At 42.6% G+C, this 561,442-nt stretch overlaps 2 protein-coding genes and 1 pseudogene across 14 annotated transcripts; all 3 read right to left on the bottom strand.

Annotated features, from left to right (window-relative positions):
- Positions 1-17,405: 17,405 nt before the first annotated feature.
- On the bottom strand, positions 17,406-69,450 carry TTC12 (tetratricopeptide repeat domain 12). Its single transcript, XM_077964296.1, has 22 exons — positions 68,857-69,450; positions 67,738-67,810; positions 60,548-60,711; positions 59,975-59,996; positions 59,300-59,377; positions 58,338-58,459; positions 53,999-54,058; positions 48,975-49,046; positions 45,123-45,183; positions 44,485-44,673; positions 43,235-43,304; positions 42,042-42,130; positions 39,525-39,693; positions 33,828-33,920; positions 32,684-32,744; positions 31,778-31,915; positions 24,501-24,599; positions 23,958-24,026; positions 21,498-21,599; positions 19,869-19,968; positions 18,736-18,961; positions 17,406-17,568 (listed from the first exon to the last, which is right to left on the bottom strand). The coding sequence occupies exons 2-22, from the start codon at positions 67,793-67,795 to the stop codon at positions 17,493-17,495; spliced, it is 2,118 nt and encodes a 705-aa protein (XP_077820422.1). The 5' UTR covers positions 67,796-67,810; positions 68,857-69,450; the 3' UTR covers positions 17,406-17,492.
- A 28,332-nt stretch (positions 69,451-97,782) lies between these two features.
- NCAM1 (neural cell adhesion molecule 1) lies at positions 97,783-408,963 on the bottom strand. Of its 13 annotated transcripts, XM_015115714.3 has the most exons (21): positions 408,719-408,963; positions 165,744-165,818; positions 163,695-163,913; positions 162,541-162,684; positions 162,014-162,151; positions 160,790-160,907; positions 160,166-160,335; positions 153,342-153,484; positions 146,848-146,877; positions 142,545-142,695; positions 141,991-142,175; positions 141,552-141,648; positions 141,058-141,228; positions 139,303-139,434; positions 138,150-138,164; positions 118,615-118,739; positions 114,579-114,756; positions 104,486-104,693; positions 102,984-103,100; positions 101,095-101,910; positions 97,783-99,589 (listed from the first exon to the last, which is right to left on the bottom strand). In XM_015115714.3, exons 1-21 carry the CDS (start codon positions 408,768-408,770, stop codon positions 99,469-99,471), a joined length of 3,405 nt encoding a protein of 1,134 aa, XP_014971200.1. In that variant the 5' UTR covers positions 408,771-408,963; the 3' UTR covers positions 97,783-99,468. The 13 variants fall into 13 exon arrangements, with proteins under 13 accessions (XP_014971200.1, XP_077820418.1, XP_014971202.1 ...); XM_077964292.1 differs by lacking the exon at positions 101,095-101,910; XM_015115716.3 differs by lacking the exon at positions 138,150-138,164.
- On the bottom strand, positions 392,631-392,696 carry LOC114672503 (U7 small nuclear RNA; annotated as a pseudogene).
- Positions 408,964-561,442: the final 152,479 nt, after the last annotated feature.

Below are 561,442 nucleotides of genomic sequence, written 5' to 3'. Positions count from 1 at the left end.
ACCCAGCAATTGCACTCTTGGGAATCTATCCCAGAAAAATGAAAACAGTGTTCACACAAAAATCTGTATACGAATGCTCATTGCAGCTTTATTTGCAATAGCTAAAATCTGGAAACAGGTCAGATGTCCTTCAACTAATGATGGCTAAACACACAATGGTGCTGTATTACCGAACAGGACTCAGCAACTACTGATATACACAGCCATTTGGACGAGGCTCCGGTGAATTCTGTTGAGTGAACAAAGCCAATCATAAGAGGTTACGTACTGTATGACTCCATTTATATTGCATTCTTAAAATGACAAAATTATAGAGATGGAGAACAGATTAGTGGTTGTCAGAGGTGAGACTGGGGGAGAGGCAGGTGGGTGTAGCTATAAAAGGTTGGTGCAAAGGATCCTTGTGATGAAATTGTTCTGTATCTTAACCGTGATGGTGGTCACATGAATCAATGCATGTGACAAAATTCCATCAAATTAAATGCATGCACAGATGCACAGACACACATACACAAACACACACAAATGAGTGCATGTAAAACTGACGGCACCGGAGTGAGAACTATGGATTGTATCACTGTTGATTTCCTGGTTGTAATGTTGTGCTATAGTGACATAAGATGTTACCTTTGGGGGAAACTGGATGAGGGTATCAGGGATCTCTGCATAAGTTCTTAAAATTGTGTGCTTATCTATAATTATCTCCAAACGGAACATTTAAAAAAATACATATAAAGTCCCTTTCTCTTCTTCCTCCTCCTCCTTTTCCTCCTCCTACTTCTCCTTCGCCCTTCTATTTCTCGTTCTTGTCCTTATTACTAGGTAATGTTATATTCTTGGAAGGAAAATATTCCCACAATAGGAGAAAGGCAGTAATCTGACATTTACCACGGAGCACCTTAAGGAACACAGCTACATGTCCCCCTGTGGACACGTAGAAACCTCAAGGAGAAAGAGAAAGGCCACTGTGTTAAATGTCTGAGGTTGGAGACAATGGTGAGAGGGAGCGAACTTGTTCCAAGACTCAATACTTTGACCAAGGTGATGGTCAGATAAGCTAAGACCCACTGACAGGGCCAGGATTCTACCCAATTCACAAAATATGAGAGTCATTCAGAGAAAGCCAAAATAAAAAGCCAACATGCCCTTGTCCAAATCATGTCAGGGACTCTTTCTATCCAGCATGCTTACTGAGGCTCAAGGCATCACGTGCCTGCGCCTGAGACGTGCAGGGATGCAGACACAGGCTGGGCTCCAAAGCTGGGGCCTCCTGCTATGGGGTGTGTATGAAAGAGGCAGTGAGATGGAGTAAACCAACAATGTTGTAAGAACATTTCTGGAGTTGGCAGAGTATAGATTTTCCTTCCTAATATGGAAACCAGTCTCCCTTTTGAAGGGCTTTTTGATGAAAAACTACTTTGAGTGTCAAGAAGCCAAAAATGGAAGCCCTGAGTTTCATGAACCACGGTTTTCATTGTCAAAATCATGGCCACAGGTTTCCTATGCTCTTGGGTGATTGTGGTTCTGGGCTGGGTCCATATAAAATTAAGAAACAGATGTCCCAAGCATCTTGCCACCTCAAGCAGTTTAGAAGAAATGCTTGGCTGTGGCCAGGGCTTCAGAGAAGCATCATTCCAACATGGGGCCTGAGCAGCCTCAGAACATGCCCAAGAGGTCATGGTCAATACCTTCTCTGGGAGTATCCAAGAGACTAGGAATGCTAAATTTAACCCTTTTTAATTTAACAAAGAGGCCAAGGAGATTGAGGAAATCACCTTGACCCTCCTATTAGCAGGACTCTAAAGGGAAAATGCCCTCCTTATGTCAACCTTGGTGATCTGGTCGTAAATCTATCCTTCTGCTCTCCTCTGGGCCCTTCCTGGATAGGCAGGAGCAAGGGAAAGCTAGGACTAGGGAAGGACTTAAATACTAAAAGGTGGTTTTCTTGGGAACTCTGAAAGCTTGCTGGCTCTGCAGGTAAAGAAAGGGACTTCTAAAATGTGACTAGTGTCATGCTTCTTATAACTTCTTTTTTTTTCTATTTTCCTTACTGTTAAGCAGAGTAAGTTCCTTTCCTTCCTCCCTCCCTCCCCCCCTCCCTCCCTCCCTCCCTCCCTCCCTTCCTTCCTTCCTTCTTTCTTTCCTCCCTCCCTCCCTCCCTCCCTTTCTCTTTTAGGGGTAGAGTTAGCCAGACCACAAAAAAAAAAAAAAAAAAAAAGAAACCAAGAAAAGATTTTGCATGGTGAATTATTTAAGTTCCTCGTGGATTCTGGATATTAGACCTTTGCTGGATGCCTAGTTTGCAAATATTTTCTCTTATTCCATAGGATGTCTGTTTCCTCTGTTGACAGTTTCTTTTGCTGTGCAAAAGCTCTTCAGTTTGACTGGGGCCTACTTGTCAATTTTTATTTTTTTGCAATTGTTTTTGTTTTGTTGGGGGACTTAGTCATAAAGTCTTTGCCAAAGCCAATGTCCAACATGGTATTTTCCTAGGTTTTCTAGGATATTTATAGTTTTAGGTCTTACATTTAAATATTTAATCCATTTTAAGTTAATTTTTATATATTGTGATAGGTAGGGGTCCAGTTTCATTCTACATAGGGATAGCCAGTTATCCCATTTATTGAATAGGGAGTCCTTTCCCCATTGCTTGTGATTGTTGACTGTCAAAGATCAGATGGTTGTAGGTGTGCAGCTTTATTTCAGGTTTACTATCCTTTTCCATTGGTCTATGTGACTGTTGTTGTGCCAGTACCATGCTGTTTTGGTTACTGTAGGCTTGTAGTATAGTTTGAAGTCAGGTAGTACAATGCCTTCAAATAACCCCAGTAAAAAGTGGGCAAAGGAGGCTGGCGTGGTGGCTCACGCCTGTAATTCCAGCACTTTGGGAGGCTGAGGTGGGTGGATCACAAGGTCAGGAGTTCAAGACCAGCCTGGCCAACATAGTGAAACCCTGTCTCTACTAAAAATACAAAAATTAGCTGTGCATGGTGGTGTGCACTTGCAGTCCCAGCTACTTGGGAGGCTGAGGCAGGAGAATCACTTGAACCTGGGAGACGGAGGTTGCAGTGAGCCAAGATTGCACCACTACACTCCAGCTTGGGTGACAGAGCGAGATTACGTCTCAAAAAAAAAGTGGGCAAAGGTCAACAAACATATGAAAAAATGCTCAACATCACTCAGGGAAATGCAAATCAAAACCACACCAGCTTACTCCTACAAGAATGGCCATAATAAAAAAAAACCAAAAAACAGTAGATGTTGGCATGGATGCAGTGATCAGGTAACACTTCTACACTGCTGGTGAGATTGTAAACTAGTACAGCCACTATGGAAAACAGTGTGGAGATTCCTTAAAGAATTAAAAGTAGAACTACCATTTGATCCAGCAATCCCACTACTAGGTATCTACCCAGAAGAAAATAAGTCATTATATGAAAAAGATACTTGCACACACGTTTACAGCAGCACAATTTGCAATTGCAAAATTGTGGAGCCAACCGAAATGCCCATCAATCAACTAGTGGAGAAAGAAACTGTGGTATATATATACGATGGAATACTACTCAGCCATAAAAAGGAATGAATTAACGGCATTTTCAGCGACCTGGATGAGACTGGAGACTATTATTCTAAGTGAAGTAACTCAGTGATGGAAAACCAAACATTGTATGTTATCGCTGATATGCAGGAACTAAGCTATGAGGACACAAAGGCATAAGAACCATACAATGGACTTTGGGGACTTGGTGGGAAGGGTGGGAGGAGGACGAGGGATAAGAGACTACAAATAGGGTGCAGTGTATACTGCTTGGGTGATGGGTGCACCAAAATCTCACAAATCACCACCAAAGAACTTACTTATGTAACCAAATGCTACCTGTGCCCCAAAAACCTATGGAAATATAAAATAAAAAATAAAAAGTGGGCAAAAGACATGAACAGAACATCTCAAAAAAATACCTGCGGCTAACGCATATATGAAAAAGTGCTCAACATCAGCAATCATTAGAGAAATGCAAATCAAAACCACAATGAGTTACTGTTTCGCACCAACCTTTTTTAATAATGGCTATTATTTAAAAAAAAAATAATAACAAATGCCAGCGAGGCTGTGGAGAAAAGGGAACACTTATACACTTATACCCTGTTTGTGGTTGTGCAAATTAGTTCAGTCACTGTGAAAGCAAGCTGAATATTTCTCCAAAAACTTAGAATTACCATTCAACCCAGCAATCCTATTACTGGGTATAAAATAAATCTTTCTACCCAAAAGACACATGCATTCATATGTTCATCACAGCACTGTTCGCAATGGCAAAGACATGGAATCAACCTAGGAACCCATCAATGGTGGACTAGATAAAGAAAATGTGGTACATATATACCATGGACTACTATGCAGCCATAAAAAAGAATAAAATCATGTCCTTTGCAACAACACAGATGCAGCTGGAGGCCATTATCTTAAGCGAATTAAAACAAGAACAGAAAACAAAATACCACATGTTCTCACTAGAAGTGGAAGCCAGACCTTGGGAATACATAGACAGAAAAATGGGAATAACAGACACTGCAAACTACTGGGGGTGGAGAAGGGAGGGCGTGAGGGTTGAAAAGCTACCTACTGGGTGCTCTGCTTGCTTGCTGGCTCCCTGGGTGTTAGGATCATTCATACCCCAAACCTCAGCATCACACAATACAACCATGCAACAAACCTGCACATGCACCCACTGAATCTAAAATACAAGTTGGAAAAAAAAAGAAAATATTTTGTTTGTTTTTATCACTATGTGATATAGGTGGTTGTGAAGAATACAATTCTTAAAAGTCAAAGAAACTCAAATAGACTAGTAAAATATGGGCTGCTGGACAGGAATCTTGTTCTCTGCTCTGTCGTCAGTACTTGGCCATGTAGGAGGGAGCTCATTTAACATTTGATAAATGAATGAATGAATGAATGAATGAGTGAATGAATGAAAAGGAAGGTGAATCTCCCGGGGTGAAGGCTGATTTCTGGCCTCTTTTCAGAGACCTCTCTAGTCTGAGTAGGTGCTGAGTCATTTTGTAGCAGATCCGGCTTTTCCTTTACAGTTTTCTCCAACCTGCCTCCCCAGGGTCAGGCCACTAAAACCCCTAGGCAGATTCTCCTGGGAGAGATCCTCAGAGATTCCCATCACTGCTACCTTCCACCGATCAGTTTCCTTATGATCATTTACGATGCTTCATATTTTTATAAGTATGGTTTTCCAAGCAAAGGGCTTTTCTGATGAATGAGAGAACAAATTGATGGTGAGGCTTCAGGGGTCAAAGCAATAATCAGACAGTCATTTTGCCAGCCTTTGCTTCATGCCAGACCCTCCATCCCAAGTGCTTAACTTGCATTATCTCATTTAATATTCTTGACAACCCTCTGAGTTTGGTACTATTATTATTTCCATTTTTGCAGGTTTAGTGGAGCCTTGGGTCATGCAGTTGGCAATTCAATGGCCCACGACTTAAATCTGGCTTGCTTCCAGCCAAGGTACATTGCTCTTGACATATGGTCAGAATAGCCTTGATCAAACCAAATATAGGACTCTCAGACTGAGGCTTATTCATTGTTGGGGGTGGGGTGGGGTGTCACGTGCTCCCCAGGTCAGGCCTGAACAATAGGACCTCCTGGGGGAAAAATCAGCTGTGGAAATTTAGAGACACTCCCCATTCTCCTTCAACCTGAAAGGAAGAGAAAAGAGAGGGTGGGTGTGCTGGTACTGAAGAGGTGGAGCTTTGACTAATATGCTCATCAGGACTTTGCCTGCAGCAAAAAGATATCTTTGGAAGCTGTGCCTGTGGAAAGGTCAGTATTAGCTCAGTCAAATTTGGCTTATGGAGAAACTTCAGGATTACTTAGTTGCAGTGGAAATGTCTCTTTGTCTCTCCAGTTTTGGTTGGAAAGAAAGCAATGTGTCCCTGGGACTGTCAAAACCCTTTTTAACCAGTAAGAGGAAAACTATGTATGTGCTGGTAAATTTGCATTGAATATGGAAACTTGGCACATAGAGTGTCAAGCAGATGGAGTTTCAGACTGGGAAAAGAATGCCTTTCAGATTCCATCCAGCTCTGAGCTATCCTCTCTCTCCTGGGGGAATTAGGATGATCTAGAAGAGAAAGGAACTCGTAGTTGGCCCCGGGAGGGCCCCTGGGAGCACGAATCAGGAGCAATTGGGAGTGGAGAAGGCGAGTGACTGAAGATGAGAGCTGAAGCATTGCCCCTTTCCAGGTATACAGTGGTGGCAGGTACCAGGTGCTAGGCACAGGTGCAAGGGCTGGCTTTTCATAGAAACAAAGACTGGTCTAGACACAAGCTTACAGGTATTTCCAGATGATGGCATCCAGCGATGTGAGAACAGGTAACCAAAGAAGGCCTGCTAAGAGTATTTTTGCCATGAAATTCAAAGGAGCAGAGGACCTTATCTACTTGGGAAGGTGAATGAGAATGTGTTTTGGTGGCAGAGAGTGGATAAGGGAACTTGTGGAGATGTCTTCGGTCAGCTCAGATAAGAAAAGTGAGGGTGGGAATCACAGCACATTTTCCTGCCCCAGCCTTTGGTGTAGTCTCAGTTTCATTCATTTCTCTTCATCTTCTCTCCCTACCCACAACCCACACTCATATTTGCCATGTCCTTCTTCCAATGGAAAGGGACAGCTCAGACATCATCTCTTCCAGGAAGATTTCTACCCCAGTGCCTCATGCTGGGCCAGATGCCCTAGCTTTGTATCACAAACATTCACTAAGTCCAAGGGTATGTGATCCTTTAGTGTGTTGTCCATTGGCTCTCTTTCGACTGGGACCTCCTTGAGAGAAGAGAAGGTCCTATCCCTCTGTGTGTGCCCAGCACTTATCCCAATGCCTGGTACATAGTGGAAACTAATAAACAGAAGCTAGTGTTTACTGTAGTATTTTAGCTTAAACCATTATCACCAGTAGGGGCTGGGGAGCTGTGGAGAGTCTGAAGTTAGAGTAATCAGGCTTCACCCCAGGCTGGCCCTAGTGAAAGTCCCCTAATGCCTTCTCTTGCTAAATTTCATCATTCAAGCAACAAATATTTATTGAGCACCTATTATGTATCAGCACTTTTCTAGGTATTTGGACACATCAGGGATCAGAACCAACAAAAATTATGAAGTTCATATTCTAGTGGGAAAAGGGAGCAGAATGCAAACAATAAATTATATATCACGAGAAGCGAGTTAAACAGTATGTCAGGATAATATGTATCTATTAAGGTATTATGTTGGAGAAAGAAAGGAGATGGGGAAAATAGGGCAGGAGCACTTAACATTTTAACTGATACCTTAAGGTGTCAGCCTAAAAAAAAAGACATCAGAGAAATATATCTCCTAATTTAATTAGTCTATTTGGGAGTAAGCAAAAGGATTATAATCCAGGATGCACAGCTATAGCAAGCAACAGATGCACCCGAAGAGGGGAGGGTGAGGGGAAGCTTTTATTGGCAAAAGGATAAGTTCACATAAGCTGCTTGGAAACAGAGTTCATTGGCTCTGGAGGCTTAAAGCCAGAGTTGGCGTCAGTTCATTGGTGGAGATGCTGTTACTAGGCAAGTGCTCTTTTGAGAGTATCTTTTCTGAATTGCTGTAGTCCTAACGAATGTCTAGTGACAAACCTGGTCCTAGAAATATGTGCCTATGTATAAAACATAGATCATGAAAAGTATGAGACGTGTGAAGGACGTGAAGGAATTTCTTAGGGGCTTATTTTAGAAAGTCCTTGAAACAGTCTTATCTCAAGCAAGCGTGGGTCCTTCTTCTTCCTGCTTTCCCACCTCCAATTTGGGTCTGACAAAAGTGATTTTGTCCTGGTATCTGCAACTTTCACAAAGGGTGAATAGAACTTAGGCAAGATAAAAGGGACAAGGGGAATCATGTAGAAGGGGTATTGATAAGGGATCTTTTGGTAATGGTGACAACTCAAAGGAGCTTAAGCAAGGAGGGAATTTACTATCTCACATAACTAAAAAGCCCAGTGACAGCCCAGGCATAGTGGGATCTGAGGGCCCCAGCAGTGATGTCAGGGCTCTCCTCAACTGCATCTCCTGGTCCTGCCTTCCTCTTGTGTGTACTCCATTCTCAGTGAAGAGCCTCTTGAGGATGGTAAATCATCACTGCAGCTCCAAATGCCCATCCTATCTTCTGAGCAGACTCAGTGAGAAAGTTCCTTTCTCCTTTAATCCAGCAAAACTCTGAGCTGACTTCTGATTGGCACTCTTCTGGTCACATGACCATCTCTGACCCAATCAGTGTAATGAGAGGGATGTGCAATGGTGTGACTGGCTGAGCCCGAATCCATGTGCACCCCTGGAAGCAGGGCTAGCTAGCATCCGGTCCACCTAAATCATGTGGTCTAAGCCCTGGGTGGGGTGGTTCCTCAAGAAAAATCGGGAGAGTGGGCAATGGGCAAGCAAATACCCATTGTCTTATCTACAAGGAAAGAACAAGTCAAAGGCCCAGACCCAAAGAAGTGAGCTGATTGTCTGAGGTCACAGCCCTGGCAAGGCCAAAGCTGGCAGCCCCACTGTTAGTTCACACTGCTTCCGAGTGCCCTCAGAAAAAACCTGCTGGGGGCCATCTTTTCTAGCCCTCCACTTGTGATTTTCTCTTTTCAATGACTTTGGTTACAGCAGCAAACAGCTCCACTATTTGGAATGTCCTCATTTCAAAAACAGCACTCCTACTTTAATTCTTGACCTGAATTTTGTATGATTTCACTAGTTTTAATGAATAAACAAACAAAAAGCACGTATTTCTTTGTTGCTCTTTTAGTGATCCAGAGCCTCAGAGGTGTGGTTCAGCCAGAACTAGGAATCCCGAATGGATTGTGGTTTCGTGGAGAAGGGTGGCCACAGAGAACATCTAAGGGAAAGATAAGGCCAGGTCCATCTATCCCTAGTTGTCAGAGGTTGTTTACTGGTGCTCAGAGGGTTCACTCTGCCTCCTGATGGGGTAAATAGGGCAGACCGAATTTCTCCTGATGTACTTCCAACCTGCCCCTGGAGAGCAAGTGGCAGCTGGGTCTAGTGGAAAGAAAGACCGCATAGGAGCGAATTTGCTTTAATCAGCCCAGATCCCTTCATTTATAAATGACTGAGAGCAGATGGACAGAAGTCTGAACTTTGAACCTCTGAACATTGGAGTGATAACTCCTGTAATCCAAGGGTTAGGACTTGGAGATTCTTCCAGGCCAGCCAGACCCTTCCCTCAATTCTCAGTGGCTATTTCTGTGATACCTGCCATGGGGTGCATAGTTCAGGTTCCAAGGCCCTGACAGCACCAAGGGGAGTTTTTGTATGTGTCTGAGTTATTTTCACCTTGATAATGCCCTGCTAGAATAATAATAGATGTGGATGAGAAAATAGGACTCATTTTTCCCAATGTCATTTTGTACTATCTAGCACAATACTTGGCACATAGTAGGTACCTGACAAATATATATTGAATGAATGAATGAGTGAGGAGCTTTTCAGGAACATGCTGTCATTCAAGTAACCTCACGGAGGAGCTGCTTGACGTACAGGCAGATGCTGGGCTCCTAGCCCATCTGGGGGAGGACAGCAGATCTGGAAATTTGAATATCTCCAGTTTTGCAGAGAAAGCGTCGTGGCCTCCACACGCTCATGCCCACCCCACGCCTCCTCTAATGTGTTGTGCCTGATCAGATGGGAAGGTAATCCTTTGCAGTGGAGAGATTTAAGCTGTTATCTAACAGACTGCGGGTGGATTAATGAGGCTTTCTGATAAAACCTTAAAGGCGTTAGAGTTTCATTTTCCCCTTCGTGCTCAGGGTGCAGGTGAAAAGAACCAGCTGGTTGACTGTGTTGCAGTTTGGACCAGAAAATTAATGAAAGGAGAGACAGGGCCAGGTAGCGGGCAGTGAGGTTCAAGGTAAAGGCTGGATTTTGGCGCTGGCTCAGCCTTAGGAAATTCTGGACAAGATATTGGATCTCCGGGCCTGTCTTCCCTTAGCTTCAAATGGGAAATAATAATACCTACCTCACAGGGATGTTGTGCAGATGAAATGAAATCTGACATGAAAGGCCTTTGAAGAAGATAAAAGCACTTCCCCGTGTGAGGCTATTATTATCATGGACAAGAGACACACTGCAGGGCTGAGGCTTGGCCTAAAACACCAGGATTCTCTGAGACCTTTGAAGGATGGTCTTTGGGCCTACATTTGCCCATGTGGATAGGGAGAATTGTGGTGGCACCCACATACTTCCCTGAGGAATGGGAGAGCCAGTGGTGTCTGGCCATGAGTTTGGAGATAATGCCATGACAGAACGGGAAGCCACACTCACTACTGGTGACTCACCCACATACTCTTGAAGACAGAGCCAAGCCCAAATTCAAGGTCCTATCCTCCAGAATCACACATGCTCAGAGTAGCGTGATCACACCCCTTCTGTCTATGCCTAATTCTTTTTTTCTTGTCCATAAGACTTCTCATAGGAGAAGAAATCTTCCAAATCCTTAATGAATTTAAATTCTAGTGGGAGAGAAAAAATAAAGACACAGAAAAGAATTTCATAACAATGAAGTCATTATGTACGAATTTAAAAGGCAGCGCAACACAAGCATTCAGGGAAAGGATGAATCGCATGGGTTGGGTACAGTTGCATGTGGAGTGGAGTGATTGAGTACCTGGTCTAGATCTTGGACCAGTTGCTTAACTGCTTTGCGCCTCAGTTTCCTCATCTGTGAAGGGAGAATAATGATAGTGCCCATTTCATTAGACAGATCTGGAACCAGTCAAGTATTTAACAGGCGATACCTATAATTTTTATTATGTTGGGGCTTTGTGGATGTGTAAGATTTAAAGAGAGGAAAGGAGAAGGTCTTTGAAACAGAGGAGAGAGGAGTGAGTGGAATGCCTGCAGACACCCATTGGGAAGCTGGCCTAAGAGGAGAGATGGTATGGTGGGAAGCTGCCCTTCAACAAACATTGCTCAGGCTTCCCTGAGATGCTGGAACACCACAGTGAGCAATGACACCCAGGGTTGATGCCCAACATTGGCTGGCCTAACTGGGAACAAGAACATGACCCTAAAAGCAAGCCTACTTTAAGGCTTGTTGAGATTACGTTGGATGGTTTATGTGCAAAGGCCGTGTAGAATTTTGTCACTATTATTTATAAAGAAAAATAATTTGAGGGATAATAAAAGATTTGCTTATTTTAAATTATACCTACAACTTATGAATCATAGCTCTTACTCATATGCAGTGTACAGAATGCATCTATAGCCTACAAGAGTTAAAGTACAATAATGTGAGCGCTTTATCAGTAAAACTTCAGAGAATTTAAAAAGCTCTGTGGTCTTACTCCCCCTGCAGACACGCATGCACGTGTGCAGATACACCAAGCAAATGAGTTTGCCCTTTATCTTGTAGACAATTGTGAGAAGGTGCCTGGGAAGGGGTACAGCATAATGAAAGTGATGTTTCAGAGGATTCTCCCGGCTGCAGTGTGCACGATGGCTTAGAAGGCGGAGTGAGATGGGGAGATCAGCAAGGAGGCTATGGCAATAAGTCAAGTTAACCGAATCCAGCGTCTTTTTCTTATTTTCCCCTGATGTTGATACAGCGCAGAATTCAGCAACGCCTAATACCACTGAATGTACATTTCAATCCTTCATGCTCTCCCTGTGCCTGCCGTGTGTTCCACCTAGATTCTCTCGGCCCTCCTTGCCAGCCCAGCCTGCCATTTGGAGGCCTACTGCTCTATCCCCCACCTTTAGGGTAGAGTCACATAGAAACCCTTCCAACCCTGATAAAAATCCTCATCTTTAAGAACTCCACAAAAGAGCATATAGGGATGGCCGGGCGGGGGCATCTGCGGAGGTATGCTCAACTAACACGACCACAACAGGAGTGCCCGTCTCCTCAGGGCTTCCATGTACCAAGCACGGTGATGAGAGCTTTATAGAAATCATCTCATTTAATCTCCACAACAAACCCAAGAAGTGGGTATCATATCTCCCCTATTGCCTTTTACGGACAAGGCAATCTTAGTGAGGGGCTAAGCCACTCACTAAGGTTATGAAACTTAAAGTGAGGTTATGGAATTTAAAGTGAGGTGGAGGAGAGCTTTGAGCCTGCACTCCCACCACTGAGCTTCCTGCCTCCCTGGGTCTCACTGGAGTCCCTGCCTCACTCTGGACCGTTAGTTCAGAGGATTCTTGAACAAAGGTAAGGACACTGAAGATACTTCACCTGGCCTTTCTGAGTCTCAGATTCCTTATTTATAAAATAAGGGGACATGGACTAGCTATTTTGGAGCAATTAATTGTATTTGGACAATGAATCAGATGAACTCCAACAAAGCAGATACAGTCGGCCCTCTTTACCCTCAGGTTCCAAATTTGCAGATTCAACCAACTGCAGGGCGAAAATATTTGGGGAAAAAAATAAAAATAACACTCCAACAATAAAAAAAAATACAAATTTTAAGAAATACAGTATATCCACTATTTACATAGCATTTACATTGTATTAGGTATTATAAGCAATCTAGAGATGATTTAAAGTGTATGAGAGGATGTACGTAGGTTATATGCAAATACGATGCATTTCATATAAGGGACCTGAGCATCTCAGGGTTTTGGTATCTGTGGTATCAATCCCTGCTGGATACAAAGGGATGACTGCAGAGGATTAGAGGATCCCTGAAAAATTTTCAGCTTGGACATTCTAGGAGCCTTTTCTTCAGCCTCTTGTTCCAATAATTCTCACTATCTTGCTGTGCCTTTGATCTAGTCTAAATCACCTTGCACACTAACTCATCTATTTTAATGTGCAAATTCATCTCTCAGCAGCAGCGAGATGAACTCCTTGTGTGTGTGGGGCTGTGTATGTGTGTGCTTGTCGGCCGAGGGGAGTTGAGGGATCTAAATGAGCATCCAGAGCTACTGAAGAAGCCCAAATGTAAAGTTGGGGACAGCTGTGATAATGGAGTGATGCTCAGGCTGAGCTGAATTGGCACATCTGGCAGGCAGCCACCCTCATTTAAAGCAGCTCCTTCCAGCCTCCCTGGTGACAGGAGCCCTGCTCCAGAACTGGGGGGATCTGAGGCTGGGGTGGCTGGCAGAGGTGATTGGCAGCCCACTGTTCCCTGCTTTGCCAGCACCCTAAGGCTCCCTCCCACCTAAGCCAGGGCTGAGCCTCAGAGCAGCCAGGAAAGCCTGATCCAGCCCCTGGGCAAAATCAGATCACAGGGCAGAATGTCTCCAGGGAGAACTCATTCATCATTTTGCCTTTTTGAAATAGAGATCAAATTAGAAGTCTTGTTAAAAGGAAAGAAGTCATCCAGCAGCTTCAGGTCACAGAAGCCCAGTGCTTGGCTGGCATGTGGCCACCCACAGGGCCGGGAGCTGCTGGAGGAGGTGGTGGGCAACTGGATGTCCCGCTGGGCTAGCACTCCTCTTTCTAGGGCATCAGGGAGGGTAGGGGCACGCAGCTCTGGGGCTTTAGGAGAAAAGAGCTAATGACATCCTGATGAATATATGATTGGAGCTATAGTCGTTGCAATCAACAGGTTTTCCTGATTATAAACTGAGGACAAACTGCAAGTAACAGAGTAGTATCTGTTTGCAAAGAGGACTTCAGAGCATTGATCCTAGCACCTTCCACTTCACACTGGGTCCTGTTGATGCCCATGCACCCCCGGCCCCAGGCCCTGACAAGGAGCGCTGCTACCCTATCCCTGAGCCCTGAGTGTGCTCATAACCCCATCCCACCCAAGACCAGTGCTCTCAGGCCCTGCTGCCATGGGATCATGTAAGAAGGCAGGCTGCTGGCTGGCAGCTGACTCTTGGGGTAAACAGAGCCAAATACATGCTTGCCTTCAGTGAGACGGAGGACCAAGGAAGATGAGCAGATCCATGAGGGTGGGAGGGGGCAGATAATGGGTTCATGGTCATTTCCAGTCTCAAAAAGAGTCGCCATTAAGTAAACATTTTCTATCTGTCAGTCACCTATGCTAGGTACTTCATGTATATTATATCCAAACCACAGAAGAGGTAGGTGTTGATGTTCCATTTTATAGAGAGGAAACTGAGGCTCAGAGAAATGTGGTGACTTTTCTGCAGGTCACGCTTAGTACGGAGAGGAACGCTTTACATGCAGGAAGAGTTAAGAACACAGCTTGGGGTCAAATTCTGACTCCCCTGCTTACTGGCTATGTGATCCTGGGTGGGAAAGTACTATTCTCTTTATATCTTAGTTTATTTACCTGTAGAGTGGAGATAATACCTGCCTCACAGTCGTTATGAGGCTTATGTTGGGGCAGGATCTTCAAGTTTTGATATGGTGCCTAGTGCAGAGCAAAGGCACAATGCACGGGGGAGCTGGGCGTGGTGGCTCACTCCTATAAACCCAGCACTTTGGGAGGCTGAGGCAGGTGGATCGCTTGAGGTCAGGAGTTCGAGACCAGCCTGGCCAACATGGTGAAACCCCGTATCTACTAAAAATATGAAAATCTGGGATACAGGCACATGCCTGTAATCCCAGCTACAGGAAGCTGAGACAGAAGAATCGCTTGAACCTGGGAGGCAGAGGTTATAGTCAGCCGAGATCCCACCACTGCACTCCAGCCTGGCCCACAGAGTGAGACTGTTTCAAAACAAACAAACAAACAAACAAACAATGCACAGGCAGGATTTATTCTCTCTGCATGTCTGCAGGATGCCAGTCTGTGAGGACCAAAAGCTCATTCCATGGGAAAAGGAGTCAGTTCTAAATGGGTTTTCTTCACCTCTGATTATTCTCTTCTTTAATGGAACCCTTGGAGAGCCTCTATTTTCAAGTTATTTAGAAAATGAGACCTCTTACTTAAAAAAAAAAAAAGCCATGTGGGATTAAATGTCTTCTGTCCTCAGAATATTAGGTTAGCGCAAAAGAAATTGTGGTTTTTGTCATTGCTTTTAATGGCAAAAAATACAATTAGCTTTGCACCAACCTGATACTTCTTAGTTGTACTCTTTCCCTCAGTTATCCAAGCCAAGAAACTCTTATTTGAACAAATCCTCAAGAAAGTGCTTACAATAGCAGCCCCTTCCTATTGTTTCCCCTCAACTCTGAACCTCAGTCCCACCTTGCGGTGCACTGGAACCGCCATCCTCACGTCATCTATGAAGACAGTGAGCAGCTCTGGACTGTCTGTTACCTGTCACCTCTGCTGTGGCTTCAGGATGGTGATGGAGTTCCATCCCAGCCACATCCTCTTTAGGATGGAAAAATCCCAGCTCCTCTGCTTGTTGAACCAGAAGACTCTGATTATCCGGAACAAGCTGTGTCTCCAAGGGTGGTATCGGGGCTCCTGGCAAGTAGAGATGAGGCCTTCTTAAAGATGGCGTTGGTATTTTCCATGTTGCCTGGAACGTTTGCATGGCAGCATGTGTTACAGGTAACAAGGTTGGGGCAGTGGCGGGGGTGGATCCACACGGGGGAGGGAGAACACTAGCATGTGAAACATCTCTTCCCACCTGTGAGGACAGACAGCTTCAGGTGCAGCAGACTCTCCTCCAAATTGGAGATGACTGCTCTTGGCAGGCACTCTGGAGCAATAATCATAATAACATAATTTGACATTCCCCACTCTTTGGGGAAGAGAATACACCTATAATAGCCATTTTCAAGAGCCAAGGAGTGCAGCCAGAGCAGGGGAAGGAGGGGCCTGAACTTCAAAGGAGACAGCCTGGTGGTTATGAACACAAACAGCCTTTCAGTTTTCAAAGCTCCACGGAATTCTCTGTGAAAACAGCAACTTCTGCAACCTCCAATTTTCTTCTTTGTGCTCTGATTAGCATCAAGCTGTTCTCCCTTTGCAATTCAGTAGCCTCTTGAAGGGTGTTTGTTTGCATGATAGGACTGATGGGCAGGTCCTGGCTTCTCTACAGTGGCCTGTCACTTGCTTGCCACCCAGGGCGTCACCACAGAGTGCCCCAGTGAGCTCCCTCCAGCCATATGCAGTACATCAATCTAAGTGAGGGGCTCAGGCCATTGATTCTCTTCCACTGCCCGCCCCCCTGCCACCAAATGCCAATTATTTATATTGGTTTCAGAAACAAAGTTCTTAATTTAAGCCAACAGCTGCCTTACCTGTGAAGAACACTTTCTTTGGGTGTGTTGAATAAAATCTCCCTGGAGGAAGAAGATTTCCTTTCCTACATGTTTCAGAGAATGGCCAACTTTGATTCCTTAAAGGACATGAGCTTCTCCCTTTCCCAGACCCTTCAAACTTAACCCAACTGACGTCATAGTTGATACCTTCAATCTCAAGATAGAGTCTGGTAATCTCTTATATTTGCGTAGCGCTTTATAATTCCCAAAGTGCCTTCACCTCCAAAACTTCATTTAACCTTTACAACAATGGAGGAGGTAGGTTGGGCAGGTATTAGTGTTTCCAGAAGCAGTAGCCACAGCTCAGAGAGGTTAAGCAACTTGCCCAAAGTCACACGGCTGGCAGGTAGCAGGGTAGAACCAAAAGTCTTTGGAACTTTGGTCTGGGACTCCTGACATTCACTGTACCTGCCTCCTATTCTAAAATGATTATGTGATTGTAAGGAGGGGCCAGAGAGTAGTGCCACTTATTGGACTTCTCACTTAGGGACTTGCAGTCCACAGGTGACCCTGGTTTACAGCGACCCGGGGGCAACTGGAAGGGAGCATTGCCTCTGGGGATGGGGTGAGAGTACAAGGTGGGTTAGGGAAATGAACACATTCGCATCAGTCAGGGTTCACTGCAGAAAGAGAAGCCTGTGCTTTGGCACCTTAAGCAGAGAACAATCTAACCCATGGAACAGGGTGCCTATAGCACCACCAGATGGGCTGGAGGAGGGTGCCAGGAAGGACCCCCAGGAATGATTGCCAGAAGGATTCACGCAGAGCTTTCCTAACAGGGGAGACACCACCTACCACTCACCCCACTGAATTTAAGAGCACACGCAGTGGCTGCAGGCCAGGAGTCTGCTGCAGGCCACCAATGACACCAATGCAACTCTCTCTCAGCACTCCACAGCTGGAAAATGGATGCTGAAATCCTGCTACCAACAAATCTGATGTTTCCAGCATATTGCCAGCAGAAAATAGCAAAAGGGGTAGGAAGCGGCATTAGATTAGCCACAAGTTCCCACCTAGAATTGTTGCTACACGGGAGTCTGGGCAATGTGGCTTTTTGTGAGATGGTTTCTATCTTCTACAGAACAGGAAGGAACATTCAAAGGAGGGTACAATGGAAGTTGAGTAAGCCAGTACACAGAGTCCACCATAGCAGCCAGCCTAAGGCCCACTCTCTTGTTATCCATGAAAACCCGACATGCAAACACTCTGACAATGAATATTTGATTCTGAAGTGGATATATCAAAGGTCTTTATTAGCATAGGAACAACCCATAGTGTGCATTTGTGTGTTCCCTAAATGCACACAGACACCGTATCTCTCAAGAATCACTGATGTATTTCATTGTAGAGTTGAGAATTTCTAGGCCATGAAGCTTTCTCAGTTGAGCAGCAAACCTGTCACAATCAAAACAAACAACCCAGGACATAAGTGCCACAGTTCAGGCTTCTGGAGCCCAGAGCCAACACCCTCTCAGATGGAAGCTGGCTGAGAACGTCAGTCCTATCACTGGGTGGAAACAGGAAGTGGCTGTGGCACTGGGGTACCCTAAAGATCACAGGGGTAAGACAGACCCTCAGGGAGGCCCACAAAGCACTGAAAACACTTGCTGCAGGTGGCAGGTGTGTCAGGCTGATCAGACGGGACCTTGCTCTCAAGAACTCCCCCACAGGTTGCCACTTTGAAGTCATCCTAGCTAATGTGCTTGCTTTCTATAGAAGAAAGATTTTAACTATTCCTTCCATTTGAACAACCAGACAGAACTTGAAAGGACCTTAGATATTATCGAGGCCAACCCCCTCAATCTACAGAGGAGGAATTAAAGGCATGTGGATGTAAGGGAAGGAGCCTCTCTCACTCAGTTCCTGGGGTTACCCCTGCTCTGTGCCAGGGCTCCTTCGCTCAGCCACAGGTGGACACCCCCCAGAAGCACGTGCAACGAGGTGCATCTGCACATCAGAACAGGAGCAGAGCAGAGTGGAGGTCTGAGCTTAACAGAGAAGCCATGGGCACAGTTACAGCCCACATCTCTTGCCCTCGCTCACTGGGGGCCTCGACATGCTGTTCTGCGTCTCTGCTTCTCCACTGTTTCCTCCTGCATGAACATGTGACCCTCGCTGGCCATTCCTCCATATGTTTAGGCTGAGACAAAGAACATGAAGTGGGGGTCTGTTTCTGGAAAAGTAGAGAAGAGAGAAAAGAGGGAAGAGAAGGGGAGGTGGAGTGGGGTGGGGGAGAAGGAGGATAAAGAGACAGGGAGAGGGATGCAGAACAGCGGAAAATGGAATGGAGAGAAGGCAACGGCAGCAAGTGTGAGCAGCAAGTCCCCATCAGACAAGCTGATTCCCTCTCTGGTTGGAGCCCAAGAGCTCCCGTTTCCTCTAGAAAGGCTTTCTTCAGAGAAGCAGCTATTGGGCTTAACCTACGTCTGCACAGAAAGCATGAGGGCTTCCCACAGCATCCTGTGAGGCACGCAGTCCCAGCCAAAAGTCAGCGCCTCAGCTTAGCTGCTTTCTGCAATGGGACCGACGCTGGGTCAGCCTGGCTCCGTGTCCACAGCATACCTGGGCTCAGCTGTGCACAGCTTCCCCAGAGCAATGCCTGCGTTCACCTGCACGGCCGTCTTCTGTGTGTCACTGCCTGCGAGCCTTAACAAGACCTGCAGGAGATCTGTCTTTAGCAGGGAAGACGCAACGTTGGGCACCTCCATGCAGTTACCAAGGCAGAGGGCAGCGTTGCCCACCAGAACCTCATCCTCTGAGCTGAGCAGCTTCATCATAATGCTCAACTCTGCAGGGAAGGAAGAGAACAAGCAACAGCTCTTTTTAATCCCCAAATAGGAGGCTGGCAACAGGACATGAGGGGCACAGGTAGGTGTCAGTGGACACCGAGCTTCCCCAATAACTCTGCAGCAGAACTTGTTCACTCACTCATCAGCAAACATTCACTGAATGCATATGAACCTCCTCAACTCCTTGCTGAATCTCTGAAGTATCTCAGCTTCCCAGAACAGTGTCCAGCACAACACAGTTGTTAGATGAATGAATGCTATGTGTCAAACAGGTCTGTCCTCCTGAAAGCCCCTGTTCTTAACCTCTCACTGCACCAGGGTGAGAGGTCCCATCTGGCAGCCCCCAGGTGGGAGGCAATGTGCTGGCAACCAAACCTGCAGGGTATGAAACAGGATCCAGGAGAAAGGCTCTAGCTTCCATGGTGGAGCCTCCTTTAGTTCACCTTCTGCGCACTCCAGGGAGTTGGTAAGAAGAACATTAGCAGGCTGCCTCTCCTGGGAAGCCTGCTGTGAATAACTACAGCCGGTTTAAGTTACTGGACTAAAGCTGGGCTCAGACTCTGGTATTTCCCTTGTTCACTAAATGTTGAAGGTGTTTTCCCCCCTCCTTCTGTGAAGGCAGAGAACTGAACTTGCTGAGAAGAGGGAGTTTCCTAGCTTTGCCCCTGTTATCTTTGAGCTGTCTGTCAGCTGGGTCTCCAGTCTGGGTATCCTACCTGTGTGCAACCAAAAGGCTAATTAAATGCTTTCAGATCTGACGTGAAACATCTTCCATAAACATTGCTGAAGCCTGGGAGAGGTTAACAGCATTGCTGCTAAGTTCCTCCTCGACCACAGTTCCCTTTGTAGCTTCAAGGGTGGATGAACCTCTGGGATGAGGGCTCACTTAAGGAAATCATCACTTACTTTTATCCAGTCTTATTACTTCTTCCCGAGCTTCGTGGTAACTATTCGTGCAGATAGCTAGTATCTTTACAGCATAACGTGATGCAGTCTCGCCTCCTGTCTAGATTTCAGAATGAAATCAGAAAAATATAATCAGTGCTATGATTGCTCTTGGCCACAAACCACAGCGAGCAGTTATTATAGTGCTAGTGGCTTCCTAAACTCTGAAAAGAGAATTCTATGGAGAACAGCATATGCTTCCCGGTGAGCAGGCATGGTCCCTGCTGGAACAGAGTGTCACCCGCATCCTCTCTAACCCAGCCCACACCCCTGACAGGAATGTAGGCCTGTCATGTACACCTGAGTAATTGCCTCCAGAAGGCTTTATGAGCAAGTGGCTGAGAAGAGAATGATGCTGATGAATGGCAGACCTACCAAAAAGGGAGGAAAAGGCCCTCCAATATCATTTTCCCATTTGAGAATGAGGACTGACTTGCCAAGGCTGTTAGGCTGACAGTCCTGCATGAGGAACCTCAGGAACCTAGATCATTTTAAGAGGTGACAACTGTCAAACACCGCCCTTGCAATCTCCCATGTGGGGTCTTTAAAAGGCATGTGTGCATGTATGCATGCATGATGCATAGGTATGCATGCCATCAGGAGCTTTTGGTGGGTTTGCAAAAGTCATAATGAATGACAGTCATTGTTCAAGTGGCAGCCTAAACTTAAGAACCCCTGTGCTGCCCCCTCGGTGTTAACCCTGCCCCAGCAGTAGCCCACAGAGCATGCTTCCCTGCCCCACTCAGCCTGAGGCTTTATGAATAAAGGCCACGTGTCACCACACCAACATGGGTGTGTGGACCTCATGGGCACACACATCATAGGTGGGATTCTGAGATGGCAACCTAATATAATAATCTCCTTCACCCTTGCAGGTGAATCCAGATAGCTGCTCTACCGGCTTGCTTAGATTCACCGCACTCATTTCACAGGGAAATCCCAATATCCTTTGGTCACATGGTAATTCTGCAGGCTACATGTCTCATAGATGAGTAGCAAAACCTGAGCAAAACAATGTGCCTGAAACCTACTCAGATCATTTTTATCAAGAACAGAGGCCATATATATATTTAAAGTCAGGCTTGAGGGGTAAGCAGTCTTTTTTTTTTTTTTTTGAGATGGAGTCTTGCTCTGTCGCCCAGAGTGCAGTGGCACAATCCCAGCTCACTGCAAGCTCTGCCTCCCGGGTTCATGCCATTCTCCTGCCTCAGCCTCCCAAGTAGTTGGGACCACAGGTTCCTCCCACCACGCCTGGCTAATTTTTTTGTATTTTTAGTAGAGACAGGGTTTCACCATGTTAGCCAGGATGGTCTTGATCTCCTGACCTCATGATCCGCCTGCCTCAGCCTCCCAAAGTGTTACAGATGTATCTAATGAACAATTTTCTTATTTATTGAACGATCTGTTATTGATGTTCAGAGTATGGTCTGGGTAGACAGGCAGAAGCAAATCCCTATCCAAGAAGTTTAAAATCTAGCAAGGAAGAAATGGCAGCACATTAACCAAACAAAACCCGCCTTAATTCTGTTCCCCGAATAAAATAGGACACTTCTGTACATTTCAGGGTTGTAACCAATAAAGTGATCTTACCTTCAGGAATTTCATCATTTTCTTTACCACTCCTGCTTGCAAGGCCTCCTCAACAATTTTCAGAGAGGAAGAAAGGGTCCGGCTCAGAACACCAGCAGCTCTCTGAATACAGCAGAAAGAAGATAATTAAATGTCCTTTTCAGAAATGCTGACAACCTTTAAAAGTTAACAGGAAGTTTGGTGAGGCAAAATCAATCATTAACATTGGAAGCAAAATATAAAAAATAGGATGGCCAAATAATAGCAAGCACTGTTCTTTTTAATAAAACTGTCACGGAGCTGCAGCCATAGCCCCTTGCCACCCAGAGGCCCACATTATTTCAGCTTCACACAGGATCAACCAGTTCAACTCTGAGAAAGGAAGTTCTCCCTTGTGATTTCTCCCAGAGCTCTGATATCAGCAGGCCCTTTATTAGGGGATGTTTGATTTCCTGGATTGGTCTTCTGTGTCATTTATCTTTATCTTTTCCTCTTTTGTTCTAGTTTCTGGGATAGTTCATTTACTTTATTTCCCAGCTCTTCTCTCTCTTTTTTTTTTTTTAAATAAATGGCAAGCTGTTACTCTTTTATGGATATAACTATCTTTAATCTTTCTCAGGATACAAATGATAGTTACTATTTTTTTCTTCTGTTTCCTGTATCATCTCTATTTCTTTTGGATCAATTTTTATGTTTATCTTGGTTTTCCTATTTATGTGTGTGGCTTTCCTGCAATGTCTGGTTGACTCTTACCTGCCCAATCACATGTACGAAAAAAGCAATAAAATATGTTTGGGTATGCTATGTTTATGGGAAGTATGGAAAGGTAGAGAGGTGGCACTCTCATATACCAGAAAGAAAAATGTTTTCTCCAGTTTCAGTTCTTTAAAGATGAAAGTGTTCTGATTTTATGCCTGGAGGATAGATGCCTGCCAGCAAACGCAGCTCCACTGCCTGTACCTCTGCTCTCTGTTGTATCAGGAGTTCTGAAACCTTGATCCTTTCATTATAAGGCAAATCTGCTACTGACCAGCTATGTGTTCCTCCGTCTGTACTCTATACGAAGGTGTCCTCAGCCCTGCCTCATTAATTACCACCCTAGCAGCTGCTCTCCATCTTCAGGAAACTTGTTAAAATTACTTACCTATTGGTAACCATTGCCTGTTCACCGTCAATGTAGGTCTCTCCTTTTTTTGTTCCCCCCAATGGCTTTAATCTCATTTTAATGAGGACTCCAGAGGGAGAAAAGATAAACTTGTGTATTATCAATCTTGCTTCCCTAATCTGCTTCCTAAAGATCCTAGAATTTGCTACAGTTGACACCACAGATCCCCTTTCAGGCCCAGGACAGTGGAGACTGTGCTAGACTAGGACCAGATGCCCATGGTGAAGCTGCTGCCCAGCAAGCTGGGAAGCACCCAATGTGGCACACACAGAATGCTGGAGAAATCTGGCCCAAGAGCTCTCCTAAATCCCTACACTCAGGTATTAGTGTAGGCCTATCTTTAGGTCTGGACCATCTGAGAACGGTGGTGCTTACCACTTTGGGGGTCAGGGACCTCTTTTGAGGATCTGATGAAAGCTAGGATGCCCCATCCATGAAAATGCACACGCACAAAACCTTCACCCTATCCTGTCTGAATTGACTTTGGGGACGTTTAGAGAGTGCTACCCCCAAACAGGGTATGTTGGATCTACTCAGAACCTTTTTTAAACTGTGGAGCCAGTCCTCAGTCTGCAACCCTTGAAAGGCTGGTTTCCCAGATCCACCCTAGATGTGGCCCTGATTGCTTCTCTAGGCATTAGGGCCCTGCCCTGACAGGGAGAAAAACAGGGGTGATCACTTAACGTGAGTGAAGAACACCTTCTAGGGTGATGGCAAACAGCCTCTTGAATCATACTAATATTCTTTTCCTGATGCACTGTGCTGACATATAGGGCTTTCTCAGTTTTCTTATTCAAATGTCAGACACAGAATTGAGAAAGCCATTTCAGCATATATTTTAAAAAGAGGCTAAAACTATTATGCACAAACAACCTCTAGGATCACTGGCCTAAAATACGGGCCTGGCTTTTTATTTTTTCCTATGGAAAAAAGGGATTCTAAATAAGTTGGACACTTGATCTGTCCAATTTGCACAGGATATTTTGAAATAGGACAAATCAGATCGATTATATCCTCTAAGCTGGTTAAATTTCAGACCAAACGGAAGGGGGATTCTTAAGTTGGGTTCCTGGACTCTAGGGGATCCACAGATGACGGACATGGCAAGGAGGTCACCAAATCCCTGAAACTGCAGACAAAACTTGGTGTTTATGTGCTTGTGTGCATTATTCGAATAGTATATCCATACCGTATCTCAGAGACTCAGCAGATTCTCAAAGGTGGCAACTTGAAAAAGATTACACTGGTAACAAAACAAAACAAAACAAAACAAGAACAGTGAAAGTTGCTTCTGGATTTCCCTGGGAGAAACTTACTGTCAGGATTCCTCCATCCTGGCTGTTTAGTAAAGACAGGCACCTTCTGCTCACCTCCACAGCCCAAACCTACAACAATGGGGAGAGGCCAGCAGGAGATTTTAATTTTCTGACAATCTGAATTCTCAGCGGAGCTTCTTCTGAGCACCCCCTCCTTTTTAGCACCACGGCACTGTGCCCAGGTTCCCTCACAACACCATCTTTTACTGCTCTTATTCCTCCCCATGTCTGTCTCCCCTAACTCCAGGTATTACCCTGATAGCAGGAACCACCTTTCACTTGACTTTGTAAACACAGCACCTCATACTCTGCTCAGCACACCTTGGATACCCAGTCTGTTTTCTGAGTGAATACATGACTGAGTGATGCATCCACCCCTCAGCAGAGCAAAGGGAGAGTGCATCCCTCCAGCCTTTTCCCATTCCACGGCCAGCGTGTGAGTGTACATGCTTCTGTCTCTTCGTGAACACGAGAATGGTTTTATGCCACAGAATGTGTACAGGTCGTCCCAGGCTTCCAGACAGGGAGACAAGAACGCCATACCTCAGAGACAAAGGGAGCCTGAAGACACAGGTTCATCATGAGTCCCAGGAGTGTGTAGATAACCTCTCTGAACAGGGCCACATTCTCCTCACATCTGGCCTTGGAAAACAAAACAAGGTAACCAATGACCTTTCTGCCTTACAGCTTTTTATGGTCATCTTTTCCCTTGGACTAGTGTCTCAGAGTTCCCATACTCCCTAATTGCCAACTCATAAATTGCCAATGTCATGAACCTAAACGGTTTTGGAGGATCAGAGACCAGTTCCATGAGTTAGTGTTGGTCCAGGAGACTTGGAAGGAGTCTCTGGTGCCTCTGCCATGGGACTATGGATCAGGTTGGCCCTGGGTTGAAAGTGAAGAGTGAGCTGCTGAGACGGGTGATCATTCAACTCCATCAGAAAAATCCTTCAAATCAGGATCAGCCAAGATGGCCGACTAGATGCAGCCAGGTGGAACAGCTCCCACTGAGGAAGAGAGATGACTGACATGCTCCTAACAGATCTTCAAAGGGAAGACGCTGAGAGTAGATGGAGGAAAGATGCAGAAACGGGGCGGAGGGAAGTAACTGGGAACCCTGCATGGGGCTCCTATGTACCAAGGCTTGTTCTTGGCCCCCAAAGGCTCTTGAGGAATGGGAGAATTGAAGTGGCAAAGAGCAACCTAATCTCATCATAGTCCTCTGGAACCCCGGCAGGAGAAATCCCCTTGACCACCACAGACACTCAGTGAGTTGTCAGGGAGAGCTGCTTAGAGAAGTGGTAGGGGTGGCAAGCCAGTTGATGTGGAACCCAGAGGGTTGGGTGTGGAAGCATCTATAGTGGAGCATGGCCAGGGACAGCCATTTCCCTAGGCTCAAATAAGTCCCATAGGAGACTTTAGCCCTCGGGAAATCATCAGACCTGAACTCTGCAGGGTGGTCTTGCCCATCAAACAGGGCCAGTCCAACTTGAGGACCCCTTGCTCTGCTGGACTCTCCTGGGGCCCCAGCCTGGTCACACCTGCTTGCTGAGCAGTCTCGGGGGCCCTGGGGGCCCACACCATAGCTTCTGCACTGGCAGACCATGCCTGACCAGTGGAGAGCACCAGCAGGGTACCCCTATCACCATGCACCAGCCCACATGCTCCCTCTCTACACCACAGCTTCCCCTGGGCCCAAGGCAACTCCCCACATCACTTTGCTGGTGAGTGTCTGATCAGGCAGGTTTTGCTTTCCTTGCCCTGCCAGAGCATGGGAGTGCAGTCCTGCCCCTCCTCTTCCCACTGACCACCACTGTAGATGGAGTATTGATGGGCATAGAGCCAGCCAGCCCCACCCCTACCAGCAACTTGCCCTTGTGCTAGCATGGCATAGAGTACAGTGGATCTTTGTCCCTCTAGGAGCAACCTCCTCTGCTTGCGAGGCACAGAGAAGGCACAGTCTTCAGCATGACCCCACACACAGTCATCAGCAGGGACCCTCTCCCCCAGCTGTATTGCCTCTGCCATTGTGGCAAACACCTGCAAGGAGGCAGGCACCCTGACACCTGCTAGCACCCTGCCACAGGTCTTCCGCTGCTGTTGGCATGCATGAACAAGTTAAGGTCTCATTATCACCACATTATGAAATTCTTGGGCTAACACCATCCATTGGAGTGTAGTGACCAGAGGTTTGGGATCACCTTGGCTCCCCCATTGCAGTGTATTCTTAACCTAGAGGAGCCAGAAAACAAAGTCAAGGCCCAATACAAGTCCCTGAGAGTTAGAGCATCCAGTCCAGAAATTGAGAGCTGAATACTGACCCCCTAAAATCTTCTAGAAATAAAGCCACTCAGCTGAATCCACCTTATACCACAATAAAACCCTCAAGGTCATCAAATAAGATAAAAGAAACAAATTTATCCAAAGGTCAGCAATCTCAATGATTGACAGTAGAGAAATCAACAAAGATAAGAAAGAATCCACATGATAAACCTGATAATTCAAAAACCCAGATGCCTTCTTTCCTTCAAACAACCACAACACCCCTCCAGAAAGGGTCTAAACCAGGCTGACATGGCTGAAATGACACAAATAGAATTCAGAATATGAATAGGAATGAAGTTCATTGAGCTACAGGAGTGCATTGAAACCCACATCACGAAAGACAAAAATCATAATAAAACAATGAAGGAGCTGACAGACAAAATGGTCAATACAGAAAAGAACATAACCAACCTGGTAGAGCTGAAAAACCATACTACTAGAATTTCATAATGCAATCACAAGTGTTAATAGCAGAATAGACCAATCAGAGGAAAGAATCTCAGAGCCTGAAGACAGGCTTTCTGAAATAAGACAGTCAGACAAGAATAGATAAAAAAATAATAAAAAGGAACACACAAAACCTCTGAGAAATACAGAATTATGTAAAGAGCCCCAATCTACATTTAATTGGTGTCCCTGAAAGAGATGAGAAGAATGGAACCAATTTGGAAAACATATTTCAGGATATCATCCATGAGAACTTCCCCAACCTAGATAGAGAAGCCAACACTCAAATTTGGGAAATGCAGAGAACCACAGTAAGATACGTCATTAAGAAGATCACCTCCAAGACACAGAATCATCAAATTATCCAAGGTCAAAATGAAAGAAAAAATATTAAAGGCAACTAGAGAGAAAGGTCAGGTCACTTACAAAGGAAAGCACATCAGACTAACAGCAGACTTCTCAGCAGAAACTCTGCAACCCAGAAGAGACTGGAGGCCAATATTCAACATTCTTATAGAAAATAAATTCCAACCCAGAATTTCATTTCTAGCCAAATTAAACTTCATAAGTAAAGGAAAAATAAGCAAATGGTGAGGAAATTCATTATCACCAGACCTGTAGTGCAAGACCTCCTGAAGAAAGCACTAAATATGGAAAGGAAAGACCATTACCAGCTTCTACAAACATACATTGAAGTACACAGACCAGTGTCACTATAAAGCAACCACATAAATAAGTCAGCAAAATAACCATCTAACATCATGATGACAGGATCAAATCTACACATAGAAATACTAACCTTGAATGTAAATGGCCAAATGTCCCAAGACACAGCGTGGCAAGTTGGATAAAGAACCAAGATCCACTGGTATGCTGTCTTCAAGAGACCCATCTCACAAGCAATGACACACATAGGCAAAATAACAGGTTGGAGAAAAATCTACCAAGCAAATGGAAAACAAAAAAGCAGGGGTTGCAATCTTATTAGTTTTAGATGAAACAGGCTTTAAACCAACAAAGACCAAAAAAGACAAAGAAGGGCATTACACATATTGGTAAAGGGTTCAATTGAACAAGAAGATCTAACTATCCTAAATATTTATGCACCAAACACAGAAACATCCAGATTCATAAAGCAAGTTCTCAGACACCTTCAAAGAGACTTAGTCTGACACTCAATAATAGCAGAAGACTTTACCACCCCACTGGCAATATTAGATCATTGACATAGAAAATCAATGAAGATATTCAGGACCTGAACTTAGCACTGGATCAAATGGGCCTGATGTACATACACAGATTTCTCAAAATGAAAACAACAGAAAATACATTTTTCTCATTGCCACATAGTGCATACTCTAAAATCCATCATATTTGGAAGTAAAACAGTCCTTAGCAAATGCAAAATAACTGAAACCTTAACACTCAAATTGGAAATTAAGACTAAGAAATGAACTCAAAACTGTATAACAACATGGAAATTGAATAACTTGATCCAGAATGACTTTTGGGCAAATAAACCAATTAAGGCAGAAATCAACAAGTTCTTTGAAACTAATGTGAACAAAGACACAACATACCAGAATCTCTGGGACACAGATAAGATAGTGTTAAGAGGGAAATTTATAACACTAAATGCCCTAACAGATATTCCTAATTAAAAAGTTAGAAATATCTCATGTTAACAACCTACCATGACAACTAAAACAACTAGAGAACTAAGAGCAAACAAATCCCAAAGCTCTAGCAGAAGACAAGAAATAACCAAAATCAGAGATGAACTGAAGGAGACTGAGACACAAAAACCCATTCCAAAGATCAATAAATTCTAAAGCTGGTTTCTTGAAAAAATTAATAAAATAGGTAGACCACTAGTTAGACTAAAAAAAATGGAAAGGCAGAAAATGCAAATAGACACAATCAGAAACAACAAGGGGGATATGACCACTGACCCCACAGAAATACAAACAACCATCAGAGAATACTATGAACACCTCTCTGCCCATAAACCAGAAAATTGAGAAGAAATGAATAAATTTCTGGACACATACACCATCCAAAGGCTGAACCAGGAAAAAATTGAATCCCTGAACAAACCAATAATGAGCTCTGAAATTGAGTCAGTAATAAATAGCCTACCAACTAACAAAAGCCCAGGATCAGCTGGATTCACAGCTGAATTCTACCAGATGTACAAAGAAGAAGTGGGACTATTCCTGCTAAAACTATTCCAAAATATCAAGGAAGAGGGACTCCTTCCTAACTCATTCTATGAGACCAGCATCGTCCTGATTCAAAAACCTGGCAGAGACACAACAAAAAAGAGAAAACTTCAAGCCAATATTCTTGATTAACACTGACGCAAAAATCCTCAACAAAATACTGGCAAACCAAATCTAGCAGCACATCAAAAAGCTTATCCATCACAGTGAAGTAGGCTTTATCTCTGGGATGCAAGGTTGGTTCAACACATGCAAATAGGTAAATGTGATTCATCACATAAACAGAACTAAGAACAAAAACCATGTGATTATCTCAATAGATGCAGAAGAGGCTTTTGATAAAATTCAACACCTCTTCATGTTAAAAACTCTCAATAAACTAGGTACTAAAGGAACATATTTCAAAGTAATAAGAGCCATCTATGACAGACCCATGGCCAACATCATACGTACGGGCAAAAGCAGGAAGCACTCCCCATGAAAACCAGCACAAGACAAGGATGCCCTCTCCCACCACTCCTATTCAACATAGCATTAGAAGTCCTGGCCATGGCAATCAGGCAAGAGAGAAAATAAAGGGCATCTATATAGGAAGAAAAAAAAGTCAAACTACCTCTGTTTATAGACGGCATGATCCTGTATCTAGAAAAAACCACAGTCTTGGCCCAAAAGCTCCTGTAGCTAATTAACAACTTCAGCAATGTCTCAGGATATAAAATCAACATACAAAAGTCACTAGCATTCTTAGACACCAACAACAGTCAAACCAAGAGCCAAATCAGAAATACAATCCCATTTATAATTGCCACCAAAAGAAAATACCTAGGAATAAAGCTAACCAGGGAAGTGAAAGATCTCCACAAGAAGAACTACAAAACACAGCTCAAAGAAATCAGAGATGACACAAACAAATGGAAAAACGTTCTGTGCTCATGGACAGGAAGAATCAATATTGTTAAAATGGCCATACTGCCTAAAGTAATATATAGATTCAATGCAATTCCTATTAAACTACCATTGACATTCTTCACAGAACTAGAAAAAACTATTTTAAAATTCATATGGAACCAAAAAGAAGCCCGAATAGCCAAGGCAATCCTAAGCAAAAAGAACAAAGCTGGAGGCATCACGTTACCCGACTTCAAACTATACTTACAGGGCGACAGTAACCAAAACAGCATGGTACTGGTATAAAAAGAGACACATAGACCAATGGAACAGAATAAAGAACCCAGAAATAAGACCGCATACCTAAAACTATCTGATCTTCAATAAACCTGATAAAAACAAGCAATGGGGAAAGGATTCCCTATTTAATAAATGATGCTGGGATAACTGGCTAGTCATATGCAGAAGATTGAAACTGGACCCCTTCCTTATGCAATATACAAACATTAACTCAAGATGGAATAAAGACTTAAATATAAAATCCAAAACTATAAAAACCCTGGAAGATAACCTAGGTAATACCATTCTACACACAGGAACGAGCAAAGATTTCATGACAAAGACACCAAAAGCAATCTCAACCAAAGCAAAAACTGACAAATGGGATCTAATTAAAGAGCTTCTGCACCGCAAACGAAATTATCAACAGAGTGAACAGACAACCTATAGAATGGGAGAAAGTTTTTGCAAACTATGCATCTGACAAGGGTCTAATATCCAGCATCTATAAAGAATTTAAACAAATGTACAAGAGAAAAATAAACTACCCCACTAAAAAGTGGGCAAAGGACATGAAGAGATACTTTTCAAAAGAAGACATACAGATGGCCAACAAGCACATGAAAAAAAGTTCAGTATCACTGATATCATTAGTGAAATGCAAATCAAAACCATAAGATACCATCTCACACCAGTCAGAATGGCAATTATTAAAAAGTCAAAAAATAACAGATGCTGGCAAGGCTGCAGAGAAAAAGGTACACTTATACACTGTTGGTGGGAGCATCAAGTAGTTCAACCATTGTGGAAGACAGTGTGGCTATTCCTCAAAGACCTAAAACAGAGATACCATTTGACCCAGCAATCCCATTAATGGGTATATACCCAAAGGAATAGAAATATTTTTATTATAAAGACACATGCACATATATGTTCACTGCAGCACTATTTACAATAGCAAAGACATGGAATCAACCTCAATGCCCATCAATGATAGACTGGATAAAGAAAATGTGGTACATATACACCATGGAATACCATTAAGTCATAAAAAAGAATGAGATTATGTCCTTAGCAGGAACATGGGTAGAGCTAGAGGCTATTATCCCTTGCAGGATAAGAATTAATGCAGGAACAGAAAACTAAGTACTACATGTTCTTCCCTGTAAGTGGGAGCTAAAAGATGAGAACACATGGACACACATAGGGGAACAATACACACTGGGGCCTGCCAGAAGGTGGAGGGTGGGAGGAAGGGGGAGAGGATGAGGAAAAATAAATAATTGGTACTAGGCTTAATACCTGGATAACGAAATAATCTGTACAACAAACTCCCATGACATAAGTTTACTTATATAAGAAACCTGCACATGTACTCCTGAACTTAAAAGTTAAATAATAAATAAATAAATAAATAAATAAATAATTTTTAAAAATTAACAAAGAAAATCCTTCAAATCTCCCCAGGGCGAATGAGACTTGATCTGGGGGGCTCTTTAAGGCCAGCAGTGCATAAAATCCGAGGTTACAGAAGGGAGAAGCCACTGGCGCCATCCAGCACTCACAGAAACAGAATTTCTGGAAAAGCCAGATAACTAAGCAGCAGCTAATGCCCCCGAAGAGGATAAAGACCAATTATGAATAGAAAAGCTAACATACCAGGAGGCTCAAGCAGCCATCCCCAAATTCCTCACAGGCCGCCATGTGTCTTCGGGTGGCAGGCTCAGCACTGAGGTTTCCCATGATGGCAATGCACTGGCACAGAGCTGAGGAGCTGCTTACCTTGGGATCTGTCTTCTAAATGAGAATCGAAAGAAGGCAGAGCCTCAGAGAGCAGGCAAAGGATGCCGCATGATCTCTTGGTGAGTTCCCCACTCACCGAAAGGCCCACGAACCAACCAGATAGCTTCATGTCACACAGGGGCATCCCTGGGGTCACACTGGCAACAGGATGGAGGCACATAGAGGGGTAGACCCAAAAGGGTCTTCGCCTAGGGCTTAATCCCAGCTCCTCCATCAACCAGCTGGGAGGACCTGGGCAAATCCCTTCCCTTCTTAGAGGCTCATTTCCACAGCTGTGGCATGCTGGGGTGTGGTTATGCTCTCTAAGGGCCCCTGAAACTTCTAAGGTTCAATAGGGACAGGCTTCAGTTGCAACACTCTCCAAGGAGAAGCCCTGCCCCCGACACTATTCACTGCCTTATCAGCTCAAATTGCTATACTAGTCTTCCTGACAGGATGACTTCCATTTGGGAACAGCGTTGCACATCGAACTTATTGTCAGCAGGGGACTGATGGAGACTGATGAACTCTATCCACCTTCACTTAAGATGCCACCCATATCCAGCTTTTCCTCCCCTGTAACCAGCGCCATCCATATGCCACCTCCACCTGTCCCTACTGTAGCTGTTTCAATAACTGACAATTGTGTAAATTCCAGCTGTGAATAAATGATTACTCAACCGAGAGACAATAGTTGTTCTGGATTGTAAACTGTGTTTAAACAGCCCCATTCACGCTGCTGAGAGTGTCTGTCACAGAGGGTGAAAATGAGGGTTTGCTCACCAGAACGCCTGTGACTGCAGGGAGAACACCTGGAAGGTTGGCCTGGAACCAGACTTGGAATCTGTCGAGAAACCATCAGCCAGGATTTATTTTTACATTGCACAAACTGTAACATAAATACAGTGTCTCAGATAATTAACGTTGCAAACTCTAGGTCCATATGATTTAGACTGTGCATGGAGAATTCAGAAACAAAAACAGAAAAAAACATGTCACTATGTATGTAATGTGGCTTTAATTTTTCTGAGTCTGGAGAACTGCCTTTGATGTTAAACAACAGATCTCAGATGGTGGCTCCCTTAAGCAGGGGTTGCTGGAATCTCTAGGCTTCTAACAAGCTGACTTACCCCCAACCCCTGCTCTGAGTCTACAGCATGTGTGTGCTGTGCGGAAGGCAAATACCGTGCAAGCATGTTTACCCATCGGAGCCACTGGGAGGGCCTGGATGCATGTGCATCTCCACACGCTACAGCCACTGTTCCATACCCCGGCCCGTGCCAGCTGGCTGGCCTGCCTGTGAGCACAAGCAGCCCTCTCATCCCATTACCATCTTTAAGCAAGGTGTCCTAAAATTTGTAAGGAAATTTAAAACACAAGATGCATTTTAAAAAAAAGCTCTTGAAAAATTATGAAAACTAAGACCCTTACTATCATCCCCAGCAGCCAGGCAAAACAAGACAAAACAACACAAAGCCATGGGGCAGAAGGAGGTCGTTACTCATGATGTCACTGGCAACCCCAGAGGCGGCTGCATTTGACTGTTCATTCTTGCTTGCTGGCTCACTGGCTCACTCAGGTTCATTCAACGCGAATTTGCTGGGCAACTCCTACGTACCAGGCACTGATTAGAAGGAAGGAAGGTTCCCGACACTTTGGAGGCTTGCCTACTGTGAGAGGCACTGCTTTAAGTATGCTGCTGCTTCCAAACCCATGGAGGCCCAGGTCAGCCTCTAGGCAGAGTGACTAGAATGGGAGTGGGTGGCCGCAGCCCCCTGGGAGGCATCAGCCCTCCTTCTCAGTGAATCTTGCAATACTCACTTGGAGACTTGGCCTAGCCTCTCTGAATACGGCACATTTTTAAAGATCAGACAGTTCAACAAAGACTGAAGAAGAAATGTCAATTTCTATAAATAAAAAAAATTACCTTTCTTCCAGAGCCAAGTCTGTGAACAGTCCCATAGCAGTGTTGGCCTCCTTATCCGAGAAATCAAGAAATGACACCAGGGCTTCCAATAATCTGCAAAAAACCATAATAACCTCAGAGGTAGCTGTCCTCCAACTAACAACATCCCAACAGGGTAACCTTGCAAGGAAACCAAAAAGCAGTCAGCATCTGGGTGAAATAAGCAGAAAGGGTGCCTTGCCATGCCCTCCTAGGAAGCCTAGCTCCTTGCCCACCCGGAAACAGACACTCTTAAGTGGTTGGCTCCACCACTTAATGTGAATCCCCAGAATGCTGAATACTTTTAACCAAAGTTTATTGATTATCGGACGCCAGCTCAGAAGGAGTTTCTGGGACTCTGCCATGTGACTCTGGCTCAGTCAAGTTCATTAACTTAGATGACATCTAAATGGCATGCTTACTAATCTGCTGATGACTAAAGTGGGAGGGCCCCCTAATAAGGTGGGTGATGGAATAAAGATTTAACAAGATTGTGACAGGCTGCTGAATATATTAGATTAAATTTAATAGGGTTAAGCTCAAAGTCTTCCACTTAGAGCTGGAAATTCTGCATAAGTAACAGAATTGTGAGACCTGGTTTGTAACTGGTTCATATGAGAAATATTTAAGGATTTTTAGCCACTTACAAACACAAAATGAGCAAACAGTCTAACACAGATGCCAAAAACACCTGATACAATCTCAGGCTACCCAAATGGACTTACTGGCACCACGACAATGGAAGTAAGAGAAATTTGTTCATCCAGCAAACTTGCATTAAGCATCTACAAGGTGCTAAGTATACTGTGCTCAGTACTGAGCTCCTGGTCTCCTACAGTGATACATATGTAAATAAATAAGATAAACTGTCTTAGGTGATATGTTAGAAACAGACACATGTTGAGGGGACCAGAGTCTCGCTGGTGGGAGGTGTGGGGATGGAAGTGAAGAAGCCTTCAATAGATGACACTTCAGTGTCTCTTGAAGTATAGTGTTAGCTATTCATTCGTTTATCCATTTGACCAATCACAATGAACAAGCACTGACTGTGTGCCAGGCAATGTGGTCGGTTCTGGGGTCCTAACGATGAAACAAGAAAATGTCCTGGTTCCAGGCAGCTTGCAGGCCAGTGTCGGGCCCACGGGGACGGGTACAGAGGCATGTCAGGCAAAGCCACCTGCAGTCACAGACTACGTGGGCGTAGAATTGCAGGAGCACATTTGGGGACTGCTGGCATGCAGTTAATACTTAGGATGTGAGGGGAAAACAGGGAACGGTAGAGAGCTGGACAGAGCCCAGATCCTGGGGGCCTTCTAGGGGCTGCTGGAAAGTCTGTACTTTGCCCTGTAGGCCCCTGTTCTCCAATGTGTGGTTGGTGGTGGGGGTCTCCGGGACAGATTCCTCAGTCAGTCTGAGTGGGAGGAGGCTCCAGAAGGCTGCTTTTTCATGAAGTTCTCATGTGATTCCTAGCCATTATATTTCTCAGTAATTGGAGAACCAGCCTTACAAGGAAGTTATTTCAGTGAGTTAAGTAGGAAAATAGCAGAACAGATGTGCATTTTAGAAAAATCCCTTCAGTGTACGGTGGAAGCTGGATTGGAGCAGGTAGTACAGGAGGCAGGAATTCAACCAGGGGAGAACTGTGATTGTCCAGACAATAAAGGCTAAGGGACCAGGCTGAGGTAGCAGCAGAGTAAGAAGCACTGTAAAAACACAAAGAGACGCTCACGAAGACCTGGAAGAAATGACTGGAGAGAGTAGAGGAGAACTAGAAGAAAATGAATTCAGGAGATGCTAAGGAGAAAGAGCTGGCAGCATACTATCTTATGGATGTGGTGAGGGAGAGCCAAGTCACTTCCAGGACATTGGCTTAGGCGACTGGATAGGCGGAGATACCCTCTATGAAGACAGGAAATTCAAGTAGATGAACTGGTGTGAGACCACGTTTTGATTTATTAAGTCAATGATACTTGTGGATGTTGTGATAGAGATGTCCAGTAGCAGAAGGGTATTTTCATCTCACACTCAGCAGAGTGAGACTTACACTCTTTGCTTCTTGATGAAAGCCATGGATGGGAAGAGGGACAAGGGTAGGATCCCAGGGTCCCTGACTTGGAAGGGTGATAGCATAGGGGGGCTTGCAAAGGAAACCACAAAGGAATAGCCAGGAGGTAGGAGGGGGGCCAGGAAGGATGGTGTCCTGACAATCACTGTGATAGAGTTTCAAGAAGAGTAGTGATCAATAGGACCAAATGCCACAGGACAGAGAAGGGTGAAGACTTTGACCTTGACATCTTTAAGAAAGACAGATGACAGGCTATCAGACTGGGCTTTTGGGAATATGAACTCCAGTCACCCATATCTATGGTGCTGGATCTATTTAGCCACTTATTCTAGGAGTGGTCTGGAGGCCAAATCATCAAAGGAATGATGGAGGTAACAAGGATGCTTAACCTGAAATATATCAGTATTTTCAGATACCTAAAGTACTGGAAAGCTGGAAGGAGTCTGGGCCTGGGCCTCAATGTATGGAGGCAGAATCAACCCCAGAATAGTATGGGGCAGGCAACTTACGCACAGTGTAAGGAGATAATTTATATCAATCAGAACTGTCCTGAAATGGACAGTTGGCTACCTTGGGAGGTGAGACCCACAGCCTCTCACTAACTGGGGACAGACTTCTTCCACCCAGTCTATTAGCTGCGTTAGTGCCCATCCCAAATCAAATGGAGATAAAAATAATGAAAACTGCTGGCATCTCCCCTGGAGGGCATGATGCACAGGCTGTGTGGGGGTATGCAGAGGACATCTATGCTGAGTGGGGCTTGACTGGATGGTTTCTGAGAGCCCAGGTGACACCGAGCTTCTGCAAATCCCTAACATCTTCAGAAATGGATTCCAGTGTTCCTGCTGTCAAAAACAATTTATTTATTTTACAGTCAGTTCAGATTCTTCCTTCACCAATTTAAACCTATTTTCTTCGGTCTTGAAAATAAATGCTAATGAACCTGAATAGCACAGATGAGACAATAGCCTAAGACCATCTTGGCTTTGTCCTGAGAGACATAAACAGCTAGCCCCCCTCTCTATGTGACAATGCACACATCCTAACTGGACTCAGCACCTATAGAGGACGGTGTATCCCTTTCTATTTCCTCACATACCCTCTTTTATGGTGGCAGATTTTCTGCTCTGCTGATAAGCAACTGTCTCTGTGAGTGAACCACAGGTCAGAAAACGCTTTCATGTAATCAATAAATGCATGGTTACTTCAGTTTAGGACCCTGAACAATATTCCCTAAGAGAAAATGAATATAAAAATATTGAGCCCCTATCATACCATGTGTCAGGCTTGCTTGATGTTAGTTGTTGTTTTTTTTTTTTTCTATAGCAGATGCTGTTTGCTGGCTAACCCCACAGATATTCTCCATTCCCTTCTATTCTTCCTAACTCTACTACAGAAGAAGCTGGGATCATTTTTTTTTCCACTAGGGGTAGCATGTGACAAAATTCTGTCCAAAGAGAAACAGGCAGTAGCTTTTCTTGATAAAAGTGACAGATCCAGCTGGTGCTGACCCGTCTTAAAGAAGGATGTGAAGCTTGGAGTTGCAGCAAGAGGGAAGGTATGACCATGTGAGGAAGGTCAAGAGAAGGGCACAGACTTTGACCTCGACATCTTTAAGCCCCTGCACCAACAGCTGCTATCTTTAGTCTCATTTTATTAGGTGAAAAAACAAGCCAGGCTTTATTTTGCTTAAGCTCCTTTCGCTCAAGTATTCTGCATAATGCAGCAGAAAAAATTCAACTGCATCACCCCCTGTAAGTGTCATCGTAAGTGAGTGATGCAGATGAGATGCCAGGGTCCATCAGTGCCTGGGTCACACAAGCAGAGACATGCAGGGAATTGAAGCTCAGTACTGCTTAAGACTAAAACCCAGCACTTCTGACAAAATGACACTGGTCCTTGGCCAGCACACATTCATGCCTTCAACCTCTTCTCTGAGGATAAGCATTGTGGGAGGAATGTGATAAGTGTGCTGCCGTGACGGTCATGGGGCTATGCGCAGCCCTGTCTTGCTTCAAACTGCCTCATTTCATCACTGAGAACCCATTCTGTCTGGTTCAACTGGAGATGCACGTTAAGGAGGCTAGTGGGCATAAAAGTAAAAAGCTGAGGTTTCTCTGACTGTCTAAAGAGAGTAGGCAGGACCACACAAGGTGATCGTGAACGCCACTCTGCGAGACACTGGAAAAATGCACATTGAAACTCAAGCAATTCAAAGATAGCTTGAGGGGAAAAGCCCATGATAGCTATAGCTACATTTACTCAAAGAGACAAAAACAATATTAAAAAAATGCGATGAAGGTATTGAGGAAATGACTGCAGTCATTTGAAATGCGAAATGTGCTTTTGGGGAATTTAAGTCCACTAACAATCTGCATCTGCCGCGCAGCCTCAGCTTCAGTGGCTTGCCAAAGCCTTTCCCGGGAGCCACTGCGGCTGCGACTGGGCCTGGAAGGGGAGCCGTAGGCAAGGCATAATAACCACCCTGTCACGGCACACATGGACCTCCACACCAAATTGGACCGTGTGGGAGGGCTCGGCAGGGTCCTAAAAAGATCTGGAAGGAACAGGAGCCAGCTGCAGCAGGTCTGGCTCCTTTTCCTACTGAGAACACAGAGTGGAGCTGGGTCCTCAGAACAGTACCTGGGGGCTAGGCTAGTTGGATGAGATTCCCGTGGTTCCTTGCTATAGTTCTTCCTGCCCCATGAGTGACATGAGGTAATAAAGCTTACCTTGCCTACCTCGCAGCATGAGGGGAGATAAAACAAAATAGCAGTGAACAAAAAAACTCAGAAGGGTAATCTCCTGTTTTTAGATTGTGTGAGAAACATTTATAAAGCAAGTTACAATAATCGCCACTGTTTCTGTTAGATTGAACCACATGAAATGGCGGGCATGCAACCTTTTAGATCTAATAAGTGACAATTTCATATGTTCAAACTAATCATGTAAAGATAAACTGAAAACTTAATAAAAGTAAATAAATGAATAAGTAAAACAAGTAAGCAAAATAACAAATAAATAAATAATTTAAAAATGAAGTAATAAATTATAAAGAACTGGGCGGAATCACTGTGGTTCAGTAATCTTTCTAGAAAGTCTACTTAGGGGACACACATTCTATGCTCATAGTCTTACACTTTGGAAAGACCTCCATTTAACAGTATTCGAAATGTTTTATTTATTCATAGTGCATCTTGTTCTAGAAAGGGTTTAAGGACACATAGAATAAGATAGGATTACCTCAAATAAGAATGAAAGAAGAAAAGGAAGGGTAGGAACAAGGTAGAGATAGGACCGAGACCAAAGGCACAGAAGCAAGTAACCTATTTTAAGGTGGGGCTCCTGATCTGGCTATGGAAGGGCTGCCATTTGCACCATTTATGGGATGGGGACAAGCCAGTTGCTCAGGAGAAGTGAAACTGTCCATGGTACCAAGTTCAGACAGGAGTCTGTCTCAGAGGTCCTCATGACAGAGCACTCTTGTCAAAGGCTCTTTCTGTTATTGATCCTTCAAGTCACACATCAGAGATATAAGGGGGAGACAGGCACGCCTGAACTTGTCAAGTGATGACACGAGATGTCCCAGGAAGATCCTGCCAGCAGAGGCTTACCTGGTCAGGTCAAGGTGGCTGATGATCAGGCTCCGTCCGCTCTCAGTCTGGGCGAGCTGTAGCAGCAGGGCAAGGCTCTGCTGCCTGATGGCCAGGACCTTGGAGGACAAGAGGGTGGCCAACAGCCTGGCCCTGTCAGGGTGCATCACTAGCACACGCTGATTTTCCTCTGCAAAACACAGGCGTTGTGTGTCTTGTGCGTGCCATCACGGCAATTAAACTAGCTCTGTCACCCTCTCTCCTAATGGGAAACTCAACTGGTGCCCACTCATTTGAAGGCAGGATAATGAAGTGTAAGAGTGTGGATTCTAGAACCAGACTGCTGGGTCTGAATGCCCAGGGGAGTGACCTTACCAGTGCTCCTTGGTCTCCTCATCAGTAAAATGAGGATTATGTTCCTACCTACAGGGACGTCATGAGGATTAAATGAATCAGTACGTGCCTGTGCCAGACAGGGACTGGCACCCAGAAATCAACTATGTCATTATTATTGTCAAGCCTCCTTGGTGTGTGGTATCTGGAAACACTAGCAAAGGGAAATAAATCAGTTTAATTGTGGAATGTCTTTAGACCATCAATATTCACACAATGGCTAGAGTGGTCATTTGAGGAAATGTTATCCAGGAAACTAAAATATCACATAAGAGCATTAAAGAATAAAGTGTGCCCTCCTTCCTAGAACATAAGCTCTTCCACGGTGGTGGCAGTAGATTTATCCCCTTTCATCTGCTTCATTTTCTGACCAGGTACATGAATTTGTTTGAAACTGCAGGGTACAGACTGCAGTATGAGGCAAAGCTGTGAAACAGAGCAAACTGGCTCTCAAAGGGGTGGGTCCCATCACATGGACCTCGTTACCCTAGGCTCTCTCCCCTCCTGTGCTAATTGCCCATTTACACACAGCACACAGCATCCAGGAGAAGACACACACCAGGTTTCTGCTTGCCCTGAAAGAGCCGGAGTAACAGGACTGCAGGATCCTATGTGTAGCCCACATATCAAACCATGTTTTCGTTGCAAACATTACATCTCAGTCCCACACTTCACCTATAATTACTCTTGTCCATGTAAGATAGGATCTACCGATTTCTGAAATGAAAAGGTCCTTGTTGATTATATATTTTTTTCTTATACTAGAAAAGTAGCTTGATATAAATAATTCAAACAACACAGAGTTAGTTGATACCCCTCCAGGTAAGCCCATTCCCCAAAGGAGGTATTATTCACCTCTCATATAAATAATGTGTAAAATATACATCCTACCCTGTAATTGGCTTCTATTCCCCACTCCACAATAGATCACTGACATATTTTCACTTCCTTACTTTTAAGCATTCCCTTGCCCTTTTGAAAAACTGCTTTGCATTTATTGAGTTAGATATATCAAGATTTTATTGACCTGAGACACAGCATTTACATCACAGGTATCTGAAAATATTTTTCAGATGATAAAAAAATGTAACTGTAAGGTTCACAGAAACAATAAATAGGTTCACAGAAATAGAGTAAATAGATGGTTATGTCAGGTTCACACTGAGTAGACATACCATCGCCAAGTCCTGCCTTCCTCACCCTCCTGCAGGGGAGTTTGCAAAAACACTGCCCTAAGCTGGTGCAGGGTCTTACACAGAGTAGCAAGGCACCTTGATGATGATAGTAGTCTGGGCATAATTCCCCTTAATGCTTGTCAGGAAATAGGCCCCCCAATTGTCTAGATTTTCAAGAGTTTAATTTCTTAAGTTCTTGATTCCTCTACTCTACTAAAAAAGAGAAAAAAAAGGCATTATCTCCTACTTAACATCTCAGAGTATACAAACTGCATTCACAAGCTCTATCGCTGGCTCCCCACAGTCGCCCTGTGAAAAGGAGACATAGCTATTATTATCCCCATTTTCAGTGTTTCTGTCCAGCGTCAAACTTTTTCCTATGAAACACACTTCTTAAAAATGACAGAAGTAACTAAAATTTGTATTTACATTGAAGTTACAAAAGAGATTAAGAAAGATTATACAAAAACGTAATGAACCCTGGAAGATGCAAATATGCAAAAAGCCTAAGTGTTAGCCCAGTAAATAAAATGCCCGTGGCATTCTACTATCTCAATACTAGACGCTAATTAGTGTCTGAAGATACCGGCGGGGATGACTATAAATCTCAGGATGCTGGAAAGGTACTGTGGTTAGCAAAAAGGAAAAATATTTTAGGCTGACAAGAAAAGAAAAACTCCATCTACCTCATTGCCAGTGCACGAACAGAAGTCATGAGTCTGCAAAGAGCAGGAGGAGAGGAGAGAGGAGACCACTCATTATGCTGACAACCTCCTCCCTTCATTGACCTCACCCCTCATCTGTCTACCTTGCTTTTGATCCATAAGCTTTCCTGGAGGGAGCGAGTGTGTGGGGAAGTCTAGACATCAACTCTCCAGGGCCTGGCCTTTGGGGAAGACAGTCAGCCCAACAGCGGACTCCCTTGCACGCAGCGCATTAATGGTGATCAGTGGTGATTACCCAGGCTTACCGTTCCCGCAGCACACTGCTTGCCAGAGCTTGAGAACAGACACACAGACCGTCTCTTCAATTGCATCTTTTCCTGCTGTGGAAAAACACCTAGAATGGACAAAGGAGGGCTATCTTAAAAGTCTGAAAATCAGCCTTGATTTTCTCTTCCATTTGGTTTTATTTCATCCTGAGATTCGCCAAATGCAGGTTTCAGAAAGTATAGTTTTATAATCCAGAGCCATGGGTCACCAGGATCAATCATGGAACCATGAGTCCCAGGCCAAGGACGCGGACTGAGGAAGCCTGGGCTGTACAGAGGCTAGGCAGTGAGCCAGTGCCATGGGTGATGGCTGCACTGGGACCAAGGAACTGTGGCTGAGAACACAAGACATGTACTGGTGACTCCAACCCACACCGGTATCCTAAGCCTCAGGAAGCACCAGAACGACTGAAATTAAAATACAGTCACTTTAGCAAACTGCCTCCTACCATACAGGTCTTTCTTCAGATGAAATTATAAATGGGATTGGGCCATTTACATTTATATCACTCTTGATATGATCAGCAAATTCCAAAAGAAGAAATAAACAAATGACAACCTTGCAAAAACTGGTGGGAAAGCAGCAAGAATGATAATTTCTCTGACTTTGAAGAGCTTAGAGGAGCCCTGGGAAGTGCTGCTGTTCCTCTCTCTTAAATTGTTTTTTTTTTTTTTTTGAGACTGAATCTGGTTGTACCACCCAGGCTGGAGTGTAGTAGCGTGATCTCGGCTCACTACAACCTCCACCCCTCAGATACAAGTGATCTTATGCCTCAGCCTCCTGAGCAGCTGGGATTACAGGTGCCCGCCACCATGCCCAGCTAATTTTTGTATTTTCAGTGGAGACGGGGTTTCACCATGTTGGCCAGGCTGGTCTCAAACTCCTGACCTCAAGTGATCCGCCCGCCTTGACCTCCCAAAGTGCTGGGATTACTGGCATGAGCCACCGTGCCCAGCCTCAATTGTTAACTGCAGTGTAACTCCAGCGACTTTAAGGCCAGCACTCAAAGATGTTCGTGTAATAGCTTTGCACTCCTGGAGAGCCCCCCACTACTGATTGAAGGGTGGTAATGTTCAGAAATGTGACTGTCTATATGCCTCGTGTCTGATTTCATAAGAAGTGGTTATCTTCCCTTGCTTTGATGCTGGGCTGTCTTTATGAACATCCCTACCTTCTTATGACCTCGTTGTCACTGATGATACTAAATCCATCGTGCATTCTGAATAAAGTTTGTTCTGTGCCTGAAACAGATACAGAGAAAACCACTTTAGACTCCCAAACTGGCTGGCTGGTGTCTAGCTGCGACACAGCCACCTGCTAATGAGAAACCTAATATGGAATGTCACGGTGCCCACATGAATGGTTTGGCAGAAACAAATCAACTTTACATTTGGAAAAATACAACTGTCAGCAACCTCTCAGTGTCAGAGGCCTCAGTGCCTCTCAGGTAGAGGGACTGTTTAGAGAAGGAGAACAGAGCTGGGGTAGCCACAAGGGCTATCTGCACAGCTCATCATTCTGTAATCTTTAGAGAGCTTCCCAGAGCTGCTTAACCTATGGGAAGTACCAGCATATCCATTTGTTCTTAAATATTTATTTCAAAGCTATTTCCAGGCTCTAGAGAGGAATTTATAATCTCCAAGAAACTGCTAAAGGGGGTATTTGTATGCCCTCCATTGTACACTAAAGAGAAGTCAGACACCCCATCTATTTGTACAAACAACATGCTGTCACTGAGTATAGAGATTATTTAAGCCTTGGTAACAATGTTTACAAGAGCTAGTAAAAGAAAACAGTATGACCCTCATTAGTAGGAGAGCTGATGTTTGCTCTGAAACCATTTTCACATCCTAAGCAGCCATCAGTGTAACTGGGTGAACCTTACAGTTTAACCTATAAAATTCTGTCTTCCATTCCTCCACAGTGGAGGGAAAGTGTGCGAGGTGGTATGGGATGCTTGAGGTGTCTGTGGGGGTATATGTGGAGCACATGCAGGATGTGCATGGGGTGTGTGAAGAAAATGTGAGGGTGGAGTGTGCGCAAGATATGTGGACTGACATGAGTACTTATGGTGTGAGTGTGCTGTGTGCGGTATGTGGTGTGTGCGTAATATAAGGATATATTCAAGTGAGTGAAAGCTGAGCGCATGTGTGGCGTATGTAAGTATATATGGAGCGTGTGCCATGTGTATGTGTTGTGTTGTGTATGTTTCTTACATGTGTGCTGAGTGTACGCACACTCTGTAAAGAGGACGGAGCAGAGGCGGGAGGACATTCTTGTGCACCCCTTTTAGCAGCTACATTATGAGTACATCCTCAATCAATATTTGCGGAAGAAAGGGAGGGATTCTTGAGGGCAGACCTCTGAACATGTCCCTTCACACTGACAGCACTCGTGAGATCACACACATCTCTGGCTTACATTCCTTTATCATTTCAGTCAGGATCTCAATCCCCCCTGCATAGAACAAGGGGATCTGGTCAGGCTTGGAAAGGGTCTCCAGGAGGTTCTTGGTGTTCACAGCTGTGTTCTTTCCTGAATCCAGCAGTTCATGGGCTTCCTTTTCTTGAAGGTCTGCTTTTTCCTGAAGATCTACTTGATTCAGGTAATCTAGAAAAACAAGAAAGGAAAAGCAAAACAAAACCCTAACAATCAACAATACCACACAAGAAGCAACCTTTTTTTTTTACTTTCTTTTGAGAATGGGAGTTTGAGAAGCATAAAGCATTAAAATAATTAAAACTCTTCTTTAGCAAGGAAAATTTTAGAAACAGTCTAAATCTACGACCAGAATCTTAAACCTTGTTGGAGATTCAAGGGAGTCTAAAAGTGTCTAAGGGAGGATGGTGTAGAAAATGAAGAAGGCAAATATTAATATTTGCAAGGGATTACAGCAAGCAGAGGAGCAGAGTGGGCCAGTTAACACAGAAGACTGAACTGTGCAGGAAAGAGGATCCGCTGCTGCCTTGTGGCCAAGAGCAGTGAAAGCACGGAAGGCATTCTAAGGCAGGAGGCAGAGGGAGGTGGAGTTCAGACAAGGGGTCTCAGCAGGAACATACCTTTCACCTGGGTTTGCAGCTTGGGGTTTATTTCTAAGATCTTCTTATAACACTCTCTAGACTAGAAAAAAGAAACAAGACCTTGAAGAGTGGTTGGGGTAAACATGATTATGAGAAAGACAATGGGTGTCATTGGGCTTGGCTGCTTCATTATTTTCTCCACGCCTCCTCCTGCTCCCAGTGCAGAAGGCAGGCACAGGAACACAGTGTGCATTTGACATTTTGTTCAGGCTTCTCCAGTTCTAGGGGGCAACAGGTATTATTTCAAAATTCGTTTTAAAGAAACAGTGTTGTTAGATGCTCAGGATGAAAAATATCCAGTCTTAAATTCTTGTGGATCATGTCTGTCTGGGATAGAAATAATCATAAAGTAAATGCAAAACTTAGATACGATATTTGCACTGAGAGAGCACAGAAGGCTGTCAGATATGTCCATAGGGAGTTAGGAAATAGATGAAACTAGAGGCAATGTTGACAGAGACTCGGGAATAGGAAAAGAGAACTGCCTAGTTAAATGTACAGGCTGTGAAGAGAACCAGTAAGGGATCCATTTATTGGCCACATAAGAGTCAGCTGGAAAACTCAAGAGTGACAGCTTCTCATTGAGGAAATTGCTAGATAGAAAGTTACTGGAAAAATGAAGATTCTAGTTCATGGGATTCCTGGGCTTAGTGCTGTATTTCTCACAGGAATATAAGAACTGCCCAGAGTATAATCTAACCAGTCACCTAGAGAAAAAGCTCAGAAAAAAAAAACACCCCAAAAGAAACAAACAAACAAACAAACAGTTCTGAGATAATCTTGAAGGTTCAAAGTTCTTCTAGAAGACTAGAGTTAAGAAACAAACTGAAGGAAAAAATAGCACATTAAAGTAGAGAATGGTGTCGCAGGAATAGAAGTCTATACATCAGAGCGACCCTGTATCCAACTTCTCTTCAACCCTAGATCTAACCTAGCAACAATTTTTGTTGGCTTCACTGTCAGTAAGTATCCAAAATCCCATCACTTCTTACCACCTCCGTCACTACCAACCTGGTCCCCATCATCACCTCTTGCTTGGATATTTATTGCAATAGCCTTATCACTCGTTCTCTGTTCTTATCTTACCATGCCGAAACACATGCTCGGTCTAGCAGTCAGAGTAATCCTTTAAAATATAAGTCAGATCATTTAATTCCTTTACTCAAAATCCTCCAATAAAGCTTGAAGATCACTCAAAGTAAAAGCCAAAGTCCTTTGAAAAGCCTGTAAGGCCCTACAGGATCAGCCCCTTCCCCACCATTATCACCTGTTTGACCTCATCTCCTGTTGCTCTCCTCTTGCTGGCTGCATTCTAGCTATCCCTCCACCAGGAATTTATTCCCTTATATATCCACATGGTTTGCTCACTTCACTCCCTCCATTCCTTTAGAAAGCCTTTTCTTACCACTCTATATAAAACCAGTCTCATCTTTACTGCTTCCTGATTTATTTTTCTCAGTACTACATACCACTATCTAACATAGTGCATGTAACGTACTACACATCTATTTGATTGTTTTTTGTCTCCTGGTCACCCTTACCCCAAGAACATGAGTTCCATGAAGCCAAGGGCTTTGTCTAGTTTCACTGATGTATTCTTTATTGCCTGTATTAACAGTGTCTGACACATAGAAAGCATGCAATAAATATCTGCTGAATGAATAAATTGAATGAGTAAATAAAAATTGGTGGACACGGAAAGATTAACATTTCCTTTATTCATATTTCTTTTATTTAGCTTCATTACAATAAGCCTGCATTACATTTACAATTAAAATCCAACAAACTTTTAAAAAATGTATAATATGAAGCAATTTATTTTAAAGACATATCTTATAAATGGAAAGACATCCTATGTTCATGGATAGGAAGACTTAATAGTGTTTAGATAGCAGTACTTGCCAAATTGACTTATGAATTCATGTAATACCCATCAAAATTCCATCTGGTTTCTTTGCAAATATCGACACAATAATCTTGAAGTTCATACAGAAATTGAAGAGCACCAGAATAGCTAAAACAATCTTGAAAAAGTAGAGGAACCAAGCTGAAGGACTCTCACTTCTCAACTTAATACAAAGCTACAAAAATGAAGACACTGTGGTACTGGCACAAGGACAGACATGTAGATCTATGGAATAAAACTGGAAGACCAAAAATAAACCCATATATTTATGGTCAATTGATTTTTGACAAGGGTGCCAAAATCACTCAATGGGGGAAAGAATGGTCTCTTTAACAAATGGTTCTGGGACAAGTAGACATCCACATGAAAAAGAGTGAAGTTGAACCCCAGCCTCACATCATACAAAAAATGAACTCAAAATGGATTAGAGATAGCTAAATTTAAGAGCTAAGCCATAAAACTTTTAGAAGAAAATATAGGTATACATCTTCCTGACCTTGGATTAGATGATCATTTCTTAGATATAACACCAAAATCACAAGGAACCAAAGAAAAAATAGGTAATTGAGGCTTTATCAAACTTAAACATTTTTGTGCTGCAAAGAACATCATCAAGAAAATGAAAAGGTAATACAAGGAGTGGAAGAAAATATTTGGCAATCATGTATCTGATAAGAAACTTGTATTCAGAATATATAAATGACATTTACATCTCATTATAAAAAAAAGAAATTTCTCCAAAGAAAATATATAAATGGCCAATAAGCATATGAAAAGATCATCAACATCATTAGTCACCAAAAAAATGCAGATCAATACCACAATGACATATCACTTCACACCCACTAGAATAGCTACAACAAAAAAATAGATAACAGGTATTGAAGAGGATGTGGAAAAACTGGAGCCCTCATACACTCCTGGTAGGAATGTAAAATGCTGCAGTCATTTTCAAAAACAGTTCGGTAGTTCCTCAAAAGGTTAAACACAGAGTTACCATACGGCCTTGCTATTCCACTTCTAGATATATACCCAAGAGGACAGTAAACATAAAAAAGAAAACCCTGCACATGAATGTTCATGGCAGTGTTATTCATAGCAGGCAAAAAGTGGAAACAACCCAAATGTCTATTAACTGATGAATAAATAAAACATGGTATCAAACAATGGAATATTATTCAGCAAAAAAAAGGAACGAAGAACTGATACACACTACAACATAAATGTACCAGGCAAACATTATACTAAGTGAATGACCTCAGTTACAAAAGACCACAGATCGTATGACTCTATATGGAATCTACCGAACAGGCAAATGTATAGAGATAGAAAGACTGGTGGTTGCCTAAGGTTGAGATGGGGCTGGGGGAAGGGGACTGACTGCTAATGGGTACAGTGTTTGTCCAGGAAGGGATGAAAATTTTTTAAAATTGATTGTAGTGATGGCTGCCTGACTCTGTGAATATACTAAAAGCTACTGAATCATATAGTTTTTATACATTCTACAGATGAATTGTGTGGTATGTGAATTATATCTCAATGAAGTTACTTTTAACGATATAAAATATCTTAGTATGGATAGATGGATAGATAGATAGATAGAGAGACAGGTTGACTGATCTGCATGGTTACTTTTGGGTGATGAGGTTACAGCAAATTTTGTTTTCTCTTTTTGCTTATGTATTTTCTCTCCAGAGACTGAACAGACACTGGTAGGGGATGTTGCAGAAGAGAGTCCTACAACTGGTGGAGCTGAACTGACACCCAAAATTCTTCCCAACTTTACGATCTTGAGCTTTACCTTGGAAAATACTGAAGGATGGATTGATATCTAATCAGCTTGGAGAATCATGGTTCTCCTCTAGCACAACTGGGAGCATCAGTCTGTGATCAAACATGTCAATTACATTCCTCTAAGAACTTACCACACTGTAGTTCTTCAGGGCCAGGTTGGCTTTTCCCATGTGAAAATATGCTTTTGTGCATTTTTCATCACACTGCATAAAAGAGAATGACTGATCAGAAGTTTTAGAAGATGTGAAGTCATTTGCCACTCCCTTCACTACACAGCTAAAAGAGTTAAGGCGAAGCTTTGATTCTCAGGGCAACTACCAGAATTGACAAAACTTTTTTGTGCATTTGTGACCAAACTAATTGATGTCTGCAAGGAGCCTGGGTGCAGCAGCAAGCTCTTCACCAAATTAATTAATGATACCTGCCACTTTTCATTTCCATTTAATGAGACGCAATCAGGAAGCAAACCCTCAGTTTAGAAGAGCTCTTAACACTGGCAGAACATTAGAATCATCTAGGATGCTTGTAAAAATCCTGCCGGCCCTGCACCCCACATCAATTACATTATACTCTGGGATAAGACCCAGGCATCAATAAGTTTTTAAGCTCTCTAGTTGAGGTAAACATGCAGCTAAGTTTGAGAGTCACTGGTTTACTAGAAGAGAACTTACTCTAAGAAAATAGCTGAGGTTACCATTACATCTTAGTGGGCCTGGGAAGTCCCTCCTCCCAAATAAACCACAACATATGTACTGGGACGTTCTGTTCATATTACTTAAGATTAGTAGGGATGCCCCCTTCAAAAGGCAGGATTGAAACTTATGGCTGAAACTAGACCATTTACACAGGGGGCCCTGCACTTGCCTGACCCTAGTCATTATAACTCCACAGGGAATGATTTGACAGAGACATACACTAAAATCTAAGACATCCAGTTAATGAACATTTATTGAACTTCTTTTATATGCAAGACATTGTGCCAAATCAGATGCCCTTCAAAGGTTTAGATATGAAGAGGTTAAGAGTTCAAGCTCAGGAGTCTAAAATGTCCTGGGTGGATCCTTGTTCTGCTACTCAGCAAAAGTGGCATGTTGTTGGCCAGGCCGCCTAACTTTTCTGACACTCATTTTCCTCACCTGGAAAATGAAGACAATAATAGTATTTCTCTCAGGTTGTTGTGAGAAAGAAATTATGTAAAACACTTGGTGTGGCTCTGGGTAACAGAGTATTAGCTGCTATTGCTGCAGTTATATCAGCAGCAATTCATTTCAGAGCAAAAGAGAAAAATCTAAATTTAATAAAAGAGAGCAGTAATAATAAGAGAGAAGAATAACAACAATAATAAAAGAGAGAACAATAATTGTTGGAGAAGCTTTTAGAGATACATTCTTGTGTATATCATTTCCCAATTCACTGCTAAGTGAATGGAAGTCATAATAAAAATAAATGTGCATGATTGTTCAGCCCAAACCATGTGCCAGGCACTAAGCTTTATGGTTCATATGGATGATCTCACAGAAGCTTTAAAACTACTCTACGAAGCAGATACAGTTATTATCCCTATTTTACAGATGTGAAAACTAGGGGTTGGAGAGGCCCAAGGTCACACAGATAACAAGTGGAAGAGCTGGAATTTGAAATTTGGCCATTAAACTCTCAAGGGTTTAAAAATGACACCAAATCTCCTTCAGAAAGGTGCTACAGAAAAGAGCATATAAATGCTATAGAAAATGCTACTGAAAAAAATCAGTGGAAGAAAATATGCTTGAAAATGCAGTCTTTAAAAGGGCATGCAAAGGTGGAGGGATATGGGCTGAGTCTTAGTGACACATAGAGGTGAAGAGAGGAGGATGGAGGGAGAGTGGGCTGGGCAAGAACTTGAGAGTACAAGGGGCTTTGGGGACAGTCCAGCTGGGATCGAGGGGCAGGTACTTGATGGAGAGAAGATCCCATCTTGAGCCACACTGGAGGAGGGTGAGTCACCAATGGCAGTGTGGAGGTAAGCTGGTAGGAAGGTGGCATGCAGATGTGATCAGAGGAGGGAAAGGCTGAACAAGAGGTATGGTGGGCTGAACAATGAGAGATGAGTAAGGAGAGCAGAATAATCACTTAGAACAAGGGCTAATGTCTGAAGTCCTGGTGACAGTGGAAGGGAAAGGAAGTGCAGATGCCAGAGCTATGTCAAAGAAAGATCTGACCAGCATCAACTAACTATCAGTGATAAGGGTGATGGAGGATGTGAAGTCAAAACCAGGGGCCTAGATACCTGAAAGACGTGGTGTGTCATTAACAGAAAGAGGTCAGCTAGGGCAGGGAGTGAGAAAGGCTGAGTGAGAAGATGAAGAGTTGGCTTCTAGACATACCGAGTTTCAGATGACATCAAGACTATCAAAAGGCACCTGCAGGAGGCAGCTGACATGCAGCCCTGGAGCTGGGGAAGGGGAGACTGGGGAAGTAGGTCTGAGAGCCATTTGCAGAGATAAGAGTTGAGCCCATGAGAGAAGAGAGCTGTAAAAGAGTAACTGTACAGAGACAAAAGACAGGGAGCAGAGGGGTGATCCCTCACGAATTCAAAAAGGATAAAATTGAGGAAGCAGGAAAGGGATGGTCAAAGAGAAAAGAGGAAACTCTAGCACTTCAGCTCATGAAAGCCAAATATTCACAGTACATTCACTGGCAGAGCACCGGGGTTACGGCAGGTGGGGGAAACCAAGCCCCAAGCATTAAAGCCTTGTCCCCGACCTATCGTGTGTCACCGTGAAGTGTGGATAGCTGTGAATTTGCCTTCCTAAGACAATGACGCAAAAGGCTGCTAATGGATTTTTCTCACTAATAGGCCCATTGTCCTTTGACCATGTATCAACCCTCACCAGAATGTTCTTGGGTGAACCCCAGCTTCCCCTTAAAGGAATCCTGCCTTCAGAGGAAGATGTATTTCATTGTGCAAGAAGTGTTCTGCTGAGAAAGAAATGATTCTGGTCCTAATTGAAACCAGCTTTGCTGCCTTATCTTCCTTGACAAGAAACATCAATCTTGAAATATCACATAAGCTTGTCTCTACCAATTTAAAAGTGTCAAAAAAGATTAAGTTGGCATGAAAGTACTAATACTATTAGTAACGGAGTGCCAGTGACGTTCGCTATTGATACATTAATTTTAAAGACAGCAAAAGTTTTAAATTCACAGCTGTAACATAAAACAAATCATTATTAGTTTTTAGAACTCTTTGTACATTTTTTTTTCTCATTTCTCCAAGTGTTTACCCAAACCTCTTCAACTGGGAGCCTCGCTGGGCATTTAACAAGATTGGCTGCTGAGTGTCAGCGTTTTTTAATGTCAGCTCCATTGGGCCTGCTTGGCCTCGGTTTCACTGTTAATTACATTGTACTTCAATTAACATTTGGGAACAGGCCAGTGTGTTATCCTGAATCAGCATGATGGTATGTCTGCCCCTTTGGCCTTTTTCAGATCAGAAAAGATACTCTTGGTGAACCTGTGAGGAGATCATGTTTCTTCCACAGATGGGAAAGACATCCACACCCAGGGATTATGGGGTTCAAAGTTGCAGTGGAGAGGCCCTTTATAGAGGTTAAGAGCATGGGCTTAGAGTTAGACAGACACTAGCTTCATGATCCTGCACAAAGTACTTAATTAATCACTGAGGCTTGATTTCCTCGTCAGAAAAATAGAGAAAATACTGACACTGAACAGAACAGAATAGAATTTTGTGAGCATGCAGCAAATGATGTTGTTTGCTGTTATTACTGGAAAAACCAAGGAAAACATCCTTGTCTCTCTCTTCTCCTGCAGAATAATGGTAGAAAAAGAAATCATTATCAGGCAAGGCAACAAAGCAGGTTAGTGGACCTATGATGGAGCTGTGAAGAGCTTGACGTCATCAGCTTCGGCCCCAACCTTATAACTTAAAGACTATACTCATGCAATGGAACAAAATGTGCCACACATTGTATCTTCTAAGGGATAAAGAAATTGGACACTCCAGATGTCAGTGTTAAGAGGATCCCTAGTGTTTTATGAATGATTATAAGCAGAGGTGACTTTCTCATTCATCCCGGTTTCCTTTGCTTACCCTCTCAACAAGAAATAAAGCAGATATGGCCAGTATGCTGCTAGGAAAGTGTCCTCTTGTTTTCGGACATACTCATTAGGCTAGGGTAGCTGCACTGTACCCAAGAATTGAAGCCACAGGATAAACTTGGCACACTCTCCTGGCACCTCAATTTTACTTGATTCTAAGTTACTGAAAATAATGCTGTTATATCAAAACAAACAGATAACTTTCATGAAGTGCTGTGCAAAATTAACAAGGTTTTTAAGATAAAACACACATCTTAAAAGAAATTTCATGCTTTCTGCTTCTAGTCCCTCTCGAGGGGCTCATGTCCATTCTCCTCTGCTGTTAGCAGCAAGTGCAGAAGTCTGAGAAGCACTAGTTTTGGTTACTTAGTTAAAACCCCTGTGACAGAGTAATTCAGGGGAATGTGGATTAAGGGTTACTTAAATATTTGGTCATGTCCCTAAAAAGTGATTGTGTTATTTCTCTTTTAGTAACTCTTAACATTTCCATCAACAGTCTTTACGTCTATGCGTCTTTCACCATCTATTTTGGCAGATTTCGGAGGAAATGCCATGCGTAGAATTATTTTATCTGCCCAAGGCCTGACTAAAGTTGAAAAATAGGAATTCTTTCTTCTGATTATTCCTCTACAAATAGAGGATGCTATATTTTCAAATTATTAGGGCTGGAGGGAAAAAACACAAACTGACAAGGAAGAACAGCATTGCAGCATTGCAGAAATCAGCTCCAACGGCTGGCCCCGGAAGAGAGAAGGAGGCATTTCCACTAACACATAGAACAAAGTGTCTGATAACACAAGAGTAAAGAAGGAACTATAGTAATATAAGACACTGAAAATTCAATAGCAGCAGCTCCCTGGATTGCTTTCTAGGAACCAGGCACTTTCTGTGCATTGTCATGACCCTCCTAACAATTCTATTCTATCCCATTCTACAGATGAGGAAACTGAAGCTCTGGCTACAGAGGTTATACCCTTTCCTATCTTGATACACTGGCAGCTGCCTTCTATCTACTTCAGCCCAATACCATCATGGGGGAAAAGAAATACTCTCTTACCTTAAGAGCCCATTCACAATCCACCAGGGCCTTCTCATAGTTCTTAAGTTTCATATAAGCCTGTAATGAAACCAACAGCTGATATTCACACACAACTCTGCATCAGGCAGTTTTCAGTTCATGCAGAAAGAACATTCGAACAGTAGAATGTCAGCGAGAACTATCCCCTACCTAGATCAGTCATGGTCCTGCCAGGAAACAGATGGCACACTTACACTGGGCAACTGAGAGTTGAATCCAGGGACCTCTTCCACGGTGAAGGCAGGGCTTAGGGAACCTGACAAGGGATGCTACAGAATCTCAGAGCTAGCAACAGTGGACAGCCATTACCACTGCAGTAATAGAAGGGGCAGAAGGAGGGAGCAATGAACACAATGGGAGAGGATAGCTCTGCGAAAAGAACTGCCTGATATGAGCTGAGGCCTTCACTAGAGCCAAAGGCCAGGAGAATAATACCCAGTCTCACTTTTCCTCCTTCCTTCTTATTTTATTGGCTGAATGCAAATGGAGGCTAGAAGGCTGGGAAGCCAAGGAGCCACTCCACACAGGTCAGCCCTCCAGGGCACAGTGCAGGGAAGGATCTAGAGGGACACAGAAAATACCCAGCTCACTAGCTACATCCAAGAAGGAAGAGCTGAATTCTGGAGTCTACCCTGCTGTGAATGTTCCAGAAAAACACCAAATGATAAAGGGAATAAAAAAGACAGATAATTAGAGCCCTCATACACTGCTGGTGGGAATTAAAATGGCACAGGCCCTCTGGAAGATAGTCCGGAAGTTCTTCAGAAGGTTATGTTACCATATGACCCAGTAATTTTACTCCTAGGTATATCCCAAGAAGAATATAAACATACATCCATACAAATGCTTATACATGAATGTTCATAGCAGAATTATTCATGATAGTCAAAAGGCAACAATCCAAATGTCCACCAGTGATGAAGGGATACATAAAATATGGTATATTCATACAATGGAAAATTATTCAGCAACAAAAAGAAATGAAGAGTTGATACATACCATAACATGGATGAATCTTAAAAACATTATGATAAATGAAAGAAGCCAGTCACAGAAGGACAAATGTATGATTTCATTTATATAAAATGTCCAGAATGGACAAAGGTATAGAGACAAAAAGTAGATTGGTGATTATCTCGGGCTGAGAGTAGCAATGGGAGGATTGGGGAGTTGACAGGTAAAGATGAAGTTTTTTGGGGGATGATGATGAAATGTTCAAAAATTGTGATGGTCGCACAACTCTGTGATTATACTAAAATCCCATTAAATTGTGTACTATAAAAGGGTGAACTGTATGGTATGTGAATTACATCTCAATAACGCTGTTATCAAAATATAATAAAAAAGCTCTGCTTCTGTCCTCCTGAGCACAGCAGAAAAAAAATGAAAGAAGTAGAGTGACATATGAGAGTCAAGAGCATCACCATGAACCCTTAGTATCAAATGCCTGGGGCACTCTTTTAGAATCCCTTAGAATTGGGGAAAATCTTGAAAATCAAGAATTGACTCAGAATTCCGTGATCCATTCAAACTTAACTGATTGAGAACTTAGATTGAGAACTAGAGGAATATAAACAAATGAACGACTATTTATAAACAAGCACAATGGCTACTATAACCTCTCTATTAATTACTGGACACAGTAAGTGGTCAATAAAGTCTTATCAAATTGCACTAAGTAGCCTTGAAGCACTCTTCTTCTGGAAAGCTCCCTAAGAGGCAGCACCGATCATCCCATTTGTACAAAAGGATAGCCAAGCACCAGGAGCAGTGGCTTTTCCAGGGTTCCATCAGTCACCAATAATAAAGCCAGTACTACACGTAGGATTGTCCATGATCAAAACTGTACCAGGGTACTGCAACACTCTTAACAACAAACCTGATGAGATATTTGCATGGACAAGCCAATTGTGGGGTTAATGCTGCAACTCACAGGTAATCCAAGTATCCAACCCAAGTGAGAAGAGAGCAGGCAACAGCCAGCAAATGCATTGAAATCATGCCGCTCTTGGCTCCCATAGCAAGGAAGCTGCAAGTGGTGCTTTCATTAACTCACATTCTGTAGTAATTAGAGAAGATGACTCTTTGAGCTATCTGTTCTGTAAAGCATCATCCTTTTCTCCAGGGTCTCAGGTTTCATTTGAAAATTAGGGGATGTGAGAAGGAAGCTGGCATCATTCTAGACAGCTGTGGCCATGATTTCATGGCACTATTATTCAGGAATCGTGCAGACTCTGAAGAAGTCTTTATGGGTTGCAACAATTTCTCTACACGGCCTTTTACTTTTTCTTTTTCTTTCTCTCTTAAGGCTTAGATTAAACACCCTATAACTTCCTCAAGCTCTTTCGCTTTTGCACATTTTAAAAAAGAACTACTTTTTCCAAATAGCAATTAAACTCCAGATTTATCTAAATTATACCGGCAATCTATTGATCATAACATTAACTCCAGGGGAAAAACAAACATTAACTCCAGGGGAAAAACAAAGCAATGAAAGGTTAGGTTTTCTCTCTAGCAAGAGAAAATTGACAGGGTCCTTGTTAAGTGTTTTCTAACACTGCATGCACACAGGGGAAGCATTTTAAAAATAGTTCACTGGTTCAAACGGTTTGTAACACCAGGGAGTACATTTTCCATTTTTTGGTCTCTGTGTAAGTTTTCTCCCTGGGAAAGCTGGGAGGAATCACTCCCTCAAACCTTTTCATTACATTTCCTTATATTTATCCACATTCATTCTTAATGTGATTCTTCAGAACTAATCAAAGTGCTGCTTAAAAATGAGTGCAGTGAAAATATAACTAATTCAGATGAATCAGAGTATAGACAGTCTGAATTAGATATGTCTGAATTACATAACTTTTTTAAAGCAATTCAATTTTATTGCTTTCAAATAACTTCAGAGTAACACAACTGAACAAGCATCAGTAGGCAGATGTTTTTAGAGACCAAATTTGGTAATAAATAAGAAGGAACTATAATTATTCTATTAATTGCTTGCATTTAAGCGATGCTTCTGAATTGTCAACAGAAACTTAACTCCCTTAATTGGACTTATTGTGCTTCCAATGTTATGTAACTAAAAAAGGATTTATTGAACATCTGCTATAAATAAAGCATTAAGGGAAAAAGTGTATGGTAGTTTTTGCCCTCAAAAAGTTTATAATCTTGTTCGGGTAATGCAATGTACTGTTAAATCAACCTCTGGCCATCTTTTTTACCGATTCACTTCCTTATAACTAGTTTTCTCCAAAATTGGAATAGTTTAAGTGACACTTCAATTCTAGTCTAACTTATCCAAATTGCTAAACTAGTGAGATTATACTGCTTGGATTTATTTATCATTAAGTCACTATCACTCCCCAGACATTCTGGCCTCTGAATGTCCTGTTTCTTGCTTCCAATCCTCTTTCTCAACATCCCAGAGCCAGACATTCTTAATCTCGAGTTAGGGAAATTGGAGCTGATGAGGACTCTGCTGCAGCCTCTCCCTCTTGCAAATGACAAGGCATCGCCAAGTCCACCTCACACAGGTCCTGCTGACATATTCTGACCATGGGGTAATTACGTCCACGAATCTGCCAAATTTTCAGGCCTGTCCGGCAGAGAACTCTACCACACAGAAACTAAACTACTTTTCAAACACAAGGTCACAGGTGATGGTTTTGTTTCAGTTGACAGCTATCAGCCCACCCCTTCATTAAGTGGTAAATAAACATCTGGGTGGTTTTTACCTGGTGTTCCAAGAAACTGAGCTCATTTGTGACACATACTAAGGCATAAAAACTTTAAGAAACCCAAAATTTCCAAGACATTGGTTCTAGGACCACTTGTTATCCACTTTACCCCCGTCGCAGAATCTTAAAGAGAGACTGATACAACGAATGAGAAACTAATAGGAGGGCATCCCCTAGGAGTTAAGACTAGTACCAAAAAAGGAGGCTGAAGAAATCTGTTGGTAGCAGAATTCTAAGGTCCTATAGGTCATTTCATTCCACTAGTTTTCTCCTTTATCCACAGGGACAAGTGCATGGTCACCATCAGTGATATGACAGAACTGACTTATACTATGGAGACAGCTGATAATGGGCAGTTCTTCCCAAGTCCTCCTGCAGTGATTTCAAATTAGATCATGGTGAGAATATTTGCATCATGGAAACTGGTAAATGCTACGTATAAGTCAGCTCCTCCCAAACCCAAAACAAGAGCCAGTTCTTATAAACATTTCCCAGTCCAACATCTAGTCTCATCTTTGTTTTCCCAGGTTTAGTGGTAACTATTCCCTGAGAAAGCCCCATGGACACATGCTTGCCTCACTGACCTGGGCTCGGTTGGTGTACAGCACTTTCACGTCCTTCAGCTTCTCCAAACCCTCACTATAGTGCAGGATAGCTGTTTCATAATTGCCTTCAGCAAATGCTTCATTCCCTTTGTCTTTTAGGGCTATGGGAATATAAGTCACACAGGTGAGCTCTCGCCACACATCAGAAAATCTCTCAGACTTTATTCCCCCGATTTTCCAATTCTACTTTGAAGGTCTTCACTTCTATTGATCCTAAAGGGACTCAACATTTGTTTTTCTCTGCAGATATTTCAGGACCAGCTTCTTCAAGTATATTTTTTTTCTCCAAATCCACCCATGTCTTCTAAGTAGATTCTCAGAAAAAGTAAACGTTTCTGCACCGAGGCTCAGAACCATACTAAGTTTGCCACAGAGACCAAATCTGTGCATTCGGTGTCTCATAAAGAGGGTCAAATAATTAATTTTCCCAACAAAGATGGAATCATTCAGACCTGCAGCACACACAGCCCTGGGTGGTATAAAATAAATTGAAAACATTCTTCTATCGTATATATCTCCCCACAACATACACAATCCCATCCCTTCCTTTTCCTTGATTTCTCCTCTCTTTCCTCACAGCTGTTTTATTCTTCTTTTCCACTTCTTCATCTATGCCTTAGGCTAGCCAGTGGCAGCTCACTCTCACCCCCCACTACTTCCTGAGCACTGTTTAGTACGATTCACTTTGCTCTGCTAAGTGCACAGGGATGCTTTAGAAAGAGGTTTCACTGGAGGTAGGTACATCCTACCCCCTGCTTGTTGCAGCAGGAACAGAGAAGAGACCACCAACGATTTCCTTCTGGCCAAGTTCCATTGCCTGGAGCCCATCACAAACCTCACCACTGGGAATCTAGATGTTCTCAAATGTCAGCATTCAGGCTTTCGTGTGCTCTTTCTAGCACAAATCATCCCACCATTGAAATGTAAGGACTGACAATTACCATCTGCTAAGACTTTGTTTTCCCTTCTTCTCTTGGCTCGTTCCTTTGCATCCTTCTCCACAGATGCCAAGAAGGCCTCTGACAGCAGGGTAATTTCAGATATTAAAAAGGAAAATCCAAATACTATAATCAGTTATTTAGCTCAAATTCAGAAGAGTTACTTTAGAGTCACACGTATGCATATGCACACAGGCACACACACACGCACACACACAATTCTGAGGCAACTAAAATGACATTTTCTTAATTTGACATTAAATGGTAATCTGTGTGCTTTATTATTATACATGATGGCTATGACTGTGCTTCAAATTTGAATTATGTCTTTTTAAAAGAGTTTTTCTTTGAAGACAGATTTTTTTGTTCTGTTTAGCATAATGAGCTTCTGAGCTGAGCAACAGAGAAACTATCTGGATCCCTTGAACAGGGTAAATTGGATGATACAGAATAAATGAATTGAGTTTACAAAAGGTTGACCAACAGAAAATAGAGAAAAACCTCTCAGGGACGTTCGCGCTGACCACTAGTAACAGAATGGGATGTGATATCAGTAGGTTTTTGTTCACAGGTTGTTTGTAAGCCCAGAGGCAATAATTTAAAGGTCTGGGAGCTACACTCAATCAAAATTGGTCCTATATAAAGAATAAAAATTGGGAAGAGAGATGCTATCCTTACCTGAGTTTACTTCTCCGGCACTCTGTAGATGTAGGTTATCATAAAAACAAAGAAACAAATTTCAAAAACCACTCTCTAATTTATATGCATATAAACCAAGAAGGCAAATCAATTACAAACAAGAGGTCATTTCCTTTAACCATCAAAACTGAAGAGATCAGAATTCAGGGGGCTTGCTTTAAATCAGGAGACCTGATTATGGGCACAATTGCTATGGGACCGAGTCTGCAAAATAAGGCTGCCCAGGTCAAGAGACCTCAGCTGTGGCTTATGAGTTGGAAATGAGTTAGAATATATTACCTTAAAAGTACAGCTTAAATATATCACACAAGCTCAGGGGGTGGAGAGGCGAAGTTTTCATTAAAATAGATTCAAAGGGTTGTTCAAAGATAACCCAGAAAGATCAAAGGAAAAAAAATCGAATTTTATACTTTCTTATAAAAAATAAATCTAATGAATCTAAGAAACAAAAGACCATTTCAGCCTCGCCGGACAGTTTGAGATGAAACTACTGCCTTGGTGTAGGTCTTCTCACTGTCTGTACTTATATAACTTCTCAATAGAAAAAGAAACCTTCACAGCAGTTTGTGGAGGACTGATCACAGTCTTATTCAAGGTGGTCCTGCATTCATCCTCCTCCTGGTCTTCCTCCATAAGCAGTAGTCTCTTTTCTGTCTCCAGGACAGCGTTCTGTTGCACAACTGGGTCATCAGAATTCATCTCCTGAATTAAATTGGCTAGAGAAGAAATCAGATGTGACTTAATCAAACAAGATATTCAAAAGACTCTATTCACTAGAAAGGATGGTGCATAAAATGTATGGGAAAGATCTTAAAGAAAAAAAATAGCGCAATCAAAAGCAAAATAGAGCAAGCAGAACCAATGAGAAAAAATTAACATACATATATATATATATATATATATATATTTTTTTTTTTTTTTTGCCTAGAAAAAAGTTGCAGGTGAGTGTAGCTATTAGCTTTAAGGAACAGAGTGTTAAGCCATTATTCAATTCAACAATAATTTACGGAGAACTCATTATTAGATATTATGTTGATGTTATAGATAACAATGATGAATAAAAAAAGATCCATTTTTGAAGAGTTTATGAACTTGTGTGGGAGACAAACATGTAAGTATAGGCAGCTCCGAAATCACAAAACAACAGCCCTTAACCCTATCCTCACCTGTCTTCACTGTACTGCCTGTCCAGCTTAGATTCCATGGTCAATCACTTGGCAGTCATCCTGCCCACATACTCAACTCCCTTGCCCCACTATCCCACCTAACAGACAAAATTCCAGCTCTACATGATTTCAATTACCCAATTCTCTCAGTCTGTATTAGGAATGCTAAGTACTGAAGGAGACAGATAGATGCCTGGGGGACTGGTCCAAACTCAACTGGACCTTCAGTGATGCCTAGCAATCCTTGTTATCCTAGGCAAGATATCCTATCATTCCCCCAATGACTTTTAACAGTTTGTAATCTGAACCTGACCATCTCAAAAAGATGACCTTATTTATCAATTCAGAGGAGAGAGATGGCATCAACTTCCTGCCACTAAAACTACGAAACTGCCTATACCTACATCCATCCTTCCTTCCTACCAGGAAAAAGTGCCCATTCTTCAGTGAGGTTAGTCCCTTATCCTGGGCCCAGGAGTCCATCGTCATGTTTTGCATAATCAGGAACCCTGCATCACCAATTAATAATCCTATTGCACAATATTTTCAACCCATTCCATTCGACCAGCTTCTTCCTAAATGTATTTATGTACTTTAAATCTCTCCTAATGCTCTGTCTCCTCCCCTTCACAATGAAACTTCTTAAAGACATTTTCTTGTTCCAATTTCTTCATTTCCCACTGACTCTTCAAGGAAGTCTGAAATTTTTTAATTGTACAATATTTCAAGCATACAGAAAGTAATATAACATTTTTGTTTCTATGCCATTTATAAGTTAATGGTATCTTTTCTCCAGCATGTTTTAATGCTTAGTATTTGTATCATTTAGATTTTACTGCATCACACACCACGTCAAAACTTAGTGGTTTGAAACAAACCACCATTTTTGTGGCTTAGTTTACAATTCTCTAAGTCAACAATCTGAGCTGGATTCAGCTGGCCAGTTCTTCCAGTTTCAGCTGGACTCACACATATATCCATGGTCAACTGTCAGTCATCTAAGTGGCTCTGCTTTAGAAAGTCCGCTGGCTGTTGGCTTGAGAAATGCGAGCAACGAGGGGAAGTGTGTCTTACCTTCTCATGAGTGGCATGAGTGCAAGCCCCAATTCACATGCACTTTTCAAGCCTGTGTGTGTCATGTTTGCAAACATCCTGTTGGTCAAAGTGAGGCACATGGCCAACCAACCCAGATTTAAGGGGTAGAGAAATAGGCTCCACCCTTGATAGGAAGAAAGGAATTTGTAACCATTCTTGCAATCTATCAGAATATTTGTGTATACAATATTTAAACAATTTTTAAAAATAGTTGTATAAAATGTGCATTCGTTTGCAACTTACTTTTTTCTCTTAAGATGCTTTAGACATTTGTTCTTGATACATATGGTTCAGTTGATTCATTTAAACCATTATATATACCATAGTTAATCCATTCTCTTATTGATAGCCAGGTGGTTTTTAATTTTAGTTTTTTCTAAAGTAAATAAATGCTGAATTGAATACCTTTATTTACATATTTCCCTGTGCACTTATGTTACAAATCCTTCAGGATGTGGCTGCACCAATTTTTACTCCTACAAAAGTGTACAAGAGGGAGTTCCCATTCTTCTACATTCTTGTCATCACTTGCTAGGTTAAACTTTTTAATTGCTGTCAATGTAATGAATGGGAATGGTATTTCATTAATGTTTTAATATGTATTTTGCTGAATGTGATTGGAATTGAGCATCCTCTTACTGATTTGCACCCATTTGGATTTCTATGAAGAGCCTACTCCTATCCTTGGCCAATTTTCTATTGGGTCATTGTCTCTTTCTTACTAGTTAACATAATTTCTTTTCAAAAAAAAAAATTTTTTTTTAAGAGACAGTCTGGCTATGTTGTCCAGGCCGGATTTGAACTCCTGGGCTCAAGTGATACTCCTGCTTCAGCTTCCTGAGTAGCTAAGACTACAGGTACACACCACCATGCCTGGTTGATTTGATTGTGAAACAGGGGAGTTCTCTGATCCTCCTCGCAGGACATGTGACAGAGGTGTGGCTTGCCTGTTCAGTCACCACTACTACTCAAACCCCTGAGGGGAGGGGGAGACAAGTGCAGGAGCCCAACTGGGAGCATGTTACAGTGTGTCCTTTTAGCCCTGCCATCTGTGGACGACTTGAGTGTTAACCAGCTCGATGGATCCTCTGCCTTTTCACAAGGTTTTTTGTATCCTGAGGTTCTTTGTGTATCCGGAAGAACCGGGTCACACACAGGCTTGAAGGATGAATGTGGGGTTTTATTGAGTGGTGGAGGTGGCTTTCAGTGGGATGGATGGGGAACTGGAAGGGGGGATGGAATGGAAAGATGATCTTCCCCTGGAGCTTGGCCATCCAGGGGCCAAACTGCCCTCTGACTGCTCCCAGCCAAACTCCTCTCAGCGTTCAGACATTCCTCCTCTTTGCTCTGCTGTGTCATTCTGCCATTTGTCTGCTTGTGTCCTCATCTCCTCACCTGCTTGCCTGCTTCTGGAGCCTGCAGTTCAGGGTTTATATGAGCACAGGATAGGGGAGCATGGCGGGCCAAAAGGCAACTTTTTGGGCACAAAAACAGAAATGCCTGTTCCCACTTAGGGCTGCAGAACTCCAGGCCTGAAGGTGGGGTCTTTGCCAGGGAACCACCCTCTCCTACCCACTATTCCCGTCTCCTATCCTTATCAGTTGTATATTCTGGACTGGTTACATGTATTTCCAAGCATCTTCCCCTTGGGTATGCTTTGTCTTTTCATTTGTTTTTATGGAATATTTTGTTGAAGAGATTTTCTTTTTAATCTTAATGTGTTAAATATACCAATCGTTTCCTTTACAATTTAGGCCTTTTGTGTCAGTAAGGTTATAAATATACTATTTTATGGTATTTTATAAAAGTTTTAAAGTTTTTTTCTCATTAAGGTATGTAATTCACCTGGAGTTGACTTTCATGTAGGGCAGGAGCATTATTTGTTGAGAAGTCCCTGCCAGCAATGTGTCTCATCAGCCCTGTAATATGTGCGAGTCTGCTCCAGGCTCTGCATTCCTTTCCCCTGATTGTCTTTTCCAGCACCAAAACCTCCATGCATCGATTACTATGGCTTTATAATAAATCTTCAACATCAGCTAGGGAGAGTTGTCCTGTTTTTGTTTTGTTTTTGTTTTTGTTTTTGTTTTTCCTGCAGAGTTTTCTTGGCTCTTGCTGGTCCTTTGCTCTTCCATGTAAACTTTGGAATCAGCTTGCTGAATTTTAGTACATACTACTTTGGGGGTTTTGATTTAAATTGCATTTACTGTATAGAATATTTTAAAAATCGACATCTTTAACAAATAAGTCTTCCTATGATTAAATATGTCTCCATTTATTTAGCTCTTCTTTCATGTCTTTTAATTAACTTTTTTTATTGACTCAACTCCACACGTTATTCTTATTTCATTGTTTTTCTCCCTAATGTCCTTTTTCTATTCCAGGATCCCCTCCAGAACACTATATGACATTTAGTCATGTCTCCTTAGGCTTCTCTAGGCTGTGACCATTTCTCACCCTTTCCTTATTTTGATGACCATGATAGTTTTGAGTAGTACTGATCAGGTATTTCATAGAATACGTTGCAATTTGGGTTTATCTGGTATTTTTCTCATGGTTAGACTGGGTTACAGGATTTGGGGAAAAAGACCATGGCACATTATGGCATATCAAGGATGCATGCAATCAGCGTGATTTATCAGGAGGTTAACCTTGATCATCTGTCTGAAATTGTGTTTGTCAACCTTTTCCACTGTAAAGTTACTTTCTTCCCTCTCTTTCCATACTGTACTCTTCGGAAGCAAGTCACTAAATGTATCTCACATTTAAGGGGTAGAGATGCTCCATCTCCTTGAGGGAAGAGTCACTACATAAATTAGTTGGAATGGATTTACTGCTTTCAGGGTAAACACAAATTCCTTACCATGGTTTCCAAGGTCTTTCCTAATATGGCCCCTCCATATTCAGATTGGACTCTTCTCTCCTTGATCTCTTCTTTCCAGCTATATGGGGCTTTTTATTCTTTCACTTCCTCAAAAGCACCACACTCTTTCTTCACTCTTAGCTTTCCTGCCTCCTTACTTCCCACCCAGAATAGTCCCCTGTCATCTCCTCAGTGACCAACTCCTACTCACTCTTCACATTTTGCCTAAATCTCACTTCTTCAGGAAAACTTAATTTGATTTCTGTTATAGACTAAATTGCATCCCCCCTGCCAAATTCACATGTTGAAGCTATAACTCCTGGTAAGACTGTATTTGTAGACAGGGCCTTTAAAGAAGTAATTAATTATTGCCCTAATCCAATATGACTAGTGTCCTTATAAGAAGAGAAACACCAAATACATCCACACACAGAGAGATGACCACGTGAAGGTGCAGCGGGAAGGTGCCCATCCTCAAGCCAAGGAGAGAGGCCTCAGAAGAAACCAAACCTGCTCACACCCTGGTCTTAGATTTCTAAACTCCAGAACTCTAAGAAAATAAATTTTGTCATTTAAGCCAGCCAGCCTATTTTGTTACAGCAGCCCTAGCAAACTAATACAACCTTCCAAAGCTGGGTTAGATCCCTACACTTTATAATTCTCTCTGTGTCTCATATTGCACACTTGAAATTACTGTTTAATATCTGTTTTCTTCACCGGACTATTGAAACCATGAAAAGAGGTAATTCTTTGACTATATTCTCTAGGGCCTACCAACACTCAACACATAGCAAGAGCCCAAGAAGTAAATGTACAGAATCTATATACATGTGGCTACATAAATTTAAATTAATTGAAACAAGCCACATTTCAAACCTGGGCTGCAGCCATAAACACACAGAATCCTAACCACACAGAGTGGAGCTATAAGCCACATTTCAAATACTCAATAATCATGTGGCTAGTGGCTACCATAGTGGACAGTGAGGATTATGGCAAATTTTCATCATCACAGAAAGCTCTATTGTACAGCACTGGTATAAATGATAGCTGAATGAACTGTGAGTATCCATAAAAGTTAGCCAGGTTAAAAAAAAAAAGATGAAGAGGCAGTGGGAATGGCAAAGACCCAGTGCAGAGTGTGAAACACAGAGTATGTGTGGGGGAAACTATCAGCAGTTTATTGCTGCTCAAGCGTGAGGTAGGGAGATATGAGAGAGGTAAGGACAAGGTCATGGGAGGACTTAAGTCCTGATGAGAGCTTGGGATTTATTGTGACTGCAAAAGGAATCCAAGCAGAGAAGTGTCTGGGTCAGATTTGCATTTTAGATACATTACTCTGTGGGGAGTATAAACCTGGAGATAGGAAAAACAATCAGGGGGTTGTTGAAATAGTCTGGGTGAGAGGAACCAGAACAAAGGGAGGGTTGGAGAGGATGGCTCTCCAACCAAACTAGATGGCTAATTGGATGCAGGGTTATGAGGTGGGAGGAGTCCCAGATACTTGTAAATTTCTAGATGGTGGTGTCACCAACTGAGACCAGGATGAAGGGGAGGGTACGAGAAGCAGGTTTTATTTGGGAGGGGGAGAGCAAAGGGGAGGGAAAGAGATGATGCCTCAATTTTGGACACATTTAAGTTTGAGTTATTTGTGGGATACAGTAGGTACGACAGTGATCATAGAGGCAGAGGCTCAGAAAAGAAGGCTAAGTGTCCACGTAGATGTGGGGGTCATGAGCATACTGGTGGCAGGTAAAGCTACATGTTTAGACCAGCTGAAGAGAAAGGCAGCAGTGGGCCAAGGCCAGAGCTCCACGGAACAGCACTCAGGGATGAGCAGGCCCATGAGGCACACAAGGCATTATACATGTATCATTTATGATGCCACCCAAACTAGCTTTAAAACCAGTTGATTCTATAAACCCAGACAATCTGCTAGAAGCAGCAATTTCAACATATTTCTTGTATTTACTATGGAAGGTCTGTTTGCCTGTTGGTTGGTTTGTTTCTAGACTCAAACGAGCTCCCTGAACAGGGACTGACAGGTTTGGAAATTCCTGAAAGTGACCTGTGGGATCACAGTACATATTCTTTGAGATCCAACCTGTCTGAGCTTGGGAAAGGACTTTCTCATCTTGAGGGAGAGAAGGGAATGATGATCATAAGCCATCCATGTAATATGATGGATTCTAAAGGAAAGCCATTTGATTTTGCCTCTGCAGCTCTAAAACAGAAATGGCTCTACTCTAAAACGGGAGGAATCTCACACTGATCAATGAGGCTCTAGACCCTTGAAGGGAACAGCTAGGTTCATTGTCAGTGAGGAAACAGCAGCTCGTTTTGACCAGATTCCACAAAGAAGGATACAAAATATGGAGGAAAACCATCAGCCTGAATTCCTATCAGAATGTTAACAGTTTCTCTGATACCAATTAACAGCCAGAAAATACGGCCCCGAGGCTATAACTTGCCTCTCAATACCCTTCTGTTTAATTTCAATTACATTCTTTCCCTGAGAGTTACAAACCTGTCAAGCCACCCAGGAACTTAGAGTAATCACTTCCCTTTATCTACTCCACCTCTCTCAAGCAAAAATTAATTTATGATTTACTAGTACTTACTGATTTCATCCACATTTTTAAGAAATTTCTGCAGATCTTTCTCTTGATCAGCATCCATTGTGAACCGGAATCCCTAAGGGATGCAGCATAAATGATGAAATTAATAATAATAAAGCACTAAACAGAATGGTCAGGCTTATTAGCATTCTAAAACTAAGAGCCAAGTGATTATTTTTATGACAGTTTTGTTTATAAATGTCAATGAATAACAGTAGGGTGATCCGTTTCATTCCAACTGCTATTTAAGGCCAAGAGGCACTCATTTATGTGCGGCAATGCTTCCACAAAGCTTCCAGCCTTCCTTTCAGTGCAGAAAACGCTCTGCAAATAGTTCTTCCAAAGCTAACATCAATCCCGGCGATTTAGGGACCCGGCATGGAGATGAGGAGAGAGCAGATGACAGGTTGCCAAGGATAGAGAAATACACTAACTCCTGACTTTGATCATGACAGGCCGGTCTAGTCAGAAACTTAAATGTGGATGTGTGACAGGTAACAAACTTGGGGCAATTTGCATCCAAATGTCCATACCTGTTTAAAATACGCCTTTGGCTTGTTTCTGAAGAGTGAAGAAAGGGTACAAATTGGCTGAAGGGATTAGAACATGATGTTACCATGCTCACCAGCGTCTCTTCTGCTCTAGGTACCTTAGACATTATTTTATAGTTGTTTTTGTGTGAGAAGGCTCCGTGGTCTACCCAGCGGTACTTAGTGCTTCATCCACAGATCATAAAAATTATCAGAAAGCTTGTTAAATATACAGCTTCCTCAGCCGTAGCCCGAGATTTCGAGTCAGTAAACCCGGGACAGTGCCCAGCCACGAATGTAGATTTTAAACCCGTTCCAGGTGATTCTGATTTACGGCCAGGTTTCATAGTAGTGTAACATGATTCTAACACGTAATCTGCCACGAACAAACTGCGAGTGATTTAATCTGAGTCTGGGTGTCCTTATCTCCACCAGTTACAAGCTGTGTGATTCTGGCTAAAGTCACAACCTCTCCGAGCCTCAGAGTCCTCACCCATACTATGGGAAGGTTAGAGAGAAACCACGAGGACACTTTGGGGACTGATGTAAAGCACCAGGCACGCGACGAGCGCTCACTGTGAAGCACCCTTACCTATATAAAACGGGGTGGGGTTGCGGCTTAACTGAATGATCGGTAGGGTTTCTTCCAGGTCAAATCTTTTCAACTCCCAAGGAACAGAGGCCCAGTCCAGTGAATTAACCTGCCCAACGGTATGAGGGTTAGAAGGCAGGCACGCGGGTGCAGGGACAGGAGACAACCCCTGTCTCCCAGGGCATGGATCTCAGGGTCCTCACTGCCTGGCCAGTGTCACCCCCACGCTAGAGTGAGAGGGCCAGAGCCAGGTGACGGCGAAGCGACGCCGCCCTCGGTGTTTCACTGGGTAGGGCTGCAGCAGCGGGGGCCTGTGCCCGAGCCCCGCGCCGAGCCCGCCCCAGACGCGCGCTGCCCGCCGGGCGCAAAGAGGCCAGGCCGCCCGCACTGTTGCCCGGCAACCGCTCCCCGGCGTCCGCAGGCCCGGGGCCCTCCAAGCAGGTCCCAGACCGCAGCCGAGACCTTCCCATGCTCTGGGGCCCAAAGCAGCGTCCTCTGCTCGGCTCTGAAGGCCAGTCCAGACCAGCTCCCACGGGGTATTCGGGACACCCCGCAGCACCAACCTGACTCGCTCAGCTTTGGACAGGAAATGGCGCAGCGACTGGCCTAGGCCGGGGCGGGGCCAGGAGCCAGGGGCCCCGGGGCGGGACCCAGGGCGGGGTCAAAGGCCGGGGGGCGGGACCGGGGGCGGAACCGGGGACGGGCGTGGGCCCGCGATCACCACCCTAGAGCTCTAGCTCCGGAGCGCGCCAAGTTCAAGGCCAAAGTCGAGGTTGGGATGCCCGATGCCTGGCGCGGGGAGACGGAGGAAGCAAAGTGCTGGTCTCTAAAGCAGCGCCTGCTGCTCGCCTTTTTTCTCCTGAAGAGGGGGTGTCTCACTCCCATTAGCTTAATATCCTTGCCCAAAATGTAAAGTCTCCAGTGTAGTTGTGAATCCGGTTTTGTTCATTGATAAATGTGTGAGTTAGAAGATTTACACATTTATCCTTAGGAGAATTATTTGAGTAACCTTTTTAATCCTCAGTTTTCTCATCTATGAAATGGAGAAATGGCACTTTCTCATACGGTTCATGGTTAAAGTTCTGTAATGGCCCAACAGATTCACCTTGCTCACTGCCTAAACAGAGTTGATTTATCAAGACAGAGGAATTGCAATAAAGAAAGAGTAATTCACACACGGCTGGCTGTGAGGGATACTGGAGTCTTATTACTCAAATCAGTCTTTCCAGCTTTCAGGGATCAGAGTTTTAAAGGATAATTTGGTGGGTAGGGGTCAGTGAGTCAGGAGTGCTGACTGGTAGGATAGGAGATGAAATCACAGGGAGTCAAAGCTGTCCTCTTGTGCTGAATCAGTTCCTAGGTGGGGGCCATAAGACCAGATGAGCCATTTTATCCATCTGGGTGGTGCCAGCTGATCCATCGAGTGCAGTGTCTGTCAAATATCTTAAGCAATGATCTTAGGTTTTACAATAGTTTATGTTATCCCCAGGAGCAATTTGAGGAGGTTTAGAATCTAGCAGCCTCTAGCTGCATAACTCCTAAACCATAATTTATAATTTTGTGGCTCATTTGTTAGTCCCGAAAAGGCAGTCTAATCCCCAGGCAAGAAGCGGGTTTGCTTGGGAAAGAGCTGGTATTGTCTTTGTTTCAAAGCTAAACTGTAAACTAAGTTTCTCCCAAAGTTAGTTTGGCCTATGCCTGGAAATGAACAAAGACAGCTTGGAGATGAGCAGCAAGATGGAGTCAGTTAGGTCAGATCCCTTTCACTATCTCAGTTATAATTTTGCAATGGCGGTTTCAGTGCCTGGTACCTAGTCAGTAGGAACGGGTGGCAGACAACATCCAGAGAATCGTAGTAGGGTTTAGAGCAGAATGAGCTAATGGGCACATTCATTCACGCCCCAAATACGTGCACACAGCCCTAAAGAAATTTCAGTCTGTTTTTCTAAACAAAATCTCAGAGTATTATGTGCAGGGTTACCAATGGAAAAAAAGCAGGTTTTGAGGAAACTTGAGCTTAAGTTCATGGTCAGAAACACCTGGAACTTCTTGGCAAATGAGTGCTTTATGGAAACCTGTTTAGTAGGGAACAAGGGGCCCCTAGACATGGAATTCGTCAGAGGGGAGAGGGATCCAGGCATGGCCAGCTAGCTCTAATGTTGATTCCAAGTACAGCATGTTGACTCTCTTGTGGCCTAGGCCCCATAGGATGCATGCTTGTGTCCTGTAGAGAACAGAAGAGCTGTTTGACTGAAGTCTCTATGATGTATTGGTCCACATGCCATCCTGCTTGGGTACCCCCCAATGCAGCATAACACAAAGGGGCCAGGGATGTTCTGCTCCTCTTGGCAGCTGAACAGGTACAGCATCAGCAGAGTGAGACTTTTCGCTCATCGGCTGCAACAGGAGACCTGGGGGTCCCAGCAGGACATGGTCACAGTGGCTATCCCAAGGGACTGAGGTGCCTCAGGAGAAGTAGCAGGGAGTGTAGGTGCCTGGCAGGAGCAAGGACGTTGATGAGCACAGGCCAGGGATCCTCAGAAAGATATGGGGTATTTTACAGTGACCTTCCAGCCTATGGGAATTGATGGAGACAAGAACCAGTGATGTTTTGGTTATCACCATTAGTATCATCCCATTTTCCTCTTGCTTGTGAGGCCTTGAACACATGAAGGCTATATGCCTATGGTCCCCAAACTCAGGATGTTTCTTATCACTTTGAGGCCAATTGTTCCAAATCACTTACTTCCTATCCTACTACTCTCTTCACTAAACTCCTTTCCTATGTTCCAGAGGTATCTGCTCACAACTGACTGTACCACATAACCATTCACTCACATATTCGTTCAGCAAATGTGAGTGGTCTATAGTGTGCTAGATGCAGTGGAAGGCCCCTGGTGTGCACTTGACATATATTCATTACACGCTAAGTGGTTAAGAGCTGGGGCTCTGGAGCCATTTTGCTGGGTTCAAATCTCACATCTCCACCTATTAGCATTCATTAAAATGTCTTTAAGCAACTACCATGCACCTTCTATTGTGCTAGGTACTGGGGATCATATTCCTCCTCTTTTATTGCTAACACTACTGAAACCATCCTTACAAACTTTATAAAATTAATCAGTGAAGCAGGGAAGGGGAGAAATAAAATAAGCCCAGCTTGCAGCACATTCAGCATGAACCACGAGGTCAGCTTGTTCTCTGGCCTGCTTCTTCACAATTGTTTGGTGTCTGTTATCTCAGCATCACATAGACCTGTTACAAGATTGTAGTTCCCCTTAACTGCTCTATAGATAACAACTTGAACATAAAACATTACGTTTTCCACTTGGAATATTCTTTCAGGTCCCACAAACCAGTGAAATTACTAATGTCAGCTGTTCTGAAGGACCCATTGACACCAACAGGTCTGAGGGCCCCACTGTGACCCTGTCCTGCTGGCCCCCGTCCAGATCTCCTACTGTAGCTGATCAGAAGCTGACTCACCAAAGAATGCAGTTTCCAAATTCTGATACTTTCATCCCCCGTATCCCACCAATGGACAACCCCAGTTTTCTAGCCCCTCGACCTCCATGATCTCCTTAAAAACCCCAGCCCATCACTCCACCGGGAGATAGATCTGAGGGGCTCCTCCTCACTCCAGCTCTCCGCGCCCTCACTTGGTGCCCTGTGATCTGATTCTTTCTGTGCTGCACATCCTGTTGTCTCAATGTAACTGGTCTGTTATACACAGTGGGCGTACAATATGCATCTGCTACTGCTACTGTTAGATGTGTGACCTTAAGCAAGTTACTTAATCCCTGTGGGCCTTAGTTTCTTCATCTGTAAAACAGAGTTGTTAAATGATGCTCTATCCCATAGGGTTTCTGTGAGAGGTACATAAGTTAATACAGGCAATGTGCTTAGAACAATGCCTGGAGCATTATCAATAACTAGTAAGTATTATTAACTATTACTACAACTATGATTAGTATATGTTAGACCAGCTCCTCCGAACCTTGATTGTATGTAGAAATTGCCTGCGGATCTTGTTTAAACAGGCATAGGGGCTGAGGTCTGCAGTGACACCCCTCTATGGACTGTGGCCACACTGAGTAGCAAAGTGCAGATACTTCATTAAATGCTGGGATGCAGCAGAGCACCAGTGGTACCTGGTCACCAGACTCAAGGAGCTTGCTTATCACCCAGGGGGAATAAGGGTCAATAAACAAAATCATCATGTAAATTCTCATTGTGATAAATGCTATAAAAAGTAAAGGGTGAAAAGCAAAGGTAGCACAGGGTGCCGTGAAAGTCTAGTCTCAAACACTGGAAGTCTTCCCTGATGATGTGGTGTTCAAGAAGAGACTTGGGGGAGTCAGTGGGCATTGGACAGTTAAAGAGGGAGGTGGAGAAACAGCAAATAGCATGGGCAGTCAGGAAGGAGCCTGGTATGGAGGAGGAACCAGCAGAACGCCAAGTTTGTCTGCTGCATGGAGAGCAAAAGGTAAGCAGTACAAGATGAAGCAACGGCCAGATCACATTAGGCCTTTGAAAGCCATGTAAAGGTTTTTGGTCTTTATCCTAAGCACCATAGGCAGCCTTCCAGGGGTTTTAGCAGAAGAGTGACATGCTCAGATTTTTATATTTTCTTAGAAAGTTATTCTGGCTGCAATGCAGAGAATGATCTGAAAAGAGGTGAGAGGGACACTGGGAGCCAAGTTAGGAGGTTGATAGTGGGTATTGGCAGTAGGAATAGAGATGAATTTGAGATGTATTTTGGAGGAAGGATTGACAGCAGGAAAGTATCAATAATGACGTTAGGTTTCCAGCTTGATCCAGATTAAGGTTCTCCATTGGCTGAGCCATAGAATATTAGAGAATCACATTTGGAGAAAACATGAGTTCAGATTTGTGATATCCAGTCCAAAATGCCCATGAGTTATCCAAGTGTAGATGTGGAGTAAATTGATGATTGTCCCTTAATATTTATTCTCCTGTTCTTCAGATGTACCAATTTTTAGCAAGGCCCAAGACACATAGAATAGACTGTGTTTCCCAGCTTTCCTTGTGTAATACACGACCAAGTTCTAACCAATTACATATAAGCAGAGGTGGTGGTGCTGCTTCTGGGAAGTGTCCCCAGAAGGATGTTCTTTTCCTTGCCTTTCCTTTTCCTTGCTGATTGGAATGGGGACCCAATAGCTGGAGCTGGGTCAGCCATTTTGGACCATGATACAGAAGCATTGTGTTGAGGATCTAGAAGGAGACTGGGTCCTGAGATCATGGAGCTGCCTCACGAGCTTTGGACTGCCCAACTTCTTATTTCTATGTGAGCGAGACATTGAATACCAACAAGAGATACTTCCGTTGCTGGAAATATAAAGACTTTTATTGAAGATTCTGCTATCTTGGGTTTTCTGTCACTCCCAGTCAAACCTAATGTTAACTGATATGGAAAGCACTCTTCATTCATTCATTCATTCATTCATTCAACTAACACTCTCTTAATGTTTATATCTAATTTTTTCATCATAAGTCCAAATAATATTGTTATACTAGCATAATAGAAATGTTGCTATTTTAAAATGAAACACATGTTAATTTTTAAATGCATCTCATCCAATAAACTTTAAACATTGGAGCAATTTGTTACTGAGATCATGAAATTAAGAAGGTTATGTTATTATTTTTTCTCCTTGAAGTCATTTTTCCATTTTATATCTCCCCATACACACTTGGAATACTATCCTACTATGGAATTTTTTTTTTTTTTTTTTTGAGATGGCGTCTAATTCTGTCACCCAGGCCGAAGTGCAGTGGCATGGTCTTGGCTTGCTGCAACCTCCACCTCCTGGGTTCAAGCAATTCTCCTGCCTCAGCCTCCTAAGTAGCTGGGATTACAGACATCTGCCACTGCGTCCAGCTAATTTTTGCATTTTTAGTAGAGACTGGGTTTCATCATGTTGGTCATGGTTGGCCAGGCTGGTCTTGGACTCCTGACCTCAGGTGATCCACCTGCCTCAGCCTCCCAGAGTGCTGGGATTACAGATGTGAGCCACTGTGCCCAACCTTATGGGATATATTTTCATGCTTGCATCTCTTTTACTGTTAATCTCATCATACTTCTCTGCCACAGAAATATCAACAAAAGTTGTTGGAGTGTTTGCTGTGACCAAATATCATACTATGAGCCAGGGGCACAGCCTCTGTCCTCAGGAATCCCATAGTCCAATGAGGAAGACAGATGCATCAACAGATTATTATATTAATAGGACAGTATGATAAGGGCAGTGAAGGTCTAGTGCCTAAGGAAGAGTGAGGGAGGAGGAAATGCTGTCAGGCAAGTCCCGACAAAAATAGGGATTTCCCTGGTTAATGTGCAGGCGGGGAGTGTGTTGATGACTCTAGGCAGAGGGCACAGGACTGGTAAAAGTTTAGAGGCAAGGAATATTGTGAAAGGCAAGAGTGGTGCAAGATGAGCCCAGAGATGTGGGTAGGGGCAGCTATATCCAGGAGGGAAACCATAGGAAGGGTATGGAACAGGGACACAGCAAGAGACCAGGGATGGAATGATGAGAGTTCCTTGGGCAGGAGGGATACAAAAGATGGGGGCAGCGTGTTTGCTCCTGGTTGAGCTGGAAGCCACAGACATTTGTGGCTTCTTCAGAAGTCACTTCCATCTTGATGACTCCCACATACATCTCTGTGAACCCAAACTTTACTCCAAGTCTCAACACTCTAAATCCAACAGGGTAACTAGACAATGCCTTTCCTGGGAGTAGGGATTTTGCTTTATTTATCTTTGTATCCCCAGTCCCTGGTGCTTAGCTGGAGCTAAATAAAGATTTGTTGAATAAGTGAGTTAATCTCTTGCTCTACTTAGAGGAAGGTTCAAATATGTTATTCTAGATGGAAAAGGAATAAAGGTGTTTATAGTTTCTCTGCCTCAGCCTTCCCAGAGAGGTCCATCCTGGAGGACAAACACTGTTACAGTCACAAAATACTTTTCAGGATAAATCTAGCACTTGACAGACTGATCACTTTAACATATCAGAAGTCCTAGTAAACTCCGCATAGCCACTGGGCTGTCCACGAAGATTCCAATTTCCCCCTTCCAGGTGCATCGTAGGATCTCACTTCTCTATGGCCTGGTGATTTGCTTTGGTCAGTGCAGTGCTGGGAGAAGTCAAATGTGCAGAAGGCTTTAGCAGCCAGTTTGACTCCCCATACATGTCCTTTTCCCCGACCCAGCAACCAGATAGTGTCCCTGAGTGAGGACATGGAGGACAGATATCTGTCCACCTTTGATGGGTATGTAGAATGAGTAAGCAATAAATCTTTCTTGTTATAATCCATAAAACTTTGGGGCTTGTTTGTTAATGCAGCATAACGTAGCCCATCATGTCTAATACAGCCACTCAGACCACTTGTTCTTCACTTGTTACAATGACAAAGTCTAGGGACCCGGCATATGAGTATGTGTAAATAACAATGGTTGTGATTTACATTTTAAGTGTCAATGTCTATGCATTTTCATATATATTCAAACACACAGAGAGAAACAGACTTTTAAATTGTTGCTGACTTGCATTTCAAATATATTTCTCCTAGAGAACCTTTATGAATCATATTTCACAATGACTACTTCCACCTGATCTAAATCCCTTGTGTGGTACTTCAGTTTTACTTTTGCTTTATGTCCTCAGTAAAAATGGGAGAACATTTGCTCACAGTGAGTCTGAGACTTGGAGGGTGTACAGTAAATCTGAGACTTGGAGATTGTATAAGCTGTCTCCCCTCTCTTTTACTCTGCTCTCTCTTTAGTGTAAACAATTGTCTTTGTCTCTCTTTGTCTTTTCTCATCAACCATACTTTAAAAACTTAGGTGTGGCTGGGTGCTGTGGCTCACGCCTGTAATCCCAGCGCTTTGGGAGACCAAGGCGGGTGCACTGCCTGAGCTCAGGAGTTCGAGACCAGCCTGGGCAACACAGTGAAACCCTGTCTCTACTAAAATACAGAAAATTGGCCAGGCGTGGCAGCGTCCACCTGTAGTCCCAGCTACTTGGGAGGCTGAGACAGGAGAATTGCTTGAACCCAGGAGGTGGAGGTTGCAGTGAGCCGAGATTGCACCACTGCATTCTAGCCTGGGCAACAGAGCAAGACTCCACCTCCAAAAAAAAAAAAAAAGTTTAGGAAAGATAATATTTTTTTCTTCTGAAGACATGAGGAATAAAGAGATCTCACCTTTGTCTGGTGAGAGTGGTTGGTGTAGACAAAGTCCCTGAATCCAGGATCCAAACTACAAACATGGCCCATTAGACAAAGACCCCTCACCATGGATGCTGGAGCTGCAATTGATTTGATAAGTTCGGCTTCAAGATTTAGAGAAGGAGGAAGCCGAAGGAATTTGACACTGTCTCTTTCCTCCCTAAAGAGAATTCAAAAGTCACATTTGATATTTTTTCCCAAACCTATGTCCTTTTGAAAAACAAAAACAAAAACGAACAAACAAAAAACCAGCATTCTACCATAGACGTAGAAATAATTTCAGGATCCAGCTAGACTTAGTCCGTGTGACCACAGGGGCCAAGAGTCTTCCTTGAGATTTCTATACTTAATGAATGACACTACAATTATAAACAACAACAACAGTAATGATAAGTAACTAGCCCTCAATGAGCTGCTATGTTCCATGCATTGTGCTCAGTCCTTCATATGCATTATTTATTTTAAAGCTCTTGATAGCTGTGCAAGGTCTTATTCCTATTTCAAAGACCAGAAAATGCAGTGAGAGAGGTGAAGTGACTTGTCAGAGGCTGAGCCAAGATATGAGCCCTGGTCTGTGTCCCACCGGAGCTCAGGCTACCCCACCGCACCACACTGCCTCAGATGTACTTTCTTGAGAGAGCCCTGTTTTAGACTCCTGACATCAGTGACTACTGCAGGAGCCTCTGGGCCTTGCTGGGCCTCGTGAATGTAGAAGCCTCCTTACAGACTGCTCCCTCCACTTCACAGGCTGGCCCACCCCTGCAAAGGTGAAGGATGCATCTTAACTACAGCCAGAGGGGCGTGCCCCCCACTCCATTAAGAAAGGCAGTGTGTCTCCACCAATGTCGTCCTTGGATCCTTTCTGGGGATCGTAGGACTTCTCTGCCTGAAAAGGAAAAGCATTGAGCATTTAGTGCCAGGGGGAACCAGTGCCACGAACCCTGCCTAGTGTGGAACAGCACTGCCACCGTGTGGCACACTGGCTGCTCCTGGACAACCATCGTGGCAGAGAAAGGCTGGGACCCATGAGCAGTCAGCCGTTCATGCATTTATTTAATGTTTGCTGAGCACCTACTATGTGTCCCGTACTTGGCTAGCCGCCTCTGACTGCTACTGCTGCTGTGATTGCTTCTCTGGATAGTGAATTAAATGATGTCAACAATTTAGGCTCCAGAGAATGTTTAACACTTATTCATCATTTATTTAGGGTTCTTGGTCATTCATTTAGGGGTGATTCGTACCACTCAGAAATTATAAAGACAGAGCCAGGCGCAGTGGATCATGCTTGTAATCCCAGAATTTTGGGAGGCGGAGGCAGGAGGATCGCTTGAAGCCAGGAGGTCAAGACCAGCCTGGGCAACATAGCAAGATTCCATCTCTGAAAGAGTAAAAAAAGAAAAAAAAAATAGCCAGGCATGGTGACATGTGCCTGTAGTTTCAGCTAATCAAGAGGATCACTTGTGCCCAGGAGTTTGAGGCTTCAGTGAGCCAAGATCATGTTACTGCACTTCTGCCTGGACGACAGATCGAGACCCCATCTCAGAAGGAAGGAAGGAAGGAAGGAAGGAAAGGAGGGAGGGAGGGAGGGAAGGAGGGAGGGAAGGAGGAAAAAGGGGAAGGAAAGGAAAGGAAAGGAAAGGAAAGGAAAGGAAAGGAAAGGAAAGGAAAGGAAAGGAAAGCACTAGTCCTCACTGCCTGCACACCCCCATCCTTTTTCTCTGCCTCCCTGCCTCAGAGCATCGATGTAGCCTCGGATTGTGCAATTCCTTGTTGAGACAGCTCCACAGACTATACACACATGTCCTTTACTCAGCTCTCGCTTGCTGACTTCTTAGTGTTGTGGCCAGTGCTCAGCCACCAGGCCTTTGCCTATGGGCAAGGAAGTGTGTACAATTGCAAAGCACAGATGGGAGGTGCTGAGAGACGAAGTCAGCAGCTACAGGGTTGGAGAGGAGGAGATGAATACAAGAGATGTTCAGTAGAGAATATCAATAGAAAACATTGACAAATTGGAAATGGGGAGAGAGAAAGGAAGGATTCTGATGATGATGCTGGCTATTCAGCTTACTGAAGCAAGTGGATGGCTCTGCCCTTCTTTATGATAGACAACGGAGGAAGAGGAGGGGGAGGAGTTGGAGGAGGAGGAGGGATGAAGAAAGGGATAATGAGGAGCTTTGGTGGGTTGAATTCACTGTGCTGGGGAAAGCTGTCTATCCAGACTTTGAAAGAACCATTTAGGATGAGGATAAAGATGTGAAATTATCAGCATATTTCTAGAATCCTGTGACAATAAGATACACATATGTATCTGTACACATATGTGTATCTTCCTCTTAAGCCAGTTTTCACTGAGAAAAATAAAGAGTTCTGGGTATAGAGTAAGATAAGTCTGGATTCAAGTTCTAGTTCTGCCATGTCCCATTTGTGTCAGGGCTCTCCAGAGAAAACCAATAGAATAGAATCTATCTATCTATCTATCTATCTATCTATCTATCTATCTATCTATCAATCATCTATCATCTGTCTCTCTCTCTCTCTCTCCCTCTATCTCTCTTTCTCTCTCTATCTATCTATGTGATATGGTATGGCTGTGTCCCCACCCAAATCTCATCTTGAATTGTAGCTCCCATAATTCCCATGTGTTGTGGGAGGGCCCTGGTGGGAGATAATTGAATCAGGGGGTGGTTTTCATCATGCTGTTCTCATGGTAGTGAATAAGTCTCACAAGATCTCATGGTTTTATCAGGGGTTTCCCCTTTCACTTGGTTCTCATTCTCTCTTGCCTGCTGCCATGTAAGACATGCCTTTTGCTTTTTGCCATGATTGTGAGGCCTCCCCAGCCACGTGGAACTGTGAGTCCATTAAGCCTCTTTTTCTTTATAAATTACCCAGTCTTTGTCAGCAATGTAAAAACAGACTAGTAATATACCATGTATCTATCTATCTATAAAAGGTGTGTTTTATGGAACTAGCTCACACAGTTGTGGGTGCTGGCAAGTCCAAAATCCACAGGGCAGGTCAGCAGGCTGGAAACTCAGGTAGAGGTTGAGGCAGTCTTTAGGCTGAATTTTTTTCTTCTTCAGGAAACCTTAGTTTTTGTTCTTAATGCCTTTCAACTGATTGGATGAGGATAATCTCCTTTACCTACAGCCAATTGGTGACAGATGTTAACCCTATCTACAAAATACCTTCACAGAAACGCCTAGGTTAGTGTTTGATTAAATAACTGGATACTAGAGCCTAGCCAAACTGACCCATAAAACTAACCATCGCAACATTCATGTGATGTTAGGCAAGTCACTCAACCTCTTTGAGTCTTAGTTTCCTCATCTGTAAAATGGTGAAAATTTGCTCACGAAGGAATTAGTATTAGATCTCTTTTAATGAAAGTAACAGATCCATTGCAAACTCACTTAAACCTAAAAAAGGAATTAGCTGGGCATGGTGACACACACTTGTAATCCCAGCTACTTGGGAGGCTGAAGCAGGAGGATTGCTTGAGCCCAGGAGTTGGAGTCCAGCCTAGGGAACATAGCAATACCTTATCTCTTAAAAAAACAGACAAGAAAGGAACTTATTGGCTTGTTGATGAAATGAAAATCCTGGAATTATATCTGGCTTTGGTTGTGGTCAGATTCTTGGTGTTGAACGGTGTCATCAGGGCTGAGCTTATGCCACCACTGCTGAGCCCTGCTATTGTCTGCTGACTTCATTCTCATGGATGTTCTTTCTATGCAACAAAGTTCCAGATATTCAGATGCCCTGTCACACTCTCTGGAATGCCAGCCCTTGTCACTTCTGCTCCTTGCCCTCTTCTGAGAAAGGCATTGGAGGACTTCTCCCTCCTGGGGTCTGTGCCCCGCATTAGCAGCTCATTTCCTACTGGTATGGGTGGGGCAACCATGGCGCTGGAGTGAGGGAATCTACACTGGCCTAGGGCTTCAGCAATCACAAGCCATTTTTATTTTTATTTTTTAGACTTGAAGTTTCTCTAGTAAAACAGCTTTCTTAAAACTTCAAAATGACTTTTACCCATCACCTCTCTTCCTGAATAATTCAGTGCTAAAGCCATTAGAGGTAGGCAGACTGCTGCAGCCAAAGCAGGGTGTCTGAGGCCAAATAGGGTGAGAAGGCATTCCCAGAGAGAGGCAGCTGGGAAGAGTGAATCAGTGCCCCAGGGAGGAAAGTGTGGGTGGAGGATGGGGGTGAGATGGAGGAGGAAAACCTGTCCATAGAAATCGCAGCACAAGTGGCATGCAAGAGCACCCATTCAAGGCGTGGGGTGGCCTGGCACAGAGTGCCAGGGCAGAAGGAGGCTGAAGAGTACCCATGCAGCATGGGGTTGGGGGAAGGGTTGGTGTGGGCCACCAGAGCCTAAGCGAGGCGAAAGATATCTAGGTAGAAAGATGGCCCTGTGCAGGATATCAGAGCTTCTGCAGAGTGACGAGGGTATGGCGGGAAGTAGCCCCACTTCGGGAGAAGGGTGTTCCCATAGAGGAGTGGCCTGGCCTGGCATGGGGCATTAAACTCCAAGCAGGGTGAGGAGGGTGTCCATATGGTGAGGTGGACTGGAAAGGATAGTTGGCAATGGAGAAAAGAGAGGAAGAGGAAGGTACATGCATGTTCTTGTGCATGCACCAAAGCAAATGTGTGTGTGTGTCCATGGAGGAGTCCTGGGAGCAATGAGTACACTACACCAGCGCCTCTTGAAACTTAGGTTTCATGAGGAAATGGCTGCTTCCAGGGCTGAAGTAGAGAAAGGACAAGATGAGAATGTAACATCCTGTTGTGTCAGGAAGAATGAAGAGCTCAAAGAATGATAAGGTCATGTAAAAAAGATACAGAAACCAGATTGAATGGGCTTCCGCTGAGTGACCGGATCAGGGACAATCTAAACATAAAAATAAATAATGAAGCTAACAGAATTCACTGAAAACTAGTAAACCACTAGTCTAGTCTATACTGATACAGATAAACAATCGATTGAAAGTTTGATGGGGCACAGGATATCTACAAAGTTTTAAAGTCCCTCCACACGTAGCATGTCCTCAATTAATGTTAATACTACAACAAAGAATAAATGCTTTTTAACTACAAAGAGGAGAAAAGAGTGACTTCACAGCAAAAAAGCCTGGCAGACACCACCTTAATCAAATGATCCAAGAGGGCCTTGTCAGACACAGAAGGATGGAAATCACGTGCCACTTAGTAAGATGCGGCCAGAGTAAGAGTACCAGCTCCATGGCATTCCTGTGAAAGAGCAGCATCTGAATTTCATTGTGAGAAAATTTCGGACAAGCTAAAATTGAGGGTCATTCTACAAAACAAATGGCTTGCACTCGTCGAACATGTCAAGATCATGACAAACAAAACTGAACTCATCTTCCAGATCGATGGAGACTAGAGAGGCAAGAAACTTAAAAAAACAAAAGGTGTGTTCCTGGGGTGAATGTTGAACACACAAAGATTATTTTTGTTTTGCTTTAAGGATCATCAGAGGAACAACTGGAGAAATTGGAATAAGGGCTACAGGTTAAATAATAGTATTGTATCCATGTTTATTATTATTATTTTTTTTTGAGATGGAGTCTTGCTCTGTGGCCCAGGCTGGAGTCCAGTGGTGCAATCTCAGCTCACTGCAAGCTCCACCTTCCGGGTTCACGCCATTCTCCTGCCTCAGCCTTCCAAGTAGCTGGGACTACAGGCGCCCACCACCACGCCTGGCTACTTTTTTGTATTTTTAGTAGAGATGGGGTTTCACCATTAGCCAGGATGGTCTCGATCTCCTGACCTCATGATTGGCCCGCCTCGGCCTCCCAAAGTGCTGGGATTACAGGCATGAGCCACCGCACCTGGCCCCATGTTAATTTCTTGACATTGATTTTGATCTTGATTATGTAGGGGAGAGAAGGTCCTTGCTTATAAGAAGTAGTACAATATTCACAGGTGCTGGAGCATCTGGTCAGAAATTTACTTTCAAATGTTCAGGAAAAAGAAACATCTTTGCATTGCATTTGCATTTTTTATGTAAGTTTATGATTATGATTGGGAGTTGCTGAAGACATTTGTGTATGTGTGTGTGACCAGTTTTTCCCCAATCTACCACAATATGGTCTTTTTTTTCAACCTACCACAATGGCCAAAGAAGAACTCTTGTTTCCAATCCTAGATAGGCTCCTTCTTATCTCAATAAATGGCCTCAAACATTCACTTTCTTGCTTAAGACAAAGCCTAGGAGACATCCTGACCCTCTTTTAAGCCACGTCTTCCATCCAACCTACCAGCAAGTCCTGCCAAACCTACTTCCAACACAGATCTTGAACTTGTTCTCTTTCCATGCTGCTGGCTCCCTCACATGAGCCACCCCATGTGTGTGTGAAGGGGAATTTCATGAAGAGGTCCACAGGAGGCTGTGATCTCTGTGTGTTCCGTGGCCACATGTCTGGCAGTGGACCTAGGTTGAGCTTGGTCAGAAGGACACTGACGGTCAGCTGAACTTGAGTGGAGGAGAGCAAAGGTGTGCAGGACTCATGAGAACCTCCACATTTCTCTGTCATTGCAGGAGACTATGGTAAGTCCTTAAGAGCATGATGGACACCACATCCTTCTGCCTTCAAATCACCCATGAGTCCTTTCTTTGTCTAATTCTAACTGGAACCATACAAACAAGGGCGTCTAGGAAACGTGACTGACAGCAAACATGTCAACGAGCACATTCATATTGCATCAACCTCTGCCCATGCAGCCTCAAGAAGCCATGTGGCCTCACTCCATCCCATCACTCTGCTCAGTACTCTGCAGAGCTGCTGCGTTCTCAGTGGTTTATGGTGGCATTCTCCATCAGGAAGGTGGCTTGGGAGCATGGATCACATCCATTTTGGTGCCCACTGAATCTCTAGCACTAGAGCAGTGCCTTAGTCCATTCAGCCTAAAATCCATAGACTGGATGGCTTATAAACAACAGAAATGTATTTCTTACAGTTGGGAAGGCTGGAAGTCCAAGATCAAGGCACTAGTGAATGGTGTCTGGTGAGGGCCCACTTCCTGGGTCATAAACCTTCCTCTCACTGTGTCCTCACATGGTGGAATGGGCGAGGGAGCCCTCTGGGGTCTCTTTCATAAGGGCATTAAACAAGGGCTCCACCCTCATGACCTAATCACCTCCCAAAGTCCCTTAGGGGTTAAGATTGGCGATTAGGAGTTCGACAAATGAATTGTAAATAACAACATTCAGTTATAGAAAACAGGGAGTGGCACATGGTAATGAATAAATGCCCCCGACCTTGACATACAGTTCTCTATTTTTAGATCTACTACTTACAACAGCTTACTTCCACATGCTAATTTTTAAAATTACATAGCAATTAATAGTATTTTTTTATTTTAAGTTAAAAAAAAATCAAAAGCAAATTGACTTCAGTAAAGGGAGATACATTGGTTCAGGGAATTGAAAAGCCCAGGCATTTTTCAGTCACGGCTGGTCCATGGGACTCCAATGCCGCTGAGATCTGTTCTGCTTCCTGTGTGTTGGTTTCAGTCTCGGGCAGCCTTTCCCTCGGGGTGGCACCTGGAAGCACTTCTCTTCCTATGAGTTCCAACAGAGCTTCTTTCTTGCTAGTCATTTCCACAAAAGTCCTAGGAGTGGAAGGAACATTCTCGAAGAAAAATCAAAGTGCTGTTAAGAGAAGGAAGGAAAATGGATGTCCGCTGGATACATGCATTTGTTTGCTACAGATTTGTTGTAAGGATTAAGAGATGATGTTTTAAAGTTTCTGGCATGTAGCAAGCCCACAATTAATGCAAGTTGCTGCAACAATACTTAATATTATCATGTAATTATTCTTACCCTATGAAGCATTTTATAAGCTGTAGGACAGCAAATCAATGCTAGATTTCATTATCTCCTTTGGAGTTCAGCAGATGTGGACAGCTCAATTCAGGAGCAGAGAGGAGGAGCAGCCTTCATTTTCAGGCCCCAGGGGCAGGCAGCGGCTTTCTGTTTGGGTGGCCAGGTTGGGGGAAAAACCTGGTTTCTTGCGGTTCTCAGCACGGCCACTTGGTGGCAGCCTTAGCCCGCTGTGCCCTTCCCAGCCAGGCCCAGCCGCTCATCTGGGTTTCCCCTGAGAGCCTCAGGGACCCTAGTCCTCTGCCCACCTCAGTTTTGTCCTTTATGTTAGGGACGGGGGCACTCACGTGTGGGTAGATGCGTATAAAGGATTTCAGTGCTGTGCCAGGGTCACAAGGAGGAGGAAGGGAAGCTTTTGGCCAGTCTAGGCATCTCCTCCAAGAGTTTGCAGGACTGGCAAGAGGTTGGGTGTGTATTTGGTGAGCAGACGAAGCCAGGGACTCCAGTAAACATTTGTCATGTTGCCTAGCACTTGTCCAACATCGTTGCTGTGCTGGAGGATGTTCTGGCTTTTGGGTTCCCACCTCCCCATAGTTGATGCTGAGACCTCCATTCCCCAGGCTTCTTTACATCACCGGCATCGGTGAGACCCAGGCTCTGCAGCAGACTTACCGATGTGAGTCTTCGTCTGGAGGTGAGACCGAAGGAGGAGAGAAGCTCTTTCCTGTACCCATTTTGCTGGCAAAGATGGTTGCGGAGGCGTGTGGCTTTCTCTAGTGGGGTAGGGGTGGGGAGGGGAAGTGGGTTGTAGCAGTTGGAAGGTCAAGCTCTCGATCCAGAGGTGGTATTGAAGCCATGGATGGCAGTGGTGTTCCAATAAGACTGATTGCTCAGCACTGTAACGGACATGACTTTTGAAAGCTTGGTCTGAACGCTTGTTCTCCCGGCCTCCCACAACAGTGTGAATCACTCAATATCCTTTCAATTTACTCCGTGTTTTGTTTAATCAGCCAGAATCGCTTGGGATGCTTGCAGCTAAGAAACCCGGGCTAACATGAATACTAATGCTGATGTTTCACATGCCAAGGACAGGGCCTCTTTAAAATTCAAACACTTCTGTGAGGTAGGAATTCTCATTTCGGAGCTGAAGTAAGCATACTCAGAAAGTTTAAGCACTTTGCCCATGGTCACACAACTTGGAAGCACCAGAGCTTAGATTCCAATGCAAGATATGTTGCTTTTTGGAGCCTATAATCTTTCCAATCTGCTGGACCTTGAGTTCCATCAGGACAAGGACATTGTCTATCGTATTCATCGCTGCACCCCCGTTACTCAACACATATGTGCTGACATAGTAGGTGCTCAGTAAACATTTCACCTTAATAGATGCTGAACTAATGAGTAATTGAAATGTCACATTCTCTTATCTTGGAGTGTGTTTGGACTTGGGTCTTCCCTGGGGGCAAAATGGGGGTAAAGGGCAGGTAGACTTTGCCACTGGAAAGTCCCCTTTCCCTCTTTAGGCCCCGACTGCTCCTCGGCACACCATGTCCTGCATGCTCCAGTCCCTCTGTGCATTCTGACCTTTGCCAACTCAGCTCACTGCCTGTGCTTGGAAGGTGACCTGGAACAATGGCTGTGATTGTGTTGACCGTTTGCTTCCTCTGCCTTCAGTGCTCCAGGCCTTGGTGGGAGATCAGGGCTGTTGCTATCAAAGGCATCTGGAATCTGAACAGGGTCGTCTGTGCATCCATGCGTCAGTCTCCTCTCCCCAGGCCTGAAGAGTGGCTGCCTGGTCTCTGCTTAAGGGCACTGACTGTCCACTTTTAGGGTCACTCCAAGAGACAGAATGGTCTGTTTTTCTTGTGTATAAAACAGACTTCCCTACAATGTTTGTTCTACTTGAGCTCTCAGGAGTATTAAATATTAAGTCCACCCTCTTTTCTAAACAACAACTTCTCCATACGTGAAGACAGCTGTTCGAAGTATACGTTTTTCCTCCCACCCTCCCACCTGCTTTCACGGTTTCTTCCCCAAGCTCAACATACTCAACTCCTCCACATGCTCCTCGTCAGACATGGCTGTGAGTTCCTTCAGCCTCCAGTGCTTCTGCCCTGGATGGGATCCCTGGCCAGCACTTCTCCTTGGGTATAGCATGGGACTGGGAGACTGCACCACAGCAGGGCAGAGTGCTGGCTTACACATTGTTTCCTATGGAGACTTCATGACTGGGTTCAAATCCTGTCTCTGCTTCTTCCTAGCTGTGTGACTCTCAGCAAATGATCAAACATTGCCACGGTTTCTTTATCTATAAGATGGGGTTAATAATTGTACCTACCTCAGAATTGTCCTAAGTGCTAAATGAATAAATATTTGTAGAGGGCTCACAGCATGGCCAGATATAGTGTTATAGAAGCATTAAACATAAATAAATCAAACTGTCAGTTTCAATATCACAAGTATTTTTGACCATCTGCAATGCATCATCTCTCATATTGAGTTTATAGTCCAGTTAGACCCCAGAGCCTTTTATTTTTCTATTTCAAATATTCTCTGCTGCTGAGCCCCACTGCTGTCAGCGTGCACTTTCGTGGTTGGATTTTTTGAGAGCGTGCAAGAGTTTCCATCTGTCTCTGTGGCATTACGTCATCTCAGCTGCTGTTTCCCCACACAGCTCAGCTGAGCTCCTTTGGGGTGCTAACTGCCGTCCAGCCTGTGTGTGGTGAAGTGTACTGAGTTTTGGGAAGTGTCTTGCCGACATCCAGACACACGGCTGTGTCTCCAGCATTTCCTGTCTGTCTACATGGAACGAAAGTCTCCGGAAAGACTTTCCCCAGCCTTCCCCTAGCACTTGGATGGTGCTAGGACCTCAGACCAGGCGTTTCATGGTGGAGACGTTCCCCAGCCGCACACCTGCCAGTGTTTCTCCACGTGCGGTCTAAGGACCACATGCAATGGAATCTTCCTGTCCCAGACCCAAGTCATCACACTTGTAGTATGGCTTCCAGGTCCCATGCCATAGCCAAGGTGCAGATCTCTGAGGCTGGAGTCCATGAATGTGCAGTTTAAACAGTCCCTCGGGAGACTCAGAAGGGTGATGTAGGGGATGATGGAGGAGCTTGGCCAAGTGTGGTGGGGAGGAGAGCTGCTGCTGTGTCCCAGCCTGGGCCTGCCCATGACAGACCCTCTCCATGTGTCAGAGGATGGGCTTTCTTTCCTCCTTCAGCATCAGGACATGGACTACAGCATGGCTTCTGGGCTAGATTCCTACACTCCAAACTGAGGCTCCCTGGGGAAGATTCATTACCTGCTGTTGGGAGCGATCTTCCAAGCCTGGTTCCTCACGCTCACAGCCAGCTTTCCAACAGCCTGTGGATGACCATCCCCATGGGAAGCACTCTAAACAGACCCCTGTGGGTTATCATGTTCTCAGCTGGGGTTGGAAGCTCAGTTTCAGGAAGGAGAAACAGCACAGTGCTCTCCCTGGTCACCGGCACCTAGACCTGGGGATGAGTAGACCCTTCCCAGATCACACTTGGCCTCCTCTTTGCTCTTTCTCGGTCTCTCAACCCAGAGGTTTGCCCCCTTAGAGAGGAGACTCCAAGCAAGCAGGCTCCAAGTCTTTGCATGGTCAGCCTTGGGGCTCAGATAACACAGCTTTGCGACAGACACAGGTAGACCCAATAGTAATGCTCCTGCCTTTCAGGGTCCTCTAACTCAAGTCTTTCCAGCTCTTCCCCATCGTGAAGGTGCTGCTCACTGACTGGACATTGCCACCAGCCTGGAGGAAGGAGGAGGTGGTGACCCATGGCCAGGGGCTGGGCAGGCAGAGCAGAGAACCTCTCTAGGCACATGTGAGCCTTGTGGGTGGAGGTGTGGACTTCCTCCAGGGTACTGGGCAGTGGGCACTGCTGTGTGGCTGTCAAAGGCATCTTCTTGGCCAGCTGTAGGCCCTATTTGCATACATACAGATGAACATGGGCAGGTAACCATGCCTGGTATGCATATGTAATCATTTCACTCATGTACTCATTCACTCTGTCATTCATAAGACTGACAAATATCAAGTCCTGGCTTTGTGGTAGGTGCTGGATGTGGTGTCGGGATAAAGTAGTAATGAAGACAGACACGGAACTTGCCCTGGAGGGGTTCAGAAATCAGTGAGAAAGAGAAACAAATCAGAGATTAAACAAAGCATGAGGTCTTAGGGTATGTTAAAAATATTTACAGACTGTATTCTGTGAACACCAGCCGTAGTGTTGGAGCAAAGCCCTGGAGATCCTCTCTGGGCCAGGTAGAGCCACCTAGAAATTCTTTCGTGAGGGGCTGGGGTGACAGCAGCTACTTATAACAGCAAAGAAGCATTTCAATATTTTAATAACCTGATACGACCAAACCGGCACAGGCCAGCTGTATATTGGCCCTCAACAGAGCATAAAACAGCAGAATGCAAGCTGGATCAGGTGTCAGGAAAGGCTTACCTGAGCCTTTGAACTCAGATATCTGAACTAAGACCTAACGATGGAGTCAAGGATTGGTGCAGGCATTGGCGGGTGCTGGAGAGACTTCTAGAGAAAACAAGAAGTGTTTGCACCTGTGTAAACACAGCGATGAGAAAGTGCATGGCATAACCCAGGAAATACCATCATTTCACTATTTATGGCATGTAGAGTGTGAAGGGAGAATTGTGTGAGATGGGCTTGGAGAGGTCATTAAGGCATCTTATCTGCAACATTAAGAGGGTTGAGGATGAGACAGACTCTAATTTGATGGAGATTAAATTTCTACCACTGCATAGAATGGTAGATTGAAGGAGAAGTTAAGTTCAATAGTAGAAAAAGCATGCACTTCATATTCATTGAGAGTCTTACCTACTGCACATGTTTGAAGGAGCCAGCAGAGAAGATTTCTAAGAACACTTGGAACACAAGCTCCCTCCTGATTTTAGGCCTTTGCTTAAATGCCACCTCCTCAGAGAAGTCTTCCCTAATTGTTCCATGTAAAATGGCAGCTCCTCCTCATGAGTTACCTCTTTGCCTCATATGTGTCTGTCTCTTTGCAGCACTTGTCATAATTGGCTTATTGTATATAGTTATTTAGAACGTAGGCTTTGTTTCCTCAGCACCTAGAACAGCTCCTGGTCTTGGCAGGTGCTCAATAAACCTTGGAAAGGATATTGAATGGATGAGAAAGGCCCCACTGAAGTAGAACACAAAGGCCAGGGCCGAGGGAAAGGGATTGGCTTTAGAAAGGGGGAGATGCTGCTTCTGTTATAACAGGGGCAGAGGAGGAAGGGGCGACTGGAATGCAGGTAGGTGTGCAGATTTGGTGTCACGAATGGAGGCCGTTTCTTTCTGATGGCTTCTCTTTCCTTTTACGGGAAGGAAGCAAGACTGGTAGCTGAGGTGAAAGAGGTGGCTGAGGGACAAACTGGTTTGGGAAAGTGAAGACATTTTTGTAGAGGAGAACTGAATGAGTTGCTGCCAAATGTCAATAGAACTGCCAGGCAGTGCTGAGGACCTTGTTGAGAGTGACCTTCAATATTGCTACTAATGAGCCTGGTCATGTGCTTTTTCTCAAATAGCACCCAGCTGTCCAGGTGTAAGTAAAGAGGTGGCAGCCAGGAGATTTGCCAGGGCTAGAGTTCTACAAGACAGATGCAACATGAGAGCATCGAGGCAAGGAAGTTTCTGATATCATTGACTGTGTGGCTGCTGTGCTAAACCAGAGAATTGAGGCTGAATAAGGACGGAGGTGAAGGGAGGATGTGGCAAATAGAGGAAAACCTAGGAGTCTGAGCAAGGACAAAGAACTGATGTATGAGACTAGCTGGGTGAGTGAGCTAGATGGATCCAAGGGAGTGTGGGAGAGTGGGGACTCTGGACTCTGGTGAATGGCATGATCAGCCCAGAGTTTGGCCAAGAGAAAAAGTGGCTTAAGTGGAATGAAGAGGAAAGTCATTGGAGATGAGGGGCCTGTGTATTGGAGGAATTGCCCATATAATGTACTGAAGTCACTGAGGATGATGGTGGACCTTCAGGAGAGAGGAGGATCATGAGTTAAAGATTAAAATCTTCACAAGTAACTGCATGTTCAGGATTCTGCACTTGAGAGTGGCAGCCTAGAGGACTCAATGGCCTGAGCCTTGGTGGAACATCAGCCTGACAACAAAGTGAGGGAATGATAGTCTGGAGGTCACCATAAGGGGCAAGTAAGACACAGCCCCTGTGCCCAGATCCTGGGGCACTCAGGGTGCAGAATAAGTAGCAGCATCCAGGAATCAGTGTCTGGAGAAGAGGAGAAACAAGTAAGGAAAGGTGATGCAAACACATTGACAGGGAAGGTGAAAGCATAGGGAAGTTTGTTGATCGTCTTATGGGAATCCCAGAACCTGGCAGAATAATTTAGGAGGGAGGAGAGGAATGCAACTGAGTTTTCTCTGCTTGGATGTACCTCTACCAGTTTTCCATCCTTCAGAATCTTTTATTACATGACCACATCTAATAGGGAAAGCAGCCATGTTATCACCCTACCTTTCTTTCCTTAGCATTATTTGAGAACAAGTCAGATAGGCAGGGAAATGGCAAAAATAAACAAACCCTGATACTTAGTTCTGCATACAAGCTACTCCACGGTGATTGCCCTAGCACAGAGGTGCATGCTGCCACACTCCACAGAGCTTCTACAAGCTTCCAGGAATATGCAGTGAATCAAGAGCATCATGCAAAGTACTGGACACGTGTTGCCCTGCCTGGGAGAATATTTTCCTGAATAGCAGGCCAAGCTCTAGCCTGGTCTCCCTAAGAATCTCTGCTGCCACCACTACTGGTCCCACATCCACGACCATCATCCTGCTCCTCTCAAGACCAAGTGACCCCATTCCCAAGAGTTCCAGTGCTCAGCCAGCAACCCCTGACTTACCCTCTGTGATGACAGCACATCTAGCTCCACAGAAATGGCTCAGGAACATGAGAGGCCCCATCCCTCCCTGGGTCTCTGGTCAGAGGAAATGCCTGTGCTTCCTTTGCCACAATCTAGCCTGGACCCAGGCAACCGAGCTGTGCTTAGGAAATGCCATTAAAGCTACCGTAAACGGTGTTCATCTTTAAAATATAGTCAAACGTGTTTAACAATTCCAGGCATTGAAGCAAAATGAAACATAATTTGTGTAAGCTCAGGGGGGTGGGAGAGAATGTGGATCATTTTAGGACCCACAAGTAGTTCAGCAGGGCTGGAGCATAGGTACAAGTTTTAGGAGTGCTAGAACTGGGGCTGGAGCAGTAAGCAAGACCTGACCAAGATGGGTTGTGTTAGTCTTGTTAAAAAGCTTGCATTCTCTCCTGAGGGTCGTTAGGAGCCATTGAAGATCTTGTTGGGGGCAGCCAGAGATGGGATGAGATGCCCATTCTGCACAAGTCATTCTGTCCAGAGTGAGGACAGTGGATTGGAGGCCACCAGGTGCAAGCTAATGCAGCCTCCCTTCGTCTAATTCTACCATCCAAGCTCAGCTTATATGAGACCTTCACCTGGAGGGATGCATAGGTGCCTTGCTTTCACTGGTAATGTTAGGGTGACTCTCCACCCCAACATTCAGAGGCCCTACTCTGCCTGCCCCAGTAGCATCAGGGTTAAATCAGGTGAAGGGGGTATGAGGGTCTGGAAAGCAATGGGGGACACTAGCCAGTGTCGTGGTGATCATGGAAACACCCAGGGCAACAAGGATCCCAGGAAATCTTTTTCTAGCTACAAGATAAATTTATTTTCTAAACTCCAGAGTATACCCATGCTTTCCAGGCAACAGGACAGGTAGATGCAAGTTCTCTTAAGGGACTGGGAAGAGCGGGCCACCTGGAAAGGAGACATCGAGTCACTGCCTCTCCTGACCTTGTCCTCCAAGGTGAGGCTGCGAGTGGTGTAGTAGGAATTTCTGACAATTCTCCTTGAGATGGAGCTGCCTGTGCATTTTACTTCCTGGGCCTCCTGCTTAGTTCTTTTCTCTCTTTAATCTATATACTTGGGGGTATCCCATGGTGATCACGCCAAGTCCCAGAGTTTGAAGTACAAGCACTATGTGGACAGCTCCTTCGTGAATCTCCAGTCTGGACCTCTCAAACTTTAGCCTACTCAAAATCTCTGCTCAGGTGTTCACAGATATCCCAGGCTTCAAGTGTCCTGAGACAAACGTTCCAGCGTCCAAATAATCTGCTTCTCCTGCGCTCCTTTTAGAAAGCAAATGGCAACTCTATCCTTTCAAATGTGTAGACTCAAAATCTGAAAGTCAGCAGTGATTCCTCTATCAAACCGCACATCCAATCTATTATCCAATCTTGCTGGCTTTACCTTTAGTACATGTCCAGAGCTGGCCACTGCTCACCCTTCCACCAGCTGTAGCTTGCTGCAAGCACATCATCCTGTCCCCTCTGGATCATCGCCTCCTCATTGGTATCCTTACATCTGCTCTTGCCCTCCTGTGATCTGTTATCCACCCAGCTGCCAGAGTGCTCCTTTTAACACTCAAGTCATGTCAGTCTTCTGGCAAAAACATCCCTTGGCTTTCCATCCCACTTGAAGAAAAGGCAAAATTCTAACAATAGTCTACAGATCCTGTGCAGTCTAGCTCATAGATACTTCTGAGTCATCTCCTATCTCTTTACTCTCTGCTCCACCCCATCTTTTGCTTTCTGTTCCAGCCACACTGGCCTCTTGCTCTTCCTCAAAGACACTAGCCAAGTCCCTACCTCAGGACCTTTGCACGTGCTGTTCTCTCTGCCTGAAATATCTTCCTTCAGATATTTGCACAGTTCAGTTCCTTGCTTCTTTCAGGTCACTGCTCAAATGTCACCTTTTCAGAGAGTACTACACTGATTGCCCTATATAAAATAATACTCCATAACCCCTTTACCTAGATGCACTGTTCTCCTCTGCACTTACCATTCCCTGAGTTAGCCATGATAGGCTAAATAATGGTAAGGTTACAAATCCCAAATTTAAGTGGTTTATAATATAAAGGGTTTTCCAGTGATATACTGGAGCCAGCTTGTACTGGCTCCAGAGAGCCAACTGCTAACTTTTCAGGAAATTTGTGAGCCAGTTGTTACACAAACATATATAATTTATAAAAAGTTAAATTATATAAAGTTATAATTAAGTAAATTATATTAAAACCAAAGGCAATACTCAAAATGCATCGCTTCTTAATTATATTACTACTTATTTTACTACTATTATTGATATATTAAAAATTTTATTATTACTACATACTACTATTACCTATGCACTTGACGTTATTTCTCTTGTATCTGCATGGTGGAAATACAGTATTATATAATGACATGCTACTATGCATCTCTACCTAACTCCTCGTCTGGTGATGCCATATTGAAATCAGTCATACTGAGAGTATTTACACACTGCTGAAGTCAGTAAATGCTACAAATCAAGGTTTGATTTATTTTTTTTTAGTGCTTGTCTAGACTTATGGAAGTAATGGGGAAATATTTTATGATTCAGATTAAACTCACAAGTGTGCCATGTCTGCAGCTGTTACACTGTGAACGAACGGCACAAAAAATTGAGGCAGTATTTCTCTAGTATTCAAAAACTTACCCCGATTCAACAAAGAAGTCACTCACATCATAGATGGATGAGTGAAGTTCTAACATATGTCTTTATGGTTTCATCTTATTTGTTAACATAAATGAATGCATCAGCCAACATGCAGGTTGGAACTACAGTCCTTTGTGAATGGGAACCACAAACTGATTATGGATACAAGACTTCAGCAAAAAATGAACCAAAGCATTCTGTGGGTATCAGTTGGATAGATGCAATTTCAATGTAGAATACTGTATATTTTATTATTTGTCAATGGCATCCTTTATAAGTTAAACACATACATGTGTGCACACACACACGTTGCCCTTCTCCCTTGGAGAGTTGGCCATTAAACATTTACCAACAACCACTGGCTCATCCCTCTCACACACTCCATGTCCATCATGGAGCACCTGTTCACATCCTTCACTCTGGGCCCAGGTGATGCACTTCCATCGCCTGAAGCATTGCTGATTGCTATGGGGGGTGTGGGGGAAACGGGCATGACAAAGGCTCTGCCTGGAGGTGGCACAAGCTACTTCTGTTCATATTCCATTTACTGAAGCAAGTCATCTGGCCATGCCTACCTTTAAGTGAGGGGAATCCCACTATGTGTCTAGAATGAAGAAAGGGAGAACCACCACAGCACATTGGATGTTTACGTGTCTACTGTCTGCCCCACTCCCAGGCTTGAATGTAACCTACATGAGAAAGAGTTGCCTTGCTCACTGCCACATCCCAGTAACCCAAACACCTTGGAGATGCTCTATGAATACTGAATGAATCTGAGAGGAAACTAGCCCGAAGGGGAAAGGCTCTGGAAGCAAGCCCCCATGGACGAACGGAGAGTGTCATCATTTTATCTTTTCTCCAAATCTTGTAAACAATGTGTTTTAGTCTTAGCCTGTCATATGCAGCTGAAATCTGGAGCAAAGAAAATCATATAGATGCATATGGCTCTGTGTCATTATTACAGGCAAGCGAGGCAAAATTGAAGGATGCAAAATTGAAGGATGTATCACTCTCAGATTTGTGTAACTGCAGGGTTGGCCCTGAGAGTGAGCACCTCCTTACATTTTGTGCCCTTGGATTCTCCCTTGCTTTACCTTAGCCTTGGTTCTATAGCAGGTCTCGTCCAGGAACTCCCAATTCCACAGCCTAATGGACAATTCCAACTCTAGCAGCTGCTGCTTTCAGACACAGCCAGGAGCATATACAAGAGAATGCTTAGCTGAGGCAATATTATATTCACTCTTTGTCTAGCTTAGAGACATAATAAACTCCAGGGGCTGAATGATGGCTCTAAACACTGAGAGACAGGCCAAAGCAGTAAGAGGGAGGCATTACTTATTTTAGAATAAGCTCCATGCCATTACCTTATTGCTGAAATCTTGAAGTTCAGGTGTTGACTGTTACTACGATTAGGTCTGATGGTATCGCACACCCAGGATGCCAACAGCACCAAATCTCACTGATCGAGTTCCCACTATGTGCCAAGAAAGCAGACACTAGGCCTTCATGTACATGGTTTCATTCATCAACCAGCACCCTAACTCTCTTTTCTTGGTATTTCCTGTGTGTCAGAAAAGGAAACTGAATCTTCGGGAGATTAAGCAACTCTTTCAAGGTCAAACAGGGAGCAGCAGAACCAGGGTTTGAAGGAAACCTTTCTGAATCTGATGTCTGCCCCTTCTAAATTAGGGCTCTCATCTATCAACCCGCGAGAAAAAATACAGAAAGTATCATTCAGGCAACACATGAACTCAAGACACTGAGACTTCACTAACCTTCCTCGCACGCAAGGTCCTAAAGGAACTACCACACGCATGTCCACATCTGATGCACAGAACAGACTCTCACCGCATCGAAATAAACCCCAGTATGATCATAATAACTTTTTTTCTTTCAATTTTTATTGAACACAAGTATTCTGACAGAATGCAAAGTCAAAATTCTCAGTTAGTACTCAGTATTTACACCAGTGAGAATGGAAACAAAGGTGGTATCGATGTTTCACTTGGTAAAAAGTTTTATAACAAGAGAGAAGGCCCCCGAAGTACAGAATGCTGGGTAGGGATGTTAATGGAGGTCTGAAAACCGCCGTCCAGACAGACGCCTCGAGTGAAAACCTGGGACTCGGAAGGCTCCATAGAAAAGTGTGAAAATAGAGTTCCACCTCCAAAGCTGCACTATGTACACCACAGCCCTGCAGGGTCCAGTGGCCCTGCTCATCACACTTGAGTGCTCCTCCAGCAGAACTTGGCCATGCCGGTCTTCATGTGAATACATATGTATGGCACATACACACATAGACACATAGACATTGGAAACTGGTGGAGTTGATCCCTCCTTCAAAAATTAAAAAAAAAGAAAATTATAAGCTTTGATCTCTTAACATAAAAGATAAAACATCTTGGAATAAAATGACTCCCTCTTTGATTTTAGAGAAAGCATTGCTTATTTACTTTTTTTTAAAAAAGGAAAACTCTTGCATGCTAAGACAAACCTACATGTAATGGGAGAGAACAGACCAAAATGTGGGCAGAGTCTTAGGTCCTAGCTAATGGCAGAGCCAGGGTTCTAGGGGGTCAGCTGCCCCGGGCCAGGTGATCTGAGAGCTGACCTGTTTCTTTCTAACCATCAGAACCAAAATCAGTTGACCTAACCATAACCACTTTGACAGTCTTGACAAGGCATGGCATGGGCTTGGCCTGGTGTGGCAAAGCCATCGACACTACAAGATGAGGAACTGAGTCCGCTGAACAGCCTGGTGACTGGAAGAGCCTGCCCCTCACTGCTGGGCCCTCCCGGTCTCAGACACCCAGGCTCTCATATTCTACTGTGTGTTCCAAGATCTCTCTCCATGTTCCTCTATCCTGAGGGCCTGTGCATTTGAACCAGAGATCTGTGCTGGCCCTAGAATCAAAGGGGCCAGGGCTCTGTGTTCTGGGATCCTCCATTTCCATCCCCAGGAGCTGAGAAAATGCAACGTAACCCCACATTGAGCAAATGACAAGACCATTATTCTTCACAGTTTGAAAGTATAATCTAGCATCGCCACTGATCGGACTGCAGAAGTGTCAGAACATTGGGGAGACTGGCCCACAGAATCGACCCAGAGGCAGCCTTGCCACCCTAACCTCTTGCTGCTTTGTACCTTAGGAGAGGAGCGCATGCGGAGTACTGATTTCTGTTTACTTAGCGTCATCTTCATCATCATCATCATTTGTATTTCATTTTCTTTGTTTAAAGGCTTCGATTCCTTTTAAGAGTGATTTTTGTTTCCTGAATATTTTTTTCTGAACTATCTGCTATACCTTCCACAACCAAACTATGTTGAAGTTTTATTTCAATACTATGACAAAAACACGTTTCACACTAAAATATTCACGCATCCACAGTGCACAAGCTTGCAGTTCTAAAGTAGAATGAGGAAAAAAAAAAAGCAAAATTTCTATACAAAGGGCTGGCTTTTCCCTTCTCCCCGCCCTCCCATCCCCCTTAAAGTTTCTGTATTTTTCCCCCACTTGGTTTCCAATCCAGGAAAGTTGTGTTATGACTCCAGACAGTAGGTTGTTTCTTTTCTCTTTTGTTTCTATAAATGCTGCCTAAGTGAACAGAAGGCCGATGTTACTTTACTTCAACAGATTTCCAAAAAAAGACACTAATTCCCTGAAGCACACATGCTCTTCCGCTCAAATCTAGATTCTGGGCTCAAAAGGAAATGGTATGTATATATTTTATTTGGCTTTCTACACAAAGGGGATGTGTGGGGTAATAATGTGTGTTCACCAAGACCAGCCCCAACTATACAATCTTCTCTGCTTCATTCAACAAAGCCTAAGGAGTCCTTCAAAAGAAGGGTGAGAACGCCTGGGAGCAGATCCCTTTTCACAGATGCAGGCAGGTGGCGGCTAATCAGAAAGTGGTCTAACCCCCAAAGAAACACAAAAATAACCAAAAATTGAAAAAGCAAAACCATTCCAGAATGAGATGGATTTTCACCTGAGTGGGACCCAGGCAAAAACTGCAGATCAGAAAAGAGGGGAAGAGCAGCTGTAAACAATCATGTTTTGTGAAGTCGTCCTGTGCTAAAGCAAGCGTGGGATGATCCTACCTACCTCTAGGTGGTATTTGTTACCTTACAAATAAAAGGCAGCTATTTCACATGGACATTTAAACACAACCAAAGTCGAACATTTGTCACCTTGTAAACACTGGAAAACAAAGTTGGCAGAAAGAAAAAAGAAAGAATGTAAAAGAAAGAAAAATAAGTCTGAATACTGCAAATTGAGATCTACCCCCAGAAGCTGCAATTTGGCATTCTTCCTACAAAATAAGAGTCTACGTGGGAATTGAATTCAGCTAGAAAGGGTGACACACTTTGCATACTGAACAAATACAAAGTGAACAGAAATTATAACTTATTTATGAGGTTTTACAGAGTTCAAACTTGACTGAAAGTATAAAAATAAACTGTGGACTTTGTTCATTCGATTAGTCTTAGTGCCTGAAAGTTATTTCTCTGAAACTGGTCTGTGCCAATCGGGTAACACCAAGTGTGGTCTTCCTGAACCTAGATTTTGTTTCTGAGCTTCCTAGATTCTTAATTTGGGGTCCTTTTGTCTGATTTTTAAATGGTTTCAGGGAACGGAGTGTCCTAGTTTGGCTGTGGGTTTAACCTTTTTGTCTCATTTTCTTACAAGTGAGTGCTAACAAAGGGACCCTTTCTATAAGATTCCCATGTTTTATCTGTTTAGTTTTTTTTTTTAAAGGCAAAAGACACTAGAGAAATGAGATGTGTGTGTGTGTGCATGTGTGTGTGTGTGTGTGTGTGTGTGTGTGTCTGTGGTGTTGGAAATGCTCTGGTGAAGCTGCTGTGTCACTTTTTATTTTGATCTTTGCTCGGTTCTCGTCACCCATCATGCTTTGCTCTCGTTCTCCTTTGTCTGTGTGGCGTCATTGGGGACCGTCTTGACTTCGGCTGGCGCTGGCTTCGTTTCTGTCTCCTGGCACTCTGGCTTTGCTTCTACAGGGCCCTTCCTGCAGAGAATCAGGAAAACAGCACCACTGAGACCACGGTCTGCAAACATCTCGCCCCTGTATCCAGGCCCTGGGGACAGCGGGGAGGAGGGGGTTCTTCAGTGTCAGCACCCGGCTCCAACCGCTGCCCATCAGAATCACCTGGGAGCACTAAAAATCACCCATGCCTGGGCCTTGTTCCCGGAAATCCTGATTTAATTGGTCCGGACACGGTGACTTTTAGAAGCACCCAAGTGACTCTAATGTGCAGCCATAGTTGAGAAGCACTGAGTCAGAAGAACGAGTCCTCTCCTCTTCCAGCCCTAAGGTGATGCCAGAGGTGTTTTTACCTGGGGTGGTGGAAGGGGGCAGCAGAGGCAGCTCCTCCTCACCCTGACCAGCTGCAGTGGCAACAGCGCAGCTGGATGTAAATGCAGCCTGCGGGGCTGGGCTGGGCTCCCAGCACTGATTTCAGGGGCCCCTTTGCAACCCACTCTTGCCTGTCCCTTCCCCACCCCACCCTGTGCTATTGCAGGATGATGCCTTTAGGGCCTGCCCGGGTAGGGTGAGAAAACACTGATGGAGGCAGCTTTTCATGGCAGCTTGGTGGAGGACTGGAGTGGACCTGGTGGCTATGCGGGAGTTGAGGGCAGCTGAGTGGGCAGTGCTATCAGAGTCCTTTTCCTTCCTGATGCTGAGATTCAGGGCTCCTGGCGAGAGCCCCTCGCAGCCCCTGGTGGCAGCACGTCAGCCTATCTGGGGAGCAGCCACAGGAGCCTCTATAAAAATCTAGGTCTGACTCTGCCTCCATCAGTTCCAGCAAAGGGAATCGGGTCTGAGGATGCATGGGGACAGGTACAGACCCCAGCCTCAGCTGGTGCCACTGAATTTTGGCAAGACACTTACAAACCTGAAAGGTTAAGGACTTTCTTCGGAACTTAGAGACCCAGCTATTTGATGCTGGGAGCCCCGAGTCTTCCCAGCCACTCTAAGAGCAGGAGAAGCAAGAGTGGGCTGAGGGCCGGGATTGGGAGGGGAGGGTGGGCATCCGAGCCAGAGTGCAAGGGGGCCTCTAGACTGCACCCTCCCCTGCCACGGGCCTGGGGCCTACCTCTTTTCTTCCTGCACATCAGTGTCTTTCTGGTGGGGCCTCAGCCTGGCACTGAATAACACACCGACTGGGGGCCCCAGGGTGGCTGATAAGGGCACCTTGGCCTTCTTAGCCTGCTTCCCAAGCTATTCTCATCAGTGGCCCGACTGCAAGGGCTCCCCCAGGGAAAACAGAAGCCGCTGCTAGGATGATAAGGATAAAACATAATTAACATGGCCTAATTAGCCAGCAGGCGGCTGCTCCTGGGGCCCAGCTGCCTGTCTTGCTCTCTCTGCCTTGTCCCAGCCCCTTGGTTGACGGTCGCCTCAGAGAAGCCCTGGATGAGGCTGAAGACACATCTAAGAAGGAGGACACAGCACAAACGCACACCACCACAGGACACAACCCGATGACAGCAGACAAAGAGAGGCCGTACTCGGTCTTTGCTGGCGCAGGCGAAACAGAGCTGTCTGCAGTGGAAGGAGCAAGCTCAGGGGCTTGTCCACTGGCCCCAGCGGCGGGAGCAGGAGAGCCCAGGGCTGCAAAAACATCCTTTGCAAGGTCAATATCTGGGGTCTTGAAGTTCCCTTCGTCCATTTTAAAGTCCTCGCCCTGGGAAGGGTTTGTGGTGCTGACGGAGGCAGCCTCGCTCTTCGGGCTAGCAAGGGCTGTGGCTGCCTCGGCCGGGCTCTTCGAGGCTCCGGGCTGGGTGGGCTCCGGGTCCGGGCCTTTGGTGCTGGGAGCCTCCTGCTTGGCCTGAGGGGCTTCTGTGGCAGGGGCAGCCGCTGCTGCTAGAGGACTGGCTGCCCCAGTCGGGGTGGGGACTGGTGCAGGGGTGGGCTTGCTGGCCGGAGGAGCCTTAGAGGCCTCCCCAACACTAGCAGGGGCGCTTGGGCTGAGGACAGCCCCTTGGTTAGCCAGGACACTAGAAGACAAATTGCTAGCGGCAGGGGTTGAGGTCGGGGTGTCGCTCAGGTCAACAAGGGGGGCGACCTTAGGGGCTGAAGCTGGGGCTGGGGAGGAGGCAGAGGCGCTGGGCCCCTTGGAAGGGGTGGCCTGGCCAGCCGGTACAGAGTTTGAGTCAGGCGTGGCCGTGGCCGGCGGGGCAATACTGGAGGTCAGGGTGGTGGTCTCACTGGTGGGGCTGTTCTGAGCAGTGGCAAAGGTTTCGGTGATAGTGTCAGAGTTAGTGGTGACGGTGGTGACAGAAGGCAGCATGTCCTCGACAGTGGCCGTAGTGTCGGCAGGCAGCCTGTGGAAGGACAGGAAGTAGAAGAGAATAGACAATGAAGCTGAGACGTGACAGAGAAGCGAGGAGGAGGGCTGAAGCCCAGGACAGGGACCATGGGGGTGGGGGCATGCAGTTAGGCACAGGCATGGACACAGGCCCACACAGAGAGAAGGATGCTGAGAGGAAGCACACGCCCAGGTGGGCAGAAGAGGACACAGGAGACGACAGAGAACGTGGCGGTCTCAAAAGGGACCTGCTAGCCCTTCCCCGCTGACGTCCCTCCAGCTCTCTGCACAGAGCTCCCTTTCCCTGAAGTCCCTGCAGACCTGCCTAGGGCTTCCTGATCCCTGCCCTGGATCTCGACTCAAGGAGGGGCAGGCTTCTGTTCAGCATCCACCTGCCCTAGGCTTCCCAGGTCCCAGAGGAACTGGGCCCAGCTGCCCTGCAGGGCTCCCCAGGGCACTGATGGGAAAAGTCACGAGTAAGGCAGATCATGAGTACTCAGAATGGCTCCTGGGAGCTGTGGGTTCTTCCAGCCACAGATTTTGTGGTTCCTTGAAACTCCATTCCCTTTAAGCCCATAGGATCCTTGACCGTTAGGCAGGCACTACAACCACAACTGGTCAGGGGCTCTGTGGGTCCCCGAGGTTTCTGAACAGAGGAGGGGCCAGGAACTTTACCAGGTCCCCTGGCTTCCCTTATCCTTTCAGGAGGAAAACACAAAACCCTAGAATTTCAAGAAATCCTAAGCAGACTCTGCTAAGCCTCATTGAGATTTTGCCACCTTAAGTCATTTCCAAAATATGTGTACAACTTGAGAACAGGGGCTAGGGATCCAGGGATCCCCGCTTATACAGGAGCCTTCTAAGGGTACCCACAGCCACTGAAATAGCACCAAAAATGCCTTCTCTCTGAGGACAGAGTGAGGTCAGGCATTTCTTAGCCAAGCAGGTCTTGTGGCCAAGGGTTTGGAATCCTGGCCAGAACTGTTTGGCCGGGAGCTGTGGGTAGGGGCACGGGAGGTGGGGGTAGGGTGGGGAGGTGGGTGTGGGGGTCTCTATGGAGCGGGTGCCAGCCCCTCCCGGCCCACGTACTCGGGCTCCGTCAGTGGCGTGGTCTCGTTGGGCTCTGTGTGTTTCCCTCCGTCATGGTTTGGGGTCCGCTCCTCCTCCGTTCGGACCTCCACGATGGGCTCCTTGGACTCGTCTTTCCTGTGGAGACAGCACTGCTGGTTAGACCCTAGGGCAGCTGCAGGGAGAGGCTCCCCTAGAAGAGCAGCTATGACTCAATCCAAGGCTGGCACTGTGGCCATAGAGAGCCAACAGATTCAAATGTATGAGTCTCAGCCCAACTCTTGCTAGCTGTGTGACCTTGCGCTTCGGATTTAATCACCCTGCCTCAGTTCCTTCATCTGTAAAATGAGGCAAAAACTGTGTTACCTTGCCTAGTTATTATGAGAAGTCAATGAGAGGATGCATGGGAAGTGCTAAACACAGTGCCTGACACAGGTCATTGCTCAAATACATACATCTATCTCTGCACACAGGTATACACACATTTCTTTTTCTTTTCTTTCCTTTCTTTTCTTTTCTTTTCTTTTTTTTTTTTTTTTTTTTGAGACAGAGTCTCGCTACGTCACCCAGGCTGGAGTGCAGTGGCGTGATCTTGGTTCATTGTAACCTCCGCCTCCTGGGTTCAAGCGATTCTCCAGCCACAGCCTCCCTAATAGCTGGGATTACAGAAGCATGCCACCACGCCCGGCTAATTTTTGTATTTTTAGTAGATGCAGGGCTTCGCCATGTTAGCCAGGCTGGTCTCAGACTCCTGACCTCAAATGATCCATCCATCTCAGCCTCCCAAAGTGCTGGGACTATAGGCGTGAGTCACCCCTACACATACATTTCTAAGTATGCGCACATACATGTATATGCATATACAGTGTCTGGCATGTGGTGGTGCTAAACAACTTATTTCCTTGCTTGGTCCCTTTCTGGCTTGCTCCAGCTCTGCTCCACCCAGTGACAGTCTTCGAAGGCTCCTGCTAACTGGCTTAGGATCTGATTCTCCAAGATGCTGTTGGAGGGACAGTATCTGGATCATCGGCTCCATAAGGACAGGAATTTCTTTTTGTTTTGTTCCCTGCTGTACCTATGTGCCTGGGAACAGTGCCTTGCCTGCAGCAGCTGCTTGCTAAATATTTGTTGAGTGATGGATGAATGAATGAATGAATAAACGATGTGCGAAAGCAAGGCGAGTGTGTCCCTCTAATGCTGCTCCACCCCAGGGCAGCTCCTCTCCAGGTTTAGTTCTGACAATTTCCCTCATTTTGACATATACAGGGATTTTCACACTCTGGGGAGATTCTAATACAAGAGATCTGGGATTGGGCTCAAGAGTCTACAGGTAACCCCCAAAGACCATGCTTTGAGAAGCTTTTCTCTAACGCTTTTCCCCCCTCAGGGTTCCAAATGGAGAACATGCAATGTAAGGAAAGGTCACGACAGGCACCAGCTAATGGCTCGGGGTGGTGCAGCTGCTGGGTCCCTGGGCTGGAGCAGAGCCCAAACCTCAGCAGGGTGGACAGGTCTGCACTCACGAGAAGGCGGCCTTGCCCTCCTCCATGTCCTTGCCCTTGGCCCCGGGCCCGGCTTTTCCACACAGGTTGACCGCAATGCACATGAACAGGCCACATTTGTTCAGGAAGTAGCAGGTGATGTCCACGACCACCAGGAGCAGGACGAAGATGACGATGAGGATGCCCACGATGGCCCCGGTGCTCAGGCCTGAGGTGGGGCTGCCGTTGGCTTGAGAGGGAGAGAGATGGCTGATGGTTAATAGACTGAGATGCGAGACCTCCGGACCCTGCCAGCAAAAGCCCCTGGGGGTGGGGAGGTCCCAGAGGACTGAGTCATGGCATTCATGCCCAGAGTGACACCTTCCTGGGGCCTTTCTATGGCCCAGAGTTGAGAAAACAGGGTCTCTCTATACCTTCCAGAGGGAGGGATGACAACGTCACCTCACAGATTGGGGGATGAGGGTGAGCCTGGTCAGCTGGCCTCCCGTGAGTCCTGGGAGCAGACTGAGCCCCGCCTGTCTGAGAACACTGGCTAATAGGGCAGTTGGAGGGCACCGCTGTGTTTCCCCTGGACCAGGGCAAGAGGCTCTGCAGCACAGGCAGGCAGTGACCACTGATTTCAGGCGGGGCTGTGGCTCCTGGAGTACTCAGGGACAGGGGCCCAAAATGGGGTAGTGGAGGGTTTCCGGGGCTTTCTTGGGGCTTGTTGGGCTGTCCATCACAATAGCATCCCCATTATACTTCTCCACTTCCTCTTTCCCTCTTTAGGAATGATCCCAAAGGAACCCTGCATTAGAGCACACTGGGTTCATGGTTTACCCTCCTCACTGCACCCCAGAAAGACGAGTGAAGCCCAGGTGACTCCAGAGACATGGAGGCCTCCCCAGGCCCACTGGGCAAGGTGAAAGGTCTGGGAATACTCACCATCTAGGAGCTCAGGCCTGCTTGGACCAGACTTCAGGAAAACCTGAAGTGAGTGCAGACTCACTCAGAGGTGCACACACGCACACTCAGGCACACTCACACTCAGGATAAATGCCCCCACAGACAGGCATGCACTCTCACATTCTAGCACCTGGCACCCTGGTTCTGGCTGGACACACTCTGAAAGACTCAGCCTGTGTCTTACTTCCCTGGTGCCCATCAATCCCCCCAGGGTCTTCGGCTATTGATGGTTTCACAGAGAGACCGGGACTCAGCTCTCTGGGGCCCCTGGGAGATCAACCCATGGCTATGATTGACACTAGTTGCCTGGGATGGACCAATCGACCTCTTGGTGGTTCCCAGCAGTGTCTGGGAGACAGTGGTCATGATGCAGGAAGCAAGGACCCGTGTGGAGCTCTGCCATTAAGTCAATGTGGGAACAATGACCCTAGACTGAAATATGGGCACTTCTAATTCATCTTTCCTCCACAACGACCTGCTTCCATAACTGGCAGCCCTGGCCTACCAGTAGACTTTGTCTAAAGCTTCCTGTGCTCTCAGGGCCAACTGAAGCCACCCAGGACTGCAGACTGAAGATGGGAACTACAGCCAACACTACCTGGGGCTCACCCCACCAGCCACCCCACTCCCAACCCAGCTCACTAGGCTTTGCCAAGCACCAGGCCAGGCCCAGCAGCCTGTGAGCCATGTATCATGCCAGATAGATAGTGGAGGAAACATGTAACCAAGGAACCAGCACCAGAGCTGGGCCACACATTCTTCATGTTTCATGCAGCCTGTGTTTGCGGGAGGGTGGTGGTAGTGATGGCTCTTTGTGCCCCAGGGGTCTCTGTCCAGGCACTGTAGTGCTTCTCTGGTGGCTGTCCCTCTCCATTGGTCCATATTTCAAACTTCAGTTTGGGGAATGGGCCATCAGCCTAGCATGCCAGAGAGGATCCCTCGCAAACGACTCCTGAGACCCTTGGGTGCAGCTTGCACACGTTTTCAGTCCCTTTGGGACCTTGGCTTGCCTCCTAGCCCTTCCTCCTCAGGCTCCCTGGTTGGTCCCTGCCGACCTCACACTGAAGATCCTAGTGCATTCCCCCAGGAAGGCTTTCGAGATGGCGAAGAACTCTGCTTGGAGAACCCAGCTCTGGCCAACTGTCTCTGGGCTTTGGCAGCAGGAAGCTGGCCACTGGCCTCAGCTGTCAGCTAGAATGGGTCATTTTCTTAGTAGCCATGAATGCAGAGGTATTTCTGTTTCGTCTCCTAAGAACAAAACCATCCATTTCCCCAGAGTCCTCACACATTCCACCCAAAAAGCAAAGGAGACACAGGCCTTCTTGGTCTTCAGGATCCCAAAGCTGTTTACCCGAACAGGGAAGAAACTTTAGCCTTGGGTTTTCTCTCCATTCCATGACACAGGGTTCCAGGCCACTGCAGCCTCCGGACATCAGGACCCGACAGGTGGGAAGTGCCTACTCCCTGAAGAAAGAGCTAGAAGTATTTTTTTTTTGATGACAGTGGGGAATGTGTCTGGATTTTTGGACTCAATGGCACTAATTATATCTTCTGAGGTTTATGTGTAAATATGATTTTGTGAAACTAATCATATCTCTAAAGAGGAAAAATAAACTCCTGCAAAGCTGCTCTATGTGCTTGAGAGGACAGCAGCTGAGACAACTGCTCTGTGCTCGTCAGACCCAGCTGGAGGGCGGCGCTGGCACTGCGCACATCCAGGGGAGGGCCAGGCAGGGAAAAGCCTTCTGAACTGTGGCATAAACAAGTAGGGCAGCAGCCTCCCCTTTCATTTGAATATAAAATTCAAAGTCTTTCTCCCGGCCTAAAAGGCTCTGCCCACCCCTCTGTTGGGCCTCATGGCATGAACCAGCAGCCTCCCTTCTGCCTGCTGAACACACCCAGCTCGTCCCGCTTTAGAGCCTTGATGATTCTGTGCGTGGAACTCTCCCTCCGGGGTGGCTCTCTGTTGTCCTGCAGGCCTCAGTCCTGGTGTCACCTTCTCAGAGAAGCCTTATCTGATCTCTTATCTAGTGTGGCACCTCCAGCCAATATCTACCATGCTGCTAGCCTGTTTTATTCTCTTCTTACTACTATCTGCCACTTTCTGTTCATTTACATGCTTATGATCTAGCCATCCCCTCTAGGACATCCCAGCAGGTATCCTGCCTGTCTCTCTTGTATCTCCCCAGCATCTAGGACAATCCTGATTCACAGAAAATGTCCAAAGAATATTTGTTGCACAAATGCATGAGTGTTTAGTCTGGAGATGAGAACGCTATTTCCCAATATTTAAAGGTGTTCTAGGAAGAAGTAATCTTACTGTATATGGCACCAACGTGTGGAAATTACGGTGGTGGCAGATTTTAGCTCCAACTGAGAAAGGACTAATAAACAGCACTAATCCAACATAGTGTGGGCTGCTCTGAGAGGTGAGCTCCTTGATGCTGAAGGCATTCGAGCAGAGGCCAGGACACCCCTTGGCAGGGATGCCGTAAGGTTGTGGATGAGGCTCCTGCACTGGGCAGGAGCGTGGGTGGAGACTGTCTCTTCAACCACAAAAGCCTGTCATTCGAAGTCATACATTCTACACTGCCTGGCACATGGCACCGGTTCCCTAATGCCAGTATCCTCCAGAGTGTGGACTGAGAAAGACTTTTTCCTAGAAGACTAACAAGCTCGGTAGGTCCCATCTTTAATCATTGATCCTTGTGATTTTATTTTTGCATGAAAAATACCTTTAAACTCAATGTATCTCCACCTGTAGCAGAATTCTTGGGGCATTTGTTAAAAATTCAGCATCTGGGGCTCCCCAGCTCTATGGGATCTGAATCACTGGGCGTGAGGCTCAGGAATCAGGAGCTGAACAAGCAGCCCAGTTGATTCTCATGAGGACCACACTCCTAGGTCTTCCCTCCCCTGCATCACAAAGAGGAACAGGTGCACAACTCGTGGGATTTGCCACCCCAGGGTGCACTGCGCTGTCTCACCCAGTGACCCTGAAAACAAACTTGACCTAATGTATTGAATATAAAATGAAGAGTATCCCCCAAAGGAAGAGGGACCACACTGTTCACCACCACTGAGTCTAAACTCCTCAAGCACATGAGATGCTCCTTAAGCTAGGAAGAGAATGTTTGTGGCTTTTACAAAAAAGAGGCTATGAAGAAGGGACAGGCTGTGAAATGGGCAGCAGGGTATTCAAAGCAAAAGCCAACACCCATTCCCTCTCAGTGAGTATCACAGAATTGTTTAGTCCAAGATAACTAGAAGAACAAAGGCCATCTCCTGCCTCTTGTGTAATATTTCACAAAAGGAAAACTGTAAACCTCCAGCGGTCTGTCTTTGCTATGGTCTTCCCTCGGCCCTCCCTTGACTAACTCACCCGTGCACCTTGGATGCAAAGAAGGCTTCTGGGGAAGAGCTTCCCCATAACCTCGAGGTCAGAGCTGCCCAGGACAGGGAGATGACGAAGCTGGAGCTGTCCATCTTCTGTGATTCCTGGCTTGGGAGGGGTTGGCACTAAAGAAGGAACTGGCTTGCTCCAAGAATGAGACCCACAGATGCCTACTTTTGTATGCTTTAATATAGGAACACGGGTCTCAAATTTTACGAGCGTCCAGATGGGCCTGAGTCCTTGTGCCATGAGACCCAGGTGCAGCAGAAGTGCCCTCTTCACCCCCAAGACTCCCAGAAGATGATCAGACTCTTGGAACTGCCGAGCTGGGGTTCTGGTTCACTCATAAGCCCCTGACATGTCTGCTTGCTCCTTTGAATCAGCTAAACAGATGGCTGGTCTCAGGGGCTTGCAGGATGTGTCTGAGTTAAGTGTGATTATCAATAGAATACATTTGCAAAGAGAATCTTCTCTCAGATTCCCTCTCCACAAGCTCACTCTGTACAGCCTCTGTTAGGGAGAGTATAAAGGCTGCTGTGTCATCAGGTGGCCTTGCCACAGAATTGTGTATCTGGTGGCTCAGAGTGTGGCCCCATCCTCACCCATAGTGACCACCTCCCCTGTTCTGCAAAGGCATTTTCCCCTCCCACTGCCTGCTGGGGACTCCAAGGCAGCAATGCCTCTTAACAGCTCTTAGGATCCCTGGGAAAAAGAGATTGCTCCCCGTTAGGAAGAAGAAGTATTTCCTTCGGTTAGAACTCCATTCACCAGGCTACTATTTTTCTAGGTAATCGTTTATCCAGGTACATGTGAGGTGGAGGGAAAGGGTCTTTGATGCTTTGTCAGACACAACTATTGAATAAAATCAAGCCACGCTGGTGAGTTCACATGAACTGTTATTTCCTTTAATAATGCAAAGGTGTAAACTTCATAAAGGCCTCACTGATTATCTACACAACAATGTTAGCATTCTTGTTAGTAGAAAAACATGATCCAAACCTGCCGTATAAATAGTCCAAAAATGAGCAGAGGAGCCCCATGGTGTGTGGAGCATGGGCAGCACAACTACAGGGCACAGGGGAGTGGGGTGCAGCTGAGCAAGGTGGGGTGCGCTCATTCCTGCAGGGTCTCTGAGGGCTGCTGTCTTCAGGACTCCTGGCGGGGCTGGAGGCTGCAGCCATCACTGGGAACTCAGTGTCCAGTGGGAGTGGGTGTGAGCTAATGCTGCCTCCTGAGAGGCGCACTGGTACAAGCCATGGGTCTGTCTAAATGGGACCCTTGAGGACCCTGACATTGTTTCAGCTGAGACTTGCCTGACCCTGGGATGCGTTGAGGGGACAGGGCCACGTCAGTCCTCTCCACACTTAGGACGAGATCTCCAAAGGGTCCCTTCAGAAAGATGGACACTGCCCTTCTCCTGTGGGTGGTCCTGGGATCAGGGGGAGGCAGACTCCCAAACTGGGCCCTACTAGGGTGAAGCCATGTGACTTCTGCCCAAGGCGATCCTAAGAGCCAGTAGCTCTCCCACACTGACCTGTGATCCTTATGCTCTGCCCTGTGCCCAAGAACCATGCCTGCCTCCACTGCCCTGGTGTGAAGTGCCATCTGGGACTCCAGCGGGGGAGAGTTCTGTGGTTGGGGTGAGAGGCACTACCCTGCCTGAGCTACTGCACAGCATGGAGCCTCTGATGTCTGCACGTGAGCCTCTAAACTGAGCGCTAGGGACTAATGGCGAGCGCCAACATAGGTGGCTTTGCCCCTCAGACCACAGCATGGGGTCATTCAGAATCCCAAAGGGAAAGGCTAGTCTTTGAACATTAAAAATAATAACAACAGAAAAAAATACATAAAGAAACCAAAAAGAACAAAAATCAAGCTTCTGTGGAGATGCTCAAAGATGAGATATGTAGAATGATATGTGACCACAATGGGGGGAGGGAGGGAGTTTTTATTCAGTAGAAGGTCCATCCCCAAGCACACACACTGATATTACCAAGCAGGATTCATCCCTGAGTCTCCACGAGGGACCTTAACAAAACACACCCACTTTCTCTCCCGGGTGAACTCCCAAGCAGCAGGGAGGAGCAGCTGGATTTTCAGGACAGTTTAGAAAATGTCACTGAACCAACCCACCAATACAGAGGCTGGGACATTCAGGAAGTACTGCCAGGTTGGCTCGGCCCCAATTTATTAACCCTCCTGGGCTGAGCAGTCTGGGAGTGGCCTGTCCCTCCCCTTCTTCTCTACTGAACACACACAGGCCAGGTAGGGCACTAATGCCTGGTTCACAGTGGATGCTTCCAACCTGTCCTGTAGACTGATGCTCAAAGCCATTCTGTGGGTCATTGCTGAACCACAGCCCCACTCTGTGCTGATCTGTGACATGCTGCCAGGCAGCAGGGGAGTCACCCCGATTGGGAGGCAAAGACCTTTCGAAGCTGACACTTGTTGGCACATCACGGCTTGGCCCTGTTCACAGAGACAGTGTGAGGTGCTGGCCATAATACGAGGACTGAAAGCACATCCCAGAACGTTCATCAGCCCCAGAAAATATCCAACAAATTCAACTTTTTTCCAGTGCATGGGCAACAGGGGTGACTTAAGTTGCTCATCATGTCAGCGAAATGCTCATGTGAGTCAGTGCGGTCTGACTCTCTTAACATGGGCACCTAAATGCTTAATTGCAAGCAAAGCCAATTACTTATTGAAGGGAGGACAAGGAGCACAGAGTTAGAATGAGGGGAATGCATGGTGATTTTAACAATCTAACACAAGCTTTAGAAGGTACTTAGAATTCTTCCTCTGCTACATCATATTTAGGTTTGAACACAAAATGCAACAAGTAGCAGATATGCAGAAACTTCTCTGTAAACCTAGCATGATGGTTTTTAAAAAATAGCATTTAAAGAAAGAGCTCTCAAATTCTTTTTACTGCCATTAAAAAGGGGGCAAACTCCTTATGAAGTAGCACAAAAGTATCTGTGAGTGGTAACATGTCTGGAGGTAAAGCTTTTTTCCAATCGCAAAACCTTCTCTTCCACACAGAATGGTCGCTCAGCAGCTGTGGCCATGGTGGTCCTGCCAGGTTCTTCCAAAGGGGGCACTGATCTTTTTCATAGGAACTGGGCTTTTAAGCAAATTTAATTTTTGTGTTCAAGTTCCTAACAGAGCAAAAGCAGAGTCACTGCAGAGAAAAGCAATGAGACAAAGGTGTAGGATGCAGAGCTGCCTCCCAAGGTTGCTGCAGGTGTCAGGCAATGGGTCCCCAGAGAGAATGTGGTTGTTTAAAAACAAATGTGGCAGTGGGGATGTCCCAGTGACGTCCAAGGTGACAAGTGTGACGACAGACACAGGAAGGGGAGGGGGAGAGAAGGAAAGGGAAGGTAGAGACAGAAACAGAGAAAAAAATAGATAAAAAGAAAAAAATTAGGTCAACGCCAGAAAACACAGAATCACAGGTTAATTCAACTTAGTAAATTAAATTGACAAAGGTTAGAGAGGGTTCAGTGCGGTATCAATACCATAAGGCCAGTTTCAGAAGCTCAGCAATGCCAGAAGCAGCACAGCAGGGTTAATCTGGGGGTTAGGGATCAGCGAGCAAATGAAATTAAAGTGAGAGAACAGAAGCCTCCACAGTAAAATACAAGAGTTGGATTAGGAGAGTGTTACCTTTCACTAAGGTGAAGCCTGTTAGACACAGCCAGCAAGTGTATCGTCTTCTAGTGTCTAGCGTGTTTTACCCATAGTGGTGGAGATGCATTCAATCGCTGCACTATGAGTCAGCACACTGTGCATAGGGATTGGGGATCGCCTTGTCAGAGATGAAGCAGGCTTTTCTTCCTATGCCACAAGTCCCCCACGCCAGTGCTGTTAAAGGAAGTCTCGTTCTGCTCCCCTCTTCACCTTCTACCCTGTTTGCTGACCACAGAATTCAACCACAGATGTCCAACTTGTCATTCAGAGAGCTTTTATTCTCGGATCCCAATTCAACGGCCAGGAAAGTCTAACCAAGAACACAGCCACCACCTTCTCAGACCTGTGCAGGAGAGCCACAGAGCCATCACTGGTGAGGTGAGCAATCCCCCAGCCCTCTCTGGCTTAAGCGGGCACCTGGGCGATTCACAAGAAGGACTCTGATGTCTCCAGCAGGCACAACTCTGGAGGACAAGGTCTACCCGGAATTTCAGTCTCTGACACAAAAACCACAGAAGCCAGTGCCGCTAGGAGTACCCAGCATGTGAACACAGCAGGTCCAAACAGCTTACCCAGTGAGTCTCACCCCAGGAAGCCATTGCCATAAGGAATCTGTCTTGCTGCAAAGGGCTTACTCAAGCCTCACCTGATCTCACCTCCTAAGTGTCCCATGAAGGCCGGACAGATCTGGACATTCGCCCCGGACTGTCGTTTGCAAGGGAACGGACCAAAGAATGGAGAGAAAGAAGGGGCAGAGGAAAAACAAGGAGAACCTCCATTTGAACATCCTATTAAGGTATAATGAGGACATTTCCTGCAGCCTCACCCACGTGCCTTGCCTTCTGCACCGACCATCTGACCAGCAACTGTGGAGAAACACCCACCCCAGCAAGCACTGGGGAGCCTTCCTGACAGTGCAGGGGGCACCAATTGATGCTTCTGATCTACAGTTGAAAACTCACCTGCCAACTCACTGGAGGTCCAGCACACGTCTCCCAGACACACACACCCATGTACAAACAACCACTGGGAACCACACACTGATCTTGTTTGGTTGCTGCTGTCCTAGCCCACTTTTGCACATACATCCCTGAATCATAGGCAGCCCATAGCCCTCTGGCCTGTCTCCCCCTGGGAGGAGCAATCATGACCACAGAGCCAAGAGCTGGGCAAGCACTGAAGACAGGGTAGGCGTGAGGGGGGCTGCCTAAGGCCATCTTCCCACCACACTTGAACATGGCAGAGTATATGGGGCCCCCAAAAGGCTGCAGCTGTATGTTGTATGCCCACCTCTCCTGCCTATGGTTGGCCTTTGGATGGTCTGGAAAAGCAGAGTGATCAGTTGAAGAGCTCCTTCTTCTCTGAGGGATTTGGCCAATAAGGAGACTGGCCATCAGTGTCAAGGTTAGGTCTTGGATCCCTGGAGACAGATCTGCATCTCCTAGGAGAATTGCTGCCATCACAGTCTCTAGCAGACTGAATTGCTTTCACTGATGGTGCTTTCCAGAGTCTATTTTCTCCACTTGTTCTATTACAAGTGGTTCAATTTAATGTATGTTTCCATTGAGAGGCCTTTGGTAGATAGGGTTTGTAACTAACTGGGCATCATCTCTTCCTTCTCTTGGGGTCATCACAGAGAAGAGATTTGGACCATGGCTGTGCTGATAAAGCAAGCATCAGATAGAAAGTGCTTAGAAACAGTTATGTGGTCCAAGTATGATGTGGCAGATGGCAGATAAGGTCTCAAAAAAGGACGCTTACTCAACCAACTTCCAAGGCTAGGCTGGAGCTGGAGCACTTCCCATCTGAGGGGTCCAATGGACTGATTGGCATCAGTCCTTCAAGGCCAAATGGGATAGGACCTTTTCTCCAGGATGCTTGGCCAAGCCTTCCTGGGGGTCCAGTACATCTCACCCCACTGCACAGAGAGGTACAAGGCAAAACTAAGCTTTGCATGGGCAACCAATCATGAGGATGGCTGTAAGCAAGCAAGTTGTCAGGGTTCTTCAGGCGCATTAGGAGGTGCAGCACTTGTGCATTAATTCAAAGCGGGAAACAAACAGAAAGCAGAGGCAGCCATACCTGGGATGGCTGTGGGCTGGGCCGAGGTCCTGAACACAAAATGAGCTGCCTTGGATTTTCCTTGCTGGTTCTCAGCCACCACGTAGACCTCATACTCAGCATTCCAGTCCAGGGACTTCAGCATGACGTGGTCACTGCCAGACGGGAGCCTGATCTCTGGTTTCCACTCGGAGGAGAGCTTCGGAGGATACAAGAGACCAAAAGAAGGATACAAGAGACCAGAAAAGCTTTAGACAGAAGTACTGGTAAGACCAGATAATAGGCAGAACTTACGGGACTCAATAACTTTTGGTGCGAAATCATGGAAATAAGAAGCGATGATGGGGGTTGGGCACAGTGGCTCATGCCTATAATCCCAGTCACCTTGGGAGGCCAAGGTGGGTGGATCACTTGAGGTCAGGAGTTCGAGACCAGCCTGGCCACCATAGTGAAATCCCATTTCTACCAAAAATACAAAAATTAGCTGGGCGTGGTGCCACACACCTGTAGTCCTAGCTACTCTGGAGGCTGAGGCAAGAGAATGGCTTGAACCCAGGAGGTGGAGGTTGCAGTGAGCCAAGATCATGCCACTGCACTCCAGCCTGGCTGACAGAGCAACACTCTGTCTCAAAAAAAAAAAAAAGAAGAAGAAAAAAAAAAAGCAGTGATGGGACATGGTCTTTATTCTTTACCAGCCTGAAAAATTGCACAGGTCAGGAGGTCAACCTTGCATGCTGGCAAACACAAGCAGCAGCAGATGCCAGTGTGGCACTGAGCCAACCCTGTCAAGGTCCCATCACCTTCAGGGCATGCAGAGACTCAAGCACCATCCCTGTCTCCCAGGCTACACTCTGGTGCTGGGGACATACGCATAAAGATGTCTTAGAAGAGTAATAAAACAAGTATGTTTCTTGTCATATTTCAGGATGCTGCTTAAGTTAAGGTGTGTGACTCACCTTCCTGATGTGTGAATACTGTGTAGATTCCAGTTTCGTTAAAAATAAAAACTATTTTTGTTGCGCCCTTACTAAGCGCTAGGCACTACAAGAAGCTTTACACACATTTTCTCGTTGTATTCCTACAACATGCCTGTGGGGTTTCGTCAGGCTCTTACTAAACCCGATGATGGGGAAGTGAGAGAGAAGTAAGGTGACTAACGTAAAATCACACCTGCAGTCAAGGTTGGAGCTAAGTTCGTTTGGGCCCAAAACTATGATCTTTCCTTTTTTTTTTTCTTAATTGTGTTCTTGAAAATAACAGTTTTAATTGATACAAAATAGCTATACATATTTTCAGGGTACATGTGATAACTTAATACATTCACTTAATTTGTAAAGATCAAGCCAGTGTAATTGAAATATCCATCACCTTAAATATTTGTCTTTCTTCAGGCTAGAAACATTTGAATTATTTTCTTCTAGCTAGTTGGAAATATACAATAGGTAATTGTGAACTACTGTCACGCTACTGATCTATCAAACGCTTGGCTGTATTTCTTCTATCAAACTGCATTTGTTCCCATCAATCAATCTCTCTTTATCTTCTCCTCCTCTCATGATCTTTCCTTTCTTTAGTAGGGAGCTCAACAAACATCTGTTGGACTGAATAAGGTTTTTCTATTCCATGCAGTGTGGCCTGGTCTCTGTAACTGCAACAAATAGATGGCGGTACCTCAGGACTAAGTTCTGCTGTCAAGTCCAACAGTGGGCTGCTCAAAGGGTCCACAGAGAACGATAATTAGGTAACCACCTCCCTCACCAAACAGTTGTGGAAGAAGATGTGGAAGGCCTGAGAAGTCTTCAGACGGTTTCACAATTGCACAGCCCACCTTTTTGCAATCTTTGGTCTTTTCACAAGGCAGATGCCCTGGGGTATCTGCTGGGCACACAAGAAGGCTTGATAGATGTTTATTGCACGACAGGCTGCTCCTTAGAAGGGCAGAACACAATAGCACTGTCACCTGGACAGTGGTCTGGTAGCTGTTGTAGGCCCATGGCTAAGGCTGGATGAGGAGTTATCTTACAGCAAAGCAGTCCTCCCAGGCAAAAGGGTTTGCACTAGCCAAAGAGATGGCTTTAGGAATGTGACAGTGCTCATGCCGTATGGGCAAATGCTAGTAGTGCTGGAAGGGGAATTCTAGTTTCCTTAGAGTCTAACCAGAAAGTCTGGCTATGCTGTAAGCTAGGATGTATATATATATCACTATGTGGCTCCATTTTCATTTAAAACAAAGCAGTTCAGGTATCTTTCCTCTTCATTTCTCTGTCTTCCTTGGCAAACATCATTATACAAGAGACAACCAGAATCTAGAGAAAATGTATGTTATATTATACTTATCCATAATATAAAATGATAATATTTAGCAAACATGAATGAGGTTTTGAAGTGAGAGAGAGGGTGGTTAAGGTTGTTAAAATCTAACACATTTCAGTGTTGTGCCCAGTTGTGTCTTTCTAATGCAGAGCTGCCTGCTGCAGCCACAGTGGTTCCTCAGACATCCGACGTGATCTCATACGGGAGATGGTTCCAGCCTGAGCCTGCCTCTTAGCAGCAACCGTAGTGACCATTTATAAAGGTTTCCAAGTGTCAGGCACATTTCAGGCTCTTTGCATATATTATAACGCATCTTTATAACAACTCAATAAGCTATTTTATCCCCATTTGACAGATGGAGAAATTGAAGTTCTGAAAGATTAGGTGACCTATTCTTCCAGAATAAGTAGTAAACCTAGAACTGGATGCCATGTCTGTCTGGCTCTAAAACCTGTGTTCTGTCCACGGGGCCACATCAGGAAAACCATTGGAAAGGCATCCCAGCCTACCACACCTCCGCTTCCAGGGGGATATTGGGGACCACCTGCCCAATCCTTGTGCCCTACTCGGCAGTGAGGAAGCCATGAGGACCTCTCAGTCACTGGAATCTCTGGACTGGGCCTTAGGGCAGTGACAGGCCTTTCCTACTATTTCAGCTCATACCTGCTTACAAATTAAGTGGGAACAAGGCCTCCCCAGCTGAGAAGTGTGCCTGCAGGGCTCTGTGCTGAACCGGCTCTCCAGAAGGCTACCCAGTTAAAGACCTATCACTTCCACGGGGGACTGATCACAAGGCAGAGAGGAAGTAACTCAGCTTCCCAGAAAAAGTCTTCCTTGGGGCTATGTGAAGAAAGGAGATTGCTCCCTTGTTCATTATTTTCTCTACTCCAAAACCCTAGCAAGAGGTTATTCTCAGTGTTCAGATGTGGCCTCTAAATCTCTCAGCCATTGGTTGTAGTTGAAGATGACCAAGTGTCATTCTAAAACCAAATGGAAAGGGTGATTTTCAGTGTGGGATTCGGATAAAAGTGGAATGAGGGAATCTTAAGTGGGTGGTGAGCAAACCAGGAGAAGATGGCTTAGAGCCAACTTGCTGTTAGCAGGATTAGGACAGCTCAGGTGGCCAGGTGAAGGGCTGGTGAGGGAACAAGGATTGTTTGAGGACCTTAGGCAGCCTCGGGCAGTGGGGAGAGCCCAGTCTCTCAGTCAGGCTTGGATTTAAACTGCCTCACCCAGCTGTGTGAGATCCGGCACTTACTGACTGCTGTGCACCCACTTACTTCATCTGTAAAGAGGGGATAATGGTCAGACCTACCACACAGGGTTCTCGTGCAGAGAAAATGCATGTGGTCACAGTGACAGTGCAGGTGCCCGGCCTACCATACACATTTTATCCAAGGTAGTGATTCTTATATATTAGTATGGCATTTAAGAGAACTACTAGATAATGGCAAAATAACTTTGTAGTAAAGTTCAAGACACAGAAAAATCAACCATGGTATGAGTTTGTCATCACCACAGTCGTCTAAGAGGCTTTCAAATGGACCCAGTGTGAACATGACCTAACAGCTGTAGGGCCATCTTGGGATTTTAAGCCATGGCCAGGGCCCATGGGCCACCTGCCAGACACAGAGTAAGACCCCATCCCACCCCTGCCCCACCTGGGCTGCCCCTGTTGTTTCCCTAGCAAGCTGGGTGTCAGTGTCGCAGGGTTCTGGTGAAGTCTGAGAAGGAGGCCACTCACCGCTCGGTACCTGACCAGATAGTGTCTGATGGGGGAGCCGCCGTCATCCTGCTTGATCAGGTTCACTTTAATAGAGTTTCCATCCTCTCCCATCTGCCCTTCGAGCTTAGGTGCACTGGGTTCCCCTGAAACAGCCAGTTAATTCACATGAAATTCGCATCCACAGAAGGAAAATCCAACCCATCCGAATGGGATGGAGTGACAGGGTGGGGCTGGACACTTTTCTTGCTTTCTCAGAAATTCAAATGGTTAAAAAGCAATAAAAATAAAACTGAATTCCAGGTAGATGCCTCAGACTGAGCCCAAACTGAGAGTGCCTCTTGGGAATGTTCTGGTAAATAGCCTTCCTGTGAGCAGGGTCCTTTCAGTGTTTTAAGAATAGGCTTTTTTTTTCTGTCTCTCTCACTGGTACTTATGTTTCCTTTTAGTTGCTCTTATAACTGAAGATTTAATTTTTATAAACCTGACACATCTTGAGGAACAGCCTGAAATAGGAGAAAATACAAGTGTTTGAGTAGGAAACTCCCATCCATAAAATTATTTTGCAAAACAGCCCAGTTTCTTGCCGGGACACGTCACTCACCCCTGGGGCTAGGAGGCCTGATCTCTAGTGGGAGTAAATAATGCTGCATTCTTGGGACTGGCTTTTCATGAATGACATTTTATTACTCAGACTCATTAAAAAAATAAGAAGTTTCCGGTTGTGATTAAATAAAGCACGACTTGCCCTAGGCAAGTTTTTTGTAAGTATCCTTATGCTTTACGCAAGTTTCCTGTAAGTATCCACTTATGGTTCAAATGAGTGAGTGCTAATCCTCACACTTTAATGTGTTAAAGTGACAATCAGTGCAGTCTTTTTCTTTGTGAGAGGAGAGACAGAAAAACGTCTTTAGCATTTCTCAACAGAAAAAAAGTTGTTTCTTGATTTGCAATATACACTCAGCTTGTAGCACTGTGAATCCAAGGTTGAGAAGGAAGATGAACTTGCATGGGACAAACTGCTAGGGCTAGGATGGTTCTCCAGTGAGTAAGGCACTAATTTACTTTAAAAGAAACAATTGCATTAATATATGCTGAAAGTAATAAAGTGAGAGGACATCTCACATACAAAGTTAAAATGTAGATTTAACACAGCGGGGAATTCCGCACTTCTGCGAGGAGCTATCTCTGCATCTATTTCATAACCTCAGAGAGAAAACTTGGAGACGCTACAAAACAGTTACCTTCTGGGTGGGCCACTCTGGCTTGCTCTCTGGAAAACAGAATCACAGACATGTGACAGAAGAGCCACAAAACGGCTTGTCACCAGGGCTTGGATCTAAGCACCTAAAACTGCACCACTGGCCATTTACGAGACGGCTACAGGCACAGTTAGTGTCACGCCTCACTTCTCATTCAGCTACTCTGGGAACCACCTTCCTTCGATACAAGGAGGAACCAGGGAGAAGGCTAAGGAAGAGCCCACTGCTCATCATCGCAGGGCTAGCAGCAGGCGGATCACCTGGGCACTTGTCAGAAATGTAACCAGATCCTTCCAGTGATCTGTGTGCACGTTTAGGTTTGAGAAGTAGCAGTAACAGGGATAGATTAAAAGCTACAACAGGGAGGATGCATAATGTCGGGAGGATATTTAGGAAAAGTTGTGCTTATTATTTGTTTTCTTAGATCAATAATTAAGGAAAAATAAAAATAGGAATAAAAAGATGAATGGATTTCAGGCAAAGACCTGTCTTGTTTTAAAGCCGCTATCTAGCCCTGGGCTACAGCTATTCAGTGGAAAATAGGCAGAAATTTGGTTTAGACATGTCAAGGTATTTAGGCTTTCCAAATTCCTTTGGACTGTCCCAAGTCCTAGACAATACATCAGTTATGTCTATGTCATTATAGATATCTAGCGCTGAAAAGCGACTCAAAGTGGCATAGATTTTAGATCAGGGCAGGAGCTCTGTGTAGATTCAGAAATGCTGAACAAATAGAAGATGACACAGGAGAACTTTACAAATTGTATTCTCTGATTAAATTGGGGTGACCAACTCATCCCAGTTATCCTGGAACATTCCAGGTTTTAGCACTGCAAGTTCAACATCCTGGGAAACCCTTCAGTCCCAGGCAAACTGGAATGGTTGATGACCCTAGACCTACTGCAAATGAATGTAATTATTCTAACTTTATCCACTCAGAATCACAACACTGGCTCTGTGCTGAATGGTCTACCTGCCCTAGCATGGAGGGGATTTTTACAGGCAGCATCAGCGGCCCTTCCAACATGCCCACTAGGCAAGGACTGCGTCCTTCTCCCAAGGCCTCCTTTTAGGGATCAGTCCACTGGGGCTTCTCTGGCTGCACGTTCCTAATGAGTTCCTCTTGAAATTGAGCAGTGTGAGTTTTCAAGGCTGAATCAATCCTGCAAAATGCTGTCTCTGAACTCTGCATCATGGGGGGTCTGTTGCCTCCATCAAGTTTCATTCCACATTTGCAAAATATGGGCCCTGAATTGGATGCTCTTTAGGGCTCCTTCCAGCCCTGCCGTCATGTGAAACAGTAACAGCCACTGCACTAGCACGGACTGCCAACTATACCTGGGCTGTTTCTCATGACATTGTGGGAAACAGAACGCAAAATACAAGACTTTCAGCCAATTTTAGGGAGATGCACTCCAAGGTCAACAATTCCACATCTCTAAGGCAGAAAGTTGTCAACTTTTTGCTTTAAAATGTTGAAAAAACTATCTCAAAAGTTTTATCTTTGAAAAGAGACCCCCAAGTCTCTTCAAAGACCTAAAATAAAAGTCTCTCTGGGGAATCCTGCAGAAACCAGCTTCCCTGATGAAAGTACTCTCTTATCTTTAGATTTGTTTCAAAAAAAAATTTAACTTGAATCAGAGAAAAACCATCAAAATCTATACCATAGTTAGAACACAGTTCCAACATTTGACATAGTTAGAACACTGTAATTTGCTATCATTGTATCTGAGTGACTATCAGTACTCTGATATGTGTGTATTATTTTCTCATAGAATTTAGAGCATTTTATATTATATAATAATATTGACTGGGCACAGTGGCTCATGCCTGTAATCCTAGGACTTTGGGAGGCTGAGGCAGGTGGATCACTTGAGGTTAGGAGTTTGTGACCAGCCTGGCCAACATAGTGAAACTCAGTCTCTACCAAAAAAAAAAAAAAAAAAAAAAAAAAAAAAAAAAAAAAGCTGGGTGTGGTGGCATGTGCCTATAATCCCCGCTACAGCTACTCGAGAGGCTGAGGCACAAGAATCACTTGAACCCGGGAGGCAGAGGTTGCAGTGAGCCAAGATCGTGTCACTGCACTCCAGCCTGGGTGACAGAGTGAGATCTTGTCTCAAAAATAAAATAAAATAAAATTTAGGTTTATTATTTAGAGTGCTCTACCTATGATTTATTCAACAGACGTGTACTGAGTATCTACTAGGTCCCAGGTAGTCTATTAGGCACTGAAGTCTCAAAGGTAAATAACACACAATTTTGTTTGCCAGATGAAAAAGCTAAGTTATGATTAATTCTTTTAAAAGATGATGGGGCCCTTGGACAGATACATAATGCTTCCTATGACCTTTTTTTTCTTTTTGAGACAGGGTCTTGCTCTGTCACTCAAGTTGAAGTGCAGTGGCACAGTCATAGCTCACTGCAGTCTCAATCTCCATGACTCAAGTGATTCACTCACCACAGCCTCCGGAGTAGCTAGGACCACAGGCACATGCCACCACACTTGGCTAATTTGGCTAATTTTTAAAGTTTTTGTAGAGATGGGGTCTCACTATGTTACTGAGGCTGGTCTTGAACTTCTAGGCTCAAGTTATCCTCCTACGTTGGCTTCCCAAAGTACTGGGATTATAGGTGTTGAGCCCCTGCACCCAGCCTATGACAGTATTTCTACACGAAGATCATATTCAACTAATATCACAGAGATTTGGACCCATTTGGTGGCTCTGTAACTTGCTGTGAGTACATGAAAATATGGAAAGAGCAATTGTTTAATCAAGTGTCTTATCTTCCAGTGTTCACTGTCAGTGAATTCTCTTAAAGATTACAAATGGGGTTAGAGAAACTTTCTTAGGCTTTCTGCACAAAGCCATGCCTGATGAGGGAGGGGCTGTGGTGGGAGAAAAGGACCTTTCTGTTCAGGAGGCTGACTGCTATATCGAGCACATTAGCAGAAGAAATGCCTGAGAGAGTCCTGATGTGCACTGTGTTCTGAGATGGTGGCTCTGATTGAAATCATTATGAGTAATTTCAGTAAAACCAATATTGTAATTATTTGTAAATGTTGGTTTGCGATTCAGCAGCAATCGGCAGGTTGCTCCCAGAAGACCCCTGGGGTTAATTACACCCTTGGAGTTTAGCTTTAGCCATGAGTCAAATGTTCCCCCCAAAATGCATTATGTAAAGACTACACCAACGGAACATTAAAAAGAAACTTTGCCAATAACAAATATAAAGTATTGTGCAGTTCTGTTATTTTCTAGCAGGATGTGAATCATGAACCCAAGAAAGAAAGAACGTACCATAGAGGCCACGTACAGTCAGATATATCACAGGCAGGTCCTATGAAATTCTCTCTTAGAAACCATAATTGAAATGTATATTTCTGGCTATGCCGATTGCAGGTTCTCGGTTTGTAATTACTGTGCTACTGTACTCTTAAATCTGAATCGGCTTTATGCCCTTCCTCTCATCAGCAGAAGCCCCAGGAATTAGAAAACTCCGGCTGGATATCTGAATTCCACAACAAAAATAGTAGCAAATCCAGGGTACTTGGACAGCATTGGTGAATTTTAGCAGGAAACAACATTCTATTTCTCTCTCAAAGGAGCCCAAACACCAAGAGTTAGCTGTGCCTTCTGAATGAAAGGCTGGGGTGCCAAACAGGCATCCTCAAGGAAGCCTCTATCTGGGGCTGGGCACAGTGGCTCATGCCTGTAATCCCAGCACTTTGGGAGGCCAAGGCGGGTGGATCACCTGAGGTCAGGAGTTCAAGACCAGCCTGGCCAACATGGTGAAACCCTGTCTCTACTAAAAAAAATAAAAAAATTAACTGGGCATGGTGGTGCCTGTAATCCCAGCTACGCAGGAGGCTGAGGCAGGAGAATTGCTTGAGCACGGGAGGTGGAGGTTGCAGTGAGCAGAAATTGCACCACTGCACTCCAGCCTGGGTGACAGTGAGACTCAGCCTCAAAAAAACAAAACAAAACAAAACAAAAAGCCCTCCATCTGTGTTCTCTATTCATCCACTTTGTTTTCTCTCTCATAGAGATCTGCACAAAGTTTCAGGTGTCTGAGCATAAACCCGTGATAAATGTGGGGCTTGCATTACAATCTTTTACTTTTCCTATCAAATAAGACTGTCTAGTTTTAAAAATACTGTTCATTTTGTTTATCCTAACTCCTGCCTCATTTGGGTGATTATTTCTTCCAAGCAATTTGAAACTTGTGTTATATATACCTTTTTACTCTTAGTTTTTGAAAAGTCCAAAATGTATGGCTTTGCTATTCAAATATGAAGCCTATTTACTTTTTCCAAGTCAGAAACATTACAATTACATCCAGAGGTTAGAAACGTGGTTGGTCCTTAGGGCATCAGCAAATTATCTGAGGGAATCAGGATTTAGCGTTATTAGACCACTCACTCTCTCTCCTGAAACTAAAGAAACAAAGCTCTTAGCCCTTGATACCAAACAAAAGAATCGGGTGTGATCTATGTTGCATACATTCTTGGATCCTCATGACTCTCCCTGGCGCCTCTTTTGGTAACCTACCTGGCTATTCTAGGGATGCCAAGTGGCTTTTGGACAATCCCGAAGAACAGCCTGGCAGTGTAAGGGTGGGTATTAATTTGTCTTTGGCATTGTTCCTGCTAGATTAAGCTTTTGGAGTAAAGTTTTTTTTTTGTTTTTTTTTTTCCCCTGGACCCTTTTGTCTTCAGCATTAGGGCTTTGCTTGTGCCTGAGTGACCAGAATCTTTGCCATCCTAGTCCCTGGCTCCAGGGAGCCTCGGGATACACAATGAGTGAGTGTGGGTATGGCCAGTTCCCAGCTTGCAGAGCAAGGATGCTGAGCTCCCCGCGGCCACACTCACTAAGGCATCTGGTCTGTAAATCCTTTCCAGCACCAGTTTCCTGAGGAATTATGAATGTGAGAGTGCGTGTTGGGGTGGTGCGGTAAATGGCAGCATGAAGTACAAATTAAACAGCAACCAATGAGCTCTGACAGACTGAACCACAAAAATACCAGTTCCCTTCTCGCGGGTGTCATGAAAACACCAACAGATTAATTGATCAATTATCTTTGTTTCATCATCCTAAAAAGAAAATATGACCAGGAAGGTATGGCTTGTGGTTATGGGGCTGATCCAGGCTGAGGAAGTTATGACAGAAATAACTGCTATCACCAACAGTTAACTCGGCTCCTGCCTCCAAGGCCACAAGGGGGGCTCGTGTCCATCTTCAGCTCTATTTCATGGACATTAGATTGGTTATGAAGAAGAATGTGGCTCCTGGGGAATTTCAGCCCTCATACTGGTGACCCTAAGGGAACTGTCAGTTACCAAGGCCAGCGGCAGCCCACAGTCCCTGCCCACAGGATTCGGGCTGACACACCTCACTGCCTTTTCCTTCAGCCCCTTCCCACTGACTCTCTACCCTGGGAACCTCCAGTGCAGGGAATCCTTAGAGGTAAAGGCAATTAGAGCAGAAACCCTGGTGAAAAGTCTGTGTCGACCTGCCAGAGATCGTGGCAATCCAGACACACAGCTGTAAAAAAATAAAGGAGGGAGTGGAAGGGGTGGTTAGTGATGTTTTCAATCTAAGAAGGAAGAGTGGGTGTTAAAGAGCTTAGCTCATCAGAATCAGCATTTCCTAGTACGAGTCAGTGTCAGTAGCTAAAGAAAAAAAATATCATTATGAATGGCTGGGGAGGGAGTCATGCTCAGACATGCAGCACACAGACAGAGGGGTGCAGGGGGCTTCTCATCTCACGCATGCTGCTGGTGGGGAGTCCCATTTACACAGAGTCCTCAGTAGCTGGTGGACAAAGCCAGGGCTCCGTGGAGTCATTGGAGGAAGCCCTGCAGTGACATGATGCCATGACCTTAGAAATCAAAGTTTGCATCCTCACTTCTTCTTTTCTGGGACAGGTGTCTAAGCTTATCTGTCACAGTCGTCTACAGGCCAAGCCCCGTAGGCTCAGGGGCCAAGTAACCATAAAGGATGGGGCTCAATCCCTGTTATAACCTCCCTTCTCCTTCTGAGTCGCCACACTTCATGCAGTGCTGCTGGATTCTGTGAACACTGCCCCACTGAACTCAGGTAGATGGAGCATCCAGCTTATGTTACGCATATCCCAGGCAGTTTTCTTTTTTTGAGGGGGTGCAAGGTGGACAGGGAACATCAGATGTCACCAATTGTTGGGTGTACAACCCACTGACAGCAGGAAGTCCCCCCTCACTCCTCCGCTTACTTTCACCTTTCTCATTTAGGCCCAATTCAGCTTAAATCTTTGCTAATACCCAGGGAGAGGAGGTGATAACTGTCCTTAACTAAGCTTTATTGCTCTCCTCCATGAATTTTATTGGCCCTGACCTCTCCATTCCCTTAAATTTTTATTGTTAAAGGCCAGTTCCTGCTGCTTACGGGGCTCACCTGAATAAGTCCTCAGTTTGCCCCCTTGCAGATGGCAGGAGAGGGTCCGTCATGGATGAGGACACAGTTCCAGGAGGGGGTAATCATAGCTTTGGAATTCTCTAAGGCCCTCAGTGATATATATATATATATTTTTAAGTACTGTCCACATTTTTTATCAACAGCCAAGAAGACTGCTAAGGAATGTTTCTATGGCAACTTCAGAAAACATCTTTAAACATTTCTTGCCCTGGCTTAAAATGTCTGGTAGAGATCTCTCTTTAGAGGAGTGAATTAGTGTCTACCTTATTAACATTGTGCTTTGTTTCGCTCCAAATTATAGCATTGCACAGAAATGACCAAGCTTGTTTTTTTAAAAAGAAATGAATAGGTTTCAAATTCAACATCCAGTTACTGCTCACATTTAAGATTTCATGGGGAAGGCCCAGATCTTTTTCCAGAACATCAACTACCGAACAGTCATCACAAGTCTAAAAATGTCTAGTCTTGCTGATGGTCAACCTTTGGGAAATCATGAAAATATAATATTTTGGGTAGGACTTGTAGTTTAGAAAATCTTAAGCTCTCTATATTCTCTGTCCTAATACTTGCAAATCCAGATGATTTTTAAAGGTAAGCCCAATTTATTGGCATGGACTACATCAGATTATCAGATGTTCTGCTTCTGGGACAATCCCACCTTATTTCGTACAATGTCAACACCCAATATCTCCTTTTTGGAAATGAGGATGGCTCATAGGCAAGTTCAGGAGTCTGGCTGTAAATGGGACTACACTGGGGCCAAGCTGACATCCCTATAAAGCTGAGGTGCTCAGAGATGGGAAATGTGGAGGGTGAACGAGAGGGAAGGTACACAGGGCTAAACACACAGGAGGAGAACGAAACACAAGAACAGACCAGGAACAAAGGACATGCGAGACCAGCTGTTGACGGTTTTGTCTGTGTGGATGTCGCCCAATCAGTTCTCAGAGAAGTGAGGTCAAACAGGGACCCCTTGCATGCATGGGCACACCGGGGGTTACTGGTGTTAGTTTTGCTTTCGTGATCCATGTAGCCCATGTCTCAGGGTGTGATTTGAAGTAAAACATTTCAGTTAGGAGAAAACTGAATGCATATGACTCAAAGGGCAGGTTCTGAATAGGTGTTTGATTTTAGTGAGGGAAGCTGTGAGCAGAGGCTTCCTTCTCTCTTTCTGGTAAGCGAGAAATGTTTTAATGAGGTTGTGACAGTCACAATATTAACTAATTATTTTGTCATTGCTATGCACTTAATTAGGCTATAATTTTATTTCCTTTGCTGCAAGGGTCAATCATGTGTTTCTTGATTATACGGAGATCTCCAGTCATGGTAATTATCAAGTGACTTTTGCTTTGATTTTCTCCCCCTCCCTGGGGGAGGGCCACTCTTAAAAAGTGACACCTCGGTAATCACAGCCAAACTGCTCTAATCCGAATTCTTAAATCTCTTATTTCAGAAAGTCCTCAATGTGCATGAATTTTATGAAGCACTCTCATTGGGTTTTGAACAAATACAACCTTTGCAATTGATATATTTCACTCTGTAGCATTTCAAGGTTGTAAACATTTTCACAGGAATGTGACTCATTTTAGAACAACTATGGTCTTTAGAACTACCGGATAAAGTTAAACAACACTGCTATAAAGCTAATTTGCCAAACACCTTTCTGGGAAATAATTTTTATGAACCATCTGGTAAAAATTCAGTTTGCAAACTGTGCTGTGGCTAATGTGGGTTGACTGTAGAGAACAGTTTGTGTGACCAAATTTCTTGAAGCAAAATACCAAACCAAAGGTTGTCGTGATATCAAATTGTCATGTCAAGTTTGCAAGGAATGATGAATTCTGGATGTGAATTGAGAACAAGAGGGAATCTCTCAAATGGCTTTGTTTGGGAAATCTGAGACAGGAAGAAATGGGTGTGCCCTACGTGCCAGGCTGTGGTCCCAGATTTATTTCACTAATCAGAACAAAGAGTTTTACCTTCTGTTCACCAGCGTGGACGACATCATCAGCACCATGCAAGCCACATGACAAAGTCACATGATACGCACGCACATGATTGGTTGAAAGGAAAGTGGAGGAGGTCACATGGAAAATACAAAAAAATTAAAAACTGATGTAAACAATGGGCAGGGAGAAAAATCAACAACAAAATCACAGACTAAATAAAAGGAGAAATTAAATTAAATTAGCAGCATATATAGGAAACATTGGGAGGGCAGCAAAACTGCCCAGAAATAGGATAATAAATCATAAAGAGCATTTGGTTAACAACACCAATAAGCATTAGCTACGGCTGCAACACTACATATTAATACCACATCAGGAGCATGTAAACTTGTTTTGAAATGGGGAGGTGTTGCTGTCAGGAACCAGATGTCAAAGTCAATCCAGGAGACTGTTAAAGGAAAAGAAAAAAGCAAGTTATTATCCACAGATTCCAGAAATGTCTCAGCATCCTTGGGAAACAAGGGCAATGAAACAGAATATGGGTCATCAAGGAAAAGTCCTGAGAATCTTAGGGTGAAGACTGTGTGCCCTAGAAGAACAAAAGATTGTATTAAATCAAAAAGCGTCATTTCATGTTTCCTGGGGCATAAGGAAGAGGGGAGCATGGGCTGAATGAGGCTGGGTGGATGCATGCCAGAGATGGTGGCTTTGATGATCTTATCTCCCTTCTTTCTCCACAAACCCGTATTATTCCTGAGACCTCAGTGAGCCTCCCTCAAGTCAAGACCCATATAAAGGAAGAGGCCAGCGCAGACTAGGGAATAGGTTTCCTTCTGATGGTTGAGACAATAGCTGTGCTGACACTAAACAGCAGAAACTGTACCTTTGGCCTAATGCGCTGAGAGTTTGACATTAAGCAAATGTTTGGCCATTTGTGGTTAAAGTTTTTTGTTTGTTTTGAAACAGGGTCTCGTTTCATCACCCAGGCTGCAGTGCAGTGGCGTGAAGATAGCTCACTCCAGTCTCGACCTCTCAGGCTCAAGCAATCTTTCTGCCTCAGCCTCCTGAATAGCTGGGACCACGGGCGTGTGCCACTACGCACAGCTGATTTTTCTATTTTTTGTAGAGATGGGGGTTTCGCCATGTTGGCCAGGCTGGGCTCAAGGGATCCTTCTACCTCAGCCTTCCAAAGTGCTGGGATTACAGGCTTGAGCCACGGCACCCAACCTGTTGTGGTTAAAGTTGTATCTTTAGACTTGTGGTTGCACTAAGACATAAATTTGAGATTTACAATGAAAAAAAAAAATTTTTTCTTGTGTGGATGTAAAAGCATTCCTTTTGGTCCTATGTTGTGACTGAGTGATCTTGACTTGTTAAAAGGCATTTTGGGTTTCTGACCTTAAATTTAAGAGGCCGGGGAATGTTTTGGCCATTGCCAGTTGAGGCTGAGGGAGAAGGGCAAAGAAGGCAGACGAAGACACCTTTCTGTGTAAAGAACACTGCTGGTTAAAAATAACCCGAGAGAAATGCTTTAACCAGGCTACCTCTTCCCTTGCCACTGTGAGCTGAGAGAATGTATGCTTCTTTCTGATTGTCTGGCATTACACAGATTCCGGTACCTTCCTGCCAAAGGGGACTTTCAGGGACTATATACAACTAAGCAATTGCTCCTTTGGTTTTATTTAGAATATCTTTATTCCCTCATAATTATAAATGGGTACACACACACACACACACACACAGGCAAAACTGGGAGATATTTATTTTCAACCCCATTGATGGATTGATGATCGATAGATATTCACATGCTGATAGCTACTCTGCTATTAGTTCCACTGCAATTCACATGTGCTACATTTCACTTACTGGTGAGAAATATGTTCATGCTAAACTCAGGCTGCTGCCCAGTTGTGAACATCTTCCCTTTATCTCAGTATCCACTGGGACCTACAATTTGGGTCAGTAGTCAAGTGGTTCAAAATAAAATGACTCAAACTTTCTTCCCTTTGTATGTCACAACTAAGCATTTTATCTGTGGGCAGAAATGTCTGATGTTTAAAAATTAAAGACATGTCAGGGGAGAGACACCTAATTCCTTCTTCAGGCAAAATCTGGAGCCAAGATTGTGTTTCACTAACAGAGAGGACCAACCTACAGTGAGTCACCTTAAATGCGACACAGTTGTGCAAATACGTTATGTAGCTTTCTCGTACTGTGCCTGGACACACATTGCACCAGGCTGAAAAAGGACAGGAGTGACACTGTAGAAGAAGAAAGGAGGCTGTTAGCTGCATTCCTTTTCCAAATGTAAAAAAAAACAACAACTAATATTCTGAATTAAACCCATGCGAGCACAGCCTATTGTCATCGGCTCTGCTCTGCTGACAACATGAAACCTTAAAAGCATCAGGAATTAAAATTCATCACAGCACACACACGGAAGGAACACCAAGAAAGCAGACCCTGAGCTGCGTTCTGCAGTAGAAAAAAAAAGAACCATTTCATGCAACACACAGAACCAGGAAACTCTTTTCTTCTCTGTTCAATTGTGTATTGGAAAGCTTGGCCCTGGGAGCTGGAGTTATACTTGGCATACCTGCTTTCTGCCTTCTCGTTCTGCTTGATGGGATGTATGCCATTTTTTTCCTGTGCAACCAGAAATATTATAAAATCTAAAACTCCCACACAGCTTCGATGCTTGAACACTACAAACATGCACACATACTCATATGGATTCTTCAGGGGATTCAAGTCCTCCACACACATCTTACTTCATTAGAGCATTACAAAGACCAGTTTGGAACATGTTACAGCAGTGATTCTGTGCAATGTTTTCTACGTTGAAAAAAAGAGGATACAGTCTGGCTCTTGACTTTATTGTCAAGAGATAAATTCCAGCACTTTCATCTGGACTCTCAACCCAGGGGGAGCCTGGATTAGGCTTTTTCTGCCCATCATTTTTCTAGCACTGAGGCAGGAGCCTGAAAGGAGACAGCAGGAAGGAGCTCTCTCCTTTCCCTGGGCTCTGCATACAGGGAGACAAAGCCAGGCATGCTGTCAGGAAGCAGCGGCTCCTTCCTTCTCGGCATCATCCTCTCCCTTTCCCCAAGCAGCCATTTTCTCCTATTCCTTCCCTGGTTCTCAGTCTTTTTTCTACTGCTAAATTAACACGCACATGAGCGTGTGTATTTCAGAAGGAGGGACAGTAAAGCGAAAGCCAGGAAGGAGATGCTGTTCTTTTGTGTCCTCAGCGTTTCCCTAATTCTTGTCTATTTTTAACTAGAGAGTCGATTTGGAAAGGCCTCCTCATGCACGGAGTATTCTTCCAATAATCACCCCCGTTCTTTTGCTGATGCTTGGTTTGCTCTCTTGGCCAAGCAGACAGCATGCTTAGGAAACCACACCAGGCTAGGAGCCTTCATGCATTCACAACTGTTGCTTTTAATAAAAGGGAAAACAACAGGCAGCGCTGTAACCTAGAAGTCGGCTCTACAACAAGCGATCAGAGGTCTGGCTGGAGCAGCTCAGCCCTGTACTCACTAGCTGGTTCTGTGGTTGCAAGGGCAGGAAGAGGCCAGGTTGCTATGGAAACATGACAGACAGAAAAGGCACAGAAAGGTGAAGGACAGAATGGAGATAAATTAAACTCATAGCTATATATGTATATATACATGGGTGTGTATATATTATATATATGTAGGCATCATTATAAAGATGGTGAAGGAGGTATTCTCTCACTCTCTTCTCTGAGTTATCAATATTAATATACATATTTATTTATCTATTTATTATTTTGAGATGGAGTCTTGCTCTGCCACCCAGGTTGGAGTGCAATGGTATGATCTCATCTCACCACAACCTCCATCTCCCAGGTTCAAGCGATTCTCCTGCCTCAGCCCCCCAAGTAACTGGGATTACAGGTGCATGCCACCATGCCTGGCTAATTTTTATGTTTTTAGTAGAGACAAGGTTTCACCATGTTGCCCAGACTGGTCTTGAACTCCTGGCCTCAAGCAATCCAGCCCCTGGCCCTCTCAAAGTGCTAGGATTACAGGCCTGAGACGCCATGCTGGGCCTTAATATACATATTGAAAATACCTTAATATACTTATTTAAAAGAGATGATCAGAGATTTTGCTGACAAATGGCTCTCATGCAGCAAGAGATAACATAACTCTCATTTATTCTGACTATTAATTCCAGTTGCTAAATTCTGAGCAGTATGTTTTGTGTTCTTCACTCTTAATCTTTAATTTTTACAAACACTTAAAAGGTAAGTGGAATCCATTCTTCACCTTAGAGGTAAGAAATCTGAGACTTGGGGAGGTTTAGTGACTTATCCTATGTCATGGAGCTTCAGGCGGAAGTAGTGGAGCTGTGATTTGAACCCAGGTCTGTCTACTTCCAAAGCCTGAACTCCGTCTGCTACAGGACAGTGCCTGGAAAAGCACTGCATGGGGCGGTGGGCATGCTTCTGAGTCAACAGATGGTGACAGAGGGCTTCTGAGCTTGAGGCTTGAGTCACCTCCTAAGTCTGAACCCAAACTGCAGGGGCTTCTGATATATCAAGGAGAATAAAGCCAGCCAGGTGGCACCACCCTGCCTGCCCATTTGCTGCTGTCTGCCACTCTGGGCAGATGCTGGCTTTGCATCCTGTGTCTTACTGAGCTGTGGTCTTACTTTGCTATTCCTCCCTGGAAAGCTAGGTTCAAAACTCCAAACAGTGGCAGGCCTGGAGCCCCTTCTACTCCTGCGCATTCAGAAGAACAAAAGGACAGGATAGCAACATTCATTAGATCGGAAATGAGCAAGGCTTAGCCAGGATGACGAAACCTGAGAGCGACCCGTTGACATTACTGCTGGCTCGGTGGTAATGATCCCAGGTGGGTAAAACAGAGCTTGATAAACATTAAAATGTTTGCGATTTTCTTTTGGGTGGCAGGACGTGGGTGACTACGCATCCTATTTTACAGAGGAGATAAACAAGGCTCACTTGTGAAGGGTTAAACGATTTGCCTGAGCGCCTACTGCCAGGCACATCTGCCAGACACTGTTTATTTTCCCACAAATATTTACAAGAAAAGTATGCATTTATGGATAAAGCGAAAGCTACAGGCCTCCCTATCTAATTTCAATGTCTGTATCCAACTGTGCCAATTAAAATGAAGGGTAAAAACAAAACACTCCAACACATTTTCTATGACCCTGCAGAGGAGACATTTTTCTTGGTCAATTCCTTTGGCTTCTCCAAATACGAGTTTTGATCCAGCCCACTCAGAATCCTGAGGACAGGGGTGACCCCAGGGAAGCTGCCTTGGGGATCCTGCCTGCAGGGGTTTCTATCCAGAGCAATGCTTTTCCCTCGCCTCTCCTTCAGGGAAGGCTGCCCCTCATGGATCTGAGAAGCCCTATGCCTGTTTCTCTTCTCATCTGCTTCTCTAAAACCCGACGCTGCTTTCCGCCAACTGAGTTGAATTATCACCTGGTGAAGGAGATAACATTAGGCAGAACAAACTGTGGCTGCTGGAAAGCGACCTGCAGAGAGATGGATGAAGAAAATGATACTCACTATCTGGTGGAGACAATGGAACAGGGGTAGACGAGCTAGCAGATGCCGCTGAAGAAAGAAAAATGAAGGTGGGGAAAAAAGATCATTGAGGTACACAGATACTGAATGAAAAAAACGGAAGCAACAACCCTGGGGCGTCAGTATGAGGAGCTGAAGCAAGTTACAGTGGGAAGAACAACACTGTGTTTGAACAGGTGGCCAGGGCACCAGCGAGGAGCAGGGCTCTCTCTAACTTCAAACCTTGAGGCTGTGCACCTGCCAAACCCTGCAGTTCAGGTAAAGTCTGGCCCAGGAACAGCTGCACAAGCCTCAAACCTTGACTGAAAACAAATATCCAGTTCAGCAGGACCAGCTGTCTCCATAGGACCAGAGGTATAGGAGGAAAGGGAATTTGGACCTCAGTTTAAGGTGAACCAGTGAAGGAGAAAATAGACATTGGCTTTTCATGTTACACATCTATATATGTGTTTCTATATAGGTATATATTTCCATATATGAGTTTATTTATAGCAAAACCTATATGCCTCACTCATTTCAACATCTGATTGAATGAAACAGAAGTGGCTGTCCTACCTAATGTGTACTACTGGGTGAAGTTCATGATCCTTTATCATACAGATGATGCTGCAACCACTGCTGCCTTCCAAAAACTCCCCTATAGAATGTGGTTATTTGGAGGCTGCTACAGAAGAGCCATGCAAATAATATTCAGGATTATTCTCACTCCTCCAGAGAACAGAAATGTTGAAGAGACTGGGACTGAAATTCTAGCCAATCTTCTGTGTAGAGGATGGTTGTTTGTGCATCTGAGATACTGGGACACTGAATGGATCTTTGGTTTTTCATTGGCAAATATTTGGAAGTAGTCCCATCAACAGTCACAAAACAAGTCCCCTTCGAGAGCTAGATGAAAATTTGGAAAAACCTCAGCGCATCTCCGACACTGCCTTAATATCTAATACTCATGGTTTTGTCTTCCTTGACCTTCCATATGAGGGCATCTCATTAAACCATGAGTACAGTGTCACTGGAATCAAAGCAACAAAGAATCGTAACTCATCATTATTAGATGGTCTCCTTCCCTCTCTTTTCTTTGTTTGGCTTGAATTGTTTGCATAGTTGTCCATATTATTCTGGCAAAGAGATGGAATTTTACGTGCTTTAACCACATATATGACAATCCGTTTAACTTATACTTGCAGTGCGCCACCTGGGGGACAACATGTGAAAACAAAAATCTCAAGATGCCTCTTTTAAAAAGTAGAGACTCATTCATAATCTCTATATTCTAAAAGAAATTGTCTATTTCGCTTCATGGTACAGAAGCAAATTAAGATGCATTGTTTGGGCAATGAAATTATAAAGGTGGGTAGCTCAGTCATGGAGGGGAGGATTCACAGCGAGTTGTAAGGAGTCTCACAGAAGCAGCCCCTCGCAAGGCAAACAGAGGTTGTGAGCTTTCCTCCTGAGTGTCTTGATGGCATGCAGACATTTGGCTTAAAAAATAACATGAAATAGGCACATTCTCCCAGGTTAGAGTTTTATTTGTTTGTTTGGAGTCACAGTTTCCTCATGACCTTCATGCACATTCATGAACTACACACAAAGGAACCTCCAAACAGGTAAGCCATGCTTACTAACTGGCCGCTTGAAAGCACAAGAATTTGTGGCTTTTACTAGCTCCCCCGCTCATCCCTGCTTTGACGTATCCATGTCTCTAAACACGGAGAGGTCTATTAAAGAACCAAGAAAGTAATCCCATTATTGAGACATCTCAACAAACTTCAAATGATGAGACTGGTGCCAAATGCGCTGGTCTCACCTGACACCTGGCAGTCCAGGAGTCCAGCAGCAACACCTCCCTGTGCAGCACACTGGCCTCTGCTGACTCTGTGCCTTCTCTTCCCTAGGGCTTGGGGTGTAACCAGGGCACAACTCCAGTGGCATGGGATCCTGCTGTGCATCTGCATCCCAACAGTATTACAGGACAGGAGTGCAGTGTCAGCGGTGCTGTGAGCTGGCATCAGAAACCAATGCCACTGGTTCTTGGGCTCAGTGCAAGCACACAGCTAAACTGGTGGTTGATTCTGTTTACTTAAATTCAGACAACCTTTGTGTCTTCCAAGAAATGGGAATAAGAATTCACAGAAGGTCCTTCCTAAGTCTCGTTCCTCAATTCCTAGCAGCAAAAGGGTGGGTTTGTCATAACAGTGGTAACTGTTGGCAGCATCCTCCCAATGATATCTGTTTTCAGGATGGCTCTAGGGGTAGCAGGATATTCTGTGGGCTAAGTCCTCACTTCAGTAACTCTGGGAAGGTTATCAGGGCACAAAGAAAGACCATAATAAGTCATCTTTGGTGATAATATGATGTTCCCATATGTTCACTGCCTCATCCTGCTAAAGTTCTTGCAAAAGGCATGCTCAATTCTAAGAATATGCCATGGTTCTACTTATCTAAAATAAGTTTGCCTTTTGATTCTTCAGATCTTAACTTTATTATATGATTGAGAAAAACTGACTTTTTGTACCACTAACAATGCCTGCTGTTGTAGCATTCACGACCTACTTGGAATGCAGAGATGACACCACCCTTTTCCAAAGGGCTTCTCTGAGTCGTGGTTACTTATCCATTTTGATACTATCAGACAATAAACAACAAGGTCCGGAGACCTCTTTTTTGTAGTTAAAAATTTTAATTTAAAGTTAAAATTTCACTAAGAATTTCATTTTTAACATTGGCTTTAAAATATAGCTTCTGCTATATATATATTTATACATATATAAAATCTCACCTTTGCAAGAACTGAGCTGGCAATGCATGAAAACCACTGTGGCCTTTGAAGTCCAAGACCCAGTTACTCTGATTCAGTACTCAAACTCCAGTTACTGGTTAGAAACTCAGAGGGGAGCCTCATCCCAGCCTTCCTCTCTTTAATGTAACTAAGCCAGCATTCATTTACTGATCAAATCCAGACCAGAGGAAACCTGGAGACTCAGTTGAACCATGAGTTAAAGATCAGAGGAAGATCCAGAAGGAAGGTTCTCTCATGCCCAGAGTGACTCCTCCCAAACTTGCTTAGGGCACAGCAGCTGCACGCCCAGAGCAGGTACTTGTCAGTCCGGCCTGATGGCTCCATCCCTCAACTCTGATGCCTTCGAGAGCTGGTTCATCCCGGCACCAACTCTGCTGAGGGTGGATTTGGCACTTGCTCAAAATCTCAGAACACCTACATGTAGCTACTTAGTTTTTGCTGTTGCTGCGATATTTCTCAATAATGTTAGAAAGATAAGCTTCCTTGGGTACCTTTCAGGTGCAGGGAGCCTTTTTCTGAAAAGACTGTACAGCTTCCTGAATACTTTTTCTTCGGTGTCTGTGTGGGTAACACCTCCCTCCGCTATTCTGGTTCAGCCTAGGAAGAGCCAAATCTCAGGAGAAGGGAAGTTTAGGGGCATCTCTGCAGGCTGACGGGGTCAAACCACACTTCATCTCTCTGTTGCCCTTGTTCCCTGTGTCCTCTATGTACAGCTTCCATGATTAGGGTGTCCTTCCAGTGAGGAATCTCCCTTTCCCTACCATGCATGGCAGAAGAGCTCCTACATTAGCTGGTTAGTCTTCCCCAAACAAGGAGATGCACACTGCAAGTAACTACACGCTGAAGAACAGAGCTGACTGGAACTAGAGACTTAACTCTGCAACAGCTGCCTGCGGGACACGCCCATGGCTCAGAACCAAAGTTCATGCTATGTTTTGACTATGGCAGCTGCTGTAGGAGCCTCCCTGACCATCTTCCTATTCCCCTCCAGCTACCAAGCTGACAGACAAAAAGCAAGGAAGCAACTGAGCTCAATTCCTTTATCTCCTAAAAGCAAATATGAAAATCCTTTCAGGTTTTTTTTCCTTCAAGGTATTTTGAATAGTGACCTGGTGGGGCTGTGGTCACTTTCCCGGCATCCTGGCTGCAGGTGAGGCGGGGCTATAGCGTGTTATTCGGGGCTCATCTGCAGACTTCCACCATGCTTGGCTCAGCAAACATCATCTTTGCCGTGGGGTAATCATCACACACAAAATTTAATAAATAAGCACAATTTCCAAAGACACAGAAGTTGCATGCTCTAAAACAGGAAGAGTGTTAGCCTCTTGGAGTAACCTACAGACGTTAACAACAGCACAACTAGACTAAGGTCAGTGTGGTTAGGGCCCAGACAATATCATCTACTTCAGCCTCTAGGGGACAAAAAAGGGACCAGAACTAAATTAAGAACTAGAACTAGCAGATGTTAACGCTATGGAAACAGGTAATGAGGTATGAAGAGGCACTTACGTGGAGGAGGGCTATCTGCATTTCCCATGGATGGAACACAGACGAAAAGAAAAGACAAGAGACAGACCCAAGAAAAAAAAAAAAAAAAGATGTAAAAGATAATGAATAGAATCCGCAGAGCACACGGAGCTGGAAACTCAAATTATCAAATTACTTCAAATCCAGAGAAAGAAGCCATTCCTGTAGACGGAAGATGAGACAGGCTTTCTGATTTCTGGGAAGAGGTAAGGGTAGTGGGTCCCTCTGCAGGCCCCTGGCTTCAAAGAGAAGGAAGCAAAGGATTCTCCCAGGTGCATTTTAAATCCAGGGGTCAGAGAGCCCAGGGAACTCTGTGAACACTCAGGAATTTAGCTCTACGGTATCTTCTTTAGCTGGGTGGACTCAGGAGCTTCCCAGGGCAGAATCTCTGTCTGCAGAGGGGTACGACGGGAGCAGGGCTTGCCTGGAGCCTGGCTGCTGGTGGGAAGGGAGGGCACAGTGGGACAGGCGTAGTTTAAAGAAAGAGGGAATGGCAGAGGAAAACCTAGAGATCCATCCCTGAGCGGAATGAGGGGGAAGCAATTTTCTTGAAAGAGGCCATGGGGAATGCTCTTGCTATGGGAGGGAGAGGATCAGAAAAGGCCAAGGCCAGGGCTACCTCTTCCCCTTGGCTTTGCTGGGTTTCTGCTACTGCTCACATATTCTCTAGCAGTTTCCATTTGTCTCTGACTGAATACCTCTGCTGCATCAACAATCTCACAATGCATTATGTGAACTGTCACCATCTATACCCGTGTCCTGCAAGTCACCGGGTGCTTAGGGCTTTTGTGGCCTGTCAAAAAGCAACTCTCCCAGATCCTTTGATGACCCACTCCTGGTTTTCTCCCCACTTCCTTTAATAACGTGTTGGTTCCCTCCCCGCGGCTGTTTCTAACGAGCTGGACCGGCTACTATGACAGTGTCCCCAACCCCTTGGAGAAAGAGAGAATGAAGGGACTGTGTGTTAGCTGTCACTGAGAACCAGAGAACTAGGAGGTGGGGCCTCCAGGAGCAGAGGGATCTGAAAGACAAAAAGCTGTGGTCTGAACAATGACATGGGCCAGCTCAGGGTCCCCCGCTGCCCCCAGGGAGAAGAGGGTGGGCTGGGAAAAGGTGGGCAGCTGGCTTTACTTACGGACTGGCTGCGTCTTGAACTCGGAGGCCGCGCTGATCTCACCCAGCCCTTTGCCATTGAGTGCCGCCAGCCTTACGGCGTACGTTGTTTCGGGCTTCAGGCCCACAATGGTGACGATGCCCTCCATGCTGGCTGTTATGAGAATATGGGAAGGATGACAGAAGAGTGAAAGTCTGCTGTTAAAATAGTGCAGCCACTCTGGAAAACGGTAGCGAGGGTCCTCAAAAAATTAACTATAGATTTATCATTTGGTCCAGCAATTTTATTTCTGGGCATATGCATAGAATTGAAAGTCGGGACCAAACAGATACCGATAACTGGCTATCCATGTTCACAGCAGCATCATTCACAATAGCCAAAAGGCAGACACAACCCCAATGATCACTGACTGATGAATGGATACATGAAATGTGGCATATACATACAATGGAATGTTATTCCACCTTAAAAAGGAAGGAAATTCTGACACATGCTACAACATGGATGAACCTTGAAAATATTTTGCTAAGTGAAATAAAATAAGCTAGCCATAAAAGGACAAATGCCATATGAGTCCACTTATATGAGATACTTAGAATAGCCAGCTACATAGAGACAGAAAGAATGGTGGTTGCCAGCGGCTGGGGGAGGTAGCGAATGAAGAATTAGTGTTTAATGGGTACAGAGTTTCAGTTTGGGATGATAAAAAGTTGTGGAGATGGATGGTGGTGATGGTTATGACTTAATGCCACTGAATTGTACACTTAAAAATGATGGAATGTAAAATGTATGTTATTTATAGTTTATATTAATAAAAATAACTAGAATTGATCTTTAAAAAAAAATCTGGTGGACAGATAGTGACATGAGATCAACCTGCCACAAAATTGGAATGAGATTTCAGAGGGAAGTTAGGAAGGTAAAGTGATTGCTTTCTTCTGCCTCCAATCCTGATTACCCAGCAGCTCCTCTTGGCCCTCTGGCTTCCCCCAGAAGCTGAAGGAGTGATGGAAGCTTTCTGGCAGAACTAATTCTGAATAAAACTGCATTGGACTATATCTCTGAATGGCCGTGATACTGGTATCCTAGCCCACTCCCAATTCCACTCCAATTACCACATATGAGACCAGGATTAAAAATTTGTACAGAAACAAAAAACATACTTCACTGAGTTATTCCAATTAAACCCAAAAGGGGGAGTCCAACATAAGCACACACCATCCTCAGACGACCTAGGCTCAGAATTTTCACAAGAATCTTCAGTCTTTTAATCCTTAGCTTGGAAAGCTAGCACAGGACTGATTTAAGGGCAGACTTGTCCTGCTGGCTGTGCTTATTTGGTTACTATCACAATTACAAGACGGTCAGTCCCTGAGTACAGGTATCCAAGCAGGACTGGCCGGGTGTCGGCAGAGAACCTGCAGCACAGGTAACTCAAACATGCAGAGTAGGGTGGATTGGACTCAACTGGCCACGTTCAGAACCTATGCACTGGACTCATCTGGCTGTGCTCAGAACCTACGCAAGGCTCCTGCCTGGAATGTGGTAGAGATGCCTTCATCCATCCTGGAAGGGTCGTGAGAACCAGGCTCTGAAGCACAGAGCGTGGGTTGAGGTGGCAATAGGGGCAACAACTCTACAGGCAGATGTGACTTTGACCTAATTCTGGAGGTGCAGTTCCTAATTCTGTAGGAACATGTACAGGATGACAGGTGGGGACATCTGAGTACCAAGGCACTCGTGATCCCAATGGAAACACCGACTCCCCCAACTCACCTTCCTTGGCATCATACCACTTGGAATGCCATACTTCTTCACCCACTGCTCTCCACTCAGCTTTGTATTTGAGGATGGGCACCCCACCTGTGGCCTCTGGTTCATCAAACTGCACCTGGGCTGTGCTGGAGTATGGCTCCACCTGGTCGATGGATGGTGAAGAGGGAGTGTCTGTGGGGAGGACACATATGGAGACCCAGGTGAGCCCAGTTTGGCCCAAGACCATTAACTCCCAGTCACAAGGCACATCTCTTTCATTTCTGCTCACTCTTGGGAATCCTGTCACTGTATCCTGTCCTCCTGGCCCATGTCACCAGATGCTTCTCCCCCAACATGTCCTATGTGCAGATCCAATGACTCCCAGCTTCCCAACCCTCTGGCTTTGCTGACCCTGGCCCTTTCTTCTTCCCAATATCCTGGAATCACTCAAGTACACAAATTGGACTGGCAGGGGTAGGTGGGGGGTTGTGGCAGCTGCCGTAAGGGACACTCACCTGCTTGAACAAGGATGAATTCCAAGGACTCCTGCCCAATGCGGTTCACTGCAGTACAGTTGTAGTTCCCAAAATCATTTTCAGAGTCCGGGGTCACCTTTAGAAGAAGAAGCTCTTGGGTTACAAGTGTCCCATGGGATGGTCACAGACTCAGATCTTTATTTACTGCATTAAGTGAGTAAAAAACAGAACTAGTAAAGTACAAACCATTAGCTCCAGCCCAGCCTTAAACAAGAGAAAAGAATAGCAGAGGGGCTCATGGGAGAGGCACATTCAGGGAGGGGACTGGTAGAGTGGGCGAAGGGGAGCTGAAAAGAGGCCCAGTGTCTTCTCTAGCTCATGTCAGAGAAGTAGGAGAGAGGACTTGAGCTGCATTTTGGAGCCCATCTAGAGTCAAACTGTACTTTCTCTGCTCTGCCCCACCCCCATCCTGACTCACCTCCAGATAGCTGGCAGAGGGGGTGTTGTAGATCTTGATATTGCTGTAATTGGAGCTTGGCAGCAGCTGGCCATCCCGAAACCATGAGATCGTGGCACTGGGATAGGCAAATACCTCGCAGGTGATGTTCACCTGGTTCCCCTCCCAAGTGTACACAGCCACAGGGCCCTGTAGCTTCGGGGCATCTGCAATAAATAACAATGACTATCAGGATCACTGCCACGATCATGAAGCCCCCATATCCTGTCTCCTGGCACTGGGAAGGCAGGTGTGCCCCAAAGCAGAGCTAGTGCCTGGTATAGTAGAGGTCAGGGCCGTTTTAGAATTCCTGTGTACAGCATGGGAAGACTCAAGGGCACAGCAGGATTGTAAGAAGCCTGGAGACGGTGTGTAGGGGGTGGCTTGGGAATAGAGCTCTGAATGGCCCAGAGCCAGCTGCAGGGAACGTGAGCAGAACTCATAGGGCGCAAGTAGGTCCTTGCTGCTGTTTTCCTCTCTCATCCTGATCCTACCTTGCCCCTCCCCTCCCACATCCTTCCCCATTTATTCCTCACATTGCACTTCAAGGTACATGGACTGGGAGTCCTGGCCGATGGTGTTGCTGGCGGTGCAGATGTACTCTCCGGCGTCAGTGTACTGGATGCTCTTCAGGGTCAGCGACGACACACGGGCATGGCTGCGCACCACCATGTGCCCATCCAGAGTCTGCCGGGGGGAAAGGGAGCGTGTCAGAGCCCGAGGCAGAGCGGAGGGCAAGAGTGCTATAGCAGGATGGGGTCTAGGAGACTAGGCCATTGCTTGTCTGTGACCCGTCTCTCTTCCTCTCTCCTCTCTGTGTCAATGGCTTTCTTACTTTAGGTACCATCTAATGGGGGAGGCTCTGGGAAGCAGCATGAGAACTTGGGAGTATCCGAAACAGAAAATGAGACTCAGTTATGTCAGGCAGCCTGATCTAAGTGCCAAGATTGGTTTGGGGCTAGGTTCCCCAAGATGACTTTGTTTGGGATGTCTAAAATGGAAGCAAAGCCTCCAGCCAGCAGATACTGCAGCAGCAGCAGCAGCCCTACCTCATGAGATGCTGGGAAAACTGCATTGCCACCCTGTCCTTTCTGTCTGTCCACTTGCCAGTTCCACGGTGCATGTACCCGTAGCAGGACATTCCAAGTGCCCAACATAAGAAATTATTAAAGAAATCCTTATTTCTGCAGATGCCTCTTTCCTGGATGCTTAAAAGTGAAATAATCCCATGTAAAAACAAGCCAAACAACTCAAAGATCAGGAGCCACCGCACTGGAAGGGAGAGTAACTGGGTTCTCTCTCCAGGGACAGTGGTACAGAGAGTCCTAGGCAGGTCTGGGATCCTTGACACCTCGGCCACCACCATTTTATAGTCCTTGATACAGCAATGGGCTTCCTAAATCTCTGGAATTATAATGATTGGTCAAAAAGAGAATCAGTACATGGTCCTTAGGCAATGGGTACTGGAGTATTTCCAAGCGAATTTTCCCCTTGACATTCTAAGTAAAATGGTTGCTGGCCCAGGAAGAGTCTACGCATGTGGCCTAACTTCAGATTCTCAGGAAAGTTAGTGATCTGGAGAAAAGGTCTTGTTCTGTGCGGGCTGGGCCTTCTTGTCTCCAGTATATGATGTTCTGTGGGGATGGACAGGAGGTTATATTCTGCACCTGGCATCTGCCATCCCATGCATTGGGTCTTTAAAGAATGACAGAACCATTGGCTTCAGGTTCTTTGGATATGCCGATGTGGGGCTCTGAAGCCCAGAACTGCAATGTCATACAGCAGCCAGAGTAGGAAGCTCACAAGAAAGGCATCACTGGCCTTGTTCAGCAGTCTCAGCAGATTTACCACGAGAAGTCCCTTGGACCATCACTGACAGATCTAGTCTATTCTGGTCATCTCAGCCCCTCGCATTTCATGTCTGGAAGCTGAAAAATAACTCTAGCAAGAAGACAGAAGAGCCAAGCAAAGTCATGACTGCCTACTGCTGAGAGTGCCATTCCTCCCTGGGATGAGTTCTCTGTTGCTCTGCTTTGACCTACAAATCTGGGACACTGGTTGGTTGAAAGATGCATCCCAGGAGATGCCACACATTAATGAGAGATGACAACAAATAGGTGTGGAGCACTTCGCTAGAAAGCCTCGTGACACCCAGTTTGTTGGGGATACTGGAGTTTTGAGGGGTGACAATGCTGATACATTCCAGGGCTATTTTCATACGTCATACACACAAGTCTTTACCTGTGAGTCTAGAATAGTGGCCTTGAGAGCATGGGGCCATCCCTGCAGGTATCTCTAAAGGGCTGTGCTGACCTGCTTGTCTCTCCTACTTGTCCAAACAAAGCAGGACTGAAGGCAGAGGGAACTTAAGGACAACCCCTGGCCTTTCTGGTGATCTCTGTGATATCAACCAGCAACTGAACTAAAATTCCTTGTGACACAGACCAGACTTGTCCTGGGGCTGCCACACACAAACTTGGAAATTGAACCATACTCTTCTGGAAGTCAAGAGAACACTTCCATAAGGAAGAGATGTTGTAACAAAAGAGGCAGAGAAACTAATGTAGGCAAGAATAGGACCTTAACGACAACAAAGCAGGGGATATTCTGAGTCTTTACTTGGAATAATCTAGAAAATGGTTGAAGAGAAGCTTAGAAAACAATTGCACGGACAGTCACGCTTTTTTTTTTTTTTTTTTTGATTCCTATCTAGTTTCTTTCAGCAAATTTCTCCATGTGGAAATTTCTCTTGTTTAATGATGTCCACAGACCAGCCTTCTAAAGAGAATTCTTATTTTGCAGTAGGCTCACTACAGATTTGGTGATGGAATTATCTGCCAGATGCCCAGTTCTCCCTTTGAGGATACAAAGATAGACTCCAGTGTCATTAGACTATCTTCCCCTGAAATGCTTTTACTCTGGCTCCTACACAGCTTCAGGGAGTGCCACCTACCAGCCATCCAGACAAAAAGTCATGCTGACCACCCAGGCTGCAGCAGGAGGAGCAGACGAGCTCTGGGCAAGTATGAAAGATATTGATGGCAAGAAAACTCCTTTTTTCCCCGAAAGTATGAAGAGTAATGATAATTATTCTTCTCATCAAAACGTTTTTGTCTCCCTCCTTCCAGGTAAAAGTGCTAACGCTTTTAGAACTTACAAAATGAAATTGGCCATAACCCGAGCCTTCTTTTGCACTCATCTGGACTTATGGTCTTCATCTCCGAATGAGACAAACAGGAGAGAATGGAACTTCTGAGCCCTAGGGGCAGCATCCACTTGAAAGTCAATTATGTCCAAAGTAAGACACTCACGATAAGGACACTTCTGAAAAATGGAGTGAGGTGTCTGCTTTCCTGGGAGTAAACCTATTACTTCCACTTACAATAATAATTCTCTTAACATCTCCTTAATGCTCCCTGATAAATCTCACCTCCTCCTCAACCAGGTCTAAATGAGAATGACAAGGAAAGTTGTATGAGGCCAAGAAGAATGAGATCTGTAGCTGCTTAAGAGTGGTTGATAATTAACCCTTCTTCTCTCTCTTCCCCAGTCCCAGTGGGTCCATGACTTTTGGACAATAAAGCACCCAACCTGTGACAGCACTAAGTGATTCCTGTACCACAGGCGGGAAGCATCTCAGTGAGGATGTGCACTTAACAGTCATCCCAGTGACAGGGAGGAGGAAGGTCTTATACACAAGAAGTTTAGAATGAACCGAATTTGACAATGGCAGCCTGTTCATGTGCAGAAACTAAGATCAGTGCCTGGGGACAGGCAGTCGACTTTTAAATATTAAACAGCATATCAATATGGATGGCCTTGACCTGAACACATGAGTTATATGTTATGGATAATTATCATTTCTGAAAGATTAAGAGGATAGATTTACCAAATTAAAATCCAGAATCTATAGGATCATCATGTTCTGCATTTATAGCATTACACGATCAAAGCCCCATCTGGATAAAAGGCAAAGGCTACTTTAAAAAAGTCCTTAGAGAGTAGATCCTTGAATCTCATCTGAAGTCTACTGGTTTTATTTTCACTGTATGTCACTTCATATAAATCAGGTAAAAAATTATAGGCATGATCATAAGTAGGGTCTTGAGATGTGGCAGTCAAGGTCTAAAGATTAATATTTAGCTTCAGTTTTCAAACTAAGTCTCACATTATCCAAACTGAAGCAATGAGTCAGAGAAATTTCAAAGGCTAAATACTACGACTTTAAAAAACATAAAACCATTTGTACCACATCATTCTAATCTCACACATTTAATGGTCTATGAAAGTAATGGAGATATGTTTAGCAATTTGGGAAAACCAACGAGAGATGTCATTTGCATTGCTTTTGAGATGAAACTTGACGTGATAATTTACCAAGACTGATTATTATAAAATAAGTGAGCAACAAGATGAGTTGAGCTGGAAAGGAAAGGGAGGAGTGGGATTTTAGATCACTAACTCTGCGACTTTATGGTCCAGAGCCACATCAACCATGTGAGTCAAAAAACTTTCATCATTTCAAAATGCCTGGCCTGGGAATTGGGGGCAATTTATTTCTATCGGTATAATTACCTGGATGTGATTTTACCAGCACCAGCAAGAGAATAAGATCCAGTTTTAGGAAATAATATGGATTTGTTCATCCACTCCCAACACAGCTTGCTTGCTCATCCTAAAATGATACTATTGCTAAGTAATGTCTACCACTATCGACCTATTCTTTAATCTAGCTAAATGACTAATTAGTTTAGCATGTCTGGTTATTAAACTGCAATGGTGAGTTAAACTGTAATGCTTTCAAAACTAAAGACTGGCTAGTGGTCAGGCAAGCTATACCTCTTGCTTCTCTGGTCGAGTCCACGAAGCCTGGAGAGAACAAGATATAAAACACAACAAGAAAGCAGTAAAATTTTACAACATGTTGCTTTAGAGAATGTATCACACTGCATTCCGTGCACATGCAGCTTTTCTTAAATTCAGAACTTTTTCCAAGGCCCACTTTCAATGGTGTGTTTATTACACAATTTAATTTAGGATTTAGCTTATGTCCAGCTTTTTTTCCCCCTTAGGCACATTAAAATGTATAATTCAAAAGGTTCAGGCTTTCCTAATCTTTGGTATACCTAGATATGAATACCAGTAGGACCAGACTGCTCTTGTTCCAAAATACCTTAAATATTGCTCACAGTATTTCATGATATGACTAGTTCTAACCACATTATCTAGAGATACTTAGAGAATAGGTCTCCTCCAGCCGGGCGTGGTGGCTCACGCCTGTAATCCCAGCACCTTGGGAGGCCGAGGCGGGCGGATCACGAGGTCAGGAGATGGAGACCATCCTGGCTAACACGGTGAAATCCTGTCTCTACTAAAAATACAAAAATAAAAAAATTAGCCGGGCATGGTGGCGGGCACCCGTAGTCCCAGCTACTCAGGAGGCTGAGGCAAGAGAATGGCGTGAACCCGGGAGGCAGAGCTTGCAGTGAGCGAGATAGTGCAACTGCACTCCAGCCTGGGCGATGGAGCGAGACTCTGTCTCAAAAAATAAAAAAAAGAATAGGTCTCCTCCTTTGGATTTTATAAGGCAGCTTATCATAAATATACTAATGCCATTTAATGCTCATGCATTTTATAACTCTTTGCATGCATTCTGTGAAAATCAAATTTTTATTGCCAAAAAGGAACAAAGCAAGGAGCAGAGAGGTACACTAGGAATGAGAAGTATGAAGTCCTTGAGACCAGGAGTCAGGAAGCTTTGAGGATACCAAATGGAAGTGGTTGTGGGAGGGCTCCGGTCCTTAACAGCAGAGAATGCCCAGATGGTATGCGGGCTCTGGCATGTACCATCTTCATCAAACATGGCATTCCATTCACAAGTTGGCATTCGCGAGCCAACCCAGGGACACAGGGGTTAGGGAATTTTCCACCCACATCTAGATTTTTTTATTTCTCCAGCACTTGGAAATCTATTCTCCTTACAGTTTATCTGTTTTTCATACTAGGATTCAAAGATATGACAGCTGCATTGTTCTTTTTATTACATGGCAAGACTGCCTGATTGTCTCTGATGTTCAGATGGAAAAAGGATAGAAAAGACGCCAGAATCATAGCAACGCAATCCAGGGAATGCAAATAAGTTAGCAAACATTTAGTAAGAGTCCACTAAATGCAAGGAACTTCTGTGAGAAATGAGATGGAAATATCGAGTTATGTCACATGATGTGGGAATGAAGAAGAAGGTGAGAACAGAGGAACGTGCAGAGACCAAAGGAACGGTGGGCCAACATGTCAAATGTGCTTGCCAATTCCACATCACTTAGAAGCTTGTCGGTTACATGCCAGGGCTGCAGGAATCAAGATCTTTCTTTTGAGAGACTCTATCACATTGAGTTGTATGTTTTTTCAAATCTGATTATTCTTGTGTCTCTCCCAAATCACTATGGTTCTGTGGCTTTTAGAATAAGTAGTTGCTAGTAACACAAAGCTTCCAGTGACACAACCTCTTACTTTTGTGCCTGGTGGAATGATAGGAAATATCTTGGCCCTAACCATTTGGTGAACGTGTGACCCACATTAAGACAACCTGATATGCAAATGTACACACTTATGAAATAAATCAGGTATGATTAGTAATCCTCCAAAAATTGTTCTAGGTTGTTTTGATATTCATATTTTATTGTCTTACACACAAGTCTGTAGGAATATGTATATAAAACAAAGTGAAGCATTTCTATAATTTTCTTATGTATTCTATTATTCATGTGCCCACATACTGGATAAACCTGACTCTGATTGCTCAATGCAGTTGTCTTTTCCAGTGTTTAAAAGCAGGCCCTGAGTTTGTACTGAATGAGGAATTTTTTCTGGTGAAAAGGAAATTCCAGCTTCCAAAGAATCCAGAACTTCAAAAGTTCTCTTACTTGTGGGATATTCTGTTAGCCTAAGATTCAAGATTCACGGAATGCTTTTCATTTTTCCTATCTCTTCTGATCTCAATTCTTCACTGCTCTTCTTTCCTTAATAAGGCTTTATAGGCCTTTCTTTGTCAGCCATTTCAAAGGCATAGAGATGTTCAAAGAGGCATATGATGGATTTTTTCTGCCAGGGATAGAGTATGTAAATCATCATCTGTGGGTCTCAGGCAGTACGTAAATGACACCTGGAATTTAGCAGCACTCACTCAAACACCTGGCAATATTTAAAAGGAATCTGTGCAGGATGAGTACTGAAATAACATGGATGCAGAAGCTTTCTGAGGTATCACAATGACTTTCATACAGATGATCAAATTGACCCATTATGACGGTCAACTTTTTTGGTCAACGTAATAGTAACTACTAAGTAATGCATCAACTTTTGGACAGCTGATCTATCTTAATGATCTCGATGACCCAAACAATTAGGTACCCTAGCTATTACCAGTTGTTGAGCTAAACCAACTCAACTAGCTGAAGCTTAACTGATTGGTACTGGTCATTCTCAGATGAGTGATTAGACTCAATACAGAGACATGATCAAAGGTAGAGTGTGACCTGAATTCAGGCTCATTGTACTTGTTTTTGCTTATCTCCCCCCTTCTTTTATAATGAACAAGAACATTGGTATTCCATTAGAAAGTCAATAACCACATGTCTATGGTTGAATGCCCTCTTTTCCACCTCTTCCCTTAAGAAGACTAATACTAGACTACACTCGGCAGTGAAGCAAAACACAAAGCTGCTTTAACTCACTTACATTGTAACTAACTTTATTAAAGGAATCATTGAACCTTCCACTAAAGTAATACAAACCATGAGAGAGCACTGTGGCACCGTGGCATCAGGTGGCCTACCTTCTCAGCCACCGAGCCAGAAGGAAGCCATTGTGGCAGTCCAAGGGCTCTGTACTTGACCTTGTTTTAGTCAACATTTCTATCAGTGACTTGGACAAAGATATTGCAAATAAGTGTTCATACAAGGTTGGAAGCAACAGCTAATACAAATGTTAGATGACGACTGCATTGGAAGACTATTGAACTGCCTGCTCTTTGCTCTTGGGCTCTATGCTTAGGCTGGGATCCCCACTGACTGCTCTACTTCTTTACTTTTAATATACACATGGGTTGAAGTGCCCCGGACACACAGATTTCTAAGGTGAATTTCTAATGACAGTCAGTCCTGACTGGTTACAAAGATGGACTCAAACAGTCATTCTCAAGCCAGGAGGTGTTTGTATGTGTCATAGTTTTAGTAAAAATTAGAGGTGGTTACTGGCATTTAACAGGAAGGGGACTAGAAATGCTAAGTTTCTTGCAATGCATAGTACAGTCCCAGTGAAGGAAGCCTCTTCCCAAATTGCCACCATGACCCTGTTGAGAAGCACTGGTTTGCAACAAACAAAATGCAATTTTTAACATAAATAAATATAAAATTCTGCAATATTGGTTAACCAATCAATTGCATAAGAACAGGATAGGTGATATGTAGCTTAAATGGGGTTCATGTAAAAAATGACCTGAGCATTTTAGTTGACCACAAGCTCAATACGAGGCAACAGAATAAGGAGACTGTTAAGAGCTAATGCTCCTTTACCTGCATGACGGCATCCACATCAAAGAGGCAATGGCCCTCCTGAAGTCTGCATTAATTACGCTGAGCACAGCAAAATTTTAGGGGAGCACTAGTGAACTGAAACTATGCAGTATAAGACAACCAGAAAGATAAAAGGTATGGAAACTATGACATATGAGAAATAGTGAAAATAACTGGTGTGTTCAAGGTAAGAGGAGTGGACTGGAGGAAAGTCGAAGAATTTTTAATGGCTCTCATGCAAAGGACTGAGTGGCAGAGGCTGGGAGGACTAAGCAAAGGAAGGGGCAGGGTAGCAGCTCATTCTGCTCTTCAGCATTGGCCAACTCCCCTGCAGAGGACTGATACCATCACGTTTCAGACAGGGACCGACTAGCTTCCTGGCAAGGATGCTAGGCCAGGGTGCCAGGCGAGACTGGATGACCTCAAAAGGTGCCTCCCGAATATCTATGATTTTAGCATTTTACGTGATCTAAATCTCAGGAGGCTTCTTTACCTGACCAATTAGATACAATCATCTATTCTCGTTTGCTTAGCATATCACCCTGATTTTAAAAAGAAAATGGTTGTTTTCCACTCCTACAATTACAGTGACGCTAGTAATCTTGATTCCTAATTATATAGATTGCAACTTCGGATGGAGGAGAACATGAGGAGAGGCTGCCAAAGTAAAAATGAAATGTATTTTCTGTACTCCAACCAGTCATGAACAGCCCATATTTGTTTTCTTAATTATTAGCTATCCACAGTGTAAGATGGACAATATGCCTCTTTGATGTCAATATATAATTAACAGAAATGGCAAATTTTCTTATATAGAGTTTCACTCAGGCAAATATGTCAGTCCAGTGTCACATCACTAGCTGATTCGGAGGACTTGTTTTAACACTGATTTACTCATGTTCCAATAAAGTGAACTTGAAGGCAAGTAAAAGAAATACAATACAACCAATGTGGCTGGACTGAAATAACGATCTAAGATTAAGACAAATGATCTATAGCGATAGCAGAATTACATAAAATGTAGTCACTACTAGGCTTGAGACAGTCTCTGCTGGACACCTGTCTCCATATTTAGCAAGTATGAATGTGTATTAGTTCCTGGCTATTATTCTCATTCTAGAAAAATGAAATCATAGCTACAAGCCAGAAGTGCCAACCTATTAAAGAACCTCAGTAGGCACAAATCTTAATAACCTTTCTGGTCTAGATTGGCTGTTGAGCTATCCCTAGAAAAGATATAGAATTCAAAAGCATCATTCATCTGAGGCAGATATTATTTCTGTCCTTCACTGTAGGTCAAAGATATACACTGGGTCACTCTGGACAAAAATCTACTTTTAAGCTAATGTAGAAAGATCTGCCAAGCAGCAGCCTTGTGGTTTAAGCCCTGAAATGTACATTCAATCCGCATAACGCACATGAGTGGGGCTGAAATCTTAGCTGAGGGTTTAATTCTAATGTTGATAAAGAAAGTATCCAAGTAAACACCACATCTCTTAATCTAGCTGGTTTTCACAGTATCAAACAGCATATGTGAGTTTCAAAAATATTTAGCAGTTCCTCAGTTGACTTTTTGTTAAGTTGAATTTAACTCTGGAGGTAAAGGTTGCAAAAAATAATAGGTTATTTGGAAGAGCAATTTCTGTTCCATTTGATGCAGTTTTGTTTTCTATTAGTGGGAAAGAAATCAGCTCCTCAAATGCAAATCCCAAATTTAGCTCTGGTATTTCACACTATCCCTTTCTGGCTTTATTTGAGTTTACTCTCTCTAGAGATTTCCTTTGGGCAGGCAGAAGAGTGAAGATCTATCATTTTTGACATTCTGATCAGTAAGCAGTCCATTATAAGTGTTCCATAAGGCAAGGCCATTACTACTGAATAGGTGACAAAACCTGGGATAACTAAAACAGAGCCCATTACTACAGGATATATGAGATGAGATTGGAGAAGTACCATAAGAGGGTTTAAGTTGCATTAAAACCAAGCTTTTTCCTCCGACTTTTGGCCCACTCAATAATCAAGGGCTGTATGATGTGGGGTCACCTCAGTTTTTATATATTGTCAACAATGAAGTATCTTTCTGGTGACCTATAAATCCATGGACTTCAAAGCTCAATCTTTCCCACCATTTTGATTTGTCAGGAAGGTTGCTACAATGTTCTTAAACCCTCCATGAATATATTGAAAAACCGGGATGTAATCATCACTTAGAAACTGCTAAATATTTTTGCCTTTAGAACAAAATGATATCCAAATGTGACCAAGAATACAGGCAGACACAATGGCAAACAAGCATTTGTGCATAAGTGCATATATAGCATGAGTATACAAACACAAGAAAAAGAATTAATAGGTTCATTTTGAGCCTGATTATTTCTGGGAGATCTTTCCTAGGGTGCTCTTGAGATGATGACAATGTCACCTGGTGCACCTAGGACATTGCCTTCTCTTTGTTCCCTCACAGCTCCATAACTCGGGGATTGAAAATCACCATTGCCTCCTCCCCACAACATCTAACTTGAGCATGGCCATACATCACGCCCCCGCCAACCTGTCCAAGGAATTGTGCCTATTCCATTGCAAGGGGATGCTGAGCAGGCCATGTCCTGCAGGCTCGGGGAGGGAGGCCCCGGGATCTGGCTGTGGCCTCTGGTGACCATAACCCATCTCCCAGCTCACCAAAGAGAACTGGGCACGAGCAGACTCAATCTGCTTTGAGTCTGCATTCCAAGGCCCTGAAACTCCTGGGCAGCATGATACCTTTTCTTCGCTGCTGATGTTCCGGGTAGAAGTCCTCCAGGTGATGGAGGGAATGGGGTCTCCAGAGGCTTCACAGGTAAGAGTGACCTGCTCCTCCAATTCCATGGCAGTCTGGTTCTCTACATATGTGATTTTGGGTTTTGCTGAAAAGACAAAACATTTCTCTGAGTTTATCTAATTATCGAGCTTTCTGGGTTTCAACGATGACATGCACCTATCCAACAAAGGTTATCTATCTGCTAAGTACAAGACCCTAGTCTAGGTGTTTTAGGAGATACAGACCTGACTCCCCAAGGCTTACAATGATGTAGGCATGTGACAACACAGAAACCATAATAAATAAGAAATATCCTATCGACTAAGAGTGATAAGGGCAAGGAATGCAGGAGGCATGACGCAGCGGAAGAGTGCCTCCCTGGATGGAGCCTTCAAGAGGAGATGGCTTTGGAGCTGGGCCATGGGATTTTCAGCAGGTGGAACTCTAGGGTGGAGATGGAGTCATTTGAAGTGTAGGAAACTGATTGAATAAAAGCAAAGAAGCAAGAATATATGAAGAGATGGCTGGGAAGAGAACAGTGTGGCATGAGGCACAGGAAGCAGAGGCTGGATGGCTGGAATTTTACCTGGTGCCTGGTGGAGGCCCACAGACAGCATTTAATCAGCGACACAAAAGCTTCTGTATTTCAAGAAGGTTAACCTAGGGACATTTCAGGAAGCGTTGGACTAGAGAAAACTTTGAGGTGGGAAAACCAGTTTGGAAGCCCTGGCAATGACCCAGATGTGCGGTAATGCTGGATTCTGAACGAGGTCGTTCGAGAGGAAAGAGCAAAGAGCAGCTTTGAGACAGATGCTGGAGTGGAGGAAGGTTCAGTAAGTGGCAACTGAAGAGAGGGCAAGGAGGGGTGAGAAGAACCAAAAGGAGCAATAAGAAGGAGTCCAAGTGACTTGGAGTCTTAACGACTGGGAGAATGGTATCAGCATTAACTCAAATGAAGAAATCAGGCAAGGAACTGGATGGGGGCTCTGGGGTGGGCTCAGGATGGGAAGGAGATGAGTTGAGATGAGTTCATTTTCCAAATGTTTTGGGTAACGCAAGAAAACACAAGCATTCCAAAGCTAAGTTAAATGTTAAAACATTAGAGAAAATTGAATTTTCCCAATTTAAAACAATTATGCTCTGAAATCGCTGAACTTTGTGTGGAAGAGAAAAGATAACACTGCACAAATGTAACTTATTTCGTGAATAAAGGAAAAGGCCAGGCTATGGAAACAAACAAATGAACCAAAAAACCCCAAGAGAATGATAGCTAGTTTTTGAAAAGACTACATTTGCTTTATATTCAAATTCATACAGTAACCCTAAGTAGGCGAATAAATGACTGCCTATATATATTCTCCATGTTGAGGTCTTTGATGCTGATTTAATAAACAGAAAACAATAACAGAACTATACACTTTTTGTTACAAATGCCTGCTTCTACGTGAAATCACCTACATAGTTCAAATATTTGCCTAAAGGTAATGCATACTAACAGCCTGTTTAGCAAATCCTTTTTTGATGGATAGCACATAGGCACATCTCAATCCAATTTGGCCAAATGTTCATAGATTTCAGTTGATGGAGTCCACATGAATGAGGTTAAACCTCATAGGTTTCCCTATTGTGTCTTCCTTGATAGATATGATTTTCGAGAATATTACAACTTGTATTGGAAGGAATATGTGCTAAGTGCCATTGACAGGGAAATTTTAGAGGGCAAAGTAAAATAAAGGTAAAATAAAAGAAACATGAAAAACAAAAAAGGCTAATAAAATAAAATAAAGGTAAAATAAGAGCTGAATCTCTATATTATAAAAGTCACAGAATAAAAAAATTAAAAAAAAAATTCAGCCATACAACTGAATCTGCTAAACTCAACAGTTGTTTTGAGGTCCAGAGATAATCTCAGGAAGGTTGAATTTGGGGCCTCTTAAAATCTTGTCAGACTCTGAGATCTGGACAGTGTTTTGCTGACCTTCTCCTGACCTGCGGTACTTTGTCACGGCAGCCGAAGGTTAACAGAAGACAGGCAAGGGTCAGTTGCCATCTATTAGTATTTGGCCTTGGTGGCTCCATTTCACAGATGGCTACAGAAGGTGCATTGTATGACTCCTTAGAAAAAAGGCAAACCATATTCTTATTAAAACATGATCATGGCTAATTTTGTAGAGTCTACAGAGTGCTGTGGGAAGGAAGGCAAGCTTCCCACTGATAACTTAATTCTCTATTACTCTAGAAGCAGTGCTACTGTCAGAACTAATTCAGAAAGCTCAGAATGCCACCTTAGAAGAAGACAGTGATATACATAATTTATTGTCTAAATTGGGACTCTCTTGAGAGTGACATGAAAGGCTCTAAATAATCGCACCAGGACAAAGGGCATTAGTAGGCCAACAAAGACAAATGCTGGGTCACCCTACTGAAAAGATTTCCTCCCTCTGCTTTCCAGCATCTAGAGGAATCTCTCCGGGTTTCATCTTCCTATACCCCCCACCCTCTATTAATTAACCTCTCTTATGAGTTCTTGACTTTTGGATCCCTGTTCTATTCTCCACCTGCCTCCATGGGCCTTAGTGCCTCAGACTGTTCTACTGCACCTTTCCCCATATTTCCTCCTGTGAGTTTTCCAAGAATGCTTTCCACTAAGAGGCAGCCTTGTCTACTCCCACTCCAGTTCATGCTCCTACAACCCAAAGAAGAGCCCTGAGGCCCCTGTGTCCCTGAACAAAGAGGCTGGACACTATGCTATGGGGCATGACCACATGCACCTTCTTTCAGGCTGCTGCTTGTCCTTTGCTGTAACCCTCAAGGGCTGCTTGAGACACAGGGCTCCTAGCCACTGGTGAACTTGCCTCAGCCACAGAAGCATGAGACCTCAAGAGCATTTACATGAGCATCAAAGGAATCAATACAGACAAAACTTCTTCAGAGGCATGCATGTGGACAGCAGTAATGAGAATTCACTGCCAAATTTAAAGGATGAGAGGATGCACCTACTTAGTAAAAGGAGCATCTAGCTAATAACTAAGGCAACATGTGCTAGAACATGTCTTTTTCTTAGGAAAGAATGATGCCACTTAGATACAAATGATATCATAAAGTCCCTAATTGAGATATGTCCCGTACATACTGATGGACATCCCTTCTTGAAGCCACAGGACTTCTGGGCTTTTCTTTACTATCTAAGCTACAGGCTTCCTCCCTTTTCTACCTCATTGCTGTAGACTCTACTCCCACTTAGGGAACCTGCCCCATTTCTCCCCTAGCAATGGTCCACGATGGCAAGTTGGAAGGGGATGGAGAGGGAATAAAAGGGAGGAAGAAGATGGAGCCCTAACCAGCTGGTCCCCCCGAGGTGGCTCCCTAGCCCTGTATTAGTCTCTTCAACCAATGGGGAGGCCAGTGGAGGAGGAGAGAAAGGAGGATGAGAACGGGAGGTGGATGGGAAAAGGTGGTGGAGAGGAGGCACCAGGTTCCTTCAGGGAGGCTGTATGAACGCAACTCAGACTATGACAGGGGAGGATTCCCGTTCTGAGTGGACTCAGTCTCTACAAGTCTATGATTCCTGTCTCTTCGGGAGCCCGGCCACCTCTTCTCTGTTTGTCCCGCTATGCTCCCTATTCTTCCAGCTGCAGTTTTGGGAAAGAAATTGTGAAATGTGTGTGTGTGTGTGATGAAGAGGGGTGTATGTGTCCAAGGTAGGGGGTGGGAAGACAAATCTTGTCTTAGCAGTTTCCCCGCCCTACTCTCCCTGCCTCATGACCTCCTCCCGTCGACCTGACCCACTCTCTTCCCTCTACCATGGTCCCACATGGCCCTGCACTCACTGCTCTGGGGCAGCCATCACCACCAGAGAGGCCTGGAAGAGAAGCCGAGATCTGTTCATGCCCAGCCAAGTTGGGACTGGGTTGCTTTTGCAGAGAAACCATGAGCTATCTGGTGGTGCAGGCAGAGTGCACTAATTCTAGTTTTGCCAGACACTCCCTATATAATTCAGACACAATATGTGTTCTGTTGGGTTTTGTGGAGTTAACAACCATCACTGTTAGATTAGAGAAGGGACTTAGGAGCCACCTGCTTCGGTCTGAATCCAGAGGCACATCATCCCTCTGTGATCAGGTTTCTCCTTTGTAAAATGGGGATAATAATAAAACCTACATCATAGGGGAGTGATGAGGATTAAAAGAGTTAACTTACAGATAGCACTTCACAGAGTACTTGGCACATTATAGGTGTTCTGGTTGTGTTTGATATTATTATTATTATTACTTTATGGAGTTAAAGTCTAAAATAATTTCCAAAAGACAGGTGATAATCGTGTCTCCAGGCTTATCTCCCTGCCACATATGTATGTTTGCTTCATCACATAGAACTAATGACAGTTTCTCCATTTATTCAATCTAGTGCCTACTGTATGCGGGCTACTGTTTCAGGTCTTGGGGATGTATCTGTGAGTAAAACACACATAGCCTCTGTCCACAAGAAGCTCCCATTCAACACAGCCTGTGCTTTTCTTGCCTCTGTGCCTGTGCCTAGGCTGCCTAAAATTCTCATCCACTCCTTCAGCTGGGTAACTCCTACTTATGAAATAGTACCTTTTAATGACTTCTCTAACTTACATCACACAGGACCAGAGAACTTGCTTCCTACAAAACACTGTGCATATTGCTATTATGAAGTCATAACAATGTATTGTCGTTTCAAATTTCAGCATTGACTATCTACATTAGCCTGTGAACCTACTGATGAGAACAGAGTCCATGTTATTCATCTTCTAAACTTGGCAATGACTGAGTCCATAGCAGTCACTCCAATGTTGCTGACTGACACTGACTATCGTAACGTTTGTGCTTATCCATTTATCTCCCTCTTTGTGTTTCCCAGGGTCAAGGGATGATATCCTCCTCATCTCTGTAGCCCCTCTGTCCAGCAACAATGGTGATCAATACACATTTATTAAATGAAGGGATGAACAAATGCATCTATCTTTTTCTATAATATGGAAAAACTTACTAAAACCATAGTGATTGGGGAAGATCAGTCTGAATTCAAGAAAAGACTTTCAAGAATATTTTTCATGAAGTTTAGCTTTCACTCTCAAATACATACAGTTAACTTGAACCAAACTGATAGCCTGTTTCTAAACCCAGCTGTTTACTACTGAATAACCAGCAGACCATTTGCATATAAAGTCTTGATTTTCAAAGGTCTGTGTTTATGAACAGTTCTCCTGATCAGGCTGAATAAGCAGGTCCCAACCCTGATTCCCGGGTGCACATTTTAACGACTTGGGGGCTCCATGCACCAGAGCTGCCCCTCAGACTGGCACCTCCTCAGCAGCGCTGTCTACAGTAGACCAGTTTATCTGTGTGCTTTGTTTTTTTTTTTTTTTTTGAGACGGAGTCTCGCTCTGTTGCCCAGGCTGGAGCACAGTGGCACGATCTGGGCTCACTGCAAGCTCCAACTCCTGGGTTCACGCCATTCTCCTGCCTCAGCCTCCCAAGTAGTTGGGACTACAGGCGCCAGCCACCACACCCGGCTAAGTTGTTTGTATTTTTAGTAGAGATGGGGTTTCACCGTGTTAGCCAGGATGGTCTTGATCTCCTGACCTCATGATCTGCCTGCCTCGGCCTCCCAGAGTGCTGGGATTACAGGCTTGAGCCACCGCACCCGGCCCTTATCTGTGTTTTCTAAACAGATGTGTGGAGAGACTCGAGGGCCATTAGGTTAAACATTTCTCTGCAACCAATTCTTTTTTCAAGATCAGGTCAAAATGCCTTTCAGTTCTGAAATGAATGGAAGTTTCCTGAGTTTATGAAGATGAAGTGAGCAGGGATGCAAGGGCTCTTCTATGACACTGTTTCACACAGGCCAGGGAAGGAAGCAAACAAGGCAAAGCAGCCAGCCTGTCGGCCACTAAAGTTACCAAGGGCCTATGCTAAGTCTGGCACTGTTTGGAGTCGCAGGGATAACGCCGTGTATGACAGCCAGGGTTCTGCTATCTTGAAGTTTACACACTAGTAGAGGTAGGAGACAGACAATCCCCAAAACAAATATGCAAATGACATGTGTTCAGGTACTGTTAGGTACAGAGAAGAAGATCCAGTAAGAGTCACGAGAGAGAGATGAGTGGAGGTGGGTGGGGGTGGTCGCAGTGCAGGGGGAGCTGAATTAGCCAGGGCAGTGGAGGAAGGAGCCACTGAGAAGGTGAGTTTGAGTTAAGATCTGAATGGTGGATCAGAAGAAGGCAGTTCAGAGTGGGTCAGAGGGAAAGACAGTCCAAGCAGAAGGGATACCAAGGGCAAGGACCCTGAGATGAGGAACAAGCTTGGTATGTCTGAGCGACATGAAGAAGGCCTGTGTGGTCGGAGAACTTTACATGTGCAGCAAAGTGAAAGAGATGAGGCTGGAGAAGAAGGTAGGGGCTAGTTCATGTCTGGTCTCGTAGGCCATTGCAGGGAGTCTGGCTTTTATTCTGGTTGCCATAGGGAGCCACTGGAGGCTTTCAAACCGACGAGTGGCATTTAGGTCATTCTGGCTACTGTGAGAGAAGGGAATGAAGTGGACCAATAGGGAGAGTCAGGGAGGCCAGGTATGAGACCGTCCCACTGCCCAGGTGAGGATGATGGTGGCTTGGACTAGGGCTTAGGTGGTGGAACTGGCAAGAAATGGGTACACTGGGTTATGTTCTGAGGGAGAGTGACCAGGGTCTTACTGATGGACTGAATGTGCAGAGGAAGAGGAATTGTGGCAGAGCAGTGACCTGGGCCCCCATTGCTCTTACCGAAGACTTTGAGGTGGATGGTCGCATCCTGCTCGCCAGCCTTGTTCTCAGCAATGCAGATGTACTCAGCCTCGTCGTTCTTATCCACCTTTTTGATGGTCAGCTGGGAACTATCGTCGCTGAAAATGTACTTCTCGTCATCTTCCTCTTGCTCTATCTGTTCCCCATCCCTAGAGTGTGTAGAAAGGCAAAGTAGCATGATTTCGACCACAGAAGTAAGATGTTTATTTTTAATTAGGTTCCATAGAATGCAGACTGAGTCAATGGGAAAGACTCCTCAGTCTTCACAAAAAGTTAAGGCACCAAGCTGAACGTCCACAATCACCCTTTATTCCTCTATTCCATCCTCTGACTATCCAAGAGCTGCAACTGTACCCACAAAGGTTTAAAAGTGGGCTCCCAAGACCACACCCTCTGGCTCTGACTCTGCCCCTACAAGGCTGAAATTGAAGGAATAATCAATGCACAAGCAAGAGAATCTTAAAGAAAAGAGTCCATTCTTCTCCTGGGGTTGATATTCCTAAGAAGCCCACATCCATTTCACTGAGACACTGACATGGAGCAGACTTCATGATGCCCCATTCTCCTCTAGTCCATGATAAAAGGCATGAGCCAGTGTCTTACTTTGTCCAGCTCATGGTGGGTTCCGGGAAGCCTTCGGCATCACACACCAGGGTGACGGACTGGCCGAGGTTGGCGGTGGCATTCACAATGTTCTGCCTGGCCTGGATGGTGGGTGGCACTGAAGGAAAAAAGGGTGTCATGGGGTGGTTGTGAAAATTTGGAAGAACCCAATGGCCTGGAAAAGAGACACCACTCCAGGTCAAGAGTTCTCAGCCTGTGGGACAAACGTCCTGTGCGGCTACAGAGTTAGTGTCAGGAATCGAAATTCGTGTATGTACTAAATAACTTCTGCAAACCGAATAGACAGTTCTCCTACAAACATGCATTTTTTTGTTTTTCATTAGTTGAGAAGCTATAATAAGACATTTTATTCATGTTAAGATGGTATTTAATTTATAGTTGCTATTTTTCATTATATATTTTCTCAGTCAATGCATACTAAATTTAATAACTACTAGAGTCAGAGGAACTCGATGTTAAAAAGGGGCTCTTCATACTGGAAAAAGTTGGACATTACTGCTCCCAGTGGTTAAATGGTTAACAACAATTCGAATGCATCAGCTACAAAAAAGAGTGCCATTTGTCTGGGACTGTGATAAACAACCTTGCACAAAACTGTTTTTTACCAAAGGAATGAGAGGGGGAGAGTTTGGCAAAAAAAAAAAAAAAGAAAAAAAGAAAAATGTGTCAAGAGTCAAAACCACTCAACCCTGATTTACTTATTTTCTTAGTACTGACATTATAATTTCCTGTAAACGTCTTGTAAATGTCAGATCGATTCCATGGGTGTGTTTATTTGACACTGCAAATTAAGATTAATAAGCCTATGGACCACAATTCTGACTATTCTGAGGCCTGAGTTGACTGTAATATTTTCTTTGAACATTTAAGCAGAGGACTAACTTCACAATTATGGTAACATCAAGGACAATGAGGATTAATAGGTAAGCAGTGGGAAAGTTTTTAGTGCTGCAGAACAGTGAAGGACATTCAATTGCTGCACGAACATGCCCCATAGTTGAGGGAAGATCCAACAGGCAAGTATATTTAAAAAAAAAAAAAAAAAAGAAATCTAGATGTTAAGGTGGGGAGGGTATTTAGCTGAGAGGGATGATTGAGTCAGGACAGGATTTAGTTTACAGACCAAAGAGGAAGTTAAGAGAATGATTTTGGAGAACCAAGGTGGTAGCAATGCAGATATCAGGAAGAACGGGATCTCCTCACCATTCACAACGACCTGAATGTCCTTGAAGTTGATCTCCCCCCGTGCCAGGATTCTGCCCTCACAGCGATAAGTGCCCTCATCTGTTTTCTTGATGCCCCGGATCTGCAGGTAGTTGTTGGACAGGACTATGAATCGGACTAGAAGAGATAAGAGGCAGGTTCATCCAAGAATCAGTCGGAGAGCTCTGGTATCTGCAGATAGGGGGCTGAGTCTCTTTCCTGTTTCCTAACTTCAGTCTTAGAAGGTGGGGTTTTAAGCCCAAATAAGAAAATGTGTCCCTGGCTTTGAAATACAGCCAAGAGTAAATGTCTATTAGAAATTTGTCTTTTGTACTGGAGAGAAAATCAAGTACCTAAGTATACCAACTTCAGATATACATCTATTCAGGACCCAGAAACTGCATGAGGGCTCGGGCGCACATGAATCTGAGTTTGGACTGGAATGCCTCAGGGGTTGGTACAGGTGAAAAAGCTAGGGAACTCGGTGCCCTGGGGAAAAGGCAGCTGCCAGGAAATTCAGGTCTCACCATCTTTTTTCAGGATGACATCTCGGCCTTTGTGTTTCCAGATGATGGTCGGCGGGAGGGAGCTGACCACATCACACACAATCACGGCATCTTCCCCCTCCCGGAACTCCTGTGGGGTTGGCGCATTCTTGAACATGAGTTTCTCTGGAAAATGAGCAGAAGAGTGAGGGAAAACAGCTGCTTCTCCCACAAAGATCCCCTTTCACTAGAGCCATGCTACCTGGACTTGACTCCTGGGCAAGTCTCGATCCTGATGTACAGCTGTATAAGAGGGGCACCCTCATAGACGTCAGGCAGAGCAGCTGGCCCAAGCATAGGTTGCCAATGCTTGGCAACCAATATCTGCTCACTGAGTGCTAAATTTATCACATTTTGTGCAGAAAAAGGCCTACAGAACGAAAGGAATATCTTCACCAAGGGTTCCTTGTCATGCAGGATGATGCCAGTGAAGCACAGGTTATAGGTAGAATGAACTGGTGGAACATCCATTCCCCAACGAATAGTAAGAGTCATCAGTCCTTTTCTTGTCTCCTATTCAAACTCCCAGCCCCACCTCAACTTTCTACAGCAGAGAGAATGCTGATGAAAAGAATAGAAAAAAACCATATTTAATGGCAATAAATACCGTACTATCAATACTGTTCCATTAGCTGTCACCCACCATTACTCCAACCACCAGGATGGATGTGTGATATTAATAACAAGGTAACAAGATGTCACCCTCAGATGGGGTTTCAGAGGCAATAGGAACTGCCTGCTCTGAGTGGCGAGAGTGTTCAGATAAGGATCCCCCACCCCACTGAGCCCTGGGCTCCATTACCAGCAGGGGAGAGGGAAATAAGAAGGGAGAAGAGCCCAAACTGTAGAACAGTCAGCCAACATTTGGAGAAGGGATGGAGAAACCCGTAACTGCCCTCTAGGAACTGTGTAATTTGAATTTTGAGAATGAATGCCTATGGGGGAGTAGCTGCGACCAGTGTGAACCACGGTTGTGAGTTCTGGGTTGGCCAAGGTCAGAAAAGACTTAGGGAGAGAGAATGGGACTGGTCAGGCCCTCAGCTGGTCCCTCTATCATCATTTCCACCTTTCTACTACCCATGTGTCTCCTTGGCAAGGAGAGGCCAGAGAATGCAGAAGAAGAAGGGGGCTCTTACGAAATATCTTCACGTTGACAGTGGCCTCTGACTCACTGCCATCCTCGCCCGTAACCACACACTTGTAAATGCCGGCGTCGTCGATGTTGGCGTTATAGATGGTGAGGGTGGAGGAGGAATCATCATTCCACACCACTGAGATCCGCTGCTGGTTTGGGGTGAGCTTTTCTCCATTGGGGGAGAACCAGGAGATGTCTTTATCTTTGGCATCTCCTGCCACTAAAGAGGAAGAGATTATTTTTAAGCTACTGAAGTTGAAAAGACAAGTCCCCTCCAGACTGACAGTGGCTGATCAGTATGAGTTACTGAACAACGGATCAGTCAAGTCTTGAACATCAGGGAGGGGCGAGTATGGCTGCTAGAATGACGTGCAGCCCTTCTTTGGCTCTGCATTTAACTATTATATACTTAACACCTCTTACAATATTCGGAAAGAACTCAACAACCACTTGTGCTAGTTGTTATCATGATCCTATCCCTAATGATGGAAGAGAAGAGATATTTGTTGAGAACTACTGTGTGCTGGGCACTAAGCTAGGAACACACATGCCTCACAGAACGGGTAACCAAGGGAATTCGTGTATTTAGGATTTGGGCTCCAGAGCCTAACTGGTCTGAGTCGACTGATCAGCTTGTTTTCGAAGCCTTGGATAATGGGTCTCCTGAGCTGCAGGTGAGAAATACTGGCTAGTATAGGGGTGCAGATTCCAACCACTTTTTATTTTTTATATTTTTTTCCAGCCACTTTTATTCTAGCATCTGCCTGCACAAACTGGCATGACTGTCATTTCAGCACCCCCTGCTCAGACAAATTCATTTCCTTGCATGCTGCAAAGAAGGTGGCCAGAACCACCCATTCTTCCTTTCCCCAGGCACCAATGAGGAGGAACAGACTGCGGTGGCTGAGCTGCCCCGGCACTGAGCTGGAACAGGGCTCTGACACTGACACTGCCCAGGACACTGAGCTGGAAGGGCGCTCAGATCCGGCAGACGTGGCTGCGCCCCCTGCCTCTTTGCATGGGGCCCTGCCTCTTCACGTGGCACCCTTCTCAGCCCGCACCACCCAGCCCTGCACAGATGCTTAGTATGGAAATGAAGCAGTCTTCCTTTCAGGGCCCATCATGTTTTCAATAAATATCGCTATTTGCAAGATGTGCTGTGGGCTCCACGGCTGCGTCTCCAGATCATTGAAATTGCTGTAATGAAGGCAAAGCTGGAGTGAACACATCTGACGGCCACAAGCCACCTCATCCGCACAAATCATGACAGCATTTAAAGGCCCCTCCCTGCCAAAAGCTGCTCGCTAAATGTCACCGTTTATACCTAGCTCAGCTCTTTCCTGGTTCTTCCATGTTCTGAATCCCAGTCATGTCACATACGAGAATCTGAGGCTTAACTTGAAGCCTTTTCCTCCACAGGATATTTTCTGATAATTATCTGGGCTGTGGAAATGGGGCATGTTTTCTAAATGTAAAACAAGGTCACCAGGTCTGGCATATCTCAGAGCTCTGGTGGGGACCATGGCACAGAATATTGATATTCACAATAGACCTGGTAAACCAGGATATATGTCCTCACAAGAAAAGCCATACCAGTATTCTATTTACCTACAGGCAAGTTTTAGACTTAGATTTTCAAGCTCTGGGGAATTCTAAGAAATAAGCCTTAAACAGATCCAGCAAAGTATTATTTCTGAGCCAGTGCTGTTCTCCATTGTCATTTACAGAACTCTGAATGTATACAGAACAGGAGATGTGGGATGATTCACTATTCTGGAAGTTGCGCTGATTTTCTTAAGAAAACTCCTAGACTTCCTCTGTAGTCAAGGTGAAGTCTAAATGACGGATTTGCTATGTTGAGGCAGCCTTTTGCAAAAGGAAGGAAGAGGCCCTGGCTCTTAAATGGCCACACTATTGACCCTGTAATAGTGCGATGCCAAGAATTCTAGGTGTGGCGTGACCAGCCAGCTCACATGGCCTGGGGGCTCCTGCTCTACCTGGTGAGTTTCTGAAGCAAGTTCTAAAATGCAGCTGCGCACTGGGCACTTGCCTTGGCATAGGAAGAATTTGGACTCTCCAACGCTGATCTCCCCCTGGCTGGGAACAATATCCACCTGCAGAGAAGCTGAAAAAACAAAACAAAACAAAACAAAAACAAAGTCCAGTTCAAACATACATTCCAATTTTCAAGAATGAAACCCAGATCTTCCATTCAAAAACAGGCTTCCCAACTGACTTTAAGAAAGAGTGAAGGGAGGAGGTTGTGTGGGGTTTGAGAACTTGTGCCACCAACAGCCAGGGCCATGTGCTGCCAGGCAGAGACACAGCCCAGACCATCCTCCTATGGAATGGCTATTTTCCATCAGAGAGTGCAAGGTGCCCTGGGAGATTCTGGGTGATCTCTACCCTAAATGTTTCCAACCCCTTGAGAAGACTTATGATCTTGCTCCAAAACAGCAGCATCCTGGGATTCACAGAAATGGTGACCCAACCAATTCCTTCTGGATGTCATCTGAAGTGTCTCCACAGCTATGTCAAGTGCAGGAAGCCTGCACTCCAGAATCAACCTCAGGGGTCTCCTGCCAGTTCCCCACGCCGTCCAGACACAATCACTAGGAGGGCTCACACTGATTTTGAAGTGGGGATGGTAAGGGTAAATGCTCACCTTCCCTCATGACTACAGGACCAACACGCCTCTTTCCATAATATCACCACCCCAATTAGTCAGACACCCTTCGGAAATTCTGTAGCCCGTGCCCTGCGGAATTCCCTGGGTCCCTTGGCTACTTTCCCTGAAGTTTTATTTGAACATCCGTACACTCTGTCATTCCACTGCACCGATAAGACAAAATACACTGCGCCAGATCTCACAGATCCCTGTGTTCATCTGCTCCTTGTTTATCTGCTGGGAGCAGATAACCATTCCTCATGAAAATAGAGTTTTGGGGTGGAAAAATGCTTTATTTCTTTGAATTCAACTTCTTTCTGCCTCTCCTCCTCTTAAGTAAGCCCCAAATCTAAAGGTAAACAGGTATTTGGTTCAGTGCCTGAGGCTTCTTCAGTCCAGTAGGAGGGAGGGGCTTGAACAAAACAGGCCGGGGAATGGAGATTCAGTGAGCCCTTCCTTCCAACAGCCATTTTCTTTTCACAGTAGAATGGAGGCAATGCTCGTTGCCATGGTGACCGGCTCGCAGGCAGAGCTGCCGCAGGTCTTGGTCTATGCTTATTTGATGGAGAGACTACAGTTGTCCTCAGCCGACTGCAGGGATTAGAGGGCCTGCTTGGGGCTGGGAAGTGGGTGAGGCCTTCCTAACCATGCCAGCAACAGACAAGGCAGGTCATGGAGAAACCCAGCAGAGCCTTTAGAGAGAAAGCGGTGATGTGGTGGAGACAGGGATGGAAAAGGGAAAGAGGAGGGTATAAGGGGAGAAATGGGGCCCTGGGCAGAGGCAGGGGGAAGATGCTGAGCTGTCCTCTGTGAAAATCAGAGGGGAAAACCCACACTTCCAAAAACTGGTTTGGAAGAAATAGAGTAATGCAGGGCAGCTAGTTTCTCCCCCGCTCAGACCACCACTACCAGCTCCCTGAGGCTCAGGACTAATTCTTGCCTGAGAGCAATAAAAGGTCTTCCCCTCAGGCTCCACACAGAGCTGTGCTGGAATTCTACGCCGCAGGGTCACTGCGCGCAGGTGCAAGTGTGATTAGCTGTGGCTGCTTTCTCCTGTCATTCTCCTCAGGATGGAGTTCAGGTGCCACTTGATTCTACACTGTGAGAGCCCAAAGGGGTCACAGACATCACCGCGTCCTGCCTCCTCATGTTCCAGATGAGGAAAAGGTGAAGTGACTTCCCTCTGATCACTTCTAGCTAGCGCTAGCATGGCCCCAGAGTCCAGGCCTCCTGGCTCCAGGTAGGTGTTCTTTCCACGATGCAATGCTGCCCCTGCACAGAGGGCAAAACGTTTCCATTAACTAGAATACACCATTTGGGGACCCCAAGTAACCCTTGGATTCACTATCCCTTAACAGAACACAGACAACCCAGGAATTGATAAGGGCCCATCGTATCTTGGGAAGCATGGAACCTTACAAGAGAGCTGTAGGCCAGTGTTATCCACGCTGAGGCCAGCCAGGACCTTCCCTGTACTTCCTGCGGCTTTCATTCTCTGGGGGATACAGGCTTATGAAGCCCAGAAGCTGTGTCTACGTCATGGTCACCTAAGTCCTGATCTTTTCTGGAGTTCACTGGGGCATTCCTGAAAGAATGAGAAGCTGAGTCCCCCCGAGAAAGTTTGCTGGACCATATGCTGAGTATTAGCAGCCAGCTTCAACATATGGATCCTGTTACCCTCGTTCAGCCCTTACTGCTTTGAGAAGGATATTCTTATCCCAAGTGAAAAAACAGCCTTCATTTGTTCAGCTCTTTTCAAACAGAACACGACTCTCAAGGGGCAGGAGAACACAGCAAGGCTGAGGAGTTTTCATATACAAATGCAGCCAGGATCTATCTCTGGGCCATGAAGAGAAAAGGGAAACAAGGCTTTCAAAGGAATTCCCTGCTTAACAGGATCCCACGCACACATTTATCATCACAGAAGTTTTTAAAGGAAGAGATATCCATTTAGACGCCTGGCCTTTTGCACACATGGAAAAGCTAGTGATTCCTCCCTCAAAACACTAGAGACAAAGCTGGCCCAGAGGAACCCCAGGCTCTCTGGAAATCAACGCTTGGATGTTTTCCACTGCAGCACAATGGCTGATTATTCTTCCCCAAACACTAAGTGTTGAAATACTAGGTTTAATGATAGTAAGTGGAAATCCTGCTTTGATCTCAAAACTCCTTCCCTCTATTGCTTGCTGCCCGGTCCTTTCCTATTCTGTTACTACTTTCATTGTTCCCAATAAAAATTCCTACCTCAACTTTCACCTTTTATTTTCAGTTGCATATGTAAGTGAAATTTCATCACTAGGCATAACTCCACCTTAAAAGGCACTTATGTAAACATTTCTCACAGACAAAGTATCTCATCTCTTGCTTTCCATAAACACTCCTTGCATAAACACTGCATCATCTTAGCTGGATTCAAAGACAAGTGCTTATGAACCTAGGTGTTGGGCTGGGCAGGACCCAGGGGCAGGGAGGAGAGGTGCTTCCAACAGCGCTTCCCATGCCTCCAAGAAGCACTCATCCCCCAAGGTCTCTTTTGTAGACAGTTCACACTTTCCAGTTTACAAAACACACTTCATTATTTCATCAGACTGTTCTGAGGGATAAAAAGGCCAATATTATTGTCTCCACTGTATGAACGTGGAAATTGGGGCTCAGAGAAATAAAATAACTTGCTCAGGGTCCCTTAGCTAATGAGCCCTAAAACCAAGATTAAAAATCATCTAATTCTAAGGCTTGAGCTCTTCCCCTAAACCCCTCAACTACTGTAACCTTCTGTCCATCTCCAAATAGGTTTATTATAACCTATTAGTTACCATTTACACTCTTTCCAAATCATGGGCTAGAAAGAGCACAGTCTTTGTACAAAGATCTAATATCAGTCGGGCGTAGTGGCTCACGCCTATAATCCTAGCACTTTGGGAGGCCGAGGCAGGCGGATTACAAGGTCAGGAGATCGAGACCATCCTGGCTAACATGGTGAAAACCCATCTCTACTAAAAATACAAAAAATGAGCTGGGTGTGGTGGCACGCACCTGTAGTCCCAGCTACTCGGGAGGCTGAGGCAGGAGAATCACTTGAACCTGGGAGGCAGAGGTTGCAGTGAGCCGAGATCATGCCACTGCACTCCAGCCTGGGTGACAGAGCAAGACTCGATCTCAAAAAAAAAAAAAAAAAAAAAAATCTAATATCAAGTTGCTGCCATCATTTCTCTCCCGGTTAACTATAACTGGCTTCTTTGCTCATAGATAATCACAGCATTCTAGCCCCTATTTTACATATGGGTAAGGGATGCTCAGAGCCATAAGTGATTATAACGATAGGGTCAAGATTCAAGCCTGGGTTGGAGTCCCAAGTCCAGCCATTTCTCCCACACTATTCTATCCCTTGTTCACAGACAGAAAAAAAGGTTCAGTCTTTTGAGAACCGAACAATCTCCCTCTCCCCACCTCAGTTGAGTAAAATAGCCCCATGGGAGACTGATGTATTTTGAAATGTGTTTTCTGTTTAAATGTCTTTTTTTATTTTAAATTGATGCTATGTTCTGAAAGGAATGCCAACTCTTTTAGCAAAAGGCTTCAGGTGTAAATAGATGTTTTGTAACTCCCAACTCCCTAGCAGAAGTAGGCTATAAAGTCTCAGCTGCTGAAGAAAAGTGAATTAAAATTTAAGTTTCTAAAAGATGCTCAGGTGCTTATCAGAAGATGTGGGCAAAGCAACAGAGAATAATTTGTTCTGATTTCAAAAAGAGTTCACATGAATCAGCAACTTCTTGCAGTAGTTTTATTTTATCGGTTTTCTTTTCAGATTCCAATGGGCTTGAGGAGGGAAGAGCTGACAGCAGACAGGGAACCAAGGTCTCTCCGGTGGTTAATTGAAAATACTTTCTTGTCTAGATGTTACAAAGACACTGGAGGCTGAGGAAGACATTACAGATGTTTAGGGCCCAGGGTCAATGTAGACACACCTGAGCAAGATGCTCTGATCACCAATTTAAAGAACAGGTGAAACACAGAGGATGAATCTCATCAGTGACTATGATGAGATAAGGGAGTTTTCTATAATCTATTTAATAATGACCATGGACTTTTGAAAAAGGCATTAAATTACAGCTATATGTTTGTCTTGTTGGCTATCATTCTAGAAATGAGACTTAAGTATTGCTAAACATAACCACTATAATGGAGAATTGGTTTTGTATTTTTCAAAGTATAACTGAATTCTAAGGTCTCTTTCATTTGGCTACACCTGTGGGAAATCCAGATGTTCAGACCAGGAGCATAAGAATGGAGGCAGTGCCACTTGCCTGGGATGGCAAGATAGTTTGGCTCTGTGTCCCCATCCAAATCTCATCACGAATTGTAATTCCCATAATCGCCACGTGTCAAGGGCGGGACCTGGTGGGAGGTGATTGGATCATGGGGGCGGTTTCCCCCATGCTGTTCTCACGATAGTGAGCGAGTTCTCAGAGATCTGATGGTTTTATAAGGGGCTCTTCCTGCTTTGCTCATTCACCCTTCTCTTTCCTGCTGCCATGTGAAGAAGGTCTATGCTGCTTTCCCTTCCACCATGATTGTAAGTTTCCTGAGGCTTCCCCAGTCATGCAGAACTGTGAGTCCATTAAACCTCTTCCCTTTAATAAATTACCCAGTCTCAGGCATTTCTTTACAGCATTGTAATAACAGACTAATACAGATGGCTTGCTCTCATTACTAGCAAACTACTGGAGGGAAAATAAAGGGTCTTTTCTCCACTAAACCTACAAACTCAATGAAAGTAAAGTGGAAACGAATGTGGTCACACTACGGAGTGGTTAAGGCCAAGGACACCAGGCCAGCCTACCTGAGTTTGAATCTCAGCTCTGCCACCTGTTAGCTTTATGATCTTGGCCAAGTTATTTTAATCTCTCAGAGTCTCATTGGCAAAACAGAGAAAAAACAGAACCATCCTCATGGGGCTTTGAAAAGATGAAATGAACTGACATATGTAAAGCAGATAATAAGCATTTAATACCTGTTGTGTATTATTAATCTTAATTAACCTCTAGTAACAACCCTTCCCAAAGAAATTATTTCAGTTACTATTTCTGAGGGGAGCAATGTTTTCCCTTTATGGTTTAAGATAAATCAACCTTCCAGAATAATCTAATTTGTGGTCAGGTGGCCCAGTTCTACTCGCTACATTAAAACAAGGCATTTTATTTGCTGGTCAGAACATTACAGATATAAAAGACTGAATTTAACCACAGCCAAAAAATCATAACATGGGGGGCTCCAGACAAGTAATTCCAACTTGGTCTCAGTTTTCTTGTCTGTAAGATAGGGATAATAAAACTGAACGAAAGCGATTGGATTGTCACAAGAATTAAATAGGCAGGAGATGGTTGTGATTAAGAACTCAGGATCTGGAGTCAGGGAGGTCCGGGTCCAAATTCCATCTCTGACAGTTAGTAAACTAAGTTCTCAGGTGAATCTCGGAGCCTGTATTTCTCATCTGCAAGTGAATATAATGATCCTATTCATCTCAAAGGGATATTGAAATTATTTAAAAAGGGAATGTACATAAAGTACCAAACACAAGGTCAAGCTGTGTGTATGTTTTTAAATGACAGTACATATGACAGTACTTTGAACTTACACACACACACACACACACACACACACACACACACACCCCTTGCAAACAAACACAATTCCCAATGACACATGTAATGAGAATGAGATAGCAGGGGCCTCTTATATACTATTGAATTCAACCTGTCTAAAAATCTACTAAGGGATGTGTGCGTGTGTGGTGTGTATTTACATTTTTGTGTATGTGTGGATACATCCATTGAGAGTTGATAAAAAATATGTGTGTGTATTAATAGAATAATGGAACTTGTCAGGTTGATATTGTTGCAAGAAATAGCTGGACATAAGTAAATGTATCTCATTTTGGCAGAGAGAAGAACCAATACATTATTAGGGATGACACAGCAGTCTTGTCTATACTTGACATGTGAGTCTTACAATTCCAGCTTAAGCTACTATTGATAGTAACTGGGTGGAAGAAGAAAATGACGTAGACTGTTTAACTTTCAAATATTAATCCAAAAGCTAGAGGCCATTTTAAAGAGACTATAAAATATGTGTTTGTACAGATTTTGGCTTCTGTTTCAGTATAATGGCAGACCATACATTAATTGCCACTGGAAGTATCCTTATGGCTTAAAGCTAACTCACAACAGCAACTGAAATCACCTAGAAGTCATGCTTAGCACTGCCAGTCCTTCCGTCAGGGCAGTTGGGGTCCTCTTCTATAAATCCCAATAATTCTATCTAATTCCTATTTAAACATAAACATCTAGAAGTGATCTAGCTAGGTTTCCAAGTCAACTGAAATAAGTTCATAACCAAGCCCTTGGGAGATGCTCTGTGTGAAGTCCCCACAGGCCCCTGGGCCCCTGGTTTCCCCTGAGGCGTAAAGCAGCCTGGAGAATGAAGGAAACCCCTTGTGAAAGCTGCAGTCTTTTCTGGCTAGGAATATTAGTGCATAGCAGATGTGTGAAAGCAGAATTTGAGACAAAAGGCAGAGGGAAAGATGACTCTTGGTAAGTTCATTTTTTATGCCACAGGATAAAGAGAATGGAGCTTCCTGGTATAAAGACGAGCCACACAGACAACTTTCAGATAACATATAGACATCTCCAAACCAAATGCACTTGAAAGAGACACTGGGCTCGTTACATTCATATAGCAAGCTGGTTTCCAAAATCTATCATTTTTAATAAAGTTACCTGGACTGGGTATTGAGTCATACACAAAAACCACGCAGCAAGCAGTCCTGGTAAAAATTCTGCTTAACCCCTGCCCCCAAATCCTATGACTCTTCCAAACAGAGTGAAGGTGGAAAGGATGGAGAAGGTGAATATGGCTTCAGAATCCTTCAGCATTCTGTCTAATATGACATCATAATTGATACTCTAATATTACAATAAGGAAGAAAAGATATTGAATACCCCTGTACAACTGAGCCCTGGATGACTATCCGATATTTTATTACCATACTCTATCCTATGCAACACTAGTAACCAAACAACAGAAACCAACTAGCCACAAGCAGGAGGCTCTATTTCTTAGCGCAATAAATTATATGAGCTGCTGGGAATCAGGCATAATTGGGGACTGGCTCTGTTCCATGGGGGCTGGCTTCAGATCAGAACACAGGGCCAAGCCAGATAACGGCTTCAGTTCTCTTGGCCTCCTACGTTCCTGGGGTCAAATTAGCATTTCATTACGTCCGATTTAGTTTTATAGAAAGAAGTGAGTGGTTTCGAACCATGGTTGCTGCCCCTACAAACCACCCAGCTGCTGGAAATTGTGGCTAATTTCACATAACAGCGTCCTGTGCTTCTGGTTATAGGGCAAGAAAATCTACATGTTGGTTGATCTCCTCAGAAGTGATAGAATTATGTGGTTCCCAGGCTCTCATTCCCACCACCAATTCCCAGCCCCCAAAAGGCACCCAGTTCTTTTTTATTTTCTTTCTTTCTTTTTTTTTTTTGAGACAGAGTTTTGCTCTTGTTGCCCAGGCTGCAGGGCAATGGCGTGATCTCACCTCACTGCAACCTCTGCCTCCCAGGTTCAAGTGATTCTCCCACCTCATCCTCCCAAGTAGCTCAGATTACAGGCCCACACCACCAATTAGCATGCCTGGCTAATTTCTGTATTATTTGTAGAGATGGGGTTTCACCATGTTGACCAGGCTGGTCTCGAACTCCTGACCTCAGGTGATCCAGCCGCCTGGGCCTCTCAAAGTGCTGGGATTACTGGCGTAAGCCACTGCTCGGCACCCAGTTCTTACTAGGAGCCCGCTGGAGCATCTTAATGGGCAGTCAGAAGAAATGACTCAAAGGGAGCATAAGCAAGAGCAGGAGACAGACATGTCCTAGACCAAAGCCGTGGATCAAGCACATAGCCAGAGACTCCCGCCTGACTTGATGATACACGCCTGCTTGTTTGTTTTCTAGTTTTAACAGTCTCATAAAAGAAGAGAATGCTCTCCAGATGTTATTGCTTCCTACCAAAGTAGCAAAAAAAATCAGAAGTATCTCCATAGAGCTCCACAAGTGCCACATTCCAGGCCAGGAGTGAAATCCTTTTCAAGTGGACATTAGCCCAGTCTTATATAGAACACAACAGGTGAAGGCAGGAATGTCTCGCAGCCTCATGCACTGAGGAGCAGACAGCCAAGGGCGAGGGGGTCTGCCAAGAAGAGGTGAACCTGGCCTAATGATAAGTACAATTTTTCCATCTTCTACTACATTGGAGTCACGGCCAGGATTGCAGAGCCATTTACTAACAAAGGAGGTTAGAGCTGGAAAGGACCTGATGCTTATCTCCAACCTGTTTATTTTATAGGTAGGGAGACACCAGGAGCAGAAATCTGGGATGCCTGCAGAGAAGTCTGAAAGCCATGGGGTTGGCCGTTGCACTGACACTTGACCCAGGGCTTTTTATTGCTTCTGTGTCTCATTTTCTTTTTGTGTCCTCAGTAGTTATTTATTCAACTGTTTCCTCTTTGCCTGCTCTGTCCTGGTCTCACCTCCATCCTAATAGAGCCATTCTCTCATTAAATGGAGAGAATAGCTCTATTAAGCACAGCTAAATAAGCTGGACAAATGGTGTGTGCTCTGCTAGTCCTGTGGCAAGCTGATTAATCCGTCCAGTGCCTCCCCCGACCCCAGGGGCACTTTTTAACAGAAGCTCAGGTTTCTTGCTCCCTTTTCAGGCCACCTTTCCTGTTCTTTCCCTTGTCTAAGCAGTCCCTGATTGTGGGCCAGCACTTCACATGAAGCTGAATTACTAAAATGTAGAGCAAGGATGCAAATTGATGTTCGGAACTCAGCTAAGCTTCTCCAGATAAACAAAGCACAATCCATCAGTCTGCCCTGATAAGCCAGGCCTTCTTAGTAAATGACCGTACACTATCTGATTGCTTCCAGGAGGCTCCAGACAATGTTTTCTTTGGTCTGCTCTCCTGAAACCTTGACAAAATAACTTGTCGATGTTCTTTTCTTCCAGCTATAAAAAGGTACTGATACAAGGCGAAGCATTTCCCTCTCTCCCAACTGCTTTTGCCAACATGGCAAGAAGTTGGAATTATATCTTTCAATATTTGTCCAGCTGTTGTTTGCAGATGTTGTATTCTTTACATTCAGAAAATAGAAATTCAGAGAATGCTAGCATGCAACTTCATCCTGAGAATTTTAGATCCTGCCCATGCCTTTCAATAATGTCCTTATGTGTTCATTACTTTAAGCACATCTGGGCTATTGAAGATACAAAGGCTTACAATCTCTCCAACAATCAGTGCAAAGAATTGTTAAATTTGGTTTATATCAAGTGGAAAATTCCACATTCATATATATATACACATATGTGTGTGTGTATATCTATGTATGTATATGTCTGTCTGTCTATCTATCTATCTATCTATCTATCTATCTATCTATCTATCTATCTATCTATCTCTATCTTCTGTGCCACTGTACCAACCACTTCATTTACTCCACACAACAATCCTATGAAATAGGTATTGTTATCATCCTATTTGACACACAAAGAAATTGAGGAATGGAAAGGTTAAGTAACCCGCCCAAGGCCACAAGGTCGGTGAGTGGTAAAGCAAAGATGTGAACCCAGGGAGATCCAGCTCCACAGCCCTTGCTCTTAAGTATGTATTTCTATAAAGTCAATCTCAAAATTACCTCTGATGAAAAAGAAGTTGATTTTCTACTGGGTGAACTGGCAGGCAGGCACATAAGAAAACAAAAATACCATCTCCTGGGAGCTATACTGATTCAGCCCCACGGATATACTGAGTCTCAACAGGGAATGGAAACAGGTTGCTGGAATTCCTGAGCCCACCTGGCTACACGCGTCTCCCTGCAGTAGACCCGCCTTCCTCTCTGACTGAATTCCCTCCAACCCCACTCCTCCCCACCAGTGGGTCCAGCCTCGATGTCCACCTATGGCTCAGTTCTCAGCATTGGTGGTGGACGTCAACGGGGATGGGGTCAGGGGCTGCTAGTTGGATTTTCATTTTCCCATCTATGGATTACTCTTGATCCCCGAATTTGGGTTCTGGATAAGCCATACATTCCCTTATTAAAATGTTGATAATAAAATTATCCTTTGATGATCCATAAATTGTGACTGGATCTGCCCCCACTCCCTGCAGACTGTGCATTTGAAACAGATTATTCATACAGCCACTCAACTTGTGCTGTCTCCAAGCAGCCATTCTCCTTAAGAGATCATCTGTAGAGTGTCCGTGTTAAAGGGATTCCTGTTGGAGGTCACACTCTTCTACTGGATGGAGAGTCCATTCCCCACCCCCACAACCACTGTCACACCAGATCAGATGGTGCCTGACCTGCTAGATAATACATAAACTAAGTTATACAAAATTTTGAAGGAGGTAGAGCAGAAGAAAATCCAGCCCTTTGAATAATAACTTGCCAAATAGAATACCCTGGGCCATCATTGTTTGGCTTTCTTGAGTTAGGGAACAAATGTGAAGCTGTCCCTGGAACCCGCAGCTTTTCACCACTAATCAGGGTAGGAAATGCCACGTCATCATGACCATGGCTTATCAGGAACTCAGAACCCAGAGTAGCCCAACCTAGGGCTGGGTGTGGAGAGGGAAGAGGAGAAGGGGCAGCAGCAGATGGTGGCTGTGGGGCGGTGCTGGCACATCCAAACTACATTCTTCTGTGAGTCTGCAGTATTACATCTGGCAACATCATGATGCATCCATCCATAGAATTACCCATAGCATTACTTTCTCTTTCTCAGTTAACAGTCCTTGGGCTATGTGGATGGCCTCCTCCTGTCTTCACACGCTGTAATTTCAGAGACCCAGAAAAGTCCCACAATCCCTCCCCAACCCCCAGGCTGGTTACTGACATTCTGTCTTCATTCTTGACACTTCTACCTTGTGATTTATATGTCTAAGAACAGCAAGGGCCTCTGGCTACTCTCAAGGTTGCTATCCATTTTTTTCCTGACTTATAATAAATCAAAGATTTAGATGGAGTCAGTTGGGAGGGCTGGGGAAATGGTTCACTGGTAGGAGTAGGGAGGTTGGGGGAACATGACCAAACACACAAACTTGGTCACCGGGATCTCCCCCATGTGCTAATTATGCTCCTGTCTTCCTGCCCAGAATAATGCTGCAACCGAAAAGAACTGCTAATAAGTCATACAAACTGAATATGGAATGAGATCCTTCTATCCAGCATAGTTTTTTGTTTGTTTGTTTGGGTTTTGTTTTCTTTTTTTTTTTGAGACAGAGTCTCGCTTTGTTGCCCAGGCTGGAGTGCAGTGTCGCGATCTCAGCTCACTGCAAGCTCCGCCTCCCGGATTCACGCCATTTTCCTGCCTCAGCCTCCCGAGTAGCTGGGACTACAGGCGCCTGCCACCACTCCCAGCTAATTTTTTTGGTATTTTTAGTAGAGACGGGGTTTCACCGTGGTCTCGATCTCCTGACCTCGTGATCCACCCGCCTCGGCTTCCCAAAGTGCTGGGATTACAGGCGTGAGCCACTGCGCCCGGCAGGGTTTTGTTTTCATGGTAGCGTTTTTATTTTTTATTTAGGCAACCAGTACATTCATGATTTTCTTAGACTTTCCTCCTCCCTCAATCCAAACCCAATTGTCCTTGACAAACTCACTTTGCTTCATCCAATAGGCAAGAGAGGCTTTGAATCCCAGTCTGTGAAATCAAAGACAGAAACATTAAAGACAGCCCCCCACCCCCAAGGCACAATGTCATAATATGCTGTGATGTTCAAGGACTAAAATTGGAATGGAGTCCCAAGGAACCAATTCAAAGGTCAGGGACAAGTAATGAGGCTCACCCATGAGAAACAAACACAAACCAAGTTAATCAGATGGCAGCTGACTCCTTTTAGGAAGAATTTCACAGAGGCTATGCTTCTTTTTTATTTTTTTAGACAGAATCCCGCTCTGTTACCCAAGCCAGACTGCAGTGGCATGATCTTGGCTCACTGCAACCTCTGCCTCCTGGGTTCAAGCGATTCTCTGGCCTCAGCCTCCTGAGCAGCTGGGACCACAGGCACATGCCAGCATGCCTGGCTAATTTTTGCATTTTTAGTACAGACGGGGTTTCACCATATTGGCCAGGCTGGTCTCAAATTCCTGACCTTGTGATCCGCCTGCCTCTGCCTCCCAAAGTGCTGGGATTACAGGTGTGAGCCACCATGCCCGGCGAGGCTATGTTTCTTAACTTCTCCACCAAGGTGACAAATTCTAGTTATTTGTAACTTTAAACCAAGTAACTAAGCTTCCTTATTCCTGGATCACTTGTATTGCTGTCTAAATGAAAGGGAAAAGCCTACAAAGAGGACAACTCTTTTCAGGGAAGGCCTGCTTCGGGAAACTTCCTCCCATCTTCAGGAGAACAAATGCCTTTTCTGGAGGTGGACGTTTACAGTGGCCACAGTGACTCTGCTTGGCATCCCAGCACCAACTCTAAATAAGGCATGTGAGTGGGACAATGGGAAGAAACCACATACGTACACACAGGGAGACACGCACACACACACACTCACACTCACACATACACACATCACCTTCCTCATCGTGTCTCCCTGGACAGTGAATTTCCCCCTGGGAATGTTAGTGACCAGAAGTCACTGGATTGTGAGTTATGTGCCTGCTTCCTAGATGACGAGAGGTGGTGATAAGACCCGTTTCCCCCCAACACTTGTAGGTAAATTATGATGCTGAAAAACTCAAACAAAAAAACCTCAAGACAAACAAACAAAAAAATTGACCACCACATCGTAGGCTTCTTACCCTCTGTGTCCTGTACTTTTTCTCTAAACCCTTGGGGCAAGGCTCTCAAAGGCCTGACAGCTTTGAACTTTCAAAGTGGTGTCAAGTCACAGTGACCAGGCAAAACTGGGTTCCTTAAAAAGAACTCAGGTCACCAGTCACTGAATTTTTCTTCCTTAAAAATAGAATCAACCTCAACAGTCGCTAAATATGGGGTGCAATAACTAGTTTCTATTCCAAATTGGACTGACAGCTCTAAAACCAAGAAGCCCTCAGACTAGTATCAATCTGAACAGATTTAAATTAGGAGTTCATGCAGGATGTTTTGAAATGTAATGCTGAGAGGTTCAAGTTTCAATTCTCTTCTATCCCTATAAGAAACTTCCCCAAACAAACTCCATGCTGAATGGCTCTAATGATTCAGACAGCCAAGGCTGTAATTTCTGCTGCTGTAGAAACAGTAACACATCTGTCTGCTCTTAGATAGATATGGAGTCCGAGGGGTAACTGAGGAGCCCCTTTGAGGTTCTCAGGCTCTCATCGTAGAGGATGAGGTGTGGCTTTTAGGCTCTCATCACAGATGATGGTGATAAAATGGGCTGCTGGTTTCACAAGGGCTGGGATCTCTCCGACGTGTCTGTCTATTGTCTAATGGCATCCTTACCTTCATTCCCCTTTGGCTCTCTCTCTCCTCACACCCTCAAATTCCCAGGGTGAGCTTTCTGAATATGTCACAGGACTGGCAGACAAGACAGAAGTCCTTCACACCCAACAGCAGCAACAAACTTTGGTCAAAAAGAAAAGGCACTGATCTATATGAATACGTACTCCTGCTCATGCAATGTACCTTATTTTATAACAAGGCAAGCTGCCTTTACTTCTATAAAGTCATAGCTGTCAGCAACACTATTTGGCCTTTAAAGATGCCAGTATCTTATAGAAAGCTATTAAATGGTAACAACCTGACAACCATGTCTGCTAAAGGGCCAGAGTTGCCAGAATAAATGGCCTGAGAAAAAAGAGCACACAGTGCCAGCAGCGGTCCTCAAACTCCCTCTGGTACAACGAATCTGTCGCTGAGTTTCTTTCTGCCTCTGGAGGTATAAGTGACTACAGTCTACTCCTATTTTTCAGTGTGGGGTCTACACATAGTTTCACATTTCATGGAACATTTCTCACTGAGTCCATGTAAGCAAGTTTGACACATTTTGCAAAGCTTATGCAGATCTTAATACCAACACACACACACACACACACACACACACAGACACACACACACACAGACACACACACAGAGAGAGAGAGAGAGAGAGAGAGAGAGATCCCCAATCTATACAATATCAGACTCTAAACTCAAATTTTTCTCCAAAACTGCTAGGTAAGTTATAAGGTTAAAAAATCAAACAAACAAAAATAACCACCACATCGAAGACTTCTTGCCCTCTGTGTTCTGTACCTTCCCTGAACCCTTGGGGAAAGGCCATCAAACGCCCAAAATGAGTTCAAGTCTAGGGTTGGCCCTTGTCTTGGACCAAGATCCTTTTGTAATGTCACGAGGAAAACTGACCCAGAGACCAAAGCCTGAAGTCAAGAGGGTCAGGTCCAGTTTCCTCACAGAGCAAAATCTGCTGCAGTCAAACATGAATTTGGCTTATTTTTGCATCTTAGCAAAAAGCCTTGAGATTCAGCTCAGAGATGAGGCTTCTTCTTACCTGGGGTACCAGTTGCCCCAGGTAAGAAGATACCTTAGATACCAGTTGCAAGAGGCAAACCTACAAAGGTGAGAATTAGTCAAGAAAGGGAGCTAAGCACTTCAGTTGAGAAGGAAAATACCACCGTGGCAACAAAAAGAGATGGAACTAACCGGAGGACACATTAGTGAGTGTCACTCATGGCCCCTAAGGAGCCTGAGTAAGAAGCCACCCTCTATACTAATTCTGTTGATTCTCACAGCCTTCCAGAAACACCAGCTGGGACGCTGGCTTCGCACCTCTGCTGTGTGTGAACATCCTGTTGCATGCTCTGAACTCAGAGGCTATTGCTAGGACCTTCCATGAGACCCTGACCGCTGTCAGAGGGCTGGGACACACTAGATTGGAAAGAATAGAGGGCGGCCCTTTGTAGGCTTCAAAATGTGACACTTCTGGATTCTTTCTCCCATGAAAAACCAAACCAGATCACCAGAGTGCCGATGCGGGCCCATCTCCTGATCTTAACTGTCAAAATCTGACCAACGATTCTCCAAGACCATGGAATGAAGGTAAACACATATGAAGGTCAATTCTTCCTTTGTGTCCCTATAGTAATTAGCTTGTGCCTTGACCAAAGCTCTCACTGTGTTATAATGTAATGCATTATCATCTGTCTAAATCAGCAGTCCCCAAGTTTTTGGCACCAGGGACAAGTTTCATGGAAGACAATTTTTCCATGGACCGGCAGAGGGTTGGGAGGTGTTTTGGGGAAAAACTGTTCCAACTGTGATCATCAGGCATTAGATTCTCATAAGCAGCGTACAACCTAGATCCCTAGCATGCGCTCCTATGAGAATCTAATGCTGCTGCTGAACTGACAGGAGGCAGAGCTCAGGCAGTAATGCTCACTGGCCCGCTGCTCACCTGCCGTGCAGCCCAGTTTCTAACAGGCCATGGCCTAGTACCAGTATGCAGCCCAGGGCTGGGGACCCCTGGTCTAAATGACTGAACTTTGTAAGGACTGAGTGTTTGCATTCCCAACGCCCAGCATAGTGCCTGGCCATGCCTTAAAGTACAGTTGTTGAAGTAACCTGAAAATCATATTGTGACCATTGTTTTCTGAGATTCACACCAGTCTAATGGTTCCCAAATGCAGGGGTGCAGGCCCTGGACCAATGTCAGGTTATCTGGTTAAGAATCACCTCCAGAACTTGTTAAAGATAGATTTCCTTGCTGCAGTCTGAAAATTTTGAATCGGTACCTCCGTGGTAGGGCCACTGTGGTTCTCTAGTTTTAAAGTGCTCCTCAAGTGACTTTTATATACAGCCAGGTGAGGGGTCACTGGCTTAGTCAATAACCTACCTGGGAGGAGAACTGATGAATTGCAAATACCATTAAACCCAGTTAAATTCTTCGAGCTCCTTCCTGGAATTGTTTATTTTTACAATTATTCTAATGTTGTTCTGCCTACTTGACCATGTATTACATTAAGCAATGTGACATGGCTCTGTAAAACTCTCATTTCATGCATTTGTTTTTAAGTTTGTCCCATAACACTTTAGAAAGTACAATGCTACACTAAAACTGACTGTGATGGTTAATTTTATGCATCAATTTGCCTGAGCCATAAAGTGCCCAGATATTTGGTCAAACATTGTTCTGATTGTGTCTGTGAGGGTGTTTCTGAATGAGATTAACATTGACATTGGGTAGACTGAGTAAAGCAGACTGACTTCCCCAATGTGGGTGTGCCTCATCCAATCAGTTGAAGGTCTCAATAAAATAAAAGGCTGATTAATAAATAATTCTTCCTTTCTGTTTGACTATCTTTGGGCTGGGACATTGGTTTTCTTCTGCCTTCAGACTTGACTTGGACTGAATCTTACACCATCCGCTCTCTTGGTTCTTGGACTCAGATTGAAACTACACCATAAGCTCTCTTGGGTCTACAGCTTGCTAACTGCAGATCTTGGATATCTCAGCCTCCATAACTGTGTGAGCCAATTCCTTATAATAAATCTCGCTCTCTCTCTCTATATATATATACACACACACACATATACACACACGTATATATAATACATATATACACACACTTATATGCATGTGTGTATGTATCTCCTATTGGTTCTCTTTCTCTGGAGAACCCAGACTAGTACATCAATATACATGAAAATGTCATATTTTTCTAAAAGTAGATATGACTTGCAATCAAAATGGATATAATATAAAAGACAGGAAGTTACAACTGGACACCACTGCCCTTAGCACACAGTTTGGCATCCTTGGTCCATAGCCCAGGATGACAACTCACACACTCCAAGTGGAAGGTCTCCATAAGTGTCAGCTGATCAGTTGGGCAATCTTTCTGTTGATTTGCTAAGCAGGTCGGTCTGACATATTCTCTGTGTGAGTCATGTCCAGAGCTCCCACAGATGAATGTGCTGGTCACCAGGTGGATATAGTGTGAGAAGTATTCAGAAGCTCAGAGCAGATTCTTGTTAAGCATAAGAAAAAGAAAGGTGTGGGTATGCATGAGGCATCAGACACTGCCTTCCTAAAATGAGACTTTGGGGTTCTGAAATAAAAAGTCTTTAGAAATTCTGAATTAGCTATAAATCATAAAACAAGATGAATTACTGCTATTGTAGCTTCAAAATGGTAGTTAAAAGGATACCTGGCACTAAATGGCAGACTTTGAGCATAGAAAGCTTTCTGTTCCATGGTATAAGGAACTACCTGCCTCTTACCTTTATTCTGTCTTACTGATGAATTTTAAACCTCTACAGGTGCATTAACTAGGATTCTCAATCCCCTGCTGAATCCAACAAAAGAAAAATTTCAATTGTTTCCCTCAGTTCCTAGCTGAATTCATCTTGCCTTCAAAGCTGTGGAGTCCCAAGGACAGATGCTCTTTTTATATGTAAAAGATTATTATTTATTCCTGGTATCTCTATGCTTGTTGATTGATTTTTTTCCCTCCTCTACAACACTTGCCTCGCTTTAAAGAAAAAGCCATTCAGTGATTTGTTAGCTCTTCTCTGAATTTGGGAATTCATAACCACTGCACAAGTGCAGATACCCTTTCCATTGGAATGATAGATCTTTCTGAGCATTCAGTACGGATCTCTACAGCTTACAGACTCCCTAGACATTGCCTACATGTAGAAAATACACAAGAAAAAGTATAAAGGCATTTTCCTATAGAATCTTTTTGTTTCCCTATTTTAAACTATCAAGAGAAAGTCAAATGACACAGAAGTGTCATTACCCAGCTCACTCTCCTGAGGACCTGACCCACAGGATTCAAAGCAGCCTCCTGGTCCCCAGGTGAGGATGTCATTTGCTTTCCAAGGGTTGGTATTCATGAACACGAAGAAGCCCCTGGACGCGAATTCTAGCTGGTTAAATAATTTGCTGCTGCAAGTTTCTTGGTCTTCAAATTAGAAATTGATAACAATATCTAGAGATGACGCAAGTAGTTAATTGGAGAAAAAGAGGGGCTAAAAAAAAATCACACCAAGAAGTCAGACGATAAGCTACCCAGAGTGAGGTCAGGTCGTGTCTGTAATTTCGAAGTGTCTTTTACTTGGTTTTATACCCAGCAGGTTCCAATAAATGCTCTCCACTGCCTGACAGCAAATCCTCTTTCATTTGCGTGTTATCTCCTAAGGTGTATATTGTTTCTTAAATTACTTGGTAAAAAACGCATTTTGAAATTGTTTTCAATGGCAATGCCTGGTCAATCGGAGGAGCGAGACAGAGAGGTCCCACAGAAAGAGTCCTGCTGTGCACACGAGGCAGGGCATCCGGATTCTGGTTTCTAACGTCCTCATGGGTTCTGTGGCACTGGTGCCCCAGCTGTAGAATTAGGATAAAAGAGACAGAGGGTGGCAAAATGGGAAAAGCAGTTGAAAAGGAACCAGAAAAGTAGGGGTTTTGTTCTGGTCTTGCCCCTACAACACTCACAGGATTTGAGGCAAGTGACTGTATCTTGCCAGGAAGGTTGCTCAGCTCACTCATCTAGAAAGGAAGGGGCTGGACTAACTGATTTTTTAACACTCATTTGACCTCTATAGTCATACAACTGGGGCCCAACTGACAATTTATCAAGGAGTTTCCCAATTTTCCCATCTTTCTTCCAGGGCTGGCTCACCCCAGTCCTGCCAGGTGGGGCTCTAATCTGTGGCCCAGGCCCACCTAGTTCTGAGCCAATCTTCACTGATGCTGGCAGCACATCAGAGGTCCCAAGTCACCTGGGCAAAGCGAGGGCTGCCACTGTAAGCCTGAGGTCCTGGAATATCTGGGAGGTAGTGACCTCTTGCAGCCCCTCTCCCCAGTGGTGGGGGCTCTGCTCCCTGGACTCTCTGCTGCTGGCTGAAGTTCTAGTTCAAATCAGACAGTCCACCCAGAACACAGCGCCGCCCCTAACTCAGGGGATTCTGCTGCCACTCTGGGCTCCTGCTGCTGCTGCTGCTGCTCTGGAGCAACCAGCTACTCCCAGCTTTTCTTCTTTGGTGAAATAGAGATGACAGCACTATCGGCATCACAGAGAGGCAGTGAAGAGCCAGCAAAATGACACATGGAGTGCCTAGTATGTAGGAGGCACTCTGCAAATGGCATTATAACCATCATACAAGACACAAAAAGGGACACTCTGGACAGCTGTTAATTACATTGACGTTGAGGGCCCAGAGGAGAAGCATCCGGGCCAGGTTGACAGAGGACAATGAAGGAAGGAACAGATCCACTCTCCACACCTCCTGCCTGACCGGCAGGAAGAACTCTACAGGCTGGGCCCGGTGTGCTTCTGTAATGCATTCCCAGTCGTCTCTGGACATATTGCTACCTGGTAGGAGAGTGAGTTTGGAGAAACAGAGAACGAGAGAGACTATTCTTCTATCAAGGCTTTTACTTCCCTTGGGGTACAGTCAAAAAGCTTGATGTGTCTTCAAGTGTGAAGCAATTCCTATGGACTGGCGGGAAGAGAGATGAATACCTCTGAGGACAGTAAGTTGTCTTTTACCAAATAACATCATTCCAACCAGGGCTATAATAAAACCAAGGAGCTAGAGAAAAAAAATCACTGTCTTGATTTGTCTTTTGCTTCTTTCCTTTGGCTATATGCAGCAGTAAGCTACTTAGACATGTGTATTCTGAATGTACCCCTGGAGCTAATTTCAAAAAATACTTTTTGAAGCTAAAGTGGCTAAGTGGTCTCATTCGAAGAATTTTTAAACTCTGGAGGCTTCTATGTCAAAAATAGAGGGCGTTCCCTCAATCTAATCCTGAGTGGCTGTCCATCAAAGAGATGGGACCAGGACCCCTGGTTGCTTCTGAGGTCCAGACCTGTTTCAGAAGAGGGGAGAGAAGACCATCTGGATTACTACCACATAGTAACCAACCCCTCTTTTTTTCTTTAGTATTTTAAGTTCCAGGGTACATGTGCAGGACGTGCAGGTTTGTTGCATAGGTAAACGTGTGCCATGGTGGTTTGCTGCACAGATCAATCCATCACCTAGGTATTAAGCCCAGCATCCATGAGCTATTCTTCCTGATGCTCTCTGTCTCCCAATCCTCCGCCCCGACAGGCCCCAGTGTGTGTTGTTCGGCACCCCATGTGTCCATGTGTTCTCACTGTTCAGCTCCCACTTATAAGTGAGAACATGTGGAGTTTGGTAAACCCCTTTCTAAAGAAAAGTCTGGCCATCACTTATTAGCCTACTCACACTCAAAGCAGGTACTTAGACCTCAGAACCTGCACCTGCCAAGGCCAAACAGCCTGCATCCTACCAAATAAAGCTCAGGATGCCAAGCTGACTTGGGCAGCTGGAGAGTGGGCAGCTTGGAACCACAGGGCTGGCGGGGCCCGAGAGGCTGCCCAGGGCTCTCCCACACCACAGCTGCAGACCAGATCTCAGAGCCCTCTTAAAATCAGTAGCAAATTACTCTAAGTGGATTCTCCCAGCCTAGGCTGTAGGAACTCATCTTTACAGTTTAGTGAAACTGAGAACATGATAAAGAAGCCCCAGCAGTAGAGTCAGCATTGCTATTTCAGATCAGGGATATTTTTATTCTTGCTTGATACTGTACCAAAAACTGCAATATGAATGAGGTCCTCATCCCAGACGCAAGACTCCCATCAACACCCAAGCATTTAACTGTGGGCCACATGCTTTACAAACATCATCTCTGGGATGCAGCATGGTCTCTGCATACTCACTGACTGAGTGGTTGAACCTCACATCCACCCACCCATTATACAGATGAAGAGCCGGAGGCTTAGGGAGGTTAAGTAAATTGCTCAGTATTATACAGCTAGTAGCTGGGGAGCTGGATTTATTCCGCTCCAAAGTCCACTTCCTTTCTTTTGTACTGTGCCATCCCCACTAATGCAGTGAGGCCTCAGAGGAGAGATTTCTTCTACTTTTTCTACTCTGTACAAGTCCTTGCTGTTTTCGCCTCAGAGTAGAGTGGAAGAAAAACTTAGTGCTACAGGAAGACGGCCTCCTACACATCTCACAGAGATCCAGGGTTTCCCTTATGTATGCTCTGGCCAGGGATAGGGGCTCCTACGTCAGGCTTTATGAAGGATCATTCCAGAGAATGCCTTATAATTCTTTTAGTATCAAGTGTCATGCTAAGAAAAACTTCACCTTATAGTTTTTACCTCTAAAAGTTTGTCTTCATCCTGCAGCTAATGCTTCCCAAGAAGGAATCTTGGAGCTTCCTATAAGCCCAATCAAATGTACTTTCTCCTGCCTTTCAATACCCCTGTAGCACTACTCAACTCACTCTTTTTTGGGGTAGTCCACATCCAATAAGAAGGATAAGACTGTAACCCTCTTCCAGTCAGGGGCTATATCTCACTGTTCTCTGCATCCTCCGAGTGCTCAGTCATACCTGTGCCCAGCAGCTGTTCAATGCCTATGAGAAGAAGCAAGAAGCCAGGAGAATGCTCAGCACAGAGCCTGCCAGTCAGTGGTCCACAAATCGTGGGAGTGAGAAAAGAAGGAGCAGCAGCTGCAGCGGTGGCGGCAGACGTTGCTGCTGTCCTGGGTTACCCAGGAATCTGGGGTCTTGTTCTGTGTGCCCAACTTACGAAAGTCATATAACCCCAGGGTCCCCAGTTTCTATATTAATAAAATCATAGAGATTGAGTGTGAACATTCTTTGACTCTAGAATATTAATGAGTTGAATCCTTCCCCATCCACTGTCTCTTATTAACCAAGATGCCTCTTAAAGACACTGTCACAAAAGCCAAGTGTCTCCATAGTTTAAGACATGCAATCTAAAAGCAAAAGAAATCTTGGCATTTCATGCTAGCAGTTTCCATGTGGTTTGCTGGAAATGCTTTCCAAAATCTTTTGGTGATTGTCTATACTTTATCATGCCTTCGGGGGATGAGAGAGAAGAAATGACCCAAGTGTTGATAGAAAAGGCACACAAAGACAGTCTGGCAGTGTTCACTTATTAAGCAGAGCAGACAGAGCAAGAGATGGCTAAGTCACATACCTGCCTCTCCCTCACCACTGTGCTGCCACACAATAGGCCTCTGGAAGCAGCCAGCTTGTCAGCAGAATTCCCTGCACAGTGGGTGAGCTGAGGCAAAGATAATTTTCCAGGCTGTTTGGCTATCAACAGACACCAAATTGCTTAGCTGAGCAGACATGATTTCCTTCAACTTGTTGCAAAATTCTTAAACAAACCCTGAAAATGGAAATGTGCTTTCATTTTGCTCCATAGCAAAAGGAGAGCAAATTCTTCACTTAGGAATCAACAAGTTGGGGTACGCACATAATCATACACTCTCACAGAAAACAAGGCTAGGCTTCAAAATAGTTAAAATGTATAATTAAAATATATGTGACACAGTTTTCTTCATCTCTCTCTCCTGCGCGGTGGCATGCTGGTAAATATTTACCAAAAGGCTCTTGGTGGTGGGGGAGTCCTGACTTGTAGCATTCACCCATATCTGTGGTGTAAATCCTCCCACTGTGAAATTTCAAGCTACCAACATGGTATTAGCAAATGCAGAGCTGGGAAGAGATGCGTATGGTTGATTCTCACAAACCAGTGGAGTGGCTCTGGCATAATACTGTCTTGCCTGACATTCAAGTCCTAGTCCTGGACTCTGAAACAAAAGTGGGTCACCAAGAGCCTGCTTCTTCCAGCCTGGCATTAGCAGCAGGTGAGTGAGCTGACGCAAATTAGACTAAAGCACCTGGGCTCTTCAAAGGTCGGCCTTCGAACGCTGTAATCTGCCATGTGTCATCACTCTGTGAACTCTAGTCCCAGGTTCTTCACTCTTCAGAAACCCAGCAAACATCATCAACCAGGGAGCTCACGTGCCATTTAATCGGGGAGAAATTCATTTTCTTTCTTTTTGCACTGAGCTCCTCCTCCTGACCCCAGCAAGCAGGCTTGCTTTGGTTACCCTGCATCTGCCAGAAACCAGGCTGTCTGTCAGAAACTTGCAAAAAAGCAGAGCATTCAACAGTTTGCTAATTGGTCTCCCGGATGAAGGAGCTTCATCAGAGTCCCACGGATATGAGGCGAGACCAGCCTGGATGCGCTGTCACACTTCCAGACGGTTGGCATGTGCCACCACATTTCATCAATCTGTTAATGAAATACACATCAGAACTCCAAATCATCTCTCAGGGCAGAAAGGCAGGCCTTGTGTAGGGAGATGAGCCCCTGCAGCCTTTTTTAAGTCAACATATTAATGCATCAGGGATGCGGTGTAACGTGAGAGTGTCCCCGTCCTAAGTTATTTTACTCTTCTCCGATGTCTTTCTCTCCCATTTGGCCCCCATTTTTCTGTCTCCCTGCCTCTCTTCTGCTCTCAGGTTCACTTTTTGTCTCTCCTTCTTCATTTTTCTCTTCTAAAATGGAGGCACCCGGAGAATGGGGCAACGAAGAAGGAAATTTGTAATGTCGGGAGCATATTTGCATTTATTTCATCTGTATGGTCTATCTCATGTTCGTTTCTTGGATGTTAAATCCCACACAGTCTTTAAGGAAGTTTTTTTTAGAGCTTGACTATCCATTTATTTAGTTACTTTTCTAAAATAGCATTTCTCCCACCCACTCTCCTCTAGTGAATCTCTCGTTCACTGCTGCTGTAGGCATTCCTTTTGAGGGAGTGAAGGCAGAGGCCATGGGAAAATGTGACGGTAACAAGCACGAGAGACAAAGAGAAAAGAGAGAAAGCAGAAAGGAAGTGCTGAGAGGGACAGTCCCACCTCAGCTGCTCCAGGCTCTATTGAAATCTGAGCCTGCCTATGACAGGCGAGTGTTCAGCTACAAACCGTAGGAAAGACATGATGCTCTCAGCTAGGCGTGGTGGCTCACGCCTGTAATCCCAGCACTTTGGGTGCCTGAGGCGGGGGGGTGGGGGTGATCACCTGAGGTCGGGAACTTAAGACGAGCCTGACCAACTTGATGAAACCCCGTCCCTACTAAAAATACAAAAATTAGCTGGGTATAGTGGTGCGCGCCTGTAGTCCCAGCTACTCAGGAGGCTGAGGCAGGGGAATTGCTTGAACCCAGGAGGCAGACGTTGCAGTGAGCTGAGATTGCGCCATTGCACTCCAGTCTGATGACAGAGTGAGACTCCGACCAAAAAAAAAAAAAAGAAAAAAAGACATAATACATAAGGCTGTCTTTCCTAGGTGACTTTTAACAGTGGTTTTAACAGTGGTTTTCTGGGGGAAAACATATCCCATCTTACTTTCTGGTGGAATTTCAGCCTACATAAGGTAGGATGGCAGCAGCAGCATCCTAGCATGATCGGGGAAGATAGAGGCTGGAAAAGCCAATGTCCTTCAAGCCACTCATGTGGTCAGCAGCTTACACCAGGGTCTACTCTGTGCATAAGTGTGATCAACACCAGCATTGCAAACATTCTAACCAGGGGTATGTTAAAATATGTAATCTGTGACTCATAAGCAGCCAGAAAAACATATCCCAGGATATGCCTGAGATAACATTTTGTGATCTTGCCAATGACCCCTGCGCCGCATTGTCAGGCAAGAAAGTCTATTGAGGAGTTTCGAGAAGATGAAGCAGGTTATAAATTGCAACCTTGCAAAGCCAAGTTTATCATTCCTGGTAAACCCAGTGTAGCATATAACTCTCATATGCCCTTCTGTATGTTAATTTTTCATCAAGGATGCAGTCCTCATAAGAGGTTGATGGGCCAGCTTTTCTCAACAGGCTGGGAAATAAATGGTGTATTTTTTATGGTACAGTGGAAACATTTGGAAAGCATTTCTTGTATTTGCCTTTAGGAATTTGTTAAGCTAAATTTGGCCCCATCCCATAGCCATAGAGAAAGAAAAAACACATAAATTAAACACACAAAAAACAAATAATGAGAGGATTTACAGATGTCTCATATCTTAGGATGTAACTAAGAAAGAAAATTAATCTTTGCAAAAACCCATAACACCTCCTTTGAAAACCATGGAGTGTTTTGTGTTTATTCTTCCCAGACTAGTGGGTGTTCTCTGAGGTGGGGATGTGACCTCAGAGTAGACCAGACGGTTTTTCAAAATGCCTAAAAACTGGATGGTAGTAAAATGGGCCTTCACCTAATCTCTTATAGAATACAACAATTCAATCAACTGCAGATGACACCATTTTCATGGGCTCTAGAATACCTAGCATCCCTTCTGACCTTGGGACCACTTCCTTATACTAACGCTTCACCACAATCAAAGCAGAATCTAATTTAGAGTAACATAAACCATCTTTACCATATACCTTTGCTTTTAAAAGGCGACAGAGAACTCTTCCTAAATCTATTAACCTCAAAGAGGCTATGCTTGTCCTTGTTCTATGCATCCCTAGGACCAGCCCCATTCCTGGCATAGATCGGGGGGTTCACGCAGTTGATGAAGGGACCTGAACGAACACACTCTAATCTCTGGATTCCCACCTTGGTGTTCTCAACATAGTCTCTGATGATTAAACCCTGTTTCCCTAAGACACATTATATCGTATCAAAACACCAGCATCTGGTAGTTGTTTGACCAACTACCCACATTCTTTTTTTACACTATTTATTTATTATTGATATATAATATGTATACATATTTTGGGAGCACATGTGATGATTTCATACAGTCACATAATCAAATCAGGGTAACTGCCACCCACATTCTTATCGTGATTTCTTCTTCTACCCTCTCATCAACTTCTGTATTGCTTCCATTTTATTTAAGTAGTATTCCCATTTTCATTATTTTTGCTTTTTTCTCCTTTCTCTCTCATATTTTTACATATGCATAATTATACACATGCATAAATATGTTGGGATTATAAATGTAGGGACACAGTATTAAATATGTTCAGATATGTGGGGAGTATGATTGATGTTTTTCCACAACGGTGAATAATACGAAAAACAGGAAAACGAAGACGTCTTACTATTTCTTCATGTGAATAAAAGAAGCAAAGGTTAAAGATTCATCTTTCTCGGTATCATAACAGCTTTGTCAGCAATACCCTGGAAGCTTACGCTAGGCCTTGATCTAAAACCAAATGCACACATAAGATATATTGAAATATACCACACCCCTCTTATTGAGGAATGAGGGCTGATGTGCAAAACTCCTAAACCAAGAGGGCTTTCTACAAGGCAAATAAGTGGTGAATAAATCAATGACATATATGTAACCAACAGGGCAAAGTTTTCCAACTAGGGTGGATGTATCCAATTCAACTGCTTTCCAAATTGTTACAAAATGCACGATTCACATTCTACCCCTTGCCACCTTCATTCAAACAGTACACACAGCCGCCATCTCTTGGGCCAAGGGTTATTGTGGTGCTGTCATTCACAAATCAGCAAAACTGGTAAACTCTATTAAGCTTCCATCAACTCCTCGTGTTGCATTAGAGACCTCAGTCAACCTCTTGACAACAACTGTAAAATGTCTCCAGATGGTTAACATAACACATCAAAGTCAGTATTCAAAGGCTTCAGTCAATCTAAGAAATACAGATCTCCCACAAGGGCATGACATCACCCAGCAACCTCAGTTGCCAAGGCACCTCTGGAGTCTTATTTTGTAGGAGTTCCATGGAGGAAGCCTTTTGGACTCTGGCTGGTGTGCAAATTCCACACATACCCACAACCTTCTCCAGCAGATATAAAGGCACTATTCCCCGAGGACGGAGATACAGTTGTTGGTGGGCCTGGAGTGAGAGTAGGTGTCAGCATAATACTTGTACTCCCCAAAAGTCTCCTTTGGGATGCACACGGAGGAGGGTTTTGGCAGGAATCCCTCCTACTCTAAGCCATCTTCCATGTTGCTTCCTGCTCTTCACCACCCCGTGGTCTTTCTTAACCTCAGGAGATAGTCCTAATGAAGCCTGATTTCTTGATACCACTTGCAAGTGGAACAAATACTAAGCATACTGTATATGAATTTTTCACATTCCCGAATTTGCAATAAGGTTAAAGTCTACACTAGCCATGGGTGGTCAGATGAGCTGGGTGGGGACATTCCATGTCTCTGGCTCAGGAGGAGCCGGGGGACCAATGTGCAAAATGACTAGCTCATGTGCACATAAGACCCCTATTCCAGGAGTCACAGCCATACCTGCTGACAATATTTACTGGAGCAAATCACTGTTGCAGATTTTTTTCTGTTTTCACTAAAACCTCACCAATTTATTTTGCCGTATACAAAGAAACTTGCTGCACTCCCTGTGCACTTTTGCACCAACATTACTAAATGAAATTGAGGTTGCTTAGACATACCTGGTGCTTGCTGAGGAAGTGGAGTCTTATCTCTGAAACAGAAACGTCAATAAGGGCTGAAACCCCAGCAATCACTCAGGAAGTGTTGAGGGGCTATGGGTCTGCAGATTCACTGCAGAGAAACTAAGTCCCCTGTGGGTCTTTTCTGTAGGTCTGTTAAAAAGAACAGGATTGCCAGGAAATCTTCAGGAGGGGATATATATTTATATTTGCATATATTTAGGATTTTCCACTTCTAATCTCCTAGATGAAGGCAGACTGTGATAACAACTCCATTTTCTAGTTAAAAGCCTTCATTCTGCTGCACTGGACACACAGTATTTATTCTAAACACACAATGACACAGGTAACACGCCATGGAGTTTTTTTTTTTTTTTTTTAAACATCAAGCACATTCATTAGGGCTAAGGGATGATTTGGAACAAGTGACCTCTGGCATTGAGCTAGCTAGGAGCAACAACAATCCAAGTCCACCATCTTTACTCATAAAGCACAGTCACCTGCTGCCCAAGGCCACCAGCCCTTCCATGCTGACTCCTGAGGCTGGTCCGGTTCTTCTGTGAGCCTCGCACATCTTATTTTCACTATTCTAAAGATAAAGATGTTGAGGGTCTGCAGGTTAAGTCCAAGAACACAAGCCTTGAACTAGGCAAGAATGAACGTGGACAGGGATTTTCTGACTCTCCCAACTCCCATGGTTTTTCAGACATATCCTGCACCCTCTAAAATATATATATTCCAAGTAACGTGCTAATATTAGTCATATTGTTTTCCACGCCCATAATGAAGTGCTCACAAGCCTGAAAGACATCTCTGCATAAATTGCTGCTATTAAAACATCAGAGACCACGCACGTAGCCGCTTCCCCGTCCGGACCGCCATTCTAGCCCAGTGTGTGGGTACTCTGCCCTATCGCGCAGCGCCCCCGCCGCTTACTGTACCATTAGGGCTGAGGTCCAGGGAAGTAATTCAAATTAGACCCCAGGTTTACGGAGATTCTTCACATATCTATAAATATTCAAATCAGGGCTAGATCTTGGCAGAATTTTTCTAATTAAAATTTCATTCAAATTAAATCAGCCACATTTTGACAGACATGAGAGACAAAAAGCTTTGTGGTTTTGTGAGGGCTTCTTTTTTCCCTCAACTAATCAAACCCATGGCTAATGTAATAAGAGCAGAGAAAGGATTCTTTCTGCACCCCCACGGCAGTTGCGCAGGCATTGTGTAGGGAGGGTACAACGAGAAGCCATTGCTTTTCTGAGTGAACATCAGTTTAAAATTGCCTATTACTTAAAAATCTAAAACTCAATAGACCCTGTGTGGAGGCTAGAGCTGCCACGAGCAGTATTTTTGAAAAGTAAAACTTGACAACATCATGGGAAAAACTATTCGACATCATTTGCATCTCAGTTCGATCCCAGATTAAGCCTTCAAAACACAGCTGCCAGGCTCAAATTTGCAAATACAGATACAAATTTCCTTTTTATAACAGTCAGACTTGTAAAAGGCAAACGAAATAGACAATGCAGCACTTAGAACATTTCCAGCTAAGAAGGAAAAAAAAAAGACCCATTCTAAGATCCAAGGCAAAATACCTACTTTTCATGGTAAAACAGCTTTATTCATTTCCACTTCCTTTACTGAACACAATTTAAACTCCACATAATTTTTGCTATCAACCCCTCTCCCACAGACTGTAACAGCTAAAATGCCAGTCTGTCTCCAACATAATTAAACAAAATGTGCAATCTCCTAAAATCTGTGAATAAACAATATAAGGCAAAATAAAAGACCCAGAAAAAAGAACATACCAAGATCAATCCTCAAGCTATAATATGCTGACATCCAGCCAAGGAGTACTTACGGAATCCACTGTGGCACAGAAAATAATAATTCCAGGACACAATGAGGATAAGTTGGAGGGGAGGGGGACTGCTGGGAATACAGGTGAGGACGGCTATTTGGAATGCAGAGGGGATGAGCTTCATGCAATACACAAGACAAAATGGTTTTGATGGCAGCCCCTGGAATCCGCCAAAAGTATGTGAACAGGTAGCTTAGAAGGAGTATCACTGCCCAGCCTGGGCTGATGGGACAAGACCAAGGGCCTAATGGGAATAAGAGATGAGATGTACTGTGTTAGTTTTCTAGGGCTGGCTGAAACAAACTGGTGTAAACTGAGCAGGGTAAAGAGAAATTCCTTGCCTCACAGCTCTGAAGGTTAGAAATCCAAGATCAAAGTGTCCCCAGGGTCATGCTCCCTCAGAAGGTACAGAAGGTACCATGGTACTGTCCAGGTAACTGTCCCAGGCTTCTCTTCTAGTTTCTGGGAGTTCCTTAACTTGTGGTAGCATAACTCTCATCTCTATGTCTGTCTCCAAATTTTCCCTTTTCATAAGGACACCGGTCATGCTGGATAGGGCCGACCTTATTCCAGTAGGACTTCACCTTAACTCATTATATCTGCAATGACCCTGTTACCAAGTAAGGTCACATTCTGAGGTACTAGGGATTAGGACTTCAACATAGGAATTCGGGGAGGACAGAATTCAACCCATATTTCATAGGAAAGCAATGAATTACCCAATTGGACAGTGAGTGATCAGAAAATCTAATTCATTGTTAGCTTCAGGAGGGCAATAAGTTATCTCTTCTCTTTATTTATTTATTTGTTTGTTTATTGAGACAGAGTCTCACTCTGTTGCCCAGGCTGGAGTGCAGTGGCATGATCTTGGCTTACCACAACCTCTGCCTCCCAGGTTCAAGCAATTCTGCCTACCTCAGCCTCCTGAGTAGCTAGGATTACAGGCGTGTGCCACCAAGCCTGGCTAATTTTTTGTATTTTTAGTAGAAATGGGGTTTCGCCATGTTGGCCAGGCTGGTCTTGAACTCTTGATCTCTGGTGATCTACCTGCATTGGCCTCCCAAAGTGCTGAGATTACAGGTGTGAGCCACCATGCCTGGGAAAGTTATCCCTTTTCACGAGCATTTCAAGCCACATGCCTCCCCAAACTATCCTTTGGGAAACAATATGGGGGAACAGATCAGAGAGACCTGGATTCAAATTCTGGCTCTGCCACTTACTTAAGAGTTGTATGCTTTGGCACAAATTGTTTAACATCTCTGAACGTCTGTTTCCATCTTTGCAAAATGAAGATGATAACATCTACCTGAGAGTTTTGTAGTAGAGATTACATGAGATAACATGAATAAATAAGGTCACAGCCTGTGGCACACAGAGACAACCAGCACTCATTAATCCACTTTCCCTATCTCTCTCCTGCTCCCTCTTGAACCCTGCACTTCCCACAGAAAGCAAGACCCCTGAAAATCAAGTCACTGTATTTTACTTTTAATTATACTACTGCAGATTTTCTAAACACAAATACAATGTAACACCAACATCAGCTCAGATTACCTGGCCCTTACTTACAGCATACATAATTATTTTAATGCAATTAGCTTTTAGTGGTGTTGGAAGACAAGCTTAATGATTTTCATTTTCCACCAAAGAGAACTCTAATTCATGACTCTCAATGTCTATTCCATGTAGTATGAAAGAGAAACCCCTTTCTGCTCTTAGTTTTCTTAGGCCCTCTGTTTAATAACCAACCAGGCCAGGGAGACATAAAAATGAAATCTAAACAAGCAGCCCAGAGATGAAAAGAAAAAACAAAGCAAGACACACAGCAACATAAATCACTCTCTTCTTCCTTCACTTCTCTCCCTTCCCTCCTGAAGACCAATTCCTCAACGTGATTCTCCATAGCCTTTTGATCTTTGGATATATTTTCAAATAGTGAGGACGTAAGTGTGCATTTTTTGTATCTTCTTAACATCTAGCCAGTGCTTTTCTATTTTCCCTTGCTTTTTTGCTCTTTGTCAGGTACTCGTCACTTTCACTGCACACTGCCTTTACAGAAAACCAAAGAGGATTGGGTATGACCAAAGGACAGCGATCCTATTTTAAGAGCTGGTAGAATCTTTTAATGGTGGGAAGAAATTGTTTGCCAAAAATCAAATCAAGAGCAAAGTGCTTATTGGGAAGAGGTGTATTGACTTGGTATGAGGCCTGGAACCCTCTCCCTCTATTAACCATGGAGTGCTGGGCATGTCCTCTGATATCTGCTTGTTCTTCCATGAAAGGACAATCCTAGCAATCTGCCTTCTTTGGTTTCAGGCTGCTATGAGTTCTCAATAATCTGGCAATTGTCAAATGATTTGAAAAGCACCACAGAAATATAAATATAATTTGCAGGAAAAGGTAGCTTTGATCTACAAAAGAGTTGTAGGAATCGAGATACATGAAAATGAAGATGCCTGGAAATCACAGAAAGTTTCTGGATGTGTTATTTCATGTCTCTTGAAAAAAAGAATCAATCAAACAAACAAACAAACAAATGAAACACAGCTGTAAAAAATCTCTCTCCACTTTGAGAGGCCGAGGCAGGAGGTCAAGAGTTTGAGGTCAGGAGTTTGAGACCAACCTGACCAACATGGCGAAACCCCATCTTTACTAAAAATACAAAAATTAGGCGGGCAGGTGGCAGGCGCCTGTCATCCCAGCTACTCAGGAGGCTGAGGCAGGAGAATCGCTTGAACCCGGGAGGCCGAGGTTGCAGTGAGCTCAGATTGCAACACTGCACTCCAGCCTGGGTGACAGAGCAAGACCCTGTCTCCAAAAACAAACAAACAAACAAAAAATCTCCCATCTCACACTGAAAAATCTCCCATCCCACACTGAAAAAGCAATGCAAGCTTACCAGGACCAATGTGTTCATAGAACCGTTATCTTACACTCAAGAGCCTAAACAAAAATCGGGGAATTGATGACACGTGATAATATGTATTATCTCTTCCCCTATGTGAGGTACAGCTCAAACTATATTTTTGAGGAGCTGCCACAGGGTCAGGAAAAGGCAAATCACAGTTCACGTACTAGCTTTTTCTAAGCAAACATATTTTCTCTCTGCATTATTAACGTGGAGCCAATCTGCAGCACTAATTTTACACTGGGGAGAGTTCAACCCTAATTGTTCTACCAATAAAGGCAAGTTGAAATGATCTGCTAGCCTCATAACGTGGGCAAACACGTCTGTCTAGCTGCCCATTAAACCACATAAACCATTGTCCCAGGTTTCAGTTTTTGGGATATGGTTGCTATCGGCTAGGTCAATCTTGTCCTGGGTTTCCCAAGCTGGCTGTTACTTCTACAGAGCAATTTGGAGATGTGCAAAAAACAAAGACACACATACACACACACACACACACAGAGACACACACACACACACACACACACACACAGAGAAAGAGGAAGAGAGAGGATCTTCTCTCTCCTCTTTAATACGCACACAAGCACATCCTGCCTCCACGTTCAGGCAATAAAGGCCTCTTCAGTCCTGCAACAACTCCATTAGAAAGCTTATGCTTAATCACACAGTTAACGTTTTTCTGTAGAATTGGTTGCCTGGCCTCCCCCACATCTGGATTCCCAGCTCCCCCACCCCACACAAGCTAAACATTTCCCATTGATTAAAAAATGCTGTTAGTGCAACTTTACTATCATCCGTGGTTAAATATAATTAGCTCAGCGTTTCAACAAAAGAAACTGGATCCAATTGCTCTGCAATTTTTGGTAAGAAACAGAATTTCTTCCTACTGTGTACAGATTAAACCAGGAGCAGCAGGACAGATCTGAGAAGTTAATAACACATCTCAAGCAGAAGTGGCAGAAAGTACATTAATTACTAGGTAATGGATATCAACACTGCAACGAACTACAATTACACATGCCTAAGTGATGCAGGGTGTAAACCAATCTGGGAGGACACACGCTGCCCTTCTTTTTTCATAAGGCACATTTTTCATAAGGCACATTCAAACTTCGGAACTGAGCTAGTCATGACCATGCAAGCTAGCAGGGAGGCTGCCACGACCAGACAGCGACCATCTAGCATCTCCCTTGGGGAAACAGTTGTGAGCTGGTATTCCAAACCTGTGTTTACAAAAACAGTAAAAGTGAATTGGAAAAAAAAAAAAACCAAAAAGAAAACCAAGACACCAAATACAAATAGGACCGAGACCACAAGGTTTTAGTTCTCAGAATACAGACAGATGATGCATTCACTGTGTATACAGCACCTTTCCACAAGGCAACATTTTTCAAGGACCATCCTTCAAATGGATTTGAATTAACTCGATTATCCAGCCTAACCCGGAAGAGGCCTTACTTGTCCGATTCAATTCTAAATGCTCTTTGGAATTCAATTCCAATTCCTTTTAGATGTGGAAAAATGTGTACTGTGAAATTCTGGCTTCAGAATCCAGTCACACCCTAACATATACATAGTTTCCAAAGAAGTTATAGAACAAGTATGTAAAGATGGGGATCAACTTTTTGGGGAGAGAAGAGAAAACCAAGCTGTTGGACAAAAACAACAGCAACAATAATACACACACACCCGCCATCTCTCGTGCTATTATGAAGCCACAGCAAACTGGTCACGCTGGATCCATTCTAGAAAAGTCTGCCTGCCAACCTGGCAAAGTGCCAGGAATTAAGTGCCCCTCACATTTTGAGCTGAGTTATGTGAACCACATAATGAGAATGCATGGAACACGGGCTCCAGGCTGGAGCGGGACCTCACTTCTCCCCACAGGCAGCTTCCTGCAGACTTCTGCACGCCACTAACTCAACCCCAACAGGCCCCCATGCAAAATTTGGAACTGAAGCTTTTGAGTGACTGCTGAATGCTAAGTAAGAGTTTGGTGATTTTTTTTTTTAATTAAACAAAACAAAACAAAAACGTTTCTGCCATTCAGAAATAGCGGCCAACTGCCCCTATAGTAAATGACACCCACCTTCATAGGAAGGCCTGTGGAGAAGTGGCCTGAGCCACTGTGGGTGACCCAAGTCAGCACCATATCAGGAGGCTTTGGGCAGCAGACTCTGGAAGTTGGTTCCCTCATGGCACCCCAGACTGTAGGGCTCTGTAACACTGCTCGTAAAGCATTTAGAAACAATGGTATTTTTTTCCAAGAATAGGAGTGATGAAGCTTAGAAAGATACATACACATACAAAGGACATTTGAGCTTTTTCCAGAAATGAGTCAAATTCAAGGCTAGTGATGAACAGTAAAAGCGTCAGGGTTCTGGATTCTTCACACCGGCAGATCTGTGTTGCTTGACAGCTCCTCTGATTATGGAAGGATCCAGACTGTGTACTTTGTAGTCAGTGTTGTGAGAGTGGCATATCCTGTGTGTTCGTCAACATGTTTATCAATACAGCAGCCCTCTTTAAATGCAAGGGAAAATTCATTACACCAAATCCCAAAGAGCCAGAAATCAAATTTTTGCTGACTTAATGAAGGGGTGAATGAGTGAGTGATTCTATAAGAAGTTCGTTTTAAACCTGAAATTTGACCTAACCCAGCTGAATTTGTGATTACTAAAAAGTACTTAAGGCTGGGCGTGGTGGCTCATGCCTGTAATCCCAGAACTTTGGGAGGCCGAGGCGGGCAGATCACGTCAGGAGATCGAGACCATCCTGGCTAACGTGTTGAAACCCCGTCTCTACCAAAAATACAAAAACTTAGTTGGGCGTGGTGGCGGGCGCCTGTAGTCCCAGCTGCTCGGGAGGCTGAGACAGGAGAATGGCGTGAACCCGGGAGGCGGAGCTTGTAGTGAGCCCAGATTGTGCCATGCACTCCAGCCTGGGCAACAGAGTGAGACGCTGTCTCAAAAAAAAAAAAAAAAAGAGTGCTTAAAATGATTATATTTGTATTTCATTTTCCTTGGCTATATAGAGATATGCACTATGAAGTTGATGTACACTAGGTAGAACAGAGACAGCGTTTTGTGTGTGTGTGTGTGTGTGTGTGTGTGTGTGTGTGTCCCAGTGACGACTATACTTGCCTGACAGAGAGCTCCACACTTCCTTTTATGACAAGTTATCTGTGGTGAACTGAGGATCTGAAAGGCTCTCTCATGATCTAAGAAAGTCATTATTTGTTATCACTTAGCAAGGTATGAGCGTAAGAATCTCCCACCAATATTTTATTATTCCTTGTACTTTGCCATGTCCTGTCATATTCATATCATGTCGATCTTAAAACAATCTGCCCTTTAAGTAAAATGTACCTATTTTACAGGTGAGGAAATTGAGGCTGAGAAAGGTTAAAATGACTTGCCCAAGGTCATAGAGCTATTCCACTGGATTTGTAATGGTACAGCAGCGCCTCTGGCTGGCTCACTGACGTGGAGACAGGTAGCACCCATTGGTGGGTTTTTTATTACTGTTTTCCTACGATTTTCAGAGTCTCATCTGCAAATCCCTTTCACAGATCTTGCCCCTAGCAACTATGCTTCAAGGCAGCTAGGACCATGGCTGAGATCCAGCCCTATGCCCCTCCTCTATCTTCCTGCTGCTACCTTTTTGCTATCTTTCTGATCATTATCACCTTTCCCAGGGAGAAGGCAGGAAATATAAACAGGCATGGAAAGAAATCAGTCAATTTTGGCCGGGTGCGGTGGCTCATGTCTGTAAACCCAGCACTTTGGGAGGCTGAGGTGGGCAGATCACGAGGTCAGGAGATCGAGACCATCCTGGCTAAAAATAGGTGAAACCCTGTCTCTACTAAAAATACAAAAAATAATAATAATAATAAAAAAATTGGCCAGGTGTGGTGGTGGGTGCCTCTAGTCCCAGCTGCTCGGGAGGCTGAGGCAGGAGAATGGCGTGGACCTGGGAGGCGGAGCTTGCAGTGAGCCGAGATTGTGCCACTGCACTCCAGCCTGGGTGACAGAGCGAGACTCTGTTTCAAAAAAAAAAAAAAAAAAAGAAATCAATCAATTTTGCTACTTAGGTGAGAAGCCAGGAAAGCCAATGGTGGTCTTCTCTACACTGGGTCTGAGCTACCACAGAGGAGTCCAGACAGCCAGAGCCTTCCCCAACTAGAGAAACTAGAGAAACCAGAGGTTTCTTCACTCAGTCATGGATAATAGGCTCTTAAGGGTGCAGGAAAACATTCTACTCTCATAATGGTCTCTTTGAGGGTGGGGGGAGGCAAAGGCTATACAGATCCCAGGTACAACCAGATGTCTCAAAGGTTTAAACTGCAAATCTCGAATCTACTTTTAAAATGAACTACAGGCCCTGACCTAGTCTGAGAAGTGGAGATTCTTTTTCTTTTTCTTTCTTTTTTTTTTTTTTTTTTGTTGAGACGGAGTCTCGCTCTGTCGCCCAGGCTGGAGTGCAGTGGCGCGATCTTGGCTCACTGCAACCTGAGAAGTGGAGATTCTCAATACTTCCCATTCTCTGCTTGTAAGACAAGCAGAAGGCCTGAGGCTGAGTCAAAACAAACTGAGTGAGTCTCCTCGGAGCCCAGAGACCACACTTGAGATTCTGGATCTTAGCTCTAAAAAGGCCTTAGAAATTATCTTTTTGAACAGGTGTGCCAGAAAGCGATTGGCCTTTTGCAAATCCACCTAAGTGGACAGAGGTGGTTTTACTTAAATTTCCTTTTCTTTCTAAGTCACTTTCCACCTTGTGGAGGGTCCTGAGTGATGGAAGGGTGGGTTCCACAATGCTGCAGGCTATTTCACAGCCACATTTGTCTAGCTTCTGTTCTTCCCACAGACACGTTTCCACTGTCATGCTGGGCACTTGCTGCCCATGAGCAGACAGTGGGTCCCTGTGATATCGTGACAAAATCAGAAACGTAGATTTGGTCTTTGACCCCTTATGCCAACATACAGCTCCTACTGTCTTGGAATTTCCTGGGTGAGATAGGAGAGTCTTTTGGTCAAATTAGTTGACTTTCAGTGGGCTCCTGGCTGGAGTTGGTCACCAGGAAGACCAAATCATGATTAGAAGGTTGGAGCATTCAGCCCTGCTCCACAGCCTTTGAGAAGGGCAGAGGGACTGGAGATTGAATTAATAATGGATCCTGCCTACGTGATGAAGCCTCCATAAAAATCCCTCAAGTGCAGGGTTCAGAGGGTTTCTGGGCTGCTGACCAGGCAAAGGTTCTGGGAGGATGGTGCACCCAGAGAAGCTCTGAACCTCTTTCCACATACCTTGCCCTGGGTACCTTTTCATCTGGCTGTTCATCTGTATCCTCTGTCATATCCTTATCCTTTATCATAAACCAATAATTGTAAATACGTGTTTCCCTGAGTTCTGTGAGCCATCCTAGCAATCATGGAACCCAAGGAGGGAGTTGTGGGAACCCTGATTAATGGCTGGAGGGTCAGATGCAAAGGTCACAACCTGGTACTTGTGACTGAAATGTGATGTGAGGGCAGTCTCGTGGGACTGAGCCCTGAGCATGTGGGATCTCACTCTAACTCCAGGAAGACAGCGTCAGAAATGAATTAAATTCTAGGATACCTTGTTGGTGTTCACTGGAGAATTGCTTGGTGTGTGGGAATGCCCCTGCCCCAACATCTCATGTCAGAAGTGAAGTATTGAAAGTGAGTATGGGTATTGTAGGAGAAAACACGTCAGTCTGTGCTTCTTACCATGGAGTCCTCTTCTCTGAACTCCTTAGTTCAGAGTGCTGTGCTAAGTGCAGACTGCAGAGCACGTACCGAGAGCCATCTGGTCTACCTGCAATGACATCTGCACATGGGGAGGGAGGATGCTTCATCCAACCTTGCAAGATAGTGGGGTGCTCGGCAATCCCATTCAGTGGCCATTTGGGAACATGCCAGTGGGTAGGGTCCTACAGTCGTCTCTTCTCATGGCACCCAGCACCTCCCTTGTGAAATTCCTCCCCAACACTTGCTCACTCACTGTCTTTTCCCCTTGACTGCATACTCTAGGGTGTTGAGGCCAGCTCTCATTTGCATAGCCTGGCACCCACAGCACTTGGCATAGTGCCTGGACACTTACGACTTTAGGGCAATTGAACCCTGACACTTTCTTCCTTCGATCTTAGCCAAGTCTGAGCAAAACTTTTCCTTAACTCCATTCTAGATGTTCACTTCTTATCCAACAAGCAGAACGCTGACCAACATACGGTTTTCCCTCTTGGCAGACAGCAAAGGGCACTCCCTGCTGGCGTCTCTGAGACAAGGCTGGACACATCTCTTCCTTTCAGAGTGTCACCATTCACCAGAAAGATGCCCCGTCCCTGACCGATGACTTTCCAAAACACTCTTGACAATTCCCAGGAGAAGAACTTCAGAACCTCAGACCTAGCTCTGAACTCTCCGGCTTTGAGGACCAGTTCAATAGTGAAACCCACAAAGGTCAAAACTGTGACATCCTGTTCCCCTGGGTGAAGAAAAACGTTCTCATTATAACAAAGGCATTACATCTGCCTGGCTGACGCGACTGCTGAGCCAATACTGATGCAAAACGGCGGCATGGGTGGTTTTTTTTTTTTTTCCCCCGAATTTTTCAGCACTTTTGTGGTATTTATTTTGTAGACAGAAAAAGATATGCCACAGACTAAGAAAATGACAACCCCAAAGGTTGACTCCAATTCCCAAAGGTCTTCGCTGCCTTCCTTCTGGAGGGCAAGAAGACATCTACTCTTGAGCAGAAGACGGTCAGCAGAGTTTGAGGTTGCCAGATGAGGCTGCCTGCTTTCCTCTAAGACAGCGGTTGTTCATCCTGGCTGCACCGGGAGGTTGAAAAATATTTACATCTGCCCCCTACCTCTGACTAGGGGAATTTGAGTGTGCGAGGATGGGGAGGGCATTAGTAATTGTTAAGAGTCCAGGTGATTTTCCCATGCAACCCCAAGCTGAGAGCCTCTTTCCCAGAGAGCCCAAGCAATGAACTGAACGTCCATTTTGAATTTCCATGTGGAATATGTGCCCGGGTGGCCACTAGGGTGGCGTGTTGAATCATTAATGAGATCGCATCTCCACTGCCTGTGTCTTGTGGTCTGCCTGCTGAGAATATGCCCCGTGACCGTAACAACAAAGGAAGAACAAACAGGGCAGAATCCAATAACATTCCTGGTGGAGACAAACATTTAGACAGTCCCACATTCATTTCTTTCTTTTTCCATTACATCACCGCTGTCCCTCCACAGCAATTCATATTTATCTCAAAAAGCCATTAAAACAATTTTCTTCTTTACTGTTATTTGCTCTAGGAGAGTGACATCATGGGCTGGCTTTCCATGTAATTTAGAAAAGAAAAATGGATTATTCCATTTTCATCTCCAGTAGTAGTTATTAGGCCAGAAGCAAGCACTACAAAAACAACCTCTAAGATAACAGCAGGTACCTTGGTCTCCTGGCTTCTGTGTTAGCAGCCAGCAAGGACAGCTTCATTATGCACAGGACCCTGCTCCTATACTGTGGCAGGTACCTCGAGCCTGAGATGGACTTTTTATTTTTTTTTCATTTTTTTTAAAACAAATAAATGACAAGACAAAGAATATGCTTCTAATGACTGGAAACCAAAAAGACAAAGGGGTTGCTATAATATCATGTTTTGATATTTTTAGCTCTGTTTGCAAAGGCTAAATTACAGTAGGCCCCTGGCCTTGCTCCAGTAGCAACTGCCTCGTAACACACCATAACCATCTCAGGCTGCTCCTCCCCCCGAGGAACTACAACTCAAAATTACAGATTATACAGAAATAAAACCCCATAACTGTTTATTTGTTTGTTTTACTTAAATGATCCTGACTTCCTAGCATAACACCCTTGAATTCTGAAAATATCTCAAACAGCAGTTCACCTGGCACACATGCAAGATTTCACGTTGTTTGCAGGAAGCGATCCAAGCCAAGGTTTCAGGGGAAAAAAAAATCATTTCAGGGGATGGACAAAAATGACCAGCTGCTCCCTGGCATAGAAGGCTCTGCAGAAGCCCAGCCTACTTGATGGAGCTCAACCGCAGTGCTTCTCCACCTTCTCTTCTCCCTCGGTTCTGCTGCGAGTCAGTGGAAACCTACACACTCCAGGTTCTGCTGAATGATGGGGAAAGGGGGTGGGCGGGAAGCCAAATCAACAAGTTTCTTTTACTACATCCTCATGCTTAACAGGAAACACGGTGACTTTCTTTACTAGCACGACATACTGACCACACTCAACAGGCAGGAGGATTTTATGTGTGTTTATCTATGATAAGAGCACTAAATATTTTTTTATAAGAGATTTAACCTGATCACAAGATTGATCAGTCTCAGGAATAAAATGTCCGAAGGTGAGAACAGAATCAGGGTAAGGGAGCCCACGTATTTTTGATAACTCAGTAATTGCACATTTGACAGGAAGAATACACTCCAGCAACCTCTTATGAACACCTGGAACTCTTTCAGTGGCACAGGGTTTGGCAATAACAAGAAAAAAAAAAAAAAGAAAAGAATTCCAAGTCCAAGGTATGACATGCGCCAATTTAAAAATACTACGTAGATGTAAGGAGCAGAAATGAAACGTTCTGAAGCAAGAAGTAAAACATTCTGAAATAAGATTTTTTTAATCTACAAAGAAACTCCCTGTAGTTTACAATTTTCATTTTATAAGATGAAAGTAATCATCTCTTAGGGGGCTATTTTGATTCCCTCCTCTCTTCTAGGTGGCAGAGATTTTCTTTTTTTTTCCTAAAATGGATGGTCTCTGTAGATCACGATCATGTGTAATTCAGTATTGTCCCTCAACTCTCTTCTCTGTGAGATGGCAGTGAAGACAGAGTCCAACTTCCCACATATTCTTGTGACGGAGCTTGCACAAACATATTCACAGGGAGTGAGAGTTGTGCATCTCAATGGACAAGAAGACACAGTTTAATTTAAACTCTCAAAAAAGCCCTAGAGGAACTATCAGGGAACAGACAAGGCCCAGAGAGAATTTATGGCTGACTTAACCTTGTAAAAATTCCCTGGGCCAGCAGAGTCCAGTGAGCTTGGGCTTCATTGTACAATCTGTGGTGAATTTTCTTTCCAGAAACTGCACTGTATAAGCAGAGCCCTCAGTGACCCTCTTTGTTTGGAACTGGTACAGCTATCTGCAACTGCGAAAGCAATCATTTTAAGTGCTCATGATGAACACCTAGGGCAACCACTGGCACAATAACACAGGCAGCTTCCAACGCAAAAGTGCTGAATGCCAAGTGGGTTTGAGGCTTTGTATTGGCTGCTGTTGACAAAAAGTAAAATCAGTTCAGGGGAAGAAATGCTCTGGAGTTTCTCTTCATTGCAGATCAGTAACATGGGTTGTGTCTGATTCTTTCATAATCCCTGCAAAACTCTGCAGTTCCAAGTTCACTCCCACCGTGCATGATTTGGGATTTTGTACCAGTGCCAGGAAAATTGGGCAACATAAAAGGGGCCCTCGGACTTCATGTCTTGCTATTGGAACAGTCCCATGGAAACTGGGGCAGCTGGTAACCTGGAGCGAAGCAGAACTAAAGAGGAGGTACAATCTCATTCTCTGAAACACCATTTAGCTCCATGATTGCATTCATGCTGTCAACTCCAATGTGGTGAGAGATTGTCCAAGGCTGCGTTCCTAAGCTTGGTGTTCAAAGGCTGCCTTAGGAAGCTCAGCATGGCCTGCCCCATGTGTGACCTCAGGCGCTGATAGGAATAACATCAGCTGCAAACCAGCCTTGTTGCTGGCCATAGTCTCTCCAGGCATGGGGCACTCATGGTTCTGCCTACAAGGTATTAGTAGGCACACGTGAAACCTAGTTTCGGGCACAGTGGGAAGGATGGAGCTACATACAGTAATGAATACATATAGTAATGAACACTGAGTAATGATATTTTACAAATCACATTGCTAAAAGCTACAACTACATTTTCACTTTTAAAATGCATTTACTAGAAATAATTCTCTTTCTAATACATGTTTATATATGCAGAAAAAGTCTGAAAGGATAGTTTCATTCTCAACTGTAAGGGCTACACCACAGACTTTTCTTCACGATATCTAGTAAGTTTCACCCAGATATGCAGCGGCTTCTCAGAGCGGCAGTTCTGAGGGAGACGGTGAACTGAAAATGGAGACTTTTCACTGTGAACTGTCACTGTGAACTGTCACTGTGAACATTTCTGCAGTTCTGGATACTGCCTAATTATCTAGTATTATTTTATTTCCAACAGGTGCTTACACACAAAAAAGTGAATTGTTAGAATACATAAACATCTCATTGAAGAAATATATACAATTTAAATATATACAATTCAAAATATATATACAGAGTGTAACTCCTAATTATAAACTACAATATTTCTGACTATCAAATTTGAGAAGATAGATGAATGTAAGTTTTTAAAAATTCTCTCGTTACCTTTTACAAATAAGCTGCAACAAGCTATCGATGATATTGGATGATGAATCTTATGGAATTCTCACAGGCATCAGTATGTAATTTAAAAAGATTAAATAAATCACTCTACTCAATAAAGGTCTACATTGTATCTAAAAACCCCCATCTTGCATCAAAGGAGATGCTGAGTTTTATGTTTCACTTGGTAGCACCCGTCTCTAGAGATAACTATTGTTAGAAATAGTGTGTTGTTATTTATTATTAAAGAAACATGTCTGAAACACAAAACTTGATGTTTTAGATAAACACAGTTATTAAGCTGTCTGCCGTTTTGGGTGATGTTGTTTGTTTTAATAATTCAATTGAGAAAAAATATGCCCTCAACAACCCTACTTAACCCAATAAATAGAGAGGCTGTCATCCACTTCATCCAGTGTTCTCTGGACAACTATGTACAGCATGTCTACTATACATCTCAGTAAAACATATTAATTAATGAGAAGGAATGATATCTAAGCTGTGCCCCTGGGTGAACTCTATAATTTGGCTTGCAAAACCACAATTTAAGAAGACAGTTTTAAAAAGCAACCAGGATAATGTATAATGCACACGGATTGCCTTATTACAGGAGCAACGAAGACAGAGGGACAAGGGGAGAGAAGAAGAGAAAGGTGGGAGCGTGTCATGAGAACATACACATCTTCTTAAAATTCTGTGCGACCAAAGGGGAAGGGAGAATAGAGCACTTCTGCTGTGCACTGAAGTACAATAGTCTCAGTTGCAGTTCATGCAACTGAGTAGTGAGCTCAACTGGCCACGTTTTTGATGGATTCACATTTTTTTCATGAAATAACTACTGACAGAGAAACAAAGTTATCCAGACTTGGGTCTCTGGAAGACATTTTCCCAGCAATGAATGAAGTAAGCCTGTCATTTTAAGGAAACAACCTGGTAGTATTTGTGGCTAACAATAAAATTCAAGCTTTCAAGCGAAAAATTGCTTTTTGGAAACTCTGTATCTACCAACGTGAGCTTAACAATTTTCCAATACTTAACGACTTGTCTGATGAAACTGGCGATACCAATGTATACAATTTTTAAATATTATATATATTGTTATTGTCAACACTGCATCATTCAGTGAACCAATATTTTCTAAATGACCAATAGATGATTTCAGATTCCACATTGCAATCAACTTTTAATAAACTTCTGCTTGTCAAATTTTGGTGTAGTATTAAAGAATACCCACAATTATCTTTGAAGTCTATTAAAATATTCCTCCCTACGTATCTGTGTGAGACTGGATTTTCTTCATACATTTCTATTGAAGGATATTCAGTGGATTGAATGCAGAAGTAGATATGAGAATCAGTTGTCTTTTATTAAGGAAGATATTAAAATAATTTGCAAAAATAAAAAAGTGCCTCTTGATACTTTTTGTTTTGAAAAATTTATTGGTTTTTCATAAAATATATTATTTGTGATAACATATGTATTACTGCTATTTTAAGTGAATTAATAAATAAACAAGTTTTTCAGTTTTTCTGTATTTATAATCATCGATTCAGAGAGCCAACACGAATAAAAGATCTTTGGGGTCCTCAGTAATGTTTAGGAGTATAGAGAAGCCTGAACCAAAAATACTTAGAGCTAATGATCTAGATGGTGATTTAAAAAAAGATACGACTTCCAAACAACTTAATGCCACTGTCTGACTAGGATGCGTATTATGTACCGAGAAAGTAGGAAAAGAGAGGACAGAAGAATGTATTGACAATTGCTCCAAACAGAACCAATACAAAGAAAAAGTTGTTGTTTATTTGGTTTGTTCGAAGTGGAAATAAACTTTGAACATTTTCAACTTGGGTGTGGGCATCTGCTCAACAGTGAAGTTCTAATGAACTAAATTTCAAATGCCCTAGGTGCTCTCTCTAGGCTTTTGAGCCTTTCATTTCTCTGTTGGACCCAACAGTGCAAATGACATGCTGTGTGCCTCAGCTTTTTAAGCAGAACATGCCAGGGTGTCTGACTTTTTTTTTTTTTTTTTTTTTTCCTTAGGGAAACATCTTTTGTCTTTAAGTCTTCATTGCTTCTCTCTGGGGTGACCCTGCAATATATATTCCAAACTGAGTGGCAAGAGGTACAATTAAAATAATTATGCTGGAATGACATGTGTAAACCATGACTGTCCTGGGCAACCCAGGATATCCAATCACCCAATTTCTTCCCAGGCCATCACCTACAGGTCTAACTAGTGCCTTTTCCATTCCCTAAAGCATCTACTCCAAGCCTTCCATGTGGAGATGCCTACCTTCTCCTTTACCAAGAATGTTGAAGACCACCAGCCTGCCATGTTTCTCCATCTGAACATTTCCCTCTTTGCCCACATATTCCTCCTTCTCTACCACCTCAGAGGAATAAAGGTACAAGGCTGTGGTCTTCCTTGATTACAGCTTAACCCAACAAGTAGCTCTTTGCTTATATTCTCTCTCTTCCTTATTTTCTCCTTCCCCTGAGCCACAAAAATTCTAGTCTTTCTACAAAGTTTTCCCTAGACCTCAAGATTATTGCTTTCTCTTTTCTTTTCACTGTCTATTTGCTACTTGCCCACGTCACGACAAATCTGTATTTCTGAGAGCCTTTCTCATGCCACCACTTAATATAGCTGTCTCTGAGGTTCTCTACTTGGCCCTCCTATCATCTCTTCCTACTAGTTCTCAATTGGCATTACCTTCCTCTGCCCTAGTGTGTCATTCACACAACTAACTTAGGGTCATTAACCCCCAATATGTATTTCTAGTACTCACCTCGCTGTCTTTGGTCACCATTTTAATTTTCATCTATGTTTTGTACATCTTATCTGAATGGGCGGCTACTACCTGAAACTCAACATGCCCCACACAGAACCCAATATCTCCCTTGATCCTTACTCCCAAGCCTCTGTCCTCTCATGTTCTCTCCTTCTGTTAATGTCTTCTTTTTAGTTAGTCTCAACATTTTAGTCATCTTTTGTCCTTCTGTTTTCATTTCCCCATATACGTGTTCTCCCAGTTGTCAAGTCCTACTGACTTTAATTATCAACTCTAAAATATGTTCCACATCCATCTCTCTTCCCTTTCCCAGAGCCACTTTCCAATTTTAGGCTTGTGTGTCATTTGCTCAGACTCCAGAACCAGTGTTGTAACTGGTCTGCTTGCCTCCTCTTTCCCTCCACCAATCTTTTGTGCACACCTTTGTCACAGTGTGACTCTGATCGCAAATGTGGAGACAGAGGAGTCTTCAGAGAATGTCTCCATCAGCAAGCTGAGGGCTGAGAGGAAGAGAGTGGAGGAATGGGAAGGAGAGGAGAACCAAGAGTACATACATGTGCCAGACACCCAAGGAGCAGAGGGCGTGAAGAAGGAGGTGGTCAACAGGAAAGGACCCTAAGAGATGTGAAAAATTTTGAGAATGAAGAAAAGGACATATAAATGGGCAACTAAAGACCACTGGGACCTTGCAGAAAGAAGATTCGGTTCATTAGTGTGGGTGGGTGCAGGAGCAGCCTCAAAGCTCCTCAATTTCCTATGGCTATCACTTGTATTCTACCTTAGCAAGTCCTTACCTAGGAGGCATTCTAAGACTGCTTTTTTTTTTGTTTGTTTTGTTTTTGTTTTTGTTTTTTTAGATGGAGCCTCACTCTTTGTCACCCAGGCTGGAGTGCAGTGGCATGATCTCAGCTCACTGCAACCTCCACCTCCTGGGTTCAAGTGATTCTCCTGTCTCAGCCTCCTGAGTAGCTGGGATTACAGGTACCCGACACCATGCCCAGCTAACTTTTGTATTTTTAGTAGATACAGGGTTTCACTATGTTGGCCAGGCTGGTCTTGAACTCATGACCTCAAGCGATCCACCCGCCTTGGCCTCCCAAAGTGCTGGGATTACAGGCATGAGCCACCACACCTGGCCAAGCTATTCCCTTTTTAAAAATTGAAATTCCAATATACAGCTCTCTAATGACCATTTTCAATTCTTCCACTTCCTCTCCTTCCTCACTGCCTGTGCACTTGCTCCTGGATGTTATGGAGCCATCTAGTGTCATCCTCTCTGGGATCTCCTTGGCTGCATCTTTTCATTCTATGCACTCAAACCCTGTAGTCCACCACTTCACTTCCTGTGCTGGTAGCATCCTTTACTCTCTCTCACCTGCTTTTTGTTACACCACAGCTTCCCAGCCAACCCCAAAGGTTCTGAGGGAAATGGGGCTTGCTGCAGGAAATCCCCAGCCCTAAGTGTCTATAACACATGATCTCCAATCTCCAGCAGACCCCCAGTGTCATTCAGGAGTCCTCCTCTAGATGCCCCTTCTTCTTTCTCTCATTCTTTTAGAGGCCAGTTTAAACCATCACTCCTATCCTCGTGACCTTACAATTCTGTCCCATTTCTCAGCAGACGCCTTCCTCCTTTATCAAGAAAGTGAGGTGACCAGGTATAAACTTCAGCTTTCCTCCTTCAGTCTCAACTAAAACGTTTAACTCTGTGTGTTTGTGTGTGGCGGGTGTGTGTAGTTATAGACACTAGTACACGGATGTGAATATGGATATGTGTGTATCCATGCTTACAGCCAAAGTCAACACAATTTTTAAGTACCCCAAATGACATTCATTGCATTTTGTAATGCATTATCTCATTTAATCCCCTTCACATGCTTCTTTTGCTATTTCAGAAAAAGGGGCTTTTCTTTGCATCTGCTGATTTCCTGAAAGACCTCTCTGCTTCTTTCTTCTAACTTCATCCTCTCCACTAGCTCCTGTCCCTCAGCATGTCAACATGTTCAAGACTCATATCTTGAAACCCCCCCATCTGTCCTCAACCACCAGTCTTCTCCATATAGTCCTCAAAATTCTTATTTCTCTTAACTGCCAAACTTTTGAACGAGTAATCATTGTTTGTTATTGCCAATTTCTCATCTCTCATTTGCTCCTCAACCCATCAGAAACTGGAGTCTATCTGCATCATTCCATTAAAGTTAGAACTTTGGCTGGAACTATCTGAGGGCCTATTCTGTGCACTTCAATTGTGGCAGGTGTCCTACATTTATTCTCTTATGCAATTCTTCTTGCTATTTTCCCTTACAGTAATTGTCAAGGCTGAAAGCCAACTGAGAACATGGACTATCTCTGTTTTGTTCAGATATGCATTCCCACATCCAAGCACATAGTAGAAGCTCAATAAATATTTTTCAATTAATGACTGAATAAATAACCAAGCAATGCCTTAAGGTCAATCCTTCCATCCCCATTTAATAAATGAGAAGGTAGGGCTCAATGTGGTTACACAGCTTTCTCAATGTATCACACAGGAAGCACAGTTACAGAGCCAGGATTCATTCCAGAAACAATGATCAAACCTGTGAGCTTTCCACTTTCTGTGATCCTTTTCCTTCTATTACCCTTACTGCCACCTGTACACACAAGACACACTCTCAGATTTACATATCTAACCCAGTCCCTTCTTCTTAGGGCCACATTCAGACATATAACTGTTCACTTTAAGTTTCTACCTGAAAGTTTATCTCTAACAAAACTCAGTATTTTCCCACTCAAACCAATTATTTCACTCATAATCTTAAAAGTGTCACTATCTATCCACATATCCAAGCCAGAATCATGACAAACATCTTATCCATCACATTTGCCACACACACACACACACTCTCTCTCTCTCTCTCTCTCTCTCCGCCTGCCCCCCAAACCCCCACCAAATCCCAGTAAGAACTTTCTGTCAATTCTCTCTAAACATCTCCTCTACCTATCCTTTCCTTTAAGTCACAGACATTGTGGGTGGCCGCGGTGGCTGATGCCTATAATCCCAACACTCTGGGAGGCTGAGGCGGGTGGATCAGGAGGTCAGGAGTTCGAGACCAGCCTGGCCAACATAGTGAAAACTCATTTCTACTAAAAATACTAAAATTAGTTGGGTGTGGTGGCGGGTGCCTGTAGTCCCAGCTAGTCAGGAGGCTGAGGCAGGAGAATCACTTGAACCTGGGAGGCGGAGGTTGCAGTGAGCCAAGACTGCACCACTGCACTCCAGCCTAGGTGACAGAGAGAGATTCTGTCTCAAAAAAAAAAAAAAAAAAAAAAAAAAAATCACAGACATTGCTGCAGTTTAGGCTCATATAAACCTCACCTGAACTACCAGCAGTTGAATCTGTCTAGCTTGACCCTCTACAATTCATTCTCCTCTTATACCAGAGTCATCTTTATAAAGCACAAAGATGAGGATGAGGTCACTGCCTTTCTTCACACTTTGCAACGGCTCACTATCCCAGCCAATGAGATAACTGAGTAAATGCTCTTAATACCGGCATGCACAGACCTCTAGAGTTTCATTCTGCCTATGTTTCCAATCTCTGCTCCAGTCACATTATAGTCCTCCTTACAAACTCCTACACATGCTGCAAACCCCACTCTCCTCAACGAAGTCTTCCCTGATCCTTAACACTCCTCTTTGGAACTTCTACTGTACATTCCGATTTCTATAAAGGATATGCCACGTTATGTGCCAAATATTTGTGTACTTGCTTGTTTCCTTTCAAGATGCTTGAAGGAAGGACCAAATTTTTCATCTTTTTATGTTCAGCATCTAGAACAATGGACAGCAATGAATGTTCAATATAGTTTTGTTGATTAAATGAATAAGTAACAGTTACAAATGCTCCATGTTCCTATATCTGAGCCAATTTCATAAAGAACATGAATAAAAGCAAAATCAACCTGGCTAAGGATGGGCCTAGTGCATAAAAAGCAAAAGCATGTAAAGGTAGTGCTTGCCTGCCAAGGCAAAGTGTTCTGAAGGAGAACAGGTTGGAAATATGCATGTTTAAAACATCACATGGATATTTTTCGAGCACATTACACTGATTTGTTTCATATGTTGGCTTGGAAAAGAGAAGTTGCCAAGGGGATTGTGGCAGTTGTAGTTTCCACTTGTTAAAAGAAATGGAAACCATAATGCCCAAAGCAGAAATGCACAGATGCAGTATGGTGGAAGCACAGCCCATCCACAGTAAGACTTCTGCAGCCTTTGCACCTGGGTTCTGTTTGCAAAGGCAGGGCCTGTAACACCCTACACATGGGGTACATCAAAGAAGTAAGGCCAGAGCTGTGATGCTGAAGTTCCAATAGCAACTTTGCAGCACCCCAGGCTCCCATGAGAGATGCCCTCCTAAAACTCATTAAACAGGATTCTTAAATTTTTGGATGCTTTCAACCATTTCTTATACTTTTCTGGAACTTACTGCAAATGCACACTTAAATGACCCATTCTAGGGTGTGTCACAGGCATGCTTTATGTACTTAGAGATGATCAAATGCCCAATGTGCCTCCTCCATTCCCTTCCCCTCCCACCTCCAAGCCTGCAGCTCTGCTGGGGATCTTTCTGCTCTGTGGTTGATTCCTACATCCATTTTCCATCTTTCCCAAGTCAGTTGCTCAGCCCCGTGGATTGGTGAGCTGATGGGATTTAGAACTTGCTACACTGGGGATAAGAACAGACCACTATAACTGATGAGTAACAAAGCTCAGGAAACTGAAGGCCAAGAGCTGCTGGTATGGGCCTGGCTCTGCTAGCAAAACTTGCCCCTGCATGAAAAGCTTTCCATGAAAGCTGATGACAGAAGCGGAAGGGCAGGAAAAAAGAGACAGCTGCAGATTCCTTTTTTCCTATCATTTCAACTTCATGCAATAGTGAGTGGAATGCTGGGCTCTCAGAATGTGTGCACCAATCAGGAAGTTCTGTGGCTTTTTCTCCACAATGGCAAACCTGCCTTAAAAGTGAAAAATTCATTGAGTTTCTCAAGTAGGGGAATGTCTCCTGACCATATCCAATTGACAAGTCATTTTCAGCCTCCCCAGGAGTGAGTATATTTTCACTTACAGGCAGTGCTTTCAGGATCACGAAGACGGTCAATTCAATTTGGCTGTATTTTCTCTCTTGAGCTCTGATATGTGCTGCCTGACTGGGTTGTGGTTTTTGAAAATTGACAAGGGTCCCACAGCTTCATTCTCTCTTTTGCAAGAGATTTTCTATCTGGACTCTATACTTCTGTCCATTTGGTTGCAGCTAGCATTTTTCAAGTTAGGGCCATACCCCTTGTCCATTTAGGATTCAGGTCTTTAAAAGCCAGAGGACTGATAGATTCATTATTCTTAGGCTTGTCATCTCAGAATGTCAACATGGCTCACGAGTTCCCACTGAGGAGCACCAGCACCATTACCTGGCTTTGTACAGTTTTGTGCTCAATATTGGTTTGTCTCACTGGCCACATCCTGCTCCTACTACTTATTAGATCAAGGTCACATCCATTAGCCAGGCATTCGAGGTCTTCACACTTTAACTGAACACACCTCAACTATCTGGGTTTCCTCTCCCATAATTCTTGATGTGGACAATCAGGATGAGGCTTTGATCACCCCTTTCTCCTCGCCCAGCCCATCTTTCCCCTTCTTCCTAGTCTGATGATATTCTATCCTGAATCCACTCAAACTCTTCCCACATCCCTCTTCCTTCACAAGGTCTCCTGATACTGCTTCAGTTTCCAGAGCCTGTGCTCTCTCTCTCTCTTGTTCTCTCTTTCTTTCCATGTCCCTGCAATACAAACTGTCCAACAGTTTGTGAACAGAAAGAAGATAACTCCATCTTTTTTGAACTCTAACTGGCTGATGTCAGTTTGTCTTGCCTCCTCAAATGAGTTACAAATTTCTTAATGGCAGGGAAAGCGTCCTATGATGTTGACTCCTCCCAGTGCCTATATTGGTGCTGGCATATGAATGAAAGATGCTTAATAAAGACTTGTTGCGTTGAATTAAATATAGCAACTTGGATGAAAAATTATACTCTCAACAGGAAATCCCAAATGAGCAGGCTGGTGTCACAGCTCAGACAGGCATGCATATGAATCTGAGGGACTCATGCAGTTTCCATATAGACAGGGCCACCACCAGCCCTTTGCCACAAACCATTCATTTGCCTCGCCAAACAAATTAATTATAAATCATTTTAAACTAGGATGTACGGCTCCATCCATTTTTTTTCAAAAAGGACATTTACATTGCTTGATATATTAATTAATATTCTTTACAACTCAAAGATAAATTCACCAAAATTAGTCTTTCCTAAAAGAGTGATTTACCTTTATTTTTTGCAGTTGATTTTTACCATAGAAATGTTCATTTCTTAAAATTTAAAATAAAGCAGACCTTGTATTCATTTTCCTTTCAGTTCTAAACTAGCTGGGCAAATGGAGTACACTGCTGCCTTGATTTTCCCCACTGCCCACTTTGTGATCGTTTTCATCCTCTTAAATTCTCACTTTTATGCAAATGACCCCCACATATATGCTGCCCAATTTTACCTTTCTTCTCAGGCAATCCCACATCTACTACGAGAATATCTCGTTTTCAAATAAAATTCAATAAAAGAAGTCCACAACTCCATATTCCAAAATTCTATTTGTGAGGCTGTTTGAAATTTATAATTCATTTTCCATAGAAACTGAATTATAAATAGTAATTCAGTTTGTTCTCTGGCTAGGAAACAAAGTTTGGCTAATCCATCTGCAATGAAAAGTAGCAGAAAGCAATATGGTAACAGTATAATTAAATGAAACACTAAAAAGTGAAGGTAAAAAAATAAGATTTTCCTAGTTTTTTGTAATTAAAGAAAAATACTTTTATTTAGAGACAGACAGGGAAATAGAAATTGTGGAGATCTCCAGGGCTTCGATCACTGGCACCCAGTTCTAAATCTTGCAAGTTTTACACCTACCTCCTCAACTCAGCCACCAGCCTTTCTGATCCTTCCTTCATCTTATTTCTTCCATTTATCTATTCTCCCACTTCCTCTGCCCCGTCCTCAGCCAGATGTTATCTTTCCTTATTTAGATTATTATAATGGTTTCCCAGTGGTTTTTTTTAATCCAGTCTCTTCCTTAATATCACTATGCATGTGGTGCTCCGATGAACCCCTCAACATATGTTTACTCTTGTCATTGTTCTCATCAGCAAGATGTCACATGCCCATCACATCAGAAAGGCACAGCCCTAGCCAGCCTTTGCTGTGGGAATGTGCACCCTTGTCTTGGAGGAAGGCCCCCCACTGGCAGGCCCCACCCAGGGTCCAGCAGAGGTACTGGCTCCCATTCAAAGTAGTCCAGGCACCTTCAAATGACTTTCAGGATTCTTGGTCTGAAGGAAGCATAAGCAATTTGTTCTCTTTGGAAGTCCCCGAATATTGGTCTGGTCTTGAAGACCAGAAAGTGATGTTCCACTTTGGTCACTGCAGGATCCTTTTAGAGAAGAGCTGAGATGCTGGAGCTCTCAGCCCAAGGAGGAGAGTGAGGAGGTGAGACAGTTACTCATTGGCTTCTGCTTTATCTTGCTGCCCACTGACCCCTCTGGGAAGAGTCAAGAGCCCCATTCATATGGCTGTGCAGAGAATCAGCGCAGCGGAGTGGAGGGACCCTTGCCTTGGAGCAAAGCAGCTTTCCTGAAACTTGGAAGAGTCTTCACTGTGAACAAAAGGGACAATAATTCCCTCCACCCGGAACTGCGGCAGGGATTGAGTGAGCAGGTTTGAAAGTACCTGTGGTGATGCCTGATGAAAACATTCATACAGCTATGCATCAATTCAATCTAAGATAAGGAGATGTACTAAAGCTTTGCGTCAGAGCCTTTGAATCCTTACCTAACTTGAGCAAAAATTTTCACTTGGATGAATGCCCACTTTCTCACCTTGGGGCTGGAATTCAAGCAGAATCTTGTTTGGTATTCTACCCTTCATTCTGCCTCACTAAGAGAATTACTAATTCATAATCAGATCCAAAAAATATACAGAAATTAAGAGGACAGAAAAATCCAAATGAGATATGGAGTTTGATCTGATTAATTTGGGAAAAAAAAAAAAAAGCTTGGCAAACAAACAAAAAATGACCTGGCCAGAACTGGCCCAGGTGACTGATCTGGCCAGCTGGGAGTAGGGAGGTGGCCTGTCATCATGGTGACATGAGCATCATAATCCTGGGACGGGAAAGCAGAGATAGAGGCGGTTGCTGGGAGCCACACCTGCACGTCCGAACTGCCCAGTCCAGATGACCAGGGCTCTGTTGTCCCTAGGTCCCTACGTCAGGCTTCTCCTCGAATTCCATTAAGGAAAGTGAAAGGAGGGGAGAGAAGATGTTTATCTGCTTCCATTCTCTGTGTGGTACTAAAAATATATTTTATTTTAATATTAATATATTAATATATTAGGATTAATTGTTGTAAGACATGATATTTGTAGAGCATTCATTCATTTTTAAAGTGTTTTCACATGTAGTATTTTATAAAACTCTAACAACTGGCACAGGTATGATTGTATTCTTCCCACTTTGAAGAATACGGAGCTTAGATTAGTGGCCATGGACAGGCAACTTATACCCTCTGAACCATGCGTTTTTCATTGGCATAATGTGGATGATAAGACTTGCCTGACTACATGAAACTGTAAATGACATAGCTTTAAATGTTATAGAAATGGCATCATGTAAATTCCTGGCCAGTGTCATTCTCACCATATAGCGTCTGGCACTGAGGTGCTGCCCAATAAGTGATATGTCCTATCTGGCTCTATTACGTATTTGTAGAGGAGTTGTCCCTGTTACAAGCTTCCGGGGTTGTTCAGAAACTATGAGAGATGGCTGGAAACAAAGACTGTAATTGCAATCTGCGTTTCTGAATCTCCCATTAGCAGAGTCGTCCCACCTACTGTGCTGAGAGGTGACCTCATTAGAGAAGAGGAACCATCAGTAGAAAACTCAAAGCCTCCAGAACCCCTCTGGCAGTTGAGCCTGTGCTTGGGGAAAGCTTCCAGCAGCTGTCGCTGACAATGGTCTTCTGTCCCCAACTCCTGCAAAGGCCTTTGCTCCTCCCATGAGCTAGCTGTTTTTGTTTTGTTTTATCCTCAAGCAAGATGGCTGCTGATTGCAATGAGCTCAGAATAGCAGAAAGTAATTAAACATTCATTTAAAAATCTATCGCGCACTTTAACATCTACATCAAGAACACTGTTGAGGTAAATAAGCTGGCATCACCTTTAGCAAGGCAAGGAAAAAGAAGAATTCAGACAGTCTGTTGCACATGGTGTAGGAACAGATAAAATAAACCGAATTGCAGCTGGCCTTTATACAAGTTTTGTAGGCCTTTTCCTGAAAATGCAAGTGATCACTGCAGAAGCCAGCATATTTTCAAGAGAATTTGGTAGCAATATAATGGCACAACTAGGAAACTTATCAATTGAGATCATTCTTCAGGAAAATGGATCTCATGTTTTCAAAGAGGCATGCCCATTCCTAAACAGCTCCCTGTAGAGGCCAGTGACAAATGGTGTTAAAGGGTTGACACTTTAATAAGCAGGGTTTTTTTTTTTTTCCCTAATGACACAGACCCCTCACTTATCCCACTGTATTAGGAACCTTTCCATATTGATGATCTAGGGTTTGAACCAGCCAGTGAGAGGCAAACCAACCTGTTAAGGTAGTAACAGAGGACCCTTGGCTTCCCTCTATCCCCCAAAGTCTTCGCTGGACCTTGTCCAGTCCCAGATGGCCTGTGCCTAGCAACCACTGCCATCAACTCCATCGCTGCCCTGGTCCCAGTATCTCACGATCATTGACTACAAGCAAATTCCATTGGAATATAGACAGATATTCTCTGCAAGCAAGTTCACATTCAAAGATATTTTCTGGGAGTTTTGTTTTAAACTCTTGTAGAAAAAGTAATACTGAAAGCCCATTATTGAAAAGAAGTTAACCTCATTATGTGATCTATATTGTCACTCCTGAGCTGTGTGTTCTGGGTCCAAACAATACTTTATATCAATTTGGAAGAGTGTCTAGGTGGCAACAGGAATCCAATGAGGAATATAATAAAATAGGTTCATTTAGCAATCAGATTACCTTATTATCATTACCACATTACCCATTTTATCTTAAAATTTATGTTCATTTTCAGAACCAACAACCCATTCTGCTCATTGTATTCAAAGGCAAAATACATATTTTATGTTTAAAGTAACTTGTACTCCAACCTAGGAAATAAATATCCAATCAATTTACTTTCTCTTTTTCCCCCAACACTGAAAGCAAATGTCAAGTGTTATAAAGCTCCCCAATGATGTCAATAATTTTATTAAAAATTGAGATTTAATATCTCTTCTCATACTCTTGATAGAGGCATTGAAGTAGGTAGGGCTATAAAACTAATAACCTATTTTTCACAGCAAATATTTTCATTCACCTGGGGCAGAATAAACCAAAGCCTTTACGGCATTGTTAAGCCAGATTATGAGCAATTTTGATTAAAACCAAAGACTCTGACATTTTCCGACCCAAAAAAGGAGTGTCACCAGAGTTGATTTCTATGACAATGCTTGTTTCCAGAAGAATAAATCCTGATGCTGGTGCCTCAAGAAACTGCCTCCAGAGACGGTTACTTGCTTTTAGATGTGCTTAAATTATCACAGACTCTTACCACTTCACGGCCTGCTTCCCAGGGGGTGGAGGAAAGTGGGGGTGGGGTGGGGCTCATGCTCCCAATCACACAGGATAGTGCCATTCTGACCTCAATTAACACACACATGAAGTGAAAATAGAAACCCTTCTTTACATGGACCTGGAAAAGATTAAAAGCTAACCTTTCTGCAACTGTATAGCAATGAAGACGACCACGGATAGACAGGTGTTTAAAAAGAAGAGGAGAGAGCCAATAAGACAGGATAATATTGTTCACTTGCCCACTATTCACAACGTTGGAGTTGTCTTCATTAATATGGTTAAGAGTATTTTCAAGTTTCTAAGATGAAAAATTGAGTGGGAGATTCTGATTTTTCCTTTTTGCAATTGTTCCAGAAACAAATACTAAATCATTTCATATAAGGTAGTATAGTATTGTAATGTCAGTGTTGAGCATGATTCCTGAATTGTATCATGTTTTTGTCATTTGTGCTTTTTATATTTAGGGAAATGTGATTTGATCTAGCTGATTCAAATATAAAGAATCATCATCACAGTTTATAACGAAGGTCTGTTTTGTGGATTCTTTGTTCATATCATTATATGTTTACATTTGAAGATAAGACAGCTGCTATTGGCATTTCTGGGGTCAGTAAAATGGAAAGAGTGAATGAATGAGTGTCAATCTTTTCTAGACAAAATGTTCATGTAGCTTGAAATCAGTGTATTGCGAATTCTTATTTTCCATATTAAACTAAGAGGAGGTATCGATCTTTCTCAGGTTGTGAGTTAGACAGTGAATTGCTGTAAGGTCAATCCAATGTTGCGAGCCAATTAAGATGACTGACATAACATAATGAGTCTTGATTCCTGATCATGCAGATTGGTTGGAGGACTCTCCATCCTGAATGAAATTGCCAAGGACTCAGTGATACCACAATGGCTATGATCATTAACATTTGTCAACACCTATTATGCCCCAGGCTCTTTACATACACGATTTGTGATTTCTTTTCACCCTTTTACTACTCTTTGACACGCACTGTATTTTTCCCATTTTATGGTGGAGAAATCATAGCTTTAAAAGTCTAAAAAGTTTGTTAAAGGCTATACAGGACATATTCTGCTGACCCAGAAAATACAAATGCTGAACCGATCTTTATAATTAAAATGCAACATAACATTACCCTGGATAATGAGTAGGGTCAGCTCTTTTTCTTTTAGGTTGCTGCATTACTGTGAATTAAGGGCTTTTAAGCAGTAACTTTAATGTATTAGTGGTTATTCCTTTTTTTTTTTTTTTTCAGACAGTCTTGCTCTGTCACCCGGGCTGGAGTGCAGTGGCGTGATCTCGGCTCACTGCAAGCTCTGCCTCCCGGGTTCACGCCATTCTCCTGCCTCAGCCTCCCGAGTAGCTGGGACTACAGGCGCCTGCCACCACCCCCGGCTAATTTTTTTTTGTATTTTTTTAGTAGAGACGGGGTTTTACCATGTTAGCCAGGATGGTCTCAATCTCCTGACCTCGTGATCCGCCCGTCTCGGCCTCCAAAAGTGCTGGGATTACAGGCATAAGCCACCGCACCTGACCAGTTATTCCATTTTTAAAAATATATACATCTTTTTCTAATTACAATAAAATTTCTCTTATTCTACATGGTCACAGAACAGACTATTCTGATTCATATAGCATTCTCGTTAATAAAGTGTTAGAAGAATACTGCTAATCTTTAAGACGTAGAACAAAATCATATGCTTCATATAAACTAAGTGCACACCTTAATTTTTCTTTGATGACTCGGGAGACACATGGAGGACTGTAATGGCCGAGGGTCATCATGACAAAGACCAGTTATAATTACACGAGGAAATCAGGAGAGCACTATGTTACAGAGATTTCTGGCTGTTAGAATCTTAGATCTGAAGAGCTGGAAGGCACCTCAGAGATCTCCCATCTAAGTCTTTTATTTACAGATTAGAAACCAGACACCCAGACTACTGGCAGGCTAGTGACCAAGCCAAGGTCATTTGACCATCCAGTGGCAGCCACACAGTGACACGCACACGCTGGGACCAGTTTTGCTAGGCTAAGTCATACTGATCCCACTTATCACAATCAGAACAAAATGAAAAAAGAAAAGGTATGCTGTCACTTGCCTTCTAAATTTGTTGATTTCCAAGCAACCATGGATCTCTACTTGTTTATGTTTTCTGTGACAGCTCTTTCCTGGATCTTCATTTTCTTATAACTACTTCCACAGCACAACTAATACACACGATGCGATGCTGCAAATAAGACGCAGCAAGGGACAGTCCCTTTCTCTGAACAGTTTCTGGTTTTTCTTTTCTTCTTCACCAGGGTTTTTATCAGGACTAAAATGTGGAGAGGAGCTTCTACCAAGCGTTCGATTCCAGCCCTGCAATTTAACTTGCCAGGTTTAACCGGGGGATGATGAATCAATTATTTACTTAGCTGGCAGCATTCTCCTGTCACTTAAATCATATTTAATTTCAGTCTATTATAATCCATTATCAGTGCTGAGCCAAAACCCTTGATGCATTATTTGCTTATGAGATGGTTTCACACGTACAACAGCATCAAAGTACTCAGGTCCCATGTACATTTACAGATGACGGACTGCCTCTGTTAAGATGTGGTTCATGTACACACTTTAGAGATTTCTATATTTTACAACTTTAACATATCCGGCGCCATTTACTACCAAGTAAAATAACCACCGGAACAATCTAGATCAATAGTCTATTTAATCTGAAAAGTCATCCTTCATGTGAGATGGGATTTAAATATTTTTTTGAAAATCATCCAGATCTTTTATTCTCACCTCTGTCACAACAAAAGCCTAAATTCTAAAACTATTGGAGATATAAAAGCCAAATGCAATGTATGAAAACTAATTGAATCCTAGTTTGGGAGAAAAAAATACATAATACATTTCGGAGGGATAATTGCACTGGGTATTACATGATACTAGAGAATTCGTGTTAATTTTCTTATGTATGAAAATGGCATTGCAGTTATGTAGGTGAATGATCTTATTTTAGAGATTATATCCTTATTTTTAGTAGATACAACTCTGAGATACAGTCATTATTCAGGAGTTAGGTGTCATGATGTCTGCATCCCTTTAAATTTTCAGAAAAAAAGTATAGAAAGAGCAAATATGGAAAACATTCATTTGAATCTACCTGGTTGGTAAATAGGTATCCATTGTACTATTTTTTTTTCAATTTTTGAAATTTGTTTGAAAATTTCCAATAAAAAATGAAAATAACTAACGTATCATTTCAAATAATACTTTAGTATCCTAACTCTAAATTGCTTGGTTTATACACACCTTCCAGAGAACAGAAAGCCACTGTTTCTGGAAGGTGGCAAGACAGCAGCAGATGGCAGAGAAAACAGCTCTGTTTCCTCAAATGATTCTCCAACCAGCAAAGATAAACACAGCAAACAGGGCCTGCAGTTAAAGGTGGGTGAGGAAGAGTAAGAGGGCACCTAGCTACTTTGCACATGTTCCTATGTCCAGGTCCTGGCAATCTCTACCTGGGTTGTTAAAGGAGCCTGCGTATGAACCAAAAACATGCTGGTACCTGTCCCCTAGGCAGTGTGGCACAGAGAGGAGGGAGGCTAGCATACTACAGACATGCAGCTGTCCCAATTTGCAAAAGCGGGTAAAGTGTTACATACTCAGAGAACACAGCGGTTTAAAACTCATGTTTCTGCATCCTTTGAAACCATCTTGCTGTTCACTCTAGGGATTTATGTGGTGGACACGCCCTGGTACATTTCCTAATGACATACACTAATGTCAAAAAACCTGCTCATGTGACACTTGCAGCTGCCCCCAAATTTACCCTTCTGTGTCTGTTTCCTAACTTATTCCTCCCAACACAGGAATAAATTCCCATCTCATAGGCTTCCCATGAGAAACACATGAAGTAACATTCATAAAGAACCTAGTACTAAGCCTGTTACTGGGGAGGCACCCAGTAAGCGGTAGTCACAGTTACCACTAGAATCAATGTGTTTGACTGTATGTCTTATGATAATCTTCTAGCCCAAATGGAAAAATTAGAGGCTGTTTGTCAAGACAATCAAGCTTATTCCCATCTAGTTAAAAATCTGTACCTCAAGAGGGTTGATAAATGGATCGATGTCAAGCTAGAAAGAGGTCGCATGTGTTCCAGTAATTTGCCTTAATCCTTCTTTCAACTCCTACTTTTATATACGACTGGAATGAACACCTAAAAGTGAGCTGTCAAAATATGGATGACAAAAAAATTGCAGACAACTGATATACGAGAGGAGAGATCACTAAAGCAGGGTGAGTACAGCCCCGAGAGGTATGCAAGGTGGCTCACTACGATGTGGGAAGGCAGTGCTTGAGCACTTTCTGTGTATTTTAAACTAAAATTCCTTAACCTTCACCAACTTTTGTTTGCTTGTTTTGAGACAGAGTCTCCCTCTGTCGCCAGGCTGGAGTGCAGTGGCATAATCTCAGCTCACTGCAACCTCCGCCTCCTGGGTTCACGTGATTCTCCTGCCTCAGCCTCCTAAGTAGCTGAGATTACAGGCACACACCACTGCACCCAGCTAATTTTTTTTTTTTTTTTGTATTATTAGTAGAGACAGGGTTTCACCATGTTGGCCAGGACGGTCTCGATCTCCTGACCTCATGATCTGCCCGCCTCAGCCTCCCAAAGTGCTGGGATTACAGGTGTGAGCCACCGCACCTGGCCAGCTTCACTAACATTTTAAATGCACTGACTGACAGCGATACTGCCACCTGGTCTGTAATTGGGAGGATGGCATGTCATGCCAGGGATTCAAGTCTGAGGGCAGAGTGAGTCATCACAGCAGAGCCCATCCAGAGGGCCTTCTCTCATCTGTTTTTCTCTTCTCCATATTATCACACACAGCCTTTTAGTTGAGCTCTGTTAAATGGATTTATGCAATACATTATCTAGTTTTAACTAAACCAATCTTCCCTAAATGAACAGCTGGCTTACAAAAAAGATTCCCACAAAAACATAGTGTATTGAAGATAATACTAATAATGAAAGCATAAGTGAATAGCAGAACGGATAGTTCTACTATTCCTAGTACGAGCACTATGTTCATCCTACCGGATAAAAACAATGATTTGATAACATCTGATCAGAAAAAGCAAAAAACAAAAAAAAAAGAAAAAAGAAAAATGAAATGAAATCCTCAGGATGATGTGAAATATGAATTTAATTCACTATTTGAATCTTTCCTTTAGTATATACTATGCCTTGAGGTATTAGCTAATGACACACATATATGATTTATAAAATAATAAATACACATATATGGAAGGAGAACACGCAAAAGTTACTTACAAATGAAGTAATCAATCAAAACCATTTGGAGAAAATAATCAAGACTCATAACGCTCAAAATAAGCTGGAATGTGGGCCAATTTTAACCACAATGAAACATAAACAAGATTAATGTAAAGTCCTACATTCAGGGTCAAAAAATCCAATATACAAGTACAGGATGTGGGAGGCTTGGCTCCAAAGCAATGCATGTTATAAAAGGCCTAAGGTTTATAGCTGACCATCAGCTTTATGCCAAGTAACTCTGTGTGGCAGCTAACAAAATCTCAGGCTGCCTTCCTCAGGGGATGTCTAGTGTCTAAAGCTAGAGAGGTAATGGCTTCACTTCATAATGCTGGACCACAGGTGGAAGGCTGTGCTCAGTTTTACCAGAAACATTGACCTATCAGAGCCCATCCAGAGGACGGTGTTCAACTATGGCTTCCACAGAGAGGTTTCCTACACCTGTAAAAGGCTGGCCTAGAAGACCTCCAAGATTATTTTAACTCTGAGCTCTATGAGTCCCTGAGGACACAGGAGGCGGGGTCTGGATGATATAAGATGCAAAATTTAAACAACTCAGCTTGTTGTGCATGGCAGATAGTCCACACAAATGTAATTCCTTGACAGTGGGAGCTGTTTCTTCATCTTTGTCCCGTTCAGGGTTGCAACCCATACTGGAGACACTGCTTGGCATCTAATTTGTTCTCTGCAAATGTTTGTGATCATGGTGACAAACTGCTTATCACCTGAGGTATGAAGAGGCTGCAAGGGTTTGATCTCCAGGGAATTTCCAACTCTAAGATGTCACAATTTTTTATCTGCATATAATCTTTTCCTTGACAAATTAAAATATCACTAGAAAACAATGTGGAGCCTCTTTACAAGTTTTTAATTGAATACTCCACATTTGTATGGGTGATAGTCTATTTCTATCAATTTTCCAAATAATTTGGGATTTTCTTTTAAATTTTTTTCTCCTTTCTGATGACTTTTTTTTTTTTTTTTTTGCTGAAAATGTACAGAAAGATTTTTGAAGCCAATTCTATTGGAAATCTGTAGATAATAATATTTGGTTTTACTTTTCTCTACCCCAAAGATTACAAATAACTATATAAAAACAAATGTAGTGTACCAAATACTATAGCTAAGGTTTAAAGAATAAAAAAGTAATTAAGGGCTGTGAAAACATGTGTACATGAAGAGATGGCAGACCTTGTCATATATCAAATTGATAACAGCTTACAGTCAATATTTGATGTTTCCTGCAACTTGACAGAAAAAGAATAAATTCCTTAAAAGCATTTCTGCTTGTTATGAGAAATTAGATTTTGTTAAAAAAAAGACTTCATGTGGAAACAAATGGTAGAGAAAATCAATGCCCAAATAATGAAAATAAACAATATACATAAGCTAAATAGTTCAGCGCTCACATCCTGCTATAGCACTGAAAGTAATATTTTGTGCTGTAGCTAAACTTAAGACAATGTCACTCATCTCTTTTATAATAAATATCAGACAAAGACCTGACTTTCTTTCTGCCAGTAATAATCAGTCAATATTTTCTGTAGAACATTTCTAAATGACATTAGTAACTGTAATTTTACTTGGAAGATAAGATCTATCCAAGCAACACTGCAAGCAAGCAAGGCAGTTTGTTTGCGCTTTCAAAGAAAGCCTTGGAGAAACAGCAACCCTATTGTCTAAGAAAGGTAAGCTAAGTATTACTAGGATAATGCCCCAATGGTGAAGTACTGTCAAAGATAGGTATCAGCCATTTGCCTCAATATCGGAGTCAACCTCATTGACCTACACTAGGCAGAGAATGGGGGGCCATCTGTGATGAGTCAGGCAGAAGGATTCCCACATTGGAAGAGTAGAGACGTTGACCTCTGAAGATTACACCCAACACTAAAACTGTATGATGTTACGAAATTCTGAAAATGTGTTTCAGCTGGATGATTAAATTCCACAGAGATTTCCGGAGTGTGTGGAAAATACATTGTTCCTTCAAAACTTAATCTAAGGGGCAAGAAAGCAGGTCATTTTTTATCGCCATTGTACAATCACCAAGATTAAAATACAAAGAAAATCACATTCAAATATGACTGTTATTATGCAATAAATTTAGGAAAGGAAGTATTGTAAAAGGAGCCCAGATCATTCAAGTATCCAAATTCAAGGTGAAGTGGAAGGCATGTGTCCATATCAAGAGAAATCTCAATACATGATACAAAAAATACCCTCCTCAATTCTCTGGCAGTTCCTGCTAATGGTGACGGGGCTGTCATTCTTGCCGTTTGCTATTTGAAAGCACTAAGCTGTCGGAAGACACAGGCAACACTGTGGCTCCCTAGGCCTGAGATGACAGAAGCCCATGAGTCCTGCTCCATGACAGATGCTGGACTGAGATAACCAAAAAGAATAGGAAATGCGGGGAACAGCAGCTGGGCCAGACAAATTTAACTTCCCACCTGCTGTTGATTTACACATTCATCTCTCAAACCTGATCCCCATCCATGGAAAAATCTGCCAGCACGTCGAGAAATTAATCAATTGGGGGAAAGGGAGGGAGTTATCCATGGTCGATTTTATACTCTTTCTGTAAGCACATTTGTGTAGCACAGAGGCAGCTGAGCCGAACAACAGTGGCTTTCTCTGCTGTGTGCTGTAATCACCCATACACCTGGGACTCACGGCCCGCACTGCTGTTTCTTAGATGAGAATGTTTTTTTTCCTAGGGTAAAGCTGGCTTTGGCTTTGGAAACTAATTAGATATGTCTGCATTTTTTGTTTAGCTCCCCGAGTATGCTATGGACATCTAATTTGCATTTCTGTCTTGTCCCTCCCTTGTTGCCTTTGTTGCTTTTTCCTTTTGTCTGAATAGAGAACAAGAATGATTTCCGAACACGACTGGTCAAACATGCTACTCTTCAGAGTGTGTGTCTATATATGTATGTAAAATCCAAGTGCCTCGTTTGATGCAAAACAACCTTTATCCTGAAGAACATTTCAGCTCAAGAAAATGCTCTTTAAAATGTCTAATTCCCTACTGTGATTTCCTTTAAAGTTCTAATTAGTTGTGCACCATAATGAATTCTGTAAATTGCAGTGTTTCATTTAAAGCTTTTAAAGTACAGAAGGCCCTAATAATGAGTTTTGCCACAATCAGTCTTTGAAGAAAGTAATTTTGACATGTAGGTTTCATATTTTTGGAGATGTCATACATTTTAGATATAATCACAATATTGAGTCGCAAATTAGTATTTGTTGCTTAATGCCATCAAAATGTCAGATTAATGAGTAATTAACAACGTTTGTACATAATGTTATTTCCTTCTTTCTGCAAAGGCCAAAAGCATAATGGAGAATTCAAGGCAAGAAACATCTTTCAACAGATATATTTTCTGAGTTCTCCTTTTAAATAACTTACTACCAGGTCTATAACTGTCTTCTTTTAATGGTCAGCAAACAGCTGGGTTTCCAGATAACATGGGGAACATAAAATATTCATGTTATTTAAGCTACTTCTATATTTTACTCATTTTTTTATTTGCTGGTCTTGAAGGGGAAAGAAACCATGGCCACTGCCTGCTCCCTCCTTTTAAAGGAAAGATTTATTCCCTTCTACAACCTCTGCCTGCTATGCCCTGCTTTAGGACTACTAAGCTACTCTGTATCCCATACCTATTTTTCAATCTTTCCTTCTCTTCTTGGATTTAATTGAAAAGTGACTCTCTCTAAGCATACTTCCCATTTTCCGCGCCCCCCATTCCTCAGAAGAGGCAACAGCTGCCCTTTGTTTGGTCAGTGTCAGCCTTGGCCTTCCCCTGGACACATCCTCTGTCCATGGCCCCAGTCTGACCACACCCACAGCATCATTCCACTCCATTCAGCTCCTCCTGTTGCACTGGGACCACTTATCCCTCTGTTGTCTATTGCCAGCCTTCCCTTTCCATTCCAAGGCTCAGGATTAAGGAATTGGAAGCTACCCTCTCCACATCCCAGCCTCCTGCACGACTAGCATTTTCCTAAACCCCTCAAGCCAATTCCTGGCCTCAGACCATTCCCACCATCCATTCTATCCATTCTTCTGCCTGAGTCGCAGATCACTGAGATGGAGAGAAGACAAATCTTTGCGAAGTCGGCTTATTACTGATCCAAACACCACCAACTTTGAGAAGCATGGATGGTGCTCAGATATGCTTCACGCACGCCTCCTCATCTTCCTGACCCAGACCTCACAGAAACTATTCTGTTGCCCAGTCTGCTTCAATTCTCCTCGGTCCCCAGCCCTGTCTCCCTGGAGGGCCTTGCTCCTGCACCACGGCGAAGGAGAGCCCTCTGGAGAGTGTGGACCTAGCCAGGGTTCCTTCACTGCCTCTCGCCCACCCCACAGCCCCACACACCTGTTCCTTTTCCCCTCCCATAGCTCATTTATAATTCTCAATAGGAATAACGTCTCTAGCCAAAATCTAAGGCGGCTGTGTATTTCTTTCTACTTGCATGTTTTGCAGTGATGGACTTCCTAAGACTACCATGTCTCAAACTGTCTCCTTTCTCGGCAGTCCCATTCTTGCCACGCATGCTATGTATTACTTTTTTAAAATTAGAGACAAGATCTCACTTTGTTGCCCAGGCTGGCCTTGAACTCCTAGGCTCAGGTGAACCTCTTGCCTCAGCCTCCCAAGTAGCTGGGACTGCAGGCACATGTCACCATGCCCAGTCTGTATCACTTTTTAATTTCAACTTAAAGTGCACGAAAGTAAAAACCCTGAGCAAGTTAAGTGTCCAGTGTCCACCCTTGCCTGCAAATTAACGTAAAAGTAAATGAAACCACAAGGGAGATTCCTTGCACTTTATCAATTATACTAATTTTGGGGCACACACAAAAAGAGGTACTCCCCAGACCCATATAATATGCCAGAAAACCTGTTATCCAACCTCCCCATTACTGATCTTCAAGAACTAGCTGGCCCTGGCTTTCTCAGCAAACAGTCTAATCAGTAAGTGGAACCCTGGGTGTTAAATCACCTTGCCTACATGGCATTGCAGGTGGCTCTGGCAGGTGCCTAGTCCAGCACGTCCTTGATTTCCCATGCAGAACACAGAGGAATGTACACAAAAGCACTAGTAAGCAAAATAGCTCCCAAACAGCTCTCGAAGGCTTAAAGTGCCACTAACACTAAACGTCCTGAATCAGGGGGCCTATCTAAGGAGCAAGTTCACTGCCTACCCAGGGAATACACCACCTGGCTGGTGTATTTCAAGAAGCTCAACAGTTGGAGCATCTTCATCTTGCTCTGGAGCCTCACAAGGGTTCAACACATTGCACTTCCCATGCTCAATCTCTGCAGATCCTGTTGCCCAAGTCTGTTTTCTGTGTCAAGTACCCAGTCTAGGACATACTCTCCAATCTACTAATATTACCGCTTAAGAAGCACATTCTTGATCCTTTCTTACAGATGACATTTAAAAAAAAAAATCAGCGAATGGTTGTTACTTTTTTCTCAACTTGGCTATCCGAAGGTGAACCCCACCTCTGCCTATAGCAGCTGCTCCCCGAGAAAATCTGGGACTGTAGTGAAGCCACGTTGGTTGCCACAAGCTCCAGCATTACCAAAATCTCCCTACCCACTTACCTCCTTAGCTCCCACCCTTTCCACTATTCTCACACAGTTAGCAGCACCCAAGAGAACTTTGGGAAAAGAGCCCTTTTTCACCATCAGAACCTCAGGTCAATGACCGGTAAGGTCTTGTTCCCATAGCCCTACAGCTCAGGCACTGTTCTCCCTGGCCTGATCCAGTGTGCCCCAGTGAGGAGTGGGAGGAAAAACAGAAACTGTCTGCCACTCAGGATCACATGGTGCTTTCTTCTTCTTAGTATGGGTTACTGCAATAAAATAAGCTTCTTCCCAAACAACAAAGCAACACGATTTGAATTCATGGCTAATCCTGAGCTCACATCATTTACATGAAATGATACACATTACGAAAATACTTGCAACTTGTGTCACAAAGGACCATCATTCTAGTGTGAGGGTGATGGGGAGTGCAGGGGGAACATGTGCTTCCACAGCCTTCTGCCCCAAATTTGTAGGAAAGAGAAGTAGGGAAGAGAAAGGATGCTGGGTTATAGGACAGGTGATAGGAACCTGACAGCCACTAAGCCTCAAAATGAGTGTTCAGCCTTAAGGAGCCACTAATGCTTGGCTTGACTATGTTGAAAGTTTAATAATACAAGAGACAGTGAAAATTGACTATTGGAATGGATATACATATCCATTCATCCAATCAAAAGATATGGTGGGAAAGTTGCACACATGTTCACGGCAACCCGGTAGCAAAGAAGTGAAAGCAGCCCAGATGTCCATCGGTGGGTGAATGGATAAACAAAATATGGTCTATATCTACAATGAAATATTATTCAGATTTTAAAAAGGAAAAAAATCCGGTTACATGAGAAAATATGGATGAGCCATGAGGCTATTATGCTAGGTAAAAGAATGCAGTCATAAAAAGACAAATACTATGTGATTCCACTTATGTGAAGTATCTAAAGTAGTTTAATTCTTACAAACAGAAAGTAGAAGAGTGTCTGCCAGGGCCTGAAGTGGAAAGGAAAAGGTAAGTTGTTTAATGGGTATAGACTTGCAGTTTTACAAGATGAAAAAGTTCCGGAGATATATTTTGCAACATTGTTAAAATACTTAACACTACTGAAGGGTATACTTAAAAATTGTTAACACGGTCAATTTTATGTTTTGTTTTGTTTTTTTTTTCCCACAGAAAAAAGGCAAAGAGAGAAGAAAGAATATATTGTAGGTGGAAGTGATTAGCCGATACAAAATTACAAATTTTCTCATTTGGCAAAGAACATAAATGGCCTCTCCCCTAACATGACACATAGTTAATGAACTCATTATTAGTTGAATTACTTTTGCTTCAAAGTCTGGAGCCAAAGCAATATTAACACCCCTCTCACCTTTTTATTTCATATTTTGGTCTTTATACAGCTTAACTGAAATGTCTGTGAATTTCTCTCCAAGTTTGTGAGCTGCTGACAAAAACTCATAAACGCAAAGACTCCCCCCCCCACGACTTTCTCCCCCATCATACACATAAACCTGAGTCTCATTCAACACCAGGCCTCAGGAGATGTGAAATCCATCAGCCAAACATCAATACGAGAATTGAGGTCCTCACAATCCATCACTTTTTCTCTTAAAGTAAGAAAATTCCCAGTGATTAAAATGCATCTCCTTTTGCATGTTATATAAGTTGGTGCTGTTTCAGCATGTTAATATGGTTTGCAGTTCCTTACCTTTTTGTTGCGATGTGAAACAGATGATGGAATTTCATTGCAACAGAACACAGCAGCACATCGCCAGGTTGGAAAGAAAAGCAAAAAAGAAGAGGAAACAGAGAACAGTTAGATTACGTCCTTGGAAAGAAGGACAGAGTGTGCTCCTAATAACATCTATCACACAAAGAACACAGCAATAACAAAACATAGAGATATTTTTATACACAGCGACACACTTCATAAGAGACACTTCTCCTGCCATCATAATTAGAAACCTATAGCTTCTGGCACAAAGAACAAAGAGAAGGCTCTTTAGCATCTACCCAAAGACTTCCCTCCTGAGCTTGTCTTTTCTTAGCTGTGGATTCTGTTACTACAAACACGTAGGACACAATTCCTCCTTCAACAATGCAGGGCTGTCTGGGCATGGGTTCCTCTTCTTATAATACCTCTCCTGAACCTGAGAAGAGAGTTTCATTCCCTCAAAATACAACCATGGCACTGGCACGAACATTTCCATATTCCCTAACATTTCTGAGATGTGGCTTATAAAACAGACAGTATACATGGCCCTGTGGAAGAGGCCTCTGGTGTGGGAAGGTGGTGACAGTTCTCCAGTCTCAATAGGGGTGGGACAGACCTCTATGGGGCGGGTCAGGCCGACTGTCCTTCCTCTTCCTGTAATAGCTACCTCAAACATTAAGCAGGGAAAATGGACAGTGTTCACTGGGGAACTGCAGTGTTCTCCAGCAGTTCCTAAACACGCTCTCTTTCTCTTTCTCTCTCTCTCTCTCTTTCTCTCCAGCCCCCGCCCCCCACTCTGACACACACACACACACACACACACACACACACACACACACACACACGCTTCCTAATATATGCCCGATCCCAAACTCATCTGAACCCCCTTAAAGCTGTGCAGCTGAGCCTAGGAGCTGGGAGTTGTGCTGACTGCTATACTGGGGAGAAAATACAGTGTAGAAACCCCGAAAGGAGAGAAGGTAAAGCCCCTTGTCCCTTTGGGGGCATTGAGGAACACACATTGTCTAGAGCTGAGGCAAGACTGAACAGATGTGAATTGAAGGAACCTGTCCTTTTTTTCATCTTTTCCTAAAGAGGCAAATTTGCAGAGAGCCTGGCTCAAAATTTAGGTCAGAGTCTCCTGGAAGAACTGTCTTTGCTCACGTATTTTACAGACATTATTTCAATGCCTGTTGTTAGCTGTCTGAGATGAGCCTGCACAGAATATGCTAACAACTCAGCTGACCTTTGACCCCTGGCCAAGAGCAAGGGGCAATGAAGGGCCTTACCGAACCCCAGCATGGTGTTCCAGCAAGCCGAAACAGTGTCCACACAGAGCACTGCAAAGTCATGGAGGAGGGAGAGGATGTGTGTTTCTTTACTCACTAAAAAGCATCTTCTGTCCCCCTCCCCATCTGAACAGAAACAAGTGCAGAAGACACACAGCTCTCTGTCAGGGCAAAGGAAGTGGCTCACCTAGCTCCAGACGGACTTCAACTTCCTGGCTATGGCAGAGATGGCTAACCGTTCTCCAAACCTACTTCCCTTTACCAATGGGCATCCAGCTAGACTTCATTTCCTCATCTCCCGACAAGTAAGCCATAACCATGTGGCTGGGATCTGGCCAGTGGATTATGGGTAGAAATCATTTATGCCACTTTTGTGACTGGCCCCTAAAACCACCTGCTCGATCTTTCAGTCATCTCTCCTCCCCTATCAGCTGCCTGGCTGGGGACATCTAGGGGAGAGATGACATCAGTCATCTCTCCTCCCCTATCAGCTGCCTGGCTGGGGACAGCAGAGCTTTGACATCCTGGGCCCCTGAATGACTGTGTGGAGCACAGCCTGCCCCACCCAGCTATGGGAGTTTCTGAGCATGAGACATCAACATCTGCTGTCCTGAGCTGCTGAGGTCTGAGGCTTCACCTGTTATGATGACTTCACTTACATACCCCTTGCGAGGGTGGCACACTGCCAGGTTTAGCTTCCATTAGACACATCTGTGTGCTTCGAACACACCCCTCTTTCTCATTTAAGCTCTTCTGAATGTGTGTTGTTCCTTACAATCAATGAATCCCTGAGTAAAATGGGCTTGAAGAAAATGTCCTGGAAGCCCAGTGAGAAGGCACAGTGGACGGGCTTTTGGAGTGGGGCAGGTGGTTTTGTGTCATCCCTCACACAGCCCAGAGGGCAGAAAGCATCAAGACAGAGGCTCCTGACAGGCCCTGACAGGGCTCACTGCTAATCACATCAACTAGCTTGTTTGCCTCTTCTACAGCCTACCTTGAAAAAAGACAAATAGGCTTCAATTAAATTTAGAAAGAACATAAAAAAGAATTTCCTGACAGCAACTGGAATATCTTGGATCAGACCACAAGGTCTGAAGCTCTTCAGAGCTAAATATGAATACAGAGGCAACGGTTCCCAGTTGGTTTAGGTCAAGTCGTTACTGTCTGTCCTGTGACTTTTAGGCTAAGGAAGCAAATTTTCCCAGAGGAGGAATAGAAAAAGAAAAGGTCTCTGGTAGTTTTCCTCATAGTCCAACCTGTGCTGCAAGGAGACAGTTACTATGAAGTTACTATGAAGGAGACAGTTCGACGAAGGACTGCAACAATACCACCATTTCACCTTAGGAAGAATATCCTAAATATGACATACACCCCCATTACACACTTGATATAGGCTTAGGAAATAGCCCTGTACAAGGTCACACTTATCTTTTGCTGATGGGGAGGTGTAAATCCATTTAAACCACAGGTAGGGAGCATTTGCAATGTGTCCTACACTGGAATCAGCGTAGGGGAAGCCAGGACTTAGGACTTATCATTCCCATCTTCAAGTTGCTTACAAACTACTAACAGAAGCAAGACATAGCATGAAAGATTAAATAAAATAACAAGACAATAGCACAAATGATGTCACAAAAGTACCTACAGCCCAGTCACTGGGCGGAATTCAGCCTATTATTTGTACCCAAATTGCTTTTCAAACTCATCTAATCTGCCAACGCCACTGTTCCTCGGCACTCCCAATCCTAGTTGCCCTAGTTGTTTGATTTGTTTCCCTATTAATATACATCACTTTGTGGTATACTGTTTAATTGACTCATTGAATGTATTTAATAAGCTTAATGAAGGCCGGGATTTTCTCTGTTTTGTTCACTGTTGTGCCCCAGTGCCTTGCACAGTGCTAGGCACGTAGAAGATGCATAATAAATATCTGTCAAGCAAAGGAAAACCATGACAAGCTTCTGAAACCAGAAATTAATTTTTAAAAAAGTAATTCCCATGCTCCTAAAAATATTGTTTGCAGACACTCTGCCAACAATAGCTAGAGCCTGCTCGCCAATGTGAATGCTGAACAAGGCTTCAAATTTATAAGGATCTCCATTGTCAAAGACAAGACACTGATATTTGGAAGATGTAGTGGGCAAAGCCTGTCTTCTACGTGGCCATCTTCTTATTTGAATTAATGGTATAACCAAAAAGGGGGCCCTTAGACACCCATGTGTAAATCCAGAGGGCCATAAGTGCTGTTAGTGCCGTGGTAATAACATTTAAAAGGGCAAGCCTGTGTGTCCCACATGAAATGTGTGCCTAATACAGCAAAACCTGAAACTACCAGAGCACTATGCTAAATTGCTGGCCTATTTACTTAACTAGCAAGGGTCTGAAAAGAACCGCAAGGGCAGGATGAATTGAGGCTGTTCACCCTTGTCACTGAACACATATCTTCTTTATTCAGGATGTTCACAATACTGTGAAATCTCGTAAGAAATCTTGAAATCCACATTCCTGCCTCTCTCCTAGCAATCTTGGTGCCAGTGTATTCGTTTGACACTTTGGGGCTCCTATGGCATGAGTAGAGAAAGATCAGTTCTAAGGAGTTTTTCCAGAATAATGCCATATTTAATCAGTGGATGAAATGAACAGGATTTAGTCTCCCTGACCAAGTTCATCCCTGTGCTCATCTCACAGCTGTGACTGAGTGGGCATTTTACTGAGCAAATGATGGATGCTCATACGTCTTGGTCACTGTTACTGGCATAAAAAAATACAGGTCCTTGTCTATAGAGTCCCCAGGAAACACACCCAAAAATAATCTCATTATAGTGAAGACGAAGCCGATGGAGACATCCAGCTCCAGCTCCGCGTGCACAGAAAATTATGCAGAAACCAATCTGCCAGGACAACAGTTTAATCTTCAAAAGTAAAACTTGGCCCTAAGATACCAAGCTAATAAGAGATTTTCATTGAAAATATCTTCATTTGTCAGACCCAAAGGGTCCTCTTAGGGAAATGAGAGGTCCCATGTGAAATTCAAAGGAGACTTGGCCTTACAGTTCTCCAATCCAGAAGTGAAAGGAGAAAGCTGTTATTCCATGGTGGCTCTCCCCAGAGTTCATCTATCAGGTTTTGTCCAATGAGAAGACAAAAAGCCTCCTTTAAACTGTACAGCTCCCAGATAAAATAAATATGAGTTTAATCTTTCTGCTCTCTTTCTTGCTCTATATAATCTCCCCCAAGGATTAATTTTTAATATATCGTGTGTGTGTGCCTGCACGCATGCACACACACATACACACACCCCCCCCACAACTTAAAGTATTGTAGTTACTCTCCAATTGCCGGTCATGAATGTTAATAATTCCAGCTGTCCCCAGTGACAAACATGGCCTGTACCCCCACGCCCATGCCCACATGGCAGCTTCTCCTCCCTATCTCTCCACTCATTCCTTCCTCTTTGGAATCCAAGTTGACCCTGCTAAAAAGAGTCTCCAATAAAATGAGAAATACAAGGCCTATTTTTCAACCTGTCAGCCCAGCCACAGAGATATGAGTAAGTCATCCCAAGAATAAAGAGGACTAAAGGAGGGGGCATGCCTATGAAGGGGGCAGAGGGAAAGGACGCTGCTGTGGGAAGGGATAAAAGCCGAGTTTGTTGTCACCATTGTCACCATGGAGTATATCCCCCTTTTTGTGATTTTTCTTCTTATACAAATGTCTCGTTCCCTAGACTGTGAACATGGAGGGGAGGAACCATTTACCACTGACTGTTGTATCCAAAGCTCCTGGAGAAGAACTGTATGTGCAGGACACTTTCTAATACCTGAATGCACTGATAAATAAGTCACAGAGTACTTTTATTCCCTTTTCACATAAGAACAGAGGCCTGGAGATGTGAGGTTGCATAGCCAAGCTCACGGAGCTGATAAGTGACACACCTGAGATGCAAAGCTCGGTCTGCCTTCTCCCAAACCGTTCTGGTGATGCACACAAGACCCGAGCAGTGAAGAGCTACCGAGTAAATGGGCGATGCTGCGCGTATTAGATGCTGTTGGAAAGAAAGTGTGGTTGCCAAAAGTGATTTGAGGTGCATGGTGCACGGATTAAGTAATAAAACAGACACCAGCCAAGGAAAAATGTACGACCAGGCCAAGACGATAGACAGAGGGAGCACACTGTCGGCCCCAGCAGTCTGGTGAGCATGCCACAGGGAGTATTTGGTCAAAATGATGGCTCAGCCACGCCCCATGTGATAAGCAGCCACCCTCCCGAAATACCCTGTGCCCTGAGGCTACTTTATGTTCGGAGTTCCACATACTCAACATACAACTGACTTGCTGAAAGGCAGCCCATCTTTCAGTTGAGAACCGCTGGACTATTTCTCAGTCTTGTAGGGAGGCACGCTGCTGAGCAGCTGTCTGATTTTTGTTACTGGGCACTAATCACTTAAGCTTTTTATTGTTATAGTTCCTTTTTCTTTTAGTGGAGATTGAATTACCAAGTTTCAATGCCTTGCGACTCTTAACACCAATTTTTTAAAATTTCTATCCTCTCATCACGACTTACCCATCACCACTTTTGCTAAAAGCAATGAGGGTTTAAAAACACTATCCCTAAAAGATAGTTCCTGCCTTAAAAGGTGTTGCATTTATACTTCCATTATAATCTTCATTCCTTTCTTTTTACAGGAGCAATTAGACCAGTAACAGTACGATGCAAGCTTTATTTTAAATGGCTTCCGGAAGAAAAGAGACAAAAGCATTGGTAACTCCTGAAACAGTTTTCTGTGCACAGTCTTGTAGCTCCCTATGGCAGGCAGGAGTGGACATGGAGCTTTTGCAGAGCTCTGATAAGCTCTTGTTCATTGCAAATTCCATTTATTATTCTACGGCAGTGTCTGTCCAAAAGAATTACCTGGAGAGCTTTTGTAAAAATGCTTTCTAAATCCCACTCCTGGAGATTCTGAGGTAGAGCCCTGGAATGTGGATTTAACAAGTTCCCAAATGAGTCCACGACAGAATCAAGTTTGGGAATCACAATTCTAATACATAAGAGGTAATAGAATAGGGACAATGTGTTGTTCAGACAATCAGCAAACATCACTATCTTCTCTGAGTTCAATGTTGGAATATAGGTGGCCACTGTGGTAGGCAGGAAAGCGGCACAGAAAACAAACCGGAGGGAGGATTTATCCTCTAGAGAAAGTTTAAATCTGGCTGCGTTCCTTGAACCAAGATCTGTCTGGCTGGTCTGAAATAAACTGCACACTGTAAGGAGGTGTGGTGGATATCCTGGGATAAATGGGCACTACGGCAATTCTGCCTAAGTCTGGCCTATAACGTGGATGAGTTTTTCTGCTGCGAATTTACTTATTCTCTGTCTGTGTTGTGGGCAAATTTGCATTGTGTCTGCAGTGGGGGTTGGGCACTTGAGTGGATTCCTATTGAAAAGTAACAAAATTTCTTTTTATGAGAACCGTTCATGTAAAAGAATTTCAAAACTATGTAAGAATGTCAGGGAGACAAGAGAAGCTCGATAATTTGTCAATTGCATCCGCTGAGAATACAATTATGAGAAAAATGAACTGTAATGATATAATAGATCTTTTTGTGTTGCTTAAAGACTAAGCAATAAAAGAGCAGGGTGATAAGCATCGGAAGCTGTGGCTATAAACACATCTGAGTCTGTTTCATGAGCACATGGGGTAAGCCCACCCTGGGATGGAGGCCACATGTAGAACTCTATACCTTGGATTCAAGTCCTGACTTTACCACTTGGATGAGTTGTCTGACCTTGAGCAAGCTGTAAACGCTCACTGAGCCCAATCCTCTCAGAGTGGCGCAGAGACCAGAGCTGACACTAGAAAGCACACAGCACAAGGCCTGCCACATGGGAGGCACTGAATAAATGGCAGCTATTTACTGTTTTTATTATATTACTGTATATTATTATTATTCTTTGTTTTTGTTAAGGGTAGGGGAAGGTTTTATTGTTACTTTTTTTTTTTTTTTTTTTTTGAGAAAGGGTATCACTCTGTCACCCAGGCTGAAGTGCAGTGGTATGATCTCGGCTCCCTGCAATCTCTGCCTCCTAGGCTCAAGGGATTCTCCCACCTCACCCTCTCAAGGAGTTGGGACTACAGGCATGCACCACCACGCCCGGCTTATTTTTGTATTTTTTGGTAGAGATGGAGTTTCACCATGTTGGCCAGGCTAGTCTTGAACTCCTGACCTCAAGTGATCTGCCCAATTTAGTCTCCCAAAGTGCTAGGATTACAGGTGTGAGCCACCACACCCAGCCAGGTTTTATTATTATTTTTTGTTGTTATTGTTGTTAAGGGTAGGGAAGGAAAGACTCAAAGATGTAAAATCAAACTTTGCATGTGGGACAAAAGCCAGTAGCACAGATACCACAGATGACGACTTCAATCAATATTTTAATTCCAAAGGTCTGCCCTCATGTCCAACCTGGTGACCTGGCATTCTGCACTCTGCCCAGCGAGTTCTGAGCTGACTATCCACCTTTGGCTGACTCAAACAGTGGTTTCTAGACTAAGGTAGTATAAGCCACTACTGCTGATCAATTCTGTCTGCTCAAAGCCAATAGCATGTAAAGGGCCACTCTTGGATCCACCCAAGCCACAATCTCTGCTGCAGTTTTGATATAATCAAAATATAAGGGCGATAAACGTTAATCCAACTTAATCCCATTCATTAATAAATATAATTGAGATTTCTATTGATCTATTTACAACCATTTTCCCACGTTCTCATAAATGAAATATGCTGTTATTTTTCTGCAGCAAATGGTGTTAGAGATTAGAATTTCTAAGATACTGCTGCAATCATTATAGAGCAAATGTGGTCCATTCCTTAATAAGTGTGACAATGGAAACTGCCTTGCCTGGAATCTTTCGGGGACTCAGAGAAAGCCAGCTTTGTCAGAATCTCAACACTGGACTACCTGCTTCCTGAGCAAAGCCATCCATTCAGTAAAACAATATCAAAAAGTTACTACCCAACTGTGCTTCAGAATACGAGGGCTGCATCCTCTATTTCTCTAATCATATTACTTAAGATTTTATAAGTTGTCTGATTAGAAGGCTGATTTAATTAGAGTACTAATAGAAATGACAAACATTACATATGCTTATATATTGCTAAACCTTTTTCAATTATACTGGAGGTACCACCAGTGTGATGGCTAATGGTAGACATTCAGGCCTTTAATGACGGAAGGCCTCAAGCAATCTGCACACATTTTTATGACACACATTAAATATACATTCAATGTACTGCTGAGAAATTTAGCAGAAGTGTTGATTCATGCTCTTTTGCCAGACCCGGAGTAATCCAGCTGTCAGTAAACGTGTCTTATATTGACTTTAATGCTGTAGTGACAGTCAAATGAACACACACAGGAAAAATGGGAATTCTTTTTTCCTTGAAGTATTATACTTTATTGCTCTGGCATCTTTTGATAAGTTATTATCCAAGGAAAGTTCTTCCAAAATAAACAGCTACCATCAGGAGCTATGCTGAAGAATGAGATACACCTCAGTTTCCCATACATAATGAACCACAAGACTAAAAGCAAAGAATTTGGAAATATCTTGTGACTGTAAACATACCACAGCCGCTCTACTGTACAGACAGGGACTTGGCTATGGTGCTGTCAGTCCCTGCTCGGCTGAATTTAAAAGAGTCAGAAAAGAGAGGTGGAGATCTGTTTCTTTCGCTGCGCAGCAGAGTCCTGAGCAGGACTTGTTCTGTTGCCCTATATTGGTGACCAAGGAAGCAAAGCTAAGGTCAAAGAGATGGGCAGGTGCACTGCAGTCTACAGAGTACTAATGATTGAGAAGAGACACCTCCGGAAAAGCTTAGGGAGATGGCAGAATAGTGCCGCAACACCGCACTCCCCACTTGCCCCTCCTTCCTCCTTCCCAGTCTAGAGAAGACAAAGAAGACAGCAGGTGGAATTCGCTCGGGGTCTCCTGCCTAGTGAGAGTAGCTACAGCTTTCCCTTCTTCTTTCCCTAGCATTGTTATCCTTTCTTTCACCTAAAGCAAGAGAAAGGTGACTACTTAAGAGAATGACTTTGGAGGAGCCAGCGTGAAGGAGAACCTGGCATCCCGGTTCCCAGCTGGATGACTGCGGGGTCAGCCGCTTTGCTGAACGGCCCTGAGTCCCCCAACCACCCTGAGCAGGCAAAAAGCGAATTGGAGAGAAACGACAGGGCAAGAGGGGTCAGGAACCATCTAGCAAAGGCCAGGATGAGTGAGCTTCCCAAGCACCAGTGGGCCTACATCCCCTTGCCAGGGTCCTACCTAAGGGGGCAGCCAGAATGTCAAGGGAGCTCAGAAAGGAAAGGCTGTGGGCTGTACCACCAGAAACGGAGCTGAGGGGTGGCTTGATAAAGCCGGGTTGACACTGTATCTCCTACATCCAGGAACCACAGGATAGGGAGTCCCCTGAAAGGGCTCTAAAGAAACCTCCCTTGAGTACCATGAAAAGGCCAGTATTTGGATGTCTCCCATCTGGCAGGCCCCCACCACCAGTCAGAAGTACCAGAGAAGCAGGCACATCTCCAGAGAGAGGATGGCAGCCATGGCCAGTGGTGTAAGAGACACTTGTCTCCTCCCCACCCTAAAATACAGGAAGGGAAGGAGAATGAGAAGAAGGACAGAGTGTCCCAGAGCTAAATCAAATTCGTTTACCCTTCTCCAAAGGCAAGGGAAGGGGAGGAGGATGGAAAGAGTAAGCACCCCCTCCAATGATTCAAGTCTTTTATTTTTATGTTTTAAATTGATACATTAATATTTGTACATATGTACGGCGTACATGTGATATTTTGATACATACATATAACATGTAATGATCAAATCAGGGTGTTTAGATTATCCATCACCAGGAACATTTATCATTTCTTTGTGTTGGGGATATTTCAGATCTTCTAACTATTTTGAAATATATAATATATTGTTGCTGTCATCACCCTATTGTGCTATCCAAAACTAAGATTTATTTCTTCTACCTAACTCTATGTTTGTATCCATTAACCAACCTGTTCTTCCCCTCCTTCCTCCACCTACACACACACCCTTCCCTGCCTCTGGCAACCACCATTCTACTCTCTACCTCCCTAAGATCAACATTTTTTAGCTCCTACATATGAGTGAGAACATGCAATATTTGTCTTTCTGTCCCATACTCTCTCCACTTAACAGAATGACCTCCAGGTTCATCCAAGTCCTTTTAAAACTAAACAAGGCAGGTGCTGGAGGGAATGGAAAAGATGAGATTTACAAAGAATATGAGAATGGTGCCTTAAACTAGACAACCCTGAGTTCCTTTTTATTATTATTATTATTATTATTATTTTGAGACAGAGTTTCGCTCTTGTTGCCCAGGCTGGAGTGCAATGGCACATTCTTGGCTCACTGTAACCACCGCCTCCTGGGTTCAAGCGATTCTCCTGCTTCAGCCTCCAGAGTAGCTGGGATTATGGGCATGCACCACCACGCCTGGCTAATTCTTTGTATTTTAGTAGGAGACAGGGTTTCTCCATGTTGGTTAGGCTGGTCTCCCCCAACCTCAGGTCATCCGCCTGCCTTGGCCTCCCAAAGTGCTGGGATTACAGGTATCAGCCACCATGCCCAGCGAGTTTCTTTTTAATTAACAAAAACAAATGAGGTTCCACCAAAGATGTTCAATTTAATAAATCTTTTTTGAGGATCCACCATGTGTCAGTCACTATTTTAGGCACTTGAGTGACAATGACACTAATGAATGAAACAAAGAGCCCAGCCTTCCTGTTACTTATGGAGAAGAGAGATTTAACACAGTGCAGTTAATACAGTCAGTGGAGAAAAATAAAACCACTAAATTTCTACCGGGTTCAGACTAATCGATAAACCAGTTTCAACAGCTTTCTAAGATTAAACAACTTTTTTCTAAAAGTTTTGCTCTCACGAAAACACTAAGTTCTGCAAAAGGACCTAGAGATTGAAGAGGAGGGGATGGGATCTGAAGGCAAGCTGATGACACCAAGCAACTGTTACGGGCTTACAGAGATGGGTTAGGGCACTTGGAATCGGCCGAAATAGACTAGATTACCCCCTTTCTGCCTCCATGGTGTCTGCGTTCTTCACTGATTCCATCCACACCAAGCCTTATCTCCTCAGGATAATAAAATCAACCTGAGACAGGAATCTGTGCAAAGCATGGCCACAGCAGCACTGTGGACAAGATAAGAATTTAAGATCTGCTTTACATTTGCCAGTGGAAGCACTACCATATTTTCTAAATAGTTACTCATAGAGCAAAAGACATTACACAGCAAATAGGTCCACATTTACAGACAACTCAAAAATCTTTGGATAGGCACCCGAAGGAATGGATTTTGTCTTCATTCCTAGTTTCTGATTTGATTCTACTTTCCTGGAGAAGGATTTTGTTCTGCCTCCTGAGAGATTGGGAAGGCAGGAGAATCTTGAAACTCATGAAGCCCTACCAAGACAAAAAGGAGTCTCTGGGGTGTTGGGGATGATGACTCCGAAATTCACAGTAAATTCTACTCCTGTCTCCTTTTTGAGGAGGATCATTGTTATTCTTCTCAAAAGTCCCTGTCTGGAGTGCAGGGCCTTTTTTTTTTTTTTTTTTTTTTTAAAGATTGGTGTCATTGGCGAGGCACAGTGGCTCATGCCTGTAATCTTAACGCTTTGGGAGGACGAGGCAGGGGGATCACCTGAGGTCAGGAGTGGAGTTCGAGACCAGCCTAGCCAACATGGCGAAATCCCATCTTTACCAAAAATTCAAAAATTAGCTGGGTGTAGTGGCATATGCCTGTAGTCCCAGCTACTTGGGAGACTGAGGCATGAGAATCACTTGAACCCGGGAGGCAGAGGTTGCAGTAAGCCGAAATTACATCACTGTACTCCAGCTTGGGTGACAGAACAAGACTCTGTCTCAAAAAAAAAAAAAAAAAAAATTGGTGTTGTTGGGGCTCAGAAAATGATATCCCAAAATATGGCACTTTAACATGCCATATTAGCGGGGTGGAGGCCACCCCGCTAATCCTCTGTCTCTCCCAAAGCACAGGATAACACTGTCCTCTGATGTTTCCTTATCTACCCAGAAACTGGACCCCTAAAGACACAATTGCCTTCAATCCTTTCCCTGAAATTTCATTAAGCAGGAAAGATGACAAATTAAACATCACACCTAGAGCCTAGATAATCATCCCAAACTATCCTCTGTTCTCAGGTCCCATTCAATTCCCAAACAGCATCATGTACAAAGCACTGACTGGTCTTCAGGCTCATTCATTTACAGCCTTCTCTGCCTTCCTTCCTTCTCCCCAATGAAGAGGGCATTTAAGGGATTTAAGTATCAACCCTCTGGCATTTTCTTCGAGTTTTTGTGTTTTGTATGATTCCTGTGCACATATGTGCATGCAATCCATTTGTTATGCTTTTCTCTTGTTAACCTGTCTTTTGTTATAGGAGTGTCAGCCATGATCCCTTATGATGGGGAGAAAGGAGATCACCCCCTTTCTGTAGCCACAGTGTTTGCCTCTTTCACTGATTCCATCCAAGCCAAGCCTTATATTCTCAGATAATAAAATCAATCTGAGATGTGAATCAGCGCAAAGCGTGATCACAGCAGTACTGCGAGGGGCCTGTGGTATTCCTAATGAGCCTGGGTCACAATTTTATTTAGTGTCAGATGATCATGTCTGAATACAGCTAAAGGTCCTTCATTAACGCTAGGCTGTTGGCTGTTTATAAGGTAGAGTGGTATAGATGGTGGTCGTTACTTTTAAATGGCTGAGTACTAAAAAAGACAAGGATACTTCTACCGGAAACCTTCCAACTTTGCAAAATGAGTTCACTTTTAACATCACCCTTGGATAATGCCAGCCTACAGGGTGCTAATGGCCCAGGGAAGTTCCTCAGAGCAAACATTAACACTACCAATTCTTAACTGGAGAAAACAAAAGTGCCAGCATAGCTTAAAACCCTTTGACTTGGTTTCTGTAAAATGCCTTTTCTTCATAAACCAGTAAATTTTCCAACCTGGCACAGTCAAGGCTGGCTAATTCTTCTTAGACAACTGAGAGAACACTCTATATTCAATTCTTTTAGAAAACTGTGGAGCCTAATTAAGCCTAACAGCTAGAGCACTAAATGCAAATCTTCATCCTCCAGCAATTTAGTTTAAGTAGCAAAGCCACTTTCATTTTTCTGTGCTCCAAATAAGTATTTTGTCACCTTGAATTGAGACCAATAATAAACTAGTCGTGGGAAATGTAACCCCAGACCGGGTACTGGGTTGTGTGTAGCTCTATGGGGCTGACATTAATAAAATTCTGTTTATCTCTAATACATTAAAATAGTATTTTATAGGAACATTTCAATGTGTGGCACAGAGAGGAGACATGCTGAACCCATTGACATTTAGCTAACAGAATTTTTAATAGAATTGAGCTGGCCTGGGAAGGAAGAAAAATAGGAAAGAAATGCCAACCAGACAACTCCCTAGAGAATAATTTATTTTGGTTTTATGTGATATTAAATATCACTTCCTCCACCAAGGTTGGAACCTGTATTAGTCTCAGCAAGCAAATTTTGCACGTCCCAAAATTCCATCGCGATGGCCCCTAGGTCAATCCCAGGGTCTAGGGCACTGCTACCAGCCATTCCAACAAAAACAAGACAATTCACTGTGAATGGTGCCATTTTCCATGACACTGTGCAGATGACATGAGGGCTTCCAGATCACAGAACCAGTGGCTGATAAAACAGTGTGTGAAACCTATACCCCCTTGGCCAAATCTGACTTCTGGCTTTATTTCCTCTGCTCCATGGCTATCATCGGCTATTGTTCCGGACAGAAGTTCTGCAGCTCTGAAAGCAGTTTTCCCTCCCATATGGCAGGTCTAGGGCTCTAAACTGTGATGACTCAACTAATTAGCATTTCACAGGGCAGGGAGAACTGTCCAACCCTATAAGTGGCCAGAGTTTTCAGAGCATCTTTCTCTCCCTTCCTCTCTGTCTACATGTCACTTCTACCTCCTTTTTTGTCCTTCCTCCTCATTCCCTTCTTTTGCTTTGTCTTCCAGCTCTTCCCCTTCCTCCCATTTACCTTCTTTTAAAACTAACCATAAAGAGGTATCTTTTAATGTTCTTCTCTTAATTTGAAGGTGATTTGAATATTTCCTATTTCTTTCCAAAAACCTTTTTAAAGGAATTAAACACAATTGATTTTTGTTTGTCTGTGTTCTGTAATCATTCGTTTTGGTATTTTAAACGCTTACTTTCTTTGACTTGTTTTGAATATAAAGGTCTTTTCTTTCCTTGTGTTTCTGTCTTTTAATGGCTCATTTTCATTCTCTATGCTTCAAATGAATACTAAAATTCAGTAGAACAGCTTCTGACTTTTTTTCTATACAGACTCCTTTCTCTTTCTTAGACTCACAGGTTTCAATTCTGAACCCATTCTTCCATTCTATTCACCGCAACTTTTTTACTGAATGCCTACAGAGGCCAGGAATCAGGCCCGGCACTGGGGAATTCACTGTTTCATGAGACAAGCATACTAGAAGGGGAGACAGACGATAAATACGTGAACAATAAATACACAAAATAATCAGACATGACCTGTGTGGCAAAGAAAAGACTCGCACACTATGAGTGAAGAAGCAGGAGGCCTGTTTGAGACAGGCCAACAGAGAAGGCCTCGCCAAGAAGATGCGTTCCTAAAAAGTGAAGGGAACTGACATACAAAGGGCTGAGAAGGAGAACTTCAGGGGAGGGAACAACAAGGACAAAAGCCCTGAGGCAGGGAGGAACTTAGATTTTCTAGGAACTTGGAAAGAACATGAGTTTTGCTAGATTGGGTCTAGCAAAAGGAGAGGAAGCGACAGGGCAAGACGACAGGTAGCAGGGACCAGAGCTTGCGAGACTTTTCTAAAGAACTGAGATGCTGTTTTTCAGACTACTAGAAAGTCATCGAAAGGTTTTAAGCAGAAGAATGGCATAATCTGGTTTTTAAGATATTTCTCTTTATGCATTACTCTGGAAGAATGTGAACTCATGACTTCCGAGCTCTTTTCATCAGATTTCCAAGATCAATGACTAGTTGTACCTTTAAAATACCACCATGGAGAGTCTCTCTGTAAAAGGACCACCACTTAAAACAAAGCAATATGTGCCTTTATGAACACAAAGAATTTTGAGGCCATATAATCTACATGATTATGAAATTACAGATGGACCTACTTTCTAAAAATTGGACAAGTTTCCTACCTGCACATGTTTGTTCAGCACCCAGCTCCCCCAACATGGTCTCCTTCGAAATCACTAATACAGGCCAGGCATGGTGGCTCATGCCTGTAATCCCAGCACTTTGGGAGGCCGAGGCTGGTGGATCACCTGAGGTCAGGAGTTCGAGACCAGCCTGGCCAACATGGCAAAAACCCGTCTCTACTGAAAATACAAAAATTAGCTGGGCGTGGTGGCTGGTGCCTGTAGTCCCAGCTACTCAGGAAGCTGAGGCAGGAGAATCGCTTGAACTCGAGAGGTGGAGGTTGCAGTGAGCCAAGATCATGCCACTGCACTCTAGCCTGGGTGACAGAGCGAGACTCTGTCTCAAAAAAGGAAAAAAGAAAAGAAAGAAAGAAAAAAAAAAAGAAATCACTAATACAAATTTAATACACCAGTTTCCTGAAATATTTCACTGAAATGATGAGGAAGTTATTTTTATAAACGAATTAAGGAACACATTGTAAGAAGAATGAGAAGAGTGAGAAGCGTAAGTAGTAACCAACGGCTATGTGGCTAAGATCAGTTTCCTGATTTTTAAAAGTTGTATTTATGTAGTTAGTTGGTTACCATCAAACTCTGTGTCCCTGTAATATCTGTTGAATTTTAGGTGATAAATAGGGAGCAAGTGATGAGAAACTTAATCTACTTTGGGAAACAATCACTTCGTAATGTAAACCCCCGTTCTAATCCAATCAATCACAAATCCATAGAGAATTTACTGTTCATACCTGCTATCATTCCCCCTGTCTGCCCCTGGCCTAACCTCCATGTGCTCTGCATCCTCCACCACTCTTCCTGTCACTGTCTCTTCACACGCTAGCCCTCCACCTCTGCCTGCCTGCTTCTTTTGTCTAAGACCCCAGCCCTAGCCCCCACCCTTGACACAGAGCCCAGGGTTCCCTGAAGAACACCCTGCAATGATCCAGGCTCCCCTTCTCATTCTCGAAAACACCAAGGGCTGTGAATGAGGCAGGTGCTTTTAGGCCACAGAAAGTGGCCCAGTTAAAACATCTTAAGTCCAATAAAATCTTTCCCAATAAAGGCAGGGCCCTGTTCTGAGACATCAGTAATAGGTATCATTGTCAATTACATGCATCTCATTTGGGCTCATCTTCCTGTCAGGCTAAAATAACAGCTGAACAGAAGCAGGACTCCTCTCCAAGACAGACACAGCTGAAGAACAAATGCTTATGAGTGTCCTCTGAGAGCACAAAAAGAGTAAAAACATTTAACATCTTATTTTTAGATTCTAAGTACCTAGATACTATGACAAAAAAAAAAAAAAAAAAAAAGAAACCTCAGAGAAAAAAATGATTCAAGTGGAAAAATGTGACAAATTCTTATTCATAGTGGGTTATTTAAATAATAAAACTAAGTATCACGGTAACCTCCTGATCCCTAAACCTCATGAAAATAAGAGATGATAATGCACTTTTAAAAATACCTTCTTTCAATCTGTGCTATTAATCACTTCACTCTCAGGTCTAAGTGGCCCAGAATGGTCTTGCAAATGGAGACCAAATGACTGCCTGAGATGCCAGTTTGTAATAATTTGTGTATTTAAAAATCTGTCTTCCTTTTTCCTCCCCCCTTCAAAATTTCAGACAATGTCAAGCAGTTTGCTGTGATGATAATAAGATGCATGTTTACTTGACCTTCATAGGTCAGTGTCTTCATATTCTGTTCTGGCTTTAAACTAAAAGGCTAAGAAGTCTCACAGATTTAGAAGTGGTACGAAATTGATCAGGATTTAGATTATTTTGCCAATTTAAATTCTCATACACAATTTCGTTTTCCCTCAATACAGCTGTACAAAGTTGCTGAGTAAATCAATAATTTTCATTATCCCAGAAATCTACAATCCAAAGAAATTTCTGGATGGTCATCAAAATTTTTGTAGTTATTTTGGTTAGGTTTAAAGCAAAAATGACAATCAGGTCGTTCACAGCACAAGTAGCTGGTCTGAATTGAGGGAATCAGAGAGGGAGTGGGAAGGTAGGAGTTTGAAGATTCAGGTTCTGTGTACCCCAAGCAGAATGTTGAGAGGAGGGGAGGGCGTTGTTCATTAACAACATTAACAACGGGCAGGACGTGACATTTTTAAGCCATGTTTCCTAGAACACTGCCTGAAGACCCCATGCAGTGGAAAGGACACTAAATTGTGAATAACTTAGACCTGAGCACTAAATATATCTTGGGTTTTGCTTCTGATGTATTAGTTTGCGCCCTCATAACAGTTTTTGCTGGCCACTAAATGGCTTACGCAGATGAGATGAAATACAAAAAAAAAAAAAAATCTGTTTAGAGAGCATTAGGAGAAAGATATTAATGGTGCCCCAATTTTGTAACATATTCTTGGCACATGACATATTGAAGGCCAATTTGCAAAGAGAAACATGTAATTTATGTCTACTCCAGTCTTATTCAAAAGGATTTGAGGTGGAAAATACAGAATTCATTCTGCTGGCAGTGCCCACTTGAGCTCACCAGCTACAGAACATTTAATCTTCGATATTCATAAAAGGGCATATTTTTATAAACATTTTTCTATGAAATCTCACCTTGTTAAAAAGGTTACAGTCGTAATACTAGATCTTAATCTACTCTTTGGACCCTTTCCCAAAACACAGTGGCGCCTTTTCAAAAAGGCCAGAAAGGACGCAGAAAGAGCCTCCTGAAGAATGTCAATGTGCAGTGCCAATGGGTTCCAAGCAGAAGCCACAAGAGGTACCACTCTCTTTGCCAGCGTTGCCTGGAGTTAGCTTTTCAGGCACCTTATTGATCAGTCTTGCTCTCTGAAATGAGCAGACTAATGTTTGACAGGACAAACCCATAGAAAAAATCAGAAGCTCTTCTCCCTGTCGATAAGTTTAAGTAACTCCAAGGCTAAAATAATTCCAGTCATTTGATGCAAATACACATTTTAGTTTGGAGTCACTTGAAAATATGTGCCAGCTGAACTAGCTTATTAGCTTTGGTTTAAAGTCCACTGGGTCTGTTGGGCTGTCATTTCTCTAGTTGCTTTGCAGTGCTATGATGGTCCCTTGGAGAAAGGGCTGCAGCCTCGGAGCCCTGGCATTGCCTGTCTACCACCCTTCCATAATGAAGGCATAACACAGCAAAATTTCAGGGCAGTTGCCTGAATGGACAAAAGATTATTTACCAAAAAATAGGTAGCACTCAAGCAACAAATAGTTTTAGAGTACTTTTGAGTAAGGCATTATGCTAAGTGCTACAAAGATATGAATTAGTATGAGACAGCCCTTACTGTCAAAAGCTCCCTACTTAGGCGAAGGAGGTGACCAGATATCAACTGCATATAAGAATACCTTTATTATTCCCATGTATTTTGGCATAATCTATTTCTGCTTTGTCACTTTAAGCCTAGATTTTTGTATTTTCCATAAACTCATGTCTATTTGGGAATTAGAGAAGTTAAACTTACGAGATAAATAATTAAATTTTTTTTTCTGTTAGCAGCGGAATCCTTCTTAAAAGACATCCATATTCCAAACTGTACACTTAAAAATGGTGAAGATGGCAAAGTTTCATGTCACGTGTATTTTTGCACAATTAAAAAGTGAGAAAGAGATATCCCACCATTTAGCTGGGCAGAATCTGTGAGTCTAAGCTTGGCCAGGTTCTTGTAATTGTTATTTGTTTTCAACAAAAACTGTTTCTCAACTAGTGCATGTAAATAAAGTCTCCTTCAGAGCATCCACAAAGTGGAAGAAGGAGATCCAAGAATACATGTGTAACAGGGATCTCATTGTTGTGGCTTCTCTGATCTTCTGTTCTTATTTCTAGAACAATCTGAAAATTCATTTTGTTGGTTGGCTATTGGTAGAATCCATTTGTCCTGACTTTCTGGTCACCGTGTCCCTTACAGAATCTAAAAGAAACTGCTGGCACCCTTGGCAGTGAGGTGGAGGGTAGGGTATTTCCTTTCTTGCTATTTCACGTGGATGCTCAGAAATTATAAAAACTAAAACTGATGGCAATTTCGCTTCCTTAGCACAGAATGAGGGAAAAGACAGCTCACACACTGGTAATTCTGTGCTTACGTTTGAACCTTTACCAGGAATGTGGAGTCAACAAATGTTGGTTCAACTTTTGTCTTTCCATTCATTAGTAATATTATCATAATAAAGCTTCCTTGACACAGGACCTATTTCCAAGCTGTTTCTTATGTTTTATGATGGACATCTGGGTTAAAGTAACTTTTTGGCGCTCCTTATGCACTTCAGCTGGTTGGTGGGGCAATGTGCAAAATGCTGAGGTAACAGCAACTCAGGAACTCAAAAGGCACAGCCACCTTGCTCCCAGGATGCTACCAGCTGGGGAGGGGAGCACTGACTGTCCAGGGGCCTCCCCAGGTGCTATTTATTAGTTATGTCTCTTGAAATATAATCTAAGATTTATAATGGTCTTTTCTGAATTTCTGAATTTCCTACTACAAAACATTGGTGAGTTGGGTGCAATTCCTCCCAAGAATTGAGTAAGACTTCCTTTATTTTCAGTGGGGGAGAGGGGAGCTTGTCTTAATTTATGTATTTCTGGTATTTGCACTTCAGATACAAAATTTTGATGCATGTCTAAAATACAAGCTCCATGAGATAGGAACAGTTCTCCAGCCTCGGGCAGTCACAGAATACCTGTTGTCGACTAGCTGAGTAAATGGTTATGACTGCAAAATAGAAAGCTGCGCCACACAGGCTAGGCAGGATGTTTTGCTTCACTGCAGCGAGTGAGATGCTCTCAGAGTACTGTGGCTCAGGCCTTCCACCAGAGGGAGCAGGGACGCCACCCCACTGCAGAGGACGCTTGTGCAGAACCCTGGGAAGTGCCTGAAGCGGAAAAACAAAAATCCCCAAGCCAGCAAAAAAGAATTGGCATCAAAACGAATGTGAAGAAGAAGAAATAGTTGGGTTATTATACTCAGTGGCATGGCTAGATAAAGCCAAAACAGATCTTTCTTTTCCTGCTGCTTAAATGCCCTAGAGTTTCTTAGGCAGAGGAGCCCCATGCCCTAGGAGCAACATCTTCTGGAGCAGCTTGTCTCCTGGTTACCAGCGTGGAGTCAGCCCAAGCACGATGCACCTCATCTCAAAAGCAGAAAAGAGAGTGGCCGCGGCCAAACCTCTCTAGAGTTCCCCACTGCATTGCTCTGAAACAGTTCCATCTGTGTCTCTGACTCCGGGGAAAAGATCAGCTATATGGGCTGTTTGGGGCCTGGCACAAGTGGCTATGATGACTTCATTCCAAACTGGGCTGAGATTCCAGCTAAGGACAAATAATTCTCCAGAAAACCACCATCAAATCACACAAGGCAATACGAGTTTCATATTCAAGGTCTCCACCTTCCTCTCCAGGCAAACTTAAACCTAAAGAGGGAAACAGCTTGAAGGACTGGGCATCAGAATACATCGCTAGTTTAAAAATAGATTGTTAGCCCTTTCCAAGTCCCTCAGCATGTCAACTGGAAGAGAAGGCTCTGCAGAGGACAGCAATGTGAAGTGAAATCCTAAAGAACCAATCCTCCTCCTGGATCTCCATCCACTGATCGTGTCAAACACAAGGTTGTTTTTAAAGTGCCACATCATGTAAAAGGGAAGATAATCCAAGAGAATATCTATCTAAGATACATCATGATTTTTTTTTTGCCCAAAAAAGAACCTGTCTCAAACTAGAGGCAAGACTTGAGTTTCATTTAGCTAATGAAGCTTTGGAAAGTAAATTATCCTTCCAGGGATGCTGAAACAAGCAATGACAACAAAAGGCACTCTCCATTTGCCTAGTGGTTCCACCCTATCAGGCTCTAGATGGAACCCACCAGTCCACAGATAGCCAATTTAGGACATTCCTAGGAGCCTATTGATGGGAGAGAACTGCTGAATAGTCACAAATCAGAACACTCCAAGGAGTGAATGGGATAATACTGCAGGTTTATTTTAAGGTGAGGATTATAGCAAACAGGAAATTATATATAATTCCAGAGAGAAACAAAGTCAACAAATTCAAATGAACAACGGCAAGTTCCTATAGGGCAGGACATTGCTTATTTCTTTGCATTGCCCAGTGCATCTGGCCCAGTCTATGGCACTAGGGACTTACTGATTATCTAATTTGCAAAAAAACCTCACAACCACCCCCAAAGTAACTTAGGGGTTTATCTAAAAAGAAAGCAGAGGTTTAGACCCTTTCTACTAGGTCAGAGGATAACAATTTTAGATACAGAAAAGACATGAAACACTGTAGTTAATTGGACTCATGGAGACTTTATTTAATTTTTTTGAGACGGAGTCTCGGTCTGTTGCCCAGGCTGGAATGCAGTGTGGTGCGATCTTGACTCACTGCAACCTCTGTCTCCTGGGTTCAAGCGATTCTTCTGCCTCAGTCTCCTGAGTAGCTGGGATTACAGGTGCACACCACCATGCCTGTCTGATTTTTGTATTTTTAGTAAAGACGGGGTTTCACCATGTTGGCCAGGCTGGTCTGGAACTCCTGACCTCAAACGATCCACTTGCCTTGGCCTCCCAAAGTGCTGGGATTACAGGTGTGAGCCACCACACCTGGCTGGACTCATGGAGACTTTAAAAGGCTTTCCAAAAGTTGGGGGATTCCACTTCTCCAGGCAGAAAGACCTTCATAAAACTAATATGTACTTTAAAAAAATCCACATAGAAGAGGCAGGGAATGTGTTAACGGGGTGGGGGGTGGGTGGCGGACAGAGAAGGCTGGTCACGCTCAGCAAGACCCATGAAGATACTCTCATAATGTTTGCTGTGGAGAGATCTTTCTCTACATAACGGTAAACAATGAGCCCTGTCCAGTTTTTTCTTATTTTTCATTATAGGAAACCTTAAGTATCACAATTCTTCAAGCGTGCAATGGGAATGGGAAACAGGGTGGCACAGTGACTTCACGGCAATGGTAAATCAAGTGTTCTGTCTGGCAGGAAAACTGTCATTAGCCTGGGAAGTCAACTAGCTGATGTCATTTCTGAAACAGAGGTAATATGTCTATTTAAATTTGTGAGGAAAACAATCGATTTTATTTTCTGCCATCTACTTTTAGAGGTCAGAAGGAAAATATTTATTGTACCTTTTAAAGGGAATAACATTCATTAGACTCCCCGAAGAGTAAGTTTCAAGTGGTAAATATTTCCACTGGCAGAACATAAGAAAGGGAAGTTTGTTTTTAAAAGTGAGATTACAAAAGACTAACATCAGGTAAAAAGAGCTTCCTGTGGCTGCTCACTCACACAGGTTGGTCCTGCCTTAGCCCTACCTCTAATTCAAGGTCAAAGAAAATGTACTGAAAAGGAGTCTTCAGCTACCTAATCACTAGCAGTCTAACAACAGACAGAATGTCCACAAAGCCATTACCTTAGGCAACCGACCAGCTTCATTACTTTCCAGCTAAAGCAATGATGTTCTGGGAGAAAGATTTTCTCTTTCACATAGTAAACATGCGCTAGTAAAGCTTAAAAACAAGATCTGCTGTAAGAAAATCCAGACAACAGCTAATTTGAATAATGAATACGTTTATTCAAATAATCATGCTCATTTTTAATGATAGAGATGAATGATTACTGATCAGAAATGATGCTTTTGATACATTTTTGAGTGAAAAAATAGGTTACAAGACAGAGTCTCTCTTTTAAATATATACATATTTGATATATATTTGTAATGGATATTCATAGAAAAATGTGTGGAAGGATACACAACAAGGTGTTAACATTGGCTTATATTTTCAGTCATGTTTACTGAGGAATAATTTACATACAGTAAAATTCCCTATTTTGTATACAATCCTGAGTTTCAGCAAATGTATACAGTCATACAACCACACGACAATCAAGATAGAGAATGTGTCCATTACTCTAAAACAGTTCCTGTGTGTCCTCCTGTGGTCTAGACCTCCCACCCCAGGCCCTGATGCTACTGATCTGTTTTCTTTCTTTGTAGTATTGCCTATTCTCAAAAATCATCCATATATCAGATGGTAAATATCCTTTGATTAGCACTTTTTTTTCTAGAATAGGGATTATAGATCATGATGATTTCTTTATTTTTGTTATCTGGCTTATCTATATTTTCTAATTTTTTATTACAAACATAATTACTTTTGCAATTTAGAAAAACAAAGGCAAACATTTAATTAATTGTGACAGGACATTATGGAAGTAGATAAAGCCATGAAAGCACAGATGAAAACAAACGCTGTGTGTATGATATTTAAATTGTGGAATATTACTTCACCCAAACCTTGAGAGGCAATGCGCCATCAGCTACAGCAAGGCAAACTTCCCAGCTGTGCTGTTAGCTGTGTGACATTGGGCAGGTTATTTATCATCTTTTAGATTCGATGTCCTCATGTTTAAACTACGGGTTAAAATAGTGCCCATCGTGCAAAGTCATTATAATGATTAGATGAGGCTGTGCATTAGGTCACTGGTACCTGGTAAAATTTAGCACTAGAATTATGCGTGTTATTTATTTGGCTTTTCTTAGTACTATCATTACTGAGGCTTTGGGAGGTATTCCAATAGGAAAGGACCTATCCCAATGGGAAAGGACTCTCTGCCTCTATAGGCAAAGGGAAGTGGTGTCGGGGCATGGAGCCAGGCCACAGGCTTACTTTTAAATCTCAAAACTAAATTCAAGACATTCCATTTCAGAAAATTTAAAACTTCTGCTTTTTCACAATAAAGTTCTTACTGCTTTGTTATGATTTCTCAGTGAAATCATTACCTTGGGAATAGTAATAGTAAACACCAGTCACCATTACAACTTTAATCAATGTTTTCTTACTATTTAGAACCCAGTGATCCTTTAGTGAAAATATACATTTGTCTAACTCTCCTCTCCCTCTGTATGAATGATCCAAACCCTATAACCTTTATTCATACCACAATATGGCATGAATTTAGGGGAGATGAGGATAGTCAATTATAAAGCTAGCCAAATTTAAACCAGAGCATAACATTTAAGATCAGTGCATAAAGAGGCCAAGCAATCATAGATGTTCATCTCTGCAAGGTTTTCAGTTGTCAGAGACTCTGGGGTGAAATGAGTTGATGAAAAAACAAATATGATCCACCTTTATCTTCCCAAGGCCGTAATACATGCCAGGAAGTGAGGAAGTCTATCTGTCTCTGCTGGGAAGCTCCCAAATGTTTTGATTAAAATAGAACATCTCATTTAATTCTCATCCTTGAGACAAGTTCATAATTCACTGAACTGATCCAGGATTTTTATAATAAATGGCAATTGAATTAAAAATATGCCAGCCGTCTTTGGCCAAATATATATGTATATTAAAAACAGGACTATTGGCTTCATGCACTTTTGCCAAAAAACAAATTATAACCACATATGAATTACAGTTAATTCATTTATATATACACATTCACATGTGTATGTCTCCATGCATATGTATTTTGCATGTATATATGTATGTATACATGTATGTATGTAAAATGTTCACAGATCATACATTATTGAGAAAACTCAGGGGCCAAGGAATGACCTCCCAAACATCAGGCCCACACTATCTGATGTCTCCGGAACAGCATGAGATGGTCCCTTTGACTAAAAAACTCATTATCTCCACATTCAAGATCCACATTCAAGACGACATCTCACCATTCAAGATGCAGCTCCAAAGTCACTTTTCCATCAAGTTCTTCCAAGTTTCCCTGCGCTAGAAACAGTAATTTTCTCTTTTCTACCTTGAATTCATGATTTATGTACATCTTCTCTGAACAACAAAACAAAAAGTTCCTTGAAAGCAGAGCCCAGGGGCAATTCTTATGTGCAATCTCCCTGTCTTCAGTGCCTAGCTTAGATAGCACTCTGTCCAAAATTGGGGATTAATATACATTTTCAGAATGAAATAAATCAATATATGATTCCATTTTAATACAATCATCAATTTTTGTTCTCAGATAGCACTAGCTGCACAGACCAGAATATATGACTCAGGAAAATGTCTTTGGCAATATTCTAATCTCCAATTCCTGACAATTCCTTGCTCCTCTTTTTTTTTTTTCTTTTTTGAGACAGTCTTGCTCTGTTGCCGAGGCTGGAGTGCAGTGGCACTACCTTGGCTCACTGCAACCTCCGCCTCCCGAGTTTAAGCGATTCTCCTGCCTCAGGCTCCTGAGTGGATGGGACTACAGGTGCATGCCACCACGCCCGGCTAATTTTTATATTTTTAGTAGAGACGGGGTTTCACCATGTTGGCCAGGCTGGTCTTGAACTCCTGACCTCAGGTGATCCACCCACCTTGGCCTCCCAAAGTGCTGGGATTACAGGCATGAGCCATCGTGCCCGGCCTCCTCACTCCTCTTAAAACCTTGTTAAAATACTTCAAGGGGCCAAGCCTGGTGACTCAAGCCTGTAATCCCAGCACTTTGGGAGGCCGAGGTGGGCAGATCACTTGAGGTCAGGAGTTCGAAACCAGGCTGGCCAACATGGTGAAACCCCACCTCTACTAAAAATACCAACTACTTGGGAGGCGGAGGCAGGAGAATTTCTTGTCTTTTTCAAAGTTTCAAAAATTTAAAAGTTCGGAGAACAAAGATACAGCATGCTCCAGCGCCCTGCTCAGAGATAACTAACATTCACTGACTTCCTGATGTGTGGCTTTGCATACCTTTGCTTACCTCGCCCTCACACAAGGTAAATTAAGCCCATTTTGCAGATGAAAATATTAACGCTTGTATTATTAAAAATTATGCATACACTAGGGTCCATAAAAAAACATTCTTCAAACCAGAGCCAAATTCCTATAAGTTAATCTTTAAAGTCCAATATTAAAATGTGGGGACTTAACGGGCACCGTTGGTTTAATTCATCTTGAATTGACTCATGGAATACAACCTGTTTTCTAACTGCCAAGGAGCTTGGGGGAACTTATCTCCAAATGACCATAGAATTTCCAGGAAATTCTAACTTGACCTAGGAGTTAACAATAATAATCTCTGACAAAAGGATAATGCAGTTTGATAACACAGAAGTTGCAGGTTGCTTGTGGACTTCTGCTGGGTTATGTCCTAGAATTACTGCAGAGGACTCTCCTCCCTTAATTTATGCCTTTTGGTCAACACTAGGGGTGATATGGTTTGGCTGTGTCCCCACCCAAATCTCATCTTAAATTGTAGCTCCCATAATTCCCACATGTTGTGGGAGGGACCCAGTGGGAGATAATTGAACCGTGGGGGCCGTTTCCTCCATACTGTTCTCGTGGTAATGAAAAAGTCTCAAGAGATCTGATGGTTTTATAAAGGGAAACCCCTTTCGCTTGGTTCTCATTTTCTCTCCTGCCTGTCAGCACATAAGACATGCCTTTCTTTTTTTTTTTTTTTTTTTGAGACGGAGTCTCTCTCTGTCGCCCAGGCTGGAATGCAGTGGCCGGATCTCAGCTCACTGCAAGCTCTGCCTCCCGGGTCTACGCCATTCTCCTGCCTCAGCCTCCCGAGTAGCTGGGACTACAAGCGCCCGCCACCTTGCCCGGCTAGTTTTTTGTATTTTTTAGTAGAGACGGGGTTTCACCGGGTTAGCCAGGATGGTCTCGATCTGCTGACCTCGTGATCCGCCCGTCTCGGCCTCCCAAAGTGCTGGGATTACAGGCTTGAGCCACCGCGCCCGGCCCAGACACGCCTTTCCCCTTCCACCATGATTGTGAGGCCTCCCCAGCCACTTGGAACTGTGAGTCCGTTAAATCTCTTTTTCTTTATAAATTACCCAGTCTCAGGTATGTCTTTATTAGCAGTGTGAAAACGGACTAATACGAGGGGTATAACATTTCCAATAGTAGTCTTTTCCTTCTTCATGTTAAATCTCAAAAGCATTTATGGAATACTTACTCAAAAAGCCTGGAGCTTTGCACATATTATTTCATTTAATTCTCATCACCTAATAAAATTAGTATTTCAACCCCTTGAGAACCTTCAGAGACTATACAGAGATGTTAAGTGTCTTGCCTACAAGCACACAGCTAGGAAGAGGTAGAGCAGGAACAAGAACCCCAGTATTTCTAACTTTAGAACCCAAACTTTCTCAACTACACCATATAACCACACTCCCCCAAGTATTTCTACTGGTCTGAGCTTAAACGGTTGAAGCCATCCAGTCTCTTTTCAAGATGCAATCATATTCTTAATCCTCATCTTCGTCATTAAATATTCACTAAACAGAATTGAAAGTTGCAAATACTGTAACAGAAATCATTGTGTGAAACAAATAGGTAAAATCCCGATTCCAATTCCATTACTTAGAGAATCAAGGAGGAGAGACCACAAGCAACTGTTGACTGTGTGTCTTAGTCCACACCACATAACTGCCTCTGTTCCGACTGCCATTTTTACATTTCTCTTTGGGCTTTTTTAGAAACAGATGGGCTACTGACTGGGTATTATCAGTTCCAACCTATGCAGCTGGAGCATCCCAGAATTGCAGAAATAGCAATCTTCTGAATAATTTCTCCTGCCACAAACAACTGCTGCTGCTCCTATAATAACCCCCTTAGTGGGCCTAGAGAGCATTCTTCCCATTCCAAGAGCCACGGTTCAGTTCATCTTAAACCACAATGTCCTTTTGTGTTTTGGCTGAAGAAATCTTATGGGCCACCTGATCTTTGTTATGTCTTAGTGGAGGCAGATATACCAGATGATACTATTTGGTATATAACGGACTTTTTATCTTCAGTTGTCACAATAAAGGAAAATCAAGATGGGAGACAGCTCAACTGTTTTTTACTTTCTTCTTTAGCAAACACAAGAGCCTCCCTATGTAGGATGTCACACGAAACTGCCCATTTTATGTCATCAACTGTTAGCCTCCCCAGAAAGGCAAATTTATACAAACCACAAACTGTGTTGGCCACATTTTGAACCATAATGCCATGAACTCAGAAGTTTACCGAGTTAAGATGTTTGTTGTTATAGAAAAAAAGAATTCAGATCTCTAACCAAATATTTTCTTTCACATTTGAGTACTTTGCAATCACAAAATACTCATCACATAAATGAGACCTGGTAATATTTAGAAATTACTGAAATCACAATATACTGAATAATAAACTTAATATTTCATCCATAAGATAGGACTTAGTTTTTCAGATAATATTTGTTTGGTAATTGACTACTAAATCAATAAGTCAAATAAAACGTAAATAAATTATTTTAAAATACATGTTACAAATTGTGTAACTAGTTATACAAAACACTAATTAGCTTTTGGTGATGACAAAACGATATGAACATAAATTTTCTATTTTTCAAACTCATCATTTTACAACAGCTTTACTGAAATAGAATACACATCTCAAATAATTCAGCCTTTTAAAGATTAGTGGCTTTTAATATATTCACAGAGTTGGGCAACCAGCACCACTAATTTTAGAACATTTTCATCATCCCATAACACACCTCTTAGCAACCACTCCCTATTCTCCCTGCCTAGCTTCTGGCAACAATTAATACACGACTTCTTGTCTGTAGAGTAGCCTATTATGGACATCTCATATAAATGGAATCATACACTATATGGTCATTTTTATCTGGCTTCTTTCACTTAGCATAATGTTTTCAACATTTATCCATGTAGCAAGATATCTGTACTTCATTCCTTTTTATGGCTGAATAATAATTCAACATATGAATACATATCTTTGATTTGTCCATTCATTAGTTGATGAACATTTGTTTGATTTCCATTTCTCAGCTACTGTGAGTAACGCTGCTATGAAATTTGTGCATACGTTTTTGCGTGGCTGTATGTCAAGCATCTCATTTTTTATGAAAATCACAATCTTCGACAAAGAAAGAAATACGTTATGTTATGCCAATGAAAGGAAAGGTCTTAATGGTAAGAACTGTGAGAGAGTAGGATACAGAAATGAACAAGCCAGCTATGGGAGTGCAAGGTGAGGTCCATACCCTTCCTGGGCCAGTCTTGCCGCACAGCAGCAGAATTCTCTGGGCTTCCTCCATCTGCTATTGGGACCCCACAGGCCTGCCAACCTCAACTGCACATAGCCAAGGATGAGCAAAGCTTGTGCATCCCACCCACAAGCCTCCAAAATCCAGCATCGTTTCCTCCAATATGAAGTGGAAAGAGATGTTTGAGCCAAACTCTGACATGTTTCTCAAATGACATCAAAACGTATTCTCACTAATGCCTGAAGCAGATCAATAGGCAAATCAGGTTTTTATTAATGTTCCCTTTGACTGTGACACTACCTTATCCAAATGAAAAGAGAGGATTCAAATAAACAGAGAAGTTAATAAAAGAGTAACAGCCTATTTGATTAAAATATTCCTAGGAAAGGACATACACAGTTAAAATTTACTTTGTTTTTATGTTGATTAAATATCAAAGGCATTTTCAAAGTGTCTGAAGTACTAGCCAAAGAGGTTATACATTAACTTCTTCACCCTCAAGTAAAATAATATTACAGGACTCAAGTGCATAAGACCCAATTTATTCCAAAGAGAGAGGTTCAAAAGATCAGTAATTATAAGGCTATGTAGGACAAAAAAATGTTTTGCATCCTCCAAATTACCAGAGGTGGTTTGCTAACTAGTGCCTGAGGACAATGAGCGATTACCCCCAATTCAGCTTTGTTCTCATTAGAAAGGACTTCAAGCTGAAAGGCAGCCAGAGCCCGATAATACTGCAGTCAGTCCCGGTTGGCCACAATTGGATCTGCAGGTTTTTTTAAGGAATACAAAAACAATAACAAACAGATAAGTCTCAAATGCATTATACTCATTCACACATACATCATCATGATCTTTTTCACGAACTAAATTACTGCATTTAAATTTCTTGTAATAGAAAAAAATAGCCACAGAAGCAGCCTCAGATGCTATATGTCTAAACTCTTCACCCTTGTAGTAAGGCAGTATAAATCACTGTTACTGTTCTCCCTACTCTTGTAAACAAAAAAAAGCTTTGCCTGTTCCCTTCCCCTGCGCTGCCACCGTCACCCCGCCCACCCCCCACCCCACCTCCTCCTCCCCTGCTCTCCAACAGGAGAAACAGAACAAAATGAAAACCTAGTCAGGGCCTCCATGCAAAGCCACAAAACCCAAAGATCCTGGAGGCAGTACTGGGTTGAGTTTAGAAAGCTGAAAAGAGAAGAGAGCAGAAGGGTCCTCGGACCTCACAGCAGAAAGGACGCATCCAACCCAGGGTTCCCCAGCCGAATCTGCCCACTGCCTGTTTTTGTAAGGCCCTGTGGCTACAAGAAAATTCAATTATTGGAAAAATTATTTAAATTATTGGAAGAAAGACAAAAGAAGAACAATAGTTTATGATTTATGAAAATCACATAAAAATCTAATTTCAGTGCCTCTAAATGAAAGTTTATTGGAACACATCCCTGCCCCTTCATTTGCATATCGCCTGTGGTTACTTCAGGGCTTTAAAGACACAGTTGAGTAGCTGTGGCAGAGACCATATGGCTTGCAAAGACAAAACGAATTGTTATTAAGCCCTTCACAGATGAACTTTGGGGACCCCTTGTCTAGCCCATCCTAAGTGTACATTTCATCCTAAATCTCTAAAATGGATTTCAAAGAAAGACAGCCAGTGATAACCCACCCATTATCACTGGGGAGGTGGTGTGGAGTTCTGCACTTGTAGAGGCAGGTAACATAGATGGGTTTCCTGTTCACAGAAACACAAAAAGTATCACACATACAGAGTTGACTGTCTTGAGAGTTTTGGCCAACAAATAACTTGTCCCCTTTTATAAATTTGTTTCAAGCCACACAGCTTATCAGTGAACACAAGAACACATTAGCTGCCCACAAATTAGCATTTAGTACAAGTATCTACAAAAAGGACAAGGAATCCATTTACATTTCAAATCGTCTTCACTCCGTTTAGCTTGAAACTTTTTTCAAGTCACCAACACATCCAGAAACACTGGATAACTACTTCTTATCAATTTGGACTCCATTTTAATCCATCCTTTAATAATGTTGCCTGTGTGAGGGTGGAGGAATGATTCAACTAGGGAAACAGAATAAATAATGAATAGGAACCAGAGGCTCCCGAGCTCACTGACAACAGCCAAGTGCTATGATGTCAAAGTTTCATTAATTGCATGGGTTTATCAACCATTCCCTACATACTCATGTTTCCTTAACACTATCCTGTACTTAACCAGAGAATGCCATGCTCTGCGCCTTCTGCCTAATCACAAAATAACATGCAGAAACATGTCTGTACCCAAATTTCATAATCTAAATGTCACCCAGTTTATTTTGTGTCTAATAATCAAGCAAATACGTTTTTGTTCTTAGGAGGGAACAAAGGAAATAACTCAGATTCTAACGGTTTCTAAAGTCTGGAACGAGAATTAAAAGATTTACAAGCTCACCTTGCCTTAAAGATGTTTCTCTGAAAAATTCTAGCTATTCCTTTCACCTTCCCCATGAAACTGCTAATCTATGGTCAGCTTTCCAGGGCTCCTTTCAGTGCAATAGTAGAATAATGGTCTACATTGTAATCAAAATTTGCTCATGTTTAAACTCTTCAGTTCCTTTTTAAGTTTTTTAATCATTCAAAGTAAGTAAGTAAATATGAAATACCAAGTGGCAAACAGGTATAGATGGCTGGGGGATCTATGAGAAGTCCAGCTGGCATATCACTATGCCCAAGAGCCAGTAATCCCAGTGGTGGCTTCCAATCTGACAATGGCTGGGATAAATGTCACCTCCATAGCCTCCATGCCAGCTAAAAAAGGAATTGCAAGACTGGTGCTTAGGCCAGAAAAAAATACTGATTAAAGACACTCAACTCTCACCTCACTATTTGCAGCAAATTTGATTTCAAGTTTCCTATGGAGTGAAATGGTCAACTGCCTTTGCAGCTGTCATAGTTCAACCATGCTTCTAGTACACGTGCATAGTGTATGAGAGCGTTTGTGCACAGGTTTGCCTTCCTGTGGATTATAACCTCCATTTTGCTCTGTAGGACAATCCTTATCATATTTACAACTTATATTTCATTTAAAAATCCTCCTGAAAACTTAAATATGGATGAAATAATAATCTTAAAGAACTTTTTCACATGGCTAAAAAAGTAATGATTATTCTTGACATTATACAAGGGTAGAGTTTATTACAATCTTCTGAACAAACAATGGGTTTGCAGAATGAGTAAACAACCACAATTTCTTTTTTTTTTTAACCAGGTATTAACCCATACTTAGGGGAAAATAAAAACAAACATAACAGTATTCTCAATCAATTTGTAGAAAAAGCTAATAGAACATCATGTAAATAGGCTAATGTATGCAAACAAAGAAGAAATACCATATTTGAAAATCAACTTACTTATGTCATAAAATAATACAAATAATTGCAGAAGCACATCTTGGGAAACAGCAAGGCCAAATTTGTTAAGTTATATAACTCTCTGGGCCTCAGTTTCCCAATGGGGAAGATAATTGCAAGGCCTGACCGGATTAAATGAGTTACTAAAGCGCCTAGCACGGTGTAAGCACTGCAGGTGTTAACTATTCTTAATAAAATTATTCCTAAAGTTTTGATCACATTTTCTTAAGAATCTTACTTCTTTGATATATAAAGAGATAGTAGAAAATAAATGGTTCATTCAATAAGCATAAATCCAGTCAAAGAGGAGAAATCAGATAATCAGAAAGCAAATGGGGGAAAAACAGGAGAAAGTGTGACACCAGGATTTATAATTAAGGAGCAATACACAATACACAATGCAACCATAATATAGAACAGATCATAGAGAAGCAAAGTTAAATATGGAAAGAAATAGAGTATGAAAGTAACAAAGGAAAATAACCATGCTATTAAAAACAAGGTCACACGCTCAGCGGTGCTAACAACTAACAGGGGAATTGAAGCCGTGACAGAAGAATTTGTGGCCTCTTTCACATTTCATTTTAAAGGTTTTAAAAATTATTAAAATTTCCTGGCACTGCCACAATAGTGGAGGCCATAGGAACTCTAGGTGGTCACCAAAGAATACACTGAAAGTAAGTGAGTACACCAAGGCAGAGTGACAGCAATCACAATGAGGGATTTCCAGGTCAAAGGCAAACCAGGGAAGCTTCCTTAACTCTCCCAAGAAAGGGTGGTGAGTGCTACTCCTCCAGGCATAATATAAGCTGGATTCTCCTAATTTGAATACAACCAGGCTCCTTCTGGGGACAAGGAGAACTGAGTAGAACAGGAGGAAGTCCTTCTTTTGACACTTTCTCCTTTGCAATCTCAGAGCTGTGTAAAGGACCAGAATGGGTCATCTAGAAACATTCTACAGAAGCCATCACAGAGTGGCCACAGTGATACTGACAGGAGGCAACATTGGGTAGAAGAGGGCAGTTCCTTCACAAAAGCTCCACCCACAAGCCTGGGACCATGGCCATAAATGAGAACTTCACATCCCTGTTTTCCCGCCTGAATGTTGCTTTTTCCAAAACCACCCTGGCCTGCCATGCACCACCCCCCCGCCATCTTGTACCCATAAAAACCCCAGACTCCACTGGCAGAGGAACAGAGTGGTGTGGCAGAGGAGAGAAGAGAGAAGCAGCTGAATGTCGAAGAGGCAGCTGAACAGGAGTTCAGCTGTCCCAAACTCCAGGGGAAGATTATCCTCCCACTCCATCCCCTTTCCAGCTCCCCATTCCACTGAGAGCCACCTCCATCACTCAACAAAACCTCTGCATTCAACATCCTTCAAGTTCATGTGACCTGATTCTTCCTGGATGCCAGACAAGGACCCAGGTACCAAGAGAGCAGGGCGTAAAAGGCTGTCACCCTGACCCTCTACTGAGCTGGTTAACACTTAGCCATCCACAGACAACAACTGCTAAAAGAGCATTAATTGTAATAACACAACCCTAGATGCTACAGTGGGGCCAGAGCCCAAAAGTGCCCACTCCGGCCCTGGCATCCACTTGCCTGTGTGTTCCTCCTTCCACAAGGGGTTTGAACCACACCCCTTGTAAGTGAGCTGTACCCCTCTCATAAGTTCTGCGAAGGGGACCAAGGAACTCTTCTGTCTCAATGACAACCCCCAGGATGAGTTAAGAGATGAAAATAACAGGAGAAGGCAGTACTAGTGTCTTCTACCAAGTACAACAGGCAAAATTTAGGGTGCTAGGCTCTGGTTGAAAAGAAGGTGGGATTTTTCCATAACCAGGACTTCAAACAGCCCTTGTGTTCTCTTAAAAATAAAAAGCCCTGGGGCTGGGAGCAGTGGCTCACACCTATAATCCCAGCAATTGGGAGGCCGAGGCAGGCGGATCACTAGGTTAGGAATTCGAGACCAGCCTGGCCAATATGGTAAAACCCCGTCTCTACTAAAAATACAAAAATTAGTTGAGCACGGTAGCAGGTGCCCGTAGTCCCAGCTACTCGGGAGGCTGAGGCAGGAGAATTGCTTGAACCCAGGAGGCGGAGGTTGCAGTGAGCTGAGATTGCACCACTGCACTCCAGCCTGGGTGACAGAGAGAGACTCTGTCTCAAAAATAATAAATAAATAAATAAAATAAAAAGTCATTGAAGCAAGCGTTGCAAAAGCAGCCTGGGGAACCAGTGCTCTTCCTCTTTACTAAAGATGGCTTTAGGTGGTCATTTGATTTTGCTGTTGCTCATTTTTGTCAGCTCCTTTCATGCTTCTGGTTTGTTTGTTGTTCATGCACATTCTTCTGTTAGCTAGTTGAAGAGGTTATTATAAACAATGCGTTTATTCTAGCTACTGGTCCAGGAAAGCATATGGTGAATGTGACAGAACAACAGTTATGCAACCGTGGAGTGATAAACTCAAGAGAACCAAAACAAACATGGTACCCTACCTACTTCCCAGCAGACAATGAATATATTACTCTACTCAACTCTTCTCCTATCTTCTCATTATGCTTCTTTATTCTTTATCTCTGTTTCTCTAAGGTCTAATTTATCCCATCTTGATGGATAATGCATGAGGCTGCAGGACATAACAATTAAAATCCTGGACTCCTCAACTAAACTACTTAGGTTTGACTCTAATCTCCACCACTAAACAAATGTGATCTTGGGAAAATGAATATCTCTGTGCCTCAGTTTCCTCATCTGAAAAATGGAAGGAAAGTAATAGTGCCTACCTTCTCGGGTTGTTTTGACATTTAGATGAGTTAATATTTGAAACATGTTTAGAATAATGCCCCATAGGACTTACTGCTGTCACTGAGAGATGTGTCAGACAAGGGAAGCAAATTCCATAATAGTTCTTGTAAACAATGATCCTGTTCAATGGTTTCAATTATCTCCAGGAACCTGAGGCCCATCCAGTCCTAACTCCTGTGCCATCATTCTCCCATGCTTCTGATTCCCATGGTCATAGACCTGCCCAACCTATATTCTTGAAAGTTTCGTGAGCACTTCAGGTCCAACAAACTGGCTCAAACTGGAACACACTGTGCTTCCCTCATTTCAGGGCCTTTGCTCTACTCCAGTTCTTCACATGATGGTCATTCTTCTACTTTCAGATTTAATGTCCCTCCTCAAGGAGTCCTTATCTGACCACCCTACTTAAAGGGGCCTCTTCCCCCGCCCCTGCTACAAAGCAAATAATTCCTTGTCTTAATATTCTGTTGTAGTTTCTTCATAGCTATGATCACTGTATCTGAGGTTACCTTTCTCACTTACAGCCTGCCTGCCACATCCATGAGTTCCGCATTCACAGATTCAACCAACCGTGGATCAAATATATTTGGGAAAAAAAAAACAATAAAAATAATACAAATAAAAAGCAATACAGTATAACAATTATTATTATTAAATTTTTTTTTTTTGAGACGGAGTCTTGCTCTGTCGCCCAGGCTGGAGGGCAATGACGCGATCTCGGCTCACTGCAAGCTCCATCTCCCAGGTTCACACCATTCTCCTGCCTCAGCCTCCTGAGTAGCTGGGACTACAGGCACCCGGCTAATTGTTTTTGTATTTTTAATAGAGACAGGGTTTCACCGTGTTAGCCAGGATGGTCTCTATCTCCTGACCTCGTGATCCACCAGCCTCAGCCTCCCAAAGTGCTGGGATTACAGGCATGAGCCACCGTGCCCGGCCCAGTATAACAATTATTTACAAAGCATCTATGTTGCCTTAGGTATTATAAGTAATCTAGAGATGAGTCAATTATACAGGAGGATGTGTGTAGGTTATATGCAAATACTATTGCCGTTTTACATCAGGTACTTGAGCATCCATGGCTTTTGGTATCCTGATAAGGGGTAGTCCTAGACCCAATCTCCTCTGTACTGAGGGACAACTCTATTTGCTTATTTTTTGATTCCATGCTCCTCCTGTTAGAATGAAGTTCCATGAGACCAAGCACCTGTGTCATTTATTGCCTTATCCTTGGAACTTAGATCACCACCTGGCACTTAGATCACTTAGTATCATAAGTGGGCTCAGTTTGTTGAATACCTTCCACGTCATGAACTTTATGACACTGCATGAATATTAGAAAATTTTGCTCTCATATATTTTGCTTAAGAAATATGTTTATCAGTTATGTTTAAAATAAAAGGCCTTGGCACTTGGTAGCATAAGCTTAAGCTATCTTAAATATTTAGGTATGAGGAAAGCTCCATTGCCCGTGCAACAGGAGATGAATAAAGTCTCTCTATAGTTTTCTTTCTCATACACTTAACACAAGAGCTTGCACAAATCCAACTTAAATACATCTTGTTGATGATAGTAGTAATCCCACTGTGATTTTAGGTATTTATGTCAAAATACATGTCCATTAATGATAAGTCAATTTATTTTGACATAAATTCCTCTTGTCCTTTAAGGAACCATTTAATTGCTTTCATTAACAATTCTCTAAAGTATGTTCTAAAAAACAGCTACTAACCTTAAGGACAAAGAGTTAAAAAAAAAAAAAAAGCCCAAGTCACCCCTTATCAGTTTCAACTGATCTATTTAACAGAGTTCCCAATGAAGCTGGCAGTCATCCTACAGGTAACAAGATCATTCAGCTAACAAGAGGACATGTTTGTTGACTCCTAATTTGATGATAGCTCTCTATGTCAGATGAGTGACTCTACTCATTTCAGTTGAAGTCAACAAACTTACTCAATTTCTACCTTGGTGCCATCTTTCTGTTAAGTCTTGGAAAACCATAATAAGTAAGACATAAAACCTACCCTCAAATGAGTTAACATTTGTGCAGGTGTCTGGCATACAGAAGATGCTCAATAAGACTATGCTGAATTCACTAAAGTAGAAGACAACATTAGATAAAAGCCATAAGAAAGATTTATGAAGTGTCCCAAGGCCTGCAGCCTGAAGGAGTAGAAAGGGCTTGGAATTTGGGATAAGAGTGAGCCAAGATGGAATCTCAACTCTGAGGCTTCAGCAAGCTTCTTAACATGTCAGACTCAATTTGGTCCCACATAAAATGGAGATAAGAAGTCTGCCGTCTTGCAAGACTTTCCATTAGGGCATTAGATAGGATACTTGTATAGCATGGGCTAGGGACAGGGCAGGGGCTCAACAAATGGTAATCAGGGTCTGGAATGGAAGGGAGCTTGCAGGGAGTAGTGCCTGCTATGTAACAAACTTGTCAAGGGACAGACACTCCAGGTAGAGGAAGCATTGTGAGCAGAACCTGGAAAAAAAGCATGAGGGTGTATCTGGGGGATGGTGAGTCACTCTGTTAGCTACATTAGGATGGCTGAGGAAACAAGACAGGAGAATGAAAAGTAAGATATCATCGTGGGATGACGGCTCTGAACCCCAGGCTCAGGGGTTTGTCATCCGTGAGGCCAGTTAAAAAGGGATCCACTGCATTGCAATAATCAACAAAAGTTTAAAAAATCCAGAAAAAGCATAGAGTTGGAAGGGACCTGATCTTGTCCAATAGCCACATTTTTACAGATACGGAAAGTGATAAACAAAGTGCTTAGAAAACATACTCAGGGTTCAATTTCCATTGAGAAGCATTCCCTGACCTTGGAGCTGGGCCGCAGCTGGCATTTCATACCCACTGTCTGCATTAACCTGAACATAACGCACAATCCTGTGTATACCTTTTCCATACAAAACACATTAACACATTAACATATTAACACATTAACATCTCTCATGTTCACCCTGACAATTCTCTCTCCTTTATTCTGCTTCTTAAAGGTAGCTCCTCCCTTCCCCAGGCTCCCTTGTCATTAGCTTTTCTCTGTCTCTCATTCCCTATATATATATATTTTTTGAGACGGAGTCTCCCTCAGTGGCCCAGGCTGGAGTGCAGTGGCTGGATCTCAGCTCACTGCAAGCTCCGCCTCCTGGGTTCACGCCATTCTCCTGCCTCAGCCTCCCAAGTAGCTGGGACTACAGGCGCCCGCCACCTCACCCGGCTAGTTTTTTCTATTTTTTAGTAGAGACGGGGTTTCACCGTGTTAGCCAGGATGGTCTCGATCTCCTGACCTCGTGATCCACCCGTCTCGGCCTCCCAAAGTGCTGGGATTACAGGCTTGAGCCACCGCGCCCGGCCTCTCATTCCCTATTTTTAACTGATAACACATTTTGTCAATTCTATTTCAGAAAGGTATCTGAAGTTCAACTCCACCCCGACTTGCTATCCCACTGCTGGAGACCCAGCTCAGCCTGGAGTCGTTTGGTAAGTGCCCACCTCTCTCCGAGCCAATAACTATCCCAAGCCAGGCCATCCTTTGCTCTGTGACCCCGGTGTACTTCCTGAAGTCAGACCTGACCTTGCCAAGCCTTGCTTACAGACCTCCTGCAGAGCCTGACAAGTCTGTGTCTGAATTCCTGTGGGCCTAACAGCAATAATTAATTATAATAAAAACACTAAATGTTTACTCTCAGACATTATACTAGATATTCCAATTACATCATTTTATTTAATCATTGCAGCAGATTTTTAAAAATAGCAATTATTATACATTCTACAGATACAGAAACTGAGGCACCGGCAGATGACAGGAATTTGCTCAAGGTCACACAGTCAGTAGGAGGCAAGGCACAGGCTGTGAACCCAGAATGTCTGTGGCTAAAGCACGAGGCTAATCCAACTGGCTCCCAACTTAAATTTAGCCTTCTTAAGACCCAGTTTCTTCATCTGTAAAATGGGATTAATAAAATCTGCCTTGTAAGATTGTTGTAAGGATAAAATGAAATGAGAACCCAGAAAACGTCAGCTATTGCTATTAATTGGATTGTTTCCAGTTTCTGGAGAAGGGATTTGGTGAGTCTTAGCTCGGTGTGGTCCCCCCATGGTTTCCCTAGTATGTTTCAGGACCCCTGGGAGGAGCCAGTGCCTTTTCACAGAGTTGGCGTGAATATGGGCTGCCTGTGCTAAAAGAACCACATCCAAGCAATTGCTGGACTGTGTGGTTATTCATTTGCTCAGCACTGATTAACCACTGATTGACCACTGTGCTGAAAACTGGGTAAACTGATCTTAGATGCTCAGTCTATGAGTGAGATAAACACACACACACACACACACATTCTATCACAGCAAGGTCAGTGCTATATCAGAGGACAATGCAAAGCTGAGAATGTCGTCATTAGCTTTGTTTTGGAAGGAATTAAAGACACGGCACAAATCCCTCATGAGTACTTAGCTAATGTTAATTTATGATGGATCAGCTGAACTGCTGCTCTTCAATTACATTCTCTTTACAAAATTATTGAGTTTTGATAAAAAAAAACTCCATAAAAGATCAAGGGTTAGTTTCTTTTAGCGTTCAAGGTTATGAGGAAGTCTTAACTGCAAGAACTTGAAGGTATCATTTTCTGTAAGTGGTCTAGCAGCTTGAATAAGAGAAATATAAAATAATTAATCATTCAAAACCCAATCCTGTTTTCCCTATTTATAAAAGCCCTCATATAAAAATACACCTATGGCTGTTTGCATATGAAATAAATATGATTTAATATTAAAGTTTTTCCTTTCAACATTTTTCATTCTTGTCAATGTGACTTAGAAAAGACTTAGGCCACAGCTAACTGAGTTGTTTAAGAGTCAACAACAACAAATCTGTTCTCCCTTCATTCCAATTCAGGCAGCCCAGATGCCTTTGCTGACCTACCTGCCGCTAGCTCATTAGCATGGACTGGTAGAGCCTTGGCCTGAAAAACAGACCCCAGACAGGGGGCAGTTAACAAGAGTGTGGGGCCACAACAGCAAATCACAGGCCCTAAGTGCTTATGAAACATGGAATGACACCCAAACATGGGCCTCAAAAAGCCTTTTGCCAGAGGAGGAATGAGAAATGCAGGATTGAGAGTGGCAGAGCAATGGAAAAGCCTTAAGATTGCACAAGCACAGCAAATGAAAAACTTCTCTGTTCTATGACAACAAGGAAGACTGAGGGAACAATGTAGTTCCATCTCCGAAGGTTAATTGGCCAGCTATGTGAAGGTGTACAAAGCACCCCAAAGCTGACTATACAAAAATACAAAACCTGTCATCTCTACAATGATTTTGACAAATTGGCCTTTTGTCTATCGTCTATCTCTGATCAACATGGTGCCAAACGATAGAATGTGTTCCCCTATTCTGATATCCAAATCAATTCAACCTCTTTTTCTTGGATTCTGAACTTGTTCAAGTTACCTCTTTGGTTCACCACTAGCTACTGGCCAAATGGTCAACAGATGTCAGATTGGTCCCTCCCCCAAGTCATTGCTGTTCATTTTTGCAGCTGCCGTTTTAACTGTCTAAAGAGGACCCTATGTTTCCCTCTGTGCTTGAAGCAGCATGATACCACTTATCTGCTATTGATTGTTTTATCTATTCTTAAAGCCACAGATGGAACAGCCACTAAAGCAGCTTGCAGGTGTGTTTGTGTCGGGGGTGGGGGTTGAAGGGGAGCTCCTGCAGAGAAGCACAGCACACTGCAGCTTCCAACTGGTCTGGAAGACCACAGAGCGAAGGCAGAGCATCAGGAGAATGTAATGACTTCATGGCCCACAGAGGTGGGAGGCCATTCCTGAGTGCTTCCACCAGTCTGCAGAGGGCCTTGACTATTGTTATTTGCTCCAATCCATCTGCTTACTTGCTTTTAAGTAAAAGAATGGGAAACAATCCCTGCAGTCAGAAATGGAATGACTTCCATGTACCTGATTGTGTTGGTAGCTACTGAGCATGCTTCACTTCCACTAAAGTCTGCTCCTAATGTTCCTACCTAGAGAAAAGAGATGGGGCATTTGTCAACTTTCAAAGGGAAGCCTTCCAAAGGCTTAGGAATAAAGAACCTCTTTCCAGCTGTGCTTCATAAGACCATAAACCCTAAATGGGTTGTGGACCCTTCACAACGTAGCTGAATGAGAGTTGTGGAGCGGGACGAAGGAGGAAGACCAGGATGTGAACTACATTTGAGAATAAAATGAAAAAAAAAAAAAGTCTCCCATTCCAACTGGTGCGATGCAACAGCAAAGCTTTTCTGAATGCCTACTTGAGCATTTTTCTATGAAACAAGCTTTCCTTGAGTGGGCCTTGTCTATACTAAACCAGAGGCCAGAAAGAAAAGCCATGTAGATTGAGTGACCCATTTTCCATCAAATGTCCTGCTCCATGCTGGCTGCTTGACCTTATGGCCTCCATCTGGGAGCTAAGGTGCTCGTAGAGGAATCCCCAAAAGTGATGATCCAAGTTATGAATGTAATAGGAAACTGCACTCTTGGATACTCCCAAAATATAGCTGGAGCAGACCAGGCAATTTCTAATGCTCTGTGTTTGTTCTTCATTTATATTGTCACTCGCTGACAAGCCAGGCTCCAAAGATTCAAGAAGAATTCATGAGAAAGAAATATTCAATGAAGAAAATTCTATCTGCATAATTGTTTTCTGCAAGTTAGGCTTACCATTATTTTCTTTTAGCATTTAGTATTTTCACATTCAGCATTTAATGCTAGTATTTTGTGGGTGCCTACTTTGAGAACCACTGCTGTGAAGAAGCAATTGTGGGACAGACAGTGCTAGTTCCTAATGCTAAACATAGAGATATTCTTTTTTTTTTTTTTTTTTTTTTTTTTGAGACGGAGTCTCGCTCTGTCGCCCAGGCTGGAGTGCAGTGGCGCGATCTCGGCTCACGGCAAGCTCCGCCTCCCGGGTTCACGCCATTCTCCTGCCTCAGCCTCCCGAGTAGCTGGGACTACAGGCGCCCACAACCACGCCCGGCTAATTTTTTGTATTTTTAGTAGAGACGGGGTTTCACCGTGGTCTCGATCTCCTGACCTTGTGATCCGCCCGCCTCGGCCTCCCAAAGTGCTGGGATTACAGGGAGATATTCTTTAGTGACAGTTACAAGAGATGCCATATAATCTCACTCCTTTCTTATACAAGTGAGTGTAATGACTTATTTGCCTAAGATAAAAAGCAGTTTTCTACCTAGTCCATACAATCTTGATTCTATAGCCCTCAACTGATAAGCAAGCAGGATGGAAAAAAGGTGATCAGATTCCTTTCACCTTCCAAGTTCACTAACATCTTAAGAATTTAAAGACCAATAATAGACTTTCATATAATTGCAATTTTATCAAGAACTGGCTCAGATCTGCTGGGATTTGAATCCCAATTCCACTACTTGGTAGCTGTGTAACTAGGGGCAAATAGTTTAACCTCCCCGTGACTCAGTTTCCCCACCTGTAAAATAAAAACAACATGATAAAAGGACCTGCCTCCAGAGTTGTAATGATTCAATTTCTGGCAAAGCACTGACAACTATTAGTTTATGGTAGCTACTCACCTTTTAGTTGAGAGGTAGCACAGCATTGTGGCTTAAGACTTACTGGGTTTAAAACACAGGTCCTCCTTTTACTTGTGAAATCTCAGGAAAGATCCTTTCTCTATGCCTCAATTTGCTCATATGTAAAATGTAGAAAATACCAGACCCTACTTCATAGGCACATTATGAAATTTAATTGAATTAAATTTAGAACACTGTCTGGCAGAGAGTAAGTGCTTAATAAAAGCTAGCTATTCTTGTTCACAGCAAGCTAAAAGCTGCAGCTCTAGAAGTTGCTGTAAAGACAATATGAGAATGGTGAGCTAGTTTCCACTGAGAGGAAGGCTGTCCCAGAAATCTGGTAGATGGGGTGGAAATAAATCTCGCTACCTCTCTATCAATATTTCTTAAATCAGAACTCGAGTAGAACTCAATCCTCACTCAAGGAAGAACTGGTGGAGGACATCAAAGGGCAGACATTGCTGTATTTGTTCCTTTTGCCTCTGTTTCTTTCTCTTCTAATCTTACTCTCTGGTGTAGTAGAAAGAAAGACGCTTTGCAACTAGAGAACTTACATTTGAATTCTCACCTGCCTTCATGACTGTTAGGCAAGCCACAGTTTTTTCCATTCTTAGTTTAGCTATCCATGAAGTGGGGCTATAAACCCTACTTTTCAGGCCCCAACGACTGAATGAGATACTGCATGTGAGTTTTAAGAACCAGCAGCACTAACTCTTCATGTGATTTTTGCATCCTTTATGGGTCATGCCTTATTTACTGTCCTCAGCACCAACCCTGGACACAATTTTCTTGTTAAGTAATTATTTCCCTTCACCTATTATACAGCTCTGGCCTCTAACCTACTTTCTACATCTTAACATTTCGATCCTAGCCTTCTTACCCTCTCATGCATATCTAATTTCCAGTTATTATAAGCTGCTATTCCCAAGGATACAAGTATAGCAGTGCACTATGTCTGGTACTGGAACCCTGAGTGGCCTAGAAAAAGCAAGTGTCCGATAAAACATCTGCAGCATACCATCCTGAGATAACCCTTTGAGCCAAAGATATCCCTGGCAGAAAGCAACAGAAACAGGGGAGCAAGGAGTCACTGAACTGGGAGGCAGCAGGGTATGATAAAAATATTTTAGGGTAAACAGATTTCTCTCTTAACAGATGCTTGATCTAGGGCAAGTTACTTAACCTTTTTGAGAAGCAGTTGGCTTATATCTTAAAATAGATTTATTCTACAAAGTGTGTGCAGCGGGGGAGAGATGCCATGATATGGATTAGATCTTCTAGGAAATCAAACTTGTGACAACTGCCCACACACTAGCTCATCCCACGCATACTCCAAGTCACTATTATTCTGTTCTATGCTTTCTTTTCCCTGGCTATTACCACTTTCTAACATACTATAGCATTTGGTCATTTATTATGTTTACTGTCTGTTGTTCAAATCTTCTACTAGGATGTGAGCTCAAGAGAATGAATCTTTCCCATACCTTTTGCTGCCATATCCCAAGTGCATAACACAATAGCTGACTCACTATAGTAGGTGCTAGTAGGCATTTGCTGAACAAACAAATGGCAGTGATGATGAAATATATATCAAACCATGCCTAGATGTGCTACTTTTTGGTAGTCATGTTTTGGGGATAATTTAAGTTTCTACAAAGGTTCTCATTTTTTTTCCAATTTTAATTCAAAGCAATTTTAACTCTCCCTTTTCTCCTTTCCCTCTAGCATACTCGGGCTATTACATTTAGACTTAGCTAATGTAATTCACAAGTCAGACATGCAGACCTGACTTTTCCCAAATGTTTCTTCAGATGATGTGGTGATGCGATGGCATTGTGACATTAGGCATTGCATCTAAGGAGGAAAATAACATTACTTCCTTGGCCTTAATGTTGCATATATCTCCTACAAGTTCAAGAGTTCATTCATTGCATTTCACTACAAATTATGTCGCAGAAAGTGAAATAATGGGCTATGTAGTTCTAAATCTTCTTTTCCACAAACCACGCTGTCCTGCTTTATTGTTCAGTGATGTAAAACTTCTCCCTTACAGAAGATGTATTGGTCTTGATCCCATTAATATGGGTCAGTAATACTCTAAGTAATAATTCATGCAAGACAAAGTCATCATGAATGTTAACTGAAACATACAACCAACAACAGCTTTTTCCTGTCAGAGCCTTCGAACTTAACAGCTAGTAGTACACAGCACAACGTAATATTAATTAGGTCAGAGAGGATAGTTAAAAATTATTTTCTCGTAACTACTAGTTGAGATTACGATACAAAAAGAATTGGAAATACCACAATCTACGAATTGCTGGAAAAACTCAAATTATTGAATGCACACAAAATCCTACAAATTTTGAGGATACTCTTTTTGTCAATCTATGTATTTCACTCTGCATAATATTAGGTTGAATGTACTGAAAAATTTCTTTCTCCTGTAACAGAATCGAATCTTATAGACAAGAACCTTTCCAATTACTTTTGGAAGGAAAAGTGGATCTGAATCCTTGGTTGTACTTCTTTGGTTCATTTCATCAAAACAACAAGCATTATCATCTTTCTCTGGAAAAATATACTTTCTTCATGTTATGATTAGCATTATTATGTATCTTCATCTTCTCCCTTTCCAAAATGCCTCCCCGGTTGCTTTTTTTATAAAACATTCTGTTCTTTTTCTCCAACACACAGCTATCTTAACTTTTCCAAACTCTTGCAACACATTTATTCTGCATCCTGCTGAATTACATACCACCCTAAAGTCAGGAAAGAGAGAAAATTCTAAGCATAGCCAGGCATGGTGCTATGTGCCTGTAGTTTCAGCTACTTGGGAAGTGGAGGTGGGTGGATCTCTTGAGCCCAGGATTTTGAGTTCAGCTTGGGCAACATAACAAGACCTCGATAAAGAAAAGAAAATTCGAAGTCTAACACTGTCTTGAAACATGGTTGTTCAATTTAGTAAATGTAAACCTACTTAATAGCTTTTATGCTCTGATTAAAAAAAAACAACTAAATCCACTCTATTTTTTAGTTTCAAGGGAAAGACCCAAAGCATTATTATTATTATTATTACTATTATTATTATTATTTGAGATGGAGTCTTGCTCTGTCACCCAGGCTGGAGTGCAGTGGCGCAATCTCGGCAACCTCCACCTCCCAGGTTCAAGCAATTCTCCTGCCTCAGCCTCCCGAGTAGCTGGGACTACAGGAGTGAGCCACTACGCCTGGCTAATTTTTGTATTTTTAGTAAAGACAGGGTTTTACCATGTTGGCTGGGCTGGTCTCAAACTCCTGATCTTATGATCTGCCCGCCTCGGCCTCCTAAAGTGCTGGGATTACAGGCGTGAGCCACCGCACCCGGCTGCCTTATAATTTTTAAGCCAGATGTAGAGTTTAACGAAATGTATAGATCTGGTACATTTAGATTTCTCAACTGCTTTGCTAATTTTATATTTTTAGTGCACACTGTTCCCAATTATAGCTATCTTAGCCCAAATCAAAAAATAAATAATATCCTTCAACACCGCCATTAAACTCCAGCAAAACAAGTCAATAAAGATAAAATCTACTTATGAAAAATGGTGTTATTAGGAACTGGATTTTGAAAAGTAACTCATTAATATATAGAGATGCTAATGATACATTTAAAAGCAACCTAGAAAAAAAGGAGAGAAATATAATAATATGACAAATTTCCTACATACACCTGTAGCCTATAAAAGTCCATCTTTTGTTACTCGCATCATATCACTGCCCAAATAAGAACATCAGAAGATGGGCCCATAAAGTTAAGCTTTGCAAACTGCACATGAATTTGGTAGCTCGGTACTAGTATTTTACCCAACGACCAGGGAGCTCTCCATGCCATATCAAATGGTTGAGGTGGGGAAAACAGACAAACAAACAAACAAACAAAAAACCACGGTCAGTCAGTTTGGACTGATCAAGCTAATCCCACCATGTGGTTTCAGCTTCTACTTGGAATAAAACCTAGTGGGTAAATGGTTGTTTCTCATAATGACTGACTACAACAGAATGGCCATTGGATTGTCTTCTCAGGATAGTAAAATTCTATTGATTAGCTTGTATTAGCCCGAATTCCCATCATCTAATCCACCTACCATTGGCTGAGGAATATATATAATTCCTTTGTGAATTGCTGATTTTACTATGATTTGAAGTTAAAGAAAAGATGTCAATCTACTTAGTGTTTATGTTTGAAGCTTGTGGTATTTCTCTCCTTAAGTCTATTCATTTCATTTCTGATGAAGCAACTTCAAAATCAAATAAACTCAAGACTAACATTAAACTTTGATTCTTCAGCATATAGTATCCTTCCAGAACCATTGTTTTGTTAAAAATAACGATCTCAACATTAGAATGACGCTACCACTTGTTATGGTGGTTAATGTTAACTTTTCTTTTCAAATGCTTTGGAAGGCAATCACTATGACACCTGAAAAGCACACTGCACTGGCCTGAAATGCTACCTTGCCAGTTACGGTCATGCAGAATGCCTTGTGATCTTAGCTGCTAACGATAGCCCATGTCCTCTGACCTCTATAATGCCACAAGTCAAATGAAACTAGAGACTGAGCTCCTTAAAGCAGGAGTAAATCTGCTTTCTCTGAAAAGGCCAAAAGAGCAATGCACAGACATTTTCATGCAAATTTATTTTATGATGATAATAGAGAGAACTATGCTATGAAGCCCCCCTAAGTGATCAAGGGAACAAATTGAGTTATTCATGCCTCATACTCACCCTCTATCGAGGCTGTCAAGTTTAACAACTCCTATCAATAGGAAGTTTGACACCCTTAAGTTAGCTGCATGCCATCAGGAAGGGCTTTCCTGGGGTCACTAAGGTGCGGACAACTTCAGAAAGGAACAGACAAAATGGGAATGAATGGCAAACTGCTAAAGATCTGGAACAACTGTGAATTGAGAAGCTAGAGAATTATGAATGTAAAAGTTCACTTTGAACAAAAAAGCAAACCAACAAACAAAAAACAAAGTCAGCTGAGGTCATCTGTGGATTGTACTTTAGGCTCTTTCGCCTTTTAGTCCTTCCATTGTTAGCCCATAACATGAATGCTATAAGCACAGTGAGGTAAGATGGGGAGACAGGGAAATAGGAGATACATTCATGACCTGCCCCCAGATATAATTGCAAAGGAATACAAAGAAAAGTCCTCCAGCCTGTGATAAATGATTCTCTGTGATTCTCATATGCATTACCAACTATACATTTAGTTTATCTGTTTGCAAAGAAAAACCACCTCAAGAAAGAATGACTAGAATACAACTATGTGCTTTCTTTCTGGTTAAAATTTGCATTTGTCTAAGCCTTAGAAAAATGGATTCTAAAGCCTCAGTCAAAAAATATGTCTGTAGGCTTGAACTAATCTGCACAGCTGCCATGTTTTAATTATTTATTCACCTTGCATTGTTACAAAGGGGATTTAAGTACAGTCAACTTATAAGTACTCATGAAAACTGAAGAGAAGTTATTCAGATAATCAAAAATAAAACCTCCTGTTATTTTTCTTAACTTTTATTGAGATTATGATTTATAACCTGAGAATTTTTAGCACTGCTAGTATTATTTTTTTTTAAGTTACCAAATAAAGACTCTGCCAGAAGCTGGAAATTTGTCTAACTTTCCTAATCCACTCCTCTGTTCATGCTTCTTCCAACTCTGTGAGTTAGGAACAGTCTTTTTCACCTTAAACTGATGCAAAGTAACACAGGGAACCAAAATGTGTGGCTGACACGTTTAGAAGTGAAAGACATAAATAAGAGACAGTGAAATGCCTCAGTAATGAATGAACTTTTAACACCTACCTTCCTTAAGAATGTTTACAAGAACTTCGAAGCAAGACACATCCCCGAGCATCTGAAATGTAGAGTTCCTTTCAAACAGAAAAATAGCTGCTCTTCAATATCAGATTGCTCTGCCCTTCCCAATATACGTCCATTGGTCAATGAAAAGTATATTTAAGAAGACAGACCCATTGCAAACTTAGTAAATGTTACCTGAAGATTGGCAGGAAGTCTGAGGTGTCTTTTAGAGCATTCACCAAAAAACGTTCACCAAAAGTGTTCCCTACTTTGTAAGTTCTGGAAGACCAAAATTCCATTCATGAGATCTGCTAGACTGCCTGGGGCCAGGAGCCCTGCACAGCCTGCACCTTCTTGTTCACAGCTACATCACAGAAAGTGAGTGCCTCCCTCAACTTGCCTTCCAAGGCTCAGCCCCTTGAAACTCTCACCACCAATGGAATAGATTTTCTCCTTGACAACTGAGCATCAGTGCAACGTGAGGTTCGTTGTATGGAATCTGGGTGTTAGAAGCAAATTGGACTGAAGTCGTCTATTATCATCTTCCAAGGTATAGCATTACTACTATTATTGATGTGTAATGCAGCTTATAGAAGTTGGATAAAATTCGCTATGTTGTGGGAGAATAACGTGCCCTGCTTTTATAAGGCAGATAATTAGGGAAGTTGGCATAATCCCAGATGAGCTATTATCTATTTATAGAATATATGTGAACTGGGTGAAATAAATCTAACCCAGATCTACTCAGAAACCCAAAAGGTATCCATTCAGTGAATGTCTACTAAGAACCGTGAAGTACTATGTCAGCTGCTGCAGGATGATAAAGAGTGAGCCAAGATCCCTTCTTTAAGGGTCCTCATAACCAAGCAGCAGAGCAGCAGACAAAACAAGTAAACACATAAACTGAAGCCTGTGATAAGTGGTAGAAGACAGCTGCAGAGTGCCCTGGGGGTTCAGGAGGAGAAACTGTATCCTGCAAGGTGAAGGGAAGAGGTTTAGGAGAAGCTTAACCCAGATTCTCCAATCACCCAGTTAAACACAGCGATAACAAGAGAAGAAAGAAAAAATAAGGAGAAATTTTGAGAATAAGTATGAAGAACAATCATGTTGTCTATATCCATCACTTTCAAGATGACTGTATTAGGCAATCACACAAGGGAGCTAATACGAATGATAATTGCAGAGCTGGAGGCAGGGTAAAGGAAGAAGGCACAGTGGCCAATCATGTCTCATCTGATCAAGGCTCACAACAACTGCAATCTAGTCAGAACTCCCTGGTCATTGTGGGATTAGTACTAAAACAATAACGGGTCTCACTTAACAGAAAATTACAGAACTGTCATGGATTTCACCTGGTATAGCTCTGTTTGCAGATAGGCCAACATCTGTATCAGTCAAGACAAATCTTTGTCAATTTATACTTTTAACACCCTTTATGGGTGGAAATGCTATGGTTTCCCTTGGTAGTAAGTATAAGAAGTGAATTATGCTGATACTCAGAAATCCTGTCCAGGGTTTAACAGGACTCTCAATACAGTTACATTCATATAGCATGCATAGAGGAATACCTATTTGGTTCAAGTTACTGTACAGACACCAGCGGGGGTCCCAGGTGACTTGGTCAGTGAGACTGTCATCAACAACAGTATGTTTATTGAGTGCTTACTATGTGTCAGTAACTGTTCCAACTGATTTGTATGGATTAATTCATTTCACTCTCACAAGGACACTACTGGGTAGTTAACACTTTTCCCACCTTTGGTTACAGAGGAGTAAACTGCATGGGCAGAAGTTAGATGGCTGGTATGTGGGAGGGCAGTCTGGTTCTACAGCCCATGCTATCAGCCACAATGCTAAGCTGTCTCCAAAAGCATCAGAGTAACCATGCAGACATCAGGATAACTTTGTCAACAGGTGTGCAGCAGAGGAGCACCGAATCAGGAGGCAGAGGACCTGGCTCTCTAATACTGTGGCTCATGGTACATAAGCACCCATCTACGGTAAGATGCACCATCATTATTTTTATACCACTAAGAAAGGTGAAACACTGTCAATCAAACTATGACACTAAAGTCAAAAGCCATCAATGATAAGACAATCCTGATCTCAGATCAACCATCAGGGAGAAATGTGCATCCTGGAATCCATTAAACATAATTTCACTCTTAATTACATTGAACAAGTCATTTAACCTGGAGCCCAGTTTCTATATCTACAAAACAGAGGGCTGAATATGGTGATTACTAAGATCCCTTTCAGTCTGACAACGTTAGATAGATAGAACAGGGGTGAGGAGAATGAAGTCTCTAGGGCTCAACATTTAATGAGGCACTCACTCTCAGGGTGGTGCAAATAGAGACGGGCCCTGAGAGTGGGCACCTCCTTAAAGTCTGTATCCTGGCAACCTTAATTGCCTCATTAGTAGGGGCATTGATGATGAAAGCAATGTGGGATTGAGACAGTTTGTCTCTGGGGGTTTCCTACCAAGATCTTTTCATGATAAACCTGTTCACACTTCAGAGCAACTTTTTCCAACTACTTTCATGTTTCCTACGAAGATGTATTTCCTTGACTTGGAGCATTCCTTTCATTTCTATTCCCTTCCAGCTTCTTCCCATTTCTATTAAAATGCCTAATTCCTAGTTAGTTCAACTGGCTCTTCACTCTTTTACTGAGACCAAGGACAAACGTCTGTTCTGGGCTGGTGATTTGGCTGTATCTCAGTTAAAAACTACACACCATCTCACAGGAAATCCATTGCTGTGCTCAAGGACAAAGCCCTTGCTACTCAAAAAGTGGTACTTGGGCCACCAGCACTACATTGGCTCAGAACAGTTTAGAACTGCAGACTCTCAGGCTCTTCTCTGGACTTGCAGAATCTGCATTTTAACAAGATTCTTGGGGGACTGAAAGCACAGTAAGTTTGAGAAGCACAGGACTTGGCAAAATCATGCCGAACATACTGAAAAGCAACTCCAATGAGAATAACGACTACTTATTAGCACCTAATACCTGTCAAGTGTTTTCCATAGGGCAACTCCATTACATGCAACCATATAGAGAAATAAATGCTAATTCATTTAAATTCAATGGCCCAAGTAGAAGTGGTACACCAATCATTTCAGCCCAATGAAACAGCATTTTTACACCTTTTTCCTGCAAATAGTGTCATACTCACCTCCCATCTAATGATCAAGCCCTGGTAGGAGGCAGTACAGTTAAAATGACTAAAGACCAGGATGTACAGCCTGATATTAACTGTGTACATTTGGGCCAGTTATTAAATTTTCTGAAACTGAGTCTCTTCATCATAAAAATAGGAGACGATAGTGTATGTTATAAGGATGAAATTATAGAAGGGACGTAAAGTGTTTAGTAGTGTATGGTGTGCAGGAAAAGCTCAACGAATACAGCACAGCCCACCACACGGCCAGGAGCAGAGACTTGTTAAACTAAACAAGCACAAATAACTAGTCTAACAATTTGCCCTATGGAATTTGTTTATCCTCAAGAAAAAGAATAAAAAAAACATTCACTGTGTTTTGGGAGATCCTAGGTGACAACTCACGAAGATATGGCTGCCTCTTTGAAAAAACTATCTTCCCAGTAAAGGTATCTGATATTACTTTAATTGTGATTGAAAAATCACACAGCAAAATGTGCCCTCCTCGCAGAGCTATAGACATGCATAATTTGATGATGCAAGAGGCACCTTGCTCATTTATTCAACTCCAGGGACATAGAGGGCTGCTTTTGACAGAGTTGTTAAGCAAATAAGGATACTCACGGTTGCTGAATACATTAAGCTCTTCTTATTTAACCTTGCCGAGCCAGGTCTGAGTGATCGACATGATCCGGCATTGTCCTGCATTCAGTCATAGATGTGTCAAGCACGCTCGCAGCGTCCAGCCCCTTCTTGCCTTTGTTGCTTTTATAAAAGGTTTCATTGAATTGCTTATTAAAACTGCTGTATATAAAACTACTCCTTTGAAAGATTTCCCTGGCTTGCCTCCAGCTCAATTAGCAGACTACTTCCAGCTGATGAAAAGTAACAGTCAATATCAGATTATAGTTAGCAACTATTCACAAGAGTAATCAAATTAGATTTTGGTATCTATGGTGATACAACAAAAATTTCCACTAAGCCCTGTGGTTTTACAATAAGACTACCACAGCGTTGTATTAAATTATTGCTCAAAACATTTTCTCAAAATTTAATCTGCATCTCAGGAGATACACGTACAAGTCTATGGGCATATCAAAAAATGTATAATCACAGCTTTTCCAATTTAAATACCAAGTAGCCTTAAGAGTATGTGGGAACAATCTGTATGGTCCTTGGTCTGTTTTCGCTTCCAACAACTTTTTCTCAGTTATCAATTATAACTGGCCATTGTCAAGCTGAAGTACCAACTGGTCTTAAATACAATGTACCAAGCCTGTAATCAATATTGGACCAAGAAGAACGATAATAGAAAAAAAGAGGCAATCGCAGCTTTTGATATGCTTATAATCGAAACATACACATTAAAAGACAATATTAGTACAGCAGATTTCCATTCATGTGCATATAGTGTAAAAAGAATGTGTATATATTTGTATATGGCATACAAATTGTGTGCAAATTGGGTATAATTGCAAATAGGCAGATAGTAAAGGCGTTATTGGAGTTGGGTTTAGTTCTTTAACAAAAAGAATCTAGATGAGATTTTCTTTAAAAGAAAAAAAAAGGGCGTGGTGGCTCACGCTGGTAATCCTAGCACTTTGGGAGGCTGAGGTGGGTGGATCACTTGAGGTCAAGAGTTCCAGACCAGCCTGGCCAACATGACGAAACCCTGTCTCGACTAAAAATACAAATATTAGCTGGGTGTGGTGGTGGACACCTGTAATCTCAGCTGCTTGAGAGGCTGAGGTAGGAGAATCGCTTGTACCCGGAGGCAGAGGTTGCAGTGAGCCGATATCGCACCACTGCACTCCAGCCTGGGTGACAAGAGCGAAACAAAAAAAAGAAAGAAAAGGAAAAAGTCTCTCATCCCTTGTGGCATGCGGCAGATCTGCGGGCAGACCCCTGGCCGTGGCCTTGCACGTAGCATCCTTCGGCGAGTGCCTCTCTGCCCACCGTGCTGTGGAGGATTCAGCAAGACTGTATCTCCTGACCTCCTCTACCGTTCATGCCCAATTCCAGAACCGGCAAGCACTGAGGAGCTGTCCGCCATACTTCTCGGAAACTGGGATCTGGCTGACTGGAGGATGGAAGGCTGTCTTAGACTCCTTTACCTCATGGGACCCCCGTCCTGCCATCTCACTGCAAGTCTCCTTCCCCCTGCTCTGGTAGCACCAGGGTAAGCGCAGCGGGTAGGCTGTCACCCAGTGGGAAATAGTGTGCCAGCCTCCCCTCTTACGGGCATCCCCAGTGTTTATCCGGGATCATCTCTCCCTGAACTTAGCTTCTGGAAGAGAAATCACACTACCTTTTAATGTTGAGAGAACTACATGAAACAGCATATGTGAAAGTAATTTACAAAATGGAAAGGCTAAATAAATGTCAGAAAGCATGATTGTCAGACAGCAACTTATTTGAAAAGAAAATAAGCAACACAAGTATGGTGCTTATCTTCCCTCAAATGCCAATCATATCGCTCTGGATCCTTGCAATATGCAAAACAAAGTGAGAACTAGCACAGCGGAAGCCGCTGCACTCTGTTCCCTTAATTACTTACATTTCCCTTGGTAACTACATATACAATGACTTGGCACTCAGGAGCCCTTCAAGCACCTAGGAAAACAAAACCACCACTAATATGACCCTATGTGTGGCTCCGTCTATAAGATCCAATGTTTTGGCAATACAGTCACAGCCATGTCCCTTTCCTTCCTATCACTATAAAAATACTGTTCTATAATCCAGAGCTTTATAAATTATATCAGTTATAGCCTCCATTCAAATAATTAACTTAATACTCCGTGATTACCAATTAGATGCTCAATGGGGCAGATGCTTGCTCTTATACACAAAAGCAAGGCTGCATGTGAATACCACCCGCATCAAACCTGACTGACAGGCAGGCCTTTAAAAAAGGAAAAAGGAAAAAAAACACAAAACCCTCTTTTCAGAGCATTTAATTTTCAGGTTTTTATGTGTTTGATTTGACAATCGGTATGTGATTTAGATGGAATACTTTTAGATTTTTACTTTGTGAACCTAAATTTTCATCCGGAAACAGTGTTTCTTTAGGGACATTTCAGACTTTGGGGAAAGATATATGCTTACCTGAGGACCTGTTTCAAATTATCAAGTAAATCACATTTCTGTAGTGGGCACTTGAAAATCACACCCTATATTACTAACTCAATAGGGTGTATTATCTTCTGCCAGCCTCCCTTTTCATTATTATATCAGTGGATGATAGAAAAAAAAATGATAACCTGTAATTTCACACGCCTTATTCAAACCCAAATCTATTCCCTTTTCTAGAAACACAATCAAATATCTCAGACTGTTCTCTGTAGAATTTCAGAATCTGAATCTCCGGTATTATTCTGGAAGACTTTGTAGCTAAATTATAATATACTGCAATATTTTCAGGACTTCAAACCCTTAAAGATACCTTTGTGCACAAAGCCTTCCAAAGAATGAAGACCATTCCTTTTGAAGAAAAAGTAAGCTGAGGCAAGAGCACATTTCACTAATACGCCAATCTTGAAATAGTTTTATTATATTACAGTGCCCATGTCTGCCCAGTACAGGAAAATGGCCAGGAAAACAGTCAGGGCAGTGTTTTCAGCCACTGTGAAACAGACTGATTAGACTGGCTGATTGAGTTGAATGGCATGACATTCATCAAACACAAGGTTGCTTTAATTTTTTAAAAACTATAATGGATTTATTATGAAGAATATAAATACATTCCAAAAAATGTATATCACAAAAACTCTACATCTCCGTGGCTTATCATAGATTACCTTCATGTTCACATTAACCCAATGAAGACTACACCAAAAAACTTGGCCAAGTTTTTAGTTTGTTACTAATTTGGCTAATCAATTCAGCATCTGTCTCTGGGATATAAGAATTGGGACATACCCAGTTCCTTTGGGAGAAAACCAGGGAGGCTTATAAAAGCCGGGACAGAAACACGGGTACCAGAGGAGGTGCTGAGGTTGCTGCGGGCACAGCTCTGGAGCTGGATCCCCGGGTTGAGGCTTATTCTACAACTTACCAGTGGACTGACTCTAGACAAGTCCCTTACCCTCTATTGCCTCCATCTCAGCATCTATTCAATGAGGAATAAATCGGATAATGCATGTAAAAAGCTTAATATAGAGCGCATGCTTAACACATCAACACTATGTTGGTATATCTTTATATGTCATGGAAGTTCAAGAATAGGAAACACAAAATCACAGCCTCATGTAAACTTGAAGGTGGCTGAGGTCCAAGGCTGGTCTTTCTCAGAGGCCACGGGTGCCCCTCCATCATGGTGCCTCTGCAGCGCTCTCTACATGGCTGAGTCAGCTCTCCCTACTGACCAGCTTCCTCGAAACTCCTGCTGACCCTCGGCCCAGTAGCCAGCCCGGCTGGGAGGAACTCCCTGGGACCTTCCAGTTGCAGAGTGCACTATCAACTAACTCAGTCTCTTGAGTTTCAAAACTCAAGTTGCCATGTGAAAATATAAGTGGATCACCTCAGTTTGCTAATAAGACCATCTGCCATGAGCCACTGGACAGCCTAGAAGATTGGATGATCTTGGGACAGGTCGCCAACCTGGCTCAAGTCAGCCATGATTAGAAGTGAGCTACTGTGGACTACAGCATAGCCTTTGGGGTCAAAGGAGCTATAGACCAGCCACATGGGATGGCCTAGATGACTCACTGAAATGCTCTTCCAGAAGACCCTTCCTCAAAATGAGGCAGATAAGAAAGAGGGACATATAATGAGACATCTTTAGAAGTCTTTCATCACTACCCTCCACTCCCATGCAAACATGGCAATCGAAACAGCTAGTTTACCAAAGCTTTCTATAGTTGCTGTACCCTACTCAGCCTTAGGCCTTGGCAAGCATCCTGTAGCTGGTGGAATGGTGATACGCTTCCCAAAAAGACATGTGCATGTTCTAACACCCAGTGCCAGTGAATAAGATCTTATTTGGAAAAAAAAAAGGGTCTTTGCAGATGTAACGAAGGATCTAGAGATGAGATCATCTGGAATTTAGGAAAGGCCCCAAATCCAATGACTTATGTCCTTAAAGAAAAGAGGAAGGGAGATTTGAGACACAGAAGCTGTGTGAAGACAGAGGCAGAGACTGGAGTTGGGCAGCCCTAAACCAAGGAACTCTCGGAGCCATCAGATGCTGGACGAAAGATGAAAGGATTCTCCCCTAGAGCCTTCAGAGGGACCACAGACCCGCCGACACTTGATTTTAGACTTCTGGGTTCTAACACTGGGAGAGAATAAATTTCTGTTGTTTTAAGCCACCAAGATTATACTAATTGTTATGACAGTTCTAGGAAACAAATGTAGACTCTAAAATAAGCAGCTATGTTTACCCATTCAAGAAGTACTTCTGGGCTGGGTGTGGTGGCTCACGCCTGTAATCCCAGCACTTTGGGAGGCCGAGGCGGGTGGATCACCTGAGGTCGGGAGTTCAAGACCAACCTGACCAACATGACGAAACCCTGTCTCTACTAAAAATACAAAAATTAGTCACACATGGTGGCCTGCGCCTGTAATCCCAGCTATTCAGAAGGCTGAGACAGGAGAATCACTTGAACCCAGGAGGAGGAGGTTACAGTGAGCTGAGATCGTGCCACTGCACTCCAGCCTAGGAGACAGAGCCAAGACTCTGTCTCAAAAAAAAAAAAAAAAGAAGAAGTACTTCCTTAACACCCACTACATGCCAAGCTCTGAGCTATGCAGGACACGAGGAACATGTTGGATGAGATAAGGAAAAGGTGAATTCAACAAACACATTTTGGCATATGGACTGGGCTGGCATCCAACCTCATGTTAGAATACGGTCAGTACACAAGAATAAACTGGCCTAAATAAAAGATGTACATGACAAAGCAGGCTGATACTCTGTAGCTGGATCCCTGGGGACAGACATAGCACATTCAGAGAAGAAGTATATACAGTTAGGTTAAACACTTGCAGTGTGCCTAGGATAAGCCAAGCACTCACCCAAGCCCTATAGAAAGAACTTCTTGGCTTGCTCTTCTTCCCTTCTTTGACCAGTAAATGTCTTTATATCAAGATCAAAATACAATCTCCTCCATGAAACCTTTGCTGACCAACTCCCTTGGGAAACTAGTAATTTCTTCCTCTATATATCTCCATCAGTCTCTTCATACATTTATAATAGCACTAATCATGTAGTTTTGTCATTGTCTGCTGACAATTCTGCCTCCTCCACTTAATTACAGGCTCCTAGAAAGAAGGGGCTGTGTCTGATACATCCTAGCATCCCTAGTACCCGGCACAAGAGATGCTCAATGTATTTTTTGAATGAGTGACTTGGGATTATTTATTCATGAGTCAAGATCCCATGTTGACACATGGATAATAATCAGGTATTAAAATATTTTTAGGTCAGATACTTAAGAGTAGTCATATTCACAATCAAACTGAATCATATTCTTGTATCAAAATAGAAATTTTTTCTCCTCTTTTCTGCTCAATTGTAATTCAATGCCAATGTTACATTCTCCCTAGGTACATAATCAAGAGTATTAGATGCAAATATATAATAAAGTGGGCTGAACATGATGCAACAAAAGGTAATAATTTATCAATTTCAATTCAGCTGAGCACAATCCTTTGAAACCCTAGAAACAAATCTGTTATACTTTTTCCCAGAAGGGAGAGGTACATATAAATATCTTACTTTATTCTGCATTTAGAGGGAAGGAATATTTTGGATCCGACCACTGTCTAAGTAGTCTAGCATTAGAAGAAATGGTTTGATGCTGAGAAATAGAATACAAGAAAAAGTCACTCAGCTATTTAGTTGGGACAGATTCTAACCATGTTTTCTTAGTGTCTAGGTCTAGGAAATTCTCATTATCTGTGTAGAAATGAGGATATCATTTCCTCTACTTCTTCATATATTATTTTCCCCTCTGAAGGCAGCTAATGTTGTGTTGCCATTGGCCTAGAGGGGCCATGGCTATGCATCTGGGTGGGAAAATGAGCAAGCAGTTTTCACAACCTGCAGAGTGAAAACTGGAACCCAGAAAGGGAGGGGCAAATGCGACTGTGTTTGGCAAGGAACAGAACTGATCTGCAAACTGCTGCTGCTTCCTGGGTCACAGAAAATAGAAAATTTCTCCTGAAGCAAGAACTTTCCCCTCAAGGCCAAGTGTGTGGCCTTCTGACCAGGGACACTGAGTTTGGTGACGCTGACCCAGTCCTAGCCATGCCAGCACCCCAGCCTCTCTAGACACTTGTCAGTTCAAAAGAGGACAGGGAACCCTTGCCCAACAGACATCAGGCCTTTTTCTTTGAACCAATGGTGAAGACATTGATGGTTTTACGCATTTCTTTTAGCATATAAAATTCTTTTTTTCCCATTTTAGCTTTATTTCTACTTAACAAGGAAAGGAGTCAGAGGGAATGGATACAAAAAACAGCTGTAAGCACAGGCCATTGGCCAACAATGATGACAAGCATTTAAACAGCACTTTGCAGTTGACATTGTTTCATTTGGTGATTCCTGAGAACCACACAAGTAGGCAGAACAGCTATTATTCCTCCCCTTTTATGTGGGAGAAACTGAGTTTCTAGGAGGGTATGTGATTGACTCAAGGTCATCTGGCTAGTAAGAGTACTTGATGCTGGTAAGGTTTCTTATGAATATTCCATCATGTTTCCTTTAACCCTGGCTTCTTTGGCCTACCGAGGACCTCAAAAATTCTCCCAATGTAGGCTTATTCAAACTCTTATTCGTAGAGGCAACCCAGGAAAGCTGAGAGCCTTCCTCTAAAGGCCCCAGCTAGTGATTCAAGAACTACACATCTCAACCTTCTCTTACCCCTTGACCAAGGAAATCAATAGCTGAGTTCCAAAGATAGCTAAGGAATGTGAGAATGAGAGGGTGGCCAGTGACCAGGCATCCCATATAGAAACACCGTTTCCAGCATCCCATATGCAGCTTTTCTTATGCTAAAGGCTATCCCCTCTAAAATGTGTGGGAAGCAGAGGGTTTATAATCAGGGCCAGGTGCAGTGGCTCACGCCTGTAATCTCAGCACTTTAGGAGGCCAAGGCGGGAGGATATCTTGAGCCCAGTAGCTCGAGACCAGCCTGAGCAACACAGTGAGATCCCCATCTCTACAAAAATTTGTAAAAAAATTTGGCGAGTGTGGTTGTGTGCACCTGTACTCCCAGCTACTGGGGAGGCTGAGGCAGGAGGATCGCTTGAGCCGGGGAGGTCCAGCATGCAGCGAGCCATGATTGTGCTGCTGCACTCCAGCCTGGGTGACAGAGTGAGATCCTGTCTCAAAAACAAACAAACAAACAACACCACAATGCAGGGCAGAAACTCAGGAAGTGGCTCTCTTTTTACACAGGTGCTATCCAATACCGTAGCCATTAGCCACATGAAGCTGTTTTCATTCCAATTTGAACTAATTAAAATTGAATAAAATCCGCTGGGCACAGTTGCTGATGCCTATAATCCCAGCACTTTGGGAGGCCGAGGTGGGCAGATCACCTGAGGTCAGGAGTTCGAGACCAGCCTGGTCAACATGGTGAACCCTCCTCTCTACTAAAAATGCAAAAATTAGCCGGGCATGGTGGCATGGGCCTGTAATCCCAGCTATTTTGGGGGGCTGAGGCAGCAGAATCGCTTGAACCTGGGAGGCAGAGGTTGCAGTGAGCAGAGATCATGCCTCTGCACTCCAACTTGGGTGACAGAGTGAGACACCATCTCAAAAAAATCAAACTGAATAAAATTAAAAATCAGCTCCTCAGTAATACTAGCACATCTCAAGTGTTCAAAAGCCACATGTGACAAGGGTTACCGTATTGGACAGCATAAATACAGAATACTTAGCTCATTAAAGAAAGTACTATTTAGACAGAGCTGTCTTAGACTGTTTTCTTTTTTCACCATGAGACCCAAGATTTTAATTTTAGGCATAACTCAGACAGAACTCAAGTTACTTCCAGTAAGCCCAAAACACACCACTGAATAATTGATTATTTCCCCAGGTGCACCCTTCTGCTACAGCCAGGGCCACCAGGCTATACAAATCCAGGGGTCGCGTTTCCCTCACAATGCATGTGAAAATGTCTTGTCCTGGATCATAGCTCCCTACAGCAACCCTGACCACTCCAAATTTATTATTTCTTCTTCAATTGCTCCACATCATGCCCTCATATTTAGGAGCTATGGAAACTTTATACTGCCAAGCTCAAAGGGAATCTGGAGAGAAGGACACAGCAGCAGCACCAAAAAAGTAATTTTAAAATAACTTACCTTATTTTCAAGGTGCTCCCCTGTAAATACTATTATTACTTCCACACTGACGTATTTGTCCTTCTAAATTTCATTACAAACGCTTCTCTGACACCTACTATTTACTCAACAGCAGAAATCAACTCCCACTCAGAAAACAGCTAGGCACTGCCACTTACAGAGCCATAAATATCAGACGTAGATGCTTTACAGGAACGTTTTCAAGACTGGAATTACAGGTGAGTGCTTCAGATTTCCTTCTGCAACTTTCTTTGCATGGAGGTTGCAAATGAATTGATCAGAAGAAGTAAGAGCAGCAGGTGTGTTCCTCATTTCTGACACCTCCACATCCCCACCACCACCTCCACACCACCATCCGACTCAGGTGTTCTAAAATGTGTGATGTGGATTTAAAGGTTCTGTAAAAGGTTCTTTTCTCATTAGCTTAAATGGGAGCAAGATGCTTCCATATGGCCTCAGGACATTAAGAAAAGTTAGCAATACTCTTTAAAATAACAAAATTAACATAAAATAACCTTATAATTAAAAAATGGAGAAACATCATCCAGTAAGTCGAATGCCATGCTAAAAATACTCTTAGGAACACCAGAAGGTGGGGCAGCTGCCAGAGGGGTATGAAGGCAGACACATTCCCAGAGAGGCACTCTTACGGTGTGTGAGATATGGAAATGTTTCCTGAGCTACATTTCAAAGATAACTTTTCTACACATAGCTCTCTCTTTCTTACCCTCTTTAGTTTGGTTAACACATGTTGGACTCAGTGGAAGGAAGATGTGTTTTTGAGAAAGAGGGCCTTTTTTTCTCCCCCATAAAGATGCAGTTATATTCAGCTGCAGAAAGAAAGAAAAGTATTAAAAAAAAAAGGCAAGAAAAAAAAATGTGGCCTATACATTTAATGGCATATTATTCAGTCTTAAAAAAAAGTAAAGAAGTTCATATAGATGACCCCTGAGGACATGATGCTAAGTGAAATAAATCAGTCACAAAAGGACAAATACTGTGTGATTCCACTTATACGAGATATTTAGAGTAATTGAATTCCTGGAGACAGAAAGCAGAACGGTAGTTGCCAGGGCCTGGGAGGAGGGGGACATTGTTTAATGGGTATAGAGTTTTGGTTTTACAAAATGAAAAGAATTCTGGAAATGGATGGTGGTGATGGGGGTTGTATAACACTATGGATCTATTCAAAACTACTTAACTGTACACTTAAAAATGGTTAAGATGATACATTTTGTTATGTATAGTTTACCACAATCAAAAAAATGAAAAAAAAAATAAAGGAAAGAAACAATGTAAGATACTTAGAAATCATGATTATTGGTCTAAAATCCATGTAAGAAAGTTTACTATAGCAAAGTAAGAAAAAAAAAGATGACTCTAGCAACATAGCAAACAACTTGGCTTGGAAGTGTCTCAAGTATGCATACTGAGTAAACAAACATGTAGATCAAGTCACAGATTGTATTTAAAGTAACATAATAAACGTGTACCAGATGAGGTTGGCCCCAAAACATCAACCCTCTATTGTTAGGTAATGTATGAGAAATCTACATGACTAATGAAACAACATAATTCAACAAAACGGGTCCAGTCTAGATGTATTTGGCTTTTTTTTTCTCTCTCTTTTTTTCTCTCTCTAGTTATCCTGAGCACCACTACAAAGTCTCCTTTTAAACGTTCTGTCTTCACTGTCCAGGATGCTGACCTGAATCCCTAGGCAACTGAAAATACACATTTATTGCATTCATTATACCACATTTATCTGAGACTACCATTTCATGGATGACATTGTTTATCTGAAATACGACAATGCCCTTTGGCTTCCTCCAAATGATTATTCCAAATTCATTCTTCAATTTTTGTCTTTATTAATAAGCTTATTCAAAATTAGTGTAACCATTGGCCAAATCAAAATCCAACAAAGTTAACACAACTGTAGGAACAAGTTATTAATGGCCAGTTATCAATAATTTTTTTTGAGACGTATTCTTGCTTTGTCACCCAGGCTGGAGTGCAGTGGTGCAATCTCAGCTCACTGCAACCTCCACCTTTCAGGTTCAAGTGATTCTCCTGCCTCAGCCTCCCAAGTAGCTGGGATTACTGGTATGCACCAGCATACCTGGCTAATTTTTATATTTTTAGTAGAGATGGGGTTTTTCCATATTGCCCAGACTGGTCTCGAACTCCTGACCTCAAGTGGTCCACCTTCGGCCTCTTAAAGCACTGGGATTACAGGTGTGAGGCACCGTGTCTAACTGGCAACCTTCAGATTCTTTTTAAGTTCTCAAGAGTTACCAATGAAAAGAGTCCTGCAGTTTGCCTACTGCCAACAAAACATTCTATCTAGACCAATCATAGAAAGATCCAGGTTCTCAGTACAATTCCAACCAACAATGGTAAATTCCAAAGTAATAAATTGGAAAGGTTGCTCAAGTGAAAAGCTTCAAAGAATATCCTGTTATTCACTTGACAAACTGTCTCTTTATTTCACTTAAGCAATAATTTCCTACGGCTACATCCTGGACTTTGTTGCCACTGGGAATTGTTCCATCTCTGCAATCTTAAATTTGGATACTCCTATATCCAACGGCAATCCATTCACATTTCTGCTCTTTTTCATTCATCTATTCCAGCCATACCAACACCTTGCCATCTATTGGGATTCCTCTTCCTGTCCTTTTTCTTCCAATCGGCCTCATTGACTTCACTTTCCACCATAGGGCTCGCTCACCTTCAGCCTTAGTTCCTCAGCCCTCATCTCTCTACCACACACAGCCTATTCCCAGAATAGGATCAATCTAATGATCTATGGATGTCTCACCAGCACAGGGCTTGCCACATGCTGCAGAAGAAAAATAAATGATGCAGACTGGGCTAGTGATAAATTTGTGATTTCCAGTTTCAGCACACCCCAAAAATATTTCTGTGAGGGAGGCATCCAGTCAGCTCCTTTCCCATTTATCCCATTTTTTACCACCTTCTCAAGCACCTAGCTCCTGCCTTTTCTCCCCTATCAGCAAATGACCTTACGTCTTTCTTTATAGTGAGAAGAGAGGCCACTAAAGAATCGATTTTCTCAGCTTCCAGGCCTGCTCCCCAGCTACTTCCAAATTTATCTGTATTCCTATCAATCTTTTTATGATTCCTCCAATTAGAAAAAGCCATACATTCCCTTTAAAATATACCTCTCCCACTTGTATCCTTCATTTCCTCCTGTCTTCCTCTGCGATTCCGTCCATCATTTCTCTCTCCTCTATTTCTCTCATCTTTCCCTTTCCACTATCTGATACCCTTCAGTCCACTAAAATGTTCTGTAGAGTCTTCTGTAAAATAAATAGCAGCTCCCCTTCAACTCCATGCCTCTCTCCAGCTACCTGTGCATTTTTTTCCTTTTAGGCAAACTCCTTGGAGGAATGATGTTTCTGCATCTTTCCTTTAATCCTAAAGGCACTGCTATCCAGCTTTTGTCTACACTCCCCCACTTGCTATCACATCACTCTTCTTGCTATTTCCTTTCACCTCCCTGGCTATTAGTCTCCATCTCCCTTTCTCCCTGTAAATGTTGATATGACCTAGGGTTCCATCAAGCATAATCATGTTATTCAGCACCCAAGCTAGGATGCTCTTAAGATTGAGAAGGAAAAACGTGCAATGGCACTTGGCTTATCCTAGCTATGACCTTCTCATTGGCTCACTCCAATTCAGCCTGAACCACTCCCCTGCCCCCATGACTTCCCCTCTCTTCAAATAGGCTAATGAATCCTGTGTCCACATCTCTAACCCAGAGCTTGTGGGAGTGCCAGGGCCATATTTGCATTTTTTACTGGACCAGTCCTCCTGAATACCTCACAGACACTTCCAACTCATTGGATCCCATCCTTCGGGAACACACTGCTTCTTTCCCTCCGGCCACCGCATTCTAGGTCTCAGTCAATGGTCTCACCGTATCTCCAATCATCAAAGCCAGAAACCTGAGTCATCCTCAATGTCCTTTCTCCCTCCCGTCTACCAAAATAATGCCAGCAATAAACTGTCTCCATATTCTGTCAATCCTACATATTAAGAATCTCTTAAAACTCTCCTCACTTCTCCATCTCCACAGCCATTGCCTCATAAGTCCCTCTTCAAGTGCTTAGAACAATGTTGCTTGAGCTTTTTAAAACTTGCACTTGCCTCTTTTTCCTAAACACAAATGCCCCTCGTCCTGCACCAGCCCAGACCTGAATGGTTCATCTTTTTGAACTGCTCTCCCTGCATCCACTTTGGTTCCTTCCGGGTCCTTCTCCATACTGCTTCCAGGTATTTGCCTTAAAAGCAACCTAATCAGTATGTCACAGTCCAAACTCCTACAAAACCCCTTGCCCTGTCATTGAGGCTTCGTCATGGCCTGCTCTTGCCTCCACTTCCATCTCATATCCTGGCACTCCTAGCCCCTTCCCTGCTGCCCACTGCTGCTGGCATTATACCAGACCACTTGAAAGGCCCCAAAGCTCTTTTCTTTCATAAGCTGTCTGGCATTTTCTACTCTACCTCAGAGACTTTTCTGCTTGGGTTTGAGTGCCTCCTTTTCTCTATACATCTCTCTGTCCTTCCTTGGGACACTTCCCTCCACTGTACTCTGATCATTCACACTCAGGATCAGCTCCACAAGGCAACTCTACAGCCTTGGAGACAGGGCACACTTCTTACTTATCTTTGCAGTCTCCATACCCAGCACATAGGAGTCAATCATTGAATATCTGTGAATCAATAAATGAATTAATGAATACAAACAAAGTACCATGTGCTGCGACATCTGTTAAGATAGCACAAACATTACTCACATCTAAATTAAACACAAGCATCAAATTTAGCCAGATACCCCTTCTCTCCATTGGTGAGCCACATATTACCCCTTGATGTAATATGACTACATATTATTATGTTCATTCAAGGGGTACTAGATAATATTTGATGGCCATAACAATACAACTGAATAGACTAAACCCCACCTCTAGGACCAAATCATCAAAACCCCTCATATTCCAGTGGTAAGATTCCTAAAGCAGTCACAAGCAGGGCCTGGTTTCGAAATGAGATCCTTTTGGTAGAATGTTTACATCACAATATGTCCTGTAAGACTGAAGATCTGGCATTTGCACTAGAGATAGAGCAAGGATTCGACCATGGAATTAATCACAGGAATTTATATTGGCCTTGTATGTAAAACTGGATGAAATGAACAACCTCTAAGATTACAGATCAGCTTTTCCAAAACTGTATTTTGCAGAACTCTCATATTCTCCAAGACAGTAATACCACCATTAGCTACCATCTACTGAGGACATCCCAGGTGCCATGCACTGTGCCAAGTGTTTTATACATAATTATTTCATTTAATTTTCATAACAACCTTATGGTCATCTGTTATTAGTATACCCACCCAAAAGCTGAGGAAACTGATGCTTAATCATAGGGCTTTCCTAAGGCTCTATAATCCAGATGAATATGACTCTAATGCTAGAGTTCTTAACCACTCTTGCCATACTTATCAACAAGCCCACATTCAGGCAAGTCTTAAAAACTTGGTATATGAGGCCGGGCGCTGTGGCTCACGCCTGTAATCCCAGTACTTTGGGAGGCCGAGATTGGCAGATGACGAGGTCAGGAGATCTAGATCATCCTAGCTAAAATGGTGAAATCCTATCTCTACTAAAAATACAAAAAGATTAGCCGGGCGTGGTGGTGGGCGCCTATAGTCCCAGGTACTCGGGAGGCTGAGGCAGGAGAATGGCTTGAACCCGGGAGGCGGAGCTTGCAGTGAGCCAAGATCGCACCACTGCACTCCAACCTGGGTGACAGAGCGAGACTCCGTCGCAAAAAAAAAAAAAAAAAAAAAAAAAACCAAAAACACTTGGTATATGAATGCCGTACTCGGAGGGTTCTGCGTGCATTAATAGGGTCAGGATTCTCAGAAGTCTCCCAATAAAGATAGCCCTTTAACTTTGTTAACACAACATTTCTCAAACTTATTTGACTACAGGAGCCTTTGTAATGGAACCATTTGTAATTTGTCAGGGAGCATATGTTTTGCAAAATGCACTTTGGCTTTAGATGATAACTAAAGGGATTATGAACCCACTGAGGCCAGGAATGAGAAAGCAGCTAATTGCAGTATTAATTACAGGTAGTAGAACTAGTGAGCTAGTTGTGTCACAATCTCAAATGCCAGGTGACACAACAGTGGTGACAATATTCGTGAGTCAAATGAAAAGCATTTTCCATTCATTGAATTAAACACCAGTGTTTCAAATTTGAGCCCATGAATCACAAAGCCAATTCAAAAAGACAATTTGTCAAAGAGACAAAGGTATACAGACTGCTTAATTGGTGCCATGGTTTTCTAATTTTGAGGTTATATCCGTGTCTGCTTATGTGGTTTTCCAGTCTTCCCACACTTTCTTCCTTTCTAGGACACTCACATTCCCCCAGTGAAATGTTGGGTTTCCAGTAAAGCACATGAGTCTGGGAAACCTGAAAGTAAAAGGCTGAAGGAGAACAAATGTCTTTGTTACAAATAACTTGCAGTACTTGGCAATTCTGCTGAACCACTCTTTGCTATTTATTGAAATTCCATTTATTGACCACCTACTATATGCCAAACTCTTATGCTAAGGAAGAAACACAGCCTCTCCCGCAGTGTGGTGGAAAGAAACCAGCAATTAGATGAACAAACTATGTTAAGCGTTATCACAGAAAACTCGAAAATGCCACTGTGTTCTTGCAATCTAATTTTTTTTTTTTTTTTTTTTTTGAGACGGGGTCTCACTCTGTCACCCAGGCTGGAGTGCAGTGGCGTGATCTCGGCTCACTGCAAGCTCTGCCTCCCGGGTTCATGCCATTCTCCTGCCTCAGCCTCCTGAGTAGCTGGGACTACAGGCACCCGCTACCACACCTGGCTAATATTTTGTTTTCATATTTTTAGTAGAGATGGGGTTTCACCGGGTTAGCCAGGATGGTCTTGATCTCCCGACCTCATGATCTGCCCGCCTTGGCCTCCCAAAGTACTGGGATTACAGGGGTGAGCCACTGGGCCCGGCCAATCTAATTCTTTTTAGAGGGAAAGAGACTGCAAAAGGGCTCATATTTCTCACTTCAAAGTACTTTCATAATAAAATCTGCCTTGTAAAATCCCAAGAGAAAATGAAAACTAGAGTTGTAAGAGAAAAGCTGATTAAAGGAGTATGCAATCTGAAAGTCAACCGATATATTCATGGTAGGCAAAGCACAGAAACCAGGAATTGAGATGCCTGCAGCCTTGTTTTGATCCTGAGTGATCCAACACTTCGCCTTTTTACCTTTTTTACCCAATCCTGGATGGATGCAATGGAGATAAATTAACCTAATGTAATAGTCAAAGTCTTACGTAATTAGTGGAGCAAAATAGAAAAGACCAAAAGCTAATTTAAAATCTATTAAAACAACTATTACAAAAATAAATATATTTCTGTACATAAATAATCTTAATACCTTTATGTGGACATTTACAAGATTAAAATTACATTAGAGAATCATTTCTTGCCTACAGATTTTTTTTTCTCACTGAACTGTTCATATTCTAAAGCTGGATGGGTTCAAGGGATCTTTATACGACTTCCTTTTACAAAAATTACTTATCTGACAATCTCCACTTCAATAAATTCATATGTTCATCCTAATTCACAGGATAAATTAGACAGATGAATTATGAAAATGAATGGGCAAGAACCAAGCCAGTGACCCTGTCTCATGAATCATAGTAAAATGTTCACACGCACACTTCTTTCATTAATAAACTTTAGTTTTTAAAACTGTTTTAGATTATTTTTAAAAATTGTAGGGAAAATTGTGTTCATATACACTTCATCAACTCGCAAATTTTCTCCATTATTAACATATTAGCATGGTATATTTGTTATAGTTAATGAACCAATATTGAGGCAGATTATTCAAATTTCCTTTTATTCCCTAATGCCCTTCTTCTGTTCCAGGATCCTATCCAGGGTATCACATTATAATTAGTTGTTACATCTCCTTAGGTTCCTCATATGTCAATTTCTGTGTCAATTTCTTAGACTTCGCTTGTTTCTGATAACCTTGACAGATTTGAGGAGTACTAGTAAGGCATATTACAGAACTTCCTGGTATTGGCTATGTCTGGTGTTTTTCTCGCAATTAGACTGGGATGATGGCATGGGTAGGAAGATCACACATGTAAAGTGCCGTTTTCGTTGCATCATCTCAAGCCTACATGCTATCAATGGTTTGCAACTACTGAAATTGCCTTTGGTCACCTGGCTTGGGTAGTATTTACCAGGTTTCTCCCCTGTGAAGTTGCTCTTTTTTCTCCCCTTTCTATGCTACAGGAAGGAAGTCACTATGCAAAGCCTCACTTAAGGAGGGGGCTATGTTCTCCCCGCTCTAGGATGGAGTAGCTACATCATTTATTTAAAATTCCTTTACGTGTGAAATTTGTCTCTTCTCCCGCATACATTAATTTATTCAGTCATTTATTTGTGTTGGTATAGATTCATGGATATTTATTTTTCACTTTAGGTTATAATTCAATATTTTGTTGTTTTGGTGCTCCAATTGTTTCAGCGTTGGACATTGGGAGTTGTTTCATTTGGCTTCTGTGTCCCTTTGACAGACTCCAACCATTGTGGTTTTCTTTTGCAGCACTTCCTTATTTCAGGCACTACAAGATGTTCCAGGCTCATCTTATATACTTCCTGCCCCTGCTAGTCCTAGCATCAGACATTTCTCCAAAAATCTCTGGTTCTTTTTTTTCAGAGAATGGTACTAGAAACCAAGATATGGGTGCTAGGTGTGCTTGTTGCTACTGGGGTATCATTTCTTTTATGCTCTCTCAGCTGAAAAGAAATATATGTATGTATGTATACTAACCTGTGTATGTACACATACCTATAAATATTCTATATGCAACCATCTTAATCTATATTAAACATTGTATTTTGTTGATTCTTCAGAAAAAAATTAACACCTTTAAGTTTTTAAAAGTGCCTTAGGAGAAAATTATGTCATTTACATTTTAAATTTGCCAAGGCACCTGGTATTGGGTGATCCAAGAGAATGTGCCGACTTGAAATTCAGAGTTTGAGAGTGGGTTAAAATATATCTGACATTAGTGTGTAAGCCACACTCTGCTGACCTAAAACATGGGGATAGTAATGACACAAACTGCAAAGGACTACTGGAGAATTAAATGAGATGATGCATTTAAATTTTTAAAACCGAATCTAACACGCAACAAACATTTAATCAATAATAAATAAAATATATAGTTTAAGGAAAAATAATTTCAAGAAGAAAAGGTATACTGGTATAATTTTAAGTCTAGAACTCCTTTATGTTTGACTGTAGTATTCATTTTCGCCATCTAACTAAAATTAAACATTGGTTTAGATGTATTATTTCACTCCAAATATATCCACTTGAAAGATTAAGCAGTCATAATTTTACTAGTCATATTACCTGCCTGGAGGCATTGAGAAACTGGTTTCCTAATACACACTCTCATGACTCACTTCAAGGGATATTAGCGGGTTAAAAACACTTGTCACAGTGAGGAAGAAAAGAGAGCAATAAGACGTGGGACTGCAATTTCCACATCTCCCCACTCCATCAGAATGTCAATCATTCAATATCAGGCAGGCCACTGAATAGAAGGAAGTCAGACTTCCCATAGAAAATAATTTCAATTCCTACAGTTGATTAGAACTGTCTCAATACTTGTAAAACCTGTCCATATAGATCTGGAATGACATAATCAGAGATGTCTTCCATCTTTTAAACGACTACATTTGGTAAATAAACTGCATTATCTCTTTACAAAGGGCCAAATGAGATACCAGTTGCTCAGAATACAGATTCTGCTTTCTGTGGACTGATTTCAAGCTAATGCTGATGAGGCCTTCATGCATATTCTGGTGCTCTAAAATATTACTTAAACATTCACTTAAACTAAGTCAAATTTTGTATTGTTTCTACAAGGGCTATGGCCTAACAGGGTTACAATGGACCAAGGTATCATGTTTTCTTAGCATAGACAAGGTATGAGTGTGTTGGAAGGGCTTATGGGTCCATCAGAAGTGAGTGATTCCTGGAATTGAGCAGAATGTCTGAACCCCATCCAAGTCATGTCAGTTATGTGGGCCCACTGTGTGCCTCCTCAGCACCATGTGAACTGGGCATCTTGAAATGATGCAATTCATTTGAAGAACTCAGCAGAAACCCTCTAGATGAGTAACACTGGATGCTGAGTGGTCTGCGGAGGACACAGAGCGAGGCTCACAGACAGCCTGTGCTAGTGGGTGGAATGTCAGTGGAGACTTCTGGTCATGAAGACATCTGAGCATAAGGCTTGTCAATGACTGCAAGGCCAGGCTAGGCACAGGCAGAGAGCAGAGTCTAAATCAGAAAGGGAGGAAGGCTATCTCAGCATTAACAGCAGGCCACACTCAGCTGTGTACCCCATATGGCTATGAATCTCAGGAAAGGGCTCTCTGTCCCCTGCAAATCACTGGAATAGCCACTGAGTGTTCCACACAGCACCAGGTAAGTTTACTCATAATCCTCCTCTACTTAAAACCTTTCACTGACATTCCATTACCTTCGAAGTAAAACCCAGAGTCTTCCCTGTTGCTCCGGTCCCTCCAGCTGCTTTAGCTATCCTGGCCTTCTTTCGGAGGCTGCAGGATTCTTTCTGACATTGGGGCCTTTGCAAATGTTATTCTTTCTCCCTGAACATCCCTTCCTTCCATTCTTCACAGAACTGATTTCCTTCCCTTTTTTTGAGATGGAATCTCACTCTGTTGCCCAGGCTGGAGTGCAGTGGTATGATCATGGCTCACTGCAGCCTCAAACTCCTGGGCTCAAGTGGACCTTCCACTTCAGCCTCCCAAGTATTTAGGACTAAAGGCACACATCACTACATCCAGCTAATTTTTAAATTTTTTTGGTAAAGTCTCAATAGGTTGCCCAGGCTGGTCTCGAACTCTTAGGGTCAAGCAATTCTCCTGCCTCAGCTTCCCACAGTGCTGAGACTACAAGCAAGAGCCACCGCACCTGGCCTAAACTTTAAATTTTTTACTTAGATGTCATCTCCTTGGAGAAGTCATCCCCGACCCCTCTCTGAAGTAGCAAACCCCTTCCTCGCTCTCATATTATACTGCTTGGCACACTCTTTGATATCTGTTGGCATTTAGCATGATTTAAAGTCATCTTATTAGTTCCTTTACTTGGTTTTTGGCCTGATTCTACCACTATGACATGAGATTCATGAGGGCAGATAATATGTTGGTTTTGTTTGTCTCTGTAGATCCAGTGCCCAGCACATTGCAGGCATTCAGTAAAAATTAGTCGTGCTGAAAACATTATGCTCGCTGAAAGAAGCCAGACACAAAAGGTCACAGATTGCCTGATTCCATTTGTATGAAATGTCCAGAATAGGCAAATCCATGGAGACAGAACACAGCTCAATGGCGCCAGACACTGGGGGAAAGGAACAATGGAGAGTGACCACTTAATGGGTACAGGGTTTCCCTCTGTAGTGATGAAAATGTTCTGGAACTACATAGAGGTGATGGTTGCATGAGGTTGTCAATTTACTAAACGTCACTAGTGGTAAATTTTATGTTGCATGTATTTTACCACAATAGAAAACCAATCGGTTTCTATGTGCATGCATTGTGCTCACATGGTCCCCCACCTTCCAGGCAGATGACAGCTGCGAGGTAGGGTACTTCTCCTAAGACTCATGCCAGGCTGCACATTTTCTGGATGTGACAGCAACAGACTAGGTCCTCAAAAACTGAACCATCGAGATGGACTATCTACTTTTGTCAAGTTAATTAATCCAAGGAAAATCAGGGGGTTGTAAATACACAGAGTCACATATGGAACCCCAGGGTCCAGTCTCCTAATATTATGGTCAAATCAGACTACAGCACACCAATCATTTCTTTTCTGTTACTGTCATGCTCAATACTAATTGTCATGGCCAATTCGAGCTCAGGACAAGCTGCACGATTAGAAACAGAAAGTGAATAAATGATATTTGTTGCATTTCATTTGCTTTACACATACAGGGGACAGGATGTGAGTTCCACGTATTTGTCCCATGTGCGAGCCAACCAAGCTGGCCCAATGGGAAACGGGACATGGGAGATTTCAAAACAGAAGGAGATGGCTTCTATTCAAGTATTCCTTTCCCTCTTCCATGAATGTCATTCCCATCGCAAGTGGCAATAAACCACAAAGAAGCTCCTCTTAACTATCTAAGAGCTTCGTTTTTATTTGGTATACCACTTCCATAATTCACCTACTTTTGAGATTACTCATAAAACACGGGTCTGGGAGGCATGTATTGCAAGAAATTGTTCAATTAAAATACTACTTAGACTCTAAAGTTGTAAGGAACCTCCAGTTAAGTACATATGTTCCTACCAAGGAGGCTGGTCAGTAACTTAACCATTTCTTTTTTTAACATAGAACCAAACATTATTCAGCCTTAAAAATGAGGAAATCTTCCCATTGCAACAAGACAGAGGATATTATGCTAAGTGAAATAAGCCAGACACAGAAAGACCATTCTGTATATGATCTCATTTAAATGTGGAATCTGTTAATAAAATAGGCAAACTCATAGAAGCTGAGAGTAGAATGGTAGTGGCTAGGGGTTGTAGGGAGGAGGAAGTGGAGAAGTGTTGGTTAAAGGGTCCAAGTTATGCCAGATATATAAGTTCTGGAGATTCATTACAGAGCATAGGGCCTCTAGCTAACAAAATGGCATTATATACTTAAACTCTACTACAAGGGCAGATCTTACATCAAGTATTCTTAACCACCATTCTTTACGTATTCTTCCATTTACTTTCAACATCTTGATCGCTATCTTGTAAACCTTTCCACGGTTCTACAAAAAATTCAGAGTGACTAGTGACAAGCACCCAAACTGCATATCCAGGGAAAACATTGGGGCACACCGAGGAAATGAAATGCAAAAGATATAAATGCATTCTCTTTCCAAATATAAAAGTTTAAATATAAAAATTTTAAAAATAAAATCTGCAACCAAAAAATTGAGATTCAGTTTTGGACAGGAAGCAATGGGAAACCTTCTGAATCTCCCATAATTTCTGTCCCACATAAAATAACACAGCCTTTCTAGAACTATAAATAATTTAAACTATTTTTATGCATTCATAGAAGGGGCAATCTTTCTAAACCAACTTCAAAGCTAGAATTCTTCATAAGCTGAACCTCACACATCACCAAAGACATAAAATATTTAAAAGAAATGTACACATACCTTCTAAAGAACCTGACCCAAGTCTTTCAAGTGAAGATGGCTATACTGTATACAAATGAATGTAAATACCCAAATTTAGTTCATAAAATGGGCAAAAAATCACTGCCAAAAAATAGGCAGCAATCTCAATTATGCCCTGGAATCAGCCACTATGGTATCATAAATCATGATGTCGCAAAAGCAGAAAGGACATGCATCACATATTAAAAATCTTGTCCGAGAATGTTTCTGAATTGTCTTTTTAAGTGAAGCAGTCAAGATCTACAAAGCCTAGAGACAAATATTATAAAGCCAGGAATAATTTAATCTTAAAAACATTTAACTCTTTTATTTCAGTCAGTCTATTTTGAGAATCTCATCTCACATCCAGTATTCAGTCTTCTGTATTATGTTCTTATTCATCCATTCTGTCTCCTAAGCAAAATACCCTCCTCCCTGTATGAGGGAGAGAGGCCCTGGCTCTCATTCCTGTTTGTCTTTTGTTTTCACTGGACTAGTAAGAGGTATTATGTATTAAACACTTGCTGTTGTGCTGAGTGCTTTACATACATGACCCCTAAAACCAAGTTTTTTCTCCATTCATTGGAGGGAAGGAGTCACTGGCTATGGCAAGTTATACTTTCCAAAGGTGGCCACGACGTCCCCATCTCACACACTCTTGTGTCGTGTTACCATCAAGAGGTGGCCCTGTGACTGCCTGGACCAATAGAATATGGCTGATGTGATGCGGTGCTGGTTACACGTGAAGCCCTTGAGAGACCTGTGGCTTCTTCTTCCTGCCTCTTGGAAACCAGCTGCCACGTAAGAAGTGTTTACCTGAGACCTCCAGGCTGTAAGAATCTTGAGCTACATAGAAAGACCTGGGAGGACAAGCCAGTACATGGAGGGAGAGGCCAAAGAGCATGGAGGTATCAGATGTGCAAGTGAAGAAACCGTCTTGGAAGTGGATCCTCCAGCCCCAATCATCAACATGACTGCTGAGAGGATCGGGAACAAAATTTCCAGTTAAATCCTTCCTGAACTCCTGAATCCCAACAACAGGAGGAAAAGAAGAAGGCTGTTTTAAGCCACTAAATCTCAGGGTTGTTTGTTACACAGCAGTAGATAATAGTAACACTGTCCCATGGGCTTGGCTTTGGAAGGGAGTTAGATCTGAAAACGATTTAAAGAGATTTTGGTGGAGCTCACTATCTTAAGCTCGGTGAAGTATAATTTATACTGTTTTACTAAGAAAGCAACTGAGGCCCATAAAGATTAAATGGCTTGTCCAGGATAGCAGAATGCATCAATCACCTTGTCATAGGCAAGTCGGGGAGAAGCCTAGAACTCTGTTCTGTCACTTCTTTAGTGCCGTCCAGCCATTCTCCTAGTTACTTTTTCAAGCTGTTTGTCCAGAGCACAAATGTATTAATGAAATAAATGGAGAACCAAGGCTTCCAGGCTAGAAAAAATAGCCAATAACAGATATAAAAGATTTCAGTTCATCATAGTCATGTTTCTAATTTAGGTGACCCTATAGGAATGAATAACGGCTTCCCCCAGATGAAAGTGTGTCTGTCAGGAGGGTACAACGTGCTCCCAGTGGCTTCAGGAAAAAGGCCATGGCGCATCCCCAGGCTGAGCCGGCTATGAAAGCAGTTGCAGTTAAGCTGGCGGGATCATTATGTAGAGGCGCGAAGAAGCAGAAATGGACAAGCAACTGGACTCTACTCTTAATAGTTTTTTTAAAGGTCAAGAAGAAGCAGTTCTGCACCATCTGTTCAAAACAATGACAGAATGAAAGAAAACTCAAACTCTAAACTGAAGAAAGTGGCAAATTTCAAATTATCCTACTCAATAAGCTGGGCCTGTATGCCTTAATATAAAGAGTCTATAAATACAGGCATGCAGGGAGAAGTCAGTGCTTCACGGCATAGCTTCTGTGCAAAGGAAGAACATTCATCTCAATCAAAACCCCTGCATTTCCTAATGCTTACGTGTGCCTTCCACTATCAATCTTCCTCTCATAACCTTTTCTATCGGGCTCCCTGACATTCCTTCTCATTGAAAACATACCACCTCTCTCCTTTATATTTTATAGAAGTCTCTCCACATCCATGTCTTTTTTTTTTTTTTTTTTTTTTTGAGATGGAGTCTCGCACTGTTTCTAGGGCTGGAGTGCAATGGTGAGATCTCAGCTCACTGCAACCTCCACCTCCCAGGTTCAAGCGATTCTCCTGCCTCAACCTCCTGAATAGCTGGGATTACAGGCGACCACCACCACACCCTGCTAATTTTTTGTATTTTTAGTAGAGACGGGGTTTTGCCATGTTGGCCAGGCTGGTCTCGAACTCCTGGCCTCATGATACACCTGCCTTGGCCTCCTGAAGTGCTGGGATTACAGGTGTGAGCCACCAAACCCGCCCCACCTCCATGTCTTAATGACAACCAGGCTCTTCTCTGAGGACAACTCTTTCCCCATAGCTCTAGTCAAGGAAATCTACATATCCTTCCATAGCTTCTGTACTGCCAGGCCATAAAGTGGGGCAAGAGATAAGAAGTCTTGCAGTCTACTGAACAGCAATCTTCACCTTGGATGTGCCACACGCACTCAAATCCAACATGTTCATAACTGAGTTGATTCATCTTCCTCCATGGTAAACCTGCTATTTTGTATATTCTATTTAATTGGTAAGATCTGCCCAGTTACTCATGCTAGGAAACTAGAGGTTATCTTTGACTTCTTTCTGCCTCTCACTCCAAAAAGCATACTCACTAACAAATTACTAGATTTCCTCTCATATGTATTTTTTAAACTTGTCCTTCTCCTCCATTCTAGTGTAGTCCTAATTTAGACATCTGTTACCTCATTAGTGGGCTATGGAAAAAGAGCAGAACTAGTTGGATTCCAAATTGAGACCCCCAAAAAGCCATAGTTGTCCCTCTAAAGTACAAATGTGTCCTCATCCTTTTCTTTCAACTCTTCAATGCTTCCCTTTGCCTATAGGATAAGCCCAAGTTCCTTAACAGTGTATACTAGATCCTTCATTATCTCACCCCTCCCATCTCTTATGCACAGTACATCACCCCTCACTGTCTCACTTCATTGCTGGCAGTTCCCAGAACCTCAGTGCCTTTGCCAACGTTGTCCCCTGTCTGTCTGGGTGATCCTCACTTCTGCATTCTCTCGCACCTCACCTGGTTATCTCCTTGTCACTGTTGGCATAGCTCAAGTGTCTCTGCTGCTAGGAAGTCATTCCTGACATTACTCTTCATCTTTCACCACCTGAAGGGTTAGGTCCCCTGCTGCTTTGCTCCTGTAAGAGACTTGGACTACTCCTGCCACTACATCTCCAGCACCTTATACAACACTCATTACTAATGTAGTTTCAAGAGGCAATGACATACTTATTTTTTGTTTCTCCAGCACCTCACACCAAGCCTGGCATTGTAGTGGATGCTCAAGGGATTTTTAATAATTGGATGATTAAATGATTCTATGAATGTAGTCTCAGGGGATACATCTGTACCAAAATACATTAGTTATCTGTTGCTGTGCAACAATATTACAATCAACTTAGTGGCTTAAAGCAAAACAAATGTATTATCTTATAGTTACTGTAAGTCAGTAATCCAAACACAGCTTAGCTGGGTCTTCAGCTTTAGGGACTCACAAACTGCAGTTAAGGTGTTGGCCAGGGCTGTAATCTTATCTGAGGTTCATCTAGGGAAGGGTTGGCTTTCAAGCTCATGTGCTTGTTGGCAGCATTCGTTTCTTTGTGGGCTGCTGGACTGAGGGCCGTCAGCTGGATGCCACCCCCTGGTTCCTTGCCATATGGGCTTTCCCGGCATGACCAGAAAGGAAAAGAGTTTCTTAGCAAGATAAACATGACATTCTTTTAAAATTGATATATAATAGTTGCACCTATGTTAGGGGTACATGTGATGGCTGAATACAATGTGTAATGATCAAATCAAGGTAATTGGTAGATGCATCACCTCAAGCATTTATCTTTTCTTTGTGTTGGGAAGATTACAATTCATCTCTTGTAGCTATTTTGAAACATATATTGTTAACCATAATTTCTTTACTGTTTTATTGAATACTAGAATTCATCCTTACTATTTAACTATAGTTTTGTAACCATTAATCAACTTCTCTTCATTTCCCCTTCTCCCTTTCCAACCTCTACCATTCTACTGGTAACCACCCTTCTACTCTCTACCTCCATGAGATCCACTTTTTAGTGAAAACATGTGATATTTGTCTTTCTGTGCCTGGTTCATTTCACTTAACATAAAGACCTCCAGTTCCATCCACGTTGCTGCAAATGACAGGATTTCCTTCTTTTTTCTGGATGAATAGTATTTCACTGCGTGTGTATGTATATTATATATATCACATTTTCTGTATCCATTCATTCACTGATGGACATTTAGGTTCATTCCATATCTTGACTATTGTGAACAGTGCTATATTAAACATAGAAGTGCAAGTATCTCTTTCATATACTGATCTCCTTTCTTTTGTGTAAATACCCAGCAGTGGGATTACTGGGTCACATGATAGTTCTAGTTTTAGTTTTTTTTTGAGGAACCTCCATATCAAACATTACAATCTTACATAATATAATCACAGAAGTGATATCTCATCACCTTTGCTACGTTACATTGATTAGAAACAAATTACGGGTCCCACTTCAAGGGAAGAAGATTAGACAATGGCATGAAGACTAGGAGGTGGGGATCACAGGGGCCATCTTGGAGTAGGTCCACACCAGAAAGGCTGTGTAGCTAAAACAGCAAGGAGTGGGTTGAGAACAGCAGGAATATGTTAAGGGAAAAAGGAATATGTTTCTATGCAAATATTACCATACAATCTTAATCTTTTTATCTTCCTGAATATGACTTTTAGGTTACCAGAGAATTCTACAATTAAAAATTTCTGTAAAGCATAACTCAGGGTTTGGGTGGAAACACCAAGTTTAAAACGTTGACTATTTTCTACTTTTGCATTCCTTTGAGCTTCATTATTTTTGTAACGGGTTCTGTAGATCAGCTAGAATCTTCTTAAATCATTTATTTTCCATCCATTTTATAGGGTGTTTGGGGCCTAGGAGGCAGAGCCTTATTTAATATATCTCAATAATTTATAGCCAACAATACACTAAGGAAAATGTCAACCTCATAAAAACTGAAGTTTGAAAAGTGAGAGGTGTTCAAATTTTCCTCAGAGAAAGCAAAATTTATGGAAATAAGGCAAGTCAAGGAAGTATAGTAAAACATTTCAAAACATAAAGAATGTACTTCATGCACCAGCAATCTTTAAACGTGTTCCTGTGGGCTGTACCACGTCTTCAGCAAACGGCAGCCTGTGACAAAGTTGTGAGGGACCTGCCATTCTCCAGCCAGGTCGCCCTAAGATGGCCAATGACACAGTGGTCACTTCAAGGTATAACTTTGTCTCAAAACCTTCCTATATCCTGCCTTTAAAGGGCTTCAATCCTCTCTATAAATGCTATGCTTCCCCTTTGAGTGGCTCTCTTGCTCTCTCAGACACTGAATTAATCACGACAGCCATGCAGATGGCCCCAAATGCCTTTCAAGCAACATTATGGATGAGGGAAGAAGAAAAAAAATGACTTCTGGCTTTCCATCAAAAACATACAGCTATTAGCAATCGTCTAAAAAGGCTTCGAGACTGGATCAATTTGGCCCCCAACAAGCCGAGGAGGTTGAAGTCTTCACAGTGACAACAGCCTCTCTCAGGCCTGTCTTTAGTTCTGTATCGAGGAATAAGGAGAGAATTCTCCAGTAAACTTTAAAGGCTGTAAGTAATTTCTGAGGTGTAGCCATTATCTGCAATTAGAATTTCAGGGACCACCCAGTGAAATTCAATTGCACCCAGAGGATTCCATTGGAAAAATATCCTTCCTCGAGGGGAGGACCAGATTCTAAAGGGGCTGCCTAATGCCTCAGGTAAGGGTTTAAAATGCTGACGGTGGGACTTTTTATTTTAAGTTGGTAAACCCACCAGCCCTGGCACTATACTGGCTGACACTGGACTCCAATTAAGTATCAGGAATTTTAAAAAGAGCATGGAACATTAGGATCAGAGCAATCTTCACTTACTAGTTGGGTAGCTCATTTCACTTCTCTGGGCCTCAGTCTCTCACCAGAAACGTGCCTGTTTCCTCGGTTAATTCACTCGGCTGGTAGCCTGAATCTGGATTCCAACATCTCTAAGCACATTTGGTGGACTTGGGGCCAGGGGATCTGTCAAATATCTTTGTACATGAGAGACTTGGGGTCCTTTCAGCAAATGAATTTATCCTAAGGTGACATAGAGCTGGGCCACCAACCTGACCCAGAGTTGGAGACAAACAATGATTCTGAACACAGCATGGCAGAGACTGCCCAAGTCTGCCCCTGCCTAGACCTATGGCTTAGGCCTGGACCCTGAGAAGAGAAGGCTGACATGGGAAAACCAAAGAAGAATTTTTTGCTCTGGGTAACATAAGCGCATTCACAAGCCCCCAGGGGACTTCCAGGAACTGAGAGGAATTTTTCTGTGGCTAAGATTGTGGTGTGTGGGTGGGCAAGAGTAAGTAATATGGTTACTCTCAGTGTGACCCTCACTGAAGTTATAAGCAGGGACAGGCCAGAGGCATCTGGATCATTAGCATTACTATTCATACTGGGAAAGGTTTGGAAATATTTTTTCTATAACCCCAAACTTCACAAAATTTTTTTTACCATCTCGTACCAGTCAGAATGGAGATTACTAAAAAGTCAAGAAACAACAGATGCTGGCAAGGTTGCAGAGAAACAGGAATGCTTTTAAACTGTTGGTGGAAATGTAAATTACTTCATCCATTGTGGAAGACACTGCAGTGATTCTTCAAAGATCTAGAAGCTGAAATGCCACTTGACCTTGCAATCCCATTACTGGCTATATACCCAAAGGAATATGAATCATTCTGTTACAAATATGCATGCACGGGTATGTTCATTGCAGCACTATTCACAATAGCAAAGACATGGAATCAACCCAAATGCCCATCAGCGATAGACTGGATAAAGAAAATGTGGCACATATACACCATGGAATACTATGCAGCCATAAAACAGGAATGAGATCATGTCCTTTGCAGGGACATGGATGGAGCTGGAAGCCATTATCCTCGGCAAACTAATGCAGGAACAGAAAACCAAACACCACATGTTCTCACTTATAAGTGGGAGCTGAACAAGTGGGAGCAGTGTAGAGAAAGGAGGACACAGGCACAAGGTAGGGGGGCCTTCTGTTAGAGCCCCTGCTATTTTTCTGTTCTGCCTTTAGCAGAGTTTTAACGCAAAGACCTACATTCTTTGCGGCAGGGCAGCCCTAAGAAACTCAAGCTGAAGCTAAGTTCACCTTCAACACTTTCAGCTCTTCTGTTCCCTTCCCTGGGAGCCCTCCAAAGAGTATGGACACAGGGAGGGGAGCAACACACCGGGACTTGTTGGGGTATGGGTGGTGGGGGGAGGGAGAGCATCAGGATAAATAGCTAGTGCATGCTGGGTTTAATACCTACGTGATGGGTTGACAGGTGCAGCAAACCACCATGGCACACGTGTATCTATGTAATAAACCTGCACATCCTGCGCATGGACCCCGGAACTTAAAAATAAAAATAATAATAAACAACAACAAAATCTAAAGTTCACAAAATTTTCTTTATACTTGGAGAAAGGTAAAATATTGCTTCAGTTATTTTGAGGTAAGAAACTACTGCCATCATCAAGCCAAGCTAAATCATGCTAACTAAATTTCCTTTTAGTGACATACTATGGCATTTCCCAGCTTATGTGAGTCCCAGCTTACCCTGAGTCCCATGTGAAACCCACTTCTCTAGAGGGGTGGAGGTGCGGGGGTGGGGAGGGACTGCTGCTAGGCTTCTGTTCAGATTAGGCAGAAAATAGAAATTCAAGTCACATTTCATAAAAGATGATTTCTGAGAAATACCAAATCTGCTTCTCACGGCTCAAGGGTTGTTCAAACTCCATTTTAATTAACAATGTTTCAAAAGAAAAGTCCTTTGTCTATTTATCCTTTAAATAGGAAGTTTGGGTTTTCTCCCATATGAAATTGCTTTATTGACTTGACTTGCAGCAATTTCCTTAGGTAGGTATCACCAGCACATCCAATTCAGCTAAGGATTGGATTCGATTACTGTCCGGTAAACAACTTACTACCCACACAGATTCAGTCCCAAATGAAATCCTCATGTTACTGAACACTTCTCTATGAAGGGAAACTTAAAAGTCTCTCTTGCCTAAAGGTGCACCTGGATGCTACACAGTACTCAGAGTGCACGGGGACACAGGAGCCTTGCATCTGGAAGACCAGTGCAGTACCTAGAATCTACGTAATTACACCTTTTAGGTGGGCAAATTGTAACAGGTATCAAAGTCTCAAAAATGTTTACACGTTTAGACCCAGCTATTCCATTTATATGAGTTAATTTAGACTATGAAAATCAAATTAATGTAAAAAACTGAAAGGATGGTCATTGTAATGTTGCTTATGAGAGAAAAACTGAAGTAAACTAATGCTCAGTGTTGCTATTGGTTAAATTATACAATTAAATATTTTATAGGTATTTTCAGGCATTAAAAAAATACAGTAGAAAATATATGATGACACGGAGAAATGATGCTATAGTGAGCAAAATGTTACAAAATAGTTTATACTACAATATAAAAAATGTAGTTTATAAAGTATATATGTTTGTACATAAACAAAAGACCTGAAGGATAGACACCAAAATGTTGAACATATTTTTTTTTTAGGTGGTAGTTTAATGGGCAATTTTTATTTTCCTACTTTGTTTATCTGTGTTTGTAAATTTTCTACAATAAATATGTATTACTTTTTGATACTAATAAAGTATTTGGGTAAAGTTAGAATTATGAGAGACTTAAGAATAATCTAACCCAAGACCTCATTTCATATAGAGTGATGCTGTTGCTTAAAAAGTTATATTGGGGGAAAAAGAAACTCTCCCACCAAAAGGGGAAAGAATTTAAGTCACTATTTGCATTAATATTGTCTTAAATTAAATTGGAACTTAAATGAATTACAAACTTATCAAAATAACCTGTAACTTATCAAAAGACCCTCTATAGTAGCAGTTCTTCAGCTTTTCTGGGTCATTGAATCTACCTTTGAAATATTTGACAAGTACCACAAGTGCTCTTCCTGGAAAAATGCATATGACCCAGTAGAAATTTAGCGCATTGGTTCATGGATTAAAAGGGACCCCAAAGCTCGTCCATGGGTTCCCTACAGCAGTGTGTTGTATGCTGTATCTTGTGACAAAAAATTGAAGGACAGGATAGAAAATGATAGAATAAAGAAGAACCAAATAGAACAATATAAAATATAGCATGCATATGAGATGGGTTGGTAATATTTTGTGAAAATTTTGTCTCAGGAATTATTTTTAATATCTAAATATATCACAGGAATATTTAACTGTATGATTTGCTTGTGTATTCTAGATTGTGATATAAAATATATTTATCACCATGGATTGGGGTTAAAGAATATGAAAGTGACTGTCTCAGAAGCTCATTAACCCAAGTTTTAAAAATCCTGCACTAGGAGGGAAAACAGCATCTGGGTGATTTAAGTGAATACTGAACTACACTTTTTTTTACATCAAATTTTGTACTGGGTTTTGAATTTTGTGTATTTTTTTTCTATAGGCATCATACTGCCTAACTCTAAACTACACTACAAGGCTACAGTAACCTAAACAGCATGGTACTGGTATAAAAATAGACACACAGATAAATGTAACAGAATAGAGAACCCAGAAATAAAGTCACGTATCTACAACCAACTGATAATCGACAAAGTTAATTATACGTTTTGAAGAAAATAAGGGGAAAGAATGGAATTTCTCAAACCTCCTATAATAAATTATCTGGTGCTATTGAGACAAAAAACTAAAAGTTAAATATTTGAGTCAGAGTCTGAGCCAGTAGTTTCAGTCTTTCTGGTCTACAATGCATAAGCACTTAAATGCCTTATTTCTAACTGATTTATTTACTACCATTAGGTATGGACAACATTCTCCTACGTACTGTTTTGATTCTATGAGTGTAAATCGTATCCAGCCACATATAAACTCTTTTTTCTCAGTCATTCATTCTCTTTCTCTCTGTCACTCATTCCCTCTACCCTCTGTTTCTGCCCCCCACCTTACACCATGCGTTCTCACCACAGAGCAAAAAATGGAATAGAAAAACCCCACAGAATTGACTGAATCTGAGACATCCATACCAGCCACGAGGAGACAAATGTCTGTTTCAGACTTTCTCCAAGGCATTCTTTTTCAGGCATTCAGACTCATGCCAAATGCCTGAATCAAATGGATTAGATACCATTAGAATGGTGGACTTGTGTCCCTTGAAGACAACGAACTCAATCCAGCTTTCTCTCACACCTGCTTCAGCCATGCCACCTGAATGGCCCTCAAACACGCTTTGTCAATAGGACAGACACATAGCTGTTTAGTTTTATGGGAAATGATCATAACTGTTCTAGCTCAGGGGAGTGTAGAGAAAGGAGGACTCCGGCACAAGGTTAGGGGGCCTTTTGTTAGAGCCCCTGCTATTTTTCTGTTCTGCCTTTAGCAGAGTTTTAACGCAAAGACCTGCACTCTTTGTGTCAGGGCAGCCCTAGGAAACTCAAGCTGAAGCTAAGTCCACCTTCAGCACTTTCAGATCTCCTGTTCCCTTCCCTGGGAGCCCTCCAAAGAGTATCCGGGAAAAGAATCATCACCCTAGCTCAAAGAATGGAAGCAGAAGTAGAAAGCAGGCATTCCTGGGAGATAGAGTTAATTATTATTAACTCATTACATGTGCAAAACACTCTGCAAGATAGCTGATGACACATTACATAGGCTACTTTCTGGCCCTGACCCATGAGTTTCAAAGGCATTTCTAAATAAAGGGAAATAAAATTTCAGAGAAGAAATTACCTAAGATCAGGATGAATCAGGTCCGGGATGAATCACAGCTTGGCATGAAGGCCAGGGAGTTGATCATAGTATCATCTTTTTTTCATTGAAGTGAAATTCACATAACATGAAACTAACCATTTTCAAGTGTACAATTCAGTGCCATTTAGTACATTCAGTGCCATTTAGTAGTGCCATCACCACCTCTATCAAGTTCCAAGACATTTGCATCACTCCAAAAGAAAACCCTGTACCCATGAAGCTGTCACTCCCAGGTCACAGAAACTTGAGTTCAAAAGCTGGTCTGACAGTGAGATCTGTTCACAAAAGGTTCCTGCCCTGAGTCTAATCCCAGGGCAGGAACTGTAGGGATCTGGTTCATCACTGCACCCTTAGCCTGTAGAACAATACTTGGCTCACAAGAGCACCCCAAGAAACACTCCTTCAAGGAATACTGAAGGATTGTGAACCAAGCAGAGTACTAAGCAGCTGGAATTGGTACTAAGCTAGTGAACTACTAACCCTTTCCCTCTGACACACCTAAGTGATAGAAGCTTCACATTATCTCATTTGATTCTGCATGGGGACACCTGAAGCTTAGAGAAGCACCTTGTCTGAGTTCACTGAGCTGGTATGTGTCAAAGCCAGGGCTGGGGCCAGGCAGGATAACCCAAAGTCCACACTTCTTAACACTAGACCATGGATGCCTTACAGAACGAGAAAAATTAAAGTCCGGAGCACAGTCCTTTATTCATTTTGCAAAAGTAGGGAGAACTGAGGGAATCAGAGAAACTGCAGGCCTCACAAGATGGATGGATCATCAGGATGGGTAGTAAAGCTACCAACAAAATGTGAGCTGACATCTGTGTCCACAAGGGAAGTCCTTGCTCTTCAGTAATTCAACCACAGGCAGGAGCTTATCTTCTGGTGATCTCTGCAAGTGTGCACAGATTCTATGGTGGACCAGAGGTATTACTAGAAGGCAAACCTAATATAGCAAGTGATGCACAAAGCCATTTCTGGAATATTGTAAAGAGTTAAAAATAACTTGCTAACCACCTAAATACCCATTGTTTTGACATTGTTTTAAAAGTTTTCAAAGTTTCTGTCAAAAACAACATTCTTGGAACAAATGGCAATGCCACTCCAAACAAATGGTCTATTTCCCTCCTCAATATTTTAAAGCTCTAAGTTTTGTCTCTTTTTCTCAGGAAAAAACAGGACAGCAGTGTCAGAGTGTCTGATTATTCAAGTCTCAGCAACAGTCATCATCACTGTTCTGATGCCCATTTCCAGACATGGAACCTGAAGCCCAGAGAGATTCATTGCAAGCAGAGATGTTACTGCAGTCAGCTGGAGCCTTGGAAGACAGCAGCCACCAGGACCAGAATATATGAAGATGATATGGTTTCGCTACGTTCCCACCCACATCTCATCTTGAATTGTAGCTCCCATAATTCCCAAGTGTTGTGGGAGGGACTCAGTGGGGGGTAATTTAATCATGGGGTGGGTCTTTCCTGTGCTGTTCTCATGATAGTGAATGTGTCTCATAAGATCTGACGGTTTTGTAAAGGGGAGTTCCCCTGCACTTCTCCTTGCTGCCACTATGTGAAGAAGGACCTGTTTGCTTCCCCTCCCACCATGATTGTAAGCTTCCTGAGGCCTCCCCAGCCCTGGCGAACTGTGAGTCAGTTAAACCTCTTTCCTTTATAAATTACCCAGTCTTGGATATGTCCTTATAGTAGCATAAGAATAGACTAAAACAGAGGATGAAGATCAAGAAGACATGATGCTGACTTCCAGAGACGACAGGAACAGTGCAGAACTCTGATCACCCCAGAGCAGGTGGGACAGAGAAATTGTTCTGAGACTATACATACAACTTCATTTTTGCCTCCAACCTGGTATGGCCTGGGAAGTAGAGGCTTTATTTTCTGTTATTTGCTGGGTTGAACCTAAGACATTATTAATATTTCAAATATTTTTACAATATTGCTTATAATCAAGTTATTTTTAAAATATTTTAAGTGTGATTTTATGTTATTTTTCTTTTAAGTGTCATATTATATTTCATCATGATTTTATTACATGGATGAGAATTTCCTCAAGTCAATAAATATTTGGTTAAATAAATATTGGAATTTAATGGGAAAATAGGATTTACTTTGATCATCTGTTATTATTCAGAAAAAAATGTGGCAAAATAAAAAAGTTAGCTCCTGTATTACCAGCCTTATGGGAACACATGGATTCCAGTAAAAGTACCAGTAGTATCAAGCCACAAATCTCCTGAGTGCCTACGTTGCTGTTCCCATCAGCAAATGCTGTTTACATGAAAACCTAACACATACAAAGCTTAAAGCATGAACTTTAACACCCAGTGTATTTCCACATCTATGAACTGCCATTTATTTAGCTGTTCATCCATTGATCTAACCATCTACCTATCATCTTTCTTCCTTTATTCCTTTCCTTTCCTTTCTTTCTTCTGTCTGTCCATCTATATCCTTCCTTCCTTCTTCTTTCCTTCCTTCCTTCTTTCTCCTCTTTCTTTCTTTTTCTTTCCTTCCTTCCTCCCTCCCTCCCTTCTTTCCTTCTTTCCTTCTTTCTCTTTCATCTACTATTCTATCATCTTTCTTTCATCCATTTATCTTTCTGTCCATCTTTCTATCTTCCTTTCTTCTTCCTGTTCATCTGTCTTTTTGTCTGTTCATCTAGCTATCCATCTAGCTATCGTTGTGTTTATCTATCCATTCATACTTCTGTCTTTCATCTATTTACCATCTGCAATGTTGCTAAGATCAAAACATTTATGGTTGTGGACAGGATATCTTCCATGCCCGGTACCTTTGACCCTCCTGTTGAAAAGAGTCAACTCCTATTCATCTATGGCTGTAAAAGCAATGTTTCAATTTAAGGTAACTGAGAGTTGTCTGTAAACATTAAGGGGAAGTTATGGATTCTGTGTGCCTTAGGTCAGTGCTGTTTTGGGATGGGGAGGTGGTCAGTATAGAATAATAGTCAAGAGTTCAAGCTCCAACATTGGACTGAGTTCAAAGCCTACCCTCCTCTCTTATGAGCTCTGTGCTTTTAAGCCAGGTGCCTAACCTCTCTGCTCTTCTGTTTGTTCCACTGTGTAGCAAGGTGATATTAATGCCAACTTCTGAGACTGGATCCAGGGAATTAAATAAGCAAGACACCTACTGGACACTCAATAATTATGGCTCTGCCTTCTACAGAGTATTTTAATCTGTTTTTTTCAAAGCAATCAAATTAGTATAGGCTAATAGGCACTCCTGTGATGAATAATTAACAAACTGCGCTGTCTCTCCCATGTAATTTTCCCCAAATGCTGTTAAAGGGAACAGAGTAAGTCTTTAGAAACATACCACAATTCATCTTTTTCTCATCATTCACCTATAGGTTTGTGGCTCTACTCATCTCACCTCAGAGCTTTAAATGACAAAACTTCTAACATTCCCAAAACTGATCAGCAGATAATATAACACAGTTAGAAAACCAATTAAAAAAAAAACAACTCCTTTATCCAAAGAAAAATTTCCTTGAGTTGAGCCACTTCACTCACCTCAAAGAGAAAAGCCTATTTCTATAACATACTGGCCTATTTTAGAAGACAGGTTGAAATAAAATAAAGCAATTTACCCATTCTGAATCTATCATCAGGGGAAAAGCAGAACTATTATCTCTCTCATTTAAATTCATTTGCGATATATTTTCATATCAGGAAGTATAAATAATGCATGATGGCATTTCAGAACCTCAGATTAATGCTCCAGTGTGTTCTCTGTGTTCTATTGCTTTACATTTTGTAGTCACAGCGTGCGTGATCCCACAGCTAGCTAGCGAATGTGGTTCCCAGGGGGCTGTTTTAGGGAGTAAAGTGGGAAGGGAATTGCCTTTCCCAGGGTGCGGAGGTGTCTGAGTGCACTTCCTTCCTTTACCACAATTACTGTCTTAGTGGGTGCTCCCTCACCTGCCGAGCTGCCGAAGCCTGACTGTGACCCACTGAGAAGTTCTCACCGCCCAGTAGTGACTCATCCATCCCCTGAAAACGGCCATCCTGTCTTTCTACCCAAGAAGGCCATGATGGTGGAGGGAATCCACCTAGTGCTAGTTTTCTTACTGACAGGGGAAACAAACCCAGCGAGTTTGTCCTTGGAGAATGCTTACAGCGTAAACCAATTGTCATCTTCCTCGCTTGTAAACACTTGTATCTTTATTTTATATGTGTTTAAAGAATACACTAAAACTGGGGATGTTTTCACTCAAATATCTGCCATCTTTCCATGCCTTAGAAATAAAAGTGAAAGAAAGCTCACAAGCTAGCATTTAGTTGCTAGGTTCTACAAATCATAGTTTTGTTTGTTTGTGTTTTTTGAGACGGAGGTCTCACTCTGTCGCCCAGGCTGGAGTGCAGTGGTGCGATCTCGGCTCACTGCAACCTCTACCTCCCAGATTCAAGTGATTCTCCTACCTCAGCCTCCCAAGTACCTGGGATTACAGGCCTGCACCACACTGCCCAGCTAATTTTTGTATTTTTAGTAGAGATGAGTGTTTGCCATGTTGGCCAGGCTGGTCTTGAACTCTTGACCTCAAGTGATCCTCCTGCCTCAGCCTCCCAAAGTGGTGGGATTGCAGGCATGAGCCATGGCACACAGCCTACAAATCATGTTTTACAGCATGTGTGTGTGTATGTGTGTGTATGTGTGTCACACAGAGAAGGAATTAGCAAAGTGCAGCACGATGAAAAAAATAACTAAAAATAATTACTTTCTTATCCTCCCTCAAAAGTCAAATGAACGTTACTAGATCCATCCTGGTATTCTGCCATGTCCTGAAGAAGTTATGGGTCCAAAGTTGTTCAGACAATAGCCTGATATGGAAGGGCATGAGAAAGAACAGGTGGACAGGAAGGAACCAGGCAAAGTGTCCTCCTTGTCTGGGGAAAAACGATTCAGACTTGGTAGACCACTCATTGACCCAGCAAACTTTTATTTCCTTTAGTTAAACAGATGTTATTGACATTGACTAAATATTACCGAGGCTAAATATTATAATGAAAATATCACTAAAAATAGTGAGCCTGAATAAATCTGCTGTGAAATCGAAAAAAAATAAAAAAGGAAACTACTCAAAAACGTCTAGGCACATTTAGATTCCAACAAACACTTGCAGAGCACAGGCAGGGCACATGGCACAATGCTAGGTGGAGCAGGGCCCTGGAGGCTGTGTCAGGCAGGGGCCCTGCAGGTTGGGGAGGGAGATATGACTGGGGCATAAGGAGATGTACTACAAGCTGGAAAGCTGGATGTGCTCGCAGCAACGAGGAGACCCTGAGGAGGAATGCTTGTTACCAGCTGGAGAGAGAACAAAAGACTTCTAAGAAGTGATGGCATTCCAAATCCACCTTTGATTAAAAGTAGGATTTCAGGCCAGGCACTGTGGCTCACGTCTGTAATCCAAGCAGTTTGATAGACCGAGATGGGTGGATCACCTAGGTCAGGAGTTCGAGACCAGCCTGGTCAACACAGTGAAACCTCCGTCTCTACTAAAAATACAAAAACTAGCTGGGCATGGTGGCGTACGCCTGTAATCCCAGCTACTTGGGCGGCTGAGGCAGGAGAATTGCTTGAACAGGGAGGTGGAGGTTACAGTGAGCCATTGCACTCCAGCCTGGGTGACAAGAGTGAAACTCCGTCTCAAAAAAAAAAAAAAAAAAAAAAAAAGGTAGGATTTCAATAGGGACACAGGAGAGGGGACGGATAGTGTGAGTCAGCAGGTTGAGTGGTCTGTATTGACCACACAGGTATATCACGCCTCTATTTGAAATCCTTCATGGCAACCACAGGATGAAGTTCTGAAACGAGATAGAGCCCCCGTCCCTGATCTGTCCCCAGTGCCCCCTCGCCAGCCTCATCTCCTACTGGCCCCCATTTCCCACCCTGGGGAGGAACCACCTACAGTTCCCCCTTTCCCACTCTATTTCCACTGGCGGGAAATAAAGTCAAAAAGAAGGTTGTTCTAGATCACAGAAAGCTTTAAATGGCAAAATAAGAATTTGAGAATACAAATGATGAGAAGGAGGAAAACTAGTATTGACTGAGTCCTTACTATGTGTCAGGCACTAATCTAAGTAATGATGAAAAGTCAGGGACACTTTCTGGAACAGAAGAAGGACAGGATGAGAGTTACGCTTTATGAAGATGAATCTAACAGCAACGGGTGAAGGGGCGAGCCGGGGAATCTGGCAGTGACCCTGCAAAGGCCACAGTGGTTATGGAGAAGGGAATGGAAAAGTCAGGGCAGAGGCAGACCTCAGGCCTTCACAAATGACAGCTGGGACAGGTGAGGAAGAGACCAAGGGAATGACCATGGCCCTAACAGGAGGAAGGAAGGTGACGGATGTGTCTGGGGTGTATTCCATCCAAAGCACTCCTAGGCAGGCACTGGAAGTATGGGCTGCAGTGCAGATGAGAGAGAAGAGTTAGGGATGACTCAGGAGTCAATGAGGACAGGAGGAAAGATACAAGCAGGGCTTTCAAGACCACCTGCATTCGGGGACTGGGAACAAGTGAAGGAGCCTAAGAAGAACAAAAGTAAGGTGAAGTCAGAAAGGGAGAAGGCAAACCAGAGGAGAACAGGGAGGGAGGCCAAAGGACAGAGGGAGGAAGGTGCTGCGGAGGGCTGAGGCCGAGGCTGAGAAGGCGCCACTGAATTCGGCGTCTGGGAGGATATGGCTAGTGGAAAGGCTGTGGCAGGGGCGGGGAGTCAGGAGTGGAAGGAAAAGGAGGTGATAACATCTCTTCAGACAAGTGGTGAGGAAAGGAAGGACAAAGGAGCAAGGAGAAGGGATATTCTCTGTCCCTCTCAGGCACAGGGAAGCCCTGTGATGTCTGCAGGCTGGACTCTGGGCTCAGAGATCTGCTGGAGAAGAAAAATCATCAAATGCCACAGGGCGAGGCTTAACTAATGAAATAGGTACCAGAGGAAGTCAGAGGAGGGAGGTGCGAGTGACAAGGGCAAAGTTCAGCTTCTGAAAGATGGATTGGTTTTTCCCATGAAACTAGAAAGAAAGAGAAAGTGAATTAAGAGAAAGGAGGTCTTTTAGAGAGAGAAGAGAAAAGCTGAGGGGACTCTTTTCAGAGCACTGCTTCTTCCTCGTAATGTGTAAGAGCCACAGATGGACACAGGGACGGGTAAAGGGGTAAAGTGCTTCTGGGGGATGGTGGGGAGGATTCTACCAGTGATGACTGGGTCACCCATGGGAGGAGCAGTGGAACTAGTCAGACCTTGCCCTGGAGGGTTTCAGAGTGATGTTGCTGTTGTTGTTTTAAATGGCGGAGAACAAATTTTAAAATAATTTTTTTTCAGACACAATAAAATGACATGACAAGAAGAGACCTAAAGATGTTCATTATATCTTCTTTCATTAAATGTTCCTATTACACCCTGATGAGCATGTCTACTATTGGTTCACATCAAGTTGTCAAAATAAATCTGAAGATAGCCATCCCCATTACATAACCAAATGGTCAATTCATTATATAGTTACTCTCCTGGCTTCACAGACTATTTACCAGCATGCTACCCAAGGCTATAACACAAACATCTCTTGCCAGCACTCCTAATGTGAGAAAAAGCTTAAAAAATTTTTTAAACATAACCACATTAACAAACATAAAGGCGTGTATGGGTTTATGACTCTCTTATATCCCATTTGAGAACGAAAAAAAATAAGACAGTAAAATTCTGCACATATCTCTTTTTTGACTGTGTATTGAATGTAAACCATGTTTTATAAAATATTTTAAAAGGATATTCCACAGTTGACTGGAATCTATCTCATCTTATACTCTGTACCAATGACATTTCCTTGTAGCTGAAAATAATTTAATTTGGAATAAATTTATGGAAATTATGCCATGCTATTTCCTTGAACACTTAAAAGCAAAACTATACATATTAATATTATAACATTGGGCAGAATAATAATTCAAAAGGAAAGACAAGGGTCTTACCTATTGTAACAGAATAATATGAGTTGGAATACAGTAGCCAAACCATCCAGAAATGTTATTCCAGCCAGAAGGGATGAAGAGCAGAAGGGGGAAAAAAGAGAAAAGTGGTAATCAATAGTGATGTAAAAACACTTTCATTTTCTAAACCAACCAACGAACAACACTTATAACATAGTGAGAATCACCCAGCACTTTATAAGAGAGGAAATAAACAACAGAGGCTATCATTTGCTATACTTATGATTTCTAAATACGCCATTATTCAACATACAAGCAACAATTCCAAACAGAAATTATTTAGATTTATACGAGAGAGCAATGTATTTTAAGGTTAAGAACAAGGTAGACAAACTACAGCATGCAAGTCAAATTCACCCGCCATCTCTTTTTGTACATAAAGTTTTATTGGAACACAGCCATATCCATTTGTTTATGTATTGTCTGTGGCTACTTTTGTGCTATGACAGCAGAGCAACAGAGACCACACAGCCCATAAAACCTAAATATTTACAATTTGCCCATTATTGAAAATGTTTGCTGTCCTCTTTTTAAGGGTAATGATACAATTGTTCCTTTACCTGTTTCCTTCTCAGACAATCACATCCCAACCAGCCTAGACCTGTGCTGTCCAATACGGCAGCCACCATGCATTTGCGACCAGGGTACACTTGGAATATATTGTAGCTAACCCAAATTGAGGGGTGCAAAATACACTCCGAATTCCAAAGAGTCAGTAAAACAATAGCAAAAAGGTAAGATATCACATCAATTATTTGTATTTATTTATTTATTTTAAAATTATTATTATTTCAGAGATACAGTCTCACTCTGTAGCCCAGGCTGGAGTGCAGTGATGCGATCTCGGCTCACTGCAATCTCCGCCTCTTGGGTTCAAGCAATTATCCCTGCCTCAGTCTCCCGCGTAGCTGGGACTACAGGCACACTCCACCACACCCGGATAAGTTTTGTATTTTTAGTAGAGATGGGGTTTCGCCATGTTGGCCAGGCTGGTCTCGAACTCCTGACCTCAGGTGATCTGCCCACCTTGGCCTCCCAAAGTGCTGGGATTACAGGTGTGAGCCACCGTGCCTGGCCAATTGTTTTTAAAATACTGCATACCTGTTGAAATGATAATACTTTTGATATATTGAGTTGAACAGAATATATTATTAAAATTAGTTTCTATTTTTAACACAGCTACTAGAAAATTTTTAAATACATATGAAGCTCTAATTTTATTTCTCCTGAAGAGAAGTAGCCTAGAGTCTAGGCCCCAGACAAATAATACTCTGAAAATTATATTTCTCCAGGATGTGATGCTGAAATAACATAATTCAACTTACATCCTGTGTCTAGGCTATATTCCCAGAACTTAGACAGCAAATGATTGGTAATTGGTCTGCTTTTTCATTCGCTTCATAACTAAATTGTACAACTTGTCTGGTTAATTTGGTCCTTGAGATGACTGAAGAAAATGAGTGAAAATGTTCAATGATTGGCTACATACAGACACAGTGTAAGTTGCCGGTATCAAACTGCCTGGGAGCAATAAATTTTGGTGAAGACCAATTACATCCTTTCATCTTCCCTCATTACAGCGATAAGAACAATGCAAAGTCTCACCTCCAGCAAGTTCCCTGTAGCACACTAACAAGTAAAGGAGTAGAAGAGCAGAGCAGAAAAGCCTTGCCAGGAAAAGCCAAGTTCAAGTGAGCCTCTGTTTGCCAATTGCAAAAAACAAATCTGGACAATATAACCTATCATACAAAATGCATTAATTATTATTGCAGATTCACACATATTCTGCTTAACATTTATCTCACTTAACACCCAAAGCTAACAGATTTACAGTACATATATATATTTTTTAAATCAGTGAGTTTTCCCTTTGGTTAGCCATATTTTTTCCCATGTAAATCTATGTCGTATAAGGAGACAAATGGATGACATTTACATACATGATGAGAAGTCTGCAGCCCTGGTGATGTCTATTCACCTCATCATATCCACAGTATTTGTGAACTATAATACCCCTTCCTGGAACACCAACATTCGTTTCTCCCAAGAAAGCACAGAACCAGCCATAAAGGTGTGACTGTGATAAAAGCTGATGGAGTCTCACCACTGAGCAACGACCATGGCGGGAGGGGGGCAAGAAATGGCAGAAGCAAAGCATTTCTTCCCCTCAACATCTCTATGATGTTTTCAAAACTTTAATCTAATTTTAACTCAATGGAGGCCAAACCCTAGAGTTCTTTTGGGATGAACTAAATCCAAGGCTCCTAATACGTGGGCTCTCCACAGCACCATCTCTCTGTCATGTCTTCAACTACCCATCATCAAATCAGTACCAGTCCCAAGCCAAGCAGATCTACTATGCTGGATGGTAAGGGATACCAGTGGTGAACAAATGCAATTCTTGCTTGCTTTAAAGATGCTTAGAATTAGTAGGGAGATAAGATGGGCATAAAAATAAGTACGATGCAAGTCAGACCAAGAGGTAAGTCCGGACTAAAGTGCTATGGGGCTCTCAGAGATGGGAGAGTCCCTTTTTTTTTTTTTTTGAGACGGAGTCTCGCTTTGTCCTCCAGGCTGGAGTGCAGGGGCGTGATCTTGGCTCACTGCAAGCTCCGCTTCCCAAGTTCACGCCATTCTCCTGCCTCAGCCTCCCAAGTAGCTGGGACTACAGGTGCCCACCACCACGCCTGGCTAATTTTTTTTGTATTTTTAATGGAGATGGGGTTTCATCGTGTTAGCCAGGATGGTTTCGATCTCCTGACCTCGTGATCCACCCACCTCGGCCTCCCAAAGTGCTGGGATTACAGGCGTGAGCCACCGTGCCCAGCCAGGAGAGCCCTTTTCTTTTCAACTACAAATAATCAGGAAACTTTCCTTGGAAAGGATGGCACGAGAGGAAGATGATGAAGAGATTCTGTGCAGAGAGAATTATCTACAAAAGGCAAGGAGGCCAGAGAGCAGTGGGCTTGCTGGAGAGCAGTGAGCAGGGCACTTTGGCTGGGACATTGATTTAGGGATTAGTGAGCAATAATTCGAAGAGCATGTTAGAACTGGGTCATGGAGAGGGCCTCAATGCCGGACAAAGAAACCTTGACTCCGTTTTTGGCAGGTTGGGGAGAACTGGTGCAGGCTTCAGATGGAGGGACTGACGAGATGCACAATGACACAGAGGCAAGAGCCCGGGACTGGGTGTCGGGAAGGCCCTGGTTGGGGGTGGTGCTCCCCACCCGCAGGGGTGGGCCTGGCCCTCTGGGACTGTGTTTTGACATTTTTCTTTTCTTGGAGGCTGGGCCAGGCAATCTCTAAAATTCTCACACACTCGAAGAAAATGTCTGAGTCCAGGAAGAGAGTTGTATTTTCAGGAGATGTACCTGGCACTCGTGCAGCCAGAGGCTGGAAGCCTAAGGACTATGGAGGACGCTACAGGCACAGTACAAGAGACATGTCAACATGAAGACCAGAGTTTGTGTCTGAAGCAGAAAGTGGGAGCAACATAGAAATGCCCACAGCATTGGAAAAGGACAAATATATCGAACTCATGCATTTAATGAAGAAGAGTAAGGAGGGACTCCAATGTGATCATGAGGCTGTGAGTCTGGGTGCATTAGACAAGAACTGAACACTGAACAATTCAATATCAATCAGCAGATGTTTTTAAAATAAAGTCCTATATAACAGAACCTGTGCTCAGGTGTCCAGACATGATGGAGACGGGGTCTCTGCAGCTAACACGTTCCCACACCAGCGACAGTCTGAGGCTGCTAATGGCTTGCACCTTGTTTCTGTTATTTTATTACTGTTATCAAGGAGACAAAAGGGGGGACAATGGCAATTTCAGCCTTGAACTAGCCTGGGAACAGACCCGAGGCGGCCTGGGCAGGAAAAGAGCAAAGGGATTACAACTCACAAACCTAGCCCTCTTGTTTTCCTCCCTGTTGTCATTCTGAGCAATCCTGTAACTTTTCTGGGCTTCAACTGCTTCATCTTAAAAAGGTGGCTGATAATAATGTCCTCTCTGAATTATAATGAGGATTAAATAAGCTAAGGAATGTGGGAGCACTTTGTGAATCTCAAAATGCTTTATGAATATGATTTGATGTGGGTGTTAATTCTAAGGCATTGGTGTGGCATCAGGTACCTGACAAAAACTCAGATATAAAGACTGAAGGAGGAGGATCTAGCTAAAGATAAGTTTGGCAGTCATATTAATAAGGATAGTAGTTAAAGTCATGGGTGCAGAAGAAAGGGTAGAATGGAAAAAGCACAGCAATAAAAGCTGAGAAATGAACTGAGATGAATGCCCACCTGTTCCCGGCAAGGAATGTGGGCATTAGAAAAAAACTGGGCCAGGAATCAAGAAGCCCAGGCACCAGAATTCAGATGCGGGTGCCCCCGGGACCTAGAGAGACATGCGAAATGGTACTGAAGTCTTAGCCTATCTGTAGGGCATCCATTTCCTTGAAATATTTGGGGTGGGGCGGGGCAGGAGCTTACCTTGCAAGGTAGAATGGTTTACAAGGATAGTGAGAATTATGATAATAGCAAAGAGTTCCAAGGAAAGAGGGTTCCAGAAGGAAAAGGTGGTCAGAAGCACCAAATAAAGACAGCAGGCAAGAAGGATGAACCCCAAAACAGCAGAAGGATGGGGGTCCTGGGAGTAGACAATGACCTGGAGGGAAGGCATCTATAAAGTAGAGGGGGTAGAGGCAACGGCAACACAGAAAGGGGAGAGTGGGAGGTGAGCGCAGGGGCAAGGCAGGGGGAAGCAGTGGCTTGGCAGGTGGTTCAAGCAATGGAATTGGGGAGAGGCGCCCTAGACCAGAGCAGAGGAGCAAGCCAGGCAGGCCAGAGAGAAGGGAAAGCTGATGGCTCAGGGTGGCGGAGTGCCGGAGAGGGCTGCTGCGTCCAGCCTGGAAAACAAAGAGGGTGGCTCTTCTCTTGAGCTGGGAGCAGAGGGTAATAAGGACTCCAAAAAGTTGGAGTGGAAGAATAAAAACAGGAAGCAGCTCATGTCACGTAGATTAGAACTTCCAAACCAGAGGTGAGGTTATTTACTAAGAGTGGCAGAATCAGGCTCGGGGCTGGGGGCTTGGGGAGTGTGGAAAGGGCTTGGAAGAGCCCGGGTGGGGACTGAGATAGGGAGTAAAGCAGACAAGGCTACAAGGACTCCCTGAGATTGGAGACTTCCCCCAGGCACCCGGGACAGGAGCAGGGAAATGACGGGGCCATGCTGACGTAGGGCTGACAAGGCAGGCTCTGAAACAGACCTGGACTTCTCAGGGACTGGAGTCACATCCTTAAACTGGCTGGTAAATGCTAAATGTTTTATTCAGGCCCTCCCAGGCAAAGGCATATTCCAGGAGGCGTGGAGATGGTCTACATTCCTTCCTGACATACCCCTGTCTTGGAAAGACAGATGTTAAGAGGAAAATAAAACTAAAGAGGAAATCACAGTAATCATAAAATAACAGTGATATAATAATCATTTAGACCAAACATACTTCATAAATGCAAATATGGAAAGCAGGGGGTAGTGTTACATTTCATCTAGAAAATATTCCAGGGCTTCTCACATCCAGCTCTGTTAGATGATATGGGCTTCGCACACGTGACTCACCCAATAATGAAGCTTTCTTTCTAGAACACCAAGGCCTTTTAAAAATATTTCGGTGGCGTGCTCTTAAAAAAGAACTACACATTTCCCCAGTAGGCTGAGCATAATTTAATATCTCCTTGGTGTCTTGGGGTCACCATTATAAAAATCTGTCACTATCCTGGACAATATAATACTAGAATGCCTTCAGGGGTGGTGAGATGTGCAGAGTTACTCACCCATTCAATAAGGGATCCTAGATCTCGATGTCATTGTTAGTGATTCTGCTGTCTCCGGCTCAATCGTCTCATCTCAAGGTGAGATGTGTCTTATAATGTGTTGTCCATATAAACTTGAATTAAGAGTTTCAAGGGAAAAAATTGAGAATCAAACTTATCAAACCAGAATTGCTGTTTTCATAGAATTATAACAAAATGGGCCCTAGTTATAAGGTCTAAGGGTGTTTCTATAAGACTCCTACTAAGTAGGAGTTTTATAACAACAGTTTTACTCAGTGCTGAGTTATTTTCACTGTGTTTCATTTTCTTGTCTCTACAAATTCAAGGAATAAGGTGTCAAAAATCTAACTGCCCCAGGTAAATGTAGTATTATTATATTGCCTTCTCCACCATAAAATGCTAGAGAGTGTTGATTCAAGGTTATTAACGGGGTCTTCCTAACGTAGACTCCAGACTACTTTACTATAATAACAGAATATTTCCCATGTGTTTTTAAATGTCTACGGAGAATAGAAACTATTTTTCAGCCCTGAATTTCTCATCACAAATGGCATCGTGATAGCTAGATCCCTTGGGTTTGGGGTTTGGCTAGTCACGGTGACGCCTCCCCATAATGAATCCTTGATTTAATATTTATAAACCACAAGCTATCTGTGAATCCCTAAAGCTGCTGACAGCTAAGGAAAGGGGATATTAAAACAATATTTCATCTTCATCTTCTGTCCCATCCTACACCATGAGACGTTAACAGATTGGAGCCGTCACCCAATCACACATCGTCCAGGTCTACAGAAACCAGGGCCAATCAAGAGAAGCAATGCCAGAAGAAGAAAAAGAAGAAAAGAAATAACCATAAAACTTCATAAGAAATTCACATGTACAGATGAGTTCTCTTACTTCTGGATATTTAGTTTTTCTACAATTTAAAAATGGCTTTCTTTCTTAATAAAGGGAAAAAGTCATGGCAACACCAAGACTCCAGTCAAATATCAGTGTGTTTATATCTTGAATACTCTACAGCAAAGCCTTTAGGGTTTTCTTTTAAATCTCTGTACCAAATTCACAGCCCCTAAAGGGTAGGTGAAAGTGAAAAAAAAAAGTCTATTGTCCTCAAGGACAAATCCCCAGGGGAAGAGTTTCTTTGCCCAGGTACTAATGTGCCACCTGCCTGCGCATGACTGGACAACAGACCGAGAAGGACACTGACCCCCAGGACACGTGAGTGAGTTAAGCTGGAGCCTAATTATCATGACCAGACTTGAGGTTAATTTTCCTTTTCTGTCAACAGCACAAAATGAAAGACAGCTCATCAATCATATAAATTAGCACGGACCTCAGGCCCAAGCCTCAAAGAAATTAGGCCAAATCTAAAAGAAATCAGAATACATTGCAAGTCACAACTTGAACAAAAGCAGATTATAACTCTCAGCAGTTTTCTGTCTCTTATGGATATCAAACAGAATACGTCTAAAACAATGGTAACAGGATTGCAGCATGAAGATGTTACCGGCCAACCAGCTTTATAAATCCCTACAAGATATGCAGGATTGATCTAAATGTCTTAGTCATGTCTTCAGTATCCACCAGGAGTGCTTGTTACAATGCTGTGAATACAGCGGAAGTTCAACAAATGCATATTAACTAATTAAAAACAAGCAGGAGAATGAAAGTGCTTTTTATAAGAGTAAGGAAGCTGGAAAACATATGCCTTTAAAAGACAGCTCCAGGAGGAAGCATAGAGCCACAGCCATATGGCTTGTTTACCTTTAATTCACATGATTTATTTTTAAATCCTCTGAAGAATAGCCACTATTCTCTTTGCATAGTAGAGGAAAAATATGTTTCCACTTCTGCTGAAGAAAAAATTAACCCAGTATCTAATTTGAGATTAAAAGTAAAAGTAAGAAACTTGTATATTTTCATCCTAATCTTTCATCAGTCTTCATTCTGTCTCCACGCTTGTTTTAATACATCCTGAACTCCACCCCCATCTGCACATTTCCTGCTACATTTTCATAACAACAACAACAACTGCTGCTGCTGCTGTTGCTGTTGCTACTACTACTGTTATTACCATTACTACTTCAGGATATGGAGGAGACTAGAAATCTGTTCACCTCTGCCTCCCTAAGCAAGTCTGATAACATTACTATCACACATGAAACACAGCCTATTTCAGATGCGCAGCTCACCCCAGAGCTGCAATTACTGGTCCTAATTCTAAAACCAGAGCAGCGATGTGTCTGAATTCCAGGGAGATGACTGAATGGAAATGTTCACATCTGATCACCTCTCACATACAAATTACTGTGTATGCCAATCTGGCAATTACCTCAAAAGTAATAGTAAAAGCCATGCAATCAAATTCGTTATTATGGTTGCCTTCAATTATAGGAGGCAAGAACCTGACTCAGAAAATGTATTGAGGGGGAAAAATACATCTCTGCATCTATTTTAATTTTAAATCAAGTCATTTCATTTAGAAAACTCTTTTGATTTTGGAAAAGACTCTCTGTTGAAAGACCCAGCTAAGTATAAGAAAATAATCAGCTCATTTCCCCTGGCATTCAGGAAACTTACTGCCCAGAAAACAAAACCTCCACTTCCACTCTTTTCTTCAACTGAATCCCGACAGGTAGAAACTATAAGTCTCAGCACTTCTCGAAGGGACACAGAAAAACGGTGTAAGGAATATAAGAATGGGATTAAAACATCATTATGTGCTCCTGGAAGGAAGAAAATGTCATGATGCTCACCAAATCCCACTACTTTTTCTGCCTGGGCACACAGGAAAAGAATATTCCCCAGGCTCCGGGTACAATGCAGTGTAGACAGACGAACAGCAATGTCCCCAAACTACATCCAGGCCTTGCCCCTCCCTCCTTCCTGTGAGTCAGTTGATGGGATGCAGGGGATTCTGGGAAGGGCTGGGGGATAGAGGTGCCTGAATCCCTGAATGACTGTATGGAGTAGGGTCTGCTACAGTCCCACATCCCTGCTGACCTGTGGTAAGCCCCTGAGATCTGGGTGGAAGGGAGTGTTTCAGTAGATGGCATACCCTGAACAAAGCAAGTCCAAAAGTATAGGCATCAGTTTCCCTATCTATTACCTATGTGGAAGTTAGGCAAGTCACTCAAATTAAGTTTTTTATTTGAAATTGAAAATTCTGGGAAGATCACTTCAGCCCAGGAGTTTAAGACCAGCCTGGGCAACATAGAGAGACCTCATCTCTAAATAAAATAAAAAAGTAGCTGGGTGTGGTGGCACGTCTGTAGTCCCAGCTACTCTTGAGGCTGAGGCAGGAGGATCACTTGAGCCCAGGTGGTCAGGCTGCAGGGAGCTGATGCACTCCAGCTTGGGCAAGAGAGTGAGACCCCATCTCAAAAACAAACAAACAAAATGATGATAATACAGTAATATAGACATTCCTCATTATTTGCAGATTCTGTATTTACAAATTCACCTACTCTCTGAAATTTATTTGTAACCCTAAAATCAATACTTGCAGTACTTCCTTGGTCATGTGCAGAGCACTGTCCTTCCCAGCTGATGTTGAACAAGGTGATGCTCTGCCTTCCTGCCTCAGCTCTCATACTACAAACAAGTGTCCTTTCCATGCTCTTCTTTTTTTTTTTTGAGACAGAGTCTCACTCTGTTGCCCAGGCTGGAGTGCAGTGGCACGATCTGGGTTCAAGCAATTCTCCTGCCTCAGCCTCCCTGGTAGCTGGGACTACAGGTGCCCATCACCACACCTGGCTAATTTTTGTATTTTTAGTAGAGCCAGGGTTTCGCCATGTTGGTCAGGCTAGTCTCAAACTCCTGACTTCAGGCAATCTGCCCGCCTCGGCCTCCCAAACTGCTGAGATTACAGGCGTGAGCCACTATGCCCAGTCTTCTACGGTCTATTTAGTGCCAGGTCTTTCACATTTTTGTGCTTTTGGCGGTGATGTTGCTGTTTAAAATGCCCCCGAAGGTAGTAGTGAAGTGCTGTCTAGTGTTCCTGAGTACAAGAAATCTGTGATGTGCCTTACAATAAAAATACAAGTGTTAGCTAAGCTTCATTCAGTCACAGATTATTAATAGTCATGCTGATGGCTATGAGTTCAATTTTAACTAATCAAAAATAAATATTAAGTAAGGTGTCTTTAAACAGAAACGCACATAAAACAAGCTAAGATGTTGATCCGTCGACAAAAATATTATGGCCAGAGGCTCCCAGGAACCTAATCCTGCATTTCACTAGAAGCAACAATTCAGTGTTCCCTTATTCAGTGTTTGTGGTGACTGTGTAGAATGTAATTATCAAAAATAACAAGCATTGACTATGATAGTATCCTTAAGAGTTGTTGTGAGGATTGTAGGAGATGATGTATGTTAAAGTGTTTCATGTATAGGTGATAAAAAAATTAGCTATTACTTCCTTGAAATATCTAGGTGGGGTTTTTCACAAGCTTCAGCTGCACAAGTGAGCAAATGAAACTGTTTTATTTATTCTCATATCCTACTACAAATCCCTAGTAGAAAAAATTAGTTAAATCTTCCCTTTTGCAACAGGAAGTACAAAATATATTGCAAGAATCCAAGTACTACTTTGTATAACAAAGGATAAAGGGATTTCCTGATACCTTAACAAGATCTGGAAAGCAAGTGATATGTCTAATGTACAACTGATGTTAATGCTTTCCTTACCAGACATCTGCAGGCCCTTCTTGCTTTCCAACGAGGTTGATAACCTCACCAAAAAATTAACGGGAGAATAAAATGCATCATATTTACATGTCAATTGTTCCATCTTAACCATCAATGAGATATAACATCTTAATTCTGGAAGGAACCATGTTTGAGATGGTATCTGTAGATGATGTTATCTCATCTTTTTTCTTAGACTGCTAGATCCTCTTATCACAGAGTTGAGAGAACTTCCAATATATAATCCTAAAGTACATCCCAATACAAGTCTGGAATTACTGTTTTCATCTTTTAGAGAAGAGAGGAACTAAGTCAAATACCTGGCCAGGGGCATGGCTGAAACCATACACTTTAGTACAATAACGAGCAGCTAGAGCTACTGCCCATACAGTACATCTCTGACCATCACAGCAATGCTATTAGACAGGCACTACTCATATCTGTGTCTGAAATGAAGATGCAGAAAGTTTCAAGTAACTGGCCTGGGGTCACAGACCTTCTGGCGCTCCCTTTATTATCAAATAAAGATAACACCAACCCCTAAGGTACATAGCAGGTGTGCAGTAAATGCAACATTGCCATCATCCACAGCCACACAACGAGTAGGGCAGGGAGACGACTGACAATCAGTCTCTTTGGGTCCCCAGCCTATACTTTTTCCACCATACTGAAGCATCCCTAGAAAATACAAAGGCCCAGGCCAAAGTTCAGCATCCTTAATAAGAATGGCAAAGTTTTTCCTCTACCAGCTTACCAGCTCCATTTAACTTTTTTTAATCATAGCATTATTTTTAATGAAACATTCCATTAAATTAATACATGTAATGTGGTTAAAAAGTCAAACAGTTCAGCAGAAGGCCTTGTTTCAAAGAAGCACGTGTTAAGTCTTTAAAATACTTTTTTTCTAAAGTGACAGCCACATCTCTAAATACTTTATGTAAATGGATATTTCTTGAGTTTTCCAGAGTCTGCTCTCCAGGAGCCCTGACTCCTCTTGCTGTCATCTGAATTGGCTCTCCCTTTAACCCTGGTGCTGTTGGTTCCTCTTTAGCCCTGCTGTGTTCTAAACTCACCTTCATATTGCACAAAAGTATCAATACTGAGTTGCTTAAAATGTGCATATACACTTGTTTGATTCATAGATAACTTTATAATACTACATGCAAAGCAACTGAGAAGGGGTGGGACAGGGCACCACTGCTTTTTAACATAGGGCCTTCTGTTAAACTATTGGACTTTTCAACCCCATTGCATGTCTTGAGTCAATGGAATATTTCACCACTCTCTGGAGATAGATTTTTCCTGAATTCCTCACCTTTTTTCTTAATTTTCTCCCTTACTTTGCTGAAGCACATCCCCAAATAACTTCCAAGAAACACATACAGTTATTGATTGCCAACCAATCCTGTGATTATGGTCACCTAGGATGTTACCACTGGCTGACAATATCATCAATTCAATCATTACTGCCGAAATTTTATTCTGTATATCTGAAAAACACTAACTTTTGGGATTTACGTTAGTCACAGAAAAGATGCTTTTGTTCTATGCTAAAGGAGCAATGCCAGCTGGGTAATTCTCGGTTCTGCTCATGTCATAACCTGCTAGCATTAACAGATGACCTCATAACACTAAAGAAATATTTTTGCTAGTTCTATTTAAGAGGTATTATTTTCTGAGCTATAGTGATATTTTTAGACTTTGGCTAAAAAAACTAGACATGCTGCTGAGAATAAAAGGAAAAATAAAAGTGGATGTAAAGTAAATACTCTCTGAGCAACTGTTATGCTATTATGCTATTTTACTTAAGCCGATATTTATAAAGTAAAAACCAAATGGCCAGTTGATGTAATTAACCAGATAACTTAGGATGAAAGAAATCACCTTCATACTGCACAAAAGTATAGATACTGAATGCTTAAAATGTGCATATACACTTGTTTGATTCACTAGATAACCTTATAGTGCTATAGTGCAAAGCAACTCAAAACGGTAGGCATGACTTGACAAAGAAAACAAGGTATTATATAGACACTTTTTTTCCATCTAGAGAAAACTTTCTAGGAAACATTAATTCATGGATTTGATTTAGTATGAGTCAAATCCACACCTCCTGGTAATTTAGGAATAAACATGCATCTCTCCATCATAAGAGAATGTCTTTTACACGGGTGTGATTCATGTTCTCTGATACCAGTAATACCCAAAGGGGCTTCCCATTCTATTCTTTTTTTTTTTTGACAAGTGTAAAACATTTGTTTATAATTGACACATAATAATTGTTCATGGTTATGGGGTACAGTGTGATGTATACATGTATACATTGTCTAATGACCAAGTCAGGGTGATTAGCATGTTCATCATCTCAAACCTTTATTTTTTTGTGGTCGTAACTTTCAAGATCTTCTTTGTTAGCTATCTTGAAATACACAGCACATTGGTATCAGCTATAGTCACCCTACTATGAAATAGAAAACCCAAAACTATTCTTCCTATATAAGCTGACCAACATTTTCCCAGCTTGCTCACCTCTTTCCCCTCTCCAGTCTCTGGTAACCACTATTCTATTCTCTACTTCTATGGGATCAGCTTTGTTAGATTCTACATATGAGTGAAATCATGAAGTAGTTATCTTTCTGTGCCTGGCTAGTTTCATTTAACATTATGTCCTTCCTTTTTATTCTATATGAATCAAAACCCTGAAACGTAGTCAATTTCTGGTAAGTTACATTAGCATTAAGACCAGGAATGTAAAAAGTTTGATTTAAATTACCTTAAATTGAAATAAAATCGTATTAAAGAAACTCACTCTTAGAAAAGTTAGCTTATGGGAGTCATATGAATCAGGTCTTTCATTATTTGGAGGTGTCTCATCTAATAATTTCCTAGATTTGACAGTTCAGGGTGAGACAGTTCTTATACATTCAGGTGAAAATTCACTACAGTAATTATTAAATGCCGAAAGAAGCTGTTTGAGATCAACTTTCACGCCAGCGACTTATCTACACCAACAATTTATCATTACCAAGTCCTGTTGAAGGCAGAACAATGATCATAAGAACTAAAATCCAGGAAATCATCTTTAAAGGTCTTGATGAAGACCAAAATTAACCTAATATTGAGTAGCAGCCTCCCTATCTGTACTGAGACTCATCATACTATAACGGGACTTCACATGCAAAGCCCCACTGTTGCGTGTTGTCTATGTCATTAAACAAGACACTAACATTTTAAATTCCTACAACATTTGTTCTGTTCTGTTACCTTTTAGCCATTTCCACTAACATGCTACATCAACATGTTTTATATACTCTTTAGGATCCCAAATTTCTTTTCTTCATTTGGAAACACATAAACATCATTCCTAGGTTTTTGTTTTATTATTTATTTATTTATTTATTTATTTATTTATTTATTGTTGAGGCAACAATGAAAGAGGCTGTCAATTTTGAAATGTAATTGTACAAAGAATTATATTTAGTCATATTGATTTCTTTGTTCACAGAGAATCTCAAGGTGATCCCAGGTCCTGGGATGTAGGAGGAAAAAGCAGCCAGGGACATGCCTCATCTTTGTGCTTCTCTGTGAGCCTGCTTAGCAGCACTTTGCATTCATGGTTGCTAATCTTCCGAACAAGACTGCAAGGGACACTGCAGTGTGGGTGGGAAGACCTCGGAAGAGAGGGAACTGGGTCTGAGTCCAGCTCTGCCACATACTGAATATCTGGCATGAGGTAGGTTGCCTACTCACTCTGAGCCTGTTTTTCCAGCTATAAAATAGAGATTAAAACGTCCAGCTCAGCATGGCTATAACTTACATTAAATGCCTAGCAGGTGCTTAATAAATGACAGCTATCATCGTTACTACTACGATCTTAAAGATGAGTAGACGCAGACTCCAAGATCATAAGTCATCCATCTAACCATGTGTCTGGCTGCTTTCAGAGTCTGTGCTCTCTCCCATACAAAATATTTATCCACACAAGGACATTTTAAAGTGTCCAGCACCTTCTGTTGCCACTGTTCAAACTTTATACAATGTGTGCTTCTGATTTTTCTAAAATAATACATTGATATTCCCCACCTGCATCCTTAAGGGTGCCACTAGCTCAAGAAGAAGGCTGATGGCACATGCCCCCTCTGTGACCACTCCTCCTATGTCTACACGGCATGCAAGGAAGTCAGCACCTCTCTGTGTATGACAGAGATTTTCTGTTTCCTCAAAAAATATAAAATCCTGGGGAAGCAAAGTGGCCGGTGAAAATCTTAACTATGATGTTAACTTATTTCTAGGTCCACTGTGACTTCATGTGGGCCCTAGACATGAGTCCCTGCCCGTCTTCACAGTCCCTATTAGTTGGGTAATGAGAAAGAAAATGATTGCCCATCTGGTTTAATCTTTTGGCTTCAGATGCTGTATCTGGAATGTACAGTGCTTCTCTAAGAAGGCCCTGGAGTTTTTTCAAGTTAATTTGTAATTCCTTTGAAATATTTCCCTTAAACCCTAGAATTCTGTCTTTTGAAAATCCTTGTAACTCACAATTCAGGGCTCTGCATTTAATAAGTGTTCTTGAGCACAGCAGGTTCTCCATAAATATTTCCTGACAGTTCAATAAGCATTAGCTGATGATGCTAACCCACTTTAAAAATATATGCAAACTACATCAAGATGTATAGTGTTGTGGGCACAACCACAAAACAACTCAAAAAAAGTTTCCATAAAGCAGCCAACCCATGCTGATTTTTCTCTTACTTTATGCTTACATGTTTACAATTCTCTCTGCCTCTCTCTCTCTCTCTCGGCTCCTTGTGTCGTTCCAATCTCATTTCCAGTATCAGAAAGAGCTTTTTTTTTTTGAGATGTGGTCTTACTCTATCACCCAGGCTGGAGTACAGTGGTACGATCTTGGCTCACTGCAACCTCCACCTCCTGAGCTCAATCAGAGGGCACTTTCTTTATTTAACCCACTCCCCTCTCTGCTCACTTACTCTCCGGAGCATATAGCATTTTATTTTCTTCATAGGACTTCTTACTATTTGAAACATCTTATTCATTCATTCATTCATTCATTCATTCATTCACTCTTTTACCTTTACACCATGTGTCTCCTCCAATCAGAGTAACAGATCTATGAGAACAGCATCTTAATTTATAGTTACCACTGTAACCCAGCATTCATGATGTATAAATAGGTGCTCGGCAAATAATATGTGAATAAAGGAAGAAAAGAATGAATAACTATGGCTGTTTTCGTGGTTGTTCTACAGTTATGTCTCATAACTAACTTAAATACGCTATAACCCAACACATGAGCAAGACCTCGTTTCCATTTACTATTCCATAAAATGTCCGGTACAATTCTATGTATACTTTAAGTGTTTAGTAAATCCTGATTTAAAAAATGACTCGAGAAATAGCTAAATTATTGTTAGTTAAGCAAATTATTTAATTCCGGTGATTTGCATACTAAATGGTCAAATATTTTAACAATAAAGCCATTTTCAAATGACTACATCATTTCCTGAAATCAATGATGAGACCGTTTGGAAGCTGTTAGCCATTTATTTCCAATGAGATTTTAAATTATTTCAACATTGGTTCAAACAGCTTTCCCTAATTGTCCATACCTGGCAAATGAACAGATGGTTCAGAAGACTACAGAATTTGAAGCAATTGCTTAAGGTTTTTGAAACCACCTACCACTTTGCAGCAGTTCACTTAAGTTGTTTTTAAGCAGTGAGTGAAGATATCCTAAACAATCTTCCTAATGTAGTGCATTTTTAGACAAAAAAAATAGAGGGGGTTAATTTCAGATTCTTTTGAATAGGCATGAAACACAACACCAGTGGCAAATTACCCCTGGCTTCAATTTTTTTTCTTTTTTTGACCATACGGTAAGTCTGAAGTTTCATAATCCCCACTTTACTGCTAAAAATATAAACTTCATAATGATGGAAAAAATACATATATTCTTATGTTACTTTTGCAAACAACTTGTCAGCATAAGTTAAAGCCTAGAAAACCTTCTACAAGACTATATTCTAAAAGCTTGCAACACATTAACTGGTACTAACCTCCTTTTCTAAATGACACTAAACTTCTAAAATACTAGAGATAAGCAAATAAACTACTCCAACAAACACAGAATGAAGCGAACAATGAATTGAGAGGACACTACAAAAAGGGGTGAATAGTAAATGACAGAGTAAAAAATACCTTAAATATAATACTCATCACATGTATGACTGGATATGGAATGGAAGTTTGCGTGTTGGCTCCAAATTTTAGCTAAAGTTCAAAACCAAGGACAGTAGATGACAAATTACCGTAACTTTAAAGATGCATCACCGCAGGCCTTCCTGAGATACTGAAACTGCTCCTTGGCCCAGCCATACCACTGTAAGAGACTAGAGGCTGTTGCTGGGAGATTCTCTGACGCATAAGCAATGCACAAGCGTAAGCAGTACTCTGACCTTGCCCACTCACCTGCCTCAAGCTGAGTAAGGGATACCCCAAGGGAACCCTCCAAAGTGATCAAGGTACCTGCCATGAAGAAAGCTGGACCCAACTTTTTAAATCCCTGAAAGTAACTGGAGAGCTATGGGATCTATCCAAGAAGTTGTTGCAAACCTGTGTCTGTGATTTACCATTTTTTTTCCCTTTTTTTGCAGATCAGACTAAAATCTTGCCCCATGCATTAAACATTCATTTACCCCTAATGGGGGAGAAATGTACAGTTTATTGAATGCTAGAGTCCTTTTCAGGTTTTTGGCAAGGCTATTTTAAAAGAATGTCCTCCTATTTTCTGTTTTCACTCAACATCATTAAAACAAGAAAATATACAAATTTCCTAATTCTATGAAATTCATAACTTGATCTTGAATACATAGGTATATATTTGTAGCGACTTAGATACACAAACAAACACACAGAGGAAAACAGGACCCTAAACTTCCTAATCAAACATAGGTGGTTTAAAGCGATTTCTTTTAAAATTTTTCTTTTAAAGGAAAACTCTGTTCATACTCCTCAAGTCCTTCAATAGGTTTTCTTCTTTCAGAATGTTTTTTATTCCTGGAGATGGTCATTGAAATGAATGAAAAATGGACAAGCACAGCCAAGTGAATTCTTGGCTGTAACTTCCTTGGGAAGTGCTTTGTGGGTAGGCAGCTGAATGAACTGCTATAAAAGTCACGGAGCTGGCATTTAATCATTTCCGTTTCTCTGTTCCTGGGCCACATCTTTCCTTCTGGCTTGCATAAGACTTGTCAGACTACTAAGAGGGAATCAATGTTTTAATGCACAATTTCAATCAACTACCCAATATTTATATTCTAATAAGAGCCTCAACACATATATTGTTTTTCTCCATGGTAAGAAAGATAACCCACACTTATGGTGCCATCTTTTCAAGCTCGTGCTGCTCTGATATTTGCATAAACAGTATAGTATCTAGCAGTTGTGCCAGGGTCTGCAACTCTTCTCTCAATATTCACTTGTTTCTTATTACATAGTAGTAAGAACTGGACTTTAAGAGAGGTATACTCAGCTAAAAGCCTACATTCTCTGTCCTCTCCTGCAGTGGGTGTGGTAAGGTGACCAAGTTTCTGCCAAAGAGATATGTAACTTCCTAGAAGCTTCCTCATAGGGAAGAAAAGATTATTCTTTTTGTCACTTCCTCCTTATAGTTTGTCAATGTAATGTGATGGCTGGAGCTGTAGCAGCCATGTTGAGCCGCAAGGTAAGATCCTCGTAATAAAGATTGAGAGCGGAAAACTAGGATCCTTGTTCCCCGATCACATGGTGAAACCACCATAACAATCCTGGACTATCTACCTACCTACCTACCTGCCTTTGGACTTCTTTTATGAAAAATAAATAAACTAACCTGTTGAAGCCATCATTATTTTAAGTTTTTGCTCACATGTGGCCAAACCCAATTCTAACTAATACAAGCATTCTACTTGTGCTTCCTTGGCCATCCCTCTACCAGATTCTATTCTCAAACCCATCTGTACTCAGTTCTGAAAAGCAGGATCTGTAATACTATTGGGGAAGTTTATATGAAGCCACTGGCTATATTCCTTCATCCCACAAGTCTAAGGGGCAAGCACAGCATTATCTTAGGATGGTATCTTGGGATGATCCATCATCTATGCAATTTCAGAAGAATTTACCCTGTCCAGAATAGAAACAACAAAAGTGTAGAGACCTCGGGCTGGGTGCGGTGGCTCACGCCTGTAATCCCAGCATTTTGGGAGGCCGAGGTGGGCGGATCATGAGGTCAGGAGATCGAGACCATCCTGGCTAACATGGTGAAACCCAGTCTCTACTAAAAAAAATACAAAAAATTAGCCGGGTGTGGTGGCGGGCACCTGTAGGCCCAGCTACTCAGGAGGCTGAGGCAGGAGAATGGCATCAACCTGGGAGGTGGAGCTTCCAGTGAGCCGAGATCGCACCACTGTACTCCAGCCTGGGTGACAGAGTAAGACTCCGTCCCTTAAACAAACAAATAAATAAATAAATAAATAAGTAAATAAATAAAAGTGTAGAGACCTCATCAGTTCTGATGGTGCTGTTCAGAAATGTATTATCCTCTTCCCTAGAGTCATAAACAAGCAAAATATTTATCTCTGAAAACTACAAAAGTATGGCTCTCTAAACCGTGAACCGGAGAATTGGATTGAATGCCCCAAGTGAGGTGTTTGTATTGAGTGCATTATCTTAAGCAAAGTAAGTCAGAGGCCTGTTGGCTTAAACCAACTCCTTCCAACATATGCTTAGTCCCAAAGCATCTTTTAAACTCAAATTTAGGGTGGGTGGACTAACACCAGACCAACTGTTATGAGTTTCTGTTAGTTTCATTGGCTTTGGCTATATAATTCCTATTACAAAATATTTTTCCAGCTCGTTCTTAGCATTTCAATGATGAGCTGGTTCTGCTCAAAACATTACCAGGTTTCCCATCTTCTCCCTATTGCACAGAAACAACCATGCAGTAGCTGTGGCTTAGTTTAATTATCTACCTTTGCTATTTCAGGGGTTTAGTAAAGTCTTGTAAATGGCATTATTATCCTGAAGGCTAGTCAAGCAAAGCCAAATGGTCCACAGCAGGTTTTTAAAAGCCACAAAAATTTCATGTAATACTATAATCATGCAAAATGACAATTTGTGTAAGTCTGCATAAGCCAACTTATTTAGTGACATAACAATGGGAAAATCACTGTGGCATTATTAGTTGCATTTTGTGTAACAGAGATATTTTGAGGGCTTTAATTAATATAATGTATAAATAGGAAATATTTTCCTCACATTCTTAAGCATGGAAAAACTTCATAGGAATTACCAAAGCTGATTGTCTCTGAGATTTAGGAAGGATGAAAACAAACATACTCCAGTTTGTCTCTTAAGACCATTTTCCTATACCAATTACTATATGACTTAAACCCAAATAAATAGCCAAAGGATGTCATAATAGTTTTATTCTGTTTCCTATTAGAATAAGGCTTCCAAACATGTCTCTAGACACATTTATATAATGTCTTTTCCATTCATGTTAACTTCCTGGACTCCTGCAATCCTAACAACTGATTCCATTCACTGCATGTCCCATAAAAGTGGTCTGAGAACTTAGATGGACAGAGAATGGACTACAGCATGCTAACTCATGATCCTTCGCAGTGATGATCTGATTCATTCAGTCAATTCGTACTCAAATATGAGGAAAACACTTAGCATACTGCTCAGCATGTGGTAAGCACTCAGTTGTCTTACCATTATTCCTATTATTATTGTTAATTTCTTATCCTACAAGTTAGCAGTTGCTGACTAGTAGGAGCCACCAATTAAGAAAATAATAACCTTGGACACAGTGGCTCATGCCTGTAATCCCAGCACTTTGGGAGGCCGAGGTGGGCAGATCACCTGAGGTCAGGAGTTGGAGACCAGGCTGGCCAACATGACAAAATCCTGTCTCTACTAAAAATACAAAAATTTACCGGACATGTTGGCACATGCCTGTAACATGCCTGTAATCCCAGCTACTCGGGAGGCTGAGGCAGGAGAATCACTCGGAACCTGGGAGACGGAGGTTGCAGTGAGCCGAGATCACGCCACTGCACTCCAGCCTGGGCAACAGGGTGAGACTCCATCCAATAATAACAATAATAATAATAATAAATGGCAAAACATCGCCAGCTACTCAAAATGAAGTAACAAATCCAATAAAATGGTAGGCATAAAATTGCTTTTCAAATTCTAAGAATGGTTTCATCAACAGCGATATGTCCCTATATCTTCTTCTGGGAGCAAACTAGGTTGTGCTCTAAGATAGCAAACTAAGTTGGCCACTGTCTCCCTAAGTTTTCACGTCCTTCGCTATTGAAAAATCTTTACAGCCTCTAAAGTAAAAATATAACAAAATATATAAGGGACAGTTCAAAGGTAATATGCAAGAGATCGTTGTCTGTGAGTATCCAAGACCTACGGTTAAGAGAGTAGGTGGGGAAGCGACTGGTGCCTTAAGAATGCAACACTTGGGGGTGAGCTGAGTACGGAGGAGATGACTTCCAACTGAAACAGCCCTGCCTCATGCAAGCGCCTCTTCCACTCATCAACCCAGCACCCTCACCCAGCCTATTCCTGATGGTCAGATGAGGTAGGTATTCAAGGATAGAAAGCAAATTCAATGAAAATATTCACAAATCTTATAAAGATATAAGATTTCATAAAGGCAATGTAAGGAATGCTGAAAAACTGCTCAAATCATGAACACATTGTTGACAAAGGAGGGACCAGCAAACAAGGAAGGGGTGAAAGTGAACTGGGATGAGGACTGCATGGCTGTCTCCCGAAGGACTTGGAGGGCCCTTGAGAAGCTGACGATGGCCTTTAACATCCTTGCAAAAATGACCTCTTTATAATCACAGAATGGGAAGCGAAATGTGAAGCAACAGATGTCATACTGTGTTATTATGCAATTTCAGAAATAACAGGAACATCATTACCAAAGACTACCACACAGATGCAGAATAACAGCAATGACAGAGCCAAAGGTGGCATCTAGACTTCCGCTTTCACAGAGATCAGGAACACAGACAGGAGAACTCATGTGCTACATTTGGTTCAGGGGAGGGCAGTGAAGGGAAAGTTAATGAGTTCTGTATTGGACATACGAAATCGTATGTGTCTGTGGTGACTAAAAATTGTAATATATCTAAGAAGCAATGGAATACGTGGGACCTAGAACTCAGGTGATGTTATCTTTTCCAAGTATACACGCATACATATGTTATTAGTGGTATCTGACACCACAGAAGTGGCAGAGATGGCCCAAGAACAGTGCAAAAGAAAAGAAGATGGCCAAGATGCACCAGCATTTAAGGATGGATAGAGGAAAGGAGCCAGGAAAGTAAGAAAAATATCAATTATTCAGGAGACAGTATCTGTAGGAAACAAAGATAAATGTGGAAATCGGTAGGTCTTCAAAAAAGAGACCGCATCTGCACAGAGTTTATCATCAGCTATTGAAATCAGGCAAACGTTAGCTCTAAGAGCTCCTTGGAAGGCTATTGAAGGTAAAGTGACATCCCTAAATACCTGCACAGAGTTTATCATCAGCTATTGAAATCATGCAAATGTTAGAACTAAGAACTCCTTGGAAGACTGTCAAAGGTAAAACAAAGTCCCTAAATATCTGTGTGCTTATTCCAGAAAATTAGAAACTTAACTCTCTCACCTTTGTTCATTATATAAATCTATATAAGCACTTTCCTCTATTCTTTATAAAAAGCCCAACATTGGGTAAAAAAAATAGGTAACTTTTGTAATGAAAATTCTCCACCAAATATAAAAGTCCAGTAAAACTAAACTACCTAGTAATTTTATAATTACTATATTAAATCAGATTTTCAAGAGAAAGTATTTAAGTCTATGTCTGTTTTAAATGACTTTAAAAAATAAAAAACCAAGTACAACCACAGTAGTATTTCGGATGGGTGATTGAATCTGGGGCCATTATCTATAAGATCAATCAATAATAGAGCCAAATATTTCAAGTTTAGTATGCAGTGGCTGACTTGGGGATACTGAATGGACAAGGCCTAGGTCTTCATGACTAAGATGAGGTGAACTATGGGGTAATTTTGTTTGTGTAGCCTCACCCACAACCCCAAGGTAAGAATCATCAAAAGCAGAATAGATGTTGCTCTATGGGGAACGCACACATGAATAATATTATCTCAAGGGAAGGGTTGCCTGAACAGATTCATCTACATGGCCCAACAGGTTATACTGCTGAGAAATAAGTTCCCTTGGCAATGCAGGCACCTTTTAGAAAAATCCCTTTTCATTCCCCACTTCTTTCTGGGGAAAAAAAAAAAAAAAGATTTTTAAAAAATGTAAAAGTGAGAGAAATGGCATGGCTGTTACACAATAAAGTAAACATACCTAACAGTACTGGACTGTACATTTGAAAATGATTAAGATGGTAAATTTTGTGTAATGTGTTTTTTTTTTAAACACAATTAAAACTTGTCCTTTAATTAAAGACAGAGAATATGCCATGGCATTCCACAAGCCTGGCTAAGTCATAGGCCAACAGGACAGCATAAGAGAAGTAAGATCTAAACCTCAGAAGTATTTTTATTTCTATGCCTTGCCCAATGGAAACTTACTCCAACTACAGTTGGTACTAATAGTAGCACATGGTCAACAGAGTTTTCAGTTTGTTTCATTTCTCCTTTTTGAATTCTGTATTTTACAATTGTTTGTTGGAAGGGATCAAAGGAATCCTGTTTAACTTAAATTCTGCCCTATCACTGGCATTAGATAGGCCAAGATCACTTTCTATTCAAATATTGTAATCTTGGGAAATTTTCAATACACTGATATGATATAATATATGTAGTACATCATTGCTACCAATCGAAAGAAAAAAAGCCTCATTCGCTTTGTGTATACAGTATTCCTTCCTTTAAGTCCAAGGCTTCTGGTTAGGATTTAATAACTTATCAAGGAATCCTCAGGGTCTGGGGATACACACACACACACACACACACACACAACAGTACTGATGGCTGATTTTATTATCAACATAAAAGTATAATAATCATTTTATTTTTTGGACACAAGTGAAGGGCGTTTTTGTTTGTGCATCAGATTCATTGATGAAGTCACCACAACCCTGGGAATTACTCACTTGCTAAATAAGTTGGCTGTGACATCAAGGGAATACTAACCATTGTTTTCCCAAAAGTCGCACTATTTCTACTGGTTCTTATTTAAAGGTAGAAGAGAAGGAGAATCTTCAAAAATACATTCTAAAGATTTGAAAAGCATAATAACCTTATGTCTGCTTTAAAAAAATCTTGTTCATGTATAAACACAATTAAATTTCCATCCAAGTGTATTGTATAATAACTGTTTTATTTTTCCAGTCTGCCTCATTCACCTCTTCCAGCTCCAAAGCACCAAACAAAAAACCTCTCTAGCTGTAGTAAAAGAAGAGTGTCTCTCAGGTCCTCTGAGAGAAGGTGGAGCAGTTTCTTCTACCTGATGGAAACTGCTGAAGAGTCAAGGATTCAAACTGTCATCCTCCAATTCATAGGTTCTTGCAACACGTTGACAAAACTCTGAATTAAAGAAGGCTTAATGCTACAAATCATGAGAACACTGTATTCGGTATGTTCTTAGACCTAACAAATTCCTTTAATGCAAACATTCGTTGGACGCACCCTCTCCTCACAAACACTCATTAGTGAAGAAGCAGCAACGAAAAGCAGAGACTTTTATGGGTGCCAACGGTTTGCTGGTGCATGCAGAAATAATTTCTTTTTTTGTTGTTTTGTTTTGTTTTGTTTTTTTGAGATGGAGTCTTGCTCTGTCCCCCTGGCTGGAGGGCAGTGGCGCCATCTCGGCTCACTGCAAGCTCCGCCTCCCGGGTTCACGCCATTCTCCTGCCTCAGCCTCCTGAGTAGCTGGGACGACAGGCGCCCGCCACCACGCCCGGCTAGTTTTTTTGTATTTTTAGTAGAGACGGGGTTTCATCATGGTCTCGATCTCCTGACCTTGTGATCCGCCCACCTCGGCCTCCCAAAGTGCTGGGATTACAGGCATGAGCCACCGCGCCCGGCCAATAATTTCTAATTTAGACATGACTGCTTTCACACATGTCCCCTGTCTCACCTAAGCTCTTCATAAAATTTGAGGGTTCACCTGCCCTGACTGTGAGGGCACACCTCTACACACTTTCCAGAACGGTTAAAAGGAACTGAATGACCTCCTCACCATCTCCCTCCTTCTAGCTGAGCACTGTGTGTCACCTGGCAGTGTGTAGGGCCACCAACTACCACCAGTAAAGTCTCTTAGGAGATTGTCATACAACAGGCAACTGGCACACCCTACAAAGCTCTGGTGTCTGCCCCCAAGTGTCTCTTTCCCTCTTGGATGCTCTTCCCGGCAAGTTCTGCCCTGCATGACAAGTATTCCTGTCTTAAGCCACCATACAGAACCCTAAAGGCTGGATGGTGGATTGTCACTGCTAAGCAGCAGCTGCTTTGGTGGAAGGAGGTGGCATGGGAGCAGCACCAGAAATAAATGGGACCCAGTGTCCTATTTTTATGTCTGTCTATTAGGCAGAGACCCAAATTCAAAATCTCAGCCAGGTCACCACCTTGCAACCCTGAGAAAGTTGCTTGGCCTCCCTAAAACTTAATTTCTGCAGTTGGCAAATAGAGACAACAAGCGTAAGTGTCCTAAAAGGTTGCCATGAGGATGAAATGGGATGGCCAGTGAAAGTTCTTGGCTCAGTGCTTGACTTACTACAGTAGAGACCCAAGAATTACTGTTAACGTTTGCATGAACTCAACCTCCTAAATAGATCCATGAATGGGCTTCATAAATTGAACCATTTATGGGTATGTCCTTGGATTCTTTCAGTTAAAGCTGTTATCGTATTCCAGTCAATTCAGTCAAATATTTGATATTCGGCACACCACCATCACCCTGATCTGGCTCTTCTCCTACAAAGCCCACTCGACACCTGATAACATCAGGCTGCTGAACCTACGTTCTCTCATCTCACCACCTCTGTCTCAAAGGAAAACATTCTTCTCTATGCCCTCCTTTTATGACAAACATCCTGTGACAGAGGCACTGACTCCGGCATGAAGAGCTTAAGTGTAATGCTTACTCCTGGTTATATATCTAGATCTTAGATCTTAAATTAGGAGTGATGTGATGCTGTCTTGTTTGTCTTTGTGTTTTCTTTGTTTGTTTTTGTGTGTGTGTGTGTGTTTTTAGATGAAGTCTCTGTCACCCAGGCTGGGTGCAGTGACACGATCTCGGCTCACTGCAACCTCTGCCTCCCGGGTTCAAGCAATTCACCTGCCTCAGCCTCCCGAGTAGCTGAAATTACAGGTACCCACCACTACGCCTGGCTAATTTTTGTATTTTTAGTAAAGATGGGGTTTCGCCGTGTTGGCCAGGCTGGTCTCGAACTCTTGATTTCAGGTGATACACCCACCTAGGCCTCCCAAAGTGCTGGGATTAGAGGCATAAGCCACCGCACCTGACCTAAACCATCTATCTTAAAGTGTCTATCATAAAGTGGCATCAGAGGGTTACACCCAAACTATTTTGTAATATTTGGTTGAACCAGACATGTCAATCAGGTCTGCTATGTCCAAAGCTCTTGCTGAAGGAAGCTGCCTTGGCTGACTACTCTCTGTCCCACTGAACCCCTATGGTTTGCCAGCTGCTGCCACCTGGACCAGGGAGGGTCAGGGACAATGACATGGCCCAGAGCACACAGACAATCTGGGCCATAAGTCTATCTGTCTCCTTAGGGGGCTGAACTCGAAAATACTGAAGGAATGAGAGGGTGAGGTGCAAGTAGAGAAGTTGTAAGGATGAGAGGGAGTAAATGGCTTAGAGGGACCACAGCGAGCCAGAGATGCATGGAGAGCATTAAGAGAAACTAGAAATGGTGAGGGGGTGGAGACTGCAAGGTGATGAAACAGAGCAGAAGGCTGGAAGCCAGCTGGCGGCGGCACACCCAGGCAGACGGTGGCTGGGCCACATCCACTCGCAGCGTTTGAGTGCAAGATTCAGAAGCACCTGCTGCTCTGGGCCCCAGATCAGCAGCTCTGGATCCAGAATAACCCCTCAAGCTCCAACGCTGCTAGGCCCTGTCCCCTGGTTCCCACTCTCAGATTTCCGTGAGCTTATGTTTCTCTTAACGTCCCAGCTGTGTGCTAGTCTGAATGTATTTCTGTCCTTACAACCAAGACAGCCTCAGAGAAATCCAGCAGGTATGTCCAATACTATGGAGACAGCCTTTTACTACTCTAACTTATCCTTCAAAACGTCTTATAGTATGGTAGACATCAGAAAATGCACCCCAAACTACTTCTCTTATGTTGACGTTTATAACATATAGTTTTGTGTTTCATTACAGCATTCTTTCTGCATCACGTCGCACTGTTCAATAAAAGTCTTTCTTTACGGCAGCATTCATTCATCTTAAAGAAATGAAGGAGGCCCATGGCTGTTTTGTTCGTGTCAGGGGTGATGCTGGGCAGACAGGAATGAGCCCTATGGGAATAACTTTACAAGCTGGCTCTCCTGGCATGAGACCAAGGCTTTGCACACAAACAAGTCCCCCTGGCCCTCTGCAGGACTAGGTGGAGCCAGCCCCATCTGCTTGGAGAAAATGCTATTTCCATCAAATGGCTTGCCCTGAGCTAGTATATCTCTTTCTTCAAAGGGCTGCACCGTGTATTTTGCACAGCTCTGTTTTATTTATTTCAGGAAATGCAAACTGCATTGCATTTTATATTCTAAAAGTATTCTCAACTAAAAACCAAAACGCATTTTAAATGTGTTCCCCAAGCCTGTGTAGCATATCATTTATCTGCAGTTGTATTAATACATAAAGTTACAAAAATTAGAAATATACCTTCCCGCCAAAGCCCCATATTCTTGCTGATAGCTATTTCTTATAAGGAATAAAAAGTCACGAGGAGACAAATCTAGACTTTTTAACTTGTCTCAAGAAATGTAGTTTTATCTGGGACATTCAAAGGGACAATTAGGACAGGTATCACGTATCAAAATCTTGGGCAAAATGCCAAACATTTCACTTAAGAAAACTGCCTTGGAATTCTGATTTTTAAAAGTTAACCTATTTTTATAAATATAGATAAAGCATGAAAGTATCAAAGTGGATTTTTTATTTGTTTCAAATAAATGAAATATATTGACATGAACTTGGCTAATATTGACTTTAACCTGGCTAATATAACACACAGTCTTGCAATAGTCTATTGTTTGAGGTAAGATGTTTTCAGCTGCAAGAAACTAAAATCCTGAGTCAAACCTGTTTAAGCCATTAAAAAAAAAAAATCTCCCTTAGAGGAAGAACAGAGACAGTATAAATTTTAAGGCTAGTTGATAATGCTACCTCTTTAGACTTGAAGCAGTATAGAGTTAGCAGTTTTGGCACCATTCCAGATATAACAATGTTCAGAGGAAAAATGTTCTATGATCAACATTTTTGTGGATTTTTCTTTCTTTCTTTTTTCTTTTTTTTTTTTTGAGACAGAGTTTTGCTGTGTCGCCCAGGCTGGAGTACAATGGCACAATCTCGGCTCACTGCAACTCTCCACCTCCTGGGTTCATGCGATTCTCCCAGCTCAGCCTCCTGAGTAGCTGGGATTATAGGCACGTGCTATCATGCCTGGATAATTTTTATATTTTCATAGATATGGGGTCTCACCATGTTGGCCAGGCTGGTCTTGAACTCTTGACCTCAGGTGATCCGCCCACCTCACCCTCCCAAAATGCTGGGATTACAGGTGTGAGACACCGCAGTCCACCTCCTTTTGCTTCTTAAAAAATATTTTTATTATGAAAAACATCAAACCTTTAGATAAGTTGCAAAAATTATACAACCCACATACACTTCACTGAAATTCATCAATTGTTAACATTATTCCATATTGTATTTTGTCTCCCTCTCCATAAATACGACCATAATTTTATTATTATTGAGGAACCATTTGAAAGTATGTTGTACACATCATTATCCTTTGCCCCTAAATACTTCAGCATCTATCTCCTAAAAACTAGGACAGTCTCATATGTAATCTGGACTGGGTTGAATAATATTCTCCCAAAAATTCATGTTCACCTGGAACCTCAGAATGTTACCTTATTTGGAAACAGGATTATTGCAGATATAATTAGTTAAGATGCTGTCACATGTGGGTGGGGGCTAAACCCAATGATTGGCGTCCTTATAAGGCCATGTGAAGACACAGGCACACAAGAAGAACACCAGGAAACAACAGAGGCAAAGACTGGAGCGAGGCAGCTGCCAGCCAAGGAATGCCAAGGATTGCCAACAACTACTGGAAGCAGGGAAGAGGTGAAGAAAGACTTCCCTAGAGCTATCAGAGGGAGCATGGCCCCACCAACACCTTCATTTCAGACTTCTGGCCCCCAGTACTATGAGATAATGTGTTTCTGGTTTGTGGTCCCTGGTTTGTGGTGCCTTACTACAGAACACTTAGGGATACACAATCACAATACCTTTATGAAGTTCAGGAAATTTAACACTGATATATTGGCATCTAGTGTACAACCTATATTCAAATTTCAGAAATTTTTCCCAATAATGTCTTATATAGAAATGTTTTTCCCAGCCAGGCACAATGGAAAAGCCTATAATCCCAACACTTTGGGAGGCCAAGGCAGGCAGATCACTTGAGGCCAGGAGTTTGAGACCAGCCTGGCCAACATGGCAAAAACCCATCTCTACTAAAAATACAAAACATAGCCGGGCGTGATGGCGCGCGCCTACAGTCCCAGCTCCTCAGGAGCCTGAGGCACCGGAACCCAGGAGGCGGAGGTTGCAGTGAACCAAGATTGCACCACTGCACTCCAGCCTGGGAGACGGAGAATGTGTCCAAAGAAAGAAAGGAAGGGAGGAAGGGAGGAAGGGAGGGAGGGAGGGAGGAAGGAAGGAACGGGGGAAGGGGGGAAGGGGGGAAGGGGGGAGGGAGGGAGGGAGGGAGGAGGGAATTTTCTTTTTCCAAACCAGTCTCCAATCCAGAATCACACTTCGCATTTAGTTGTCACGCCTCTTTAGTCTCCTTCCATATGAATCAATTCTTCAGCCTTTCCTTGTCCTTCAAGACATTGACAGTGTTGACGAGCACAAGCCCCTTGTTTGGCAGAGCAAAGCAGACTGTTTAACGGTCCCCTCCAAACACAGTTATTTCCTTTTATGGTTGCTTATGCTATGCAAGCTACCACTGCTACCATCTCTCCGTTTATTCTGACCTTCTCCTCACTCCCTTAAAAATCCTACCCAACTAAAGGCCCCCAAAAAGGCCTCCCACCATGATGAATCCTTCATTGACTCCTGATCTTATGACTCCTCCGCTTCTTGAATTCTGCAATAGCTACTGTCGTAAGTGCTCAATTGACACATAATGATAACCTGACTTCATGTCACTTAACTTTTCATGTGTATGGGTCATATCTTACCAGAGTCCCCCTGACAGGCAGTACTATGCACTCAATATGTATTACTTGAATTTAATTAAATTAATATTTTTAGTAATTAAATAATTGGTACTCTCACCAACTGACTTTTCCTGTTGAGTACAGCATAAAAGAAAAACAGAGAGCAAGTCTTTCCATCTCAAAAAAGTCAGTAATTATCAATCAGTAATTATTTCCATAAGAACATTTATTCTTGCAGGGAGACAGCTGATGTTTGCTCATTAGCTGAAGGCACTCTGGAGAATAGAATATGACTCATAAATAACAGGTGAGGTGGTTTTATTATCAGCTATTGTATTGAAAAGCTATAGGATCCTGTTATTCATCAGAATAAGGAAAATGAAGCAATTAAAATCAAGCCTCACTAATTCACATTCACATTATTGAAAGCCCATCTGACTAAAATAGAGAAGTCTGATTTATAGAATATTTCTGAGGAAATACATTTTAATTCTTTCAAGGGTAGAATTATTTTTTAAAACCAAATCATAATGAATTGCTCAAGATGAGATCCTACTTTAATAAATATATAAAAAGGGTTTGCAATTAGCATATCACAGCCAAAGACATGAATCAACTAGAAAGCTAATTTAATTCAGAATCGAATGTAAGAATGCCTGACATCCTAGTTTTATTCTAGTTTCCTACTTTCAGAAAATACAAAATTGGTTCATTAGGTGATTATGCTGCTCAATTTCCTAAGTCAAAGAAAGTTTCAGTACTTCTTAGCCTATATACTGGTCGCAGCTTACACTGGGAATTGTAGATGGTGCATAAATACGAGCTTCCCTGTGCCTGAAGATCTTGGTCTCTTATGCATCTGTTGACTTTATTCCCTTCTTAGTAGGTCCCCTTTTCACTGACACACAAAAATAAGCATTGCTCTAGTCCCTTCTGCATTGTCACGAATAACAGGGTCTTCCAAACCCATATTACTCCTTTTATCTTCTACAATCCCCAAACATCTCTAGGACCCTGATCTCATTTTTTCAAACTCAAAATGTGGAGACATGGTCTTGGAAAAGTTTCCTGACCTGTGACTGGAGTTTAGAGATGAGTCCTAGAGAGAAACAACATTAAATCACACTTGGTTGCATGGAGACTCTTATCCTCACCGGATGGCTAGTTGTGCTCACTCTCACATACGGAGACAGTTTAAAATCTTCCAATTACCAGCTTGGGCAACAGGGTGAGAACCCAGCTCTACAAAAAATACAAAAAATTCCCCAGGTGTGGTGGTGGGCACCTGTAGTCCCAGCTACTCTGGTAGCTGAGGTAGGAGGATCACCTGAGGCTGGGAGGTTGAGGCTGCAGTGAGCCATGATCACATCCTCACACTCCAGCCTAGGTGACAGAGTGAGACCCTGTCTCAATCAAAAAAAAAAAAAAACCTTTCCAATTAAATCAGCCCAATGGAGACTTCCTGCCACCACAGATTTCAAGGTCTAGTCTGACTAAGAAGATAAATTGTTTGCCAGTTTTTTGATAATTTTACCAACGTGGTCCCACATGAGTCTGTCCTATTTGAAAAAGAAAAAAATGAATTGAGATGACTGTGTGCCAAACATAATGTCTATGAGTTTCCGTCAGAAACTGAGTTCAAGGCTCAGTTTCTCAGGCTAATATTCTCCATGAATAGCAAAAGACGTAGACCAGGTTATTGCACTCTCCCGCTGTGACACCCCTGAGGCCCCCGTGGGAGATCGGTCAGAAAAACACAGGACAATTTGCAGCTTGTGTTGACCTTTCCTTGGTCTTCCGTTCTGTGCACTTGACTCGGCTCTATTCAGGCTCAGTGGGCCATCCTGAGCCCAGATACTGCTGATGGTGTGTCTATCGCCAAATGCCAGAGTTTGAGGAAGAGCAGTAAGAATGATCTCCAGCGGATCAGAAAACATTTCAGAGTGTAAAACAAAGAGATGTTTGGTTCCCATTCTTTCTGACTTTTAACTTACTGATTTAAAATCACTATAGAAATCGAGAGATAAGTAACCTCCAGATGATATGATTTTAGTTTCACTAGTTTGACAGACAATTGGTGTCTCAATGGAACTACTTAGTATCTAGAAGAATGGCTTCAATTTGAAATCAAAATCATAATTTTGAGAAGCAGTCCTCCAATATTAACTGGCTTAAAACCAACAATTCATTTAGGGGGATAATTTGCAACTAATATATGGGGAGAGTTTTGCAGGAAATAAAATTAGACACGTGGACCAATAAAATGTTTCCATGGCTGAAATCAGTTGTTAATCATGCTCTGAAACTGTCTTGGCTACATTCATCATAGCCACGTATTCCTACTTTGCTTTTCTTGAGGTGTGCTCTGGAGAAATCTCCTCAGCTTGCAAGGAGGAAAGCCGTAGAAACGGCCATGTGACCCCTGCCCCCGATCTGTGATTATTCTGAAAGACAGTATCGGAGTATCATAATGTGAACAGTCCAACTTTGAGGCTAAATTCTCTGATCCTCTATCAAAAAGTGCCATAACTTATATTCATAATCCATGATGATGAGGCCATACTAGAATACGACTATGAAGAGGAAGGACTTTCAGCAACTCTGAATTATCATAATTCATGAACTCTAAGTCTCAATGTGTTGTAAGATACACCATTATTTTATGGACTAAGAAAGAAATAGAAGCTGTCAATTAAATTGACACGATGACTTATTACTTCAAATTTTTTATTTTCCACCTATCATGGAAGTCATTTTATACACAGACACATATTTTTACTATATATCACTTTTAAGCTTAAGTACAAAAGAAAATATCAGAACAATGAGTTCATTCAGTATCTCTAACTCTTCTTCACATTCAGAATCCAACTTTGAATTTATTTTGACTCCAAACCTTTCAAGCCCCTGCTTTTCCATGTCATACCATCCCTGTGCCTTGAGGAACACTGGCAATGAAGCATTTGGTAAGAGTGTTTCACTGTTGTCTCTGGGATTTCTTCCATTTTGCAAATTGCACTGCTGGTACTTGGGCTATTCATGCATGCACAGGCAATCACAACTATATCACAACCACTGTGTGGCTCTGAGTAACTGTAAGATGCCGTCAGCTAAAAGAAGCCATGTCGCTTTCAAAATTGTTCTAATGGAAATGTAGGCATCTTAGAAGCAGTAAAATATGGCAGTTTTGTGACCTTGTGCAGGTCCCTTAGCTTGGATTTCATCTGCTAATTGATAAACAGAAAGGGCTCTCAGGTCTTTACATTCTGTTGTTTTTGTTTTGTTTTGTTTTTGTTTTTGTTTTGCATTGTTTTGCTTGGGCAGATCTATTCCTAGTTATCACATGATGCTTTTAGATTATTCGATAACAATTTGAGAATATAGACAGACCAGACATGTGGCTTACGTCTGCAATCCCAGCACTCTGGGAGGCTGAGGCAGGAAGATCTCTTGAGCCCAGAAGGTTGAGACTACAATGAGCCATGAGCACACACCCACTGCACTCCGGCCTGGGTGACAGAGTGAAACCCTGTCTCAAACAAAAAAGAAAGAGAGGATACAGACAGGTCTTACATTCCCCTGCTCCCTTCATGTGGAAGTACACAATAGGTCCTAACCTGAAGTGTAATTATTTATTTGGAAAGTTGCCCTGATTAATGCAACACTTCCTACTCTGTGACTGAAGGGAGAAGGGGAGCAGGTTTTGAATTTCCGTACTCTTAAAAATGTTTGTCATGCTCACCAAGATTAGCAGAATGCCTTCTTTCATAGTGGCTAATTTGTTTTGGGTCTTTTTGTTTCTTCATGAAAGCCAGAAGAGACTGAAAAATGTATCATCCTTTAAATATCACAGCTATGGTCTTAAAGTGGAAATGGTGCACTACTTCTAAGATTATATTATGCAAGAAATTGCCACAGCCAGTGCTGTTCCACCACCTGTCCCACGGCTGAAATCTGTGACAGCTTGGAACTCCCAGGATCCCCTTAGGGCTATTATTTTGAAAATTATGTTTGTCTTATCACCTTAGGAAGTATTTTGTCTGATTTTGTTTGCTTCAGTTTTGATTATACCAAAACCTACTGGTTCAACTTTCTGCCATAATTGACACTGACCAAAAGTTCTCTTTACCAACATACAACTACTCTCAAATCCAATTCACCATGGCACAAAAGTAGCAAAAATCATGGTGCTTGCACTTGTGTGATATTATTTATTTACTTGTTTAAAGTGAAACAGTTTAAAAATTATATTTGCAACTGTGAATAAAAATTGCAGGTTTCAAGCAGGAAATGAGAAACAGAGGTTTCTGACTCATGCAAATTTGCAAGACAGTGATTAAAATTAAAAACAACCTGCAAGTATTGAGAACTGAGACATGGACTTCATTGTCCCTGAGAGTCCCCAGAATGAGCTGATACTGTAGGATACCCCTTACCGAAATGAATGAATCCCCAGTGAATAGCAGTAGTCAATCAAAAAGGCAAAGGCTGTCTTTAAAATAGGAGTTTAATTATGTGCAGATGCCAATTACGATCACATGGATGACTTCTGTGTGTGAAAATATGTCCAAGAAGTATACATAGCCATTCACTTTAGAATGACATTTCATAAAACCAATCATGCAAAATCAAAAGAGAAACTGCCAGAATTTTTTGAAACCAAAAAAGGATATGTATTAGCCAGGAGCAATATGATACAAAATTCCACCAAGCAAATAAGAAGAGTGCTCAAAGGTGCCTTTGAGACTGCTTACAGAATCTCTTTAGAAGAAAGATTTACATGTTTAGAGAAAATTAGTTGAAGTTCTAAACTGGAGATGTGGTGAAAACAGTTTAAAGGGAAAAAAATCAGAATAACCAAATTGAAAAAAGGCATCATTGTTGAATGACACTTATAAAGGATATGTTTTAATGTGCTTGAAAGACATACTTAACTTCTATTTTCAAAATGCAGAGTAAAAACACTTAAAAGGCTCAAAAACTAGAAAATCAGGCTGGAGACAGAAGCTGAAAATAGATGCATTGTCTGAAAGTCTATAAAATGAGCAGATAGGTTGCCAGGTCCCCATCTCAATACTACAGTTAAACTACTCCTCCTGAACAGAAGATACACAGCTAGCGTCAAAAGAAACTGAATGGGAGACACCAGGCCCAGAAAAAGGTATGAACAGAAATGGAGATGCATACAGGGAGATCAAGTGAATGTCTGCAAGCTGAATGATGAGACCACTCCCCACTAATCTCCTTCCTTGTACTCAGTCCCAGAACACCAGAGCAAAGCTTCCGTTACCCAGGCAGAAGCCTGGAAGATCTTTTCCAGGAGGAACCAAGTCACACCCCAAAAAAGACCTATGGATGTGAGAAGTGCAGCTGGTCACCCATAACCTTATAATGAAGCTCATCATTCAGTAAGTCTCAGCCATCCACACAGGGTCTCTGTGGCTTTTTGTACCTTCTATGATTATGAATGGATAGTCAATGATCACCAGAAATTTGGGGAAAGCCTCTCACATGAAAGAGAAGCCAAACTACTAATTAGGCTAACTGGCCGGTAGTTTTCTTCTACTAAGAGAAGAAAGGATATCGGATAATGAAGACTATCTAGGAAGAAGAAAAAAAATGAAAAAGCAACATCAACTAGAACCACTAGAAAATAAGGAATATACTACATCTATAAAACAAGAGCTTGGGGGAGAAGAGAACATCAAGAAAGAGCTCTCGAAAATTAAAAAAATATGACAGCAAAAATTAAAGTAAATCAATACTGGAGTTGAAAGAAATCTCTTCAAATTCAGAACAGAATGGCCAAAAGAAAAACAATAAATAAGAAAATCAGAAGCTGAATCCAGAAGACCCTAAATCTGAAGGACAAGAATAAATTTTTAAAAATTAGAGAAGAGACAGAGACAGAAAAAAAAAAAAAATCCAAGAATGAGTACAAGAAAATTTCACAGAATTGAGGGTTTGGGGTTTCAGACTGCATTTCAGACACATTGAGTGTCTAACAAAATAAAGGCAAAGAAGCCACAGCAAGCCACAGAATTGTGAAATTTCAGAATAGTAAGGATAGAAAAAAGATATTGAAATATCACCCTGAGTGGAAAATAGGGTACACTCTAAATAGCAAGAATCACAATGCCACGGGACTTCCTGACATCAACGTTGGAAGTCTGAGAACAAGGAAATGACACCTTCAAAATGGTGAGTGAAAATTCTTGTATGATCCTCATCTTAGCAAAAAAAAATATTTTTTTTTCTTTTTTTTCTTTTTTTTTTTTTTTGAGACGGAGTCTCGCTCTGTCACCCAGGCTGGAATGCAGTGGTGCGATCTTGGCTCACTGCAACCTCTGCCTCCCGGGTTCAAGCAATTCTCTGCCTCAGCCTCCTGAGTAGCTGGGATTTAAAAGCACGTGCCACCATGCCCAGCTAATTTTTGTATTGTTAGTAGAGATGAGGTTTCACCATGTTGGTCAGGCTGGTCTTGAACTCCTGACCTCATGATCCACCCTCCTTGGCCTCCCAAAGTGCTGGGATTACAGGCGTGAGCCACCGCGCCCAGCCACAAAAAAACATTTTTAAGTGTATATATGTGTGTGTAAGTACACACAGCAGAAGAAAAATAAGAACACAAACAAAAACATTTTAGAAAAACAGTTTTCAAATAGCCGGTTCTATATTAAAATGCATCTAATTGTTTTTCCACGGTTAGAAGAAAGCACGCACAACAATGATTTGTCATCTTCTCATCTCCCTGACATATTTACAATGAAGATGTGCTCTGAAGACAACCGTCCTTAAAATTCTTAAGTAAAACCACCTGGTGAAGAAATCTTAACTATGATTATGAGTTTTTAGCAAGGCTGATACTGACACATAAATACAGGAGTAAATGTGGACAAATTTATGAAAAGAGAAACTGCAGAAACAAGAGCCCATGCCAAAGCCACTGCCCCTTCCCCGATCACTGCAAAGATCTCAAAGAGTCTGATGCCCAAGTGGTTCAGCATGATCAACAAGACAGTTAAAATTACTTTTAATATATGTGTGTTGTAGATGGAACACTTCTCTTCTATAGCAAATCTGTAATGCACAAGTAAGTGACTTTTATGTTGGCTTAGCAGAAGGCACTAATCCAAATATTTGAATGAAGGGTTTAATACATATTTTTCCACATAGTGGGGGAAACCCATAGTCATAAAATAAATCTGAACAAGCTGAAAAAATCCACTCTTCACCTTAATGACACAGTGGTTCACAAAGTCAGGGCTACCTTAACAACTTAAACTCAACAACATCTGAAAGGTGAAAAAAGAATAACCAAGCTGAGTGTTTTTGCCACACAACACAAGACAACTGCAATAAAAAGGAAGTTTGAGAGGTGGATGAAGAGTGCTGAACATGAGCACTATGAATTATTTGGGACATTTCATTTGTCCACACACAAAACAAATAAAAGCATTAGTGGTAAAATGACACATATGACCATCAGTACTCTTCTGACATGGAGAGTCCTTTGAACATGTTTCCCTAACACACAAAGGGAGAGAGAGACAGACAAAGAGAGATCGCTGGACAAGAGACTCACTGAATAATGACTTACTCCTTTAATAGGAAGAATGATGCCCTCATGGCAATATTTTAAGCTTCTCTTCTAAATGATTATGAGGCTTCTAATTATGTGGATCTGGGTATGTGAAATACCGAGAAACTAAGACCGAAGGAAATGCCTGAACTATGACACTGATTGGCTCTCCTCAATTCAACTCAATTTTCTGAAATTGATAAGATTCTATTAAACAGCACCTTTCTGTCTCACTAAGACCAGTGGGGACTATTTTTGCTTTTCTCTCAATGGTAATTAACTTTAAACATTAACTTATTAAAAGCAGTATGTAAATATCATAAAGCAGAATCCAAAATTTGCATAATCTTTTAAGATAAAACATAAGACTTCCAGGAAATTTCACTTGACTTTCCCTTTGCAGGAGCCCTCAAGGTGTCTACAATTCCTCTCTGCCACAGGAGACTTAGCTAGAGGGCCCACTTGGAAAATATAATTCTCTCATTGCTGGCCTTCCTTCCCCTCCATTATCCCAATACTGATCCCGATATCTGAAAGGTGCAGAGGAACATAAGACAGAAAGGACTTAATGGAAGCCCCTTCAAATATGCATTACTCTGACAAGGAGCATTTATTTGATTTTCTTCTTCTGTAGAACACAGATTCTAAACTTTCCTCTCAAAGTTGTTCACTCGTTCCTACATTCATTTTGTAAAAAGGTACTACAAGCTTAATATATAGCCTAATTTTGTAATATTTTAGATATTTATGGTATTGGTTCTCCTCAATTCAACTCAACTTTCTAAAATTGATAAGATTCAATTAAACAGCATGTTTTTGTTTCACTAAGGCCGGCAGGAAATAGTTTTAGATTTGTGTACTTTCTGAAGTTTCCCTAGAATGGAGTAGAAATTCATTGCTTCCTTCGCTCCTTTACTTGACAAATATTTATGAAACAGCTTTTGCAATGAACATAGGTTTCCGCTTTGCCCGTATCTCTGAGGAAACAACTGCTGCCCCATTTTCAGTCCATGGGATTCAGGTGGGGTCGACTCTTCTACCCTCCAGCTCCAGGGTTAGGGACATCATCTCCCCAGCTTACTAATTGTTTCAGAAATGGGAATCTGGCCCAAACCAAGCTAACCAGAGTCACCCCTAGGGCTTTTGTTAGAACAGTTAGAAGGAGACAACCTCTTATTTCTGGGCTGAGTAGTCTAGAATTGTGGGTTGCTCTAATTGCCTCCCCACGGAGAGAAGCTGCCTGGGAATGAAGCCAACGTGGAGGGAAGCACAGCCAAAAGATGGAAAGAAAGGCTGTCCTGATGATATCATCTATCCACCTGTATCCCGCCATGTCTAAAGTACTGCACCGCACCACTGGAGTTTTTTGAGTTTCCTAATCTATATGAGCCAATAAAGTCTGAGTTATATTTACGCCAGTCTGGGTTCTATTTCTGTCACCTGCAACCTCAGAGCACTAAGACACCTAACCCAAGGCTAGTCACCACACGAGCCTTCGGCCTACAATGGCAAATGAGACAAGTCAGTAGGTATCAGTGCAGCTTTCACAATAAGAGAACAAACAGGGACGACTGAGTGTCCAGTTGAAAGAGCCAGCTTCACAACCAGAAACAAGTTCCAGACCTTGCTGTGCTATTTACTGGATATATAACCTTCTATTGTCTCCTTCTAGAAAAGGAGTATTGTTGTACCTACCTCACAGCCTGGTCTCAATTACATGAGATTCTAAATGAAAATCACTTAGCTAAATGCCCAATAAACCATGACCATTATTAGTAAGGGAAACTTGATTGAGTTCTACACCCACAATTCCATGTCATTTGAGTAGAGAACTCAGTTCTGTTACATCCAGTAATTCCTTGAACTAGGGCAAACATTCCGATAATAACTTCTACGCTCCAGGAAACATGGCTATTCATCAGCACAGAGTCTATATGCTTGCTGTTCACAGTTTCTGTGTGGGGTACACACAATCACAAAGAGGTGATCGCTCCAGACCTAGGAGAACACCTGGGACACTGGTTCCCCTCATCACCCTGCTATACCAAAAAGTGCAGGTCACACATATAGAATGGCTGTTCTGAAAACCGACTAGAGGGCTCATGGATTCTCTCACCTCTAGGTGAACTCTCCAGAGAATTTCTATTTTGGGATTTGGGGCAGCATGCTTTTCAACTTCAGATTGAAGACATGGAAACATTCCTTCTTTCCCATAATTACAACCGAAGTGCCTATATCCTGTAGAGAAAGACATGGCTATATACATACACATATACATATACACGTACATGTATATGCGTGTATGTATATATATATTTGCGTGTGTGTGTGTGTGTATCTGTATATGGAATTCTATAGGGTTGCCTTCAAACGCCAAAGAGCTTAAAAGCATTTTTTAAAAAGTAACCATTAGAATGCAACCCTCCTATAGCAACCCTGACCCATTAGCCTTCCAGGAACAGAGCATTAACCACAGAACACCCAAAGATCCATCAATGTAACATCTACTCTGACCCCTAGAAGATGCCATCTGTACCTTAGGAGGCTGTATGTTAATTCACATAGTCATGCATTATACCTCTTCAACCTGAATTCACCATATTTCATTATCTCATGATACAGCCTGAATTCACCATATTTCATTATCTCATGATACAGCCTGCACCTAGTTATCCGTACTATCTGTCCTCACCTGATCATGTTTTGGTTTAGGATGACATAATAATAATACTAATAACACTTCCAACAATCACTACTACCATTCACTGTGCTTTTTATGTGTCAGAACCTTGAAAAAGAGGCAATCTTATCCCAATTTTACTAGATAGCTCTGTATTCTTTCTGTTCACAGCACTTATCACAACTGTCATTGTATCATTTGTGTGATTCTCTGTTCCACACCTGGCTCTCTCGCTAAACCATAAGCTCTATGAGATCAAGGACTACTTCCTTTTTACTCATCATGTTATCTCCAGCACCTAGCTAATGGCTGGTTTTAAGACAGTCTCAAAGAATACTTGCTGAATGAATAAGTAAACCAACATTCAGATAGTGATATTAAGTGAAAAAAATTAAGTAAAATATATGAGATCAGACTTAATTAATCAGTGGCAGAATATCAGGCCAGGTCTACCTCCCGGGTGCACACTCTTTCCTCTGTGTAACAATGCCTCTTATTTATCTGAGTCTTCACTAATTTGAATTTATTTTATAATCGAAAGTGTACCAGGACAATCAAGTGCCATGGTGACTAATGGTGTTTTAATTTAAACAAACTGTTTATTCATAAGCTGATGTTTTAATGTAAGTAAACTTTACTTCTTACAGTGAGCAATAACAAAGGTAAGAAGTATACAATCAGCATACACTTCATTCTACAATTACGAATTGCCCAAACCTCTCCTGCAGCCCTTGGGATGACACAGCTGTTGTAACAGGCACACTGTCTCAGGGGAAACATGGCTCGAATGTGATTACCTGGAAATGACATCATGATTTATGACACAATTTTCTAAATTCTAAAGCTGTAATTTATAATGAATCAGACAATATCCATGTGGGACCTGGTTTCCTCTTAATTAGGGTTATTGGCATCATCCACTTTTCTCTAAGTTTTTATTTTAAAAAAAATTTCTTCAAAACATGAAATGCAGACAGACTCAAAGGCTCCATAATTTGAAAATGAGGACCCGGAGAGCTAAAAAACAAAAAAGGAAATAAAATACTTTAAATAGTTTTTTTTCAAGATTCTCTAGAAATTCATAATGTGGGGATATTGTAAATATTCCAGAAAACATGAACCATCTTTTAACTTTACTGGTATGTTTCAGTGGCACTTCTGTTCCCTTTGAACAATATGGAATAAATATTACCAAGGTGAGCCATAGACACAGCTACAAAATGAAGAGACCTTAAGTTTTATTTTTAGCAGTACATTTTTCGCTGAGAGGAGTGAAGGCCTTTTGAGAAATCTTTCCTGATAAAATTTCTACCACAACATACATAATCAGTATTCCATACAATATCAGAAGGAGGCCTATAAAATTATCACACTATTTTAAATTCCTTCCCCCATTTTGAATGGAATGGTAGTTCATACAAACACGATGGTTTACAGTAAATATACCCTCTGAAGGAGCCAGGTGTGTAGGACCTAATCAGTAGTTAAATTAGGATCCGAAATAAAGAGGGGGAGGGGTCTGGTTTTTGCTTTTATTTTTGGCTCAGTCCATCAAGTATGAAACTATGATGGTCATGTGTCCTTGAAGTATAGAGGAAACTCTTTAGCTTTGTGTTTAAAACACTTGATTTATTTGGCAGAATCCAAAAGCTCAAAAAAACATTTTAACTGGTGGAGAAATTCCCTTGAAAGTAAAGTTCTGGATGAGAAAGTAAAAAAGAGACCTGGGCACACACGATTAAATTGGGTGTGTATGAAAGACATTCAGAATTTATGGTAAGAATAGGGTAGATAATCGTTTTGAGTTTTTGACTAAAAAGTGGTAACTGAAGCTGGGAGAAAAGGAAAGCATCTACGTGTCGCGAGGTGTTTGGAAAGTAGTAAATGTTTGTATTTTAAATGGCAGTGAACACAAGCAGAACAGATGGGACCATAAAATGGGACTGGGGAGGGTGGGGCAATTATTTGGAGAATTAGATCAGGGACTACGCTTGCACCTAGGATTTTTTTTTCCCTTTTTCCTAACTAGGATACACCACAATTTATTAGTAGAACATAAAGTTTAAATATTTCTTCTACTAAACCAATAATAAGAGAATATAAAAGTCAGATCAAGCAGGAATCCCCATCTCTCTGCCATCCATCCTTAAAGAAGTCTAACTGCCTCCAGGAATCACAATCAGACAATACCTCATGTGGGTCTCCAGCCCTACAGGCATGTGCCTTGGTGAACTGGCCACAGTTCAACAGAAATTACTCTGCAATTTCAACTTCTTTTTTGATGAAAACATCACATGACACCATAAAAGCGCCTGAATGTAGAATCAAACGGCAAAAGTTCTTGTTGGCCACTGAAAAGTATGCGCATATGTATGAGCACTTCCCCTCTCTGGGCCTCAAGTTCCTCACTGTGTCCTTTTCAACCCTAACATTTAGTGACTCCAGGACCTGAGGATGCAATCTAACTCCAGCTCTGTCCTCTGCTGAGCTCCTGAACTGGCACTTCCTTCACCTCCTGGCAAACCACCAGAAAAGATCGAAGCAAAAGTGTCTTCACGGGAAAATAATCATTTTTTAGGCTTTCATAAGAAGAGAACAAAATATTCACAAAACTATACACTTTGAAACAGAATCATCAATTAGCTGCCACCAAAATACACTGCTTTGGACTTGAAAATAATCTTTGATGGGGATAACTTATTACTTTATTTAATTACAGTTCTTATGAGAGATAGTCCAGGAAGCAGCAGCCTTAAATAATTTCTTTAGGTCTTAACTCCCTTTGACTCATTCATTTACCTTCCAGCCACACAGAGAGAAAGCAAGAAAGAGAAAAAGGGGCTACATATGGTAATGTGCATCTTATTATCTAATAAATTAAATCATACTATTCAGGAAAAAAAAAATCAACTTTTTCCTAGCCCTGAACTCATGACCCTATCATTTGGATCTTTATAAAATAAAAATCGAAAATAATGAGCACTGTCCCCAGAGCAGTTTTACCAAAGAAGGCAAAAACATTTTTCATATAACCATTTTATGTGGTCTCATTAACCTCTCTTTTGAAAATTCACCCTCTAAAAACAAAGGACATGACAACACCTATAAATCTATTCTTGCGGCGAATTAATATACTATGTAATTAATTCATGTTCCTTCATTTTAATTATCACTAGTTTTTATGTTTGACTTTGGTGGAAATAAATTAGCCTTTTAATTCTAAGTTGTTATTTTCTCAAAATAATCATTTCTCTGACCCAGGCAGTGTTCTGTAACACCCACTCTCTCACTGCAGTAATTATCTTTCTTTTCTGATTAACTTTCTCATAAACAGGAGGAAGCCCAGGAAAGGGAGTGAACCCTGCCTAGTACATCCTTGTGCCCACTCCCTCATTCTTCTATCCTATACAAGCTTCTCATGCCCACTGCCCTACCAGTCCTGTGTCCTGTTGTAGGGAGGCACTGCTCTTAGCCAGCTGTTAGCACTGGAAATTGAGCTGATAAAGTAATCCTTACCACAGGGTTTGCCACTAAAAACTTGACTTCTGTTACCCCTACCAGTAATGTCTGCATTTTAGCTGGAGAAATGTCCTCCCTAGAAAACCACTGTATGATGAGCAGGCCAGAAAAGGGATGAGGTTCCTTCAATGACATTGTTATCCCACATTCCAGCTTTTTCCATGCAATTATCAGATTCAGCTAAAAGTACCAAACTATGGGCTCTCCCATTCCATAAGTAAAGACAAACGATAAATCATTACAGGAGAAAATGCCTAGCCTCCTTAATGATGAAATGCAGAATAAAACAACTGCACTACCCTGTCACTCTGGAGTCCAAAATGACTGCATAAACAAGAGGTACACAACATTAGACCTGATCATGTCACTTTGGGTTTAATTCCAAGAAAATAATCCCAAAGCAAAATAATCATTTGTATCAAGATGCCTATATCATGCTGTTTATGATAATAAACAATTAGAAACAAGCCAATTTATAACAGTGAAAGGTCAAGTACACTATATCATACCAGCGAATGCCTTACCAATGTTAAAAGACAGTACGTGTGAAGTTTATTTTGCAAGATGATTAAGATCCAGAGATCTGCAGTACAAAGTCATACCTATACTTAATAATACTGTGTGATTGTATACTGAAAAAAGTTGTTGAGGGTAGAGCTCATGTTAAATGTCCTTACCGCAAAATAGAAGACAGTACCTACGTAAGCACATAGTTTTTAAAATCATATATAAAATAATGCTAAGTAGGAAAAGTTAAACATCATATTACACACTGTTTACAACAATGCAAAGTGTACAAACACACAGATAAAAATTGGAAGGAAACATAATGTTTTAAACAGAGATTTAAATGAATTATATTCCCTTTTCTCTGCTAAATTGATTCAATGTGTAATGACTTTAAAAAAAGATCAAAATAGTGGACAAAGGGGAGGAGGACAAGTCCTCAGATACAAATGCCACCAGGAGTTTTGACTTGCACAAAGAGCATGATTCTTATGTTCAATGATAACTCAATGTCTCAGCCCTGCCGGTGGTCAGGCTCCACCACACTCCCACCCAGTCAGGCAGAGTTGATTGATTACTTCAATAGAACTAGCCAAACAGAAACAGACATGGGTCAGTAGATTTTTACCACTGGGGCTACATTACATTTATATATGAGACACGGCCAAAGATCTTCACAGCAGGCTCAGTCCTCTATATTTCCCTAAAGCTATGTCTACACTAGTCAATTCATCTGAAAATAATCAAAAACTATGCAGAGCTGCTCTATCTTTGCTATTGCTAGCTACAGTTCACAACTGCACATTATAAAATCATTCCTTCTCCATTTAAAGTACAAAAATAGATAACAATAGCATGCTAATTAGTGCCTTAATCCCTGCTTAAAATAGCACAGCTTACAAAACAATTCTGGCTGTTCGTACATAATATCAACAAAAACTTAAATGTCCATAGCACTTTATAGTGTATAAAATACTGTTGTAAACATTAGTTTATGCCACCCCAAGATTCTTACGTTAGTTAACATTCAGTTTAGCTTACATTAAAATAGAGTGTCAAGTTCTAGCAGCTTTCTAATTGCAAAAAATAACTAGGTAATTAACAGAAGTATATATTAGAAGAACTGCTTCTCAGACAGCTATGATATGAAAAATGAAATTACTAAACCCAACAATTCTGTTAATACAAAGTAAGGTGGATGGGTATCAAATCCACCATAAATCTCATTATTTTTCATATGTCCTTTTAATGCCTATGTATTCCAGTGGCGGGGGGTGGGGTGCAGTTTAGCATTCATTCCTAAATACAGCAACTCAACTTTCATAACTACTGTAATTCAGCAGTAGGTATGAAAGCATTTACTCAGTGTTGACTATGTGCCAACCTTATATAAAAAGATAAATAAGACAAGGTCCCTACCTCCAGTTACTGAGACAAGGCTGTAGGACAGCCCTATTGAGCTTGTGATCAACTGAGGCTCTCAAACTTTGGGGTGACAGAACACATGAGTTTATAACTTTTCTCACCAAGACTCCAATATCTTTATAATAAAAGGATAAAGATAGCATACAAACACACAAGCAGAGAATGGAAGAGCCATCAACAAACAAAGATTAAAAGATTTCTACAAAAGCAGGTACAAAATAGTGCCTAAAGAAGCAGGGTAAAGAAACTCTGTAGAAAATTCATCTTTGGGGGACCTACAGCTTAGGAAGGAGCTGACCTGCCCTGTAGAAACCAAGATAGCCTCCAGGTGCAGAACTGCGGGGTACTCTAAGCATGATGTAGGGGCTGCCAACAATGGGTACTAATTAGTCGGGACTAAGAAAAAGTTACAGACTAGACTGCTGACTCCTCTTCCCCATTGTCCCATCACTGAGGGCTAAATTACCAGGTTTCTGGATCTCAGGCTAATACAAGAAGATGTATCAAAATGAAGGGCATAAGTTTTCATATTGAAAAGAGCCACCACATAAACAAGAAAATGAATTTTCAAAGGTCCACACTTAGATTGCATTAAAACGTTTAGAACACCAAGGATAATGAGAAGATCCTATGAGCTTCCAGAGAGAAAAATAAAGTCATCTACAAAAAATGAAAAATCAGATTGGCGTCAGACTTCTCATCAGAGTCATAGAGGCTAAAAGATCATGAGAAATGCCTTCCAGCTATAATGTGGAAATTCTCCTCAGTCTAGAAGCCACACCTTGTTAATCCTGTAATCAGCAGGACAGAATAAAGATATTATTAGATATCTATGGGAAGAATAGACATTATTAGAAATGTGTCGACTAATAATGCATAAAGTTTACCTTTCATTCACTCTTGCTTTGGGAATAACTTGAAATTTTGCTCAAAGCTAGATGGCAAAGCAGAAAGAAAAAGGCATTACATTACCAAAACTGGATTCAGGCAAGAAGATCAATGAAAGGTCATCCCAGGGTGACAGCTGTGCAGCTGATCCAGGGTCAATCAACCCAGAAGAGAGTAGCAGACAGGCAGAAGAATCATGGATTCCTCTTCAATAAGGGATTTCACAGATTTGACACTCTCCTTGGGTATCAAAGAGTAAAGACACTGGAAAAACTTAAGAAGGTCACATAGGCAGACAATGAAAGGGAAAAAAAGACTAGTAGAAACTCCAATACTTCTTTATAGGAAAGGAAATATAATAATTGTATACCACTTGGCTCCTCAGTGAACAATATTTACTTGTTCATCATAATGTAAAAAGTACAGTTTTCAACTTTCAAAATTTAAGGTATAAAGAAATCACTGATAACTTAATTATGGATAAAGAACAAAATGTAATGTTATTGACATTGATAATATAAAAATTTTAAAAACAAATGTTAACAATTGGAAGAAGAATGATAAAAAGGATAGCTGAAGGGAGTACAGGGATACTATGAATCCTCATCTCACAAAATGAGGAATCAAGAGACATCATCTATAGTTGACAACTGATATACTTTGGATATTTGTCCCTGCCCAAATCTTATGTTGAATTACATTCCCCAATGCTGGAGGTGGGGTCTGGCGGGAGGCGCTTGGATCATGGAGCAGATCCCTCATGGCTTGGTGCCATCTTCATGATAGTGAGTTCTCACAAGATCTGGTCATTTAAGTGTATGGCACCTCCCCACCCCCAAGTCTCTGTCACTTGCTCCTACTTTCCCCATATGACATGCCTGTTCCCTCTTTGCCTTCTGTCATGATTGTAAGCTTCCTGAGGCCTCCCTAGAAGCCAAGCAGATGCCAGTAGCATGCTTCCTGTAAAGCCTGCAGAACCATGAGCCAATTAAACCTCTATTCCTTATACATTACCCAGTGCCAGATATTTATAGCAATGCAAGAATGGTCTAAAACAACACAAAAAGCAAAGCATCAGTTGACCGCTTAAAATTAAGAATTTAACCAACAGAGGAATTATAAATACTGACAGACCTGTTTTGGGATATGAAAGTTTAGTGAGGTAGGGTGACATAGGGATATACACTTTCTTTATCACAGCATGAAGTCAACAAATAAGGAAAAAAATTGATAAATCAGGTAATAGGATACATTTACATAAAATGGAGTGGAGAAATGATTTTTGTATTTGCTTATACATTAATATGAAATATTTTCTAGAAGAGATAAGAGTTCAGTGATTTTTCGGGCCGGGCGTGGTGGCTCACGCTTGTAATCCCAGCACGTTGGGAAGCCGAGGCGGGCAGATCACGAGATCAGGAGATTGAGACCATCCTGGTTAACATGGTGAAACCCTGTCTGTACTAAAAATACAAAAATAAAAAAATTTGCCAGGCGTGGTGGCGGGCGCCTGTAGTCTCAGCTACTCGGGAGGTTGAGGCAGGAGAATGGCGTGAACCCAGGAGGCGGAGGTTGCAGTGAGCACAGATCGCGCCTCTGCACTCCAGCCTGGGCGACAAAGCGAGACTCCATATCAAAAAAAAAAAAAAGAGTTCATTGATTTTTCTGTGTTTAGAGGAGATATCTCAGTACATATATTTTTATGCTTTTCATTTTCGAACCATGTAAATGAGTCACATTTTAAAACAATTAGACATATTAAGTTTAAAACATAAAAATATATTATTTAGCAATATGCAAGCAACCACTCAATGAAACAACTACAAGATGTAAAAGTGGTTTCTTCTTCAGATGGAAAATAGTAATCAGTGAACTAGTGTTTTTCATTGTAAACTCACTTGCATTTTTAACAATTTATGATTATGAATTTTCATTGAAAAAAATGCATAAAAGTAAAGAAAAATCTCATATTGAATAACAGGCCTCTTTAAGAAAGGATGCCTTGAGAGGAAGCAGTTGTCCCACAAGAATACAAATAATGAAACATCCTCTACAGTCTCCTCTCTCCCATTTTCTCCATAGCTTCCTCTTCCCTGTTCCTCCCAAGAGATATTCATAATTACAACAGAATTTCCAATAAAAGATGCTTCAACACTAAAAATAATATAAAAATATATTTAATGCCTTAAAGACTTAATAAAGTTAATAAAAATGAATATTTCTCCTTTAAAACTTTTATAAATGAGGCAGGAAGCAGATGTAAACTGTTACATTACTCGTCATTAAAATAAATGGAAACTTAAGTTACTGTATCAACTTTTACAGGACATATTGCCAATCATAAAATGTTTTATTATGCACAATTAGTAACTGATGATAGTACAAAATATGTCTAAAATTATTATCAAAAACATTTCCTTCAATAAATACAAAATACAAAATCTAATGTTGAGAGTAAAATTTAAAATTCAGGAGTCCCAGAGGCTGTCCCAGAACAATGAGTAGTTATTTGTGTGAACCTAGTCAAGTAAGCTCTGCTCTCTTTCTTCTTTACTTCACTTCTTCATTTGTAAAGTGAGTTGGGTAAACTCAATCATCTCTAAAATACCTGCCAGCTCCAATCTTTTTTTTTTTTTTTTTTACTTCTCAGGCCATATACTAGTGAACAATCAACAGCAAAAGATCACTTAGTGAATGTAACCAGTTCATAGCCATTAACATCTACTTATTCTGAAAGTCAGATGAACTATAATAGCCTATAAACCACATCACGTTGTTGAATCTCAGTGAGGTTACTGAGGCTTTTTCAAAGTGCTGCCTCTAAATTCTAGTTTGTTTATTCAATCGATCATTTGATATGTCCTGGGGTAGCAGACCGAGGACCTAAGTGTGAATTTTGCTTTTATTTCTATTAAATTTCATCATGTTTAGTTCATTAATCCAACTTATTGAGATACTGAATCCTGATACTATTACCCATCATATTAATTTTCAGTTCCAATCCATGCCACCTATAATGGCATTCTACCTAAAATACTAATGTAAAAGTTGAATAAGAAAACACAAGAGAACACCAGAGAGATGGTGGAACAGATGCACGTAGCTCCCAACAGAGACAGTAATTTCAGAGCCCTCTACAGCAAAAGTGCCTTTAATGGAAGCTTGAAGAGCCAAGTAAGAGACTGTGAAACTCCAGTGGAGCACAAGGCCTAGGAGAACCTTCTGATAGGACAGCACTGCACCCAGGTGACAGACTCTCCTACCATGGCCCTAGCTCTAGACCCAAAAATGGCTTCCATACTCCTGTGGACTCAGCTACAGCTCTGTTTGATCATTGTCTTTCTATCAGAACCATTCACCCTGGGACCTAGAAAAAAATCACACCCACTCGCACCATGGATGATAAACCTACAGACCTCAGCTCTACCTGTGGATCAGAAACAGCCAAGAGACTTGGCTTCAGTCCCTCTCAGCAGCGGTCAGAGATTAGTCCAGCTGATCTACTAGGGTCCCAGAGAGAACTGTATCTCTGTAAGTCCCCGGAGCAGGGTTGCTGACTTCAGTCCCACAAAAAAACCCTGAAATGGCTCTGAGACTGGCTACAGTCCCTCTCAATGGTGGTCAGAGGTAAGTCATGCCAGCAGCACTGAGACAAGATGGAGACATGCCTTCCTGAGTCTTCCAGGTAGCACTGCTGACCTTAGACCCAGCTGTGGGCCCTAAAGCAAACCTGCAACTCAGTTTCAGCCTTCTTCAACCATAGACCAGGGCAATAATGATTGCCCAGGGACCCAACCAGTGACCCAGTGGGAAGATGTCCCAGGGACCCAGAGAAAAACACAACTGTCTATGAACCTAGTAATCAAGCCTGCTCTCTACAAACCCTAAAGCAGACCTTCAACCCAGAACTAGCCTTGTAGACCAAAGTCCTGGAGGCAGTCCAGTCCACCCAGAGACCAAAAAGCAGGATCCATGCCCACTAAACCACCTGGTAACAGGCTAGCCACCTACAGGCCCCACTGCAGAAGGAGTAGCAGCCACATGACCCAGCTCCAACCCCATTAAAACTAGAAGAAAAGAAGGCAAAATAAAATAATTATGACAGGGCTGACAGGACAATTGTGGATTAAGCCTCAGTTCTTTTTAAAAGGGTTACCTTGAAGATAAAACTTGACTCCAGCTTTAGAGGAATTAAGGAAACCTTGATGAACAGTAGAAGGAATCACATGTGAAATTCCTTGAACAAAAATTTACTGGCTTTAAGTAATTTTGTCTAATATATAACATATAATTTTAAAAACTCTTTCCCAAAAAAAGACTAGAAGATCTGTTTGCTCCTTCACATGCAGACACCAACACAAGACTACAGGGATAACAAAGAATCAGGCAATTATGACACCACCAAAGGAAACTAATAAAGCTCCAACAATCAACTCCAAAGAAATGGAGATCTAATAACTGCTTGAAAGAGAATTCAAAATAATAATATTAATGAAGCTCAGTGAGATGCAAAACAATACAATTAGACAACTAAATGAGTTTTGGAAGACAATTCATGAACAAAATAATAAATGTAATAAATAAATAGAAACATAAAATAAAAAAGAACCAAGAAGATATCCTGGAGCTGAAGAATACAACACACCTGAAAAATTCAAGAGTGCTTCAACAACAGACTCTATCATGCAGAAGAAAGAATGTGCAAACTCAAATATAGATAGGTCATCTGAAATTAGCCAATTATAGGGAAAAAAAGGAAAAATAATGAAAAACAGCGAAGAAAGGATAAGGGGCCTATGGGAAACCATCAAGCATACAAATATACAAGTTATGGGAATTCCAGAAGGCAAACAGAGCTAGAAGGGACCAGAAGGCTTATTTAAAGAAATCATCTGAAAACTCCACAAATCTTATAAGAGATACACACATTTAGATTAACAAAGCTCAAAGGATTCCAAACAAGATCAATTCAAAGAAGAACAGTCCGAGGCACATTATAATCAAATTGTCAAAAGTCAGCCAGGTGTAGTGGTTCATGTCTGGAATCCCAACACTTTGGGAAGTCAAGGTGGGCAGATCACTTGAGGCCAGGAGTTCAAGACCAGCCTGGCCAACATGAGAAAATCCCGTCTCTGATAAAAATATAGTCAGGTGTGGTGGTGCACACCTGTAATCCCAGCTACTTGGGTGGCTAAGGGATGAGAATCACTTGAACCTAAGGACAGAGGTTGCAGTGAGCTGAGATTATGCCACTGTACTTCAGCCTGGGCAATAGAGTGAGAATCCATCTAAAAAAAAAAAACAAATACTGTTGAAAGTCAAAGACAAAGAGAAAATTTGAAAGCAGCAAAAAATAAGAAACTCATCGCATACAAGAAAACCCCCATAAAGGTATCAGTGGACTTCTCACCATAAACATTAAAACCAGAAGGAAATGGGTTAATATATTCAAAGTGCTGGATTTAAAACAAAACAAAACAAAACAAAAGTGCCAATCAAGAGCACTATCCTCAGCAAAGCTGTATTACAGAAATGAATGACAAAAAGACATTCCCAGACAAATAAAAACTGAGAGTGCTCATCACCACTAGACTTGCCCTACAAAAAAAAAATGCTAAAGAGTGTTAAGTTGAAACAAAAAAAGCAAGTGAACAAAATAAATATACATAAAAGTAAAAACTCAATGGTAATGGTAAATAGTCAAATTCAGAATATTCTAATATTGTAATGGTGGTGTGTAAATCACTGTTATGTATAATATAAAGGTTAAATGGCAAAACTATTAAAAATAACCATAGCTATAATAATTTTTTAAAGGATACACAATATAAAGAGATGTAAATTGTGATACAAAAACGTAAAACAAGGCTGGGAGGTGGGGCATAAAAGTGTAGAGGTTTTGTGTGCAATCAAAGTTAAGTTTGTTTTATCAGCTTAAAACGAACTATCATAATTAAAACATGTTCTATGTATGCCTCACGGTAACTACAAAGCAAAAACCTGTAATAAATATGCAAAAGATAAAGAGAAAAAAATCAAGTCTTATGCTACTAGAAAAAATATCAAATCACAAAGGAAGAAAGCAAGAGAAGTAGAAAAGAACAAAGCCTTTACAAAACAAATAAAATGCCGTGGTGATTCCTTACCTATTAATAATTACCTTGAATGCAAATACATTAGAGTCTCCAAAAGGTCAAAAGATAAAAAGTGGTTGAATTAATTTTAAAAATAAGACTTGACTATATGCTACCTACAAGAGACTCACTTTGGAAGCTTTAAGGACACACATAGAATAAAAGTGAAGGGGTAGAGAAAGATCTCATGCAAATGAAAACCAAAAGAGAGCAGGGGTAGCTATATTAACATCAGACAAAATAGGTTTTAAGTCAAAAACTGTAAAAAGAGACAAAAAAGGTCATTACATAATGATAAAGTCGATTAATTCAGAGAATATAACAACTGTAAATATACATGCACCCACCATCAGAGTACCTATATATATAAAACAAATATTAATAGATCTGAAGCGAAATACAGAGGGCAATACAATAATAATAAGGGAAATACATAAGGCAATCCAATAATAATAAGAGACCTCAATATCCCACTTTCAACAATGGCCAGATTGTCCAGACAAAAAATCATTATGGAAAAAGTGGAGTTGAACTATACATGAGACCAACTGACACACATACATAGAACATTCTATTCAACAGCAGCAGAATACACAATCTTCTCAAGCACACATGGAACAATCTCCAGGACAGATCATATGTTAGGCCACAAACCAAATTTTAACAAATTTATGGAGACTGAAATCATATCAAGTATCTTTTCTAACCATGATGGCATGAAACCAGAGGAATTTTGAAAAATTCACAAAAATATGGAAATTAACCAACATGCTTTTGAACAACCAGTGGGTCAAAGGAGAATCAAAAGAGAAATTAAAAAAATCTGGAGACAAACAAAAATGAAAACACAACTTACCAAAACTTATAAGATGCAGCAAAAGCAGTTCTATAAGGAAAATTTATAACCATAAATACCTACATTGGAAAAGAATAATGGTTTGAAGTAAACAACCTAATGTTATACCTCAAAGAACTAAAAAATTAAGAAAAAGACTAAGCACAAAGTTAATTTAAAAAAGACATAACAAAGATCAGAGCAGAAATAAATAAAATGTAAGGTAGAAAAACATTTAAAAATCAACAAACTAAGTTAGTTTTTTTTTGAAAGATGAAAGTTGACAAAAGTTTTGCTAGGCTAACTTAAAAAAGAGAAAAATGAAATAAATAAAATCAGAAATAAAAGAGGAGACATAACTGATACCATGAAAGTACAAAGGATCATAAGAGACTACTATGAACATTATGCGCCAACAAATTGGATGACCTAGAAGTAAATTCCTAGAAACATATAACCTATGAATAATAAATTATGAAGAAATAGAAAATGTGAACAGACAGGTAACAAGTAAAGATATTAAATCAGTAATTAAAGATCTCCTATCAAAGAAAAGCCCAGGACCTGATGGCTTCAATGATGAATTCTACCAAACATTTAAATAAGCATTAATACCAATCCTTCTCAAACTTTTCCAAAAAATTGAAGAGGAAGGAACACTTCCAAACTCATTTTACTAAGTCAACATTACCCTGATATCAAAGCCAGACAAGGACACTACAAGAAAAGAAAATTACAGGCCAATATCCCTAATGAATATAGATGCAAAAGTCCTCAAAAAAATACTAGCACACCTAATTCAGCAGCACATTAAAAGGATAACTCACCATAATCAAGGGGATATATTCACGGAAAACAAGCATGGCTCAACAGATGCAAATCAATAAATGTGATATACTATATTAAAAGAACGAAGGACAAAAACCATACTATCATCTCAGTAAGTGCAGAAAAAGCATTTGACAAAATTCAACATTCTTTTGTGATTAAAAGCTCTCAACAAATTAGGTATAGAAAGACTGTACTCAACATAATAAAGGTCATATGTGTTAGCCCACAACTAACACCATACTTAACCTTGAAAAGTTGAAAGCTTTTCCTCTAAGATCAGGAACAAGATATGGATGCCTATTCTTATCACTTCTGTTTAAAATAGTACTGAAAGTCCTAGCCAGAGCAATTAGACAAGAAAAAATAAAAATAAAATAAAAGACATCCAAATCTGAAAGGAAGAAGTTAAACTGTTACTATTTGCAGGTAACATAATCCTTTATATTAAAAAAAAACACTAAAGATTCCTCCAAAAGGCTGTTAGAACTAATAAACAAATTCAGTGAAATTGCAGGATACAAAATCAACATACAAAAATCAGTAATATTTCTATACTCTAAAAACAAACTATCTGAAAAAGAAATCTAAAAACAATCTCATTTAGAATAGCATCAAAAAATATAAAATACTTAGGAATAAACTTAACTAAAGAGGTAAAAAATCTGTATACAGAAAACTACATAACATTGATGAAAGAAATTGAAGAAGGCACAAATAAATGGAAAGATGTCCCATGTTTATTGACTGAAAAAATTAATACTGTTAAAATGTCCATACTACCAAAAGGGAGCTACCGATTCAATGCAGCTACAGATTCAATGCAATCTCTATCAAAACTACAATGACATTTTCTACAGAAATAGGAAAAAATTCTTTAATATGGAAAACAAAAGACTCTGAATAGCCAATGTAGTCCTAAGCAATAAGAACAAAGTTGAAGGCATCACCCCATCTGATTTCAAAATCTACTACAAAGTGATAATAATCAAAACAGTATGGTACAGGCAGAAAAAACAAACAAAAAACAACAACAACAAAAAAAACAAGATACATAGACCAATGGAATAGGACAGATAACCCAGAAATAAACCAAAAGATATGTGGCATTATATGCATTATATGGTATTATATGCCCTAATTTTCAACAAGAGCACCAAGAAGTCATAACAGGGAAAAGACAGTCTCTTCAATAAATATCCACATGCAAAAGAATGAAATTGGATACTTATCTTACATCATACACAAAAATCAACTCAAAATGAATTAAAGACCTGAAGCTATAAAACTCTTAGAAGGAAATATAGGGGAAAAGCTCCTTGACACTGGTCTTGGCAATGATTTAAAAAAATATATATATAGGATAGTGCAGGCAACAAAAGCAAAAATAAACAAGTGGGACTATATCAAACTAAAAAGTTTCTGCACAGCAAAGGAAACAATCAAAAATAGAAAAGGAAGTCTATGGGTTGGGAGAAAATATTTGTAAACCATGTGTCAGAAAAGGAGTTAATATTTAAAATATATAAGGAACACACAAACTGAAGAGCAAAAACAATGAATAAACCAATTTAAAAATGGGCAAAGGATCTGAATGTTTTTCCTAAAAACACCTAAAAATAACCAACAGATATGGTATACAAAAAGGTGCTCAACAGTGCTAATTATTAGAAAAATACACATCAAAACCACAATGAGAAATCATCTCACACCTGTTAGGATGGCTTTTGTCAAAAAGGCAAGAGATAACAAGTGTGGGTAACCATGTAGAGAAATGGGAACCCTTGTACACTGTTGGTGGGCATGTAAGACTGCTGCAGCCACAGTAGAAAATAGTATGGGGGTTCCTAGAGAAATTAAAAATAGAATTACTGTATGCCCCAGAAAATATCCGTCTTCTGGATATGTACCCAAAGGAAATGAAATCACCACCTCATGAAGATATCTGCACTCCTATGTTCACTGAAGCATTATTCACAATAGACAAGTTATAGAAAAAACTTAAATATCCATTGACAGATGAATTTTAAAACTGTGCCACAATAAATATATATATATATAAATTAGTATATATATAAATTAGTATATACATATAAATTCGTGTGTGTATATATGTGTGTGTGTGTGTGTGAATATTATTCAGCCTTTAAAAAGAGGGACATCCTGCCATTAAGGTAATATAGATAAACCAAGAGAACATTATACTAAGTGAAATAAGCCAGACACACGAGGACAGTACTGCATAATCTCATTTATATGTGGATTCTAAAAGAAACAAAACTAAATTCATAGAAACGGAGTAGAATGGTGGTTACCAGGGCAGGGATTAGGAGAGGAGCTAATGGGAAGACATAAGTCAAAGCATACAAAGTTGCAATTATGGAGGATGAATAAGTCTAGAGACCTAAAGCACCACATGATGACCAGGTAATAATATTGTATTGTATGATGGAAATTCGCTAAGACAGTAGACTTTCAGAACTCTATTCACAATAAATACATACATACATACAGGTGACTATGTGAGATGATGAATATGTTAATTTGCTTGACTATAGTAATCACTTTGTTATGTACATGTATATCAAAACATCATAGTTAACACCTTAAATATTAAATAAGTAAATAATTAAGGAAATCCTGCAAAATGCAGAGCCAACACATTCCAAGTTGATGAGGCGCATGGTCATTTGACCAATTACTTGCACCGAGCTTGTATTTCTCCATTTGGCTATCATGATAAACGAATATAAACTCCATTTTCAGTCTGGAAATCTTGCCAAAGACAGAATTGAGTTTTGATATAACCTGTCCTTAGTGAACCCACATTAGATGCTGGCTTTCTTCTCTGGGCTCCCATATCATCTGCTTAATTGTTGATTCTTAAAACTTTTCCAGGATGGGCATTAAGTTCCCCCATCTTCCTGGGGGAAGAATTCACCCTCTTTCCACTTGAAAAAAAAATCAGAATTTTTGTTCATTTTCATGATTTCTCAAAATCATTTTCTGTAGCTGTTCATGGATTTATTTACAATTCTCCTGGTATCCTGGAATATAATTTCATTAAGGCCTAAAGATTTGAAATCAATGAGAGCTACACAATCTTTCATGTATCAGCTATGTTATTACCCAAAGCACTAAAAGATAAAAACCCCAACAAGAAATTGGTATAGACTGCAAACAAACTTCTTCATTAAAACAGAGACAGAGTGAATTAAAAAGAGAATAAGAATTCAAAGCAGTACCACGATATAAAAAAAGGCAGCTCTGTGGTTTTAATTCTTTTTGAAAATATACAAAACAGTAACTTGCTTAAATGACTTGGTACCGCTTTTTAGTAACTATTACATATAAAAACTGCCCATCTTCAGAATGTAAGTGCTTGGCTAGGTTCCGTTCCTGGTCCTCTCTGCTTCTCTCTCTAAATGGACTTATCCTTCGAGAGCCATCTACTACTTAAATAACTACAGATTTATGTCTCTAACATGATCTCTCCTAAAAACTGTAGACTTCTATTTCCAGCGGTATACCTGGCTTTTCTTCCTAGACAGTCCACTTTAATCTCAGGGTCACCTTGCCCAAGCCAAACTATTTCATTTTTTTTTTAATTAAAAGTCCCTGTTTTCCCATTCCCCAATTCCATTACTAGTGACATTTACGCTTACCATGCGCCTCACCTGAAATCTAAATAATCTCCATTCTTTCCTCTTTTGCATATCCAAATCAGTCACTAAGTTCATCAATCTTCCCTCTGTAGTATTTCTTGCATAATGCCTTCCTTTACATCTCACAATCGGAACTCCAATTCCACCTCCCATCACCTCACACAGCCTCTACAGTATTCCTCCTACCCCTTCACTACTGGTTTTCCAGACTATAATCCCTCCCAGCTTCCAAAAGAAGAGCAACAAATCCAACTTCCCAAAACATGCTCCCATCAAGTCATTCCCAGAATCTACTGCTTCCAATGACCTCCCAACTTCCCCATCTTTTGAGCAAGGCCATCCCCAGTTCTCGTTTACTCACTGCCACCAAACCTTTGCATACATTCCCAGCTAGCACCCTTTTTACAAATGAATTCAGATATATCTATTCCTCTCTTAGATCTTACCTCTCAGTCAAAGGCATAAATACATGTAGAATGCAGGAATGAATAAAGGCTACCTACAAGGGGCTCAGAGTGAAACTGAGCCAACTCTGACAACTTGTACCTATGTGCAAGACCCTTTGCTAGGCACTGTAGAGAATACAAAGATTTGCATTTTGGTTAATCTGGACAAAACCACCACATATAACATCTTATAGGGAAATGCATCCCAATTGCCAGAGTAAGTTACAAACTTCTTGAGGGGGGAAAAAAATCACATTATGGGCTTGGTGTCACCTGTATCACAAAATAAGACGTCTGTCTGAACAGGCTTATCAAAACTTGATTGTTTACTTGAATAAATATTGAACTCATTCTAAAAAAAAAGAGAGCCATCTAGTGAAAGTCAACAACTAATTTTATTTGAATGCAAAAAACCTTTGAACTTAAACCTCCATCTGTATGTCTAAGATGTCTTTTTTTTAAAGACAGATTCTTATCTGAGATGTTCGCAAATTTTGTTTTAGAAAGTTAAATAAGATGAATTTTCAAAGATTCTTCAAATTCCTTAATTTCCTATGGGTTAGCTCCCTCTGCATGGCTCCTCTAAGTGATTGTGGGAATAGTTGCACCAAATACACCAAAGCATCCTAGTGGAAAATTGGCAAGCGATCTACAGCAGTTCCAGTTAGCTCAGGACCACTAGTAAAGATTTGTGCTTTTAGTTAAAGGGCAGTCCCATAAGATATTCTTTACCAGTATTCTAGAAAAGCAATGTGGTGTTAGCCCAACACAATACATGCCATCTAAGAATTATGTAACCATTTTCATATTAATCACTGCAGAATTATCTAATTAATATTTTATTTAAGACCACTGAGGAGGACATTTCACATGACAAGAAATACATCTTAAATCCATCTTAGCCTTGCTTTCAAATGCGACCGTATGTATTGTGTACAGCTTTATGATGATTGGGACAAAACCCAAACACTTTTCTTCTGCAGTTCGTGAAGGAAAGATTATAAAATACTGGGAAACATCATTTCATTTTTTTTTCTATGCACAGAGAATGAATGATAAGCCTTAAGCTATCAAAATGGTGGAGATGAAGGGAAGAGATTGACAATCAATGCATACAACATAAGATACTACTGTAGTAATATGGTAAAGCTATTAGGTATGTGAAAGGGGTGATTCTCCTCTACATTCTCTTATCCTGAGTAACAGCTCCCCAGAATAAAAGGGAAAATTTTCCCCAGTCAAAACACATAAATGGAAGACATAAATATTTCCCCTCTCCTACAAGAAAGACAGAAACAGATGCTTCCAGGTGCTAGGCATTTTCCGTTTTGCCAGGGGTAATCTTAGCATGCTCACATTCAGTAGTTCTTTGAGGAATATCCAAATAAAATTATTTTAGCTATTCTCATGAAGATGTTATACCCACCATCTAAAAGTTAGTAAGAATTAAGGATAAACATTAACAAGTGCAAAGATTAAAATAAACCTTCACAGGGATAAAAGACTACATACTAGGTACAATGTACACTGCTCCAGTGACAGGTGCACCAAAATCTTAGAAATCACCACTAAAGAACTTACCCATGTAACAAAAAAATCACCCGTACCCTCAAAACTATTGAAAAATTAATACATAAACCTTCATGGTTACAAACAAACAAACAGCTAACACAATTAAGGATCTCACGTTACTAAAATGCCGAATCAAGGCTCAGCCATGTGCAGTATGTATCAGTATTGCATTCCTTTTTATTTCTCAATAATATTGTATTGTATAAATATACCACATTTTTTGGTTCATTCATCAATTGACGGACATTTAGGTATTTTCCACTTTTTGACTATTATTAATAATGTTCCATGAACATTAGCGTACATGTTTTTATACGGACATATGTTTTTGCTTCTCTTGGAAGAACAGAACTGCTGGTTCACATGGTAACTCTGTTTAAGAACTGCCAGACTTGTTTTCCAAAGAGGCTGCACCATTTCCATTCCCACCCGTAGTGTCTGAGGGTTCCAATTTTTCCACAACATTATTAACACTTGTGGTTATCTGTCTTTTTGATTCTAGCCATCCTAGCGGGTGTGAAGTGGTATCTTACTGTGGCTTTGATTTACATTTCCCCTGATGGCTAATGATGTTGAGCATCTTTTGGCCATTTGTCCTTATGGGCCATTTGTATATGTTCGCTCTGAATTGTTCATAGATGCCCTTTATCAGGTCAGGGAAGTACTTTCTATTCCTTGTTTAATGAGTGTTTTCATCCTGAAGGGGTGTCGCATTTTGTCAAGTATGTTTTCTGAATTTAGAGGTGATCATGTGACGTTTGATACCAGCTGTTTTTGTTTTGCATACTTATGAAGTCTACACAATTCTAAAAATGTGTAATGCATTTCAGATTTTTATAAAAAGGTTCAAATGTAAATGAAGTATAAACCCTAAAAATTATATCTGTTAAACGAAAATTATGGGAGGCCATTGTTTTAGACTGAGCTTCTGCACCCGATCCCAAGAGACCAGACCAAACCAAAATGGAGTCAGTCTGGCTACATGCCATATAATCAAACTGAAACTTTAAAGAAGCAGATAGATCCCAAAACAGACTGGGTTTTCCTGAAAACAGGAGATTCCAGTCAACCTGAGTCAGTGCAATAAAGAAGTCTCCTCTGCTTTAACTAGAAAAAAAGTCACTGGAAGTAACCTGATGTTAACCAGTCTTTTTTTTTTTTTCTATAGTTGTTTCCATGTTCCCACTTTCCAAACCTACTGTTCTGCCACTGCTCAGTGGGAGCTCTCGTTCTATTTTGTTGAATGGAGGCTGCCCCAATTTATGAATCACAAATAAAAGACAATAAGATTTATAACTAAATTTGTTGTAATTTTGTCTTTTGACACGTCTATAATAAACATTTGGAGAAGTACATTAGTAATACTTTGCAAAAAATTTATTATGAAACCTATATAAGGACTTTTGAATGACAAAAATTATAGTTTTGTTGTTGTTGTTATTGTTGTTGTTCTACCAGTCTAATTTTTTATGGTCCTACTTTTTCAGACTACTTCTTGATTACTTCTGTTCTTCAGAACAGCAACCCAAGCACACACTCAAAGTCTATGGACCACTGTACATAAGCCCAAATTAAACACAATTTCCATATACTTGAGTATTACAGAAAGCAATTCAAATAAAATCAAAATGGTGTCATCAGAGGATCTGTGTTCAAGAGTCAAAATCCAACCAAATCCATACAATAGTAAAGAGGATAAAAACAAGTAGTTTCACAGATAGTTAAATATATCTAAGCCAAATGGGTTTTAGGAAACCTGTATGAAACCTTTTAACTCAGTTAACTACTTTCTAGTATTTAACAAAATCATTTAAAAACAATAAGCTTTGTCTCCATGATTATACACAATCATTTTGTCAAAATATGTGAACACAGACAATGGCATATTTTCCCCCTTGTGAAATTCAAATCTACTTGGAAATGGCATATTCTGTGCAGAATTTTTCAAAAGATGCTTAAAATATGTAAAGTATATTAAACCAGTCCAAAGTAACAGACCTCCAAAATAATTAATGTACATTTTGAGGTTTTGGAAACTGTTCTGGCTAATGTGGCTGTTGCCAGCTAGAACTAGGAGATCAGGAAAAGCTTTCATGGAAGAGTATTTTACCATAGAAGAGAAACATTATAAGTAGCTCATCTTACACAGTCTTATTAAAAGAAGGCCTCACTGATATTAAGAACATTTCTTCTGTTTATTCTCAATGTTTACATTCAACCACTGAATCTTAAAATACAATGAAGAAAAAACCATGCCATTATTACTAAGATAATGTCAAAAATATCATTTAAAATCAATTTGGGGGACAAATATCTTCCAGGCATTAACCGAATCACGTATCTCCTAAAAACAGTAACACTTAAATACAATTTGCTTAATTTTGTGCTGTGTGTCCCCATCTCACCCCACTCCCAAAACCTAAGCTACTTATATTTAGATTTTTTGATTCATGTTTAATTCTCCCGAGATTTCCAATATGGCATATATTCTCAGAATTTCAATCTACCTCTTTTTGGATACATAACAAGGAGAAAATGCTTACAAAATTTTAGAGATGTACAAGAACATAGACTATTGCATCGTAGAAAGATGAGTCACTTTCCTCTTCACCCCAACGTTCAGGATCCTTACACACTGGGACTGCACCACATGCAATGCAGTGGCCAAAAGGGACTCTTCTTCCACAAAACACTGCACTAATTCTCCAGTATTCAGCTTTTCCACTTGAATGGAATAAAAACCCTTTTCAGAACAACAATTACAATCCCCTCATTTTTTTTCTCAGGCGCACTATTGGACTTCTTAGTGCATGTACAATGCAAATAAGGCAAGCTTCCTTTCACAGAGTGATTAATATGCAAAGACAGCCTGCTTTTTTAGTAGGATGTGAAGAACCACCAACAAGCCTTTCTAAGCCCAGAGGTTTCTACAATTATTTCCACTGTTTATTTTTAAACAGAAGATTACACAATAACACCAAGCGCTGTAGCTCTAATTTGCCAATATTTTGTAAACAATGACAATTTAGATTTTTAAACCTTTTGTATCATATTTAAATCTATGGTCAACTATTGATTCCAATGTATTAACTTTTTTTTCCAAATCTCGGAAACTCATTTATATGGGACAAGACTCAAGCTATACTTTCTTATTAAGAAATTGCACTTCATTTTAAAACAGTGAATGATGATGTCTGGCATGAACTTTTGGAAAATGTGGTGATTTTTAAAATTTTTTATAAATTCCAAATGAAGACTAAGAAATGACATTTCTTTCATGGTAAAAAACAAAATCTGCTAGACAAATTCTAAAAGAGCTGTAATACTAGAAATTGCATTTTAATAGTAATCCATCTCACTTACATGTGCGCTTATAAAGATTGCGAGTTTTCCAAATTGTTATTAAATTCATTGTAAGACTGTTTTAATAGAAAATTTAACAAAATTTGTTCAATAAAACAATGCCACAAAGAAAATAATATCTTTGTAGAACAGATTAAACATATATGCACATTTAAGGAGCATTTCTAATACATTATTTCCTAGGTGATGTTTTTTTTTTTTTACCAAAGTTTCCAAGAAAAAAACAAACTTATCTGATACGGTTGTTAGGCCTTCCTTAATAAGGATTTCTCTTGTCTCATTTTTGGTTTTGGACTGTCTCCACGCACAAAGTATCATGACACAATTGTAGTCACAGAACTACCTGACATTGGCACCTAATGTTTTCAGCAAAAAATCATCAAAAACCCAAACATTTTGCTCTGAATATAATTTTTTAAAACCAATGCATTAAACATCAAAATGCAACTTTGATTTTTCTGTTCTTTCTTTAAAAAAACTTCTATAGATACAGTTTTAAGATAAAATATTAGATATGGATAAGACTTACCACATCAAATTGCATTTTAGCCAAAATATTTCAAAAATATATGTAGATCGATACCTATCATGGTCTACATCAAACCAATCTTCTCACCAATAGTCCCAAATCCCAAGACACGTGACTCTAAACAATCAATAATATCTACATACTTTCAGGTTGTATAGAATAGATATTAGCATCATTTCAAGAACATCAGCAAGTCATTCAAGACATTTTTGTTTCCCTGTGAAGTTCCAGTGTCCAGCTAGTACAAGGCACTTAAGCACCTGGATTCTCCAGACAGCCGCAGACACACAACCAATCCCACCAAATTCGTCTGTAGGTTTAAATTGTTCTCCTCCTTTGTACTTCTAAATTCTAAAAGTTCTCCTCCTTTGTACATTTAATAATTTTCAATTACTAAAAATTTATAATTAAAAAAGTATTGATTTATTTGTTCTAGTCTTTAAATAAATAAAAAGATGAAAGTGAAGATTAAACTCACAGCAGAAGATTAAACTCACATCATTTTAAATCTCTTATGTTGAGCAAGTTAAGAGTATATAATTATATATATATAATTTTATACTCACTTATCACAAACAAAAAGTCTAGTATTTAGAAATACATACATAAATTGTTAAAATAACTGTACATATTTATAATTTATGTTTTCTTAAAATATGTCCAATTATAAGTTTATTATTGTGACTAAATAACTTTAAGTGGGGTTTGTTTGTGAAAGTTATTCTGTTAATATTGCACAGGGCAGCAAAAATATAACTCAGTAATATATTGATTTACCTCCCAGTGACTTCAAAAGCATCTACTGTGACTATCTCTAGAACACCAAACAGTGAATGATTTTTCTGGTTTCCTATTTAGATACAAAACTACCCTTAAATACCTAAATCAATTATTGTGTGAAATGCTTATATTCTCAAAAATAACGCCTATGTCTAACTTGGCTAGAAAGGAATACAAATAATAAAAATATTCTTTTTATGAGAAGGAAGGCAGGCGAATGAACTGCCTTCATGACCAGTTATCTTAATTGAGTCTGACTGGTAATTTAAATTCTGATTCCAAAGCCAATTTAGTTCAAAATGACCTCAAATGGTAATCTAGGGCAGTTAACTGACTCACTTTCAATCCCTTATCTTCAAAGAAAATCACATAATGTTCCTTTTTTACTTCATTATGACAGATGGTTTTCTTTGATGAAATTTTTAAATTTTAAACATGTGATAAGTAACTTTCAGTTACATACACAAAAGGAAAAAAACTCTGAGAAAAGAGTAAATAACTCTTATTTATCATTTTCTGACATTTCAAGATTGTCTTTTGTGTCATTCCACAGGAATAAATATTACAAGTGTAAACAAAAACTTTCTGAACGTAGTCTAGAATTTTTCACAAAGCTACCGAATGGTATTCATCTTTTACCTCCAATTCCTAGACCAACTACATAGAACACGGGAATTATTTCATAAATACTGGATTAAGTCAATGTTTCCAGTGAACATTTAACTACCCAACAAGTCTGAGACATGGCCATTTGCCAATGTGTTCGTGAAATTGTTCCTGTTCTGATTTGCAAAATCACTGCCAAGTCCACGTCTTTCTATCTAAGAAACGTGGAATCTCAGGCCACCTTGGAATCTCTTGAGAATGCTTCAGTTCAGAAAAGTTTCCTTAAAACTGTTTAAATTGTCAATCTCTTGAAGTTGTCTGAACATTCCTCTTTTTGGGTTTTTGCCTTTGATGCACCCCTAGAGCATGTTCCTTTTCCTTTAAGAACTGCAAGCTTCTTTCAGTCTCAACGATTCTATCCTAAAACATGCAAGATAAAAGATTTCAAAAAAGATTTTAAAAGTCTGCTTTGGACTTTAGCAATTAGAAACCCTGAAGGAGACAGGTCATCAGTGGGTTCTGAGTCTGCTCCAAAATTAAAGCCAATAGAGCCTCTCATACCACTCACTTCAAACACACACACACACACACACACACAAACTGTAAGCTACAGGAAGGTGGCACCATATATCTCTTCTCCTATACTCCCCTCACCCCAGCAGAAGGCTCAATTTTTATTAATAGAGAGACTGAACCAGATGCACTTTGTCCTTGGGTACACCAGACTTTGTTGAGGACAGAAACACCCTACTGAAAATAGGAGAATTAAATGAAATCTACACTACAGAAGGAAAAATACCCCCAATCCATTTCTTCCTATTCAGCTTAGAGAAAAACAGTATTTGGACTTATATCCTGCCTGCTGCAAAATTTTGGATTCTCTTAAGTCAATCAGTCCAAAAGAAAATGTAAGTACTCATGAATATACATGGATGTCCCCCACCCAATGAACCAAGTTCCTGCGCAGTCGTTCAGCATGACACCCCACACTGAGCCCCACAGTGCTTCAGGTCTCATTCTTTACTAATAGGCAGCCAGGGATCATTAGAATTTGAGGAGTTAAATGAAACAACATGAAACACAAAAGGAGATACTAGAGCAAACATAATAAAGAGGAATTCAGACAAAGAGACAAGAAGCAAGAGAAATGTTACGAACTTCTCAGCGATATGAAAGATACTGCATCAAGAAAGAAAAAGATGCTATGCTAGCTCTTCAGAGGCTTCTTTCCCTCACTTCTTCATTCTTCATGTTTCAAAGAATCAAGGTTGCCAGGTAAGTGACTTCCAGATTAATGAAGTGTCACCAATATGATCTTTAGCAGCAACCATTATTTAAATATACTAAATTTTATGGCTCCACCATTACAGTGAACTGACAGGTTTGATATTAACCTTATGCAAATGGAAAGGAGAATCTAGATAAACCACTTTTAATTGTTTAAATATTACTTTTGTCAAAATCAAGATCTACTAGGCTTTGCTTTCACAGGAGGTAAAACAGCTCCAAAATTAAGCATGGCATTTCCAACTCAGTTGCAACTCACAGTGATCCTGAACTCTCAGAAAATGAAAAATAAATGGAAAATGTGATTCTCATTAGAATCAATACAAATACTTAAATCCAACACAAATTGCATATCCCTTCACTGTGAACTTTAGCAAAAAGAAAGGACATGGGAAAAAAATTACTGAGCTCACTATGTGCCAGACAGTTGTATAAACTACCTCATTTTGTCCTCACAATAACCCTATTAGTTGGGTATTATCCCTGATTCACAGAGAAATAAACTGATCATTGGAGATTAAATAACTGGCTCAAGGTCACGAAAAGCAGGAGAGTCACGGTTCGAAATTGTAGATTTGATACCAAAGGTCCTCGGGGCACCCGGTGCAGTATGCATTGCCTCCGACACCAAAAGGAGATACTAAATTCAGAAAGAAAGATAATTTATAATTATGTACCCAAATCAAAGAGCTTTCATTGGATTTCCATCTTCTTATGCCCATGATAACAGGCCTTTAAGGCTGCTTAAAGTACACCTTTATGGTGTACTGTAAGTCCAATTCTCATATAGCAATTGCAGCTTAACTGGTGACTGGCAGCCTCTCATGTGAACAGAATGGACACTCAAACTGAAAATGAATAAAAGAACATTAGAAAAGTAATCAATCACTGATATGCTGATCTGATAAAAACAACACATCCAATTTGTGACATGCAGAACAAGCTTCAAAAAGATTTTGCTATAGAAACATTTTTTAAAGGTCTAGAAATAAATGTTTGAATACCACGGGCAATGAGGTAAGAAGACAAAACTGAATCTAAAAATAATCAACTCATATGATAAATGAAGTCACTGGGGAAAACCCCTAACTTTATTCATTTCCTCTGGCATAAAATTATCCTGCTGTCCTTTGCAAAGGTTGCTCATCACCTCTCCCCTCCCTCTGGCTCTTTTCCGTGGTGATGCATAGTTCAATGTGCCCAGGAACCTTCATGATGAAGCCGTCACCCAAACTAGCAGCCCTCCTTTTCTTCTTTCTTTGCCAAGCATCCTGGACATCAGCTCTTCCTCAGTATTTGACTCTAAGTAAAGAATTTGAATTTCACCAGTCAACTGAAATCCCTCTGACATCACCACTCTCCTCTGACACAAATCCCAAGTTTCTACTTAATTCTCACCTTCTTTATACTTTTAACCACCCTTAGTACTGCTGCCCTTGTTTTTACTGCACTATTTGTTTTGCAAAGCAATATGTGCTCATTATCAAAAACTCAGACAACATAAATAGTGATTTACCTTCTTCCAGTCTTGATTATAGAGTGAGTGAAAGAGGTGCTTTTTGACAAGATTGGGATTATACCTATATATACTATTTGTTTCCAACTTTTTTTCACTTCACTTTATTGTACTTTTCTAACCTAGGCTTTCGTACCACTAAGCTCTGGTTCTCTTCATTTGTTCACTATCACCTTCTGAATTATAGGCAAGATATCATTCTGTGTGCTATAGAAATAGTGCCACATAAATACCTGTGGGTGTGATAAAAACCCTGCAAAGTACTGACCATAACTCATGGTGTTTTTCTCTCCACTGAACATATAAAAATATAGGTTAGATTACTACCATCTTTGAGTCTTCTTGGTCTCTTTAACTGGGCTTTGCTCCAGTCACCTCCCAAACATGGAACACACATACTTACCTCATCCACCCTTCCTCTCAGCGGGGCTAAATTCTTCCTTCAAATTCTCCTTCAACTCTCACCTAACGTGTGAATTCTCCGTGTTTATTTCATTCCCTCAAGTTTATAACTTTAAAGAGCTTTCTCTCTCTCTGTCATCTACCATTTGGGATCTATCATCCACCCTTGCTTGTTGCTTTGTCATTTCTAACATCTCAGTTATGCCCCTTTTATCCTTATCCAAGGTCATTACAAGTGTGTCTTTCCAAAATTATCTGCTTTAGAAAATATATCACAGTTGGGTTTCTTCAATCTAACAAGCACCTATGGCAGTACATAAAATTTGATTTTTATGTAATTTTTTAGTTACATGTCTACTAATAAAATGTACAGCTGTAACTACCCCCTGGTTCCCAGGCAATATTTATGCTGACTCTGAAACGTTAAGTGCCTCATATTTTGGCTGTAGATGCTACCTGGTGTTCCCAGTTATCTTTTCATTCCCAGACAGTGAGCTCTGTAAGGTTAAGGTACCACATTTAGGGCACTGTGGTGTGCACCTTCAGTCCCAGCTACTCAGGAGGCTGAGGCAGGAGCTCAGGAGTTTGAGGCCATTCTGGGCAACAGTGAAATACCATTTCAAAAAAAGATATAACATTTAGAGTTTGATTTGTTTTGTTTTTTCACACCCTGTTGTTAACTGATTGCTTGGATGCTTAATACTTAATTTTGCTGTCATTTCTTCCTTCCCTCCCTCACAACCCATTCAGTTTCTATTCTATACCTTCTGATGTACTCTCACTCCATTACAGACTGCTTTACCCTCTCTTTGATCCTACATTCTTCCTTCGACGACAGTAGCTTCCAAACTCTTTTGACCTGAGCCAAAAGAATGTATTTTCCATCACAACCAAGTTACATATTACACACACACACACACACACACACACAGAGAGAGAGAGAGAGAGAGAAAGAGAGAGAGAAAATCTGAAGTACTCAAAGCAGTACTTACCCTTACATAAAACACACTCTCTTTTTCCACTTCTCCTTCACTCGTTCTCTCTCTCCTTCCTCCCCTTTTTCCTTCCTCCCTTCCTTCTTTCTTGTTTAATGTATATGGAAGCCCATTAAATAGATTTCATCATCCATAGTTTGAAAAATACTGACCTACAGGTTAAGGTATTAGGAAGTCCAAACTTTTTCTAAAACCTAACCTGTCTCTGAATTTCTCTATCATATTTAGAGTACCATGATTATTTAATTTCCTTGAGTTTGTAACTTCAAAGATCTTTCTCCCTCTCAGTCATCTACCATTTGGGATCTATCATCTACCCTTGGTTGCTTTGTCATTTCTAACATCTCAGCTATGCCCCTTTTATCCTTATTCAAAATCATTACAAGTGTATCTTTCCAAAATTACCTGCTTTAGAAAACATATCGTAGTTGGGTTTCTTTAATCAAACAAGCACCTCTAGCAGTACATAAAATTTGATTTTTATTTAATTTTTCAGCAACATGTCTACTAATAAAATGTATAAAATGTACAGCTGTGAAATATTTCATTTGCAATACATTTCCCATATATTATCTTATTTTGTTATTATATTTAAATGAGGAAGTAACAGTTCAAAGAGGTTACATAACTGATATAAATTCACTTGGCTAGTTAGTAGCAGAGCAACTTCTTGAACCCACATCTTTTGAATCTAAGCCCAATGGTATCCTTTCCCCACATACAAGTGCTCCTACTAATTAAGCAAGATACCTTCATTGGACTTCACTGACCTCCCTTCTCCTAGTATCATCTAGTTGATGTTTCACGCAGCAATAAAAACCCTTTCGTTAGCCCTTCATTTTGTCCAACCACCATAGTGGATGCTATATAAAACCAGAATTCCCTTTAAGTGCTGCAGTGAACTCTATCGATTTGTTCCACTTAAGTCTCTGCTAATTCCCAGCTAGTCCCAAACACACAGCCTGGCGCAGCACACGTTCAGTTGCTATTGTTGACTATACTCTTAAACATGTACATACTTTTACTTCCTCTATCATCTCCAGCAGGACCCCTCTCCTTTCTCTGACATTTAAGATTTAAATATGACTTGCCCCAAGATCCAACCTTTAACTGCTCTTCAGTAGAAATTCTTTGGCCAGATCCATCTTACCCTATAGGAAAACAGGCCCTCTCTCCCTATTTATCTTCATATCCGTGGAGGTCCAGGTCAAGTTCTAGCTTTTCTGTACCTTTTCCTCCCAGACATTAAAACCTAGACGTGATTTTTGCCTTTCAATTTTCCCAGTTATTACCTGCCTGCTTCATTTGGGCACTTATTGATATAATATCTTTCATGATTTCTTCACAACTTGAACTAAGTAAAAGTACTTCCTCTCCAACCACCTGAAAGGGTCAGTATAGTAACCTTAAATTTATTTTGTTTTTCCTCTCAGCCTCTAGCACAGAACTTTGCACATCATATTCAGAGTACTGTACACCTTTTTAAACAAACATTTCTTTTTTTTTTTTTTTTTTTTTTTGAGACAGAGTCTCGCTCTGCTGCCCAGGCTGGAGTGCAGTGGCCGGATCTCGGCTCACTGCAAGCTCCGCCTCCCGGGTTCACGCCATTCTCCTGCCTCAGCCTCCCGAGTAGCTGGGACTACAAGCGCCCGCCACCTCGCCCGGCTAGTTTTTTGTATTTTTTTTAGTAGAGACGGGGTTTCACCGTGTTAGCCAGGATGGTCTCGATCTCCTGACCTCGTGATCCGCTCGCCTCGGCCTCCCAAAGTGCTGGGATTACAGGCTTGAGCCACCGCGCCCGGCCTAAACAAACATTTCAAATAAAATCTCTGACCATGGGGAACTTTTTTAAGGCACATAATGAGTACATACTTCATATCTGCTTTATGTATGTGGTTTTATTTCAGCTCACCAAGACCCACAATGGAAGTGTCATTAACCCCATTTTACAGATGGGGAAACAGGCTCAAATGACAGCAACTTGCAGAATGGCAGGACGGTTCCTTCAGACCACAGATCTGAATAGTGCTCTTCCTCCCCATCACTCCTCCCACACTTTGGTCAGACTCAGTCCAGAAGCCACAGGAACTCCTGTTTGCTTCGCACGTATTCAGATGCTATATATATTCAAATTATCCTTGCCTTAGAAAAGGATACAATTCAGACAACCAATGCAAGTTACAGTCCCAGCTCCACCTGCGTAAGTCACTTAACCTTTCTCAGTCTCAGTTTCCATTTAAAGACTTACAATCTGGACTTGCAGAATTTTTTTCTCCTTATCTCTGGCTACTCCTCCCCACTACTCTCACACTGTTCCCCATGTACAACCGGATTCATGTCTCAACCACTGCTCAGGCTGTCTGCTCTGCCCAGATCCCCCTTTCTTCCTGCTCCATCTAATGAAAGCAACTCTTCCCCAAGCCCGGCTCCAGGGAGTCCCAGGCAGAATTAATTGCTTCCTTTCTTGTGGTCCAACAGCATTTACTTCGTGCCTCTATTTATAAGTATAGTATGTCTCTCTCCTCTCCTTCCAGGTGGTAAGCTCTATAAAGGCAGATGTATATTTTCCTGGACTTTATAACGTGAAACTCTACACAATTCCTGAAGCTGTCCAACCTTCTCCAGACTTCACAAAGATTTGTTGAATTAAGGAATTCAGGAATGTTTGTTGTAATTCAACATTTGTTGAATTAAGTAGTCAATCAATCATGCCCTAAAATGAGAATACCATCTGTTCTTCCTATTTCACAGTTGTTTAAATGTTACATCCTCACCTCCCCAACCACCCAATCCCCCTTGATAATCTCTCATCCTGGGTTTTTCTTGGATTTTAATCTGAATATGTAATTATAAACATGTGTGTTACTTTTTAATGTCTATATTTCTCTGTACTACTAGACTGGAAACTCCATGAAAACAGGGACGATATATGTCTAGTTCACCGCTGCATTCCCAGCACCCAGTACAGAGCACGTACTCATTCAATATTTACTAAATAATTAGTGTGAAGATTAAACGCATATCAAAGTGTTTTGTAAACCATAACGTGATGATTAAGATATAATTATTGGTATTATATATCCAGTTTATCTCCTTTTAGATAGCTACAACAAAATCTTCAGTCTCCTCTCCAATATCATATGCCTTTAGCTGGCAAAACTACTTCTTGCCCTGCCAATCGGGCACTTATGTCTCACTCATTTGAATAATAATAGCAATTGCTTTATTTTCTTCTAGTTAGTAATTTACAAGAATATCGGCAGTGACAAATATCAAATCAGCTCAGATCTCATTTAAGATTTTCTGTCAAATAAAAGTGAAATACTTCTTTCTAAAAACAACTTTGTGATTCTAAGATATGATTGTAATCTTCAAAGCACTACACAAACAAACTCTATGAGGTCCACGTTTAATAAACTGGAACAATTAGTTTATATTCCCAAGCAATGAGTCCAGGTGGACCAAAGGATAGTTCCTAAAGCAGGGCCAGAAGTTTTCAGGGTTCCTCAATTGCATGGACTCCTTCCAAGGCTCTGGGGGACCGGGACTTGGCAATGTGTTCTCATGGTCATGTATTCAACTAAACTTTGCAAAAGCAAGAGAGTTTTGTATTTTCCTTAAAGAAGGCCCTCAAAATTGTATACCCTTCAGGCCCCACAAAACCTAGATCCACCCTTGTGCAGACAGTTTTCAACCTTATAATCAGGCCATTTTTTTCTCTGAAGTATTCACAACCAACACGGAATTGCAGGCATATTTAGTGACCAACTTTTAAAGTCTAGTTCTAATCTCTGAAGGGGTCATGTTTTCATAAAATCCTTTTTAAAATCCTTCTAAAAGGAGGGCACTATGTCTAAATAATTATTTTTTCCAGATCCATATATATCCCTCTTCCTCATTAATGAACACTGCTTACATGGACTGAATTCCTAAGATCTCTAAAATATTTATAACTCTAACAAGTAGGCATTACTAATTTTCCAGTCTCACGGAAGAGGAAACTGAAACTTGGACGAGTTAAATCATTTGTCCAAGATCAGACAGCTAGTAAGGGATATGTCTGGGGTTTCAATCCAGGGTTATCTACCTCTCTTAATCTCTAGTCTCTACTACTCCCAAGGTTCCCTGACAGCAGAAATTATGTCATCTCACTCCTTTTAATTCCCCACAGAGCAGAAGATAAAAAGCTGGCACTCAATAAACATATTTGATCAACTATTGAAGAGAATACCTAATGTAACACAATCTCAAATACTGTGACATTACTACGAATATTCTTAAATGATGAGGTAATCAGATACCAAAGGAGGAGATTAATGTACAACACAAGGCATTTTACACCTTATCTCAGGAATGACGCCAAATAGAAAACGGAAGATCAGCTGTTACCCAGGTTTGCAGCTACAAATCAAGAAGTCCTCAGAGTACAAAGTGGAACATAGATTACACAGAAGCCTTTGAAATCATATCAGCCATGCAATCTTTGAATTCAAGAAAATGTTACATATATTTGGAAGAAAAAAGAACGCATAATGGGTTTATTACAATCTGTTTTTCAAAAGCACACATACACAAGATATACTAAAGGGCCTATCCTTTTAGTGCAGTCCCCTTGGAGTCTCCGATTGCTTAGAAGCTAAATTAATACTGCAGGAAAGGAAAAGCGTGTCTACCCAATTGAAAATCCGTTAACTCAGTGGCTGGATGTAGACACGGCCTGAGAACGTTTTAAATGTAATGTATTGAAACTGCCTGAAAGGACGCCATTTGGCACCCAGACCAACATCAAAAGGCAATGCTCCTAATGAGCATCTGCAGCTGAGAGACAGTATTTCAACAACATGAAATGAAAGGGCATAATGGCACCACTGCCAATGCCAAATAATTTACATCCCTTTACATCAGCAAATGGTTTTAAGGTTTGACCCCAAGAGTTAGTAACAAAAGAGGCTAGAGGTAACAGGACTATGACCTTCCGATTGACTTCTGTATTCTATTATCCTACCGTAAGTAGTAAGCATATCTACCCGTATTGGTAAAAATAGTTTCACTACAATGTTTTCAAATAGTAAAAACTCTGGAGCTCATAGAAACCTAATCATTAGGATTCAGAGAGGTCTCGGACATTTCCTCCTTCCTAAGAGGCCATCTCTTACAGTATTGCTCAGAGGCATTGAATATATTATGAAACGTATCAAATTTTCTTCTTCCGAATTTTACTTAGAATTCTTTCTTTTTAACCAAAGGAATTTTCACCTTAGAGATTTTTATTAAAAGCTCAAATGACCTCATTTTACGCAGCCACGTGATTAATGTTTTCAATTTTGTGTAGTTTGTAACCCAGTTTTAAGATTAGTAAAATTCTCCCTGTAATGTGATGCCATTTCTTTTAAAGTTCCAGACGTTCCTTAGTCTCTATGTTACAACTGCTAAACTGAAAAATGATCAATTATGGAATTTACATTAAAATATTCATCTTGACACCAGAAAACATGTGTGTGCTCAAAAACACAATGCTGAACTGGTACAGGAGAGCCTTTATAAAATGTCTTTGTCTCCTCCCAGTCTATGACTCTTCCCACAGACTGATGGGGGCAGGTGCGATCCCTTCTCTTCCCGGCCTGCCAATTGGTTCTGCTCTCCATCACAAGCTCAAGATCCTAAGGGAAAGTGCAACCCGTTCTTTAGCAACAGGTACTCAATCATTTATTTTACACTAAGTCAGAAAGGACTGTCTGTAAAATGTCTTTGGAAGTCTGCCAGTAGTATTGAAGCCACTTTCAGTCTGGACAGCAGCCACAGTTTCTTAATACTAAAGACAAAAATATGAGAAATTTATCAAACTCATACTTAACAGAGGCTTCGTCGCCTTGAAAAATTAAGTGGTCTCATCAGAAATTCCAGAGTCCATATTTTAAGCAGTGTAAAGTTTACAAAATGCTCTCTATAATTTGAGAAACTGGGTTCTGTAGTGAACAAACACATGTCTAAAGATTAGCTTTTGAGTGACAAAACGGTGCTGTTTATTTTGAAAGGCAATTAAGACATTGTTCCTTGTAACAGAAAATACAGATATAGGTTACTTCCGTTAAATTACATATTACCTATCTGAGGAATTCAATTAATGATAAATGGATTCCAAACAGAAGCACTGTTCAAAACTTGAAATTTGGGGGTGCTACAGACTAATTTCTCCTTATTGCTGCCTTCAGTAAACACCCACATCCCTTACAAATAGCACACCCACACCATTTTTTTTTTTAAGTTTTGATGTGGGATTGTTTTTCTTTGCAATTACTATCTTAATTCTTGAACTATCAAACTCAAGAAACCAGTCACCAGTTAAATCAACATATTCTTAGTTTAATAAATTATCATAGTAAGACTTACAGGAACCTCCTTTACTAAACAAGAATGTGTCCTGCTATTTTCTGATATTCCAATTTAAAAAAAAAAAATCTTAGATAAAGGTATTTGGAAGGCAGTTATCAGGTTCGATAATTTAGGGAAAGAAGGAAGGAGTTCATAAAGAATTAGCTTAGGCAAACAATTTGAGAGTAATGAAAGCTTAGCTAGGTTAGCAGATCTTTAAGACCTTTATAGAGGGAATAGTAACTCAAAAACTTACATAAATCACAGCCCACATGTCTACAATGTCTGGATTATATTCCCTGTTTTTAATAACTCTGTTGGATTTTAAACAAATTATCAGTTATTAATATTTTTAAATATGCTAGTATTTATTGAAAGAAAATAATCTTTCTAGGGTTTGGTTAGAGTTATGAAAGGTTTTCCACATTCTTATACAGCTTTTATTACACTCAGTGAAATTCTGTTTAAAAACACACATTCTCAATCTTAAAATGAAAATCAACAAAAATATATGGCTCACTATAACTGTGCTCATAGTAAACTTTGTGGAAGCGCACCTTAATTTGCTTAGTCAGAGATATTATGTATACTACGTGATTTCAATGTTAGCTTTTGTAAAGTAGCTCTTTGTTCTTAACCGGTGTTATCTTGTTAGAAACCCAGTCCTATCCATTCCTTGACTCTTGCAAGTTTAACTGACACAAGACTAAAATTATCAAGTAAACATGTGATTTAACCATCCCAGATCGTTCAAGCAAACAATTCTTCAAAACATCCAAAATTTATACTAGAGTAAACTCAAATTTACTATGCAATTGCACAACCTTTCATTACATTTCTAAAGAGCAGAGGACATCAAAAGAGGAGGGGGCAGCCCATCGGACTCACTTGATATATTAACGTTAGCTTGCCTTATATGTAAATTTTCATATGCACAGAGCGGAGCACATAAACTCAGTTACCACTGCCCTGGACATGCTACATTTGAGTCCAAAAAAAAAAAAAATCCTCAGATATATATACATATGTATATATACTTGTGTGTTATATTTTCATTTTCATTCTGACCCTTTGACTTGAATTCTTTGATTTTTTTTTAAATATATGGTACAAAAGACATTTTAATGGGAAATTATTTCTTTTTAGAAAACCATTCGACTTCTTTCTTTTGTTAAGCAACCTTGTATGTGTTTCACGTTCTGCCTTCTTCCCATTCTCAAGGTACCAGGCCAGGAAAGAGGTCGCTTTCATTCCAGGGAACACTGGTCAGAATGCCTCCCCTGCCTGGGCCTCCACGAATATCCCAGTGGGAATTCCTGGGCCTGCAACTTCCACGGGATCCAAATACTGATGACTGTACCCATCACGATGATGGAAAGGACCGCCAGGCGATCCCCCAAAAGGCCCACCAAAGATCCGGGTTCCATTGTCACGCCCCACCTGGGAGCGAGGAGGTCTCAAAAACACACCCTCCCCCCCCGCCGTGCGGACAGGTCGCGTCGCAGCACCCACGGGACCGCGGAAAGGGGCATAGCCGGGGTGGCCCCCGCCCAGGTGGCAGCGGAGACCCAGCGCCAGGCAGACTAGGCTTGGTCCCCACCCCTCCGGGCCCTACCACGGCCCCGCCCCGCCGCCAGTAGCGCCCCCGGCCCGCGGCCCGGCCGGTCAGCGCACGCGCGTCGGTGTGCCTGCCAGGGTGCCCTCCCCGGCGACGCGCTCAGGCTCGGATTCTGCAGCGCGAGAGTGAGCGCTGGCGGGGGCGGTGGGATGCTCCAAGTCGGCAAGAAAGAGGCGAGAGTGGGCGAGCACGGGCGGCCGGACCAGGAGCACTCCAGGTGACCACCTAGTCTCCATTTTATTTCCTCAGAAACTGCCGGGCAGGCTGGGGACCGGCCGCAGGGCGGGGTTTCTCCCGGCGGTGACTGAGCGAGACCGTTAGGCTGGAGCACCGGGAGACTGTCCTGGCAGCTCCTGGCCGCCACCCGCGCCGCAATAAAAGCCTCTCGCGGCTTCCCGCCCAGCCAGCCTCGCGCTGATTGGTCGCCATGGGAGGGAGCCGAGTTGGCTGGAGGCGGCGGCCGAGCGCTGCTCCTGTGCCGCCCGCGAAGGGGGCTCACTGGGTGCTCCCTGACCCGCCCCTTGCGCTCCCCAGCCCGCCCTGTGCGCTCCCCAACCCGCCCCGTGCGCTCCCCAACCCGGGCTCGGCAGTCCAGAGAAGGTACAACGGCACCTGGCAGCGGCAACCTCGACACACAGCCCCTCCGCCCGGCTTTCCTCAGTCGCTTCCCAGCACACGCCCCCCCGCCCAGAATGTCCGCCCAACCCACCCAGCTCTCTGCGGCCCCTGCTTTTCTTCCTCCCCTCCCGTCCATCAGAGCCAAAGCGCAAATCCTTGGGTGGAGGTGGGGGGATGACAGCTGGAGGGGAGGGTGGGCACGCACAGAAGAATTTTCCAGGGAGACCGGGATGGAAATAGCCAAAATGAAATGCACCTCCCTCCCCGCTGCCGAGGTTCTCTGGGCGGCGGCGCAACCCCCGCCACCCGCGGCAGCATCACTACTGTCTTCCTCCCAGCTCCCTATTGTTCACACTTTGCCAGGATCCAGAACCTCGCCCAAAGAAAGGAGACAGGGCGAGGTGTTTCGGGCGGCTACCTGCCATTCTTCTCCCGCCCCGTGCAACACTGGGCACGCGGCGCGTGTAAAGGCACACGCGCGCGCACACACGCGCGCACACACCAGGCAGACCCGATCACGCCCTCCTCGCCCTCCGCCCCTCCGCACTTCCTCCTGTCAAAACGCGGCGCTCGACCCTCCCATCCTTCAGTGCTCGCGGCCGAGGGTAGGCTTTGCAACTAACCAGCAATTTGGCAAATGAAAAACTAACGTCATATCGACTGGGGTGCAACAACGGCCACATAGCCCTGCTATTCTGCCCATTTCGCCCCATTTTGCAAACCGTTATTCGGCTGGGGCGGGGGAGGCAAAGCAGCGATCCTGACTTTATTAGACCCGGGGATATAACGATCTGGGGCGGCTGCCCTAGCCTTATTGTTCACTCTTCCCGGAGCCGGGGCTGACAAGCCCCTTCCCCCTCGGAATCCGAGCCCGTGCAGCGGCACCACCCGAGCCGCGACGTCCCCCGCCCCGCCGCCCGCCTTTGGGGAAGGAGCGCTGCCCATCACCAGCGCGGCCGCTGAGCCCCCAGGAGCCGACTGGCTCTGCTCCCACCGCCGCAGGCGCACAAAGTGGGAAGGGCGGACGCGCCAGAGGGGCGCCGGGCGCTGGCGGCGCGGGGAGGCAGCTCCCGTGCAGCGCAGCCCGGGAGGGAGCGGGGTTCGGCTGGGCAGCAAGGGCGACGCGCTCCTTTCACAGCTAAACGCAAATGACCAGCCTTAGCAGTCCACGTAAAACCACCCAAAATAATAGCGTTCCTCCTAGGAGTAGGAGGAAGGGGTAATTAGCAAACCAGATTGAGAATAAAAAAAAAAAAAAATGTACCTGCCGTTCCCAGGAAAAACAAAGTCCAGATGAGATCCTTAGTTTGCAGCATTGTAATCTGCTGGCTGGGAGGGATGTTCTTGCCGCGGTAAATTCTGTGCCCCCTCCCTTGCAGCGAGTGTGGACGGCGGCAGAGCGACAGACTTAGGGGCAGACAATTGCCAGGCTGAGTATGATTATTTTTGCAGAATTGTTTCCTGCCAGCGGCAGCCGAGCTGCGTTCACGCGCTGATCGGAGAATGAGTGACAGTCCCAGCCTCAGCACACTCGCAACTCGGAGATCCTTGCGCTGGCCCGGGTTCGTTTTGATGGAACTGGGATGGGAGCGAGGAGCGGTGGGGGGGCGGGGGTGAGAACCTCACTGTGTCCTTCCACCACGCCGGCCACAAATAGTGCCGAACATCAAGGAGGTAAGAGAGACAGGGAAGGCAGATGCGGAAGCCTGCAAAACGCGGCCTGGAGCTTTCGGGGGAGCCGGGCTCTTTCACACGCAGTCTCCCAGGGAGAGCTGGGATTTCTTTTCACACTTCTCCCCTACGCCTTCGCAGGCGCTCCTGCCACCCAGCCTTCCCTAATCAGCAGTTTGCATATTTTGATAACTAGTAAATAATAGAAGAAAATTTTAGATTTAAAGTTATCAAATCCCTCCATTTCGATTCTAAGATTCTTGCAACACAAGGATAGCCCAGGACTTAATTTTAAGTGCGGGAAATTAGAACTTTGGAGAGGGATGGGGGTTGCCGTTGCTGGGTGTTGTTTTGATATTGTTTGTTTGTTTGTTTGTTTTATCCTGACTGTGAAGTTTGCTGTCCCACAGGGAGACATACAACACCCTTCAGCAGATCCCCTGGGAAGGAGGTGGGAAGAGACTTGAGTTAGAAGAAAACTCAGATGTTTGGAAGGGATTTCCAGAAATAACCCAAAGAAAATGTTTTCCTGTTTATATAAATTCTGAAATCTGTGGTCTCTTTATTAAAATAGCCAGGGCTTTTATATAGATATTATGATATAGAAGCAACATTAAATAATATTTTCTTACATGGGGACATGACCTTAATTCTTAAAGATATTAATGTAGAATATTACTGAGGTACCAACACTACTGAGGTACCAACACAATAGGCTTTAATTAAAATTCCAGCTGTGTTTTCAAAAGTAGGGGGTGGAGGGAGCAGGGTGAAAAGAAACATGTCTCAGCACCTGAAGGCTTGGGTGTGTAAGGAACTAATGTGAGGAAGGTGTTCTAGATGTCAGGTTAACCTATTAGCCTAGAACACAGAAACCCTCTAACAGAGGAAGTCTGCATAAGTTCAAAGGCACTAAAGCACTAATATTACCGGGTACGCCCTTTTTCTTCAAAGGTCGGCCTCCCCACTCCTGTAGCAGATTTTTTGTTTTTTGTTTTGTTTTGTTTTTGTTTTGTTTTTTTGAGACGGAGCCTCGCTCTCTCGCCCAGGATGGAGTGCAGTGGCGCCATCTCTGCTCACTGTAACTTCCGTTCCGATTCAAGCCATTCTCCTGCCTCAGCCTCCTGAGTAGCTGGGACTACAGGCGGGCGCCATCACATCCAGCTAATTTTTGTATTTTTAGTAGAGACAGTGTTTCACCATGTTGGTCAGGCTGGTCTCGAACTCCTGACCTCATTATCTGCCCACCTCAGCCTCCTAAAGTGCTGTGATTACAGGCGTGAGCTACCGCGCCCAGCCCCTGTAGCAGTTTTTAAAAGTCCATCCTCTGCTGGCAGACCATCCATCCTCCCTTACTGGACAGGCCCTATCTCTTCCCTGCTTTCCTCCTCTATAATAGACCAAGTGGGCCACACCAGTACAGTGTAATTAGCGGGGACCCCTGAAAAGTGTTTCTTCCCCCAAGTAAATCTTCCACAACGTTTACTTTGGGCTATTTCTTTCATACCAAGTATAAACAATTCAAAAATACAGAAAAGTAGAACTAAAAATAACCCCAAATCCCACGGATTCCAGAGATACTCATAGATTTTGTCTTCTGTATGTGCATATGATTTTTATAATTGACATATTATAGTAGCAATTCGAATCCTGCTATTTTTGCCTAACATTAGTATAAGCATTTATTCCTCTGGATCATTAAAAAGCTTTTCTAGATATTTTTATAGCTATGTAATATTTCTTCATATGGATGATTTTGCAATGGCTTCCCCATTTTTGGATACTTGTATTGTTTGTGGAGTTTGATAATATAAATAATGCTTTTTTGAACATCTTTCAACAAATATTTGTGGAGCAACCACTGGGTTTAGCCCTGTGCTGGATGCAGTGAATTATATACGTCTTTTTTTAATGGTTGCTGTACTTATGTGTCTTTAATTTCAGACTTCTGCTTCTAACATCTAAAATCACCACATTAAATATTACAGATTTATGTAAATGAATGTTATCAGACTCTTTCCTTTAAAAAGAGGTTTTGATAGTGAGGAAAGATAGAGAGAACAGGCAGGGGATGGAGTGGAGAGAGTGAAGGTTGGGGCCCCCCAAAATAAAAATTTTTCCAGTTTTGCCCCTAAGAGTGAGAGACACATCCTTCCCTGCAAACCTCCCTCCTTATAGTCCATGTCAGTAGAATTAAAAGACTCCTCACTATTTTTCTCCCCAGATGTCCCTATTTTTAGCTTTTCAGTGTAGACAAGTGTGGAAATCCAATCTCACTTCAGCATGACTGAATTTCTTTTTCTTCCCCTCTCTCTCTCCAGCCCCTCCCTACCCCTACCCCATGTGGTTGTTGACCTCTGTTGTAATGATTCATTCTAGAATGCTGCCCCAGTCATTCCAGTCCACACTCCCGGTTTCTCTCCCAAGTTCTTTTAACAGGTTGTGTCACTTGTCTCCAATTCTGTGTATCTCTGCTGGTCAGTGCCTACATCTGTAAGCTCTGTATTGCGTTCAATCCCTCCCTGATCCTCATTTTAAAATGGGACAAAACTGTGACTCTCACTGGACCTCTCTCCCCAGAGAGAGGCCCGGGCTGTCAGGCACACATTAATGAGCATCTACAAAGTGAACATCCATGGGATTGAGGCAGAGGAAGGAGACTCCAGACTGTGCATTAGAGAGAAAATTATTTAGAGAGGAAGCAGAGAAAGGTCTAAGAAGACAGCCACAGCAAGGAGATGAGCTAGGAGGCCATGATAACTCTGGATGGGGTGACAGGGCCTAATTAAGAAAGCGACAGTGGGGTGGCCGGGCGCGGTGGCTCATGCCTGTAATCCCAGCACTTTAGGAGGTCGAGGTGGGTGGATCACAAGGTCAGGAGTTCAAGACCAGCCTGGCCAATATGGTGAACCCTTGTCTCTGCTAAAAATACAAAAAAAATAGCCGGGCCTGGTGGCACGTGCCTGTAATCCCAGCTACTTGGGAGGCTGAGGCAGGAGAATTGCTTGAATCCAGGAGGCAGAGGTTATGGTGAGCCAAGATCATGCCACTGCGCTCCAGCCTGGGTGATAAAGCGAGACTCTGTCTCAAAAAAAAAAAAAAAAAAAAAGTGACAGTGGGAAAAGAAGCAAAAAGGGGCCCAGATTTGCAATTCCAAGATAAGATAAGAACAGCTAGACTTGGGAATTGTGTGAAGATGGAAGTATGAGGCACAGGAAGAAATCCAAGTTCCTTTCATTCATTCAACAAATGTTTATGGAGTCTCAACTAAGTGCCTGGCACTGCTCTAGACATTGGGGATGTAGCCCGGGACAAAGTAGAGCCTTTGCCCACATGGGCTTTCCTTTTTATGGGGGAAGACAGAGAATAAATCATTAAACATGTAGTAGTGTACAGGTGGTGAGAAGTGCTAAGGAAAACAATAATGAGAGAGAAGAATTCTGGGGCGGAGAGGGATTACCATTTTGTTTAGTGGATCTATATGGGTGTACATGACAGAGATCTCGAGAAAGTGATGACTGCTAAGGGTCCATTGTAGGCGACTGAATAGTTGCTGGCAACATTGATAGGGAGCAGAAGAAGAGGGGCAGATTCAGACCAGGTGATAAGCAAAGAAGCAATGATGTCAGCTCTGCACATACTAAGTCTGAGATGTTTCAGAGACATCCAAGTGGAAATGTGTAGAAGACAGACAGAGGGCCCAGAGAGCATCAGTGTTTAAGATACAGGCAGAAGGACTTACCAATGAAATACTGAAAAACAGACAGCTAGAAAGGAAATTGAAATATGACAGTGTCACAAAACCTAAAGAAGAAAGCTTTGAGGTGGTCAAAAAAGAGGAAGATTTAAAAGAATTTCCTGAATTCAACCATTGGAAAGTCCTTAGTGGCCCCTGGGGGAACAGTATTCATGGAATGGAGGGGAAGGGAGACATCATGGTCCCAGGAATGAAAGGGAGGGGAGGAGAGAGAAGCCGGGGGTGTGGACACTCTCTCCAGCAGTGTGATGTTGAAAGAGTAGTGGGATAATGACAGGGAGGCAAGCTTGTGAGAGAAGGAGGCTTAGAAGAGGGTTTTCTTTTCTTCTCTTTTAACGTGAGGACTTTATTATCAGGTTATAAAGTAAATTAAATTGGTGTTAACTCTTGCTCAGCACCACCAAGGCCTTATGCAACAGCTTGACTTATACAACTTGAAAAATGAACTTGGAATAAAGTGCCCTAATTTAGGTCTTCTTTCCTGTTGTTGTTGACAGTGGGGACCCCAGGTGTAATCCTAGGACTCACAGATACCCTAAGAAGTTTATTTCACTATCGATACAGGCAAAACAGAGTCTGAGAAACACAGCATCTTAAGACCAACACAAGAGACAGGTCTTAAGCCAACTTAAGACCTGAGGCTAATAGAAGCTGAAAATCTTCTGCCCATTTTATTTATTTTTATTGGGTTTCTTGTTCTGTTATTGTTAAGTCATAGGAATTCTTTATATGTGGTAGATACCAATCTCTCATCAGATACATGATTTGAAAATATTTTCCTATTCCATGGGTTGCCTTTTCACTCTGTTTATAGTGTTTTCTCCATACAGTAACGTTTTAAATTTTGAGAAAGTCCAACTTAATCTGTTTTTTTCTCTGGCTTATCCAAAGAGCTGAGCATGAGCCAGGAAAGCATAAGGACCAGGAGGTAAACTTGAGCCCACAGAGTTCAAGCGTGAAAGTCTCTCGGGAACCCTCCCAGCTCACTCTTAACTTCTCATCTTCCAAATCTGGTTGACATGAGAAATTACTTATAAACTCTAATGCATGGCAGGGCTGGGGCAACTGATGTGCTTCCTCCCTGTTCAAGGCTGGCTCAGGCACTGGTTAAGGACTAGCGAGCACTCATCAGTCAATCCAGCACAGTGGTGCTGGGGACTTCCAAACGCGGGAGAAACGAGACAGAGGTTGACATAGAACCACTGCTGCTTTGTGCGGGTTGTGCACTGCACAGCTTCAAGGGGTGTTTTGCAAATCCCACCCATCATATATTTATACGGTTGTTACGATGATATTTTCTGGCATCAGTGGAAGTAAAGCATCAAGGAAGAGGTGCTGTTTTCATTTTCCTTTTTTATATTGTGCAGAAAGTTTGTTAGGAATTACTTTCAGGATCAACATCTGTGTGGGAAGGGAAATAAACAGGTTACTAATAAAGAAGAGGAAACTGGGCCTCCGGGCAGGCACCACAAAGCCTCAGCCCCACCTTGAGAACCCTGAAAATAGTTGCAATATCCTCACATTGACCAATCACCAAATTCAGGCCACCCCAAGAATGTAACCTGGCCTTGTGAAAGGTGATTTGTTTCAGCTGAAGGAGGGCATCCCCAGCATCTGGAGTAAGCCCTCCAGCCCTGAAGGGGGACTCTGAACAGCTTAGCATAGTACCCACTACATGATTTTAGCTATACTCCAAAATAGCCAATTTGGTTTAGCCTTGCTTTGGCCATGCGGGCTCCTTTTGGGTTCCATATGAATTTTAGGATTTTTTTTTTTCTAGTTCTGTGAAGAACGATGGTGGTATTTTGATAGGAATTGCATTGAATTTGTAGAGGTTTTTTTGGCAGTATGGACGTTTTCACAATATTGATTCTACCCATCCATGAGCATGGGATGTGTTTCCATTTGTTTGTGTCATCTATGATTTCTTTCAGCAGTGTTTTGTAGTTTTCCGTGTAAAGGTCTTTCACCTCCGTGGTTAGGTATATTCTTAAGTATTATTACTTTTTTCTGCAGCTATTGTAAAAGGAGTTGACATCTTGATTTGATTCTCAGCTTGGTTACTGGTGGTGTATAGGAGAGCTACTGATTTGTGTACATTAATTTTGTATCAAGAAACTTTGCTGAATTCTTTTATCAGTTCTATGAGATTTTGTAGTAGTCTTTAGGGTTTTCTAGGTAGACAATTACATTGTCAGCTTTTTTTCTTTTCTTTTGTTTTATTGTGGAAAAATATAAAACACACATGACATAAAATTTACCATTTAATATGTACAGTTCTGTGGCATCAAGCATATTTACATTGTTGTGCAACCATCACTACCATTCATCTCCAGAGCTTTTTCATCTTCCCCAACTGAAACTCCGTACACATGAAACAGTAACTCTCAATTCCCTCCTCCTGCTCAGCCCCTAACAGCCACCATTCCACTTTCTGTCTCTATAAACGCGACTTCTCTAGGTGCCTGGTGTAAGGAGAATCATACAGTATTTATCCTTTTGTGAATGGTTACTTTCACTTAGCATAATGTTTTCATGGCTCATCCATGTCGTAACATGTAATAATTTATTTCCTTTTTGAGGCTAAATAATATTTCATTGTATGTATGTACCACATTTTCTTTATCCATTCATCTATTGATGGTGACTTGGGTTGCATCCACCGTTTGGCTATTGTGAATAATGTTGCTATGAACGTGTGTATACAAATATCTGTACAAGTCTCTGCTTTCACTTCTTTTTTGTATATATCCAGAAGTAGAATTTCTGAATCATGTGGTAACTACATTTAATTTTTCGAGGAATTTCCATGCCATTTTCCACAGGGACTGAACACCATCTTACACTTCCACTTGCAATGTATTCTTGCCAATACTTGTATTTTCTTTGTCTTCTTTTCTTTCTCTTTTTTTTCTGATAGTAGTCATCCTAGTGTAAAGTGGTAATTTATTATAGTGCTGTAAAGTGGTAATTTAGTGTAAAGTGGTAGTGTAAAGTGGTAATTTATTATAGTGTTGACTTGCATTTTCCTAACGTCTAATGATATTAAACATCTTTCCATGTGCTTATTGACCATTTCTATATCTTCCTTAAAGAAATGTCTTTTCAAGCCTATTGCTCATTTTTTAATTGGGTTGTTTGTTCTGCTGTTGTTAGGTTGTAAGAATTATTTATATATGGTATATACCAATCTCTCATCAGAGATATGATTTGAAAATATTTTCCCATTCCATGGGTTGCCTTTTCACTCTGTTTAATAGTGTTTTACTATATAGAAACATTTTAATTTTAAGAAAGTCCAACGTATCTATGTTTTCTTTTGTTGCCTATTCTTTTATTGCCATATCCAAGAAATCATTGTGAAATATGTCTTGTAGCTTTTCCCCTATGTTTTCTTCCAAGAGTTTTATAGTTTTAGTTATTACATTTTGATCTGTTTTGAGTTAATGTTTGTATATGGTATAAGATAAGGATCCAAATTTATTTATTTATGTGCATGTGGATATCCAGTTTTCCCAACACCATTTGTAGAAAATGCTATCCTTTTCTCGTTTAATAGTTTTGGCACCCTTGTCAAAAATTGTTTGACCATATATGCAAGGGTTTATTCCTAAAGTCTCTATTCTATTCCACTGGTCTGCATATCTGTCTTTATACCAGTACCACACTGTTTTGACTACTGTGTCTCTGTACTAAGCTTTGAAATCAGGAAGTGTGAGCCTTCCAACTTCATTCTTCTTTTTCAAGACTCTTTTGGCTATTTGGGGTCTCTTAAGACTCTATACGAATGTTAGCATGTACTTTTCTATTTCTACATAAACTATCATTGAGATTTTGATAGGAACGGAGGGGTCCTGTTTTCTAATCTACCAGAGTTGTTACTTGGACTAAGTGTTAGAATCATGCTGACATCTCAGAGATGAGTATATTTAGACAAGTTACTCCAGAGTTATGGAAACTGAGTCACAGAGAACTGTCACGGATTACCATTTGGGCAATCTATATGTTTCAATGTAAATATTGAGGGATGAGGCAGAATCAAATCGCAAGAATCAGGCCATGGAGTGTGCACAGCTTTAGGAAGTTAAAGTGAACTAGCAAGACAGAGATAGTTGTAAATGGTTCCTGGGCCCAGAGCTGAATTCAGACTCCAGGCTGCCCAACTCCCTGTTTTGTCCCTGAAGAAACAAACAAACAAAACCTTCTGAAACTGGTCACTTAACAGACGAGAAAAGAGCTAGGGTCTTCATGTCAAGATCTTAAAAATCAGAAAGCATGACTGAACTTAAGTTAAAGACACAACAACTTCCTGGCTCTCTTCTATGTATCCTCCCACACCCCAGTGGCAATGAAGTGATGTGGATGAGTGTTCAGCTCCAGGAGTTTGACAATCCAAGTTTAAATCCTAGCTTCTTCACCTGTAGGCTCTGTGGATTTGGGTATATTACCTTGACGCCTGTAAACCTAATTTTTCTTGTCCATAAAATGGGATTAGTGTGACATTTAACTCTCAGACTTCTTGTGAACATTAATTAGAATAAGGTGTGTAGAGGACTTAGTGCAAGCCTGACACTCTTTTATTCAACATGTATATAGTGAACACCTATCACATGCAAATCACTGTTAGTAGTCAGGAATACAAAACGTGAACAAAATACACATGTTTACAGACTGTCAAGAAGATAAATAACTAAACAAAGAGATGAAAAAATTTTAAGTTGTAATGAGAGCCATGAAAGAAGTAACAGGATTCCCTGATAAAGTATGACAGCAGAGATCAGGGAAAGCTTCCTGGAGGAGATGACATGTAAGTTGTAATCTACATAATGAGAAATACCCAGCCATGGAAATAGCAAGTGGAGGTGCATTCCAGGAGTGTGCAAAGATCCTGAGGGCAGAAAAGCCTGGATGGTTCCAGAAACTAATAGAATGCCAGGATGGCCAGGATAGAAAAAGCAAGGGAAGGAGGGACACAAAATAAAGCATGAGCTGAGCACAATAGCTACCTTGAAGGCTAAAGTAAGGAATTTATATTTTATTCAAAGTTCAAAGAAAGCCGCTAGAGGATTATCAGCAGCAGAGTGACATCTCTGTGTGTGTGTGTGTGTGTGTGTGTGTGTGTGTGTGTGTGTGTGTAAAGGCTTTTAGTTTAATAAGTAAAAATCGCGGCCGGGTGTGGTGGCTCACGCCTGTAATCCCAGCACTTTGGGAGGCCAAGGTGGGTGGATCACCTGAGGTCAGGAGTTCGAGACCAGCCTGGCCAACATAGTGAAACCTTGTCTCTACTAAAAATACAAAAATGAGCCAAGTGTGGTGGCAAGTGCCTGTAGTCCCAGCTACTTGGGAGGCTGAGGCAGGAGAATCGCCTGAACCCAGGAGGTGGGGGTTTCAGTGAGCCGAGATTGTACCATTGCACTCCAGCCTGGGTGATGGAGCAAGACTCTATCTCAATAAATAAATAAATATTGCTAAGCTTCCAAAAGTTATTAAATAGGATTTCAGTTGGAGACATGAATTATTTTACATGTTTTTATATGTACTCCAACTGCTGAGTGGAGAACATTTTGTAGGGAAGCAGGAGTGGGTGTGGAGAGGCTAATCAGAAACCACTGTAGAAATCCAGGAAAGAGATGATGGAGGCTGGGGAGGCAGTGGAAGAGATGCAGACAAGTGGAGACAGAATTGACCAAACTTGCAGATGGATGTGAAGAACAGTGAAGAGAAGTCAACATGTAGAAGATGCAGGGTATGTTTCCTTGGAGGGGAGGGGAAAGCAAGAGTTCAGTTTGGGACAAGTTGGGTCTACCTTTGAGACATCCAAATGGAGACATAAAGATGATGGTCAGATATGAGAACCTCAGAGGTTCTCATATCTCTGAGGTTCTCATATGAGAGAAAGTAAGAGGAAAAGTCTTAGCAGGAGATATGAATTTCAGAGTCATCAGCATTCACAGTACCTAACCCATGGGAAAAAAATGAGACCACCTAGGCAAAAATATGGAAAGAGAAGAGCAGAAGACCCAGACTTTGACTCTGAGAAGCATCCATATCATGAGTTCAGAGAGAGAAAGAACAACAAGCAAAAAGACTGAGATGAGGCGCTATTGAAGTAGGAGGCCAGCCAGAGGAAAGCAGTGTCTCAGCACCAAGAAAAGTGAGAGTTTTGTACAGGAAGGAGGTGTCACTCTGGTGAATGCTGCTAAGAGGCCAAGTCGAAGGAGGACAGAGAAGGTCCATGCTTTTTCCTTCTTTGAGCTTGTGTGATGATAGAAAGACATGGGGGACCTCATCGAGGGACAGGAGTGTAGCACTGGACAATTAGCTATTCACAAGTAGAAGTTGGTTTTATTTTAAGGAGTAGGCTAGGACTCCATTGCCTTTTATGAATAATTGTCATAGCAGTTGTGGGCAACTCATGTTTTAGAAGATTTGATTACATCAGTACTTGGAGGAAAAGGAAAAAATATTTTTGTTTATCCCCTGCTATCTTTATTTCTCCAATTTAATCCTGCCCATCATCTTCACCACTGTTCCCCTGTGCTTTCTCTGGTTGTACTGCTTCCCTTTGTCACACATCAGAATACCATTTGGCATCAGCCCCAGCACCAAAGAGAGGGGCCTTGTAGGCAGAGCCAAAGTTAAATGTAGGTCTCTCTAGGTACATCTATATCTTTGGGGCCAGAGAAATGCCCATCCAGGGAGCCCATGCCACCTTTTCTCCTAAGCACAAGCACCCTAGAGAGTGAGGAAAGAGATAGGAAGAGGAGGAAGCAAGATGGCTGTCATTCACTATGATTGACAGTCATTCATCTCATCTTCCCCCCCTCTTCTTTGCTAAAAGAACTGAACTGTTTCCCAGCCTTGACACAGCCATGGCACAACATCTCAATACTCTGTCACCATCCTGAAGAAACAGAGTGCCTAGATGATGTTGTTAGCTCCACAATAGTTACAGAATCCTAAAGAGCTCAGAATTGGAAGTCAACATGGATATAAAGGAATCCCCACCTATGCCTTCCAAAGGCTGGCAGACATTTTTATCCTTGCTCCTTTGCTCCTTGGGTGCTAAGATTTCCATAGAGCCTGACAGCTTCCAGAAGCTCCAAGAAGGCACAGAGTTCATTCCAGTCACATGCTCTGAAAAAGAAATTCCTTGATACATCTGCAAGGACTGTGGAGTGTGGAGTGAGCCAGGCATGTTCCAGCATGGGAGGCTCCCACGCCAACCACCATCTATCCTTGCACAAGCAAAGAAGAAATCAAGAAGAAAGATTCTACTCAGTGAGTCTGAGCAGGAGAGAACTGTGACAAACACCAGACCTCTCCTCCCATTGCCCCTCACTGCCCCACCCAGTGTTCCACCATAAGTATCACTCTGAATGTTTGTTGAAAGAATGGAATCAACAAGCAAATCCACAAATAGCTCAAGGTTCCTTTGCTCTGGGGCTTCGGCCCAGGATTCCTTCCCCAGCTCCCATGGCTGCTATTCAGGCACTTGTCATATCTCACATAGTTTTCTGCCAAGCTTCCTGACTAATCTCCCCACCTCCACTCTCCCCTCTTCAAATCCATCTCCCCCAACCCCCAGAGTCATCTCCTTCAAAGAATAATTATGAGGAGCTGAACGTGTCATGTCCCTAACTAAAACCCTGTCAAGGCTCCCCATTTCCCCCTGGAATGAAGTCCAAGCCCCATGAAGGCCTTCTGAGGGACCAGGCCCCTGCTCTCTCAGTTTCACCTCTCACCTCTTCTTATGTCACATGGTGGACCTGAGTAATAGCATACACCAGCACCATCCTGCGTAGGCAGACTCCAGCTCATCCTCCAAGCTTTTATGGAATCATCTCTTTCCTGACCCTTCCCTTCCCACCTCTTGCTCCTTATCCTCCTTCCTTGGATTGAGTGCTCTTCCCAGAAGCTTCCAGGATACTCACCCCTATCACGGCACCCAGATCACACATTGCAATCTAATTGCCTGTTTCTGGCTCTTTCTTCTCCACTAGCCAGTGAAATTCTATAGGACAAAGACTTTAATTTTATGTATCACTAGTACCTAGCATGTTGACTGGCACATAGTAGGTGTTCAGTGCTTACGATGGAATGAATAATGTCATCAATAAATTCTTCCTAGACCACTTGCCTTGGATGTGGTAAAAGCTACCTTTATACTATTGATATAGTTTGGCTCTCTGTCCCCACCCAAATCTCACTTTGAATTATAATAGTCCCCACATGTAGGATCAGGTGGAGATAATGAACTCATGAGGGTAGTTTCCCCCATGCTGTTCTCATAATAGTGAGTGAGATCTCATGAGATCTGATGGTTTTATAAAAGGCTTCTTTATAAAAGCTTCGCCCTTTGCTCGGCATACATTCTCTTTCCTGCCACCCTGTGAAGAGGTGCCTTCTGCCATGATTGTAATTTTCCTGAGATCTCCTCAGCCATGCAGAACTGTGAGTCAATTAAACCTCTTTCCTGTATAAATTACCCTGTCCCAGGTATGTCCTTATTATCAGTGTGAAAACAAACTAATACAGTAAGTTGGTACCAAGGGTGTGGGCGCTACTATAAGGATACCCCAAAATATGGAAGCAACTTTGGAACTGGGTAACAGGCAGAGGTTGGAACAGTTTTGAGGGCACAGAAGAAGACAGGAAAATGTAGGAAAGTTTGAAACTTTACATAGAAACTTGGAGGACTCAGAAAACAGGAAGATGTGGGAAGGTTTGCAACAACTTCCTAGAGACTTGTTGAATGGCTTTGGCCAAAATGCTGGTAGTGATACGGACAATGAAGTCCAGGCTGAGGTGGTCTCAGGTGTGATGAGGAATTTTTGGGGAAATGGAGTAAAAGACACTCTTGTTATGTTTAGCAAAGAGACTGGTGGCTTTTTGCCCCAGCCCTAGAGATCTGTGGAACTTGGAACTTGAGAGAGGTGATTTAGGGAATCTGGTGGAATAAATTTCTAAGCAGCAAAGCATTCAAGAGGTGACAGAGCACAAATATTTAGAAAATTTGCAGCCTGACCATGCAGCAGAAAAGAAAAGCCCATTTTCTGGGGAAAAATTCAAGCTCTGCATCTCAGCTGCTCTAGCCATGGCTAAAAGGGGCCGAAGTACAGCTGAGGCCATTGCTTCAGAGGGTGTAAGCCGCTAGCCTTGGCAGCTTCCATGTGGTGTGGGTCCTGTCAGTACACAGAAGACAAGAATTGAAGTTTGGGAACCTCCACTTAGATTTCAGAAGATGTATGGAAATGCCTGGATTTTCAGGCAGAAGTTTGCTGCAGGGGCAGAGCCTTCATAGAGAACCTCTGTTAGGACTGTGCAGAAGGGAAATGTGAGGTCAGAGCCCCCACACAGAGTCCCCACTGGGGCACCGACTAGTGGAGCTTGACATCCTCCAGTCCCCAGATCCCACAGCTTGCACTGTACCCTTGGAAAAGCTGCAAACACTCAATGCCAGCCATGAAAGCAGTGGAGAGGGGGAAGCAAAGCCACAGGGATGGAGTTGCCTAAGACCATGGGAACCCACCTCTTGCATCAGCATGACCTGGATGTGAGTCATGGAGTCAAAGGAGATCATTTTAGAACTTTAAGGTTTAATGACTGCCCCACTGGATTTAAGACTTGCATGGAACCTGTAGCCAATGTACTTTTTGGTCAATTTATCCCATTTGGATTGAGTGTATTTACCCAATGCCTGTACACCATTTTATCTAGGAAGTAACTAACCTGTTTTTGATTTTATAGGCTCATAGGCAGAAGGGCCTTGCCTTGTCTCAGATGAGACTGTGGACCGTGGACTTTTAAGTTAACAGTGAAATGAGTTAAGACTTTGGGTGACTGTTGGAAGGGCATGATTGTATTTTGAAATGTGAGGACATGAGATTTGAGAGGGGTCGGGGTGGAATGATAGGGTTTGGCTCTGTGTCCCCACCCAAATCTCACCTTGAATTGTACCACATCTCGATGGCAGGAGCAGGTGGCGATAATTGAATCATGGAGGTGGTTTCCCCCATGCTGTTCTCATGACAGTGAGTGAGTTCTCATGAGGTCTGATGGTTTTATAAGGGGCTTCCCCCTTTGCTTAGCACACATTCTCTTTTCGACTGCCCTGTGAAAAGGTGCCTTCTGCCATGATTGTACATTTCCTGAGGCCTCCCTAGCAATGCAGTACTGCGAGTCAATTAAACCTCTTTTCTTTATAAATTATCCCGGTCTCAGGTATGTCTTCATTAGCAGCATGAGAATGAACTAATAAAACTATATAGGAGTTGCTAAGGGAAAAATGCATACAATGGTGACAACAATTGTAGATTTAGCAAGTAAAGTCGAATTTCACCTTAAGATATCTTAGAGAATCTTAGATAATCTCGGGCCAGTCTCTGTAACCAGTCTTGTATGGTTCTGATTCTCCTATCCCAGATTAATCAGGAAGATTCTATTTTCTCACTAATGTCATCCTTTTTCTCCCGATGAAGCTCAGGTGCCCTGGCACCATGCCCATCTCAACGGTAGTTTCTTCTGGTATCTTAGTGCCTCCTTGAAGCCCTGGATTAGCAGCCCCCAGATTTCTGCAAAGAGATCTGCCCTGGCTGATGGCTCACAGCTCCTCTCTTCTTCGCATTGTCCTCTTTTCCTCCTGTCTAATGCTGGGTCCCTTGTTGCCTTTGCCAATGCAGTTCATGATGAAATAGGGCAGCACAACTCTATGTTAATGATTTTCCATCTTTCTGTTTGCTGGATAATTTCAAGTTTCTTTTCTTCCTCTATGATTTCTAAACAAGTGGATGGGGACATTATTTCTCTTCTTAAAAACTCTGTGTCCCTGGGTCACAGTACAGACTAATTTATCCACTGGCAACATCTTTACTCACTTTGTCTGCTAAAGTAGTGAGAATACAAATAGTTTCTATGTTCAATTAACCTCCCAACAGCATGAGGGAGTTTGGAGCAATAAACAATACCTTCCCAGCTTCTCAGCATCTTGCTCTGCCTGCAATGTCTGCCCCCTCACCTGCTACTTGCGTGTTTTCCAGTTTGTTAAGATAATTCTCAATGTGATGCTCAGAGCAGAGCTTATTTCTCCAAAAGAGGTCCGGTCAATGTGGAGGCCAGTGGAGCCATTGCCACTTCAGCTCAGAATGCTACAAATTGTCCCATTCAGTCCAGAGTCACTCTGATTTGCAACTAGTTATGCAGGAATTAAAATCCCTATACAGACCTCTCTTCCTATCCAACCTGTCTCATTGTCCAAATGTGCCTTGGAAAACCTGATGTAAGAAAATTGATAGAAAGAATATTTATGTTGCACAATGATTGCTAAAGGATCGTGTGAAAAAGTTACTCTCTAAGTTCATTCAAATAGTTCTATGCTTTTACTTATTTGTTTAAGCACCTTCATATTTCAGGGCTTATGCTAGGCATAATCAAGTGATAAACAAGACACCCTTTCTCTCCTCATGGATAAAGAGGAAGGAGGACAGAGGAAATCAACACTGGCATATACATTTAGGGGGGCAAACCATTTTACTTACATACATTTATTTACTCTTCATATGACTCCCTGAGGGAGTCAAAGGAATTCTGCACTTTGTTCAAGGATCTGAGTCTAGGACTGTCTTTGACACTGTGGAAGCTGGGTTCTGCAGGGATAACAGCCAACCTCTAAGTCTCAGTGACTTAAAAACAACAAAGGTTATTTGTTGAGGGTTCTGTTCTATGTTGTACTCGCTTGGGGACTCAATCTGAGGAAGGCTCCATCTCCATGATTCCATGATTATGGAAGCAGAAGTTAAAAAGGAGAGTGGTGAGTTCAATCATGCATAGGCCTTAAACTTTCCATCTGGAAGTGGCCACATCCCTTACACTTCCAGTTTCTTGACCAATACAAGCCATATGAATATTCCTACCTTTAAGGAGTCAGGGAGGTAAAAATCTATTATGCCCAGAGGGAGAATCAGAATATTTAATAAACAGCCTAATAACTACCACAGGCTTCAAAGCCTACATTCTTTTCCAATACATTATATTCACAACTATTGGGAAAGATTAACTACTTTCAGAAGGGACAGGGGCAGAGATACATAAATCCAGGGAGCTAGGAGCCAATACCAAAGAAAGATCAAAATCAGGAATGAAGATAAGTTATCTTTGAAATATACATGAACATCAGTGAGGAATGGGATCCTTTTTGACACGATTCAGATTTACCCTCCAAATTTACAAGCACCTATAATAATACACACAAGAAGTGAGACCTTGCTATCATGAGATCTTTTAGGATTTTAATAACTAGGACGTGGTTCAAAGACCTGTTATACAGCAGCCAATTTCTGGCTAAAATTTATGTTATGACAAGGTTTCCAAGTATAAGGGAAGAGCCTGCCACCTTTCCTCCGTTCTTTCCTTTGCACTTTCACTATAGATGAAACTGCTGGAGACTAGGGTTGATTTCCATTTATTTCTGACATGATATCCTAGTAATTAGCTATAAATTTAAAAGTGATAAATATGCATAAGAGAGCCAAGCTTGGAAGAGCTGCATAGCTCCACACACAGATAGAGATAAGCCATCCGTAAAGCTGCAAAATTATGGAAATCCTTATCATAATCTAGGAATAAAGATAAAGCCTCACCCTTTCCTAGGCATAAATGTTGATTCATAGGTGGTCCAAATGAGATCATTATGCACTACATCAGGCAGCGTCACATATTGTTCATCTAATAGCACCGTACTTAGTCACTGAGAAGCTTAATTACTCAAAATCAGACACCAAATATCACAGAGAAGCCCTCTTAGGCCCTCCCTACTTTAAAACATACACACACAAACACACACACACACACACATACACCCCTTTCTGCTCTTCAAGTTAGGAAGAAAATTGTACATTCTGAAACTGCTTATGAGTTTAAATCCCAAGATTGCAAAATGATGCAACTACATGGTAATATGGATTACTACCTGGGGGAAGATGGCTAAAGCACCTCTGTCAATGCACTTGAACTGAGACGACTCTTTTCCAGGGCCAGTTTCTTCAAGACACCAGAGTTAGATAAAAGGGCCTGTTTGGATTTTAGAGAAATTTGATCCACTTGGTTGCTTACACTGGGGTGTGTGTCTTGCTGCCATGGAATGCATTTTTGAGCTACGATCTGCTGTAGTTATTTGACATGTGCCCTGACAATGCACATATTTTAATATTACTTTACATTTTAGAGAATTAAAAGGCAAGCATTGATATGAATAAAAAGATTTGTGCTGTATTCTAAACATAAAGGCTAAAGTCTTTCCATCTTTAATTAATTAATTATTTTATTATTTATTTATTTATTTATTGAGACAGGTTCTTGCTCTGTCACCCAGGTGGGAGTACAGTGGTACATTCATGACTCACCACAGCATCAACCTCTTGGGCTCAAGCATTTCTCCCACCTCAGCCTCCCAAGTAGCTGGGACTATAGACACGTGCCACCACGCCTGGCTAATTTTTGTATTTTTTGTAGAGATGGGGTTTTACTGTGTTACCCAGGCTGGTCTTGAACTCCTGAGCTCAAGAGATCTGCTCACCTCGGCCTCTCAAAGTGCTTGGATTATAGGCATGAGTCATTGCGACCAGCCTAATTTATTTTTTAATCTTTTAATCTTTTAAAATAATCACAGTATTTTAGATCTGGGGACTGCTGTTTTTCTCTATCTATGTGAATAACCAGAGTGAAGGTAACCACAATGCAATATCAACTTGACATCCCACAAATACTCATTGAACACTTAATATGTGTGAGGCACTGAGCTTGGTGCTACATACATGATAACAACAGTTTAGACTTATTCAAATTTGGTTCATCCTAGTTAAGATGTTTGTTTACTATGTTAGTAATTTATTAAAAATTCATTTACTTAAAATAAAATAAGAAAAACGCCTTCAAACCAGACTAGTCTGTGTTTTTTATGTATGCAAATGTTAGATAGTAGATGAGATGTGGATTTATTAACACTATGTAAAGGAAGAAAGCAAATTCATAACCTTTATTCATCTTTTTAAAATGAGAAACCATATTTACACTAATCTTCCCAATGGGATTTTCTTTTTATCATCACTTCTCCCCTAAGAATGATACAGTGGCTTTGTAATGCCTGGGACACCAAGCCCAAGTTCCCCTTTCTGGACTTCAAGCCTCATCCTATCCTACTAAGTTGATTTCTCCCTGTTTCCTGGCATGAATCCTCTATCAAGGTCAAATTGTTCCCCTCCAGTTCCCATACATATGCCCCGCTGATGCATATGGGCACTCAAAAAACACTTACTGAAGCCTTGCTTTATGTGCCAAGCTCTGTGATGGGCCTGGAGAGAAATACGATGCAGTTTTTGTCTTTAAGGAACTCACAGTCTAGGGTGTGAGAGTACAGAGACAGGCACGTGAAATAACCACTAATCGTGCACAGTGTACTTGGGGCCCCTCAAAAGGAGATAATTTTGTGTGTGTGTGGTAGGGGGAGATGTGTATTGAGGGAGAGGTCAAGGACAGCTTCAGAGGGGAGGCCAGCTGAGCTGGTCATTGGACATTTGCCAAGTGAACAAGTGGAGAAAGGGTATTTTGGGTAGAGGGACATTCTGTTCAAAGGAATGTTCTATTAGGTCATATTGCTCCTCTAGAAATGCTCTTCACTCTTGTCTGTGGCTGTTAAACTCCACTTCATCCTCATTCTTAGACTAGCAGCAGACACGCTTAAGACTGGGGGAAAACTTAGATGATTCAGCCCGATTCTCTCATTTCATGGAAATGAAATTTGAGGCATAAAGTGTTAAGTCGTGGCTCATGCTTTGTCCCAAGGTCCACATTCACCAAATGTGTTCATTTATTCAATGTATATTTATTGAACATTGACTATGAAAGGCACTATGAGAAATACAAAAATTAATTGAACCCGGATTTTTTTCCTGCAGTAGTTTATTTCTCATTAGAAATATATGGCCTAGAGATTAAGAGCACTTTGGTGCCAAGATACATCTGAGTTTGAAGCCTCAATCTTTGACATTCCTGTTATTGACCTTGGATTAGTTCCTCATCCTTGCTGAACTTAAGTTTCCTTTTATGAGAATGAGGATAATAATAGAATCATCATCAGAGGTTTTTATGAGAATTCAGTATGATAACATTTGCAGAGCAATAGCACTCTATAAATCTTAAGGTTTAGTAATAAAGCCTTAATTCAATATAGGAAAATTAAGTGATGGCACAGAGTAGGTGCTCAATTAAGAAAGAGTTGGATGATTAATTAATTAAGATTTCAGTTCCAAGGTCTTTACTAATCAAAAATTAACATATAATTCCTTGATCATCTCAGTTCCCTAAAGCTTTGTGTCAGGCAAAATTAAAATGGAGATTTCCCCACTAAGGTCCAGTAATTTCTTATACTGTAATGAATCCTGATTACCCTATTAGTATCATGCAATGTTTAAAATTGGTAGGTCTGAAAACTGTCCTAAAAATTAGCTGTTCTGTAAGAGAAGAAAGGGCCTTCCTGGTTTTATGGGTTACACCACTTAGCCATTTATACTCTATGCCATTTGGGATCTACAGGGATTGTGGAACCTGTCCCCTGCTATCTGAAGCATTGTCAGGAGAAAGAAGGTGTCCTTCTAGAGGGAAAAATAAGAATTAAAGAAGAAATACAGAAAGAGATAGATTGTGATCTCATGTATGATGAAGCTTTTGAACAATGGAAGACCTCCACAAATGGAATGGATTACTTTCTAGGTAGTGAAGGGTCTTGTAGCTGTAGGGGTTCCAGCAGATGTAGATCAGCAGTCATCATTCTGTAGAAGAGACACTTAAAGTGACTGGGAAATAGAATCAGCAGGGCTCAGCGCCCTTTCAATAATAAGCTTCCTTGATTACATTCAACCATTTAAGCAAATATTAATTGATTGCCTATTCTGGATTAAGTTCCAATTCAAACTGCTAGCTAGACGGCAGTAAATAAAACAGTGTCCCTATCCTTGTGGAGACTGCACTCCAGTGAATTTCCTATGGAACCCCTCAGCAGGGTAACAAACAGTCAATGTTTGATATCAGAGCAACTGAGCTGAATTTTTCCTTTAGATGTAAAGATATCTGTTGCCAGTCCATGAGAGGATGAGCCTTCGTCAATCTGCACCACTTTGCCTTATGAAAATCAGGCAAGAGAAGTAACTGAGCATGCCATACATGGAATAAAAAAGAATAACTGTAAATGCTGAGGCTAAAACAGTCCCAAACCACAGCAGTAATGCTCGAATCATCAAAATCCTTCAAGATAAAGTTACAGGCCATGACTTAAACATTTGACTTGTTTTTATTTTATGTGCTACACAGCTCAAAACCCAACCTTTGACTCTGTAACCATCCCTGGTTTGAGTTTGGGTTTGAACAGCTGCCCAGCCCATCAGTGCATCAGTGCGTTTGAGCAGTAACTCATGCAAAGACATTTAAGAGCTCACAAGTCCTCAATAGACTAAAAGCAGAGAGAAATAAGATTCCATAGCAACAACATGTCACTCTAAATCATCGTTGCTGTTTCATGAACAAAATGAGGATCGAAATAGAAAATATGGCAGGGAGTAGCACCAATTCAGCAGATATGATCAACTATTTTCAGGGAATTAGATCACTTTGGTTAGAGAGACAACAATATGCTCATTTTTGTTAGCTGAGCTGTTAAATTCAAAAGCTAGGAAGACTTATCAGTATTTGTAACTTCCTTTTCAGTGAAAAAAGGGTTTTATCCCATCCCTTGTTCTTTGCATCCGGTTATTCAGTGCTAATGGAGACAGTCAGCATGAATTCAGAATGAGGGAACTTGAACACTGCAGTTGAAAAACCTTTGCTGATATGATTAAAGTTTTGCTTATTATGGTAAATATTCCAGCAGCCAAAAAGTAGCTAGTAAACATTTGGAGGGCTGAGCTGGGGACTTACCTCGCCGTGGGATTTGCTAATCAGCTATTTTTGTTTAAAAAATATAAATGTACCCAAAATGAGCTCTCATATACGTGAAAGCTTGGAGTAAGCTACGTCAGATCAGCATGGACTCTCACCACATACACTGCTTAGAATCGATATAATCTTAGGCAGAAACAACTTTCCAACATAAACAGCAAAGGGAAGCCTCTTGGAAATTATTTGATAAACTGTTAACATAATAACTGCTTATCTTAGAGTTGGCTCAAGACAGTGCATGTTGGAAATGAAATAGCCTAAGAACAAAGCAAGAATTTTCTTCAGTGTAGCTGGACATGAAGATGGTTTTGTTGTAGCCATTTGTTTAGAAGGGACAGAATCAATTCTCATGTGTAATAAAGAAGATGTTTCACGTGTGCTCATATGCCCAGGAACTATAAATAGTAAGACTCTAATTTTAAAATTCAGACAATTTCTATCTTTTCCCTCTGTTTTGACAATAAACAGCTGTGTCTTTAAATGTGTTCCTCTTGAGGAAGTTTTCTTTTAGAAGCATTGTGTACTCTGAAATAATAAGCTTGCGTTATTTCTGCTAACATGTTCATCACAGGTGGTTCCAAGGTGGCATTATTGTCCTACAGATATCTTTCAAGCCTAAGAGTGAACTGTTTGTAAAAGGTCTTTGTCAGTTTTATCTCTTGAGTCCCTTCACAATTATCTGGGGCTCCTCCATCCATGGTGGGACCCTCCTGTAAGAACTTACCAGGGTAATAGGTATACATATGCTGCTATTGTGTTTTGTTTTTGTTTTGAGACACAGTCTCACTCTGTGGCCCAGGCTGAAATGCAGTGGGGCAATCTTGGCTCACTGTAACCTTCTCCTCCTGGGTTCAAGTGATTCTTGTGCCTCAGCCTCCTGAGTAGCTAGGATTACAGGCGAGCGCCACCACGCCTAGCTAATTTTTGTATTTTTAGTAGAGACAGGGTTTCACCATGTTGGCCAGGCTGGTTTCAAACTCCTGACTTCAAATAATCCACCTGCCTTGGCCTCCCAAAGTACTGGGATTACAGGCATGAATCACCATGCCTGGCCATGCTGCTATTGTTTTTTTAAACCACTTTTATTTACCTTGACATCTTGATGTCGTTGTTGGCTAGATTATTTTGCCGTCTTACAAGTGGATTGAATTTCCAACAACAAACATGTATTAAGTGTATATACCTGGGAATATGAAAAGAATATTCTTTAAATTATTTATCATCTTTATGCCATAAAGAAAAAAGTGGAGCTGATCTTCTTTGTATACTGTATGTATTATCTAACTTAATTTTCATAATAACAATATGGAATAGGATTTACCTATATTGGCTATATTTTACTGATTTGTTTTTTTTTTTGTGGGGAAAAGAAAGATCAGACTGTTACTGTGTCTATATAGAAAGAAGACATAAGAGACTCCATTTTATTCTGTATTTGAGATGCTGTTAATCTATGACCCTACCCCCAACCTTGTCCTTGCAAGAGACATGTGCTGTGATGACTCAAGGTTTAATGGATTTTGGGCTGTGCAGGGTGTGCTTTGTTAAACAAGTGCCTGAAGGCAGTATGCTTGTGAAAAGTCATCACCATTCTCTTAATCTCAAGTACCCAGGGACACGTACACTGCCAAAGGTCGCAGGGACCTCTGCCTAGGAAAGCTAGGTATTGTCCAAGGTTTCTCCCCATGTGATAGTCTGAAATATGGCCTCGTGGGAAGGGAAAGACCTGATCGTCCCCCAGCCTGACACCCGTGAAGGGTCTGTGCTGAGGAGGACTAGTATAAGAGGAAAGAAGGTCTCTTGGCAGTGGAGATAGAGAAAAGCATCTGTCTCCTGCCCGTCCCTGGGCAATGGAACATCTCAGTGTAAAACCCGATTGTATGTTCTGTTTACTGAGAAAGGAGAAAACCGCCTTAGGGCAAAAGGTGGGACTTGCTAGCGCAATGCCGCTCTTTATGCACTAAAAAGGTTTATGGAGATGTTTGCATATGCATATCTAGGCACAGCACTTTTCCTTAAACTTATCTCACAGAGATCTTTATTCATATATCTTATTGCTGACCTTCTCCCTACAATGATCCTATTATCCTGCTACTTCCCTTTTTCTAAGATAGTAAAGATAATAATCAATAAATACTAAGGAAGGGAACTCAGAGACCGGTGCCGGCGTGGGTCCTCTGTATGCTGAGTGCCGGTCCCCTGGGCCCATTTTTTCTTTCTCTTTCTCTATACTTTGTCTCTGTGTCTCATTTCTTTTCTCAAGTGTCTCGTTCCACCTAACGAGAAATGCCCACGGGTGTGGAGGGGCAGGCCACCCCTTCCTTTTTTAAATCTGATGTCCAGCAAAACTCACTTGCCTTCCCATTTATTATCCACAGAGCAAAGTCATCTTTACAAACATACATTGGAATGTTTTCAGCCAAGCTGTAATCACTTGACTGAATTTACCCTCCCACCTGAAACAATTAAGAACTGGACAAAATAGAGACATTGATTTTTAAGACATTGGATACTGGGCAATTAAGGACAGTGATCGCTGAGAGATAGGAAACAACAGAGATGAGCCCTACAATCACTTTATCTTATTATCCTACTAATTTCTATGTCATGGCACAAGGACTCCTCTAAGTTGAGGAGACAGAGCCAGGAATTTAGAGAAGCCAAGGCGGCTAGAGTTCTTAGAACAAATTATGGGAGAAGAGTAAACTCTGCTGCAGAAAGCTCTGGTGATCTACAAAGAGTCTCATTAAGTCTTCAACCAAGAACTGATCAGATTATGCATGTGAATAAATTGCCCGAGGCTGGGAAAAGCACTGCAGAAGATTTATAGCAAGTAATCACTGGAGATCATACAGGATTAGGAATAGTTACCTTTCCTATCAGCCAGATTGGAAAAACTTCATAATTAATGGGGCATTGAGTAGTATACTCAAAAGCATTATGCCTCAGAAATAAAGTAAAATTCATCAGAGACAAACTGCTATTCTGGCCTCACCTAAAAAAAAATAAAAGCAAGAAATGAAAGGTTCAAGCTGTTTCCGAGTAACTCTACTGTGTCTCAGAACAAAACTTAAGAATAGGTATAGGATACAAAAATATCCAGCACCCAACAAAGTAAAATTCACGCCTATTATCCAATCAAAAATTAATACGCCAGCAAAAAAAAGGAAGACACTATGAACTCATAAGGAGAAAAGGCAATTAATTAAACTGGCCCAGAAATAACACACATGATAGAATTCATAAACAAGGACATTAAAATGTATTATACCATGTTCCATATACTCAAGAAGCTACAGGAAATATTGAATAGTTAAGTAGACAGAAAATATTTTAAAACCCAAATTTAATTTCTAAAGGTAAAATCTATAATGTTTCAGAGTAAGTAAAATACACTAGTGTGGGACAGATTAACAGCAGATTAGATATTGCATAAGAAAGATGCATAAAACAATAAAAACTATCCAAAGTTAAACAAACAGAAAAAGACTAAAAATAATTAGCAGTAGTGAACTGTGGGACATCTTCAAATGGCCTAATACACATGTAATTAGAGTCTTCAAAATGGGAGGAGCAGAAAAATATTTGACAAAATGATGGTCTAATATTTTTCAAAGTTGATGAAAACTATAAACCCACTGATCAAAGACTTTCAATGAACTCCAATCACAAAAGCATGAAGAGAACATCACCAAGGCACAGCATAATCAAATTGCTTCAAATCAGTGATAAAGAGAATACAGTAATCACCACTTACCTGTGGTTTCCTTTTTCATGGTTTCAGTTACCCGTGGTCAAACATAGTTTGAAAATAGGTGAGTACAGTGCACTAAGATACTTTGAGAGAGAGAGGAGAAAAAAAGAGAAGAGAGAGCACATTCAAATAACTTATTTATAGTATACTGTTATATTATTCTATTTTATTATTCTATAATTATTCTATTTTATTATTAATTATTGCTGTTAAATTCTTACTGTGCCTAATTTATAAAATAAACTTCATCATAGGTATGTATGTAGAGAAATAACATAGTATATATAGGTTCAGTACTATACATAGTTTCACACATCCATTGGGGGTCATGGAAAACATCCCCTGCAGATAAAGGAGGACTACTGTATGTTAAAGTACATGGAGAATTAAAGACACATTACTTAGAGAGGGTCAAGATAAGAATAAAAGCAAACTTCCAGTCAGAACAATGCAAGGCAAAATACAGTAAAATACAGTAAAACAATAGCTTTAAAGTTCTGAAAGAAAAAGGCCAACCCCAAATTCTATATCCAGCAGGAATGTTTTTCAGTAAGGAAGACAAAATAAAGCATTTTTTTTTTTTGAGACGGAGTCTCGCTCTGTCGCCCAGGCTGGAGTGCAGTGGCGCGATCTCAGCTCACTGCAAGCTCCACCTCCCGGGTTTATGCCATTCTCCTGCCTCAGCCTCCTGAGTAGCTGGGACCAGAGGCACCCGCCACCTCGCCCGGCTAGATTTTTTTTTTTTTGTATTTTTTAGTAGAGACAGGGTTTCACTGTGTTAGCCAGGATGGTCTCGATCTCCTGACCTCGTGATCCGCCCGTCTCAGCCTCCCAAAGTGCTGGGATTACAGGCTTGAGCCACTGCGCCCGGCCAGCATTTTTTTTTTAAAAAGAATTTATCACCAGTAGATCTGTACCACAAAAAATGTTAAAGGATGTCCTTCAGGAAGAACTGAGACTAAAGGAAATCTGAATCTGTGCAAACAAATGTTGGTGACCAGAACTCAGGTAAACAAAAAATACTTTTTCTTATTGCTTAAATCTCTTTAAAAATAATTGGTCATTTAAAACAAAAATAATAAAAATATATCATGCAGATTATAACACATAACATGAAATGTGTGACAAAAATAGCACATAAAAAAGAAGGAGAGAATGACAAATATACAAACGTAAAGATCTTATACTATAAATGAAGTGGTCTAATATCACTTGTGGGTAGATATTGATAAGGTAAACATGTATACTATAAACTCTAAAGCAACCATTACAGTAATATAACAAAGAGTTATAGCTAATAAACTAACAAAGGAGATAAAATATATCATAAAAGTACTCAATTTCTTAAAAAGGAGGAAAAGAGAAAAAAAGTGAGAAAAACAGATAAATTAGACATGACATATCAAGATGGTAGTTTAAACTCAAACACATTTTAAAAAACACATTAAGTGTAAATAGCCTAAGTATTTGAATTAGAAGGCAGAGATTAGCAAATTACGTACAAAAGCAAGAACTGTACTTGGCCAACAAGAAACACACTTTATTTATTTATTTTATTTTTAATTTTTTTATTTTTTATGATACTTTAAGTTCTAGGGTACATGTGCATAACGTGCAGGTTTATTATATATGTATACATGTCCCACGTTGGTGTGTTGCACCCATTAACTCATCATTTACATTAGGTATATCTCCTAATGCTATCCTTCCCTCCTCCCCCAACCCCAGGACAGGCCCCAGTGTGTGATGTTCCCCTTCCTGTGTCCAGGTGTTCTCATTGTTCAATTCCCACCTATGAGAACATGTGGTGTTTGGTTTTCTTGGCGATAGTTTGCTGAGAATGATGATTTCCAGCTGCATCCATGTCCCTACAAAGGACATGAACTCATCCTTTTTTATGGCTGTATAGTATTCCATGGTGTATATGTGCCACATTTTCTTAATCCAGTCTGTCATTGATGGACATTTGGGTTGGTTCCAAGTCTTTGCTATTGTGAATAGTGCTGCAGTAAACATACGTGTGCGTGTGTCTTTATACCAGCATGATTTATAATCCTTTGGGCATATACCGAGTAATGGGATGGCTGGGTCAAATGGTATTTCTAGTTCTAGATCCTTGAGGAATCACCATACTGTTTTCCACAATGGTTGAACTAGTTTACAGTCCCACCAACAGTGTAAAAGTGTTCCTATTTCTCTACATCCTCTCCAGCACCTGTTGTTTCCTGACTTTTTTTTTTTTTTGAGACGGAGTCTTGCTCTGTCACCCAGGCTGGACTGCAGTGGCTGGATCTCAGCTCACTGCAAGCTCCGCCTCCCGGGTTTATGCCATTCTCCTGCCTCAGCCTCCCGAGTAGCTGGGACTACAGGCGCCCGCCACCTCACCCGGCTAGTTTTTTGTATTTTTTAGTAGAGATGGGGTTTCACCATATTAGCCAGGATGGTCTCGATCTCCTGACCTTGTGATCCACCCCTCTCGGCCTCCCAAAGTGCTGAGATTACAGGCTTGAGCCACCACACCCGGCCTGTTTCCTGACTTTTTAATGATTGCCATTCTAACTAGTGTGAGATGGTATCTCATTGTGGTTTTGATTTGCATTTCTCTGATGGCGAGTGATGATGAGCATTTTTTCATGTATCTATTGGCTGCATAAATGTCTTCTCTTGAGAAGTGTCTGTTCATATCCTTCACCCACTTTTTGATGGGGTTGTTTGTTTTTTTCTTGTAAATTTGTTTGAGTTTTTGGAGGTTCTGGATATTAGCCCTTTGTCAGATAAGTAGATCGAAAAAATTTTCTCCCATTCTATAGGTTGCCTGTTCACTCTAATGGTAGTTTACTTTGCTGTGCAGAAGTTGTTTAGTTTAATTAGATCGCATTTGTCAATTTTGGCTTTTATTATCATTGCTTTTGGTGTTTTAGACATGAAGTCCTTGCCCATGCCTATGTCCTGAATGGTGTTGCCTACTTTTTCTTCTAGGGTTTTTCTGGTTTTAGGTCTAACATTTAAGTTCCTAATCCATCGTGAATTAACTTTAGTATAAGGTGTAAGGAAGGGATCCAGTTTCAGCTTTCCACATATGGCTAGCCAGTTTTCCAAGCACTATTTATTAAATAGGGAATCCTTTCCCCATTTCTTGTTTTTGTCAGGTTTGTCAAAGATCAGATGGTTGTGGATGTGTGCTATTATTTCTGAGGGCTCTGTTCTGTTCCATTGGTCTGTATCTCTGTTTTGGTAACAGTACCAAGCTGTTTGGGTTACTGTAGCCTTGTAGTATAGTTTGAAGTCAGGTAGCATGATGCCTCCAGCTTTGTTCTTTGGGCTTGTGATTGTCTTGGCAATGCGGGCTCTTTTTTGGTTCCATATGAACTTTAAAGTAGTTTTTTCCAATTCTGCGAAGAAAGTCATTGGTAGCTTGATGGGGATGGCATTGAATTGATAAATTACCTTTGGCAGTATGGCCATTTTCACGATATTGATTCTTTCTATCCATGAGCATGGAATGTTCTTCCATTTGTTTGTGTCCTCTTTTATTTCATTGAGTAGTGGTTTGTAGTTGTCTTTGAAGAGGTCCTTCACATCCCTTGTAAGTTGGATTCCTAGGTATTTTATTCTCTTTGAAGCAATTGTGAATGGGAGTTCACTCACAATTTAGCTCTCTGTTTGTCTGTTATTGGTGTTTAAGAATGTATGTGATTTTTGCACATTGATTTTGTATCCTGAGACTGCTGAAGTTGCTTATCAGCTTAAGGAGATTTTGGGCTGAGATGATGGGGTTTTCTAAATATACAATCATGTCATCTTCAAACAGGGACAATTTGACTTCCTCTTTTCCTAATGGAATACCCTTTCTTTCTTTCTCCTGCCTGATTGCCCTGGCCAGAACTTCCAACACAATGTTGAATAGGAGTGGTGAGAGAGGGCATCCCTGTCTTGTGCCAGTTTTCAAAGGGAATGCCTCCAGTTTTTGCCCATTCAGTATGATATTGGCTGTGGGTTTGTCATAAATAGCTCTTATTATTTTGAGATACATTCCATCAATACCGAATTTATTGAGAGTTTTTAGTATGAAGGGTTGTTGAATTTTGTTGAAGGCCTTTTATGCATCTATTGAGATAATCATGTGGTTTTTGTATTTGGTTCTGTTTATCTCCTGGATTACATTTATTGATTTGCATATGTTGAACCAGCCTTGCATCCCAGGGATAAAGCCCACTTGATCATGGTGGATAAATTTTTGATGTGCTGCTGGATTTGGTTTGCCAGTATTTTATTGAGAATTTTTGCATCAATGTTCATCAGGGATATTGGTCTAAAATTCTCTTTTTTTGTTGTGTCTCTGCCAGGCTTTGGTATCAGGATGATGTTGGCCTCATAAAATGAGTTAGGGAGGATTCCCTCTTTTTCTATTGATTGGAATAGTTTTGGAAGGAATGGTACCAGCTCTTCCTTGTACCTCTGGTAGAATTCGGCTGTGAATACTTCTGGTCTGTGACTTTTTTTGGTTGGTAGGCTATTTGCCTCAATTTCAGAGCCTGTAATGGATCTATTCAGGGATTCAACTTCTTCCTGGTTTAGTCTTAGGACAGTGTATGTGTCCAGGAATTTATCCATTTCTTCTAGATTTTCTAGTTTATTCGCGTAGAGGTGTTTATAGTATTCTCTGATGGTAGTTTGTATTTCTGTGGGGTTGGTGGTGATATCCCCTTTATCATTTTTTATTGCATCTATGTGATTCTTCTCTCTTTTCTTCTTTATTAGTCTTGCTAGTGGTCTATCAATTTTGTTGATCTTTTCAAAAAACCAGCTCCTGGATTCATTGAGTTTTTTGGAGGGTTTTTTGTGTCTCTGTCTCCTTCAGCTCTGCTCTGATCTTAGCTATTTCTTGCCTTCTGCCAGCTTTTGAATGTGTTTGCTCTTGCTTCTCTAGTTCTTTTAATTGTGATGTTAGGGTGTCAATTTTAGATCTTTCCTGCTTTCTCTTGTGGGCATTTAGTGCTATAAATTTCCCTCTACATACTGCTTAAATGTGTCCCAGAGATTCTGGTATGTTGTATCTTTGTTCTCATTGGTTTCAAAGAACATCTTTGTTTCTGCCTTCATTTCGTTATGTACCCAGTAGTCATTCAGGAACAGGTTGTTCAGTTTCCATGTAGTTGATTGGTTTTGAGTGAGTTTCTTAGTCCTGAGTTCTAGTTTGATTGCACTGTGGTCTGAGAGACAGTTTGTTATAATTTCTGTTCTTGTACATTTGCTGAGGAGCGCTTTACTTCCAACTATGTGGTCAGTTTTGGAATAAGTGTGATATGGTGCTGAGAAGAATGTATATTCTGTTGATTTGGGGTGGTGAGTTCTGTAGATGTCTATTAGGTCCACTTGGTGCAGAGCTGAGTTCAATTCCTGGATATCCTTGTTAACTTTCTGTCTTGTTGATCTGTCTAATGTTGACAGTGGGCTATTAAAGTCTCCCATTAATATTGTGTGGGAGTCTAAGTCTCTTTGTAAGTCTCTAAGAACTTGTTTTATGAATCTGGGTGCTCCTGTATTGGGTGCATATATATTCAGGATAGTTAGCTCTTCTTGTTGAATTAATCCCTTTACCATTATGTAATGGCCTTCTTTGTCTCTTTTGATATTTGTTGGTTTAAAGTTTATTTTATCAGAGACTAGGATTGCAACCCTTGCCTTTTTTTGTTTACTATTTGCTTGGTAGATCTTCCTCCATCCCTTTATTTTGAGCCTATGTGTGTCTCTGCACGTGAGATGGGTCTCCTGAATACAGAACACTGATGCGTCTTGACTGTTTATCCAATTGGCCAGTCTGTGTCTTTTAATTGGAGCATTTAGCCCACTTATATTTAAGGTTTGCTCGTTAGTTGATGCAGTTTCTTCCTAGCATCGATGGTCTTTACATTTTGGCATGTTTTTGTAGTGGCTGGTACTGGTTGTTCCTTTCCGTGTTTAGTGCTTCCTTCAGGAGCTCTTGTAGGGCAGGCCTGGTGGTGACAAAACCTCTCAGCATTTGCTTGACTGTAGAGGATTTTATTAGTCCTTCACTTATGAAACCTAGTTTGGCTGGATATGAAATTCTGGGTTGAAAATTATTTTTTTTTAAGAGTGTTGAATATTGGCCCCCACTCTCTTCTGGCTTGTAGAGTTTCTGCTGAGAGATCCACTGTTAGTTTAATGGGCTTCCCTTTGTGGGTAACCCGACCTTTCTCTCTGGCTGCTCTTAACATTTTTTCCTTCATTTCAACTTTGGTGAATCTGACAATTATGTGTCTTGGAGTTACTCTTCTCGAGGAGTATCTTTGTGGCGTTCTCTCTATTTCCTGAATTTGAATGTTGGCCTGCCTTGCTAAGTTGGGGAAATTCTCCTAGATAATATCCTACAGAGTTTTTTCTAACTTGGCTCCATTCTCCCCGTCACTTTCAGGTACACCAATCAGATGTAGATTTGGTCTTTTCACATAGTCCCATATTTCTTGGAGGCTTTGTTCATTTCTTTTTACTCTTTTTTCTCTAAAATTATCTTCTCGCTTCCTTTCATTCATTTGATCTTCACTGATACCCTTTCTTCCAGTTGATCAAATCAGTTACCAAAGCTTGTGCATTTGTCACGTAGTTCTCGAGCCATGGTTTTTAGCTCTATCAGGTCATTTAAGGACTTCTCTACATTGGTTATTCTAGTTAGCCATTCATCTAATCTTTTTTCAAGGTTTTTTAGCTTCTTTGCGATGGGTTCAAACTTTCTCCTTTAGCTCACAGAAGTTTGATCATCTGAAGCCTTCTTCTCTCAACTCATCAATCGTTCTCTGTCCAGCTTTGTTCCATTGCTGGTGAGGTGCTGCATTCCTTTGGAGGGGGAGAGGCACTCTGATTTTTAGAATTTTCAGCTTCTCTACTCTGTTTTTTCCCCATCTTTGTGGTTTTATCTACCTTTGGTCTTTGATGATGGTGACGTACAGATGGGGTTTTGGTGTGGATGTCCTTTCTGTTTGTTAGTTTTATTTCTAACAGTCAGGACCCTCAGCTTCAGGTCTGCTGGAGTTTGCTGGAGGTCCACTCTAGACCCTGTTTGCCTGGGTATCGGCAGCAGAGGCTGCAGAATACTGAATATTGCTGAACAGCAAATGTTGCTTCCTGATCATTCCTCTGGATGCTTCGTCTCAGAGGGGTACCTGGCCGTGTGAGGTGTCAGTCTGCCCCTACTGGGGGATGCCTCACAGTTAGGCAACTCGGGGGTCAGGGACCCACTTGAGGAGGCAGTCTGTCCATTCTCAGATCTCAAACTCCATGCTGGGAGTACCACTACTCTCTTCAAAGCTGTCAGACAGGGACATTTAAATCTGCAGAGGTTTCTGCTGCCTTTTGTTTGGCTATGCCCTGTCCCCAGAGGTGGAGTCTACAGAGGCAGGCACACCTCCTTGAGCTGCAGTGGACTCCACCCAATTCAAGCTTCCTGGTGGCTTTGTTTACCTACTCAAACCTCGGCAGTGGCAGGCATCCCTCCCCCAGCCTCGCTGCCATTCTTGCAGTTAGATCTCAGACTGCTGTGCTAGCAATGAGGGAGGTTCCGTGGGCATGGGACCCTCTGATCCAGGCACGGGATATAATCTCCTGGTGTGCCATTTGCTAAGACCCTTGGAAAAGCACAGTATTAGGGTGGGAATGACCCGATTTTCCAGGTGCTCTGTGTCACGGTTTCCCTTGGCTAAGAAAGGGAATTCTCGCCGGGCGCGGTGGCTCAAGCCTGTAATCCCAGCACTTTGGGAGGCTGAGACGGGCGGATCACGAGGTCAGGAGATCGAGACCATCCTGGCTAACACAGTGAAACCCTGTCTCTACTGAAAAATACAAAAAACTAGCCGGGCGCGGTGGCGGGCGCCTGTAGTCCCAACTACTCGGGAGGCTGAGGCAGGAGAATGGCGTGAACCCGGGAGGCGGAGCTTGCAGTGAGCTGAGATCCGGCCACTGCACTCCAGCCTGGGCGGCAGAGCGAGACTCCGTCTCAAAAACAAAAATAAATAAATAAAAAGAAAGGGAATTCTCTTACCCCTTGCACTTCCCAGTTGAGGCAATGATTCACCCTGCTTCGGCTGTCGCTCGGTGGGCTGCACCCACTGTCCTGCACCCATTGCCCTGCACCCACTCTCCAACATGCCCCAGTGATATGAACCCAGTACCTTGGCTAAAAATGCAGAAATCACCCATCTTCTGTGCCATCTCATGCTGGGAGCTGTAGTCTGGAGCTGTTCCTATTCGGCCATCTTGGAACCCGAAACACACTTTAAATATAAAAACGCAAATAGGTTAAAAGTAAAATAATGGAGGATTTACACTACCTGATTTTAAGTCTTATTGTAAAGCTATAGTAACTAAGACAGTGCAGCACTGGTGCAAAGCTAGACAAATGGATCAAGGAAACAGAATAGAGAGTTCAGAAATAGACCTACACATATGGGATCTACCGATTTTTTTTTCTTTTTTTTTTTGAGACTGAGTTTTGCTCTTGTTGCTGCCCAGGCTGGAGTGCAGTGGTGTGATCTTGACTCACTGCAACCGCTGCCTCCTGGGTTCAAGCGAATATTCTGCCTCGGCCTCCCGAGTAGCTGGGATTACAGACATGCACCAACACACCCAGTTAATTTTGTATTTTTAGTAGAGATGGGATTTTTCCACGTTGGTCAGGCTGGTCTTGAACTCCTGACCTCAGGTGATCAACCCACCTCAGCTTCCCAAAGTGCTGGGATTAAAGGCATGAGCCAGCATACCCGGCCAATCTACTGATTTTTTTAATGCAAAGGCAATTTGGTAGAGAAAGATTAGTCTTTTAAAAAATGCTACCGGAATAATTACTCATAAGCAATAAAAAAGGTGACACCTTATAAAAAATTAACTCTAAATAGATTATAAACCTAAAGGTAAAACTTAAATCTATAATGTCAGGCCTCTGAGCCCAAGCCAAGCCATCTCATCCCCTGTGACTTGCCAAGTATATGCCCAGATGGCCTGAAGTAACTGAAGAATCACAAAAGAAGTGAAAATGCCCTGCCCTGCCTTAACTGATGACATTCCACCACAAAAGAAGTGGAAATGGCCGGTCCTTGCCTTAAGTGATGACATTACCTTGTGAAAGTCCTTTTCCTGGCTCATCCTGGCTCAAAAAACTCCCCCATTGAGCACCTTTTGACTCCCACTCCTGCCCACCAGAGAACAACCCCCCTTTGACTGGAATTTTCCTTTACCTACTCAAATCCTATAAAATGGTCCCACCCTTATCTCCCTTTGCTGACTCTCTTTTGGGACTCAGCCCACCTGCACCCAGGTGATTAAAAAGCTTTATTGCTCACACAAAGCCTGTTTGGTGGTCTCTTCACACAGACGCGCATGACATTTTGGTGCCGTGACTCGGATCAGGGGACCTCCCTTGGGAGATCAATCCCCTGTCCTCCTGCTCTTTGCTCCACGAGAAAGATCCACCTACGACCTCGGGTCCTCAGACCCACCAGCCCAAGGAACATCTCGTGAACATCTCACCAATATTAAATCGGGTAAGCGGCCCCTTTTTACTCTCTTCTGCAACTTCTCTCACTATCTCTCAACCTCTTTCTCCTTTCAATCTTGGCAGCACCCTGCAATCTCTCCCTTCTCTTAATTTCAATTCCTTTCATTTTCTGGTAGAGACAAAGGAGACACATTTTATCTGTGGACCCAAAACGCCGGCGCCGGTCAGGGACTGAGGAAGGCAGCCTTCCCTTGGTGTTTAGTCATTGCAGGGATGCCTCTCTGATTACTCACCCACATTTCAGAGGTGTCTGACCACGCTGCAGGGACGCCTGCCTTGGTCTTTCACCCTAAGCGGCAAGTCCCACTTTTCTGGGGGAGGGGCAAGCACCCTGACCCCTTCTCTCCCTGTTTCTACCCCTTCTCTGCTTTTCTGGGGGAGGGGCAAGAACCCCGACCTCTTATTTTTGCACCCCAACCTCTTATTTTTGCATCCCAACCTCTTATTTTTGTACCCCAATCCCTTACTTCCACGCCCTGATCCCTGTCCCGCTTTTCTGGAGGGCAAGAACCCCTGAACTCCTTCTCTCTGTGTCTCTACTATCTCTTTTCTCTGGGCTTGCCTCCTTCACTATGGGTAACATTTCACCCTCCATTCTTCCTTCTTCTCCCTTAGCCTGTGTTCTCAAGAACTTAAAACCTCTTCAGCTCACACCTGACCTAAAACCTAAACACCTTATCTTCTTCTGCAACACCCCTCCACCCCGATACAAACTCGACAGTAGTTCCAAATAGCCAGAAAATGGCACTTTCGATTTTTCCATCCAACAAGATCTAAATAATTCTTGTTGTAAAATGGGCAAACGGTCTGAGGTGCCTGACGTCCAGGCATTCTTTTACACATCAGTCCCTCCCTAGTCTCTGTTCCCAATGCAACTCATCCCAAACCTTCCTTCTTTCCCTCCTGCCTGCCCCCTCAGTCCCAACCCCAAGTGTTGCTGAGTGTTTCTAATCATCCTTTTCTACAGACCTATCTGACCTCTCCCCTCCTCGCCAGGCCAAGCTAAGTCCCAATTTTTCCTCAGCCTTCACTCCCCATCCTATAATCCTTTTATCACCTCCCCTCCTCACACCTGGTCTGGCTTACAGTTTCGTTCCACGACTAGCCCTTCCCCACCTGCCCAGCAATTTCCTCTTTAAAAAGTGGCTAGAGCTAAAGGCATAGTCAAAGTTAATGCTCCTTTTTCTTTATCCAACCTCTCCCAAATCAGTTAGCATTTGGGCTCTTTTCCATCAAATATGAAAAACCCAGCCCAGTTCATGGCCTGTTTAGTAGCAACCCTAAGACGCTTTTCAGCCCTAGACCCTGAAAAATCAGAAGGCTGTCTTATTCTCAATATGCATTTTATTTTATTACCCAATCTGCTCCTGACATTAAATAAAGCTCCAAAAATTAAATTCCGGCCCTCAAACCCCACAACGGGACTTAATGAACCTCACCTTCAAGGTGTACAATGATAGGGTAGAGGCAGCCAAGTAGCAACTTATTTCTGAGTTATAATTCCTTGCCTCCACTGTGAGACAAACCCCAGCCACACCTCCAGCACACAACTCCAAACGCCTGAACTGCAGCTGCCAGGGGTTCCTCCAGAACCTCCTTCCCCAGGAACTTGCTACAAGTGCCAGAAATCTGGCCACTGGGCCAAGGAATGCCCACAGCCCGGGATTCCTCCTAAGCTGTGTCCCATCTGTGCGGGAGCCCACTGGAAATCGGACTGTTCAACTTGCCCAGCAGCCACTCCTAGAGGCCCTGGAACTCTGGCCCAGGGCTCTCTGACTGACTCCTTTCCCCACCTTCTCGGCTTAGGGGCTGAAGATTGACGCTGCCCTATCGCCTTGGAAGCTTCCTAGACCATCACAGATGCTTTGGGTAACTCTTAGAGTGGAGGGTAAGTCCATCCCCTTCTTAATCAATATGGAGGCTGCCTACTCCACATTACCTTCTTTTCAAAGGCCTGTTTCCCTTGCCTCCATAACTGTTGTGGATATTGATGGCCAGGCTTCTAAACCTCTTAAAATTCCCCAACTCTAGTGCCAATTTGGGCAACATTCTTTTATGCACTCCTTTTTAGTTATCCCCACTTGTCCAGTTCCCTTATTAGGCCAAGATATTTTAACCAAATTATCTGCTTTTCTGACTATTCCTAGGCTACAGCCACACCTCATTGCCACCTTTTACCCCAGTTCAAAGCCTCCTTCACATCCTCCCCTCGTATCCCCCCACCTTAACCCACGAGTATAGGATACCTCTACTCCCTCCTTGGCGACTGATCATGTGCCCCTTACTATCTCGTTAAAACCTAATCACCCTTACCCCACTCAATGCCAATATCCCATCCTGCAGCACACTTTAAAAGAATTAAAGCCTGTAATCACTCGCCTGCTACAACATGGCCTTTTAAAGCCTGTAAACTCCCCTTACAATTCCCCCATTTTACCTGTCCTAAAACCAGACAAGGCTTACAGGTTAGTTCAAGATCTGTACCTTATCAGCCAAATTGTCTTGCCTATTCACCCCATGATGCCAAAGCCATATACTCTCCTATCCTCGATACCTCCCTCCACAACGCATTATTCTGTTCTGGATCTCAAACATACTTTCTTTACTGTTCCTTTTACACCCTTCATCCCAGCCTCTGTTCACTTTCACTTAGACTGACCCTGACACCCATCAGACTCAGCAAATTACCTAGGCTCCACTGCTGCAAGGCTTCACAGACAGCCCCCATTACTTCAGTCAAGCCCAAATTTCTTCCTCATCTGATACCTATCTTGGCATAATTCTCATAAATACACTTACACTCCCTACTGATCATGTCCGGCTAATCTCCCAAACCCCAATCCCTTCTACAAAACAACAACTCCTTTCCTTCCTAGGCATGGTTAGTGCGGACAGGATTTACATGCAGCAAGATGTACAAATTTTAAGTTCTGAAAAGCATTTACACCTGGGTAACCCCCAACATGTTGAAGATAGAGAACATTTCTTCACCCTGTTAAGTACCCTTGTGTCATTACAGTCAAAGCTCTTTTTAGACCCTACAATCAGAGGCAACCACTATTCTCATTTCATTCTATCATAATAGTCTGGTTTATCTGTTCTAGGACTTGAAATACATGGAATTGTACTTTTGTGTCTGGCTAATTTCATTCAACATATTGTCTTTGAGCTTTGCCCATGTTGTTGCATGTATGAGTAGTTTGTTCTTTTTTATTGCTAAGCAGTATTCCACTGTATGGATACGCCACAATTTACCCATTCTTCCATGGATGGATACTTGAAATCTTCAGGTTTGAGTTATTGTGTCTAACGTTGCCATGAACATTCTTGTACACAGATTTTTGTGGACATATGTTTTCATTTCTCTTAGGATAATGTCACAGGATTGGTGTATGTTTAATTTTGTAAGAAAATGGCAAACTTTTCCAAAGTAGTTGTATCATTCCACAGTCTCACCAGCAGTATATGAGAGTTCTAGTGTTCCACATCTTTGCTTGACTTAGTCATCAGTCTATTAAATGTTAGCCATTCTAATGGATAAGTGGTATCTAATGATGACTTTAATTTACATTTCCATGTTGAGTGGTGATGTTCAGTATCTTTTTGTGTGCTCTTTGGCCATTTATATAACTTCTTTTATGAAGTGCTATTCAAGTCTTCTGGGCTATTTTAAAAATTAGATTGTTTGTCTTCGCATTGTTGAGTTATAGAAGTTTTAAATACATTCTAGAGATAAGTCCTTAGGTAGATATATGTATTGTGAATAGCTTTTCCACCTCTGTGATTCGTGTTTTCATTTTCTTAACTGTCTTTTGAGAAGAAGAGGCTTTTGGTTTCAACAAAGTTCAGTTTAACAATTTACAAAAAGAGTTTTGAGAATCAAAAAGTTAAGTCCTAAAGAAACTAACAATACAATTTATTCCACAAACAACACCTTTGAAAGTATTCATGATGATTTAAGAGCCAGTTTTCTTTACTACTGAAGATTAAAGCCTCTTTCTGGCCTGGAGAAAAGGAGTTTGGGAATCGGGAGAGGAAAATCAAGGTAAAAAAATGGAATCCTGCCCCTTGCCTTGGGGCAAATGACCAATTCCTTGGTCAGTGTGTGCAGATCCCAGAGCAGAGAAGACTTATGCTTGGCTTCCCCAGGAAAAACCCAGAGACACTGAGAGGCTTATAGAATAACCTCACAGAGGGGAGCAATGGTGGATGCGGGATACAGGGGGATGGGCTTGGGGGAAGCCTTGGGAAGTACTGTTACTCTTAAGGAAAATAGAGAAAGCAAACACAAGTTCTCAGACCCACCACGGGTAGAAGAATGCTGAGAGAATATGGGCTGACTCAAAGCGGTCTGGATTTGGGACAAGGATGACTCAAGAGTGGTTATGCCTGGAGTCCAAAGGCCAGTGCGAAAACCTGGCCCTCAGGAGGGAAGCCCAGGACCTAAGGATAAGGGGGAAATAAGGTGAGATTCAACCCAGTGAAGACCAGTGTGGATAACAGACTACTTGAAATGTGGCCCCATTTTCCCCTAGAATGCCCAAAACTTAAATTACCCCCATGGAAAGGTGAAAAGGAAAAGAGAAAAACATGAGCTGATTTTTTTTTGCCCCAAAGAGACCGTATTTTAATCCAGAAGAAACTGAATTTTTACCTTGAATGGGCAAGATTGTTTTCTGCCACCAAAAGATATAAGGTTTGAAATCAATTGTTATAAAAGACTAAAGTTTCAGATTTGCACCCCTGCGTTTTATGATGTTGAAATTAAACCAGGTGTAATCCTAAGCTTTTTAAAGTTGCGGCAATTTTTGTGTTGTTCGCCAACTAATATTCAGTACAGAGTAGATGGTCAATCAATATTTTGAACGAATGCAAGAAAATGTCTGAACTCTGGTGAAGTTTGCTGACCCCAAATCCCCCTATTTTCTGGCTGTCTATGCTTCTGTCTTCCTCACATAGTGAAACTGAGGACAAATTAGCCGTGTTCTTGGAACATAGTAGCTATGGAACTAGACATTTTTACAATTTGCCATTTGCTTACCAATTGGTAAATAATTATTTCTTTAAATCTGCTTTTATAAATGGGAGGTTATTTTCCCTACTAAATTCATCCCTGGATGCCATACCATATAAAAATTATTACTTCTGCATGATTCAATATTCCAGCTCTTTACACATTTTATTATGGCCACTGCAGTGTCCTCTAGGAGCTTAAAGATTTTCAAAATGCACTTAAAGCAAAGAACAATGGTCATCTGGTTATGTATTTATTTGCTGGTTTTTTGTTTGTTTGTTTTTCATAAGCTGTGCCCAACATTCCCAATTCCCAAGAACAACAACGAGTTGTTTCTTAGAAGCTTAAGAACAATGGCAGATAGGAAGAAAGCTTGTCTTAATTAGCAAGGGCTTATCAAGGATGCTGAGGGCCTTCCAAAGGTACTTCGGGGAAGAGAGCTGTGTAGTGCTTAAGAGAACTGGCTTTGGAATCAGGCCTCATTCCACAGTCAGCCACCAGTACTTACCAGCTGTAGGAACTTGGGTATGTTATGTAAGGTCTCCAACCTTCGGCTGAGTTATCCCAGGGACGTTTAGACTAAGAAATGAGATAGTACGAACTCAATACAGAACCTGGTACATAGTAAGTTCACTTTAGCTCTTTAATCATCATTATCTTTGTTTCCATTGACTGACATTCTGGAAACAGAACGAAGCAGTGACTTCTACTTCTTTTCTTGAAGATAGCAATATCTGAGTGTGGCTGTAATGAGTTCGCTGAGGTAGGTCCTTGGGCCAGGTGTTAGGTTTTCAGGAATCTAAGTCCCAGGCCCAGGCACCTCTTTAAAAACATATGAAAGAGATCAGAAGTGAAATCATTTCCAGGCAGCACCATTTTTTTTTTTTTTTATTGCAGCCTAAGTGACACCTTAGGGTTTGGTAAAGAAGTTTGGGCTTCCTCTGGGGAATAAAACGATGAACAGGAACAGAAAAACTCGGGCTGCACATGTGTGGTGAAGAACAAATGGGCCTTTCCTGCATCGTCTAGTGAGGGGCTGTGGGTTTGCAAAATATTTTCAAAAGGAGACCCAAATCTAGGCCAGAACTTCTTGGCTGACTGATGAGCCACCCGGTAAATCTTTAAGCAAACAGTTTTGAGAGCAGGAATTCAAGGAAGTTGATTTTGAACCCATTCAGAAAACATTCTTCATTTGATCCTCCTAAAACCTAAGTTATTTAAATATAATTCAATCAAAGTGAGGCAGCTGTCCCAGAAATCAGAAAAAGCCTCCTTGTTTCATGTCAGCTTAGTTGTTCTGCTGAAGAAATCAAGTGGAGGGTGTGGACATGGCATCCCAGGCCCATGTGGTGACTTTGCACAGGGCAGCTGCAGCAGCAGAGGCTCCCAGATGGCACTTTGGAGCTGACACGAAGACTTTGAAGAAACTAATAACACAAAGCATTGGAAGCAGGGGGAGGGGACGCTGCTGACTTCTTTCCAGGGTATAATATAGAGGGATATGACCCCAGTAGTGTCATGCCATTAAAACAAGGCTTTAGAAATAGTGCTGGAAGCTCCAATGACTTGGACAAGGAAGGTGACCTTTAAGAATAATGACACGAATATCCCAATTAGATTCTCTTCTCTTGCACAATTACTGCTAAATTCCTACCAGATCTGAGTCACCTGCATAGAGAAACTGGCCCTGCATTGGGTGAACAACAGCCTAAGGGAAAAATGTCCACCTTAGGTGAGCTGGAAGATTGTAAATGATGGGGAGAATGCCCAAGGCTAAGAAAGGGGAAGGGGAAATGAGGTTAACACATAGCAGAGGGGATTGCGGTTGTTATTGGAAACAGGAAAAGACAGCTTCATAGAAAGGAATGTGAGCAACAACATGGCTAGAGAGCTTTCTCAGTCCTACAGACAAGCCTGGAATAGACCCCCCCATGCACAGATAGGTCTCTGCATATCTCATAAATACATTTAACTCCAGATCTGGATAGATGTAGATTGCTGAAGGTTCATGTCTTTCCCAGATATTATTCCACCCGACTTGAAAAGTCTTTCATGAGTTTAAGGAACTCTTAGAATAATGATCTAGTATGTGGTACTCATGATAATGGGACTTTACATGCGCATTTTAACCATTATTTACCTACCATATCACATTTTTTGTTTATTCATTCGTTTGACATATTTTTATTGAGTCTGTATTATGTGCCAGCTACTATGCTAGATTCTGAAATTATAGTAGAGAATAAAACAAGCAAAGTCCCTATGGTAGAGAATAAAACAAGCAAAGTCCCTGACCTTAAGAACTTACATTGTAGAGGAAGAGACCATCAAAATACAAGCAAACAGGCAAATAGAACAGATACAAAGTGCGACACATTTTATGAAGGCAGGAAGGAACTGAAATATAGGATAAGGGAAGATAGAATTATGTTTGAAGTCCAGGAAAAGATTCTCTGAGGCCCAGGGAAGGACTATAAAATGGCGTTGCCATTCTGGAAAGCAAACTTGTAGTATTTACCAAAATTGAATATGTTTGTCCCTGGAATCCCATGGTATCACTCATAGATATATGTGCCAGAGAGAGTCTTGCTTAGGTCTATAAGAATGTTTCTTAGGACAATGTTGTGATAGGAGGGAGGTAGAGGGGTCTTTCATGAGGGCGAATGGTTGCTGTGGATTACCACAGAACATGAAGAAGCAGTGCATAGGAGGTGCAGGAACATGGATAGCAGCTCCAAAAATCATAATGTGAAGTAAAAACAGGCAGGACACAGAATAAGACTCAATGAGCAATGCCTGTATGTGCACTGAAATTACATACTAGAAACATCACAACGCATGTAACAAGGATGAGTCACAGCCAGTCTGAATGCCCTCTGTGGGGATGGGGGCATGAGAACAAGGATCAGGGAAAAGGGGGAAAGCAACTTTTAGTGAGAGGAACCAAGCAAGGGCCTTGAAAATCCAGTCCTGATGGTGTGATATGAACTTAAGAGTATGATGGACTCAGATCTGCCCTTGAGATGAAGACAAAACTGAAGGGGAAAGAGAAGCTGGCCAGGTCAAGAGCAATGGGAGAAATGCAGCCTCTGGAGGGCGTCACAGTAGGCCACAGGCCTGACTGAAGGACAGCCAGTGTGATTGTCCTTTCAACAGCAAGGCACAAGACATGAAGTTGGAGAGGGGTGTAGGAGTTCGATTATGCAAGGCCTTAGTAGGCCATAGCAAAGACATTTAGATGTTATTCAAAGTGCAATGGGAGCTGGGTGTGGTGGCTCATGACTGTAATTCCAACACTTTGGGAGGCTGAAGCAGGTGGATCATCTGAAGTCAGAAGTTCGAGACCAGCCTGGCCAACATGGTGAAACCCCATCTCTACTAAAAATACAAAAAGTTAGCTGGCATTGTGGTGGGCGCCTGTAATCCCAGTTACTTGGGAGGCTGAGGCAGGAGAATTGCTTGAACCTGGGAGGCGGAGGTTGCAGTGAGTCGAGATCATGCCACTGTACTCCAGCCTGGGCAACAGAGCAAGACTCCATATCAAAAAAAAAAAAAAAAAATGCTATGGGAGGCTGCTAAAATATTTTAAACAAAGGAGTCACATGACTTACTTGACATTTTTATTAGATCATCTCATTTGTGATACAAACCATAAACAGGAGGGTGCAGGAATAAAACCAGAGACACCATCGATGAGGTGCTGGTGGTAACTTGGGCCAAGGTAGCCACATGCATGGAGGTGAGCATTTGGACACATCTACAGGCACACACCCCCATGCTTCTGTGCAGGGAACTGAAGGCCTTTGGGGTGTGACCAACTCAGCATTCCACTGGAGATTATATGATCAAACAGCAAACTGCTTATCATGAATGCAGGATGTGAGCAAACTCACGACTACTCCTGCTGACAGAAGGTTTGGTGGAGGCAATCACTCCCTGGCTCTGAAGTGATCTACTGCGACATCTAGAGAAGGCAGTCCTACAAGCCTACTCTGGACCAACCAGCTGACCCCTTCTTCCACCCCCTTGTCACTATCTCTTTTGCCTAATAAATATGGAGGGCTGTGTAAAGCTCAGGGCCCTTGTCCACTAAAGGCAAGGTGCCCCCGACCCCTTCTTCCAAATATACTCTTTTGTCTCTTCTCTTTTATTCCCGTGTTCCCCCCCTTTATTCAGTCCAGTAGGTCTGTGCTGGTTACATAGTGGTGTCCAAACAGGGACAGTCCAAACACGGGACTTCAAGGACGTGAGCAAAGAAGGTCTGCTGGAGCAGAGGAACTGAAATTGACAAGGTGAACCGGGACCCTGGGACCAGTCTGCTGGCAGTGGATATAAGATCAATTCCCTAAAGAGGTACTGATCAGTGCCCTAACGAAGTACTGGGAGCAGTGCTTTAAAGAAGTACTGGGAACAGGAAGCTTTCTGCATCAGGGTAACAAGGGGAAGAATTTGTCTATTGAAGACAAACATTATGTGCAGTTGCTTAAAGTTCTGTTGAGACAGTCTAGAGCTCAGGTTAATTCGCAGACACTAACCAACCTCCTGCAGAAGTCACAAAAAGTGATTACGCATAACCCATGGTTTCCACAGGCAGGCACTCTTGATGTGGAAAATTGGGATAGAGCAGGAGAAGTATTGAAACAGGCTCATCAAAAAGGTTTTAAAGTTGATTCTTCAGTTTTTTCCACTTGGAGTTTAGTTCATACTGTACTTCTGCCATTATCTCCTTATTATTCTGTGGGACAGCAGGCTGAATCTAAAAATCTGAAAGAATCTGTTGTCCCATCCACAGCTCCAATTGAAAATAAAAACCAGGAGAGGAAGGATAAAAATTGGTCTATACCGCCTCCTCCAGTTGCAGAAACATCTGTACCGCCTTCTTCGGTAGCAGAAATTGAGACCCCAATACGAAGAATTTTACGCCCTGCTGCCATAGCTGGAGAGTCCTTAGGAGCTTGCACTTTTCCTATTTCCATAAGGCCTGATCCAAATAATCCACAGCAGCTTATTCATGAACACACTCCACTAGAGTTTAAGTTGTTGAAGGAATTAAAAACGAGTGTGGTAAATAATGGCATACGGAGCCCATTCACCTTAGGATTGCTGGAATCTGTGTGTGGTGCTATGCGTCTTTTACCCTTTAATGTGAGACACTTGGCATGAACTTGCTTGTCCACTAGTGCATATCTGACATGGAATTGAAATTGGCAAGAAACGTGTGCAGACCAGGCTAAACAGAATTGTATTGCTGGACACGCAGACGTTACAGAGGATATGCTGTTAGGTAATGGCCCTTTTTCAGACCTGGAATGTCAAATGGCACTCCCAGACACTGCTTATCAGCAGTGTGCGCACGCAGCTAAACGCACCTGGGTCACAATTCCTGAAGAGGAATTCCCAGTACAATCCTTTTTACGTATCATGCAAGGGTCGCAGGAACCCTATACACAATTTCTTGCAAGATTACAAGAGGCAGTGAAGCTTCAGATTCCTCTACCGCGGCTGCAGAAATGCTGACCTTAACTCTAGCTTTTGAGAATGCAAACGTGGATTGTTAATGCGCACTGGCACCAGTGAGGTGTACGAAGAATTTGGGAAATTTTCTCAGAGCTTGTCAGGATGTAGGACCTGAGTGTCATCACTCTTCAATGTTAGCTGAAGCAATGGCTAATTTAGCTGTTGACAAATCTAAAAGTAGCCAAGGGTCAAACCCTAAAATGGGAAAATGTTATACTTGTGGAAAAACTGAACATTTTAAAAAGGAATGCCTCCAGATCTCAGGACAGAAAGGACCTTACAATGCAGAGGCCCACCCAGTGGGAAAAACACCAGGACTTTGTCCTTGCTGTAACAAGGAAAACCACTGGGCTAATCAGTGCCGCTCAAAATTTCATCAGAATGGCACCCCCCCCCATGCCGGGAAACGAGATGGGGGCCTGGACCCGGTCCCAAGAAACAATGAGGGCATTCCCAGTCCTGACCTCAACCCTGTTTCAGGCATGGGTTCCCAGAGGCATACTGATTCCCTCACCCCAGGAACACCAGTAAGTGCAGGATTAGATCTCCCAGCCAGAGAAAGGGTTACATTAGTAAGAGGAGACAAACCCACCAAGATTCTCACTGGCATTTGGGGTCCTTGACCAGCAGGACATATGGGACTAATTTTAGGCGAAAACCGTCTTAACCTGCAAGGCATCACTGTAGTTTCAAGAGTGACTGACTCCTACTATAAAGGAGAAATTCAAGTCGTTTTAATGTCACAAGACCTTCGTGTTTTTGAACCGGGAGAATATATTGCTCAATTATTGCTTATTCCCTGCAAATTACACCCTTCTCCACGAAAGGAGAAATGAGGAAATAAAGGATTTGGGAGCACAACTACATGGGAAATCTATCTATCCCAACCCATAGCCTTTAATAGACCCACCTGCGTAGTACAAATTAAAGGAAAGAAACTTTATGGGCTCATGGATACAGGAGTTGATGTGTCAGTAATATCTAAAGACAATTGGCCCCCATCCTGGCCCTTGCAATTAACTTCTACATCTTTAGTGGGAGTAGGAACAGCTCAAAGTGTTCAGCAGAGTGCTGAGATTTTACCTTGTCTTGGTCCAGACGGACCATCATGTATTTTTCAGCCTTATGTTGCAAATATAGCTATCAATTTATGGGGTCGAGACTTACAGCATGGGATATGAGACTCACAAATGAAAACTTTGATAACCCAGGATTTAAAGTATTGAAGAACATGGGATATCACAGTGAAAAAGGTTTAGGGAAAATTCCAATAAGGAGACCCTAACCTGATATCAATAACTGGAAAGGCAGGTTAAACCCCGCAAGGAGATTCTTCTTTAAATTCCCCGCAGCAATTAACCAAAGAGGCAGGGGCAGAGTTGCAACTTGTAAAACAGAATCTGAGTTCAGTAATGCAGGCCTCCCGGCTACAGCCGAAAAATCCTTTGCTTTCACTATCCCTCAGACAAAATTGTACAGTTTTCTTATACTAGTCATGCTTTTAAAAATTCTTACAGCTTTGGTCTATAACCCACAAAACAGGAATTCCTTATAATCCTAGAGGACGGGGCATTATAGAGCGGGCACATCAAACATTACAACACATGTTGAAAAGACAAAAGGGGTATAGGAGGCCAACTACTACCTCAATCAAAACTACCCTTAGCCTTATTTACTTTAAATTTTTTGACTCCTGGATGGTAAGGCTCCAGCAGAAAGAAATTGGCAAGTGTTGGAGGAAAAGAGGAAAGTTTACCTGAAAGTGTTCTGGAAATCCCCGGAAGAAGGACAATGGAAAGGTCCAGCGGATTTACTGACATGGGGATGAGGGTATGCTTGTGTTTTTATAGGAGATGAACAAGCCATGTGGGTGCCCTCAAGGTGCGTGCAACCATGAAATGGGAGACTGGAGGAACCCAGGGTGGCCAACCATGGGCCTGCTCTCTCTGGTACGAGCCATGAGTCAGCTGAGCCTGAGTGCGAAGACAGAGAGAAGGTTGACTGGAGTCACGACACAGTTCTAACGTTACATTTGTAAAGAATATCACCACTCAATTTACAGTTTGTGTTTTCAATCCTTACGTCTTTTTGGAAGCTAAGAAGGACCAGCTTCGGGTAACAATACCCAATTGACCTGTAAAGCTTGCCAGTTACATTACTGCATTAATTATAGCACATTGCAAACACATAATATCTCTACTTTGATTATTTTAGGTCTCATCCCTGGGCTATGGACCTGTTAATCTGTCCCAGCCTCGGGCTGCCACACCTGCTTTGCATTGTGTGAAACTTCTTCTAACTCAGCTTACTCATCGTGTCCGTAGAGCCTTAGGCATGATAATTTTTGCTATTGTTTCCTTGGCCACACTAATATCTTCTGTTGTGAAATCTTCTGTAGCTTTGCATAGTTCTGTTGAAACAGCTCAGTACATGGAGAACTGGACACAAACAGCTAACCAAGCATGGCTACTTCAGAATAAAATTAACACCAAGTTACAAACTGAAGCGGCAATGTTATAATCCATGATTCTATGATTAGGGGAACAAGTACAAAGCTTGCCCTTGCAGCAGCAATTGCGTTGTCATTTTAATCACACCCATATTTGTGTAACCGACTTAGAATATAACCAAAGTGAGTATCCATGAGACCTTGTGAAAGCCCATTTGCAGGGAGCTTTCACATCCATCATCACCTTTGATATTGGTGAATTATAAAACAAAATTCTTGACTTAAATAGGCAAACTCAAGAATTTCAGCCTTCTTTAGAAGACCGGACCGAATTCCAGCAAGGCCTGGAGAGCCGCCTCAACCCTTGGACCTATCTAAGGCACCACATTTACATCTTATATGTAGTTCTTGGAATAATGTTGCTTTGTCTGTGTCCTCTGTTTCATAGTCTGTAAAATCAGATGGCCTGCCAATTGGAGAATGAGAGCTGCCCAGCCTGGTCTTACATTCTTTCAATTAATTCATAAACAGAAAGGGGGATATGCAGGGAGCCAAAGGCCCGTGGGACGTGACCAACTCAACATTCCACTGGAGGTTATATGAACAAACAGCAAAATGTTTATCATGAATGCCGGATGTGAGAAAACTCAGGACTGCTCCTGCCAACAGAAGGTTTGGTGGAGGCAGTCACTCCCTGGCTTTGCAGAGGTTATCTACTGCGACATCTAGAGAATGCAGTCCTGCAAGCCTACTCTGGACCAACCAGCTGACCCCTTCTTCCACCCCCTTCTCACTGTCTCTTTTGTCTAATAAATATGGAGGGCTGTGTAAAGCTCAGGGCCCTTGTCCACTGGAGGCAAGGTGCCCCCGACCCCTTCTTCCAAATATACTCTTTTGCCTCTTGTCTTTTATTCCCACGTTCACCCTCTTTGTTCAGTTCAGTAGGTCCATGCGGGTTACACTTCTGCACTAGGGAGATAGGAGGAGTCAGGTTTTTACATGTCCTCCAGTTCTTACTTTTACACAGTTAGTAGAACCCAGCATTCTTCTCTAATCAACTTCCCTTGGGGAAACATGAATGCCAGGATGCTGAAGGCTTTGCCCCAGCCTCAGCTCCTGTCCCAGGTACCCTGTGGCTCAATGGGTTTCCAGGGGTTTACCTTCTAGTCCCTGACTTTTCTCAGCCATGAGGGCTTCATACAGGTCTCCCCAAGTCTCCCATAGTCAGAATGCCTAAGTGCTGGACTCCAGAGCCTGGTGACCTGGATTTGAATTACAGTTCTACCCTTATTCACTGTGTGACTTTGGACAAATTCCTTGATGTCTCCTTGCCTCAGTTTCCTAACCCATAAACTATAGATAATGATAGTTCATAATTACAGCAGTTCCCTCTTACCTGTGGTTTTGCTTGGGACAGTTTCAGTTTTCTGAGGTCAGAAAGTCTGAAATGGAAAATTCCAATAAGAAACAATTCAGAGGTTTTAAATGCCTGCCATTCTGAGTGGTGTGATGAAATCTCCTGCCACCCTCCTCTGTCTCACTCAGGACATGAATCCTCTTTTGGCCCGGCATATCCACACTGTCTACGCTTCCTGCCTGTTTGTCTCTTAGTAGCTGTTTATCAGATCATCATGGTATCACAGGACTTGTGTTCAAATCACCCGTATTTTGCTTAATAACGTCCCCAAAGCGCAAGAGTAGTGACGCTAGCATATTGTCAGAATTGTTCTATTTTATTACTAGTTATTGTTAATCTCTACTGTGCCTAATTTAGAAATTAACCTTAGGTATAAGTATGTATGTACGGAAAAAAAACAAAAACAGAATATATAGGGTTTGGTACTATCCATGCTTTCAGGCATCCACTGAGTGGCTCGGACTGTCTCCTGTGGATGATTGGGGCCACTGTAGTTTATATACATAAGTGCTTAGAACAGTAACTGGCACTGATTCCATGTACTATTAGAGTTTGCTACGACTGTTATTATAACAATTACTATGAGTGGGAGGAACCAGTTGTTTTCCCACTAATATGTCCAGTGATTACGGTTCTTCCAGCAGAATCCTTTCAGATAAGCATCAGCCAGTTGTCCCCTCCTCCCGCAAGTCCTGTTGCCCCCTCCTCCCGCACTCCACGACACATTGAACAACCACGTTGCTAAAACAAGAGGTAATGTTTTTGATAAACTTCAAATTACCTCCGTAGCCCAGTGATTCCCAGGGAAATAGAAAGTCCTCATTACAAGCACGGTTGAGAATTCGGAAACTTCTCTAAAGTTGTGAAAAAATGTGTCATCTGCCATTTCTTTGGTGGGTGTATTTTCACACGTCTCACAAGAGAGGCAAACAAACAAACAAACAAACAAAAAACAGACTTAATGCTAATATGAAGTTGCCAGTTCACCAATGCGGCTTCGGGTTACACTGATACATTACTCATGCCTTACATGGTGTGACCAGTGTTTTGGGCACAAAGCACGCTGCTTCGCATTTATCAGATATGGGCAGTCATTCATTACCTTTCTTTATCCCTCTCCCATCATTTTCCATCCAAATCCCTGCTCCTAGTATGCCTCCTAGGGTTTTAAAGAGGCAATCCCATTAAAGCTTTCACAGTAGATTTGAATGACCAGTTGAATTAACCTTGGCCTCTCTCTTATTTGCATTTTAAAAGGAGAGTTTTTAATCTGAATAGGCTTCTAATTTGTTGATTGGAGAGTGAGGAAATGCACTTTTCAAATGGCCTGTGGAATAGAGCTAGGCTGGACCTCAGGTGCCCTCCCGCATTTTCACCAGTCTCTCTCCTCTCCCTCCAGTCCCCAGCACCACGGTGGCCTAGGCGGGTCTATATGGGACACTTCCTGTGGCCAGCCTTACATCCTCTCACCCCTCCACTTTTTCTAGTGAGTACTGTAGCAACCTGCTTCCCACTGGGTGCACCCTGAAAGCCCCTCACCTTAGTTGCGTTCATACCTCTCACTTTCTGCCCAGGGCTTCTCTGATACCTGTAGAATCCATTTGGCATTCACGCTGTGTAGCCCGGAAGTGAGGGTGCTTTAATGCCCCAGGGAGACTGGAGCCCATGAGTAAATCTCTCCTCTTCTTTCACATGGGCAATTCTGAGGCACATTCTACCCGGTTCTCCAGAGTCCTTGTGGGATCGTGCCCCTGCGGCATGGCCCACAGGTTGACCAACTCCAGAACTCACGTTTGAACCAGGTTTTCCTCCTCTGCAGCCCTCTCTCCCCAGTTCCCCACTCCTGTTCCCTGAGATCACTTGTCAAAATAGACTCCCTGTGTTTTGGAGGGAACCCAGGTTAAAACAGTGCCAAAGACCAGTAAACCTCCACCTGGCCATTCACCTTTGTGCTCTTCAAGGGAGGATTAACATGTTTACAGACTACAATTTATAAAACAGAAATTTGGCAGAGTATTTGTGAACAATTAAGATAAACTCAATTGTTTGAAATTTAATGCAACTGATATTTGTCAGAGTTTAGCTAGAGCCAGGTGCAGAGCTAGGCTTTGGGCAGACAATAGCAAATGATCCCTCCCTGAGATTGTAACCTAATGTGTGTGGCTCCATCCCTCTGCCAATAGTTACCCCGAGAGAGAACACAGGGTCCACATTGCTCATGAAAGGTAGGCATATCTCAGGGTGATAGCTGTACTAGGTGCGGGTCAGACTGCCTGAATTCACTCCCTGCTCTGTTACTTCTAGCTAGGTAAACTACTAAATCTCACCAAGACTTAGTTTCTTCCTCTGAAATGTGGAAATCTTCTTAGAGTCATTATGAAGACTAAATGGAAAAAAAAGAAAAAATGTATGTAATGGTCTTATTACGCCACCTGACAAGTAGCAGGTGTGCAGCCAATTCTAGCTCTGTGGTAAGTTACTGACTTCTTCGTGATGGGTTACAGCAGTCAGGCTGTTGGTTTTAAATGAGAGGAGACAAAGAGGAATAAGCATGAAGGAGCTGCTAGGTCTCTGCCTAACCTGGGTCTAGCTTGAATATTAGGGACCTAAAAAGGAGAATTCGGCTAAGAAAGAGGTAATAACAACTAATTATTTTAACAGATTTTAAACTTTTGGTCACTTTTTTTTTTTTTTACTAAGCAATTTATACCATGTCTGTGTTTTTAAAGTATTGCATTATGTTTACACATTTAGACTACTTCTGTAGGATGACAAATGTGTTCTTAAATGCTGGATATAATTTTAACCAAAAAATTGACATCCCTATACATTTTGTACCACGCTTTGGCTAGTTCTGTTTTAACCAACGCCTTCTTTTCTCTAGTCATCCTAGTCAGTCAAAAAGTTCTTTGTACCTTTCATTTACAATGCATGGCTGATTCTGGGGTGTCTCTGGAAAATTGCCTAACAGGCATTTTGTCAGAGATCATTAAGGAAAAACAAAGAGCTCCTAAGTTGGAAGATAGGGAGGAATGGATGAGTAGTGGGAGAAAGGAGATTGTGAAGGGATTCAAGCAGGAAGCTGATAAAGGCTAGCATATTCCTTCACTGAGAAAGGAGATGCCTATGTGTGGGCTGGAGAGGGCCAGCAAGACAGGGGACACGATCTTTTTAAAATAATCTTGAAGCCATCTTGAACATGCCCATCCCCTCCTCCCACTGCCTGTATATCTGCACCTGCTGATAAAGGCTTGGATGTCTCCCTCTCATGCCAAGCATGCAGGTCTTCTCTGGAAGAAGGTTTTGCATTGTACCAGCAAAACTAGAGGGCAGATAATTTTCCTTTGCTTCCACCTCTCACATTTCTGTACCCCTATCTATCACCTGTTTTTCCCAGGTGACTGTGAAGATACTTTTGGCGAAAGAGAGCATTCCCAACACTCTGCCAGAGGAACAGATGAAGGGTGAGTGAGAGGAATGGGTGGATAGGTGGGCTGGCTTCAAGGATGTCTTGCTATGTGCTTCTGGATTAGAGGGTACTGGGAGGCTTACAGAGATGTCTTTCTTCCCAAAGTCTCTTATTGGCTTTTTAGAGATTTTAGTATATCCTGAAATGAGTCAGTCAGTGCAACCAGATGATTTTCCTTCAGATGAATGGTTTGTTGTACCTTCGCAAGTGTAAAAAGATTTATTAACTCATAATTTTATCAAATAGTAATGTGTGAGTAAATAGTTTAGTAAGGTCACTAGTTCTACTACAATATGTTGTGTTTAACAGCCTTTAAAAGTGAAATGAAATTATCAGCTCTTAGTTACTCTTCTCCAACTTTCTTTAGGCTCAATGAGGGACTTTCTATAAGTCAATGCCTCCCTTGCCCCCCATCCCCAAAATGATTCCCCACTCGCACAACACTCTGCTGCATTCAAGACAAACTACAGCATAGTGGGTCAGAACTAGCATTCTGGGATAAGAAAGATTAAAATTAGAACCCTAGCTTACTCACCTATATGAGCTTGGAAGAGTTCCTTAACTAGGCTTAAGCCTCAGGATGCTTATCTATAAAATGGGATCATTATCCTACCTCATACAGTTTCCCCCAAAGATTGGATGAGATTGTTAATGCACACACGGTGCTTAACAAGGTGTCCAGCAGGGAGTATGAACTAAATAATGTTAGCTATTGTGTTATATATTACTGTGGAACAAATTTTCCCAAATCTTAGTGGCTTAAAACAACCAACATTTATGATCTCATATTGTCTGTGGCACAGGATGTGGGCACAACTAAGTTATGTGCCTCTACCTCAGGGTCTCTGACAAGGCTAATAATCAAGGTGTTGGTGAGGCTGTAGTTTCATCTGAAGGCTTGATTGAGGCTGGGTCTGCTTCCAAGTTCACTCTTGTGATTGTTGGAAAGATTCAGTTCCCTGTGGGCTGCTGGACTAAGGGACTCAGTTTCCCCCAGCTGTTGACTGGAGGGCTTCCTCAGTTCCTTGAAATGTGAACCTCTGTATTGTGCAGTTCAAACATGGCAATTGGCTTCTATCAGTGTGAGAAAGCAAGAGGGCAAGGGAGGGCCAGCAAGACAGGGGACACAGTCTTTTTGTAATAATCTCAGAAGTGGCATTCCACTCCTTTTGTTATATTCTATTTATCAGAAGAAAATCACTAGGTATAGACTACATTCAAGGAGAAAAGGATCATACAAAGATGGACCACAAGGGAGTTGAGTTTCATTGGGGGTCCATCTTAGAAGCTGCCTACCACACCTATAGTTATTAATATTATGAAAAAGTAACTTCCCATTTCACAGCACCACATTTTGTCAAACCTCTACTTGAAAACTTTCCTTGATTCCCTTTTGTTTATCACATAATGTCCACATGCCTTGCATAACACATAAGACTTTGCAGCCCTGGTCCCTTTTGCTCCTCTAGTTTCTTCCTGACATGTGGTCCAGACATTCCAGGATTCACGATGATGCTCCAGGAGATTTATGTCATTGGAACAGGTGATGGTTTCTGTTTTAGTTCCTAATTTCCGAACAAATCAATACACAAAATTATTTACCTATTTTTCTCTTTCAAAACAGAACAGGAGAGCCTTTGAGTGTGTCACAGGTGAACATGTGAGATTTAAGGGTCAAAAATGTTGGAAGATGTTGCCATGCATATTCATGCCTCTGTGTTTTCTTGGGCTGTTGCTTCTCTTTTCTGTTTGAGGGACTCATGGTCATCCTTCAAAATCACACTTAGATCTCATCTTTTTTCAGTGAATACATCTTCAAGTTCCTCTGGCCTTACTCCCCTCTCACCCACCTTCATCTCTTCTCTGTTTCCCTGTAACATTTTAAATATACCCCTCTTGGAACACTTATTATAACAAAATTATAGATGGTATGCATAAAAAGTGTTCCATGAGATCCTGGGGTTCCACATAAGAACAGGGTTGGCGATGGGGATAGGATAAGCTTACTTTCTTAAACAGGTGGTCTGCTTGGGTTTTATTTCCTGCCCTGCCCATAGGCCCTTTCTGTGGAGACTTTCTTTGGCGGTAGACCTTGTTGCCCAAGACATCCCTGCCTATCCCCAGCATGGGCCCTTGTCCCAGCAGCAGCTCGCCTCAGTGCAGAAATGCTGGATATATTAGTCAGTGTATCCAAGTTCATCAGCAGGCAAGTGGTGGAGCTGGGATTCAAACCCTGACAGTCTCCTTGCATACCCTTGCATTTAATCTCTATACAGCTATAAACATTGCAAGGGGAATGACTCTTTAAGTACCTTTCATAGTCAACTTTTCGGGTTCTGACAGACAGGTGCTTCAGTGGTGTGAGGAAACCACGGAATTTTTTCCCATGCTTTGAAACTATTTGAAAACCAATACTGAGTCAGAAATGTTTCCCTAAGGGGCGTTTACTAGCAATTCTTACTGTCTCTGTGAGTCACTCACAACAGCTCTCTCTCTCTCTCTCCTTCTCTCTCTCTCTCTCTGCCTGCATCTTTCTTGCAATAAGATATTTGGTTATGACAGGTTACTATTTTTTTTGTCTTCATAAATGCTGTAGTACCTTGGGTTTACTATGGTTTATTACGTATTTGTTTCTTAGTTGCAGATTTTGACCTTCTATATATTGAAGTCTTTCTCTGATTGGATTAGACAATACAGAGTGGAAATGCACCCTGATGGTTTTTTCCTGCCTGATACTCTGCTTCTTTTGAGAATGGTACCCATCTGATGCCAAATGATCCTGGTGGGACTACCCAGCAAGGTATCTTAATCCAACCCCCACCATAGGCTCAGACCCATGGTAAAGTCTAGGCCTGTCCTGATAGCAACAGTTACAGGTTTAGAGATGGGCACAGAAGCCATGCTAGGCCAATCAGAGTTGCCCTGGAGTGCTATAGAGAAGTTGAGAGAAGGAAATTTCTTCATTGCAAAGCTGGGAATAAATAAATCTGCCATGGGGGAAGCCTTCCTCTTTTGTCAGGTGGAAAGAGCTAGACTGTAGAAGAAGCCAACAGGGAAGTGGGACTGAAGGCTTAAGGGAGGGAGAGAGACCTAATCTATTGTTTAAGCTCTTGAATCCATCAGTGACTGACGTAATTCCAAGCTACATAATCTAATAGTTACCCCCAAAACTAATTAGAACCAAGTTTTAATCATTTGACAGCCTGAAGTGATGATTAATGTAGAGGTCAGGGATGGCAAGTCAATTCCAACTCAGGTGCAGACTAAAATAAGGGTTGCCAAATAGAATACAGGATTCCCAGTTACATTTGAACTTCAGATGAGCAATGAATAATTTTAGTATTAGTGTATTTTTAGTGTAAGTATATCCCAAATATTACATGGGATAGAGTTATACTAAATTCACTGTTTATCTAACATTCAACTGTAACTGGGCCTTTTGTATGTTTATTTACAAAATAAATAGAAGTAGTTAGTGGCTGCTTGTGACACTGTCTTGAGAATTCTGAGGCCACATTTCACCTCAGCAGGAAAGAGTATGGTTATTAATTAATAATGTTTGCTGTGAGTGTGGAAGTAGAGATAGATGCGTAAGTGCCATCCATGTGCCTTCTTGGTTTGCCCTAAGTGTTTAGAAATGTTTTTCTTCTGTAGCCTTAGGCAATGTGATTTAGTAATAACATAAATAATGGTAGCCACCATTTATAGAGTCCCTTTACTCTAAGAGCCTTACATATGTCATCTAATTTAATCCTCATGACAGTATTTTATTGGCTGTAGTTCACATCTGAGTCTCAGAAGAGTTAAATTCTCACAGGCAGTAACTGGTGGAGCTGAGATTCAAACCTGTGTCTATCTGACACCAAAGCTCATGCTTGCTCCAATTCATCGTTCTGCAGAAGGCAAATATTGTCCTGACAGCTAACTGCTGAAGTCATCTTAAAATGCTATTCTGCAAATTGCTATATAAACACTTATAAACCCAGTTCTTTGCCCAAAATGGTAAACTGTCCTTTCACAACAAAGAGCAGCAATTCAGCAACAAATTGGAGCCTTGCATGAGGCAGTGTTTTGGCAAACAGATTTCAACAGTTGATACCAGAGGAGTGCCAATTGTGAAAACTGGTTTTAGACTATAAATGATTATAGAAAACCAGCCTTATGATAAGGTGGGGGGATTGTGTAGCAGGGAAGCCTAGAGGAGCCCTGCATGGAATTTAGAGTTGACTGTGGAGCTGACAGGCTTTTGGATCTCAATTATCTGCACTACTTGAGATATATATACACACACACACACACACACACACACACACACACACACATATATATATATATATTTGTAGACGATCGAGTGCTATTATGTGAATGTGTCTTGCCAAAGTTTATGTGTTGGAAACTTGATCCCCAATGTGTTGGGAGTTGGGGCCTAATAACAGGTGTTTGGGTCAGAGGCATCACACTTATAAACAGAATAAGGCTGTTATCATAGGAGTTAGTTCGCCCCCTCTTGCTCACACTCTCCCTCTCCCCCTCTTGCCTTTTTATTTGATAATGCAGCAAGAAGTCCCTCCCAAGACACTGGCAGTTCAGTCTTAGACTTCCCAGCTTCTAGAACTCCAGAATTATAAATTACTCAGTCTCAGGTATTTTGATATAGAAACAAACTAAGACATGGAGGAAGGAAGAAGATGGCATGTGTATATGAGTGTATATGTCTTTTTAAAAAATTTTCATGAATTTGATGTTTAATGTTTTTAACCTAGGATACAGGATAGGGAGATTATAGACATGAAGACAATACAGAGGATGGGATAGGATGGTATCCTATCTTATCCTCACCCTACTCCTTGGGAACAAGAGATAAGAGAGAAGCAGAAGGAAAGTGGTGTTATTTGGGCATAAGCAATGTTATTACAAGCAGAGCAGGAAAAAGGGGGCATGGAGCCATGGAAAGCCATGGTTCCCACTTTGATGTGCTACTGTATCAGTTCATTCTCACCCTGCTATAAAGAATACTACCTGAGACTGGGTAATTATAAAAGAAAGAGGTTTAACTGACTTACAGTTCCACATGGCTGAGGAGACCTCAGGAAACTTACAATCATGGCAGAAGGGAAAACAGGCATATCTTACATGGCAGCAGGCAAGAGGAAATGTTAAATACTTATAAAACTGTCAGACCTCATGAGAACTCACTCACTATCATGAGAACAGCATGGGGGAAACCACCTCCGCGATCCAATCGCCTCCCTCCCTTGATATGTGGTGATTACAGGTCTCTCATCAACAGGTGGCGATGACAATTCGAGATGAGATTTGGGTGGGGACACAGAACCAAACTATGTCAGCTACCTAGCACCTACCTGGGGCTTTGAGGCATGGAGATTTGGGGATCATTTAACAGCAGCACCCTTGGCTTCAACAATTTTTTTAAGAAGTCTAATTAGCACTTGCAAGGGTATGACTTCAAGCTACCTGACATGCAGAGAACACTGGTGTGAGTATCTGGTGGTGGGTGATGGAGGCTGACAGGGATGTTTACGAGCACATGTTCATGGTGATTCTGAAACATGCTTGGAGCACTTCTCAGGAGGGCTGGAGGCCCATGTAAGCAGGGAGTCTTATACTATTAGGATTAATAAGACATCTTTTCTACATGCAGTCTAGTAAGGCCTGAGGCATCCAGTTTACAAACATGGCACCTAGCTACAGAGAAAGAATAGAATAAATAGAAGAAATTTTGAAAAGATAAAGGTTTACATGATCTCATCGGAGACAAGGAGTCTAAATCCTGGATAAAGGTAATTTTCATCCAATAAATAAAAAGAGAATGCTAAGGAGGAAAATATAATCCTTTTTCTCACCTGATCTCGGAGGAATAACTGTCCTCATCTTCCTCACTTCCGTTTTTGAGATCCATGGCCTGACCCTGGTGGTTGCCTCTTAGCCCAATGACAGCTGGAGCTTTGTTGTCAGGTATTAGGAATCCCTGACCCATGTCCTTTTCCTTTTGCCTTTTCCTGTAAGATCACTGTCACCTTCAGGGTGTTCTATTTTAAGATCGATGTGTGCATTCTGAGATCAGAAGACACCATTAACATTTCTCCAATATTGCAGGTTGTCCCTGGGGGACTTTTATTGTATTTCTGAACCTTATGAATGAGATGAATATTTCATTGTGCTTGTTACACAACAGTTCTTCATATATATTATTGAGCTCTAATTTCCACAAATGCTCTACATCCCCAAATATGGCTTGGTCTTGGCACCTGCTGAGCATATGTCCTTTTAGACTTATCAGCTAGGCACAAAAGGCATTTCTGTGAAAGAGAAGAGGAGATACTTAAGTCAGTCAATAGCTCACCACACTCAAAGCAGAACCGGGTTTTTGCAAGCTTAAAATGAGTACTGGCATTTATAGCCAGGCAAATGTTGTATTTGCATTTATAGCCAGAGCAGGGGAAAATTAAGGAGTGGGACATTTCTCATGGTTTAGGGCTAAATCATGAGCAAAAAACCAGCTTTCTCCAGGTATCTCTTGAAAATATAATTCCTTGCTCAAAATGACCCGCTGGTTTTTTTCGCAACTGGCAGAATCAAGTCCAGACTTGCAGTCTGACATTTCAGGTCCTTTGGGCCCACCGTTCAGCCTGTTCCCCTCAACTTTCTTTTGTGCCCTTCATAGTAAATAAGCCCATCTACTCAATGTTCCTTCCTTGAGCCTTTCTATTTCTGATGCTTTTCTAGACATTTTCTTCCACCAAGATGGTTAGTTCTCCCTATTCATCAAGGGCCAGTTCAGTGGCCGTTTCTCCCCTGGACCTCTGGGATGTCCACAGCAGAAAATTTAGCTCCCTAATTTTCCGCAGCTTCCTCCTTAGAATGTCTGTAACTTATGTCTCACCCTCTAGCAGATCTGAACATTGTTTCATAGTCATTCTTGTACCAACCTTGTCTCCCCCACTGGACTGTAATATCTGCAGTCTATCTTAAGGGTAAGTTCCACATCCAAATCTTCTTTGTGGCACCCTATACCCTGTAATGCCTGATGGCATAGTGCTGGACACATTGTAAGTGACAGTAAATGTTCAGAGAATGACAACACAAGTGAATGATCCCTGTAGATTTGGGGGGTAACAGTGGTCAAGTCCCTAACGTCTCTGAAAAAGTCAGGTCTGGGCTAGCTGCTGGTACCATCACATGATCTTTTTTTGCCCAGGGCATCCTTGGTGAGGAGTCAGGGTGTATGAGGCCTAACCTGTGTGCTGCAGTCAGAGGAGGGCATTGAGCAGGTGCCATGCACTGGAGCTGATTTGCAGGGTTTTTTCCCAGAGGAGCAGGAGATAGAATTGACAGACCATCTGCAGCCCGAATCTGCAGCTTCAGCCTCTTTCTCCTGCCTCTGGCCTCCCTCGCTTTCTACTCCCAGACTTGCTGACCTCACCACTTCCCACACCACCAGCTTCTCTTAGTTCCAGACCAACTCCAACTCATGGCAGCAGTGGGCAAAGAGTGCTGGCTGAGGTGGAGGAAGGCCTCCTGTCTGGGCACCAGGTCCTCTGTATTGCTGGTTTGACCTGGGCCTTGGCTATTATAGTCCCTGGAATCCCAGTTCTGATCTCTCAGTGACCTGCTACAAATGGAGTGCCCATGGCCTTTGCCTGTCCCAGGTACCTTTCCTCCCCTCCTAGCCTACTGGGGATCCCAATCCTCTTAAATGATTCATGATTCTCTATTCCATCCCAACCTCACAGCCATAGTTTGGGCCCTCCTTATCCCCTATCCAGACAACTGGATATGCCTTTCTGGTCACTCTCCCTGCCTCCTGTCTTGTTCCTCCAGATTCATCCAGCATATCCTGAAACCACACTTTTCCTTCACTCCCCTATGTGACCTACTCAGTACTTCCTATTACTTGTTAAATAAGGCACAGCCTCCTTACCACTGCGTACAAGGCCTTGCACAAATTCACCTCTTCTCCTCTTCTGGTCTCCATGTTTGCTATTTCGTACCTTTACACGCAAGGCCCCCAGCCCCACCATGCTGTTTCTCACTCCATGCTTCTCTGAATCCATCATATTTGCCTCTAATACCTTCCCAACCTTCATACTTCTTATTTGGCCAACTATCATATTTTTCTTGGGAACATTTCCTAATCATGATCCTCCAGGACAGGTTAGATTTGATAACTCTCTTTTGTGCTCCTTGGTATATTATGACACCTGGCTCTGGCAGTCAACTCTTAAGCTTCATCTAGACTTGGGTTCCCCTGATATCTTTCCTCCAGCATTATCACTCAAATCCACACACTTCCTTCTCAACATCCCTCATTAACATGTTATGCATCACAGTCATGTTGCAATCAAATGTAAAGAAGGTAAAAACTGCGACTCTGACTTTTTTCCTGCACCCAATCACAAAGGACCTTATAAAATATTCTAAGATAAAAGAGTAAGCAGGATGTCAGTGGGTGGCAAGTACCACACATAGAGCCATTCAGGATGTTAGAAATCAGCAGTAGGCATCATGAAAGGCTCTATTCAAGGGAACTGAAGGAAAAGCAGCCAGTGAAGTGGGTGGGCTTGAGATATTCTCTGCAGAGCTATGTCCCTCAAGTCCAAGCCAGATCACTCCAATTCCATAGTCTAAGCCAACTCCCCGATAACTGTACATTCTTGTTAGAAGAAAAGCTGAATGAAGGGATGTGACCTTCCTAGTACAAAAGTATTATTATTGTTGGAACATAGATACAAGGGAAATGATCTACAGAGCACCTCAGAGACATCATGGCTGTATATGAAGAAGAATGGGTCAAGCCCATACTAAATTCAGAATTGAGGGCTTGGATCAACCCTTGACTTTCTTTGCAACGCAAGCCAACGAGAGCCCCATCCTTCTAGGTCTTTTGCAATACTTGTGTAGCATGAGAGATGTGTATAACGTGCTCCTCTTATACTCATTACTACAGAAAATAACACGGTCTCTTTGGTCCAGCCCAAGACTGCCTCCTTTTTAAGAAGGTTCGGAAGTCCCATCCACCACCTTCTTCAAGACACCTGTCTCCTGCCATTAGTACCCATTCAAATTGACTTATTCATCATCAGTTTGGTACTGGATATTAAGTTAAATTAGTACTTAATGGGTTCTAAACTGCTCTGCTGTGGATTAGACCATGGTGCTCCTTCTTGATGTAAACGGGAAATTGGATCACCATTTGCTGGGTGGTGATTTGTGCTTTGGCAGCCTTCGCAGATCCATAAGTAAACTAGTAGATTTCCCTGACACAGTAATAGGCCTTACTGTCTAGAGTCATCACACATTTTTCTTATACATTGAATTAATGTAGAGAAGCAGGATGGTTGATGGTTTCATTTGTTGTACCACTAATGAAACATAAAACAGATGTGTGAAACGCCGGCTTAGTAATAGAAACTGTGTTGCAAATTATTTATCTGCAGAAATCATGTCCTGAATGTAAGGCGGGAACAAAATGTAGTTTTTCTCTTGACAGTACTAGGTCAAACTATATTAAAAAACCTATTAAGCATAAAGTCTCTTGCTGCAGTTAAATATAAAACACAATTTGTTCTCTCAGTTCAGTACAGCATTAAAATCTTACAAAATCAACAGTATTTTGGACACACTTGTGAATGAATTTCACTTTCGTTTTTTCTGGTCACTTCCCAGGTAGCTCACTAGGTGATGAAAGTGAGAGAGACATATGTACTCTCCTAGGTTCTCCCTGTGAAGACCATACTGGCAATGAAGTGTTGTAGGAGGAGACAAAGTCAGCCAGAGAAACTTGGCAGCTGACTCTGGTACTAAGGGAATATATCCATCACCTTGATTTTCATCCTTTAATATGCAAAGGAAAACATGGCATGCTAAACTCAAGAGGGAATATAAAACAGCCTTCTTAAGAAAGGTTTGGCAGTACCACAAGGTAGGGGTTGTAAATCGTGTTTCTTGACTTGGATCCTTTGGAAAGCTGGAGAGATCGAGTACTCAGGTTAAATTACATTCTTGGGCCCCAGTGCTTATCACCAGCACCTTTCTAAGGAAGGGAAGGTAAAGCGGAAGTGGGAGGGAGGCCAAAATAACTCCAGAGGCTCAGGATGTTCTGTAAAACATACCCTCCTGGTGGCCTTCTCTCGGTAGTCCTTAGTGAACATGCTAGACATTATTGGACATTCCGAATGAAAGGGGTACAGGGACATTTCCCAGGCACTATGCCCAACTCAGCTGTGCTATCTTTCCCTGGGAGTCCAGGGAATTTTCCCTGAAATTGTGTCTGTCTCTGCAGTCTGGCCTCACGCATGGTGCTTCCTAACAAATTTGACCTGTTCATTTTATAAACAGATAATACATGGATTCCAGCCTCAGCCTCCCAAGTCCAGCCTGGTCACCCTACAATCCATTTCACAGCTCTGCTTGCTTAGTATACAGTTAATCAATATCTTTCTCCTCTTTGCTCTCCCAATACCTTATGCCTTACTAGATATCAAAATTAGGCTGCTGTACCATCATTTACAAATATTTTAATAAGATGTTTCCCTTAGTAGACTGAGGCATTGAAAAGAAAGACTTCAAAGTGTGTGTCCATCATCACCTCTTGCAGTACCTGGCACATAATAGGCACTCAAGATGAATGAACGGATGAGTGAATATGATATTTTGGGGAGGAGCTCCTTTCTCTACATATCTATCCTTTTATAATACAAATAAAGGGAAAACAGGTATGTCAGGGAGCCCACTTACAACAGACTCGGAACTACTCTAGTACCTGGATCTATAAATTTTGTCCATTTGTTTACAATGAAGGAGCCTGTGTACCAACGGGAATTGTACCCAGGGGCTCTAGTTGATAAGGAGCCAAGGACAGGGGTCTTTCCCTCTAGAAATACTTATTAAATTTCCCATCAACACTGATGATCAACTTCAATATTTTATGTTGATGAATAATTTGTGTTTTAAATAGTGTGACTCAGAGAGGGAAATTCATATATATATTTCTTAAAAGTTAGTAAATGTATGTTACATGGCAGGTACAATGGGGGCACTGGAAAGACAAACATCTCTTTGCTTCAGGAATTCATGATTCAGTGAGTAAGCAGACAGGTAAGTGGGATGCACAAGAGACTTTGCTGTGACATTAAAACAAAATATCATGATATAACATGACACATGCCCAAATAGAGACAAATGTGCTCACATATTGCTAGGGTAGCCTACTAGAGGGAATCCAGGGACTTCTAGAAAGGTTCACTCAAGAGGAGGTTGGAGCAAATAAATGGATGGTTAGTGTACTTCAGCTATGTGAGAGAAGGAGGAGGAGGAGGAGAAGGAGAAGGAAGAAGAGAAGGAAAGAAGGGAGAGAGATAACGAAGGAAGGAAGGAAGGAAGGAAGGAAGGAAGGAAGGAAGGAAGGAAGGAAGGAAGGAAGGAAGGAAGGAAGGAAGGAAGGGAGGGAAGGAAAAAGCAGTGTCCACTGTTAGAAGGATGAAATCTTTTTTCTGGTATTGTCCTCCATTCACTTTTCTGCTATCATTATCTTTACTTTACAATCACTTCCATTGTTAAGTAATTACATGTGAGAACCTATAACAGATGGTAAATAATTACTTTTTACCAATTGTCCAATTCCGTGTTTTCACTAGCAACGATAATTAATGATCTAGGCAATGGCACTCGCAGTGCACTGCAGCAAAAATCCTCCTGCTGCCTGGAATTTTCTACACATTCACCAGAGCACATGGAAAGGCAGCAGAAGAAATAATGAAGGAATAGCATCAAGGAGCAGAGGAGGACTTGGATTAGGTTTGAAGGCAAACGTCTGTGTGTCCAATTCCACTGTTTCCTGTCACTGACCTTAATATTGCCAGCTACCCACAGTGCAATAGAGGCTATCATCAAACTCCTGACACATATTTGTTCTGGAAATTTACAGACATTTAAAAATGTTTATCAGCTCTTGTAAGAAAAAAATCTGGGGAAATGAATTCTAAAATCCTTGCTTATGCAAAGAAATAAGACTTACTGAATGTCCCACACTGCTGAGGACAGCAGTGTCTGGGGGCAGTAAGTCCCATCTGTCCATAAAGGGACGAAACTGAGCCTGAGATTGAAGATGAAACAGATGTTTTTATTCAGACCAATTTCTCCTGAGGCTAGACTTGTGGGCATGTGGTGCCTTGAGTCAAGGCTGGGTCAAAGACACTATGAAAAAGGGACACCTTGGAGGGGAACGACCAGCGTAGGTGCCAGAACCGTGGCCAAGCTGACAGCTTTCATCCCAGGGGCATCACTCTCATTGCTAAACATCATTTAACGTTGAACAAATGGGAATGGCAAAGGTTCTTTGGAATCATTACACCGGGAGAGAAAGATTTGCAATTTATTGAACCATGAAGGATGGCCTGAAATCACCCTTTCTCTCATAGTGCTGGTAACTCAACCACCAGGTAAGCAGGCAAATGCTCCCTGTGTGCAAAATAAAGGTGGAGATATTCCACAGGTGGCCGGAGATTTCTTTTTCCTCAACTGTATGTCTCTGCTCAGCTAGAACAAGTCTCCTGTCGGGGCTCATCCTTTCTGTGAATGCTTCTCTAAAAATTTTTCTTTTTGTTCCTTTGACCTATAATCTTTGAGGAGGATGCTGCTCCCGTCAGCACTGATTTGACAACCTAAACGTCAGCAGTGAATGCCACGAGCCTCACAGAGAGTGAATCCTCTTCTGAAGAGATGTCTGATGAGTCTAAACCTCAGCTCCAGACCATGAGCCTTTGCTCCCCGGCTGAGAAAAATCGATCCCATTCCTTTTTCAGGAGCAGTGAAGTGAATGCTAGGCAGTTTGTGTTTAATGGGGTCCCAGGAGTTTATGGGAGGAGGAGCTCGTTTTTATGTCCTTGGTGCCTTGAGTTCACCAGGCATAGCTAATGGGAGAAAAGAATGGGAGAGGAGGCCTCACTCCTGATGATGTTCTTCTTTCCTCTGTCAATTTTGGAAAAGTGAAAGGTGCAGGGCATGTTGGTGATGGGGCTTGACTGTGATAACCTGTTTGGAGAATTGCCAGGCTGAGTTTTGCAGTTTTCCTGAGGATTCCTGGGCTGAAGTGGAAATTCTGTTTCTGCAACTGAGAATAAGCGTTTCTAATTCTGCCCATTTTGAAAGGGTCCAATTTCCAAAGGCACAAACTTAGCACTCCTTATTTGTACTTAATCATCGCATCCCTAGCCTGGGCCTGGGCCTGGGCTGGGCCCTGACTTCTTGCAGAGGAACTCAGGGGAAGCAGGCAGTGATGGATGAGGCTGAAGAGGTTGGCAGGGGCCAGCTTTAGAGAACCATCCACGGCAAGGTAACACATCAAATTTTTATCCTATAGAGGATGGACAATCGCTGAAGAATATTTAACTGGGGAATAACAGTCAGATTGGTGTTTCAGAATGAACATCATGGCAGCTGAGGGAGGATGGATTGATATAAGGGGGTAAGACAGGGGACAGTGAGGCCAGTTAGGAGTTTCTACTAATAGCTGGGTTAATAGCATCAGGACTCAGGGATATCTAGCCACCTGCTGGACTCTTCCACTTCGGTTTTCTACAAGGAAATAAAACTTTATCCTCTTACCTCAAAATCATGCTTCTTCTGAATTCCCTGCCTTGATGAAAATTGCCCAGCCACCCTAGTCAGAAACATGGTAACCATTCTTGATACACTTCAGTTTCCTCCTTCCCCATACTCTATCACCATGACCTGTCCATTTTACCTGTAAAATTGTCCTGAAATCTTCCCCTCTGCTCCATTCCTAAAATTATTGCTCCACTTCAGGTCTTCATATTCTTTCCCCCGACTTTTGCAATAGCCTTCCGAACTGGCAAGTGGTGGTCCTCAAAGGGTCTGCTCTTCCAGAAAGGGCAAAGAAATGAGAAACATCCCGCCCCTCAGTTATAAGACAAGCTCCTCAATAGGAAGCCTTACCTGAAACCCCCAGGCAGGTTAAGTACTTTTCTTAGTCCATTTGTGTTGTTAAAACAAAATACCTTAGACTGGGTAATTTATAAAAAACAAACTTATTGCTCACAGTTCTGGAGGCTGGGAAGTCCAAGATCAAAGGCCTGCACATTCGGTATTTGGTGAAGGCCTCTTCTTTGCTTCCTAGATGGTGCCTTCTTGCTGAGTAATCATATGATGGAAGGGGCAAATTCTGTGTCTTCACATGGTAGAAGGTTTGAAGGGCCAAACAGACTCCTCAAGCCTATTTTATAAGGTCACTAATCTCATTCATGAGGACAGAGCCCTCATAACCTAATCACCGCACAAAGGTCCCACTTCTTAACACTACTGCCATGGTAATCAAGTTTAAGCATATGAATATGGAGAAGCAGCACAAACATTCAGACCATAGCAGTACCCATTCCTTGCTTATCCCTATCATAGCATTTTTCACATGTTGTTGATATTATCTAGTAACATATTTGTCTTCCTCTCTTGACCAAGGGTCAATAAACTAAAGCCTGATGGCCAAATCTGGCCTGCCACTTGTTCTTGTAAAGAAAGTTTAATTGGACAACAGCCATGCACAATCACTGACACAGTATGTAGGGCTGGCATTTTTCCCCACACAAGAATGAAGCTAAGGAAGTCCAACAACGATGGGGTGGCTCATAAATCCTAAAGTATTTATTACCTGGCCTTTTACAGAAAAAGGTTGTAGACCCTGTTCTAGCCCATAAACATATCGAGGGTTTGGAAGCGAGTTTATGTGATTGCTGTAACCCTGGGATCTAGAACAGTGCTTGGAACATAAATACAAAGCATGCTGTGTGTATGTTGGAACAACCTACCTCTTGTGACTGGCTCAATGGTACTGAGGAAGAGAGTCACAGCCTGATTTCTATACACCTATGAGCAGATGTTAAGGTAACCTCTTTCCCTCTCAGATGATGACCTCCACTATTATTACTCAGCAATGCTTAGCTCCCTTTACTGGTGGAGTCCCAAACACCTTGATTCATCGTGCCTAGGGATGGCGTTGCCTGCAACCCATACACCCCAATAATGCAACCCATCTTTCAGCAAGATGGGGTATAGTTTCTGCCTACTATTCATCACAAAGGAGCAGAAAAGGTTAGAGACTCCTATAAGGCACTGCAATCTTGGTTTAGTCCTGTAGTTACGTTGCTTTCAATAAGTTTTGATGGTTGAATCTAATGATTTCAGAGATAGATCGTGGATTTAGACCAGACTTTCTAGAAGCAAAGCATTAGTCTGACCTGAGGGCTCAGACCTGTCTGTTGGTCATTTCAGTGATCAGGCACTGTGCTAGGCAGTTTGCATACATTAGCTTTCTTACCTTTTTTTTTTTTTTTTTTTTGTTCCCTTGAGATAGGGTCTGGCTCTGTTGCCTAGGCTGTAGTGCAGTGGCACCATCTCACCTCATTGCAACCTACATCTCCCAGGCTTAAGTGATCCTCCTACCTAAGCCTCCTGAGTAGCTGGGACTACAGGCACACACCACCAAACCTGGCTACTTTTTGTTTTTTGATTTTTTGTAGCAATGAAGTCTTGCTATGTTGCCTCAAGCTGGTCTCAAATCCCTGGGGTAAAGCAATCCTCTTGCCTCAGTCTCCCAAAGTGCTGGAATAACAGGCATGAACCACTGCACCTGGCCACAATCAGTTTTGCTCACTGTTGCTGTATCCTATGTATCTAGAACAGTGCCTGGTGCCTGATGCATGGTAGGGCACTCAAGAAAGATTTGTTAATGAAAATTCATTTGAATTGTTTTCCATTATTCTTTTCACCACTGTAAGCTATGCCCTACTATCCTCCATCTTACAGATGAGTAAGCAGGATCAGGGAAGCTCTGCAGTACAGCTGGCCAGTGTCATGGGCAAGAGTTAAGCCGGAACATTTTGGCTTGGAAGCCTGTGTTCTGTCCATGACATCAAGATTATCAAGATTTGGACAGAGAGGAGCTCCATTTGGGGTCTAACATCCTCACCTTTGTTATTTCAGTTCTAGAACTGTAATGGAGGACAAACTTCTTGGGTCACTATTTCCCAGGGTATACAGATACTCCTTGACTTATGATGGAGTTATGTCCTGGTAAACCAATTGATAAGTTGAAAATATCATTGCATCAAAAATGCATTTAATAGACATAACCTGCAAAACATCATAGCTTAGCCTAGACTACCTTAAACATGCTCAGAACACTTACAGTAGCCTACAGTTGGGCAACATCATCTAACCTAAAGCCTATTTTATAATAAAAAGTTGAATATCTCATGGTTTTAAAAAATTTTTTGGGGACAGATTTTCGCTCTTGTTGCCCAGGCTGGAGTGCAATGGCACGATCTCAGCTCACTGCAACCTCTGCCTCCTGGGTTCAAGCAATTCTCCTGCCTCAGCCTCCCGAATAGCTGGGATTATAGGCGCCCGCCATCATGCGCTGCTTTTAGTAGAGAGAGGATTTCATCATGTTGGCCAGGCTGCTCTCGAACTCCTGACTTCAGGTGATCCACCTACCTCGGCCTCCCAAAGTGCTGGGATTACAGGCGTGAGCCACCATGCCTGGCTGAATATCTCATGTTATTAAGTACTCTACTAAAAGTGAAAAACAAAATGGTTGTACGGGTATTCAAAGTATGGTTTGTACTAGAAGCATAGCGCTTTTTCACCATGGTAAAGTTAAAAAAAAAAAAAAAAATTGTAAATTGAACCATTGTAAGTTAGGGTGCCTGTAATCATTTATGTGATTTCAAAAGCAGCATTTTCAAGAGCTGAGATTCATTCTTTGCATAAAAAACAGGACAGAGGCCCTTGAGAATTCTGTGTTGCCTGTACAGGTTTTGGCATATTCTCTGAACATTCTGAAGACAGCAGCCCCTCTCCCATGCCACTGTAGAGAATCCTGGGCTTCCCTAAGGCTACACCGTGTTCCATTCAAGCACAATGGTAATGGGGCAATTGAGCTGTACACCGGCTTTTCAAAAGGCTCCAGTATAATGTAGTGATTGTGTCATAGACAACAATAATAAAGAAAAAACCTCCCAGCCAACTTTTTTCACATGACTGGACAGAGAAAACAAGCAAACACAAAAATGACTGAGCCTCCCCCAAGCCTCCTCTTCAGAAGGCAGGCTCCAGAACCATTGCTTGATTCTCTATGTCACAAATTGAATGAAGACTGGAAACTTCCCCATCTAGCACAACAAGTGAATCTAATTTGTGATTTTCATTGCCTTCATTCTGAGCTCTGTTTATGGATGACCTTTGATGTCACATCCTTTTCCGAAATATATCATTAAGTAGCAAAAACCACCTCAGCAGGTGAGATTAAAACTGATCATGTGGAAGGTTTTGCTTGTATTTCTAGCACTCCGCTACCCAGGCTGAAAACCAGACTTGTGCTTTTCTTCCTCTAGAGATAATCTTCACTTTAATGAGCTACAGAAAGCAGCCTGCCAGCAAAAAAACAAACATTTATTAAAGCCTCAATAAATAGTAATTCACTGAAGATAAGATTCTTCCTTCTGAAAGTCTAAACGCCTTCTAAAAATTATTTCAGAGCTATGTTGCTAAAGGATTAAAATAGATTGAGTGCTTAAGTCTTCTGTTGTTCATGTTCAACTGGGTAGTCTCTCGGGAATATTAAACCAAACAGGAGGCGAAAAGCTGCAGAGATAACTAATGTAAGATCTGCTGGAAACTCCTAAGAGAGAGGGAAATGAATTCTGCATAAGCTTTCTTCTCTTTTTCCTTCTCCCACCCATACTCCATTCCTTCTTGCTTTCCATTTGACTCTGGTCATGGTTTCACTTGCTTTCAGGACCTTGGATGAATACCAGGCCAACTCTGGGTGACTCTTTGAGGTCAGAGAAGCCTTAGTCTGCCAGTACTGGATGAGAAGGTGGATGTGATGGGAATCTATGGTGTAAATTTTGACAGGCTAAAATGCCTTGGGACCCTGGCGAGCCTCCCTAAAGTACTGATCGTGTTCAGAGCTCATGAGAATGGCCTGGTTTGGGGAAGGAGAGAGGGTCAGGCAGGCAGAAACACTAGTAACCATGTCGAGTAACTTGGCATTTTCCAGCTCATATTTCTTCTTGTATTGGAATTCCTCTAGTAACAGGAGATGGTTCCCCTCTGTTCTTAGAAGCAAAGGATAAGAGAGTTGGAAGGAATCTTGGCCATCACCATGTCCAGTCTTCTCACTGTAAATATGCTTAAAATCTCTTCCACTTTAAATAAAAATCTCCTATACTTTGTGTTGTTCTCCAGCCACCTCTTTGTCTTCTTCCTCTCAGTGCAAATACATTGAAATGTAGCCAATACCCACTGACTCGAATACCACACAGCCTGCCTGTAACCCTGCCTCGCCTTTCTGCAATCCATCTTTTAGGTATCATTCCTAGAAACTGCTCATTGCAAAGTCATCAATAACCCTCCAGTTGTCAAAACCAATGAAAGCTTTTCCAGTTGGTGCTTGAATTTTTTGCCACTTGGATGCTGCTCATTGCTTCCTTAGGAAACTCTCCTTCAGGCTTCAGTGGCCCCCTTCTTCTGGAACTCCCAATTCCTTGACAGCCCCTACTCAGTGTCTTGCTGGTTCCCCTTTCACCAAGTCTTTAAATAATGCCCCATCCATATGAGCCTGTCCTTGAGCTTGTTCTTTTTTCACTCTGCATTCTGTTTCTCTGGTCTCATCAGCTCTTACGACATCAACCATCACCTCCATGTGATGGTTGATCATTGAGATGCCCTCAAATGTGCCACTAACTCAGAATCCCCAGCTCCACAGTGGGGTATCTTACAGCCCACAGGTCTCTTCGCCTGGCTTCCTCTTAGGCACTTCAAACACAAATGGTCCCAAATAGAAATTGTCATCTTCCCCCATTCAGTCTTTTCCACAGAGTTCTTGCATCTCTATCAATGAATCCAAACTAGAACCTTTGTGGGTAATCTGACATCTGCTTCTCCCACACACTCTGCATCTAATTAAGCACCAAGTTCTCCCAGTTCTTCATTCTATGAATCTCTGAGCTCTGCCTCCTGCACACTACTGCTTTCTGCCTCTTACCTGCCCTATCACAGTACTCTTCTCATTAACCTCCCTGCTTCCACAGCCCTACCCATGTGCCATAGGCAGGTCGGAATGCTCCTGTGTGCAGTGGTCTCATCTGACAACCCTACTGTTCAAATCCTTGGTGAGTCTTTGCTGTCTATAGGCTAAATGCGACCTCCTTAGCCTGACAGAAGAGGCCCATCCTTACTTAGATGTTGTCTACTTTTGAACCTGACTGCTGGCCACTTATAACTTGTATAGTCGTTCAAGGTCATGCTTAGTATCTGGCATCTCTCATTCAGTCCTGCTCATCCTACACCTTGGCATGATTTATTTTATCTGCCTTGAAGGTTCTTGACTTACTGGTTAGCAGCCACTCACCCTTGAGTATTGCTCAAACATCGTCTCCTCTATACATTCTTCTATGGTCTCTCCCAGCCACAGTTAATTGCTCCGTTCTCAGTATTTTCATAACATTTTGGCTAAGGCTTTATTAATATGTATCCCATAACTTACTAATTATTTATTTTCAAGACTGTTTCCCCAGTTATAATGCTGCTTGTGGGCAAGGAGCTTGCTGTTTTTTATCTTTCGAATTACCAATGCCTAGTAGACCATGGAGGTTCAGAGAGGTGAAGTGGATTTCTCTAATAACACGGCCAACCAGTGGCAGTTTCTGGGCTACAGCTGGGATCGTCTGACTTTGTTCCTGTGTCTCATTTACTACATAATGGCTGGGGCCTAAAATTCAACTGTCTTATGGGGTGGGGCAGGGTGAGTTTGGTTTGTAAACTCATAAGCCAGAAGTATACCAAGTAGAGAAGAACTTGGGCACAGGTGACATGACTGGAAGCCAGTTACCCAGAACCAGGCTATGAAATGGAGAAAAATGGGAGAGGAATGTTGTGAATAGGGATGGCTTGAGTAACATCCTTGCTTCTCAGCTATGTTGTGTTCTGAAAAGTAAGAGATTTCAAAATAGACAATATTAAACATCCCCTTATTGGCCGGGCGCGGTGGCTCACGCCTGTAATCCCAGCGCTTTGGGAGGCCGAGGCGGGCGGATCACAAGGTCAGGAGATGGAGACCACGGTGAAACCCCGTCTCTACTAAAAATACAAAAAATTAGCCGGGCGCGGTTGTGGGCGCCTGTAGTCCCAGCTACTCGGGAGGCTGAGGCAGGAGAATGGCGTGAACCCGGGAGGCGGAGCTTGCAGTGAGCCGAGATCGCGCCACTGCACTCCAGCCTGGGCGACAGAGCGAGACTCCGTCTCAAAAAAAAAAAAAAAAAAAAAAAAAAAAAAAAAAAAATCCCCTTATTATTCTGTCTCCATATTGTTTTCCTCCCAGTTCCATTTTCCTTTATTTCTAGCTGTATTTTTCTGTGCTCATTAAAAACAAACATAAGCAGTGGATGATTGACCAATGCCACAGATTTTAGACAGAGAAGGGCATCTGCTGATACATTCAAGGTCTGCTCAGGACTTGGAAGGTCAGCAGCTCCTCCCTAGAGCATCTCTCACAGGTAGTTGGAAGCCTATGTTGGGCTGGGCTATGGGTTTACACATCTGTTCACTTTTGACCTGGCCTCAAAAGAGGTATTAAAATGTGCTTCAACCCTTTATTTTTCCCATCCTAATTAACCAAAGTGTTTAATAAGTAGCAAGGATGTTTCTAGTAATTTAGCACTTCATTAGTAATTTGTTCCATTATAATATGTATCACCAAAATCAACTCAATTCAGACAACCATTTGCTGCCTTCACAAAAGATAATGACATCTAATTCCCATTACTAGAGCATCTTATAAACCTTATAAGTGGTTTGCTAGTTTTCATTAAGGTGTATCTCAGAGAGAATTTGGACTTTGCAAAAAAAGTAAATAAAACCTCATGAAAATTCAACCACAGATATGCACATAAAATTGAATAAAAACACATAGAATATTCCCTTGGGGACACTACACCATGACTGTGCGGGGACAGGCTTTGTGTTTTTGCATAAAAGAGAGTCCATTTCCTAAACCAGTGAATTTTAATTTTGCCTTCTCAGAAACCTAAGGGAGCTAGAAACAGCATCCCTATTTCATGAAGATGTGGGCTTATGAAATCAGAGACTCTGTTGAGAGGGCATCTAAATATTCCATAATGTTGTTGAAAGGGATTTTGAAGTTAACAGACTGTGTTTGGGATAGAAATGAGTTCACATGATCCCTTTAGCCCAACTAATAGTGAATGTGGCAGAAATCTCACTTTGTTTCCCAGCTTCTCACTGACTTGCCTGTTTGCATTACTTCTTGTATCTTCCCCACAGCACCTGGTACAACACCAAGCACATAGCAGGTCAGTCGGTACTCAGTTGCTCCATTCCAGACCACTGTTATGTGCTGTGAACTGGAAGAATACCATGTGCTAGTTGCTTTACAGAGAGGTTCAATGTTGCCTCACTGGTCCAGTGATTGAAACTTACTCTTTTAAGTAGTAAAACTTTTGCTATGTTAGCCAATGTCAATGAAAATTATTCTAGAATATAGCGCATATTTCTTTGTCTTTCTATAAAGAGAAGGTAGAATATTATTTAGGTCTCTATACTTAAAGATTTAGATGGAAAGAAGGAATCAAGGTATGAAGTGAGCAAGACTTAGGAAAAAGAGAGCAGAGTGAGAGGCACAATGGAAGGCAAAAGGGGAAGTGGCCTGCAGCCAGGGAGACGCGGCTTTACTTCTTTCCCATGAGGGAAGTTGTGGCGTCTAACTGGATCGACGTGGTGTAGAAGCTGACACTGCTTCCCTTTTGAGGTGTGATATATTGTAATTCAAGGAAGGTTCAGCAAATTCCTTCACAGAGTCACTTATCTGACTTCAACATTTTTAAAAAATAGTGTCTCAGTTGGTTGTTGCTACATAACAGCCACCCACCCCAAAGATGAATTGCTTGAACTAGTAAGTATTATGGTTTTTGAGTATGGATCCGCTGGGTGGATTTTCTGGTCTCAGCTGGGCAGATCTTCTGGTCTCAGCTGGACTCACTTATTCACTAGGAGTCATCTGTGGGTCAGGTGGACAGCTCTGGGGGTCCTGGCTGGTCTCTCTCACATTTTGCGGGGGTGGTGATTGTTGGCTATTGGTTGATCTGGGATGACTTTGACTGGGATGAGTGGGCTTTCCTCCACATGATCTCTCATCCTTCAGCAGGCTAGCCTGGCTTTGTTCATGTGGTGTCGAGCTTCCAAGACTGCAAGTAAAAGCATAAAGTGCCTCTTGAGGCCTCGGCTCAGAACTGACATACCATCACTGTGTCATAATCAATGGGCCAAAGCAAGTCAGTCAGCCCAGATTCAAGGGTGGGGAAATAGATTCCACTTCTTCACAGGAAGAGCTACAAAGTCACATTGCCAAGGTCACAAACTCTGGGAAAGAATAAGTGAGGCCATTTTTTTTTTTTAGTCAATCTACCAAAAATACCAACCTTGAATGTACTGGAAAACCCAGTATTTCCCTAGTACGCTTTGTCAAAACCCCTGTCTCTGTGTCTCCTTGGCCAAGTCAGGAATGTGCATTCCCACTCCTATGAAAAGGACCCAGATGTCAGGCCAGTAAGATTTTACTCAGCCTCCTTTGAAAGTCGTAGGTTGTCCAGTCTTCCCACTTGCCTGGGGTGGAAGTCAGCCAAACCAAGGCTCATAAGGATAAATGCCCATTAAACAATTCTGGTCTGCTTTGCTGACCATAATCATCACATTGATCAATGATATTGATAGATCTGCCCTGGTTGACAGATTCTTTGGAACAGAGTGGTTGGCAGACTTCCATGTCCAGTGAGAGTACCATGCATGTTGATGTCATGTTAGTAAACATTTAATACAGTGCTGGGTGCTGGGACATGCTTAGGGTCACAAGTCACTGGACTACTTCGTGAGTTTCATACTTCGCACCAGAAATAAAACTGGGTTTTCTTAGGTCAAGATCTATTTTCTCTGTATCTTGGGATACAATCTTTTGTATTTTCAAACTCTGCCCCCATTGGGAGTGATGCCTACATCACTAAACTTATTTTCTTGACTTTGTACCAGAAGAAAGACCATCTTCTCTTCCTCAGTTTTCAGTCATAGAAATCCCAAAAAAGACTACTCTGAATAATGCAACAGTGAATGTGAAAGTGCAGATATCTCTTTGAGATACTGGTCTCAATTTTTTTTTTTTTTTTTTGAGACGGAGTTTCACTCTTGTTGCCCAGGCTGGAGTGCAATGGTGCGATCTCAGCTTACCGCAACCTATGCCTCCTGGGTTCAAGCGATTCTCCTGCCTCAGCTCCCGAGTAGCTGGGATTACAGGCATGCCCCATCATCCCCGGCTAATTTTGTATTTTTAGTAGAGATGGGGTTTCTCCATGTTGGTCAGGCTGGTCTCGAACTCTCGACCTCAGGTGATTCACCCGCCTCAGCCTCCCAAAGTGTTGGGATTACAGGCGTGAGCCACTGTGCTCAGCTACTGGTCTCAATTCTTTTGGATACCCAGAAGCAGAAATACTGAATCACATGGTAGTCCCACTTTTTTTTTTCTTTTTTGAGGCATTCTCACACTGTTTTCCATGGTGGGTGCACCATTTTACATTCTCAGCAACAGTGCACAAAGGTTCCAAATTCTTCATTTAAGAACATGTAGAGCTAACAATACAGTATTGTTTACTTAAAAAAAGCGTTCAGGCTAGATCTCATGTTGTGCTCTTACCATATATACACACAACAAAATCAAAACCAAATCCAAACACAAAGCAACAAAGAGGCACGATGAAATTGTTGGAGGTGATAGATACGTTTATTACCATAATGATCTTGGTGAGATATCACGGGTGTATGCTTATGTTCAAACCCATCAAATCATATACATTAAATATGTGCAGCTTTTTGTATACCAATTATATTTCATCAAAGCTGTTTAAAAAACAACCAAAGAAGGGCTCTGGCAGGACGAGTTTGGGCCTGGGTGCCTGCCACAGTCCAATCAAGCAACTGCCTCCATGGTGCGGATACTACTGCCCTACTTAAGCAATTTCTATGGCAATCTTTGTATGAAGGAAGGACCACTTCTTAGATGCAAGGGGACAGGCCAGGAGCAGGAGTGGGAGGTGGGGGCAGTAGCAGTGGGGCAGGGAACACACAGATAACAATGTTTCTCTATTTGATATATTCTAATTTATTTGGACTAGCTTGCAGGTGCCATTTGGCCATATAAACAACAAGTTTTCAAACAATTCAAATACAATAAAACACTAACAAGCTGTATGTAGTATTTACTCTGTCTTTGATTATAACTATTTAGATGTTCTGAGATTCTACAGGAAAGCAAAAATGAATAATAGTAGATGATTCTATACTAAAATGTGCTTTTCTGAATAATCCCTGATATTAGCTCTCTAACTTGCTGTTTTATATCTTTCTAAATAAACTCTATATTAAAATGGTTATTTGAGATCTCTGGTTTGTGGACATTTGGGCTGATGGGGGTTTATTTCATTAAGAGAGCTGGTCTACTGGTAGAAACTTTGACATAACAAATTGTAGCAGCAGCCTTTGCCATAATACTGTTTAACTCTGTTTACCCCTGGCCCTCCCGACATGAATCCTCACTTTTTTCAGCTCCAACCAATCTTGTGAGCTCTCAGTCCTCATATGGCTCATCTGCTTGTTGTATGGGTACACTCTAAGGAAAATAGTAAGAACATTATGACCAAGCTTTATAGAAGAAAACAAGCTAATAATTGCCCCAGTGCATAACCACTACATTACCCATTCCAAGAATAGTGGTCCAAAGGAAGTGCATGTAACAAATGAAAATAAGAAAAGAAATGTTTCTCGACTCTTACTGCTAGATGAAAATATCTCCAGGGCATGACTCCAAAGCAACTCTAGAAAACACATGAGAATGTCCCCTGTGCCACATTCTGAATTTAACCCTTTACAGCTACCATGTTCTTAAGAGAGACCACCAAATTCCCTAAAAATTCCCAGCACCAATCTCCTCCTTCCATCCCCTCCACATCATCACTCACTCCCTAGATGCCACTGGTTCCAGGACCACACTCATCTATTTGGTATTGATATTCCTTGGTGTGAGATGGAAGTAAAAGTCACTGTATGTGGTTGCAAGTAGAATTTTCCTGAGTCAAGCTAGTATGTAACTTCTTGGTAGCTTTAGCCAAGGTCAAAAAGCAGACAAACAAGAAAGCCAGCACTTGCTTTCCTCCTCCTCCTCCTCCTCTTCCTCCTCCTCCTCCTCCTTCTCCTTCTCCTCTTCCTCTTCCTCATTCTTCTTCTTTACCTAGCTTTCTTGAGTAGGAGTTGGGTCTCCCATCACCAGAATGCCCTGTAAGAATTCAGTCCCCTTATTGTGAATGAAATAACCATTTGCAAGCCATTATTTTTGAGCAGCAGCAAAGCACAGGATTGTCCTGATAGAAAGTTGCTTTGTTGGCTTACCCTGGGTGACATCTCCCTTGGTTGGCATAAAACTTTCTGTTATCACTTCACGATTCTGTTGCCTGTCCTTAAAAAGGTATAAATATTGACATGTAAGCATATAGTTCCAGGTTTTTGTGTAGCATTATTTCACCTTTCCCTGGGTACCAGGAAGGCCCCTTACCCCCCATGCAATTAGCATCAATAGGCTGCTTGCTGGCGACATTAAATAGGAAATAGGGGCATTGCATTGGTTTCTACTGTTGTGTTTGCTTATTTTCCCCAGTTTGCACACAGAACATAAGAGGACATGCTCTCACTACTGCTGTCAAACCCTGATTGCTGCCTATACATTATTAAGAATGACAAAGTGGGAGCCCTTTTGTTGTTTGCTTTCTCAGAGGGAACAGCCAACTCAGCCCTCCCCAACTGAAGTCAGCTGCTCTCCCTCCCTCACATATACCTTCATTCCAAAACTGTGCATGTAAGTTGAACAAAATAGTCTGGGAAATATTTCTAGAATATTTTGATACACTGGTTTGGTTGATCTCATTTTATTTCAACAAACATTTGTGTAGGACCTATTCTTCACCTGCCCTTGGGTTGCACAGAAACAAAATTATTGTTTCTGTTCTCAAGGAGCTAACAGTCTATGGTAGAAAGAGAAATTAAATAAGCTAAATTAAAATGAGTTTAAAGCAATCTGCAAGAAGAAACTTAGAAGTTACTATGGATTCAAGGAAGAGGGTTGCTAATTCTGTTAGGGTAAGAGAGGGAGGTCTTTCTAGAGATAATGATGATAGAGCCAAATGTAAAGGAAGAGTATGAATTTTTTTAAGTGTTCATTCATTCAAAAATATCACAATTTCCATGTGTTAGGTAGATAAGGACTGCAGCGAGTGTGTGGAGGAGACATGAAAATTATGTTTGGTGGATAAAGAAATGCCAGGAAGAGGGATGATTATGAACAGAGACATAGACAAGCAATAGAAGGTATTGCATCCAGGAAACTGCCACAGTATAAATGCACGAGGGGAGTGAAAAGGCCGGAGATGGGATATAGCAGTGTGATGATTCAGTGATAAAGGAGTTGAACTTTCTTCTGAGCAGTTTTCTTTTGAGTAGGAGGGGAACTATTGAAGATTCTTAATAGTGACATAATCAGGTCTGCATTTTAGAAAGATAGCCCTGGCCTGTTTAAGGATGGTCTGGGTGGAGACTTGACTTGAAGAAGGAAAAGCAGTTAGGAAACTATTGCTATAATTAACGGAGGAGAGTGCTGGCTTAGATTTGGATGAAGGCAATGATATTGGATTGAATAAGAGAGTGTAAGTGTGAACACGTTTAGAGTTTAGGGGTTATGCCTAATTCACTGTAGGGGGTGAAGGAGAAAGTAAATGAAAAGGCTCCAGAATGACTCTTAAGTTTTCAGGCTCCAATGGCCTGCTGGAATAGAAGCCTTTTACTGGGTTAGAGAAGACTGCAACAGGAGAAAATTTAGGGAAGGAGGGCAATGAGTTATGTTTTGAGCAACTTACATTTGAAATGTCTGTGAGGTTGTTTAGGGGGCAGCCAGAAGTGTAGGTCTTGAGTTTGGGAAGAAGGCTGGATTTGGTGTATTATATAAGGAATTATCTTCACAGGTGGTAATAAAAATCAAGGGGGTGGCTGGGAGCAATGGCTCACACCTGTAATCTCAGCACTTTGGGAGGCTGAGGTGGGCAGATTGCTTGAGCTCAGTAATTTGAGACAAGCATGGGCAACAGGGCAAAACATCATCCCCACAAAAAATGCAAAAAATTACCTGGGTGTGGTGGAATGCATCTGTGGTCCCAGCTACTTGGGAGGCTGAGGTAGGAGGATCACACGACCCCAGGTAGGTTGAAGCTGTAGTAAGCCATGATTGTGCTACTGCACTCCAACCTGGGTGACAGAGTGAGACCCTGTCTCCAAAAAAGAAAAAAAAAAAATCAAGTGGGTAGATGAAAACATGGAAGAGCTTGTGTGAGAAGAAAACCAGGTAGAAGAGGAAGCACAAGGACAGTAATACTTCAGGGACTAAGGCTATTAAAAAGAAGCCAGGAAGAGCACCAAGAAGAAAAGGAAACCAAAGAGATAGGAGAGCCAGAAAAGTATTTTTTTTCAGAAACCAATGGTACAGAAAGTTTCAAGAAAGTGGGAATGCAGAAAGAAATGCTTTACAAAAATAAAAAGAAAAAGTAAAAGAAATGAAAGGAAGGAAGGAAGGAAGGAAGGAGGAAGGAAGGAAGGAAGGAAGGAAAGAAAGTGCTTCATAGAGGCAAGCAGATGAGGACTCAAAAGAACAAAAGAAGCTCTTGGATTTGGCAGTTAAGAGATCACTGTTGAACTTAGCGCAATTCAATCGAGTTTTAGAAGACATATGGTTACCTCCTAGTTCAATCTGGTTAATGGGGACTTTCCTTGTAAGAGGCAAAAACAAACAAACAAAAACCAGAAGACCAAAAACCCATAAACAAACATTTTTGATTGGGTTTTTAAAAAAATAAAACAAGGCACACTGACATAGGTCCAGTTTGGTCCAAGCTTTCACATATTAGTGCAGTTCAATCTGCTCTTTTGGTTGGTTGTTCAGTACAGTTAATATCTGCCCCCAACACTTCACTGTCTACAGCATCCTTGCATGGTAGTGGCTGGTTCCCGGGAAGGAACTTCTCTGGAAGACTGTTTTCCCAGCTGGTGAGTTTGGGACTTCAGGAGCTGGTCTTGTCACTTCAAAGGCAGCCTTCTGTCCAGAGGTCTGAGTACAGAATTTTTCAGCTCACAGGGAGCTTGCTTCTAAGGATAATGCCCTGTTTCTTTCCCTTTTTTGTTGCGGTTGTTTCCTTCCATGCCCAGGAGTGAGTTTTAGGGCTTTTGATTCGAGGTATTTTATAAAACAAATTGGGAAGCTACAACATAGAGTACATCAGAAATTCATCAAGGGGAGAAGAAAGTAACTGAGAGAGGAAAAGATACTGCAGAAAAGAGCCATAGATTAACTAACCAGCTAGGGAGAAAGTAGCAAATGAACAAGGAGGGGAAAAGGATGGTACAGAAAGATACAAAAGTGAAATATTCTTAGAGGTACCTATTGGTGCTCCTAAAATGGTTGTTGACTAAATGGATAAAAGAAAAACAAGAGAAGACAAGGAGCTGCTGTAAATCCAGCCTTCTTTGAGGACCCTCTGCTGAAGGGTACCCTTTGCCCTCTTCCATTTGTGATCCAGAGAAGGCTTCAAGTTGTGGACTCAATCCTGGCCTATTCCAGCAGGTGAGGTGAGATGCCTTCTGGGTGGCATGGCTGCCACCTGAGCCTCCTGTATTGTTGTGATGTGTTCTTCCTCCCATGCTTGCTGGGATATCTCTGATTCCAATGGGCTGAACCCCAAAGGGCATCTTGGTAGCAAATGATGCCCCTGAGCTTGTGCTTTGCAAGGATGTGACCAACTTGGCTGTCTTTGGAAACTGGTGGATGAGATGCCACATGAGCACCTACAGTGGGTTGACTCAGAAGTCTTTATTTCATTGCTCAGAGACAACTATCCAAATACATTTCGATAATGTACTGATCCCGGGAGTCATCTGGTTGTTACAGTGGACACCGTGTTACTCACTCAACACCCAATCCCTACCTGCTTCTTCTTCTGCAACAGAATCCTAAATATTCTGAAACCCATCCCTACCTCATGTGGCTTAAGGGAAGGTGATCCCCTCTTCCACTCTAGGGGCAGATCTGGTTAGCCTGAGCCAGTCCTTGTTCTTTCTTCCCTTTGCACTTATGGACTTAGTAATGGGCACGTGAGATGTAAGGGGAAGTCTCCAGCAGGGAGTTACTCTCTGACAGAAGCAAAATACTAGAAGACAAGAGGTGAAACTGGTCTTAGGCACCACTAGAACCTGGAACTCACACTCTATCTGGATCTGGTCTCTATCTGTTGACTAGGTCTTTCTGATTATTGGCATCATTCTCACAGATGGCTTCTCCAATGAGGAGTGCTGGTGGCTGGCAGTAGCCCAGATTAAGATCCATACAGCATCACAACCAGAGAGAGGTGGTTCTTGACCCCGGCTTCAGTTAGAAAATTTCTAAGAAAATATTATAATCAGCTGGGCTTGGGTTATATGCCCATCCACAGACCAATGATGTGGCCAATGGGATTACTTTCCATGATTAGTTCATTTTGGGTTTGGTATTCACTCCTCAATCCATCACTAACAATAGAGGTAGGATCCCATAAGAAGATGCCAGTCTCCAGTAGTCCCCAAAGGAAGTTTGCTGGGAGAAAAGTATCTTTGCTCGCTACGAAGCGTCACCGAAAGGAACTCTCTCTCTTCTGGGTATTGGCCATATGTTTGTGATGTATGAGGTTGCTAAAGCCATTTTGCAACAATGAGGGAGCTTAGCCAACCCATACAAGTGGGTGCAGCTTTGGATGTGGCAGAAAAATGGAGCAGGAGCTCTGTGCTGATCCAACCCTGAAGTCGGCCCCTTTTGGGTCTTTGAGCCCATCACTTTCCTTGTGCTTTAAGCCAGTTTCAGTTGGTTGTTTTGTAACTTGCAGCCAAAAGCACCTTAACTGGTATGGGGTGAGTGGGGATGGAAAGGACACTGTTCCAGAAAACAGAAGGAATGCTAAGCACCCAAGAAAGTGTCCTCTAAAATGAGGATAATGAGCACATTGCATGGCTGACATCTATAGGGTCAGCAGGACCACTGGCCCAGGCTCAAGTTGGAGGGGAGAGCCTCAGATTTTTGTGGTTGTTCAGTGGCAAATTTGGAAAGTTGCGGCTTCCTCATAATTACTGATCCTCAGAAATTCCTCACTACCTGATGCTACCAATTCTGAGAGTAAGATGCTGATCTGAGGGTGAGGGGCCCCATCACAGTGTGTGGAGGAACTAGCTGCATTGGATGCATACTCTCAGCCCTTAGCATCAGGAAGGCCCCCAGGTCTTCCCTTCTGGGCAGTGGATCTTTAGGGGAGGTAAAGCTGGCCCCTCAGGTGGTGCCACTGCAGCTCCTACCCTAGAGCCCCTTCTGTGCTTCTTCAGGATTAGCTTCTAACACGCTCAAGGTGTCATGAAGCAAAGGACAAGGAGGATGAGTGCCATGTGGAAAGAGATGGCTCTTTGAAGCAAAGGCCCAGAGAAGGCGCTCTCAGAGGATGGGGAGGGCAGCAGGGCAGGTCTCTGCATCCACTTGGAAGACCCCCCGCTTGGCTAGCTGCCTGAGAAATTGTTCTTCCCAGGTGCCAGCTTCTCTCCAGACCTCTGTAGCCCAGGGAGCCTTCTCATCTCTCGTTCTCTTACCCAAGCCTCAGGAAAGCCCAGGCTCCGGGGACAATGCTGCCTTGTTCTCAGACTGTGATTTCTGAGTGGCCTCTTGTTTGGGGGCTCAGAGTGCAAGAACTAACTGTGAAGCAAGGAAAGCTCTGCACCCAGAACTGGGATGAAATTTCTTTTGTGCCCTGCCAAATGCCCCTCCGATCTAGGACAGAGGGCCCGCTCCCAGCTGGGAGTCGGAAGGGGCCTTGGCCTTCAGTCTCTGGGGAAGTGGGACCAGAGGTAGTAGTAACAAAACCCTCACAGATCCCTCGGGGCAGTTTGAGGTATGAGAGTTTGAGAATTGTTCTGCCTAACCTAATGCACATGTGTATGAATATAAGCCCATGTATGTATGTGTGCATCTGTCTGTAAATATGAATATGTGTGACCCTGTGAATGAATATATATATTCCCCTTTCTCTGTGACTTCTTGACTATGGATAAGTAGAATTAGAACTCCAAATTTGTCAGAAGTTGACCCAACCTCATAGAAGCCTAAATCTAATTAGATTCCCAGTTCTTGGTCTTATGGCTTTGCCCTATGGAGTCATTATAGTGAATTGACTAGATTGTGTAGGCAAGCTCTGTTTGCTTGACAAATAAAGCCTGGCTTAAATGCCTCGTATGTATATGCCATTGTTTGTGTGTGCCTCTGTTGTAGGTGTGCTAGCCATACATTAAAAGAGATTCCAACATATATGAAGGAAAATGTGTGGTCTCTTTCTTAGACTATGAGAATCTCATCCCAATCAGGCTTCCTATCTTCAATCCCTTGGTGCTCTGTTTCAGAGCTCCTTGCACTTTCCCACCAAAGTATCCCTAAAATGGTAGTTCTCATTAAAATCAGCTGGGGTCCCTTTAAACATACAAACTCCTTGGCAGCATCCTCAGAGGTTGGAGTCTGGGTAAATGGTTTAGGGTAGAGTCTGAGCCAGGGTGATTTTTAAAAGTTGCTCAGATGACCCTGAAACGCAGCCAGTGTTGAGAACCATGGGCTACAAGAAGACCATGAGCCCCTCTGCTCTGGCCTTGGGCCAAAGCTGCCCACAACCAGCATAGAATTTCTTAGACTTTCCTTGTTTTTAATTAAATGTGCCTATGACTTTTGCTAGCTAAAGTTAACATATCCATAATATAATTGTAATATTTTAAACTGCTTCCCAATGAGTCAAATTTCTACTCCAAGAAGGTGTACCCTCCTTTTCTGTGCCCCCCATGCTATTACACAACCCAAGCCCCAGGACCCAGAGGAACCCCAGTACCTGCATGTACCTCCCACAATGCCTTTTACCTGCAGGTCTGAAGATGTGTTCACTGATAGTTACAAATGTGACAGGTGAGTTTTCCTAAGAAGTTGCTTTGATTTTTCTTTTGCTCAATGTGGTGGCCTCCATTGCCTGGTATGCTGATTCTGAAACAGGGCACAGATGCCCAGGTGTATATAGGACATTACATTAGAGGGTTGGTGAACAAAATTTTTAAAAAGATAATTGTGTGCTTATTTTATATATTAGATAAATATTAATAGGACATAAAACTTGTAATTTTATGGTTATTTCTTAGAATGAGGCCAACTTGTTAAAAAGTGAGTAGCTTTAAATTTGGGTGAAAGAAAATGACTATGTAAATAATAATACAGGTGGTACTTGGATGTGGCAAAAGCCACTAAGTAGTAAGGGAATGACTGAAGAGTGGCATTCAAAGCCCTCCTCAAATTTGCCTCAACCTATCCTTCCAGACTTATTTTTCCTCCTTCCCAATAGAGGCTCTCTGCTTTGTCAAAAAGGCCTACAAATATTCCCTTTAATAGTGGTTAAAAACATGGGCTCTGGAACGATCCTACTTAGTTAAAATCAATAGTCCATCTAGGTTTAGGGGGAGGAGACAAGAAATCTGCTTTTTGATGGGGATTCGGGGTAGGCAATGACAAGGTTCTAGGAGAGCATGCACGATGGATAATATTATCATGAGCATTTTTGAGAAATACAAATTTTCACAATCCATTTCATGGATTTCACATACATTTCAAGATCTTCATATATTAATACATATGTAAATTATATTTAGGATACATAAGCAAAACAGGCTCTCCCTTTCGTCCCCTCCATCACAGCAAGGACCTGGGGATAATCTAGCTGGACAGAAAGGTTCTAATGTAGCTGGCCATCTAGGCCAAGGTGGACCGAGCTTTGACATCCTCCTTCCCTCTTACGAAAAGTGCTAGAGAATAACTTGACCTGAGCAGGAGAAGATGATGGAGCATGCAGTGGGCCTGCCTGTATTCCCATGCATGCCAATCCTCTTCTCCTTGGCATTCCATTTTTGTCCCTGGAGCGAGTTCCCCTGGCCATACACTTCTTTTCCTTCTGCCTTGTGCCTCCAGGGGGAATGTGCTGAAGCTGAGGTCAGCCAGCAACCACGTCAGGTTCCTTGGGAAATTAGTACACAACACGGGGCTGAGAAAGAGGCTCCTAGAGTCAGATGGACTTGGGTTGGAATCCCGGCCCTGCCAAGGCTGTGGCTTTAGAAACATTTCTCAACATCACCAAGGCTCAGGGGCCTCATCAGTTAAATGCAGATAATGGTAAGAGCACATGGCTCATAGAGTTGCTGTGAGGATTCAGTGAAGTAATGGAGAGAAAACTGCTTGTGTGTGGGTGTTTGTGGCAAGGGAAAAAGACTTAGAACTGGAAGAGGGTTAGGTATCATCTAATCATAATAATTACATGTATTGAGTGTTTCCTGTATGTCAGGCACTTCACATACATTGACTACTTTAGTCCCTGAAAGTTTTATGAAGTGAGTATTTTTATCTCCATTTTAAGAATGGAGAAAGGGCTCAGAGAGATTGAGTTCATTGCCTAAGACCGGGCAGGTTACGTTTAAATCCAGGTTTAGTTCAATGACCTCGGAGCTGTTCCCACGTTGGACAGGACTTCCCAAGAGCAAGTGTGGGTGAGGGGCCTCAGGGGTGACTCTGGGAGACAGGGAGGCTGTCAGGTGGGCATGGCCCAGTGTGCTCCTTCATGGTTCACTGCAGATGGTACCCAGGAGTCACTGGCCATTAATCCCGAGGTCATGCAAAAACATAGCTGTTGTTGTTCCAGAAGCAAATGTGCTTACTTACTCTAGCCAGTGGGGAAATGCCACTTCCTGTGGGAAAGGGTGGGTGGACAGAGGGGAGACAGGTGATAAGGGGAGGGGATGGTGGAGAATGGATGAAACACCAGGGGATGTGGCATCTCAGCCTTTAACCTTCTCAGAATGTATCATGTCCTCTCTTAGCACCGTGCCTTTGCACATGCTATTGTTTTGTCGCTATTCATTTATTCATTCAGTAAATGTTTTTGGGCCTCATTTATGTGCTAATCACTGCTATATGTGCTGGGATAAGAACACCTGACAAGGTATGTACTCCCTTGAAGCCTACCTTCAAGTCGTAGGGGTAAGGGGGAGGCAGATAATATTCATGTAAATAAAATGAGTGAGAAGATCATCCCAGATTTGTGATCTATGAATCATTAAGAAGAAAATAAACAAGGGAATGGAAAAAAGAGTAAGTTGGAATACTCCCAGACCTAATTATCCTTTGAGATATAACCCAGATAGCACCTCCTCAGGGAAGTCTTCCTGACCCAATGAGTCTAGGAGAGATAAGTCTCTAATATGCTCCCAGGGCACCGGGCTTACCACTGTCATTACAAGTACACTGCCTCTTTGTTTACTTATCTGTCTCTCCCTTAGCCTATCTGTTCCTTGAGGACGAGAGCCAGGTATTGTCCCTGGCACCTATAAGGTGTCTGACACAGCATAGGTGTTCAACAATCGTTGGTTGAGTGAATGAATGAATGGGTGAATAGATGGACATGTTTGGTGTTCTGCAGGGTGAAACATCAAGTCTATCTTTGGTGCAGTTATGTCCTGAAACCTGTGTGATTTGACTGTATTCTTTCTATCTGCTGCTGACTGTTCTCCTTTTTTGTTCAAACATATTTGGGGATTTTAATGAATGACAATGATGTGCACTATAGCATGTGGCTACTTAAGCAAAGGGTATCATTTTAGTAGCATAATAAATAGTGTGTAATTTATCAGGCCTCATGTGTATTTTGCAAGTATACCATGTGGACTATGTAAATCTTTCTATATTTGGGAAGGGTAGATGGAATCTCTATTGATCTGATGCAAGACAGTGCATGGAAAAAATAAGTTGGAATCATCTCAGGGTTCCCTCTGGGCACCCTGAAAAGTGGAGAGGGGAAGTGGGAAAGAGGCACCCACCACTGCTGTGGAACTAAGGGTAACCCTTCATATTTGCTACTGGTAGAACAAGGGACATTGCTGCTCACTGAAGAGGTAGCTCTTTGTAGAAAGAGGTGCTGCTTGGAGAGTTGGAAAGAGACCCTGGGCTCCTGGGCTTTGTTGCTAAGCATTTGACCAGGGCTGGAGAATTAGAATTCATTCAAGAGAGGGAGCAGACTAGAAATAAGGCAGGGGAAAGCAAGCTTAGCACATGTGTGCGATGGAAACCCAGTAATACTGATATGTGGCAGAGAAACACCAAACAGGTTAGAAACAGATCCTGATGTGGCTACACAGACAGAGGCTGCACAGACAGTCCAGGATCTTTCCTTGAGCAGGCTGCTTTTGATCCAGAAGGAGAGGCCCCAGCGCTCTGGGAAGACTTAGTACAGTGACAGAGGGACCCTGCCGGGTCAGCACACCCCTTCTGTAGGGACAAGTGCAACTGTGCCAGATGCTGCAGGCCCAGGATGCCCAGTCAGTGAGTCTCCAGGCAAAGGGGTCCTAGACAACAGCACGCTCTAAATAATGAATTTTCCCTACAGAACTCACAGTTTCTCCAAAGAACTATCTTCTTCAGGGGAGTAAAGCAGAGAACAATTCATGGAGAAAGTGAAACTAGCACTGGATTTGAGAGGGTGACTTACATCAGATGGACAGAAGGAGTGGGAGGGGGACACGCACAGAAACAGAGGGCCAAGGTGCCATAGATCGTACCTTATCTCGCATTCCACATGCATCCCATGTGAGAATCATCAGTTATATCTCTCCATCCTCTCTCTATTCCAGGGTCCAAAGAGACACATGTTTAAGGGCCAGTAATACAGCAGATCTGGTGGAGTCAAGCATCTGTGGACAGGGCAGGTCAGCCAATTCTGATTTCACATACTTTAGAGAAGTATCAGAAAAAAAGTGAACAGTAGATCCAGAAGAGAGTGTAGAGAACTTGGAAGGCATTAACTGTAAATTTTAAAAGGAAAAAAAATAAATTTACTGGCATCTCTCTGCAATATGCAAGGCCCTAAATTTAGGAGGCTGGGATGTACTGCAAAGTATCAGACTCAAATGGCCACCTGCATATCTCCACCTGGCTGTTCCACTGGCACAGTAGAGTTCACATGGTCAACATTCTAGTTCTCATCTGTTTGCCTAAATATTTTCCTTCCCCTCTAGTCCTTTTCCCAGTTAATGGCACCAGTGTGCACCTAGTGATCCGAGTTATAAACCCAGTATTCATTTTGGGTACCCCCTCACTGTCTATGTTAATAATTATCAGCAAGTCCCATAGTTTCACCATGCAATCCTTCCTTCAATCTCTCAACTCCTTTCTATTTTCCTTACTTTGAGTATTACAATAGTCTCTCCACTGATGCCCCTGCCTCCTGGCTTGCGCCCCTCAGTTTCAGACCCCACACTACCACCATATCATCCCCTGCTTAAAACTCTACACAGACTCCTCATAGCTAAGACAATAGTAACTATGGATATTTTAAGCTGTAGAACATTTTTTTTCCCAAATGAAACACCAAATATAAAAGAGGTAAGAGTTTAGACACCGATGAGTGTCTCATTTGGTCAATCTTGCTCTTTATCTAAGGCACCATTAAAGAGCCCCGGTGCTCCCACAGATACAGTCTGAAAACTCCCAGAGAATGTCGGAGCCACTTAGCAGGGTTTACATCTCTCTCTGCAATCTGGTCATGAGCCATCTCTCGTGTCCCACTTCCTGCCACTCTCTCTCTCTCACAGTTTAGGCTCCAGTGACTCTGACCTGCATGTGGTTCTTCCCATGCATCCAATGCTTCATGCCTCCATCTTCTTGTCCATATGACTCCCCTGCTTGGACCATCCTATTCTCCTCACTTGCCCCATCAGCTGCCTAGCTCCATGGATCTCTCCAGATTCTGTTCAGACATCAGCTTCTTCCAGAGGCCTCTCTAACCCCCAAGCAGGGCCAGCTGTCTTGACTCTTTATTCCCTCAGCTCCAGGGTTGGAATTCGATGGCAGGCCTATGTTAAATTGTGTGTAGCGCCTTCCCCAGGAAACCTTGAGGACTAGACTGTGACTCGTGCATCTCCATCTTTGGCTCCTGGCACAGGGCTCCTGCCTGGCACCCAGTGGATGTTCAGCAAACAAATCTTCATTGTACTCAACTGTGGGTCGCAGACAGGTGCCTCCCCCACTTTCATATAGACTGTCCAGAGTCCTGCTGTGTTGCCTATAATCTCAGAGATCACAGAGTGTGCCCTTATGTTCCGTGGCAGCAGACTCAGGACCCCTGACATTGCCTCCAGGGAATTCTGGCTTGCCTGTGTGGGCCCTGGTTGATAAACAGCTGTTTTACTTGCTCTCTCCCCGCCTGGCCTCTAGGAAAGACCAGCCCTTATCACGAATGAAACACCGTACTAAATACCTTGGGCATGAGGCCAGTGAGCAGGGCAGTTGGGCAGTGCAAAGAAGTTGCTATAATACTCTAATAGACATACAGCTTTGGGAAGAAAAGAAGAGCAATAAAGCATGTGTCTCAAGAGCCAGATGCAGGGCTTCATCACACCTCTTGTCTGACAGGAGCTGGTCTAAGTCTAAGTCAACAGGCACTTAGTACAGGAGATTTAGAAGACGAAAGCGCCTGGTCACTGTGGTCTTTGGGGGAGGAAGTGGCTAAATAGGAGCTTCACAATCGTTGTGGAAAATAATGGTGTTATGGGCTCACTTGTATTCCACTTAAAATTTGTATGTTGAACTTCCAACCCCCAGTACCTCAGCATGTGACTGCATTGAGAGACAGACTGTGTTTTAAAGAGGTAAAATGGCCCTAACCCAGTATGACTGGTGTCCTTATAAGAAAAGGAAATTTGGACAAAGACAAGCTTACAGAGGGAAAGGCTATGTGAGGGCACATTGGGAAGGCGAGCCAAGGAGAGAGGGCTCAGATGAAATCAACCCTGCTGGCACCTTCGTCTTCAACTTGCAGCCTCCAGAAGAGTGAGAAGATACATTTTCCTTGTTCAAGCCACCTAGTCTGTGGTGCTTGGTTAGGACACCCTAGTCAACTAGTACAGATGGGTAGGGGGTGGTGAGGGTCTCGAGCCCCCGTGCAGGGGCTTTTGGGCTGTGATTTGCTCCTATGGGTCACTGCACCTCCTCTGAGTTGGGGGGGTTCTCCGGACACGCTGACCCTTTGGGTAGCTCCTTCTCACCCTGTCACCTGCTCACAAACATCTTATTTCTCTTGCTTGGTTCTTATCACACTCTCATAGAAGTACTGCATTTCCTTACTTCCGTCTCCCCCACTCGACTGTGAATTCTTTAAGGGTAGGGATTGTGCCCTTCTTCTTCCCAGTGCCTGCCACAGAAACGGTGCCCAGTAAACCCGTATTTGTGGAATTGATGAATTGGAGTTGGGCTCTGCCCTGGGTGTTTCCCATCAGTCTCGCTGTCTCACCCTTCTGCCAGAGTCTGCTCCCCAGGCTGGCCTGGCTCGGGTCATGGCTCGCAGCGTCCCCTCCCCTGCAGCTTTCGCGGTGACTGGCAGGGCTGAGAAACAAGCCCACCGCGGGAGGAAGTTCCAGACGAAATGTTCTGCACGGGGGAGCAAGACGATTGGGCCCTGTCCTGTCCAGCGATGTGATTGGCTGTCTGTCCGTACAGGCTCTTGTGATTGGCTCCCCAGGCAGAAAAGCGAGGTTAATAAATCCCTTCTCTTTAGGCGTTTCCTGCTAGCTTTCTGGCGGGGAGAGCAGCGTGGTGGCTGTGGCTCTAGTCTGGTCCTTGTGTGCTGCAATCTCAAGGTGCAGAAAATGCTCAGAGCCCTGCACAAACAGTCCTTGGTTAGGCCTGCCAGGGAAGGGGATTAGCTACGGGTCAATAGGGGTCTAACACAATCTTTCTGTTGGGCAGACAAAACCACCATTGATATACCTGCACTCTGGAGCTGACACTTTTAACTCAAGGTAGAAAAGCAAACCATCTAAATTCAATCCCCTATCTTCACTTCTCTTTTAACTTTGATTTCTCTCCTGGGGTTAGACCTGTATTTTTCTTTTTCTGCAAATTGAAAATGTAGGTTACAGGCTGGGCTGTCAAATTAGGAAGGACTAGCAGTTAGAATGAGTGACTCTCCTGCCCTTAGCAGCCTAGAAATGTTCTTTACTATTTCAGCAGCTGCAGGGATATTTGGGAGTCTATGGTTATAATAATTATGGTTAATATTTGCATATTGAAGCCGCCAACAGTTCACACATTATAACGATTCTGTATACAATTTTAATCTTACATTAATAGGTATTTTTCATTTGTCCTGAAAACTCTGACATAATTTACTTTTTATTTTTTTTTTGCTTCACATTTTACATTCTGCAGATAAGGAAAACGTTGGCTGGGAGGTTAAATGACTTAGCTGAGACCACAGCTCTAAGGCGGAGGGAGCTTGGAGACACCTTAGATGAAGAAGTAGTATTGCTACCACTGTGGCTGGCGGGGGAATGTATATGGAGGACAAGGGAGGCCAGTCTACTAAGTTTAATTCTGCGGACTAGAAAATCAACACCCAATCTAGTTTCCAGGAAACGTTAGTTCTGCTTACTCCCAGAGTGGGGTTTGTCTGTTTCCTGAGTGGTTCCTGCACCGGGCAGGCCTTGAGGGGGTGACAACCACAGTACATGCCAGGTGAGGGTGATGACTAGAAAGAAGGTTTCCTGTCCCCACCTGTCTCTTCTCTCCTGGTCAACACCCCTGCAGACGCATAGGAAGGTGAGGATGTTTGTCATTTATTCATAGAGACATTCCTGTGCTCCCTGTTCTCTTTCCCCCTCTCTCTGAGTAGGGGTCTCTCAGAGAGTACTTCTTAGATCATGTATTTTTAATAGGATTTGAACAGCTGAGCTGGTGTGACTGTGCCTTGGGTTCCTGGTACTTTTCTAGTCTTTTCTGGATTTTCTGTCATGCCAGGTAGGCTTTCTGTTTGTTTTAATTTTGTGAAAGTAACACCAAGTTAAAAATATATATATGGAAAATGAGAACAAGGACAAATACATGGATATATGTGGAGGGAAATACTGGCAGCATCAACTTGAATTCCAGGGCCCTGTGTAAGACTGAAAAGACTTGAATTCCATGGCCCTGCGCTCACCGGCGTCAGTGTTAACATGGGTTGGTGTGTGTCTGTGATATGCGCAGGCATCTTCTTTTGTGGATTCCCAGGAGCTTCAGGGCTCACTTAAGGGCAGCCATACATGAGAAAATCCTTATAAAGTGTTTGACACCCCATGGCACGTGGTAAACACTCCACAATTCATAGGCATCACAATTGTTATTGGTAAAAATGGGACAATGAAAGAAAAAGATTTAATCTGTCTCCTTTTCTCTGAACTCCTAAGATAGTCCCTCTCATTCGGGGTTTAGAACGTCCATCTCAGAAGATAAGGAAATCTGAGTGTCTGAATCGGAAATCTGAAATCTGCTGAGTGTTGAAGTGGACAGTGAGATACTCCAAGGATGGGGCCAGGGTCTGGCTTCTTGAACCTTCCATGATATAACAGCCTGAAAGATCACTCTGAGACCCAGTGATTTTCTTCTAAGTATGTGATTTGAGATTTCACTTCCAGACTGAACCTGCGATTTTACTAGTCACTGGTTCAGGTGACTGCTGAAGGCTTGAATGTTTCCTAGTGCTGCCATAATAAATTTCCACAGAGCAGGTGGCTTACAATAGAAATTTTATTCTCTCACAGTTGTGGAGGCTACAAGTCCAAAATGAAGGTGCTGAAAGGACGGTGCTTTCTTGGAAGTCTGTAGAAGAGGATTCTTTCCTGTTTCCTCCAGCCTCCGGTAGCTCTAGGCATTTCTTGGCTTGTGGCAACATCACTTCGATCTGTGCTTCTATCATCACATGGTCATCTCTTTCGTATCTGTTTCCTCTTCTTCTGAGGACACAAGTCATATTGGATTGGGGCCCACCTTCCTCCAGTATGACCTCAGTTTAGCCTAACTAATTATATCTGCAATAACTCTGTTTCCAAAGAAGGTCACATTCTGAGGTATTGGGGGTTAGGACTTCAACATATCCTCTTTGTGGAGACATGATTCAACCCATATCAGGGCCCTTCCACTGTCCTTGAAGTGGAACACAACAGGCCTTGAAGCCAGCAGGGTTCCAGGGCATCTCTCAAGCTTCACTTCCAGATATGTCATTCCAGGAAGAAGGCCCTGCCCATGGCAGTCAGGTTTCCCTCTGCATTGCCTAGTTCAGGGCCCTGCCCCAGCCAGAGGGGATGAAACCCTGCACACATGTCCCTATCCCATTGCGTCCCATACATCCTGGGCTTGGTGAGTAGAATGTGGGGATTTTTTATTTTTTTGAGACAGAGTCTCACTCTGTCACTTAGGCTGGAGTGCAGTGGCATGATCTCGGCTCACTGCAACCTCTGCCTCCCAGATTCAACCATTTCTCCTGCCTCAGCCTCCTGAGTAGCTGGGATTACAGGGGACTGCCACCACTGCCACCACGCCTGGATAATTTTTGTATTTTAGTAGAGATGGAATTTCACCATGTTGGTCAGACTGGTCTCAAACTCCTGACCTCAGGTGATCCGCGGGGCACTCTTAAGAGTTCTGATCAAGGCCACTCCCCCAGGCCAGAGCCTTCCTGCCCAAGAGGATCAGCCTGCTGAAGTGGATGTAATTCATCTGCAGGGCTTTTCCTCCCTGCACTGCTCCTCACCTCACGTCCGCTTACTCCACTGCCAGAAAAGGTTGTCGCAGCATAGACATAGCAGAGACACTCTCTCAAATCCCAACGTCCGGAGGACAGCGAGATTGGCTCAGGCTGAGTGACAGTCACAGCTGAGCAAAAAGGGTGAGAGAGCGAGTAAAGAGAGCAGAGTGAGAGCTGGAGCTCAGAGAGACAGGGAGGGACAACTTGGCTCCCATGGCAGCTACCAGCCTCCGTGGAGGAAGACCTGGCTCTTCTTCCCAGGGTCCTCTTCCTCAGATCTGTGGGGAGAGCCTGACCTCGGTTACCCAACCACTCGCGATGATCATGTGGTCCTGAAGGAAGGGACAGAGTAGACTGTAAGTGTGCCATCTCCCCAAGCAGCCTTACCTAATACACTCGCAGTTTGTCTCAGAAGCAGGCAGTCATTGGCTTTCATTATTTTTTTTCGGAAAGATCTAAATGTTCTCTAATTAACCTATTAGTTTTAATTATATACCCGTAGTCATTTATTTGCTAATCTGAAAAACGAACACCCTGGATTCTAAGAAAAGATTCCCCACCAACCCCCACCCTTTCTGCCCCCCGTGAAGTGTTTAAATCACTTGTCAACACAGAGGGAATAATAATAATAAAAAGAGTGACATCCGATCAGAGAGCAGGGGAGCAGCGAAGAGAAACAAAGCCCAACAGCAATCAGAGCCGGGTGAAGGCTCCTCCATATTCATCAGAGGGGAGACAGCAGCTGAGGGATGGCCTGGCTCTGCCGGTGCCAGCAGGGCCTGGGGCTGGCTGCCGGGGACAGCGGCCCGCTCCACATTCTGAGCAGCCTCCTGCCCCCACCTGCAGGACATCACAGCTCAGGCCTCACAGAGAGACCCACAAAGACCACAGGGGTGTTGCTGTTGTCAGCCTCCGTCTGCCCGACATCCTTGGCAGATGAGGCTTGTGCCTGAGACACACTCTCTGAGTGTAGCCACAATGAGGGAGGAAAGACACAAACTCTCTCTCTCTTTCTCTCTCTCATAATTTATATTTATTCTGTGGAAAAATAGGGATTATAATAAGCTATAACCACCACAAATACTATTAGTGCATCAGTGATGATAGCTCACTTGTAGATGTGACAAAAAATAAGATAGGCTGTTATTAGGTTCAATTCTTTATGTATAGCCTGTAATTTCACCTTTTTCCTCTCCTTACTGTAGGAAAGCCTGTCAGAGGGAAAGAAGGTACAGTTTTTACAGGGAGACCGCTGAATTTGTATCTATATACAAATACAAGTATGAATGCAAACACTAACTTTAGCCAGCATTTATTGGTAGCATCTATGCTAGATGTCATGCCGAACACTTGACATTTTGCCTCACTTAATCCTCACAATAACCCGCATGAGGCAGACACTTTAACGCCATGTTACTAACAGGTAGACTGAGGGTTAAAGAGGTAAAGTAACTTGCCCAAGGTCACAAAAACAGCTAGTGGTGGGGCCAGAATTTTGGCTTTGCTGGACTCCAAAGTGTCTGCTCAAAACAACTTTGCTATTCTGCATCCCAAACCAAGTGTTTGATAAAGGAAGCAACTTGCAAATGTTGGTGCTCGCTTTAGGTAACGAATTACTTGTGACAACCCCTTATGAATGAGCCTGAGAACTGCTGGTGTGGGGTTGAATGTCTGGTGTATTAGTCTCAGCCTCACTGTGTCTGGGCAGGTAGCTCGCTGATGCTCTCAGGTGACCCTCTAGGGCCCTTGGAGTTTGACATGGCTGCAGGTGCCTGGCTTTGTTGAGAGTACCTGGAGAGCCGGGGCTGGAGAGAGGGACACCCATGACTTTTATAAAACCCCTCTGCAAGAGAGTGTGTGAGAGCTACACTGTGAATTCAGGGTCCACCAGGGAGTCTGGGGACTCTGCAGGGGTGTGGGGCTTAGGCCAGTTCCCCAAGAATGACTCATTCCTTATAAGAAGAGAACCAAGTGTCGCAGAAGTTCAACCAAGGAGAAGGGTAAGGAAAAGGCAGGCGGTCGCTGTTCCCTCCAGATGTCACTGTGGAAGATTCTTAATGAGCAGTTAAGAGTTTCAGCCAAGGATATGATGACCACAGCCACCAGGCAAGAGGCGGGAGCTGGAGGAGCCTTTGACAAGGGCAGGACAGGGAATAAGAAAGCTGGTCAGAGTGGAAGCCAAGAAGACTTGAAGAGCCCTTGATGCTGGGCTTGGAAAGGCCTTTTGACCAGGGCTTCAAGAAGACTGGGGCTTCCCTGAAATTAAATGCAAAGTTTGGGCATTCACATATTTGGATCCAGACCCCACTGTGTCCCCCTCCCCCAGCCCTGATTAGTTTCTCACTGGGGTGGGACCCAAACAAAAAAGAACTATTGTCCCAAACTGTTCCCAGCAAGGGACAAATGTTTATCTAATGTGATGTGGCAGCTCTTCCAGAGTGGTGGAAGCCAAGACTGCTCTCTGCCAAGTCTAGGAGAAAGCCACTGGGTCTCCCCACCTTGAGGGGTGTGGGCAGCTGCAAATCTCCTTTGCAAACTATGTTCGGGTGTGTGGCTCCACCCCTTGGGAAGTCAGGGGACGTGCTTTGACCCTAACACCCCCAGCAGTCCTCATGGACTGACTGTTGTTCTGAAGCTCCTGCTCCAAGGGAATTTCACACCTGTGGATACATGACAGTCTATGTTGCAACCACGCAGGACCCTCAGAAGAGTTTTACAAAATAATTAAATGAGTGATTTGACACTTGTACCTTTCTTCCCATCTCTGTTCACTGAAGATACATAAAACCTAATGAATCACACTTTACTCTGGACTAAACCATCTTGCCATTTCAAGCTTGGATGTCTCCCCACCCTCCTTCCCTCACTCGGTTCCAGAGGATGGTCCCTGTTGCTAGGTTTTGCTGCGGGGAGCTTCTTCAAGAAGCCTGGCATCTTCCCCTCTGCCTGAGACCAACCAATAGTAGTCTTGTTCCAGTTCACTCCATTGCCTGGAATGGGCCCCACAAATCTAGGGACTGAGTTTAAGTGGAGTGACGCCTCATTTATCTGTGCATTGTTAGAATTTACACAAACTAACTTGATAACAGAATCCTATCCTTTCAGGAGCCAAACTCATTTCTTTAAAAAAATCGATCATTTTTAGTAGACATTTTTCAAAAACACATTACACACTCTCCTTTCTCCTTAAACAGAGGCTACTGATCATCATTTCATCAAGCCGTGATCTATCTGTGCCTGCTTGGTAGTTGCTCCAACTCCTCTCTTCATGTCAGATCAGCTTCCACTGCCCTTGCTGTGAGGATATCTATCTCTAACAGCCTTGCTGCCTTTCTTCGGCTGGGTTGTTTCTCTGTGTGCTGCTGTCAGCGCTGGGAGCTATAAGACCCACTTCCTGAGCTGAAACATTCTAGATGAATCAGTGAGGTCCTCAATGACATCCTGAAGGGGTCTGCTGCTGGGTTTAACAGAGGCGGGGCTTTGTGATGGCTGCTTTGCGTGGTCAGAGGCTTTTTGGCTTATTAAATTGGATGTTTCTGTCTTATTGAACTGATGGTGAGAGAGACCATGGAAACATCATTTTCTGTTTAGGGGCAGTCAGTACCCGTTGAAACCCTCGGCCATTTCTGCAGTGCCTGGGTGGTGGATGTCATGGATGAAAAGATAAGGAAGAAGAGTGGAGTTGACTGGACATGTATTCCATGGCAAGCATTCTGCAGGCACATTCACACACTATTTCATTTGCTTCTCACTATGACTTGGAGATGTACAGGGTATCATCCCTATTTTACTCATGAGAAAACGGAGGCTTAAAGACTTTAGTAAGCTACAGAATCAAAAGGCCAACTTAGGCCTTTCTGATGTTAACACCTATTATCTTTATACTCATTCTTCTTCAAAAAAAATTCTTTTTAATTTTGGCCGGGTGCGGTGGCTCATGCCTGTAATCCCAGCACTTTGGGAGGCCGACGGGGGCAGATCATGAGGTCAAGAGATCGAGACCATCTTGGCCAACATGGTGAAACCCCATCTCTCCTAAAAATACAAAAATTAGCCAGGTGTGGTGGCACATGCCTGTAATCCCAGTTGCTTGGGAGGCTGAGGCAGGAGAATCTCTTGCACTCGGAAGGTGGAGGTTGCAGTGAGCTGAGATCTTGCCACTGCACTCCAGCCTGGTGACAGAGTGAGACTCCATCTCAAAATAAATAAATAAATAAATAAATAGATAAAATAAAATAAAAATAAATAAATTAATCCATTAATGAAATTTTCTGTGAAATCTCAACATATAAAAGATAACACTAGGGATGTTCTTGAAGGCCGAAGACTCTCTAGGTCTCCAGTTTCTATTGGAACCCCAGGGCCCCATGGAACCCGGATTGAAAACCATAAGAATCAGGTCCTTTCATTTTCTCTGAGATGCATTGTGATGATGCATTGAGATTATGGATTTTTATGGATTGGGAGCTCTGAGGGACCTGAATAAAATCTGTTTGTTCTCAAGAAAGGGAAAGGATAGAAACTCTTTCTCTGGAGAGATCTGTGAGTGAGATAACCATCTCAATGCAAGTCCTTTGCCCTCTCTGGGCTCTCACCTCACTCAGCTTAACAGAGTTCTTTGACATCTGATTACATTTGGCAGCTCTGATGCCGCAGACCTGGACAGACTGTTCCCTGGGCAATTCACTGTGGGTGGACTAGGGTTCAATACTCTCTGGACCTAGGCTTTCTCCGAAATCCTTCTTATAATTGCCCTCTATCCCTTCTCTTCAGCAAATTGTGCTCAGTCAGTCAGGGGGGCAAAAATTATTTTATTAGACTCTCTGACATCTACAATGTGTTAGGCATGTACAGGAACTCCTAAGCTGAGGCTCAGAGGTGAAAAGACAGAGCAGGTCTGGAGAGGCACACCAGTGGCTTCAAAAAGCAGGTTTTGGCCCCAAATTGGATGTGACTGAGGAACGGGTTAGTAAGAAGAGGCAATGAGTAAGGAGAGTGAGTGAGAGTTTGGGCCCTGGAGTCAAGCAAACAGGATTTTAATTCTGCTTCTGTTACTTCCAGTCCTGTGATCTAAACAAGTGCTTGAATCTCTCTGAGCCTGAGTGTTCTGAGCTGCAAATTGGGGATAAAAATATCTCCCTCATGGGTTGCATGTGGGTCCACATGGATTGGTGCATATGAGATCTTGGGCACAGTGCCTGGCACATAGTAAGAAATTAACAACTTAGTTGTTGCTGTTAGTATTATTATTTTTATTGTCATTAATCAATGTATAATAAGATAGGAAACCCAAGGGATAAGAAGTAATCCAAAGTTATATAAAAGACAGAAATCTACTTAGGGCCTGGTCATGTTGTTTACATTAGCTTAACGATGATTACTGCAATGTCCAAATTTTATTAGGGGACTCCAGGCCTGTGGCTTGCTGTCCAAGCAGAGATACTAAGTTGCTGGGCATTTGAATTTGGACATAGGGGAAAGGTTAAGGAGTCCTCAGCATATAGAAAATATGAAGCCATGGGGCTGGATAAATCCCATTTCATGAGAAAGAGAGATGGAGGAGGAAAGAGGCTCAACAGGAGAGTGGGCACCAGTAAAGGAAATGGGGAAGAAATAGACAGCAAGGTGGAAGGAGAGCCAGTTGTGCTGAAGGCCAGGAGGAAACAATGATTCAAGAAAGGAGATGCCAATGGCATTGAATGCGGCAGAGAGAGTGAGGGGAAGGGCAGGAGGGGATATTGCACCTGGCATTGTGAGGTTGTTCAGACCTCGACTGGGGCAGTTTCATGGTGGGAGCAGGCACGGAAGCCTGATTTGGTGGGATGTGGAGAGAAGGGAAGTGAGAAAGTTGCTCCCATCAGTACAGACAACTTTTTCAAGATGTTTTGCTGAGATTTCTTCCCGAGGACTGAACGGGCGGGAGTTCTGTAGGCAAATGTGCTGTCCCACTCCCCAGAACCATCAGCTGGTGAGGTATCCTACGGAAGTGAATTTCACTTGAGGGGAGAAATGAATTAAAAGCCCCCAAAGGCTACAGTAGTTGCTTTCTCTCCAATTGCCCATGTGACTGGAGTACAGGAAATGGGGTGTCGGGGACAATCCTCCTGGGAACAGAATATTCCTTCCCACCCATCATGCGACATGATCCATGGCCAACGTCAGATGGGGGATTGTCTGGACCCCTGGGACACTCCCTTCCCTGGTGTTCGGGACCACACCCAGTCTGGTCTTACTGCCAAGTGCCCTGGGACAGGTGGCCTTGGATGGATCAGACAGCTAATTAGCACTCTTTCCCTGTCTAAAAGGAGCCAGAGACACATAAATTGCTCCCAAGAGGGAGGGCAGGAGGCAGAGAAAAGGGAGGTAGGAAATCAACAGAGGTTACATCAGAAAAACAACATCATGCAAACAGCCTCATATCTCAATTCAGTGTTCAACTTCCAATAGGAGTGGCAGAGGTAGGGGGGACCCTGGGGACCCCTGAGGTAAGACACCTGTGTTCACGCCTCATTGTCAGCATGACAGATGCTGCCCCCCTGCTCATGTGGGCACAGGGTTGCTCTCTACATGGTTAGCTTGGTGTCTAACATCTCTGCGGTTTCTTATCACACAGCCCTGAAAATGTAGTGCAGAGTGTCAACATCCAGCTCCATCCTCAGTAAACTGAGGTTTCTGCCTAGTAAGAGTCACATCAAGACAGTGGCCAGTCCTGCACTAATCTAGGGGGTGAAAAAATCATTTAAATTCACCAGCAGGGTGTTTTGGGGAAGAGAGCAATAGGGAAAAATCTGGAGATTTAAAGTCTAACCACGGTCCTGCCACTAACTGGTTGCATGACCCTGGATCAATCACTTTATTTCTTAAGAGCTGAGAAATGTGAAGGTTTGGGCTACCAAATTTCTCTAACATTCAGGAACCTCTCAATTCAGCATTCTTCCAAGCAAATTTATTTCCTACAAGTCTTTCCAAGAAAATTCGTCTTTATGGAGAGAGGCCTCTTATTTTTCATATTCATTCTACCCTAACTTTCGAGAGCCCAGCATTCCTGTTGATCTCAATTCCATGTGGTCAGAGAGAAAGAGCCCGAGGTGGGCAGAGGAGCAAAATAATTACTTACCTGAGAGATGGGGAAGGAAGTCTTAAGTCTGTAATTAAAGGCTACTGACCACAACGAGCACATCTATTCCTCAGATCTTGGTTTTTAATATTCTCCAATAAAAGGAACAAGGGTTCCTTGGATAAATGGCTGATTCTAGGATTGGGGTAAGGAATATACAAGGATCCCAAAGCATCTTGTAGTGTTAGAAAGTAAAGGAGTGCTAACATACACACAGAGACACAGACACACACACACACAGACACACACACACACACACACACAATGATGGGAGTAAGTCAAAGGGACACAGGAGCCAACTGAAAGAGCTCCTGAGCACCTAAGAAAGAGCTCCTAAGCTCTTTCAGTCGACTCTTGTGTCCCTTTGACTTACTCCCATCATTGTGTGTGTGTGTGTGGTGGGGGGGCGTGTGTCTGTCTGTCTGTGTTTGTGTTTGTGTGTCCCAGCCACAGCTGGAAGAATTTGAGCAACAAAATAAATAAGAAAGTATTGGATGATAGTGCAAGCTATAGAATTCATGTTCATAAGTCAATATTAATATAAATAAATGATTGAATGCATGCATCCATAAATAGGATAGACAAGATCAATCTCCTGTGCACAGAATTCCAAATCATTTATGTGAACTCTACCTTCAAGGAGGGGGAGCAGATCTCTTTGCTCTTTGATTATGGACCTTCCAAAGGTAGAATTTTCTTCCAAAGAGTACAGTATGGAAAGGAGGGAGAAAGAGTAACTTTAGAGTCAAAAAGCCTGAACACTGCCTCAGACAGGTGATCAATGTTAAGATTAAACAGTGATAGGTTATGTTTATAATATATACTCTTGAAATCATGTGATAAAAATGGCACTTTACCTCTGTGATCTTCCTCCCAAAAACCCATTACCCCAGTCTAATTGTAAGACAGCAGACAAACCCCAACTGAGGCACAGTCTACAAGGTATCTAATCAATATTCCTCAAAATTGCCAAGATCTTCAAAAGCAAGGGAAGTCTGAGAAACTTGCACAGCCAACAGGAACCTAAAGAGACATTACAACTAAATGCAATGTGGTATCTTGGCTGGGATCCTGAAACAGAAAAAGAACATGAAGAAATCTGAATGAACTATAAATTTTAATTAATAACAATGTGTCAATGTTAGTTCATTCATTGTAATAAACATACCCTACTCATGTAAAGTGTCAGCAGTAGGGGAAATGGGGTACCAAGTATCGAGGAAACTCTGTGCTATCTTCACAATCTTTCAGGGATTCTAAAACTGTTCTAAAAAATAAACTTTATTTTTTAAAAGTTCTGCCAAGATCATGTGTTTCTGAATTAAATCACTTGACTTGTTCAAACCTGAGTAGAGTTGCTTTGCAACTGAGTAAAAATTAAAAAACTGCGTAAAGAATCGTGATGGACACTGCTAACTGCCTACCTAATTTCTGCCTCTTCTTTACGGACAGAATACGTTTTTGCATTCAGGAAGACAATGTGTCCAGTTACAAATATTCATTTCTCCTCATTCTCTTCAAGCAAGAGGTTCATGGCACAGTTCTGGTCAATGAGATACTGGTGGGAGGAACGTCTAGAAAGAGCTCACCCTTTTGAATAAAAAGAGAAATCTTCATTAGCACAAAGTCCTTTTCCCATTTGTTGTTCCCACTTCTGGCTTCCTGTAGTTTGGACATGTACCTTGTAGGTGCAAAACCTCCATCACACAGCAGTCCATCTGCACGTATGGTGGCAGAGCAGAAAGAGATGCCCTGGGTTCCTGGGGCACTGTTGAGAGGCCGTGTAAGCCCAGGACTGCCCACCTCTAGGCTCCTCAATAAGTGACTCTTACAAACACCTATTTTTTTAAATGCTGCACAATAATTGGGACTTCTGTTATTTGCAACCAAATATAAAATTGGCACTATAAGAACCAAGCCTTAGATAGGTAAGATGATGATGAAGACAATAATAGAGAAACAAAATGTGCCAGCCAGTTTCCGCAGCAAGGATGCTAAAGAAAAGAAGCTAAGACTTTTGGGGAAAGAAAATCAGAATTAAGAGGAACGGAAATGACATGAACTGTTGAGCATCATTTTTTTCTTGTATTAATCAAAGCTACATTTATTTATTTATTTTTAAATTGACAGATATAAGGTTGCATGGAATTATCACGTATACCATGTTTTGATGTAAAGCAGCATTGTGGCATGGTTCAGTCTAGCTAATTTACAAATGCATTATGTCACATAGCTATTATTTTTGTGGTGGGAACACTTAGCATCCTTTCACTGAGTATCACAACTATTGAGTGTTTTGTTTGGTTTTACTATTGAGTATTTTACACCCGAGGCTTTTAAAAATAAAATAAGTTTATTTAACCCACACATCAAGCTGGCGTGGCATAAGAAGGAATCATTATCTTTGTTGAGAGATGGGGATATTCAGGGACAGAGAGGGAAAGTAAACTTTCTCAAGGTCACAAAATACGTAAGATCCAGAGCCAGGAGTGGAATCCAGGTCATCCTGCCGGGGCAGCAGGTGAACCTCTGTACCTCTAGGGAGCTCATGTGTATTACTGAATGTATATGTGTGTATAATACTGCATGAGGAATACAGAGGGCGAGATTACGGAGGGAAGCTGGCACAGGCCTGACTTTCATCTAGGGCCCCAGGAGGAAAGCGGTCCAAATATTCTGATCATGCTACAGGAGCATAAACGATAAACTTGGGGTTCCGGTGACCGTGGAAAGAAGGGCATCTACATGGAACTGGGGTTTTCAGCCAGAAAGGATATTAGTAACCCCTTATCCCTGACGTGAGAACATCAGGCCACAATCCTGTGAGTGAAAGATGATGAAAAAGGTCCAGACTTTTTGAGGATTTTATGAAAAATCCAAGCATAAGTACTTGTCATTAAAATTCAACAAACAGGTCAGGCATAGTGGCTCATGCCTGTAATCCCAACACTTTGGGAAGCTGAGGCAAGGGGATCACTTGAGGCCAGGAGTTCGAGATCAGCCTGGCCAACATGGCAAAACCCCGTCTCTACTAAAAATACAAAAACTAGCCAGGTGCAGTGGTGGGCACCTGTAGTCCCAGCTGTTCAGGAGACTGAGGCAGGAGAATCAGTTGGACCTGGGAGGCAGAAGTTGCAGTGAGCTGAGATCATGCCAGTGCATTCCAGCCTGACATAATGAGACTCTGTCTCAATGACAACAACAACAACAACAGCAAAAATAAATAAGCAAGCATTTCTTAAACATATGTTATGGGGAAAGAATCATGCAAAGCAAAGTGAGGCCTATAAAAATAACCAAAGTGTAGTATGACCTGCTCCTTGGGCAGGCCTAGGTAAGTGGGAAGAATCGATTGATGCAAAAATACCTCTGTATTTGGAATTGCTTTCAATGACAAATTAGGGGTTTAATTTTTATTCTGAAATAAGGAGTGAGTCCAGGGCTAGTAGAGTGACTCCAAGATGTCTTCAGGAACCCAGAATCCTTCTGTGTTTTCGTTCAGAATAGGATAATGTTGTTGCCTTGTGGACCCAAGATGGCTGTTGTACCTCCAGCATTACATCTGTCTCCTAGGCTGGAAACAGGCAAAAGCAAAGGGCAAAAGCACGTGGCGGCTGTATCCACCCCTTCTCTTTTAGGGAGCTCTCCTGGAGGTCTTACACTAGAACTTCCTCTTACATATCATTGGCAAAAGTAGTATTACACGGACTTTCCTATCTACAAGGCAAGCTGGGAAAAGTGCCCCTCTGACACCCCAAATAAAACCTGGGCTCTGTTAATATAGTTGAAGGCAGAAGAACAGATATGAGGTGAGTAACTGGATCTCTCTGCCACAACCTCTAATATGAGGGGAGGCCATCAATTTGTCCACATCAATGCATTGTCTTTTGGGAAATCGATTTGTGGCCAATTAAACAGAATCAACATAGGCTGACTATATTAAGCACTATGATAGAGGTAATAAAAGTAACTAAAATGTTATTCCACAGCGTAGCCTTTCTCAAATCCCATGGCTAAAGGCACTACCTACCATAGATCCTTATTTTATCCTTTCTCGTCAGTACCTAAACTTATCTAATTGATTTATTTGTTCACATGTTTATTGTAAGTTCCATGAGGGATGCTGCCTGTCTTATACAACTCTGTGCCAGAAAATTGTAGGCACCGAATAAATAGTTGTTGACTCACAGATTTTTATTGAACACATATCATGTGCAAGGTGTTCTTCTTTATATGGATTATTTTATTTAATGCTTAACTACCATTCTATGAGGATGAAATTATGGTCCCATTTTACAGAAAAGGAAACACTGAGTCATAGAGGCTTAATTATTTGCTCATGGTCACACAACAAGTTCATGGGCGAGCTGGGTCTAATCCACAGCTACGGCTCCCAGTCACCACATTATGCACTAGGGATGTGCACATCGCTGAGACCAATTCCACTTCCAGAGCACTCAAAACATGGAGGACCTCGTACTCTAGCTAGAACTTAAGGAATGAGTAGGCATATGGCTGTAGCAAGGATTGGGTGTGAGGGTAGAAACGAGAGGGGGATCAGATTTAAAAACCAGGGCTGGGTGTGTTGGCTCACGCCTATAATCCCAGCACTGTGGGAGACTGAGATGGGAGGATTGCATGAGCCCAAGGATTTAAGACCAGCCTGGGCAACATAGTGAGTCCCTGACTATACAAAAAAAAAAAAAAAAAACCTAAAAATTAGCCAGGTGTGGTGGGTTGCACCTGTAGTCTCAGCTACTGAGGAGGCTGAGGGAGGAGGAATGTGTGAGCTCAGGAGTTGGAGGCTGCAGTGAGCTGAGATCATGCAGTTGCACTCCAGCCTGGGTGACAGAATGAGACCCCATTCCTAAAAAAATAAAATTAAGTTAAAAAAAGCCCATGCCAAGGAATCTTGATTTTTATCCTTTAACATGGACATTGAGGAATCTTCCGTGGTTTCCTAAGTGGGCAGGTAACATGATTAGATCTGTGTTTGAGGAAGATCCACCAAGGAGCACAGGTATGAAGCGTTTATGGCTGGAGGCAGAGAACAATTGTAAGTGTGAAGAAAACTAGTCAGGAGACAATCAACTAGAGCCTGAACTTGGATAGTTGTAACTGAATTGAAAAAAATAGGATAGACACCAACATTGTTATGGACACAGAATCAAAAACCTTTAGGAGCTGACTGAAGGAGGTGGGGCAGATTCAGAAGAAGCCAGACTCTTAGGAGAAATGGAAGGAAGAGGGACGAGGGGACGGGCTGTGACCAAAGCCAAAGGGATCGAACCCCATGATTTTCTTGTTTGTTGTCTGCTGACCTGACAGGAGGCAAATTCAGGGACATGCCTGGCATCTTTGGAGACTCCTAGGTCCCCTTTTAACCTTTGCTGAGTGAAACCCTGGTCCTCTGCAAGATCTGTTTCAAAATTCTGGTGAAAGGAGCTGGAGATCCTTGCCTCAAAATAGGGAAGTTCGTCAGGGGAACTGGCTGCCAAGCAGAGACTTCCCTTCTTCCACACTGGAGGCCGGTGGTGGCAGATGTTGCTATTAATGGTCCCCAGGATTTGAGGGGACTATACTCTCCTGGCATTTTAGGGTCTATGTCTGGATCGAAGCTGTGCTGACTCTGAGGCTAGTAAAAGCGGACAGACCAGGAAGGCCTGACTTTATCCACAGTAGAACATATTAGGCGAGACCCTGGAGGATGTCCTAGGAGAATTTAGAATGCATATCCCATGTGCTGTAAGATTTCATCCTTGCAGATGTGGCAAATGAAGAATAAAAAGCTCCTTACCATGGCCTAGTAAACCTACCTGTTCTGACCTCTGCCTACTGCCCACCCTCCCCCTTGCTCAAAAGGAGAGGCGTATTCAGTCCTGAGGGCTTGCCCCCACTCTACGTATTCACTTCCTGCAAACCTAAACTTCTCATTCTGCCAGTCATGGCTCTAATGTCAGCTCAGATAAGCCTTCCCCGACCACTCAGACTGATGCTGTTCTCCATGCACTGCCCACTCCCATCACTCTCAGTATATGTCCCTAACTTATTTAATTTCATTTTATTTTACTGCTTAAATTGTCTGTCTCACCCAGGAGAGTAAGCTCTGAGAGAACAAGGGACACTGCTGTCTCCCTTGACACATTTCTGTAGCGCCTAGAGCATTTCTTAGTCCATTGTAGGTGCTCAGTAAACACTTATGGGGTGAAGGAGATAAGCTGCCACACAAAGGAGGATCTGGTATATCTCACCTCTCCCTTTTTCTCACCTTGCGCCCGTCTTCATGCCCTCTTTTCTAACAGGGTCACAATGGGAATTCCACTCTTCTGAGGATGATGAAACATGAATTGCCACCTCCCTAGTCCACTCCTCCCTAGTAGCACTCCTCCCTTCCACCTGTGATGAGGCAGGAAGTGCGGGTGACTTTTGGAAATGCACCTGTGCCACAGTGTAGGAAAGCTGTTCTCAGATGACTGCTCAACAGACAGGACAACTGGGCCCGGCCGGAAGTAGGTCCATTGCAGAACGAGGGTAAGTCCGTCTGTGCATTTCAACATGAACCAGGCGGCATGTCATTGTATGCAAATCAAGTGCCAGCTCTGTCGAGTCCACGCCAGTTCTCTGAGTTGCCCTAGAGGCCCCAGAGCCTCTGTCACTCCCCACTCTGGGCATGGGAGGACTAAGAGCCAGCAGGATGGCAGGTGCATGCCGGGAGTCTGATCAGCATTCAGCTTAGGCAGCATCGGGGCCTCATTAGTTTTAATGAATTAGCGCTTTGGAAAAGGAGGGGATGATGTTACAGCTAGTGAGTGGGTATCAGCTGGCTTCATTTATGCCCAAGTGCAGAGTGATCTTCCTTTCATTTTTCTGCCTCCTCCCAGGTGTGGAAGCCTGAAACTTCTCTAAACACTGGAATCAAAGGCCTCTGCTTTTTCTTCCCTAACCCATTCTCCGAGCTGTTTATAGACCAAAATCACAGCAATTTTTGAGTCAATGCAAGATGAAATTATCCCAGCTGGAAACACTAATGTCTGGTGTGGAACCCAGAGTTGCTAGTGACCCCAACACCCAGTGCAGCTCCTGCCATCCCAATCCTGACCCCATAAGCCAGGCTCAATGACCCTTGTCAGCAATGTGGACAAAAAGTTCATCTGTGACAAAAGTGCCTGAGGGGGAAGAAATCAAAACTTGGTGAAAGTAAAGCATTCTTTATCTGTAAACTCATGTTCCTTTCAAAATACGTGGTTCCGCCGCGGGTGGGAAGTTGTGGCTGCATTATGAAAGCAATTTTGCTAAAGAAAAAAGAGGAGACTGCCAGAAACAGACAGAGTCAGTCCAAAAGAAGGCTAGGTGGAGACAGACCCACAGCAGACAGAAAGGAACAAAGAGGTCTAAAATATGCACGGACAGGCAGCCAGTGGCTTCGAGAGACGTTCATCAAGACAGCCACACATTTCCATCAGGGAAGAGTCCTGAGGAGTCACTGATTTTGCCTGAGGGAACTGTTCTTCCCTGTTTCCTGGAGAAATGCTGCAATTTTTTGATGGAAACAGAGCCTGAGTAACATCTAATTTCTGATACTGAATGAAAATGTGATCTGATGGTTGTGAATAATCAGAGCTGCAAAATGAAGGGGGTTAGACCTAGATCAGTGACCAAGGGGGATATTATTCCTCATTCTTTGGATTCCCTGTGGGTTGACTGCCTTGTCACACGGCCTGGTTCAAATTCAGCTCTGTAACTCATTAGCTGGGTGACCCTTTACTGGTGACTTAACTTTTCTCTAACAGATGTCCTTATCTATAAAATGGGGATAATAATAGTATCTACTGTACAGGCTCTTATGAAAAATGAAATAACAAAAGTGCTTTTAAGAGTGCCTGGCACACATTAACTTTATTATTATTATCCATATTATTCCTGTTATTATTGTTATTGCTATTCTTTGCCTAATCTGGGGGATTCACATGGAGCCAATTTCTATTTCGAGACCCCGGCTGTTAGCATTCGTCACTTATGAGGCTGTGTAGAGTGGTATTGCTAACCACCCCAATCCATCAGCCACTGGAGGGACGGGGATGGGGCCCCACTATTTATAGCTTGGGAGGAGCCTCTTAACATTTCTATTTTAGAATATCATTACGTTCTGGTGAACTGCAATTGTGATGAAAGGAGTTTGGATAAGAAGCAAATTGGTAAGTGAGCTGGAAACTGGGTTGTCTAAATCTTAACAATGTTAAATTTAACTTAACGCAAGTTCTAGATTCAGAAAGGGAGGAGATTAACAACCCTTGAGAACCAATATATGAGCCAGACACTATGCTGGGTTATTTCACATGTATTACTGGATTTAATGCTCGCATGAAAGCTTTCATGTAGTTATCATTGTTGTCCTTATACAAATGAATTACCTGGGGTTCGTAAGGGTCAAGCTGCATACCCTAGGTCACAAAGCATAGTTGAAATGTATGTGGTATACGAAGGTGGTTAATATTTTGGTTATTCAATCAGATGGCATATAACAGATATAGTAATATTGTGGCTAAAGAACCCAAGAGGTGAGTGTGGATTATGCTTGTGAACTTCTTTAAGGATGTCTCTGTTACTTCAAGTTTGAGCGTACGCCTTTTACCTTAACTATAGAAATTACAAATATGCGAAAAGAAGAAGCCAACAAGAAGTCAATTGGCTTAAAAATAAGATAAACATTTCTGTGGACCAGAACCAGAAGAAAACACAAGGAGGTTGCTGATTCTGGGGCTGGAAACTGACACTATGGAGGTGGGGGACCAGATGAGTTTCACTATTTGAATTACGGGGCTGACTTGGATGAATGTTCCCCTTGATGCAAAGAGGCTAAAAAAGCAATCATTGGTTAGTTGCTTGTGGGATGGTTGCAGTGCCTATCAAACCTGAGCATGCATCAGAATCACCAGGAGGTGATTCTGTTAAGATACAAATTGCCGGGCTCTCTCTCCAGAGTGTATGATTCAGTGGGTCCAGAATAAATATTTGCATTTCCAACTAGTTTCCAGGGAACTGATGCTACTGCTCTAGGAGCACATTTAATAGGAAACGGTGGACTAAGGAGCTGGAAGAAAATGGACATAGCCTTGTAAGCAGGTACAGCATCATGCCACCCACTGACTTCATGTCTGGATCTGCAATATCCTCAGTATCACTACAGAGCTACAGAGCCAGCAATATTATTATTCAACCCTGGTTCTGTACTTGGGTCCCAGGAGAGAAAGTTGGGGAAAACAGTAAACTACTAGATAGCAAAGGAGAAAAGTAAAACACAAAACAAAACAGAAACTTCCCGCTAAAAAATGATCCCTGGAAAATAAAACTTTAAAATATGTGAATGATTCTAATAAGAAGAAAAATAACCAATCAAAATAAACAATCGGAACATGAATTAACTGCAAATTAAACTAATTACATGGATCTAACAAAGCTTTAAAAAGAAATATGCTTAGGATCTTCACAGATAAAAGAATGAACAAATGTTATGAAATAAAATAGGCAGAAGTGGAAAAAGAAGGGCAGGCTACAAAAAAGAACTTAAGAATCTTATAAATGAAGAATGGAGATAATGCTAGAGAAGGAATTTGTTCCCCTCTAGAACAAATTTGTTGAGATTTGTTCCCCCCAGAATTAAAGAAAGACATGAATCCTCCAATTGAAAATGCATTTTGAGTACTGAGCAGAATAAAGATAAACACACACTTAGACAAAGTTAAATTTTAACCACAACAGAATAAAGATAAACACACTCTTATCAATTTAAGTTAAATTATAGTTAAATACAGAACATGAAAGATGAAGAAAAATAATAAGGCTATTGGAAAATAGGAAAATAGGATTCTATTCAACAAGGAACAAAATTAAACTAACAACAGTTGTCTTGTTACTAATTATAGAGAAAGAAAAACAATGGAATAATATCTTCAAAGTGCTAAGGCAAATTGACCATCAACTTAAAATTTTATAACCAGCTAAACTATCATTCTTTAAGCAAAAGCTAAAAGAATGTACCAACCATTATTTCTGTAATAATACAGAAATTATTAAAGATAAAAGGAGAAGAATCTAGAGAGAAGATCTAGAAAACTAGAAAAGATAGTAAGCGCAGTAAAAAATAATATGGCAATTAATCTAATTAACCATTAACTATTTTAAAATGAAACACTCTGTTTTGTACTGAAAAAGGGTAAAATCAAATCTATAGACAAAGTCTGTGACCTTTTTCTGTAGAGGGCCAAACAGTAAATATGTTAGGCTTTTGGTCATATAGTTTCTGTCACAACTGCTTAACTCTGCCATTGTAGAGTGAAAACAACCATTGACAATACATAAATGAGTGGATGTGACTGTGTTTCAATACAACTTTATTTATAAAAACAGATTGTCAGCCAGATTTGGCTGGAGGATTTTGTTTTGCCCAGCCCTGCTCTAGATGACAATAACAAGATGCAAGAAGGGGTGTGTTTAGTAAGTTGTTAAACATTTTACTGTCCTAGACATGTTTAGAAAGAGAGTAGAAATATTAAATAACTTAGATATGTTTTAAAATGTATAACTAAACATGCCTGTTAAAAAAAAGTTAGGTAATCACTAAAAATTAAAAGTATATCGCTTCCAAGTTACCAGAAGGGAAAAAAAGGAATATCAATAGATACTGGTGAAAGTAAAAAATATGAGGCCATATAAATCATCATTGTCTGTGTTCTACCTGTCCCATATAATCGTAGAAAGAAGATGGATCATTTGGTAGCCACCATTGACTTACCAAGAGGCCTGGTTAGACTGAAAGAAGCAAGCATTACTTGGTGAATAGATCTCTTAGGGGTTTTTGTTGTTGTTGTTATTGTTGTTTGGATAAGAGGCATCCTGGCTAATACTCACCAAGAGACAGAATCTTATAGGAACCAGGAGCTCAGTTAATCAGTCATTCAACACTTATTAGCTGCCTATATAACATAATACAAGGTGATATGTCAGGCACTGAGCATAAAAAATAAAAATCATGGCCCCCTCCCTCAAGAAGCTCATAGTATAAAGGTGAGGGTTTAAAGGGGTTAATTGCTGCTAATACCCAGGGTAGGAATCACCAAGCAAGAAAGACTCTTGCTTTTACTAATACAGGGGCTTTTGCTCTGAGAGCAAAATTCAGTAGCCAATGGATAACCTCCCTTCACTAGAATTCCTCCCAACTCCCGGGGTCCAACACACCTCCCAGGGAGACTTTTTCTTTGTTTACCATTCTCCTGGTTTTTCTTCCTGTCTCCAGTAGAAAGATATTGAAGTGGTTTGGCTGTGGAGCTGAAGTTAACAAAGCTAGAGAAAGGCGAAAGATTTAAATGTATCAGCAGGGACTAAAAGAAAAAAAACATCCTGATAATGCTATATCCCTTGCAGCTCACAGACTGTCCAGGATCTTGACCGTGCAGCCCCCTCTGCCTGGAATGCCCTTCCTTGTCTTCTTTCCTGGTTAAACACTACCCATCCTTGATGTTTCAGCTGAGATGTTATCTCCTGGAGAAACCTTCCCTAACCCTCCATTCCTCAAACTAGGTTAGGTGCCTGTCCAGTCTGCTCATATCACATTTCTTGTATTCTGGTCTGTCTCATCTCTTGGATCAGACTGTCAGCTCCTCAAAGCCTTTGCTATCACTCTCCTTTTCACTTTTCCCCTGCACAAAATCACATATGTCTCCCAGAATGGACCAACTTGATTTTTGAACACTAAAAATTCTCCTTCCCATGGGACTCCCCTGCCCTCGCCCACTACCACAGATATTGGATGATTCCTATTCCCCTTCTAGGACTCAGCCCAGATACCACATCCTACATGAGGTCCCACCATCACTACCCTGTGTTGACCACACAAACTAAGACTGGATTGGGTGCCAGTCATCAATGCTCCCAGAGCACCCAGCACTTCCTTATCTTGATACTTAATGCATTTCATTAAGAATAGTATATTTCCTTGCTTTTCCCTCACATTAATCTCCATGAGGGCAGGATTTTTTTGGTTCACCATTGTATTCCCAATACCCAGAATAATTGATGTTCAAGCAAATGAGTGACACTAGAGAAGCATTAAGTCGTAACCCATGGGGGGGACAAAGAAATAATTTTTGCGTTTCAGAAGTTGAGTTGGTTTAGAGTTCTAAAATTCAGGTAAATGAAAAAAAGAAAACATCACACAATTAGATACTAACTGTATACATGTTACACCAGGTGGACAGACAGAGTTGATGTGAGCTAGACTCAGATAATTGGAGACTTCATGGTAAAGGTGGGTTCTGGAGGAAGGGCAGGATTTAGACCAAGAAGGTGGAATGAATGGCTTGTTGCCATTATTTGGATGTGCTAGAGAAGACAAAGCTGGGGCCAAGATGCAGCCAGTCCTCCAGAGTTAGCACGGAAATACTCACTCTTCACTAAGCATTTTGAACATAAGCTATCATGGTAATTAAATATCAATCCTGACAAGTATGCATATATTTTTGAATGTGCTTTTGTATCTGATTCACTCTTGTGTGAGATAATCGTGGAAACTTTGGGGTAACAAGAAAAGCTAATGACATAGATGGTTTGTGTGGTAAGAACACTTGGAAACCTATTTGCCTGTACACGAGGCACATAGAGGCTTCCAGAGAGAGATGGCCATAAGGTTCAGAGTCTTCACCATAACTAGCTCTGTGGGTTGTACTCGCTGATTTATTTTTGGCAGCTTCTCTGCCTGACATGGGTATTTCTTTATTATTAGCAGATTCATCCACTTCATAGATGTGTCTTCTGATATTTTAAGCAGTCAGTAAAATGAAGGACTATTATTATGTGGGCTGGTCCTATGAGGCAGTTCTAGAGGAAGAAAAGCCCCTCCCTTGTCCCTGATGCTGTCTGGGGAAGGTTTAGTGTTTATTGGCTGGCTGTAGATGTAACTAAAAATGGGCCCTGGGGACCCCTCTGGGAGGAGGCTGAGCACTGGATTAGAAGTCCTTGCTCCAAACCGTAAAGCAAAGGAGAGCATCTCATTTGTTGTGTTCTCCCCACCATCCCTAACAAGCTTAGTGCTGACACCTTGAAGGTGCCCAATAATGTTTAATGAATTGAATTGGCAGTTTTAGGGCAGGCAGGCTAAAGCTGCCAATGCAGCCATTTTCAGCTTTGGAGCAGAGAATGACTACCAAAGTTGACCTGTGTTGTCTGAAGGGCAGAAACCTTGACTCCCTTTATCACCGCAACCCCTTCCCTAAAATGACCTGCAATCACCACCATAGAGCTTTTTGGTGGAGGGGCAGGGAGGGAAGAGGGTCAAATGTCTGTGAAAGTGTTAAGCTCTTCATGTCATCTGTAAATGGACCTTTTACTTTTTCTCCATTTGTTTGTACCTGCAATCTTGTGTAGGAATTTTGATCAGTCTCTCTTGATCGCTAAGTCTTATTTGCTTGTTTGAGTTGACTTTTCTGTAGCCTTTGATGCTACTACTAACTGCAGTCTAATTTCAAGTGAGTCTGCCCTCTGGCTTAGCAGATGCTTTTACTCACCTTGCGAGGGCTCCTTCACGCATCTCTCTTGACGTCATTGCCAACCTCAAGTCTCCAGACTCACATACCTGCCCCAAAGTAGAGGTTCTTCACCTCCTTCTTTACTAAGAAGGCTGTGGCCACCATGTCTAGGCCCATCTCTTCTGTTTTTATGCATTCCCATCTCTATTTTCATGCTTTTGTCTTGTCTAAAAAGAGCAGTTCTTCTAACTTTCATGGCTAAACATCCTTAGCTGTGCTCACCATTCCTTCTCTTGTTGCCTGTGAGATCGTTTCATCAGACACACTCCCCACAATATTTCCTGTCTCCACTTTTTCTTTCCTGTATGTCTGCCAAGATATTCAGGTTATGCCTGCTGGAAGGTAAAGCAAAGCAAAAACTCAAGAGGCAAACAAAAGACCTCTGCCTTGACCCTACCTTCCCTTCGTCTTTCATTCTTTCTCATGCTTTTCTGTCTCAAATTACCAGTCAACTCACAAAGCCTCTATGTCCTCACCACCAGCAAACATTTCCCACTTGTTATCTGATTTCTGTTTCACTGCTCTAGAGAAAGTGCTCTCTGCAGAATCACTGGTACATTTATATTTATCATTTCTAACTAACCACTTTCTACTTGGCTCCTCTTGGACATCTGCATGTCAAGGCCGTAATGTTAATCTGGGTGAGGGTAGTCTTCCCTTCCTTTGGCTCTAAAGACCTCCACTATCTTCTTAATGCAGAGAAGCCTGCCCGTGATTCACTAATTCTTGGATACTAGAGTCAATATGATTACCAATGACTTTCTAATTGCCAAGTTTAATGAATGAACTTAGTTCTTACCTCACTGGGTCTTTCTAATGCACTTGGCTGGTTGGTCTCTCTAGCCTTGGTGAAACTCTGTTCTTCGCACCTCTTTGCTTGTTAGCCTTTTATTGCTTGGTTGTTCTGCATCTGTCTTCTTTTGATCCTTTTCCCAACCTCTTCTCTAAAGTTCAGTCCTGGGCCCTCACTTTATATGCTCTTGAATGGTGATCTCACCTGCTCAAACTCTTACAGGTAAGTCCCAAATCAGCATCCTCGAGTCAAGCCTCGCTCCTGAACGTCCTTCTAGACATCTTCTCCTGCCAGCCTCCTAGGCTCCCCAACACTTCAAGTAAGGACTCCACGTTTTCTCTCCCAAACGTGCCCCTCCTTGCTTTCCTCTCTCAGTGACTGGCTCTCCCATCCATGCAGGCTCCAAGTCAGAAGCTCCTGCAACCTGTCGCCTCCTTTCCCTTGCCTCTATTTGTTATCAGTTATTAGTCCTGCCAATGTACCTATTAAGAATTTCTCAAAATTCTTCCTTCCATTCCTCCCTGGAACTTCTGCCCCAGTTTGGACCCTCATCATTTCTTGCCTGAATTCCCAATAGGTTCTCTCTGCCCCTAGGCCTTTCCTCATCAAATCATTCCTCCTCAGAGCAGGAAGATCTATTATTAAAACACGAATCTAACCCTGTTATTCTCCTGCTTTAATCACTTGGATAAAATCCAAGCTGTTTAGCATGTTGTAAAGGGCCCTGCATGATCTCCCCCTGCCAACCCCTTGACACTCACCTCCCACCGTGGCCTCCTCTAAACGTCATTCTCAGTGACATGGAACTGCTTGCGGCCACCTCTGTTCCACTTTCCATATACCTTCTGCCACTACCTGTGTCTCCGCCTTTGCTCACACTGATCCTCCTACCTGGAGTGTAAAGTCTTACCCCACCATGCCATTGGCTGGATGAACCCACTGTGGTAAACGTCCTCAGGGCTTTCTGAATACCTGGAGCACGTCTCCAGTACTGCACTTCCACAGTGTTTGATGGTTGTTGCTTATTTTTCCGTTTCCCCAGCTGCACATCAAGTTCCCCCTAAAAGGAAACTTAACATTTCCAGACAGGTTTCGCCCAGCCTGGAAATCTATCTGCCAGTAACAGACACCTTAAGGGACATATTATTAGAAGGCATAGCTATCCTCCCTGGTACCCATCTTTCCTTCTGTTTCCCCCCACTAATAAATATGCATTATATCCTTATATGTGCTTTGCTGAACGTTGAAAATCGATGATGGACAGGGTCTTTCACCTTATGTGGAGCCCCTTGGTAGTCCTAGTCTATTAGCTGTTCTGTAATTCAACAGTTATCCAAATACATTCATATTTTCTGCTATCATCTTCTGAGATGATAAATTCCATAAATTATTATCCATTATGTGTAGTAGGAAGGAATCTCGTATCGTAGTTAAGATTTAGAAATATTATAGTTGAAACCTGGCTCTCCTACACACTAAATATTTGACTTTGGTCTAATTACTTTACTTCACTGAACTTCAATTTCCTTATTAGCAAAAGGGAGAGAATAAAGATACCTAATTCCTAAAATGCATATGAGAATAAGGATACCTAAGTCCTAAAATATATACTCCTAAAATGTGTACGAGTATCCTATGTGATAATATTTGTAAGCACCTCTAAAAGCAGTGATGGCACATGGTAAATACTCAATAGGTGATAACTCTTGTTATTATTACACGAGTATCAAAGAGTGTCTGTGGGAAAAGTCACAGGAATTAAGACCTTAGGTAAACCACTGAAACGCCCTTGGCTTTGGTTTCTTCCTGTGTAAAGTAAGGGGAAGGTAGATGTGATCATCATTGCCTTCTCACTGAACACTCTTCCTAGAGAAGCAGCCAACCCGTGACTCTTTGGAGCAGCTCTCTGTGCCTTGAGATGCTGCTCACCCTGACCGAAACTGATGGGAACAGAGAGGGACACTTCACTCCAGTTGAGTCAATCAGAGTCTCTTCCCAGAAATGTGGGACTTGGATACTGAGACACTGACTCAGATGATGAAGGGAACATGAAAGGCATGGAATTGAGTTGGAAGTCAAAGCCAAGGTCAGAAAACATAAGTCTATGTTGTGGGAAAACCATGCAGTATACAGAGAAAAAGTAAGTCTGAAAGCAGAGAGCAGGACAGAGGGGAGCAAATGGGAAAGAGAATATTCTGCCCTGTGGGATAAAAAAATTTCAGCACCTGAGATTCCAGTTTTATTCCCTTGATTTCTTGCAAAGCCTTGTGCCCTGTCTTTGTATGTCAATGAAATGGACTGTGTCTGTATATGAAGCCCCTTTAAAAACTAGCTTGTGTGGGTCCATGTACACAGCAATTAAAGGATCCCTAATCTCCAAGGTTCCTTTCCACCTCTGAAAACCACACACTAGAGTTTTATTCGCTCCTTTTGGTGTCTTATTTCAGGATTTGGTAAAGGAACATTGTGGTAACCTCATTTAGGGTGGGTTTTTTTTTTTTTTTTTTCTATATGGATTTAGGTTGTAGGAATTTTGAAATATTTAAGGTTTTCCTCAAGTGGCAGTTTTTTCCTCCTCCCTCCAGGTTTCTTTTTAGTAGAACTTCTCCCCTTCCTTGTGTTTTCTCCCGTAAAAAGAAAAAAAAATCTGAATTATCATACAATTTTTAAGTTTAAGGGAAGCTAAGGTTAAGGGAACACTAATTCTTTGTATGGTTTCAGGTACCCACTATTTTGCTGATCCTTCAGACTATAGCAAGCAGACACTGAGCTCAAAAATAATCTTTGATGAATCGAAGTTGCTTTGCTGGAATTGGCTCCAAATCTTTCCATTTATTTAAATGTCTAGAATTTTTATTCCTAAACATTGCCTATCTTAAAACAGACCCGTCACTTTTTTTTAACCACTCTTGTGATTTGGTTGCACTTGGAAGCATTAGCCATCAGCAAGAATGTGTCAGAGCACGTTAAGGGAAAGCACAGTGGAGCCCTGGGGCGGGCACTGCTCTGGGGATACTTTTGCTGTACTACCCACAGGTAGGTCCATGGTAGATGCCAGCGGCTACTTAAATTTAAGCTAACTAAAATTAAGTTAAATTAAACATTCAATTTTTCATTTCCATTAGCCACTTGTCAAATCCTCAATAACCACATGTGGCTACTATATTAGATAGTGCAGATATAGGTTTTTTCCATCATTGCAGAAATTTGAATTGGACAAGGCTGCTTGGCGGGACCCAGTATCCATTTTAGGGAAGCCTGCACAGCCAATAAACCCAGAAGACCTTGAGAGGGTTTCCTGAATAGAAGCGAGAAAGATGGTAGCCCTCAGAAAAGGTGATATTTGAAGACAACAGCAGGTGGCAGTGGCCCAATCAGTAAGCTGAACTTTTGGGACAGGACTGCAGCCCCTGGGGCAGAATAGTGTGTTAGTTGGTATAGAAAGGCTGGGCTTGGCTGTGGGATGGACAGAAGCTCCCAAACTCGGTAGCTTAAACACAATGAAGGTTTATTTCTCTATCACGGAGTCCAGTGAGGGTGGGACGATCCTTTTCAAAGCTTGCAGAGGAATTAGGAGATAGCGCACACATAACGGTCTTGACTCAGAAGTGAAAACCTTTCCTTCAGCTCACAGTGTATTTATGAAAGCTAATCACAGGGCCCCGACTCATCGAGAGAGACTGGCAGATGTAAAGGAGCATCCGTATATATGTGTGTGTGTGTGTGTGTATGTATTATATATATGTATTATATATAAGCACTAACTGTCTCTACAACAACTAGAAAGAGCAAGGTAGTTTCCTTGCCCTATGAGGAATTTTGTTCCAGAAGCTAATAAAGGCAAGGACTCTCAATTGTGACCTCCTCGAGGACTGAGACTATACTAGCACTTATATGGCACCCAACACACACCAGGGTGCTTAATAAGCAATTGCTAACCCAGATACCAGAGTTGGGGCCCAAGATGGCCACTGGATCTCACAAAGAGGGCTGACTTGATACTGAGGCCCAGGAGGTTGAACTAGAACTCCTTAAAGCTCCTCAGATTACAGATGGAATTGGCCCTAAAAGCAGGACTGAGATGACTGTTCAGGCCTCGGTTATGGGGAGAGGGAGACTGAAGGAGTTGAGAACCCAGCAGTACTGTTGGGTTTTGCCTGTCCACACAGATTTCTAAGGGTTTCCTGTAGTCTAATCTCTTCGGCTTGGTACTTTACTTCTGGAAATAATTTAATGTCAACTGCAAACATGGAGATTTTATTGGAAATGCCCTTATCAAGATCATAGGTAAAGACCTATCACTGATCCCTTATGCTTATCTCCCTGGAGAAGTGGCCATCCGTTTATCCTTATCCTTTATTTTCTGTTTCTGAGCCCATTCCTTACTCCTGACAAAAACACTTTCCTCCTGTACTCATCATGCCCTGATTTCTTATAGTGTTTGAAATGGAACCATTCCAAAAGGCTTATTGAAAATCTGAGTAGATTACATCCACCAGTTCCTTTATCTACATGTCTATTTATTCCCTTCTAGAACATCTATAAATAAACATTGGCTCAGTCCCAAAGTTCCATCCTTGGGGCTCATTCCTGTCCCTTCATTCTCTCACTTGGGGATCATATCTACTGTTAAAGCCTTAACTGCCTCTTCTCCAGGGATGACCTCTACAGCCCTGCCCTCTATCAAGAGCTCCAATTTTTCATCTGTAACTGACGACTTCATCTCTAAATGGCTAAAACTGAGCATAATACCTCCCTCCAAAACTCACTCCCCCTCTCGGTTCTCCTATTTCTGTCTATTGTTTCATCAACCTTCTAGTCACTCAGGCTTAACACTATGATTCAGCTCTGACTCCTCACTCTCCTTTTCCATCCTCTCATCCCAAAAATTAGTCATCAAGTCCCGTGCGTCCTTTGTCATTTCTCTCAGATCTTTTTCTTCCTTTCCTTTTTGCACTGTCACTACTCAGATTGAAGTCCCTGTGGCTTTATTCTTGGAGTATTGCAGGAGCCAACCTGCTAGGTTTTCTCTTCCACCAACTCATCTTACATTAATTCACACTAAGCCATTGGATTTAGAGACATCTAGACCTGTATTCAAATCTTAGCACTATCATTTATAAGCTGTGTGACCTTGGTCAAGTTACTTTACCTCTCCGAATCCCATTTTCTCTCTTGAATACAATTAATAATAATTAAGAAATCAGTAAGTGCTAGCTATTGTTACTATATTCTAGGCATTGTCCAAGATGTGGTAGACTTTATCTCGTTCACTCTCCCACAATAACCTTATGAGGTAGCTATTATTATTATTCTTATTTTACAAATTAGAAAGCTCAAAAAATTCAAATAATTTGTCCAACATTACATAGCTAGTAAGTATCAGAGCTAGTGTTAAACCCCAGGCAGTTTAATTTCACTATACCTAGTCTGTACCTAATTACTCTGCTACCCTGCCTCCTAACATAGTAGTTACTCAATAAATGTTCACTTAAATGCAGATGTGATCATTTTGCTAAAAGTCTCCAGTGGTCATATTTTGTAGAATAAAGTCTATTAAGTTAAAAACAGTATTAGAACATCTACTACCTAAAACATTTCAGTTCTTTCCCATTATGATTATGTTTTTTAAAAATCCATAATATGCTTTTGGTTCTGATAGATTATTATGTATTAGGCTAACACTCCCAGTAAGAAGTATAAACCTGGATAAAATTATAAGATGCCTATGTGGAGTATAAGAGACCACTCAAGGCAGCCAGGACATTAACGGTTAGAAATCTGAAGAGATAAATTTATAATGTTAAATGCATGTAGTAGAAAAGAAAGGTTGAATGTCAATTACTTAAGTATCCTTTTCAGAAACCTCAAAAAAAGGAATAATAAGTAATCTCAAGGAAGTTTAAAGGAAAAAAATAAAAAGCAGAAATCAATAAATAGAAAACAAATGTACAATAAAAAATAAATAAAGCCAAACTTTGGGTCTTTGAAAAATCTAAGAAAATTTATAAAGCTCTAGCTGGATGGATCAGGAAAGTAGGAGAATAAATAACCTATATCAGAAATGAAAAAGGAGTAATCACTACAAACTCTATAGATATTACAAAGACAATAAGATGAGGTTATGAATGACTTTAACTAAAAAATTTAAAAATCTAGATGAAATGGACAAATTCCTAGAAAAAAGCACAATTTACCAAAACTGACATTAAAAAATAGAAAATCTGAACTGTTACTTACTGCTAAAATTAATTATTTTAAACTTTCTGCAAACAAAACTCTGGGCCCGAATGACTTCACTGGTAAATTATTTAAAAATTTTAGAAAAACAAACTCTGCCAATCTTAAATAAGTTCTTTCAAAAAAAAAAAAAAGAGGAGACGTATCTCAATCATTTTATGAGTCCAGCATAAATTTGATGTCAGATTTGACAAGGATATTACAAGAAAAGAAAATTACAGAGTAATATCTCTCATGTAGATAGATGCAGCTTTAATAAAGATTAAAAATTTCAATTCAGAAATATATTTATATAAAGAATAATAAATCATGGTCATGCAGGGTTTATTCTGGAAATTCAAGAATGTTTTAATATTAGAAAATCAAACAACATAGCTATTATATTCATATAATAAAGTGGATATATTATATAATCATCTCAATTTTTGCTGAAAAAGCATTTGACAAATTTCACAACTGTTCATGATTAAAAAAAAAAAAACAAGAAGCTCTTAGGAAACTAGGAATGGAAGGGAACTTTCTTTTCTGATAAAGGCTCTCTTCCAAAATTCAACTTAATGGTGAAATATTGAAAGCTTCCTCCTGAGATTAGTAATGAGACCAGAATATCTGCTATCATTTTTTCCTCAGCATTGTATTACATATACCAGCAGGTGCAATAATGCCATGAAAAAATAAAAAGGATACAGATTGAAAAGAAAGAAAACTGTCACTATTTACAAATGACATGATTGCTAGGCATAATATCCAAAAGCATATGCAAATAAGTTACCGGAATTGATAAGTAATTTTAGCAAGGTCTTGGCCTTTCTATTTAACAGGAGAGAGCAGTTAGGAAATGAAATTCAAGAAAGATGCCATTACAATGGTATTAAAGCTATCAAATCACTTGAAATAAGTGAAACAAATACAAAGAAAACTATAAAACATTACTGAGGAAAAACATAGAAAAACTAAGTAATGGAGGAATGTGACATGTTCTCTTACTGGAAGACTCAATTGTATAAGTTTGTCAATTTTCCTTGAATTGCCCTAGAAGCCCAGCAACATATCTTATGTGAAGATAGACAGGCTGATTCTTACATTTACATGAAAATGCAAAGATTTAAGAATAGCTAAGACAATCTTGAAGAATATCACAGTTGAAGAAGAGGAAAAAGATTAGATATCACGATTTATTATAAAAGTAATTAAAGGAATTTGTTATTCGTGGCATGATAACCAAGTCGAATGTAGAGTCCAGAAAAAGACCGACATATATATTGCCCACAGATCTATGGCAAAAACACACTGTTGTGCAGAGGGTAAAAGGTATTCTTTTCAATAAAGGGTATTAGATCAACTGGATATGTATATGGTAAGCGAATCTCGACTTCAATCTCTCACTAAAGGCAAAAACCTACCCAAGAGGGATGATAGACTTCAGGTGAAATGTAAAACAATAAAGCATTTGAGAGTAACACAGAAGACTGTCCTCATAACCCCAATATAGATGATTTCTTGAGACACACAAAAGAAACTAACCATAAAGAAAAAGGTTAAAATAAACCATAAAGAAAAAGGTTAAAATAAATAGCATATTATTAATACTAAGTACTTCTCAATATGCATGCACTTACATCAAACAAAAATGCTTTTCCAGAATATTTTTAAAACTTCAATAGAAGAAAGAATGAAAGAATGAATGGTAGGAGAGAAGAAAGGAAGAGAGAGATGAAGGACAAGAAGAAGGAGGGAAGGAAAGAAGGAAGGAAGGAAGGGAGGGAGGGAGGGAGGGAGGGAAGGAAAGAAATGTAAAAAAATGAAGGAAGGAAGGAAGGAAGGAAGGAAGGAAGGGAGGGAGGGAGGGAGGGAGGAAAAGGAAGGGAAGGAAAGAAATGGAAAGGAAGAAATAAAAGAAGGAAGGAAGGAAGAAAGAGACAGACACCCTTCTTCTCCAATGGGCAAAAGCTTGAAAATGCACTTCACTAAAGAGAATATCCAAATGGCCAATAAACACATGAAAATGTGCTCAACCAATTGGTCATCAGGGATACATAAATTAAAATAATGGTAAAATATCACTATACATACAAGATTAAGTAAATGTGTAAACATTGGCCATCAAGTGTTTGTTTGGCATAGATAAGGAATAATATCATATATTCATGAGTATAAATTGGTACAACCAATTTAGAAAACTTTGTGGCAAAATTGTCTGTAGTTACATGTATGAGTATCATGACCCAGCAATTCCAGTTCCTGGTGTATAATCACAAAATAAAATAAAATAGTGCATATGTGCAATAAGTAACTGTAAGAATGTTGCAATTACCTATTTCCAAAATATTTTCATCTCTCTAAACAGTAAACCGTATGCCCATTAAACAATAATTCCCCTTCCTTTTCTGCCCAGCCTCTCTAACCTATTTTCTGCCAAGGATAGGAATTACTTTCTGTCTCTATGAATTTGTCTATTTTAGGTATTTCATGTAAGTGGAATCATACAATATTTGTCCTTTTGAGTCTGGTTTATTTCACGCAGTATGATGTTTTCAAGCTTCATCCATTTTGTTGCATGGGACTGTGGTTTTTTTCATTTTTTATTGCTGAATAGTATTCCATTGTATGAATATACCGTGTTTAATTCATTCATTCTATTGCTAATCAGTGGTGATCAGTGCTGATCATTCTATTGCCCCAGTTTGAGGGCTGTTACAAATGATGCTGGGAACATTCCAGGAGTCTTTTAGTGTTAACATGTTAGGGTGTGCTAACTTTGTGAAAAATAAGTGAATGCTTAGGATTTGTGTCCTATCCTATAAGTCACACTTCAATTTTTAAAAAGTTTATTTAAAACATAGCAGGGGGAAGGAGGAGGAGAAAAGAATAAAGAAAAAGAAAATCCATAGCATGGCCTATGAAGTCCTGTGAAGTGTGAAGTCTGGCCTTGAACAAACACCTGGCAATCTTGGAATGCTGGTTCAAGAAAAGCCATTTGGCTCCCTGGTTCATGGGCCAGGGAATCCTGGAGAAGACACACAGTGCCTTCCTTAGTAGCAAGGTGGGGGTGGAGGGAGATGCTGACAGGTAACTTGCCCTCTACATTGCCGACTAGCCAGCAGTGTGACTTTGCATATCTTTTTGTGACGCCCAGGACAGTATGGGAGAAGCAAGACCAGCACAGCACATTTCTAGGAGCCCCTTCAAAGCTCACTCTCCAGGGAGACCCAAGGCTGCAGAATCTTCCATGTTCCTGGTCAGCTGCTGGCTGGGCCGAGCCAGCCCTCATCTTGGGGTGGAGTAGGGGGATGGGCACTGGGAGGGCTCTGCTTATGCCTGCCTTCCCTGGGTCATCCAGGGTCACAAAAGAGATTGAGAGTCATCATTGACTTTCATTCTGTTTCTTCCTACCTCCAAATATTTGCACATATTGTTCCTGCTGCACAGAATACTTTTTGCTTTACTCTTCCTCTTCCTGCAGTGTCAGTTCTGTCCCCACATCTTTGAGAAAGCTTGCTCTGACCGACATCTGTTAAACACTCTCGTCTCATCATGGCACATACCACAGTTTCAATCTGGAAATCTTTGATTAATTTCTGAGTCTCCCTACAGACTACAAGCTCAACAAGGACAGGGACTGCGTTCATTGTTCAAACCCAATGGCTAGCACAGTGCCTGGGGAAAAGTGTGTGCTTAGAACACATGGAATGAATGAAGGATGAATGAATGAGTGAGTGAATACAGTGCTCTCCAAAAGTAGCCAACCATTGTATATCCAACTGCCTGGCACAAGTCCTCCTTCCTTTCTGCTCCTTTAACTTACCTCTGTGTAGGCTGCCCACCTCTACCCCAACACACACACACACACACACACACACACACACACACACACACACACAGTGCTTTTACTTGTAGCTTCCTTTAGCTCTTATTTTCTGCAGTGCTTATTGGCCTGGGCTAATATCACAATGCAATGGTAGAATCACATGAAGTTTCTGGATGAATTTCTCTGCACACCAGTGAAGATGAGCAGGAAAGGGGTCAGGGCGAACTGATTGTTTCTCTAAGACTTGCTGCTTGATTTAGCTCCTGTGCCCTCACTCACCTGGGTGGTTATTCCTGTTGCTCTGGACCAGGCAGGATGCACCAGGAGCTCTTTAAAGCTACCACCAGGACAGCTAAGTGAAAACTTTAAGCCAGGTGTGAGTGATTGGTGTTTCTCTCTGCTCCGCCCTGTCCTCAAGCTTCCATCTTGCTGGGGAATGAATTCACTGTTCTGGTTCACGGTTTTGGCATTCCAGTCAATTTCCCACTCATCACATGGCCCAGTGAACCGGGACCTAGAGCCAGGATCCTAGCCTTGATCCCACCCAACCCTCCCACCCATCCGAAACTGATGGGGTTTCTGGAAGCAGAAGCTGGAACATCAAGGGCCAGAGGAGCTAACCATGAGGTAATTTATGACTGCTGTTCAAAATGGGGGTGCTGTTGGGGGTGACACTAGCATCATACGTCTTCCTTAGGCCAGTGGCACCTTCTGGAAGCTGTCTAACCATGAAGTGAAGTCGGCCTCTATACCTGTCAGGGCTCTCCAGAGAGGCAGAAGCAATAGGATGGATGGATAGATAGATAGATAGATGGATAGATAAGATAGATAGATAGATAGATAGATAGATAGATAGATAGATAGATGATAGATAGACAGACAGACAGATAAATAGACAGATAGAAAGATAGATTATAGATATGGATGGATGGAAAGACATACATTAGATAGATAGATCCATAGATGTGCATGGATAGATGGATGGAGAGAGAGAGAGAGAGACTGGCTAGCTAGCTAGCTAGCTAGATGAATGGATGGATAGATACACAGGTGCATAGATACACAGGGGACATGAAAGGGGACTTATTAGGGAATTGGCTTATGTGATTGTGGAGGCTGAGAAGTCTCACATAGACGGCAAGCTGGAAAAACTGATGGTGTAACTCTCAGCCTCAAAACCCAAGGGGCTGTTGATGTGAGTCCTGGAGTTCCAAAGCCAGAAAAACTGGAGTTTTCACATCCAAGTGCAGGAGAAGGATGTCAGCTCCAGAAGTGGGAGAGAGAGTCTGCCCCTCCTCTGCTCTTTTTTCTACCCAGGCCTTAGTGGATTGGATGGTGCCTACCCACATCGGGTGAGGACGGATCTTCCTTACTCAGTCCACTGATTCAAATGCCAGTCTTTCCCAGAAACACCTGCACACACACACCCAGAAATAATGCTTTACCAGCTGTCTGGGTATCCCTCCTTCCAGTCAGGTTGACACCTGAAATCAACCATTGGAGCCTCCTCCTCACCTCACCTCATCCAGAATGTCAGATATATGTGTGGTCACAGTGCTTTGCCCATCCCTTCTAGAGGTTGTCTAGCACCACGGTTGGAAAGTTCACCCCTTGAAGCTACATTAAAATTTCTTTGCCCCATTTAAATGTTGACTCTGGCTCTCCCACGCTGGAGACTGAGAACAGCTTTGACTGTATTCATTCGTTCATTGAACAAATGTTTTCTGCGTGAATGCTATGGGCCATACCCTGGGCTGAGGAGGTGGTATCATGAGGAAAATGGTCCCTGCTTTTTACTTTCAGATTAATTGACAATAAACCAGCAAATAATTATGAATTGTAGTGAATAAGCTGAGGAAGAAAAATTAGCCACTGTCAGAAAGAGTAACAAGTAGGGGAGGGGAAGGAGGAAAAGCTTTTGATTTGGAGGCCAAGGAAGACCTCTCTACAGAGGGGATACAGGTTGAGTATCCCTTATCTGAAATGCTTGGGACCAGAAGTGTTTCAGATTTCAGATTTTATAATATTTGTATTCTCTACTTACCAGTTGAATATTCCAAATCTGAAAGTCTGAAATCTGAAACGCTCCAAATGTGCATTTCCTTTAGGTAACATGTCAGTGCTCAAAAAGTTTCAGATTTTGGAACACTTTGGATTTTAGATTTCTGGATGAGGAATGCTCAATTTCTATTGAAGCTGGGAAGGAGCCAGATGCCAACCATGAGCAGCATAGTGGGAAGAGGGTCTCTGAAGAAAGGAACAGTATGTGTGAAATCCTGGGCGACAGGGGCTGTGCCCAGAGGGTCCTGCCCTTCGGCAGAGGACACGGTGCCCCCAGTGTACCCTCAGTCTCTGGCTCTTTGACTTCTCACCACTGGGGAACAAGAATCCTTCCTCCACAACAAATGCCTCTTTCTCCTCTGGCAGAAACCTCATGCCAACCCACCCAGCCCTGCCAGCAGCATCAGCTGATCACAGGGCAGTTACAATCAACAAAGAGGGAGAGAATTAGAAGCAGGAAAAATTCCCACCAGAGTCACAGAGGTCATCTGGCTTGGGGGACAGGCTGTGGGGAGGACATTCTTTCTGCTCCCATTGTTCCCCACATTCCATGGGACTAGGAGTGATATTAATTGCTACCATCACAACTGCTCGCATTCCTGGGGCATTTTACTGTCTATGAAATGTTGTCATGTGCATGATCCCATGTGGCCCACTCTGCTCCCTAAAACCTTACATGTTTTTCATCTTGAATTTTTGCTGGTCTGCCCTCCTATCTCTCTCCTTTTGCCTGAAAGCTTCTCTGGAGGGAAGGGCAAAGTGGTTTAGAGGCTTGGCAGTGGGGTCGAAGATGGTTTCTACACAACTGGGAAGCCACTGTTGGCTGCCTACATATTAGCTGTTCTTCTTTCTTGCTAAGATAATTCTGATTTTTGTTCAGTTGAAAATGTTCCCAGCCCCAGAGAGTGAATCCTAATTGGTTTAAGCCAGTCATGGCAATCTGACCCCTGTTGACAGGGATTGGTCTAGGGATGAGCAATAGGACCCTGTTGTGGCCTAGATGTAAGTGAGTCTGGGAGGATTCTGAGAAAGATTTTACTATCTGATTATAAGACAGATAAAGGGGAAAATTATTTTTTTGCCCTTGCACTTTTCCTTCCTAGTTGAGACACTAATGTGTGAAGACATGAAGCTTGGAGCTTTGGCAACCATCTTGTGATGATGAGGGTGACAGAGCAGAAGATAAACAAAGCCTGGTAGAGACATCGGTGAGTGCTGAGGCAATTCTGGGATCACCTATCTCTAGACTTTTTATAAACAGGCAATACATATCCTTGATGTTTAAAAAGTTAAATCATTGTTTAAGGCATCAGCATCACCTGGGAGCTTGCTAGAAATGCAATCTCAGGCTTCACTCCAGACGTACTGAATCAGAAACTGCATTTCAAAAAGATCCTCCAGGTGATTCCAATACATGTTAGTTTGAAAAGCACTGGTTTAAGTCATGGCTAGCCAGATTTTTTTTGAAACATGGAGTCTACAGCATGCTGACTGGTAGCATATCCCAGGCTCAGGTTTTCTTAGGATTCTAAGCATACTCATTTGATTCAAGATTCCAGAAGGCAAGCACCTACCCTAATGTCATCAACTGGGGTCTGCACTCCAGGATGGATAAATCAGAGAGATCATTACAATCCATGGAGCTTCCCTAAAGATAGGTAAAGGTGCCCCAAGGAACAGAAAATGACTACAACTAAGAGGAAACCTGCAGGCCTCAATGGAAAGTGCTGGGCAGGATCCCAGTCAGGGTACAGTGTTAAGGACCACAACTGCCCTTTTGCTGAACAAAGTGGGCTACACAAAGGGCAGCAGGAATTGGTCCAGGAGGTCTGTGGGGACTGATTGAATGCACTTGCCTCGCAGGGATTGAGGAAGGAGCCAGGGTTCACAGGAGGGGCTCTGGGGGGTCTCCTACCTCTAGGATGAGAGAGACCAGCCTGGTCACATGAAGATGGACTAGTTCTTTTTTTGGAGGTGTTTGCGGATCTGGTCTTGGAAGTTGGTAACATTTCCAAACCATGAGGATGCACCTAGACTTCCAGTTCCATTCTACACAGCAATCATTTTGCCTGTCTTTGGGGGAAGAATAGGAGAAGCTCTATTTGATAAGATCCAAAATCTCAGATCTGGGAGAAGAATGTCTGTCTGCTTTCCTATGCCCAGCTGGACAGGAGATTCTGCCTTGAGAGAAGGAGAATTCGTTCAACTCCTAAGGGAACAGGAGGCAGTATCTGACAGTGCTTTTGTGACTGGATGTCTCAATGTAGAACCCAGGGCACATGAATTCATGCATTATACCATGGCTAATGGCTTGTAGGTCAAGAGTCCCTTCCCCCTCCCCAGCTACTTTATGTGATGTGTGGTGATTTATTTATTCTGAGAATTAATAAAACAAAATAGTTTGAAGTATGAAATTTGAACTGGACATAGCTGGCTAGTATCCTGGCTCTATTGCTTACTAGCTATAAAACCTTGGGCAAATTAACCTTTCTGAACCCAGTTTCTACATCTGTGAAGTAGGAAAAATAGTGCTCACCTCTCAAGGTTGGCATTAAGACTAAATGAGGGAGCCTGTGTGTGTGCAGCACTCAGAAAGAACTGAATAAATGGTAGCTGTTGTTATTAACATTGCATGTGTCTTTAAAAGAGGCCCTATTGGGGAGCAGAGGGGCATGGGTCTGGAACCACAGTGCATCTGAGAAGGCGGAGGCTACATGCACTGAAGGGGTCTACAGGAGTGCACTGGAGTCTGGATTCTCCAGCTGGACTCATCTTGGCACCTGAATGGATGAACCAGATAGGAAGACAGAGCAAAGTCGAAGCTTCTTTGCTGTCCCAGAAACTAACTCCCTCAGCATGATCCCAACCCACCCAGCTGTGAAACTGAGATCATTACCTACTTCCTCACTGCTCCCTTTACTTGTTCTCTGATCATTCCTAAAACAGGTGTATGTGGAGGCAGAGGAGGGCACAGCCCCTTAGCCCTACATCTGCCTGGGACCCCTCTGTTTCCTGCAGAGAGCTCTTCTGCAGTCATCTCTCTCTTCCCTACGGCTGTCATTTAGGCAAGGACTTCCACACACTCCTTAAGCCACCTCCAAAGGTCTCCTCTCCTTGCACACACTACTAGCTGTTTGTCCATTCATTCACTCAGTCAGCTATTAATTAACCAAGTGCTGTGTGGGGGACAGATGCTGTGCTGGGTGCTGGGGACACAAGGGTAAACACGTTGTGGTTCCTCGAGTTATTCAGTCATCTGACAGACCCTGAAGGGTCTCAGGATGTAGTTGAATGTGATGAACTGCTGGTCAGTGGGCAGCCCCCTCCCTGGTCACAACAGCACATGGAAGGAAAGAGCAGAATCTTATTGATTTCGGGTGGACCCCAGCATAGCAAGGGGGGTATAAGGTGGTTCCTACAGTGCTACAGCTCTGGGGACATGGTAACTCAGCAGGGAGGAAGGCAAGGCACTGGAAGAAGGGAGCTATCTGCCTTTTGTGGCTTCAGTGGGTTCTCTGATAGACACAATATGAAGAAACCATGAGCACAGTCAAGGGTCCTGAAAATTTCCAAAAATAACCAGGGAAGATGTTGCTACAGGTGAAGAGGGCTGAGATCTTGCAGTTCTGGAAATCAACAAGCCTTTGGGTATTCATGTTAATGTGTCCTGCTTTGTGCATAGGCTGCGGAAGCCTGGGGAAATATGGGTTTCTCTGGAAGAGAGCCACGTTGCACTCAGAGTGGAAATTCATCATTCCCCTTCCATTTTCCCCTCTTCCCCGAATTCATATGTTGGTGGCATAAGGGGCCTAATGCCACCTGCCTTTTGGGAATATTCACTCAGCAAGCAAAGTCTGCATACAATAGAATCCCACCTTCCTCTGGAATGGGGCTGGACCAGCATAACTTGCACCCCTACATGTGTGTTCAGAAGATAACCGTCATCCCTCTCTTCCAGGTGTTTTTCTCCCAAGAACCCTTTGCCTCAAATCCCCATCCCCACCCCTTACTCATGTAATTCTGTTCTGGCAACCATATACCTCCAAAAAGCTGGGTGCTTTGGATCAGAATTCCTCCAAATGAACTTCCTAGAGACTCAGACTTCCCCTCCTCCCTCCTCTAACTACACTGCCTTGCTGATTTCACCCAGTCCTGTGACTCTAAATAACATCCACTAGCCAATGACTCTCAAGTCTAACCACTCATACGTGACATCTCCACTTGGATATTTAATATGCACTTTAACTCTCACAGAGCTCTTAATTGCACTTCCCCATCCCAAACTGTTCCTTGAGTCTTCCCCATAACAATAATTAGCATCCAATCTATCTGGTGGTTCAAGACAGAAACTGGAGAAATCCTTGATTCCTGTCATCTCTCATCTCCCACATCTAATTTATCAGCAAGTGCTATTGTCTCCAAAATATTTCCTATACCCTAGTACTTATTTACACTACCTCCCTAAACAAAACTATCACCTTCCTCCCCTGAGCTCTGAAAAAGCCTCCTAATTCATCTTCCTTCTGCTCTTGTCCTGCATAAATCCATTTTCCAAATAGCACTTTTCATGTGCTTTTGAAAATACATTATCAGACATCACTTCCAGCAGCTTCACATTACATCTAGACTAAGGACACAGTGTCCTGGCGTGACCTCCTTGGGCCTGCCTGATCTGTCCCACCTACCTCTCCGTGCCATTCCCTCCTTCAGCTCTCCCCAGCTCCCCCCATCAGCCCCCCACATTCTCACTGCCTGGAACATTGTCCTTCCAGATCTCCTTGTGGCTGACTTCTTCCTAGCACTTGGGCTTCAACTGAAGTATCTCCAGCATCAGAGAGGCCTTTGGTGTATCAATTTTAAATATTCCCCCATGACTAGTGAACTAGTCACTCTCTAGTTCATTTTCCTGTTTATTATTATCTGCCATTATTTGATTTGATTATAGGTTATCTGTCCCCTGCCACCTCCCGTGTACACCGTCCCTCCAGCATTTAGAACAGGTCTAGAACAGTTGATGTTCAATATATACTTGCTGAATGATAAATGAATGAACACTTTCTAGAAGTTGTTTGTGGTAGAAAGATGAGAAGAGAAGCAAAAACCCAGTGCCCAAAGGAACCATTGTCTAATGAGAGTTTTCACCTACTTAGCACTATCTGTATGTCAGTTCTCCACAGGAGAAGTCCCATTGAATCTTCAACAATCCTAAGAGGTGTGCATTGTTATGATTTCTATTTTACATATGAGAAAGTGAGGCATATGGACGTTTAATATTTGGCTCAAACTCACATAGCTAGTGAATGGTGGGGATGAGACCCAGGCCTCGCCATCACCGGGCTCCCAGGGAACTTTCTGTGGCCCCACCCATACACTTCCTTTGAGTCTGGAGGAATCAGGGTTGCCATAATGCCACCCTCAGGGGATGCTGGATTCTGGCTCAGGGACAAAGAAGCAAGTCTTGACTTCTGCATCTTGTGATTCCTTAAGACTGAGAAGCTCTGCAGGGACCACTCTGCTTTTCCCAGCAGGAGACTGAAGCAGCCTGAGCTTGGTCCAGTGGAGAAGCTGATAGGCTGCTATTATTTCCCCTTCCTACAGATAAGAGGCAGCCACAGTGATTTGGGGGCAGCAGGAGAGTTATGTGACAATGATTTTTGAAGTTAAGAAATGTATGAAATGACTTCTGCTGGGCCTTGCCAGCCTGCTGAATGTCGATGCTGGGGAAGCAGAGAGATAATCAGTAGAGTGACTACCTGTTCTTGGGCCATCTTAGTTCTGGCTGCTGCTGGAGGCTGGTGCCCATGACCTTGGGTGGGGTCCCCAGGGTGCCTTCAGGAAATAGCACGTTAAGTAATGGAAGCCTCCATCAAGGGGCCATGATAGATCTGTTTTTGGCTGCTCCCTGTTGGGGTGTGATTGATTTCCCCCTGGATCCTGTATCCCTTTTCTTACTTATTGAGTATGGTGATGGATTTTTGACAAGATTGATTTTGACCTGAATACTGCTGAGCTAAATGAATCAACATTGTCAATTTCTCTGCCTGGTCTCAGAATAGTTAGGTGGAGAAGGACATTTTTTCTTTCAGTTGAAGTACTTTTAGCTTCTCTGGCTGCCCAGCCAAAGGCATCCCTCTGCCAGGGCCCACTGGCTGCCCTCACAGTGGCCCCTTCTTGTAGCCATGAATGCAGAGGTTGGCTTCCTCCTTCCTTCCAGAGAGGCCCATTCCCTGGTCAGACCTCTCGGTGCCTGCGAGGCTCTGCTTCTCTCAGACACTTTTGCTAGAAATATGAGCCATAAATTGGGCTTGACTGAGTGAAGAGGAGAGAGAGATTTTTGTCTCATCTCTCTCAGAGCTGTGATTCCTTAATCGGCACATTACTTACTTCCCCCCAAACCTCGGATTCGTATCCAATCTTGAAGGCACTGCTGATGTATGGCCACTAGCTTCTCAGAATGGGATTTTCACATTAATCTTTGCGCCCTCAGAGTCTAAACAGTTTACGTGAATGGTTCTAAGACACTTCGGTTTTCCTGCCTCTCTCTGCTTTCTCCAGATTTACACAGCTGGATCCACCGCTGGGCTCACCTGCGCATTCTGGCTTCCTGTGTCCTGCCTGGGAGAGGAAGGGGTGCAGAGAGTGGAGAAAGTTGGACAGGAGAGGGAGCTACCATTGCTCCTGGCCTCATCTGTGTCTGAAGAATGATTACCCTGAGGGGTGGGCATTGTTCTCCTCCTTATAATATTCATACTGTTTATGAGACTGTCTAATAACTAACACAAGATGACTACCCATTGCTGCTAAAGGCTGTCTGCAGTGCTCCTCATTTGTTGCATCTGATCCTTAGAACAACCCTGCAGAGTATGGATGTTTTAGCGATGTTTTCAGATGGCCAGTCGGGGCTCACAAGGGTCAACAGCCTGCTCAAGAATGCCCAGCTAACCTGGTGCTCTTTCTACCATGCCCCACTGCTCTGCCACCCAGTGGAGGTTTGAGATAAATCACACGCAGGTCGGACAGTTCAGGCATGATGTAGCCAGGTTCCCCAGTCAGCTGGCCGGGCCCCACCAGACCCTGAGCCAACTGAGGACGCAGCTTTCCTAGGGAGGAGACTGAGGCACCTATCGGGGGCTCCCTGGTCCCTGGACTTACCCTGGAGCATCCCCCACCAAGTGCTTCTCCAGGACCTGGCTCTGGGTAAGGATGGCTGACTGAACTCTTGGGCCTCTTGGCCTTAGGAATACAGCACTGCTTCCTGGGCTGGGTGCCAGCTGCCAGCTCTCAGATTGTGTCCCTGATCTCTCATTCCTCATTCTCTCCCTTCGTTCTCAATTTGCTTTCTACGCCCATTATTCTTTAACAATTATTTTAACAATGACTTTAGCTTCCAAGGAAGCTCCCTAACTCATCATCAGAGAGACCTCAGCAGCCAATGATGGAACGCGGCCTTCCTCCAGGTCAGGAGGAACCCAGGCGGGGGTCCCTGCTGAGATAATGAGCCATGAGGCCAGGATCCATGACTCCTGAGTCCAAGTCTGTAGCCTTTTTCATGATACCACATTTCCACCTTCAGCCATTTGCTTCCCACACAAACAACCCATTGACATTTTTATAACTTTATTAGACTTAGCTCACATTGTTCTCAAACTGGGGACATGTAATTTGGTTTGAGGAGGTGGGGTTTCCTGAGTACTGTCGCTGCAGGCTTAGCCTGACGATTATTATAGGGTAGAATATTCTAGAGAGGAAAGGGCCACTGCTCCCAGCTGGGCCTGTAATGAAATGAATAGTCCTGCTTTTTTTTGGATAGGGCCCTCTGAGCTAATGGCAGGTCACAGCAGTGCAGGTCCCAGGAGAGTGGCACTCCAACCTGAGTGAGGAGTGACCCCTTCAAGCTGGGAGTCTCTGGATCCAGAGGTCGGCCTGCTCTTCCTGCCCCATGCCCATCAGACACCGTGGGCGCGCTGAGAGAGAGAGGGACTCAGGAGGGTGCTCAGAGGCCGTGAGCAGAAGGAATGGCAAGGTGGAACGCCGGCAGCTGAGGCCTATACATCTGCAGGCTTTTCCCAAGGACCAAGCTGCAGGCAGAGGAGCCCATGGGATGTTGAGGGAAGACAAGGGGCAGCTATCTCCTCTCGTTGGGCAGGAGCTGGGGCCGGGAGAGGGCGGAGCTGTGGGGACAGTCCAGGCCGCCGAGTGGGTGCTTCCACCAGAGTGGAAGGGTGGGGGTCTCTGGTCTCTGTCAGACTCTGGGGCCTCAGCCTTTCTGATGCTCTCACAAATCTGATTTATTTTTCTCCTAGTAATTCATCTCATCCTGACAGCTTTGGGGAGGGATTAGCTGCCAGAAGGCTCTGTGTTGCCTTACCACACCAGGGAAAGGCAAGTCAACAGGGAACGCCTCTGCATGAGCGCTAACAAATTCTCAAGAGAAAAAGCACAGACAGGCAGACTCAAAGGGGCCAGGTCTGTCAGAGAGCTCTCGCTTCTAATAAAAATTCCCGGTCCAGGCCCCAGGAGCTGAAGGTTCTGCCCTGGGCTGGTCCCTGCTCAAGTGATGTCTTCTCCCTTGTTTCCCCTCCACCCCCACCCCCACCTTCAGTCTGAGTGATCTGATTTGTGCTGTGAGTAGTGCAGATACCTCCTGAGATCAGCGTGGATGATTCTGGACTCCTTCCACTGGGGTCATTTTACTGACTGGTTATTCATCTGGGTCCAGTGGGAGAGGGTCAGGGGGGATGTCTGGCTGTCGCTTAACCCCTTTTTTGCTGGTTTGTCCTCTGCCTAGTTAACGTAGGAACTTCCGGTGCTGCACAGAGGCAGCTGCTCCCCAGGGCAGGGTGCAGCCACCTCCCGCCCCAGTGACCCGCAGTGAATCTGGTGGTTGTGTCTGGTCTCACTAGCTGGCACCTGCAGAGTGGGTGGGCCCCTGCTCTGTTGTTTCCGTCTACAAATCTAGTATAAAATGTCTCAGGACTGATCTTCACTATCTTGAACTCATCTGCTATGGAATAGGCAGGTTATAAAAAAGACAAATCATTTGCAGAGAAAGATCTCCCTATGCCAGGAGAAGAAGTAGACAGAGATAAATGGAAGGAACTGCTCTCCAAGATTCTTAGTCACTTCCTTTTCTTTATAGGGGCAAGCTAGTCTGCTTTCCACCGGAGCATTTCCCTCCAAAGATGCAGGTGTGTGGAAACGAGACTGCAGGGAGAACTTCCAGGCAACAAAGGATGTGAGACTATAGAAGGGGTGCTATAGCTGGGCTGATGGAGGAGGGAGGCCTCTCTGGACTTTGCCCAGGGGATGCTGGCTCTCTGATATGAAGGAAGAAGATGGGGAGGAAGGTTCCCCAAACCTCTGACCTTGATCTGAGCATCACAGAAGCTTCCTCCCCTGAGGATCCTGCAGCAGTCAAGCCATCAGCTTTCAGAGATGATGGCTCACACTGAAATAACTTGTTCCTAGGGTAGTTGGTGATCAATGACTCAAATTAAATCTTAGCAAAGTTTTTTTTTTCCTTCCTGACACTTTATAGGTTTCTCTACTTATCTCCTCCCTAGATGGCTGTATAAGCCAGATGATGGTTACCTGAACACTCTAGAAAAAGAATTCACAGAGGGTTTCACAGGGGTGAGTGAACTCTTGGATTGGCTGAGGGTGGGGGTTCCACCTGCTAACACCCAAACCAGCAATAACACTGTCTGGGCAGCCACCCACTGTTTCTCTACCCAATTTCCCTTTCCCTGTTTATTGTTTCAGCCTTCCTGGGTTGGTAGGAGCTGTTTCCTGCACCCCAGCCTCCCTCCCTAGTTCACATGGTTTCAGCTTCTAAATCAGGTTATCTCTCCGGTCTGCATTCCCAGTAACTGAATTATCTTTACATGAGTACACAGAGGTCTGGGCAGGGTGGGAGGGGCTGTCTGGGCTAGAGATTGTCTTCCTGGCTGCTCCCTATGCTTGGTCTGAGCAGCCTCCTAAATGATGCTCCTGATCTCTTCTTCTCCCTCTGCAGCACGGCCTCGCAGTCTGGAGGGAGAAGAGGGCAAAGCGGTCTTCACGGACGCCACCTACTGCCTGGCTGGGCAGAGAGCCAGTGGATCAGAGAGGCCGGCTCTGTTCTTGGCAGGAAATGAGGAGCTGGCATGGAAATGCCACCCAGGCTGGGAACAAGATCTATGGAGTGGCAGCCTGAGTGGGTGAGGTGAGGGGGAGCACAGGACAACCCAAGGCTCTCTTGCCAGCAGCGCCAGTCCACAGGGATCTTCAGTGGTCAGCATTCGAACATGCTGGACTGGGCCGGGCCATGGAAACCCACTCTTTGTCAGTGAATCCCAAGCTTCAGTGCACCTCTGTATCACCTTGGCAGGAGGGTAGTATTTAAAAGGCCGTTTCCCAAAGCCTAGCTCAAGAGTTGGATCAGGAAGTTCGGGATGAAGCCTGATAATTAGTCTTTTAATAAGCCTTCCTAGCAGGAGACGACTTTGAGAAATGTGGGTGTAGAGATTCAGACAAGAAAGCTAATAGGGCCATTGAAAGCCTTTTACCTACCAGAATGGGATCAATACACACTTCCCCAACCTTGAAAGCAAGATTTCTCCTAATACTATCCTTGGAGCCACCCAACCCTACCACTCCCATTAAAGTCACTGGGGGTGTTTGCTAAAATGCAGACTATGGGTTCCCAACACAGATGTATTGAATCAGATTCTCTAAGGGTGAGGACTTGAATATACACTTACAATAAGCACCCTAATAATAATAATAGCCTAGGTTCATATAGTGTTGACTCTGTGACATGTTCTTTAATATTAGCTCATTTAATATGTACAACAATTTGTGAGGTAGGTTATATTATTATTCCATTTAGCAAATGATGAAACTGAGACCCAGAGAGGTAAAGTAACCTGCCAAGGTTATACCACTACTTAGTGACTGAACTGGGATTCAGACCTAGGTGCTGCTATAGTTGGGCTCCTAATGTAGGAGAAGAAAAATATGTGTCCTCTACTATCTTATGTTTAGTGCCTGGAGCCTTTGAATTAAACTGACGAAAGGTAGATTAGCAGGAGGAAAAATACAGAGTTTATTTACACGTGTAACAGGCATACATGTGGTTGAGCTCTGTGATGAGTAACTCAAAGGGGTATTAGAATTTGGGGCTTATGTACCATCTTAACAAAGGATAATAAAATGTGGAGAACAAGGGAAATAGGTTAAGGGGTGGCTGGGCTAGAGTTTACTGTGGGAAGGTGAATATATGAGGAAAATTAATATTTGAGGTAAGATAAGGGTTATTTTAGTAAGGTTTACTTATGTAGACCCATGTGGGCACTGACGTTTTGTCTCCAATATAAGGGTGGTTCACTGTACAGAACAGGGAAAGGGGAACACCTTCACAAAGGGAAAATTATGCACTGCTTCTAGGCAGATAGAAAGAAGGTAGAGAGCTCTTTCTGCATTTGCTGGATCTTAATTGCCTTCAGTGGTATACTTTGGATGGCATGTTCTGATTCCCTTTGCTAACCAGCATACCATATAGCCCAGCTTCTTCAGATGGAGGCTAAATCTCAAAACCCCTTATCAGTCATACTTGCCAGCTTCTGATCAACTCTGCAGTAGAGGGAAGAACCTGAGCAGAAGCTGATGTGGTAGTTGCTGAAGGTACAGGCCAGGAGGCAATTTAATGATCTGTGAAGAGCACTGCTCTGGAAGTCAGGAGACAAGGATGTACTAGGAACATGCCAGGTGACAGTAGACAAGTAGATTCTCCTTTCAAGGCTTTGGTTCCAGCCATCTGTCAAGATGATGCTAAGCTGGATGACTTCTAGATTTCTTCTCAGCTCTGGCATTTGAAAATTATGTGCATTTCTCTTTCGGAGCAAGCTGAGGCAGTTTCCTGGAGGCTCTGTGTGTATGTGTGTATGTTGTAGGGGAGAGGACAGTTATATGTGGGGGAAGTGGCCCCAGCCCAAATCAGGCTGGGCGTGTGTGTGTGGCTGCTGTAAGTCTGGGTGTATCCCAGGCCAGGCCAGTGGGGAAGGGTTGGAACTTACAAGGGCAGGACTTGCACTGAAACCAAGGCTGTTTCTCTCTCAGCTGTTTGTCTAGTTTTGTCCTGAAACAATGCCCTTAGGCTCACCTAAGGAGAGAATGAAAGGCATAGAGACTGGGACAGCTGTGGAGATAACATAGAAACAGCTTCAGGGCAACCGAGACCCAGAAGTAGGCACCAGCTTGTGCCAACTATACAGTCTTCTTTTCTACTTAGAAGCCAGCTCCAGGTAGCAGGTTGGGCAGGGCTAGGTGGGGCTGGACATCCTTTTGTGGTGTAATTCAATTCCTTGGGCCAGTTCAGGCCTATGGAGAGCTCCATGGGAATGATCCACTGGGGAAAAGCCAGCCCCCACATTGATCCTGCAACTTCCTTGTATAGGCTCAGCTATCTAGCAGCACATAATGTGGTGACAGACACTGAGTCCTTCTCTGACAATACAGCTTGATCTGCAGTCCTTTCATCTCAAAGAGAATGGCCAGCAAGGAGCCCATTCATGGGGCCTTGTTGGACAACTCCACCCACATAGTCTTCAGTGGTGCTCTGGAGAACAGAAGCTGACAAGAGGCTATGGTATGTGTGTGTCTATGAGTGTGATGAGTGGGTGGTCAGGCACTGGTGTTTGATGAGAAGCCACTGGTTGTGGTTACCTTTGCAGCAAGAGACCATCATCTAGTCTCAGCTCCTATCTTTTATTTTATTTTTTTTAAGATGGAGTCTCGCACTGTTGCCCAGGCTGGAGTGCAGTGGTGCAATCTCGGCTCACTGCAAGCTCTGCCTCCTGGGTTCACACCATTCTCCTGCCTTAGCCTCCAGAGTAGCTGGGACTACAGGCGCATGCCACCATGCCTGGCTAATTTTTTGTATTTTTAGTAAAGACAGGGTTTCACTGTGTTAGCTAGGATAGTCTCGATTTCCTGACTTCGTGATCCGCCCGCCTCAGCCTCCCAAAGTGCTGGGATTACAGGCGTGAGCCACCGCGCCCAGCCCTCAGCTCCTATCTTAAAGCAGAGAATGCCCAACCCTCCACATCTCCGGGGGTAAAGGAGGTGGTGTGCTCAGGCTCTCTTTCTTGGTGCTCTACATGGATGGTCCCAAGACAGCTTCAACTTGGATATGGTTGGTGGCAGGGTGGGAATGCCAGTGCATTTAGCAGCTGGGCATTGGCCAACCAAGCAATTTACAGGGTTGAGGGACTGGCTTCAAGCCAGCATCTCTTGGGTCACAATGAGAAACCACCAGCCCTGCGGTCATCTATGTGATGAGTATTTGCTTGTAGAGCAAGATGGTGGGTGGAAGCTCGGAGGGACCTTAGAAGAATGCTGCGGTGAACTAAGAGGGGAGACCTCTGAGAGAATGAAACCCAAGTTCCTGCTAATGGAGCAATTATTATCCTGCTGGTCTCCAAAGCACATCCTATAACCTAAAGCAGCATCCGTGTCTGCATCACTTCATGCTGAACCAGAGCTGTGACACATCTTCAGATTCCAAGTCTGTTGCTTCAGAAGACAGGGAATGTGCCCGTACTCTCTGATAGAGGTGGGCACGAGGTGCTTCAACAGTTTAGTGATTCCTCCTCCATCCAGACCTTTTGATCCCCCTGGTCTGACCTGAGTGGTCCTTTCCTCATACTCAGCTCTCCACCTTCCTTATCACATTGTATCATAATTGCTACAGGTCGGTCTTCAGGTAGATTGAGAGCTCCCAAGAACAGGGACTTGCCCACTGTCTTGCCCATCTTTGTGTCCCCAGCCCTTGGCATATGGCATGGCTCATCTCAGGAGCTCTGTTAAAGGTTGTTGAAGGTTGTTGAGTGGATTGTGGGCAGGTCTCTAGGAGCTTTCTGCCTAGACAGACCCTCAAAATCCCTTTCTTGGTGGTTCACCTCCTTCTCCCAGGCCCTGTTTCTCCCAGAGAAATACCTCCTCCAAAGGAAAGAGGAGGAGGCTGAGCACATGGTTGTTGTGGAAGGACACTTGGGGCTGACAGCTGCACATGGTTGAATCATGAAAATGGCACCCTCACTGGGTGAAGACTTCAGCTGCCCAACACTCCACCCAGGGTTGGAATGAGAACCACATGCTCCCTTCCTCCTGGAGTGGCAGGCCCTCAGCTTCCCTCTAGCCAAACCATCTAGGCAGACAGGGAGCTGCTGTCTGGCATCAGAGCTTTGCCTTGTTGTGGGTCAGGTAGAAAAACAGCTTGCTTCCCAAGGAGAAAGTAGAAATTTGTCGGCACACAAGGGTAAATATTGAGTGTGATATGGTGCTAATTAGCTACACAAAGGCCATTAGTATTAATGAGCTCTGTCTCTGTGGCTCAGTCCCTCTGCCGTGAGCAGCAGCACCATTGCTTTGGTCCAGGCTCGCTGGCGGTGGCTCAGTGTGCTAGCTGCTGCTGTGCGTTTTTCTGATGCCTTTGTCTTGGAAGAAAAATAAAGACAGCTAGAATTACAACGAAGTCCCTCTTCTTTTAACATTTCTTGGAACAAATGCAGAAACTTCAGGTTAAAGATACACTAAAAAGATTTTATTTGTTTCACATTTCCAATCTTAATCATGCCTTCTCCTCAGACTTTGGACAACATAGGCTGGAATTGAAGAAAGGAGTAGGATGGAGGAATGATCATAACCAGAATTTTAAGGGAATATTTACTACGTACCAAACACAGAACCATACACAACCTTGTTTAAGCCTCACAAGAACCACATAAGATGGATTCTATTATCTTCATTTTGCATCTGTGGGGGAGTGAAACTCAGAGGGGTTAAGTAACTTGCCCAAGTTCCTCCAGTTAATAAATAAAAGAGCTAGGATGCTTCAGCTGTGCCTGAATCCAAAGCCCATGATCTTAACCATGACACCGAACTCCTTGGAAGAGAGTGCAGGAAGGATCATACTGAACAGTCTTGCCTCTTCAAAAGTAGGAGAGAAGAAGAAAATCAACAAAGGATTTGTTCATCATTTATTAGTAAAGATATTTATTTATGGTTTAACATCTACTATGGACTGAGTTTGGGGATGTAATATATTGTTCTTGCTCCCATGGATGCTGCCATTAAGTGATGAGATAATATAAACAGATAACTATAATAAAAGGTAGCATGGTCTGTGGTAAAGATAGGCACTGTGCATTGTGATAGCATGAATTAGGGGGACCTAAATGTATGTGGGGGTGTGAAAAACATGACAGACTCTTTTAATCTCTTAGTCTTTTTTGGAAATATTTTTAAAACCTTTTTAATTGGCAAGGAAGTGAACTGCAGTGGATGGTGAAGGTTTCCTGGAGGATGCACTGCACGAGCTATAAGCCTCAAGGAACAGTCTGTGTTAGGTAAAAGTAGTAGGGGAGGGGCACTGCTGGTTGAGGGGTCACTTGGAGCGATGACTCGGAGGTGAGATACAGCAAGGTGTGTGAAGGGAGGACTACAAGTATGTTTCTGTTTGTAGAGCATGAAATGTGGGGCAGGTAGTAGTGAGGAATGAAACTAGGGGAAGGTGAAAGTAGGTCACAGAGGGTCTGATAGGTAAGGCAAGGGAGCTTGGACTTTATTCTCAGCAAAATGGGGCTCCTGACAGACTTTTAAGCACAGGAATGGCATGGAAGATGAGATTGACAAGAGTGAGACTAGTAGCTGATGGGTGAATGGTGGCTAGAGGCTGCTACAGTAGCTTGGGCAAGAATGGTGGTGGCCTGAATGTGAACAATAGTTGTAGGGATGGAGATAGGGGACACATTTGATACACATTTGGGAGGTAGAATTAGCAACCCTCAGTGGTTGTCTAAATATAAAAGGCTTGAGGGAGAGGGAGGAGTCAGGAATAGCACTCAAGTCTCTGCCTTGGGAAATTTGATATGGGTAATGACATGTTATTTGTATGTAGGTCTGAGGACAGGGTGTGGTTCAGTTTGGGGCATGTTGAGTGTGGCATTACTATGGAATGCCTAGGTGGAAATATGTAATACACAGTTGGATATGAGGTATAGGGCCTACAAAAGTCGCTTGGAGCATCCTGATAACAACTGAGACACTAAGGATGTTTGGGATCACCCGAGGTGGTGGTTGTTGGAGAAGAGTTGGTGTGCAGTGCACGCCCACGCTCAGCGTCTTACCACTCTTGCCCAACTCTGTCTCTAGGGTAGAATCAAATCCCTGATTGCTATATCTGAGCTTATGTCTCTGATCCTCAGTGAGACCACTGTCTTAGTCCATTTGTGTGGCTATAATGAAAGATCTGAGACTGGGTAATCTGTAAAGAAGAGAAATGTATCTTCTCATAGTTCTGGTGGCTGGGAAGTCCAAGATCAAGGTACCAGCGGGCAAGTGCCCAGTCTCTGCTTCTAAAATGGCACCTATTGCTGCATCCTCCGGAGGGAAGGAGTGCTGTGTCCTCACATGGCAGAAGGGCCCAAAGGGGTGAAAAGAGGCAGACTCCCTCTTTCAAGCCCTTTTGTATGGGCACCTAATCCCATTCATGAGGGCAGAGCCTTCATGATTTAATCACCTCTAAAGACTTCACCTCCCAGTACTGCTGCATTGAGGATTAAGTTTCAACCTGAATTTTGGAGGGAACAAAAACATTCAAACCATAACAGCCAGATGTTTCCAGTTCTTCTACTCCACAAGTGTAGCCCCGTTGCGATTATACAGGAAGATCCACTGGCAGCAATATAACTCTAGAACTCCTTCCCCATGTTTCTTGACATGGAAATGGCAAAGAATTGTTGGATCTAGCAGTGATGATGGGGAAATGATTACTGTCTTTTCTGTCTCCACTATTCCCAGGTATTCCAGCTCTTTCTCACCCTCCAATTCTCTTCTTGTTGGGTTGATATTACAGTGGGGGTTTAATCCTGGATAGGTTGATAGTGCATAGGGAATCCTGATAGTTAAAGAGGGTTAGGCACAGCCTGCTCTATGCTTGAAATTGACCCTAATAGTTATTTCCTGCTTCTAACCCTTTTCTCCCAACCCCACCTAATACTATCCATCTGGTCAAGGGTGACTAGGGACCCTCCCCAACCCTTATCGCTCTCTGAACAAGACGCTTACATTTTGATGAAATTACATTTCATTAAAACATACATATCCTTTGTTTCATTTTCTTACATCATTTCATCCTGCTTTCCAGAGAGCTCCCTACTATGACAAATTCCTTAGGATGATATCTAGGTCCAGCAGTAGTGGGCCAGGTGGGAAAAGAAGAACAGTTATTGAGAGGTACCAAGGAAGTAGGTACAAAAGCAGAGCCATGAATTAAGTCTAAAAGCCAAGCTAAGAGCAGAAGAGAGAGGAATGAATAGCAGGATTAGCAGTTAGGAGAATCAAAACCAGGGTGAACCAGAATTAAGTGGACAATGTGTGGTGATGAACTGAGACAAACTCCTACTTTCTTCTATCAGGAAAGAGACTTGAGGATTGGAAATTATGTAATAGGAGCTAGTATCTACCATCCCGGATGGCTCAGGCACAGCTGCTCACAGTTAATGTGATGGCTCATGTAATGTAAGCCAGGCTGAGGAAGGGGTCAAAAGTTGTTTAGCACAGTAGTTCAAGGGTAATTTTTCTGCAAGGAGCAAGGTCAAAGACACATTAAAGGAAAGCCTCTATTCTCCTCAGATGAGGTCAGATAGAGGGAAAAATAGCCCTTACATTAGTGTTAGTGTTTTTGTTTCTAAGATAACTAGTAAAGAAACTGGATCAGCTGGCTGAAATTAGAGCACTCATCATTTCCATACCTCTTAAAAATAGAAAAAAAAAACAAAAACCTTTAGTAGGACTAGCATCCTACTAAACTTAAGGCTGAGTTTGCAAAGCAAAGGAGGAGAAGACATCTTCCTTAGGTGCAGCAGGGGTAGTTTCTAGAAAGACGTGTAAGGAATATAGATTTGGGGGCTTGAAAGAGAGAGATGCAAGGGTTCATCCAAGTGGGATAGATTTCTTCTGAAGACCTAGGCCTCCTTTCCTTGGGTGATAAAATGGAACAAGCAAGATAGGAAGAGTTATTCTACATCATGCTGGACTGAGAGATCTACCTCACCCTTTGGCAAAGGAACTCAGAAAATGTTATATCTGGAAAGACTGGTGAGGTAGGAAGTATATAAGGAAAAGGCAAGGCTTCTACATTACAAAGCTGCAGGGGGTACCACACACATGGGATTCAACGTAGAAGGCTCCTTCTGGAATTTGGCAACATGGCACCCCTGAGTATGGGAGAACATTTGCTTCCTGTTCAGCCTTGGGGTGTGTGACCACCTGCTGGTCTTGTCTGCCTAGGAATGTTTCTCATTCTTTTAGCTAAGAATGCTGTTTTCCCCCTGAGAACTCTCCCTTTCCTCACTTTACTACCAATTCCATGAAGTCTTCCTGGGATTCTCTAGTGGGGATTCAAGCTAGCCAATCTCTCCTTAAAATCTGAACTGTAAGTAGAATTACACAAGGCCAGAAATTGTTGGAGCTGATGCATTTTACAGTAGCTCCCTGAGAAGACTGTTTATTACTTCCAGCGCCACTCCTAGCACTCTGTGATGCTTAGAAAAGACATGGAGCTCAGGGAATTGAAGCATCTTTCAGCAAAGAAAAAGTCACCCTTTCTCCAGGCAGACAAAACCCCCTACAGAGAAGCAAGGCTTGGTGAGCAGAGAACAAACTAAATCCACCCTAATTTACCTGGTCAGACAGATGCCCTGATGACACTGAAACCCCTATATCCTTTCCTCTACTTTTGGAAGCCTAGTCGTTCAGATTTTCTTTCAATTCTCTTACTGCCCCATACCCTTCAGCTTAAGTTAGCCAGAGTATGTTTCTGTTGCTTACTATAAAATAACCCCTAAGAGATACATAGCAGTAATATGGTGGAGACAGAGCTGAGGGAGCGCCAGCCCTCACTGTGAATTATTCAACTGAAGCAACACTGGGGATACTTATGGGACATCAGTGGCCCAAATAATAACTGAGTCATGGGGAATTATAAAAGTCAATTCCCTGATGTTTTTTCTCATAGACTGACATACACACAGACATACATACAGGTGTGCGCGCGCACACACACACACACACACACCCCTCTTCAAGACAGAAGAGGAGGGATCCTGTCACTCAGATTACATTTAGCCTTCTGTACCTATTAAGGGGGCAGGTGAGGGAGGGGATAAAAAGGAACTGTGCCAGATGGTTTATGTCAGCCCAGATGATTTCAAATCTCCTAAGATTCATTCTTGTTCTACCATTTAAAATCATTTAATTTAATTAATTTATTTATTTCCATCATGAGGTAGTGAGTTCCACTGGATTGATGGGTTTCTCCTTCACCCATGACATATTTGCACCATATCAGAGCACTTTGGAAGCTCAATCTTCACTAAGCCAGCAATTTTTTTTTTCTTTTCTACATATTTTTCTGTTTTTAACACCTCTCCCTGCTTGTCTATCTTCCTTCCCTCTTGATAGTCAATATAAGAGGAAGGAGGAGGTATAATATTGAAATGGGAGAGCTCACTGGCCCCCCAACAGGATGTGCAACAGGGGTGTAACTCATCTGTTTGGCTGCTGTGCATGCTCAAACACTTTATGGGAGAAGAAGCATGTAGATGAGCAGGTGCAGGAGCTGGGGAGAGTGCTTTTGGGCTCCGGCCCCATGGTAGCATCTGGGGTGGGTGCCTGTGACTTCCAAATCCCCAGTGGGAGTGTGACAGTGCTCTTTTAGCAGTTACCATCTGCAGATAGCTTAAGTGTTAACCAGCTCAGTGCCCTCTTGGTACGCAGGTTCTTGTCTCATGTCCAGGATGAATCAGGTCACACGGACAAATTGAAGGATGGTAAATGGGGAAGATTTTATTGCTGGATGGAGGTGGCTCTCAGCAGGATTGATGGGGAGCTAGAAAGAGGATAGAGTGGGAAGATGATCTTCCCCTGGAGTTTGGTGGTCCCATGGCTGATCTCCTCTCTAACTATCCCCAGTCGAACTCCTCTCGATGTTCAGACACTCTTTTTCTTCTCTCCTTCTCTGCTGTACCTCTCTGCTGCCCTGCTGCTCTGCCCTTCTGTTCATCTGCTTGTGGAACCCCGGGGTTTGGGGATTATATGGGTACAGGATGGGTGGCGTGGTGGGCTAAAAGGCCACATTTTGGCACAAAAACAGGAATGCTGTTCTCATTTAGGGCCTTGGGTTTCCAGGCTTGAAGGTGGGGCCTTTGGCGGGGAACCACCCTCTTCTACCCAGCATTTCCCCACCTCCTGTCACATCACCATGTGGCTTTGGAGATAATAAATCCAAATTTAAATATCAATTTGCGTTTACTAGCTATATGACCCCAGATAAATAACTTACCCTTTTGAGCATGTTTTTCCCTGTCTGCAAAGAGGCATAATATCTGGAGTGGGCATTTATTGTTTTTGCTAGCCGGCATCTATTCCTCTTCCTCTTTCTTCTGTAACAGGAACCACATTTTCTGCTGAGAATCCCTCCGCTGGCCTGGAGGCCTAATGCTTTGCAAAGGAGGAAGTATTAGTGCCTACTCTTTCTCTCTGGAGATGGACATGTGACTCAGGCATGACCCTATTAGGCCACTGTGTCTCCCAGTAAAGGAGTGGGTTCATGAGTGACCATGTGACCCAGTCTAGGCCAGTGGAAATCATGGCCAAGACCTGGATTCAAATCATTCAGAAAGACTTAGGCCTGGAGCTGCTGAGAGCTACTGAGTTGAGGAAGGTTGTCAGAGTGACTCCTAATAAGAAAAAGCAGAGCTGAGAGAGAGAGACACAATGTCCTGATGACATCGTTTGTTCAGTTCAATCCAGAAGGACTTGACACCAAAAGTTCCCTGGATTTGGATGCTTTTAGTTATATGAGTCAATACCCGACTCTCCTTTTCTGTTAGCCTGTTGGAATTAGGCTTTTGCATACTTGCACCTGAGAGTCCTGACTGATATGATACTATTTACCTTTCATTGCTGTGATAAGGGTGAGAATTTAAATATGAACAATGTCTAGAATATGGTAGATGGTCAATAAATGGTAGCCTTTGTTATTTCCATTGTTTTTATTGCTGCCATTATTTTCACAGGTGATCCAGAGTCCTAACTGTCTCCTCTCTCATCCCTTCAACCAAACTTTCCTGAGCAACTCTGATGCCAGGCATTTCTAGCACTGTGACAGAACCTGAGGACAGAGGGCCCTGCTTCAAAGGTAACCACCTGCCTCCTTCTGCTATCACAGGGCTGACCTCAGTGCAGCAAAGGGCAGAGCTTGGAGGCAGCTGCTGAGAATTTGCGCTCTAGACATCCACCTAAATCACAAGCTTTATATCTGGGCAGTCAGCCAGACCTCCTGACCATATCCTGGACTGCGGACTTTGGATGGTGGAACGGGGGTGGAATTGAACATTAAATGAGCAACATGCTAATTCCATGCAAATGAATATCTATTTTGAATCAACAGCTTGGACACTTTTTCTAGGAGGGCTGAGGCAGCAGGAATCTAAAGAGAGGATGAGAGGGGGATGGGTTTCTCTCAGAGGCAGCAGAGAGTGCAAGGGGGGCTCCAGGCTGAGTGGAGCCACCTCCTGCCCACAGTTCCTAATGCTATTTGATTGGCTCATTAGCAAGTATGAAACACGGGGAGTCAAAAAAAAAGAATAAAGAAAAAAACCCCAACTCTGGAAAGAATAAACTAACAGATGGAGACTTAATTCAATTTGCATCCAACCTACCCTAGCACCAAGGACTTTGTTTGCTTAACAATGGAGACCCTGGGGGTGGGGAGGGGTCCCTCCTGCAGGGGGGCTGATGGGAATGATCCCAGATCATCTCTTCCATGCTGCTCTTATCTCTTCCTGGGGGCCAGATGGATATTCTTGTTTTAAAGCTCCTCTCCCTTGGGCTGGTCCTGAATTCATTCTCTGATCCAGAAAGAAAGATTCTTGGGTAGAAATGAAGCTGGCATTGTGGGAAGGATGGGGTGGGGAACTGTGGGTAGCGGCAGCAGAGGGGGATGAAAAGCCATTCAGAAGCCAAGAGACTAGGTCAGGGGGACACCTGCCTCCACATCTCAGCCCGCCCCCAAACCCCACACCCAGAGTGAATCAGAAGGCCAGGTAGCTGGGAAGCTGAGACTCAACTCAGGTCTGCCTGACTCCAAAGTCTGCATCCTTTCCACTGTATATCCTGCTCCCAAGACCTGGATCCAAGCCTTGCTCTGCCACTAACTAGCTGTTTTGATTGTCATTAGGTGACCCGAAGTCTCTGAACATTGAGATTCTTCATTTGATGAGCAGGAATAATAGCCAAATGAACCTCGCCATAGCTGCTGTGCAACAAATATCAAAAGTGTGGATGTGGAAGCATTGTGTGCTGTTTGCTTTTCTATCTAGGTTCTCACATTAGGGATAATCATTGTTAGGGTCCAGGGTGTCACTTACCTTCCTCCCCTCTAGGGAGCTAACGAATGCAGTATATGCACAAAGAACAGTAACCAAATGGGAAAAGATGAACTACTTTACAGCATGGCGGTGCCAAGCTCTGGCAAAAGCCAGATAAGAGACTATGGCTTAGGCCAAATCCTGAAACAGAATCCTGGGACACAAATCATGCTTCCCATGGCCTACAGGGAGAGAGGAAAAGAGAGCGATGGCCTGGCATCCCAGTGCGCATGTCTGACCAATCACAGGGTGTGGGCTGTAGGCCTGTCTCAGTCTCCCAGGTGCAAAAAGGAACAGAGAAAACCAGGGTGGTCACATTTGGGTTTAGAAGGGTTCAGGTGTATGCAGGGGAGGAATAACTTTTCCTATACCCTCTTAAGTTCTGTGGCTAGGCCTGACAACTAAGTTGACATAGAGTAAGAAGATAAAACCATACAAATTTTATTTAATATTTTTATGCACACATGGGAGCCTTCATAGGAAAAACAAAGATCTGAAGAAGTGGTTAGGACCAAGAGTTTATGTACCTTTTTAAACAAAGATTAATAAATTTTTGAAGAAGTGATGAGACAAAGAAAAAGGATGTTAAACTTCTAAGAGTGGCAGTTTGTGGGAAAATGATGAGGAAGTATGTGGGGGGAAAATAATGGAAGAGAAGGATTATTTTAGTAGGTTTGTTTGTGCAGATCCATTTCAGCATTGACTTCTAGTCTCTGATGGTAAGAATATTCTCTATCTGATGGAGGAGCCAAGGGCTTGGCCCTCTGAAGGTTTCCTGAAAAATCAACTCACAAAAGGCAGATAATTTGGGGAAAAATATACAAATCTATGTAACATGTATACATGGGAGCCTGTAGAATGAAGATCCAAAGATGCGGGGAAAATTGTCCATTTTTATATTTAGGTTCAACAAAGTATGGACAGCCATGTAGAAATATGATTGGACAAAAAAGGTCTGATCTTATGCTAATAGATTGAGTATGGAAATCCAGCAAGGTCTGTCTGTCTAGATTCTTCTTGGCATCTCTGAGCATGCGTTCCATCCTCCTGGGTATAGGACAGGCCTCTCTCTGGAATCAGAATCTTATGACCTACAGTTAAACAAAGTAGATTGGATAATTTCTTCATGCCAATTTTTACATAGAAAGGTAAAGGAAAATTAGAGTAATATTTTTAAGTTTTATTATTGGCTTTGGGGAAGAGGAGTTCTGGTTTCTGAGATACCCCTCGGGGAACAGGGATTCTCATTTTTATGGCTGGCATCAGGAGAGAATGGGACTGAGAGAAAGAGGAGGGCAGGAGAAGGTCGGAGAAACACTTTCACTTCTGAGGCCTTCATTTTGCAATATTGCTTTCTAAGCCCCAACATGGGTACAAGGAGGGCACCTTTCTCATAGAAAATCTTATTGCCTGCTTTTAGGTAGAAAGGGAAGGTCAGCGAGCCCTTCCTGCATCTGCTGCTTCTTAAGTGCCTTCAGCTCAAAATATCTCATATGCCAAAGAGGCATATTTTGGGGTGCTATGTTTTGAATCCCCTCCTGTGCTTTGCCTGGGGACAAAAAGGAAACCCCCTGGCTTTCTGCAAAATAGGCGAGAAGGGACCTTGCTTTTGAAGTCCCAGGACTTGCCTCAATAGTAAGGGTGGCTACTGCCATGTTAGGCTTTGACCTATCAATTTCCTACCTGAGGTTTCTTATGGGAGGCAGGATGGTTCTTCTGGCTGCTCTTTTTCTCCCTGTCCTATATATAGGGCAAGGGACAGGCATGAGAACTTTTTGCCTCAGCAATATTTGACCCTGATTCAGAGAGCGTGGTGCTGAGGACCTCATCTCTCTTGAAAGTCAGAATCCTCAGCTCAACCTCAATGAAGGCCCAGGTGCTATTGGAAGTCTCTGCAGAATCACAGTTTCATTTGCCAGAGGTGTGGGAAGTAAGAAGGACAAGGGAGGTCATGAGGGAGGAAGTCAGGTCTGGGAATTCAGGTCTATCTGCCAAATAACCGATCAATTAGTGTTGCTCAAGTTGAAAGGCTGCCCTGTTGGACAACTTCCTTTGTCATCTCTTTTCAGTAGAAAGAAAATGAATATTGATCCCATTCTTGGCTCCATGCTCAGCCCCTTCAAATGAATATGATTGGGTTTTCCCAATGTAGTGGGTGACATTTGGACGTTTAGGGGCAATAGCATCTTCTCAGAACTCAGCCTTTGAAGTGGGGGCTGATTGAAGTGAGTCTGAGAGGATGTGGGGGTCAGTACAGGTTAGAAAAAGGCAGCTTCAGGTCTCAGATGGTGTCAGACAGGTTTTATGCATCCTCAAGGGGCAGGCTTTGAACCTGAGTTACCTTAGAACTGGCTCAAAAATTAAGTTTGCAGAAGCTAAAAAATGGTTCCAATGAATTGTGGGAGACCAGAATATGCCACCCCA

The sequence above is a fragment of the Macaca mulatta genome, chromosome 14, assembly GCF_049350105.2.
Source record: "Macaca mulatta isolate MMU2019108-1 chromosome 14, T2T-MMU8v2.0, whole genome shotgun sequence".
In the NCBI taxonomy this organism is placed as follows: Eukaryota; Metazoa; Chordata; class Mammalia; order Primates; family Cercopithecidae; genus Macaca; species Macaca mulatta.
Note: the sequence above shows the minus strand (reverse complement) of the source record. Positions and strands in the feature narration are given on the sequence as shown.

Bases quoted from the DNA above. Each gene is read 5' to 3' on its own strand.
- TTC12 (XM_077964296.1), bottom strand. From the start codon at position 67,795: ATGGATGCTGATCAAGAGAAAGATCTGCAGAAATTTCTTAAAAATGTG. The intron at 21,600-23,957 runs GTAAGTTTCTCC...TGCTGTATTCAG, and splicing joins AGGATGGAGGAATCCTGACA to AGAGCTGCTGGTGTTCTGAG. The intron at 19,969-21,497 runs GTAAGATCACTT...TCTGAAATCTAG, and splicing joins AAATGATGAAATTCCTGAAG to ACAGGAGGCGAGACTGCATC.
- NCAM1 (XM_015115714.3), bottom strand. From the start codon at position 408,770: ATGCTGCAAACTAAGGATCTCATCTGGACTTTGTTTTTCCTGGGAACG. The intron at 160,908-162,013 runs GTGAGGAGATCC...TTTTTCCTTCAG, and splicing joins CATTCAGGTCGTTGTGAATG to TGCCACCCACCATCCAGGCC. The intron at 114,757-118,614 runs GTGAGTGGCCTC...TATCCTCCGAAG, and splicing joins ATCTGGTCAGGTACCGAGCG to CTCTCCTCCGAGTGGAAACC.